General features: G+C 42.1%; 1 protein-coding gene across 3 annotated transcripts; it reads left to right on the top strand.

Moving 5' to 3' along the window:
- The first annotated feature begins 95,903 nt into the window (after positions 1-95,903).
- Positions 95,904-427,126, top strand: MID1 (midline 1). Of its 3 annotated transcripts, none has more exons than XM_060233957.1 (10): positions 95,904-96,124; positions 286,102-286,817; positions 358,622-358,717; positions 378,666-378,773; positions 394,837-394,985; positions 399,719-399,846; positions 404,351-404,494; positions 422,278-422,439; positions 424,547-424,754; positions 425,765-427,126. In XM_060233957.1, exons 2-10 carry the CDS (start codon positions 286,158-286,160, stop codon positions 426,111-426,113), a joined length of 2,004 nt encoding a protein of 667 aa, XP_060089940.1. In that variant the 5' UTR covers positions 95,904-96,124; positions 286,102-286,157; the 3' UTR covers positions 426,114-427,126. The 3 variants fall into 3 exon arrangements, with proteins under 3 accessions (XP_060089940.1, XP_060089941.1, XP_060089939.1); XM_060233958.1 differs by lacking the exon at positions 95,904-96,124 and adding an exon at positions 191,556-191,712; XM_060233956.1 differs by lacking the exon at positions 95,904-96,124 and adding an exon at positions 239,408-239,751.
- Positions 427,127-575,902: the final 148,776 nt, after the last annotated feature.

The raw sequence follows: 575,902 nt of genomic DNA, 5'->3' as shown, positions 1-575,902 counted from the left end.
TGCAGAAGAGCAAGAGGGATGAAAGAGGGTGATGAGCAGGGCTTTTTTTGTAACAGAAACTCCTTTGCATATAAGGCCACACACCCCTGATGTAGCCAATCCTCCAAGAGCTTACAGGGCTCTTCTTACAGGGCCTACTGTAAGCTCCAGGAGGATTGGCTACATCAGGGGTGTGTGGCCTAATATGTTAAGGAGTTCTTGCTACCAAGAAAAGCCCTGTGGTTGAGTGAGGTGATTGGTTGGTGACTTAGACTGTATGGGTGGAACTAAGAAGTGTGCATGGAGAGAAAGAAGGCAGAAGTCAGTCAGCAGTTAATAGCCAGTTGTCGTCAGTCAGAAGTCTATAGAGTCTGAGAAGCAGTCTTCTGATTAGAATTCCATATCAATATTGTGAAAAGCATTTAAGATTCTAAAAAGAAAGTAGAATACCTTAGAAGACATATTAGCAACTAGAGAAAGTAAAAACCTAATATTAATAACCTAGTATTATAAGAGTATGGGAGAAAGAAACTGACAGAAACCTGAGTTAAGAAACGGAAAATTAAGCTGAGCTAAATAGAATAAAGATTGGACAAAGTACATTCTGAAGGGTAAGGAGGATTTCAGAATGAGGAGTGTGTGTGAAGTGAAAGAATGTGATACCTTGGTCAGAAGTTATTAATATATACTGGTTATTTACTGAAGAATTAAGCTACAAAACATCTTGAAACCCAATACTCTTCTTGTACAAATAATTTTTTATTTTGTTTGTTGTTATCGTGGAGTTATATGCTGCTTAAACACTAGAGAATTATCCTCAAGACCACATAGTCCAACAAAGGAGCCTTGGAGCTTAAGCACAACACCAAGGGAAAGGTTAATTAATGGGACTGGCATTAACTTCCTGGTGGCAGCATTACATACCTTGAGTGAAATAAATAACAAGAAATTCAAAGACACATTATATCTAACCACACAAATTTAAAGAGAAGTTGTTACAATGGGCAAATTATCCAGTGTAACAGAATGCCAATCACTAGCTTTGTTTTGGACAAATAAATAACACCACCACCATTGAACTAGTGTGGAGCCAGTAACAATTGTGTGAAACCTGCCTAAGAAACATTTGAAAATTGAGGTTTCATTCAGATGCCCAGGGCTATAATCACAATCCCCCCCCCCCTTGATAACATTATTGACAGTTATAGGGGCTGCTGTGGAATATTGACAGTTATAGGGCTGCTGTGGCACTTCCCCCTATCTTTGAAGTTTCTAATGTGCCATTCTCCCTCAGAAAGAAATGTATCAGTGCTTTCTTTTGCTTCAGTTTTTAAGTTCTCGTGGCTTAAATCATTCAGAAAACACCCTTAAGAGAAACTAGTCCAAGGCTTAAAGTTTCAGTTTGCCTATTACATTAAGCATATATCTTTTTCACAATGCCTACTGCCTTTCCCATCACTTTGGATCATATTGTACCTTTCTTTGTGAGACCATTATAAGAATTCCAATCAGATCACAGTTTATAGAGTTCCCATTTTACAAAGAGCTTACTAATTTTCCTTGAACATCAAAGAAATAATGATTGATTTCTTCCCTTGTATGTAAGGATGGAAAGCTTTACTTTAATAGATGAAATGGTTGCCAATGCAAATCCCAGTTGGACTACTGCTAAACAAAAACATTTACATTTAGTGAATATATTTGCATCTTTGAACTATCTTCCATTTGCTCCAGTGCCTTTTCCAATAAATGCTTTATACCATGGAAAACTCATTTTTCAAAATTAGCCATGGCTTGAATGCTTCAGAATGAACACAAAAACTCTTTTTAAAGGAGCTGAGATATGTCCAAACACATGATTTCAATAATGTTAATCTTTTAGTATATAGATTTCCATTGTGAATTTGTTTTAAATAATATTCCTCAGAATGAACCATTTCCCCTAAGGAATGTCACTTTTCCAGGATGCTGGCAATGCCATTGAGTCCAATAAGCAATCAATATTCATTATATCAAAGTAACAGTGTTTTGGTTTCAGTAATAATCTCATGGCACACAATCCTCTATTATGAGTTGGTTTCAATAGCATTCCTCTAATTTTGTGATATGAGAGAGAACATAATTCCAAAATGCTGTTGTGCCAGTTTTTTGTTTGTTTACAGTTTATATCTTGCTTTTCTGCCCAATCTGTGCTACAAATTAAAGCATTATACAATATATATCATAAAACTAATTTAAATTCAAACTAAAATACATATTTAAGACAGCAATTAAACCTTAAAGCAGAAAGGAATGATCATTGAGGAAAGCAAATTAAAAGAAAGAAGTCTTCACCTATTCATGGAAGACAGTGATGAAATGGGACAGGCATATCCCTGAGAAGGAAATTCTGTAATTTTGATGCCATGACTGAGAAGCCCCTCTTTTTGGTTGCCACACATCTATCCTCAAAAAGAGGGGATACCTGAAGCAGGGTCTCAGAAAGTGTTTGCATGATTGTGTAGGTTCATGTAGGAGTAGGTGGTCCGTAAGGTGTGCTAGTCTCAAACCACATAAGGTGTACTGGCACTTTGAATTAGGCCTGGAAACTCATTAGGAGCCAGATTAGCCAAATCCAAAGTGATATGTTCTCTACAGTCCAGACAAGTCAGTCTCCCTGCTTCAGTATTGTGTACTAACTGGAGTTTCTGAACATCTTCAAGGGCTGCCCCACATAAAGTGCATTGCAGTAATATATTCTAGATGTTGTATGTACCACAGTAGTCAGATCTGAAGCTAGTAAAAGACACCTGAGTCCTGAAGACTGCTGCCATCTGCAGTAAACTCAGGTCCATCAGCACCCCTAGATACAGACCTGTTCCTTTCAGTACAACCCCATCTAGAGCAAGAGATAACTCAGATCATGGAGCAGTATTTCCATTCATCAGTAGTACTTCAGTCGTGTCAGGATTAAGCTTCAGTTTATTAGTCCAAATCCATCCCCAAACTGCTTCCAGGCACCAGTTCAAAGTTCCTGGGTTTAACTGGAAGTGTCAAAGAGAGTTGAGTATCATCTACATACTGGTGACAATCAAGCCCAAATCTTTACATGACCTGCCCTTGTAGTTTCATATAGATGTTAAAGAGTAAGGGGGATAAAATAGAACATTAAGAACATAAGCCCGCTTCTGCGGGGGAGGGCGGGATATAAGAAATTTATTATTATAAGAACATAAGAGAAGCCATGTTGGATCAGGCCAGTGGCCCATCTGGTCCAACACTCTGTGTCACACAATGGCCAAAAAAACCTCAGGCACCATCAGGAGGTCCATCGGTGAGGCCAGGACACTAGAAGCCCTCCCATTGTGGGACTTTGTTGTGCTAAAGCCAAAAGAGCCACACAACATTAATCCAGTACCATCTTCTATAACTGACATTTGCAGTAGGACTGAAATGACTAAAATTGTGACTCCCTGACCTAACCACAAAAAGTGATCCAGAATGATACTCTGATCAATGGCTTCAAAAGCTGCTGGGATGTCCTTGCCAATAAATATCATTTACTATGAGTACAATGAAAAATTATATTCATGAACCTGTTTTTCAGAGAAGTGGTTTCTTCCCCTACTTTGATATGAATAAGATATTCATTTTGATGTATTAAATTAAGTAAGATGAGACTTTTGCTTGTAATGTTCTGAAGTGGAAGGTTCATTTTGAAGGCACTCCCTCAAGATGAAATTTTTTTGGGTTGTGAAGCTCTTTAACTTAATGTCTTTCTGTATGTGGTAAATTATGTCTGTGATAGATCTTTCTCCATAAAGAAGGACATTCAGAATATATAGAACAATGGTTTTCTTATGACTCTCAGAAGCAGGATTTTTAGGAGGTTTTTCAGGGTGGTATAGAAGAGGAGAGAGAAGAAAATAGTACTACAGGTTTGATCCAGATTAAATTTTCCTGTCTCTCCCCTCTCACTGCAGCCCACCAATCTCCACAAAATGCTGTTCTTTGGAGGAAAGGGGACCCTGAGGGATGACATGAGGGGAACCTGCAGCTGGAAGTGCGAATTGGTGGTTATTGCCATTTCACTCCGAATCTAGTCCTGTGTTGTGCATGTTGTGCCCAGAAACATTAAACTGGATCTAAGCCATTGCTTACATTGAAAATGTGCATAGGAAACTAGAGATACTGGGCTCTGGTGCACATTTAAAGATGAAAGATACAAATGAACAGAACAATTAAATGTTGTTGAACCCAGATACTTTAATTTTTCAAAGGTTGTTTAAAAGTTGGATTAATCAGTTCATTTAGTACTTCACATACTGGGCATCTTTTTCCCTAGAATTTGTGTTTACTGTGAGATTAAGAGCATCTTGGATTAGTGTGTCCCCTCCTGCCTTGTCCTATATAAAAAAGCTCTGCTAAGCGATCTCTTTTGATTATGTGATTGTTCTGGCCTGTTTTCAAGCTCACTGAATTTCTATAATGTAAATAAATAAGTGAATGTGGTATCTCTCAGGGATCATACTATACATGCTGTGAGTGATGGGAAGCATGGGTGCATGATCTCTATATCTGCTCTGCATCACGCCACACATGGAAGTTTCAAGACATTACCTTATTATTATATTTTAATTAAAGTATTGCAAACCTGTATAAAACATTAGTTATAAGAATATAAATTCAAAGTAAGATAATCTACCATGATTTTTTTTAAACGAGTGCTTTGAAGACAAGGTCCTACTTAGATTGCTGTTCCTTTTTCCATAAACAAAACCATTGTGCATCCTGTTGTATCTGTCCCATCTGGTTATGTTTCCTCACAAATGTCAAGAACATTGCCTTTAAAAAAATTAATTTCCCCAATGTATAAGCTTTCCCATTTTATTGTTTCAAAATTAAACCTAAGTTGAAACCCACACGTATTCTAGGTTGTGTTTCATCAGAATACCCACGTAATTATTTCACTATTTTTTTTTCTAAAGGAATTCATGAATCATGGGATTCATGTTTTTCAGTCAGTTTTATTCTGTTTGTAAGCAGTCCGCCTTATGGAGTAGTTATGAACTCAACATATCAAGTAGTTCTGGATCTCCTCAGGGTGTTTTCAATATTAGGAGAAGTGGGAAGAAATGAGGCCCAAATGAGCTTTTCACTTTCAGTTCTGTTACACCTGCTCCCACTATAAGAGGTGCTAGTTCTGGTTTAACAGCTTGCTTTTTAAAAAAGATTCCAGTTGTTAACGCTGCAGCATTGCTGGCAAAATGTGTGAGGCAAAAGAGATCATAATATGTTTGCATATGAAGCAAGGGTTCATTCTCTTCGGTCCCAGTTTATACAGCGTCAGATTATTGGTTCATCTAACTCGGTATTGAATAGTGGTGACTTGAAGTCAACTCTTGCTTTGTTTAAAAATATGCTTTTGGTTTTTATATGGCTGACCAGTTCCATGTGTGTAAAACTATCCACAAACTCTGGTAGACTACACTTTCTGGCCTCATCTTGGCAGTAAAACAACTGAGCACTGTCCTTTTTACAGTAAAGCATTGTCAAAACATTGATTGTGAATTTTCTGCTGTTTTAGTATAGTTGCTTAAATGCTTGTAACACAGCTTAATTAAAACATTACTCTTATAAAGGGTTTATTGTGAAAATTATCAATCATGATGAAGAAACTGATCAAGAGCCAGTTTGGTGTAGTGGTTAAGTGTGCGGACTCTTATCTGGGAGAACCGGGTTTGATTCCCCACTCCTCCACTTGCATCTGCTGGAATGGCCTTGGGTCAGCCATAGCTCTGGCAGAGGTTGTCCTTGAAAGGGCAGCTGCTGGGAGAGCCCTCTCCAGCCCCACCCACCTCACAGGGTGTTTGTTGTGGGGGAGGAAGGTAAAGGAGATTGTGAGCCGCTCTGAGACTCTTCGGAGTGGAGGGCGGGATATAAATCCAATATCTTCTTCTTCAATCATTTTAGAAGCTGAACCAACAGACAGGACTGGCCCTAGAATAAACAAAGCTGAAGTGCTCATTTTAGAGCTCCAGTTCCAGCCCTGCTCTTTTATTCTGCCTCAAATATTCCACTTCAGAACTGTGCAAATGGGTTTCAAGATCTCTTTCGCCTCCATCTCTTTTTAAAAAACAGCTTCACCCTTAATACACTTCGTTCTCTAGAATGGGCCCAGAAGTTCTAGGAAACTACTGAAAGCAGCCCTTCTAGAAAATTATACACAGTTACAATACAGAAATTTCCAACATTTTGCTAAATTGGAACACACGTAGGAATAGCTTCTGTCATAAGTAGCACCTAGGGTTGCCAAGTCCAATTCAAGAAATATCTGGGGACTTTGGGGGCGGAGCCAGGAACAAGGGTGTGACAAGCATAATTGAACTCCAAGGGAGTTCTGGTCATCACATTTAAAGGGACAGCACACCTTTTAAAATGTCTTTCTTCCATAGGAAATAATGAAGGATAGGGGCACCTTCTTTTGGGGCTCATAGAACTGGACCCCCTGGTCCAATTGTTTTGAAACTTGGAGGGTATTTTGGGGAGAGGCACTAGATACTATGCTGAAAATTTGGTGCTACTACCTCAAAAAATAGCTCCCCCAGAGCCCCTGAAACCTCCAGATCAATTCCCCATTATACCCTATGAGAAATATTTCACATAGGGAATAATGATGACATTTCCCTCTCCTCCACACACACACCCTTCTCGCAAATCTGATGTAGGGGATTGGCTCTCTACTCACCAGCCAGCTTCTTCACAGCAACAAACACAGACACAGTCACAGAAAGTTGAAGCCTTTCACCACCTCCGCAGGTGCAAAGCCACATGGTCCTTTGGGGCGGGGCAGGAAGCAGCCTGGGAAAGCTCTGTGCAAAGGCACATGGTTCTTTGGGGCAGGGCAGGAAGCAGCCTGGGAAAGCTCCGGCTGCTGCGATGGAGCTGGGTGGGAAGGGGAGGGGCAAGGAGAAGCTGCTGCGATCAGAGGTGAGAAGGAAAGGGAAGAGAGGAGGAGAAGCATCAGGGATTGATGGGAAGAGGAGAGGAGAAGCTGCTGGGTTCTAGGCTGCGTGGGAAGGACCGCCATTCCTCCCACTTTCTGGATTTTTGCCAAGCGGGGGGGGGGAGGAGGCTCCAAATCGGGGGTCCCCCACCCAGGCGGGGGATTTGGGAAGCCTAGTAGCACCCCTGGTACCCAATGGAAGAGTATTTCCTTTTCCAGGGCAGGCTGAGGAAGGAGAACCTGTTGGGGAATATAGGCTAGTTAGGGTTGCCAGCCTCCAGGTAGAGCCTAGAGGTTTCCCACTTTTACAACTGACCTTCAGCTGGCAAAGATCAGCTCCCCTGGAGAAAATGGCTGCTTTGAAGCATGGACTCTATGATATTGCACCATGCTGAGGCCGTTTCCCTCCCCAAACCGATTCTCTCCTGGATCCACCCAAAGTCTCCAGGTATTTTCTAGCACAAACCTGGCAGCCCTAGGTATCCCTGAAGAAAATTAGCTGCACCAAAGATATTACTGAAGATCTCTCAATTTAAGAAATAAATTGTGTAGATTTTCTTTCACAAGATATTCTTTTCTGATGCCTCTCCTTTTCAGTCTCATTTTAGAGCTCTAGTTCCAGCCCTGCTCTTTTATTCTGCCTCAACTATTCCACTTCAAAACTGTGCAGGTGAGTTACATATGATCTGTTTGGTAGAGTAAATGCTCATAAAAATTTACTGCTTTTATTTTGGACTCTGAAAATGACAATTGTCCTAGGGCTGAAGTAACCACATACAACTGCTGTGTTTATGAAAATGCATTCTAAAAAGCTACTCAAAACAAAACACTAACTGCAATTGCAGGAAAATGAAAGTATGAAGAAGCTACTTCAGCAGATTTTATATATTTTAAATTGGCCTTCTATTGTTGTTGATTGTTTTTACAATGTAACCCGCCCTGAGCCTGTCCTACGGGAAGGACGGGCTAAAAATCGAATAAAATGAATAAATAAATAAACAAATCAAAGCAGTGGGTTCTCCTTGCAGTGGTAATGTGAATGTGGAAGTGCTTGAAAAAGACAGTGGAAAACAGGTCAGCCTCTGATAAGCGGCTGAGTGGAATAGTGCAATAGAAGGAACCACAGCAGACCACACAGTAATAATACTGCTGATCCTGTATTGTGGCCAAAGGTAACGCAGTCTTCAATCGTAGATGTAGTTGTTTCCAATGGGCCAAATGAAATTGAGAACATAGCTTTTTATGTGGATCAGAATAAACATAATTTTTCAGAAAATTTTACTGAAAATGTTTTAGTCAACAAATTCTAATGCATTTTAGACAAGCATATTCTAATATCAGAAGGGGAGGGGTTGCTTCTACAAAATATTTCCACGAGTTGCTACTGCCAGTTCTTCACTTGGGAGTACTAGAACCAATGATTGGAAACATTTAAAGTCATATTCTGAAACAGCATGAAAAGCCATCCAGCCATTTAAGCGCACCCTGCAAACAGAGGGGAACTGAATCCTGACTGAAATCAAACAAAGACATTGATGCAGAGCACCAGTAGATTATAAACCAAGAACTTCAGCACTGGGAGGGTGTGCTTGAATGCTTAATTGTATATTTATGGTGTTGGCATTACCCAAGTTGGCATTCTGGAGATCTTCATGCAAGCTCTTCAGAAACAATGGAAATTTTCTAGGTCTCATACAGATGCTTGGCAAATACGATGTGCAGGCATTAATGCCTGAAAAACAGCTGAGCAGCAGGGAGGTGCTTCTGCCTTCAAAGGGATTGCACAAGAAAGCCCGAAAAACAGCTGAGTGGTGGGGAGGTGCTCTGCTGCTGCTCAGCTGCTTTTTGTCGATTTTGCAGCGAACAGAAAGACTCAAGAGTTCCTTTAAACCCCTACTTTCTGCTCTATCCGTGAACTGCCACAAACTGCTTTAAAAGCTCCTGGAAATTCATGAATTTGGTCTGCAAAATAAACAGGGCAAAATTTGTGATAAATTTTGCTTCATGGTTCAGTTTGCAAATGGTTAGTAACAGTACTAAAGTTTGGCCTTTCAGTTAGCTTCTGTAAAATATCAGCAAAGCCACTTAACAATAGAATGTGATTCTGGATTAAAGAATTGAGGGATTATATGCTGGGTATTAATAATAAGAACTGTACAAATGAATGTTGAGAACTGCAAGCCACTGAGCGCAGAAAGCTTTATACAGGCTTTACCAGTAGGGATATTTTAAGAATGAATGACATAAACACAATTTGCATTTACAGTTAGAAGTCTCTCATAATTACTGGAAACAATTATTAATGTAACTATGGGTATCTCTCCCCCATTTCTGGACAGAGAAATGGTTTCACTGATTGTCTCATTGATTCTATTGGATCCTGGTCCAATTCCTCATCCAAGATCAATGTGCTAGATTAAATATTTTACTGTGGTAAATTATTCAGAAAATCATTGTACCTGTTAGGTTTCAAGTAAAAGTGCCATAATATTTGGCTATACAATTTAGGCTTTTCAAAATATGAAAGGATGCATGGTTATCTAAAGCAATCTCTTTTGATGGTCTTTGACAGTTTGGGGATTGCCTAATAAGATTGAATTACAGTGAAGTTAAATAATTAGCATAACTTTTTCAGCATGGGAAGATGTATATTGGATTACTGCCCACTACCATTTAGATGGCAAACAGAGCTATGGATAAATTCATTCAGAGGAGCCATTTCAACTGAAGGAAGGGCAACAAAGTCCAAGGGCCATTTTTGTTTTGCCATGTTCAGGGTTAAATTACACCATAACTGTTAGGTTCTGTTGTAATTTCCTGTCTTTTAAAATACACAACTAGCATTTATTAAAAACAGGAAAAGAAGCGTTGTCCATTGTTTCTGGCCAGTTTGGGTCTGAATAACTTGGACTGAAGAAACAATCAGAAAGGACCTCTGATGGGCAATAGTTTTGTCTGTCTTGGTGCACCACCTTCTTCATCAGCACTAGACTCGAGCATAAAGATGAAGATACATATTGTCTAATCCTTCAATTTTAACACCATAACTATACAGCACCCACCTTTTTCATCTCAAACTGGTCAAATATTAACATTTAACTCAGTCAAGCTTCAAATTGTCTGCATTTCCTGATCAGACTGTGTACAGCCAGGGTCAGCAGGCAAAGGGGACAACTTTAAATCCTGTCACACCGTGCCCAGTACCTCAGATAAATCAAAAGTTTATGTCAAAATGAAATAATGGCACTGGTAGCATTTTTATAGTTCAGAAATAGAATAACATTTATTTTATAACAGATAGGCTGGGAAGGGAAAAAATAATTACAGAGGATTATAATATAGAATTTGTGGACAGGCAGAATAACTAAAACATGAACACCTTTTGGTGGCAGACTGTTATTACATATAAAAATATTCAGTGTTTCCCTCAGCTGGACAACACTCCTTAATATAAACCTTGTTGGTATAGGTTTTGGCTTTCAAATATACACACTAGCTCACTCTGAGGGACTGATTGAACCTGTGTCAGAACCCCCCACCTCAGACCCTTTCTCCCTAGCTGACAAGTTATCCCCTTCTCAGGAAGAGCTATTACCCTGGACTCTTGACACCTTTGAGGGCTCTTCACTCTGACACATCAAACCCTTGTGCCAAGTCCCCTCTCTCTGCTGAGACCTCAGTCTGTCTCCTGGGATTCCACACAGAAACAGGAACCTTTGTCCCTCTCACAATGTGTGTTTATGACCTTTTTCTTCACAGGAGTCTGGCCATTGGACTTGGGATCAGATCTTCGCATCAGAGCCTTTTAACTTGCTCTGCCTTGTGATGCTCTGTGCCACAATGACAGTTTTCCACAAAAAAAGCATCTGTTAGCTCCTTTTCTCACAAACTGACTCTCACACAGACAAGAGCCCAGTCTCCAGCTCAGTCTCAGACTGCCTCAGCTGCAGTCACCAACCATAGACTCCACTGAACTGAACTGAAGCGAGTTCTCTCTCACTGCCTCTCTTAACTTGTTACTCTTGTTACCATGGAGGGTGTTAGCCAATCACAGCTGTCACTCACTGAGACTTCTACCCAACCCATCACAGACTGCTTGTTGCCGTGATGCAAAAAAAGCATCATTATTCCCTTATAACTATATATGTTGTTATAATTTGCACATCACTACTAAAATGTAATTTGTACAGAGGATACATACTTGTAAGTAGTAGCTTTAGGCAGCTTTCTAAATCTGTTACATCTACCTATTTTTAAGACACCCAAGGAATTTTGACGCTATATATAAATAACATAAACAATGTAATTAAATCAGTTGTTTCCTGCACACAAAAACACTAGAAATGGGCACAAACCAGCTCATGAATTAAAGTTAATAACAAATTTTGGTTGGTTCATGGATTACAAACTGAAGTTCATGGAAGTTCAACTGGCACAGACTTTCCACAACCTTTCAAGTACTTTGTGGAGGTTTTTGCTGGTTTGTGAGTGGATACATTTCCAAACAGACTGTCTCAAAATGTTTGTCATTAAAAATGTTTACCAAACTTCAAAGCAACAGTGTCTGTGTGTGTAATTCCCCAGCCTTGGAAACACTGCTGTCAGTTTCAAATTAGCCATGTTAGTTTCAAGAAAACCCTCCCCCCCACTTTGTGGCATTCTTTTGTGTTCATTTCCCATTTCCTTGCACAGAGCTTGCAAAATTCCACCATCTTTGCTTGGATTTGTGACACTATACTTTGAGATCAGTCCTTTTAAGTTTGTAATGCCAGTGGCACTGGGTTCTCCTAGGCATTCCTGTGACTGCACTGATACTGCTGGGCACTCTGTACATTGTACTGGTTCTGCTGGGCTTGCAAAAATGCCCCCCATGCTGGCATTGCCACATTGGCACTAGGTTTTGCTTAGAACTAGAACATTGCACTGATTCTGTTGGGCTTCCAACCCTCCCTTGCTTGGATTGTGATCCTGTGCTTGACATCAGTCCTGTTGAGCTGGCATTGGCATAATGGCATAGGGTTCTGCTGGACACTAGCACATTGCAATGGTTCTGCTAGGCTTGCAGAAATGCTTCCCACCAATTTCTCCTGCAGAGATTCTCTGGTTTGACTATAGTAATGTTGGGTTCTGCCTCCCAGCTTCAGTTTCTATTGCATGAATTCTCTGAGAGTTTGATTCTGTTCTGCTGAGGCTTCTATTACCCTTGCTGCTTTTTTTTTTTTTTGCTGTTTTTCTCCCAATGGAGTATGGGGTACCCAGACCTCATAAAGCCTCACCAGACTTGGAGGGCAGGAAGAGGAGAGTCAGCCAGAGACTTCAATGTGACTTCAATGTTTCTAGCATGTGTATGGGGGGAGGGGATTCTACCACTCCATGAACCTCACAAACCAGTTATTTAGCCCCCAAAAGTTCATGATGGTTTGTGGTTCGCAAACCAGGCACGCCACAAACTACAAACTGTCATGAACTGCATTTTCATGGATTGTGCCCATAGCTAAAAGAAACTCTATATGGGTAGAGTGTTAAAAGTATTTTGAGATAGAAAATAAAATGGTGGTTGCCTTGTTATACATTTCTGTATATATAGTAGAAACTGGGGTTTTGGATCATGCTCGTTGTTTTATATTAACTATGATCTATTATGCACTCACAGTTTACTGCTGATTTTCTCTGAACTAGAGTTAGTAGAGCTTTACTTTAAATGCTGTGCTTGCACACCACACTTCCCCTCACCTCCTATTTTTCTGTTGGGAATCATGGAGTATATATTCTGCATATGAATAAGAAAACCTGGTTAGTGTCACCACATCAAAATTTCCTCTTTTTTTGGCAGTGTGGTTGCTCTCTTCTTATTGGTCAGTTTCATGCTGGGAGAAAATGGAGATTCTTCAATTTGTATTTACTGCTGGGTAGCATCTTGGCTGATGGTTAATGGTTCTCCCCACTTCATTGATCTACAAACTCCACTATTGCTTAGGTTTTTCATCTTTTAAATTTGTTTTTGAGTGGGGGTTAGCCAGTTCACTATAGTATTATGAGTTTTTCCGTAATCTTGGAGAGTCAGTGGCAGGTGCCCCAAGGAAGGAAGGGAGCAAGCGAGTGAGAGCGGGGTGTCCCTCCCCACATGATGCCAGTGACACATGGATTTCACGTTCATGTCTGTCTGGTTCTGACCTGTTGTTCCTCGCTTATGCATGACCTTCCTGCATCAGCCACAAGTCAGATGGGCTGTCAAGTTCATTCAGTGCCTTGTGATGTATTCTTCCTTGCCAGATAAGAGATAAGAATCAGAACAAATAGAAACCACAGAGAGCATTCCAATGCAGGGTTTTATACTGGATCAGTATAGTCTTATTGGTTATTATTATTTATTAAATTTGTAGACTGCCCTTCCCTGAAGGCCTCAGGGTAGTGCACAACAGGTTAAAACAAGCAAAATAATTAATTTCAGTTTGCAAGAAAATCAACAGAACTTACCAATGGCATAAAATTGCACTTTACTCCTTCCTTCAGGTGGAACAGGGACCAGTCATGGAGGAGGTCATACTGAGAGTCACAGCATGAGGCATTGCTGTTCTCATCTATAGCCCTGGCAGAAGATCAAGCGGCAGCAGATCAGAGCCCATATGGACAAGAGGGTGAAGTCCCTGTGTCACTGGTGTCATTCACATGCTGCTCATTCACTTCATTCATTCCTTGATGCTCCTGCTGCTTTCTTTCCAAGACTTCTCAAATACTCATAATGCTAATCTGAACCAGTTTATAACCCCCCCCCATTAAAAAAAAGATGAAAAACCTAAGCAATAGTGGAGCTTGTAGACCAATGAAGTAGGGAGAACCATCAACATTGGGCCAAGATGATTACCCAACAGTAAATACAGACTGAAAAATCTTGTATTTCAAAAATCACACCCTGTGCTAAACTGAGCAATAACGAATGGGAAGAAGGAACTCAATGTGTGTGTGGAGGAATGGCCTCTGAGGGGCTGGAAAAGGTGGCAGAGGGGTAAAAATCCAAGGAAATTTGTATGCTTTTAAATTGTCTTCAGTTTGGAAGTGAAGCAAGTGGAAGAACCACCACAAAACCACTCGCAGATAACCCAGGGAAACAGAGAACAGAAAGTGAACAGAGTGTTGAAGGGAGGGGGGAAATGCAGAATGGGGATCTGAGAAACATACAGTGAAAGCAAGGCAAAACCCCAGTGTATAATAGGCTTATATCTTTTTTTTTTTACTGGTATACAAAATCACTTCTATCTTGGGTATCCTTGTCGCAATTGATTTTTGTTAAAGAAAACTTAATAACTGTTTGTAGTGCCAGGATTAAGTTTTAAATGGAATTAAGTTCCACAGGATTTCTCACCTTCTGTTGTAAACCACAGGGTGGAGCTACCAGCTTCAAGGTATCAGGTCTTGATTGCCAATTAGAAGCTTGTGGGCTAGTAAAAGAGGAGATTTTCCTCCTAGTCTTAGTCTTCTGGGCTGCTTGCTTAGGCAAGGAGCTGTGGTGACCTGAGGGTCAGTAAGAGTATTCTTGAAACCCTCGTGGATTTGGCTGGACCATTCCAGAAAGGAGTGCCTGTGGAACTCTGAACCTTTTTAACATTCTACATTTGGCCTGAGAGTCAAGGTAACTAGACAGCTGTTAAAGCTTTTATTATTTTGTTACATGGGGTTGGAAAAATACCTGTACTGTTAAGAATAAATTTTTGTTAACCTTTTGTTTGGTGTCAGTGGCTATCTGGAGGTTGTTGAATCCTCAGTGCAACAGGGTGGATTGGGACCTGTAAAAAATACCAGTCTAGTGGCAGCAACTTTGGGGGAAGGTGGAAGAGCTTTGCCTCCCCCTTGATATTAGATTTAAAGTGCCCTGGTAGTAAATCCCTAGACTGACCTCCTCACAGGGAGCTGGGAGGTGGCTAGAGGGTCTACTGAGCACCACACTGCTATGTGGATTTATTTAGTGTGTTTTTATCCCATTTTACTCCCCTGTGGAGATGCAATAGCGCTTCAAAAATATAGTACCATTTAAACAAATTTTCATAAACCACAGCATAAAAGCAAGCAATAAACAAAAAGTACATGGCACTGCTTAGGCTGATGTCTACTGGGTTAGACACATCAAGGCCATAGCCACAACATTTATTTAACAAAATCTATAGCCTGCCTTTCTGCCCTTATAAGGGAGTTAACAGACACAGTTAATCTTTACTTTAGTTAACTGCACTTTCATTTAGTGCTTTGGTGTGATATGTTTGGACTCCTAAGAAGGGAAAGCAGTGAATATCAAAGAAACATTTACTTTTCAAAACATGTATGAGAGAAAATGTCACATCAGATAGTATGCAAAAATGCTGTATCAAGATCAGATTTCTGCAAATGGAAATCTGAAATGTAATATCCATTTGAAATAGCCAACACAAACAACACATTCTGTGAGAATGTTCCCCAGATCCCCAAATTCATATACAGAAGAGCTTTGATGGGAAAATGACATATTCAGCTTATCATTAGGAATCTTTATTATCTACTCAGGAAGTTGCCCTAGTTTACTTCAGTGACTTTTAAAACCATGTTCTTGTAGATAACAAAGGCTTTTCTACCCCTCCTTTGGTGCTGATCCAGAGATAAGAAATGGACAACCTGATCTTTGAAACATCAGCAGCTGTGGAGTAAACAGCAGTTTTGTACCACTGCAGTGAATGCCATGTGCTCTACTTGCAAGTGAAGCAGGACTCTGAGGAAGCCAAGGAAAGTCTTTGCATCACAGTTTCCAGCTGGAGTCAAGTAAACTGTGTGCAAACTTTGATTCTCTGTTGTGTAGCTGTGCTGTACAAGGGCAGGTGGTTGAAGTACTTTGACAAAGTGATGCTTTTTATTTGTTTAATATCCCGCCCTTCCCAAAAGGGGCTCAGGGTGGGTAATATCAAATTACATAAACATTCAAAACCAGTCAGAACATAATCAATAAAACAAATAAATCAATTATATAGTTAAAAGATAGCAAGATAGATGTAACAATTCAAAATCCTCCCATACGCTGGACAGATAGTAACAGGAGTCAAACTAATTGCATTGCATCCATTGTTATACCCTTGCTATACCTTACATGATACTTTGTATGAACATATACATAAGAACATATGAAGCTGCCTTATACTGAATCAGACCCTCGGTCCATCAAAGTCAGTATTGTCTACTCAGACTGGCAGCTGCTCTCCAGGGTCTCAAGCTGAGGTTTTTCACACCTATTTGCCTGGACCCTTTTAGTTGGAGATGCCGGGGATCGAACCTGGGACCTTCTGCTTACCAAGCAGATGCTCTACCACTGAGCCACCACCCCTCCCCAAGAAGTATGTTTTAACTTCTAGTTTACTTTCCTTTTTCTTGAGATTTTTGTAGATTTGTAACAGCCAATGGCTAATTACAATAAATGAACTGACAACTGAGTCAAACTAACATGTCATGTTAGAACTTCACATTGGGTGGATAGTCAGGATAGCTTCTATGAAGGGAGGCCAGATAAATGGTGTCCACCACCTCAACCAAAAGCCTGGCAGAACACCTCTGTTTTAACTTTAAGGTAAACAAATTTATCAGCTACATTGGCCTGTCAGGACAGAAGCGGGACAGAAATTAACAAGAAGTGGAACCTTTTAAATTTGTATATTGTAACTGAGACAGATAAAGTATAACCAGTCACTTTAGCTTCTACTGCATATCATGTTCCTAGTCCAGCAGATTCTCTCCCATGCAAACAACCCTTTCCCATCCTATCAATGGGATCCTAGTGCCATGGCTAATGTTGGTGGTGGTGAAAAGTGCTGACTTATGGCAGACCTGTAGATTTTTCAAGGCAAAAGATGTGGCTTGCCGTTGTCTGCCTTCCCATCCAAGTATTAACCAGGATCAATCTTGCTTAGCTTCCAAGATCTGATAAGACAGGGCTAGCCTGAGCCATCCAGGACAGGGCCAAAATTAGTACCTAGGCGTTATTATTTCTTCCCACAACGCCTTTTTCAGAGAGACTAGCCAAGGAATCTAGACCAAGTTTGGCATTCTAACTAAATTGACATCTGCTAGATTTGAAGCATTAAGTGTCAGTACAGCCTGCTAAAATTTACCTCCTGTGTTTTAATCCCACTCTGCAGCTTCTTAATTTCCCATTGGGTAATACAGCCACAAACATTGGTTTCCTCTTTTTTAGCTTATTCTCTCTACATTAGCAAAGCAAATCAGAGTCAATTATTTTTGTATTAGATTACTTTATGAAAAGTATATCTCTCAACAGCAGGAAAGTCTGATGGCTTCTAAGACTCACAAGGGCATAATGAAAGCAGCCAACAAAAATGAAAAGTAATACAGATTCATATGAACCATGAAAATATTATATTGGAACTCAAGCAGTAACCTTTAAACCTTAGCATGAGAACAGCAAAAACACCAACTGGGAATTTTAAATGTGTGTGTATGTGCACATTTTTCTAGGCATCTGTGGTCTCAGACCTTAATTTTTTTTTATTGGCTGGGGGTGGGGAGGGAAGCCACTAGCCTATTAAATTGACAACAGACGTTAAATCAGAAATCCACAAACAAATGGGAACAATCTAATTTTTCAAAAAATACTTTATAGGTGGTTTCTTCTCTTCTTGCTTTTTTCCCGCTAGCATTACTGTTATAACTGTGGTTGTGATTATATCAATAAATATTCTTTTTGTTTAGATCTTTCAGCCCTTTTCTACGCTATTAATTTTTACTGCCACTTTCTGTGTCTCTTCTTCCCCAAACAATCTTCTGAAGATGTTCCATTAGGACAAAAGTCTGTGGTCCTTCAGGCCCAATCACTGCTCATCAGATGGGACTTGGACATATGGTTGCTTGTACCTAGTGAGTTTTAGGATCTATTAACATATGCATGCATGTCACTTTGCATTGCATCATCAGATTGCTCAACACTCAATAGCTTGTAGCCCAAAATCGTGAAGTGATCTGAAAGTTCTGTCTGTAATGTTTTTGTTTATTATGTGAATTTATGTGTGAACCTGTGCTGGCAATATGGATTGTGTTAGTAGCAAACATTCTATTTTAAATATGGCTGTAAAGTTTCTACACACTTTTTGAATGTGCAACCAGATGTTACCTTGACCAACATGAGGTCCTAACTCTACTTTTACTAAGATAACAGGAATACTGTTACTAAAGCAACAAATTTTCTTCAGTTTCTGAATTTGGTGAGGCAGAAGAAAACTTCTGAGAGATCATTTGCGAAGGGTAGTTTGTGGCTAGGGAAAGATTAAACATGAACTCTTCTCTCCTCCGAGTCCCCCTTGACTTCTTGCATTAGAAAGGAAATATGAAGTTCTCCTTTAACATTGATTTTCACCTTAATGTAACCCTTGTGTCCAAGCCAACCCAAGGACAAAATTTACATATCTAAGGCATCTTTCTCTTCTTGCTCTAAGCCCTAACCAGGAAACCTCATTTTGATGTGTTAGTGTTGCTTGCAACATGAGTCAGCAGTGTGATGTGGTAGATGCGATTTTGGGCTGTATCAACAGGAGTATAATGTCCAGATCACACAAAGTGATGATATCACTTTACTCTACATAAGAACATAAGAGAAGCCATGTTGGATCAGGCCAACGGCCCATCAAGTCCAACACTCTGTGTCACACAGTGGCAAAAAATTTTATATACACACATACACTGTGGCTAATAGCCACTGATGGACCTGTGCTCCATATTTTTATCTAAACCCCTCTTGAAGGTGGCTATACTTGTGGCCGCCACCACCTCCTGTGGCAGTGAATTCCACATGTTAATCACCCTTTGGGTGAAGAAGTACTTCCTTTTATCCGTTTTACTCTGCTCTATTTAGACCTCACCTAGAGTATTGTGTTCAGTTTTGGGCACCACAATTTATGAAGGATATAGGCACACTGGAACAAGTCCATAAGAGGGCAATGAAGATGGTGAGGGGTCTGGAGACCAAGTCCTATGATGAAAGGTTAAAGGAGCTGGGTATGTTTAACCTGGAGAGATGACTTATATAAAACAAAGCTGGAGTCCAGTAGTATGTGTCCACCTGGATCTATTCACATGAGTGGTGATATGATCACCATCTTCAAGTACCTGAAAGGTTGTCATATAGAAGATGGTGCAGTTGTTTTCTGTTGCCTCAGAAGGTTGGACCAGAACCAATGGGTTGGAATTAAAGAGTTTTTAACCAATGGGTTGAAAATCAAGAGTTTTTGTCTAAACATTAGGAAGAACTTCCTGTCAGTTAAAGCAGTTCCTCAGTGGAACAGGCTTCCTTGGGAGGTGGTAGACTGTCCTTCTCTGGAGGTTTTTAAACAGAGGCTAGATGGCCACCTGACAGCAATAGTTATTCTGTGATCTTAGGCAGATCATGAGAAGGAGGGTAGGAAGGATTACATCAGTGCTTAGTTCTCTCCCTTTCTTACACACCCAGGGAAATGCTGATAGCCACGTTGGGTTCAGGAAGCAATTTTTCTCCAGGTCAGTTTGGCCAGGGATCCAGAATATTCCCCCCCCCCCCAATCTTTTGGGCATGGAGCAAGAGTGACTAGGGCTGGGCGGGGAGAGGCATCTGTGAATTTCTTGCATTGTGCAGGGGGTTGGACAAGATGACCCAGTAGTTCCCTTCCAAGTGATTCTATGTTTCAGTTGCACGTACAAATTGCATTGAAGCAAGCACTTAATTTCACACAAGTATGCAAACTAGATATCTCTGCCTACAAAACACTATTTTCCATATTTGACTTGCATGCTGTGTCTTGTTGGCACTTTCCACCATTCACATGCAACTTCAAATAGTGGCTTACTGGGGTTTTCAAGGCAAGAGATATTTAGTTTGCCATTGACTGCCTCTGTGTTATGACCCTAATATTCTTCAGAGGTCTCCCTTCCAAATACTAGTCAGGACTAATCCTGCTTAGCTTCCAAGTTCTGATGAAATTGGGCTAGCCTGGGCCATCCAGGTCAGAAAAGCAAGTAAATAATTTATATTGAATAATAAAGCGGCATTTTTAAGGATGTTCCTGAAATTCCCATCTGAATTTCTCCCCTGCTTTGGAGCAGTGGAAGCAGAACAAAGGGATGATGCTATTGTTCCATTCTTTAATTTCCAATATATGCATTGTGTGCCATATGTGTGTAGTGGCTTCCAGTCATTTTTCCTCCTCTGGATCACTGAAGCATCTGTGTGCATTTGGAAAAAAATGACAAAAGAGGAAAACTTGTGATGTCTAGATCTGTGACTGTGTCCAGACTTTTTCAGGCGGGGGGATGGTGTTGAGTGATATAAATGTGCATTCCTGCAAACTGATAAAATGTTGCACTTAGAGTTTCTTTACATTTACAGATTGGAAGGGGGGGGGGCAGAACTAGCGTAATATTTCTGAGTTCACTGATAAAGATGACCAGAATGAGAAACAGGTTAAATAACCTGAATATAAGAAAGCAACTAGAATAGCTTGTATTAGGGGTGCCAGTCTCCAAGGGGAACCTGGGGATCCCCCAGAATTATAGCTCATCCCCAGACTACAGAGATCAGTTCCCCTCAAGAAAATAGATGCTCTGGGGAGGTGGACTCTATGGCATTGTACCCCACTGAGGTTCCCGTCTTCCCAACACTCTATCCTGAAATCTCCAGAAATTTCCTAACCCAGATCTGGCAACCCTACCTCACCCCCATCCCCAGCCAGTGGCCATAGGAACCTGGCAACCCTAGTATGTATAGCAGTCTAGTTTTATTCTAAAATGACTTGTATGATTTTAGGGCAAATTATCAAATTAACAGTTCCTTAACTCTGTAAAATATACGAAATGTTGCTAGATGTTTATAAATTGTCTGTAAATCCTTTCCCTACAGCAAGTATGAGCTTTTTCACACAGCCTAAGTATTCCGGTATGGCAGCTGGTCAGTTACTGAACAGTAACGGGTTTCTGCTGGCATTTCAGACAGACCCGATTCAGTAACTGTCTGCTACCGAAATAATGTTACCTTTTCACACAGTCCCATGGCTGTCCCAGTAGTGAGGTACGCCTGAGTCGTTATTTCAGTTTTCAACCCCTCCTTCCGGATTGAAATCGCTGTGGGATGCTGTGTGAAATGTCCCGTAGTGATTCCGGGAGTGCCGTTTTGGCACCCTTTTTTGCCTGCTGGCACGCGATCTCTAGCTTTTTTTGGGGGGGGGGAACATTGGCCTAAGATCGCTATAGCGATGTTTCAAAACAGCTCCACCATAGGGATGCCTGAGCTCCATTGAGATGCCTGAGATTGCTGCTGCTGACACTTTGTAACAAGTGCCCCATTGGATACATGGTTCAAGCGGGAGATCAGGGCACCAGGCATTGGTCTGTCACCTGTTGCTATCACTTCCATGCCCACACAGGAGTCATGGGAATGTGATTGGTTTGTAGGTGACTCTGAGGCACATTTATGGGGGGGGCTGTTGCCACCTGGAGAGGGGTTGCCCATAGGGCAGCAGGTTTCGGTGGGAAAACAGACCAACAATGATTGGTGAGACAGAGGTTGCTAACCCAGCCTGATGTGCACGCATCCATGCTCACAGGCTATTGGCTGGAAAGTGACTTGTGCCAAGCTGCAGCAGGTATAAATATTGGGAGGGGGGAGCCACAGACCATGTTCAGATTGCCAGGCATTGTAAACTCTCTTCCCAATCCTATGGTGTTGCTGTTTTGAAACATCGTAACCCTCCTCCCCCCCACCAAAAAGCCGGAGATCGTGCGCCGGCGGGCAAAAAAGGCCGCGAAAACAGCCAGTGCTTGTGGAAGTGAGATAAAAGCGGAATAGTGTGAAATTGCTTGCTTCAATCACAGAACCCTACCAGGGAAAAAAAGGGTGTCTGAAAACTCCCATCCCTGTTCCGGATTATTCCAGGCTGGCACAGTACCGGCTCCCTTTCAGTTCCCACTGGTAAGTGTGAAAAGGGCCTATGTTTGTGAGTGAGTGAAGTGCTATAAACTCAGAGCAGACTTATGGAACCCTCAGAGAGTTTTCAAAAAAAGAAACTAACAGAAGTGGTGTGCCATTGCCTGCCTCTGCATTGTGACCCTGGTCTTGGTCTCCCATCCAAATACAAACCAGATCCGGTCATGTTTAGCTGATGAGATCAGGCAAGCCTGGGCTATCCAAGTTAACGAATGTGCACACATTTCAAGGCACACCAATAAATCCAGTAAATAAACCTAAAACAAAAACAATGTAAGAAATATTTACATACTCCTGTGTCTGAAACAGGGACTAAATTATGCTGCTAGAAGAAGAACTGGAAGGCAGCAGTTGCTTGGCATCAATAGAGTACAAGCCCAGTGGGAGAATGTTCAGTATTCCTGCCTGGCACTTTTCTGTCCTCTCTGTCTCTGCTTCACACCTATTCAAAGTGAGCAGTGTTCTAACAGGTTACGCTGCTGTCATGTTAGCTCAGACAATCTACTCAGAGGATAAGATGACAAACTACTGGGAGATGAGCTGGCTGTTTTGTCTCCTCACCAGAACAGGAAGAAATGCTTTAAATTACATGCATGCTTATTTATATTATCGTATTAATGGGTTCAAAGCCACTAACATGACCATCACCGCCTCCTGCTCTGCCGCCTTAGCCTAATCCCCTGCTGCTCTGCATGGGTTACTCCATCTCTAGTTTCAAAATCAAATAAGGAAACTATTTTCTATCAGTCATTCAGAATATCCTTACTTTGAACTAGTTGCATTTAGAGTGGTAGGTTAGTGACTCCAGCCAAATTTCAGAAAAGGTACACAAGCTGAAGAGGAATGTGTCCAATCCCCCCACCCCTTCCATGGGGTGATGTTAAAAAAGTAAAAGATCAATAGTGTAACCCTATGCAGAATCATTCCACTCTAAGCACTCTCTCACTTAGTACATAAAATTGTCCAAGGGGGCACATACATTCAAAGTACCTAGATTTATTTTGAAAAGAAGCTCTCAAGAAGCACATGTCAGCATAATGAATTCTATGAATCCATTTCCAGGATGAAATAAAGCTCTTCTGTATAGATTTATTTTAGATAATGACAGTGGTTTTGAGGTGATTTCATAAATCTCTTCCAATCTTTTCAGTTTCTGCTCATATTATTTCACTTGGATCTTCTTTTCATTTCTTGCTACAGTTATGCTCTCAGGCAGCATCCTTTCATTCTATTTTCTAACCATTTAACACAAATTTATGGGCTCCTTGACATTTTACTATTTTTTGCCAACCATGAAACATAAAAGTTTCAGTGCTCTATGTTTGTTATATAAAAAAAAGGTTGTCGTCAGACTCATAGACAATACCTCATGTGCCTTATATAAGACTAATTGTGAAGTGTGATATTTCTCCTTAATGCTCTCTGCTATTGGTATTCTGTTCTGTGATTTAAAAAAAAATCACTTTGTCCTTTAGCTCTTTCAACAATTTGCAGGCTTGGAGGGACAAGAATGCTTAGCCATGAAGCACTGTTGTTTTAAAAATAGCCCATTTGCCAATCCTCATTTACAAAAATATGAGGAAAAATGTTTAAGGTAATGAGAATGTCCAGTGCAATTCACAAACTACTTAATCAAGGATATTCACATAAATGGTTTCCTACCCATTTACATCACTGGGACTCAAATGGTAGAAGATGACTATGACTTGTAGAAAGTTCCAAGAAAATATGGGGGGGACCTTGTAGCTTGTTTGAAGTCAACCTATGCTTTAATGGAGCAAAACAGCATCAATGACTCTTTTTCAGCACAACAAAATTATTTTCTCAAATTATAATTAGATTTTATGGAGCTGCTGCTTGCTTGAAATAAGGAAGACGAAACTGTCAGTCAAACCTGGTAGTGTTGTAAAAGTGGGAGTATTAGGTTTTCTTTAAAGAGAATTTAGATAAATTAGGTAAATCGGATTTACCAGCTGAACATGATTTATGCTTATTTTTGACCTCTTGTTTAATTGTTTAAACATGACTAGTAAATGAAATGGAACACGGTGGTATTTTTTTTAAATGTCCCTAGTTATAGAGCCTAAATATTTGACACTGACCTATATTCTGTAAGACTTTAGACTTCCTGCCTTGTCTTTTTTATTTCCTCTTTATTTTTTTATTTTTTTTGGGGGGGGAGCATAGAAATCCTCAAAAGTAATTTCTTATGTCAATATTACATGGATTATAATTAGATTCTTTGAGTCTAAACTTACAACATGATCATGGTGTAATTTTAATGCTCAATATTATAACTGCTAAGTCTTCCTAGGGCCAATTTTATGACAGTTGAAATTCCTTGATTATGCATTTTCCTTGATTGTGCAGAGTCCAATATGTGACTAAGCCTCCCTAAGCCTGCTTTGACGGAAAGGGTGGGATATAAATTGAACAAATAAATAAAAGGATCAAATGGTGTTTGTTTGATGGGCTTGAAATTTCTGCAGTCTTGTTTGCAGCATTACAATGGTTTGTTTATAACAGCTCTACTGATGCTCTAGTTCCTCAAACTTTGGTTAAATTTTTAAATTATGAGATGCCATTTTTCTGCAGGCTTCCATATGCAAAAGTCTTTCAAATGGCTTCATGAGAGCCAGTATGGTGTAGTAGTAAAGAGTGTCAGAAAAGGAACTGGGAGACCAGCATTGGAACCACCACTTGTGGCATGGAAACTCACTGGGAGACCGTGGGTCAGCCACACTCTCTCAGTCTAACCTATCTTACAGGGTTATTGTGAGGGTAACATGGTGGAGGAGAGGAGAGTGTTGTAAGCTGCTTTGGGTCCCCTGTGGGGAGAAATATTGGGTATAAAGAAATCAAATAAATGAATAAATAAATATGTTCTGATTTTGAAACCTTGCATTATTGAAACCATTTAGGAAAACATTTTTAACATTTAGTATCATCATAAATGATCTGTAGTATCTATGCTTGTTCATTTCTCGGTAAATGTCATGGCTTTTTTCCCCTTGAAGAATCTGACAGTTCTTAAAAATATGTGAGAATGTGGATGGTATCCACAAAACGTAACCATCTTTGCCGAAATTTCAGATGACCTCTGAAGCTCAGAATTCCTTCAAACGTGGCATTCTTTTGGAGAGAAGTTCTTTCATGACATGACTTGCTTGCTTCAAGTTGCTTATTTAGTCAGCAAGACCCTAACTTATCATTGCCGTGTCACGAAAAGAAATGTGAAATTAAGGGATTCATTCATTTGACAGTAGTGTTTAGGTCACTGCTGCATGCAATCCACATAGTCAGTTCTTTCTCTATCATTACTTTGAGTGCACCCTGTAATTGTAAGTGGAATGCTATAATGCAAAGAATTTGTGCTGGACATGGTTTGGATTTTCCAAGGCATTTGCTCTCTGACCCTTTTTATGAGATGATTGAAAGGACTTGGGGTGTTTTGAGGGTGTTCTTTCTTTCTTTTTTGAAGTTCATAGTTGAAACTCTGTGGAAGAGCTGTTCTAATTTCTCTGTGCAGTAAATGCCAGCCCAGAATGCCAATGAACCCTGTAAATAATCTATTGAGGGAAATCAAAGGAAAAGTTAAACTTATTCTAGTGAAATGTAATAGAAGGGGATAATTCACAAGTGCTGAAGATCTTGAAAGCAGTTAGCCATCTGTATCTTCCCTCTCGTTTAAGTTTACTTTATAAGTTTACTTTATCTTTATAATAGGTTTTGTACTGATAGTCAAGTTTTGTGTTTCTGTAGACTTATAAATTGCAAGCAATTTTTGCTTTCTTGATAAGGTTGGATTACACCTTTAAATACAATAAATACTTTTGAACACAGTATATTCTACCCCAAAAAACCTTACTTCAGCATAACACACCTTAAGCTGAAGAACCTTCGTTGATCTTTGTAATGGTACACTTCTTACTTGTAACACTTAATGATGTGAATAGCCAGAGCTAGAGTGGTAAACATGTTCAGTAGGTAAACATACTGTTTAGATAGATGAAATCACTCATGTGCTGAGTCTCAGATCTCCTTGCCTTAGCATTGGCTGATTCAAGCAGTGTACAAACATTGTTGTTGCTGTGCAGTAGATGTGGTGGTGAAGGTTCTTTTCCTTCTGTCTTGTGGCTACTTTTGCCTCTGTACATTTAGTGAAATTTATTGGACCTCCAAGGTCAGGTTGGTGTAGTGTTTAAGAGGGTGGATAAGGTTTGATTCCCCACTCCTCCACATGAAGCCTGCTGGGCGATTTTGGTCCAGTCACAGTTCTCGCAGAACCCTCTCAGCCCCACCTAACTCACAAGGTGGCTGCGGTGGGTAGAGGAAGGGAAGAATATTGAAAGTTGTTTGAAACTCCTTAAGGAATAAAAAAGCAAAGTATAAAAACAAATTGCCCCCCAAGTCGGAATGAAGAGTCGGACACAAGGTATTGGTATAACTAAGGGCCACTTTATTAATTATAATAATAAATGGCAAGGGCAACAAGAACTGCGGCCTGGTCAGGGTCAGGGGTTTCAACAGACCGCTCCCCTGCCACTAGTGGGTGAGAGACCCAGCCCCCCTCAGCTGGAGCTGTGTGGCACAGCTCCCGCCAGGCTGGCCCAGCAAGGAGGCAAGCCCCAGAGGGCCTGACCACCAGACACATATCTCAATGGGAGGCACCCTCTAGTCGAGCCTCCAGGATGGTCTGCATTCTCACACTCCAGGTCATCAAACCCTAAGGTTAATCCTGTGAGACCCTTAGCTCCCCAAAAGGGGGATGTTTTCTGGTCCTCCCCTAGCCACATCGAAGCATAAACCCATTAACAACCTGCCAAACTAAACTGACGAACCTATTTAGCAGCACCTCCAAATAGCCAAATCCACAATCCACTGACCTGCTGTGTAGGGTAGGCAAACTGCCAATCAGCTGGGGAGCAAAAAAATTCCTTCCCGACCCCCAAACCATGAGGTGACCAGCACTTGCCTACATAACAAACAGGGTGGGAGGGAGGGCTGATCTCAGTCTGGAGACTGAGGTTGGGGGCAAATGGTGCTGCTGCTATCACAGCAAGCCCTGCCCCTTCAAAAGCATGCTGCAAAAATCCTCCCTTTCCTCCCAGGGAGGCAAAGATGTTCCAGCAGCCTAGCAGCGTCAGAATGAAGAGTCGGACACAAGGTATTGGTATAACTAAGGGCCACTTTATTAAGTATAATAATAAATGGCAAGGGCAACAAGAACTGCGACCTGGTCAGGGCCAGGGGTCTCAACAGACCACTCCCCTGCCATTAGCTGTGTGGCACAGCTCCCGCCAGAACGGCCCAGCAAAGAGGCAAGCTCCAGAGGGCCCGACCACTAGATGCACATCTCAATGGAAGGCACCCTCTAGTCAAGCCTCCAGGACGGTCTGCATTCTCACACCCCAGGTCATCAAACCCTAAGGCTGATCCTGCCAGACCCCTAACTCCCCAAAAGAGGGATGCTTTCTGGTCCTCCCCTAACCGTATAGAACCATAAACCCATTAACAACCTGCCACTACTAAGGCCAAGTCTCTACTTAGGGCTTAGCACCCACCGGGAGGCCCAAGGCCACCCGCAGCCCTTGCCGGAGATCTCTCAAGAAAAGCATGTTACTTTTTTCAAAGAGATGCACCCCATCCCCTCTGTAGAGGTCAAGAAATTTCATAGAAATATCCGGGTGGGGCAGAAAGTGGCCCAACCCCCCTTCCAATGCCTTCCTAATTTTTGTTAGCTTTATAACGGGCCCTCTCTATACCTGCAGGGTCCCAAGCACTATGTCAAACAAGGCGGGGGATCATAGCTGACCAAATTATAGTGGTCCTGGGCCATCTCTCCCTAATGTGCCAAAAATCCTCACGGAACTGCAAAACCAAAGCCTTGCCTTTTACTAACTCTAAATCATTCCCTCCCAGGTGGATGATTAAAACCTCAGGAGGAGGGCCCGCATTTCCTTGAAATAACAATGGCAGCAGACCAGGCCACTGAAGACTCTGGCGGCTCCGCCATTCGACAGCAACATAATGGCTGAGTCCCAGCTGAGAGCCGACCAAAGTTCTCCAAGCCTGATGTGCGGCCCAAAACACATAGCTGTGTCCACAGACAAGAACTTGGCTCCTCTGGCCAGGAACAACAGCATCTAAAAAGAAAAAACAAACTAGAAACAAGAACCATAACATGTCAATTACAAACAACGAAGCTAGGAACTGAACAGAGGACAAACGTAAGATTTATAGGCCGATGACCGCCAACAGCCCAGGCGCTGAATGGAGGAAGAAGGATATCCCAGGGCAGCAGCTGTAGAGGTTGCCCCAATTCTAAAGGAGTGGGTACCAAACCGCACCACGGACAACCCCAGCTTAGCTAAAGCTCAGGAAGTCACGGCCGAAAACTGATGCTTTGTCAGTGGGCTGCCGTTAAGATGACAAAACAAAAACCTATCCTTGGTCCCACGAACTGCCACCTAAGCAGCCAAAGCGGAAACCGGCACAACTCAAGCTCAGAGCACGTGCCTAGTTCCAACACAATCCCTTTGCAACACTGGCAAGTCTTAGAGCGCCAAACGATAATGACCGCCTTACCCTCAACTAAACTCAGGTCCCGTAGCAACAAAGCATTACCAGAAACATCATTTCTGGAGCCCGCCACTAACTCTAAGGGCCCCAAAAAAGACAACCAAGGAAGCAGCATGGAACAGTGTTAACTCAAAATAAGATGCACACACTGTGTCCCAAACCCCCTTCAAACCCTTAAAGAATCAGAGGGGAAATAGGCTTCCAAGTATCAAGATTAGTTCCAGCCTCTCTGGCCCATCCCTCCAGCATCTTTCAAAGCTGAAAGTCTGCTGTTTCCTCCTTGTATCCCAACGCCTTGCTAGCAAAAGCCAGAGCAGACAGGCATCCCCTAATAGATCGCACGGCCAATCCCTTACCTTTTAGAGAAACACAGTAGTGGAGCAACTGCACCAGGAGGGGCAAACAATGCGATACCCTACCTCACCCCTAAAGTCCTCAAACTGCCACACAGCACGTTCGTAAGACTTCCTGGTGCTAGGCACAATGGCTAGGTCTATCGCTCTGTAGGCCTCGGCTCTCCAATCAGCCATAGCTCCTGGGGCATTGGCACCAGCTCTTGATCAGCATCTGGAACCAGCTGATGAAACCTCTCCATCTGTTTACGAGAGAGAGTATCAGCTACCCTGTTATCTACCCCAGGAACATGCTTGGCTAAAAACAATATGTTAAGCCGCAGACAGTGCAGAGTGAAGGCCCTCACCAATTTCATAACCCTTTGAGATTTGGATGAAAGGGAATTAATGACATGAACCACTGCCATATCATTGCACCAAAAATGAATTGTGCAGTTGGCCATATAATTCCGCCACAGTCAAACTGCAACAAGAATGGGAAAAAACTTGAGAAACGTTAAATCTCGGATCAAACCTGCCTGAGCCCATGACTCTGGCAATGTGTCCGCACACCAATGTCCGCAGAAATAAGCCCCAAAACCTAAAGACCCAGCAGCATCAGACATGACCTGAAGCTACGCCTCAAGCCTCATGTGGTCTCTCCAAAAAGAAATCCCATTAAAGGATTCCACAAATTTTTGCCATACCCTTAAATTCTCCCTCATGCTGCTGGTAACCCGTGTTCTATGTTGGGGCAGGCGGAGGCCTGTCATAGCATCACATAGCCTACGAAGAAAAGCTCGTCTGGGAGCAACCACTTCGCAAAGTTAAGACGCCGAACCAGCTGCTGGAGCTCAAGCAATGCGACCTTTTTCTTAAGAAGGAAGGAATTAATCCTACTTTTCAAATCTTCCACTTTTTGAATAGGAATTCTGGACATTTGTGCCAGGATATCCAGCTCAATCCCTAAAAAAAAAAAATGTTTTTGGGCTGGACCTTCCATTTTTTCCTGCGCCAACGGAGCCCCCAGTTATGCAGCCAGCTCAATGAAGCCAGACAGCAGCTGTGCGCAATGCCCAGTCCCTGCAGGACCCACAAAGAGGTAGTCATCCAAATAATGAACAATATTCTGAGATCCAACTTTTTCACTAACAGCCCATTCCAAGAACGTGCTGAAACACTCAAAAGCCGCACATGAGACAGAGCAGCCCATTAGCAAAGCTCTGTCCATGTAAAATTGCCCCTCAAAGGAAAATCCTAAAAGTTCAAAATCAGCCGGATTTAGTTAGGTAGAAGGCGAAACGCAGACTTAACATCGCATTTAGCCATCTCTTCCCCCTTTCCACAGCGTCGTATAACGCCCACGGCCTGATCAAAGTTGGTATACCTAACTAAGCATAAATGCTCAGGAATCCCATCATTAACTGACACACCCTTGGGGTAGGAAAGGTGGTGAATCAAATAAAATTCACCAGGCGCCTTCTTTGGCACCACTCCCAAGGGGGAAACCCTAAGTTTAGGTACTGGAGGGTTAAGAAATGGGCCCAAAATCCTGCCCTCTGCTAACTCCTTGGCAATCTTATCCTTAACTACATGCTCTAAACCTTTAACAGAACTAGGGTTCCCAGACTGAAATAAAAACCAGGGACCCTGAAAAGGAATTCTAAAACCGAACGTGAAACCATTTAACAAGTAAACCCTATCAGCCCTTCGTGGTTACCTATACATCCACTGCTCAAGAGGTCCCACCTTTATTGGACTGGGCCCCTTTTCCAGCTTGGTAAGTACTTCTACCCCCACCTTGTCTCTTTTGGCCCTTACGTGGCCGGGTTCTGGGGCAGTTACTAAAGGAGTGCGAGCCACCACACGTGGGCCATTCATGCTTGAACTGACAAGCTTTCCTGCTGCACACTCCTTGGGAGCCAAACTCCCAGCAAAGCAAGCAGGGTGAACCGCCTGCCCCGCAGAACTGTGGGAAGAGGATGATGAAGCAGAAGTAACCGATGTCCTAGCAACCAAATGACCACTGTCAGAGCGGTCACCCAAATTTGGTCGCACCGGGGACATGACCTGAAGCCACAACTGCTGGTAGATGCTATCCCACTGAAGGGAAGGGTACAAAGCAGCCCTCATCCTTAATTCAATCATACTGAATCCAGGCGGGCCCACTAAACATCTTGTACCCCTTATAAATGATAGCCATATGCTGGATGAGCGCAACCGCCTGCCAAGGCTGGGTGCGTGCAACCATGCCAGCATATATAGAAAACCCAGGCAGCCAATTGGCCCAAGTCCAGCCCACTTTGTGCTTCTGCAGTTTCTCTTTTTCTTTGTCATCCAACTCCTCTTTATCTTTCTTCTCCAACTCACGGAAGAGGAGGGAGAAAATGTCAACATACTCACCCTTTAGGATCTTATCCTTTTGCAGGCAACAAATGATTGCCTAAAGGTAATGCTACATCCCCGAAAGGCATGGCTGTAAATGGGACTGACTCATATGCAGCACCAAACTGAGAAGAAAAGCCCCCCCCCAAAAAAGGGACATGGCATCCCTTGTTGACTGGCCGCAGGCCAGGGTCCATAGGGGCCAAACTGGCCCGTTGGCCATGACCAAGCTTGCTGTGGACCAGTGCCCATGGAGGGAGAGGTACCTGAAGCCCCAGCAGCAGCACCTGGCACTGCCTGAGAAGCAGGGGCCGAAGGACCCCATGGCCAAGCCATGCCCATGTATGACTGTGTAGTGCCCCTAGCCTTACCCCCAGATCCAATGAACACCAGTGCTGATCCTGCTCCAGCTTCCACTGGAAACAAAGCTGCACTTCCATCTGCACCGCCGGTGCCCTCGACTCCTCCAGCGCTGAGTCCTGCAGACCTGCCCTCAAGGATGGACAACCTAGTTAGTATATCAGCCTGCAATGCCACCTTAGAGGTTTTTCCCATGCCCAAGCCTGACCTCTGAGAGGAAGGAATGCTTGCCACCTTTTCCAATGCCGAAAGCCTTTGAAGAATAGTTGTATTAACGCCCTCATCGCCCTCCTCATCAGAAAATGAAAGGGGGGCTGGCCTTTTTGGCGGAGCCTAAGGGGCCTTGGGTGCCGGCTACTTGCCTTTAGGCTTCCCAGACCCTTTCTTCCCAGGTATTTTGCAAACTGAGATAAAAATAAAAACTAACAAAATGCCCCTAAAAAATGGTTGCCCTTGAATTCACTGAAACTGACCTCAAATGGCTGCCACCCTAAAATGGCTGCCGCCGGGCACCACTAAAAATGGCTGCCTACATCTTCAAAAAGAACCACCACCAGAAGCTGATACTGGATGCCTATATGAAGCTGCCTTATACTGAAACAGACCTCCTAAATGGTCTCCGCTCCACTACTTCCAAAATGGTCACTGTCCTTATGAAGAAGAAGCAAGTATGGCCGACCCAGCCTGAAGCAGCCCGGAAAACAAAAGTTTGGCCCCGTACAAAATCCCCCTTCCCTTGGCCAAACTAAAAGGGAAAGGTGCGCAGAAAAACACCACCATTCTGAGAACCCTCAAATCCTTAGTTGGGGGGAAAGGTGGGGGGGGGGGGAAGGGAAGAAATAACAGTCTGTGAAATGGAGCTCCTCTTCCAAAATGCCACCAGTCCAACGCTGAGAAACAGCCAGCTGCGGGGCCTTATCAGAGGCCTGATTGCAGTAGCTGAACTTGAGACAAGCCCCTACAGCCTCTGCCCAGGCCGCTCTTCAGGAGCGTGCCTTATCTACAATCCGATCAGGCAGCAGAGGAGCAAGTGAACGTGCTGCTCAACCTCCCAGCCCTCAAACTGACAAACACAGTAGAGCTGCCAAAGGAGCTCCGTCTGCCCTGATCTCAGCCTGGAGACTGAGGTAGGGGGCAGATAGTGCTGCTGCTATCACAGCAAGTCCTGTCCCTTCAAAAGCACTCCCAAATGGGCTGCAAAAGTCCTTCCTTTCCTCCAAGGGAGGCAAAGACATTCCAGCAGCCTAGCAGCGTGCTGCTGGCTGCTAGAAATGAACTCTTCTTTGTCATGGATGGTTGGCTCAGGTAATGAAACAAGAAGGGACCTATTTCCAAAAACGGGCATATGTTAAATAATAATGATACAGCCTTAGATGAACACCAACCTATAAGGGTTTTTTTAAAGAAATGCAGTGCTTATATCTAACTGGCTCACTCCTTCGTTCATTCTTTATAAACAATTAACTATGCAGCAAAATGCAGTGGAGCACATCGCAGTGGTAATAGCTTGGGGTGGAGGGAAGCCCAGGAGTCCCAACCAGCTGTAAGAGAATGCACATATGTGGACTGGTACTAATTGCACTGTACTATTTGAATACATGAAAACTAACCTGCCAAACAGGCTTGAGATGCTCATGAGAAATGGGATGGCTCTATGAAAAATCGGGGCCATGCTTGTGATCAGCAGATACTGAACTAAATCAACAGCTGTTTGAGCATCCCTAACAGCCACAGTAAAAACCCCTCCCTACTTTCATTAAGATAACTAAAAAACTTAGATGACAATATAAATATGTTTGTTCAGGGCTTTTTTGTTTGTTTGTTTTGTAGCAGGACTTCCTTTGCATATTAGGCCACATATCCCTGATGTAGCCAATCCTCATGGAGCTGACAGTAGGCGCTGTACTAAGAGCCCTGTAAACTCAAATCTAAATCCCTTTATTGACATAGAAGTAAAAAATACAGCATAGCAAATTTATGTAGAGTTTCAGCTATAAAAACCAGTCAAACATCAAGAAGGGGAGCTGGTTTTTTGCTTCCTGATTGTTGTGGCAGCCAAAAGGTACTTTGCAACTAGGCTTGTGATATGGGAACATTGGTCAGATAGTAGAAAGAAAACGCAGGTAAGCCATAAAGGTTAGGCAGAATAGGTTTGACTATACAGTCCCACACTTCCTCATAAAAATCATAGTGAAGTGTGACATGGGTGACTGTTTTGAGGTGCAGTCCATTACATGGGCAGACTCTTTCCTGATAAGGCTTGTTGGCAAACCTCCCAGACAGTACCACTGAGGGTAGAACATTGAGTCTTGTTCACATAAAGGAGCGGCGTAACTGGGATGAGGTAATCTGGGAAAGGTAGGCAGTAGGCAGCCCATAATCTGGAAAGATACCAAATGCTAAAGGGGAACAAGTTTTATGTTAAGAAGAACAAAGGGACTGTTTCTTAATATCTAAAATCCTCTGTTTCAGGATTCTGAATGCCTGCATTTCACGTAGCATACAGAGGTTGCCTAGGGAGACATCTATGGAATGTATTTTCTTCTAGATCTGACTATACCAATTGGAAATGAAGGAATCCACAAGCATCATATGGATATAACTAGCAGGGTCTGCCCTAAAGTGTAGGCATAGCCAAAACTTTATGGTTAGCAGCCATGCCCTAGTCTCAATCAAATGAGTTCCAGTCTCTAGGCACATTGCCGCATAGCTATCACAGTTGGGAACCCCCAAAATACGCCATAAAAACTCTGCCTGAATTTTCTCAAGTTGGGAATTGAGGGCGCAAACCCAAATGGGGATCCCATATAACAACTGAGAAACTGTTTTCACATTAAAAACACGAAAGGCAGCTGGGACAAATTGGTTGCCCTTGTAAAAAAAAGCTAACCACTGCAGACGAACTACACCTTGCTGAAATGACTGCTTGCGTTGTACTGTCCAGTTATGATTGTATTGGAAAAGACCCCCAAGTATTTGAAAGATTTCACCTGTTCAATATTTTTCCCTTGAGACACCAGCTTTGTGGTTTCCAAGACTTTGAAAATACTATAATTTTGGCTTTTATATAGTTTATAAACAGATAATTTGTCTCGCAGTACGAAGTAAAAGTGAGTAACAGGCATTTGAGGCTCTTCTGCGAACGTGACAGTACAACTGCATCGTCAGCATAGAGCATAAAGGGATAACGTATGGCCCAAGTTTAGGGGAGTGACCATCAATAGCATTTAGAGAGGAGCCCAGATCATTCAGGAATAAATTAAACAGATATGGGGCGCTCTGTAAACTCTTGGAGAATTGGCTACACCAGGGTGTGTGGTCTAATATGCAAAGGAGGTCCTGATACAACCCCCCCCCCACCGTGTTTGTTTTAGAAACAATGGTGATCTCCTAAAACAGTTTTACTAATTTCTGATATGATATAAAACTAGGTTTCCAGCTATCGATAAGTAAGCTCTGAAATTATGTGTTATAGCATGAAAACACCATATTTTATTAGAGAAAAATAACACAAAATAATAGGAATGTGTGTGTGTGCAGGGAGGTATTTTTCAGCTGACAATCCCAAACTTTCTCTTCTCCATGTATTATGTTATCCTTGATAGTAGATGTACCGCAGGAAAGAATTCTTTGTTCTTTGGGCAAGATTCCACCAGTGAGGTCTGCTGCTGTGGAGTCTGTGGGATGGCTGGAGTCACTGTTGCTTTTGGCTATATTTGTGATAAAACGGAGTCCAGACTGTTAGGCCTGTAGTTCTCTTGCAGTGCAGTCCTAAACAGAGTGACACTCTTTTGATTTCAGTGGACTGAGAAGGGTGTAACTCCACATAGGAGTTTACTCCAGGTCAGTAGCTGTGTTGGTCTGAAGCAACAGAACAAAGTCCAGTGGCACCTTTAAGACCAACAAAGTTAAACTATTTTTCAATCTAGTTGCCTCAAAATATTTTGAACTTAAAAATTCTAACGGGAATACTGAAATCTCATAACAATGTCATCTCCAACACTGACAACTTTAAAAAGAGGTAGATGATAGAAGTTTGCATGATAAAATCAAAACAATTGGAGCACTAAAAACTGGAAGTCCAAGATATTACTTTTATACGTATATTAACTAAATTTGTACTAGTTCACTAAAACTTGTGTACTCATATCATTAAAGGGAGCATTTTCATGCCTTCAGCTGGTAGGGCTAATGTTGGTATGAGGAATCCTTACCAAGACTTAGCATATGACTTCATAGAAATTATGTAAGGTTAGCAGTTCTGAAGTCATCCTAGATAAAGAATAGGTTCTTAAATTTAGTTTTAACTATACCCTGCTTTCTTTAGCACTTTAAGGACTAACAAAATTGTGACAGAATATGAGCTTTTGTGAGTCACAGCTCACTTCTTCAGAGCAGTGACTTATGGAACCTCATACCCTGCAACAAATGTTGTTAGTCTTTAAAGTTCTTTTGGACTCTTGCTCTTTTCCACTGTTACCAACAGTCTACCCAGCTTGATGCACCTGCTTCCTTTGCCAAAATATTATGCTTCACCTTTTGACTATTGTTCCCAAGATGACATTGCAATCAAATGCTAAATTCCAATCCCCTCTGCCCTCCTTTAGGGAAGATATACTCATACCCTGTATGTACATAGTTTCAATTGAGCATGTTCTTTTATATTGTCATTTTTATCAGGAATTCCAAATAAAGTACATTACTCCAATTCTTGCTGCCTTCCCAGGCAGACTCAATCAGTTTTATTCTATTCTCCTTTTTGCTGATTGCTGTAATGAAACTACTGCCAAGGGTGTGTGTGTGTTCAGCATTGGGACAAGCAGCTTTGTGTCAGCAGAGTAGCCACTTGTGATACAAAACTATGGCTTTGCTGCACATGGGTAGATACGTTTCATTTACTTCTGTGTTCAACCTCATGGCCACTTTTGTGCCAGTGCAGCTGAGTAACTTCATGCACCCCAGGACAAGATCAACTTATTAAAGTGATCTGTATTTCAAGTACAGTTCACTGACATTGTCCCCTATTTGCATAAATTTAATACTTGATTTGGAAGTTGGGAAAAGGAAATAAGCTACAGTTCTGTGAAGTCTTGCAATAATGTATTGATCTGGATCTGGACAGCCATTAATAGGTACCATTAATAGCCATTAATAATGTTCCTTTTATGTTTGAAGTAGTGGCTGAACAAAATCTGGTATTGCAGGAGCAGCAGTTATTAGAAAGCAGCACATGCATGGTTGTCTTTTTCCCACAACTGGAAACATTTGAACTATTCAGAGGTGAGTGCAGGGTCTCATGAATGTTTGGATTCCATGATCACTACCTATGAGCAGGAGGTTTGCTGAATAAGAGGCTAATCAAGCATCCCTGCTGTCTGTACCCCTTTATGGATCTATAGTTTTTGCTTAAAATAACTTCAGGGTGTTTGCACTTTCTTTCTCAGGCTGAAAAGTGAATGGGGTTGAATTGATTTTCCATCATAAATACTGTACTCACAAGGTATGAGCAGAATGGATTTTTGCCTTGGCAAAGTTCTAATCTGAACCACCATCCCCATCATCACCATTACAGAGACATCACAACAGCCAGTAAATCCAAGGTTTTTGAAATAAAAAGTGGTAAATTATTACAAGGAATTAGGGTTTGTAGAATCTTTCGGGATCAAGTGCCATGTTCTACTGGAGAAAGTTTTCCTTCCAGACGTTTCGTTCTCAGCTGCGGAGAACATCCTCAGTGGCGTTGCAGCCGGAGCAGGCGCTCAGGTCTGAGCGCCTGCTCCGGCTGCAACGCCACTGAGGATGTTCTCCGCAGCTGAGAACGAAACGTCTGGAAGGAAAACTTTCTCCAGTAGAACACGGCACTTGATCCTGAAAGATTCTACAAACCCTAATGATGTTACCAGCCGTGAAAACCTGAAATCTTTGATATTACAAGGAGCTTTCAAATATATGGGGATTTTTTTTGGGGGGGGGGGGACAGTGGGTAAGAGAAATCATTCCTAGATGCTTGATTGGTACTTTCCGCTTTTGCTTTGCTCTTGGCTGCTTCATTGGTGTTCTAAATATGTATAACTATATTCTGCTGTTTAATATGGGGAGGTGCAGGCCTTATTTTGGGGAGGAGCTCACAAGAGTGGAGCTCCAGAACCTCTAAATTTTGTTGTGCTCTTTCTTTCTTAACCCCCTCCCTCCAAAAATATTTGCTTTCTGGGCTCTGATGTTCAACCCCACTGCAAGAATTTTGCTGAACTCTTAAGATCTGACAAACTTTCTAATATTTCCCCCCACAAAAAATGGGGAAATAACCCAAACATATCAAGCAGACAGATGGAAATCTTCATCATGCCACTGCGGCCACATAGGAGAAAATCATTTTAAAAGTATGATGGGAGTAAGGTCTTATGACAATTATAATTCAAGAAGCATTTTAAGGTAGATGCTGAGCTCTTTTTTTGTTAAATGGCTTGTGGTTGTATTCTAATTAATAGCATGATCTTTGTTTGTTTGTTTTAAAAGCACCGTAACTGAAACAAAACATTAGTACTGGGGTATTTTGATATTTTGGGTTTGAGTGCTGTGGTGCTTGACAAGGAAAATTAAAATTACAGTAAGTGCCCCAGGCTATTCTGTGACTATGGGCTAAGCCGATCAGCCTCCAGCTTTCTGAAAGGGGCAACAAATCCTAATGACCATGATCCAGCACTGAATAAGGTGTTCAAGTTGATTAATTTCAATGGACTTAAATGTGGTTAACTCTGCACTGGATTATGGCCAATGATAATACCTGTAGTGTTATTCTAAGTCCATTAGAAAAGACAGTTCCCTAAATAAACAGTAATAGTTGATGTTTCTTGTGTCTGCTAAAATGTCTTTGATGCCTTTTTTGTATTTTAAACTTTTGTGTTTATAACTTTTGAGTTATAATTGTGTCAGAGCATATACTTCATCACAAGTATCACTGATATTAGTCTGCCTCTGGTAGAAATTTTGAAAATGTAATATAACTAGTATATACTTTTCACTTTGAAATGGAATGATTTATAACATTTTAAAGACTGTGTACAAAGAGAGAGAGACATCTCAACTTGTAGTGGATTCGAGCCAATTAGGACTTAAACTTATTTTGGTTTTGAAAAGTAAAACTAAACTATGTTGGAATGTATGGACAACTCCATCAAACACAACAAACGTGTGCACTTAATTTTGTTTATTCTACTTAATCTTGCCAGTCATGTATGTCATGTAAATATTATCTTCCTGGAATGTCCCTTGAGGAGGTGCAACTTGGAAAATTCTTGATATGTGGATTAATTTCATAGGGAGTTCTATAACTAGCTGCCTTGCTCAAATCAACTTATCATAGTTTCTTTTTGATGGATTTTTAAAAAATGTTTGGAGTTTGTAAGATAATAGACTAGAGGCAGATAAATAGAAGAATCTAATGCATTGATTCCCTTCCCTGTACAGAAGAAGCTTATCCTCTCACCTACAACATTGACTGGCAAATGTGGCACATCAGACCTTCAGAAAATAAAGGTATCATTTTCCATCTGCCAGTCTCTTTTCTAGGTGGAATCCTAGATGTTATTTTTGCTCTACTGGATGGGCTCTTTGAATTCAAACACTTGCTGAGCAGGGGGACCACACTTCTGCTCTTGTTTCTATAAAGCAGGAATGAGGGAGTTCTGTTTCTTGAACATTTTGTTTCTTCTTGTGGAAGAAAGAACCATGCTTTAATTATGATCTGAGTCATGTTAACAATGGAACTTTTTGCTAATCATTAACTCTCTTCATGATGTTGGTGTTTGGTTCTCATTGTAAAATGAATTGTTGAGGATACTGGTGACAAAATTATTTTCTAAACCTTTATCCTTCTGGTCATTAAAATAGGTTACTGTGTCTTTACGTTTTGTGCCTTATGGATGCACATAAAATTAAGTAAAACATTTTTTTCTAAAAAGGATTAAAACATCATAACAAAAGTATAGATAAAAGAAGCTGATAATGGGAGTTACAAATAGCTGTGTTACCTTTTTATTTAAAACATTTCTATGATGCCTTTCCACCCAAGTTGGACACCCAAGGTGGTGTATATCAAAGATTAAAACAGCATTTAAAATAAGATATATATCAAATATTTAAACAATTAAAAATAGAATTAAATGTTTTTGTTTACCTATGGATCAGATAAGAGTAGCGATATCTTGTTGCTTGTTTTTAACGTATATTGTTCTTAACTGTTTTAAATTATTGGACTACAGTTTTACTGTTGTACACTGCTGTTGAGCCTTGAGCCCACTCGCAGGGAGGATGAAATAAAAATAGAAACAAATGCCAAATACCTGGATAACCCAGGCAAGCTTGATCTCATCAGATCTTGGAAGCTAAGCAGAGTCAGCTATGGTTAGTACTTTGATGGGAGACTTCCTTGAAATACCTGGTCAGGGGGACAGTTGCAGGCTCTATTCAGCCACCTCTTTGAATATACTCCAGGGCCTCAGTAGGGGTCAGTCACCATGACTTCCAGGTGCAAGCACACACACACACACACACACACAAATGTACAAAAATAGAAACAAACAAACAAATACAAATTGAATAAATTAGTTGTACTTCATGTCCGCTGAAATCTTGAAATAATGTTTATATAAAGGCAATCAGGCTAAAATGATCCTATATTCATATTTGCTTACCTCAGCCAAATGATATAACTTTGCATTTTCATTGACTATATTCTGAAATAAGTAATACGATGCAGCTTTTCTCACTAGCATCTGTTAACCAGTTACCAGCTGAGGGTAGTTCTCAGGGCTAATAACAACAGTTGTCTTCTTGATGGCACAAATAGTTGCTAAAACATTAGTTGGTTATGGAAGGGAACTTTTAATGGTTTCTGAGATAACCATTGAGCCTTGTAGGCACTATAAACTAGATTAAACATTAATTGGAATATCAATTTTTTTGTGCCCAAGGCCAGGTATGTAGAGGTAGAAAGTGGTGTCAAGTCGCAGCTGACTTGTGGTGACCACATAGGGTTTTCAAGGCAAGAGGCATTCAGAGATGGTTTGCCGTTGCTGCTTCTGCATAATGACCCTGGACTTCCTTGATGGTCTCCCATCCAAATGTTTGTCAAGGCACAAAGGGCCATATCCAGGTTTTAATAATTTTTTCTTCAAATTTATATTCTGTCCACCTTGCAAGTAGGTTAAGGGCAAATTTCAACAGCCATTCCAACAATAACAATTAAAACAAGTATAACAAATAAATAGTTAAAACAAGAAAAGCAAGGAATTATAAATCAAGAGTAGATGGCACTGTAAATGTGAATTTTTAAAATCCATTTTAATTGAATGGAAAGCCTCAATGAATGATGATGGTGGTGGTGATATGAAGAAGAAAGAAGGAAGGAGAAGAAGAAGAAGAAAAATTGGATTCAGCATTGTCTTCCACATATGCAACTGCACTTCAGCAGGCAGGAATAAGAGGTGAGTATCTTTTGCTAATTACCCATTTCACTGCACCTCCTGATATCACGCACAGTGCTATTCCTGAGGCCTCTCTACACAGCCACAGGAGCATTGTCTTGATTATTGCAACGGGTTGCAGCGAAAGGTCTGTTTCATGAATAAAGCAGAATCCTTTCGAACCCAGCAAGATTTTCTCACATTGCTTTGCATTCCAAAGCTCATAAAAAAAGCTGGAGAGAAAGTATAAAAATACTAGGGGAGGAAGCATGGCCATATTATTGAGGATGCTTATGCTCATAGGCAGATTTTTCCCAGGCATAGGCTATACTTAAATAGCCAAACTACTGACTTGTTTTGATTAGTCTAACCAATACATAGCACACTATGTTTCCCCACTAACTATGAGGTTTAGCTGGCTTTGTCACTCAAGCAGAATGTTTTGTAATACAGTTAAATTTACAAAAAACATGCATAAAGATTGCAGGCATAAAAGATCTTTATTCAACCAGCTGCTTTTTAATCAGAGCTCATGATCAGGACTAGGGATGGACACAAACCAGGAAAACAAGCATCTTGATTTGTGGGACTGTGCAAAGTGTGAACCCTCATGGACCTCCCTGTTTACTGAACCAGTTCATTTTGTGAGATTAGTGATGTGGTAGAACCGTCCCCCTGCATGCCACAGAAGGAGAACCGCAAACAGATCCTGGAATCAGCTTCTCCTCCTGTGAAGTTCAGTTTAAACCATACTGTGGCAGAAGAAGCCATGGTGGCCAGGATCTGCTGGAAAACCCTCCCTGCCACATACAGATCCTGAGGCCACCTTTCTCCTGACTGTGGCAAGCTATGGCCAGGAGAAAGTGGGAAGGAGATCTCCTAGGAAGGGTCTCCTTTTCTCCTGATTGTGGCAGGCCTCAGTCAGGAGAAAGTGGGGGGGATTTCCCAGAATTGACTCCCTTCTACCTTTCTCCTGGCTCTGGAGGTACTTTGAATCCATCTTGTCCTGCCTGGAGCAGCTATACTTAAAACAGGATGCATGCATGAGTGACAGCTGAGCCAATGGGAAGAGGCTTCTCCATGCCCAGCTCTCCTGGTTTAAACAGGTTGTGTGAAGAGGCCCAGGCCATCTGAGCCAACAGAAAGGAAGGATGGAAGTTCCTTTCCAGGTACACTTCACTCCTACCTTTTTGCTGGCTGAGGCTCACTGCAGCTACCAGATAGGGAGAGGTTAAGTGCCTTCAGGAAGCGTTTCACCCTGATCCAGGGTGGAATTCTAGTAGGAGCTCCTTTGCATATTAGGCCGCACTAGGCTTCCCAAACCCCCCGCCCTGCCGACGGACCCCTGGATTAGCAGCCTCTTCCCCCCGCTCTCCAAAAATGTGGAAGCGGGGTGGGTGGGGGTGGGGAAACGGCACGGTGTCTCTTTCCCTGCCTGCCTCCCTCCCTCACAGGCTTTAGGCTTCTCCCTTCCTCCGGGTCACAAAGACCCGCCCACCGCTGGCCTGCTATTCGCTCCAGTCCAGCCTCCCTTCGTGAGGTGCATGCTGGGACTCATAGTCCTTGCGTCCTCTCCGGCTGCCACAGGCGTCTCCTCGGGGAGTCTGGCCGGCGGAGGGGAGGGGACCTCTGCCCCCAGAGGACCATGTGTGTTTCTACCTCCGGAGGCTTCAGTCGCTGATTGAAAGGCTTCCTCTTGGGATGGGGTGTCTGTGTTACTTTGAAGAAGTTGGCAGCAACTCGTGAGTAGAGAGGCCAATTTCCCTTCAATGTTGCCAGAAATGGGGGGTGGGGGGGAAGTCTGCTGAGTACTTCATTATTCTCTATGTGGAGATTGAGTCTCATAGGGTATAATGGGGAACTGATCTGAAGGTTTCGGGGGCTTTGGGGGCGCTGTTTTTTGAGATAGAGGCACCAAATTTTCAGTATAGTATCTAGTAACTCTCCCCAAAGTATCCCCCAAGTTTCAAAATGATTGGACCATGGGGTCCAATTCTATGAGCCCCAAAAGAAGATGCCCCTATCTTTCATTATTTCCTATGGAAGGAAGACATTTAAAAAGGTGTGCAGTCCCTTTAAATGTGATGGCCAGAACTCCCTTTGAGTTCAATTATGCTTGTCACACCCTTGTTCCTAGCTCCGTCCCGATGTCTCCTGGCTCCACCCCCAAAGTCTCCTGGCTCCACCCCTAAAGTCCCCAGATATTTCTTGAATTGGACTTGGCAACCCTAGGCCACACACCCCTGATATAGCCAATCCTCCAAGACCTTACAAGGCTCTTTTTTATAAGCTCTTGGAGGATTGGCTACATCCTAGGGGTGTGTGGCCTAATCAGGATCCATGGAGAGATCAGCAAGGGAGAGGAACTTCTGGGAGTGTGCCAGCAGTGACCTCAGAACCTGGCAGCTATAGTACACTACACCTCAGAAGGGAGGCAGGGCTCAGAAAGCAGCCTGCAGCTAAGACCAGGCCAGAAGAAGATGCCAACTTGGGACTCCTAGAGCCTGTGCAAGCCTGCCGAGCAGTCTATTAAAACCTGGGGGGGGGGGGAGGTGAGTGTCCAGCCAAGGAGGCTATTGGCCCAGATCTCTTGGATCACTGTGGGCCTGTCTTTGAGGAGAGGGCATTGGGAGAGTCCAGTCAGCCCACCCGCGGACAATCCTTTATTAGGCCAGCCCAGGAAGTAACAAGGAGGAAGGGCTAGGCCATGCCTTTTCAGTCAAAGGACTAACATAAGGACAGAGGGGGGGGGGCTCAGGATAGGCTTGCCAATCCCCAGGTCCCAGTGGGGGTTCTTCCACTTTTCCAGGCTCCTTCCTGCCCCCAGTCAGCTGGCCGGTGGGGGGAAGCCCCACCCCCAGAAGACCATGTGCCTTTCCACCTCCGGAGGCTTCAGTTTCTGATTGAAAGGCTTCCTCTTGAGATGGTGTGTCTGTGTTACTTTGAAGAAGTTGGCAGCAACTCGTGAGTAGAAAGGCCAATCCCTCGCTTCAGAGTTGCCAGAAACGGGGTGGGGATGGGGGGAGGGAAATGTTTGCTGAGCACTTCATTATTCCCTATGTGGAGATCGATTCTCATAGGGTATAATGGGGAATTGATCTGAAGATTTCGAGGGCTCTGGGGGAGCTGTTTTTTAAGGTAGAGGCACCAAATTTTCAGTATACTACTTAGTGCCTCTCCCCAAAGTACCCCCCCCAAGTTTCAAAATGATTGGACCAGGGGGTCCAATTCTATGAGCCCCCAAAGAAGGTGCGCCTATCCTTCATGATTTCCTAGTGAAGGAAGACATTTAAAAAGGTGTGCTGTCCCTTTAAATGTGATGACCAGAACTCCCTTGGAGTTCAATTATGCTTGTCACACCCTTGTTTCTGGCTCTGCCCCCAAAGTCTCCTGGCTCCACCCCCAAAGTCCCGAGATATTTCTTGAATTGAACTTGGCAACCCTAGCTCAGGATCCAGCAGAACCTTCCTTCTTTTCCTAAACTGAAGCCCAACTCTTGGGATTTCTGAAGGAAGGATGCTGGAGGACACACCCACCCTGGACTCTAGCCTGAAGAAAGGACACTGGAGAGCATGCCCACCCTAGACTCTGGCCTGCATATACATTTAGTTTGGATTCTTTCTTCCTCAACTTTTGAACCTATATAAAAGAACTATTTCCAGAAAGAATCAATGGGATTTGGTGCAAATTGTAGCAATATTTAGATGCAAGAAGGCATAGTAATATAGTCAGATATATTGCTGCTGGTACATGCATTATAAAAACAAGATATGGATTAATTATGCATTTAGCATGCTCTGTCTTCTTTTGCTGCAGTCCTTGGATGTTCATATCTTTAGACAGCAAAATAGGTCTCCTGAGTGTATATGTGTAAGATGAAACAACTAAGATTGGATGTATGATCAAATTAAGAATAAACAGTATCTGAAGAGTATGCAGAATGAAAATTACTTGACATTATTTTGTTCCGGTTTCTACAATGCACCTGTCATAACTATATAGCATATTGTGTTTTGTTCTTAGATCTTTACTGAATGGGTGCAAGAACCTAAAATGCATGATGGTATGACTCACTTTCTTTGTTGTTTATCTAGACCTAATTCTGAGCTCTCAGGGTGACCATATTGCTTTGGTATTTTGTGTGATAAAGGAAAAGAAAGACCCTTCTGTACAGCTGATCATAAAAATAAACTTTCATGTTTGCAAATATGTGAAAACACAAAGGCACCCTGTGTTTCTGACTCGTGTTCATCATGGTTGCTTAATTATGGAACATCAAATTAAAAATGAACTGTGTACCCCAGTTACAGGACTCTTGAGATCACTGAATACATTATTTTGCAACACATTTCCCTAGAGGAAGATGAAATCATGCCAGGTTACACTACATAAAACTAACTCTGAATTTCCAAGGAATATAGAAGTTTCTACTTAGTAAGTTTCCTTAAAGTAGTGTGACATGATGCTGCTCTCTAGTCTCTTAACTCAGATCTGTATGGATTTGTTCCCATGGCTCAGCTTCAGTTGACTTTTCTTTGTTTCCTTTTGAAAGAAAATAGGTCATGACATTAATTGGAAAGTCCTGTTTCTCTCTGTTCTGTGCCTCCTCAACCTTTAAAAAATCTATTTTGTGGTATTTGTATGTAGGGCAGAGTTTTCAATTCTATTAATGCCAACAATTTAATCTTTTAAATTATTACTTTGTGGAGTGCAGTGTAGTAGAGTGTGTGTTTTAAATAATCACTTTGCTGTGATCTGTATCAAGAGCTGTAAGTACCAGATGACAGTGTGTGGAAAATGGTGATGGAAGCTGCTTCCAGCTACAACTTAAAGCTGGATCCCAATGGCATAATGTTGTTACCTGCCCTGAACCCATTTTGGGGAGGGTGGGTTATAAATAGAAAATAATAAATTAGTAATATATTGTGCTCTTATAATCATACAGCTCTTGGAGATGAATGTTCACAATAATGCAATAGCTAATGATGTGTAGATCCTACCTGTTGACTGCTGATACACCATTCAACATTACACGTTCGAGCAGAAGATAAATAAAATCACCTAAGATTTTTTCCTGGATGAAGACTTAATGTCGAGAGTTGAAGTATGGTTACCTGATAATTCATTTAGTGAAAATTCCCTCTTCCAATAAATTGTTTAGATTTTTGCAGGTGTATCTCTTAGGATTCCATAATATGCCCAGGCAGAAAGTATGATTTATACATGTTGATTGTTATGACATCTAGAATGGTGTACAGCTTCAAGTGCAAACATTTTCACAGGAAATCGGGTGCCTGCAGCCCACCGCGCAGTGGCTGGGCTGCAAAGGCACGAGTTTGCCTCCCCGGACGGGGAGAGACAGAGGGCGCCCGTTCTGGCATGCAGGCTGGGAAGCGAGGTCTGGCTGATTGACAGCTAGACCTGCGCTCCTCTCAGTCTGCGTCGGGCGCGTCTTCGGCCCTCCCTCCCGCCCTGTATGTTATGTAGGCTTTTGCTGGTTGCCTCTTTGAGGAGCTGGGTAGGAATTTTTTCGCACCCTGGCTGATTGGCACTGCTCAGGTTGTGTTTTTCGCCTACCCTACATAGCATTGCAGTGGACTGTGGATTTGGCTATTGGGAGGTGCTGTTAAATAGGCGGTCACTTTAGTGGCAGGTTTTTGGGGTTTAGGGCACTATGCGGCCTGGGGAGGACTGTGAAGCATCCCCCTTTTGGGGACTTTGGGGTCTGGCATGATCAACCCTGGGGTTTGAAGACCCGGGTGGAGAATGCAGACTGTCCAGGAGGCTCGGCTAGAGGGTGCCTTTCTGGCGAGACGTGCGTCTGGGTTTGGGCCCTCTGGTGCGGGCCTCCCTGCTGGGCCTGCCTGGAGGGAGCTGAGGCCCTCAGCTCTGGCCGGGGGGCTGGGTCTCTCGCCCGATATGGCAGGGGAGCGGTCGCGGTGACCCCTAGCCCTGGCCAGGCCGCCTCTGGTGGGGTACCCTTGCTGTTTATGAAGTTAATTAATAAAGTGGCCCAATTTTATTCCAACACTTGGTGTCTGTCTCGTTATTTCGTCCTTAGGGGGGCAATCCATGGCTTTCCCTTTCTGTTGTTAATTGGCTGGGGGTACCACCCCCAACTCTAGATCAGACAAGAAACCAGTTAACTAAGATATGCATGTGTGGTAGGGTATCTATTTTTAAGCCTATCTGAAGTATACAGGTTCAGGGGGCTGAACTATTTTCCTTGTTTGTTATAGAAGAAGAAGAAGAAGAAGAAGAAGATATTGGATTTATATCCCGCCCTCCACTCCGAAGAGTCTCAGAGCGGCTCACAATCTCCTTTATCTTCCTCCCCCACAACAGACACCCTGTGAGGTGGGTGGGGCTGGAGAGGGCTCTCACAGCAGCTGCCCTTTCAAGGACAACCTCTGCCAGAGCTATGGCTGACCCAAGACCATTTCAGCAGGTGCAAGTGGAGGAGTGGGGAATCAAACCCGGTTCTCCCAGATAAGAGTCCGCACACTTAACCACTACACCAAACTGTACTTGATACTTGAAAGTGGTGCCATTTTATGAGCCATGTTTCAGATGCGCTTTACTTGTTTCCAGGAAGCACCAGGAAACAGTTGATCAATTCTTTCTCTCTATCCTTTACTATTTACTTTACTAATGAGATTTTCATGGAATTACCTCATGTTAATTAATCACATTCATGATTGATACTGGAGACATAAGCTTTTTGCAAGGAAGATTTTTTTTCAACATCATCAAATTTGGTAAATAAGCCTGTTTTAACTCTTTGGGCAGTCTAATTTTCTGAAAATCTCATAGCTTTGTGATTTTTCTTTTTAAGTAATCATCATGATGTGGTGGAAAATGTGGTCATCAGACCTCAGCCTCAGGAGACGGTGTGCATGGTAACATGCTGAGTAAGCAATACACACATGAGCCAAAAAATGTGTTGTGTCAGTTCGTATGAACTTAGATTGTGAAGAAAATGACAACATATCCCCTGTTGTACAGCAAAAAAATGTGGGAATCATAGCATGAAAGATTATAAGTTGCTAAGCAGTTCATCAAGCCACAGTGGAAATTTTTCAGCTGCCAACGGGGTAATCAAATGACTATTATGACTAGGGAAGCCTAATGTTTGGATGATTTGATCTCATTGCCAGATCTGTTAGTCTGTCACCCCTACAAAAATTTTTTTACCATGGTGAGTTGCAATAAGGAATTATGTTTCACTTTCTTGAAGTGATATAACTATAAAAGTTCTTAATTTGTACTGCCATAATTTTAAGTAACACTTACAATATTCTTATATCCAAGCAGTTATCTTGTAAAGGCTACGGGTGAGAAAACAGACACTAAGAGGCTAAGTGGATCTGGCACATGCTGCCCCAGCACCTGTTCAGTGACTAGGTTCAGATTTCCATGCATTTGTCACTTTAAATTACTCTCTTGACCTCATTTTTAATTTGTGTAGTAACATTTATTAATAAGAAGCACTTGGGTGTTTGGAAGCAGGAATGAATCATTTCATTAACATTTAGTTACTGGGTTCTTAGAACAAAGGGAAAATCAAGGAATAAGGCAGTTCATTACAGGGATAATGGAAAAGGAAGTGTTTCACTGAGATATCTCACTAGTTAAGTTGAAACAGTTAAAGACAGTCCTGTTCAATAAGTCGCTCTATTAAATAGCTGAGATCATAAGTGGAGTACCACTGACTCTCCTTAAGTGGCCTTAATAGATCTCTTCTTAATTGCTGCTAACTTGGATTTTACTGTTTTAATGTTTTTAATCTGTTGTAATTTATTGTAATGAGTCTTTGACTCTGCTTGTTGGAATCCACTCTGAGCCTTTTGGGGTGTGTGGAATAAAAAAAAAATCCCAAATAAATATCAAGTATACATTTCAACACAAATCTTACTGGTACAGAATGTATGATCGGAATTTTTTAAAAAATCTGATGAATATCTTTTAAAACCTCCTATTCAACATTTCATTAGCCAGTCTGGTGTAGTGGTTAAGAACACAGACTCTAGTCTGGGAGAACCGAATTTGATATCCCATGCCTCCACATGCAGCTGCTGGTGTGACCTTGAGTGAATCATAAGTCTTTCAGAGCTGTCCTCGCAAGGTGAGTTTTCAAGAGAGCTCTTTCAGCCCCACCTACCTCACAGAGTGTCTGTTATGGGGAGAGGAAGAGAAAGAGATCATAAGCTGCTCTGTGACTCTGAATTAATGGTGGGGTATAAATCCAATGTCCTCTTACTACTACTACTTCCTGTGGTATAGGGAGGTAAAATATCTTTATGCAGGTAGATGTTCATGGGTTCAGTGTTCTGTTGTTGTGAATTGCCCAGTCCCAGCTGCTGCACAACTATGGTAAAAACATCAAAATCATAAAATAGAATGTATAACTAGAACAATGGAATTAGAACAATCTAAAAAGTCAGATGGCAAGATCTATAGTTGTTTCCCATTCCTGACTGTTGAACTCCTCACAGGAACAGAGTAAGTTTGGAGAGTGTGTGTGTGTGTGTGTGTGGGAAGATGCTGGCCAGTTTGAAAACCACTGCTGCTCTCAACCAAAAGCCTGGTGGAACATCTCCACCTTACAGGTCCTGCGGAATCACATGAGGTCCCACAAGGCCCTGATGGTGTTCAGCAGAGACTTCCACCAGGTTGGACAGCCAGATGTTTTGGGGGGCAGGGACCACCAGCAGATTGCTATCAGGTGAGTGCAGCACTCTACCAAGAACATACCAAAGGAGACGGTTTCAAAGATATGTTGGTCTATAACATTAAACTGAAATAAGTCCAATGTGGTGGTGGAAAGAGCCAGCAATTAACAACTTTAGGGTTTCAGGGCAAGAGATGTTCAGAGGTGGTTTGTTATTGCCTCTGCATCATGACCCTATACTCCTTGGAGGCTCCCATCCAAATATTAGCCAGGGATTAGCTTCTGAGTTCTGATGAGAACAGGATAGCCTGGGCCATCCAGATCATGGCAATACTTGGCAATACTTGGACACACAAGCAGGCATCGATTGCTACATCAAAATGATCCAAGTGCAACCTGAATTTACTTAGCTCACATGCATCCACTTGTGATAACGAGGGCTTTTGGGGGGGGGGGGGGACACGGTGTTCCGGAACCTCTGTGGAAACAAAATTATCAAAAAATGTTTAAAAGTTCATGAGGGGCACCTGTGGGTTTCTCCTTTATTTCCCTCTTGAGAGTTCTACCACCTTTTTTCCAGAAAAAAATCCCTGGTGGTAGCCATCTCCTCCTACAGTAGGTTTCAGCCTTACCTCTTGCCTCTTCCTGTGGTGCTGTCAGCTGTATTCAAACCAGTGGGAGTTCAAGAGGAGGCAACAACAAGCCTATGTCATCAACCTGCTCAGCTTGCCTTGGGATGTAGATGGTCCTTCAAGACTGTGGTCCACCAGGAGCTTTCCTGGTGAGTTAAAGGGCTGGTTTTCCCCACTTAAAAGTGGTATAGCATAAGAAGGATAGAAGCCAATGAAAAGGCTTCATTCTCTTCATTCCTTATCTGTGGAATTTGTGGGAATGTTAAAATATTATAGCTGTATTGACATCAAGATGAAAGAAAGAGGATTGTTTCAATTTCATGCATTAGATGGAGGATTCCACAGCTGGAAAGCCAGAGTAGGATGGTATTAACAAAACTTCACCTGGCTGTGTGAAATAAAAACTGGTCAGGCAATTATGTGCACAGTGCTGAATAAGTTTACTTGATATGTTATCTTAGATCAGGACTTTGAAAAATATAAAAGATTTTTAGTTTAACTTTGAATCCACAATAGCGAATGCCTTTTAAAACATTTCCTTGCTGATTAAGTTAATAATTACAAGTTTGATGGTTGTCTGATTCCATCATATGCTAAATTCTCAAAGTGGTCACACGGGTACACAGCCTATTCCCCATTGTTCAACTACTAAAACACTACTTAAGGCACTTAATATGCCCAAGCAGGTGGATAAAACCTAATTGCCTGCCCTGCCGATTGCCAAGCTTCTTTGATTTACCTGCAAAGGGGAGGGACTCTTGTTTACTGCTGTTGCTGGATACAGACTTGTGTTGCCTAGTCTTTGCCAGAACTTTGATTTGCCCTCCACTCCATGGACCTCTAATGCTAGATAATCCCACTCAGTTCTCAAGTGCCAAGTCTGGCAGCTTCCTGCTTGTCCTCTTGGCATTTTGAAAAATAGCAGTTTGCTAAAGAAATAATTAGGAAGGTGGAAGATGATTGACTGGCACCTACATATACATCATGGTTTGGCTCTCTTAAAGTGAAGGAAAATGTAATGCTGTCTAACAGCTAGTCCTTCTGGTTGACTGGTTTTCTGCCAGAAGGGGACCTATTGCAGGGATTTCAAAGCTGCTGCTACTTTTCACTTGGAAATTAAATCCTTAAAATCAATAATATAGCTTCAATATTAGGTTGTATATAGTATTTTCATTGTGGTTTTACTAGATCTGTAAAATACTCACTGTGGGACAGTATCACAAGGAACTAATTCATGTAGCAGGTTTTAAAAAATCTAATATGTGTTAAAGCATTTGTAGTGGGAGAGAATGGAGAACAGTGAAAGACTCATAGATGTTTTAATGTTTTAAAAGAGTATTTTTCTTTAAATGCAGGGATCAGGTAACAAGAAACTCAAGTCTAAATATTGTAAGATTTGAAGGTTCACACTTTCCTTGTTACTTGGAAAACTGCAGAGGAAAACCAGATTAAGGGTACTTGCTCTATCATGTGACTGTCTTAATCATTAACACAAAGGCACACAGATGACTCCAGTTCTGAGGCAATGCTTGACAATGGGAAAGAAGAGAGGGTATATCTATATCATCATTAGCGACATACATCCATACACACACAAGTATATATATGACAAGCAATGTTCCCTCTAAGCTGAAGAGTCTTGTGAGCAAAAATTCTGCTTTGTGAGCTACTGACATTAAAGTTGTGAGTTACTGCATAAATTAGTGTGCTCTGGGGTCATCCTTCCTGAGCGAAGACAAAAATTTGTGAGCTGGAGGCTAAAAATCTGTGAGCTAGTTCATGCTAACTCAGCTTAGAAGGAACACTGATGACAAGTATTTTATATGACAAGTATTTACTACAACTGTAACTATATATATCTATATCTATCATCTATTTATAGTTACAGTTGTAGTTATAGAAATTAGAAAATACTTGTCTGCCTTAAAATAAAAAGACACAAAACAGGCCAAACTTATTTGGGTTTGCTTTGTTTCTGTACAGACTCATTGTATTGATCAACAAACCCACTGTATACTGTGCAGTTAGGTAACAGTTGACTATTTTAAATCCTGAAACCTCTCCTGTGTACCCAGAACAGAAAAAGTCAGCATTCTTTTAAATAAATATTAGATGTTCCAGTATTAATTATAATGATTTGGTTAACCTTCAAAAGACTTGAAACAATATTAGTCTCCCCCCCCCCCCCAAAAAAAAAAAGCACAGAGGGAAGCCTAATTTTATAAAGAAAAGGCTAATTTGGGCCATCTCAGCTAAAGCTCCATTTTCTCCTTGACAAATAGAACAGACCTGGTTAATTCTGGCTTTTGCCAGCAAAAGCACCCCTATACCAAGTATTTATTGTTATGAAAGCAGCCCATATGGTTTGACCAATTTTCCTTAGGTTATTGAATATGCTTGAAATAAGAATTAAATAAAAATAAGTGTTATCAATAATCTAGAAAATAGTTATGTAGAGTTCATATTTAACAATAGCCTTTCCAGGTCTGCTTTGGGTTGTGCCAGCTTTTGTTCAGACAACAGTGAAGGTTTGCCAAATGATTTAGCATGGTGCTGAAACTGCCTCTAAAAATGACTGCTGTGTATCTAGCATCTGGTCAAAGACAGAAGACATCTGTTGCCAAAGATTATGGCTGGTTTTGCCATTTTAACTATCATTAACCAAATAACCTTGTCTCTGACTCCACTGATGTGAAAACCATAATCTACGGCATTGTCCTATGCATTTTTCTGTGAGTCACAGTTCTGGTGACTGCACACAGCTAGGTTGTGTGTGTGTTTGTGTGGTGAAGATGCACCTGTTCATCCCCTCAGCAAACACATATATTGGAGAGAGCAAGAGAAAGAGAGAGAGACCAAATAATTAGCTTCATAGAAGTAAAAACCCTTCAGAGGTTTAGCTTGGCACAGATCTGTAGAATTAAACTTCCAAGGTATTAAGTACTGAGTAGTTATACAATACCAAAGCTACACCACCTTTTTCTTTGCTATTAGTATTAGGTCCACCTCATTTTAAGGATTTCAAGAATTATTTACAAAAGTGTAAATAAAGTTTCATTGAACTAGCTATTCGGTTTTCCTCCATTGATACTATAAATATGATCAGATTTAAAAGAAAAAATAAAGTTTTAAATGTGGGTTGGGAGGTTTAAATCAATGGAATAAAAATATCCCATTGTATTTTGATCTGTTTGTTAAAACCATGATTTTCATTTGCATTTTTATAATGTGTACTGATATACTGTATCAGATAAAATGACTTTGTTTTTTGTTTTACTATCCTTAAACAATGATACTCCTATTGAAACAGAAACTTCAAAAGTTGACTTAAGATCATTGCAGCAGGCCAATGAAAGTAATTAACAGCAGGCAGAGTTTTGATGTTTCATGCTTTGCATAGTTCTTATTAGTAAAATTTGGGTAAGAAACAGGGTTGCCAGGTCTGGGTTGAAAAATATCTGAAGACTCTTGGAGAGGATCTGGAAGGAGGGGAGGTTTGGGGAGGGGAGGGGCCTCAGCATGGTACAGTGCCATAGAGTCCACCTTTCAAAGCAGCCATTTTCTCCAGGGGAGCTGATCTCTGCCAGCTGGAGATCAGTTGTAAAAGTGGGAGATCTCCAGGTCTCACCATGAGGCTGGCAACCTTGAGAAAACTCATTATTTCACTAAATCCTGGGGGAAAGCTCTTCTCTGTTGGGAATGTATTGGTCTTTTAAAGGTGAAAGGTTAATAGAATGGCACAATGCAATAGCAAGATGGGTTTTGAGCTGAGTAAAACTCTTTAGTTACCTGCAAGTTTGCTGGCTTTGACAAAATATCTCCAATTTAATTTGTTTCTCTCTTGCCAAATTGAATCCATGAGGCTGATCCATGTGTTAATTTTCATGCCACCATCTGTTGCCTGTGCCAGTGTTTTCAATATTATTTATGCATCAAATAAATATGTATTATATATTAATCAGAAGGAGTACAATGAGGATTCACAGGAGAGGGGGAAATTTCAAGTTTTCAGAATTCTAAATGGTAGCTGGGCCTGACCCTGTTGCACTGAGCAGCAATCTACCTGAGGACCAGCATTAATTTAACAAGCTGCAAAATTTAATCTTGGTTAGAGGACCATCAATCCTATATTAATCTATGCCTGATCACCCACCGGTACAATAGTATGATAGTGGTATGGAAACAAAATTTGGGCACCACATTTTAAGAAGGATATAGACAAGCTGGAACGGGTCCAGAGGAGGGCGACGAAGATGGTGAGGGGTCTAAAGACCAAGTCTTGTGAGGAAAGGTTGAAGGAGCTGGGGATGTTTAGCCTGGAGAGGAGGCAGCTGAGAGATATGATCACCATCTTTAAGTCCTTGAAGGGCTGTCATATAAAGGATGGTGTGGAATTGTTTTCTGTAGCCCCAGAAGGTAGGACCAGAACCAATGGGTTAAATTAAATCAAAAGAGTTTTTGGCTCAACATTAGGAAGGACTTCCTGACTGTTAAAGCAATTCCTCAGTGGAACAGGCTTCCTTGGGAGTTGGTGGGATCTCCTTCCTTGGAGGTTTTTAAACAGAGGCTAGATGGCCATCTGACAGTGATGAAGATCCTATGGATTTGGGGTAGATATTTATGGGTTTCCTGCATTGTGCAGAGGGTTGGACTAGATGACCCTGGAGGTCCCTTCCAACTCTGATTCTCTGATTCTATGAAATAACAGAAACTAAATCGTAATTTAGATGACATATTATAGAACTAGTAATATATGTGGGAAAGATTGCTAAATGATTTTGTGGGCCAGTCCTTGATAGTATACACAGTCCCAAGAAATGCATAAAAGTTGCTGTGCCAGAAAGGCATTTTCCTTAATTGTCCTTGGCTTCAGCAAAAGTGTGAGGCACAATCACTCCTCAGAAACTTAGTAGTTCTCATTGGTTTCACAGAAATTCAGCTTACAACCCCCTAAACACCATTTTACTGTGTCTAGTTGCAATCATAACATTATGAATCCACAGTGAAATAAGAATGTTATTTTTTGATACAAGTAGCTTGACCGTTGTAATTGATACTGGCAAGTTTTTGCATAATATTATAAAAAGTAGATTCAAGCAAGTAGCCATGGAAGCCTGAAGCAGTAGAAAAAAGTTTGAGTTTACTGGAACTTTTAAGTCCAATCTAGTTTTAAAACCAACCTTACTGGTCTTAAATGTGCCAGTGCCACTGGACTCAAACTTGGTTCTATTACAGAAAGCATGTTTGTACAGTATACTATACCCCACCCCCCGGTATCATTTGAAGGCGGAGGGTAGCATTTTGAATATAAACATGAAGGAAAGTTCTTCTCAGGTTTAGCTATTGGCCTTCCTTCCCTCTGGTGTATTTCAATTACAAATTATTTGAAATTTCTCATCCCTGTTCAGCCTAAATATCCAGGCTTAAATTTCTCTTGAATCCATCACTCTTTATTTTAAGTCATTTTCACATAAGTTTTCTGGTGACTCAATAAATCACATAATAATATCTATGTGTTTATATAAAAATGTATATCTAACATACATTGTCATTATACAACATACATTGGATTGGATACTATTATTTACTACTATGCCTGGTTCTTCTGGAATAAAGAATGTCTTGCTGGTGGAACTGCCAAACTCTAGTGCTGGCATTATTCCTGCAAATGTTCTTTCTGGATGCTGTCACACACTACATCACTGTAAAGAAATCATCCCCTTCAATCTGTGCTGCTCTTTTGCTTTAGGCTAAAACCAGAATGTGTTGTGTTATGAAACAGTGGGGTTGGAGTAGCTGTAATGTCATATCTAGGTTCTGTTCTGTTTTGTTTTTGTTAGGTTCTCGGTCTTTCATACATGAAGATAAGTAAAAGATATACATGTGAAAACATTGGCTGTTTTTTTGATGAACGATAGCAATACTTTGCATATTTGACCTGTTTTGAGGCAAACTATATGAGATGCCAGAACAGCTATGAACAGATCACTTAATCATTCTTTATTGGTAAATGACAGCAGTAAGAATCCACAAGTTCAGTGGTAGGCACAGAAAAGGGGGCATTTATATCCCCCCACTTTTCTTGCCTGCCCCCCAACTTGTCTTTGCCCCACTGGTATAAATATGAGGGTGAAACAAATGTTGCAGACTTGTCCACTTTAACTTCTATATATATATATATATATTAAAAAAATTTAAATAATGTATATAGTTTTTTTTTTGTTTAAGGTCCTTGATAGGCAGTATTAGACACCTGCAATACTGAAACCACATATGCTAGTTTTACAAGAGGGCTGAGGGTATTTTTAAATTTATACTATTATAGCCCTTTTTGGAAACCTTTCATTGAATTTTACATACAATATTGAAACTAGATTGAAAGGAAACTCTAGGGAATGGGCCCAAACTTGTTCCATAGCCAAATGAACTTTTCTGATATGGCAAATCTTTCATTGTTCTCCTTTAATTATCTATATAGCAATGATGGATGGATAGTATAATGCTTTGTTGACTTAGTCTATGTTAGGGATTTTTTTGTAGCAGGAACTCCTTTGCATATCAGGCCACACACCCTTGGTGTAGCCAGTCCTCCAGGAGCTTGCAGGGCTCTTAATACAGGGCCTACTGTAAGCTCTTGGAGGATTGTCTACATCAGGGGTGTGGCCCAGTATGCAAAGGAATTCCTACTACAAAAAAAGCGCCCTGGTCTGTGTTAATAACACAATAATTATGCTTCAATAAAAATAGCTTAGAATGGAAGCATTGATTCTCTAATAGTATTTACTTGGTACTATACCCAGAACAAACCTACCATATACCTCTGAAGTGTACCTCTGGCTAAGAGTTATATGATCTTGTATAGGAAAGCTAACTAGACATCTAGGGTTTCTTGTCTGTGCCTGAATTAAACCTGATCAGAGTCATGCAGAGCACAGCATTTTGCTATAGCTTTGTCAGTTTACTATAATATCCATTTGAAATTGGGCTTCTTTAAACTGCTAAGTCTTTCCTCTCTTCTGTCTAAGAATAGTCAACTCTGCCTAGGTAATGCAAGTGGTTTCTTGAACACATGAAGCTACCTTATGGTGTTATTTTTTGAGCTCTCTTCTGGAGTCCCTTTAAATGCGGCCTATTTAACAGGACTGCAGAAAAAAGCTCAAAAACAGCCGAGCAACAGGACCAATCTGCCCCCTCTCTTTTGAGCTTTCTGTTGTGTGGCTTTGCTGATCTTCCCAGTGATTTCCGAATATATCTGGGATTTTGAAGGGAATTTTTTCTCAGTTTTTCTTAAAAATCCCAGATACCTTTGGGATGCCAAAATATAACCAAAATACCAATAAAGAAATGTTGTGCATATTTTTGACTTGGGTAGATCTGAATGCACACCAGTTACAGCTGTCATCTAGATAGTCAGAAGTAGCAATGGATCCAGGAGTGCCTGCATCCAACAACTTCTTGTTAATATTAAATAACATAAAAATGTGATGCCATACAATAAATAATAATAACAACACAAAATGGGAGACAGTATGGAATGTTGTTGTCCCCTCCCCCCCATGCACACACCATAAGTCATAGGTGGATCAGGAGTCTCTCAGCACCACTTCCTGAAGTCTAGATTTCAGGAATACTTGGATACATCAAAGAACAGTGTTGCTACATTCCAGTCAGCAGTCCAGAAAGATGTGATGGTTAGCAGAATTGAAAACCGCTGAGAGATCCAGGGGCTCAAGAAGGATGCATTCCTCCCCACCTGCAATGAACAGGAGTCTGGCATACTGCTCAGTCACTAAAACTGGAAAATCCATTACTGGTGTTAAGATCAGATATTAACTATTAGCATTTCAGAAACTTACAGAATTATATTCCACCTTAGATATTAATATTCAGTTCATTGAAATATATGCCATCTTAATGTTCAATTGCAGAAAACTGTCTTTGTTGACATATACTTTTTTGTTCTAAATGAAATTATATTTCCCTCTATGTTTGAGTTTTTTAAGATATTGTCAATTTTTGTTTGCTACTTGAATTCAAGTAACAAGAAGATGTATACAGCCATATTCTTTAACTTACTCTTTTGGCTTGGGTAGACCTTTGCCAGACTGCAGTTTCCCCAGATGCCTTCAATGTGCTGAGAAAAAAGTGAAGTCTGCATTTGAAAACAGGAGTGGGGGTGTCAGTCATGATCAGTAGCCTCGTGTCACTCAGGCATACTCACCTTGGAGTTGACTTGCCTAGGATGTTGGTCAAGTGAGCTGGAGGATTAGGTCAAAGCTCAGCGCAATGCAGCAGAATCTTATTACATATGAACAAATGAAAACCAAAGCAGCAGAGTGTGAATGTGAATGCCTCCAGACGTTCCCTTTCCGCCCTTATCACTGCTGCCTGTCTGACACAGCATGAAACTAGAGATCTTGCAATATATTATACTTATGAAAGCAGCCAGTGTGTTTTGGGAGGAGAGGGAACCAACTTTGATACATTTTTGATCTTGTATAACTCCACATATCGTTCTGACTTTTGCACCCTGTATAAACCACAGTTGGTATGTGGTAGGAGTCTCATCAGTGGGGTATACAGATCTTTCAATCATGCATTGGTATATAGCAGCACAACTATTTGGATATATCAATTTACTTTTTACTTACCACACATGTAATATATTGTGCAGGTTCTTCTATTTCATAGCATTGTGGCTTATAAATGCATTGGAAATATATTGAACTGAGATGTGCATTTTCTTTTCAAATCTGATATCCCACTAGGGAGCCAGAGGTTGTGAAGTAAGCCAGACTATAGTAGGTCCCAAATGCTGAAGAGGTAGAAAATTGATTGACACCCCAGGAATGTGTTTGGAGGCTGATTTGAACTAAGGAGGTATAGATAGCTTCAGGAAGCACAACCTGAATTTTCAGCCATCCTAAAAAGAGTTACACCCTTCTCACAGAAGTCAATGGATATAGGTCTGCTTGGAGTAAAATGACTAGAGTGCTAGACTAAAGTGTATGTCTCAAGCTGTTATCCTAAGAATGTTTTCCTGGGATTAAGCCCAGGAAAATATATCAGCTAAAAAGGGACTTACTTCTGGATAGGATTGCTCTCAATTTTACTGATGTCTGTTTAATGAGACATCTAAAAGTTTTTACGGTTTCTGTTATACAATAGCAATATAAACTTGGCTTAAGAATTCTTTGGCCACGAAGTATAACTGTAACTGGAAGGAAAGGCTTGTCCTGTTGATAACCCAAGTTATGCTTTTCACTGGTGCATACAAAAAGTGATTTGTGAGGAAAGCTAAGGCTATGTTTTGTACTTGGACAACTGGAACTGAGATTGCTTGTGCTTTGCTTAAAGAAAATTAAATAAAACAAAAGCCCAGAGACACATTAAAGACTCACGGTGTTTCAATATAAGCCTTCATGAGTCACAGCCCACTTCTTCAGGTAGATATATGAAGGGAAGAGCATTCTAGGGAATCTTTATACCTGAAAGACTCATAGTGTAATTTACACCAAGCCTTGGTTCCTCCAAACCAATCTTCCCCATGAGATTTACCAACATGATTTTTCCTTCATGTATTTGTCTGAGTAACTGTGTTGTTGTGACTCATGAAAGTTCCTTCTGAAATAAATATTATTTGTGCCCCTAGACTTTTGTCTTCTTTTATTACAACTACCCCTTTGCAATCATAAAGAAAGTTATCCAATCTTTATGATGAGAGGAGATTCATGCAAAGTTTAGAGATGGTAGAACACCCATGAAATAATTTGGTTTATTTGTTTTAGAGATTTGATCTTAATTAGCTGTGGTCCTGAATTTTGTCATGTTAGCAACAGAGTGCTACGCCTGTCTATAGAAAAAAAAATATTTCTAAGCAGTAAAACATAATAAATGTTATGTCTATTAAACCTCCAAAAAGCTATCATTTCCTCTATCTTCATTCCAAAAGAATAAAAGCCTATGGCCCCCTTTATCTACTTGATGACATCATTCAGATTACTCTGTGCAGGTTTCCCTCTTCACATGCATGTGCATGAGTACGTGCACATACACACAGTTTTCCAGTCAAGCTGTTGTCCAAAGAAATCTGAAACCTACCCTGCAGAATGGCTACTCAGAATAGTCTATTTGGAGCAGACTTTTAAATAACTTAAATTAGTATTAAATAGCTTGACATAAAAAGTTATTTCCAGTTCATTCTATTTTTCTCTGGCTTTCAGAACTGCAGGTTTCTGTGCCCTGTGTCACTGGAGACATTTAATTTGTACTTTATGCTTGAGCATGATAGGCCAAGTCTTTTTATGGATTAAAGTAGCATTTATAATCTATTTTGGATCATAGTCCTAGCCCTTTATTTTCTGGTGTTGGCAGCATTTCACCACAGAATAAATCATGCAGAAGGGACATTAATTTTAAAGAGACACTGCTGGGTTACCATGAGCTCTATTTTGGCATGTTGGATGTATTCTTCTCATGCTCAGTCCAAGTTTATTCCACTTGATTCTCGCATATCTGGCTCTTCAGGGTTTTGCAGTCAGACCATATTAATTGTTCCCAAATGCCAACACTTTGAACATGCTGCATTTACAGATGAAAAGTCTCTCACACATTAAATTTTATATCTAGCCACGTTTCCCTTTTTGCTTTGTCAGGTGCCTTCTGGAACCTGATGCCTCAATAGTGGCCAAATTGTGGTATCATTTGTGCCCACAGAATTTTGACAGAGGCAGCATATACAAGGTCACTACAGATAGAATGTTTCCATTCAGTCTTGAGTCAAGATGATTTCCCTCTTTTCAGTTTCCTGCCCCTGCATACAGTTTTGAATTCTGTGTCTTCAACTCCTTGTTTTTAATTTGACAAGAAACATTCCTAGACTGTGAAGCTTTCTTTGTCTTCCTCTCTTGGTAAGCTGGCTTGTGATATGTGAACATGTATCTTTGTTGCTTCAAATTGCCAGTTGTACCCAAGCCGATCCAATTTTTGAAATTTTACATTCATGTTTTACATTTTTCACACTTGCTTTAGATTTCTTTTTCCATAAACTGAAGGGCCACTTCCCCATAAAGCTTCTCATCACTTGTGGTGTGCAGTCTTTCATCCTTACGAAGACATAATAAGACGTTCTGTTCCAACTGATCCAAAAGGTGACTTCAGGAGCAGTCAAACACTGGCATGTGTTTGGGAAGGTCACGTGATTCCCCTCCCCTCCATTGAAAAGACAGTTTCAAAAATTGCTTGCTGAGTAGCTCAGGAGTCCGCCTGAGCACAGAGCTCATTATAAGTCTTTGTATCCTGCTTTTTCTTAAAGTCCTCTTTAGGTTTTTCTGCTTTTTCTTAAAGTCCTCTTTAGGTTTTTCTGCTTTTTCTTAAAGTCCTCTTTAGGTTTTTTTTTAAAATGATGGTGATTATACAGATTCTTTAGAATTGGAATTAATAGGTGTTTATTACATTGTATATTTTCCCATTGGTTTCAGTGAAAAATGCATTACAGCTATAACTTTTTTCTTTCCAAACTGCTGAGATTACATTCTCAGAAATCAAGGAATCCTCTCTGCCAAATTTCAGACGGATAGGCAAAATCATCCTTTATTGATATCTCTCCAATGTGGATCCCAAATGGCTTACATTATTCCCCTCTCCTTTATTTTATCCTCACAATGACCCCATCAATTAGGTTAGTCTGAGAGTGCATAACTGGCCAAAGGTCACTCAACAAGCTTCTATGGTAGTATGGAGATTTGAACCTGAATCTACCAGATCTTAGTCTGATGCTCTAACCACTACACCTCTGATGGAAGCTAAATGACACCCATTATTACTATCTTACCACACTGTGCTCAGTTGATTTCACTCACACAGTTCTGTTATCATGATCACAACTTGTGAGCAGAACTGAGGTTCCTCCAGTATTAACATCTTAATGTGTTGTATAGGATAACTGATGCTATTGAGGATGTAAGACTTTACGCCGCAATCATAGCAAAAGCGCAGTTTAACATTCTTAAATCTCATAGGCAGAAGGAAGGAGAATATGGATGGCCTTTAATTATAGAAACCAAGATTTGAAGGCTGGCAATTGTGGTGGTTGCTTAGGCATTCATTTCTAAAAAGGTACAGGTACTGCTTCTATTAAGGGGGGGGTTAACCCCTTCCCCAATGATTTTGTCCATTATTTTGATGACTGGATTGGAGTATCCAGAGATGAGGTCATGTTGAATATTAAGTATATTGATATAAATACATACCTCTTTTCTTTTAACTTTATTTTTACTTTAGTGTATCAATCTGATACAACAAATGAACAACCATGGGTTTTTAAATTAATGTATCTACGTCATTCCTGTATGTATGCATTCCTGTATGTATGCATGTGATTTTCATGTGAAGTCTAAACATAAATGGGAGCTATATCGTCCTCCTCTACTTTAGTCTGGTAAGTTTTATCACTGGAAGCATTTCTCTTTCTAGCCTACCTCACTTCTGGTATCAGAACTGGGAAGAGAGAAAAAGTCCTTTAAGCCACAGTGTGATGCAAACTAATCTGGGTTGGTCGAGACTGATTTGCTTGCAAGCACTGCTTTGTGTAAAGAAAAGAAGGAAACAACTTCTATCCTTAAGTTTATATGTGAATAGCTAACAGTTTTGTGTTTAAAGCTTATAAAGGAACAGAGTTGTTGTGAGCCTGCTGTTTTGTAACTTGTTTGCCTAATTTATGCTTCATGGTAAATGACCTATGCCAGGGGTCCCAAGCATGGTAGCCATGGATGCCATAGTGCCTGCCAGCACATTCCCTAGCACCTGACAAGCGTTTTTAGAAACTCAGTGGGGCCAAGTGAGGCTTTTGCCCAGTAGGGCTTCTCATTGGTCATTGGAGATCTTTTTGGCTGAGCAGATTTTTTTAAATGTTGCTTTGTAAGCAGCTGCCTCTGCAGCACAAGGATTTTCATTAAGTGAAGGCAACTTGTGTGTATGCAATAAAATATTTTAAAACTGTGCATTCATTTAAAAAGCATTGTATTAAGCTGAATTTCTACCTGAAATGCTGGAGAGTTACTATTTTGTGGTTGTGCCCACCACTATGTGTCAGAATTCCGCAGGTATCTGTAGGTGCAAATGGGCAGGGAGGGGACTCCTGACCTATGTCATAGGAACTCTCCATTTTGATTTCAGTGGACAGAGCTGAAATAAACAGAGTTGAAGATGCCAAAGAAAATGATCAAAGTTAAAATTCTTAGAGGGTGCATATTTCATTTTCAATATTTATAAAAGCCCGACTTCTTTCATTTTACTTGGAAATTTTCAAAGTATTGTTTCAGCTCTTCCTTGTCAATGGTAAATGGAGAAGGAAGCATTCGGAGAATGCTACTAACAAATATGTTCTGGCTACCTTTCCTTCATTTCCCATCAGTTAAGGATGCATGTTAAAAGATTGCTTTGCAGGAACTTATATTTATGCATAACCTACATTTGTGGTAATTTTGTTAAGAACATTCTGACTATTATTATCCTGTCTATTTAGATCTGAAACCAAGGCAAGTTTACCCTTTAAACTGACAGATCCCCCACCAGCTCTTTCAAAAATCAACACAAAGAACCAGGAAAGCAGAGATGCAGTTGTCATTGTGGCTCAAAAGTGTAGGACCACTCTGCCTTTATCCCCTACCACAACAATTTCTCTCATCTGATCAGGGCCTACAATGTACCACCTTGTGAACGGGTGAGATCAACCATTATCTGTACATGTGCATTCACTGTTGTGGCTCCAACCTTCTGGAACAACCTGCCTGAGAAGGTTGGGAAGGCCCCTATACTTCTGGCATTCTGCAAACTATGTAGAACAAAATTGTTCAGTTCAGATGGCAATAGATTATGTTATGATATAGTGATGCCAAGTATACACATGGTTTCCCCCAACAAACCAAATAACACACACTCATGGCCACTGCTGATTAGAAGGTGGGCACAGGCAGGGAGTCTAAAGTCTCTACTCCACATGTGCCACAGTCAAAATCCATACTGGGCAATGAACAGGTGTGAACTGAGGAGAACCAGCAATTCATGTGTGACAGCTACATTCAAAATATACCATGGACTCAACCTGAATTTTTAATGATGTGTGAACTGGTGCTGAGAACAGCATAGTTCTGATGATAAGGTCCTGAGCTGTCAGGGACCAACATATCTTCAGGACCACCTCTCTCAGTATGCTCCCAGAAGGGTATTACGCTTAGAAAGTAAGAACCTTCTGGTGGTCCGCATCTCATAGAATTGGAAGGGGTCATAAAGGCCATCTCGTCCAACTCCCTGCTCAAGGCAGGGTCAGCCTACAGTATCCCTGACAAGGGTTCATCCAGCAGCTGCTTAAAGGTTGCCAGTAAGGTGGAGCTCACCACTTCCATTGGTAGCTGATTCCACTGTTTAATAGCTTGTGAAAGATCTGGCTGTTCTCAACCAGGGCCAGCAGGTAGGGTTGCCAATCCCCAGGTGGGGGCAGGAGATCCCCGGTTTGGAGACCCTTCCCCTGCTTTAGGGTAATCAGAAAGTGGAGTGGGGAAGGAGGAAATGTCTGCTGGGCACTTAATTATTCCTATAGGGTATAATGGAGAATTGATTCCCGGGTATCTGGGGCTCTGGGGAGCTGTTTTTTGAGGTAGAGGCACCAAATTTGCAACATAGCATTTGGTGTCTCTCCTCAAAACACCCTCCATGTTTCAAAAGAATTGGACAAGGGGATCCAATACTATGAGCTCCCAAAGAAGGTGCTCCTATCCTTTATTATTTCCAATGGAGGGAAGGCATTGAAAAAGTGTGTGGTCCCTTTAAATGTGATGGCCAGAACTCCCTTTGGAGTTCATTTATACTTGTCACACCTTGCTGCTGGCTCCACCCCAATGTCTCCTGGCTCCACCCCCAAAGTCCACAGATATTTCTTGAATTGGACTTGGCAATCCTAGGGTTTTTTGATCCTGGCCCCTACCTGTTGAAACTATCAGAGAACATCCATGTCCAGCAGGATTTGTTACCTTTCCTTAGGGCACGTAAGGCAGAGATGTTCTGCCAGGCATTTGGTTGAGGACAGTGATGGTTCAGCACGTGGTCTGGCACTCTCATATTCTCTGCAAGACCCACGAGAAGAAAGGGTGGCCTAAAATTTTAAATAAATAACATAACATAACATAACATAATGACTGCTCACAAGTGTTTGTTTAGATTTTTAATGGAACCTTTGCCAAGGTCATAGCTCATAATGTTTGTGTGAATGACTGAGGAATGCTTCCTTTGCCCTTGCGTCTTAATCATTGTACAGCAGGAAAAGAAACTGGCAGTTACACCTAACACTTCAACACTGTTGAAAAATACCCAGCTAAATCCATTGATCCTCTCACTGCTTCACAGCTATTATAAATGCAAGCATACCTTGTATGCAGATTGTTTTATAAGGGATTACAAGTGTAAAGAATGTATTTGTCTTAATTTACTAACGTTGCTGTACTTATAAAATCTAGGACTAGATTGCGTGCCTAAATCCTTGGGGCCTTATTCTACTTAGAATGCAGATTAACTGTTTAGTTTTGCAGTTCTGCAGCAAACTATAATAAAAAGATCTAAAACTTTTCTGATTTACCTGGAGAGCCTGGTTTTCATGCTAAATCGGCATTCCTCCACTAAAATGAGCAACCCCATGCTGGCATTCATTGCAAAGAACGTTTCAGTGTGCTTGGGCTTTCTTCAGCAATAATCAACGCTGCGATGTTTTTCTAATTAAACACATTCATTCATTCCTTAGGTGATTAATTTCACCTTCAGAACAAAGGCAGAAACCTGGAACTCTCTGCTGCCTTGAATATTAAAGCTCCTTTCCTTTTCTTACTGCGTTATTCTCCTCTTATGCTTTTGTTTAATTCTACATTCATTGTTCTGAATAACGGAGTCAGTGACTGGAGTTTGGTAGAGAGAGAGGAAGGAAAAGTGCTCTGTTTACATTTGAGGAGGAAAGGAAGGAAATCAGAATAACATTTTCAATAGCAGAAAAATGTACTTCACAAAACAAAAATTCACAGACAGATCTATATCTATTCTTACTTGCAGCGCAAACTTAAGCATGTATTCCATCAAACTTGGCAAATGTTACTTCATTTTTTGCCTTTCAATCAGATTTTGTAAGCTATATGTGGAATGTTGCATAGCCTATAATTTTCTTAGCTTATTTAGTCACATCATATTCAAGCACATTTAATGTGCACACACAGACAAAAGCAGAATTAGAGGAGGACAGGTAGCATAAGGACTTCCAACCCCTCCCGCACCATCCAATTCCTAAGGGGGGGGGAGCTCAGATGTTGGGTCCAGCAAGCTAGTTCCTTAATCTTACCCAGTTCCCTTATTACAGCCACCATCCCACAAGGCTTGTCCATGCAAGTCCCATAATCCCCAGCATGACCTCATTATTGGTTGAAGGCAAGAATCCCTTCCTCCCTTTTCCCACCAGATCCTGCCCTAATATTGTATGGGCAATAAATATGTTGCCTTAATGAACAAAAGAAACAATGCTTTATTTAATTTACTAATTTCCATTGTCTAATTGGGAGATGAGTGGAAGGCTATTTTGTTCTTATGTTGCTAACATTCATTTTTATCCTGACAATGTTCATCGTACTGCAAACCTGTCAGGAAGATTCTCTTTTTACACGGACAAGTTTTAGTTCAGGGTGTGATGGGATGGTCATTCAGGACCAAGGCTTGAAACTGCTTTTCATGCTTGACTGAAGTGTCCCTCCCTGCCCAGCCTGCTGCCCTGGACTATCAGTGCTGTATGGAGAGGGGTCTGTTGGCAAGCAGAAGGCCAAACCCTCAAACCTGATTACCTTGTAAAAATTCTGGATCAGTTTTCTATGCATATAAATAGTGTTTGTGAACTGGCTTTTTCTTGCTTTTTAACCTCAATGGAGCTTTAATTCTGCAATGACTTTCAGAAGAAAGGCAACACTAGATACCAAGTGGAAAATGCCTCTATATTCTCCCCCCACACACACACCTGTTGCTGCATTTTTTACATTCCTGTCATCCAGTCTACTGTGCACATTCTCTCCCCCCATCCCAATCTTTTGGACCACAGTCTAGTATGTGTTTCTCACCATAGCATAATCTACAAGGTGATCATATTTAGTCATCTGATGCCCTAACTAAAACTGTTTTAGATTGTCCTTAATCCTGTTGTAGCTATTTTAATCTAATTTTAATATATTACAGCAGAGCTTGTTTTGTAGAAAAATCCCAGCAGGAACTCATTTGCATATTAGGCTACACCCCCTGACATCACCGTTGTTTCTCACAGGGTTTCTCACAGCCAATCAGGAGTTCATTTGCATATTAGACTACTCCCCCTGACACCAAGCCAGCTGGAACTGCATTCCTGTGCATTCCTGCTCAATAAAAGCCCTGTATTACGGTCCCTACATTTGCTGAGTTGACTTGTGTAACCCACCCTGAGCCTGCTTGAGGAGAGGGAGGGATATAAATCAAGCAAAATAAATAAATAAAGAATATGTAGTTGATAGAGTTCTTGTTCGGAAAAGAGGCCATCTGCATCCTGGTGGAATAAGAACAAGAATAGATGTTGTAAAATGGCTGCTGAAAAGTACGTAATTAGGGCATTTAGGCCCAAGTTGTGTAATATGTAAATCCATATGTTGAGTTAATAAAAGTTAATAAAAGGATGGAACTGGGGAACCTAGTGGATCTTTATAAGGCCAAAGCATGACAGTTCCTTGCACGGCAGGGATGTGGAGGGGTGTGCGTGTGTGCCAAGTAAATTCCATTATAGTCTGGGCTTGTGAGAGATGTTTACTGTGATTCTTATTTTCAGATAGGACATAATTTGTGAGATTTAAATAAATGTGATTTCAGGACTGTTTTCAATGGGGATGTTGTAGTCATTTATTTATAAAGAAAATGGCACTAGATTAGCACAGAACACAGTCCTCAGTCTAATCACCTAAATTTCAAGCAAATTGAACAATGGGGGGTTGATTTTATAGATCCTCAAAGCTGGTCTACCAAAGCACAGCTGCCATTCTTTTTACGAATTCCCCCAAATGGTGATCAAATGGAAGCCTAGTAGGATGGCTCTGGCTGGTCAAGACATTAAAAAAAAAAAAAGCCTTGGCTGCACTCATTTCAATTTTTTGCTGTTGCAGTGACGGATGCTGAAAACTCTGCATTTGCCGTCTTTCCTTATGGTCTGTTTGTTTCCTTTCACAAAGCAAAAGTTGGTCCTTTGCAGATCTATCTGTAATTTTTAATGCTTGTTGTATGTTTTATTTTTATTATCCTATATTGATTGGAATGAATGGGTTTTTCCATTATTGTTGCTAACCTTGAGACTTTTTGGAGCATGCAATTTGAACAAGAAATAAAGAACCCAAAGCCCTAACAATTCTTATTGATAAAGATTCTGAGTCCCAAATTGGATGCTGGTGAAAGTTTTTAATAACTATGCAATGTTATGTATAAAATGTAGGGAAAAAACTACCCTTAAGCAAGGTTCTAAAATTTACTTTACTCCTGGACAGGCTTGGAAATGAGATTTTGAAATTATTAAAATAGCCTTTAGTTTATAATTTTACTTGAAGTGCTGTGCACATACTTTTGAAAAAGTATACTAAATACTCCACCTCCTATAGAACAGTGATTTTTTTTTTTAAATTGAGGGCACTTTGCTTTTGTCCAGAATCCAGCTGTGAGTCTTGCCAGTCTCCCAGTGCAAAGGTCTTTTCCCAGGTCCAGTTCATTGAACCATTCTCTTTCCATGACCCACTGAAGATGGGATACATTGAAAGACATTTCCATAGATCCTACTTGTGATTAGAACCTTAATGAATGAATGTTTTTGTGATGATGAAAAAGAATTCCCTTTGAACTTTAAGAGTCAGTGTGGTTAAAGTGTTGTACTAGGATCTGGAAAACGCAGGTTTGAATCCTTACTCTGTCATCATGGAAGCTTTCTGGGTGACCTTGGGCCAGTCATAAACTAACCTACCTTACAGAGTTGTTGTGAAGATAAAATGGATGTGAGGAGAACAATGTCAGTCATTTTCTGGGCCCATTATGGGGGAAAGTGGGTTATAAATGAAGCAAGTTAATAAATGGATGCTGAAGATTATGGAAACTGCACAACTGAAAGATATGTGTAATCAAGGATGGAGCAAGGAAGGGAATTAGGTGAGAGTGAGTGACAAAACTGGCTTCATCCAACATATCAAATATAAAAATATTCATTTATACAAGTCTGAGTCCAACTGATTATATATATACAATATAAAAACCTTACAATGGTCAAGGAACATATGAACATATGAAGCTGCCTTATACTGAATCAGACACTTGGTCCATCAAAGTCAGTATTGTCTTCTCAGACTGGCAGTAGCTCTCCAGAGTCTCAAGCTGAGGTTTTTCACACCTATTTGCCTGGACCCTTTTTTGGAGATGCCGGGGATTGAACCTGGGACCTTCTGCTTCCCAAGCAGATGCTCTACCACTGAGCCACCGTCCCTTTATGTGCAGAGCATATGTGTTCAGCACATCAGTTTATGCTAGCAAAATTATGTGCCTAGCACTTCCATTTTTATCTGGGCTGTCCAAGTATCAAAGCCTACTTTTGAATGTAGTTATTAATTTTTAACTCTCCATTATGCTCACTAGTAAGGGAGGGAAGGAGCCTCTCAGTAGTCCTTATTGAACAGTTTGCTATGCACTTCCATTCATAGCAAGTTCGGTGTCACACTGGTGCAGACAAAGATCTGATTGTTCTTAGGGTTTCTACTTATCAAGTTGTATTAGGCAGTATCTGAAACTGGAGGCTCTGGGGAGGAGTTTGGACTGCAGTGTCCTCCAGAGTCCCCTTTTCAGCAGAGTCTCAGGGAAGAAAGGGAGATGGGGAAGGGGGCTATCATCTACCCAGCTCCCTTCCTCCTGCCACAGCCTGGCTTTTCACCCTGCTCTTTCTCCTCAGCTTTTCCCTACCTCACATCCCCCAGTACAGCCCCCCCTGTCCACCTGAGCCCATAGCCAATGGGAAGGTAGGCAAGGGTTCTTCCCTCAGGACCCTGCTTCCCTGGGAAGCGCCAAGGACTCCTGCTTTAGGGCCAGCCAGCCCTAGGAAGGGCAGAGTCTTTCTTACCTCCTTCCACCCCTCCACCTTTGTGCTGTGCCCAGGAAGCCTGGAGGTCAATTTGCCCACCTCCATGCCTTCCCTAACACCCGCCACTCTGTGCAGCTTCCTGCTGGCTGCTGCTGTTCTAGTAATTTTATCAAATACAGTCCAAAATTAAACTGTCAACTGCTTCCTAAAGATTGAAAGTGAGGGGGCCAGGGACACTCAGAAAGGGAAAGTTAACATTGAAAGGGAGAGTTAACTTTTCCTCCAACTTTTCTCCAACTAAAAATGGCCTCCTAAACACCTTTAAATGGGGGGGGAGGTATGTACATATCTTGTACTTAATCCCTCATGGAGATTGAAGTGGGCTGTGGAATCAATTTCTGCTTGGAAAAACTGGTGGGTGAAGAGTTAAACGTCTCATCTCCAGCACTGTGGTTGTGGTCCATATGGCAGCTATTTATGGATGCTTTTATCAATTAAATTGCATAGCTGGATCCCCAGGCTCATGTTTGGAACTGAGAATGCCCTGCCACTTGTCCAGCCAACCTACCATCAGATACTGATGTCTCTGGCTGCTTGCTACATCTGGTTATCCCAGTATAGGGGAAAGTTTATACTGGTATATATAGGAAGAAGCAAACTTGAACCCAGTTATTTGGGGCTTTGACAGTCCAGAACAGTATTTTGAATGCTGGCCAGATACTAATCAGGAGCCAACTCATGTTCTATGTCATTTAGGGTTGCCAGTCTCCAGGTAAGGCCTGAAGATCTGCTTTTACAACTGATCTCCAGCAGGCAGAGATCAGCTCCCTTGGAGAAAATAGCTGCTTTGAAGGGTGGACCCTATGGCATTCTACCATGCTGAGGCACCTCCCCTCCCCAAACCCCATCCTCTCCTGGCTCCATCCCAAAAGTCTCAAGGTATTTTCCAATAAAAACCTTGTAACCCAACGTAACCACCAAGTAGGCCACCACATAGTTAACCAATTGCAGTTTCCAGACAGTCTTCAATAAGTGTTAAGTGTATTATAATCAATTCCACTGTCACTGAACTGAAGAGTGCTGAAAGGAAAATTCCTCTTTCACTTTTATTTGGTTATATTTGGTTATATTTCTGGCCTATTACCATATTTAACAAACCACTGAATTACAGTATTCAAAATGGGAAAATCATTATTTGTTTCCACAAAGGCAATAAAGCTGCAATGGAACTGGGAATTTCACATAACTATAGATTCACGTGACAGGGCAATGATAGCAATATTTATTATATTTAATACAAAGTGAGCAGTAGATGTGTGAATGACATTAAAACTTACCTAATTTTACATGCAGAATTTATATTGGAATTTCAAGAACACTAAATGAAGGAGTTATCTTATAATAAAAGAAAGGCCTGTAGAAAAAGAAAACTAAGTTTGCCATCTTGAAGTTGGATGTCTGTGATCCTTACACAGGAGATAAATCCTTCTGAATTTTTTGTACCATGCTCTTTTCCCCCTATCCCACCCTATTATTATTCATTCCATACAACAGCCATGACACCTTATTTGTCATTCCTAAAGCAGGTGCAAGGTGACAATTTCCAAGTAAAAATTTCCAAGCTATTATTTATTTATTTATTTATTTATTTACTTACTTACTTACTTTGATTTGTGGATCCGAGGTGATGCCAGGCTCTAGGCAATATACATCAACATAAAATACATATAAAAATCAGTAAATCCAATTAATTAAAAAAAACAAAATAGGAGTCGATTGCACCTTTAAGACCAACTTCGTTTTATTCAGAACGTAAGCTTTCATGTGCTCTCTAAGCACACTTCATCAGACGAGGAATCTGGCACAGTCTGATGAAGTATGCTTAGAGAGCACACAGAAGCTTATGTTCTGAATAAAACTAAGTTGGTCTTAAAGGTGCAATCGACTCCTATTTTGTTCTACTACTTCAGACCAACACAGCTGCCTACTTGGATCTAATTAAAAAAACAGTTTACTGCCCCAATAACATCCTTTACAGTGTGCAACAATTTGGTTTTCGAGGTATTGGGAGCAGAGAATCCCCCTTGGAGGAGGGAGAAAGGGGGGTACCAGCCCAACAACTATCACTGTCCTCAAGCAAAAGCCTGGTGGAAAATCTCTGCTTTGCAGGTCCTGCAGAATTGTAGAAGATTCTGCAGGACCCTAGTATCTTCCGGCAGAGTGTTCCACCAGGTTGGGGCCAGGACTGAAAAGGTCCTGGTCCTCATTGAGGACAGCCAGATCACTTTAGGGTCAGGGATCACCAGTAGATTTTTGCCTGTAGAGTATAATGCTCTTCTAGGGACATAGCGGAGGAGGCGGTCCTGTAGATACATTGGTCCCTGACTGCTCAAGTCCTTAAAGGTCATAACCAGAACCTTGAATCTAATGCAGTACTCAACCAGAAGCCAGCGTAGCTGGTACAGCATAGGTAGAATATGTGCTGTCCATGGTGTTCCTGTCAGGACTCATGCCGCCACATTCTGGACCTGTTGGAGTTTCTGGGTCAAAGTCAGGCCAGCATAGAGTGAGTTACAGTAGTCTAGCCTGAAGGTGACCATCTCATAGATTACTGTGGCTAAGTCCAAGCGAGGTAGGAGGGGAGCCAGTTGTCTAGCTTGGCATAAATGAAAGAATGCCATTTAACAATGTGTGTGACCTGGGTCTCCACTGAAAGAGAGTCATCCAGGGTCACTCCCAAGCTCTTGACAGTGGTGCTGGTGTCAGTAGCACCCCTTCAAGGGCAGGCAATCTGCACTCCAACTCCAACCCTGCTCTTGCCAGCCACAAAACCTCAATCTTTGAAGGGTTCAGTTTCAACCTACTTTGCTTTAGCCAACCCACCATGGCCTCCAAACATTCAGTCAGAGATTATGATGGGATCCAGGCTGACAGGTTGTCCAATAGCAAATACAGCTGAATGTCATCTGCACATTGATGACATCCTAGCCCAAAATTCCATAAAAGCTGGGCAGTGTGTACTGATCTACTATATCATATATGTCTTTATTCAGACAACATATGTTGCCATTCCAAAGCTCTGTCTGACTCTTCAGCTCTGAAGCAGCTTTGTCATGTATCAACTCAGTCTTTTCTGGACTGAGCTTTTGTTTATTGGACCTCATCAATTCCATTAATTTTCCCCATATGTTTTTCAGAATTTCCACTCAGCTCTACTTTCAGGAAATAGAATTGGGTGTTATCTGCATATAGGTGGAAGATCTTTTCTGAAGTTCCATATAGCATGCTTGAATGTTACCTGGAATGTTGGGGGTACATGTGAACATTCTTTCACAGACTTCTCGGTCAAGGGATTTTAGTCTGCACTGGAACATATGCAAATTTGGGAAATACTAAAGGTAGGGATTTGAAATAATGACTAGTGAGGGAGACTGTACTTCAGTTTTTAGTCTTTTTGAACATAAAATAACTAAAGGAAAATGCAGGTAGATAAATAAACATACTAAATACTAAGAGCAATAAAAATATTAATCTGGGGATTTTTTAGGTTTTAACTTTTTTATTGAAAATTTACCAGAAAAGACTAGAGAAGTGAAAGCTCAGCTAGAGCTAGGCAAATGTTTATATTACAACGTTATTAGGCAAGGCCAATAATCCTTAGGGGATTAAATAAATAAAATAATTAATTAAAATTAAAGAAAACAAGAGAAGTTCCTCTGCATTATGTGAAAATAAATAAGAATAAGTTAAATCTTGGGAATTATTGAGCTACAGGTAAGTAGCTGAGCTACAAGTAACCTGTCACTACGAATAACTAGAGGACTTTATGGAATCACACAAAACCCCCAGAAACACAAAACAAGCAAACCAGATTATTTCTGGAAACCTTCCTGGTTATGCTAGACATTTCCTCCTCTGGTAAAGTCCAAAGCTGGGAACCTCTCCTCAGTGTTTGTTGTTAACATATAGTGACTGCAGAGAAAGAGAGGAAGAGAGAGAAGCCATGTGTAGGTGACCTATCTGCACACTGATTTACAACTAAGAGCGGGAGCATGTTGGCCTTGTCCCCCTGCCTCCTCACAATTACTGAGTTGTCTGCATGAAGCAAATATACAGGCTGTTTCCATACATATCCAGTCCCTAGCATCCCTGACACTGCTTTCTGAATGTTGCTGATCATAGGGAGGGAAGCATGTATGTGGACACTTCTTCTATGCCTTTATCCATGCTGACAACTCAGGCCAGTGTTCTATCTAGTCCAGCAATCTGTCTCACTCAGTAGCCAACCAGTTCATTAAGAAGAGGGAGGAGGAAAAGATTGGATTTATATCCTACCCACGCTTCACTTGAAGTCTCAGAACAGCTTACAATATCCTTCCCTTCCTCTCTCCACTACAGACACCCTGTGATGTAGGTGGGGCTGAGAGAGCTCTTTCGAGAACTGTGACTGATTCAAGGTCACCCAGCAGCTGCATGTGGAGAAGTGGGGAACTAAACCCAGTTCTCTGCCTTTCCCCATATACGCCTCAGAGGTTGTTGTGATCAGCTACGCAGCACCTCCTGACCACCCCTGGCCCTAAAGACGTCTGACTTGCCTCAACTAGGGCCAGGGCCTTTTTGATTCCACCCTGCCTGGTGGAATCAGCTCCCTGTGGCGATCCGGGCCCTACCTGAACTACTGCCATTTCGTAGGGTCTACAAGACGGAGCTGTTCCACCGGGCCTATGGTTGAGGCAGCGGGCATCCTATTATTCCATCATTAGGCCTCCCTTGTGGTGACATTGTGCTTTATTACAGTGCTATCTTATTGTTATTACCATCGTTCAAGGTGGGCCTACAACTGGTTACTGATACGCTGTGCCCTGTCCACCTGTCCACCAGTGGTGCGCTTTATTTATTGTTTTTACTGTTTAATTTTAATATGGTGTTTTAACTTTGATATGTAGGTTTTCTATTGTTATTATTATATGTTGTGATCTGCCTTGAACCCGTTTACAGGAAAAGGCAGAATATAAGCATACTAAATAAATAAATAGAGTTCACCAGTCTTAACTACTACATCAAACTGTAGGTCCAACAACAAGGCACAGAAGCTAAGGCCTTACGCAGATGTTGCCTCCTGGCACTGATATTCAGAGGTTTACTGCCTCTGGAGGTTCCCTTTAGTAACTGTGTCTAGTAGCCACTAATAGACCTTTCCTCCATGAAATGCATGGTGTTCCTTCATGTGTTGTGGGTCAAAATGTGGACAGGCTGCATCCACATGGCTCGTGGGAATATAGCAGGAGGTAGAGAGTGAGGGATGAATCTTGGTGGAATCATTAGATTTCCTGAGTAGTAGAACCCATTAATGTCTCTTAACGAAGTCTAGAAGATGGTTGATGTCTGTGGCTTTGTTTAATATTCATTTTCTGGAAGAGTTTGTATTGTTAGGCAGATTCCTGGATGGAACCAAAAGGCTGTTGTCTTGCAAACTTCACTAGTTAATGATGGCTGGAATTTTGACAAGTAAGCAAGCCAAAGAATACTGCCAGGGAATTAGCTTTGGGTTGTCTTAGTTTTAGGGTTGCAAAGTCCAATTCAAGAAATATCTGGGGACTTTGGGGGTGGAGCCAGGAAACTTTGGGGGTGGAGCCAGGAGACATTGGGGGCGGAGCCATGAGCAAGGGTGTGACAAGCATAATTTAACTTCAAGGGAGTTCTGGCCATCACATTTCAAGGGACTGCACATCTTTTTAAATGCCTTCCTTCCATAGGAAATAATGAAGGATAGGGACACCTTCTTTTGGGGCTCATAGAATTGGACCCCCTGGTCCAATCTTTTTGAAACTTGGGGGGTATTTTGGGGAGAGGCACTAGATACTGAAAATTTGGTGCCTCTATCTCAAAAAACAGCCCCCCCCCAGAGCCCCTGATACCCGCAGATCAATTTCCCATCATTCCCTATGGGAATCGTTCATGGAGGTGCATAATGGCTATGGGGGCAGGACTTCCCCCGCCGGCCAGCTGGCTGGAGGAGGGGGGAAGCCTGTAAAACCAGGGGATCCCCCTCTGGGACCTGGGGATTGGGAAGCCTACTTAGTTTTAATATAAAACTTGAGGTCTCTCTCAACAATCACAAGGCCTGGGGTCATGGGTCTGAAATAGGGTTGCCAATCCCCAGGTGGGGGCAGGGAATCCCCTGGTTTGGAGACCCTCCCCCCCGCTTCAGGGTCGTCAGAAAGCGGGGGGAGAGGAGGGAAATGTCTGCTGGGAACTCTATTATTCCCTTTGGAGATTTATTCCCATAGAAAATCATGGAGAATTGATCTGTGGGTATCTGGGGCTCTGGGGGGGGCTGTTTTTTGGGGTAGAGGCACAAAATTTTCAGTATAGCACCTAGTGCCTCTCCCCACCCCCACCCCCACCCCCAAGTTTCAAAAAGATTGGACCAGGGGGTCCAATTCTATTAACCCCAAAAGAAGGTGCCCCTATCCTTCTTTTTTTCCTATGGAAGGAAGGAATTGAAAAGGTGTGCTGTCCCTTTAAATGTAATGGCCAGAACTCCCTTTGGAGTTCAATTATGCTTGCCACAGCCTTGATCTTGGCTCCACCCCTAACGTCTCCTGGCTCCACCCCCAAAGTCTCTTGGCTCCACCCCCAAAGTCCCCAGATATTTCTTGAATTGGACTTGGCAACCCTAGTCTGAAAGCATATTTCCTGACTTAGGCCAGCTTTCAGGGTAACAGGTAAGAGACTGTTTCATCCTGGACAAGTCTTCTAGCACCTGTTCTGATCCTTCCTGCAACCCTGGAAGGTTTCTTCTTGAAGGAAAAGCCTGAGGAGAAGTTGTTATCACCAAGAGAAGAGTTTTACTTTCAGTTTTGCTTCTCCCCTGCCCTGTGGATTAGACTGGGTTGATTTGTTGTATATGATGGTTTATTGCAGGGGTGTCAAATGTCCTGCCCATGGGCCAGAACTGTTGGGCTCTTCTCTTCCTCCTGCTCCCCCTCCTGTTCTCCCCCTTTGAAGCTCTGAGGCCCCCAAAGTTCCTTGTTCTTTCTGCCTTGTTTTTATTTATTTATTTTATGACTTCTATCCCGCCCTTCCCAACAAGTGGCTCAGGGCGGCTTACAACACAGGAATCTAACATAAATAGGAGTTAAGCATAAAGAATTTAAATTTAAGCATTAAACCATTTAAAACATTGAACCATTTAAAACATTTAAAACATTGGGGGCAGCAGACATCCAGTATAGCTACGCTCAGTTTCTTGTACCAGCTAGTTTTTGCCAGCTGCAGCAGGAAACAAAGCTGCAAAAACAAAGGGCAAGTGGAGTTTCCTTGCAACTTTGTCTGTGCTGCAATGTGTTTCAGTGAAGTGGAGATCAGTTTCACTTTTCAGTGTTCCTACAGCCAGCTGAAGCTCATGCTTCCTGGAGTTGTGTCATTGCAAATAAAGGGTTGATGTTTTGAGCCAGCTTGTCTCTGTTCAATGGTCCTGAGAACTGCTGCCTAGTGAGTACTGAGAACCCACAGCCAAAGAGGGATATTACACTGGAGAGCCATTACCAATCTGAGTAAACCATGAAGGAGGAAGAGGGAGAAGCCTGCAATGCCATTTCATTATTTTTCCAGGCTCAGAGCATTTTATATTTTTTAGTTTCTGCTGTGATCCTTATGCTTTTTCTTTATGTTTTATTTTTAAAATTGCATTGAGAACCCCCACTATTCCCCCACCTTTCATGTGTTCCCAGGCTCAGAGGATTTTATATTTTTAGCTTCTGCTGTGATCCTTGCACTTTTTCCTTGATGTTTTATTTTAAAAATTGCATTGCCAAATCCCACTATTCCCCTACCATTCCATTTTAAACAAAATATTGGAAGAGTTTTAAGCAGGTTTGTATTTTAAATTACAATATCTTTAATTGTGTTTGTTTGTGTCCTTTATAAAGTTGATATCTGTGCTACCCTGGATTGCATATTATGACACCATGGCATAGCCCCACAAAAGTCCCATTTGTATCAGCTCCAGCCCTCCTAACAAATGAGTTCAACACTTCTGGTTTAATGTCTTCTTATACTGAAGGCTGTTTGGAGACCAAATTGACTGGGGAAATGCAGGTTAAACATTTCCAAATAAGCGGATGAATGTCAGACATCATGGGGGACCAAGATCAGGCCTTGAATTCAGCAGGAGCTCATGGGAGCACAGCTCCTGGAGCTTTCTGAGGGGTCTCCCTCCTTCCCCCCACCTACCTACCTTGTCCATTGAATAGTAGATGCAGCTGCATAACAATCCCTGGATGAGCTCCAGCACCTATTTTTCTACAAAACGACCCCTGACCAAGATGATCACTACAGGACTCCATAGCATAAATACCATGATGCTGAGCACAAGTGCTGAAGAGCTACCTTGTGCAACTAGCCAGCCAAGTAAGAGCAAATAACCAACACATGGTATGCCGCACTTCCAACTCAGCTAGCCTTCAGTATTTTCCCCAGTTTTTCTTATTTCTGCATGGTTTCCTCAAGGGCAGTGGCTGATCACCCATGGGAATTGTCTGAGCCACAGGTTCCTTCCTTCCTAATACTGCCTTATGTTCTTATGACTGACCACCTGTAACTATATTCACCTGCTCCAGAGGCTGCTGTGCATATCTTCAGTTTTGATCAAGTCAACCAGACTCTGTAGGCCTGAGACAGCTGTGAACCCAAAATAAGGAGAAGGTTGAGAGTAGGTTGTGAGTATATTGTAATCTGTCAACATAAAGATTGCTGGGAAGTTCAACAATAAATTTTTGGTCTTTAGCTTTAGTCTGAGTTGGTTGGGCAAGATTTATTGCCAGTTAGGTAAATGGTTCATCATTACTAAATAAGGCTATACTGCAAGAAATGCAGAAACCCTTTTAAAAAGAAAAAAGTATTAATGGAGTAAAAGTATTCTTCTGCCAAGAAAAGAAATTTGGATCCATAGTTAAATGCTCTACCAGTTCATGATGCACAGATGCTCTGACATAAGGCTCCAGGTTCAAAACTGGGCCATGTGCAACTTAGGAAGCTTTCAAACAAACAGACAAAGATGAAGTACAAGGAAACTCTCCAAACCAAGAAGCTGAAATATATCCCTGAGCAACAACCATCCATTCTACCCAGAAGTGGTTTCTGAAATCAATCAATTTGTTCTTTGGAGAAAATGGATCAGTCCTGTGTCTCCAAAAGGACACGGTGGGTAGAATGCATGCTGTATAATTATGGGATTCAGAAATAGAAATTCTTCTGCTCCACACTAAAAAAAATCTTTCTGTTATTGATGGATCTGTGGGAGCATACTGGGCCTTGAGGGATCTGTTGTCCTATTTCAGGCAATTGCTTTGGATGCATTCACATGCACAAGCATGCTTAGTGTCAAAGATTTTACTGGAAAAGTCAATATTTTTCAAAAATAGTACTCTTCTCTATATGCCAACCACTATCACTGAATCATTGTCAAGATTCATTTTTTGTCGGCTCTTTGTATTTGAACCAAGCACAGCTAGAAGCTTCAGAAGGAGTAGATGGAAAGTGGAAGCGTGATTACTGATCAGCTGCATGCTGATAGCTCTAACTAAGAAATACAGGTTCATTTGCTCATGACATATTCTGCTTGAGCCCAAGGCATCTACCATAATAAAGTTTTCTTGTAACTAAGGAGTTATTTCTGGACAAAATGTCTTTGATTGCACCTTCAGGCTACCAGGCCAGAGAACAGGTTAAAGAACAAGACAGAAACAGAAGAAGACAGAAACAGGATACAGGATGACCTTCAGGCTGGAAAACTGGGCTAAAACTAATAAAATGAATTTTAACAGGGATAAATGTAAAGTTCTGCATTTAGGTAGGAAAAATCCAATGCATGGTTATAGAATGGGGGAGACTTGTCTTAGCAGTAGTATGTATGAAAAGGATCTAGGGGTCTTGGTGGATAATATGCTGGACATGAATCAACAGTGTGATGCAGTGGCTAAAAAGGCAAATGCAATCTTGGGCTGCATCAACAGAAGTATAGTGTCCAGATCACATGATGTGATGGCATCACTTTACTCTGCTCTGGTAAGACCTCACCTGGAGTATTGTGTTCAGTTTTGGGCACCACATTTTAAGAAGGATATAGACAAGCTGGAATGGGTCCAGAGGAGGGCGATGAAGATGGTGAGGGGTCTGGAGACCAAGTCCTATGAGGAAAGGTTGAAGGAGCTGGGGATGTTTAACCTGGAGAGGAGGTGGCTGAGAGGTGATATGTACTTGAAGGGCTGTCATATACAGGATGGTGTGGGATTGTTTTCTGGCCCCAGAAGGTAGGACCAGAACCAGTGGGTTAAAATTAAATCAAAAGAGTTTCCAGCTCAACATTAGGAAGAACTTCCTGACCGTTAGAGTGATTCCTCAGCGGAACAGGCTTCCTTGGGAGGTGGTGGGCTCTACTTCCTTGGAGTTTTTTAAACAGAGACTAGATGGCCATCTGACAGCAATGATGATCCTGTGAATTTAGGGGGAGGTGTTTGTGAGTTTCCTGCATTGTGCAGGGGATTGGACCAGATGACCCTGGAGATCCCTTCCAACTCTATGATTCTATGAACAAGAAATACATAGGGATGATATATCTGGATAGCTCAAAGTGCTCAGAACCCAAATATGCTCATCCAGGCATGGTTTATATGAAAAATGCATCATGCTTTCCCACAAAATAAATTCCATCCAATCTAGTATGTATTGTGTTAATTACACAGACCTTGCTTGTAGCCCATGGTCATTTCAAATCCTGAAAATGGCCCAGGGGTGAGGCAGCAGTGCCGTTTCCCCATGTGCCCATGTGCCATGGTCTCATTCCAAATTGGACTCCTGCTGCATTTTTACACAGGAGTTGCCATCAGAGTCCAGCAGCTGCAGTATAGCTGTTATTCCCCTTTGGCAGCTTGTATAAAATACAATGTGTAGTTTAACCTTGTGAGAAAAAACAGAGAAGTCTGAAGCACCCTGAGGCTTTGGGAACTCTCTCTGGGGATTTGCTTTCTCTACACGAGTGTCTGTCTCCACTGTGCCCCACTTGCAAATAAAGGAAATATTTTAAATGCTATAGGTCTCTGGTGTTCTCTTTTTCATAGAAAACCAAGCCAGGTGAGTACTGCCCCTGAAACTTGACACTGATCAGAGAAATGGTGAGCATGCTAACAGATATGTTCATCTAGCCTTCTGATGGAAAATATGCAAGAAAAGCTGCAATTATCTTGTCCTTTTTCTGGAAATAAACAGAAGCCTCAAGTTGACATGTATCTTGACTAGGATTCTTCAGGATTTGTGGTCTGTCCCACAGATACTAACCAAAACATTCTTTCAGTTCAAATATCCTTCTTGGCCAGACCATAAACAATTTGAACAACACACATAATTGCACATACTAGTTGATTCTGTCACCATTGCTTTTTTCCTATTTAAACAGGCCACTTTTTTTTTTTTTGAAAGGATGTGGAATATAAACTTGAAGCAATTTGTAGAGGATAAGACAATGTTGATTATAGGGTTAATTTTTAAAGTCATTATCCTTTACACTGCCAAATTTTAGATAAGGTTCCATATGGTGAATTAGCCCTTAAGGCAGAGACCAATGTATAGGATTTCCTGAAGCTCTAGTCAGGGCGTCTTAACAGCATTATGGGCCCCTGGCAAAGCAGAGTACTGGGCCCCTACGACAACTACTTATATATTCATATATTCTCAAACTATCAATACCTGGTTATTAGTACTGCTCAGATTAGTATGGGGCCCCTATGCTCGTGGGGTCCACGAGCAAGTGCCCATAAGACCCATGCATTAAGACAGCCCTGGGTCTAGTCATGACTGCTAAAAATGGCCTTCTCTGAGTACCCCCACAGCCTTTCATCTTAAGGAGAATACATACAAGTTGCTTGATTTGAACTTGTATAATTATACAGTCCTTTCTTCCCCCATGGCACAAAATGTTAAAGCTGCAGTACTGCAGTCCTAAGCTCTGCTCACAACCTGAGTTCGATCCCCAGTGGAAGCTGAATTTTCAGGTAGCCGACTCGAGGTTGACTCAGCCTTCCATCCTTCCGAGGTCGGTAAAATGAGTACCCAGCTTGCTGGGAAGAAAGTGTAGATGACTGGGGAAGGCAATGGCAAACCACCACATTAAAAAGTCTGCCATGAGAACATTGTGAAAGCAACGTCACCCCAGTCAGAAATGACTGATGCTTGCACAGGGGACCTTTCATTTCCTCCTTCCTGCCATCTAATTCTAAGGATTTTTGCAAACAGGTACATACTTCCCCATGGAAAATCAAATTATTTAATATAGTATGCAAGAATCAGAAGGAAAAACTTATTTCTAATTTCCAGTAGGAGAAAAATGCCTGGATTATCATTGCAAAAATATACATTTAGTAGCATAAATATTTAAGGACTGCTGAAATGGACATCCTCACATAAATTGAGTTTATGCACCATACAAGCCCACCCCCGCCCCCCCATTGCAGCCCTCACATTTATATCCCATTTTGTCATATATGCAGGACTACATATCAAGAAAATAAAAGAAAGATCTGGAATCTATTCATCTTCCCAGCTCTGATTGATGGCAACAACTACAGGCAGGCACAGAAATATGCTGCCTTTATTGGAACCTTACTAATGAGATTTGTCATGCAGTCCAATCCTATGCAGGCTATAACATTCTCTCTCTCAGAAAGATGTCACCTATGAAGTAGCAGGAAAAAAGGATGCATTTATAGTGAGAACAAATGACTGCAGTGCCTCAGTCACTCCCATTTTGCCAGACACCTGATGCATCTGTTATAGAGAACCTCCTTCCCCATACACATGTGCTCTTCCATTCTCTCTCTCTCTCCTTTCACTCTTCAGTATTGTATCTGTTTCCCTTACTTTTCATGTATGAGAGAAAACAAGGTAGACAGATTGTTCTCATAGAGTTGGAAGGGAGCTCCAGGATCATTTAGTCCAACCTCCTGCACAATGCAGGAAATTCACTAATACTTCCCCCACACTCCCAGTTACCATTGCTCCATGCCCAGAAGTTGGCAAAAAGAAAAAGAAAAATCCATCCAGGATCACTAGCCAAACTGGCCTGGAGAAAATTGCTTCCTGACCCCAAAATGGTGATCAGCATTTCCCTCGATGTGTAAGAAAGGGCCAGGAGAACTAAGCACTGATGCAACTCTTCCTGCCCTTCCTCTCATGATCTGCCTAAGTTCAGCATTGCTTCCTGGTAGCCATCTAGCCTCTGTTTAAAAACCTCCAAAAAAGGAGAGCCTACTACCTCCTGATGAGTCCCACTGAGGAACTGCTCTAATTGTTAGGAAGTTCTTCCTAAAGTTTAGCCAAAAAATATTTTGATTTAATTTCAACCCATTGGTTCTGGTCTGACCTTCTGGGGCCACAGGAAACAACTCCACGCCATCTTCTATATGACAGTCCTTCAAGTACTTGATAAAGTCTGATAATGGCATCGTCAGCTTCTTTTCTTTTTTTCTTCCCCCCTTTCTTTCCCTCCCTCCCTCCCTCCCTCCCTCCCTCCCTTCCTTCCTTCCTTCCTTCCTTCCTTCCTTCCTTCCTTCCTTCCTTCCTTCCTTCCTTCCTTCCTTCCTTCCTTCCTTCCTTCCTTCCTTCCTCTGCTGAATTTATAGTCATACATCAGCAGCACATAATCCAGTTTTTCTGGGTCTCCAAGGTGACCTGAGCCCTTTGAATGTTGTGTCCCAGTTTCCTTCTCTTAAGAGTCTTGCTGCTAGTTTTGATGTGTGAGGAAGGAGAAAAGACTGTGACAATATTACTTGTCAGTAATGAACTTAATAAAGCTAGTTTGATGCTGTGGTTAGAGTGCTGGGCTAGTATCTGAGAAAACTGGTTCAAATTCCTACTCAGCAGTGGAAGATTGCTTGGTGGTGATCTTGGTCCAGTCACTCTCTTTCAGCCTAACCTACCTCCCAGAGTGGTGGTTGTGAAGATAAAAATGGAGGGGAGAACAATGTTGTAAGGTTCTTTGGATCCTCATTGGTGAGAAAAATGGGGTGTAAGTAAGAATAAACATACACACGGGTAAATAGAGATGGGTCTGTCTTACATTGACATTATATATAAGGGTCCTTATTTTGGTTAAAAATAGAGATACCTTGAGAATATGTCCTGGTTACTAGATTTGTTTCTGAAGAAGTGTGTATGAGCACAAAAGCTTATGCCCAGAATAAAACTTTGTTGGTCTTGAAGGTGCCACTGGACTCGCACTTTGTTCTGCACAGCTACCCACCTGAATCTATGTTTCCCTTTATTATTTAAGAAAACGGGACAAAGAAGGATGGGTGTGTCCCCTTTTGTAGATTCCCTTAAGGCCATTCATGCCAGAAAAGCAATTCCTCCTCATTCCTGCATCAAAACTGAAGTCAGAATGTCTTTCCAAGAGTTCTGCTGGTTTTTGTCAGAGCCTGAGGCAGAAGGTGCTGAAATGTTCACATACAAGTGTAAACCTGTTCAGGTCATGAAGCTTAATTTAATCTTCTTTAAAGGAGCAATTTAATCCTTCATTTTTTGTGTATGAAATGATGTGATTTTAACTAAAATGGAACTTAAAGGAAGGTATTATGCAGGCGTATTATTGCCTGAAGTGTTGTCTACTATATGAATTCTGGCTTTCACCACTATTTAATTTTTATTAGTAAGATCAATTAGAGTCACTTGTTTTTACTGGCCACTAAATTAAAAATAAAACTAAGAACAAAGAGAAGGTCTCATAAAATATCAGTGCTTATGGCAAGAATACATGTTATGAAATTAATTTGCAAGTTAGAAGACAATCTTGGATTCATCTACGAGTGCTTTTCCAGACTGAGGTAGCTTATATGACTTTTCTTTTTAGACAAGGAGAATTTATCAAGGGTGGTAGTTGGGGGATGTATGCTGTCATTATCAACACTGTAGAGAACTAGCAAACCGCTAAATAAACTATAATCAGCTCTTCTCAGACAATAGCATAGAACAAAATGGCATATGTGAATATATCCAATTTTATAATCTGGTTTTACAAATTAAAACACACATGATCAACCCCTTTCAAATTATAGAAACACTTTTACACTGGTTTTGGATAGTATGGAATTAAGAAACTGTAAACAGTACATTATGTGGAGCACTTTACTTTTATTAGCAGCACTGAAATTTTGAATTAGAGTGAAGATTGAGTGAGAATTTAGACCAGAAAATCAGCTCTTTTTTTCATTGTTAGGTCACTGCCTCTCAGTATATCACTTGATTTGTAAATTTACCATCAACACATTATGCTAAGTGAGGAGATTTCTCTGGGATCTCTTTCTTCTAGGCTGTTTCAAAAGACTCTGAAATTGTGATAGAATGAATATCCAAAGGGTCAACTAACAATGCATTCTGCTGCCTCCTGTATGCTCTGGAGGGAGAAGAGAAACCCACTGTATACTTTTCATTCTGCTACACATGTACTATGTCCAAAATGCGAGTGATTCCTCCGACCCTGCTCTTCTCCCTGTGTTGACTCAAGTGATGGATTCCCCACTAGTTTCTCCTCAGGTGCCTCTTACATTGCGACTACTTCCCAGGATGCTGGTTTATTGGAGTTTCAGTTGCTGCGATGGGAATCGGAAGTAGCCCCAAAGCAAGAGGTGCTGTGGAGCAACTGGTGGGGAGTTGATGGCTTGTGCCAATGAAAGAAGAAGTGTGGGGACATAGCAATTGCTCCCCCCAGACGGAAAGAAGAGATGGACACAAGGGTTTGGGTAACTAAAGGGCCACTTTCTTTATAACATTAACACAAGGGCTATAACATAACAGGCAACACAGCAGGGCCAGAGGACGAAATACCCCTCCCCTGCCACATGACGGGCAAGCCACCCTGCCCCTAGGTATAGCCAAAATACATGACTTGTACCTGGGCGGCCTAGCAAAGGTTATGCCCTGGAGTTCCAACCCCCAGCCGCATGGCTAACGGGCGAATCAATTCATGCAAACCCAAGACAGTCCGCTTCATCACTCAGCCATCCCGCATGGTCCAGGAATGATTTAGTGAGACCCCGTGCACCAAAACTGGGGTGCTACAGGTGCTCACTGAGCTGCATAATGAACGTTTAGGCCAAAACCCAGCCAACCTAAAAAGTGATCGACCTATTTAACCAGCAACACCCCAGCCAATTCCACAATCCCTTCTACAAGTTGTGTGAGGTAGGCGAAAAACACCACATCCTACAGCGAAAATAGAAGTGGTGAAAAAATTCCTACCCGGTTCCCCAAAACTGAGAGCAACCAGCAGTCGCCCACACTGCATCAAAGGCGGAAGGGAGGGCTGAGCACGAAGCGAAGAATGAGAGGAGGGAGTGGAGCCCGCCTCTAGGGTGTGCCTGCTCTGCTCCCACCTCTGATGATGCCCTGCCCACTCCACCTCCTTGTGAGGAGGCAAAACGGCCCCCAGAAGCAAAGCTGTGCAGTCTACCTCTGGATGGGAGCTGCATTGTCCCCCCCAGATGGAAGGAAGAGATGAACTCAAGGGTTTGGGTAACTAAGGGGCCTCTTTTTTATTTATTGCATTAACACAAGGGCTATAACATAACAGGCAGCACGGCAGGGCCAGGGGACGAAATACCTCTCCCCTGCCACATGACGGGCGAGCCACCCTGCCCCTAGGTATAGCCAAAATACATGACTCATACCCGGGCGGCCTAGCAAAGGTTATGCCCTGGAGTTCCAACCCCCAGCCACACGGCTAATGAGCGAATCAATCCATGCAAACCCAAGGCAGTCCACTTCATAACTCAACTGTCCTGCACAGTCCAGGAATGATTTAGCGAGACCCCGTGCCCCAAAACTGGGGTGCTACAGGTGCTCCCCAAGCTGCATAATGAAAGTTTAGGCCAAAATCCAACCACCGCGAGGTCAAGCCTCTGCTTAGGCAGCTGCGCCCACTAAACGCCCAACACTTCCTTAAGCCCAAGTTTCAAGTCCTCTAAAAAAGTGTTATTACCCTTGTCCAAAAGATGTACGCCATCGCTCCTGTATAAATCCGCGCAATCAGCCCGGATGACAGGGTAAGGAAGAAAGCGGCCCAACCCCCCCTCAAGGGTTCTTTTAAGTTCTAAATTGGCTTTGAGGCGAGCTCTCTCAATCACCCATGGGACCCAAGCTGCACACCATACCCGGCATGGGATCATGGCCAACCACATGATCAAAGCCTGGGGCCAACGCCTCTTGATGACTCTAAAGTCATCTTTGGCCTGCAACACAAGGGCTTTTCCCTTGAGCAGGCCTAAATCATTACCACCCAGATGTATCACCACAACATGTGGCGGCAACACGTGCACATCTTCGAACAAGAGGGGCAACAGGCCCAACCAATGGAGACCCCGCCATCCATGCCATTCAATGGTGGCCCACTTGCTGAGCCCCAGCTGTGACCCAGCTGAAGTCCTCCAGGCCTGATGGGCTGCCCAAAACACGAAGTTGTGTCCACATATGAGGACGTGTCGTCTCTCTCCACGGACCACAGCACCTGAGAAAAGAAGAAACGATGAATAACATAGCCCCTTAATAATGTGATGTCAATTACTGCAGTGCAAGAGGGCACACATAGCCATTTTAGGCCGAGGAACGCCACCTACCAAGCTTCTGAATGGAAGTCGGGGAGTACCCCAAGGCAGCAGCCGTAGATGCTGCTCCAATACAGAAGGAATGGGTGCTGAACTTAACTCCTGACAGGCCCAACATAGCAAGGGCCTTGCACGTTGCTGTCCAAAACTGATGCTTCGTTAGAGGACTGCAGTCCCTGTGACGGAACAACAGGCCGGCACCCAAACCACAAGCAACCATGTATCACGTTAAAGCCGCTGTGGGACAGATCTCGACATCAGAACAGGAACCCAAACTAATAGTATACCCCCATTGCAGTTGATTGGTCTTGGAACAACAAACTATAACATATACAGATCCACCAGCCAAACTAATGTCTTGAGCCGTTTGAACTGAGCCATCAGCTCACCCACCCAGAGAGCCCCGAAGAATGCCATGAGAGAGGCAGCATGAAAGAGTAGCGTTTCGTACTCCAACATGCACACGTGGCCCCAGACCGATCGTAAACCCCTAAGAACTGCAGGGGAAATCGGTTGCCTAGAATCCCGCCTGGGCCCAACTTCTCTAGACCAACCTTCCAACATTTTCTTAATGCGGAAGTCACCAGTATTCTCCTGGAAACCCAAAGCCTTACTAGCGAAGGCCAACGCAGACAGCCGGCCCCGAATAGATCAAACTGCTAATCCCTTGCGCCTTAAAGATACACTATAGTGGAGTAATTGCTCCACCGGAAGGGGCTATCCCCTTTGGTAACCAACTTCGCTCCTAAAACTTTCGAACTGGCATACTGCCCTGTTGTACAATTTTCTGGTACTAGGAGAGACTTATTGCTCTGCCGGCCTCGACCCACCAATTATCCATATCCCAGGGGGCATCATTGTCAGAAGATCTGCGTCTTGGGCTAGCTGGTGAAACCTCTGCATCTGTTTGCAGGAGAGAGCGTCAGCCACCCCATTAGCCACCCCATTAGCCACCCCAGGCACAAGCCTGGTGAAAAATAAAATATTAAGCCTCAGGCAATGGAGAGTGAAGGCCCGCACCAGCCTCATCATCCTGGGGGATTTGGAAGTGAGGGAATTTATATGCACCACAGCTAAGTTGTCGCACCAAAAGTGGACTGTGCGGTCTGCCAACTCATTCCCCCACAACCAAACGGCTACCAAGATCGGGAAGAACTCCAAGAAAGTCAAATCTCTGTTCCACCCCGCATCTACCCATTCCTGGGGTCATTCCTCTGTGCACCAGTGTCCACAAAAGTAGATGGCAAACCCAAGGGACCCCGCGTCTATGTAATTTGCAGCTTAGCTTCCAGTTGTAACTCAGCCCTCCAAAGGGAGACACCATTAAAGGAGGTTAAAAACTCCTTCCATAGTAAAAGGTCCTCCCGCATGCTGCGTAAAATCCTGATTTGGTGATGTGGCTGGCGTAATTCAGCCATTGCATCACACAACCTCCTCAAAAAGGGGCGATCAGGAGCTACCACCTTACACGCACAATTTAAGTGACCCACCAACTGCTGCAGCTCCCTCAAGGTCACCTTACGTCGCAGCAAAAACTGAGCAACCATTTCCTGCAGACCTAGAATTTTGTCCCTTTGGAGGTGTGAAGTTTGTTGGAATGAATCAAGTTCAACCCCCAGGAACAACAATCGCTGGGTAGGGCCCTCCGTCTTCTCATGGGCTAGAGGAACGCCCAGCTTTGCAGACTGCGCTGCAAAGGCCGCCATCAAATGGGTGCACTGGCTGGAGCCTAAGGGGCCCACAAATAGAAAGTCATCCAGATAATGCACCACATTGCTCAAATAAATAAAGCCCATATTCATCCCTTGGATAATCACGAAGCCATGCCTCAAGCACTGTCACCCTTATTGGGCTGGGACCCTTTACCAAATAGCTTATCTGTGCCACCCGGGCCCTGCTTGCGCTGTTCCCACCTGAATGTACCCCTGGAACAATTCGTGAAAGAATGAGACCCCCCCGCAAAGAGGGCACTCATGTTTATATGGGCAGTTCAAACTCCCAACAAAGCAGGCGGGGTTGAACCACCTGCCCCGCACTGCTGTGGGCATCAGAAGCAGTGGCTGTGTGCTGAACAACATCTCCACTGTCTGACCTATCATCCAGGTTAGGTTGTGCTAGAGACATAACCTGCAGCCACAACTGTGGTTGAATCTGATCCCATTGAAGGGCCGGGTTCAAAGCCGCCCTCATTCTGAACTTCTCATCATATTGAAGCCAGGCCGGGCCGGTAAAGCTAATATAGCTTTTGTAAATGATGTTGAAATACTGAAAAAGGGACGTGGCCCTCCATGGCTGTGACCTGGCAAATAATTCTGGCGTAAATAATGAACCCGGGCACCCAGTTTGCCCATGTCCTGTCAACTTTCTGCTTCTTGATTTTCTCCTTTTCTCTATCATCCAAATCCTCTTTATCCTTTTTCTCCAGCTCCCTATAGAGCAGAGAGAATAGGGCCAGATTACCAAAAGGTAAAGCCTTAGCTGGCACAGCAGAGTATGATGGACCCCAAGTATAAGAAACACCCCAGCCACCATAGGGTGCCACGGACACTCCCGGGAACTGGCTGAGCAGGCCTCCCCAAGGACCCCAAGGGTTAGCCAGGTTAAAGCCCCAAGCCTGGGAATTATTAAAAGTTGCAGGCTGGCTATTGGCAACTGGTCCGAAGGTGGCAGACTGCCCCCATGGCCCGCAGGGCCAAGCTGTGGTAGTGTGTTGTGCAAACTCACCCCTGCCCAACTGCAAACTCTGCGAAGCATCCGCATCGGGCACCTCCGCTGGAAGAGGCAACACACCCTCTGTTTTGTCCGTAGAAGACCTGCTTTCAAGGGAAGACAAACGATTAAGGATTTCTTCCTGGAAGCGCTTCTTAGCAGCACGCTTGTATGCCTTGGAAGCCAGGCCCATTACACCCAATATGACTGGCTGCCTACTACTCGACCCTTCCAGAGCGGCTATTCTGGCTAACACAGACTGCTCGAAAGTGCCATCCTCCTCATCAGATGATGAAGGCAAAGGTGCTGACCCCTTAGGAACAGGCCGCTGAGGTCTCGGTGCAGGGCACTTGCCCTTGGATTTGCCCTGTCCCTTAGGCATGATAATGTGCCCAATAGCAATGACAAGCCCGTCTAATCCCCTCACTAATGTGGCCCTCGCCCTACCAGAGGGAGGTGATGAACGTTAAAGCTATCCTTGAAATGGCCGTCCCAAGCTATCCACAAAATGGCCACTCTTTTCCCTGGCAACAGGGAGGAAGAATCCCAATAAAAAGGCTATCCTTAGGAGAGTCAGTTTGGTGTAGTGGTTAAGTGTGCGGACCCTTATCTGGGAGAACCGGGTTTGATTCTTCGCTCCTCCACTTGCACCTGCTAGCATGGCCTTGGGTCAGCCATAGCTCTGACAGAGGTTGTCCTTGAAAGGGCAGCTGCTGTGAGAGCCTCTCCAGCTCCACCCACCCCACAGGGTGTCTGTTGTGGGGGAGGAAGGTAAAGGAGATTGTGAGCCGCTCTGAGACTCTTTGGAGTGGAGGGCGGAATATAAATCCAATATCTTCTTCTTCTTCTTCTTATCCTCGAAATTGCCACCCCAAGCTATTCACAAAATGGCCACTCTTCTCCCCGGCAAAAGGGAGGAAGAATAAAAAGGCTGTCCTTGAAACAGCTGCCTCGAGCTATCCACAAAATGGCCACTCTTCTGCCCAGCAACAGGGAGGAAGAATCAAACAGCTCCAAATAAAATGGCTACCCAATTAAACCCACGATTAGCTAAGGCCTCCTTCCAAACTGCACTGTCTGGAAGAACAGTCCCACACACACTGTGAAGTAACCATGCAGTCCCCCAGAAGATTATATAAATGGGGGTGGGGGGGGAGTTGGTTCCTCAGCTGGCTTAACAGAGATGAGCAAGGGGGGAGAGGGAAAAAGGGGGGGGGCAGAACAGCACCCTCAAAAAAGGAGAGGCACCACAAGATACCCTAAAACAAAAAGGGGAAGCACAAAAACGCCAGCCGTGCGAAAACACCACAGCCAGCGACAAACCACCACGTCAAAGACGCTCCTGAAGATGCTCCTGATGCAATGAGACTCCTCCTGAAGACCACCACGGCTCACTACAAGCAGCCACGGCAAAGTCCGACATGCCAACCACCATGGCCTGAAAAGTCACGGTGACTGGCAACAGGTCTTGTGCAGAGAAAGAGCACACAAGCTGCGCTCTGCCTTCCCCGAGCACGAGGCGAAGAATGATAGGAGGGTGCGGAGCCCGCCTCTAGGGCGTGCCTGCTCCGCCCACACCTCTGATGATGCCCTGCCAACTCCTCCTCCTTGCGAGGAGGCAAAACGGCTCCCAGACGCAAGGCTGTGCAGTCTGCCTCTGGATGGGAGCCGCAATGCCAGTGAGGAATCACTCTGATTGGTCATCATGGGAAGTGCAGTGCCTTTGAAGTCTAGCGATGCTGGAAATATCAATCATATATGACAGCATCCTTTGAACCAGAACCTTCCCCAGCAAGGATGAAGTCTCTTTATCCCACACCATCTATAAGAAATACAAGTGGTAATGAAGCAAAAAGGGACACAACCAGGCAGGATAGTGTCCTTAGCAGTCCTCAGATTCAGTGGGAGCTCACAGGAGCACAGTCCTTAGCAGGCCTCAGATTCAGTGGGAGCTCACAGGAGCACAGTTCCTGCATCTTTCTGTGAGTTCCACCTTCTTCTTCTGAGAGTTCCGCCTCCTTTTCATTGAATAGTATGTGCAGCTGCATAACAATCCTTGGATGAACTCCACCACCTATTTCTCTACAAAATGACCACTGGTCCTTAGACACTGGTGTGATGATACATGTAATGATACATGGTGCATCTACAGTGCTGGGCATTACCTCCCTGCCTTCAGTAAGCACCACAATGTGTGGAGATATTAGCAAGGCCTCCATCTATCCTTGGTTCTTCTTAAACATTGATTCATTCTAATTAAACTATAGACATTCTCTATATTAATTTGCTTTTTGAACTGGATATTTGGGATTATTAGGAAAAACAGAAATTATTTCAGATTGTTCCCTTTTAAACCAATTTGCAAGACTTTTCTATCATCAAATGCACAGGCCCACTGATTGTTAGAAATTAACACAAGTTGTAGATGGTCTGAAATTTTGCCACTCAGTTTCAATGAGGAAACTTAGACTTTTCTCCCATAAACAGTTGAGTGCCTAGCCAAATTTGTTATGGTTTCCCACACTCTGGTTTGATGCTGAGATGTAGTAGAAACAATGTCTCTGAATATGATGTTTTATGAAAGGCACTCCATTCCATTTAAGAGAATTTGTTTATTATATGTGATAGATGTTAGGAAGATCCTAATTCAATGAATATCTTGACTAAAGAATTTTGACAGAGGAAGTGTTTGGTTTCAGTACTTGGCCTTTCCTTTAATTAACAACGGGGGGGGGGGAGCCCTCCTAAGATTCTGTGTGTGTGTCCATGCAGTACAAAACAAAGATTTATCTAGGGGCTTTTTTTTAAAAAAATGTGTACTATCTAATCTTTATGTAAGCATTTCCTCTGTCTCTGTGGCTTCTCTTGACATGATGTTCCATCACTGCCTTGCTGTTCTGATTAGGAAGTTCTTCTGTATCTAATCTATGCTGACTCTTCTTTAATGCAGACTAATGTGTTTGTGTAGATAATACATTCCCTGGTCAAGCCTGAACTTCCTTTTCTATTGTTTCCTTTGTTCAATATTTTTACTGGCATTGACTTTCAGGAGTTTTTTTCCCCCTTCTTCCAGAAGCACAACCCTGGTTCCTTCTTCACCATTAAAGTGAAATCTTAGAGGAAGTTATAACTAACAATCACATCCATGAAAATATACTCATGATAAAAGTTTCTCTTCAGTTTGCAATAATGCAATGATAGATTTGGCATCTGCTACTAACTTTGGATAGGCACAAACACCATAAAAGAGATGCAAGGGTGTGCCTGGCCGTTCTGGGTCACCACATGTCAGAAGATGTATCCATCACTAGTGCAGAATTGAATTTTGCATCTCTTGGGTCATGAGAGAGCGTTGCAGAAGTTAACCTTAGGGCTTTCTAAACTGTTTTCAAAAAGTTCCCTTAACCATTCTTTTTCTTTTCTCCAACTCTTTATACATTGGTTGGTTTCCTTATCTACTGTTATATAAGGTCAGAGTATATGTTCCACCTACCACATGTATATCCCTAGAAGGTATATCATATGGTTTGAATTCAGCAACTCCTCCTGGGGGTGGAATTGAGTGATTTTCTTCACATCACTATAAGTGCTCACCCCAAAGCTCCACTCCATGAAGCCAAACCTTTATAATAATGTTGATAAAACTGATTAAATTAGTAAGTCACCGTATGTTATTAGCTCACTGTATAGCAACAACTGCAGCATGAAGCCTTCATGCAGTGGCCATAGTGAGTACACAATCCTGGAATTCTTGTGCATGAGGGGACATTGATCTTAGTAACCACTTTCATTCTGCAGCCTGAAAAAGTCACTATCTCTCAGGTTCTGCTCTTCTTCTTGGGACTGTGACAACACACAGCTACACTACCATTCATCCTGTGGACCTGTTGTGCACAGAAGGTATTTTATTGCTAATATGTATGGCAGTACATGAAAAGCCTTGTTTGGAAGTTTGATTTAGCGTATACTGAACAGTGAGTACCAGTAAAGGAATGGGATTGTGTATGCTTGCCTACCTCATTTATCTACACATTCAGTAGAAGATCCGACCAGAGGCTGATGGACAAACAAACACATGCACAAAAAATCAAACAGGCACTCTCCTTTTCACCACAACTATTGCTCATGGGACTCCATTTGGAGCTTTTTCTGAGGACACTGAGTAGGATCAGCAAGCCCCATTTTTCTCCCCTCTACCTGTGCTCAGTGTCTGTGTGATTAAACAGGTGTACACTTGTATGAGAGAGGCACTGTAAAGTAGATTTTAGAACGAAAGAACTGTGAGCCTGAAATCGTATAGACATACTGTAGTATGTAGACATGTAGTAGAAAGAATGTAACAAGTCATTTCCCATTCTGTGTTCACAGTTTGTGTTTATGCATGTGAAAGCTTATACCCAGAATTAATTGGTCTTAAAGGTGCCACTGGACTCAAGCTTTGTTCTGTTGCCTCAGACCAACACAGCTACCCACCTGAGCCTTAATCTGTAATAACCAAATTTTGCAGTTAGTGGTCTGACTTATCTTAGAAATCAGAAAAATGTTAAATTCCAAAAAATGGAATAGCTGAGGAGCAGGGAGTGAAGAAGGGAGTAATCTGTTGCTTCTTGCCTCCTCTCTCTCTCTCTCTCTCTCTCTCTCTCTCTCTCACACACACACACACATAAACACAGAGTTTCCAAAGAGCAGTGCCTAAATATTAATTTTCTAACCAGCTGAGACACTGTTACTGAATGGGACATTTTAGCTTAATCCCTGCATGTTTAATGCTATGAAGTAATGTACCATTAAAAATAAAAATAAAAGTTATATCATGGCATAATCTCAATTGTGCACTGTAGTTTTAAAGAAGATGGCATTAAATTCAGTCTTTTGGCAGTTCTTGAGTTAATGGGAAACAGTTTTAAGTTACTTATTCTTCTCTGTCTTCTCCCTTCCAGGAATGCAATTTACAGTTATGTATATAAGGAAACCTGTTAGGCTTAAATCAGCCTGGTTGGTGTTTAAGCTGTCTGGAGAGACAAGTAAGCAGCCCACACCCTCCACAGTGGGAGTGATTGGAAGGCTGGACAGAGCACAGCTTCCTGAATCAAACTGCCTACAAAACCGTTCTGCTGGTCCTAAGAGAAACAGCGCGATCCAGGCACACCACACAAAGATTCCCTATCAACTTGGAGGAACTATCAACTTTGTTTTTTCACCTCGTAACTTCAGCAAAAGTAGTTCAAGGGGGAAAATGGAGGAAAAGGTAGGAGATGTGCATACTTGCAGCTGGTATCTTGTCTTTATCTTCAAAGTGTGGAAGCAGACTATCAGATTGCTGCCTTCTTTTCCTGCAACTATGATTCTTCATTCCTAAAATGGCTTATTGTGTTTTATAAATATCTCCAGACAATTTATGGGAGTCATGCACAGCCCCAGCTGTGAGGGGAAGGCATTCTAGCTGACACTTTATGTGCTTCTAATTAGGCTGCACATTTCTTTCCCAAAGGCACACAACAAACTTCCCTATCTTTGAGACGTTAAGAGATACAATCTGAAATGCAGAGGGAGGGGGATGAGAATAAGGTGTCAAAGTTCAAAGCAAGAGCACTGCTTAGGAAATGCTTTTCACATTTGCAGCACGGTTTAGTTTGGCAGTCTAAGGGGGCTTTCATTCGCTGTAAAGGAGAGAAAAATATTGAATCATATTTCAGGAGCCTGCTCTGTATTGAGCAGTATATTTAATTTTTAAAAAGTAAAATGGTAAAATAAATACAGAAAAAGTTTGTTGCAGGTATTTATAAATCTTCAGGATATGTGGTTGTGATGTAGCAAAATTTGTAAATGAAAAGACACTTTATTTTCATTTTGAACCCCCTTCCTGGAACACCAAGTGGCATATGGAACATATGTCCAAACAGGTGCAGAATACATTTTTTGTTTGTTTCAATAATTGCAAAGTTTTTTCTTTCTAAAATTACGTATCTTTCGAAACAAGTTATGCAATTACTTCCTTGTGATCCCATAGAGGAGGAAAATAATTATTGTGATGTATATTGAAAAATATGTTAATGTTTCTTTTTAAAATACGACTTGATCGCTGAAATCAATTATAATGGGGCTGTTGCACATTGTTAAGACTGTATGACTGGGTGCCTAGTACATAGAAGTTCTGAAGCAAAACGATATTTTTGTGGTTTGGGGGGAACAATAATTACCTGGTAACAGTGTTAATATTATTTCTTTACTCTTTTGTTATAATACAGATATATATTTCTGCAATGTAGAATGATTTCATACTTTATCTTATAGAAAAGATTGGGCAAAGTTTGATTTGTAACACAAGTGTCTTAGAAAATTAATGTAATTATAACTGGCTGCTGTTGGTATTCAGAATGCAATTTTCATTCATTTTATAGTCAATATGGTGTAGTTATTAGAATGCTGAATAGGACCTCAAAAATTCAATTCCTGTGAAGCATAGAGCTTGCTAAATAACCTTGGGTCAGTCACTTTGTCCTGGCCCAATGTACTTCACAGGCCAAAATTGTGGTGGGGTGTGTGTGTGAGAATCATGTACTCCCATTTGAGCTTCTTGAAGAAAGAATGGAATAAAAATTGAAAGACAACAATGTAAGTGAATGTTATGTTAGTAATGGAGAAAGATGATTACAAAGCTCAAGATTTACTATTGGATTCAGTAGTATATTTCTTATTGTAATTGTTTTATGTTTATAAAATGCCATTAGTCATAATGCGATCACTGCTTAATTTCCTGCATTGTGCAGGGGGTTGGACTAGATGACCCTGAAGATCCCTTCCAGCTCTATGATTCTATGTTAATGACAGTTGTCTTTCCTTTAAAAAAAATCTATAAACAAAGAACTAAAAATAAAAAGCTGCCAAATGCAAATGCAACTATTCCCCTCAGGCTGGTTTTCCACTTAATTTATAATGTGCTGCTTCTGCAAGATTACTGGTATAAAATGTTGGAAAATCATGTCTTATTACACAGACCTGAAGTTTGCTTGTCATTATACAGCAGGGGTTCATTCCATGACTAAAAGTTGTCCTGAGTGACCAAAGTGACCTCTCCAAATCTTGAGATTCTTGGCTTTCATTTGCAGGTAGCAAAAGTCTCCAGTGGGAAGAACATTCTAAAAGCATGTTTGCTTGGACAGGCATACTTTTGAAAATCTGACTCCTCTAGAACAGGGTGCTGTCACTGTTTCTCATTATAGGTATTGTGGATGCTGTGACCCTTAGTGAATGGAACTCCAGTATGTGACTGCATGTGACTGTCAGGAGGTGTGACTTAAGGGAAATAGCACTAAGGAAGTTTTATCTATTGTCAGTGTCTCTGTAAACTCTGAGGCTAAACCTAAAACTAAAGAAGTCATGGTGGATAGACAATTTTATGTGACCAACAGAAAATGGGTATCTATAGATGCTGAAAAGCAAGATTGAGGCCTAGCTGGAAGTGGTAGAGAGGCAATGGTATATCACACAGGTGAGAAGAGCACCAGTGGGCATGTAAAGAGTTGTTGTGCCTTGTATTTTGAGACATACATTGAAGTACTTTAAAACAAAGTGGGAGTCCAGTGGCACCTTTAAGACCAACAAAGTTTTATTGAAAGTGTGACCTTTTGTGTGCATGTACACTTCCTCAGACAAAGCTCATGCTTTGAATAAAACTTTGTTGGTCTTAAAGGTGCCACTGAACTCCCATTTTGTTTTACTGGTTCAGACCAACACGACTGCCCATCTGGTTCTACTGAAAGACTTTGGCTGTCTAATTGCATCCATGAGACATTTTGGGGTGTGAGGCCCAAGATGTTTTTTTTTTTTCATATTTATGCATTCAGTCATCTCTGGATGCACTTTTGGAGATTATGCTGTTGTTGTACAATGCTTGACAAACATTTGGCCACTAGGTGTCTTTAGTGGGCTAGAAATTACCCTGTTTGCAAAAAGGAGGACAATTCTTCAAGACCAGTAACTCTTCCAGCAGGTAGATTCAAGTGGGTAGTTGTGTTGCTCTGAAGCAGTAGAACAAAGATGTCTCTGGACTGGACTTTTTTCTTCCAGCAGCTGTTTCATTTGATATTTATGTGACAACAAATGTGGATTTTTTTTTGGAGTGTGAATCTTTAAATTTAACAACATTGAATGTATCTCCTCTTTGCTCATTTAAACTGCAAAATTTCCTCTCTGCATATATTTTTTTTCCAGTGGGAAAGACATAAGCTTCCACAATGTGTTGCACTGCATGTGTGCAGAGTTGGTAAGAATTATCTTCACTTCCTCTTTCACAGCCTCTTCTAATGTTCAAAAGCTCCCTTCAAATTCCAGATGAAATTCTTTGATTTAGTGTTCCATAAGAAGAACCTATATGGTTTTTGCTATATGAAAATCTGCTACTTGTGAGCATGTGACATCTCCTTAGATGTCCTCCTTATTCCATAAATGAATATTTTTGAACAAGAAATGTCTGTCAAAATTTATAGAGATATAGGGATGCCAGATCCCCCTGGCTGCTAGTGGAGGGGGCAGGGGTTGCCTGCTCCAGATTTTGGGGGTGGAGCCTGAGGAGGACAGTGAACTCAGTGGATACAATGCCACAAAGTCCACCGTCCAAAGCATCCATTTTCTCCAGCGGAACTGATCTCAGTAGTCTGGAATTGAGCTGTAATTCTGGGGCATCCCCAGGTCCTACCTGGAGACTGACATCCCTATGAGATGTCACTGTAATTGCTGTATTGTGTCGATAGGGAGGGACGGTGGGTCAGTGGTAGAGCATCTGCTTGGGAAGCAGAAGGTCCCAGGTTCAATCCCTGGCATCTCCAAAAAGGGTCCAGGCAAATAGATGTGAAAAACCTCAGCTTGAGACCCTGGAGAGCTGCTGGCAGTCTGAGTAGACAATACTTACTTTGATGGACTGAGGGTCTGATTCAGTATAAGGCAGCTTCATATGTTCATATGATCCTTCATCAATCACTAATGTATAATATTTGGGAATAACTGATATACAGCTTTGAATGTCATTATGTCCATACTATTTTGCCTGAATAAACTGTTAGAAAGGTTGACTGAAAACTCATATCACAGCTTGCTCTGTATCAGAAAATATTTAAGTCTGGAAGTAGTTGTTTTTTTTCATTTTGGAAGAAGCAACTAGCACAACTAATAAATGTATTATGGGAAAGCAATGCCTCATGCAGAAACTGCATTTAATCGTGTACAGCTTGTCCATAGTATTCATTAATATTGTTTTAAAAATGAGATTTACCAAAATGCTACAGGTTGATATTTCAGTCCTTCTACCTTGTGGTAATGTCTGGTGGAAAACTGTAAGCTGCTCCTATAAATCAATCAGTTCTGTGATTTCAGTGCTAATTTCACAAAATCCAAGAGAGGGATATAGTTGAAAGCAGTGTTCAGCTTGCAAAAGAATCTTACAGAGCCAGGTGAGTTCACTGTGTCCTAACAGGTCTCCTGGTGCTCACAGATGCTCTTGTGGCATTATCCAAATTGTTGCCACACAAGAAAGAGCTGAAGGCAAAGATCACTTTGATTTGACAGACTGAGTTTTAACATGTGACTAGGCTGGAATTTTTGTATTTGTGCCAGGCTGTGAAACTTCTAAATTATTTGCAGCTATTGCTCTTCTAGGGGATTTGGTTATTTGCTCCACAGTTGCTCAGCTTCTTTTATTCTGGCATTGCTAGTGCTTTATTTGTTTAAGCCTTTTCATCATTTGTCAGCTGTCTGCATTTCAGAGGAGTAATATAGCTGTGTATCTATCATGCTTTTCCTGTTTTAAATAAAAGGTGATCAGAGAAAATGTGCTTTATATTACTCCTACAGTTTTACTCTTTCAGGTCCTGGTTAACAGCCAGTCTTGACAGTGGTCCACTCTGAGAAGGCTGGAGAGAGGTAATCACTGTAGTCAGATCTCACATCTCTTTTGCTTCATTGTTGACAATATACTTCTACATGACATTCTTCAGGGTCCAAAACCGAGCTGAAGCCTCCAGATGCTGATCACTAATCTAAATTCTGGGGAAAATCTTTTTTTTAAAAATAGAAAACTCTAAAACAGCTGTCTGTAATTGGTAGCTTGTGAAATCACCAGCTGTTGCAGACTGGTTTGTGCATCTCCTAGAAAACCCAGATAAAAAGCAAGCATTTATTTTATATAGTCCCCCCACTCCCGGAAGCTGCCTGATAGTTTCATTTTGATGCTCCTTGGTCCATGTTCTATTTCTAGAACAGAACAAAACTTGGTAAAATGCCAGAGAGGGAGGAAGTAGCTTGCAATAATTTTCCTTCCTCAGGGTTAGCTCTCATTAAAGGAAAAGATGATGACCCCTGCCCTAGAATGTACAGTACCATGTACTATCACAGTGGATTGCCTGTTCCATCACTCTGTATTCTAAGTCAACTTTAGAAGTACATTTCAGGATTACTAAGTGTGACTTGTTTACTCTTTTAAGCAGCATATTGTGCTTAGAAACAGGTTAGTTAAAGGGTTGGGAAAGCATATATTTCTCTCTCTCAGGTTTCAATGGAGAATTATCGACAAAGAAATATCTCATTACTAGGTATCCATAGGAAGCCTAGGTTCAGGGGTTGCCAGCCTGCAGGTGATGGCTGGAGGTCTCTCAGAATTACAACTGGTCACCAGGTTACAAAGTCCACAATCCAAAACAGTCATTATCTGCAGGGGAACAGATCTCTGTAATTCTGGGGAGATGTCCAGGTCCCACCTGGATGATGGCAACCCAAAGCCTGGAAGCAAGCAACCTCTTGGTGACTCAATACTACCTGATATGCATGACTCAACTAGGCCTGGCTTGTTCCCAGAGGAACTAGGGTTTCCAACCTCCAGATGAGGGCTGGAGATATCCCAGAATTTCAGCTGCTCTCCAGAAGACCAAGATCAGTTTCCCTGGTGAAAATGGCTGCTTTGGAGGTGAGCTGTATAGGTTCAGGTGAACTCACCACAGACTTCACTTACATGCAATGCAGCTTGCAAAAGCTATTGAAAGGGATGATTCCTTTAAATGGCTTTTGCAAGGCATGCCACAGCAGTTTCTGCTGGGCTCTGCTGAGCAGCCTAGTTCAAACCAAACTACACAACAGAGCCTGTAAAGGAGCCAATCCTGAGGGAAGAACTCTCCCTACAGCCTTGGCAGGACTCTACTAGGCAGCCTGGTTCAAACTGGACTGCTCAACAGAGCCCACAAAGATGATACAGCCAGGAGAAAGGGGGGAATTGCTTAAGAAGGGTTAAATAGCTATGAACTATTAAAGCCTCTTTTCCACTTCCACCTGTTAGGCTGAAAAAGATGCAAGCCATTTCAGCTATCCCTTTTACTTCCAAGTGCGTGTGGGGGTGGGGGGATGAAAAGGATCTCTAAATTGACTTTCATTCATTTCCACCTAATAACGGGGTTAGCACACCTATCAGCTGTTAGGTAGAAATGAATGCAAAACAAACATTTTAGCAATCCCTTTTGGTGCCTCCCACAACTTGATGTGGGGGAGGATGGAGTGAGAGGGATCACTGAAATGGTTTGCATCTATTCTGTTATTAAGCCCCACAAGCATCTCATAAACCATGTGGAGGATCATGGGAAAGGTCATGGATAGGGATGGGCATAAACATCAGTTTGGTTAACCACAACTCAGGTGAAATTTGTCATGAATTTAGGGTTGTGGGGGTTCATGCCCATCTCTAGTTACAGCCTTCTACGTACACTGAAGTCAGTGGGATTAGACAGGTATATCTGTTTAGTATTGCTCGGCTAATTAGGGACTTTCCATTACTAAAGTCAGGGCTTTTTTGGTTTAAAAAGCCCAGCAGGAACTCATTTGCATATTAGGCCACACCCTCTGACACCACCATTGGTTTGCACAGGCCTTTTTTGTAGGAAAAGCCCAGCAGGAGCTCATATGCATATTAGGCTACATCCCCTGTCTTCAAGCCAGCCGGAACTGCATTCCTGTGAGTTCCTGCTTTTAAAAAGCCCTGACTAAAGTAATTAATAATCTCTCACCGAATAGTTGTACAGCTTAGAAAAGAATGTTTGAAACAATATTTATCAAGTAGACTATTAAATTCTGCTCCCAGGGGATACCTTATATAATTGATTTCAACTTCTGCTGCTTATTGTTTGATAATAATTACATTTTACTTGTAACATAGCATTCCACCCCTGATCGTTTGTTATCGATATCTGCCACCACTCTATGTTTTTGAGTAGTCAGACACATTATGGTGAGCAAAATATATCACATCCTCATATAATCCTCAGGGCCAGTTCAAGTATGGTTGTAGCAGAGGAGGGGCTGACAATGAAAATAGATTTAACAGAGTAATAGTTCCAACTGTATATCGTTTTGCCCAGTATCTTCACCCTGTGTGCATCAGCTTATTGTGTATGAATACAATCACTGGCCCTTGAACCACTGATAGTGGGTCAGGTCAAATTGCCAGCAGCTAATGAAATTGCAAACTCGTTCTGACCATGTGCCTGTCCAGAGTTTTTGAGTTCTATTGCAGTAAATTGTACCCATCAAAATATCCCTTTGGATGCCCTGATAGTTATGTCTCTATTATGAGAATCTCAAGTGAGAAAACAAGTATTGCAATGGTTTCCTGTGCCATCCTGGGTCGCAGCAAGCTCTTTTGGGGCAGCATAATTGAGATTTAGCATGGATTTCAGAGTTAATAATATTCCTATAATATAATAATAATAAGTTTGGTGTAGTGGTTAAGTGTGCGGACTCTTATCTGGGAGAACCGGGTTTGATTCTCCACTCCTCCACTTGCACCTGCTGAGATGGCCTTGGGTCAGCCATAGCTTTCATAGAAGCTGTCCTTGAAAAAGCAGCTGCTGTAAAAACACTCTCAGCTCCACGTACCTCACAGGATGTTTTTTGTGGGGGGGGGGGGAAGGTAGAGGAGATTGAGACCGCTCTGAGATTCAGAGTATAGGGCGGGATATAAATCCAAAATCATCACCTTCTTCTTCCTTTGCTGTAGAATAAAATAGGTGGTGAGATTTGGTAGGTCAGGATTGGAGGACATGAACTCGAAGAAAATGCTATTTGAACAACACACATAATTGCACTAATACATGAAAATATCTCCCAACTTAGAAATGGTTGCTGAATAAGGCAGAGTATTTCAGTTGTCCTGGAATGGAATTTCTAGATGATGCTTTAAGTTCCGCTAAATTTTTGGCAGCTATGGAGATAATGAAAATACTCTTATCCCAATCTTTGGTTATACCAGCAGTCATTGGTTGCTACTGTTTTATTTATTTATTTATTTCAATTTATATCCTGCCCTACTCCACCGAAGCAGGCTCAGGGTGGCTGCAAGGTCTTGGGCTGCTGGCGGGGGTTGAGGGTATGCTTCCTGCTTGGGAAAAGTTGAGCAATAAATCATAATTTTTTTCACTATCCCTTGATATTAAAGAATACCGATCAGATAGAAATTTTCTGTTGCCCACTGACATGAAACTAGACTGAAATACCACTGACATTTGACTTAGGAGGTTATTTTCTTATGATGTGCTGCCATATTATGTCCATGAGAACAGTGGCTAAATTGTGAACCTCTGTTTTCTCTTATTTTCTTAAGAACTATTTTTCTACATTATGTAAATCTATGGCATTTGACTGTCATATGTGATGTGGTTATTAAATAAACTGTTTGGCTGGGAGTAGAATAGTTCTCACAGCAATATCCATGGACAGACATAGAATGAAGTGGAAAGAAGTTGGCTGAGTGTGATATTTTTACATAAGCTAAGGTAGCCTTGTGACTATCCATTTACTAATATTTATTGGCCACTAAAAATCCATGCCCAATTAGAAAATGATAAAATCAAGATAATAGATTTTGATGCAGGGCTCTTGCTCTTTGATTTTCCTTGCCTTTTAGGTATGGCTACCGAGCCCAATATCTAGCCTGCAAAAAATGGGGGGGGTGGGGGTGGCTCTAAGCAGAGACTAACAAAAAATGGCTGCCTCCCTGTCTAGCAACAGGGAAGTAATAAGCAGAAAAAATGGCCGCCGCCCTGCCCAGCAACAGGGAAGTAATAAGCAGAGAAAATGGCCGCCGCCCTGCCCAGCAACAGGGAAGTAATAAGCAGCAAAAATGGCCGCCGCCTCGCCCAGCAACAGGGGAGTAATAAGCATGGAAAATGGCCACCGCCCTGCCCAGCAACAGTGCAGACCACCCCAACAATAGGACGGGGGGAATGAAGAGGGCCCCAAAACTAGACCTGATATTCCCAGCTACAGAGGGGGAACAACCCCTGGGAAAAGGCAGAGAAAAAATGCTGGCTGAGCTAAAAAACCCAGCCAACAGCAAACTGCCACGCCAAAAAGCGCTCCCACCACCTCCACGCGGCCGAAAACCGGGTGATGGCCGTCCCTCGATGCTCAAAAGTGGCTGTGGCCACCAGGAAACCACCGCCACTGAGCTACAGCCCCTTCCTCTGAAGCTCAGCCAAGGGACCGCTGCCGCTGCTTGCTGAAGCACAAAAACCAACATGCCGAAAGGTCCCATGCTGGGCAGGACAGGAGGAGCTCATCCAAAGTCTCTGCTTCCCAAGCACGAGGCGAAGACTGGGAGGCAGAAGCGGAGACAGCCGTTAAGGTGTGCCTGCTCCACCCTCACCTCCCATAATGCCCTGCCCGCTCCTCCTCTTTACGAAGAGGCAAAACGGCCCCTGGAGACAAGGCTGTGCAGCCTGCCTCCGGTTGGGAGCCGCATTCTGCTTCAAAGTGATAGAGATATGGAACAGTCAAGAAACATGTAGTCTCCAGTTTAAAGGGTGCAAGTTGACAGGTTTACTCCAATTAATCTGAAGAATAGAAAAAACATGGGAGATACCCAAGAACTTAGTTTTGATCTGATACATAATTAATTTATTTTTAACTTTAAACCACAAAGGAGCCAGGTTGTAACACATAATTTTTAAAATAGATGCCTTACTTATTAAAGCAAATTGAAAATCTATTTTCTAAATAAAATAAATACTTAAAAGTGTGGCAGAGTAGTTCAATGTAGCAAATGTGCCTATGTTACTGATAAGCATATAATATTTACTGCCCTGTCCTGGATAACCCAGGCAAGCCTGATCTCATCAGAAGCTAAGTAGGGTTGACTGTGGTCAGTATTTGGATGGGAGACTGTCCTTGAAATACCAAGTCAGAAGGCGGGGGCAGACTTATTCAGCCATCTCCCTGAATATCCTCCAGGCCCCCAGCAGGGGTCAGACACCAGAGGTTGACATGACTTCCAGGTGCAGACATACACACACACACACACACACAAAATATAAAAGTACTTAAAATATAATATTTATTAAAATGTAGAATATAATTTTATATTCTTATTAGTGCTGCACTGGGTAAACAACCAAACATGTGAGTGGATCTAAATCTTCTAGAAAAGAAGCAAGTTTATAAAGGAATTTTTGCCACTTTTACATTTTACTGTTTCAGAATCTGTTTTGAAAAACAGATTTCAGAAAGTAGGAATTAAAAATACAGAAAAACTGGGACAGCAAACAATTGCTAACAAAGCGGTGTGGAAATGGGGTGATGGTGGGGACCAGTAACAAAGGGAAATGAAACTAAAACATTAAGGCTGTCTGGAAGATACCTTTGTTTTTCAAGAGGATGCTGACATAAGGACTCAGATGTTTCTGGTTCAAGAGCAATTTGATTTTGGAAACAAAATAAAACTATGCTAATGTTGAAATGCAAGTCCAAAGTAACAAAGCAAAACATACATTATTAAATAGTCTGTGTGAGACTAGATACAGCAAGGCAAAATATGTATGCAACATAAATTATGGCACTGTTGAAACAAGAAGCTTTCTATGACAGTTTTGTCTGTAATGCACAAGAAAATATTTTCCTGAGTGTACAATAATATATTAAATTTGTTGTTGGTTTAGGACTTGATATGATCAACAAATCATACTCCATACCCTGTGGTCATACCACAGCACTGAGTCATTTATTACTGTGGCTTGTGGGGGCTGTCCTCTTTGTAATATAGCCATTGGCTATATTTCCTTTCAAGGCCAATAGCTATGGCTCTGCATGATTTAAAATAAAAAATTAGTCAGTAAGCCAAGAATAGGAGTAAACAAAAATTGCATAGAACCATGAAAACAGAAAAGAGTTCGATTTTCTATTTCCATTGTCTCTCAGTTGTGAGTCAGCATTTAAAAGCTAATGTGGAACTCATCTTCTGAATAAGTTGGGAATAGGGTTGTCTGGTCGATTCAGGAAATATATGGGGTCTTTGGAGGTGGAGCCGGGAATAAGGCTGTGGCAAGCACAAATGAACTCCAAAGGGAGTTCTGGCCATCACATTTAAAGGAACAGCACTCCTTTTAAATGCCTTCCCTTAACTGGAAATAATGGAGGATGGATGGGAGCACAGAATTGAACCACCTGGTCCAATTTTTTTGAAACATGATGTTTGTTTTGTTTAAGGAGATGCTATGTTGAAGATTTGGTGCCTTAACCAGAAAAAAGCCCCCTTCCAAGCTTCAGATACCCATGGATCAATTCTACATTATATCCTATGGGGACCAGTCTCCATAGGGTATAGTGGAGTACCTAGTGGACATTCAACACCCCCCCCCCCGCTGCACACACACACACTTCCTGAGAGCCTCCAAACCAGGGGATCCCCTGCTGCCAACTGGATAACATATGTTATTTTATAAATCTACAATTTCAACAACTATTCTCTTTTTTTTAAAGTTTAACTGAAGTTCTGCACCAAAAAACATTTTGTTTAAAATTAAGTCAAAGCATGCTATTTAAATGACCATAATTACAGACAACTGTATTTCCATATGTCTGCTCAAAAGCATCTTTTAATGTTTCGCCTAAAGACAAATTCTTTTTGGTGCTTGGACAAGTTGAAGTCCAAATAAAGTTTGTTTGGAAGATGACATCTTATAAAGCATAGTATATTATATTAATATGCTTAGATCAGAACCATATCTCTAGTTCATAGCATGTTTATATTAAAGACAAAAATAAATCAATTTAATAAAAAGCACACACAAAATCTTGTATAGAAATCTGCAAATGGAATTTATAAGGACCTGCCTATCTGAGAGACCGTCTTTCCCCATACGAGCCCCAGAGAGCACTGAGGTCAGCAGGGAAGAACAAGCTGACTATCCCCGGGCCAAAGGAGGCGAAATTGCAGAACACCCGCACACGGGCCTTCTCCATTGCAGCTCCATGCCTATGGAACCAGCTCCCGGAAGAGGTCCGGGCCCTGCGGAGTCTTGACCAATTTTGCAGGGCCTGCAAGACCATCCTTTTTAGGTTGGCCTTTGCGGACTGCTGATTAAGGATCACTGAACTGATGGATCTGCCTAAGTGACTTCTGCCTCAGTGATCTTCGCCATTATGCTGACAGAATAGCACCAGGAATACCACTGTCACTGTTAAATTATGTTAAATGTGAATTAGAATGGTTTTAAGATAATTGTTGGGTCTTCGGTACCCCTCCTGGTCTCCCGGCGTCGCCGTTGCCCCTCCCAGGCACTCTGGGGCGTTCCCCGAAGGTCTCAGAAACAGGGGGGTGGGCGCTGGGTTACTTCACCGCAGGCCCCCATTCCCCTCCTGGCTGTGCTGCGGCTCCTGTCCCTCTCTCGCGCGAGGCAGCCTCTTTGAGCATCAGCCAGCTTCCTCCGCGACCTCCTCCCTCCCTCCTTTTATGCTTCCCGACCCAACCTTCCCCCTTCCCGGGTCCTGCCCCTCTCTGGCTCCTCCCCCCTTCAAAGCCCCAGACGCCCGGGAGAGGTGAGCCAGGGCTGGGCTGACTGGGTGTGCCTCGGGCGTCCTAGCCCTCGGCTGTGTGCTGCGATGGGGCGTCTCGCGCTGCGACGAGACGAACGGCTCTCCTCCTCCTGGCCTGGTGCTGGGCTCAGCTTCTCCCTCTTGCTCCCCGGCGTCTTGCCCTGGCCAGACTTCGCAGACTCGGAGCCGGGCTCGTCGTCTGGGAGGCGTCGCTCGGGTGGCTACTGGCACCCCGTCAGTCGAGGTGAGGGGTGGGGCCGCCACGGGGGCTTGGAGAGGTGGGGAAGGCTCTTGGGGTGACGACGAGGGCTTGGAACAGCTGGCAGGCGCCGGGGGGTCTCCTCCGCGCAGTCCCCGCCCGGGCTGGGCGGGACAATAATGTTGGTTTTAAAAGTTTTGTATAACTATTGTATGAATATGTTGTTAGCCGCCCTGAGCAAAATCAGCAAAGGGGGGGGGAAGGGAAGGGAAAGAGTGAATTGGGGATAGGAAAGCTTGAGCCCTACTGGAAGGGGTGGGAAGAAGCAGCAGTCGAAAGCAACAAATCAGGGAGGGAGGGAAGCGCCGTGTACTGGCAGGCTCTAGCTAGGAGTCCCTACTCAAGATTGCGCTGGCAGAAAGCCTCAGCGCCATCTTGAGTAGGGACTCCTAGCTAGTGCTCAGCAGCAAACAAAAAGTTATGTGGAAAATGCCTAATTTGGCACCCCCGCAGGGCTGGCCTAGTGGAAGAGCCGGCCCTGGGCGTAGGGTGCCGGCAGGGTGGGGGCACTGAATTCCCTCCCTTCCCTCTACTCCTCAGTCTCCTCCTCCCTCCCCCACCCAAGATCTATTTCAGAAGGGTGATCAAGCCCCTCCCGGGCTATCTAAAGGCTCCCCCCTTCCCATCCAGGAAGTGGGGAGGAGGCAGTAGCGGGGGCGCCCTTTCAAGACATGGGTCCTTTATGCTGCTGCTGGCCTACTCCTGTGTTGAGTGAGTGGCATGGGAGGGAGGCTTGGGGGCACTGTGGAGGGGGGGTGGCAGGCCATGAGTTTGCCTAGAGACGCCATGTGCTCTCCCGCTGGTGTTCCCCACCTGTCCCTCAGGGAGCACTCAATTTGGCGCCCTCCCCCAGGTGGCGCCCGGGGCAAGTCACCCCTTCTGCCCCCCTCTAGATCCGGCCCTGCTGACCTGAAGTGCCTTCCACCTGATTTTGTTCCCCACATGCCCTATTTCCTTAACCAACCTGACCATCCCTGGCTTCCCTCAAGGTCTGCACCTTTTGTCTTTCTCCTCCCCACCCCCCCATGTGACTGCCACAGGTCAGCCCTGCCAGAGCAGCACTCCAGTGTGCTCTGGCTCAAAAAATAAAGACCTGAGCCTTAGGAGTGCTAGCTGCTATAGTAGGTTCTTTATCATTCATAATCAACCTGTAATCTCTAGGTATAATGTTTAAAATTGTCCAAGCCCAATTAAATGTAGTACATGCTCCCTGGTAACTACTTTTGATCTACTAATCCATTTATTAAGTAGCTTGTCCAGTCTGTAGGCTATAAGTCTCTTCAGGTTTCTTTTTAAAAGCTCTGAAGACTTTTTTCTGTATTATTGAGTATGTCTAAATCTTTTTCTGAACCTTTCTTCAAACAATTTTGTCTTGTTTAGCATCCCTTATACTCATCTCAACATATATTTCTGACAGAGTACCATAATTTGGAAATACAGATATAACATCCTCTTTTTCCCTGGAAATTTTACAATTTACACATGCCCTTTCAAAGCTGATGAAAAGTTCTTTGACATTATCCCCTTTATGGTACATTATGTCCCTCTGAAGTGACAGAAGGGAGTTACATGTAAGAGCACCTGGGTCAGGCAAAGTTCAGTTTAACTGAATTTCTTCAAGCCTTGTTCTCTGTAACTGCATCTTGTGTCTCCTTTGTGCTGGTTTTACTCTAAATCTAGGCATGCCACCCAGTGGACTTTGGTCCCTTAGTTTGGATTCCCAGGTTCCATTCTCTTCTTTAAAAAGAAAAAAGAAGGGCTCTAGATCTTGCCTCAAACTGGCTAAAAAATGCACAGACATTATTTAGTGGAACTTGCACACACTTGCACAAAGGAAATGCAAGCAAGTAGGGATTTAAAAAAGGATTTTGAGGACCATAGCATCAAAAGCATCAAGACCAACAAGAAAGAATTCTTCAAATATATCAGGAACCACAAACCAACAAGGGAAGCAGTCACTTGTTTTCTAGGAAAGCTTCTAATTTCCTTTCTTTTTATGGTTCTCAATGGAGATCTAATCTTGAATGTACTCCCTATATTGGGACTGTCCCATGTATTTTTGTTGTCTGTTAGTCACCAAGCTGCTTAGGGTTGCCAAGTCCCTGCTGGCAACCAGTGGGGGAGGGGAGACTTGCCAGAAGCAGCAGGGAGGCCCATCTGATGTACAGCAATGTGTTTACGTCATTATCATTGCCCACATGACCAGGAAGGGAGTTCATAACATCTGGGACATAGGGGAGATGCTCTGGTATTTTGGTAAAAACTCTATGGTAAATTTGGCTTCTACCATAGAATTTTTGCCCAATTATCAGAGCGTTACCATGTCATCCAGATGTGATGAAATCACTTTTGGGATATGTTGGCAGTGATGTAGATATGTTGCTGCATGTTGGATGGATATCCCTCTTTTGGGGGGGGCGTAAGTCCCCCCGCCCCTCCAGCCAGATTTGGCCTATCATCAGGAAACTGCCTCTTCCACTGGGGGTCTGGCAGCCCTAAGGATGCTGAACTGTTGCTGGATGGAGCATTGGAGACCTTAGAATGCCAGTTAGGGCTAATAGCATATATTCTGCTTTTTGGGGGGGGAATTTTGATTTAAGAATATAAGAACATAAGAGAAGCCATGTTGGATCAGGCCAGTGGCCCATCCAGTCCAAAACTGTGTCACACACTGGCCAAAAAATAATATATATAAACTTTTTTGGCCAGTGTGTGACACAGAGTTTTGGACTGGATGGGCCATTGGCCTGATCCAACATGGCTTCTCTTATGTGTGTGTGTGTGTGTGTGTGTGTGTATATATATATATATATATATATATATATATATATATATATATATATATATATATATATATATATATATATATATATACACACATACACACACACACACACACACACACATACACGTAAGAGAAGCCATGTTGGATCAGGCCAATGGCCCATCCAGTATACACACACACACACACACTGTAGCTAATAGACACTGATGGACCTCTGCTCCATATTTTTATCTAACCCCCTCTTGAAGCTGTCTATGCTTGTAGCCACCGCCACCTCCTGTGGCAGTGAATTCCGCATGTTAATCACCCTTTGGGTGAAGAAGTACTTCCTTTTATCCATTTTAACCTGACTGCTCAGAAATTTCATTGAATGCCCATGAGTTCTTATATTGTGAGAAAGGGAGAAAAGTACTTCTTTCTCTGCTTTCTCCATCCCATGCATTATCTTATAAACCTCTATCATGTCACCCCACAGTCGACGTTTCTCCAAGTTAAAGAGCCCCAAGTGTTTTAACCTTTTTTCATAGGGAAAGTGTTGCAACACTTTAATCATTCTAGTTGCCCTTTTCTGGACTTTTTCCAATGCTATAATATCCTTTTTGAGATGCAGTGACCAGAATTGCACACAGTATTCCAAATGAGACCACAGCATTGATTTATACAGGGGCATTATGATACTGGCTGATTTGTTTTCAATTCCCTTCCTAATAATTCCCAGCATGGCGTTGGCCTTTTTTAATTGCAATCGCACACTGTCTTGACATTTTCAGTGAGTTATCTACCACGACCCCAAGATCTCTCTCTTGGTCAGTCTCTGCCAGTTCACACCCCATCAACTTGTATTTGTAGCTGGGATTCTTGGCCCCAATGTGCATTACTTTGCACTTGGCCACATTGAACCGCATCTGCCACGTTGATGCCCACTCACCCAACCTCAACAGATCCTTTTGGAGTGCCTCACAATCCTCTCTGGTTTTCACCATCGTGAACAATTTAGTGTCATCTGCAAACTTGGCCACTTCACTGCTCACTCCCAACTCCAAATCATTTATGAACAAGTTAAAGAGCATGGGACCCAGTACTGAGCCCTACGGCACCCCACTGCTTACCGTCCTCCACTGCGAAGACTGCCCATTTATACTCACTCTCTGCTTCCTATTAATTAGCCAATTTTTGATCCACAAGAGGACCTGTCCTTTTACTCCATGACTCTCGAGCTTTCTAAGGAGCCTTTGATGAGGAACTTTATTAAAAGCTTTCTGGAAGTCAAGGTAAACAACATCTATTGGGTCCCCTTTGTCCACATGTTTGTTCACCCCCTCAAAGAACTGTAACAGGTTAGTGAGGCAAGATCTTCCCTTACAGAACTCATGCTGAGTCTTCCTCAATAACCCGTGTTCATCAATGTGCCTACTCATTCTGTCCTTGATAATGGTTTCTACCAACTTTCTCGGTATTGAAGTCAGACTGACTGGCCTGTAATTTCCCGGATCTCCTCTGGAACCCTTTTTAAAGATGGGGATGACATTTACTACCTTCCAGTCCTCAGGAACGGAGGGAGATTTCAATGCAAGATTACATATTTTTGTCAGGAGATCCACAAGTTCAACTTTGAGTTCTTTCAGAACTCCTGGATGTATGCCATCCGGACCTGGTGACATTAGTTTTTAATTTGTCTATCAGTTTTAGGACCTCCTCTCTTGTCACCTCAATCTGACTCAGGTCTTTCAACACCCCTTCCAAAATTAATGGTTCTTGAGCAGGCAAACACTTCTCATCTTCCACAGTGAAGACGGAGGGAAAAAATGCATTCAGCTTCTCAGCCATTTCCCTATCCTCCTTCAGTAATCCTTTTACCCCTTGGTCATCCAAGGGCCCCACTGCCTCCCTGGCTGGTTTCCAACTTCTAATATATTTGAAGAATTTTTTTAATTTATCCTCCCTACACCATCGTCTCATCCACACATTGAGACTTCTAATTTGTGCCTGTCTCTCCTGCCCTGCACGTGGAACAGGTAGCACTTCTGAGAAGACTACCTTGGAGGTCCTGGCCTTAAGTCTCCCGCCTAGCAGCCTAAATTTTTCCTCTAGGACCTCACGACTGCATTTCCCCACATCGTTGGTGCCAACATGCACCACAACCACTGGCTCCTCCCCAGCACTGTCTATCAGCCTATCTACTACACGCATAATGTCTGCTACCTTCGCACCAGGCAGGCAAGTCACCATACGGTCAGTACGCGGTTTTGCCATCCAGCTGTCTACTTGCCTAAGGATCGCATCACCAACTACCAAGACTCCGCCTCTCTCCCTGCCCAGGGATGGTTCCTCGGCGTGAAAGGATACCCGCTCACCAACTGAACAAGAGGTCGCTTCTGAGGGCACATTCCCGTTATCCTCAGCACGGTGCCCTGTTCCCCCTCGACCCTCATGCTCCCTGGCAGTGCCGGGGCTGCCACGTTCAGAGCAGGGCTCATCTAACACATCCCTGAGAGTCTTCTCCGAGTACCTAACTGACTGTCTCTGCTTCTCCAGGTCAGTCACCTCAGCCTCAAGGGTACGAACTCGTTCCCTGAGGACCAGTAGCTCCTTGCATCGAGCACACACCCAAGACTTCTGTCCTGTGGGCAGATAGTCATACATGTGACACTCAATGCAAAACACTGGAAAGCCCCCACCCCCCCTGCTTGCATTCTACCTTCATGATAGCTTTTTAAAAATATACAGTCCCCCTTTAAATCCTGTTTGTTTATGTTGCTCCTCGCCTAGAGAGTCTACTTACCTTATTGGGAACACAAGGAATCTGGGTTCCTGGTCCTTACAGAGCCCCCAGGCTAAGAGCCACAGGCCAAGAGCCCTTTAGCTCTCTGGCAAGGCGTAGCTTAACAATGCAGAGAGGGTGGGGAACACAGCCACTCCTAATCAATCAGCAACAATCACCTTCAATCACCTTCACCTTCAGCCCACTCAACCAAACAAACAGCAGTTCCCCAGCAACCACAAACTCAGAATTTTCAGCAGTCACACAAACTCAGAAATTCTCAGCGACTTCTCCAGCTGCTCACCCTTATATCAGTTATTCTCTCTCTCAGAGCTTCTCTGCTCTCTCTCAGAGCTCTCTGAGAGCTCTTCTGCTGTTCCATCTTACTCTTATCTCTTGACCATTCCTAAATGATGGAGGGCTTTTCTCTTGACGAGGTTAAATGCTTTCCCCTCTGTTTTGCTGAGTAGATTAAAAGGAGTAAGCTGCTTGGACAGATTGTGCTTTTGTGGATCTGGCACAACTGAAACTTTATTTTACATCCTTCTTGATTTTCTGCTGAGACACCTCTGGATTTGGCTAGTAATAGCTTCTGGTGCGTCCTCTCCCCTTTCTGGCTCTTACAAATTGATCTCCAGGCAACAAAGATCAATTCACCTGGAGAAAATGACTACTTAGGAAGGTAGATTCTATAGCATTGAAGTCTCTCCACTACCCAAACCTGCCCCCTCAGGCTCCACTCCCAATATCTCCAGGTATTTCCCCAACCCAGAGCTTGCAAGTTGCAACCCTTTATTATATTTGGTGTAAAATTTGGCTGTAATGGCTGCTATATAATGAGGGTGGAAATAGAAGTAGGGTTGCCAATCTCCAGGTGGGGGCAGGGAATCTCCCAGTTTGCAGGCCCTCCCCCCACTTCAGGGTCATCAGAAAGCAGGGGGGAGGGAAATGTCTGCTGGGCACTCCATTATTCCCTATGGAGACCAGTTCCCATAGGGACTAATGGAGAATTGACCTGCAGGTTTCTGAGGCTCTGGGGGAGTGTTTTTTGAGGTAGAGGTACCAAATTTGCAGCATAGCATCCAGTGTCTCTCCTCAAAAGACTCCCCAAGTTTCAAAAAGATTGGACCATGGGGTCCAATTCTATGAGCCCCAAAAGAAGGTGCCCCTATCCTTCATTATTTCCTATGGAGGGAAGACATTTAAAAGGTGTGCAGTCCCTTTAAATGTGAAGGCCAGAACTCCCTTTGGAGTTCAGTTATGCTTGTCACAACCTTTCTCCTGGCTCTACCCCCAATTTGTCCTGGCTCCACCCCCAATGTCCCCAGATATTTCTGGAATTGGACGTGGCAACCCTAAATAGAAGGTCGTATTAGTGATTTGTGTTGTCCAAAACTGTGGGATAATAAGATTGCAATTTCAAATAAAAAAAAAGATTAAAGAGAAATGAAAGAAGGGTGGTGTTTTTTTTTGGGGGGGGGGGGACTGATTGAGGAAGCATTGTTAAATGTTTTATAGATACAGCCCTTCCCTCTTTTTACAGAAAGATAATATTCCACATATAATGGATTTGGGTATTTGAAATCGGCTCTAGCTGTTACTAGCAGCAATACATGGATTGCGCTACTGCAAACAGTTTGGTGTGTGTGGGGGATCCATTTTACTCTTGGAGACACATTGAAATTTGACTTGTGGTGGTGAATACACCCTATTTTCAATTTGTGTAATTTTTTGTTTTGTTTTGTTATGTAAGCAAATGCAGTTTTGACCTAATAAAAATGTGTGATTATGGATTCAAAACACAGCTGAGCGAATGTTCATTAACATCTTTCTCATAATTTTGGGCAGATTTCAAAGAGTACCTTAAAAAAATGCTGAATATGCCAGTCACACAGTCTTCTGTGGAAAATAAAGTGCAGTGATCTCATTCTGTTAAGACTGCCAAAAATGTAGGGCATGGAATATCTTGCAGATGCTATCTTTCTTTCCTTTTTCTGTATGCAAACTTTGAGTTTTCACTCATAATGTTTTGATAGTGTTAAAAGCCTATTCCCCACCCCATACCTATCACAGCATTTTCATGCCAGATTTGCAGTGGAATGTTGTAAAGTTATATCGTTTTAGTCTGTAAATTTTTGGATTCATTCCAACAGACTCTTTTTTACATGGGCTGGATACTTTTTTTTTTTTTTTAATGAAAAAAGAATTTGGGTACTTTGAAAGATTTAGTCAGTTTGCTTCATTATAATGAAAAGCTGGCTTTTAATACAAGTCTGCTAACATAATTTGGCCTCTTTTCAGAATAAACGAGATTGAGCACGCTGTTCCTGACCTCTGTTATGCAAGTTTGCTGAAAAATAGATGCAGCTCATATGCTAGGGTTGCCCATTCTGGGATGGGAAATTCCTGGAAATTTGGGGGTGGAGCTTGGGAAAGGTCATGTATGGGCACCACAAGTAAGCTTCTGTGCAAGCTCCAGTGAAATGAACTGGGAACTGAGTACAAAAGCATAGTCAATGGAGCTCCAGCATGGTACTCAACCACCCAGTTTTTCCTTAATTATATTGCACCTATTTGCTTCCTTGTCAATGAAGAAATGTATGGCTTTTTAAGATAACTATGGATTAAAGTAAAAGTGCTGTCATTTTACATCAGACTCTCAAAACCCAAATTGCCTGAGCAGTGTAGCATTTGTGTGTTGGAGGTGTGAAATATTAACCAGGATGGAATTTGTTGGCTCTTAGTTCTCTTATGGCATGAATGTTCATCCTAAGTCACAAATTTATTAGTGATTTTTTTCACATTACCAGGGCTTTTTTTTTTTTTGTAGCAGGAACTCCTTTGCATATGAAGCCACATACCGCTGATGTAGCCAATTACAGGGCTCTTAGTACAAGACCTACTGTAAACTCCAGGAGGATTGGCTACATCAGGGGAGTGTGCAAAAGGAGCTCCTGCTACAAAAAAGCCCTGCATTTTACTGTTTTTACTAGGGAAATATTAATTAAGATCTTGTTCCTAAACTGGATGGACATTTCATGAAAAATGAAATAATTTAACTAGTGGGTTTTTTTTTTCATGTTTCACATGCACTTGAAAACAAGAGGCTTGAAAGACTGAGTTGTGAGCCATTAAAGATCTTCACCAATTGCTTTGTGTTTGCCTAAATGCTTATGTCACATAAGGGGTTTTCATCTTTTTCCACAAGTGAGAGTCCAGAAATGCAAGAGAAAATGTTATGGAAGGAGTTTTGTGCTTTGTCCTGCATGTTTGATACATTCTTTGATGGTGGAGTGCCATCCAAGTTTCCCATAATTTGCTTTGGTGGAGGTGAAAATACTTTTATCTTTAACAGTACATTTGCATCAAACCTTATAGAGTAGCAGCAGCGGCATCGGCATGATATTATTCCACAATAACCCAGCTGCAATAGGAAGGCTGTATATGCTGTGCTGACAGTCACCACTTTTTAATTACACAGGAATGATGTGTGTTGCACTGAACGGGAGAGGGTCACATAGAATCTAAACCACTAAATTAAGGACTGACAACACAGGGAGAAGGTCCTAGAAAACTCAGCTATCCCTTTTGGCTCTTGACATATAGCTCTGGATTAAAGCCCCAAACTCAGGTCGCATTAGTGTATCAGAACTAGAAGAAACTTTGGGGACTTTGGTGCCTGTTAGATTGCTGTCTTTCCCTTGCTTTGATCTGGACAACAACATTGGTGTTCAAGACACTTGGGTAGAAAATAATTCACAATACCTGCTCCCAGTTGTACTTATACTCTGAACTCCGCTCCCACATTTGCAGCATCCCAAGAGGCAGTTCTTTCCTAAGGGAACTGGCATTCCCAGTGACATGCTGATACCATCCAGGGTGGGGTAATATAGGAAAGGAAATTTCACTTTCTTGGCTGACAGCTGTTGTTTGTTTTTTTGTTGCTCCCCCCCCCCCTTTTAAGTAAGAGACATTTTTGTAGCCCAGGAATCAACGGCTGCTTTGCCTGCTGCCTGGCTGAAAGTTCATGACTTTGGAAACAAAACCATTTTGACCATCTCAGAGGTTTTGTAACAACTTTTTTTTTATTAAAATCTATAACTCAAATTGTGGAAGGATCTAGAAATTAACAGGTGCAAATGGATGGATGAGTGGGAAGAATAAAAAATTGGTACAATGATGCAACAGTTGCTTATGGTTAAAATAGTTAAACTGATCTGGTATTTTTTCCTTGCAGGGCTGCCAGGTCCTCCCTGCCCACCAGCAGGGGATGAGAGATAGGGTTGCCAGACCAAGGTTAGTGTTGTACAAATCTGCACATCTGAATGTCCTTAGCCAATAAAAGCCATACAGCTGGAGTCCACGTGAAAGTGAAAGGGGAAATATATTTATTGCAATAACTAGAGAGCAGAGCCAGGCCAAGCCCACTTACTAAGCTGCTCTGAAAACATTCAAAATGATAACAATCTTATATTCCCTTAATGACACACTGGCACATGTTATCATATACACGTACCAATTGGCTGCAACCTCTTGCCTAATTTCATCATGAGAGCCGGGTACAAACTACTGATACACTTTGCTAGCCTTGCTTTAGTCCACTGGATGCAAGCAGTGGCACAGCAAGAAATTCAATATGCATGTGTCTGCGGTAACCAGATCAATCCAGTTTGGAGCTCTATGAGCACCCTACTCCCACTGTTGACTAGGAACACAGTAAAATACAATGTTATAGATAAGACTGGTATGTTGGTAACTCTTCTGCCTATTTCCTCTTCTCAGTCAGGCCTAGTTGTGTATTAACCCTTAAAGACGATACTTAAACATGCTTGTGGCCTTTCTAATTAAAGCAGTATCCCACATTGGGAAACTCCTGGAGATTTGGGGAAGGAGCCTGGGGAGGTCAGGGATCTCAGTGGGGTACAATGCTAGAGGGTCCACCCTCCAAAGCATCCATTTTCTTCAGGGGAACTGATCTCTGTAGTCTGGAGAGGCGCTGTAATTCTGGGAGATCTCCTGATCCCACCTAGAGGCTGGCATCCTTATTTGTAGTGGATATTTAACCCTATATATTTAGCCCTATATTCAGTGTCAAACAAGACTAAAGTCTTGTCTATGTAGCAGAAAAATAACGAGGTCTGCACAGAATTCTGGTTTGAAGCGAGGTTTACTTCTGTGGACTTCTGGTACCAAAAATAGGACCCAGTCGGGCTTGCCGGCCCCAAATACTGAGTTCCAGTCATTCTGCATACCGACAGCTTTATTCACACAGAAGCAAGCAGGCAGGCACATAAGCTTATCTGATTTCAAGATCCCTCCTTCACAGAGTCCTCCCCAGTAATATTCCATGACATCATTCCCTTACTTATCTATTATAGCAAGATGCCTCTAAGAGGCCGTTCCTCTTATCTCAGCTGGCCAGCTTGGGCCTGCACCCACTGTGTGGTGGTCCGCATTTCAACGGAAAAGTTACATCAGACATTTTAATTTGGGGGGGGGGGCAAAGCATGCTCTTTTCATTATTATAGGGGTATTAATTATTCAGGGACTCTCCTTCATTCCCCCCTTTCAGTCTCTGAAAGCTTATTTAGTCTGAAGGAGACTGACCATCTTCAGACAAATTAATAAAGTACTGTTTCCTTTCCTCTGGAGACATATACATGACATTAACATTTTCCCCTAAGGGAGTGAGTGCCTTCATGGCATTATTAACACTATACCTCATAATAGGAATTAAACATGGCAATAGCATCAACCTCCTAAAGAAATGCCAATTAAAAATAGAAAACATTTCCAATCTCCCATAATTTGCCCAAACTATGATACATCCAAATTCTTCCATGTCTGCACTGGTATATGAGCAATTTTATGAATTTCAGAGGCTATATTCTGTACAGCTTCTCCACAATCATCAATATTTAGACAACAATTTGAAAGATTAAACTTCCCACAGACACCACCATCTTCAGCTAATAGGTAGTCCAGAGCAAAGCGGTTCAGATATATGGCTGCACGCATCTGGGTCTGCTGTCTAGCTAACAACTCTAGGGCCATGGCTGTTTGATTTGTTATAATTTCTACCACAGCTTGCAATCTAATAATACGGTTTAGCATGTACACAGGTGTACGGTAGCCCCAAGACCCATCCTGTGCCCATGTGGCTGGGCCATAGTATTCAATGATCCATTGTGGGGGCCAATCGTTTCCCCACTGAGTACCTCCTATATCCAGAGGACGCTTTGATCTAACATAGTCATAAAATACTGGGGTTCCCAAGGCAGAACCAACATTTAAAGGCAAAAGAAAGAAGCTGGGACGTATTGTTCCAATAATGCAAGCCCCGTGCCATCTCCTGGGCAGGAGAATAAAAGCCATTTTACCACAGATCCAATATAACCTTTCAGGAACTATCCATTGATCAGAGGACTCTGAAGCGGCATTAGAATATTTATTTATGCTGCTAACATTTCCCCATGGCTGAAAATCTATAACAGTGCCATCTGCCTCTACCCATTTCGGCTTCTCCTTAGTGGAGCTTAGCAGGGGTCGATGGCACAAAGAGTGCCTAACATACTTTCCATTTGTCCACAACACAGCTCGAGAAATACACAATTCTCCATTCACAACTGCCTGTAATTCTCAGATCTTCCTCTCTTCTGACTTTGACTCCGATCTAGGTTTATTCCATCGAACCAAGTCTGAAGGCAAAACCTCCATGCCAACCCAAGGCCACCTTTCACTCATCAGCAGACCTCCACACACCAAACAGTTTGAAATATTTAGGGAGGCAACTATCTGTTCAGCCAGGGCTATAAAAAGATTTCTCCCAGGTTCTGGAATAACAAATTTTTCATCCTGAGCATCATCAAACACAACCTTATACAAAATTTTCTTAGTCTCCTGGACAGATAGCTTAAGCTTTGGCTTTTTTATCTTGTGAGACTTTAAATTAACTAGCCAGCTTACCTACTGTAAAGTCGGGCAGTGGTACATCCCTCTATAGGGTATTATTCCTCCTGAACCGGGATACTCAATTTTTGCCTGATAATAAGACACTCCACGTTCTACACAAACTATTTTTGTATTATGTTCTATACAAGCTCCATACACTTTCCTATATTGAACACGTGGCATGTGTTGTGAACTTTCTCCTTCCGAACATTTAGTACATCTCACAATTTGAGTACAGCATCTTGGCAACACGCAAAAATACAGCATAAAAGCATAGCAATATAAGCACTTGAAGCATGCATGATTTTTTTTTTTGGTCTTGCATCCAAAAACTTACAATGAAATAGCACCTTTTTCAATTACACACTAAATACTATAAATGATGAAGGAGGCTCAAAAGGGTTCAGAGTAACTAATACAAAGAAATATCTAACTCTATGTGGCTCCAGAAGGCTTCCTCAAAGCTTCGGCCATGCGTAGACCAGCCAGCCTTCGAGTGTGGCTGGAGCAAGGCTGCTGATGAAACTTAGGAGCGCTGGACCTGCTTTCAAGCAAGTCCCACCAGCTACAAGCTGCTGGCTTTTAACAGTCTTTACTGGATGGCTTAAGACTAGATAGAATCTTTGGTAAATTTCAGAATCAATAACTTTCCTGAAACTGGCTGTGCTTTCCAGTGATCTGCAGATCTCTTTAAATGAGACCAATGAATCCACGCTGCCACTCCTTGGACCTTGACAGCAGTAGGGGAACTTAAAAGAATAGTAAAGGGGCCTCTTCAACTTGGGCTGTAAGGTCTTTGCCCTCCAGCTTTTAACCCACACACTGTCTCCTGGCTGGTAAGCATGTACAGGAGAATAAATTTGATATGGCAAAGTTTCAAACACATACCTATTCACATCTTTTTCAGCTTTGCCCAAGGCTTGCAATTCCTCATAAGTTATAGGGCTCTCTAACTGAGAGAGGTCACCCTGAACTCCCTGAACTATAGGGGGTGGTCTTCCATAAACAATCTCGAACGGCGACAGCTTAAGACATTTGTGGGGCAGGCAGTGCAACCGGAACAATGCAATTGGCAACATTGTAATCCACGGCAAATGGATTTCTTGACAGAGTTTAGACAGGGCATTCTTCAAAGGCCCTCTCGACTTTTGCTGAACTCTGTGAGCGGTAAGCGGCATGCAATTTCCAAGTAATGGCAAGCAACTTAGATACCCCTTGTACAGTTTTCTCAATGAACGATACCCCATTATCACTTCCTATGATTACAGGTAAACCAAATTTTGGTACAATGTCTTTTAATAAAGCTTTTACAACTTCATTAGCTTTCTCAGTGCAGGTCGGGTAAGCTTCAATCCACCTAGCCATCGTGCAAACGAATACAAGCATGTAATGGTAATGTCCAGCTTTGGGCATCTCAATGAAATCTACAACTAGGGAGAAGAAAGGTGTTGCTCCCACTGGCTGACTTCGACGAAGTTGAGTGGGGCCCGACCTTGGATTGTTCTTTGCACATGTAACACACTGTGCAAAGGCTTGGGCTGTCAGTGAACTCACACAGTTGATGTATGCCCATCGACTCACAGAGCATTCAAGAGCTGTCTTCCCATAGTGTGTTCCCTCATGTAGGTTCTAAATTAATGCCCATGCTACAGCTTCTGGAATATAAATTCTGCCATCAAGAAGAATGTACCAGCCATCTCTTCATTTTGTTACTTCCCCCTGAGTTTGAACCCACTGCTCCTCAGCTAGTGAATACTGAGGGCTCATTCAGTTAAGGAAACTTGAAAAACAGGCAGAATTTCTGCGCTTCCCTGATAAGGCTTAAGGGCTGCTTCCTTTGCCATTAAATCTGCCTTGCGATTGCCTCTTGATACCAGACTTAGGGGCTTTTGGTGGCTGTGGCAATGGATAACAGCTATGTGCCGGGGGGCCCAAACAGCTTCTAATACTTCTAGAATTTCCTTCCCATTTTTAATTCCTTTGCCACTGGCAGTTATTAAGCCTCTTTCTTTATTTAAGGCTCCATGGGCATGCAATATCATGAAAGCATATTTGGAATCAGTATATATATTGGCTTTTAGGCCTTCTGCTAACTGAAGTGCTCTGATAAGGGCAATTAACTCTGCTTTCTGGGGTGAAGTGGAGACTGGCAGAGCGTCAGCCTCGATTACTGCTTCTAGAGTAATGACTGCATATCCTGCTCTCCGCTTCCCATCCTGGACAAAGCTGCTCCCATCAGTAAAATACTCAGTATCTGGATCTGAAAATGGGGCATCTTTTAGATCGGGCCAGCTGGAATAGACTTCTTCCATAACTTCTAGGCAGTCATGTTCTAATTCTACACCAGGAGTTGGCAACCGGGAAGCTGGGTTCAGGGTTGACACAGTCACTATTATCACACGGGGATTTTCACACATAAGAGCTTGGTATCTGACCATGCAGGCAGGTGTAAACTCCTCTTTCCATGATAGCTTTAAGGACTCTAGTCTGTGGAGAATAACAGAATGATGCTAACCTTCTGGATCAAGTATTCTCATGGTTAGTTAGAAAGAAACAGCAAGTAACTCTGCTTTGCACTGTTTGGGTGACAGTTAAAAGTGGGGAACAGAGAGCGAAGCTTGCCCTTTCATCCAAGAACTGTTGCCCTCATAAAACAGGACTACTGAAAAGCAGTGGGTGGGAGAAGCTTCTTTATTTTATTTTATCTGTATTTCTTCCGGAAGTGAAGGAATATGAACATGGTTTGATCCTTATCATAGTTCACAGCCCCCTAGTGATAACAGAGCTGAAGAACAGGAAATACTACCATCTTTACTGTAGTGAAAAGGCCAGTACTCATTTGTGTTTACTAATTCATAGAGACGCTTCAAACTGGCCAGAGATCAGGGTTGAATTAGAAACTGGCTCCTGTGACTCCTGCTTTTCCAGGTATGCAGACATTCTTTCCCTCCCCTCCCCCCCCAACCCCCCTCCCCCCCAGGATCTCAATAATATTGTCTTGCTGGTGTTTAAATCATTGAAACATCCCAAGCCACTAATCAGTATGCTTGGGGAAGTTTTAATTTTTAAAAAGCAATGAAATCATTCATTAGAACAGCTGGGCCTACTGATAGGGAAGACAGAAGAAAAGAGGTAACATCTGTCCTTTAGGAATGTTGTTTATAAATGTGAAGTGTCTTTGTGGTTCACTTTAGTCTGAAGCACACGCATTATTCATTCAGTGACCTTTTCGTTATCAGGACACCTTCACCAGTTGCTGCTTAATAAAAGAACAATGAAGGCACTTTGTGAATTTTAGGACCCAGGTGAAAATGATTCAGTTCTCCTAAGAATTTGTGATAGCCTACCTTTAATTATTATAGCCCGCTGTTGCCTTAATCATTGTGGCATCTTGGTAGCTACTGCTTTTTGGGTACCCTACCATGAACATTTAATAATTGCTGTTGTTGCACTTGTTTTATTGTACATTTTTAATATTCTGGCTGAAACATTAAAAATGAGGCCCTGTTCACACAGCATGTTGAGTCCGTGTTAAACTGACCCGGTTCTGTTCCAAATATCTTTGTTCCAGATATTATCGATCAGACTGCCATACTGCAATTCGAATCACTCCGTGGTGAAACGGACTTCTGCCGTCCACACGACAGCACCATGCAGTTCTTTTTACCTCCACTTTTATGCGCATTAGGCGCATACACGCATTATGTGCATATGAGCCTGCTTTGGCGGGGAGGGCGGGATATAAATAAAATGATGATGATATGTGCATGTGCACATGTGAAAACATGTGGTTATGCAGTTATGCACATATTGCTAAGTAGTAAAAAGTTGGCGACTGTAAACCAGATGTCTGAGGCTCCTTTTGCTCTGGGACAGCCATCAGACTTCTGGAAGTTGGTCAAGAACTATCCAGACGGGGAAACTATGAGCTGAAACTGGAGAACTCAAAAAACACCCCAACGGAGCAGGTAACAAAATACTCCGGTTCTGAGAAGGATTGGAGGGGGGGGGCTACTACGAGTTAATACCGGGAGGCAAATGTTGCTGTCTGATCAGCCACTTTTAATCCAGTATGAAACAGCAGCGACAACTGATTATACTGTGCATCTGAACAGCTCCTGAATGTATCAAATTAAATATTAATATCAGTGGCTAGAGTTGCTAGATTGGACTCCTAGACCTGGGTGTCCTTCAGTGTCCTTTGTAGGCTTATGTAGGACCTATTGGGCTAGGAGGGGGTTAAACTCACCTTCCATTCTCTTTTTCCCATGCCCTCCCAAGCCTAGCAGAGAGAAATTGGCACATTGGCCTCATGCTGACTGTCCTTTGCAAGGAATCACTGGAGCCTCACTCATCCAGCAAATCTCATGGAATTCCTGTGGAAGTCAGTAATCCTACAAGACTTCATATCCTCAGCCTTATTCTGGACCTGCTGGCAACAAGCCCAGCAATTAGGCATAACTTCTTAAAGGGGGTATGTGGCTGGCTTTCCTGCCATTGCTATCATTTTAGTCTCTGTTGCTGTCTTACAGCTAACCAACTTCTCCCTGAGGTACAGTGGGGCAAAACAATACAACTGGACCTATTGGAAAGCAGGGATGTGCCCCCTCCTTCTCCAAATTCAGTAAGTACAGGGGTGGGTCCCCTGACCCCTGGAAATAAATGGTTTAAAAGTTGATCTGGAAGTTCACAGTGCTGTGGCCCATTGTTTTCCCTTAAATGCTTCCTCAGGGTTTACAGGAGCAGTGCTTCGCATGGGAGGCTATAGCGGAAGGGAGAATTGGTGAAAACAGTACTTTTCTTTACAATTGGAAATGTCCCACTACCACTGGATATCACCCCAGAATCTAAACTCTGGCAAAGTTCAGGGTTTTTTTAAAGCAGCAATTAATCCAAATCAGGATTACCATTCCCTGGTTAGGAATTCTAAAAAACAACTGTGTCAAAAATACAAAATACAATTTACAAATTTTACAAAAAATCTATATAATATATTGTGCAATAGGATCCAAAAATCATTCCAAAAACATGAATCACATAGAGAGCATAAAGTCCCAAACACAAATACAATTCTCAAGGATAACTCCAGAAAATTCCAAAAAGTCTATAGAGAGTATTACTACTCAGAAGTAAATTCCAAATGGAGTCATTCCACTGATGTTGGCTTCCGAAGGAGAAAATCTTGCCTTCACTCAATCACTGGCTTAAAATGCATTCCGCTGCATTTGCAGCTTCTTCACAAGTCAACCTGAGTCTCTGCATGCTTAGATGCTTCCTTGGTCAGATGCTTCCTTGGTCAGTCACTCTTCCACCTGGTTAGTAGTAGCTTTGTCTCTTTGTGTGAAGATGATGAAGATACACCCTGTATTTCCTTGTGGCCTCTGACCTACTAATTAGTAGATTTTCTCCTTCGGAAGCCAACATCAGTGGAAGGACTCCACTCCATTTGGAATTTACTTCTGAGTAGTAATACTCCCTATAGACTTTTTGGAATTTTCTGGAGTCATCCTTGAGAATTGTATTTGTGTTTGGGACTTTATGTTCTCTATGTGATTCATGTTTTAGGAATGATTTTTGGATGCTATTGCACAATATATTATATAAATTTTTGTAAAATTTGTAAATTGAATTTTGCATTTTTGACACAGTTGTTTTTTAGAATTCTGGATATACTGTGTTGCCATTGTTTATTTTGTTTGGTTGCATTCCCTGGTTAGGGGCTGGGGATCCTCCCCTCGCCGCTTCAGGGTTATCAGAAAGGGGGGTGGAGTTGAATGTCCACTGGGCACTCCATTTTAACCTATGGAGACCAGTCCCACAGGGGATAATAGAGAATCAATCCATGGGTGTCTGGGGCTCTGGGGTGCTGTGTTTTGAGGTAGAGCCACCAAGTTTTCAGCATAGCATCTGGTGCCTCTCCTCAACACCCCCTCTCCATATAAAATGATTGGTCTGAGGGGCCCAATTCTATGAGCCCCCCAAAAGGTGACCCATCCTCCATTATTTCCAATGAAGGGAAGGCATTTAAAAGGAGTATGACCCCTTTAAATATGATGGCCAGAACTCCTTTTGGAGTTCAGTCTTGCTTGTCACAACCTTACTCCTGGCTCCACCCTCAAAGTCTCTTGGCTCCACCCTCAAAGTCCCCAGGTGTTTCCTGAGTCAGACCTGGCAACCTTATGACTAGACATGGTTTCCACTAATAATTTTTTGTGCTGCAGACAAACCATGGTATATGGTCCCATCAGAATTTTTTTGCCTGATAAAATGTACAATTTCCTTTAAACTTGCCCCAGAAAAGTTGAAGCAGTTTGGCAAGATCACCTTTCAGCGGGGAAAAGGGATGAAACAAAAGACTTAAATCTTTTTCCCACTCTGTTCCCTCCCATAAAAATCCCAGCTTCAACTCTTTTCTAAAAAGTTTGTGTGAAAAAAAATTACAGAACTTCACATAATGGATAGTTCTGTCCTGAATATAATCCTTGTAACCATCCTGTTATGCAACAAAATTCTTCTTTCCTTGTAGGATTTTTCTTCTTATCAGCCTCATCCTGCCCTTGAAAATTTGGGGGGGAAATGAGGAACCATTTGTTCAGAAATAGCATTTGATTCCTTTTCCAGAAACGTGCTATTTACCCAGATTGTATTAATCAAATGCAACACCAGTTACTAGATAGAAAATAGTGGTGACTGTTTTTGTAGCGAAGTTGGAAGAGACTGCCATCTGTTGTCAGCTTGTAAGAGATAATGTCCCTTCAGCCTTAGCCTTGTCACAAAGTAATTGATTCCTGCTGATGCATAAATGCTGAGATGTGAATGGAAAATAAATGTCAATATGAAGCTAGATGTGTATCAAAGTAGCATTATGGATCATCTTTTCTTTTAAAGGTAGCCTAAAATGAAGAAAAAATAAAATCATGTGTAAGAACAATAAAATATTTAGCTAATACTATGAAAACAAAAATCCATGCAAAACTCTTTTAACACCAACCAGGGTGCAAGATCTTTTGAATACTCTAAAACTCTTCTCCAGGAAGGGTATGTTAAAAAGGGGTGTGTGAACATCTCAGACTATTATCCTGAGGCTATTCATTTGATCCTGTATGGCAAGTCATGCAGACTTAAGAAGTGCTGGAGTCAAGGTGGAGCTGGTTGTGTGTTCCATTTAGTTTTTGGACATTTAATTAACTATGGGATTTTATGTTCACGGTGAAGGGTTTCATTATTCACACTATTTTCTTTGTGCAGATCCAAGGGTACCTGATAACAGTTTTGCCTGCACTCTGGTCCCTCATAAGCAGGGCTTTTTTTGAGCAGGAATACACAGGAATCCAGTTCTGGCTGGCTTGGTGACAGAGGGTGTGGCCTAATATGCAAATGAGTTATTGCGGGCCTTTTTCTACAAAAAACCCTGTGTGGAACAATGGTGATGTCAGGGGTAGTGGCCTAATATGCAAATAAATTCCTGCTGGGGTTTTTCTACAAAAAAAAGGCCTGCTCATAAGTCATCATAATTCTCTGTACAGGAGCAGGAACTTAACCTCAAAATCATGGCCAAAAACAACCTTTTATTCCCTTCTCTTCCATTTTTAACTTTCAGCCTGATGAAGAATTCTGGAGAACTCAAAAGCTTGAACATTATTTTTTTTTTTCATTTTGGTTTGTCTTAATGAAGAGCATTATATAATTTTGGTTGTTGGGAAGACTTTCTTTGGACCGATGTGGTTACCTGGAATGTCTACATATTGAAAAATAGCCTTAAGATGATAGTGACAGAGCATCTAGACCAGAGAATATTTATTGTAATATTCCCACTGTATTTTTCCAGTGTGCCAGAAAAAAACCCATTTGTATACCATTTTACTGAGAGGAGTTCACAGTGGTGATGCCTTTGTTACTTTTGAATGAATTGTTCCAATCAAAGTTTTCCTTTTTCTCCCCACATCTCTCCCACTGAGACAAAATGGCTTACCATTAAAGATTCAAAACAGTTTCCTATAGCATTTTTTAAAATCTTGATGTGGGGTGGCACATGTTTTTAAGGAAAGGGCTTCTTAATTGACAAAGGACAGCTGGTTTCTTGGAAGATTTTGCTTCCAGACTATATTATATTTTCACCAATAATGTTCCATATTCCATTACAAATGTTACAAAAACTTCCATTTCTTTGATCTTAATGTGACTAAAACACATATGGAAAGCTTTATGCTGCATTTGAGGTTTTGCACCTGTTTATGGAGGGGAAAATACAGATGTGTTTGAAAATTTTTGGTAGAACATTGTTCTTGATACAAGTGTTTTGATAAAGGCTGAGATACCTTAATTCTCCTTTCATTTCCAAAATTCTGAAACATCAATAAGATTTTGGGTGCTTCCAGCACATTTTTCAGATCAGAAACCCTTCTTGGGGTCATACGTAGGTTCAGACAACTATTCCAAAGCAGTGTTCAACCTTCTATGAAGAAGCAGTATTGGATTGTGATAAGAATATACAATGGAATTTTCTTTGTCCCTGTATTAGTATTTGCTCCAGAGATCAGGATACTTGAATGAATGTACCTGTGCCAATATAAATGTTCTATGAATTGTCATTGAAATTTTGGGATGAGATTTTAAATATAACATATTTGAAAACATGTTGTTCTTTTGCTGTTCCATGGAACGGGAATGTTAACATGATAGTATTATACAACTTGTTACATGACTGTCTTTTCTATGTGGAAAACTAGATGCTTTCCACTATGTGCATATCACGTACAATGCATGGTCATACAGTGTGAAAACCCATCATTAATGCTCTTTTGCATAACAGATAGTTTGTTCTAGTCTGCCCTGATGCCCCTACGTATAACCACCACAACAGCATATGGAAGGGTATGTGTGGCACTGGGGCAACTTTGCCAAAGTGTGGTTCATGAGGACGAGTGCTTCCACACTTGGACTGTGTGTGCAGCCCTTTTAATGTCCTTAGAAAATGAATAAAGGTACTAAATGGAGATAGTTTAATGGCTAATGACCCCAGAATATAATTTACCACTTCAAGCAGATCAACCTTTCATTTGGTACTTATACTCAGGAAAAACTTGGATTGACTGTTATAATTCAGTCCTGCTAATGAGGGCGCCCCATAAATCATCCTTACCGGTACAAGTAGCCTTGCATGGATGAACGAGTTATTCCAAAAGTCTCCCAAACTGGAAGAAGGCAAGAGCAAAAGACTTCCAAACTGGAAGAAGGATCCACCATTACCAGAACAGAATTAGAGAATCCAATACTTTTATTTATTAGAAAATGCAAGTAACTTAAAGCCTTCCATAAGCTTTATGTGGCATGCCACACAGGGTTGCCAGGTCCAGTTCAGAGAATATCTGGGGACATTGGACATGGTGGGGCCAAGAGGCTTTGGTAGTGGAGCCAGGAGCCTGCTTCAGCAGGAAGGGCAGGATATAAAACTAAAACTAAACTAAGGTTATGACAAGCACAATTGAACTCTGAAGGGAGTTCTGGCCATCACATTTAAAGGAACTGTGCTTCTTTTAAATGCCTTCCCTTCATTGGAAATAATGGAGGATGGGAGAACAGAATTGGATCCCCTGGTCCAATCTTTTTAAACTTGGGAGGGGGTTTGAGGAGAGGCACCAGATGCTATTCTGAAAATCTGGTGCATCTACCTCTCAAAACAGCCCCTCAGAGCCTCAGATCCCCAGAGATCAATTCTCCATTATACCCTCTTCCTGCTTTCTGAAAATCCTGAAGTGGGGGAAGGGCACCAAACCAGGGAATCCCCTGCCCCCAACTGGAAATCAGTAGCCCTAACACACTTTCATTTACTACAGTGCTGTTTGTGTACATACTGAGGGAGTAATATTATTTCAAACTGAATAAGAGTTATGAGGAATCCACTATCTCCATGCATCTTTGTAGAATATCAGACAATTATATTCTTACTCATGTGCAGCACATATATATTCTTAAGTACATATTTAAGAATATTATGATACATGTATAAAATGTATGATATATGAACTTCTATGCCTATGTCTGACCAATTTCACACTAGGCCTATTCCAGTCTTGGAGCCCTTCCCCCCCGCCCCGGCACTTCTGTCCAGTTTTGCACAAGCTGCTGCGGGGCTGCGACTTTCCTGCAGCAAACAGAAACCGGTTTTCAGGGGATCTTACTTGCAGTGGGAAAAAGGACAGAAGCATAGGAAAATCACGGAAAAATCAGACAGAAGTGCCAGGGGAGGGGGAGGAAGGGCTTCAAGACCAGAACAAGCCTAGTGAGAAATTGATCTCTGTTTGTGGATCTAGTATAACCTATGGATTTGGCTGGCCATTTCTAAAAGGTAGAATGCAGATTAAGTACATCCGAATTCCCAAGTTCTTTTGTAGAGGAATGAATGCTTCTGTTTTTCTTTTCAAATTTGTCAACAGTACTGAAGAGGTAAGCAAGGAACTATTAAATCATACTATGTTGCAATCTGGCTACCTGTTCAGGAAAAATTGGACAGTGATCCATTTTACATTAATTCTCTTACAAAAATTCAATGTATAAGGATCTTTTGTTGTTCTAAGTATTTACCTGTGATAGTCTTCCCTCTTGGTCATCCAACGACCTATCATATTCAGCTCGCCCTGAGTATATGTTCTTCTTTTTCCCATAGTTGTTGAGGTTATATTATTATTTAAATTGTTACACCTTATACTTTGCCTTGGATCATATCTTAACACCAGCTGTGGTACATCAACGACAATTTTTGACATGTATTGATACACAATGCTTACCGTTGAAATTGTATCTTCCTTTTGTTTGTATGATCCTGTCTATTTCAATAAAAACATTGAAACTTAAAAAAAAAATCATACTGATATTCATCCTTGTGACACATTGCAAGTTGAAGAAACAATTCTTTGGCTTTAAAGAAGTATTACAGTTTTATTTTTAAAAAATCTGTAGAGAAACCGTAAATGGCTTAAGAAACGCAAAACAAATTATCTATATAAGAGAGATAAATGAAGTGAGTTTCATAAGATCCATATACAGCTAATTAACTCTGCAATGTACAGAAATGATTAAGATGTCACAAAAATGCATTTTCTCAGTCTGCATTTGGAAATCAGACTGTAAGGAATTTCTGCTTCCCATTCCTAGGGTTGTCCAGAATGAAAAGGAATTTTGAAAGGAAGGAAGGAAAAAAGGAAGAAAGAATGAAGTCACAAATATATATATGTTATATAACCACACATATTATTAATCAAACAACTTAGGGTGGTTGAGGCTGCAAGATTAAAATAATTACACCTTTGGGATAATAAGAGACACATGGGGGGATTTTGTTATGTACTATCATTCCTCCCCCCCCCCCCAACATCTCCAGCAATCATGTCATTCTGAAGCACTGCAGTTTAATATTATGCTGTTTCCTCAGCCAGAATTTCACTCCAAGACTCTGTTTATTAATTTTCATTTGCTCAGTATGTATAAGAAACCTACTGTTTTTTAGAAATGTGTATGTATGCACATTATAGAGAGAGACCTATTAAACATATGGAACAGACTAATGTGATAAGGTTCTTAGGCTGTGATCTGTACTGCTTCAACTGGCAGTCTGGAGATACCACTTGAATGCTAACATCCTGTTTGTTAAAAAAAAAGAAGTATTACCCAACCTTCTTGTTGTTTTACTGATTTGCTTTTGGCCTGGAGTTTTCCACAGAAGGATTATTTAAGATTGTTAAAAATGCCATCCGTTATCTACCTAGTTTTAAATGGTACCGTACCATCCATTTTGTTTCCTCATTCTGTTGCCTATGCAGAGTGTGCTTCAGACAGAGCAAGGCTAAGTAACCTTAGGCACGTGGGCCAAATTTGCTCAGCACAGCAGCTCTATCAGGGATGTAGGCTGAGATGGACCACAATGCAGGCCTTTAACCCATGGTTAAACCCTGGTTTGGAATTCTTTTTTGGGGAAGTGGGGAAGAAACACTGATTTGCTAAGATATTAAATGCATATATCAGAACAAACTAGAGTCAGACTAAAGACTTGTGAAGGCTGGCAGTCTTCAACATGCCTCCTAGGGTTGCCAAGTCCAATTCAAGAAATATCTGGGGACTTTGGGGGTGGAGCCAGGAGACTTTGGGGGTGGGGTCAGGAGACATGGGGCGGAGCCAGGAGCAAGGGTGTGACAAGCATAATTGAACTCCAAGGGAGTTCTGGCCATCACATTTAAAGGGACAGCACACCTTTTAAAATGCCTTTCTTCCATAGGAAATAATGAAGGATAGGGGCACCTTCTTTTGGGGCTCATAGAATTGGACCCCCTGGTCCAATCCTTTTGAAACTTGGGAGGTATTTTGGGGAGAGGCACTAGATGCTATACTGAAGATTTTGCGCCTCTACCTCAAAAAACAGCCCCCCCCCAGAGCTCCCAATACCTGCAGATCAATTCCCATCATTCCCTATGGGAATCGTTCATGGAGGCACATAATGGCTGTGGGGGTGGGGCTTCCCCCGCTGGCCAGTTGGCTGGGGGAGGGGGGAAGCCTGTAAAAATGGGGGATCCCCTGCTGGGACCTGGGGATTGGGAAGCCTAATGCCTCCACATGTACAGGGAAATAGGAGGGAGAGCACAAGTTTTGAGGATTTCTCACTTCAGAAACCAACTGTGATTTGCTTATGATGTCTGAAGAAGGGTTGCCAGCCCCCAGGTGGGACATGGAGACTTCCCACTTTTACAACTGGTCTCTGGCTGGCGGAGAGCAGCCCCCCTGGAGAAAATAGCTGCTTTGAAGGGTGGACTTTATGGCACTGTACCATGCTGAGACCCCTCCCCTCCCCAAACCCCACCCTCTTCCAGATCTACCCCAAATTATACAGGTATTTTCCAACACAGACCTGGCAACCCTATCTGAATGTCAGTGTCTAGGCCTGCTAGATAAAAACAATAGAAACAAAATTTTCCATCTCAATTAACTAGAAAGAAATCAATTTCAGATTACTTTTAATGGCTTTAGACTATTTATGAGAAGGAGATGATGTTCCATGCTTTGAAGAGAGATGCAATTAAATGGAGGTGGGAAAATTGTCCTCAGCAAATTCAGAGAAACTCCTTGTGTTGTAATTTGCATGTCAGACTATTCAGATATTAAATAAAATATTTTGATGTGATTCATAGAATAATATGAGAGAAAAAATAAATTAATCTAGTACTATTAGATTCCCAGTGATATAATATATATTTACATAGCTCATTGAATCCCATCATTATCCTGCAACTGCCACACATTTCATTGTATCAACATGGTTAGATTACTTTGTTTTTCAAGTGAATGTAGAATTTTGATTAGGAGTGGGTTCCATTCCTATCTGAGGTAAAAAGAAGTTGCTATTTTGTTGAGCAAAATTAGATTTATTTTTTCTCCTTAGGATGAAAAACATTTGAAATAAATATTTCAGGCCATTAACTTATAATAGATATTGGTGCCTTAAGGTAGCTGAAGTATTAGAGGCAGGAGAATTAATTTTAGAGCTGAATTTCTTTTTGTAGCTACCAAAAGCTGAGATTATCCTTCATTCCCTGGTGTAATACCTATTAATTGTATTAGGAATTTGCACACATACATTAAGGGAGTGAATGTCACAATATTTTCTTTCTTGGGAAAGCACACAGGGAGTGCTTGTTCCAAGAATGTAGTTCACATTTATGATAGCTAGAATAGTATGACTGACCACAATAGCTGCAAAGGAACACTTACACTTTATTACTTCAATAATCCTACTGAAAAATGCAGTTGTTTATTACACTCCATTGAACAATTAATATGGGTCAGTTCAAAATTTGAAACATTGGCATAGACATCTGAGCTCTTTGGGCCTGCGGTGTTTTGCTCTGGCTAGGAATCTGAATGTGACTTGTGTAGTTTCCACAGTTGCTTGGCCAGATGCTGCACTTTTATTGTATACAGCATATAACTTAATTGTGTAGATTGGCTAGGTTTCTATTAATTTAATAATTTATACCATATGAAGATCTGGATTGTTGCAAATGTTCATTCGATCATATATACCATGTTTAATTTTTTTAAAACCTATGTCAGTAATTCAGTTTACATGATTACATATATTTTTAGGCTATGTACTCATTTTTTTTAAAAAAAAATTAACATTGTAAACAGGAAAATGATAGGTTTGAAACAAAAAGGTTTGAATTAAAAATTGTTTTTCTACCCAGTCATTCAGACTGAAGCAGGTGTTTGTTTTTAAGCATCCGCATAATGACAGTTAATTGTCTCAGTGAAGATCCTTCCCCCCTCCCTTTCTGTCCCTTTCACAAACCCTGGTCCCCTTGAAAATAGATGCATAAATCAGTTTGGGAGCAGAATGTTTCCCATTGTTATGAAGACTCACTTTCATTCAACTATCTTGGGAGACACTGCATTGTTCTCTCTGATGCATATTTCCCATTCCTGTTAAAAATTAGGGGGACAAAAGCAGGGTATTTATTTATTTAGAAAATGTGTATGCCACCTCTGCAGACCTGCTTGAGGCGGCTTTCATGGTATTGCCCTTCAAATAACAAATAACAGGAATCTGCATAACAACAGTCTTAGATCCAAATAGGCACCCGTATTGGTCTGAAGTAGTAGAACAAAATAGGAGTCAATCGCACATTTAAGACCAGCTTCGTTTTATTCAAAACATAAGCTTTCGTGTACCTCATTCCTTGTCTGAAGAAGTGTGCATCCACACGAAAGCTTACGTTCGGAATAAAACTAAGTTGGACTTAAAGGTGCAATTGACTCCTATTGTATTCTAGTATCTTGTCCTTGAAAGGAAGATTACATTGTCCTATATTATTTTATAGTCTCTTATTTGTAAATGGGTTGTTGAACTGGTTTTCAAACTTCGAAAATAGGCTCATGCTCTGAACTCTGGAACTGCATTTCATTTTGATAACCATCTATGGATACTCCACTATGTCCATTGTATACACCACAGAGGTGTCGCACTCATTTGCTAGGATCTGACACAAATAGGTCTTTGTGGGGCTGGGCCATGTGCATCATAAAATGTAATGTGAGGTAGCAGAGATATAACCTTTATAAAGGACACAAACACAATGAAAGATATTAATTTTTAACTTAGAATATAAACATGCTTCAAACTCTTGCAATATTTTGTTTCAAACGGAAAGGTGGGGAACTAGTGGGATTTGGCAATGCAATTTTAAAAGTAAAGCAAAAAAAGCACAAGGATCACAGCTGAAACTAAAAATATAAAAATGCTCTGAGCCTGGGAAAACAATGAAAGCTTCTCTTCCCCTCTCAAACCCAAGTTTGACAATGGCTCTCCAGTATAATATTTCCCTTTGTCTGTAGGAACCCAGATTTGAGTACTCACTAAGTCAGGTCCATTGAGCAGAGACAAGCTGGTTCAAAGCATCTACCCTTTATTTGCAAGGACACAACTCCATGAAGCCTGAGCTTCAGCTGTCTGTATAGCAGGGGTCATTTTATAGAAAAAGAGGTACCAGAGCTCATTAGCATGGCTCATTTGCATAATTCATTTGCATATGCCAAACACTCCTGATATCACCAGATGAAAACTGAAAGATCAGGAAACTGAAAGAGCAGGAACTTTGTCAACCTCAGAGCTTCAAACAGTGAGGACAGGAGGGGGGAGGGGCATAAAAGAGTCCCAGGGGCCTGATTAAAGCCTTGGGTGGGCCAGTTCTGGCCCATGGGCTGGACATTTGACACCCCTAGTATGCAGTTCTGAAATTATTCCCCTGGACACTAATAGGGTTGCCAGGTCCAATTCAAGAAATATCTGGAAACTTTGGTGGTGGATCCAGGAGACTTTGTGGGTGGAGCCAGGAATAAGATTGTGACAAGCATCATTGAATACCAAAGGGAGTTCTGGCAATCACATTTAAAAGGACCACACACCTTTTAAATGCCTTCCCTCCTTTGGGAATAATGAAGGATAAGGTCACCTTATTTTGGCACTCATAGAATTGGACCCCCTGGTCCAATCTTTTTGAAACTTGGAGAGTGTTTTGAGGAGAGGCACCTGATGCTATGCTGCAGATTTGGTGCCTCTATCTCAGATACCCATGGATCAATTCTCCACTATACCCTATGGAAATAGGTCTCCATAGGGAATGATGGAGTGCCCAGCAGACATTTCCCTCTCCACTCCCCCAATTTCTGATTACCATGAAGTGGGGGAAGGGCCTCCAAACCAGGGGATCCCCTGCCCCTACCTGGGGATTGGCAACCCATACTCTATGTTCTTTTGAAAATTTTCCAGAATCTTCCTCCACCTCCTTCTCTCATTTACAAAGAAGTCTATTAATTTCAGAACTGGCTTAAAATCAGACTAACTGTCTTGAACTCTTTTTTTTTATGTTTTGCTAGACTAAACATATTCATCATTGCTTTTGCAACACATATTTAACGGCCTCTACTAGCTGTAGGGTGCTATGCACATCAAGTGCTTCAGGCCCAGCAGAGGTTAGAAATGACAACACTACCTTCAGGGCTATCTCCTTTATCACTAGCATTGGTTGCAAACAAATATGAAAATAATGCTTATGTGTTTTCCAACTACAGTGTTAGCCTAAAGGCTGTGCAGTCACATTGCATGTGTATTGTCCCCATGACATTTAAGTGAAGAGCAGAAACTTCACTTTGAAAAATTGTTTGTATACCAAAGCCCTGACAAGTAGGAAACAGCCTGGACATGGTTAGATTTTAATTGTCAGAGACCCTGCCTGTGCATGCATGAGTCATGGAACCATGAATTTCCACAGGGTCACTTTCTATCTTCTCTAAATGCTAATTTCCCCCCTTCCCTGGTATTTTATTCAGATATCTAAAATTGCCCATATTAAAAAACAGAGTTAATGTTTGTAAATGATTGCATCTTATTTTTGTTATTACTTAAACTAGTAATCCTGTAAACTAAAATTTATTTTAAAGATAATTGAATATGTGTACCTGTTTAAGAATGCTGTCTCAAAATGCCTGCAAAGTGTGTATGGATGGTTCCTCCAGCCCCCTCATGCCCGTGATGTTTCGATGATTTATGGCTTCATTCTTTCTTGACAACCATATAAGCAATGAGCATATGTTACCTTTGACACAGCAACTGCTGCATCACCATAATGAAAATAACTGTAATGTTATGCAAGTAGGGATGCTTGTGGAAATGTTTAGATGCCCCTTTGATTCCACAGTCTATTGAGCCACTGCAATCTTCCTTGGAACCAGAAGATAACCCTTAACTTCTATGACATTACTTAATAACCATCTTCCTTTGGTAATCCACTTGCTTTCCTAGGCTCACTACTGAGTGTAGAGATGGTATATTTGGAGATGACTGGCTGCAGGGTAGGGCTTGCCACCTTCCTATGGTCTGCTATATAAAAGTGTTTCTAATACCACCCTGTTTGCCTTCTCAGCTTTTAAGATAAATAGTTGTACTCCAGGCGCTTTTCATGTTTTTACTCTTCTGGTTGGGGAATGTAGTTTGATTTAGTAAATTCTGATAATGTGCCAGCATGATGAATGCCATTAACTGTGCACATACAAAGCCAGCTTATATACTAAGTTAGTAGTTAGTTTAAAATGATTCATTAACTGTCTGTGATGGACTTTGAGATGAACATAATCCAAGAAAGCAATACATTGTGATCATGTGTCAACAGATACTCCCCATTTAGCCACCATATCAAAACACTGCCCACTGTGTAGATTCAAAATTACTCAAATTACTGCTCATCTTAAATAGCAAACAAATTATATGAGGTACTTTATTTGAGAGAAATTGTGGGGGTTTAATTCCTAATAGCTGAGTTGCCAGGTCTGTGTTGGAAAATACCTGGAGACTTTGGGAATGGATCTGGTAGAGGGTGGGATTTGGAGAGAGGAGGGTCCTCAGCATGGTGCGATGCCACAGAGTCCACCCTTCAAAGCAGTCATTTTCTCCAGAGGAGCTGATCTCTGCCAGCTGGAGATCAGTTGTAAGAGCAGGAGATTTCCAGGCCCCACCTGGAAGCTGGCAACCCTACAAGAGCCATGAAGACCTTTATTTTCTTGAGACCCTGGTGATAGTTGCTGCCTGTCAGAGTAGACAACACTGAGCTAGATGGATCAATGATCTGATTTGATATAAGGCAGTCTCATGTATTCTCAGGTCTTTATTAGAAATGACGTGCCTGCACATTTTAAGCTGCAGGTTGTTATGACTTTCCATGTATTTTGTCTAGCATCATTATGAGGGATTTTCCTTTCAGGCCTATCATTTATATCACAAGTAATAGAAGTTACATTATTTTTTCTGTGTAAATTTGGCACGACATTGTCACCATCATCTTAATTAGCAGCTACACTCCTTCTAGATAGCTATCAGCTACATTGCTTCTAGATACTTTTTTTTAAAATAATCTACAAAACTGTCTATAGATAAATAACAAACACTGAAGTAATTTCTAAAAGCATTAACAATAAAGTTTAGTCAATAGTTGAATAAGAGGAAGGTCAGAATAGCATAATAATAATATAAGGTATATCCACCATTGGCAGGAGACATAAAATTAATTATGCTGATAGTGTTGTAAAGATTTCATAAGCTAAGAAATAATATGTAATTGGAATAGATGTTTCTGAGGCATTTTCTTAGAGCACAAAATCTTAAAAAGAGTGAACCAGCACTCAATAAAAACAGATCGATAGAGAGGATTTTCTATAAGCTAAAGTTGATCTGAAATCTTATGCATCACAAAGTAGTCGCATAATTTCCTGTACCATTCTGCAATTGTTTTTTTGAGTGGATGGCCAGAAGCATAGGTTTGGTTATTTGCTAAGCTCCTTGTGTCAAGGTGCTTGTATATAGGGTTATCATCTTTTGAAAAGCAAAAAAGAGGACTACTTCAAACAAGTGATTACTATGAAAATCTCATTTTTAAATACCCCTATTATTTAAGCTCTCATAATTTCCACTAACTAGAAATATTCCTAACCTTCCAAAAAGAAGACATTTTTATTCATTTTTTAAGAGCAGAAAAGAGAACAGATAACTAAACTAGAGGACATCTGGTAATCCTGTTGTGTCAAGTGTGCTATAAACATGTTCTACATAGTTTAATGGTAAATAAATTAAGTCAAATTGAAGTGATGAGAGATGAATTTCTAGGACTATGAGGGAAATTTTTAAAAATACATCTGTAGGCCTGGTTGGCATACACTCTAAGGTTCTTAAAGAAACCAAATTTGAAAGTGTTGTTCTACTAACCTGAGTATGTAACTTTGGGCTAAAAATGACCTAGTTACTGAAGAACTGTATCATGAGCCCTGACGAGGAGGAGCTGGAAGGTTAACAGACCTGGAAGAGCTTTCAGCCAGTTCCTCAGCTGAACAAACAGTAACTGACCCATCAATCACTCTCCAGGCACCAGTGTCAACTGTTGATGATCAATCTCCTCCAAGCTCTCCTCCTCCCATCTCAAAAGTTCAAAGCAGCCTCCGGAAAGAACTTTCAGAGTGAAGACATGAGGCACACCAATGCTTCAGATCTCTCAGCCCTGAGTTCTAGCAGAGTCACTGCCACCCAGGGAGCAGGCTGATTGAGACTCCCATATAGCTCCCACCCAGGACCTGGTAACCTTGTGGAAGCAACAAGTCTGTTCTCTGGCTTGCACCTTGGACTGGCTTTGGACTCCTGCCTGCACCCTGAGAACGTGAAAGATTGCTTCCACCCACACACTCACTTCACAAGATGGATGAGGAGGCAAGCAGAGGCTCTGGGCAGCTAGCAGCCTTGCTCACTCAGGTACAGCACCTCTCTCAAATGTTGGCTCACTTGCAACAGAAGCAGCAAGCCGCTGTCACTGCCCCACCTAAGTGCCCGGTGCTTCCCCCAGAGAAGTTCGCTGGGAAGGTGGAGCAGTTTCCTGCATTCCTGGCACAGTGCAAACTGTATATTGAACTACATGCCAGAGACTTCCCCAATGACAAGACCAAGGTATGCTTCATTGTCAGCCTCTTAAAGGGGCAGGCAGCTAAATGGGTTACCCCCTAGCTTCTAGCACCATCGCCCCTGCTGACTGACTACCAGGGCTTTCTGGATCATATGTTGGTAGTTTTTGCTAACCCCCAGCAAGCAGCCACTGCCAATCAGAAGATCCGGACCCTGAAGCAGGGTAGAGACTCAGTTTCCCAGTACTCCACTGAGTTCAAGCTTCTGGTCCAAGACCTAGCCTGGAATGAGGCTGCCCTCATAAACCAGTATATGGAGGGGCTGGCTGATGAAGTCGTTGATGAGCTGGCATGAATAGACCAACCGGCCATGTTGCAAGGCCTAATCACTGTCTCCGCATTGATGGCCGCCTGGAAAGCCGTGGCCAAGCGCGAAGAGCGCCCGTCCCTCTCAGCTGTCCTGCCGCCTAGTGACAGTGACAACCCTGATGCACACCAGTACCCAAGACTGATGACCCCGAGCCCATGCAACTCAGAGCTGCACGGCTGTGGATCACCCCTGAGGAAAAAGCACAGCACTGCCCACAGAATCTCTGCCCATATTGTGGAGGGGCAGGGCATTTCTCCTCCGGCTGCCCCACCAAGCGCACCCAGCCCAGTACCCTGCCACCGCCACCAGTAAAAGACCAGCTCCAAGTCTGAGTGCACCCTCCAACTTGAGGCACCAAGCCGGATCCCCTGAACCATACGTTACCGGCCAGGGCCGGTTCCTCATACCGGTCACACTCGGCTTGCCAGATGGGCATTGGCTGTTCATCTATGGCATGGTCGACTCCGGGGCCGCCCGCTGCTTCGTCGATGTGGCCTTTGTGAAGCAACACTGGATCCCGGTGCAGGACAAAGACACCCTGACCCTGGTCAAAGCCATCGACAGGTGCCTTCTCCGCTCCGCTCCAGTGGCCCAGGAGACTCACCCAATCATGCTGCAGATCCAACACCATCACAAGCAAGTACAATTCAATGTTGCTCACATGCCTTGCTTTCCCCTCATTCTGGAACTCTCCTGGTTCGTAAAGCACAACCCCCTCGTGGACTGGGCACAGGGAAAGCTGAGCTTCAAGGACTCTTGTCCTTACTAGGTCCGGTTAGCCACCCTGGCTGCCGCTGCCCTGGCTGCTGGTCCTCTACTTCCTCTGGCCTACACAGACTTTGCCAATGTCTTTGAGGAAAAGGGGGCCGACCAGATCTGGAAGAGTTGCCAGCCAGTTCCTCAGCTGAACAAACAGCCACTGACCCATCAATCACTCTCCAGGCACCAGTGTCAGCTGTTGACTATCAATCTCCTCCAAGCTCTCCTCCTCTCATGTCAAGAGTTCGAAGCAGCCTCCGGAAAGAACTTTCAGAGTGAAGACATGAGGCATGCCGATGCTTCAGGTCTCTCAGCCCTGAGTTCTAGCAGAGTCACTGCCACCCAGAAAGCAGGCTGATTGAGACTCCCATATAGCTCCCACCCAGGACCTGGTAACCTTGTGGAAGCAACTATTCTCTGGCTTGCATCCATACTCCTTCCTGATCCTGACCTGCTTGATTTCCTTGGCACCCTGACCTTTTGGCTTTTGGACATTAACTTCTGATTCCGGTTTGTGATTCTGCATTGGTGGCTTGGCTCATGCTTGACTTCCTGGACTTTGACCTTGGACTGGCTTTGGACTCCTGCCTGCCTGCACCCTGAGAACATGACAGACTGGAGAGTAACAAATGTTACACTGATTTTTTTTCTAGAAATGGTCCAGAGGGGAACCAGGAAATCATCTGTTCCAGACCTGACCTGGATAGGCCAGGGGAACCCAGTCTTGTTAGATCTCGGAAGCTAAGCAGGGTTGACGTTGGGATTCACTTGGATTGGAGACCTCTTTGGAATACTAGAAGTTAGGAGGTGGGACCAGGCTTTATTCAGCCACCTCCTTGAATATCCTCCTCCAGGCCCCAAGTAGGGGTTGGTTACCAAAGGTCAACATGACTTCCTGGTCCGCACACTCACACCCACCCACCCACATATAAGTACAAAAATACCCCCCAAAGTCTAACATCAGTCCCAGGTCAGGTTGGCAACACATGCTTGGGAAATTCCTGAAGATTTGGGGGTAGAGCCTGGGAAGGAGAGGGAGCTCAGCAGGTTATGATGCCAGAATCCACCCTCCAAATCTGGCAATTTCTGCAGGGCAACTGATCCGTCATTGGGAGATCAGTTGTGATTTGGGTCAATCTCCAGGTCCTACCTGGTTGCTGGCAACTCAGATAAATTAGTAGAAACTTTACTAAAAATAGACAAACTAGAACCATGTACACAGAAGAAAGAAATAAACCTGCTTGAGACAAAATTGGTAAGGCTTCTGCAAAGGGAAGTTCTGCCTCTATAAATATTTGCAGAAAACAAACATGTAGATAATGATGATCCAGTAGATACTATATACTTGGACTTCCAAAAGGTTTTGGACAGTGTATTTCAGCAAAGACCTAAGCTTATTAGTCATGGGAAAAGAAAACAGGTCCTCTTATGGATTAAAAATTATTTAAATGAAATGGAAAGAATAAAAAGATAATTTTTGCAATGGAGGAAAGTGAGCAGTGAGGTTCAGTGCTGTTTAATTTGTGGTCAGTTTTGCTGGTTATTTAGGATGGAGAAAACCAAGGCTGCTTGTGAAGAGTTCCAGCAAGATCTCACTAAACTGGGAGAGTGGACAACAGTTTGGCAAATGAAGCCAATAAGGTTCATCTCATACATTCTTCAAATACATCAAGTATAGGAAGAATGTTTAAATTGAACTCCTCTTCAACTCTTTAGGTGTGGGAACTGCAGCAACACATTATTTATGGGGGAGGGGGCAGAATCCCTATCCACTTCCCCCTTCGTTTTACATAAGTGGCTTCTTTAGATCAAAGCTGAAGAGTAACTTTGTGAATCATGAAATCAGCCCCAAATAATCGGTGGTTCTGGATTTAGTTATAGGTGTGAAATTAGTAACCAGGGGGAAATGGAAATTGATTGGTGGGCAGGTGGCTAAATGAAACCCATATAGTCAGCAACAAAATGAGCCATGTGCCTGCCTCCCATTTGGCACCCGCCCAAGGTTGACTTAATTTTACACGTTGTAAAATTGGTCTCATGAGTCCCCTTTTGTTGGACTGATTTTTGATGCATGAAAGTACACTTTGTGGCAGGATGGTCTCATTACCTTCACAATGGGAAAATACAGAGTCAGGCATAATTGCTTGCTTTGAAGGGGTCTCTAACGTATCCTGAAAGGAAAAAATGGAACTGGAGAAGTGACCTTCAGAAACAACCATAGAGAAGATTAGTGTCTGAAGGTCCTTTCATTTTTTTTGTCTTGACTTGGTTACTCTTTATTTTAGTGGACACTGTCTTACTTCAGAATATTAGAGATCTATAAATTTATAGATTATTTAAAATAATAATATAGTTGACATTCCTCTGTATTCAGTTATATGTGCAAGGTATCATTAGACCAATGATGTAAAGGATCATCATACTACAGAGAATAGCTGCAGTAAAACCAATTTTAACATTTAACTAGTATTTTGTATCTTGTGAAGCTTTTGTTCTGGGCACAATGCAAGAAGCTTTTACACTCAAAAACTTCAAAGGTATTTGCAGAGCAATGTGGAAGAACACTCTGATACACAGAAACAGTCTGAAAGGCTTGTAGATAGGGTGATAATTCACCAAAGAGCTGTGTTTAAATCCAATTGATTTCCATGAGAAATAATAATTAATTTTTCACTAAAATCAACTCATATAGAAAAATAAGTAGGTTTTATGCTCACGTGTTAAGTTTGGTATCCAAATATTATTTTGGGTGGAATGTAAAAAATATATGAAAGGCCCAAAGTAATCGACTTTTGAATCTCAAAGAGTCCAGAAAAGTTAGAATATAATCATATTTCACTGATATAGGTTAAACAATTTATGAACTCTTTTTGCAGAACAGAAGCAGCAGTTTGTTCAGAGTATATGCAGTCTGATATTCTATTTTATTGCAGATTCATGTCACACATTTGTACCTGAAATGCACAACTTACATTTCACAGGCACACAAAAGGCTTTGATGATTTTTTAAAAATTATGATTTTATAAAAAGCATACAGAGGTGTGTGTGCAGAATAACAGGCATTTCTCCATAAGGCCATGGGAATTAGATATTGCTATATAACATTCACTGATGATTTTAGTGATTTTACATACACTTTCAAGGTAAGCAGCATCAGCTTTAAATCTTCCTCTTTTACAAACACCATGAAAGACTTGCATCAAAGTCGTCCTTTGTGCATCCTAATTTTTAGACAGCTGTCTGTGAAGTTTATCTGCTGCTTCTTCAGCACTCATCACTGTGAGGTTTTCAAAGGTGTGTGATATGTATCAAATAGATGTCATTGAACCATTGACAAATTGTAGCTAATTTTGAATAGTGGAGGCTTGGGCCTCTCTTTCAACTTTGCAAGTACTATAGGGTGATTCTGTTCTCCAGGAAGAGGAATACATCCTGCTGTGTTCCCAAAGCAGTTTAGCACACATCTTTGAATGCTGTTGTTAGCACTAAAATTGGTTGTAAAATGTCATGATTGCAGTAATAGTCACACAGCAGTCACATAGAGAATGAATGGGGATTTTAAACATCTTCAAATAACATTTTTTTAAAAAAAATCAGTTCCAATTCAGCCTTGTTAAGTTGCAGTCTGAATGGATAAGAGGAGACTCTTTAAATGTTAAAAGTGGTGATCCTAGGCTCAATTTTTTACCATTAGACAATACATCTTGTGTCAAAGATTAATAGACTGATCTGCTCAAACAGGGAAAAGATTATGGAGGTATACTTCCGCCAACACCAGTAACCAGAGGAAAAAATAGATTAAAAAAAAATATTATAAGAAACAGACACTCCCTGTGATTTGTAGCTGTGTGAAAGAAGTTTGGAAGAAATCTGAAGATAGATCAGTGCTGATGTTTGCTGAGAAAGAATATGGGATTTTGAAATTCTGTGCATGCTTTTCCTCTCATGATGAAAATCCCCTGAAAATGGTCCAAGGCACCAAAAGGTATTCATAAACAGTTTGCAAAGTTTATCTTCCTTATTGTGTTATTGCATTTGCTGTAATGATTGAAGGGTGTTTGGCACTGTGCATGTATAAACAACAAAACTTGCCACATTGTTAGCTGTTGACCCATGGACTTGCACTGATTCCTGAGCACAGGGCAAGTACTGGCAAATGGATCAAAGGGGAACTGGCAGCTCCTTTGTAAACTACGTCTAGGTTGAGATGAGTAGAACATTAAAAATCTGGGAAACATGCAGGAGATTTAAAATTCAAATAAACATTAGCTGATTATAAAAATGTAAATCCACACAGGGCCACCTTAAAACAAATACTTCTTGTATATACTACTGCTAGCATATTTCCATCCAAGTAGATTTCCCTTACTCAAAAGTGTGTGTTTCATCCAGGGAATTAACCAATCCAAACTACAAGAATGTCTCATGTAACTTACATAGAGAGCAGATACTTTTGTTTTAGGTCATCAAGTCCCTGAAATGTAACATTTCCCACATACCCTCAAAGCACCAGAGATTTCAGCCTATCCTCCTTCCTCATCTAGCCCCATAGCTGACAAGTCAGTGGTTCCAGCTATTTATTTTCACACTCCTGCTTTGGATTTCAGAATGGATACTTCTGGGCATGGAGGATACTCATATGGATGTGCATCTGTCACATCTGAATTAGCTGTTCATCTATTTGGCCAGGCAAACATGTATTGTGTATATGCACCAGGGAGTTATATAGTTAGTCCCAGCGGAATAGGTCATTGTAGCAGCATACATGTTTAAATCCATATTGAATATCCTGGCTCCAGCTGCTACTTGGTGACCCTGCTAGGCATCAAAACAGATGCACATTTAATAAAATATTGACAGAGTCTTTTCTCAGCCAGTCAGACTTACAGACTTAATTGGACTGTTACCCATTCATTTATCCATACTTGAATCAGGCAAACAGACTTGCCAGTTTTGCAAATATCATATTATACTTCCCAAATCAGACCAGGACCACCAGCTATGGTAGATCTCTTGAGCTTAATGAAGTTTTCTCTATGTCTAGGGTCTCTAGATCCAGGGTGGCCAAACTGCAGCTCATGAGCCACATATGGCTCTTTCACACATATTGTGTTGCTCTCAAAGCCCCCACCGCTCCATCAGCTGGCTTGGAGAAGGTATTTCTTTAAATCACTTCTCCAAGCCAAGCCAGTTGGCAGCTTGGAGAATGCATTTAAATTTAAAGTTCCTTTCTTCCCACCTCCCTCTTCCCACCCCCCATCTATTTGCCTCCCTCCCTCCCTTCCTGACCTGTGGCTCTCAAACATCTGTTCATGTCTTGCAGCTTTCAAACATCTGAAGTTTATTCTATGTGGCTCTTATGTTAAGCAACTTTGGCCACCCCTGCTCTAGATGAATATGTGAAGTGTTCCTTTTTGGAAAGAATCAGTCTCCATTGTAATTGGTGGTGGAGGAGGAGGAAAATTGACTTTTGGTGACCCTCTAGAATTTTCATGGCAAGAGACATTCAGAGGTGGTTTTGCCATTGCCTGCCTCCATGTTACAACCCTAGTATTCCTTGGGAGGTCTCCCAAATGCTGTCCAGGACTGACTCCACTTAGCTTTCAAAATCTGATGAGATCAGGCTAGCCTGGGCTATCCAGCTCAGGATATCGTAATTTTTATTTTTTTACATTAGACTTTTATCCCGCCCTCTCCGCAAGCGGACTCAGGGCGGCTTACAACAGTTGTTTACACAATTTAAAACAATAAGTCAATAAAATCTATAAAACATTAATACAATTAAAATTTAAAAACTATTCCACGGTGCTGTGTCATTACTATGTTGGCGGATCTGCTTTTCATACGGTTGGTCACCGGAAACTCTAGCTGATGTCAGGTGGCAGCTCTCTCTCAGTTTAAACATCGAAGGCTTGTCAAAACAATTCAGTCTTACAGGCCCTGCAGAATGTAAGAAGGTCCTGCAGGGCCCTTGTGGCCTCCGGGAGAGCATTCCATAACTCTGGTGCTGCCACCGAGAAGGCCCTGGCTCATGTCAGACGCAACCTGGCCTCCTTTTTGCTTCTATCTTAATATCTAATCTTCAGATTTTAGGACCACAGTGCCTATTGATATATATTAGGAAAAGAGGAGAAATACTTAATCTTGCAATGATATGGAACTCCCTGGGAGTCACCTAATAATATGGTTTGCCATATGTGTGCCAGTATCACATGTTTATATTGCATTCTTTCTCATTCCACCCTTTGCTTCAAAACTATTTATTTGACAATTACCCTGCTGCTTTGCCTTTCATGTCCTGATGAAAGGCAGAGAGCAAATTTCTGAATCAGAGTCAACACCAGCAATTGGCTGATTTGGGAACCTGAGCTTATTAGAAGTGAAGGACAAGAAGAGAGAAGCAAGGCTGCCTTCCAAAGTGAGATGGTAGGGAAGGTGAAAAAAGGAGAGTAAGTTCAGAAGGAAAAGTTTGGTGGTGGTATACTGCTAGTATGTTTGTTCATTTGTCTTGAAATATCTGTGGATTGAGTTTTCACCTTATCCCTTCCCTAAGAATGGTCATATTTAAAAGCTACCATAATCAAACAAGATACAAAGAGTAGACCCAGTGCACAACAAATATCTGAGTGAATCAAAACATTTTACTGGAATCTGAGAAGAAGAAGAAGAGGAGGAGGAAGAGGAGGAGGAGGAGGAGATTGGATTTATACCCTGCCCGTTACTACCCAAAAGAGTTTCAGAGTGGATTACAATCTTCTTTCCTGTCCTCTCCCCACAACAGACAGCCTGTGGGCAGAGCTGAGAGGGCTCTCCCAGAACAGCACTGTGAGAACTTGTGACCTAAAAGAGAGCAGGTGCTTAGTGAAGGTACAAATCGCATTCCACTCTCCCTCCCCAAAAGATCAAGCTTGCAGTAGGTATCCACTTTTCTTCCAATGGTGGGAAGAATTTGTAGCAGGATTTTAGTATAAGATCTCAATCGTTCTCCTAGTCCATTTAATAGAATCCATCTTTTAATATAAGAAACCTCAACTGGTAGTCATTGAAGTCCTCTTGATTTATAGTTGAGTATAGATCTCATCAAAAGCCCATATAGTCAAAGCTATGGTATTCCCAGTAGTAATGTATGGCTATGAAAGTTGGACCATAAGGAAGGCCAAGCGGAGAAGAATAGATGCTTTTGAGATGTGGTGCTGGAGAAGAATCTTGAGAGTGCCTTGGATGCAAGAAGATCAAATCAGTCAGTCCTCAGTGAAATCAACCCAGACTGTTCCCTGGAAGGTCAGATGCTGAAGCTCAAATACTTTGGCCACCAAATGAGAAGGGAGCACTCACTGGAGAAGACCCTGATGCCGGGAAAGACAGAAGGCAAAAGAAGAAGGGGACGGCAAAAGATGAGATGGCTGGACAGCGTTACTGATGTAATAAACACGAATTTGAGCAGGCTTCGGAGGATGGTGGAAGACAGGAGGGCCTGGCGTGACTTTGTCCATGGGGTCACAAAGAGTCGGACTTGACTGTGCAACTGAACAACAACAATAAATCTCATCCACCCCTGTTAAATAAGTTCCAATGTTTTCAACCAGCTAAAGTTTCCAATCTCTTCTGTATGAATATCCTCTGTGTATAGTATCATCAAGCCTTCATCCTGGCCTATTCTTTCTGGTAGAGCCATGGCTTTTGAGTCATATCAGTTCTTACTGCCACAACTGTAAATGTCAATTCCAGGCTGGCAAAGCATCATTGTTCTTCACTGAAGAGTTAGTGGAATGCTAACATTTGTAATTTCTTCAGTGAAAGCTGAAACTGGAAAACAGTTTAGTTTAGAGATATCAGAGTAGAATTAGACACAGAAAAGTGAATTCCAGCTTGTTTAAAAATAGTAAAATGCCAGGATTTTATGCAGAGGAACAAGCCATTTCAAAATGCATTCTTTTAGTAAAACTAACATTGATGTTTCAGCTGTGTCAAAGCATAACAAATACAATTGGATTAGGAAAATCAGTAAACAATGGCTAGAACCTTTGGGGCTATCCCAGATTTGTGTTTTTAAAATCAAAATTGTAGCATGTTTGCATTACTTGCAGAGCAAAATGAAAAATTCAAAATATCATTAAATGATAAAAAGAGCAAAGTAAAACAACTGCTGAAAAGTGTATAATATGACCAACATATGTTATACTTTTGTGTGGTGTTAAATAGGGGTAGAAGAGCCCCGTGGCACAGAGTGGTAAAGCTGCAGTACTGCAGTCGGAGCCCTCTGCTCACGACCTGAGTTCAATCCCAGCAGAAGCTGGTTCAGGTAGCCAGCTCCAGGTTGACTCAGCCTTCCATCTTTCCGAGATCAATAAAATGAGTACCCAGCTTGCTAGGGGGAAAGTGTAGATGACTGGGAAGGCAATGGCAAACCACCCTGTAAAAAGTCTGCGGTGAAAACGTTGTGAAAGCAACGTCACCCCAGAGTCAAAAATGACTGGTGCTTGCACAGGGGACTTCCTTTTTCTTTTTAAAATGGGGATAAACACAAAGTGGAACAATTTTCCCAAATCACCAAATAGTAATAGTGCAATGCAGATTAAAAACTTCAAACCTGGATGTGTGAGATGTTGTAAAATCAAATCTAGTTTGACCTCTTCACAATTAACTTTTGTTCCCTTTCTGATACAGTGAGAGCTGAAATTCCTATATTGAATCTCTGACAATGTAAGTTTTCTTTTCTTTTTTTTTAACCTCCCTACTTAGAATGACAAATCTTTGGCTAGTCATACAGCCTTTCACAGTCTGGGTCCAAAAGAATGCTTCCTCCATACAAGCTGCAGTCATCTTGATCCCTATTCTGTATTGCCCTATTATGGGAAAGGAAATAATCAGCAGTCAGAGAAGGCTACAATCAGCCCTGAGTTTAGATATCTCTCAAGTGAGGCCAGAAGAAACTGCTGGCTTGGAAACTACCTCTGAGATGCCTTCAAACATGAACTGTTATTCTGATTAACAAATCCAGTACAGGCTGAAGCCCTGTTATTCTTGGCTGCCTTGGCTGCTCAGTCTTTTGCCTCCATTTGGGAAAGAGCAACCTTGAGTTTTCCACAGCTGGATATGGAGCAAAGGGCAGAAGGTAGCTGCAATGGTAGCAAGGTACAGAAGTAAAGCAATGAAGGGGGCTGCAAGGTTTTGTTTGGTTCACTCATGTATGCAGCTGTTCAGGTTTGAAGGCAGGCCCAGATCCTACTCTCTTCCTAATGTTCATTGTGTCCACATATGGCAAGGGCTCACAGAAGGATTCTGCCCATAAATTATGAATTGGGGAAACTCACTTGCCAACTGCAGATTTCTCAGCTAAATCCCAGTGGTCCCTACTGTTCAAATAACACAATGAATCCCATTCTTCCATCTAAATACAATTCAAGTATATCTCAGCATATGCATACATATGTGTCTGCCTGTATTTCCAAAACAATATTTTTCTTCAACTTTATAACTTTGTTTAGATCTACACTTTTTGAAACAAAATAACTATGTGACTGGCTATTACTTCTGCATATAAAGGTCTTACAATTGTGGAGTGATATCCAGATTTGAATCCCATGTGAAGGCTCTTGTGCCAAAATGTATGTCAGCCATACAATTATGCAACAGTTGGTGGGGAAGCATGTCTGACAGTTATGGGGAAACTGTGGTTGTATTTGTATAACATTTCTCTGGAGAATATTAGGGAATTTAACATATTTAAATTCCAGTATCAGATGGACAAAGACCAGCACTTTTCATTATTTTTCATGGTGCTCATACATGTTACCTGCAGGGTAAAAAATGGTACTGTCACTATATCTAATATTAAAGTGGATGGTCTGTGCTGATTTTAAAAAGGCAGCTTCCCAAAGAAAGGGAGAACTCAGGAGTTTCCTAGAGCCTTTCTTGATGCTTCCAGCTGACCTCATCATGGATACTCCCACCCAAGAATGAGTCTCAGACCAGAAGGAGGTTGATCTGTAATGTATAATTTTCCACTTGTCCATGCTGTCTTAACCCGGTCACCCAGAATCCCCTGAAGGAACTATTCTCAGCATAGTCCTGTTCTGGTTTAAAGTGCTTCCCTTCCCTGCTACATCCCTGTATTTTACTACTGCCAGATCCAGGTTGAGAAACTCCTGGAGATTTGAGGATGGAGACTGGGAACCTCAGTGGGTACAATGCCTTAGAGTTCACTCTCTTTTCCCCCTCCAAAGCATCAATTTTCCTCAGGGGGAACTAATCTCTGTAGTCAGGAGATGAGCTGTAATTTGGGGGGATCCTGTGGTCCCCTCTAGAGGCCAGCATCCCTACTACCGTTGCAATTACCTTTTGCTCCCTCCTCCATATCCAGCTGTGGCAATCTCAGGGTTACTCCTTATCTTGATAGTTTTCTCCCCCGCCCCTTCTTTACAGATTCATCCAGGAAGGCACTGTTATTGCCAGAATAATTGGTGTCATCAGAAGCATTTCTGAAATGCCCCAGAACACTGCTCCGGCTGGCTTGACTAAGGCTGTGGCTCAAAAAAAGGCAGCGAGAAGGCACTTAGGCAGCCACAGACTCCCAGACTGGCACGGTTGTGAAGTAAGGGAAATAAACTACTCACTTTTCAAGCCCAGGAAGGCAGGGCTTGTTGCGGGATAACATAGGGCGGTGGGTTCAGTGCAGCACTGCCATTGCTGGTCCTGCTGCCATTGTTCTACAATGTGGTCCCTGGTCGGATTGGTGTGTGGCTGGCGAAGGAGGCTGTTTTGTAGCTGGTAGTGTGGCTTTTCTCACCAGGGGATGGAACCCAGAATGCTGCTGCAAGATGCCAGCACCTCTGGCGAGTGGGGGCATGATGTGGTGCCAAGGAGGATGCTCCTGAGTGGCAGTAGGAAGGCAGAGAAAAAGAGCACTGAGGTGGAGCAATGCTGATGAGATGGCAACCTGAGGCTGCTGCCAGTGCATCGCTGTGTGAGGGAAGCGAGAGGCAGGGAAGGGCCCAGATCCATCCCTGGTGAGGAAAAATGCCAGGGAGTGGGGATAGAAAGAGAACAGGCATGTGGGGAAGGAGCCATGTCAGCTTGGCAGGCTAGGCTAGCCAAGTGAGGCTTGGGCAGGTGGGCAGGTGGAGTGGCGTCTTCGCTCTGGCTCAGCAGCCAATAATGCCAGGTTGCCCATGCACTATCCTATGCAGGTGCTGCTTGAAGCCACTTCACTGGTTGTCCCAATGAGGCTACCTGACATTTGTATTTCATCCAGGAGAGGAAGGGAAGCAGGGTGGCCATAGCTTTTTGCACCCCTTCCTCATTTGCTGGGGGGGGGCGGGATTTGAGAGCCACCAAAGTTTGCCCTACAGGGAGCAAAAGTACTGTCTTAAGAATATTAGATCCCTGCTAAATCAGACCAGTGATCCATCTAGTCCAGCATCTTGTCTCACTTAGTGGTCAACTAGTTCCTCTGGAGGTCAAACAACAGGGCATAGAGGCCTTCCCTTGACGTTGCCTCCTGGCAATGGCAGTCAGAGGTTACTGCCTCTGAACATGGAGTCCCCCCCTCCCCATTGTCAGTTATATGGCCTGGCCAGAGATAGTAATGGTGAGCCATTTCTTAGGAGAGTGCGCTCCAGGAAAAAATGGCTTAGATGTGCCTTCTTGTTTTGCCATCCCATGTAGCAGAGTGTGCACTTTGTGCAGAGAATGAACCCTAATTCCTGACTTGTATGTATGGAAAGTCTCTGAATAACATTTCTGTGAGAGAAATTCTATGAGATGGGTGAAGCTGGATGACTGCACTTCTAGTGATGTCAGGGGATATGGCCTAATATGCTAATATGTTTCTGCTGTGCTTTTTCTACCAAAAAAAAAAAAAGCCCTAGGTGTCATTACTTTTAACCCCTGCTTCACAGATGTCTCCTGAATCCTACTTTGAGTGCTATTTCTTGTTGAAGCTTCAGTTTTATGTTTTGTGTCTTCCTGGTTTTCTTGGTTTCTGGTCATAGTGCTGTCTGCAGATCCCTTCTGGGCAGATAGGTTTTGAGTTGGATAGCGTATGGGGCTGGCCCCTGAACAACTGAAAATAATATTGTTATTTTGCTTAGCCTGTTCTCCCTCAGAATGGCAGCAACACTAGGATTTGTACCATAGGACTAAGGCACTGTTTGGTTTCAGGGGATCCATCCTAACAAAGGCCAGACATTTGGCACTGTTTTATGAGTGGTAACCTTCAGGGGAGACAATGACATTGGGTTGCCAGGTGTGTGTTGGAAAATACCTGGTAACTTTTGGGGGTGGATCCGGGAGAGGTTGGGGTTTGGAGAGTGGAGGGGCCTCAACATGGTACAATGCAATATAATAAATCCTTCAAAGCAGCCATTTTTTCCAGGTGAGTTCATCTCTCAGTTGTAAAAGCAGGAGATTTGCAGCCTGACCTGGAGATTCAAAACAAGAGAGACCATGGCAGACAAACTAATCATAATAAATGTAATTAAGGAAATTAACAGAAGTCAGTACAAAATTTACAACAATGTTGCACTAGAATATAATAGAAACAATGCATTGGTAGTCCTCCAGTCAATATAACAAAGACATATATAATCCAATAGTCAAAAATCTTCCACAGTGTCCATTCCAAACCCTCAGAGGTAGTTCATCAAAAACAGGTCTTTATAAAGTCCTAGGTACTCACTACAATCTTCTTACAGTATTTCTTTAAGGTTCCCCAGATCTACAATAGACCAGGAAACTTATATATCCAAAAGGGCCAGAGGAAGGACCATAAGCCCAACGATCATTACAATCCCACGGTATCTCTTGTTTTGCTACTGCAATTTTAAAGACTGTGGTTTCTCTTTAGTGTTTATCTCTTAGCCTACCTGGAGAATGACACCAGAAAAAATTATCATAATATGGCTGAAAGAGTGGTAATAGTTGGAGATAGTGTTGCTTGAAATTTTGCTAAGCCTATGAAAATCACTGTTTTACTCCCTGTACAGAACCAATATTTTAGCTATGTTAAGAACTGAATTTTAATAATCCTGACTATTTAATTTATTGTTTTTGTAATTATAATTCCACTTAGTATGTTGGCAGTCACATTAAAATCATAAACTTAAAATAGTTTGAAATGGTTACATAAACTATTTTAAAATGTTATAACAGGCTCCCTAACTCATTCCAAAAATAGTTTCAAAATCTGTTCATGTAAAGAAATTGGAGGAAGACTCTTTAACTGAAAAAAACCTGTTCACTGCTTTTCTACTTCCATCTAGTCAACTCTCAAGTGTAACCCCTCAGACAATAACCTACTGTACTTCAGTGTCCATCTTCATTAAGTCTCACAATGTCTCAGTGTCTTGGTCATGTATTTTCACATGCACATTTCTAAAGTGTACTCAAAAAAGTGTTGGATTTTTTTTTACTTTATAATTTTTCCACCTATAGATATTAACAAAATAAATCAAAGAATATTTTTGAATGCTTAGATTGACGTGGCAAAATGAAGCATTTGGTGTAGAATTTAGAATCCCGTAAATGTTGTTATTTCTGAAAAGAATACATTCTATTTAAAAGTGTTGATAACACATGTGCATGGACTGAAAAAGATACAGCATCTGATGATTTCCATTTGAACTTGCCAGTTCTTTGCAAGGTGGATTAGTGCAGTGCTGTTAGAGTGGCTCTATTTCTCTGTATCTTTTGAGTTTTCTTTTCCTTTGGATTATCTCATTGTGAACCAACTTCCAGAGCATGTATGTTAAGATACCTCTCTCACTTATTTCAATTCACCCTTTCCATGAAGCCTTTGGCAGAACCCCTTACTCCTTTTCCCTAGCAAATTAAGCCTTTGTAACTGGAATGAATGCATATTCTATTTATGCCTATATCATCTATTTATGTCCTTCCACTTCTTTCATTATCTCTCTTGTATCAGTCCTAGTTGCCTGTAGCTGCTAGGAATGGTGGCATAAGTATTTTTTTTTAATGATAACTTAGCTACAAGCCCAGAAGTGACATAGGGTAACTCTAGGAATCACCAGAAACTAGAGTTTCTGCCAGTTCTAGAGCTCAACCTTTTTTTTGCCATCTTCTGGACTTGGAGCGGGGGTCACTGGGTGTGTGTGTAGGAGGGAGGTACTTGTGAACTTCCTGAATTGTGCAGGGGGTTGGACTAGATGATCCTGGAGGTCCCTTCCAACTCTATGAATCTGTGGCCCTGTTTAAGATTTTAAGCTCTTTGGGGTAGTAGCTTATCCTATTCATGGCACCATGAACAACAATAAATGCAGTTTTTTTGTTTTGTTTTTTGATAGGTTGAGATAGCAAAGAAGATGCCCCAGTTCAGGACATGGTCTCTGGATAAACTCTTGAATGACAAGTGTACCAACCTCCAATCTTTTCAGTACACATGGTAGAAAATGATTTTGTGTCATTATTAACAGAATACACAAATTTGTCATGTTTTAGAATAACCAAACCATCTTTTTCCTTACAAGCATTTTGCTGTTCTGTATTTGTGACTACTTAGTTGTAAAAGTTTATTAATCCGTTGCCAAGATAGGCAATATTCATGTGTGGACAAATATTCAGGACCAATGAGACAGCATGAGAAACAAATTTGGCACCTACAAATTCAAAAGTTAATGTGCACGTTCATTCATTTTTCTCCCACTCCTCTGACTCTTGGGTATGAATGTGACCTCATCACTCAAGGAGAATGACCTCTGTCAATATGTCTGAAATGCTCTGAACAAAGTTCCAGAGTGGAAGTCTTAGCTTAAGTCTTTAAACAAACCAGCTTTTAATAAAAGAGAGGGTCAAAAATCACTTTCAACTTACTGTTTTTTCCAGGAACACATCTAATACTTTCATTGTAGTTGTTTAAATAAAATGCATATTGGAAAATATTTTAAGACTACATTTGTGAGAACTCTAGTCTTTCATTTCTCTGAGGAATGGTAGGAAAGAATATTGTAATGTTTTTGTATGGTAGCTACACAAGTTGACGACTTCACTGCTACAAGATGGAGTATCATGTTTTTGTTCTTTGTGGCTGAATGATGGTAAGATGGATATTTCAACTGTACAAACTTTAAGTTTCTCAGCCTCCAAAGACTGATGTGGCCTAGCTGAAGGGCCTTTTCAGCTTTCTTTGTAATGCATCTGAATGGGCCTTCACAATATATCTGAATGTTAATTCCACCGACACCCTCCACAAAATGCTATTGAGAAAGGGCTTTAATTGTGCATACTTTCCCCTTCTACTATCTCACTATTTGTAGAAAGGAATACCTGACCTAGGGCAGGGTTAGAGTTTATGGATCGATTAGATTGAAGGGTGCTCTTCAGGTGGCATAATGGAACAGCATTTCTACCAATCCCTCTCCCTCTGTAGACCATAACTCTCTCCCCTACCAATTGTGATCATGCCTGAGTACCAGAAACAAAATTTCAGTGATTTCAATGGCTGCAGCAGGAAGGGAATTTGGAAAAATTACATTCTATAAAGATTGCTTAGTTGGTGTTAGTTTAACTCCATCTACCAAGTGACTACTTTCACAATACTTTATTTGATATTCAGGTCCCATGCAATTTAATGCTTGATAAATAAGACTTGGAATTGTGCCTAGAAACAGATGGGAAGAGAGGATAGAGCTTTCAGTACAGTAGTAACATGCACAGGAGCCCTGTATACAGCCACTAACAATAACCTGCCTGCCACATTCAGGACCAACTGAAGTTTAGCCTCATGTAGGGTACTTTATAGTAATCTGACATAGGTTTTATGATAATGCACCCTCACTTATGTTCTGTAGCATTTACTTTGAGTTTTCCTCCACTTATGCTCCAGCCACCTGATCACCTAAGCTGCTTGGTAAAATAAGGGTATTCTAGGCTCCATAGCTAGGAAGAGGGTACTCTGGAGCAAACATATCTAATGCCTAGGTTAACTGTATATTCCATGGGTCAACCAGGGCTATGTGAGGAGAGTTTGATCTACTGACTGGAAATGACCCAAGAGATATCACAAAACCCTCTGGATCCATCAGTCTTTCAGAGCAGCCCATCTTACTTTGCCCTTCCACCCTTGCTGAGGAAGGATCCAAGTGTTCACAAGTCTAACTTTATCAGATAATGGTTGATCCATGACAAAGCACAGTAGAAAATTCCATGTAAACAAACCATGCACTTTGCTCCCACAGAAAACCAAATCAAGGGATGTTGTTGTTGTTTAGTCGCACAGTCGAATCCAACTCTTTGCGACCCCGTGGGCAGAGTCACGCCAGGCCCTCCTGTCTTTCACCATCTTCCAAAGTCTGCTCAAATTCGTGTTTGTTACATCAGTAACGCTGTCCATCCATCTCATCTATTGCCGTCCCCTTCTTCTTTTGCCTTCTGTCTTTCCCAGCATCAGGGTCTTCTCCAGTGAGTGCTCCCGTCTCATTTGGTGGCCAAAGTATTTGAGCTTCAGCTTCAGCATCTGACCTTCCAGGGAACAGTCTGGGTTGATTTCCCCGAGGACTGACTGATTTGATCTTCTTGCATCCAAGGGACTCTCAAGATTCTTCTCCAGCACCACATCTCAAAAGCGTCTATTCTTCTGCACTTGGCCTTCCTTATGGTCCAGCTCTCACAGCCATACATTACTACTGGGAATACCATCACTTTGACTATACAGATTTTTGTTGGCAGGGTGATGTCTCTACTTTTTATTATGCTGCCCAGGTTCGCCATAGCTGTACTCCCAAGGAGCAAAAGTCTTTTAATTTCATGGCTACAGTCACTATCTGGATCCCAGAAATGTGAAGTCTGTCACTACTTCCATGTCCTCCCCTTCTATTTGCCAAGGTGTGATGGGGCAGGATGCCATGATCTTAGTTTTTTTGATGTTGAGTTTCAAGCCTACTTTTGTGCTCTGCTCTTTCACCCACAACAAGAGGTTCTTTAGGTCCTCCTCACTTTCTGCCATTGAAGTGGTATCATCTGCATATCTGAGGTTGTTGATGTTTTTCCCGGCAATCTTAATTCCTGCTTCTGTTTCATCCAGGCCAGCATTCCACATGATGTACTCTGCATATAAATTAAATAAGCAGGGTGACAATATACATTCTTGTTGAACTCTTTTTGATATTCTAAACAAATCAGTTGTTCCATTTCCCGTTCTGACAGTTGCTTCTTGACCCTTATACAGATTTCTCAGGAAACATGTGAGGTGGTCTGGTACTCCCATCTCTTTAAGGACTTGCCACAGTTTGTTGTGATCCACACAATCAAAGACTTTAGCATAGTCAATGAAACAGAAATAGATGTTTTTCTGATACTCCCGTGCTTTCTCCATAATCCAGCGAATGTTAGCAATTTGATCTCTAGTTCCTCAACCTTTCAGAAACCCAGCTTGAACTTCTGGTAGTTCCCGATCTACGTACTGCTGAAGCCTAGCTTGTAGGATCTTTAACATGACCTTGCTGGCATGTGAAATGAGTGCAAAGGTGCGATAGTTTGAACATTCCTTGGCATTACTCTTCTTTGGGATTGGAATATAAACAGACCTTTTCCAATCCCGTGGCCACTGTTGCGTTTTCCAAATTTGTGTGCATCACTTTAGCAGCAGCAACTTTTAGGACTTTGAATAGCTCAACTGGGATACTGTCATCTCCCGTTGCTTTGTTGTTAGTAATGCTTTCTAAGGCCCATTTGACGACACACTCCAGGATGTCTGGCTCAAGGTCATTGATTTCGCTGTCATGGTTGTCAAGGACATTGAGGTCCTTCTTGTACAGTTCTTCTGTGTATTCTTGCCACCTCTTCCTGATCTCTTCTGCTACTGTTAGGTCCCTACCGTTTTTATCCTTTATCATGGTCATCTTTGCACAAAACGTTCCCTTGATTTCTCCAATTTTCTTGAAGAGATTTCTTGTCCTTCCCATTCTATTATTTTCCTCTGTTGCTTTGCATTGTTCTTTCAGGAAGGCATCCTTATCTCTTCTTGTTGTTCTCTGAAAATCTGCATTCAGTTGGGTGAATTTTTCTTTTTCACCTTTGCCTTTCACTTTCCTTCTTTCCTCAGCTATTTGTAAAGCCTCATCAGACAGCCACTTTGCTTTCTTGCATTTTTTTTTCTTTGGGATGGTACTGATTGCTGCCTTCTATAAAATGTCACGAACCTCCGTCCATAGTTCTTCAGGCACTCTATCAACTCTAGTTCCTTAAACTATTCTTTACCTCCACTGTATATTCATAAGGGATGAGATCAAGGTCAAACCTGAATGGGCTGATGGCTTCCCCAGTTTTCTTCAGTTTAAGCTGAATTTTGCAATGAGTAGCTCATGATCTGAGCCGCAGTCAGCGCCAGGTCTTGTTTTTGCTGACTGTAAGGCGCTTCTCCAGCTTTGACTGCAGAGTATATAATCAGTCTGATTTCTGTATTGCCCATTAGGTGATGTCCATGTGTAGACTTGCCTTTTAGGTTGTTGGAAAAGGGTGTTCACTATGACCAGTTTGTTCTCTTGACAAAACTCTACTAGCCTTTGCCAGGCTTCATTTTGTTCTCCAAGGCCAAACTTGTCAGTTGTTCTGGTTACCTTTTGACTTCCCACTTTGGCATTCCAGTCCCCTTTGATGAGGAGGACATCTTTTTTTGGTGTTAATTCTAGAAGGTGTTGTAGATCTTCATAGAACTGGTCCACTTCAGCCTCTTCTGCATCAGTGGTTGGGGCATAGACTTGGATTACCGTGATATTGAATGGTTTGCCTTGAATATGAACTGAGATCATTCTATCATTTTTGAGATTGTATCCCATTACTACCTTCCTCACTCTCTTGTTAACTATGAAGGCCACACCATTTCTTCTACAGGACTCTTGCCCACAATAATAGATGTAGTGATCCTCTGAGTAAAATTCACCCATTCCCGTCCATTTTAGTTCACTGATTCCCAAGATGTTGATGTTCAGTCTTGCCATCTCTTGTTTGACTACATCCAGCTTAGCTTGATTCATAGATCTTACATTCCACATTTCGATGCAGTATTGTTCTTTGCAGCATCGGACTGTTCTTTCACCATCAGACACATCCACAACTGAGCGTCCTTTCAGCTTTGGCCCAGGTGCTTCACTCTTTCTGTGGTTACTTGGACTTCCCCAGTAGCATATTGGGCACCTTCAGACCTGAGAGGCTCATCCTCCAGCGCCATATCTTTTAACCTTTAGTTACTGTCCATGGGGTTTTCTTGGCAAGGATACTGGAATGGTTTGCCATTTCCTTCTCCAGTGGATCACATTTTGTCTGGGTTCTCAGCTGTGGCCTGTCCATCTTGGGTGGCCCTGCATGGCATAGCCCACAGCCTCATTGAACTGCACAAGCCTTCTCACCATGTCAAGGCAGCAGTTCATGAGAGGGAAGTCAAGGGTATCTCTCCCTATATTCATAGAGACCAGACAGGCCCATGGTTTCATGGCAGCAATGAAGTCTGGAGCTGCTTCCATTAGGCGGACTTCAGCATGGATGTTGAAGATTCCAAACTAGGGAAACCGTTGGTATTAGCAGGGCTTTTTTGGTAGAAAAAGCCCAGCAGGAACTCATTTGCATATTAGGCTACAACCCTTGATATCACCATTGTTTCCAGCGGGAACTCATTTGCATATCAGGCCATTCCCCCAACACCAAGCCAGCCAGAACTGCGTTCCTGATTAAAAAAAAAAAAGCCCTGAGTATTAGTATACAAACAGAACTTATGGTCTCAGAATGTAGAAGTTCTGATAAGTTTCAGCTGAAACCAATGGGAAAGTAAGAGACAAAAAAAACCAACCCAAACCACCTAGCATTACTAAAACAGAAGCTTATAATTTCTGTTGCCAGGATCAACACGTTCCTAAGGGAATCATTGCAAATAAAGTAGTGGAAGCAGCCTTTTTTTATCTTGACTGTGCAGCATCCCCACTTTTACTGTGGTCCCCAAATTACATTCTCACATTTCTGGAACTGGCCCATCTCCTGAGCCAGTTTGGTGTAGTGGTTAAGTGAACAGACTCTTATCTGAGAGAACTGGGTTTGATTCCCTACTCCTCCACTTGCAGATGCTGGAATGGCCTTGGGTTAGCCATAGCTATCACAGAGCTTGTCCTTGAAAGGGCATCTTCTGAGAGAGCTCTCTCAGTTCCACCCACAGGGTGTTTATTGTGGGGGAGGAAGATAAAGGCAATTGTGGGCCACTCTGAGACTTGGAGTGGATGGCAGAATGTAAATCCAATGTCATCGTCTTCTTTCTTTCGTTCACAGCATAATGAAGGCAATAATGTTGACTTATGCTAAATTTAAAGTGTTCAATTGAACCTTAAGTATTTCTGAGAAGACTGAAATTAATTGCCACAACAGTAAAATATGAATAGTGTAGCTGCTTTCCCTGAGATATATAAAATGTGCAGTAGTATTACTGTTCTGTTACATTATTAAAAAAATTCACAGCTTCTTATTCACAGCTTGTACCCTGCCATTGCTTTAACATCTTGATATAAAACTAATATTCTGAAAAAATGTTGCATTATTGCGCTCATGATCAAAGCAGCCATGTGGAGCCTATAATTTCAGTTGCCAGAATCAACAAGTTCCTAAGAGAATAGTATGACAAGGCTTTTGAAATATTCTGATACCTTAAGTTTTTAAAAAGTCTGAGCCACCTAGCAAAGGGTTTTTTCCCCATTAGCATTAAACTCCCTTGGCGACTGTATAAGTATTTAATAGAACCTACTAATGAAAAAATATGTTCATGCAGGTGTTGAGTGTACTGCTATAAAATTACAATGCCCAAGAGGTTATTTACTGTGCTCACTTACATATTCTGTAATACCTGAAGGTATTTATACTGAACTCAAATAAACTGGAAGCACATACTCATTCCTGTTTCAACAGCAGTGTTTGAGCAAATGCTTTTGCTTTTGTAATTGAAGAATTAGATCATAATTAACTAACATAACAGAAGTTGTCTAGAAAGACCATTCAAGATTTTGCAAAACAGGCTATAATGAACAAATACGTAAGCCAGGTCCTTCAACAAAATCATCTTTAGCATACTGAGTAATGGAACAATCTGATTGGCCCAGAGAGACCTGGTGAAGGCATTTGCTTGATATAATCACTAATAGTAACAGAAATTAATATGGGACAAACTGTTTCAACTCCAAAGTGTACAACAGAATTGTATTTCTGAGAATAGGTTCATTAAGGCTAGACAGTCCATTTAAGAAACTGCTCATGCAATTCAGCATCTAAGAGTCAAAGTAGACATTATTATTCACGAGTTCAGCACAGGGACTTGCAGCCATACTGATGGGCCTGATTCATATCATGAAAGTGGCACAGGGGAAGAGCTTCTGCCTACCCGACTGCACCATTTTTGTAGAATTATGTGACTGTTGGGAGGCAGCAAATACAATCTTTCAGTGCATGGGCAGTCTTCCAGTGGGCCAAATAATGTCTACTCCTGCAGCCATTTTGACTGCTGAAAATGGTGCAGGGGAAGAAGTTAGGAACTGCAAGTCCTATGCTGAACTCATGAGAAAAGTGACATATTTTGACTCTAAACTCTAGTGACATATTTTGGCTCTAAACTCTAGTGACTTTGATGGAACCAAAGGATGCACAGGGATAATGCTTTTTCGATCAACGTTGCCGGTGGGGGGTGATTTCCAATACTATATAGGGCACAACATTTTTGAGCTTCAATTGTTTCTTTTTCATTCTCAAAATGTTGTTAGAAGTACATGTCCATTCTTTCTTCCCTTTCAAAAGCATGTCTTTCTTATGAAATCAGCATTCATTACCATGAGTGAAACAATGCATATCCTGGGAACCAAAAATTTGTCTTGTTTCCTTTGAACTTTTGGCATATCACAAATAGCTTAGTGGAATTCCTTGTCCCTTAGCTTCGATATAGACTTGCTGTGCAGCATGTTGAGCTGCTATTCAACAAGCCCCAAGCCCTTGCATATATGAAACTAGCAGCATGGTTGTTTCCTTTTAGATGGTGAAGGAGACAACCTCCTATTGAGACACTGGGGAGGGGGGTTTCAAATGTTCTCCTAATCTTGGTATTTTTGCAGACAGAGGGAAGTATTGAGTAGCTTTTATCAGAAAGAGGCATTCACGGCTGTAACAGTTGTGGATTGATTTGCCCCAGTCTGGATTTAAATGAGGATCTGAGGGCAGATTGGTGGGCTAGAGAAGTATCCATCCAATGAGAAGGCAGATAGAGGGGATCCATTCCTAATTATTCCCACCTCACCTCATGCTACAGCTTTTGCTGCTTGCTGCCAATTATGATGAGAAGCTTCTAGTGGATCAGGGAAGGTAAGACAAGGAAACAAAAAAGTGCATAACTTGGGACTCTGTGAAAAGTATTTGAAAAAATGAAGGGTGATATTGTCACAGGAGACCTTGACCACTCTCTGTTGGAGGGAGTGACTCAGCATGCCTGGACAAGGGGGGGACACTGCTTTACTCTAAGTGTGTGTGGGTGTTATCTTCTTGAATGGAGATAACCTGGGAGCTGCCCTCTCATCTATCACTTTGTCCTCTCACTCTCATCACATAGCCTTCCATGGAGACTCATGTCTGTACAGGTCTTTCCTGTCAGTACAGTGCCTTCATACTCCCATAGGTATGATGCTGGATTAGCTGGCCATTTGTGATAGGGAAAGTACTCTTTATATTAGACTTCTTTCTTTCCTTCAGCTGCAACCCAAATATGAACTGGAACTGCTTGAATGTGAACTGGATCTGCTTACCCTTCTTAGGAGATTTATTTACTGCACTCAGCACCATGTTTCTATGACTGGACAAAATTCTACTGTATTAACCAAATATCACAATAGTCCCCCCACACTACCTTTTAGCTACCTGAGATGTCCTTCAGTGTTTCTCTCCCCCCAATTTCAGCAACTTATTCTGTTGCCTACAGGATTCTTGCAGCCAGCTCTGTCTGAATCCCAGCTCCATCACTAATTTGGAGTAATGCTAGTCTTGCCAATAGTTTACACAAGGAACATCTCAACTGACACCATGTTCCTGTGCAGGAAAATGCATTGACATAATCATTACTAAGCATAGCATAGTTTTACTTTTTATTTTTTTCATTATATTAGATTTATATCCTGCCCTCCCCGCAATTGTCTCAGGGTGGCTAACAACCAGTAAGAATACAACATCAGAACATAAAACTTAAAAAGAATCAACAAAATGCTATACAGTTAAAATTACATAGTCAATAGATACTAACACCACCAATACTATCCAAGGATCTTGTCAGGTAGGGCACTCATGATATTAATGCAGTAATGTTGGCCAAGATTGTCAGTTCTGTGGCAACTTGACAGCTGTCTCCCATATTTTTCACTAAATGCAAGGTGGAATAATTCAGTCTTGCAAGGCCTGCAGAACTGTGGGAGGTCCCACGGCTCTGATGTTATCTGTGAGCGCATTCCACCATGTAGGAGCTGCCATGGAGTAGGCCCTGTTACTGAGGGCAGATGGAAGTATACAAATAAATGATCAAAGATAAACAACTTAGGGAATATAGCTGATACAAAGCACAGAAAAATAAAACTGAGAAAATGTTATTGTCAACAGTTTATGACCACTGCACCAATGACTCTTAGGTATACCTTTAAAATTTATTGCAATACACAAAAGAAAAAGAAGTATGAATATTTAATTGGAGATCTGCAGAATTTCTAAATATGGGGAACAGTTCATGTATGAGGGCCAATTCACATATTACAAAATTCATGTGACAGGCACATAGGGACTCGGAGTCATGGTTTGGGAGATCTGGAAATATGTTGGAAATTTAATTCCCATAATACACATAGATTCAAGTTAGATCTAGACATAGGGAGAGGAGGATTAAGCCTTGACTGGTCCTGTGCTGTTTTCCCAACCCAATATGGGAGGCTTCTATTTAAGAACATGAGAACATAAGAGAAGCTATATTGGATCAGGCTCCATCAGGAGGTCCATCAGTGGGGTGAGGACATTAGAAGCCCTCCCACTGTGCCCTCCAAGCACCAAGAATACAGAGCATCACTGCCCCAAACAAAGAGTGCCAACAATACACTGTGGCTGATAGCCACTGATGGATCTCTGCTCCATATGTTTATCCAATCCCCTCTCGAAACTGTCTGTGCTTGCAGCCACCGCCACCTCCTGTGACAGTGAAGTATTTGCCTCATTGTGTAGATTTGTGTGTACTGAGGGCTACCCAAAAGTTTCCCCAACAGTGCAAGCAGTAACTTAAATACCTTCTCTCCATGCATCATCATCCCAGTCCAAATTGGACTCACCCGTGCCTTGGAATTCAGTTTACAGTATGTAACTGCCAGCACACATCTAGTTGATGGTCCGCATGTCTGCCACCTGAACTTTGTAACATGTGATTCAGCCTTTGCGTACTTTCACTTTCACCAGAAATATAAAGATAAATTGTGCAGTGACTTGCATCTACTTTTTCAGCTTCCAAAACAACACAGTATATTCTTCACTCCTAGCTTTCATATGAAGCAATAACAAGAATCAAAGGTTGTACAAAATTGAAAGGACAGGCATGAAAAGCTTGTAAATGTGGAATAAGGAATACATAACACAGCTAGGATTTGTGCCATTATTATTTGGGGAGAGGACAGATTTTTAAACTATGATCATATTTTAATCACTCATGAACTTAAAATGTGGTGTGCAATGAAATTAAAAAATGCTTTATTGGACTACTTATTATGCCTTTTACTATCCTGCATCATGGCACAGGCCTATGGTCCCTGTCCTAGTTCACAGAATACAAACTGATAGGTTTGCATTCCATTTTAAATATGATGGGCATCATTTAAGTCTCTATCTCTACCCACTAATGTGACTTTCACTGCAGAATATTACACAAATTTCTATTAGTTCATTTATTTGTAATTTCAATTTATATACCGCCCTTCCTTGATTTCACAGTGCTCAGGGTAGTTAACAACAACAGAAATACAGTATAAAACCAAATTTAAAACTGTCAAGTTAAAATTAAAGAGTATTAGATGGCTCAAAGAACTACGGTATGCATTACCATCCCACAAGCAAGAGAAAGCTTGGTGGGGTGGGGGTGGGGTGAGTGCCAGATAGGATGGTACTCATTGCTGTCCTCAGCCACTAATGTGACTTTCACTGCAGAATATTACACAAATTTCTATTAGTTCATTTATTTGTAATTTCAATTTATATACCGCCCTTCCTTGATTTCACAGTGCTCAGGGTAGTTAACAACAACAGAAATACAGTATAAAACCAAATTTAAAACTGTCAAGTTAAAATTAAAGAGTATTAGATGGCTCAAAGAACTACGGTATGCATTACCATCCCACAAGCAAGAGAAAGCTTGGTGGGGTGGGGGTGGGGTGAGTGCCAGATAGGATGGTACTCATTGCTGTCCTCAGCCAAAAGCCTGGCAGAACATGAGTGGGATATAAATCTAAGGAAATAAATAAATAATTATGGATGAATTGGAGTTTCCAGATCAATCTCAAGGGCAGGCCAGTATACAACAAGTTACAGTAATCCAATCTAGAGGTGACTGTTGGATGGATCACTGTGGCTAGCTCAAGATGAGACAGGAAAGGGGCCAGCTGCCTAGCCTGGTGCAGGTGGTAGAGTACCACCTTGGCAGCATTCATGATCTGGATTTTCATTGATGAGGTATCGAAGACCATGCCCAAACTCCTGACAGTTCGTGCCAGTATTAGAGGTGCACCATCAAGAGTGGGAATCTGGGACCTCAATCCTGTCTCTCCCATGCAGCCATAGAACCTCCATCTTAATTGAATTCAGTTTCAACTAGCTCTCCCTCAACCATCCAACCATGGTCTCCAATGTTGACAAGGTGGTGGGTCAACTGATCATGGTTGACCATTTTGAATGCTGCTATAAAATTTAACAATAACAGCAGTGCCTTCCTGCCTCAATCCTGCTGCCTACAGAGATTGTCTGTGAAGGTGACCAATGCTGCCCCCATCCATGGCCAGGGCAGAAACCAGACTGGAATGGGCCAAGTGCTGACAAAGAGGGGAGATTTTTTTGTAGTTTTATATTTTGATGGGTGAGTGGCGGGGTTGCTTCAGAGTTCCATTAAGAACAAGCTGTAACCACAAAGAAGAAGCCATAAACTTCAATCGTAGCATCTATTCTATTCCTAGCCATGGAGTTTATATGGACAACCAGATATCCTTGTGAATGTGCTGACTTGCTGCTTCCCATCATTTTATAATATTTTGGACAAGAGGCACCATTAATGCTATTTTTCCAATTGCTATGCACTTTTTCAAAGGGAAAGCATTAACCTTGAAGACACAATTTCTTTTTCTTAAAATATTGGGAAAAGATAATTGAAACATGGTTATGAAGGGTTGCTGGCATGCCAAGCATTCCTAACTTGCCTTAAGGTTTCATTTGATTACAGAATTGTAATTAGTATCTCACCTTTACCCTAGGGGAGGAAAAGGGGATTTTCCTCCCTCCAGCTTCTAGGCATAAAACAAAATTGGAACTAGATCAAAAACAAGTCTCCCTTAGAAAGTATAATTTACTGGGGAAAGAGAGGAGGTTGAAACAGTTTCAACAAACTGAAGAATCTGCAGCAATGTGAATTGCTATCAGCCATTGGGGGGAGCTATTTATTTTGCATGATCTAGAATGGTTAATGCACATTAGAGCTCTCAAACTACAGTGCTATCTGTAGAATGAAGTTTGAGTCCAGTGGCACCTTTAACACCAACAAAGTTTTATTCTGGGTATAAGCTTTCATGTGCACGTCAATGTTCCCTCTAAGCTGCAGAGTCTTTGTGAACTACTGGTCTTAAAGTTGTGAGCTACTGCATAAATTATTGTGTTCTGGGGTCATCTTTCCTGAGCTAAGACAAAAATGTGTGAGCTGCAGGCTAAAAATCTGTGAGCTAGCTCATACTAACGCCAGGAAGAGTCAATTAAAGTCAAGATGTGCAAGAAACTGAGCATGGATTAATCAGACTGGATTAAGGTGATTGGTAAGACCTATGAATAGCAGCAAATTAGCATATAGTGTAATAAAGAAATTTACATACAGATGTGAGAACTGAATGATGTTAGCATGTGTAATGAGATCAGAAACCAACGTCTCTGTTAAGCCCAGGAAGGGGGGGGGGGTCCATTGTTCTGAGTGTTGTAATAACTTGTAACTCATTCTAGTGTATCTGAAGAAATGAGCAGTGACTCAAGAAAGCTCATACCCTGCCACAAATTTTCTTAGTCTTTAAGGTACTCTTTTCTACTATACATGCTAATATCACTTAGTTCTAACATGTTTATTATGCTGTTTGCTGATTTGTTTCTATTCACAGGTCTTAACAATCACCCTAATCCAGTCTAAACTATATCTACTGCTCAGTTACTTATGCATCTTGACTCTAATTGTCTCTTGCAGCAACATCATCCTCATCTGCTACCTATATGTACAGATTGGTGACCTCTGTTTCAATGTATCTGAAGAAGAATGCCAGCACTCGAAAGCTCATACCCAAAATAAAATTTCGTTGGTCTTAAAGGTGTCACTTGGACTCAAACTTTGTTCTGCTGCTTCAGTTCAACACAGCTACCCACCTGAATCTAGTGTCACCTGTAGTTTATCTGGTATTCTAGGTCCCATTTCTCTCTCTCTCTCTCTCTCTCTCTCTCTCTCTCTCACTCTCAGCTTTGTCATTGGTTACATACTTCTAAAGACATTGGATTCCAGGCAGAGACAGAAGGGGAAAATTCAGGTTCTCTTTATGCCGCTTGTAAGGATGTGATAACACTTGAGCACTCAAGAGGCATACACTTCATTAGAAAACAGCCTTGTTGCTCTAACCTTTACCAACATCAAAAGGTTTCCTTGAAAGGAAGAATGTTTGCCTTGCTGCTACTTGGGGTTGTTTCCCAATGACAGCTGGGTAACCTTCCCTAAGATATAACCAAGGATTGCAGCCATGCCCACAGATTTGTAATGCTTTAAGGAAAATCCATTTAAAACTGATTTATTTAAACCATATGGAAACTTTTTAAAATGGACATGCTTGAAAAGAATTTACAACTGACACATTGATTTGTTCTGAGGGGAGGTATATCTGATGGAAACAGATACAGAAAATGTAGTGGGGGCAATCATGAAGCTAGAATTACAACACAGGGAAAAAGAGAAAACATCTGGGGGGGCAGGGAAGGAAGCACATTTACAGATGACCATTACAATCTGAGATTTGCCACAGCTATTTCTTTCTCTTTTTTACTGTGATTCTTGGAATCTGCTGTGTTGTAATTGTTTGGTGTGAAATAGAATCCATTCATTAAGTCAACAGGTTAATTGAAGCGTACTATATTCCAATGGATCACACAATTTCTCCTGTAACTCACAAAGTAGCTTTTCAACTGCATTGTGCATATGTGTGAAATATGTGAATAGCCTTATAAAATGTCTTGCGTTGGGGTGGTATTTACAAGTTAATTATGCTGCAATTCTCAGGTTTTGTTCAGCTCTGCTCAGCTCTGGCCTTATAGATTTATTTTTGCTGTCTTTCTGTAATATAACTTCATCTGACTACTAAAAAGCAGTTCTAGCCTTTCTCCTAGACCATTCTGTAATAACAGCAGACAACATTCACCACTGCAGAACAAATGGCATGGCAGGATCCATCTCCCTTTATTTAGTTGTTTCCTAACCCAACGCTACCCTAGTCTAGAATGAGCTGGATGAAGGAATTTCCTGCAGCTCACAATCCTTGCTTCTGAATTTAAGAGAGAGCAATCCTAAACTGGCCTACTGTGAAGCTCTGGAGGCCTATTTAGTTGGGGTTACTCCCAGAAAAGTGTTCTTAAGATTAAAGAGTAAGGATTGTTGTTGAAACCATGGTCCATCCCCCAGGCTGGCTATTACTTTTCCCTATCTAAATTCATGGTAAAAGAGCTGAGGAGGTTTATGGCTGTATATGGCTAAGAGTCCCACACAGCCATAAACCTCCTCAGCTCTTTTGCGTGGAGACTAGATAGTGTGACCCACTTCTGATGGTAGGGGAATCACCTTTCTGTACATGCTCACTTCTCCAGCAGGAATCTCACTTCTTATTCTCTGCGCCCCTAACCTTGACAGTGGGATAAATTCTGGATTAGGTTAACCTTAGTCTTTCTTCCCAGTACTGCTTTATTCATTGACCCTTTGTTCAAAAAACCTCTCAGAACACATTGACAATGTTGGTGTGCTTTATTTAGGTTCAAAGAGAGCATATTTCCCATAATGCTTCTTAAATGTAGTATAAGGCATAAAGGAGAAAGCACCAATGCATTCTAATCTTCCTCCCCTTTCTTACCGCTTTGCCACTTTATTGGATAATCGTGAGTTAAAGTAGCAGAGTAATTTTCTTGTCATGTGTATTCAACCACCAGTGTCTGATGAAGACTCTTAAGGGTCTGTATAAAGTTGCATGCTTTAATGGTATGCTGTTATTTAATTCTGAACCTAGACTTAGTTTCCACAAAGAGTTATTGTTAATGTGATGAATTTCATAGAATGTTATTGCAACTTACAGTTTATGCAATAAAGGAAACCTATATGTGATAGTACACCACAGTGCTCAAGAACTCATGTGGATGCTGGTCATATGTAAACCTACATTATTAGTGCTTATGAAGAAATGCATTATGTATAACAATAAATTAAATCCTAGTCACTATACTTCCATAAGCGATATGAAAAATAGTAACACAGGGCATAGTCTAGACTTTCCTGTAACCAAATTACCACATATAAATTCAGATGTCCACATAATAGGAAGGGATTAGTTGTAGTGAAGCTGGAAAGTGATGGAACCAATGGGATATGAGATAATTCCCACAAAACACTGAGATTTTTACATGAATTTTAATAAAAATAATAATATTTATCTGCCTACTTACCTATCAGTTAGAGTGAGAATCTGTGAGAAGTAGTTAGAGTATCTAACTATGTTCTGGGAGACTTTGGTTCAAGTTTCCATTCTGTTTTGATGCTCATTGGGTGACCTGAGTCCATTTGGAGCACGCTGGGCAGGAAAAGGGCGGTTCTTTCTGGGCTTTGAGAGATCAGAGGAGCTCCCCCAATCCCTTAAAGCCCAGAAAGAACACTTGGCACTTTCTCCTGCCCAGCGTGCTCCCTCAATGCCTTAAAGCGCAGAAAGAACACTCAGCACCTTCCCCTGCCCAGCAGATTGCTCCGAGTTCGGAGCACACTGGGCAGGAGGCCCCAGACACCCATAGATCAATTCTCCGTTATACCCTATGGCAGGGGTGTCAAACTCATTTTTTTATGAGGGCTGAATCTGACATAAATGAGACCTTGTCAGGCCGGGCCATGTTGGGCCGAGCCATGTGTGAACGTATTTAAGATTAAGTAGCAGAAATATAAACTATTTATAAAGGACATAGACAAACAGAATTAAAGCTTTTTTTTTAAAAAAAAACTTAAAATATGTTTAAAACCTTAACACTTGATCTTAAAGCAGCTTTCTTGGTATTTCTACCATGGGATTCAGGGAACTGGGCAAAAGAAGCTCTTGCTCTTTCCTTCCTTCCCCAGAGGACTAGGATAAGGCGGAGCCTCAGCCAATAAAAGGAAGAGAGGTTTGCTCTGCTGTGCAATTGAGAGAGCCTGGCAAGGCAAGCTCTGTCTCCACCCTTCTTCCCCAAGGGAGGAGTGTCAGCTAATGGAGAAAATAGAGATTTTGCTCTGTAGCTCCTGTTATGCAGAAGGAAGCAAGAGAGAGGGAAAAGGAAGCAGATGACAGCCAGTTGCTTGGGGGCCTGATAGGAGCCCTCTGAGGGACTGATTCGGCCCCTGGGCTGCATGTTTGACACCCCTGCCCTATGGGAATCAGTCTCTATAGGAAATAATGGAGTGCCCAGCAAACATTCCCCCCCCCACACTTTCTGATGACCCTGATACAGGGGGAGGGCCTCCAAACCAAGGGATCCTCTGCCCCCACCTGAGGATTGGCAACCCTACTATGGACTCAGAGTCTGAATTCTCTCCATTATACTTTAGTTGGCTTGTACTTTTCTGCATTTGCTGGCTGATTAAAAAGAAAATGCTTCTCAGTATGTGCAGAATGCTCTCTTTGTTGTCACTGAGTAACCCATTGGGGTTAGTAAGACAGGACTTCCAGGCTATGCCTCTCTTTCCAGAAATGAATTACCATTTATTTTAGTGTATCAGTTTCCCAATTATTTGTATTACAAATATTGAATACAATAAAATCTCATTTCTCCCTAGGCTTTTGCATTATCCAAGTGCTTTGGATGATAATTCTTCAGCTGAGATTCATATTGCTTATGGAAAATTGGATTTATTGTTGCTAATAAAGCTTTATTAGCATAACCTACTAACAACAATGTCATTTCCTATCTTAATAATGGCCCTAATATTATTTCGTCTTTTCTATAGCATTTTAATATGGTAATGCACTTTGCATTTAGCAGTGTTTTTGGAAATGTACCAAAAAAATTTCTAAATCCGGATATATCACCATCTAGAAGTCAAACAGGTTTGCAGTTTAACAACTCAGTCCTAAATGCATGAAAATAAATCCCTGTCGATTTCATTAGAAAATTCTTTTATGTAGCCTTTAGCTAGATTCAAGACCTGTCACACTTCAGAGACAAAGAAGATTCAAGTACCAAAGCACCTTAGAAACCAATAAGATTTTGGGGATGTAATCTTATACTACCCCTCCCCAATCTTGTTGGTCTCTAAGGTGATTCTGGACTTGAATCAACGCATATACACACAATCAGTCTGCTCTGTCTTTTATTGCCTTACAACACAGTATACATTTGATTTTCCTAATAACCAATTAAAAGCTTTGTCAGGAAGTTCACAAATCTGGCATTTTAAAACAATACCCCCTTAAAATTATTTTTGTGGCTTTCTCCAGCCCTGCTTGATGTCAAAGAGTTGCTTGTGTGTATAGTGGTAAAAACTCTTTATGCCACTGTTTATAGCTTCCTGAATTCTATAGGCTTATTTGTGCTTTTTTAAAAACAGCACTGTTGTCATTCTTTTTAATATATATATATATTCCTCGCATCTCACACAGTTGTTTGAGAGGTGGTCTTAAACAGTGGTCTGTAAGTCCATTAATTTAATTCATGACACATTAGATATAGATGTTCCCATTGATATCATTGTTATAATGAAAACGAAGGCGGGGGGGGGGGAATTACAATACTAACTGATCATATATACATAATATGGTCGACCCATTTGTAAGCCAAAATGCCCTCAAAAGAGGTTGGGGAATTGACAGGTGGGTAACTTTGGCTCAGAAAGGATCTAGAATCTATGTATACAGGATTCCACTTCCAGAAATTTACCAAGGACACTTAATTAAGTAAAACAATCATGAATTTATTACAGAAAAATATAGAACACACATACAAGGTAATGAATACATACAACTACATACAGTCCTAATAAAAATAGAGAGAAATGCATAGAGGTAACATAAGAATGGACAAACAGGATGATAATTACCGATCGTAGTTTTCAAGGAAGGCTCCAATGGCGACAAACGAGGACTAGGGGGAAGGGACCCTCAACTGATCAGGAATCAGGGATGTATCTAAACATCAGGAATGGGGTACTGCTAGATGCACACCTGTGGGGAGTTGGGACTGTGATTTTAAGGACTACCTTGAGCCCTTAGGAGATGGGAGGTACAGGGGCGGATGACAGGTGGTCAGATGGTACATGACCTCAGAAAAAGGGGAAGCTCCACAATGACTATAAGGGCTGGACTTATGCAGTAGCCATACCTGGCCAATGAGCAGACTTGGCCCTGGTTATCTGATTGGACTTCCAGGTAACAATTGGCCAAAGGGGGAGGCTCCAGGATGACCATTAAGGGAATGAATGGGTGAAATTATTAGGGTGGAGGTGATTAAAACTATCAAAACTTATCTAAAAGGTGACAATAGATGGCCAAATTGCTACCTAAGGTAACACCCAATCTATACAAAGAAACTTGGCTCTGGGTGAAGATGTTCTTCCTCTTCTTCATTCCTCTACTGGCACCATCCTTTGTCTTGGGTTCCGTTGAACAAAGGCTTAGGCAGTCTGACAGGATCCACGCCTAAGATAAGCTTGATTGCCTTATACATAGGTGACATCTGTTGAGTACGTGAGCCTCCCGCTTCGCTGTAATGGAGTCTGGCACTGCAGGAAGATAGCTGCTGGTGATGTTAGATTTCCCATATGGATTCTATGGTCAAGGCTGGAAACCGCTTGCCCAGACAGTTCCTGGTGGCGCAACTTCTTCCGCTGCAATGGCCGAAATGATGCATGCACGGAGCAGCTGGAAACCCATATGTTCTCCTGGTTAGCACTCTTCCAGAGGCACGGAGTGCTGCTGCAATGTTGTGGCTGTTAGTACTCACATAAGTCCCTTACAGTCTGGTAGACAAAAGCCACATTCTCCTGGAGATGTGTGTGAGTTGAGTCTCCAGGCACCCTGGCAACCAAACGGGTGACTACGATGTTCCAAAATTAGGGGTCTTTTTCTCACACATTGTGCTGATGTCAGAAAAAATAAATCATGAAGTGGGTTACCCTGAGTTAGGGCAGATATTTCTGCAAGCCTGAAGATAACAGGTTGCAGAAAAATTAAAAAGCAAACCTCAGATATAGAAGTAATGTCTACACAAGTGCTGACATCAGCACTAGGGGAGAGGAAGGAATGATGAATGTGAACTGAGACTGTCAAATGTGTCAAGCATGTGGGTTCAATGATGAGTCGAAGTTGATACAAAGACTATGTTTATTGATAGACCGATACTTTGGCTAGAGCCATTGCTTGAGAAGAATGAAACCGATACATTGATACACAACTTTTAAGACACACTTCAAAGGGATTCCTAAGGTAGGGGGAAGCAGGGGAGCGTTCATACATAGAATATCAAAACTACATACATTCCCAGGGCGTTATCAGGCATTCGGCCTTGCAATGCCCAGATGGCTCATCCTCCCGGAGGAGAATTCATGGAAAGGTGCTGATTGCTTTGTTCCCTCTAATTAAACAGTCATAAAGCAAGAGTAAAGCCAGGAAAGAATAATAAACTAACAACATTTGGTCTTCTGGGATCCTTCTCAGGTCTGCTTCTAGTCAGGCCCTAAAACCATTAGTTATTGATCAAAATTAGCCATGCTTGACAATATGAGGCTATGCTGTAAGACCACTGCTGCCATTTTGAAGCTGCTAAGCTGCACTATATGACATTTCCAAGACCCCCAGGCCTCAGAGAAACTGTTATGTGCAATTTGCTGAAGGGCTAAGAGGCAAATGATATTTTGTGAAATGCTTAGAAAGTCTCTAAGCTGTTCAGCAAATAGTACAAAACAATCTGTCTATGACATGGGAGCCTTGCCAATGTTGTAAGGGGTTGCCTAGCAACTCCAAAATGGTAGCAGAGATCTTGCAAGATTTTGGCAGCCAGAGCTAAGGGGAAACAGACTCAAGGACAGACTTGTGGCTGTGAGATGGGGGGCCAGGCGAGGAAAGCAGGGACTTCCAAAGGGGATGGGTGCTGGTAGGGTTGCCAAGTCCAATTCAAGAAATATCTGGGGACTTTGGGGGTGGAGCCAGGAGACTTTAAGGGTGGAGCCAGGAGACATGGGGGGCGGAGCCAGGAACAAGGGTGTGACAAGCAGAGTTGAACTCCAAGGGAGTTCTGGCCATCACATTTAAAGGGACAGCACACCTTTTAAAATGTTTTCCTTCCATAGGAAATAATGAAGGATAGGGGCACCTTCTTTTGGGGCTCATAGAATTGGACCCGCTGCTCCAATCGTTTTGAAACTTGGGGGGTACTTTGAGGAGAGGCACTAGATACTACATTAAAATTTTGGTGCCTCTACCTCAAAAAACAGCTCCCCCAGAGACGAAGCTATCAGGAGTCTCGCTGTTGACTCTGCTAATAGAAACCTCTGTGTAAACAGGGAGGGATTCCAACAGAGATCAGAGCCCTTTTCTCTTTCATGAAAAATTAAACATTTTTTTCAAACTTTTGGGAACTCACACCCACACCCCCCTGGACAGTAATTAACTTCTTCCAGTTCTGTCGACAGCCCAGTTTTCAAAAAAAACAGAGTGGGATGGATTATTTTTCTCAGCCATGTCCTAAGAACGGGGAGGGGGGAACTGTCACAGTGTGACCTAGGAAGTGTGGGTTGAGGACATGGGCATTCATCCAGGACAGCTAGGCCCTCGCGGGGTCCTCGCAGGGTACCCAGAGGCTGCCCCATCCCCCCCTCCTCCTCCTCCCAGCTCTGAAAGGCGAGGCCCCGCGCCCTCGGAGCAGCCGTGCGGGCGCCCACCCAGCCTCATCCCCGCACATCCCAGCCGCCTCCTCCTCGCTCGCTCGCTGGAGAGCCGGCGGACGCACGCCAGGCTGCCCCGGCTCCGGCAGCCTTGGCGAGGTAGACGAGGAAGGAGGCGAGATGGCCGAGCTCAGCCACCCAAGGGAGGCCCACCCCGGTCCCGTGCGCGCCCTCCCACCTGGCACTCACCACCTGGCGCGCAATCTCGGTGGCCGCCACGGCCCCTTCGCCGCCGCCTCCAGAAGCCAAGTGAGCTCCTTGGCGCCGTTTTCCCCCCTTCCCCCCCGCTTCCATTTTTGGGTGGGGCGGGGGAAGAGGGTGGAAATCCTGGACCCCCCCGCCAGAGCGGGAGGGTTGGGAAGCCTAGGTGCTGGAGCAAACAAAAAGAAAGGATACAAGACTACTGATGAAGGAAGTGGTCTTCCTTTCCTCCATGTGACCTTACAGTTCACCCACATTTTTCACTATTGTGGCACCTGGATTAAAACTTCAGAATCAAACCAATCAAGACTCTGAGAGTCCTATGCACAGGATTCCTACGGGTTTTGTTCTTTTAAATTGGGGGTGTATGAGCCCTGACTTGAGTAGGCCATGGTGCTGGAAGAGGGGGGTGCAGTTCAAGCACTATCATATCAAAATCAACCACAAAATATGAGTCCATGTGTCTAATGGGGCACACACTGCAGCCTTGCAAGACTGGGAAGGCCAGAAAAATGATATATGTGGAAAGGTTTAACTCCTTTCAATATCCTTCTCCCACTCAAGATTGCTTCCCCCATGCATGCCAACTATTAAACCTCTAGGATCTCCATATAATGAATTCCCATTGTCTCATTTATTTTGGGTCTTAGTGAATGCAATTTAAATGCAGCTTCAACTGGAAGAAAATCTTACTGGTCATCACAGTAAAATAAATCCCAGAAGAGGCCCTTCTTTCCATTTTATTTCCACCAATTGCTGTCTTCCTTCATTCTGATATTGTTGTGATGTAATAGTGTGTTGCTGATGAAATATTGTGAACCTTTCACCTATTGCCTATTAGCACTGATCACAGAGAGCTGCTTTATGCTGAACCAGACCATTGGTCTATCTAGCTCAGTAATACAATCTTAGAAAATGGCAACACACTAACAATATAGAGCTCTAAATGTATGCCAGGTAAACATGTCTTTCACAACTTAAGAAAATGGTATGAAGCTGAATTTTGAGCAAAACTGAACATGACTTTGTACCATTACAAATCTTACCTGCACAGAGAAACTGCCCATTCTGGCCCATTATGTCTGAGGGGGAGAAGGCAGCCATTACACTGTTCAGAAATTGCAACTCAAAAGGAACAGGAGAGCAACAAGAAGCCAGTGCTCACTCTGGGCCCTTTCATCCGCACCATTCCTATCTTTGTATTTTATTTTTATTTCTAAAATCAAAAGGTTCTGCCATGCCCACGAGTTTACAATCTAAAAGTTTTTGGGAGTTCTTATATAAATCAATAGTAAATAAGTGGACAAAATGGGGAGTATGAAGGCCATGACAGGAGGCTGGAAAAAGACATAGATTCAAAAATAGATTTGAGGGTATAAGTGAAACTTCCTGTACTGAATGCCTGTCTAGGACCCAGGCCCAGCCCAAGCCCTTCTGGCGCCTTAGGCAGCACAGTTCCGCCCGCCACTGAGTTCCCACGCCTGCTGTGGGCCTACTCGTGAGTAGACCTGGGCGCTACTTGCAAGTAGGCAGCAGGTGCTACTCATGCGTAGACAGCAGGCACGGGACAAGTAGCTGCACGCCTGCCAGCCCAAAGGCAGGAGCCCCCCGCTCACCCGGAGGACCCCCAATGCACACCAGCTCCAAGGTCTGTGGGTGTTTTGAAGAGACCTCTGGAGGAAGTTTCTTCCCCTTCCTTTCTGGAAAGGAGGGGGAAGAAACTTCCTCCAGAGATCTCTTCAAAACACGTGCAGACCTCAGAGCTGGTATGCTTCTCGGGGCCAGGCAGGAGCTGGCTGCTGCAGCAGCAGGGTGAGCTTGGGGGTGGGGGGGGTGGGAGGGAGGGAGCTGGCTGCAGTGGCAGCAGGACAAGCTTCGGGGGCAGCAGGTCAGTGGCAGGGCGAGCTTCTGGGAAGTGGGAGCGTGGCAGGCAGGAGGGAGCTGGTGGCGGGGGGGGAGGCAAATTAGGCAGTTGTCTTGGGCACCGGGGGGGAAGTCCGATTTGGCGCCCCCTCGCTCCTGGTGCAACCACCTAGGCAACCACCTAGTTTGCCTAATGGGTGACCAGCCCTGCTAGGACCCCATAGCAAATCTCTCTTGTGCTATCCCTTGTGCATAAGCATAGAAAGGATATCTTCAGACTAAAGTAGAACAAAGCAGGAACCAAGTGTACCTTTAAGACCAACCAATTTTTATTCAGAGCGTAAGCTTTCGTTTGAACTCTCTGGCAAAAGCACTCAATGTAGTGATCCAGTATGGCATTACATTACAAGAAAAAAACTCCACATGGACTCCACCTGAGGGTCGCAATGCCACACAGGATCACTACATTGAGTGCTTTCGCCAGAGAGTTCAAACTGATGTGATCAACTAACAATACCGCGCACAGCAGAATCTCAACCATGCTGAAAGGAGGGCCATAGACAGCCTCAGGAACAATATGGATATTACAAAGAGGCAGACAAAGGAGGAACTGTTGTCATCATGAACACATCAGACTACATCAAGGAGGCTCAAAGACAACTCTCAAATACTTCATTTTACAAACCACTGGACTCAGACCCCACACAGGAATATAAAAAAGAACTAAACAAGATTACAAAGGAATTACCACTGAGTATTCAGGAACAGATCCTGTCAGACACAACAAAGGAACCTCGACCAGGTACTTTTTATCTTCTTCCCAAAATACACAAGGCAACCCGGGACGTCCCATAGTGTTAGGGATAGGCACTATCACTAAGCGAGTATATAGATATATGGACTCTATTCTAAGACCCTATGCCCCCAGTGCCCCCAGTTATGTTCGTGACACTACAAATTTTCTAAGGAAAATACAATTTTTGAACAACCTTCCAGAGAATATTATCTTATCCACCATGGATGTGGAATCTTTGTACACCAACATCCCACACCGAGATGGATTACAAACTGTAAGTAATATAATCTCTGATAAAAACATAGCTGACTTTGCCACACAGAAGACTTTGCCACCAAACTGTGCCATTTTGTTCTCATCCATAACTACTTCAGATTTGGGAATGAACTTTTCCTACAGATCAATTGTACAGCCATGGGTGCCTGCATGGCCCCACAATATGCTAACATCTTTATGGCTGACTTGGAGCAGCGCTTCCTAGACTCCCACCCACTCCTACCTACCTTATACCTGCATTACATTGATGACAACTTTATGGTCTGAACACATGGTAAAGAAGCCCTGGACGCATTCCACCAGACTTTCAATGACTTTCACCCCACCATCAACCTGACAATGAACTAGTCTATGCAAGAAATACATTTTCTGGACACCACTGTAAAAATAAACAATGGACGCATTGACATCACCTTATACCGGAAACCTACTGACTGACAAACATACCTGCATGCCTCCAGCTACCATCCCAAACATACCAAATGATCCATTGTATACAGCCAGGCTCTACACTACAGCCACATTTGCTCAAATTCTGCTGACAGAGATTCTCACCTGTTACTAGACAGACCCAAAAGAGATAATAACAGAACACCACTTGTGGTCACCCAAAACTCTCAACTTAAAACAGTTCAATGTATCATCAACAACTTACAGCCTCTATTGGATAGTGACAACTCTCTTTCAAAAGTACTGGGGGGTAAACCTTTTCTTGCACACAGACAGCCACCTAATCTCAAACAACTCCTCACCCACAACAATACAGCATCTCATCTGAGCATGGACATCGGTACCAAAGCTTGCAATAAACCCAAGTGCCAACTTTGCTGCCATATACACCCAGACAACACAATCACTTGGCCTAAAAGCGTTAACTACATGATCTCAGGCTCATTCACTTGTTCATCTTCCAACGTTATATATGCCATTAAATGCCAACAATGCCCTTCAGTTCTCTACATAGGACAAACAGGACAAACCCTACGCCAAAGGATAAATGGACACAAATCTGACATTAGGAATTACAGAACTGAGAAATCTGTGGGAGAACACTTTAACCTTCCAAAGCATTCAGTGGGTGACCTCAAGGTAGCTGTTTTACTGCAAAGGAACTTCAAGAACAGAATGGAGAGAGAAACTGCTGAATTACAAATTATTATGAAACTTGGAACAAACACCTCCCAGGACTGAACAAGAACATTGGGGTTTTTTTTATCTCACTACATATGCTAAACCCACTGTCAGTGAGTATAGCTATACATCCACAGTATTCCAATGTATTTCTCTTTTATAATAGTGTATCAGAATAATGTTTTATATTGACATACTCAAATAAAGGACATTGGCTATTTATCTCATTACATATACTCAACCCATTTTCATTTTATGTATTCTTGTTTTCTAATGGCAGATTAGCATGATGTTTAATATGTACAGATTGATGTTGATAAGTTGATTGGGTGGGCTACAAGTTGGATATACATGTCCTTTTGTGATTCACCTAGATTTGCAAAAACACCATTTGGCAGAGAATTTTATTACCTTTTATGGCTATCCAGACCAAATGGCCTAGCCACACTATTTTATGTGACCATGTGACCAGTTAGTTTGCCAGACTGCTTGTATTCCAGCTCACAATATCTGATCCCCTCGTCTGATGAAGTGTGCTTAAGAAAGCACTCGAAAGCTTACGCTCTGAATAAAAATTGGTTGGTCTTAAAGGTGCGACTTGATTCCTGCTTTGTTCTACTGCTTCAGACCAACATGACTGCCCACTTGGATCTATCATCAGACTAAAGTGCAGATTTAACCTCATATGATTTTCTCTGCTGTAGATCTTTTAATATTATTGATGAGTATTTTATCAACATACCAAACTGTCTCATGTAGACTGTTGGTTTGTCACAGTAATTGTCTGTTCTAACAGGCAAGGCTCTCCAGGGTCTCATGCAGAGAAGGGTCTTCTGTGTGCAATGCTTGTGTCTACCCTACCATATTCAGCTAACAGGCTGCAAGAATGAAAAGAGCATTGAAGTAACATATCCCCCATAGCAAAGTCATTCTGAATTAACCCAATGTAATCTTTGTAATGAAGGAATAGTGAGATTTTTTTATACACACACACACACGTACACCAATTATAAGACTATAGATGGCAGCAGTTAGTGTATCTTACCAACACTTTCTCTGAGAATCAGTTGTAATGGCGATAAGGCAAGTGAAGGTTGCTTATATATTAACGGATTCAATTAGTACCTTTTTAAAAGCAAGAGTCTATGAGTTTTGCTAATGGAAGATAAAGAATCCTTTCAGTTACTGTCATTTGGTCAGAATCCACTGTAGCCTTTCTATAGGGATGTGAAAGAATTGCTCACATTTGCTGACTTTTGATGTTCTATGAGTGGGTTCTATAAACTGGAAACAAAACTGCAGCTACCAAATATGATTGATTCACAGATTAATGGGGGGAAAGGCATCAATATTGATATGTGTTGTTGGGTTTGGGGATTAAGTAGCTTTTTTTTCTAACACAGATCATTGCTGACTGATTATTCTTTTGTTATGCCAATGACTGGCCCATGCTTCATGTGGTTGTAGATTAGGAGATAAGAGCTCAAAGCTTCAGACAGTTTGGAAAGTGCAGTTTAAAAAGGACTCTTTTGCATTCAGTTTGAGATTTTTCTGTCCCCCTAAGTAATTTGTTTTTCCTCGCAACTTTGCTAACAGAATTTATACACTAGGATCTATGATGTGCAATTAGATTTTTAAAATGCTGAATGTTTAAAATTAGGCGCAACGCATATTTTAGTTGGCAAAGGTGCTTGACTGGAAGCAATTCAGACTTCTTGAACATAAACACTTAAAGAACCAACATTTCACTGGTCTGGACAAGATAATTTCACTTTCAGATCCATATTTGTTATGTTACAAAATCATCTATGAATCTGGAAGTGGAAATGAACATTATTATTTCATTTAGGCCTGTTGCAGTATCGTTGTTACTAGTTAGCAGATTTCGGAAGAGAACAGAGGTGATGGCAGAAGCTTGTAAAGAACAATACTTTATGAGAAACCTTAATTAAAGAATGGTTATGAATTGCCATTGCTGAAGTGTTTCCTAACTTTAATTTGAGAGTCTCTCCCCCTCACAACATATAGAGGGGGAGGTCTGTGAACTTATCTTTTGAATTTTCCTTAGTTCCTCATTTGATTTTCCAGATGGTCCCATGAAATCCCACATGAACGCATGAAGCTGTCCAGGGCCTAATTAAGACATGCTGAAGCCCTCAGCTCTGTCAAGTTTAAGAGGCCCCATAGTATATTTAAAAAGTAATTTAGTATTCTTTTTGTATTTAGAAACCTCTCATAATATGAGCCCTAAACTGTAGTTTATTTGGTCTGCAAATAAATCCGGCTCTGAACTTCCCTTATACCGAGTCAGACGGTTGGTCTATAAAAGTCAATATTTTATTTATTTACTTCATTCACAATTTGTCTTTTTTACCCGTTAGGATGCAAAACAGCTTCATTTCCCTCACCTCTAGTTTATCCTCACAACAACCCTGTGAGGTAGGTTAGGCTATGGTGTTTCCTTGGTGCTATTTCTATCAGCAGAACAACAAAACATGTCAAACTGTTACTTTCAGCTAAACTAGTCACTTGCACTGGCAGACCTCAAAAGAGTTTGGGGTTCTTTTGGGGGGGTTCTTTTTTTAATTATTTCTTTTATTTTATTTACATCTGAATTTTACACACATACTCACACCACCACTGACCACCCCAAAACAATCCCGTTACATAACACATAACTGCATAAAATTGAGGATAGAGGTAGCAGTATAGCATTTTTATAATTCAAAAGCATATATTTTATCTATATTATGACTTGAGTTTGAGATTCTTTAATGTTGAAATCTTTCTGCCAGAATCACTTTCAGGGCAAATTACCAGCTTTAATTAACCAAAGGCAAATCAATTGGTAAACATACAAGTGCTATTAAAAATTCAGGGCTATTACCGAAGCACTTCTCCCCTGGCCTTTCTTGTGAATCCAAGAAACACTTGGAGCCACTGCTATGCAAATTCTATTATAGAAACATAGGATAAGGATCAAAGGGAATTTAGCTGGATGCTAGCAAAGGGAAATAATTTTGTACTATCCTTGGGCTTACAAGTTTCCCCTTCAAACCTGTCACTATTTTTTGTCTCCTAGCATTTTAACATGAACCAGGATATATGCTGTAGCATGCCTAATATTTACAAAACGTAGGTCTTTGTAGCACACAACTCCCACCCCCCCACCCCCAGAACTTCAAGGATTTCATTCCCTTTGGGAAATACAGTGTTGGTTACTGACTAGCTCATATTAACACTTCCTTTGTTTATCTATGAAATGTGTTTGATGTTTACTAGAATGCTAAGACTTTGCCAAAACTATTTACATTCCAGTGCCTCAATCTGAAAGACAAGTACAACACACACAAAAGGGCTTAGTTATAGCCCTCAGATGAAGCCAGAATGCAGAGTTTGATTCCCTTGTGCCTAGTGTCAGATCCAATTCATCCCATCAGTTTATTGCCAGCAACCAGATTTGTGCAATGTATCCATACATAGAACCAGTAGGGTCATAGCTAGTTCCATGTCCATCTTTCTCGGCCAAAGTTATGGTGAGATCCTTTGCTTTCTCTCATGTTTTTATGGTGCCTTGTTTGTATTGTAAGCCATTTGGTTTTAATTTGTATACGATAGAATGATTATCATTATTACAAGCTGAGGGCCCAAGAGAAATCAGGGAAGACATAAAATGATTCAGAAATTCCTACCCACAATCTTCCTCATCAGGATTTTCTTTATTTGAATAGATTAATTTCTCCTCTTCACCATTTTCTTAGACAGGCATTTATTATTATTATTATTATAGATTTTTAAAGTAAATATTTTTAATATCGGTAATAGTAGAAGGATGTTTCTATTTGCCTTTGGCAGGTATAACTTATCAGAAAATTTAGCTAGGCATTTCGAAACTAGCCACCAACTTAAGTATGATCCTGGGAGATACAGTGCCAAAGATAAACGGAATCATAACATCCTGGCCCAGAGAACCTCAGAACATCCCTCTGCTATTTGCAATGGAAGTGATGGTTTATTTGCTGGAAGTCAGGATTATGGAGGCAGCACAAATGGGGAAGGTGGAGAATATCCAAAAACTGAAGTTTTCCTACAAGCTGAAGCAAAGCTTTAACCACAGCTACATAGATGGACAAGAAGGCTATTGAACAGTTTGTACAGGGAAAAAAATGTCTGAGGTATACACATTTTCCTACAGCTACAACTGTTCCTAAATATGTTATCTGCTGACCAACCAACCTGAAATATTGGTAATAATAATAATAACAACAACTTTTTATTTATATCCCGCCCTCCCTGCCAAGGCAGGCTCAGGGTGGCTCACAACACACAAATACAATACACAGTAAAACCATACTACACAATAATTACACTTAGATAAAACCATCATTTAAATCGACTTATATTAAATTAACATTATGGAGATAGGCAACCGGTAGGGGACTTATGATGGGGGGAACTTGGCTGCAACCATTAAATAATAAAAACAGGGCCAAATGCTGCTTTTGACATTACCACACATAACACACAGGGCAACAGACCTGATTAAATAATATTATAAATGCAGTGAGCTATGGGGTTGTCAACTGGATTGAGCCCCTAGTTTATTAATGAAACCCCACCTGTGGCTACTGTATAACCTTGCAGCCTTCCTTGGGTTGCCCATGAAAATATCTGTCACAATGTATTTATCTGGCTTTCTTGGAGTATCAGATACCTCCCTGTGCTCATTCTGCAAACTAGATAATTTTTTTTTAATTGCCTGTAGAACTTGGGATGCTTTCTCCTGTCTGCAAGCATTCAGTAGGCAGTATCCCATGGAAGAGTGATACATTAGTTTTCATTAAAATTAGATGGACAAAAGTTTACCTACAGAAATATTTCTCCCATCATGACAAAAATAATTAATATATGTTTAATATTACATACAATGAAAATGAAACATTTTTCAAATGAAAACAAAGGAAACTGCAGATCCCTACTAAAAGGTGTTGTCAGCTTACCAAGGCCATTGTGCTGTGAGAGACAATGCTGTCATAATAGTTCTAAACACTTCAGGGGATGGGCTATGGCTCACTTCTAGAGCAGGGGTGTCAAATTCATTTGTTATGAGGGCCGGATCTGACATAAATGAGACCTTCTTGGGCCAGGCCACGTGTCATAAAATGTAATGCCAGGTAGCAGAGATATAAAGATTTTTTTAAAAAACGTAAAATAAAACACACTTAAAACTTTAGCACTTGTTGGTCTTGATGCTTTCTTTGTACCTCTCCCATGTGATCCAGGAACTGGGCAAAGGAAGCTCTGTTTCTTTTCTTCCTTCCCTAGAGGACCAGGAGAGGGAGGAGCCTCAGCCAACAGAAGGAAGAGAGGCTTGGCTCAGTAGCTCTGCTGTGCAATTGAGACAGCCAGGAAAAGCAAGTTCTGCCCCCTCTTCCCCCTCAAGAGAGGAGCCTCAGCCAATGGAGAAAATACAGGCTTTGCTCTGTAGATATTTTTCTATTGAACAAGCCTGGCAAGGCAAGCTGTGATGAAGAAGGAAGCAAGAGAGAGAGAAGGCACCAGATGACAGGCAGTTGCTTGGGGAGCCGATAGGAGCCCTCTAGGACCTGATTCAGCCCTCAGGCCGCATGTTTGACACCCCTGTTCTAGAGCATCTGCTTGGTATGCAGAAGGTCCCAGGTTCAATTGCCAGCATTTCCTTTTGAAAGATTGGGCCAAATATATTGTGAAAGACTCTGCCTGCGACCTTAGAGATCCACTATCAGCCTGAGCAGGCAGTAATGATTTTGAAGTGTCTGATTCAATATGAAGCAGCTTCATGTGTTCACATGATGGAGATAGCATGGGCATATGATACTATGACCATCATGGTAGTTGCACAGTGCACAGTGGCAACACTCAAAATGTATAGAAGCGGTCAAGAGGGGGGAGTACATTCTAAGCTATACAATAGGAAGCACAGGAAAAACCTGGTGTGTATCCTAAAGGCATTTTAGCTATGATAGAGTAAATACATTGTTAAAATATTGGGTATGATAAGAACAAGAACCCCGTGGCGCATAGTGGTAAAGCTGCAGTACTGCAGTCGGAGCCCTCTGCTCACGACCTGAGTTCGATCCCAGCAGAAGCTGGTTCAGGTAGCTGGCTCCAGGTTGACTCAGCCTTCTATCCTTCTGAGGTTGGTAAAATGAGTACCCAGCTTGCTGGGGAGAAAGTGTAGATGACTGGGGAAGGCAATGGCAAACCACCTTGTAAAGTCTGCTGTGAAAACGTTGTGAAAGCAACATCACCCCAGAGTTGAAAACGACTGGTGCTTGCACAGGGGACTACCTTTACCTTTTTTTTATGGTAGGAACAAAAAAGCTACCTATGAAATCAGCCCAAGTGGTAGACTTTTTTTTCTTGGAAGAACCGCTGTTTCTTCTCTAAACTTAGCTGAACTGCTAAACCTTAGTTTGTGATCTTTCATTGTGGTGCCATGGTTCAGAGCACATGCTGTGCATGCAGGAAGTCCTAGGTTCAATTCCTGGCACTTGCAGTTAAAAGATCTCAGATACAATGTTTTTGAAATAGGGATGGGCACAAACTGAACCACGAAGCAAAATTCATCACAATTTTTTCTCTGTTCATGGTTTGCAAAGTCAAGTTCATGCAGGGTGCCTGGCACAAACTTTCCACAAACTTTATGGAAGATTATGCCAGTTTGTTAGTTGATAACATTCCCAGACAGTTACTCGATACATTCCCAGAGTGAACTATCTCCACTCAATCAAAATGTTTGCAATAATTTAAATCAACAACTTGGAGGACATATAGAGGAGCATCTGGGGGAAGTCCCCTGCAACTCTGATGTCCCTAGCTTGCACAGGATCCATTCTGTCATTTTGACAGGTGTAGGTTCAGGAGGTCCAGGAATGTATAGAAAGGATCCTGTGCAAGCCAGAGACACCAAACTCACAGCAGATCTCCCCTGGATGCTCCTCTACATGCTTTCCAAGTTTGTATCTATAGCTTGCATACAATCTGTTCTATACACCTCTAAACCTCCTTAACCTGCACTTGTCAAATGACAGCTGACCACCTGTCATTTTATCAGAAAGCACTTTTCAGGGGCACCTTCTTGGGGGGGGGGGGGATAATTCAGACTCCATAAATCCAATCCTCACCAAACTTGTTGGGCATGTAGAGGAGAGTCAGCTAGAGATCCCCTGCAAGTTTAGTGTCCCTAGCATGCTGAGGGGCTGTTCTTCTGAACCACAAATATCTCAAAATGAACCAGGATAAAATTCATGACGGTCCATGGTTAATGAACAGGGCACATCATGAGCCACAAACTGACCCGAACTGCATTTTCCCACTTTATGCCCATTCCTAGTTGTAAGTAACCTTTGTCTTCTCAAAATCCCAGAGACCCCATACTAATTGGTAGACAATACTGTTGATGATCCCATGATCTTACCAGGTATGTCAGGTTCAAATGAAACTATCTTTCCTAGCACTCTGCTATGAATGCCATCCCTAGAATTAAATCTACTTAAGACTGTGTAGGTCAATAGGATCTATGTACAAATAAAATGACATAGGGGAAAAGCACTTTCCACCAGCGTTCTCCTAAACAGAGTAGCACACTTCTAAACCCATAGATTTCAGAATTGCTTAGTTAGAGCAGACTAGTGTAAGTGGTCAGTGACTTTATCTTGTTAGAAAGATAATATTTGAAAAGCCTATGTTAGTTAAAAGTTTAGCCTAAACATGAGATCACAGAATGAAAGATACAGAAACCCCCAGGGTTAATTGATTTATGATGTTATTAAGCAACCTTGCAATGGACATATTCAAGAATATGTGTGCATTCCAAATTGTGTGCTTGGAACCTGTGTAAAATTAATGACAAAACTTCTTAAATTCAGATCCTAAGAAGAAATGCGCAAAGGTGATAGGAGGTCTTTATAGCTGGTACAGACCGAACAAAACCCTCTGCCTTGCCAGTGTTGCCTTGTTTTTCTGAGCTAAACTAAGCTTTGTTTGGAAGCTGATGACATCAACTCATTGCCTAGTAACATCTCCTCAGTTTGTCTTCTCCTCCCACACTTGTTTCTAAAAGACAGAGATAATGCAGCCCTATCATTGGGATTAGATAGCAAAGGGATGTTCTCGCCTTCAGGACATCTGCTGGGTTCATTTTCATTGTTAGTGTAACATTTTTGTGATACTTCATTTTGTTTGTGCCTGGGAAGAGCAATAATGATGGCACACAGTTATGAAGTCCCAACCTATATTATGAAGAGAGAACCTCATCCGCCAAGTCATCACCTCACATTTCTTACAGGGTCACAGATGAACAAAGTAGCTAGTGTCAGGTTGAAACAGCACTAGTCAGTGTTAGTGTATTTGAAGCTGGTGGTTTGAAGTCTATTTATTTTGCTTGAAAGGCTCAGATGGCATGCCGCTGAGCAGAGGAGCAAGAAGGGGGAGGTGTCCTCATAAATTATTACTTGAAGGCTAACCACCCTCATTTATGATGTGAAATTGTGCCATCTGCTTTTTTAAGGACATTTGATTTATTTTCATTCCCATTATGGAAAGGAAATGCTGTTATTAGAAATGTCAAATAAACTTGTGAAAATTATTGAAGCATTTAAAAAAAACACATTGTGATTAGCTTGATATCCTAGCCCTCTACAAAGAACTGTTTTATACTTTTTAAAAATAAAAAGACACCTTTGAGTTTTCTTGAAGAATTGTTTTACCTCAAATATAGATCTTAGGTGTCTTACATCTGAGATAAAAACATACTCGTGTTGTCATGTTCTGTTAAAAAACCTTTGATTTTTGATTCAGGGACTATGGCTTAAATGGGCAAAAAAATGCAGCCAGATAGTTTAGGCTCATTATCAGATTTAAGTTGCAAATTAGGATCTAATTGTGGGGGAGGGGAAATCAAGCCCTTTAAGAGTAACTAAGATCTCAGGGAAGTTTCTGGGGTGGATATTTTGAAACAGTAGCTGAAAGGTTGATGAATTGGGGTTTGAAGTCCTGTCATGAAGCATTATTGCTATGGAATTTTGAGTCTGATGCCCGAATGTGTGGAGGCGACTTTGTTTGGATCCCGCTCTGAGGATTAACATACTGTGATGCTTGAATGCCAGTAAAATCTTTCCCTTCCCCCTTCATTCACTCAACTCCCCCCCCCCCCCCCCCCAGGACCGTTCTGCCGAAGAAGAAGTCGTTTGGTTTGTGTGCTGCTTTTTCCTGTGAGAGGATTAGGGAACAGGAGAATGGCTTTGTGAGGAGAGGGGTCTGAGAAGAAACTCTACACAGCAAAGGAAAGACTAGCCTTTCAGAGTTCTTTCAGTCCATTGAGACAAATTGCATGTGATACAGCAGCTGGGGGGTGTTTTCTTTTCAGCTACATACTGTAAGAGAAGCTGGTAAGGTTATTTTTTTCCCCTCCCTCTCTCTTTCCTTGTTTCTGTGATGCTATTGTAATTGCTTTCTTGAGGAGATTCCTCCTGGAGGAATGGAAGTTGGTTAATGATATTGAAGATAACTGCATTGTCTTGCTTTCTATTCATATGCTTGGGTTAGTTTGTGAAGTGGGCACTGTTGTTGACAGTAAAGGGGGAGACACATTCTATGAAGGGGGGAGTTGTTTTCTTGCCCTTTTTTGCCAAAGTAATTTAAGCTTTATGAAAGGGGGGCATAAATCTATAAAGTGTGGAATTGTTCAGATATATTTAAACTTCTCAAAGCCTTTGGGTGAGGGGAAACTATTCCATCTGAGTGCTAACATTCTTTCTTGATGTTATCAGATTTGTCACTTTCCTGGACTAATTCCAAAACTCCCAGTGGTGCGTGAGAACATATATTGCATTCCTAGTTTTTCACATGCCCTCACAAAGACAACAGGGCTGGTTGTCTGGCTGCAAGAGGTAAGCCAGCAGCTCCTTCTGAAAGGTGAAAATGAGCAATACCTTTTGAGGAGGCAGGGGAAGAGAACAAGTGAAATTATGGATACCCTAATGTTTCATTTGCTCTTAATGAAGTTGTATGGTTCAGCAGAGCACAAACACATAGTTAAATGGAAGGCAGCAGTGATGTTTAAACACGTGTATTTTGTAGCTGGATTTTTAAATTTCAGATGCAATCGAAAGGACTTTGAAGTAAGTTTCATTGAAATCAATAGGGTTTACTTTTGAATAAGAAACTGTAGTATTGGGCATTTGAAAAGAAAAATCTTGACTTTTGTATCTTCTGTTCTTTTTTATAGTTGTGTAGCCATTTACTAGTCTGTATCTGTCATTTCATATACTTCAGGGAACCTTTAGAATTAAATTGGCTGAGGGAGAGAGATTCATAAATGCTGCTGGGAGGCAAACTCTGAGAAAAGCTGCCAGCAAAAAAAAAAAAAAAAACCATACCAAAAAATCTTCTTGTTCCTCTCATGAATTGCAAGGAGCATGGTTACAAACAAAAGTTTCCTTGGCGGTCAATCAAAAATCACAAATAAGGGAAATGGGGAATGATTGACAACAGTTAAAGCAGTGAGTGACAAGAGAACAAGAACTTTCCTTGAATTAACTTGTTGGTTTTTCCAACTTTTTTTCTTTTTCACTCATTGGGTTGGTTTTTTTAAGTGAAAGATTGTGAGATGTAACCTTTAGCATTTGATCCAGAATCTACATTTGTAATGACTCTTTAATTTACTATTGCCTATGAATAAACATATTTTCTGTTCCTTTTTCTCTTTACTATTCTGCTGCCAGCCAAGTAAGTACTCTGCTATTGTGTTTGGATTCATGGGAAGAAAGTGAATCTTTTATACTCCTTAGTTTCTTATCTAGAGTTTGGGGTGACAGGAATTTAAATCCAGTTTAGATAAAATACATCTTCAGGCTATATTCTGCAAACCCAGAATTTTAGGGAAAGCATTGTGTAGACAGAAGTGAGCTGAGTTCTGGAAGCCATGAACAAACTAGTTTAGGAAGTGAGCCATTACTATGGATGTCTTCTGGCTCAGAAAGAAAGAACTGATATTAGACTAAAGGGTTGCCATGGAACCCTAAAGATTCTTAGGATAAATGTTGAGTCTCAAGGGCTTTTGGTTTCAGTACCTTATAGAGTTAAATGTATACCAACATTTTGTATTCTCTCCTCCTCTAACCAACCCACATAAACTTTCTTTAGAATAAAATCAGAAATAGCTGCTAGGGAAATTATTTCCTATGTTATTTCAGATTGCTAGATGTAGAGATTTAAGCAAGTGTATTCTCATGTGATGTCTGTACAATACAAGTATCAATAGCATTTAAAGTGAATGGGCTTAGTTTAATTTTAATTTAGATTGCCATGTAGGTAAACATATGAGTTTAGTTTTGCCAACTAATCAAATGGATGACTTCTATCATACCCCAAATCCAATTCTCATTAATTCACCCTTTCTTTATATAGATTCTGAAGTAATTTAGATTTTGTGTATACTACATCTTTGAAGTTGCAACTGCATAGCTTTCCCAGAGATAATTCGTGAATAAGTTATACAGGATAAAATGCATATAAAAAAACCTTCTTGTTATTTCAGCATTACTGCATGTTTCTCAGCATGATAGCCTACAAAACCTGTATTGAAGTTTTCTACTGTCCCACAGTGCCATACAGGGCAGTTACAGCTTTCTGTGGACTTAGAAGGATACAGCCATGTTGGATGGCATTGCCAGTCAACCAATGGTCTTAATCAGGGCTTTTTTGTAGCAGGAACTCCTTTGCATATTAGGCCACACACCCCTGATGTAGCCAATCCTCCAAGAGCTTACAGTGCTCTTATTACAGGGTCTACTGTAAACTCTTGTAATATTGGTTACATCAGGGGTATGTAACCTACTATGCAAATTAGTTATTGCTACAAAAAAGCCCTGGTCTTAATTATAACAATCTCACATCCCATTTGAGAGGAGAATATGTCAGCTCTCTTGGCTCTTAGCAACACAATATCTTTTGTTGTCTGTTGCCCATTTACCCCATTGTAAGATGCATGCCTTCAGAGGGCACATAGAATTGTATTTTTTGGTCCAGAGAAGACACAGAACTTTGTACTTTTAATTTTGGAAGTGAACTAAAACAGAAGCATGAGAAAGTGGTTTGTCCACTTCATGATGTTTCTCGGGACTTTTTTGTGAAAAAAGCCCAACAGGAGCTCATTTACATATTAAGTCACACCCCGACATCATCATTGTTTCACACAGGGCTTTTTTGCAGAAAAATCCCAGCAGGAATTCATTTGCATATTAGACCACACCACCTTATGCCAAGCCATGTTCCTGTGCATTCTTGCTCAAAAAAAGGCCTGTGTTCTGCCCTAGGGGCAGTAGAAGGTTACAATGCAGTATTAACACATATTTAAAGCATGGAAATTAATATCGATGGTTAAAGAAAAACAGTTCACCTGCAGTATATAATAATAATAATAAATTTTTATTTATACCCCGCCCTCCCCACCGAGGCAGACTCAGGGAGACTCACAAGACATGGTGTGTACCATGAATAAGAGAGATTAGCCAACACATTTTTTTTTAAAAAAAAAATTAAATTGTGTGTGTGCGTGTGCACGCGTGTGTGCATATAACTTGAAGTCATGTCAACCTCTGGTGGTTGACCCCTACTGGGGGGCTTAGAGGATATTCAGAGAGGTGGCTGAATAGAGCCTGCCCATCCTCTCTACTGTGTATTTAAAGAATGTCTCCAATTCAAGTACTAATCACAGTTGGTTCTGCTTAGTTTCTGAGATCTGATTAGACTGGGCTTGCCTGAGCTATCCAGGTAAAGTTAGCCCATGTCCACTGAACACCTGTGCTGGCTTTCTAATGTATATCACTGAAACACAGAGATGTTTCCACATTACATCAAAATGTATCAATTTTTGATAATACACACATGCACATAGTGGTTAGAACGTTAGACTAAGGCCTGGGAAGCCCAGGTTTGAATCTCCATTCTGCCATGGAAACTTGCTGGGTAACCTTGGGCTAGTCCCTTGCTCAGCTGAAATTCAGAGGGTTGTTGTTGTTGTTGTGTGGATAAAATGAATGAGAGGAGAATTATGTAAGGGCGTTTTCGCACTGACCTTAATCAGCAGCGACGTCCCTCTTCACTGCACAGGATCTGTGCGGATTTCGCACCAATTGCTGCGGAGCACCCGGAAGAGCCGCAAAGTCCCGCGGCTTTTGCGGCAAAAATGGAAACTGGTTTTTGGCAGTTTCCATTTGCGCCGCAAAAGCCGCGGGACTTTGCGGCTCTTCCGGGTGCTCCACAGCAATTGGTGCAAAATCCGTGCAGATCCTGCGCGGTGAAGAGGGACGTCGCTGCCGATTAAGGTCAGTGCGAAAACGCCCAAAGCCTCTTTGAGTCACCACTAGGAAGAAAGGTGGTATATAAATGAAATAAATAAAGCCTCAGTATACAAACCAGAATAATTTATATCTACTGGAATTTACCACAAGGGAACTTCATAGATCATTTCAGATGAGGCTTGCCTATGATTTATGAGCCATTTTATGACTCCTATGACAAGCACATTCACACTTAATACTTTAGAAAAAAAATGAATTTGTGTTTATTAAGATTTCTGTGGCCTGTCAGTAACATTCCTTGGACTAGTCTGTCAGAAACTGAGCATTTTAGAATGCTGACTGATGTCTTTACTTTGGGTCTCCACAGAAGTCTTTGAAGGCTTAGCATTGCTGGTTGTTAACCACAGGAGAAAGTTCTTACTGGCAGCTAATGGTAAGAACAATATATAGCCACTGTCTTGAGAACTGGAAAAATGTGGGTTATTTCCAAGACTAAGGCAACAATGTTAGTCCACAGGGCTCACAGCTGTGTCAACTTGAAGCTACAGTAGATGCTTTTTGTTGAGATGGTGGAGAGGAAGCATAGTAACAACTGCATTTTTTGAACTGTAAACCTGGAATGAAGATGAGAGGTGGCAATTTAAGCAGCTAATCATATTATGCTTCAACTATGGCACCAGCAAAAAACAAAACAAAACACTCCTCCTTAGGGTGGCTGTAATACATAGTGTGATATGGTATCACTACTGGTTGTGTGAAGCAGTGATACTCAGTGGCTTGGGAGGCACTTGTGGCTGTTTTAAGGCTCTTGTGAGCACTGTCCCCTAATGTGATGGCTGCCCCATGTTTCAGAACACTGGCCAAGGCCCTTTCCCAGTGGGTCTTGTGGCTGGCAGGTAGAACAGTATCTGCTGTAGGAACAGGTAAACTGCAAGCCTCCTTGAGGTGCAGACTTTATGCCAAGGATGGTAACAAATGAGGCTCTTTGCAAGCTGCAGAGTGAGGACCACTGAGCTAGCTATTCCTTACTTGCAAAGCTGGAGAGAGAGAGAGCTCCTTTCATCCATAACTGACTGGAAAAGAGGAAGAGGCTTTTTATTTTTTGCATCCTCATGTCTTTTTAATCATTATTAAATATAAGAGAGTTTAAATACTTGAGGTTTCTTTCCTTCTTTCACTGGCCTGCTCTGACGCCAGCACTACTTGAAGTATAATTATATGTATATATTTATATTGAATATTTTGTTTGGAACAACTGTAGGTCTGATTGTAATGCAAACAAAAAAAAAGAGTGCTGTGGTCCTAAGCATGCTTCCTCTAAGTTTATTGATTTTATATATTATACTTCTAGACCACCCTCCCCTATAGACAAGACTCAGGGTGGTGAACAACAGATTAAATAAACACAATCACAAATTAGAATAAATTAAAACAGTAAAAACAACAAACAATATAAAAGCAGTTTCAGATAGCACTAAAAATAGATCAAATTGAGTCAATTTCCCCATAGAGGGACAAGAGATAAAAAGGAGAAGCTAGGCTAGATGGATAGGCACCATTCGTGCCTTCAGCCAGAAACCTAGCAGAATATCTCTGTTATACAGGCCCTATGGAACTGCATTAAGTCATTCAGCAGAAAGTTCCTCCAGGTCAGAGCCAGGGTAAAGAAAGCCCTTACTCTAGCTGAGGACAGCTGGATATCTTTTGAACCATGGATCTCTGTTCTTCTCTCTGGAGCGTAATACTCTTTGGGAGGTATACCAGGAGAGGCAGTCCCATAGGTATGTTGGTCCCAGACCACGTAGGGCTTTGAAGGTAAGTACCAAAACCTCAACTCTGATCCAGCATTCAACCTGGAATCAATGCAGCTAGCGAAGCACTAGTTGAATGAGTGCTGTCCATGGTAGGACTCCAGGTGGGGCCTGGAGATCTCCAGTCTCCAGGTGGGGCCTGGAGATCTCTCGCTTTTACAACTGATCTCCAGCTGGTAGAGATCAGCTCCCCTGGAGAAAAAGGCTGCTTTGAAGAGTGGACTCTATGGTATTGTACCATGCTGAGGCCCCTCCCCTCCCCTCCCCAAACCCCTCCCTCTCCCAGATCTACTCCCAAAGTCTTCAGTTTTTTTCCAACACAGACCTAGCACTTCACACCTAGGATACTTAATGACATAGGCATCAATCTGCTATTCTGATTTATATTGCCTTTCATTGTTGTTTCAGCCCAGTCAACACTGACTAACAAACACCATACCCCAATTTGTGATTCTTTTAAACTGCTAAAAAACATTTCCATGACTTTGCATACTAACTCGCTGCCCACTTTCTCTATATTTAGGCCTGCTTGCCATTTCATACTATTGTCTGATGAAGTGTGCTTCTAGCACATGAAAGCTTACATTCTGAATAAAACTCTGTTGGTCTTAAAGGTGGACCTTGACTCCTGCTTTGTTCCAGGTGACAGAGACAGAGATCAGTTCACCTGTAAAAAATAGTGGCTTTGGAAGTGATAAGAGAAGTGCTCATGTTTTAGGTGTTCATGTCCAGACTGCTACAACGAATTGACATATAGTTGGTGTCTGATAGGAAAATAGAGTAATGATATCCTGTGGAATGGTTTTTGCAAGTCAGTTATCTCAAGAGCCACCTTTTCCATTCATTGTTATGACCTGCTGTGATCCCAATGCACATTCAAGTGCTCAGTCCTGCAGGGGGAAAAGTACCAGGAAACAGCTGCGATTATTGTGTGACATTTCCCCAGGTATGCAAATCAATGCCACTGTGGGAGACATAAGACGTGCCTTTTTTCAGTATGATTAAAGCTGAAGGACAGAGGACACTTCTGTGCATACAACACACTTTCTGCCCTTTTGCTGGAAGGAGCAGAATTCACTCTGAGTGGTATACTATATGCAGAGTTGATTCTTATTACTCTTTTGTTTCACAGCAGCTGTATTTGAATATTTTTCTCCTGGTGTTTGTTATAGACTGACTCTTTTAAAATAGCAGAAATGCATTTTGCATTAGTAGCAAAATGGTACTAGTATAGTAAGCCAACAACATCCTGTAGCAACTACATAAAGCATAGCAACCGAATCTGCCCATGAGATATCCCCTTTTATCTTACTGGTGACCAGGTATTCTTTTAGATCTGCTTGATAGTGCTGTGACCTCAGTTAGTGGAACAATTGGTGATATGCAATGGATTAAACGAGAACAGAGTTTAATGCCTAGCATTCCCTGATTTCATGTTCTATTTAGAAAGCAATAGAACTGTTCCTACAATGGAAATAGACTGAGCCAAAGAAAATTAAATAGGAAATTAGGCAAGGTTTTGTGACCTATGTACACTCAATGTATGGGGGGAAGGCACTTTTTTTTTAGACATTATTTAATAAAACACTTTTCCAGAAAAAAATGTTGGCTGTTGGTGGCCATCTTATCAAAACTAAATCCAGAAATGGACACGTGGATACATTTTTAAAAAACGGGTTGTTCAGTTTCCCCCTACAACTATGACGACATACAGTTTAATTACAGAATGTGCATGTCTTCTGTTGAAGGATAGTTTTCTGTTGAAAATAGACACAGAGAAGCCACCAGCTGAGCTTGCCAAATATCTTCCTGTTATGTATGCGGACTAAAGTGAAGTGGACCTGGGGACTGGCAACTCTACTTGGATTTGGCAACCCTATAGGGGACTGATAACACATGCTCAGTACTAACTTACTTTTGGGGCCTGGTATTGTCATCTACAGCAATTCTGGAGTCAGCCCTTTTAAAGGTTTTTAGTTTGTTAGACATGCCTTGATACACATAACAACACTCCTTGTTATATTGATACACATAGCAACAGCTCCTTTAGTACACCTTTCCCTGCCATTCTTATATAGTTTCTGTATGATATGACTGTATCTCTCTGGTTCCCTCTCTTCCACTAGGTTTCTGTTTTTCTTTAAAACCAATCACATCAATTTCCCCATTTTGGATTGGAGGCTTCTGGCATTTGCATAGAAACACCTCCACCCTATTTTTCTCTAGTGTGTGCATTTTTCTCTCTGGCCCTTTGGTCTCTTTGACTGGCTATCCTGCTTTACATTGTCCTTACCTTTCTTACCTGTCCAATCCCCATTTGACAATATGATTACCAAGATTCTCTCTCATTTATTTGTCTACTGCTCTAACAATATAGGCATAAGAACAGCATGCATTTCCCATTTTTCTGTGGTAGATTTCAGTTGCAGTCTTGAACATAATTATGTTAATCGGGGTTAATGAAGTTTGAAGTTAATGCAACTAGGATTGCATTGTTATGGTCACTTTGGTATTTGACTGTAGTTATAGCGTTAGATTCCACCAACTTTTTCACTCAGTCGTGCCCAATTCATATCCATATTACAGTCCCTGTCCCACAAGGATTCTGCCTTAACAGGTCCCATGACCCCCAGCATAGATGTTTGCTGGCCAAAGAGGGCTCACCAGTGGAAAAGATGGTTGGATTCAGATCAGAGTGCGAAACAAATATATGAATTCTGCTGGAAAAGTAACGGCAAGCTGTATTTTGGTTCCTTTTCTAATTTCATTCCTCTGTAATTGCTGTATGTATCTTTATTAGTTTATAGCATCACCTTAGTATATTACGTAGTATACATAATGGATATGCCATATTATTGCTTTATGATTTAAATTGTCAAGCACCAATTGCTTAAAGCACATTGTACGATCTCTGGACCAAACACAAGAAAAGCTTGTCTTTTGATGCATGATTTTCCTAGAAGTAATATTAGTTTATAAACCAATCACATACAGTAGATATATCCAAGCGGGCAGCCATTTTGGTCTGAAGCAGCTGAACAAAGCAGGAGTCAAGTTTCACCTTTAAGACCAACCAATTTTTATTTAGAATGTAAGCTTTCATGTACTCTTAAGCACACTTCATCAGATGAGGAATCCAGCACAGTGAGCAAAGCCATACATAGCTGAGCAGAGCCAAACATAGCTGGTAGGCAGTGGCCCAGAATGCAACTGAAAGCAGCAGAATGACAGAATGTACCATGTTGAATTCTGGGCCACTGCCTACCAGCTATGTATGACTCTGGTCAGCTATGTATGGCTTTGCTCACTGTGTTGGATTCCTCGTTTGATGAAGTGTGCTTAAGAGCACATGAAAGCTTACATTCTAAATAAAAACTGGTTGGTCTTAAAGGTGCACTTGACTTCTGCTTTATACAGTGTATATGACAGTTATAACTTCTGGCCCCCAACTGAGTGCTGATTGTCTTAAGTCTGAGTCTCTCAGTCAACTGAGTGGTGGCTAAGAGCCAAACTGCTTTCAAAAATGAGGATGCATGTATAAATGCACCCCCACATGACATACTCCCCCCAAAAAACTAATCTTGCAATTTTTTTTAAAAAAAAAGATTATTTCCTCACGGACACGTCTTATTTTCTAAATGCAGCCATTGTTTGTATGTCTAGCCAGTAATTAGACCTCAGATGCTGAGGCAATTTTAGAACATGGTTTAGTAATTTACATGCTAATCCAACAGACTGTGGTGGAGCCATGATTAGTGCAGACTCCATCAACATCTTAATTAGCCCCAATCCCAGCATGAAGCAGTGGTGCCTATCTTTAGAGGCCTGAGAATGTTTGCTTTTTCAGGGCAAATGTATGCTCTTCAGTGGTTGTGTTTCATTAATTGCTGTTGAAACTAGGAATGTTAGTTCATGGGAAACTAGAAATGCCTAAAGGAGTGCCTGAACAGCTTTATAGCATACTTAGGACACGTTCCTCTGCTGCCCATTGCCTGAGAGAACCAGCAAACTCATTATACAGTCCTGATTAAGAAACAGAAACTGATGAGGAACCATCTATAAGATAAATTATATGACCAAGGAAAGAATAGTAGTTATATTATGGCAATGAGGGTGACAAAATGGTGGAATCCAAAAATCTCCCCAAAACATGTTAACTTTCATGGACATGTCAAAAATAGGTCTTTGTTGAACTGATCTTTTATCAAAAAAAGTATAGTAGTAAAAGTCTATTCAAGCAGGGGTGTTGAACTAATTTGTTATGCGGGCTGGATCTGACATAAATGAGACATTGTCAGGCCAGGTCATGTGTGTCATAAAATATAATGCCAGTTAGCAGAGATATAAACTTCACAGATAAACACAATTTTAAAACTTTAAAAAAATTAAAACATGCTTAAAACATTAGCGCTCTTGCAATATTTTATCTATCTTGGATAACTGACACCTCTTGCTTTGAAATATTGCATCAAAATCTGGAGACCATGTTTGCGCTGTAGCAATCTTGGGTATGCTGTTTAGGTGTTGTTTAGGTGTGTATCTGTATGTTGCAAACCTACTTTTAATAATTGACATTCATTACAGAAATTTCATGGTCAATACTTTGAGCCTAAGACCTGAAGGAAAACATGAAATGGCTGGGCATTGTGAGCTTTTGAACATAAATGACTTCATGTGCTAGTCAAGAACATGTGAAGGCACCATGATAACACAGACTGAGGGCTATGTGTTTGTCTACAAAACTATAAACGTTCCTAGAGAAATAGCTACAACTCCTATGAGGCAGTGCAAGAATACAGAGACAGCAATGTATAGCAATCAGTACCAGCCTACTTATCTGTGAAGCCTAGGTACAAAATCCCCAGTCTACAAAGGAAGTGTGTTGAGTGAACCTGGTCTGGAAACACACTCTCAGCCTAATCCACCTCACTAGCTTGTTGTTATTCCTCATCTAAATAGTTTACATTGCTTTCCTACTAAGAAAGACTGCATCATGAAGACATTAATACAGTGAAAAGGGATAGGCAATTCCAGTTGTACCCAGGCGAGCCCTGGCATGACTAGTCAACAAAAAAGACTCTCTCTCTCTCTCTCTCTCTCTCTCTCTCTCTCAGTAGCAAGGCAAAAAGCTCATACCTTGAATAAAATTTTGTTGGTCTTAAAGATGCTTTGTATCTCTCCTATTATCTCCCAGATTCTGGCTAAGTCTTGCTCTTTCCCTTTCTCCCCAGGGAATGAGGGAGGGAGGGAGCCTCAGCCAATAGAAGGAGGAGAGGCTTGGCTCAGAAGTTCTCCTGGGTGATTGCGAAAGCCTGGCAAAGCAAGCTCTCCCTCCCCCCCTTTCCTCCCTAAGGAAGGAGCCTCAGCCAATGGAGAAAATAGAGGCTTTGCTCTGTAGATCATGTACAATTGATGAAGCCTGGCAAAACTAGCTGAGTTGCAGAAGGAAGCAAGAGTAGGAAAGGGAAGAGTGGGAGTGAGTTGCTCATGGGCCTGATAAAAGTTCTCCAGAGGCCTGATCCAACCCTGGACTCTTCTGCAATAAGGAATGTCTTATACAATCAAATTCAAATATGTACACTAGTGCGCCCGAATTTTGGTCCACTTCCACCTTAGTAGCATGCTGGCACCCCACTCCTGTATGTTAGGAATGATTAGAACTGTTGAAAGGCTTTGCATCTCTCCTTTACTTACTTGTCATAGATTTAGTTACTGTGGTACAAATATCTGCTCCTCTCCCCATGCCAGTCAGAGTAGTAGCATAACACTCAGTTGCTTCAGGCTAGTTTTCCTAATCTTAATTGCATGTGCTGATGCATGAGTGGACATACTATGAACTTTGAGTAGCCATGTGTAGCAGAAAAAATGGCCTGCAGTCTAAAATTATTATTAGGCATTAAGAGTTTCTCATAATATGTGTGTTTGTAAATAAAATTTCTGGATTGTTGAACTGTCATATCAGCGACAATTAATCTGGATACTTAAAAACCGGCCAGTTGCTTCCATTTTTGAATATACCATCAAGATAAAAGTATTACTTTTGCCTGAATGTCGTCCTAGCATTAGAATTATTACTGTGCTGAGTTATAACTAAGCATGAGATAAAAGTTGACGAAAAATGATGCTATAAATATTTAGGAAAAGAATTCAAATGCTTTACTTTATCAGATTCCAATCATTCTAAAAGACAGAGCAAAAGGTAAGTATGTAAGAAGGCTAAAAAGGGAAAGTATGATGGTAACAAATAGCAGGATAAAGAAAATGAATCCTATAGTCTGTTTTCCACCTGTATCACATTTCTAACTTGCTTGGCAAACCATAAATTCTTGGTGGTTTGAGGGAATTTACAAAATCTATTGTTCTTTAATTTCCAGATACACAAGGTGAATTAAACTTTTATACCTGCAGATCCAGTGTTAACCTCTTAGTTTAATAACCATGAGGATATTGTCGTGCTTTAGGATTCTTTAACAAATTAGACCAATGGTGCTTCTGGTCTATTAGCTATTGACCAAGAACCTCTGAAAAGTTTACGTAAGTGAGAATGGAGATAGCTATGCTCTGCCTAGAGTATTTATATTCCACCTTTCCTCTGAGAAGCTGATGGCAACCTCATGCTTAGTTCTTTCCTCCTTTCATCCCCACAAAACTCCGATGATATAGATGAGACTGAGAGAGAATGAGTGCCCCAAGGTCACACAAATAATTCAGCATGACTGGATTTAGTTTTGAACCCAGATGTTCTGAAGTTCTAGTTTAATGCTATAACTATCATACCACATTAGTTCTGTTACTGGTCCTTAGTAACTAATAAATATAGGCATATAACCTCTGAATGTAGATATTCATTTCAAACTATCAAAACTTTTTTTAAAAATGCTTATTTTCTTTTTTAAAAGTGGTCAGCTCAAAGTTCATTTGGGCCAGTGAAAGGGTCCTGGAACTATATGAGCCAAAGAGTCCTATAAAAAGCAACCACTTCCAGCCATTTCTTTTCTTGGAATTAATTCCAATTGTTTATAAAACTCTGAGTTCCAGTGTTTACTCTCTTGATGTTATAAGATACCTAGACTTTCTTGTAGCCTTGTCCTAAACAAAAATACCCGAGGCTTAATTTTTTTCTTTAGGCAAGATGGTGCAGTCCCATTATTATAGCAAGAGTTTTTGCTCCAGTTTGGTATTCAAACTAGATCAGTGGTGGTCATTTTTGAGCACCAGGAGCATACAAACCAGGGCTGCTCTGGTAATGTGATCCACAGTTCACATATAGGTAGTGTCCAGTTCAGGCAACCTCTTCCTTTCAATTTAATTAACATCTGGCTTGTGAAGGTACAAAAATCAGTGGCAAGTATTCCTGCCATATATTAAGAACACAACAGATAGAATCTCTGGGATTCTGCAGAGGAAATGAATCTCTAGGATTTCTGCAAATAAAAGACAAAGTTTATGCTTGCACAAAAAAATCAGCAGCTAAGACCTGTTCAAGATCACCTTCACCCTTTGCAAACATCTGGAGTATATAAAATCCCTTGTGGGTGTGTCAAGGTTTATATTGGGGTGACTGATAATTTGGTGACTATTAGGAAGACTGAATATGATATATACAATATATGTTAAATACAATTGAAACAATCAGAAAAATAAGCAGTTGCCCAACATGCCATAGAAGAAAATCACAACATTTTTTTTGATAAAGTGAAAGTAATTTCAAAGGATAATGGCTATTATAATTTAACTTAAAGAGAAGCTATTGAGATCGAACAGCACCCTGAAAACATCAAATGGATATTCTATCTGTAAAGTAAGGAAACCTTTACTGTATAATAAACACATACAATTACATCATCCTTCAATTACTTTGCAGAGAATAGGAAATTCCTGATGCTAGTGTGATGATGCAAGAGATTCCATCTACATAGCACAGATACAGAGTTTCTTCCTTAAAATGCTCATTAGTTGCCTTTACAACAACAGACTGACTGATGATGCCAAAAGCAAAGACCAGTGAAGTGTCTAGTGAACCATCATCAGTTTCTCCACCCTAAGATCACATTTATCCAATCCAGAACAAAATATCTGATTAAAACGGTGCACAATATGTAGGACCAGTTATGACCAAAGACGGGCCCATGGTTGTCATGGAGGCCATGAAATCCTGAACCACTCCCAACAAGGCAGACTTGACATGAATGTTGAAGTTCCCCAGGACAACCAGTCTTGAGCATCACCCTGAGCCCACATCAATCAGCTCAGGAAGGGACACTGTTAGGCAGTAGGGTGGGAAATAATCAACAGAATTCCAATCCTGTCTCTTAGTTCCAACATTTGGTACACAGCCTCAAAACAAGAAGTATCCTGGATGGGGCACCATGGTAGGAGGTAAAATCCTTATAGACCACAGAGACTCCACCATGAGGCCTATGCTAAATATATGCTTGGGACACAACTAAGCCTCAGTAATATATGCCAGGTCAGCTCTTACAGGTGGCAGCTGTTTTTCGTTTGACTACTCTGGTATCTAGAGCTGCCAGTTTGGTGTAAGAGCGCCAGTTTGTTGTAGTGGTTATGTGCGTGGACTCTTATCTGGGAAAATGGTTTAATTCCCTACTCCTCCGCTTGCATGTGCTGGAATGGCCTTGGGTCAGCCATAGCTCTGGCAGAGGTTGTCCTTTAAAGGGCAGCTGCTGTGAGAGTCCTCCCAGCCCCACCCACCTCACAGGGTGTCTGTTGTGGGGGAAGAAGATATAGGAGATTGTAAGCAGCTCTGAGTCTCTGATTCAGAGAGAAGGGCGGGGTATAAATCTGCAATTCTTCTTCTTCTGCCAAATAGTGGGATTTTATGGCCTGATAGATTGTTGATATGGTTAGCAACGTCACCTCAGACAGAAGAAGAGCCAGAAATGCCTGCTGTCTCTTCCCCTTACTTGGCAAGTTTTTCTTCCATCCTATCTTTCCTGATCCTACACATTATGAATCATGGCACCATCTTTCACCCCACAATATTGATCACAATATGTTAATCACATTTTTAAGCCTGGTTTGTGTATGGACAGGAGGATGGTGGCTGCTGGGGAAGGGAAAAAGGAAAGCTGTGTGGATGGGCCATAGCCACTGTGAAGTCTTATGCATTCACAGTGACAGTAAAGGAATATGGAAATCATCCAAGCTGGATGCAACCTTACTTCCTGTATCTTTTCTAGATCTTTCTCTTGTTGTTTTTAAATTGGAGGGATCAAATCTGATCACAGTGCTAAATATAATTTACTATAGAATTAGTGCAATTACTGGCATGATACTTTATATTTTATTTTCAATCTTCTTTCTTACATAATAAATGTCTGTAATTTCTTCAATTAATTACAGTGGTGTGCCAGAGGGTAAAAGTCATAGTTGGCCATAAGTACAAACTTTAAAATGTCAGAATCAAGTGACAAATAAGAAATCAGTGCTTGTTGTTCTTGTCACTTCAACCTACGTTGCCAAGTATAGAGTCATGATGAGAAAAATGAAAAGTTGGCAACAATACAGAATAAACATATTTCCCACTGTTGTGTGCATTGCTGTGGAAACAATTTTATGTTGGATTTTTATGGTAGCATAACTATTGCCCTGAAGTTTAAAAAGTTTATATCTCTGTTACCTAATCTTGTGTATGGACAGGAGGATGGTGGCTGCTGGGGAAAGGAAACTGAGAGGAAAGCTGTGTGATTGGGGCATAGCCTCTGTGAAGTCTTATGCAAGCTGAGATGCGGAAGGAAGCAAGATAGAGGGAGAAGGAAGAAGACAACAGCCAGTTGCTCAGGGGCCTGATAGGAGCCTTCCAACATTTTTTTGATTTATTCAGCAGTACTTTGATAGACTTATTCATGGTTTTAGAGGCATAATTTACTTTGAGATACTCTGTTTTAATTATTCTGTTTGTATGTTTGTGTTCATATTTGTTTATTTTCTGTCTTTATCTTATTCCTAGTACCAGTATTGGGGGGAAGGGTTGAATCCAGTGGATAAGTTTACAGTAGCAGTTGGTAAAGGAAACCTTTCAATTACCCTGCTGTATGTTCTGAAAATTTTTTCAGTAAATAGAGATGGTCTTCAGAACAAAATGCATGACAATAGAGAGTGCAGGAATGATAAAGGGGAACTGATAAAATAACCTCCTGGTTCCCTTTCTGTGAAAGCTCTGGATCAGTGGAGAAAGAGGCTATTTTAACCTGTTTCTCCCCTCATTGCTGCACTGACTTATTGTGCTGGGCATTTTGTATGCAAGACTGTCCCGGATGGTGGAAAGGATTTTCACAGAAAACTGCAGGGTGCTGGGGAAAAGGGGGAAGCCAGAAACAATCCACTCCATCAAATCCTTTGAACTTTTCAGTTAGATTTAACCCAGTAAATAAATTTTGCCTTAAATAGAACTTAAAGACATAATACAAACAGCATCAATACATTTCAAAATGGGTTTTGTAAAATATACAGTAAACTCTTCTAATATTTCATAAAACTCTTATTCATTTTATTGCATATATGAATTGCCTAATGCCCACAATGTATAATATATAATGCCCACAATGTATAATATAGGCAATGTATAATATAGCGAAAACAGTAAAAAGCATAAAATATCAAAATATGTAATACATTAATCTAAAATCAAGTGATGAAATTTGCAGTTCCCTCCCATTTCTAGCCTGTGGGCATTTCATGGATATGGGAGAAATAAATTGAATCAGTCAAGGGGATAGAAAGCAGGGGAGAGTGCCAGCCAGGGTGTAAACCATCACTGCCCTCAACCAACTTGGCATTGTAGAAGAAATGTTTTTACCTGATAGAAATATTTGCCACTTCCATGCTATTTTGGGGTGTGATTTTGTAATAAAGGGCGATTAAGATGATGGCAAATGAAAGAGGGGAGTCTAAGGCTGAGATCTGGACCAGCAGCCAATTTACCGTATCTCTGGAATCAACAACTTGTAATTTGTAGTAGGCCTCTGTGGTCTCACTTCCATAATCTACAGCATGATTATTTTTGTCCCCTTTCACATGAAAACAATTTTAAGGTCATATTTATATGTGATGTTTGATGGCATGTAGAATGGGACTAGAGAAAAGTAAGAATTATTTTATATATTACTAAAGATTTTTTTTCATACTAGTTTTGTAGATGTGTCATGTAGCCGGCCGAAGGTTGACTCAGCCTTCCATCTTTCCGAGGTCGGTAAAATGAGTACCTAGCTTGTTGGGGGGAAAGTGTAAAAGACTGGGGAAGGCAATGGCAAACCACCCCGTTAAAAAAAGTCTGCCGTGAAAACGTGAAAGCAATGTCACCCCAGAGTCAGAAACGACTGGTGCTTGCACAGGGGAGCTTTCCTTTTCCACGTAGCCCAATCATGTTTTGTCAGGATCAAATCCCACTGCGTTTTTAGAATTTCACTCTGCTATTTGCACAGGTAAAGTACTTTATATAAAATGATTGTTAAATATTAAAAAAAACTTTAGAAAGTCCCCATCCATTTAATCTGAAACTGATGAGCACCATGGCACCCATGGGTTTCCACACTGGAGTCCCCGACTTATGCTATCAGCCATTACAGAAAGTGAAAGTTTGACCAGCCTTCCTTTATTTTTATTTGTACTCAAAATATTGAATCCAATACCACATATTGGATTCAATGCACAGCAGCCAAGAAGGTCAGAGCGCCTGCTCCGGCTGCAACACCACTGAGGATGTTCTCCATAGCCGAGAACGAAACGTCTGGAAGAAAAACTTTCTCCAGTAGAACACGGCACTTGAGCCCGAAAGATTCTACAATCCCTAATGATGTTACCAGCCATGAAAACCTGAAATCTTTGACAATACCACATACACTGTACACACTTGAAGAATGAATAAAGAATTTTGCAAATTGTGTAAGTATAATTCAAGAACAGACAAAACAGCTGTAGGACAGCATTCAGTTTGAAATTCGAAGAGCACCTTTTTTATCCCAACAGCAGCAGCTTACTTGATAATGTTTCAGCCTTCATTTATTACTCAGAGCAAAGCAATTCTGTTTATTGATATGTCTCTTTGACTTCTGGATGATGCCTCTGTTGGCTTTACTTCATCAGTGTTCTTCTCCATTTCTGAAGAATACATGCTGTATTTCTTATAGCTAGAAATTGCTTGTGATGATAAATGGAATCCTGAATTGTTGCACCTGACACCCTACAAGGCTATACATTATTTATGGGCTTGCAAGATGGAGTCCTCAACATTTGTCTTTCTGAGAAGCAAACGGAGGGAGTCAGTGTGCAGTGAGTGGGAAATCATGGAGCTTGCTAACATTAAAAAAAAAAAAACAATTAATTATTTACACACATATATGAACTTATGACATTCATATCTTTGGAATTAATCTCAGCTGCCTTCAGACCCATATGTGTTCATTAAAATGTGGATTTCTTTTGCTTCACTTAAAAATATCAAAACTTGGGAGGAAGGAGGTTTGAAAATGGACATGTCTTAATGGTTTTCTAACCAAATTGAAATACATCAAAAAATCTAACACTCATCTTCTGTGTTGAATGTCAGAATGTATAATAACTCAGAACAATAGTTTTAGGTAATATTAGGTAATTTTTCTTATTGGATACCTGAATCCAATGCAAGATGAATTAATTTACGATTGCTATGCAAAATATTAATGACCAGCTTCCCACTTACCTAGCTAAATGTTTCAAAATAGGATTTGAGTTATGGCGTTTGAAGAAGAGCATGAATGTGTGATAAAGCAGTAGTACAAAAAGAGTAAATTTAGGAGTTCACCTAAGGCAGGGGTGTCAAATATATGACCTGGGGGCCATTACCAGCTTATCCAGAGCTCTTCTCTGGTCTGCAAGCAACTAGAGAGAGGGAGGGAAGGCAGGAGTCTGCTTGGGGGGAAGTGGGGGTGTATGCGGTGAGACATATGCAGTGGTTGAAGCTGACAGAAATAGAAAGGAAATTGCTAGGGTTTAGGACAATGAGGCTAAAGTAAAATAATGGCAGCAAAGGCCATTACCCTCACATTAGGCTTCCCCTGCCTCCTTCAACTGTAGCTTGCTGAGGATTGGTGAAGCTGCTACACAGAGAGACAGAGCTGAATGGCTAGTGTACCAAATGGTCACTGTGAGGGAGGTTAGCAAGAGCAGAGGTCTGCCAACAAAGAGACAGGTTGGCAATGGAGCGAGGAGGAGCAGGACAGGCACATGGTTTGGGAGGCAACTGGGCTGTCTTGTTCATGCCTGTCTGAGGGGAAAGATGTTCTGGCCTTAGAAAGGAGTGGAGAAGTGAAGGGAGAAAGGAACACTGCTGTTGCTGCCAATCGTCTGAACAGCTGTGAAACTAGGAGCCAGAGTGAGAGTTGGGGACGGTAGGATATGGCAGCCTCCCTTCTCCACCACATCTCTTCTTAGTTCATAAAGGGAAAGGGCTTTCAGGAGGACAAAAAGTGCCCCTCAGAGGTTTTAGAAACAGCCTCCTCCCCCCCACCACCACCCCTTGCTGCTTCTGTGGGAAATGCAGGATGAGAACTCATGATGGAATGATCTGGGTCAGCCAGGTTCAGACCCCGCCCCCATCAGCCAGGAACTGTCAACTGGATCACCTGGGATCAGCTGCTCAGCCTGGACTACCTCACAGGGTTGGTGGTGGTGGTGGAAGTCAGGTGCACTTCCTTAAGATCATCAGAGGTAGGACAGGGAAAGAGAAGAAACAGTAAGAGAAATCATAGCCATGCTTGGCTGCTGAAGCTGGGCATTTTGGGTGAGGGATGCTGAAAAAATACCTTATTTACTGGCAAGGAAGTTGACTCATCTCCTAAAAGTGCTATATATGCAAAAATAACTAATTTGTATGGAAATGAAAGATACTCCACCTTTTATGCTATCCCTTGGGAAAAAACTTAGTCTTACATATGATTAAATACATTTATTGGGGCTTTTGTGGATTCCTTAGTAAATCAATTGCTTTTACTCATAGAAATTGATTACTTTTGTATTTTGAGGAAAAAATAATATTGTTGATTGAGTTTGCCTGTGTCATTTATAAAGTTTACATCTTGGGTACTTGGCATTTTATGGCACGGGTGGCCAGGTCCAACAAGGTAACATTTATATCAGATCTGATCCTCGTAACAAATGAGTTCAACACCTCTGTAGGAATCTTTAGTGCATGTTCCTGTTGTACAAGCCATAACAAATTTATACCTATACCTGAGCATGAATTCAGCAAACTGGTTCTGCTTCTTCCTCAAATACACAAGAATCTTAACACTTAATATATTTATTCTTTCATAGCCCAGATCTTAATCTTCTGTCATAGCAAAATTATCATAAACACATAGATTTAACACAACATTTACTAACATAGAATAAATTACTATGTCTTAGCACATTTTAATCTTTATTAAAAGTAATCTTATGGCAACCTTTCAATTGTACTTGCCTGGTATGTCTTCTTGCTATTGTCAATTCATACTCTGTTCAAATTATGGGGAGGATCTGATGTTCACCCTTCACCATTCTCAAGATTAACTGAGTTTTTGACTCATGCAACACCTTTTTACAAAAATCACGTGCCATCAGATGGTCTCTGAGATGGTGTCCCCCCCTTCACTGGCACCTTGGTGTATCTAGCTCACCTGTTATTGGCTATACAAAGGTTTACTATTTTTTCCCTCTTTCATCCATTTTCTTGTTTGTCCCATTCTGATATGCACTTCTCCAAATAGCTGCTCTAAGGTCTTTCACTTCATCAAAGAGTATCATCTATGGGGCACTAAGGCCCGCCTAGATGATACTATGGGGAGATAGAACAGCTCCTAGAAATCTCCCTTCCATTGTCTCTATCCTGAGAATTTCTCAAAACTAAAGAAAACAGATTTCCTAAGTTATTTTGTCTCTAATTGGTCATTGCTAAATTACTAGAGCTGTAACATTCTTATTCCATCCACTAAGGCCTGCATTTCCCCCAACAGGAATTGAGCTGATTTTGCTGAGTTAAATTTTGATGAAGAGCAGCATAACTTTACTGTGTTAATGAAATCTCAAATGACTTACATAATTCACCCCAAAGACACTACCACCACAGGTGTCTGATACCGTCAGATGCAATATGAAGGGTGTGTGTGGGGGGGAAGAGTAACCCTGTCACAGGTGGAAAACGCAATTGGTTCTGAGAAGGAAGATTCTTTTTTTCTTTTTAAAATAGAGTTAGTGTGCAGTACAGACTAAGAATGGAAATGATTTCCAAGAAACTGACTAGAATCCTTACTTACCTGCTTTTTTGGTTTCAGGTACTATTATTTTCTGCATCTTATCTTGATCCAGGGCTTTTTTTGAGCAGGAACACACAGGAATGCAGTTCTGGCTGGCTTGGCATCAGGGGTGTGACCTAATATGCAAATGAGTTCCTGCTGGGCTTTTTCTACAAGGAAGACCTGTGTGAAACCATGGGGATGTCAGGGGGTGTGGTTTAATATGTAAATGAGTTCCTGCTGGGGTTTTTCTACAAAAAAGCCCTGGCTTTATCAATAATGAGCCTGTGGTAGTTATTTCTGTATGTGAATATAATGATTCTACTGTTGACATTAATGCTTAGCACTCCAGATTTTTCTGAGTTAACTGTAGAGCATGACTGGATTTAGTTGTTGTCATTATTGTTGTTTTTATTAGTTTTATTTACAAGCTGAGCAGTGGATTAAAAAATATTATTGCGGTAGACAGCCAAGTGGTTGATCCCATACATTCCCAAAGTAACCATTTTGACACCAGTAATAGCTGGTGTGACATAGTGGTTGAAGTGGTAGCAGGACTGAATCTACATGTTTTTTGAGGGGGGGGGGCAAAATTAAAAAAAATGATGCCCCCTTATGGGCCTATTCTATTTTATGGGCCCATGGAATAGAATGGATTCCATACCCAATTTGGCACCCCTCCCTCCATTGGTGCCCAGGGCAAGCACCCCCTTCTGCCCCCCTAGATACAGCCCTGCGTGGTGGACTAATATCTGAACAACTAGGTTCAAATCCCTGTTCTGCCTTGGAACCAACTCAGGTGACTTTTTTTTCTTTTGCAGCCAAGTCACAAGTGACATGATGTGTATGGTGACCCTGTGGGGTCTTCAAGACAAGAGACGTCCAGAGGTGGTTTGCCAATGCCTATTGTTGCACTTTAACCCTGGGTTTCCTTCGTGGTTTCCAATCCAAATATAATGAGGGCTGACCCTGCTTAGCTTGTGAGATCTGATGAGATTGGGTGAGCCTGGGCTATCCAGGTCAGGGCTGGATGATCTTGAACCATAATAATCTCTCAGTTTAGACTAACTCTTTGGATTATAGTTGTGTTGATAGAGTGGAAAAAGAAGAACAATGTGATAAGCTCCACAAAGGAAAAAAACTGGATATTCATTTTAAAAATGAGAAAAATAAGCTTCCAGAGTTGCTAATTTTTTCAGCCATCTTTCTGAGTGTTCAAATTGTAACCAAAAAGCTCCTTTTTAGTAACCTTCCAAAGGCAAGAGGACTATTTTCTCAAACCATTCTCTCAAACCATTAACATGATTTTGTTAACATTTCTGACCACCTATTAATTATTTTGTGTTGGCCCCATTTGTAATTTATTTATTTTAGTCAATTTATATTCCATCCTTTCCCAGGAACATGCTCAGGGCAGGTAACAACATAATAAAATAATTTTAAACATACATTTAAAATCAGAACAATATAAAATAGTACAAGGAACTGTAAACAGTTTATAAGTAAGTTATAGATAAGTTATAGATAGCGGCTCAGTTGGACATATTTTACAACATACTGAAAGTCTAAAACAGTAATTGAAAATAAAAGATGGTATCGCAGCAGAGATGGTATCACAGCAAAGAGGCTAGCCAATGGGATAGGACTGCTGCCACAGCCAAAGGTCTGGTGGAATAGCTCTGTTTTGCAAGCCCTACGGAAAGGTAGTAATTCAGTGAGGGCCCAGATCTCTGTACGGAGCTGATTCCACCAGGCTGGGGCCAAGGCCAAAAAGACCCTGGCCCTGGTTGAGGCAAATGATCAAAATAGCTAAATCCATAAGATGTCGACAAAAATATCTTGGGAAACTACATCCATGAGGAGATCCTGGCTCTTTTAAAAATTCCACAGCATATTTGATGATAATCTCTAAAAATTCCTTGTATACTGGAATCCATCCCAGGGTTTTGAATATGACAAACAGCAACTATACACAAACAGCCTACCCTCACTAATTGGAATGCAGAATCAAAAATTTAAAATAATGCATTTGTCATAGTGCGCTATGGACACAAGGCACATTATTCCTAATGTCAAGTGACCTTTCTTGTGCCTGCAGGGCTACACAACTGTGACTTTCAATATAAAATGATGTAGAACTTTTGAAGTATGATGGAGGAATTCTACAGGGACTGCTGCACAGTGAACAATTTTTCCCTCTTTCAGTATTTAAGCACTTTCAAATCATCAAGGGCTCTGTTCTTTCCATGAGTATATTTATAGAAGTCCCAGTGGCTTCAGTGGAAATAGTGCATGCATATCAGAAAACACAGTTGGCTCAGAATACCAACTAAGGTGAGAAAATGTAGGGCTTAAGTTTGTATAGAGGTTTCTAACTACGAATCAGTTCAGAGTGTGTTATAACAATAACAGACAACAAATTCTGTTGTAACAAAAGGGAAAAAAACTGTATAAAAGTAACAACTGTTGATACAAGTCTTGGCTTCCTAATCTATATTTTGAAACAAACAATTTATTATCAATATTATTGACAAAAAACACTATACACTAGATGCCAGATTTTAACAACATTGGCAAAATTACAATAGGGGATTGATGTTACAGCAATAGCAGCAGCAATGGATTGCCTAAGTAACTATCCATTTCATTCACCTTCAGGCTGTAGTAAGCTAGGTAAAGTCTTGAATTCAGTAATGGAATACCCAGTATTTCCTTCAAATTTGTATTTAGACACTCTCCAGTTTTTACAATTGTTGTATATACAGTTGCAGTTGGAGCCTCGGAGATTAACAGTCTTCCAGTAGGGGTTGCCCTTTGTCAGATTCAAAATATCTTTGTGCTAAGAATATTCTTTAGTTGACCTGGCAATCCCAGATATTTCTTTAGTTGGACCTGGCAACCCTATCAAGATCACTTATATAGGATCCCCAAGTTGTCTTCCTTTCAAGCATTGAGGAGATCCAGACCCACTCACAGTCTGCAAGATAGCCTTTAACCATACTTTGGGACTCTAATAGGGTGATTTACTGAGAAAGAGGAATGCACTCTTAAACTTTTAAGCAGCCTACCAGATTTGCATAATTCCATGGATATAAATACAACAAAAATCTTAATTCCAGGTAAAATTATTTTTAGCAAAATGAGGTTTAATCAGCTTTAGTTTGTAGTAGTGGCTTGTTTTCTTCACTAGCATTTTCCTTCAGCTTTAGATACATAAGAACAACCCTGCTAGATCTAGTCCAGCATTCTGTGTCACACAGTGGTCAACTTGAATTGCCAACAACAGAGCATTGTGCCTCTGAAGGTGGAGGTTCTGCTCACTCACCTTGTTTAGTAGCCATTGACAGACTTATCTTCCATGAATCTATCTAATCCCCTTTTAAAATTATTCCTGGGCCAGCTTGCTCACTAGGCAAATTAGGCAGTTGCCAGGGCACTGGGAGGGAGGGGTGCCAAATTGGGCTCCTGGTGCCCAAGACAACTGCCTAGTTTGCCTCCCTCCCTGCACTCCCGACTGTCCCCCAAGAAGCTCACCCTGCTGCTGCCACCAGCTTCCTCCCACCTGCCTCCTCTGAAGTTCGCCCTGCTGCCGCCAGATCCTGCCCACCCCCTCTGAAGCTCGCCCTGCCACTGCCAGAGCTCCCCCTTGCCAAAGCTTGCCTTGCCACTGCCACCAGCTCTCGCCGAGCCCCGAGAAGCTCACTGCAGAAACGAGGGGAGAGAAACTTCCTCTAGAGGTCTCTTCAAAACACACACAGACCTCAATGCTGGTACGGCTGCGCATCCTCGCATGGGGGGGGGGAATGGAGCACAGATAGCACCTGCCTGGGGCACCTGCCTTGGGCCAGCAGGCATGGGGCTGCTCATGAGTAGCTCCGCACCTACTACCTACTCATGAGTAGCCCCCCCCGTGACTGCACCTACTCACGAGTAGGCAACAGGTGCAGGGCTACTCGTGAGTATGTGGCAAGTCCAGGGAATCAGGGGCAGGGGCGCAGTTGTGCTACCTAGGACACCTGAAGGGCTCAGGCTGGTCCTGTGGCCATCACTGTATCCTCTGGGAGTGAATTCCAATTTTAATAACTCTCTATGTAAAGCAGTTTTTCCTTTTGTCTGTCCTGAACCTACTGCCCATCAGCTTCATTGGATGCCCTTGAATGCTAGTATTTTGGGAGAGGGAGAAAAAGTTCTATTTATCAATTTTCTCCACCCCTTGCATAATTTTATAAACCTCTATCATATCCCCCCCTTAGTCGTCTCTTCTGTAAACTGAAAACTCCCAGACTCTTCAGCCTTCCTCATAGGGAAGGTTTTCCAGTCCCCCAATCATCTGGGCTGCCCTGCTCTGCACTTTTTCCAGCTCGGCAATGTCATTTTTGAGATATGTTGCCCAGAACTATGCACATATTCTAAATAAGGCTGCACTATAGATCTATGCAGAGCAATTACAATATTGGCAATTTTATTCTCAGTTCCTTTCCAAATAACCCCTAACATAGAATTTGCCTTCTTTACTGCTACAGCATACTGGGGTTGACACTTTTATTAAACTATCCCAAAATCTGTTTCCCTCTCAGTCTCAGTGCGTTCAGACACCATTAGCCTTTACTTGATTGTTACATTGGGCTACATTGTTGCCCATTCACTCTACTATTACAATAACATCCTATGCAAAGTTATTCTACTTTAAACCCATTACATTCACTGGGTTTAGACTGGATTAACTGCACTTTTTGAAACTACACCCTGGACATATGGACATATGAAGCTGCCTTATACTGAAGCTGCCTTGGTCCATCAAAGTCAGTATTGTCTACTCAGACTGGCAGCGTCTCTCCAGGTCTCAAGCTGAGGTTTTTCACACCTATTTGCCTGGACCCTTTTTTGGAGATGCCAGGGATTGAACCTGGGACCTTCTGTTTCCCAAGCAGATGCTCTACCACTGAGCCACCGTCCCTCCCCCTAGCTCATAGCACTTAACCCACTGACTTGGGTTTTCCTTTGATGGTGTAAGCTAAAAATAATATTAGGGTTTGTAGAATCTTTCAGGATCAAGTGCCGTGTTCTACTGAAGAAAGTTTTCCTTCCAGACTTTCTCCAGTAGAACACGGCACTTGATCCCGAAAGATTCTACAAACCTTAATGATGTTACCAGCCGTGAAAACCTGAAATCTTTGCTAAAAATAATAATCTAAGAAGAAAAATGATAAAGAGACAGACAGACAGACAGATAGATAATTAAGAGATGATATTCAGTCCAAGTTCTTTTAATCTTAAATTATTGCTGGGAAGACAGTTTCATATTTAAACTTTTATGTGACTAAATTAAGATTTAAGATTCCAGTCCCAATACTGTTTCCTCTAATACATGCTGAAACAAGGTATTTGCCACCCACTGACAGGAAGTGCATTCATTTAACAACCTATACAACTATTTACAGATTGACTGTAGCAGAGAAATATTATAGTCTAAATGATATTTGGATATCAAAATCAATTCAGGTAAGCTCTTTGAATAAACATATAACAAATAAGTGCTGTCAAAAATGTATTAATCAAGATCTAATCTGAGCCACACCCGTTCATAAATATAACATGTGTTCCAAATCTGAAAAGAGCAGTTTCCAGCATACAGAAACAATAAAATAAGAATCTGATCTCACAATTACTCTGGTTACTCACCATCTGGTTTCAGGTTTTGGTTGCAACAGGAGGTACAAGGGACAGCACAGTGATGGCTTAGTAGATATGTATTGACAGAGATGTTATCCATCCAGGACAATTTAACTGATTGTTCTACCCAGAGCTCTTTTTGAGCTGGAATGCACAGGAATGGCATTCCAGCTGGCTAGGAGAGCATTCCAGCTGGCTGGAAGACATAGCAGGCACTTAAGGAACTGTCTCTTGAAGTGCCTGCTCTCTCGAAGCCTGCTTTCTCCAATTGTGTGGCTTGGAGAAAGCAGCCACTTAGAAAGATTACTAAGTGCCTGCCTCTTAGGTTTGCCAGTCCTCAGGTCCCAGTTTTGCAGGGTCCTCTCCTCCACCAGCCAGCTGGCCAGCGGGGGGAAACTCCAGCCCCAAAAGTCACCATGTACCTTTTTACCTTGAAAGGCTAGAAGAAACTTGGGAACAGTTTGCTTTTTGGAAGGTGTGTGTGCTTTCAAATTTCTGTAGAAGCCTGGCTGGGGGCAGGGGAAGCCAGCAGAGCCATGTGAGTCTGTGAAGCTGTGAAAAAGAGAGCCTCTGTTGTTTTTCATCATTTTATAAGTCTTTTGCACAGTAAAATAGATAGTGAAACTGTAAGAAAGTCTCTGAGTCTCTTTGTTTTGCATTCATTTTAGAAGTCATTTGCACACTAAAATAATGAAGCTGTAGGAAAGCAAGAGAGCCTCTGTTCATTTTGCATTCATTTTAGAAGTCATATGCACAGTAAAATAGATAGTAAAGAGTAAGCTAGGATTTTCTGTTTTCCTGTGTTAGTCTGAAGAACTTGGCTGAAACTTGGTTACATTCAACAATTCTCCTGCAAAAATTGTCCATGAGATCACAAAAATGGGTGTGTGCGCTGTGTATTTTGGCTGCTCTCTGTGTGTGCCTCTCTTAATTCCTTGAGCTATCCTCAGAAGTTTCTTCTGTATTCTTTCTTTTTATTATTAGTATTATTATTGTCTTCCCTCTTCAGAGTTCTTTCCACAGACCATTGTGTCACTCTGCTTTAAATGGTTCTTAATACTTGGGGTAATGTCATTTGAACTGAACATGGTTATTTTCAACTTTGTCATAGTCATTACTCTGTTTGTTCCTTTTGCTTTGGGAAGGGGAGAGTTGAACAACTAGTTGAACAACTATTTGGATGGTTTGTAGTCTGCTTATGAATGTTCTCTCTTTTAATATGTTATATTTAGATATTTTCTTCAGGTACCTCTTTACTTACCGAGTAAGCTTCATATAGATATTCAGATAACTGTTTTAGAAATATTAATTTCTCCCCTCAGATTTCATTTTTTTCATGTACATTTGTGTTTTCCACCAGTATTAATGCCTTATGATTTCCTTTGCTTTTCCTTTTGTACCCCTAGAAGCTCATTGATTCTGGAATCTTGAGCAGCAGAAGACACTTGTTCCATTTTTTTAATGTAAGTGCTGAAAGGACTGAGATAAATCCCACAATTGCTAGAGTGTTCTTAGGATTCTTATCACTGAGCCAAAGAGCCAGGTTTTCTAAAGTATTAGGAGAGCTTATGATTTTAAATGAAACGTTTCCCCTTTTTATACTTTTGCTTTATAATCAATTTAGATTTTCCATTTAGAAGAGCGGAAAGTATATCCGCTTCAGCTGCTTGTAGTACCTTACCAATCAATTCCTCTAAATTTGGACATTTTGTTTGTCTCCAGTATTTGGCGAATAGAATTCTAGCCGCAGTAAGAATATAAACCATCAAATCAACATGTTCCTTAGGGACCTCCTTTCCATCCAGAGATAATAACATAACCTCTGGTTTAAACTGCAAACCAGTAGGTAATACTTCCTTCAAAAATTCAAAATTTTTCACCCAAAATTTGTTTGCAACACTACAAGTCCACCATAAGTGATAAAACGTACCAATTTTAAATCCACACTTCCAACATTTAGGAGACAGGTTAGAATTAATCTTAGCTAATTGAACTGGCGTTATGTACCACCTATGAAACATTTTAAAACAATTTTCTCTATAACTAACTGGCTTAATGATCTTATAATTGTTTTTCCACAGTTGTGACTATTGCTCTAGATCAATGGTTTTTCCCAGATTTTGCGACCATTTAACCATTGTTTCTTTCACCATTTCATCCTCTAGTTTTAAGAGCATCATATAATCCTAGGCTTCCTTCCTTGCCAAATGAACTTCTTTACAATTTTATTCAATTTAATAAAAAAATAATTCCTAATTGCAAAATCATTTGTTTGAAATAAAAACATCACCTTTGGGAGAATAATCATCTTGATAAGTGCAATCCTTCCCATAAAAGATAGTTGCATATTTTCCCATTTTTTCACTGAATTTTCAATTTCTTTTAGCAGAGTCACAAAGTTATTATCATATATACTGCTACACTTGTTTGTCAGGTTTATTCCCAGATATTTCACCTTCTTCTCACTCTTAAAACCGGCTCTTGTTTCCAAATTTTTGACCTCTTGAATTGACATATTCTTTGTAAGTATTTTAGATTTGTTTATTTTCAATCCTGCAACTTGTCCATAATTATCTAATTCTTTTAAGACCTCCTCTATTGATTCTAAAGGATTTTGTAAAATCAAAACAATATCGTCGGCATACGCCAATAACTTGTATATTTCGCCCTTAACCTTCAAGCCTTCAATCTGAGCGTTAGCCCTAATAGACTCATTTAGAACTTCAAGTGATAAGATAAAAAGTAATGGAGACAGTGGGCATCCTTGTCTAGTACCCTTGCAGACCTTTATTTCTTCAGTAGTTCCTCCATTAACAATTATTTTAACTTTCTGTTCCTTATAAATTGCTTGTATATTTTTTATAAAATCATCTCCAAATTCCATTGTCTTAAGTTGTTGCAACATATAATTCCAGTCTAAGTTGTCGAAGGCTTTTTCAGCATCTAATAAGATCAGGGCCAGTTGCTTGTCTCTCTTCAGCTCATAATATAAAATATCTAGAGTAATTCTGATGTTGGATCTCATATGTCTTTTTGGAAGAAAACCAGATCGATCCGAATGAATCAATACAATTAAAATCTTCTTCAATCTGTTAGCCAAAATAGAGGCATAGATCTTATAGTCGACACTGAGTAATGCTATTGGTCTATAATTTTTGATTTCTTCATGATCACAATCAGCCTTCGGGATGAGGGCTATGTTCACATATCTCCAAGAATCCGGTATTTCGGTGCATGACCACACCTCCTCTATCATATTTTTAAATTGTAAAATTAAACTTTCTCTAAATACAATATAATACTCCGCAGGGAGGCCGTCCGGGCCAGCCGCTTTATTTGTCTTTAGTTTGTTACATGCCTCTTCAACCTCAAACATCGTAACTGGACTGTTTAAAACTTTCTTCTGTTCCTCCGATAATTTAGGAAGTGATCTACTTTGGAGATACTCCTTTTGTTTCTTCTGATCTGTCTCCGCCGCACTAAATAATTGGGAATAAAAATCCTTTATTATCCTTTTCAGATCCTCCAACAGAAATTTATGTTTCCCCTCTTTATCCTTCAGTACCTTTATTGTTCTTTTCTCACGTTCTTTCCTAATTTTATATGAAAGCCACCTTCCTGCTTTATTGGCATTCTCAAAAAAATGTTTCGCCAGTCGAACTTTTTTCTCCATTTCCTCCAAAAACATCACATATATCTTATGTTGCAACAGTTTTATCGCGTTTTTTGTCTCCTGTGTGTTTGGCTTTTCCTTTAATTGCTTTTCTTGATATTTTAATCGCTCAGTTATTTCTTCTAAGTTTTTATTATCTTCCTTTCTCTTGTACGCATTAAAATTCATAACTAAGCCTCTAAAAAAGCCTGGAAACTGCTTTAAAGCTACATATGGCGTTTGTCTGCTGGAGTGACTATAGTGTCTTTATTCTCTCTAGATCTTTCAGCATCAATCACCAGAGAATCTATGATGTGGGTGTGGCTGGGTGACTACACTTCTGTGATATCAGGGGGTGTGGTCTAATATGCAAATGAATTTTTGCTGGGCTTTTTCTACAAAAAAAAAAGCCTTGGTTCTACCAAGGGAGATCAATCCAACTTGCATTTCTGTCCTCAGTGTTTCTTCTTTCTGCCAATTATGTCACCATCATATTTATCTCAGGCGAATTTTCAGATACTGTATAAGCACAGGTCCTGTATTGCATAAACTATTTTTATCTGGGATGTTGGACAGGGTTAGCTCCCCTCACCAGCCACTTATACAAAAAGAAAAAAGAAACCTGATCCACTTCTCTTGAGAAGACAGGGGAAACTTCCTGACTTCACACTTCATGTCTCCCTATTATACAAGTGATAATTTTAACTGTTATAATATGAAGGATGCTTGCTTTTATCTGCCTGAAATTTTTAGAGAAGAATTTCTTGGGTGAGAATTTTATCTCTGTTGGGTGAGGTTATATCCAAGGCTGCATTTCCCACTGAGGTCATTGGAAACAATAATCAAATTGATTCCTGTTCAGTAGTGAAGAATACAAGTCCAGTTTTTAAAATTACAGATTTCCCAAATATTACTATTTCTTTTTGGCTCATTCATATGTGTGAGCACATGGTTGTGTTTGAAAGAATAAGAATACATAATGTAAACATCTTACTGCTGTCAATATTTATGGTTTCATATGCTGTTTAGGTGTTGATAGCAAAGCAAGTTTTGTTTAAATGTCCACATTGTATTTGTTTCTAAATTGCATCCCAGCAAAGACAGGCAATAGTATTCCTTTTTGAAGAACGTGGGGGAGGGAGTATCAGAAGGACAGATGATATTTATTAATGACCACCAGAGGCTGCTCAGGCACCACCAGATTCCTGTTCTTCAGAATGAATATCTGTGTGGCAAAAGATTACAAATGCTCTGTCTCCCTGAAAAAAAACATTACTTCCCTTAGAAAACAGTTGTTCATTCCCAGGTAGTATTCTCTTTGTTGTCATTAATTATCTTGTACAAAAAAAGCATAAAACAGAAATTACAGACTTTTTGCAGTCTTGGTTTTCCCCTTTTCAGTTTTTACAAATGATTTCAAAACTGCTCTTTCTTTTATATCAGAATCTTTTAACATTATGCATGTTTTTAATATATTTTTCCTGTATGTGTGTGTGTGTGTTAATATCACCAAATTTTGTTATATTACCAAATTTTACCAAATTGTGTTTGTTAATATTACCAGATTTTCTTCTGGAGTTGTCTTATTTCTTGACTTTGCATAGCCATGTTCCAAGATGGAAGAAAATATATGCTAAGGGCAGTAACATGATCATGAGCAATATCCAAGCTCTGAGTTATGAATTGGAAGGTCTTTTGTAAGCTTTGGGTTGCATTCCTCACTCTGGACTTCTGTCGCTTAGCATTGCAGTTGACAATTCCAATAGCAACCTAAAAACACTCTGTAAGTCACAGCAAGAAACTGATAGGCAAAGGAATGACAAGCCTGCATTCCAGGAGAGAGTGCTTTAAACAGATCAGGACAGAGGGTTATTTGTTTGTAAGGAACCTATTGATTGAGAGATAGAAATGTTTAAATTAAAATAAAGTGGGAAAAGCAGTTTAAGATAAAATATATGAACCACATGGCCTTATATTAGCATAGTTAATTGCTCTGCAATTAGGTTTCATTTCATGCTATAAATATAAATGCATTATTGGATTTAAATGTTAATATTTTGGTAAGTATTTGCTATTTATTTCAGTTCAACCTGTGACCTTTGACAAGTTTTTAGACTATTGCAATTGGAACCTACCAGTTTTTCTGCTGGCATTAGAAAGAAAAGGGCCTCTTTTGACCTCTGAAAAAGGCTATGACCCACCTTGAAAAGAAAGAGTTACAGAGAAGCTGGGAATCATCCTTGATTCTGCTTGTGCCAGCATACAAGTTGGTCAAAACCAACCCTTGGCAAATGATGTTATTAAAATGTCACACAGTAAAGACCAAACTTTTTCTTCTTTTTTGTTAAGGGGATTTTTTTTGGTGCAATTGTATTATTGCAGGCTTTAAAGAATGTAAAGACTAGTGCAAAATTGTTCAAGCAGATAAACTTCAATAGGTTTACTCACATGAGTAAACCACTCAGCAGGTCCTTTCAGATGTCATAGTGTAGCCAAATTAAATGTAAGTACAACACATTGGTAAGCAGAGAACACAATGAAATTATATTCACTGCCTGCAAAACGTTAAGCTCCTTTGCTTAGTGAATGTAACTCTCTACATTTCCACATGGCAGAAGAAAATAATGCAAAATAGTTGTTCATGGAGGAAGGGGAGAACAAGGGCATTTAATATTTACTTGCAGACTAAATACATTATTAAACAACTGTTGTAGAGTTCCAGAAATCTGTAGGGATTAACGACAATTCAGCAAAAGGTTACAGTCTCTGCAGGGTTCTTATTTTTAACAAATCTGGTAAATTAAACATTTTAGAAATTACTCTTTGCTAATCTATTGGGGTTTTCAGTCTAAGTCAATAAATATTTTTAAACTCCATTGATTTCAGTGGAAGAATGCAGCAGACACTTAATTCTCTCCCACCCTGAAATCAGTAGTATTTAAATGTACATAACTTTGGCTCATAAATCTGTGGTTCGGAAGATGGCAAGGATAAGTATTTGTCTTGAATGGCCAAGTATTACATTAGTGTAAAATTAACTTTTTTAAATTTGTCTTTAGAAGAAATGCAAAAAACACAAGTAATAATTTATTAATCTGCCATGATTTTATGTCACACATTTTAAACCTCCCAGTATGCATGCCTGACAGTTGATCTTACAAACATCATGTTCAGGCCCAGTGACTTAAAATGGAAGACAATTGAATCAAATGTTGGATGAGCAATGTAGGACAACCGCAGTGTCTCCTGTGAATCGAAGAAAAGGGATCCAAGCCATTAAAAGCTAGATGGTCCATTGCCACATTAATGAGGAACACTTGGAAAGCAATAACTTCATGCCCTGGAAACATTGCTCCTGTCGTTCATTAATTCATGTGGAAAAGCCCAACCATTTCAGAGCAGTCAAACATTCTTAGATTTAATTATAAACTATATCAAAATGAGTTTTGAGAATGCACTGATTTTTCCATATTTAGCAGTAGGTACAGAATTCATCTTTCTTCCTAAAGGGATGTGTACTTTGAAAATTTATAAAAATGAATAAATATCAGAATGTTTTAAAAGAGAAACAGAGCTTTCCCCACAGTTGTTGCATTATAAAAAAGACATACATGCAAGTTTTGCATGTCTACTTAGTATTCAGTGTAATAGAGTATAGTAACCATAGCAACCCTCCTATCAAGGGATATGAATATGCACAGCAACATCTTAATGAAATATGTGCATCCAAATGTCACAGCGCTTAAAAAACATATGTGCTGACAGCTTGAGGGAGTACAACAGGAAATATATGTATCCATAAAATGATATATTATAGAGAATAGTTTTAGGTTGTTTAAAACATTTCAAGTTAATGTAATCTCAGTAAACCTTACAACGGCCTTCTGAAGTAGGACAGCATCTTTATTCTTGTGTTGCATATGGACAGGTTATGGGACAGAACATTGATTTGTCCAATGTTACCTATGGAGGTCATGGGTAAGGTGAACTGCGAACACAGTGCATTACATAGTTCTCCCAAAAATGTTCTCACACTTTCCTCTTTTGCTTAATGTAAAGACTATTTTTATTAAAAGGATACATTGGATAGAGAAATTTATGTAAGAACCATTGCACAAGTATGTAGAAGTGTATGCGGGCTTTTCTGTATTCTCATTTTGCTTACTTGTAAGTTCCTGTTTCTTTGGTTTGTCTCCCACCCCCCCTCAGTTCTTCTCATGTTTTGGTCCACTAAGTAGTCAATTTGATATTACAACAGTTTCTATCCAGCATAAAAATCTGCAGAGAGATATGCTGGCATAAACTGATGTAATATTTATCAGCCACTGGGGGGAGCAAAAAATATGCAGAACAAGCTCCCCCCCCCCCCCAAAAGAAAGAAACCAGAACTGGAAAATTGGGAAAGCGCAGTGAAGCAGTGAGGCTTGCCTAGATAATGGCTATAAATTGTTGACTCTTTGTTGCATGCGTTATAGGACTGAGGTGCAACAGTATTAACTTTTAAAATTAATGTTCATGTAGTCACACAGAGCTCTTCTCTCCTCTTTTCCAAACTATGGTTAATGACCTGGAGGAAGAGTTACCTTAGACTCTGAACATATTGACACATTTCCATTGTAACTTGCTTAATGTTTCATTGGTCTACATTATTACATGCCTCAGGCAGGAATAACCTTGTATTACACAAATGCAACAATGGCTTGAATGGTCTGTATTCCATGTAAGTTATTGAAGTATATAAAGTTTATGACTCGGAACACCGGCTGAACATTTACAGAAATGCAAACATAATGAAGGTTCATTCTGCTGCATTTTGAAAGTGGCCCCACAAACCATACATTCCTTGCTTCTGAGACTGTGAAGTGGTATAATTAGGGAGGAACTTAAAATGAATGATTGTAAAATGTTAAAAATAAGTGAAGTATATTAATACAACAGACCCTGTGAAAGGAAATTAAATTATTCTGGGTGTAGAAGTAGAAGTGTCTCCAGGATATTAAAAATGTGATGATTTGCATATGCTTACTTGTGATGGTGTTTTGAAGTTATTTCAAGGATGTCACTGATGTTGAATAATTTGCAATTTCTCTGTTCTTGACCCTCTTTGAAATAATATATTGCACAAGGAGTTGGTTTTATATCATGCTATTTAGGATTCAGGGCCTGGCAGAAGACAAAAAAAATGAAAGGAATAAAACAAAGGATACTACAGATTATCCACTTGTCTTTTGTTCTGTGCCACACTATATTCACTTGTCTTTTGTTCTAGCTGCTACAACAGAGGTTGACCATTTCCCTGTCTGGTGTATCTGTACTATGTATATGTAGGCACGGGGCTAGGTTTGAAACAGGAATGGAGAGAGTGCCAGCAATAGTGCTCTACTCCTTTAGTGGTGTCTCACAGTTTGGAATTGGAATGTGGACATGTGGCTTCATAAGAGGGAGGCAAACAGGACAGGGTGGGATGCCTTGTTTCCAAAGCTGAGCTGGCCAGTTCAGAACATTACAGAGACAATGATACAAACATACAATAGTTCCCCAGTTGAACATGATTACTTAAAAAGCTGCAAGTAAATCCAGTGAGACAAAGAGGGTATCCCAGTGCTTCTTGTCAATGTGTGAATCCATTCTGAATATTAGCCTTGAAAATCTCTTTACTTGACATTTGATAAGCTATACATAAATGAAAGGAATGAAAGGAGAGGAAGGAAGAAGGAGATAATCTCTCTCTCTCTATATATATATATATATCTTGCCTTTCTCTTCCACATCAAAGTGGATTACATCATTCTGCTGTCTTTCATTTTCTCCTCGCAACATCCCTGTGAGGTAGATAGACTGAGAGTGTGTGACTCCCAGTGTCACCCAGCATGGAGACATGACAGAGTGAGGATTCAAACCTGGGTTTCCCAGAACCTAGTTCAACACTATTGCTCCACACTGGGACTGATTCCGCACTTCGCACTTACCTCCCTTCTGTGTGGGGATCCTCATGGTGGCTCTTTTCCCCAGAGTCTGCATTGGCATTTCTGGAGTGAGACTGCATGTTCCCTGCTTGCTGAGTGCCCATGCAAGCTTGAAAGCCGAGAACGAGACCAGGACAAAGGCTAATGCGGAATCAGTCTGGCTCTCAATTTTTATGATTTACTCTATATGTTTTCTTCCCATTTCTCTTTTCTTTTTTTCCTTTCCTCCTTAAAAATTTTTTTTTTGCTTTTATTCTCAGACTTAAATCTCATGCATCGCTTAGAAAGACCTAAGATATCTTATGTGGAGTGGCATTTCTCACACATTGGAAACCATGAGATTAGACAGATGGTTTGAGCTCTAGTGTTCTGTGGTTATTTTAATTAGTTTTCTTAAATTTAATACACTCTTTTTCAGTACACTGTGGGAATATAATATCAGAAACATCCTGTGGCTAATTCAATACACATGAATTTTAACCAGAGTCTGCAATTGGATGAATTGAGTATCTGTCTAAAAAACATAGGCAATGAAAGGAAATACAACCAACACTTCCATGTGTTAAAATATCTTAATAAAAATGCCAAAAAATGTTTTTCTACCTGGTGTATCTGTGTTATGACTAAATAAAAAGTGTGCTCTAATGTGCTGTGGTGCAAGAACCTTGAGCAATGCTATGTAAAGGAATTAATAAAAGGATATTGATATACTGCAATTCTAGTATCTCTCTCATGTACCACGTATGTATTTCCAGACAAATGGCTTTAGTGTTGTATGAGTACAATTCCCTTTAAAAAGTGGCTTTATACAACAGAAAGTTGTTTCATTTACATTGGGAAAGGAGTAGTTAAAATTTGATAAAATTTTGTTCAGATCTACTTATTTGAACTTATCTTCTGCTTCTCATAGGTGTAAGTTTTTCAATTAAAGGATCCTGTTTGGCCAGTGGTTGCTTGCCAATTTAAGAAAAATTCAGTCTAGTATAAAAGAACTGAGAACAGTTCTCTTGCTCTGCTAAAGATGTGAGAGTAGCTAGCTGTGCTTTGTTCTATGAATCATATAGTGGAATGTCACTAGGTGCCAGTGTAGTATTTGTTATGACGATCTTTGACTATCTCACCCAGTCACTTTACTAGAAGCTGTTCCCCCTTTTTTGGCTCGAAAGAGGATCCTCCTTGATCCACTCACTCTCTTAGCCTCCTTCCCAGTCCACAGTCAGTGCTTAACTATCTCTTCAACTGTCAGTCCCCAGCTATAATTCCTTAACTGATTCTCTCAATAGAATTCCATTAGAACAGCCTGTCACTCAAAGGTTCTCAGACTCCATTATGCATTAATCTTTGACAGTCCATCACAGTTGTGTCTTCGTTCTTGTATGGGGAGTTAAGGCATAAACAGACAGTACTATTATAGGATTGTGTCTCAAAATATAGATGATGTGACAAATCCAAATATACCCCATCACAAAACAGTGTATAGTTAAGGATGTCCTTATTCAATCCATTTAGAGACATATATATATATATACAAGTGGGAACCCACAAAGATTTGTGGGAGGCATTACATTTCTCCCTCCCTCACTATTTCCTCTTTCCCTTTCCTAAAAGCTCCCAAAGCCTCTCCCCTTTTCCTGCTTCCTTCTCTGTTTCTAGGGTTGCCAATCTCTGGGCAGGGCCTAGAGATCTCCAGCAATCATAATGGATTTCCCAACTACAGGGATCAATTTCCCCAGCTCAGGGCTGCCAGCTCCAGGTTGGGAATTTCTGGATATTTGGGATGGAATCTTGGGAAAGTGAGGTTTGGGGAGAGAAGAAACCTTAGCACAATATAATGAAACAGAGCCCATCTTCCAAACAGCAATTTTTTCCAGGGGAACTGATCTCTGATATCTGAATAGCAGTTGTAATTCCAGGTGATCTCTAGCACCTGCTTGGAGGTTGCAACCCCTAGTTCCCCAGGAGGAAATGCCTGCTTTGGAGGATGGATTTTATGGCATTACACACCTCTGAGATCCCTTCCCTCCTCAAAACCCACTTTCCCCAAGCGCCACCCTCCAATCTCTACAAATATCCTAATGTGGAATCGGCAACCCTCTCTCATTTCCACTCAGCAGCCACCCTAGCTCTGTCTGCACCCTACTTTTATCTGCCCCTCCCAACAGCTTCTACCTAGGAAAACAGTGGCTAAATTGTATGGTGCCAGCACCTGGGCCAGGCCCACTTGCATGGTAGGAGTTGTGGGGTGATACTTCCCTTTCCACTGTATCCCTCTCCCCACACTGTTTCCTTTCACTCTCCTACTAGGCAGCTCCTATATCCTCTTCCCTTTCCCTTCCTCATTTTCTTGTTTAAAGCCATTCAGCTTTTGTCTGCCTCCCATCTTCAGCCATACTTATTTATTTATTTATTTCATTTATACCCCACTTGTATCTACAGTATGGACTAAAGCGGCTTACATTATTCTCCTCTTCTCTTTATTTGCACAACAAACTTGTGATGTAGATCAGGCTGAAAATATGTGACTGGCCCAAAATCACTCAGTGAGCTTCCACAGCAAGGTGAGGATTCAAACCTGGATCTCCCAGACCCTACTCGAAAGCTCTTAGTGCTATACCATCAGTCCCATAGCTACAGTGAGCCCCACCCATTTACCATCAAAGCTACATTACCATCCCTACCAAACACAGTCCCCTGTCACCCCAAGTCCCCTGGACAATCTACTATGGGTTCCTGTGCAGCTCCTCCTCCTCCCTGGCTGGTGGCTCTTGTGGCTTGTTCTGGCTGCCCAGAGTGTCGCAGCATGATTCTCCCCCAGCAGCAGTGTACATGTTTCTGGCCAACTTTGGAAACAGGGCTGGGTGAAACTGCCTGCGCATGGCCTCCTGGGCTGCTGTTGCCTTTTAAGATGCCTCCTGCACATGCCACCCGTCCCCAGGAAGGGTCCACCTTGGGAGAAGGAGGACACACATGGGACACCAGGCTGGTGGGAGGAGGACACACATGGGACACCAGCTGCATCTGCCCCATTTACCACTGACCCAACCCAGGCCTCCTTGGGTGCCTGCCCAACACCCTGGTCTCTGCTGCACATGGCTGTGCTGGGACTGTGGCCACTCATTCCTCTTCCCTGGCCAGTTGCTCCTCTTCCCCTTGCCATAGGAAGTGGAACACGGGAAGGTGTGTGTGTGTGGGGGGAGAAGTCTTGGGCTTACAAGGAGGGGGCTTCTTGGCAGCCATCCTTGGCTCACTGCACAGGGGAAGGAGGCACTGCAAGCCTTGTGGCCTCTCCTTGCAACTGTGCTCACCTCAGGCAAGCCCCCATACAAAAATCCTTGCTATGTGCCTCACCAAACTTTAAATCCTAGCTATGGCCCTGTATACCATACTGACTTTCATAGGGTGCCTGTTGTTAACAGTAGCAAGCACCCAGGCCTAGTTCAGTCATGCCAGTTGAGTGATATCAAGTCACTTAGAGGTTGCTGCCAGATCTAGGGTTGCCAGCCGCCAGGTTGGAGCTCAAAATCTCCCAGAATTACAACTGAACTCCATACAACAGAGAGTCCTGTCCCACTGGAGGAAATTTACTACTTTGGAGAGTAGACTCTATGGCATTATATTTGGCTGAGGCCATTCCTCTCTCCAAACCCTAACCTCATTAGAATCCACCACAAAATCTGAAGGAATTTTCCAATCTGTAACTGGCAACCCTAGCCAGGTTTACCCCAAAGAAGTCCTCCCTCAAAGGCCAAAATGGGCCTGGAGAGGGCCCTGGCCCTCTCTCTGCCCTTAACTGACAGAATCAAACTTGGGATGCTTTGGTTGTACAGGGAATCTTGCTTAAAGCTACAAGCACTTTCAGTTATTTTAAAACCCCAAATGTATTTCTTTTTTTAGATTTCACATTTTTCTGCACACCTGGGGACCTTTTCAGGTTTGCAGAAACATCTTGCCTGTTTACAGCTCCAGCACAGGATTTAAGTATCCAAAGATTTGGCCAACTTGGCTATTAATATATAGATGCATAGTAAAAATTAACTTGCTATTTGCTCTACTACCAGAAGAATATTTCATCTGGGGCTTACTAAAAGCTGTTCCAGTGTATCATGAAGTATGGATAATATGCTACTGACATTGCAAATGACATTTATTGTGATTGACAGATGCGTTAAGTACTAGTGCTGAAAATGAATGTTTCTGCCTCAGATCCATAATTAAAGCAGATTTAGAGAGCTGGTTAACCCACTTGCATACACAGTGCTAATCTCATCCCATGGAAATTCCCTTCCTATTCAAAATACCACTTATACAAAATGGATAAAATGCCATAAAATTGTCACCATGCATTCAAACATTAAACTAAATAGAAGGATGTGTAATAATTCAATAATTAGGTGAACCATTTATGAGTTGTTTGTATTTGTTGATCAAGGCTGCTATATTCCTTCAGTGATTATATCAAAGTAGGCATATGCAGAACTTCTGTAAGTCTTTCAAACACTAGAACCATTTAGTAGGGAGGCCAGGAGAGGCATTTAGCCTGGGCCTCAAGCTCAAAGACACTTTTTAATTATTTTGCATTTGGTAATTACTGTATTTGCACAGAGAAAGGCTAGAAAACTAGCATCTTATTTTAGAAATATATGTCATCTTCCACATCATTTTAGTTGATTATTTGGTTTGAATGGGCAATGTTCCTTACTAGAAATCAAGTGACTCTTTTATATTATAGTGTGGGGGAAAAATGGATTGGAAATTAGGAAGTGATTAGTAGACATTAGAAGATGGAAATTTTAGTCTGGCCAATACCAAACTATTAAAAAAAACACCCTCTTATGTTATGATTCCCTCCCATGCACACACAAATGAATAAATCAAGTGTAATATAAATGAAAATTTAATGGTTAATTCAATCTGCAAATGCGTTAACTGAATTCATTTAATTTATCCATTTAAAGTTAATCTCAATGTACCTACTCCTTTGTAAAGCTTCCAGTTCATATATTAATTGCCTTACTGTTTGAATCAAGTTACATAATCTGTTTTCATTATTTCCACTTGAGAAATGACAATGTTATTTTATATTCTGGATCCCAAGGCTTCGCTGAAGAGACATTTTCAAAATCAGGGAGAAAGAAAATGTCAAACTGGTTTATGGACTTTTGATATAAGAATTAGCTAAAACCAGCAGCGATTTAAACGGCTATTTTTATTTTCTAAAATGTCATAAACAAAACTGTCAAGGGGAATCTGTTAGTATTACTACTGTCACAGCTGTTAAAAGAGTTACAACAAATACAACTCAGTGAGAAATTGTCTTCTCCTGGACCCTCACATCCTGGTCTTCAATCATCTAGTGCAGCCCAGGAGAAATGCAGGACTCTCCTCTGATCCACAGGTATAATTTATTGTTGTTTGCTTTAACAGTTATCTGGGGAATTGGAAATCAGTTTTGATTCAACCCTGTTTCCCTATGACAGAACTATGTAATTTGGAAAACCATCCAAGTATTCTTTGAGAAATCAATTTATAGTAAAACTTCTCACCAACTCCTCTGAATTTAGAGTTTCCTAAGCAAACACAAACAGTTCTGAGAGGAGACAAATACTCCAGAGCATTTTAAAACTTTTGATCCCGAAAGACTCTACAAACCCTACCTCATCCTCATTCATTTCAGTAGTTAAGGTGGCTCTGCTTACATATTTCTTGGTGACAGCAGAGCTGCTTTTTCCATGAAACCTCGTGCATGAAGGAAACCTGAATACATATCAAAATGTATTTTATTTAAAACATTTCTATCCTGCCTTATCTTCTTGAACACATGGTGCTTGAAGATTGGAGTATCATTTTTTCATTCCATATTTCTCATATTAGTAAGGATCACTTATTTATAGTAACATCAGCTTACATTCCCTCACTCGTTTTTCAGTACGTTTAAGCCTTTTCTGTGAAAAGGCCTGGTTATGTGGCATGGTTAATATTTTATATTTTAAACTATGAAAAAAGAAACAAGGCTTCAAGAGTTGTGGGATCTAAATCTGACCATGAAAGCCTGCTGACTAGCAAATGCCAATGAAAGGTCGACAGGAAGGTTCAGTAAATGCCCTGGGTATCAGGAAGAAATAAAGCGCTAAACCAATTACAGAAGCCTTGTATTAAACCAGATCTGACAGTTACATCAGCCAACATGGTTTCCCAAACAGGCAGAAAAAGTATCAGTAGTATAATACCTTTTTATTAGGAAAAACCAAAATAACATAATAGTGAATTCCCAGAATTTTTTATCACACTCATATGTTGAGTTTCCAAAAAGGGGGAGTGGGGAACAAAGGAGTATGGAGAAATCCTTAGCTGGCTGTTGACTATCCTATATATATAAAAAAGGTTTTGTCTTGGCAAAATGGATCTCCCTCATTGGTTGGGACTGTGCTGCATCAACCTTTGGCCTCATCAAACCATCAGTCAAGACTACTTGCATGCCATTGGTTGAGTCCACTCCTCTTGCCCACCTGAGCGGCTGTTGCTAGCTGCATAAGCTGTTTCTGTCAGTAAAAAACAACCAACCTTGGTTCTGGCAGTTCCTGGCTCTCCCATTGGCTGAGCAGTCTATCGCACTGATTCACAGAGGAGAGAAAGAAAGCCTTCTCTCAATTGGCTGAGGGAGGGAGGAGGGAAAGAGCCAGAAAAAGCCTTCCCTTGACTAGCTGAAAGAGTCAGAAAAAGCCTTCCCTTGACTGGCTGAGAGCTCCTTTCTCTCCTCCTCTGGAAAGGACACAGTCAGAGATTGGGGGAAGAACTGTGTCCCCTGGCATCAGACCAGATACAGAGAGGGAGGGAAAGCAAGACAGAGTAAGAGAGTTTGAAGTCCTGTGCTTAAGACCAACAACATTATCAGAGACAGACTGTTGATCTGAAAGGTATCGCTAAAGGTATCACTAAAGGCCTCTGAGGGAGAACTCCTTGGGGCCAGTCCTGACTAGGGCTACCAGTTCCAGATTGGTGGGAAATTCTTGGAGATTCTGTGGTGGAGTTTGAGGAGGACATAGGAGTTAGGGCTTCAAAGTGGGGTCTGTTAGGGCTTCAAAGTGGGTTCTTGCTGTGGAAGCTGGCTGGGTGATTTCAGACCAGTCATAGACTTTCAACCTAACCTACCTCACAGGGTTGTTATGCAAATCAAAGGGGGAAAGAATGATGTAAGCTGTTTTGGTTCCCCCCACACTGTGGAGAAATAATGTTCTTTTCCTATGTAGAGGCTGCAAGAAGGGTGGAGGCAATGGAAAACTAAAGTCAGAGGGGCAGATAAAGGGAAGGCAATAGGTTGCCAACTCCTGATTAGGAAATTCTTAGAGATTTAAGGGGTGAAGCCTGGAGATGGTGGGGTTTGAGGAGGGGTGCGACCTCAGACAAGTACCATGCCATAGACTCCACCCTTCAAGCCAGCCATTTCACCCTGGGAAATCATTGTTGCTAATCTCCAGGCAAAGGCTGGAGGTCACAGAATTGCTTCTCTCCAGATGGCAGAGATCAGCGCCCTCTGAGGTGTTTGGAGGGGAGTGAATGCCTTCACTTGAGTGGGTGAGAAGACAGCAAAGGTGAGGAGATTCTTTCTAGAGCCCATTGTATTTTTCTTCACAATTATTACTAATTCTGTTATAAAACCCTAAAAACTTCTGTCTAGAGATCTTTTCATCATACCTTTCATCCTGTTCTCAGTAGCTTTTGGGTACTAAACTTCCTACCAGATGAACAACTTTTGGGTACTAAACTTCCTACCAGATGAACAAATAAACCTTATTTACTCTATTGTAGTATTTTTAGTTCATCCTAGTAAAAAAGCATCATGCTATGGCTATTTTTGGAATTTTATTTACAGAGCAACACAGCTATTTACAATCTTTGCCAATTCAGGAAGGTAAAATTATTTCTTGTTGAATCTCACAATTCTCTCTAGCCCAAATCTATACAAGCATTTCTCTTTTTTCAACCAATCTTTTACTGATACTCCAGTGCTGACATGTGAGGATATTTTAGAATTAAAAGCAATATTGATAATACTCATGGTCAGTCCTATATAATGCACAGCCAGCACTGGAAATCATTTTGAAGCTGTAACCAAAGGTGAACCAATCAGTTTAATCACAAAGGCAACTGCAATTACACCCTTGCTTTCCAGTATGTCACGTACTTCTGAACACTGTCACTGTCTTTTGCATCATAACATCAGAAGTCTTATCATTGACATGCAACAGATTATAACTTTCCAAGCTGCATTGTGTAACTGAGTATTAGTGAATATTTCAAAGATACCCTTCAGAAAGAGACTGAAATATGTACCAAAACTATCTCACAGGTGCCTTTGGTTTCTTCAGAAAGAATTTTATTTGTGTGTAGGTAAACATGAAATTAAGGAAGCATCCATTGATCCTGAGCACAAAGTTCAGCAATGCTGTCGTTGCTGCTGGGAAAGAGAGCAGGAGCTTGGTGAAAACAGCTCCTGGGCTTCCATTAATTACGATTTTCATTTTTTCCCTGAATGGGAAAAGGAATGATATGGTCTGGTAGTTGGAAGAATAACAAGACTACACTAAACATGCATGTGATTTTTCCCCCCTGAAGTCATGTTGATCCGATTAGTCAAGGGATAACTACCCTTGTGCTTGCTTCTGCCTTGGATTTCATTAGGGATTCAAGGTGTGAATCGCATGTTGAAAGTCCAGGATCCTAATCACAACCCATGACCTCTTGACTTGCTTCATTTGTGCAGCCTGTAACTAATAACTAATCATTATTCTTGGAAGGTAGTTCCCTGTGCAAGCACCAATTGTTTCTGACTCTGGGGTGACATTGCATCACGTTGTTTTCATGGCAGACTTTTTATGGAATTGTTTGCCATTTCCTTCCCTAGAAACACAAATGATTATCATAGATTGGATCAGTAGTAGGGTAAAAAAGTCTTGGTTTAGACATTGTTATCTCTTAATCACTTCCATTTTATTATTTAATAACATATCTTATCCCATGTGCCAAAATTTACACAGTACCTGTAATAGTCAGAGTCTAAAATTATACTGCCACTGGATTTCTCTTGGCCATATGTAACAATTCTTAGGGAGTTCAGACTATTTGGTGAGTAGAGACTATTCTCCATGAGTCCATAACCATTTTTGTACACTGGTCATCTATAATATGCTAACAAGAAGTGAGGAGAACTTTGTCATAAATTTACATCTAGTAAGAAATGCATGATCTAGTAAAAATTCCTGGCAAGTAGTGAGGAAAACTGTCATAAATTCATATCTAGTAAGAAATCTGGCATAGCCTTGGATATAAGAATATTCTATGGTCTGTGATTCCTGTCTTTATATTTGATACCTTTTGATGAGTGAAAATTATGAAGTAGAGAGAAGGAAGAGAATTTCTTAGGCTCCTGAAGTGCAAGTTGGTAGTACATCCCTGCAAATAACTCTTTTTCCCCTCCAGCTCAGCTGAGCTGCAAGAGACTTCTTGATTTGCAAGGTATTTCCTAAGTAAGGATTTACTCTTCAGCTAGATAAATACAGTTATTGCTGTAGCAAATCCACAGTGATGGGCTTCTATTCAGACTTCAGATTTCCTTGATTGTACCCAGAGATCAAAAGGGCAGATTTCCATTTAGAGTGGAACAGATGACATAACAGCTAGAACTTAGTTTGAGGCACGTGTGTAACGAAGGAGATGGGGATTTTAGAGGAGGCTGAAGTTGGTTCCTTATTTGCAGATCCTTATTCGTGAATTCAACCAAAAACACTGAAGAGAGTTTGAAACCGAAAATAAGGTCTGGACCCCCTTCTTCAGGGGACTCTGCCCTTTGAGAAGACATGTGCTGCCTCATGGTCCAATCAGCAGTTCTCATGCCAGCTGCTCCAAAACAAGGTGCCTCCAGGACACTCAAACAGACAGACGCTGGGGACAGGCTGTACCCCAAAACAATATTTAGACCACTCCAAGTGACACGTCCCCACACTCGGGGCACTGTCCTCTTCAAGAAGACATACAGAGGTGCCCAGTCCAAACAATCAAAGTAGCTGTTTTACTGCAAAGGAACTTCAAGAACAGAATGGAGAGAGAAATCGCTGAATTACAAATTATTATAAAACTTGGAACAAACAACTTACTCTGGAGCAGCTGGCACGAGAACCGCTCTGTGGACCATGAGACAGCATGTCTTCTCAAAGGGCAGGGTGTGTGGCATGTGGTGGTCCAAAGTGCATTTTCGGGTACAGAGGGCAAGCAATCAAAATAGTTCCAAATTCAAATCTCCTTTAAAATACAGGCTCCTAGGTGGCACCCCAATTGGAAGTTTGTGGTTCCGGAACCAGTGTTTGGACCAGGCACCTCTGCATGTCCTCTTGAAGAGGACAGTGCCTCGAGTGTGGGGATGTGTCACTTGGAGTGGTCCAAATGTTGTTTTGGGGAACAGCCCGTCCCCAGTGTCTGTCTGAGTGTCCTGGGGCACCTTGTTTTGGAGCAACTGGCATGAGAACCACTGATTGGACCATGAGGCAGCACATGTCTTCTCAAAGGGCAGAGTCCCCTGAAGAAGGGGGTGTATGATATATGGGGGTTCAGACCTTATTTTGGGGTTCAGAGCTTTCAAACTCTCTTCAGTTTTTTTGGGTTGAATTCACGAATAAGGAATGAATAAGGATCTGCAAATAAGGAACCAACTTCAGCCTCCTGGATTTTAGGACCTTAGACTGAGTGTGTACATTTGTGTGCACTTTTTCCTAAGAACAGTGTAAACAACCCAAAGGTCATATAATAAATCCAGCTTCAAAGCAAGGGTCAAAGAGACTAAACAAAGTACAGCAGATAAACACTATTCCAGAAGAGCACACCAGTAATTTTATTTTCACTTTGTAGGTTGTTTACTCCTTGAATTGATTGCTTGAGATTTGGGGAACCACTAGAGAGGAAGGCTAGGCTTTCTTTTATAATCACCCTGTTTGTCTTCAGCTTTTCAGATTCTTGTTTACATGGTACTTTTGAAAGGAGGACTGCAGTTATGCTAGGTAGAAATGCATCTTCCTTTGTGTCCTCTCATTTGCTGCCCATTTTATCACTCTGTGTACCAATTTTACAGAGTTCTCAGGCTGCTGTTTGTAGAGATAATTTTTAAGCTGGCAAGCAAGGCTTTCTGAGGCACTAGCTCTCTGTCGCTTCATTTCACAATGCAACTTTAGAGGGAGCAGGTAAAGTTTAGGAGCCTGTTTAAGGTTGGGAGTGCCACCGAAAATTTAAAGACGAATTAAAATAATCTCTCATCATACCACAGGTTGACTTCCCTCATGTAGCCAGAGACACAGTTTCCAGCTGTTTTTCAGTCTCTTAAATCCTTGAAAGCTTTCCTAATCCTCGTGTAGGCAGCCCTTTATGTGCGACTGCTCCCTCCCTCGCTTGCTGATTGGTGAGGCTATTCCATGGCCTAATTCAGCCAACTACTACATCTTGGAGCTGTGATTTGAAATCGGAGCTAGGCGGACAGTTGCTTCTCTGACTCGTCATAGGCTGGTAGCAGAGACAAGGGCGAGAAACTTGACATTGCCTTAGGGGAGCGGTGGACGCCGCCCCCCTCCCCTCCCCCCCCCACCAAAAAAGTCGTTCGGGAGAGGGAAACTTGCCGGCGCGTGGGGAACCGTGGATGGACCTGAGTTTTCTCCTGACGCTCTCTTGTTTCTTGCCGGATGGATAATGGGATTCTAAACATGAGGCAGGTAAGGCTCTCGCAGGACGGCTAGGCGGCTCCGGGTGCTACCTGAAGAGGGAGAGAGAAGCGGAGAGGTTGGCTGCCTGGTGCCGCTGGTTCGTTCTCCGCGCGATCTCGGCGAAGGCGGGAGCGCCTTCCCAGTTTGTCTTGCAGTTTTTTCTCCCCGGTGCTGGTGACGTCATTTGCGAGGCATGGTGCGACTCGGTTCGGAAAGAGCGGGGTCTCGCGAAGGGTTGTGCAGGAGCCGGGCGGCCGAGCCGGGGGGGGGGGGGGCTCCGGACTTCGACCTTTGGTAGTTGACCCAGGCAGGGGCGGCGGGGTGCGTTGCTGCAGACCTGTCAGTGGCACCGCGCTCGGCCAGTCGCCCGGAAAGTGTTCCTGGGCGAATGTTACCCCGTCAGTATTTCATCACTTTGCATCTTTTCGATTTTCGAGCTGACTCGTTTGTTGCTGTAGTTTTTTTTAAAGAACGCGGGGTTGGTTGGTTTTTAAAGAAAGGGAAGTATCGTTTATTTTCAAGCTTAGCAGCTATAAACAGAAACTAAACTTTAGTTTGTAACGTTCTCAATAACGCAGCCAAGTTAATGGCTTTGTTTTTTTCTTTAGCACTAACGTGCCGTTAAATCTTCTTTGCATTTAAGGAAATGTATTCTAGATAGCGCCTCTTTTTTCACGAGCGCTGCTAGTAGCCCTTCGTTTTATGAGGTCAGTGCAGCAGCAAGTTCTAAAAGAGAGTTTTTCTTGTTTCTCCCTGTGCGTAGAATATCTCGCTTTAGTGGTCTCTTGCAGTCTTGAAGTGGATAGAAGGGGAGGGAAACGGGGGTGGGGTGCTGCACCTGTAGTAGAAATAAAACCTTACACACATATATATTTTCATTTTGAAGAAACAAGATCGTGATCGTTTTAACTGTATTCAGAGCAATTTCCCCAACAGTGAGGGACAAAGCCAATCATGGCCTTGGATTTTGCTTTCCAGAGACCATCGCATGTGGCCTTGTCTTTTCTCTGTAGGAAAGCAATTTATTACTTGCACTCAATCAGATCATTATCCAAGCAATTGTAGGAGCATCCTAGGATTCATTATCACCACTAGGGGGAGCTTTGGTAAGGAAGGTTACCGAAAAAGTTAAAATATTGCAAAACGCCAATACATACTGTTTTAAAAGTATGTTTGTTGTTGTTTTCCCCTTGCTTGCTGCTGTTAGCAGGCTATGATACTTCTGCTTAGAATAAAATGATACTTCTGCTTAGAATAAAATATTGTACAATATTTCTGAACAAAGAACAGGTGTGTGACATTTTAAAAAAGCGATTGGGGTGAATAGGTAAAACAGAATAGGAGAAAGGATTATTCTTTTAAAAAGAAAAGAAATGACTCATAAAAGATACAATATTTATTTTGTCTTATCATGCTGTGCTTCATTTTGAATCCAGATCCCCCTCCCAGCAGTCTGTTATACGTCCAAGCTTACAAGAAAAAGGAAATTTGTTGCTGTGGATTTCTCACATGCTCAACATGTGTGACAAGTAATGTGATCTTTTGCCCCTCTCCAAGTACGTCTTACCAACATCTTAGCCATGAATGTGTCCATGCTCAGTTCTTCTTATCACTTAAGAGTCATGTCTCACATTACAACTGTGTGACTTGTAAATGCTCTCAGAAGTCTCATCAGTGATACTAAATATATTGTCAGGATTAAAGTACATTATTGGTGTACATCTTGTGATCATCTTAATGTTGTCCTGCAATGCTTGTGTGTGCACAGGAATTACTTGCATGTAGTTATCCAATATAATGTCAAGTAGCTTTTTTCACTGTAATGCTTATCTCTCCATGTTCTGGCTTCTTTTCATATAATGGAAAGGACCCTGTAGTATCTTTTTGATATGCTTCCAGATCTCTGACTTAAACTTTATAGATTTCATTACAGGTTTGGATTGTTTTCTGCAAAAACAAGTTTAACTTCTCTCCTCTCCATAAATATGGCTTTAGTCTAACACATTATGATTGTCAAGTTAGCTTTAATCTGTTGAAATCCCACAGATGTTGGACTGGATCCAAAATTATCAAAGCAGAGCTTGCAAAAGAGATCTTTGCTCTCTTCCTCTTCTCCATTTCACTTCCCAGATAGCTGCTCCTGAGGACTTCAGGAGCAGTATGTGATGCAGGCCAAGGGATTGTAGTGGAAATTCCACTCCTGGTGAAGCCTGTGTTAAGAGTGGAACAGGAGTTTGTGAGTAGGTTGATCCTTCCCATATGCTGCAGTGTATCCCATCTGGAGGGCCTTTAAGGTATGGCTTTGGATGTGGGTAAGAAAAGAAAGCCCTGACCTGAATGGTCTGGGCTAGCCTGATCTCATCAGATCTGGGAACCAAAGCAGGGGCGGCCCTGGTTAGTATTTGAATGGGAGACCACCAAGGAAGTCCTGGGTTGCTATGCAGAAGCAGACAGTGGCAAACCACCTCTGTTAATCTGTTGCCTTGAAAATCCTATGGAGTCTCCATAAGTCAACTATGACTTTACTGCACTTTCTACCACCAAGTAATGAAGCAATGGAGCAAAGATCTCTTCTGTCAACTGTGCTCTGTTTCTGGAAGATATGACCATGAAATATGTTTGAAGGATCCATTATTTCTGCTTCTCCACAGCTGGAAGCAAGTTTGAGAGTTTCCAAACAAATGCATTTGTGACTGGGGTGTTCTGAAAATAATCAACACAATCCTGCATAAGTTTGGCAGGATCAAGCTCATAGCAAACAGAATACTGTATGCATTCTGGTTTATCACTGCAGTGGTTACATAGACATTTGTGTTATGTGATATGTGAAAGAGGGGGTGGAAAATTTGCAGATGGCATACATATAAAAGCCCATGTAGTTGTTCACCTTCTTTGCATATGTTTTTGTTATTCTTCAACTAAGCATAAGTCCTTTTATTGGCAATTTAATACTTGCTGTAAAGTAAGAATGTCTTTTCTGTTTTTTTAAATTTTTTTAAAAACCCTTAACGTCAATTCTTGGTGAGAATTTCTCCCATCCTTGTGCATTGTTCCTCTGAATCTGAAAGGGGAAAATGTACTTTTATGTCTGAGAATGTTGCTTTTGTATGTCACAGATAATAATAGAAAAAAGTGCATGGAGCCCATAGGCTGAGAGTGTATCAGTTAATTAGTGGCTGGACATTACACAGTAGGAAGTCTGGCAAGGTTTTGTGAGTGTGTGCGCATATGAGTATGTGTGTGTTGTCTGCTTTCTTTGATCACTTCTGTGGTAAATAGACGTGCAGAGTAACTATGGCAACATGTGCTGTAGGTTTGTGGGAACAGGGGAGACTCAATCACTCAACAAAGAGTAGTTTGTTAGAATAGTTGGTTATGATTACAAAAAGGTGGTAACAATCAGACTATTTAAAAACAAGTTTTGGGGGGGATGTGCATTTATGTTACTAAATTAAAAACAAAATATTCTTCTGAAGCTGTAGAAGATTGATTACAGTGCAAAACCAGAAAAAAAGAACAAATAATTTTAAAATTGATTATTTAATAAAATGAATTGGGTGGGTGTTAACGGAAGGTTTAAACTACAACAAAATCAGAGTTGATGAATGTGATACTGACATAAGCAAGAAGGTTTCAAAGTCATTTGGGAAACCCAGAAAGTAGGGGATTTTTTACAGACCTCCAAGGCTTTTTGTACATAAATGTTAAACACCTATTTCAGTTACCTGCCTGTAGGGGTCAGACTTGAAATTGCATTGCTACAAGGAAAGCTAGACACACATCCACTGGACAAGAAAATGTCATTCTCTGTCTCTGTTAAGTCTTACTTGTAAATGCTCACCAGTATAAAGGCATACTGTCAACCCAAGTGGCTAAACTAACAGTGGGATGTTTCCCTGTGTCTGAAATGACACCAAGCAGAAATTTTTTATTGTGTTTTAAATTATTTAACTCTGTAGCTCCACCTGATACCCATCTGACCATAAGAATGTCCATCAGTAGAAAGCTTCCATTACAGTAGCGTTCTGGCATACTTTATAACCCCTGGGAATCTTTGAATTCAGGCAAAATCATATTGCCTTTCAGAGATCCTTAGTAAACTACAACTACAGTGACAGATAACACTTTCTGTGATAGAAAATGTGTCTACCAGCTAAATGCTTGTTTGTTCATAAACTTACTGGGAGCACTGTTGATCCCAGTAACCCTATGAAGGATGATACATATGATGAAATTTTCATTTGATTATTGCCTTTGGAGAGTTTGGAGATGGAGGGGATTGCCAACTCCATTTTAGGAAATTCCGGAAGATTTAGGGAGTGTAATTCTACGGAGCCCACCATTTTTTCCAGGGAAACTGGTTTCTTTTGTCTGGAGAGTCAGCAGAATTCTGAGAGATCTTCAGACAAATGCACCTATGCATTACCAAGCTTAACTCTTGTTGATTTATAGCAAATGAGAAGAGTAGAGATGCAAACAGTTCCCCCAGTTTTCATGCTGTGGGCATCCTCCTTGGGTGGTCATTTTTCCAGCATCTTGCCGTGATTAGAAAGGGTCAATCTAGTGCCCAGAATGCCAATATCCTCATCACTGAGAGACTTCTTTTCAAAATGAGAACAGTTCATAAAGGACAGTTGCAGCCCTATGAGCCTGTTTTCACAAATGAACAAAAATATATAGAAAAATTCAAACCCCTTGGTTTTATCGGACCCGCTAGCTCTGCTGTTTGCCACTTCTTCCATGCAGCTGACTGGTTGCTTGATATGGGAGAAGGCTGCTCCATTTCTTTCAGACAAGTAATTTTGTTAACTTGTCCTACTGGAGGCAGTAGGGAGCAAGGAGAAGCAAGGCGAATGAACTAGAAGCAATGTTTCATTTGTTGCTATTCGCTGCTAACATGGTAAGGAAGGTGGGCTTCTAGCACAGCTAAAGAAAAAACTGTCAGCCTTTTACCTTTAAAGCGCCTTCCAACCTTGCATCATGGGAGAGAATCAAACTATAGCAACAATATCCATGAAAGCATCTGTGAATTTCTTCTTCTCACTTTTTAAAAACTGCTTTTTTGTATACCAGACATATGAGAATATTCCATGGGGCCATGTAATTCTGTGGTCGCTATTTTTCATTGTCTGCAGAGTTAACCAAGAGGAAGTAAAACTGTATTCCACTGTGTGTTGCCTGTCTCATCGTAACTGGAAGAAAATCTGAATAGAATTTTTCTGGATTACATCCCGGTTCTAATTTCCATTAACTTTCAGTAAGATTTGCATTTAAGTATTATATATGAATCTGTCTTTTGAGTTCTTTGGTCCATCTAGCTCAGCATTATCTATTCTTACTGGCAGTGCCTCTCTGAGGAATTTTTTGCTATAAAGGAAAATATATTCTCATCAGTCTTGAAGGGACAAAACTAAGAATCCTTTTGAATATCTACAATAGTTCTCTGAGGAAGGAGACAACCACTGGTGATTCCTAAGAAGAATCACTGTGAAAAAAATTTGAGAAATGCCATTCTTTTTTCTTTTTTTAATTATATTCCCCTACCATGAATCTGATCAGAATTGCACCCCCATTTGTAAACAGAGGGAATTCCATCCCTAAAATGACAGAGGCATTCCCATGGTAAACTCAGGGATGCTGTCACATCTAGTTTGGCTCCATAGAAGTCCTAGTTTCCCTTTTCCCGTTAGCCATGAAGCTGAGTGACCTTGGGCTTATTACTCAGCTGAGCCTATCTCACAGGGTTGTTGTGAAGATAAAATGGGAAGGGGGAACCATGTGTGCCCTGCTCAGTATATATGTGCAAATATCACATAGGTTTACATATGAGTTTCGTTAAGTCAAAATATTGTTGTGGTTTTTAGTATGTTACTTATATATGTCATGATTTGAAGGCTGCATAGGTTGACCAGGTCTCCCATTGTAGCAAGGGACCCCTGGGCCTCATCACTGCTCTTTGGAGCAGTGGGAACAAAATTGGGGAGTGTGGATTGGTTTTGAGCTGAAGCTGTAACATTTCCAGTGCATGATATTTCTAGAGAGTAAGGGTAATTCACCCAACCCTCTATGGTAAAAAAAAATCCTAAACCATCACTCCAATCTCAGACCTATGGTAAAACCTGAGATGAATCCTAGACATCATTCCGACATGATGATGTTACTTATGGGTGTGTACTGAAACTGACATTGCAGTGTCAGTGTGATGCCAATTGACAGTATTGCACCACCACACCTGGTTTCTCTCAGCAGTTGTCACTGCTGGGCTGGCAACCCTAGGGCTATGGGAGGTTACAGGAGCAATAAATGCTTAGGAATTTTTTTTCCATTCTAGATTTCCCCCTATAGTATTCCCTTACTTGTTAAGATTAGACAAATTCCCATCTGTTTGCTGCTCCTAGTAGGCAGTGAGTATACTCAATTCTCAGCAGAGTGTTTCTCTCACTTTAATTTAGAAAATTTTATGTTACTACTTACCTGGGAAATCCCCAAGACAGGTAGAAACAGTCCCCTCTATATCTGGCCTGGCTTTACTGTCCTCCTGGTGCAACCGACTACCAACTCTTCTTGTAGCAGGAAGGGCCAGAAGGAGGACTGAAATATTTTCCATTGTAATAAGTATTTTATAACATGTTGTCTAAATGTATGTGCAAGTAAGAAACACAAAGAGCAATCCTAAGCAGGTCTACTCGAATTCTACTAAAGTATGTTCAATGGGGCTTACTCACAGGAAAGGGCTCTTTGGATTGCACTGGCAGTCTTGGGTTTTTTTTACCCAGACAGTCCAATATTTGTGTTTTCTGTCCAGGAAAGCAACCTGGAGCTGACAAGTGAGAAATTTCTAACTGAGCAGCAGAGAGATGTAACCAAGCATGAATAGGACAGCTCTCCTTGCCCAATCAGAACTCTGGCTTTCTTCAGCCATCCAGTTCTCAGCATCAGTAGGTGAGAACGCAGACACCTTCTGGCAGTGCAGGCAAGCTGCAAACATTACTGTGCTTTGAATATCTGAAGGTACTTTTAATAATGTTAGTTCAAATTTGATGGAAAAGTTTAGCTCTCTGGCTGCAGAAGGGTCACTTGAATGAAGAAATCAAATTGGGTTGGGAGTATTACAAAACATTAAAAATGACTGCATGGAGAATCAATGTAATCATGACATGAGAGAGTTAATCCTTTTCAGAAATCTGAATCATTTCTTGTCCACTAAGAGCATTCTCTCCAGAATTAAATCCCAGTACCTCCATCACTTTGGTTCTACTTCATTTGTAGTTGATATTTAAAATTTAAATTACCAGCAAGAAAACTTCTTTTAGGAAACATGTCTGGATGAAGCCCCTTGCCCCCAAATTGTTGGCAGACTAATTTAACACAGCAAAGGTGCACAATGTGATTAAACTGTAGATAAAGGCTTATTCAGGAACTAACATACTAGATAGTAAAGAGGAGAGACAGAGACAGGATCCTAACTACAGCACTAGCTGAGAGTCAAATTTAGGGTGTGTTCACACTATACTAAATAATGTGTTTTGCAACTGGATTTTTGCTATTCTTACACAGTAAAAATCCAGTCGCAATACACAAAGTTTAGTGAAGTGTGGTAAGTGTGGAACTTCTGAGAAGAAGCAGGATATTGCCTAAGAGTAGCAAGGAGACAGACAAGGAATGACACTCAACAGGAGACAAGATGCTGACCTCACTATCCCATCTGTCTTCTTGCTGCCCTCTGCGTGGTCTTCTTCTTTATACACCAGACATTGCCTGTTCTAACAAATCCCTACAACAATTTTTACCTGACTCTTTCTTTCTATTTAAGGATGAAATTCTATGCACAGTTTTATAGGAGTGAAACTCAGGTATTCTGGTTCAGACTTCCTAAATTTAGCAATATCGCAGATTTTGTTACAACTGTCAACAAGCGTAGAGCTTACCTGAATGTCAACTGCCAGACTACTGCACTACCTTGGCTATAATTTTTTTCAATTTTAATTTTTTATTAATGTATAGATATGTTTCTCAGTCGATAAACTGAGGCAACTAGCAAGTTCTCATCTTCTAATTTTCTTCAGCCTCATGTACCCTATACTCTCTTACTTGGGAGTAAGTCCCAATTCCTGAAATATTTTATTCACTAAGAAGTCTTATCTCCTATCTGACTATGCAACAGATCTCTTGTTTCAAAGCAGCCACATTTATTGGCACCAGCTATGTGGCAACTAAATATACTCAGGAGACACTGCCCCATCTTTTGTCAACAAAGTTAAAAATAACTGCTTTAATGGTTGGTCCTGTTAATATAGAAAGAGCCCCATGGCGCAGTGTTAAAGCTGCCGTACTGCAGTCCTAAACTCTGCTCACAACATGAGTTCGATCCTCAGCGGTAGCTAGGGTTTCAGGTAGCCGGCTCGAGATTGATTCAGCCTTCCATCTTTCCGAGGTCAGTAAAATGAGTACCCAGTTTGCTGGGGGAAAGTGTAGATGACTGGGGAAGGCAATGGCAAACAACCCTGTAAAAAGTCTGCTGTGAAAACGTTGTGAAAGCAACGTCACCCCAGAGTCGGAAACGACTGGTGCTTGCACAGGGGACCTTTCTTTTTTCCTGTTAGTAGAATACGTTATTAGTGTCTGTCAGGACTTTTTTTTTAAGAAAAAGCCCAGCAGGAACTCATTTGAATATTAGGCCACACCCCTGACACTAAGTCAGCTGTAACTACATTTCTATGCATTCCTGCTTTTTTTTTTTTAATGCCCTGGTGCCTGTGAATATATGTGAATATGTGCCTGTGAAAATTGCCAGTCCATTGACTTCCATACAGCATACTTCAGGACTTTTCCCTCCTGCATCCTGTGTGGAAAAATCCTGGCATATTTGTAAGGTAAAAACTATTAGGGTATTTGGTTTATATAGCAGAGTTTTACCCAATGATAGAACCATGATAATTAATGCAGTAAACGGCAAAAAAAAGGAAATTTACGTTTATTCAAGTAGATCCAGTTCATATTCATGTGGCAGTCAAAAAAAGGGAAAGAAGCCTAATCTAAAGAGTACTTTCACAAATGGCCAGCTAATCCAGCATCATGCATATAGGAGTATGAGGGCATTATATCTACAGGGAAGACTTGCAGAGACATGCGTCTCTATGAAAGGCCACGTGCATAGTGTGAGAGGACAGAGAGAGGGTTGGAGGGCAGCTCCCAGGTTGAGTTTTATACCCTGCCCTTTACTACCCGAAGGAGTCTCAGAGCAGCTTACAATCACCTCCTCTTCCTCTCCCCACAACAGATACCCTGTGAGGTAGGTGGGGCTGAGAGCTCTGAGGAACTGTGACTGACCCAGCTGACTGCATAGGAGTGGATCAGACCCAGTTCTCCAGATTAGAGTCTGTCACTCTTAACCACAATAACACAGCTGACTCTCATTCAGTTGAGAGGCATCCCATTCAAGATCACACCTATAAATGATTAGAGTGATGTAGCACTACAGAATGTCTAGGCATGCTGAGTCATTCATTCCCAAGGAAAACAGGATCAGGTCCAATAAGAACTCTGGGTTTGGGTTTTCATCAGGTCATATTATTAGATTTGATTTGCTTAACCTATTGGTAAATGTCGCTTTAAACTACAGTTCCTATTCTGCATCTTCTGTTCTGTGCTAATGGTAGAATTATACTTACTAGCTGACAATCAAGCACCAACAGAACTTTCTTTCCTCTTTGCTAAAAACTTGGGGATAAAATGTCCTATGCTTTTAACAGAGGTTAATATGTGGAAATAGGCACTTGAAGCTTTCAGTGTTCAGGAGGTAAATAGCATCACATTATGCTTCTGTTAAAGGAGCAGGACATATTTTCTCCAGGTGGTTGTAAGGCAAAATCAGGTTTAGATGTTTCTGAACTCAACCTTTAGGGCAGAGGTGTCGAATTCATTCATTATGAGGGCTGGATCTGACATAACTGTCACTTTGTTGGGCTGGGTCATGTATGCCATAAAATGTAACATGAGGTGCTACAGATATAAACTATAAAGCTGATTTCGGATGCTGAATGGCAATAGCAGGTGAATGACAATAGCAGGCTTGATTGGGTTAGGTGTGATATGCAGAGGGGTAGAATGTGTGGAGATACCAGCATTGGTGATGAGACAGGAAAACTAGGTCTCAGTTCCATCCTGGAGAATGCAAAGTCTGACATTAGAAACCACAACATTCAGTTGCTGACCTAAGAGTAGCAGTGCTCTTATAAAGGAATTTCAGTTAGAAAGAGAGACTGCTGAATTGCAATAGATAATGAAGTTCAATAAGACAATGCCTCCTCCTGGGCTGAACTGAGAGCTAGTTTTCCTGTCTCATTATTATCATTTGGCATCTGAAATCACTCTGCTCTCCAAGATATAAGGATCAATCCAAGTGTTCTTATTCCTAATCAGGGTCTTTTTGAAAGTAAAATCCAGATAGGTACAGAGAAATCCAATCTTTTTAACAAAAAAACCCTTTTCAGAATAAGTCAAAATAATTTCTGCAATGTAAATTGTGCTTGTCAGAAGAATCCATCCTCCCTCCCACCCACTCAAGAAGTGTGCTTGCACACAAAAGCTTATACCTGGAATAAAACACTGTTGGTCTTAAAAGCTGCCAAGAGGCAGGAAGCAAAGAGCCAGTGAGGGAGCTGGGAGAAAAGCAAGCAATGGTGTAGCTGCAGGAGCAGCCCTGGAAAAGGAAGCAGGAGAAGGAAGGTGCTCAGAGGCTGGATCTGAGCCCTGTGCAGGATGAATCTGTCCCACGGGCCACATGTTTGACACCCGTACTTTAGGGTCCTAAAATCAATTAGTGACACAACCTAATCTAGGAGGCGTAATGTATGTAGTTATCAATAACTTTCCATATCATGTATGTTTTAGTGGTGGCAGGGCGGAGTTGACAGTGTTTTTACCAAGTGCATCTGGTATTTTTGTTGAAACCATCTGGCAGCCTTAATCTTGGAGAAGAACTGTGATATTCAGAATAATTTTAGTGTCCTCTTCCCATTGGCTTGAGCACACATACAGATTCAGAGCTTTGCGGTTAGCTCATAATTTTTGCCTCTGGGCTGTTATTCTGGAATAATAATCTCTCCCTACAGTTAAAACCTTTCAGGATGTTTCAACTATGCCAAGTGTCCTGGGTCATTCAGAGGCCAACGCATTTTTCCATGTAATGTGAATACCATTAGTTGCAGCAATCTTGCTATTGTTTACACAATCACTTATCCTAGAATGAAAGACAGGTGAACCAAAGGTGCCTGATCTTGTCATGGGTTGTTGGTTCTCTTTGAACTCCACTTCAATTTTGCTTCACACCCTGAGATGTAAACAAATCAGAGGCTCAGGTGTGTTCAGGCACTCATTTCAAATACCCATCAGCCTCATCGCTTGAATGGTAGTTGGAGTCCAAAGTGCTCCATTTTGCCAAGTCAATTAATCATATTTAACTGAATCTGTATCCCTGCTGCTGCAAGCAGTATTACATTTTGTGCAACAGAAATAGTTGTGAATTAATGTACCTTTTAATGCCTCTTTGAATGTGACTTGTCCACTTCAGTAGTTTCTCTGAGATTTATAGTTGAACATGAATCTGGGGCTTTTTGCTTTGGTATCAATAAATAAAAGGCATTTTAGCTAAAAATTTCTTAAGCACTAAACAGGGAGAAAAGTTGGTTCATTAAATGCAATATGTTGATAAGGTATTAAAGGAGAGTGACAACAGTATACATTGATAGCATAAGACACTAATGCCTTACAGACATATACATTGTAAAATTCTAACTGGGAGAAGGGAGGCTTATTACAATAGATAGGTCAATGTGATTTGACCTAGTTTTGCTTAGCGGTTTAGAAATGATGTCAGTATTACTTATGTCACTCCCTTGGATGGGCAATTTAACTTTCTTTTTTGCATTGTAGCCATCTAATATTTTGTACATTTATGTATTCTGTTGTACGATCCTCCCAGGCAAAAATTTGCAATCTGGATGTATCCTGCCCTTGGGAAAGAGTGCCATGCATTCTTTTCCTAAATGAAAAAAATCACCCCTGCTGTTCTAAAATCCCAATAATTCTTGTATATTGTGCATAGTGAAAATAAGGAATGAACAAATGCCATAGATGCAATCAGTAATCTCAAGAGCAATGGGTGATTTCTCTTTGACTTTCAAAAACATGAAAATTGATCTTTGTATTGGTCTTTATCCTGCATTATTATTGTCATTTGCATTAGAAGCAAGATTTATTATTCAAAAAAATAGTTTATGGTTATTATATGCAGCCAATTTTGATAGCATTTTTAGTGTTAAATGGAGACAAAAAGGAAAGTATTCATAATGGTAACTTCTTAAAAAGTTAGCAATAAAGCCTACGCCATTTTGCACCTAGGTTGTACACAAAAATGTGGGAGGGAATTAGCATTAGACTCAAAGAGTTCAGTGATATCATGATCACAGTGAAAGGAAAAACAGTGCCAGCCTGAGACTTCTGAATATCCTGCACTAGTGCCCAGGTTAGTGTACCATCCATTAGCTCCCTGCTGAAGCTCTGGGTATACCAGCTTTCCCTGTGTATAAGATTTCTTTATGTCAGTCCAAGACTTACTAAAATGACTATTAGGGCAGACTGGGATGCCAAAACAGCCTTGGAAAAAGGTCTTGCCCATCCTGCTGCTATCATTTCCTCACTTGACAAAGGATGAGATAGCTGGCAGGAGAAAGGAGAATGCCCTGTGCTATTACTTGCTATCCCCACTACACCTGGGCTGGCAGAGCATAACTGGGAGATGCAATGCACATGGCATCGGGGCTGATGGGGAAGCCAGCTTATGCTGTACTCCTCATTGTCTACTGCTCAATGAGGGCTTGGAGGTGGACAGGTGACAGTGCAGGGCCCACATGGATTTTTCCTGATACAGTTAATGGCCACTTTGCCCTGATGGTACGGTTGCCAGTCTCCAGATACTGCCTGGAGATATCTTAGAATCCCAAATTACCTCTAAACATCAGTTACCCTGAAGAAATGACTCCTTTGGAGAGTGGACTCTGTTGCATTATGTCCTACCCTCCTCAGGCTCTTCCTGCAAATCTCCAGGAATTTTCCAACGCAGAGCTGGGCAGCCCTGCCAGCTGACAATGTTTAGATTTGCAAGATAGCTCTTCAGTTACATTTTCTTGTCAGTCTTTGTTTCTTTCATATTAACTTTCATATGGTAGTTGGGTTGTCTCTTCTGGTAGTTGGAATGTCACTTTCATATGGTAGTTGGATTGTCCTGCCCTCACTGTTTCAACCGCAAAATCCTCATTTCAGTTTCATTTTTCCCTTGTGTGGTTGGAAGAGTGACTACGCAGATACATGTTGTACTCCCCTAAAAGTCCTTGTAGGTGCCTCACTGGGCAGCTGGGCCTGGAAGCAGGCACTGTGCAAGTGGGCCATAGACTTCCCAGGTAAAGGTAAAGGGGAGGGAAAGTTGATGAGAGGGTAGGGTTGCCAGGTCCTACCTTGCTGCCGGTGGTGGGATTTGCCTCATGTGTGTGAAGCAATGACATCACTTGGAAGTAAAATAATCATGCTGGAATGCTCTAGCATTTTTGGTATAAAATTCTATGGTGCCATAGAGTTGTATACCAAAATGTTAGTGTGTCCCTGTGTGACATGCCTGATGTGATCACTTCTGGGTGATGTCATCATGTTGGGCACCATCAGCTTTTTTGAGTGGGGCTCCCCCACCAGCCAATCCTGTGCTAGCGGGTTGGAGGCCCCAAGATTGGGGGGACCCCCTGCCCCCAGTGAGTGGTTGGGAACCCTAAGACAGGAAGTAGATTAACAGGGAAAGAGGAACTGCTTTGGGGGCTTTCAAGGAAGGGAAAGAGGAAGGCACAGAGCATGGAAAAAATGAGATGCCCCTTACATAGGGCTCCCAGCTTTGGTTGGGAAATACCTGGAAATTTTGGGGGTGGAGTCTGGGGAGGGTGGGGTTTGGAGAGAGAAGGGACCTCAGCAGGGTGCAATGTCATAAAGTCCACTCTCCAAAGTATCTACTTTCTCCAGAAGAACTGATCTCTATAGCATGGAGAATAATAATTTTAATACCAGGAGATCTCCAGGCCCTACCTAGCAACTTGACTAAGTCATTGCAAGTCCCTGCTTTTTATAGTTACAAATGACATATATTGATCAGAATTGCATACTTCTGTATAAATTCCGTACATATTGTAGATAATGACCATGCACCATGTGTTGGATCCAGAGATGCAACAGGGGCAAGGAAACTGTACTTCGTTCTGTTCTGCTGGTGCAAGTAGTAGTAGCTCAAAGTGTTGCCTGTAGAGCTTCATTTCAGTACTGTAGTGCTTCAGTATTTCAGCAAAAATAACTTGTTCTATGGTGCTTATTTTTAGTGCATCCTCATGCACAAGCAAGGGCTATTGCATATGTAGAAATGCTCTGTGGGGTCCTGTATCTGTGTCATAGCAAATGAAATAAAAGAACTGAAATGGAAGCAATCATTCATTCATCCCTAATTTTTAAAATGTGCACACAGACTTTTTCAGTAATATTACTGAAATATGTCCTAGCTCTTACCTTGAATATGATGAATGAAAAGGTACATAAACTGGAGAAAAGTTATATGTTATATTCTTTTGTTACAATTATCAGGTGAATTGTGTTCATAATAATAAACAAATGAATATGATATTTTGGCCACTTTTGATAGCTTTGAAAGACCAATGCTGTACATCATTGCAACCCAACTATCATTGTAAAAATTGCCTTCACTATAATAATAAGGAACAGTTGAGAAAAATGCAAAATGCTGATATCCATAGAACTTAAAAAAGAATAAAATTATTGCAAGTCATTCCCATGGGAGTCTTAAGAGTAGAGTCTCTTGATACTTTTCACTACCAAATTTATCATGGCATGAGCCACAATTAATTTGTCGGTCTTTAAAATGTCTCAAGAGTCTGTTATTCTGGTTAAAATTTTTCCTGCTATCCCTATGGAATACATTAGTTGAGTATTGCAATTTCCTTAGCCTTAAAGTTAATTTCCATAAAGTTAGCGGGATTTAAAAACAATCTTTCAGAATAGACAATGCTTTTCAGCAGAGTCATTGTCAACAAGTAAAAATAATACCCTGGGTATTTTTTTAAAAAAGAGCATAGTATATCAGCAAACCAGAAATTGAATCCATCAGTCATTCTACACTATATTGTTGTTTTAATTTTAACTGTTTATTATGGAGGTTATAAGGTTGGTAATTGCCTCAAACTAATGCAGACAATTACTTAACTAATATTTATGTTGACATTGGAAATAAGTAATTCAGGACTTCTTGCCAAGAACTTGGCACTGGATGATTAATACTCAAAACTGTTCAAATTTCTTTTGGCTAGTTTGCACTGGATAACTCCCTTGCCTAATGATGTGGCAACTTGCATAACTAATTGCAGACTTGAAATCTGACACTGATTGGTCACACTTTTCCTTCCCACTTATTTCTTTTGTAAACAAGGGAGGGAGAACATTAAGCTAAAGTAGTTGAGACAATTGGACCTTTATTTTAAAAATATTTGATCAACATCTCCCTAAAGACTAAGATGTGAGTTATACCATTTCAGAGACTTGTGAGATGATGATTGCTCTTTATGCATTTTGCTGTTTATAAGGTGTCAAAATATTATGATTGCTAAACTAACCAAAATTACCAATAAACTATACAGTACACTGAAATATACTTGCACTTGCCTGACTCTTTTTGGTTTCTGAGATTACTGAGGCATTGGCCACAGATATTCAAGCATATCTTCATAGTTTTATAACTAAAAACATTATTATCGGGAACTGTCACTATCAGAAGCTGATTTATGCATCTTATACCAGTTTTGTATAATGTGGGGTATAATTTGGAACAGTTGTTAATAGGTGAGCCCTGTTCATATCTCTGCTAGCTGTAGTAGCAGGACAGTTTGGGCCGGTGTCTAAGACTACCTCAGACTGTCTGAGACAACCTCCACCAGTCACCACTGCCTACTTCCCATCCAGTAATCTGAGCAGATGATTTTCTATCCCTTCTCATTCTCCAGGCATCTTGAAATAACAGCGTCACTATTCAGACAAGAAGGGATTCCCAAACTGTCATATCAGAGTTCAGGAAGCCCTTTCAGACATGTATCTGGACATCTGGTTGCCTTTCTCCTGGTAGAGCCTGGATTTCTCTTGGAATTCCACTGATACACAGACTACAAAGATCAGCTCCCCTGGAGAATGTGGCAGCTTTGTATGGTGGACTCTATGGTTCTCTATCCCTCCTGGGCTCTGGGCCTGAGACGGAGAGGTAAGGAAAAGGCCAAGAGACCAGGCAAAAAGCTGGAAATGTAGTTCTGAATGACCCCAGAAGTCTTTGTACACGTCATTCAGCATTTGTATATAAATCAAAGTTACATGTATAATTATGTATTCAATAAAAGCATATTTGCGAACATAGAGACAACAACCTATATACTCAGTAAAAACCTATTTGCAAAATAGTGAAAACAGAAAATCGAAAGTTAAAATGGAAAGATTTAATCGCCCCATTTGTGTTTATGCCGTTAGACACAGCCTCCCATGCCCACTCTATCCTTCAACCTGGAAGGGTCCTCTAAATCTTGATTTAACTTCAACTGGCCACATCTCCGTCTCTCAAAGAAGCTGGACTTCATGACTGTCCACAATCGCTAAGGGTCTGTTGGCACAAGTAGGGTTGCCAGGTCTGTGTTGGAAAATACCTGGAGCCTTTGGAAGTGGAGCCAGGAGAAGGGAAGGTTTGGGAATGGAGGTGCCTCAGTATGGTACAATGCCACAAAGTCCACCTTTCAAACCAGCTGTTTTCTCCAGGGGAGCTGATCTCTTCCAGCTGGAAATCAGTTGTAAAACCAGGAGATCTTCAGACCCCATCTGGAATTTGGCAACACTAGGCGTAAGTCTGTTTCCTTATTGTATCAGGGCTGGGGAATAGTGTGATAGCTTTTTGCTGGTGTGGAGTGAGCAAGGAATTTTGTTTAGTTTAACTTCCCCTCCCCCTTACAAATCATAGCAAATTATGTATTGACTTTTTTCAAGCTAATCCAGTATATTTCAGGTAATCACTAATGTTTGTTTCATGGTTGCCACTAAATTGTTTCATTGTCATACCTGTAAGGGAGCAAGTATAAAATATCAGGAAAAATATAAATTTGATTTCTCTGGGAATCCCAGCAATAGATTGCTTTGTTGATATGAAATCTCTGGAAAGTTCTAAAAAGGTTAAAAGCTCATAGGAGTAGGCCATTAGGAATGAGTGAAACTTTAATCTAAATCCTTTTTTTGGTGGGGGGAGTGTATTTTTGTGTGTGTCTGTGTGTGCACACACATGCCTCAAAGTCATAGTGACTTTTGGTAACCCCTACTGGGGCATGGAGGACATTCAGAAGCTTCATACTGCCTGCCTCTGTGTCCTGCTCCTGGTATTTCAATGAGGTCTCCCATCCAAGTACTTGCCAAGGTTGGCCCTGCGAAGCTTCCTCGATCTGATGAGATCAGTCTTGCCTGGGCCATCCAGGTTTAGGCATTTCGATCTGAATCCTTGAGAATAAGTTTGTTTTCCTAGTATAGTGTTGGCTTTTAATATAACTTTAACTTAGCTACATGTATCTTTAGATGGTTTTCACTAAGTGAAAATGAATCTGTAGGTTTTAAGAAGCTTGATCTGCTAAATGTACAGATACTTTTATTGGCAGCTTGTTTTATTATGTTTGGGCCCTACTGAAGATGGATGAAGTGTAGGGGTAATCTGTAATAGTTTGTGGCTGAGCCAGCTATGTCCCTGTAAACTGGAGACTCTTCCTGCAATATCCAGTATCCGTCCCAAGAATCTATGGTATGCGCTATAGAGAGTCTTTCTGTCAGAAATCAAGCAGTGGAAACAATACAGAAGGATATGGGACAGATGCATTACATAGCATAACAAGCAGGTGTTAACCAGTGAAGAGCTGAAGTGCCTTAGCAGCTGTGTGGTAGGCAGAGAGGATAGCTTGTATTAGTGTGACAATATGGTGATAGTAAAACTGCAGTTGTTGGATTTCTGCCCTTTTGGAAGGATTTGAAAGCACTAGAGAAGCTTTGTAAGACCCACATTAGGCATGGCTTTACTAGGTGCTAGAACCTCATGTCCTTTGAAAGCCTTTTAGATGTTACCCTTATGTCATAGAGAGGGGTCCCATCGATTTATTCTTCTATACATGGCAGATAAAAACACTAGTGTATGTGAAATGGAGATCATTTTTTAAAACTGTAAATTCCTTTATTTCTGTGTTCCAGTGTTGAGTGATTCAGTTTGCACTCATGAAAAGTTGCATTTTTCTTCTTAACTTGGTTCACAAGCATGTTAAATATGTTGGGCAGCTGAGACAGCAACATGAGGACTTTGTTCTTACCTTTAAGGGTAGGACTACCCCCTGGGGAAAAACAAAAAAAAAAATGGAAACCCAGAAAAGCTGTGATTTTTTTATAAAAATGGCCCTTAAATGACTGAAAAAGTTAATCCATCGCTTTATGTTATTGAAGACTGTCTTAACATGGCCTTAAACTAAAGTCTTCCTAAGCATATTTGAAACTTGATCTGAAACCCCATAGCACATTGAGAGTCCTTCGGGTAAAAGTGACTAAAATCTGGATTGCTGTGTTATTTCCGTAAACAAACTTACTGAAGAATCTCTTTGCCGCTAACATTTAGCTGCGTTTTTCCTGTACTTGAGCACTTCTGAGACATTGATTCAACCCCCCAGTTTTTTTTTTTTTTATCCACAGTGCTACAGATACTGATACGTGTGGCCACCAGTTTGTGTGGATAGGGCAACATACATAATTGTAGCTTTGATAGGAACAAAAAGAAAAAGATGTACCCAAGCTGTGCTTGTATGAAATTTTTTTTTTCATATTCCTTTGCCTACTGGGAGGATTCCAGGTCATGCACATGACTGACATACCAAAACTGAGAAGGGGCTTTAGTTCCTATATCATTTGAAAAATCAGATATTGGCTATTTGGCACAGTAACATCAAACTCAATAGTACACGTACACAGAGAGAACACCCCAACTGAGCCTTGGTCATCCTGACAGCATTGTGAAGAGAGGTATAAGAATGTCCCTATTGTTCCTGGACCTCTTGGTGACTTTCAGTACCATTGACCATGATATTCTTCTGGAAAGATTGGCAGGGCTAGAACCATGCTTCACTGACTCCACTCTTACTTGGCTGACCTGTTCCAGAAGATAGTGCTGCTAGTTTTTGGAAGAGGGGAGGGCTGTTGGAGGTAGTGGCTAGAGGAGCTGATGATGGGACATGGGGAGACGGGGCCGACGGAGCAGAGTGAGTGATGGCCTGCACTGGTCTATGAGTGGGGCAAGAGACGGTGAGAGGCTGCCACCACACACCACGGCCCAGGGTAAGCGGCCCCCAAAAGCCAACTGAGTAGAGTGGGCGATGGGGAACATTAGACTGTGCTGGCCTATGATTCAGGTGAGAGGCGGTATGAGGCTGCCGCTCTGGACTGCGGCCCAGGGTGAGCGATCCGGCTGGGCGACAAGAATGGAGAGCCGGTGGAGTGAGGAAGGAGCTAGCGGGGAGTAAGGAGTAAGGCGAGTGTTAACGTTGGTGGTGGAGTGCTGTGGGTGCAGCGCCAGCCTGAACCCATTGTTGGGGGCGGCCGGTGTGGACGGAGCCTGGAGCTGCTGGACAGGTAGGAGTGGCAAGTTGACGAACTTAACAACTAACTTACTAACAGAGTGCGGGGGAGCAGAAGAACGAAGAGCTGGGCTCTCAGAGAGAGAAGAAAGGAGCCGGTGGAGAACCAGTGAAAAAACAAAGTCCGAGACAGAGCATGACAAGAGCCAGGGGGGTGGGGCGCCCCGACCCTGGAAGGGGACAGGGGCTGGCCTAACCCGGCGGCTGAGGTGACGCGGACGGAGCTATACCATCAAAGGAATTGTTTACACTGGAATCTTGCACTGGCACTTTATAATAAGAACTATCATCGTTGTTTTTGCACTTTATAATAAAAACTACCATTGTTGCTTTTGCACTGCATACTAGCACTTAGACGGAATTGCTTCCTTTGCACCCTGCTGCTTTTTTGCCCTGTCTCTGCACTACCTCTGCGTATAGCACCTTGTACCAGCACATTAAAGATAAAGATCTTCTAGCACTTTAAGAACTATAAGAACACTTGCACCAGCACATTAGAGATACTGAAGACACTCTGACTGTTAAAGATCGTTTAGCACTTTAAGAACTGTAAGAACACTGGCACTTTAAAATCTGTCCTCCAGCTACCAAATCATCTGATGCTAGACCTCCCAGCACCTTAAGGAACCTTAAGAACACTAGCACTTTAACACCTGTCTTCCAGCTAGTAAATTATCCATTTAATACTACTATTCTGAGGGTTTTCATTTGGAAAAATTGCTTGTAAGTTGATTGTACTTGGACCTAATTGATTATTTAGCTACTAAATTGAATAGGGACATGAATTTTGCCAATTATTTAAATGGTGAGGGGGAAGAGGATTTATTTTTAGTTGGCTTGGATAAATTATTAGTAGAAAGTATGTGTTTTTAGTTAGGTCTTTAAGAATATTAGTAGATAGCGTATTAAACTGAGTGAGAGGTGAGAGGAGCAGAATACGTGACTGCGTGATCTGAGATTGGTGACCTGAGACTCTGTATAGATCTTGGTAAATGAAGATATTGAAGAAGATATTGGATTTATATCCCGCCCTTCACTCCAAAGAGTCTCAGAGTGGCTCACAATCTCCTTTACCTTCCTCCCCCACAACAGACACCCTGTGAGGTGGGTGAAGCTGGAGAGGGCTCTCACAGCAGCTGCCCTTTCAAGGACAACCTCTGCCAGAGCTATGGCTGACCCAAGGCCATTCCAGCAGCTGCAAGTGGAGGAGTGGGGAATCAAACCTGGTTCTCCCAGATAAGAGTCTGCACACTTAACCACTACACCAAACTGGTTCTCCTAAATGATGTCGAGTCAAGGGATTCCAGTGCTCCTGGGGAGGGGAAAGTATTGCGGTGGCAGCAGGCAAAATTGGTATGGAAGGAGATTGAGACACAAGAGGGCTCGTTCCCCTTCCAGCCTGTGTCCCATCCCAAAGATAGCAGGTAGAAGGGCCAAGTGGAAACACTCGCCTACGTCCCTGATATTGTGCAACGCCAGGTCCATAAATAATAAAACCTCAGTCCTGCAGGATTTTTTTTATCAGACAGAACATGGACCTGGCTTGCATGATGGAGACCTGGGTGTGGGATGGGGAGACAGTGGCTCTCTCCCAAGTAGCCCCTCCTGGGTTCTCCTTGGGGTGATCCAAGGGGAGTGGTCCAGCTGCCAGCCCTAGACGGGGTGCCATTGATACCGGCTCCTAAGGTCAAGAGCTTGGGCGTGCTCCTTGAGTCCTCCCTTATGATAGAGGCCCAGGTAGCAGCCACTATTAGATCCGCCTTTTTTCATCTTCGGCGGGTGCGGCATCTGGCTCCTTTTCTGGAGCACAATGACTTAGCAATGGTGAATAGATCACTGTAATGCTCTCTACATGGGGCTACCCTTAATGCTGACTCGGAAACTACAGTTAGTACAGAACGCTGCGGCATGGTTGTTAATGAGGCTCCCTCGATGGGAGCACATTCAGCCAGTGCTGAAAGAGCTGCACTGGCTACCTGTTGTGTTCCGAATCCATTTCAAGGTGTTGGTATTGACCTTTAAAGCCCTTTATGGTCAGGGACTTGTTTATCTGCGGGACTGCCTTTTCCCATATATCCCCCAGAGAGCACTGCATTCAGGGACAAAAAATCTGCTGTCCACCCCTGGACCAAAGGAGGCCAGGTTGCGTTTGACACGAGCTAGGGCCTTCTCGGTGGAAGCACCAGAGTTCTGGAATGCTCTCCCAGAGGCCATAAGGGCCCTGAGGGACGTTCCTACATTCCGCAGGGCCTGTAAGACCGAATTGTTTCGACAGGCCTTCGATGCTAAAACAGAGAGAGCTAGACATCAGCTAGAGTTCCCGGTGACCAACCGTCTGAAAAACAGAACCGCCAACTTAGTAATGGTAAGGCACCGTGGAATAGTTTTTAAATTTTAATTATATTAATGTTTTATAGATTTCATTGACTTATTGTTTTAAATCGTGTAAACAACTGTTGTAAGCCGCCTTAAGTCCGCTTGCGGAGAGGGTGGGATAAAAGTCTAATGTAAATAACTAAATACTAAATAAAGATGGGGGAAGAGCTGCTCAGCTCCATGACATTTATATTATGGAATCCTGCAGAATCCATCTTGTCCCTCATTCTATTTAAGATCGGCATTAATTTTTCCCTTAACAGCTGATCTATTGGGTGTGTGAAAGTTCTAAAAAGTTGTGTGGTGTTTTATATGACAAGTTGCTTGGAGAAGGAAATTGTATGGATGAGGGCAGATAAAATGAAACTCAGTCCAGACAAGCCTGAGATGCTCTTCAATGACAAAGCCCCTGGAGGAGTCAGTATGTGGTTGAGGCAGAGGAGTCAGGTTGGGGCAGGGGAGTCAGCCAATGGATGGCCGGAGGCAGTGGCAGACGTTAATGCCCCACCTCCAACCAGTGACGGAGCTGAGAGCAGGTTTGTCACTCAGGGGTGATGCTGGATTTTTGTCTACAGCTAGAAGTTCAGGTCTCTTCCATGGCATGCAGTACCTTTTGTCAGCTTCAGTTTATATGCTAACTATTGCTATTGTTCAAAAAATGTGCTCTGGCGACAATGATCCATGCCGTTATCACATTCAGGTTAGATTATTGTAATGCTCTCTCTACAAGGCTGCCTTTGAAAACCATTTGAAAACTTGTTGCTTCAACATGTTGCTGTCAGGTTATTGTCAAGGACTACAAATAGAGATCATATCACCCTGTTCTGATACATTGGCTGCCCATCTCTTTCCAGACACTGTATAAGGCCCAGAATGGCTTGTGCCCCTGGTACTTTGAAAGACCACCTCCTCTCATATTGTCCAGCCTGCCATTTGAGATCATCCTCAAGCCCTGCTCTCTGTGCTCCTGCCTTCACTGGTAAGGTGTGGGGTGACCAGAGAAAAGGTTGGTTTGGTGTTGGCCTTTGTGATGCTCCCCACCTTAAGGCTTGTCTAATGCCTACTTTCTTTTTATTTAGTCCAAAGCATTTCTTTTTATAAAGGAGTAAGAGTAAAACCTGTTAAGAAAAATACAAGCGGCTCTAGAAGGAGGCTCTGGGTGAGTGCCCCCCATTGCTGTCCACCCACCAGCCCAAATGAAGAGAGGGAGTGACAGGAAAAGAGGCAGGAAAGACAGTAAAGACGGGACAATCATGCCCTCTGAGAAAATGTTCCTGGTCTCCTGGTGGTACCAAGCTCCCTGGCTATTTCAGTGGGCTTTGGAGGCTGTTTGTACTGGGAGGCTGTCTGTGTGGCTGTTGATAGGGTGGCAGAGGTTTGTTGTTGGCAGCAGCTGTGATGCCTTTTGTGAGGCTGAGCAGCAGGCCTTTTTGAGGCTGGTTGATAGAGACACATCTCCAATGCTTTTCTCTATCTGAGGTAAGACTGTTTTGGTAGTTTGTTCAACAGTAGGTTGGGGCAGGGGAGTCAGCCAATGGGAGACCAGAGACGGTGACAGACAGTTAATGCCCCATATCCAACCAGTGAGGGAGCTGGGATTTGCTAGCAAGCCATGGGTTTTATTGCTAAAAGATTTTAAATAAGGGGCTCCTTAGTATTTCTAGAGCACGTGTAAGAGGCAATGTATGAGAAGCACAACAGTCAGGCAGCCTTATTTTAAAACCGATTTTTAAAAAACTGAGCAGTGAAAAAGCTTATATAAATATTCATTTAAAAATAGTTCACCTGCTTCTTCCAGACATTAAGCCTGGTTATCTAGGTCTGCAGTTCTTTTTAACCTCATCCTATCCATCCTCCACTGGCCCAGAATGATAATGTACTCTTTTCTTTGGGATGTTTACTTTGGGATTACTGCACATGTACAACCTGCTGGAACAATGTTCAGTAGGAAAATTGAGCATAAACTCAAGTGACTGGAAATGGTCTTTGTTAGGGGACTTCAGCAGCAGTATGCTTGAAGATACACAACTATTTACTGCAGATAATTATCAGTTTCCACAGAGGTGAATCTAGGTCTTTCCTTTTTAAAAAATACATGTCTACATATTACATAATAGTCTCACAGGAGGATAGATATTTCTTTTGAATTTTTTATAGCAGGGGTGACAGGTGGTGATGGTGAGTGCAATTCAGGTCAAATCAAATAGAATTTACTTATTTTGGACCACAGGTCATAACAAAGAATGTTCAGAATGTTACAATATATTCCGAGCAGTTGCTCTTCATTAAAACAAGGAACCATTTTTTGCTGCAAGCAGTCACCTTTTCAGTTTGCTTTTAGCTTGTAGAATTTAACATTTTTGTTGATTTGGCCAGAAAGCAGCACCGACATGAAACTGTTCTGTGTCTTACCTCTTTCTCCAGTGCATAATGGAACAAAAATCTCAATCTTTAAGTAAATTCTACCTTCAAGTATATGCTAATAGAGTTTGAACTTGCTGAGACTGAGATGCAAAGAGACCTTGGGGTCATTGTGGATAGCTCAATGAAAATGTCAGCGTTGTATGTCACAGTGGTACTAGAGAATATTTTGAGAAAGGGACTGAAAATAAATCAGCCTGGATTATAATGTCCCTGCGTAGATCCCTGGTGTGGCTTCCTTTGGACTACTATAAATGTTCTGATCATCATATTTCAAAAAGAACATTGTGTGTTAAGTGCCATCAAGTTGCTTCTCATTTATGGACACGCTATGAATTAATAACCTCCAAAATGTCTTGTTGTTCTGTTGTTAACAGTCTTGCTCAGGTCTTGCGGACTGTGGCTGTCAGATTCCCTGACCATTGGGTCCAGATGTCAAATGGTTCTGCTGTATCGAGGGTCATTCAGTCAATTTCATTCCTTTGTATTATCTTGCATTGCATACCAGTATATCTATACTAAGTATTTATTTTTCATTTTGCTCATTTTGTATCTAATTATGCATAATTTGGCAATTCTTTTGCTGTACCTTTCTCAAGATGCACAGGAGGAAAATGCTGGCAGCAGAACTATTATCTGGTGGCCATGGCAGCATCTGACTCTCAGTGAAGGCTCTCTATACTGTACACCCAACCCTGGGAACCTAACTGACGGGGCTGGTTTTAACTTGCACGCCTTTTTGCTTGGTATATTATTGGTTCTGTTTGTACGTTTACTTTATTCTCAGCAATGACTTCATAGCACAAAGGCCTGTTTCTCTGTATTGATTTCTAATGTCTAACCATTTCCATATGCACGGAGTTGACTGGGACCAGTAACTGGCAAAACCTCATAGTAGCTTCCTTGATTGAGTCAATCCATTTTGTGTTGAGTCTTCCTCTTTCCCTGCTGTCTTCAACTTTTCCTAGCGTTGGAAGACTCCTGTCTTCCAATAACTTTATTAATTTCATTGGATTTTCACCCGACCCTTTCCCAGCACTCAGAGGGGCTGAGCTCTGACCAAAGTAATGTGACCAAAGTATGATAGCCTCAGGTTAGTCTTTTTAGATTCTAGGATTTAGGCTTCATTTGATAAAGAACCCATCATTTTGTCTTTTTGACAGTCCAAGGTATCTGTAAAACACCACATTGCAAATGAATCAACTTTCTTCCTGTCAGCTTTCTTCCAACCTTCACACCCATACATAGTAATGGAGAATACTGCAGCATGAATTATCTTGATCTTGCTCATGAGTGACATGACTTTACAATTAAGAATCTTTTCTATCTCTTTCATAGCTGCCCTACCCAGTCTCAAGCTCCTTCTGATGTCTTGGATGCAGTTTCCCTTTTGGTTGATGAAGGAACCAAGGAATAGAAAATCTTAAAGAATTTCTTCAATGCCAACCATAATGTCATTGCTTTTTTTCTTACTAATGTTCAGCTGTAACCCTGGCACTTCCTACTTTAACCATCATCAGTAGTTGTTTCACTGTTTTCTGCCAGTAATGTGGTGCCATTGGCATATCTCAAATTATTAATGTCTCTTTTACCAATTTTCACTCTACCTTCATGTAAATCTGATTGTCTTTATGATGCATTCTGCATACAGATTGAAGAAACAGGAGATAAGACATCTTTGACATGTTTACCAATCGGAAAACATTGGATATTCTTTCCAGAGTACAGGTTGCACATCAAAACAGTCAAATGTTATGGCACATCCATTTCTTTTAAAACCATTATAACTTTTCATGAGCCATGCAGTCAAAAGCTTATCTGTAATCTATGGAACACAAGCGGATTTTCTTCTGAAATTCTCTTGTATGCTTCAGTAACCAACAAAAACTTGCAATATGATCTCTCATGGCTCTTCCTTTTCTAAATCCAGCTTGAACATCTGCAAAAAGGACATAGCAGAGCTGGAAAAAGTACAAAAAGGGGCTACCAAGGTGATTAAAGGGTTGGCATGAAGAAAGGATGGGACCTTTTAGTTTAGAATAATGGCACATTATGCATGCACATCTTATTGCAGATTTCCAGAGCAGTACGTCTTTAATCTTGATTTTGGATTCTGCACCCACCTTACACACCCTTCCTTTTCCTCCAGTGTATTTATTCTGCAGCTACAATTTTTAAAAAATGCACTTTTGACATGTAGCTGGAGTGTCCAAAGGCTCTTTTTTATTACACAATTGCTCTATTGCAGATGCACAGTAGCATCCAACAAGCTCTTTCCAGTCACTGTTCATTTTGATCAAACACTTTTAAACCCTAGACAGAAGTTAGATTCCATTAAAATTGAAATAGGGGGAGAGAAGTAGAGAGATAAGGTGATAGGCTAAAACAAGAAGGAAGAGAGGGCTGGCACAGGCATATGAAAGGAAGACCTAGACACCAATTTATGAGAAGAAAATTGGCCACAGCTGACATGAACTGTGCAGAGCCCCTGGCCACACTTTCTTTAAATAGAAGGGGTGGGCCAGCTAGGGAAAACAGCAGGGCCTGGCCTAGGCCAAGCCCCAATGACTGGCCCAACTGGGTAACACCATTACCCTGAGAGAGAGCCAGTTTGGTGTAGTGGTTAAGTGTGCGGACTCTTATCTGGTAGAACTGGGTTTGATTCTCCACTCCTCCACTTGCACCTGCTGGAATGACCTTGGGTCAGCCATAGCTCTGGCAAAGGTTGTCCTTGAAAGGGCAGCTGCTGTGAGAGTCCTCTCAGCCCCACCCACCTCACAGGGTGTCTGTTGTGGGAGAGGGAGATAAAGGAGATTGTGAGCCGCTCTGAGATTCTTAAGTGGAGAGTGGAATATAAATCCAATGTCGTCTTTTGGGACATGGCTGTAGCTTGCCCTTTCTTGGTCCACATGGTTGGCCCAAAGTTGGCCTCATCTTTTCTTGCTGGCACTGAACCTGGGCCGCAGACATAGCACTGGTAAGTTGAGACCAGGACTTCTAGAAAGTAGAAATAATGTCATACCTTCCTAGGAATTGCCAGAAACTCTGTGGTTTTCAGCAATTCTTAGAAAGGACTGATTTCACTTCTGGGGCTGGATTCTGTTTTTACCATAGAGTTTCCAATATTTCCTAGGAGGGTGTGATTTCATTCCAATATTTTTTAGCAGTGGCTACCCTGCCAAGTCCCCACCCTCCAGTCCCCTACTGATTGCCCTAATTGCATCGAGTCCTACAGCTCAACAAGCCACATTAAAAGAAAAGAGTTTCCAGATTTCCAAAATGGCAACTTAGCTAGGTGAGGCAGTGATTAATTCATGAAACCACTGAATGCCTCAGGAATAAGATAACAGCTGAAAGGGCTTGAATAGCAGAGTAATTCTTGCCCTCCCTGTTGCTCATTTGCATAGCTGAGTGAATAAGAAGCAATTCTTTTACCTGCAAGACATCAAATTAATTTAAAATTGGAAACTGGTCATGTTGGTGCATTAAAAATAGCTGTACAAGGAAATACATATTGAACATGAATGTGATTTGCACATGATTGCCGTGTACTGTAGCAATATAAGACAGGGACAGAGTTAATATAACAAAATGGGCCAATTGGTATATAATATTTATGTACTGCTTAGGATACAGTATACTTAGAAGATGCTTAGTCAGATATTCATACCACAAGATTTCAGATGTGAAGTTATACGAAGAATGACATTGTGCTAAATTATGTGTTATCTGGGGGTTGGGGTTGGAACGTAGTAATTTCAGTGAAGAAGCATTCACTGTTGCATTGCTGAAATGATCTTGAGAAGACAAGTCTGGTTTATGCTTGTAGAAATCTTCTATGACAACTAATCCCATTTGTGTACCTAAATATATAGTTAAAAACATGTCCTCCATAACTGTGTCAGCATGAAGGCTTTAGCATGATTCAAAGCAGACATAGCAGGAGAAAGAGGGTTTAGAGCCCAATAACCCAGGGGGCTAATGTGCACAGAACTACTACTGAAATCGCCCACAGTTTAATCCATGATGCTGCCAGTCAAGATAGTGATTAAAAATCACCCATCCGCAGAATTACTTATGGATGTTGATTTATAAGGTCACGAGGAGCAGAACAAAAGAAGAGGGAAAATAGAAGCTCTGCTTGCTGATAGAGCACACAAGCACTTCTTTTAAAAAAAAAAATCAGAAAGAAGATGTAAAATTGGCTGACAGGGAAGTGAAAGGAAGAACCATGGCTTTTTAGAACCAGCCACATACGGTTCTGCATTCCTAGTGAGACTGGTATGCCACCATCTTGATGCCAGACTGGACCAAGTCCGTGCAATTGAGGTATGGAGTAGTGTAATTCTAAGCAAAGTTATGCCCTTTAAAATCTATTGAAATCAAACAGCTTTAGAAGGATGCAACTCTCTAGGCTTATACTGTTGCCAGCATCTGCCCTTCAGCATCAAATACTGATGCTCACAACCACTCTCTTCAGTGTTTCGCTGTTGGAAGAAGTTGATACATCTTTGCTTTTCCTTTGGTTAGTCAGTTTGTCTGTGTCTCTTTCTTATTAAAATATTGCTGTCCCTCCTTTCCTCATAGCATTTTCAATTTACTTAAAAACTCTTAGTCCTTCTGATGAAAGACTGTGTGGATAGAAGTTTTATGCAAGTCTCGAGTTCATAGGAAAGGTGGAGGCTGCTTTCCCTCAAGCCACTAGTACTCTGGTGGAAAGAAAGACTTTGGCACTGTGTGTGCTTTTTGAGGAAGGAGGCAGAACCACTTCTGCCCCATTACCAAACTGTCTCTTTAACAGTACTGGCTATTTTAAAACCACGTGTTGTTTATTTTGGCAGAAGATACTTGTGCCATTAGGCAGGGGAAAGGTTTCCAACTTTGCTGAGCAGAATAAGAGTTCAGGGCAGCAGTAGTCATTGGCAATATGAGATCTAGCATGTCTGGATTCTCTGACTGTAGTCCACAAATGAATTATTTGCTTCTGGCACTAGCTAGCGGAGAATGCTTTGAAGTGACCTCCATAAAGTTGTTTAAGGCAATGGATTTGTAGATCATTCTTGCAAAGTTCTGCTATACCTTCTTTTTGAACTTTTTTGATGAGTATTTGTGTGTGTGCACACGTGTGCCTGAAAATCATGATTGACTTCTGGCAACCCATAATAGGACTTGGACATTTCAGAGAAGTGGCTTGCTTATTACCTGCCTCTGCGTTCTGGCCTTTCAAGTATATTCCAGGGATGGCTCTGCTTAGCTCCCATTATACTTGCTTCTGTTCCTCAGATATGATGAAATATTAAGTAGTTAGGTATGATTAAGCCTTGCGGAAATTTACACAAGTGCTTTCTGTCTTCTAGTTTCACAGCTTGAAGATGAGGATCATACACTTTAGCCTAGTTTTTTCTGTCCTTGTTTCTGTGCTAATAAACACACTGATTCTTTTACCCATCTGCAAACTGAAGCATTTGATACTTGTGTTCCAATAGGGAAGTTTTCAAGGAAAAGGAAAGTTGATTAGTTCCTGACTTATATGAAAGAAACCACAGTGAGATAACATGGAAGCACTTGGGATATAAAATCTTCAGTTGTTTTATAACTGGAAGTGGTGGACTTCTAGCTTCAGTGTGGGGAAACCAAGTGCAAATGATATTTCCATCACTGTGTCAACTCACTAGCATTTCTCCTCTTAAGGAATGAGTAAGCCATCTGTGTTAGAGAACTATCTGCCACTTGGGTTGAATTCCCAGAAGAGAACTTTTCTCCCAGACAGCTGGTCTTTAATGGGTCCTTCTCCTGCCATCAGACTTGTGGAGCAGACTTTTTTTTCAGTTGGTATAATAAAAGCAAATCCAGGCTTAAGGTGACATTCTTTGGTTAAATCTAAAATCATAATGTAACTAACTTTTTTTTTTTTTAAAACCAAGGCTTATTTGGGAAGTTTGTCATGTCCCAAAGTGTTGTCTGCTCAGCTTTACTAAAAGCTTCTTGCTTTCCCTAAACCATTAGAATACTTTCTGGACTCTTGAAAGAGAGCAGCTATCATGATATCAGCTGCTGACTGTTCCAGGCAACCTGCAGTGGATATCAGAAGGAAGACACTACTCTGGGTACACTTGTGCATCTTACATTAGATAATTAGGGTCTGATGCCGCAGTTCTGAACATCTGAACATTTGTTTACTAAGAACATAAGAGAAGCCATGTTGGATCAGGCCAATGGCCCATCCATTCCAATGCTCTGTGCCACACAGTGGCCAATATATGTGTGTGTGTGTATTCTCCATCCTATGCATAATCTTGTAAACCTCTATCATGTCACCTTGCAGGCGACATTTCTCCAAGCTAAAGAGTCCCAAGCATTTTAACCTTTCTTCATAGGGAAGGTGTTCCAAACCTTTAATCATTCTAGTTGCCCTTTTCTGCACTTTTTCCAGTGCTATAATATCCTTTTTGAGGTGCGGTGATCAGAATTGTACACAGTATTCCAAATGAGACCGCACCATCGATTTATACAGAGGCATTATGATACTGGCTGATTTGTTTTCAGTTCCCTTCCTAATAATTCCCAGCATGGCGTTGGCCTTTTTTATTGCAATTGCACACAGTCTTGACATTTTCAGTGAGTTATCTACCACAACCCCATGATCTCTCTCTTGGTCAGTCTCTGCCAGTTCACAACCTATCAACTTGTATTTGTAGCTGGGATTCTTGGCCCCAATGTGCATTACTTTGCACTTGGCCACATTGAACCTCATCTGCCATGTTGATGCCCACTCACCCAGCTTCAACAGATCCCTTTGGAGTGCCTCACAATCCTCTCTGGTTCTCACCACCCAGAACAATTTGGTGTCATCTGCAAACTTGGCCACTTCACTGCTTACTCCCAACTCCAGATCATTAATGAACAAGTTAAAGAGCATGGGACCCAGTACTGAGTCCTGCAGCACCCCACTGCTTACCGTCCTCCACTGTGAAGACTGCCCATTTATACTCACTCTCTGCTTCCTATTAATTAGCCAGTTTTTGATCCACAAGAGGATCTGTCCTTTTACTTTATGACTCTCGAGCTTACTAAGGAGCCTTTGATGAGGAACTTTATCAAAAGCTTTCTGGAAATCAAGGTAAACAACATCTATTGGGTCCCCTTTGTCCATATGTTTGTTTACCCCCACAAAGAACTGTAACAGGTTAGTGAGGCAAGATCTTCCCTTACAGAACCCATGCTGAGTATTCCTCAATGTGCCTACTCATTCTGTCCTTGATAATGCTTTCTACCAACTTTCCCGGTATTAAAGTCAGACTGGCTGGCCTGTAATTTCCCGCATCTCCTCTGGAACCCTTTTTAAAGATGGGGGTGACATTTGCTACCTTCCAGTCCTCAGGAACGGAGGCAGATTTCAATGAAAGATTGCATATTTTTGTCAGGAGATCCACAAGTTCAACTTTGAGTTCTTTCAGAACTCTTGGATGTATGCCATCCGGACCTGGTAGCTTATTAGTTTTTAATTCGTCAATCAGTTGTAGGACCTCCTCTCTTGTCACCTCAATTTGACTCAGTTCTTACCCATCTGTCTTGGCTATGCAGCATACTACCATGATATACCCCTGTGGCATTGGTGACCCACAAAAGGGGGGGGGCTGTATTTTACCTAAAGTGGTGGTGACAACAATAAAAGGTGACAGAGATCATGACAGTCCTCAGCCGATGGGTTACTTGTAGTTCTAGGACTGTCGTGAACATAGCTCGTGATGAATGACACAGTTTCCACAGTGCTGAAGCTGTATTGTAAGTTAGATTTCAGCCTTTCATTGATGAAAATGATGGGCCTCAAGACCAAGTGTGGAAAAACCTTGTCCAGTTAATATGCATGTGCACACACCACTCAAAATGAAGTCAGCAACTTGGAAATTAATTCAGGGGCTTATGTTTCAGGCTTATTGATTGCAGCATCAGATTGTAGCCAAAATCTAAGGTCATTTAACACATTCTGCAGAATAAGCCAAGGTTACTAATTCGGTGCACGGTCAACAAGGAGATGCAGTGACATTACACTTGCTTGCAAGAAGGCATTTAAAGTGTGGGTATGTATATATACAAACACACACACACACAGGGCTTTTTTTGTAGAAAAAGCCCAGCAGGCACTCATTTGCATATTAGGCTTCACCTCCTGACATCACCATTATTTCACACCAGGCTTTTGTTGTAGAAAAAGTCAAGCAGGAACTCATTTGCATGTTAGGCCACAACCCCTGATGCCAAGTGAGTCAGAACTGTGTTCCTGTGTGTTCCTGCTCAAAAAAAGCTGTGTGTGTTTGTATACTTCAAAAGGGCCGTACAAAGGAAGTTCTCCTGAAATCTGATTGCATGTGTACTATGAGCCAGTTTGGTGTAGCAGTTAAGAGCATGGGCTCTGATCGGGAGAACTGTGTTTGATTCCCCACTCCTCTACTTGCAGCTGCTGGAATGTCCTTAGGTCAGCTACAAGTTGTGTCAGCTGTTCTGTCAAGAGCAGTCTCTGACAGAGCTCTCTAAGTCCCACCTACCTTCCAGGGTGTCTGTTGTGGGGAGGGGAAGGAGATTGTAAACTGCTCTGAGACTCCAAGTGAAGGGCAGGGTAGGGCAGAGTATAAATCCAATCTCCTCCTCCTCTTTCTTGCATAAAGAAAACATTCTCAGACTGGGACTCAAAAACACTTGGTTTATGCTGTATTCCTTGTTGGGTTTAAAGCTAAAGTCGTTAATGCATATACCTCTGTGAGAAAATCTTTCCTTGACAGGATGTGTGAGGTAAATCTCTCCCCCCCCCCCCCCCCCCGCCAAGACAAATTTAGAGCTGAACTCTTGGAATTACAACTGGTCTCCATACTATAGAGATCTTCCCTGGAGAAAATGGCTGATTTGGAGAACAGCCTCTAGGGTTCTTCTTCGTGGTCCCTGTGCTTCACACTCATGGGATAGAGCGCCTGCGCCGATCCCCGAATCGGTACCTAAAAAGCCCAGGATTTTTTTGTGCTTGGCACCAACGGGCATGCGCAGGCGTCCCAATGCCATGCTCGCTGGCGCCAGAGCGAGGATCCCGCCAGTTTCTTTCTGACCGCTGCGCTGAGAGGATCTCCTTTCGTGTTCCCGGTCGGTGAAGTAATCTTAGATTGCTTTTTCCTGTTATATATAGTCTGTTTGTTATTTTCTTAGTGTAGTTAGTTAGTTAGTTGTTAGATAGTGTTGTTTAAAAAAAAAGTTTGTTGGACTTGCCTTCGGGGCTCAGTTTTTCCCCCGTGTTTCCCCCCTCAGAGACTTTCCTGGGTGGGTTTTTTCCTGGGCGTCTATGGAAAGATGTTGGGGTTTTTTTAAAAGGTGCCGCTCCCGTGGGAAGAAGATTGCCCCCCCCCATGGCCATTCCCTCTGTCTCCTCTGTCTGGGCGAGGGACATCGCGTCGACTCTTGCACACACTGTCTAAGTTTTTCCAAGCAAACTCGTAAGAATCGAGCTGCGAGGCTTTCAGCGGCGTTAGTCGAGTCAGCACTTTGTCCTCAAAAGATGGCATCGAGCCCGTCGGTACCGATGGGAGAGGCCGCGGCCGCTATGGTTACATCGGCTGAGGTTTCGCCGATCAGGACCAAGATGCCAGTCGAGCACGGGCGTTCCACAAAACGGCCTTCTGAAGGGTCAGTGGACACCCCGGCTAAGAAGCGTTGGGATGACTCGGGGACCCGATCACCCATGCCGAAGAAAATGAAATTGAAGAAGCAGAAGAAGAGACCATCCCGCACCCCTTCGCCTTCACATGACGCTTCGACATTGACAGCTCCACCGAGGAAGATCTTTGCATCCCCGCGTCGTACCCCTTCAGTGTCGAGAGGCAGTGCTTTCCAGCTGCGCCTATCAGCATCGGAGCAAGAGATTGACCTGACTCAGCGCTCCCACTCTTCAGGGTCTAGGCGTCGCAGTGAGAGCGACCTGGTCTCCGAGGTGGAGGTGTCAACGCCGATGGAGCCTTTGGCACCGATGGATCAGGCGAGAGGTCGGAGAGAGCTGGAACCGACTACAGTAGCTCGTCGCTTCCCACCGCTTCCACCATGGGAGCAGCGGCAATGGCGTCCTTACGCCTATCCCTACCCACCGTACCAATGGTACACTCCTCGCAAGTTCGCAGACTGGGACCAGCAGTCTGAGGCATCCCATATGTCCAGGCTGTCTCAACACTCTAGACGGCGTCCGAGGCATCGATCTCTGTCCTGCCTGACAGACGCGGCGTAGTGGTGGAGGAAGTCCAACCTCTGTCGTCTATGTCGATCCGGTCACTCGTCAGAGTCAACGCTGGTGCTCTCAGAACATTCTCTACGCAGAGAGTTTTGATTGTCAGACTCCGAGGTCAGTACCGATGATGCAGACCGGGCTTTGGAAACTACGCCAGTGTCTCATATGGCTGAGGATCTTCCCATCTCACCATCGGAGGATCTGAAGTCATACGGGGACCTGGTGAAGAGGATGGCACTCTCCCTCTTGCTTCCAGTGACACAGCCGCAACCCATTGTAGACGATACCATGTTCGACATCATGCAGCGGGATATGTCTACAGCGGTTGCCCTGCCGGTGACGAAGGTCATTCTACAGGCGGTGAAGGAGCCCTGGGTGAAGCCTGCTTCTACACCTGTGTCATCGAGAAGGTTGGACCATATGTACCGTGCCCAAGAGTCCGGGGCTGAGTTCCTTTTTACACACCCAAAGCCCAATTTGGTGGTCGTTTCCTCCTCGTCGAAGGCCCGCAAGACGCACTCCTCTCCACCAGACAAGGAGGGAAAGAAGCTGGATAATGTCGGGAGGAAGTTCTACTCTGCTGGGGCGCTGGGAGTAAAGGTATCTAACTATGCCACGTGCATGGCTAGATACCAATACTCAGTGTGGGAACAACTTACCCCCCTCCTGTCTTCCCTGAGTGAGGAGAAGAGGTCGGCTGCAAAGAAGTTGCAGAAGGAAGGCTTTGCTGTAGCCAAACAACTGGCTGCAGCAAAGCACATGGTCGACGTCTCAGCAAAGACCATCACTTCTGCCGTCTGCCTCCGTCGCCACTCCTGGCTCAGATCCACAGCAGGACACCAGGGCCTTCGTTGAAGATCTGCCCTTCGAGGCCGAAGGCCTGTTCAGCTCTACCACTGACAATGCGCTCCAGGAAATGGATAAAAGTATAAAAACTTCCAGGAACCTGGGCATACTGGCATTTTCCAGAGCCAGAAACAGTGGCATAAGCCTTGGGCAAAGAAGCTGTACCAGAAGTTCTCACCGGAACAGCAGTGGAGACCTCACTCTGCTCAACCTGAGAGTAGGTCTCCATACAGGGGGAACAACGGAAACCGTTATGCTTCAGCACAGACCACCGGCAAACACGCGTCACCGTCCCCTCTTCCTCTTCGTCTATCCGCCTCTGCCCATTCTTGTCGGCCTGGGAGTCCATCACTACAGACAGGTGGGTGCTTTTCATCGTAGTGGAAGGCTACAAAATAGATTTTTCTCAGATTCCGAACCAATCTGTGGTAATTACTACCCTCCCTTCCCCACCTCTGCTGGCGGAGGTGAGCAACCTCTTACAGAAACAAGCCATAGAGAGGGTCCTGATGGAGGCCAGGATGGGAGGCTTCTACTCTCATTACTTCCTGGTTCTCAAGCGGGACAGGGGTCTAAGACCAATCATGGATCTTCGGAGTCTGAACAAATTTATTTTGTACCAGAAGTTCAGAATGTCCACTCCGCAAACAATTCTGCCCCTCATCAACCAAGGGGATTGGATGGCAATGCTGGACCTCAAGGATGCATACTTCCACGTCAGCATCCATCCTGCGTTCAGACATTTCCTTCGGTTTGCAGTAGGTTCTCAGCACTTCCAGTTCAAGGCTCTTCCGTTCGGTCTGTCCACTGCACCTCGGGTGTTCATGAAGATGATGAGTGTTGTGGCTGCCCATCTCCAGCTTCAAGGTATAGTCGTCTTTTCATACATCGACGACTGGCTCCTTGTGGCGGAGTCAAAAGAGAGTTTGTCATCCCACATTGCCATCACTCTTCATCTTCTTGACACCTTGGGTCTGCAGGTTAATTTGGAGAAATCACACCTTACTCCATCAAGGACAGTTCAGTTCATAGGAGCTTTGCTCGATATGAACCTTCATCACGCGTTTCTGCCTCAGCAGAGAGTGATGGACATTATCAACCTTGTCAAACTTCTGCAGAGTCGAAAGTGGGGCACGGCGCAACAGCTGCAGCGGATGCTGGGGCTGATGGCGGCGACTACAAGCATGCTGCTCTTTGCGAAGCTGAGGATGAGAGGCCTACAGCTTTGGTTTCTTCATCAGTTTGGCCCATTAAGGGACTCACCTCAAAAGAGGTTTGTAATTCCACCTGTGACACTCCAAACACTGCAATGGTGGAAGTCAAAGGACAACATTTGTCAGGGAGCTCCCTTCCATCTACCTGCACCAACTGTGACTATCACAACAGATGCGTCTTTATGGGGTTGGGGGGCCCACATGGACGATCTGTGTGGGGGGGGGTCCTTGGCCTTTGAAATTGACTCACTGCCACATAAATTACTTGGAACTGCTGGTAGTTCACTTTGCTCTTCGGTCTTGCTGCCCCATGGTGGCAGGGAAGATTGTTGCTCTGCTAACAGACAATACCACTGCCCTGTGTTACATCAACAGACAGGGAGGGACAGTCTCTTGATGGCTTTGTGCGCTGGTGCTGGATCTGTGGTCGGAGTGCCTGGACCACGACATCTTTGTGAAGGCAGCTCATCTCCCAGGGGTTCTCAACTTGCAAGCAGACTCCCTCAGCAGGGGTGCGGCTTACCCGCACAAGTGGGAGTTACAGTGGCGCTTCCTGCAACCCGTGTTTCAGCTCTGGGGGTATCCTCAGATAACCGGAAGTGGCCTCTATTTTGCTCCAGAGGGGGCTCAGATCCAGAGTTGTTGGGAGACGGTCTGCTGTTCCCATGGGAAGGTCGGTTCCTTTATCTGTTCCCACCTCTGCCACTACTGACAAAGGTGGTCAACAAGATCACAAGAGAGAGACCATGCTGTATCCTGGTGACTCCCTGGTGGCATCACCAGAACTGGTTCCTGATCCTGCTGCAGCTGGCGAGGGGGGTCTTCTACCAGTTTCTGGCGGAATCAGACCTTCTGTCAGTTCTGGATGGTCATGTACTCCATCACAATGTGACCCACCTGAAGCTGATAGTGTGGTTCATCGACCCTGTGGGTTCTCTAGCAGAGTCCAACATGTTTTCTTGAACAGCAGGAAACTTTCTACCCGCGCTTCCTATGATAGGAAGTGGAGGAGGTTTCTGCAGTTCTTAGTTGATCCCTCAGTTTCACCCCAAAGGGTGGGATTGTTGGTAATTTTTGAGTTTTTGTTATCTCTGGTGGATGCTGGCCTTATTTTTTCTTCCATCAAGGTTTATTTGGCAGCAATTTCTGCGTTCCATGAACCAGTTGAGGGGCACTCTGTTTTTGCACACCCTCATTCTAAGAGGTTTTTGAAGGGTTTGCTTAGGCTTCATCCTTTATCGAGATCACCCCCACAGTTGTGGGATTTGACTTTAGTGTTGAACAGGCTGCCTCAACGTCCTTTTGAGCCGATGGCCACATGTTCGTTACAGCTTCTATCTTGGAAGACTGCTTTTTTGGTAGCCATCACATCAGCACGCCGTGCAGGGGAGCTCACGGCTATGCGTTGTGACTACCCATAAACCTCAGCCGATGTGACCAGGAGGTTGGAGTGTCGTTAGCTCCTGATATTTCTTTTCTCCCCAAGGTGGTTTCTCAGTTCCACCTCAACTTAGAAGTTTGGTTGCCCACTTTTCATCCTACACCTTCCTCGGATGAGGAACATAGGTTGCATGCTCTAGATGTGAAGCGTGCGTTATCGTTTTATTTAAGTCGCTCCAAGAGTTTTCATAAGGACCAGCAGCTTTTTGTTTCTTATGCTGCTCCTAAGTTAGGTTCCAGAATCTCGTCTCAGCGGCTTTCGAAATGGCTCACTGAGACTATTAAACTATGTTATTTGTTGGCAAAGAAGCCGTTACCTGGGCCTATTCGCGGACACTCTACAAGAGCGATGGCAACGTTGGTGGCGTTCCTGAAAGGCGTTTCCCTGACGGATGTTTGCAAGGCTGCCACCTGGTCCTCTCTGCATGCCTTTATGAAGCACTACGCGCTGGACGTGCATGCTCAGCAGAGGACTCGTTTGGGAGCTGTGGTGCTGCAAGCTGTTTCTTCCGGTTGACCATCTTCCTGCCTCCAGGTATGTCTTGCTTGCTAATCTCTCATGAGTGTGAGGCACAGAGACCATGAAGAAGATAGACAGGTTGCTTACCTGTAACTGTAGATCTTCGAGTGGTCATCTGTGCATTCACACTATCCACCCTCCTTCCCCACTGCTGACAGTCTCCCTCCAGTAGGGGCTTCCAGCAGTCAGGAAGGAACTGGCGGGATCCTTGCTCTGGCACCAGCGAGCATGCGCATTGGGACGCCTGCACATGCCCATTGGTGCCGAGCGTGAAAAACTCCTGGGCTTTTTAGATACCGATTCGGGGATTGGCGCAAGCACTCTATCCCATGAGTGTGAATGCACAGATGACCACTCAAAGATCTACTGTTACAGGTAAGCAACCTGTCTTTACCAGTAGGGCTCCCAGGTCCCAGTGGGGGATCCCCCAGTTTTGAAGACTCTTCTCCACTGCAGACCAGCTGGGAAACCAGTAGGGGAAACCCCTCCCAGAGACAGGGATATCACCATGCAACGTCACATGGAAATGATTCCACACAGAGATGCTCTGGTTTTTGGGCAAACTCTGTGGTTTTGAGGATGAACCCCACCCTCCCAATACCAGAGTATCCCCGCACAACATCCCTGATGTAATTATATCACTTCTGTGTGACATCATAACACCCACCCCTGGAATGCCCCCCAAATTCTCCCACCAGATGGGCTAGGGTACCTGGGAACCCTACTGGCCTCTGTGTCATTATACCCTGCTGAAGTCCTTTCCTTCCCCAAAGTCCATAGTCCCCATACTGTACTGGAGCTGGCTATCCTAGCAAACTGTATTTTGCCCAGTTAGATGAACAATACTAGTTGAAGGTCAGTGCAATTTGTCCACACTTTTGAGAAGTGTAGTCTGGCACCACAGAAGCTGGTTCCACATTCCTTGCTAAGAAGTGATGAGTCATATCTAGGCATCATATTACCCAGGTAATTTAGGTATCACCTGGGTAACACTCAGGTAATATAGGTACTGTGGATTGTGATCTTCTTGGACATTTGTATTCCGCTAACTCAACTGGTGATTTTGAAATTATTGCACATATATATTGAGACTTTGCTCTTGGAAATTCAGAAACTTTAATGTCACTGTATTCCTGCAATTCTTTTAAGAAAGGAAATAATAAAAGAAACTAAACTAGACTGAAAGGCAAATTAAATGCAAACTTTTGTCTGGGATATAGAGTAAATGGAATGCACATTTGGGTCCATTCTTCCAAGCCTTTAATGTATTGTTTCATTTCACTACAGCAATATAAAAGGAGACATGGCAACATGAAAAGCAGAGCACAAGGAAGCAATTCATTCCTGCTGCTTCCACTTCAACATGAATTTTTTAACACATCTATTGTAAGCCAAATGTCTGCTGTATGTTCAGAGGAAAATGAACAGACACTTAGGACATTTTAATGAAGTCCATTGATTTCCTCTCCTCTTAATATTGATAATGTAACAATATTGGATATTCAGCACCATTTTGACCTAATTGTAGAAATCCAGTGAAGAATCATGAATGATCAGTCACAGAAGATAAGACAATGGGGATAACATTTTTGGTTTTTAGAGGAGAGTTTGATACAATTAAAATATTAGATGTTGAATTTTAATCTTTACTATAACCATGTATTTTAAGGCCATGTGGCTACTTTTATTTCTCCGCATCGTCAGAGATATAGTGCTCCCGAGGAATCATTACAAGTGGTTTAAAACTTCCTTTCCAGCTCTCAAAATGGCACCCCTGAGAGAAAGTCTTTCCTTTAGTATATGATGTTCACTACTGCTGCTTTAGCTGTGTGGTGAACTTCTGCCGGATATTGATCAAATACAAAATAATATATAAGCGAAGTGCTGGGATGGGTAATATTTGGCCAGTAGGCTTCAGTCTGCCATTAGAGAAAAACATTTTGAACTGTTGGTAGCATGTCAGATTTTGCTGGTTCAGGTCATTTTCCCCTTACAGGCATGGGAACTGGAATTCATTATTCAGCCCTGGATTAATTACACAGCAGGCTGAGCTTCCACTTGCTCAGATAATGTGGTAGCAAAGCCTAGTGCCCTTATTACAAGCCATCATTGTTGAGTGGGTTACATGGATGGACTGTGAGAGAAACTGATCCTCTGCTGCTTTCTCGCTCGATGGATGTTGAATGCTGAAAGAGAAAGAAGATAGGTTGCTTTAGTGTTGGTGACAAAAGGCAGCTGGATTACAAAGGCAATTTTCAGTCCTTAAACTCTGGCGGAGGTGATTAGGTGGAGTTGGCTTTCCTGGAATTGTAGGCTAGATTTTCCTGTTGTGCTTCAGCATCAACTGACTCACAGTAACAAGCACAGTTGCAGCCCTACAGATTCAGGATTGCTGCTGCTGGCAGAGCCTACCACAGGGGTTCTTGGGCTTGTCACTGTCTTCTTAAGGGGATTGGTGTGATTATTTAACAGCAATGTTTCAGCTTAAATTCTTAGGCCGAAATCCACCGGTAGGTATTTCACATTTGATATATTCTCAAGGCTCAGAAGTGAGATTAACTCTAGGAAGACTTTGAAGTGATACTACACTTCTCTTCTTTAAAAAGCCAGTTTTTAACAACATTGTGATAGTGTTTTTGATTTTGAGTTTGTCATCTGTAATAGCAGGCTATTTATTTTCTTTCTAGAAAGTTCAGTTAGTTTGTAACTGTGTTTCAGTACAGTCATGTCCTTCCTGTTAGATTGTGAGGGCAATACTGTGTTTTCAGCCTCTCTAAAAGTTTATCTGGCATCTTTATTTTGTTAAGCACAGCTGTTCTTGTGATGTTCTGTATTTAAACTTTCCAGAGATGGACAGAGTTGCCTATCACTTTAAAAATAATGATTTCTTGTGGACATTGTGGGTCTCAATATCAAGTATCTGAAATGAACTTTTGAAATTAAATTTGTTTAATACTAGGTGGCTGGAATATATAATCCTGGCACACTTTGCAGCACTGTCCTAATGTTATGTTTTATGTGGATGCCTGAAAACGCAGTATATATTGAAAAGCATATGCAGACATTTGATCATGTGATGAAGTATTTTTATTGTATTTCCATTTATAAACAGACTTCTAGATAGACTAATAAGTTCAACCAATGATGTATAGGTTGGAATTTTTTTTTAATCTCTCTTTGACTAATATTAATGTCTCAAGAACAAGAGTGGGTAGTTCTTGAAGTATTTATTCTTATGTGGTTCTACTTGCTTAAATTCCTGAAGTTCAGAGTTAGAATTGTAAGGATAAAAGACAAGCTACTGTGAACATGGGCCACCCATAAACTGAATGGGAGTCAAGGTAGGTGGTGTCACAAAAATTAATGTGAAACACACCCAGCCATCCAGTGATCATTCTGTAGGTTTGTTGCCTGCCAGCAATAATCAGCTAAAGGTCACTGCTTTGGTGGAAAGATTATGATTAATAGAATGTCTGGAAAGTTAATTCATTTGACTAGGAGCTTTCACTTAGTCAATGAGCATACTCTTTTTTGGTAATTAATTATTTATAGTATCTTTTTACTTTGGTGACTTTCATTTGCTTTCTAATTGATTTATCAAATAGTTATTTTCTATGAGAGAAGGTTGGTTGATTGGTTTGGTGTATTCTTTTTTAAAACTTTAGTCAGTTCTTTGCATTCTCCAGGTATTAATGCTTCCAAAATTGACCGGGTCTTTTCTCCCCCCCCCCCCCCTTTTTTAGTCTCCCATTAAATGCTCTGTGATGCAGAATTTTGTACAGGAAAGAATTCTTTCCCACTTTTCTTTAAAATGAGGTAATGGAAGTATTCAAACTTAGCACCATCATATGCTACTGACTCAAGTAACTGACGTATCAAGAGTAAGTGATCTATGGTGGTGGTGGAAATTATGAAAACTTCAAGGGGAGAAGCCTCCTCCACCCCACTTCAAGTTCAAGATTTTTCAGTACCTTTTCATCCACCAACTTCAGCCAAGATTGCTAGAAATCTTAGATAAAACTTAGTCCATATCATCTGATTCCTTTCCTCAAAACACCCTCCAAGTTTCAAAATGATTAGACCAGGGAGGCCAATTCTATGAGCTCCCAAAGAAGGTGCCCCTATCCTTCATTATTTCTAATGGAGGGAAGGCATTGAAAAGCTATGCAGTCCCTTTCAATGGGATGGCCAGAACTCCCTTTGGAGTTCAATTGTACTTGTTCCAACCTTGCTCATGGCTCCACCCCCAGTGTCTCTTGGCCCCACCCCCAAGGTCCCCAGATATTTCTTGAATTGGGCTTGGCAACCCTTTATGCAAATGAGTTCCTGCTGGGCTTTTTCTACAAAAAAAGCCCTGATCAGGAAAACATATAAATTCATACGCAATCCAGAAAATTTAGCTTGATCCTAGTACTTTAAATTAGAAACATAAATCATTTCAGAATATTACTATAAGGAAATACTTAACCCTTTCGCTGCCCTTTTTGTCTCATCTAGAGTTGTCATTCAGACAGAGCAACTCTTGGGAGGTGTGATGTGGTGTGAAATAGGGTGAAATAGGGTGTGATGTGGTGTGAAATAGGGATCAGCTCCCCTGGAGAAAATGGCTGCTTTAAACAGAGGATTCTATGGCATTCTACCATGCTGAGGCCCCTCCCCTCCTAGGGTTGCCAATCCCCAGGTGGGGGTAGAGGATTCCCCGGTTTGGAGACCCTCCCCCCACTTCAGGGTCATCAGAAAGTGGGGGGAGGGGAGGGAAATGTCTGCTGGGAACTCTATTATTCCCTGTGGAGATTTATTCCCATAGAAAATCATGGAGAATTGATTTGCGGGTATCTGGGGCTCTGGGGGGGCTGTTTTTTGGGGTAGAGGCACCAAATTTTCAGTACAGCATCTAATGCCTCTCCCCAAAATACCCCCCAAGTTTCAAAATGATTGGACCAGGGAGTCCAATTCTATGAGCCCCAAAAGAAGGTGCCCCTATCCATTATTTCCTATGGAAGGAAGACATTGAAAAGGTGTGCCGTCCCTTTCAATGTGATGGCCAGAACTCCCTTTGGAGTTCAATTATGCTTGTCACAGCCTTGATCTTGGCTCTACCCCAATGTCTCCTGGATCCACCCCCAAAGTCTCCTGGCTCCACCTCCAAAGTCCCCAGATATTTCTTGAATTGGACTCCATTTGGCAACCCTATCCCCTCCCCAAACCCCACCCTTTCATGAATCCACCCCCAAAGTCTCCAGGTATTTTCCAGCACAGACCTGGCAACCCTATGTTGGAAGCATTTGAGACAATTTTTTGATTTACTAGCATCACCTGTTTGCATGAACTACATAATATTTGAAAATACATTTCAGTTCTGTTTCATGACATCTGATATGTGATCAAGAAAGTTCCTGCAATTGAGAACTGTTAGTTTTCAGCTTCCACATTATATTACATCCTGTATATTATACAAGTGACTTTTGATTGTTTTGAATATCCTGTCAGGTAGTGAGGTCCAGTATATCAGGTGCCGCATGATAATAGTATGCAAGGACTGTTCTCTTGTGTGTGTATAGTTACTTCAGCAACATAACCCAATGTATAAACATCAAACCCCTGAAATAATCCTCCTAATTTTGTATACTCTGTGCACAGTAACTGATCTGAAAGCAAAATGATTTTGCAATTTTCACATGAAAGCAACAAGTTTTATCTCACTTAGTAGGAATGGGAAAGCAAATTTGGTTGAATCAGCTAATTCATAGTTGCTGTACACACGCACATCCCACTGCCAACCTCAGAAACACAACAGATTTATTGTTACATTTAAACTTGCCCCAGATTTTTGGCTGTAAGTGTGAAACTAAATGGCATATTGTTCTTTAGAAACAAAACCTCTTCTGGCCCCTTCACAAAGCAGCTATGAATAAGCATTGACTTGAACTTTGCCTCCAGATTTGAACTTCTTTACACTATTATACATAACACTCCTGTCACTGTAACTGCAGCCCCTACTTTAATTATGGGGAGATGTAGAAGGTTCAAAGAGATTTGGTTCCCAAGCTTGCTTATGAGCATAAGGCTTCTTTTGCCCTTAATGAACCAAAATTTCTGTGAGATTTGAGGGGGGGGGGGAAATGGAAGGGTAGGAGAGGGGAAAGAGTTCACATACTGGAACAACGACTTTACAGTGTAAAGCGTATGCAGCTGGGTCATCTGAAGCTGTCCTCAGTTATGAGCAACAAAGCTTAAATGGATTGTACTGTGAAGAGGTAAAGCTCTGTGAGTGTGAAGCATAGTGCTTCTGCTTCACTGACTTGTCTGTTCATAACAGTGATAGGCCCTTGATGAGAGCTTAGGCAAGGAGAGCCACATAGGGCGATTCTTTTCAAAATCATTCCCTGCAACATGATTAGGGAAAGAAGAAACAAAATGAAGACTTGGTCATTTTAGGGGGTGATCTCTTCTGGGAGGGGGGGTTGCACTGCTGAATTCCATACTGAGGAAAGGCACTGTTAGACCTTGCCTGTATTTCATCAAAGCTGCTAAAATGAGTATTTGCATAGTGAACAACTCTGGGGTCTTTCTGTTTGAAAACAACTGATGTTCCAGTACTTTCACAATGCCACTAAGATTTTTTATGTAAAAGGGAAATGTATTTTATACAGACTCAATCAGTTCAGCAAATGCCACATCATTCCCATCAAATTTTTGAGTGGCAGCATTGAAGTGCCCTTTCCTCTTCTAAATATTTTTTTTCCTTTCTAGTCTATCCTTGTGAGTATTTTGATTATCATGCTGGAAAAGCAGTCTGTCCATATACTGCTGAGTCTGAATGGATTCATAATGTGTATTGGCTGTTTTATAATTTTCTGTTTACTATTAATCTAGTTATAGATAAATAGGAATACAGACAGGCATATATTGTGTTGCAATACTCTACTGAAAGCGTAACTGAAACCTGGAACAGGAAAATGCCAGGGCATTTATGCTGAGAAATAATGAGGAAGTTTGAGGTTTTGTTTGATAAATCTGATACTTTGTCTGTCCATGGCTGCTCGTAAGAGTTAAAATGCACTCAGACTTTTCTAAAACAAATGTTAGCTGATTCCATAGCGTATCTAAAGGAAGTTTTGGCAGTTAACAGTGTACTGCTTATTGATGTACCTGTACAGTGATTTTCTAGCCAGGTTTTATATATAATGTGAAAGCTGTCCAAACCAAACTTATAATTTTGTACTTTTTATCTTTTGTTGCAACAAACATTTAAAAAACAAAGCAGCCATTTTTATTTTTAAAAATGCTTAAGGAAACATAAAAGAAAAATGAAGTTTTAAATACCTTGATTATCGATGCATAGGCAGAGTCCAAATTTTACGTAGCCTTCCAATTTGGAGAGATGGCTGCATAATGCCAAGGGAAGTGGTAAAAGTTGACAACCCCCCATGGCTGACCCCTCTGCTCTCTCTCTCTCCCCCTTTCCCCTAATCAAATGTTATGTTCTGCTTCCAGATAGCTAATCAGCTTCCCTGGATTTCGCTGACAACACAGGAAAGCTTTGCCTGAAGATGGAAACACTGGAGTCGGAACTGACCTGCCCTATCTGTCTGGAGCTGTTTGAGGATCCTCTGCTGCTGCCTTGTGCTCACAGCCTCTGTTTCAACTGTGCGCATCGCATCTTGGTCTCCCACTGTGCCACCAACGAATCAGTGGAGTCTATCACCGCCTTCCAGTGTCCTACTTGTCGTTATGTCATCACCCTTAATCAACGTGGTCTAGACGGACTCAAGCGCAACGTCACGCTGCAAAATATTATCGACAGGTTTCAGAAAGCATCAGTGAGCGGGCCCAATTCTCCTAGTGAAACTCGCCGTGAGCGGGCTTTTGATAGCAACAGCATGTCCTCCAGTGAGAAAGTTCTTTGCCAGTTCTGTGAACAGGATCCTGCTCAGGAAGCAGTCAAGACCTGTGTAACGTGTGAGGTATCCTACTGCGAGGAGTGCTTAAAAGCAACTCACCCAAATAAGAAGCCATTTACTGGACATCGTTTAATTGAGCCTATTCCGGACTCACATATTAGAGGATTAATGTGTCTGGAGCACGAGGATGAAAAAGTTAACATGTATTGTGTGACTGATGACCAATTAATCTGTGCCTTGTGTAAACTGGTTGGGAGGCATCGAGATCACCAGGTGGCTGCTTTAAGTGAACGGTATGACAAATTAAAGGTTAGTTCCATCTTCATGCTTTTTCTACTAGCAAGAGTGGTGCCATATGAAATTATATGTGTACACCTTGTTTACTATGTGACTGTTATAAGTATGCTAGCTACATTTTTGCATTAAACTTGTATACATCTTCTTCCAGATACCAATAAGATTGCATTAGAAATAGTGAGAAATATGTGCTTAGTGTGGGACGGTTATGGATATTCTGAAGAAATAATTTTATGTATTATCTCAGCTGCTAATGCCAGTTTTCCAAGTACAATGGGTGTGTGCTGTCTGTAACAATATAAGCAGTTGTAGAGAGGTGTGCTTGTGCATATTAGCCACAATTTGATGACCTATGTATGTAGGGGCTCCCATTTGCTGAAGGGTGCATAGAGCTTCCCCTGTCCATAAGAGAGTGTGTGTTTTGCAAAACTCCATTTGTATTTCAAAGCTGCTGTAATACTGCTTTGAGCACCAGTTTCTTAGGATATCTGTTATCCTTTTAAATTGAGGGTAATTATAATTATGTTTAATCTTATTGCTTTTTTCCAAATATCTTTTGTATCATTGTTACATGAGGAAAACATTTTGATATCAGTTTTCTCCAGGATGTACTATTGTTTGTACAATACCAAGTATAGGCATTGGTTTTCAAAATCCTAACACATGGAAAGCAAAAAAAATTTTTAAATTGAATAATATTGCTACAATTATGCAGACTCCCCCTCCATATTGAAACTGAATCTTAAATCAGTGCCAAGACTGTTCTGCAGTCTTCCAGTACCACTACAAAATGTCCTTAGCATCTATTTGTTCAGTTATTTCAGGGGTTTGTTTTAAGCAGTCTCCAGCTCAAATAGCAGCTATGGGGAGCAGTGTCATATTTATGTGAGCCGGTGTTCTTTTAGCTGCCAGACTGGATACAGAACAGCATGTTAGAGGATGGAGAAATCCTTCAGAAGCCCCCTCCCCCATTCCATTAGGGAACTGCTGCTGTGATAGAAAATTTCAACAGACTGACCAAGTGCTGAAGGCATAAACCTGTATCTTTGTCCAATATATTTACATGTTACTGGAGTTTTGATGAAGAACAATCTTGTTTTTTTGAACATACGTATTTCCTCCTTCTCTTGCCTTGGGAATGAGAAAGGAAAGGTATATTAAGCTACATTAAAGGCATAATGGTAAAGTCTGCATCTAATTCTTTTACATATATGCCATGCCACATAATAATGTCATTTTAAGAACAGTCCTTTTCAGACATTACAGTTGGGTATAACCAGTGACAAGTACCAGGAGGGTCATGGGTAGTACATGACCCTGGTACATGCACTTGAATATCCCCAAATGTAAAATCTGAAAAGGATTAAAATATTTTCAGTATGTATCCCTCAAAACATATACTTGTATGTATTTCATCTTAGCCTTTTCTGAACTTTAGTAATTGTTTATATGTATGTTACAAGTTTTATGCATTTGCTCTTTAGAGAACAGTGATGATATTTTTCTTCGGTTTAGAGTGCAAACCTATGACTAGTTCCATTCATATCCATGTATTACTCATGTTGAAATCTGTGAGACTTCAAAAGAGTAAAAATGGGGTAGGATTTCAGCTTTGTGACTAATTCAAGGCTCCCCAGTTACAGCTCTCAAATCCTATTCAACTTCCCTGTGTTCCTGCAGGACTCTTATAGTATATTCTGGAAGCCCCATGAGCGCTCTAGAACTCACTAGAGCTGAAGTGAATTATGTAGCCATCAAGTTATACTTGAGGATTTTGTAATATTCTTCCTGCATAGAATTAACACAGTTTAAATATTTGTTTTTTTTAAACATGATGGACCATTTCCTTAAAAACAGCATCTTAAATATCTTTCAAGAAAATCCACAAAACGTTGTGATTCAATTGCTATTTATTTCATGACTTGCCCATGAACCAGTGTTTCATGGACTTTGAACTTATGGCTTTAGCTCAGCTATATTTACTTGGAACGAATTCCATAAGTGTTATAATTATGGAGCAAGTCTTAGCCCAAACATTACTTTTGAAGTTCCTGAGGGAAATGAATGGCAAAATATGTGCGACACTGACAATTCTGAACAGTTAATGTGGCCAAGTTTCTTGAATTAATTTTGTAACTACATAATCAATTCTTTAACAGTTACCACTTCTATTGCTTATTGTAGGAAAGTTTAGGTCATTTAACCTGTTCAGAACTCTTGCCTCTGCACATCTCCTTTGCCATTTAAAAGCAGGTGTGCTATCTAAACTTGTAGACCCAAATTTAGATAGCAACAGATGAATTGCCTTTCAGTATGTTTTCTCCAGCAAGAATAGGGTAGTCTTCTTTTTCTTCAAAAAAGGCGGTGATCAAGAAATTGCATATCACACAGAGTAGTATTTAATTCATTTGAAGCTTCTTCCATATATTTTGATGTTTCAGAAGTCAAAGATACAACAACAGATTTTGTCAAGATTTTGGTTCTATTAGACATGACGTTTTAACGTTCTCTGTGTTGATTCGGATAATAACAAATGCCAAATCACAGTCTGAAGATTGTGTGGCCTGTTTCATGTTCCAAGTAGATTTTGTGAGTTTTCCTTTCAAATAGCAGCAGTTTTGCATAGCACTCCTGCATGCCATGACAAGTTATTTTGGAAGTCAAAGTAGTTTCTTATTTTTCCTCTTTCTATTTCTTGTAAAAATCTCAAAAAGTGTTTCCTCTCCCTAGCATCTGAAAAAGTTAACTCTGACTCCAGTTCATGTTGGAATAAATGTTTAGTCTTCAAGGCAGCACTGGACTTCTGTCTTATTTTCCTACAATAAACACCAACACAGGTATTCTTTGAAGTGTCAGCAATGTGTCAGGGATTAATAGAACTTTAAACTAGGCATGGGCATGAACTAGGATAATGTTGGCTTGTGATGGTTCATGATTCATTTGATTGCCTGAACTGGTGGTTCATATTGGTTCATGGTTCATTTGGTTCAGGAGACATAGAACAGCCCCCTCACAACATGCCAAACTCACAGGAAGTCTTCAGCGGGCTCTCCACTCGCCCTCCAAGTTTGGTGAAGATTGGATTTGGAATGTATGAGTCAGGGCTTTTTTAACAGAAAAAGCCCAGCAGGAACTTATTTGCATATTAGGTCACACACTCTGGAACTGCATTCCTGTGTGTTCTTGCTCAAAGAAAGCTCTGGTCTGAGTTATAGCCACCCAAACCAGGAAAGCTCAGCTTCAGCTCTCACGACAACTGCTGGGAGAATCAAGACTCCCAGCTCCTTTCCAAGTTCTGAGGTCTTTCCTTTGTGTCTTCTGCTGCTCAGCACCTGGTCACCACCAATACTCCCTCTAAGCTGTGGAGTCTTGTGAGCAAAAAACTTTGTGAGCTACTGGCATTAAAGTTGTGAGCTATTGCATAAATTAGTTTGCTGTGGAGCCATTTTTCCTGAACTAAGACAAAAATGTGTGAGCCAGAGGCTAAAAACTCACATAACTCAGCTGAGAGGGAGTACTGGTCACCGCAAGGACAGTTTACTGCCTTATGCACCCTTAGTCTTGGAAGAATAGCCACTTAACAACATCCTGCCTCTCCCAGCATTCCTTTTAAAATAGTGTGTCCAAGACAGTGGATATATATGTGGTACAGAGAAACATTACCAGCATCAAAAGTTATACAGTATTTATTAAAAATGTTCACAAGCATACTTTTAGCACAGCACCAGATTGAGCAAGGGATTCAAAAGGAATGGGTGAAATGCAGTTCCTTTGTCCTTCTCTTGGACATTCCTTTGTCCCTCTCTTGGACATATGTCCAATCAGATGTTAAAATATAGGACAGTCTCCTTGGTTTATGATGTTACAGATCTCTACAGAGTTGTTATTACCTTGCAGCTTTCTCCATCTCTTCAGGCCAGCACATAGTTAATGGTTGCCTCCTCCAGACCTCAGCTAAGATTTCTGTCTGCTCTGATAGACTCAGCTCAAGAAGAGAGTTTCTTCCTTGACCCCTGAGTTCTGTCACCTCTCTTTTTCTTACCCATTGGCCAAGTCAGACCAGGTCAGAGAAGCTTTTCCTGAAGTCTCCAGAATTTCCTTCCTGAAGTCTCTTTGGTATTTAACACCTCCAAATCTCTGTTCCCTGGTGTGAAAGGAGGGAAGCTTGACCATCCCATTGTCTAGACATTTGTTTGAATCTGGGTTAAGGTAAGTATAGAAAGCAATTTAACAGGCTACTCCCGTCCCTGCTTGTTCTCCGCTCAGAAAGAAAAAAAACTTTTAAAACCCAGAGTGAAAGGGTTATTTTCATTTCATACCTCTAAAAAAATCTCTTCTCACAGCATCATAAATGTGCATGGTGCTCTGCAAAGTTTGTAAATAAGAAATATAGGTCTATGAACCAAAGAACTTTACCATCTACCATGGACACTATGGAACAGATAGAAGATATTGTGAGAGGCATCTGGGGGATACAGTTCTCTTATTTTGTTCCATTTTCATTAGTGCTGCATTTTCACTGAAGATCCACTTAGATTTATAAAAATGCATTTAAATCTTATGTGAGGTTGACTCTAAGCCCAACTGGTAACAGATCAAAACTATTGAACAAAAGTTACCAAATGAACATTCTAGAGTCAGAGGGTGATTCAGAATGAGCAACAGACTGAACGATGTGATTTTAATTGCAATACCACTTGTAAATTCAATTTAAAAAAAAATAACAACCCAAAAATATGACTGAAAAACACTGCAAGGAAGTGGCGTTATCTGAAAATCAGTTAGTTTTCTGGACCATTCTTCCCATTCATGCCCATGTCTACTTTTTTTTTTTTGTATTTGTGTGTGTGTATCCGTACCTGGAAGTTACAGTGACTTTTGGTGACTGACCCCTACTGGGGGTCTGGAGAATATTCAGAGAGGTGGCTGACTAAAGCCTACCGCGTCCTCTTGACTACTGGTATTTCAAGGAGGTCTTCCATTCAAGTACTTGCCAGAGTCAACCTTGCTTAACGTCTGAGATTAGATGAGACTTACCTGGGCTATCCAGGTCAGCTGCCCATTTCTACAATAAATGGGAGTCAGAAAACTGGGAGCTCTCTTTCCTAGTAAAATGCAGCCCTTCATTAGGTGGGAGAGGCTTTGTCTGTGTTAAGGCTGTGCATGAAGAAAGGATTCTATCATGAATTTTTCCTAACCTGTAATATCAAGTGAGAATGTCTGAATCCTCAAATAAAAAGGCAGGACTAGATGTTACCAGAGAAACTGAGTTGCAGTTGCCTGAACTGAGTTGCTTTATACCAGTCTTCTTTTTTCCTTGATATCTAGTATAACTCAATGTCTGGTGCTGCCATGCTAGGTGTTTTTCTGTACCTGCTGTTAGCATGTAATGTGAAGCAGGGAGTTTTTAAAAAATGCACAACTTGATGATGTCTTGTGTTACATATGGTTTTAGCATAAAGAATGCAGAAAGAGACCTACAGTGGTAGAAATTCCACATTTCTTGAAATGTCTAATTCTATCTTAAGAAATGATGTTAAAATGAAATAAATGAGACTATATTAAAGAATGGAAATAGGTCATCCACTATGTTGTATGCTCTCTTGCGTCGTCATTCAACTTCTGCAAATTTTATTCTGCGTGCATTTTTGGATGAAAGTTCATTTTTAATAGACCTAGAACTTCCTTTCTGCATTATATCTAGTGGTCCTACAAACACTACCTGTAATTCAGCTGCTGTCTAAAAGTGAGAAAAGAGGGAGAGGAATCTAGTACAAAAGGAGGACATTTCAATAGTACAGCAGCGGTTGAGAATTAATAATTTAAGATGTCTAAGGAGACATAAAAATCATGCAGTGAAGAAAACAGAAGCCATATAGCACTCTGTATGTCTTACACTATCCTAAGCAAAGTTATACCCTTCTAAGACCCTTCGAGGAACCCTGTGGGGCAGTTCAAGCTCTGCTCACGACCTGAGTTCAATCCCGGCGGAAGCTGGGTTCAGATAGATGGCTCAAGGTTGACTCAGCCTCCATCTTTCTGAGGTCAGTAAAATGAGTACCCAGCTTGCTGGGGGTAAAGTGTAGATGACTGGAGAAGGCAATAGCAAACCACCCTTAAAAAGTCTGCCAAGAAAACGTCCTGATGTGGCGTCGCCCAATGGGTCAGTAACAACCTGGTGCTTGCACAGGGAACTACCTTTACCTTTTTAAGACCCTTCAATGATAGTGGACTTTTTCCCCCTGCCAAGTCACAGCTGACTTATGGCAACCTTATTGGGTTTCAAGGTAAGAAATGTTCAGAGGTGATTGGCGGCTGCCTCTGCATCGTGACACTGAACTTCCTTGGTGGTCCCCTATCCAAATACCTTCATTGGCATAGAAATAAAAAGTACAGCAGAGCAAATTTACATAGTTTCAGCTATAAAAACCAGTCAAACATCAAGAAGGGGAGCTAGTCTTTTGCTCCCTGATTGTTGTGGCAGCCAAAAGGTACTTTGCAACTAGGCTTGTGATACGGGAACATCGGTCAGATAGTAGAAAGAAAACTAACTTCACCTCAGGTAATCCATAAAGGTTAGAATAGGTTTGATTATACAGTCCCTCACTTCCCCATAAAAATCACAGTGAAGTAAGACATGGGTGACCGTTTTGTGGTGCCTTCCATTACATGGGCAGAATCTTTCCTGATAAGAGATGTTGGCAAACCTCCCAGATCGGCTACAGCTGTAGCCCATGTGAAATTGCTGCTGGAGACGCTCTGCATCCCTCTTTTTTGAAAACTGTGTAAAGAATCTATATAATTGAATCATTATTGGTCCCAGGTCTGATGAAGACTGGAAAGAAACAAATACTTAATCGATTGGCTTGTCACCACACCACACTACTTTGGGACTTGAATATACATGTTTTGGACATTTGGACTGATTTCTATATACTTCTTATTAAATTGGTCACTAGCTTGCATTTTTTGTTGTGTAATCCATTATAGTGACCTCTCTCAGATTGTATTCTCTTCTGCACCTGGCGATCGGCAGCCCTATTCTAAAGCATCAACTTTCTTCACCAGTCTCATCTCTGTCTTGTATGGACTCATTTTGTCCAAATAAGCCTTGATTCAAAATGGAAAGCGATACTTCTGGAGGTATATAGATTTCATATAGATAACAAACCCAAAGCTTTGTCCCATCATTGAGGAGCACAAGTGACAAAATTGGGGCCGTCCATGACAGGTACTGACTCTGTTCCATGTCCAATTTGTCTGAAAATAAACAAAAACAAATGCACATGAACACTGAAGGGCTGCTGCTCCAATAACAAACCCATATTCCACATAATAAAAATAGAGGATTTAGTTATGTAAAAGGCCACTAATAAGAAGATTTTTTTGGATTTATATCCCGCCCTATACTCTGAATCTCAGAGTCTCAGAGCGGTCACAATCTCCTCTACCTCCCCCCCCCCCACAACAAACACCCTGTGAGGTAGGTGGGGCTGAGACTGCTTTTACAGTAGCTGCCCTTTCAAGGACAGCTTCTATGAAAGCTATGGCTGACCCAAGGCCATCTCAGCAGGTGTAAGTGGAGGAGTGGGGAATCAAACCCGGCTCTCCCAGATAAGAGTCCGCACACTTAACCACTACACCAAACTGGCTCCAGTTATTGGCCTGATTTAACTATCAGTAGGGCTGCATGTCCTTGTATTGTCAAGGGAACTCCAAGGCAAGATGTGGGAGATCCCTCAATAATTTTGCAACATCTTTACTTTTATTTTAAAAATTGATGCCTGCATTTTGTACTGGTGTTAGTATCTGTATTTTGTATGCCGGCGCCAGGATGTTGGAACAGGACAAGTGTAATCTGCTTGTTATAGCCAGTCCCTGTAGGCACTTCCGTGTTCAGAATGTATTTATGTATTGCTTTATTTATATCCTGCCTTACACTCCAGTGGGGACGTAAAGTGACTTACATCATTTTCCTCTCCTCCATTCTATCTTCACAACAACCCTTTGAGGTAGGTTAGATTGAGTGTGTGACTGGCCCAAGATCACTCAACAAGCTTCCATTGGTAGAGTAGAGAATCAATTTACCTGGGTTTCTTGGATCCTAGTCAAGCACTTTAATTACTACACTATGCTAGCTCTCAGTTGAACTTCCCCAGTTCATCCTCAAAGGCAGCCCTAACAACAGCATGTTGTAATAGCCCATCTGGGATGCCGCCAGGGCATATGAGTTTATTAGTTGTTCTTATTGGATAGCATTCTGATTTTAAAAATGTGTATATGAAAATTAATGTTTGCAGGAAGCTGGTGAAGGATTGCAGCCAAGTTGTCGAATGAAGACAGATTCCAGATGGGCAACTGTGTTGGTCTGTAGCTATTAATTGGCTGTTCACCTATGTAGAGGCATCTCTCTGTGTGTGTAGCTTCCTTTTCAGTGTATCTGCGGAAGTGTGCCTGCACGCAAAAGCTCATTCCTTGAATAACCTTTTGTTGGCCCAATGCTAAGTTCAGGACACTTTACACCATTACTGTCCTGACATGTAATCCAATAACACACTTATACCGTTTTCGCACACAGCTAACCTCGCAGTCACAATCCTGTTCCCTCCGCAGCGTCCAGTCAGATTTCGCACCATCTGCGCCGGAGTTACAGGAAGTGCCGCGGCTTTTGTGTAGCAAACGTAAACCGCTAAAACCCAGTTTACATTTGCTATGCAGAAGCTGCGGCACTTCCTGTAACTCCGGCGCAGATGGTGGGAAATCCGACCGGACTCTGCGGAGGGAACAGGATTGTGACTGCAAGGTAAGCTGTGTGCGAAAACGGTAATAGAGAATCCAAAAAATGACAAATAAGTATGTTGGAACTGGCAGGCTGCTAATTATGAATTGGGAGTCTGAGATCTGAGTCTGGTCAAACTTCATGAAACTAGTCTGCTCAGTATATCTATAAAGTTATTTGCGCATTAAATAAGTACTTTGGGCTGTCTGCCAAATGCATCCTCCCAGGCACATAGCCTTTTAACTACTTGAATAGGAAATGTAATGATGGAAGCACCTGTTACATCTTCTGGTGTGAACTATGCTAGCTACCCCTTTTGGTTCTTTATTGGTTTGTCTACAGGTGTTCAATTTATAGCTTTTTTCTAAGGAATGTTTTAGGGAACAGCTACCAGAATAGGATAGCCAATTTATGCATTCGCCATTCAGAATTCACTCTGGAGCTGTTTTGCTTGGCAATCTGTATACTTCTTAGAACAAATGTGTCTGACTTGATTATAGCTGGAATTAGATTGCCTCAGAATTTGTTAAGCCTCTCTCCTTCCCTCTGCAGACATTACAGGGCTGTTTATGGACTCAGTCCTGAGGACAGATCTAATGCCTAAGGCTTCAGGTTTAGGCAGTAGAAAATAGTACAAGAAAGATACTTTATTGTTCTGCTCTCATTTCCCCCAAACTGACCATAACTCTCAGTACTGCAGTCTTTCAGAAGTTCAGTTTTTAAGGATTAACTTTCAGGAGCTTCTCTTTACATGGTACACATCATTTTTCATTACTGGAAAAAGCTGATGTGGAAATAGTGAGTCCTAAAACAATCAAGCAAATGTGCATAAGTACATTTGGTGAATTCTTTGAAATTTGACTTGCATGAACAGTGCTCAAGAGAAAATGAACAGATTAGCACAGTCATTACTAAAATCCCCTTAATCCCATTTTTATAGTATTTATAACAATGAGCTCTTCAGAGTTGGAAGCAAAGAAGATTCAATAGCAGGAAGTTTGTATAACACTATTTTTATGTATTATCTGTTCAATTGTATTTGAAGGTTCTAACAGTGTTTTCAGTCCAGACTTCCATTGTCATTTGGTCTTTCACTTGTTATTGCCACGTAATGCATCTCTCTGAAGCTGGGTAGCTTTTCAGTGTTCACATTAGAACAATGCATTGAAGACATGATCATAACTAATTCTGGAAATGTGTTAGTGTCAAACAAGTATTCTGCATTTGTAGCTCAATTATGCCAACAAGTTTAATCAGGTTTCAGTTATTTCCCATGTAAACGTGTAGAGATTTGGATATCCTGCTTTCAGACAATATGCTATTTCAGAGCCCCCGCCCACACCAAAAAAGCAATGTGAGTGGTTGTATCAATATTAATCTCTCTGAGTTTTCAAAAAAAACCCCACAATATGACATCCTCTGGATCCCCCAGAGCAGCTACTGCTGCTACCTATGGTAGTGGTAGAGTTAGCTATCTTCCTGCTGAGTGCAGGGTTCTCCCACACCCAGATTCTGCTGGCCAGCATCACTTAACTGGGCAGTGGAAGGAAATGCCTGGTAAAATGGGAAGGGCAGTTGGTGTCCCCAACAGTCTGAAAGTGACACCATCACTCTGGGTGACTCTAGCATTTGTTTAAAACTGTGGTTAAACTATAGAGTTTTGGGCAGATGCAGAGCATCACCCCTGCCTTAATGATGTGAATGATGTCATCATGCCGGGAATTCTCACTGTTCAAAATTTCACTATTAGTCTGAGGTAAGTATGCATAGGACTGCAGCCATAATCTTGTGTGCTGGTAAAAGGAACTGGTGATTAGTTGGGACATGCCAAGGCTTATCTGTCTCTAGAGATTTTGTATTTTGTGAACTGTAAATATTACTGTGGTGTTTGAGTATGTAATATTCAATTCTTAAAGGATTACCATAGTCTTGTCCTTTTAGCGCTGATGGTTATATAACTGGCACTCTTTTCCTCTGCAGCCAAAACTTGCATGTGTTGTGATTGAATGGATAAAAATATGTCACACTAAATCTCAGTCAGCCCTTGACAAACACAAAGTAGTAATGACTGTTGTACTTCTGTTGTGTGAAAATAAAAATGTAAGTTGCTACATTTGATTTTACTAGGAAACACAAATTTAACAACTGAGTAGTAGACTTGACAGGCAGTGCAAAAGTTGGAAACCGATGTGGCCTACTGATGATAGAAACCCAAGAGAAAGTGACTGTTAGTATAGTGTTTAAAACCCCAGTTAGGGTTGCCAACCTCCAGGTGGCGTATGGAGATCTGCTACTACAGTGGATCACCAGATGACCAAGATCATAGAATAATAGAGTTGGTAGGGACCTCCAGGGTCATCTAGTCCAACCCCCTGCACAATGCAGGAAATTCACAACTACCTCCTCCTAAATTCACAGGATCCACATTGCTGTCAGATGGCCATCTAGCCTCTGTTTAAAAACCTCCAAGGAAGGACAATCTGCCACTTCCCAAGGAAGCTTGTTCCACTGAGGAACTGCTCTAACTGTGAGGAAGATCTTCCTAAAGTTGAGCCGGGAATTCTTCTGATTTAATTCCAACCCATTGGTTCTGGTTGTACCTTCCGGAGCAACAGAAAACAATTCTACACCATCCTCTATATGACAGCCCTTCAAGTTCTTGAAGATGGAGATCATATCAACCTCCTCTCCAGGTTAAACATGCCCAGCTCCTTTCTTCATAGGACTTGGTTTCCAGATCCTTCACCATCTTCGTCACCCTCCTCTTGACCCATTCCAGCTTGTCCTTCTTAAAATGTGGTGACCCAAACTGAACACAATATTCCAGATGAGGTCTTACCAAAGCAGAGTGAAGTGATACCATAACTTCACGTGATCCAGACACTATACTTCTGTTAATACAGTCCAAAATTGCATTTGCCTTTTTAGCCGCTGCATCACACTGTTGACTCATGTTCAGCATATAATCCACTAAGACCCTTAGATCCTTTTCGTATATACTACTGCCAAGACAAGTCTCCCCATCCTATAATCATTCATTGAATTTTTCCTATCTAAATGCAGAACTTTACATTTATTCCTGTTAAAATTCATTTTATTGATTTCAGCCCAGTTTTCCAGTCTGTCAGGATCATCCTGTATTAGTTCCCTGGGGGAAAAAATGCTGGTTTGAAGGATGTACTCCATGACATTATACACTGCTGAGATCCTTCCCCTTCCAAAACCCAGCCCTCCCCAGGCTCCACCCCCCCCCCCCCCCCAATCTCCATGTATTTCTTAACCCAGAGCAGGCAATCTTACTCATGTTTCAAACAAAGATAAGGTATGTTCTAAATGTTTCAACCCTGAGTGCTGCTAAGGCTAGAAAAAAAGGGGGGTAAGGACAAGTGGAAGTTGTGAGGTGGACTTACAGGGGTGCCTTTGGCAACACCATTATGTCATGCCACTATCCTAATGGTGATTTTTGTTGTTGTTTATTTTTCCCCCAGTGCTACTCCAAGTGGCTGTGGGAAGAACCAGTTATCAGGGAGAGCCATAGTGGGAAACCTGTCAATCTTACTGCCACTCCAAACACCCACATCAGACACCCATGTTTTCCTGAAAGGAAGACAAACTTTAACATACGTCAATTCTCCTTAAAAGTTCTACATAAAAGGTTTTTATCATATAAGTAAAATTTGTATGCAGATAAGTTGTAGGGCAAATTTCCTACCTCTGTTGTGCTTTGGGGGGGCAGAATTAATAGAGAAGCAGTTTTTAGGACACTGTTAGTTACCAAACAATGCCTCAAAGTGTTCTTTCTGAAACAAAAACTAACTGGATTACAAAGCAGCCACAGATATATCATCTTGGGTACTTTTTGCCCCTGGCCATATAATGTATGGGAGTACAGAACTACCCTAGGGGATTGCTTTTTTGCAGAAAACAGTAGCCCAGGGAAGTATTTATTAGATACAGAACTTCCTGGCAACATACCTGATAACCTGGAAAACATCACCACACAGCACAGAGAAAAAAAATACCTCAAAGATTCAATGTGTAAAAATATAAATTTTAGATGTTTTCCTATAAAATTCATTAAGAAACACAGAACTGGAAGGGGCTTCAAGGGTCATCTAGTCCAACCCCCTGCTTAAAATAGGAAGTTCACATCTACTCCTCCAGTGACCCTGCTGTATGCCTAGAGGAAGGCAAAAACTCCAGGATCGCTGAGTGAGTCTGATCCAGTGAAAAATTACTTCCTGACCCCAAAGTGCAATTGGAATTACCCGTGGTATGCAAGAAAGGGCCATGGGAGCCAAGCATTGGTTCACCTTTTTCTTCCCTCTCACAATCTGCCTAAATTCACAGAACCCTTATTTCTGTGAGGGCCCTTTAAGTACAATTGCCAGGTTCCTGGCTATATGATTTCTTAAATAACCAGACCATACATACAAATGCCCTTGATCTAGAACAACACATCTCTAAAGGGGAGTACATATGAGACAATGAAGAGTAATTAAAATGTTTTTAAAAGTTGTTATTTTAATGGCCTACAAATAATAATGAACTATAAAAATGTGGTATTAACACATTAAGTATTCTCCTTATTTGTTTTCTGGTTTCTGAACAATTACAGAATATTCTGCAGTTAAACTTTTAATCTTATTGCACAACAGAGAATTGACTTTGGAATTTTGCCTAATCTGAGACCTAGAGTCCAAGAGATGTTTATTGTTTACTTCAGACGTACTAATGAGTTGTGCTTAAGTGTCTACTTTTGTCTTATGTTTCTGGTGTTGATCATGAGGCCACATGAGTTGGTGATCTCATCCAGAAAAAAATTCCACATATAGTACTACTGCCATTTGTATGATGGCAGTGACCTCTTTTTAAAAAGTCATATCTCCATGAATTATGCATTTTTCTTTAGTAAAAGTGACTTGGAGATGGGCTATAATATTCAGCAACTTCGTTATGCTTATGTTATTTAGGCTCCAAACAGGACAAGAGTATCAACACTAATGGAAAGCTCAATTAATTTAAACCAAGGTACAATTTCATTCTTTTTTTCTCTTTTTTAAAAGGTAGTAAATTATTTTTTAAAGTTCCCTTCTATATTTATACAACAAATCATTAAGTATTCAAAAAAAGAAACAAAGACTGTTTCATCAAGCTAATTAAAATGAAAAATGGGAATAGTGACTTGTTACCTCACAAATACCTGCTAAGTTGCTTGCTGACTGGGAATTAATTCCTGTTTAAGCAAGGCTTCCTGGCTGATTCTAGAACATTCAAGTTTGCTGCACGATCAGCCCTAAAAGTCTTCAAATCTGAACAAATAAACAACAAGTTTCTCACGAATCAAGGGAGCATTGTTCCTAACACAATCTAATATGGAAGTGAACAAATTAGCAAAAAATCACATTGGTCTGATTATTTTCTTCACTTCTGCTCCTTTTACAAAGAAGCAAAGCCAAGCACTTCATACTGTGTAAAGATTCCAAGGTGGATTGTCAGTAGTACTGAAGCGTAGGAGTGAATCTTTTCTAAACTGTATGTGCTTATAACTGTAATGAAAATGTCAAGGAGACGAAGCAAGAAGCAGACTCATTTTGCATATGCATACCGATTCATTCTTTGGCGTTTAATCAAAGCCTCAATTTGTTCTGAGGTCTTAGTTGGACATTTTCTTGTTGAATCATGCTGTTCACATAGTGGACTATTAATCCATTGTTTTCCTTGGGGGAATGACGTTCCTTCCTGAGGAGGTTCTCTAGGTCACATAAATATCCAAGTTGGGAAGCTCTCTGAATTAAGTCCTCTCTTTCACTGCTAATCTCTATTAAGATATGGAAAGGAGGAAACGTGAAGAATTCCAGTTGCATAGTTTTTTTTAATATTAGAAAAGTGATAAAAGTATGTTTAAATGTATAACAGGTAAAGCTCTCATTCTATAATTTCAAAGTGCAATTTCTAGAGAAAGCACACTTAATTCCATTTCTGTAGCATTATCAAAGCAGTTTAATGCTTAGAAATTAATACTGTAAACCAGGGTTTTTTGGCAGCAGGAACTCCTTTGCATATTAGGCCACACACCCCTGATATTGCCAGTCCTCCTGGAGCTTACAGTAGACCCTGTAAGCTCTTGGAGGATTGGCTATATCAGGGGTGTGTGGCCTAATATGCAAAGGAGTTCCTGCTACAAAAAAACCACCTGCTCTTAACATCTCAGCTTCTGTCTGCTCAGTGTTCCCAGTGTTCTCACTGGTTGCTCTTCAGATCTGAGCACCTTTAGGAAGTGTAGACTTCTTTGCTATTTGGACAGACATTTAATAACAGGATATAAAGTTTTATTGTTGTTACTAGGAAGTGGACACTTTTAGGCCTGCAATAACAGTTTTGGAAAGATACGTTAAACAGAACCACAATCCAAATACGTGAAACTTGTTTTCATATAATTCATTTTATCTGTAGAACTTTTATTACGTAAAGTGCTGTGAAAACACAGCAACACTTTGAAGTGTTCAAGGTGCTTCACAGAAATCCTTCCTAAGCTTAAGACAGACATTTGGACTTTGCTTCACCAGCTCTTTATAATCCTCACTTTCTGTATAAAATACAAACATAAGATTAAGTTGGTGCTCAGGGATACCATGGTATCCATGGATTCTTCTTCCTGGTTCTTGCTTATAGATAAATTCCAAAGCCTCTTTGCTAAGTTGATCCAAGGCATACATGTCACAGCTGAACATGCTTAGCTTGAACATACAGACTTTTTGTATCTCTTTGGCAACTTTTCCATTGTGACTGCAAACCTTTTCTTTTAAACTGAAACCAAACAGTGGCTGATTCCGCATTTAGCGTTTGCCTCCCTTTCGCTCCGGGGTTGTTCCATGTGGGTGTGATTTCCCAATTCCGCACTAGAGGATTTCTCCCAGATTCAGTTCCCAATCTGTTCCGTGTGTTCTGATTCCGCATTACTGCTGCTCCCGGAGTTTCCCCCACAATCGTAGCAATTCCCCCCCCCATGCGTTTCCCCTTTTTTTTAACACGCATGGTGTTTGTGTCACAACGTAATGCCAGAGACATAATACTGGCAAAGTCACACGTTTTCCTTTCGCCCTGCCTTTGGCAGGTTATCTAAGCCCTGGGAAATCTGTGTCGGTAATCCACCATTTTTATCCACATACGCGGAATGTTAAGCACACAGTTTTCCATTAAAAGCTATAACAAATTACAAACAGATGTATGAAGGTGTGTGTGTGTGTGGGGGGGAGATTTATGCAGAGGTGTTAAGGGAGAAAGTTTCCCCAACCTATCAAAATATAAACCTATAAACATAATCAAATTCCCGTTCCCGTTTGAGGCCATACGGGGTGGGGATTGATAAAGGTGGCAATCGTGCATCTTTAAAGTAGTTTGTGTAACATTGCTATTTAGTTGCGTTGTAACCATCTTATTTGAAAAAAAATTGTAATAATCAGGAGTGATTTTAACTGGGGGGGGGGGAGAAAGTAATCACAATGCAATGACACATTATCAAAATCACGTGGAATACCATAAAGAATGGGGGAGGGTGGAAGCAAGGGATGTATTCAGTAAAAGAAAATCGTGTTGCATCGTTATATATTTTTCGCATTATAACACTTTTTTTCAGGAAAATATTGGATAATTTTCAAAGGGAGTAAAATTAAGGAAGTATGACAAAATAACTGGACAGAATCATGGGTGTGGAGTTATGTGGGTGCGATCTACTGATGCGAGTCTGACAGTGCATTGATGTGAGTTCCACACATAAATTTCGAGCCCCGAAACTGCATCAAAAATAAACTTTTCGCAAAATGATAATCTCCTAGATGCGGGGTGACACCGCTTTAGAAGCGGGTCAAACTGCCGCTCCGGGTCAAGAGATGTGGAAACCAACATCTGCCCTGGGGGAAACAAAGCACCGAGGCCGGAGCAAAGGCTAATGCGGAATCACCCAGTGTCTCTTTCACAAAGCAAAGACCCAGTGCTGCTTTGCCTTCATCTCCTTGGTGGAAAAAGAGATTAAGCAGAATCTATGAGGCATTTGTATGTATACAGCTGATTCTGCATGGGTGCTGTATTGTAGAATGATGCTTATCTTGGAACCTCTCAATATTTTGTGATTTGCCTACAAGACTTGCTCAATCTATAAGTCTAAAAAAACCTCTCTTCTTTACAAACTGAAACTATATTTGAATATTTGAATATAAATATTGTTTTTCTGTTTTATATATCCCATTGGTCCCTCCAGCTCAATTCACTATTGTCTACTGATTGGGGGTGGTTCTCCAGGGTAAAGAAAGGTCTTTCCTGAAACATGCTGCATTGTTCTTCTAAGTGAGATATTGCTGGAGACTGAGCCTACATGTCACACAGAAAGTTAATATCTTGTGCAGTGGTACTTAGGGATGGACATGAACCGGGTCATGAAATAAAGTTTGTCACAAATTTTGTCCCATTCATGGTTTGTGAAGCCATGTTTGTGAACTGAAGAGCTGTCACTAGCGTTCACAAATTTTGATGCAGTTTGTGGTGGTTCATGAAGAGCAGGTAGTAGGGTTAAATGGCTCTGAGCCATTTAAACCTCTGCTTTGTGCTCTTCATAAAAAACAGCTGAGCACAGGCGCTCCCTGCCATTCAGTTGTTGGTTTTAAATGGCTCCAAGCCATGTAAACCACTGCTTTCTGTTCCTTTCAAAAATCTGTGGGGAGCAGAAAGTAGAGGTTTAAATGGCTTTGAGCCATTTCACCCCCAGCTTTCTGCTAGCCACAGCTTTTAGCAGCCAGCAGAAATCTGGGGATGAAATACCTGGAATGGGGATGGAAATTTATTGTCTTTTTCTAGTCGGCAGAAACCAGATTTCTGCTGGCCATGTTTTTTTCCCAGCTGGCAGAAAACAGAGAGTGAAAAACCTCCAAAACCTGTGATGAGCAGAAAGCTGGGAGCAAAATGGCTCAGAGTCATTTAAAACCCTACTTTCAGCTCTCTATGGCTTATTTCAGGGAGCTGCTTTCTGCTTCCTGCCATTTTTCCCAATAACAGGGATTTAAACTTTAAGTGACTCACCAACCCATACTAACTGATTTGGTTTGCAAACCAGCCTCCCAGTTTGTATGAGTTCATGGTTCCATTCAAAGTTCAGCCATGAACTGAACCGCAAAAATGCAGTTTGTGACCATCCTAATGGTATTTCATATTTGATCTTATGATAACTAGGACCATAAACCCTTATAACCTAGTACACTGGGTCCTAACAATCATCCTAATATAGTCTATCAACAGCCTAATCTAGCTTAATGTAGTCTATCTATCACCACCCATTCTGTTAACATTTTAAAAAATGTTTTGAAAAGAGAATAATCTTTGTGTGATGGTACTAGCGATATGTGTTTGTCCCTAAAAGGAAGTGTACCCAGGAACCTGAATACAGAGGGATATAGTTAACAAAGAGAGTTTCCCTCAGCATTCATTATGGTGACAAGTATTGATGAGGCTGTGGATGCATGCCTCTGAACACATGCTAATTTGTCTCCACATGTCATAAGCATATGGATGGCCAAGGAAATGTGTTTGTGTAGTAAAAATTACTTCGGACAGTTGGTTCTTGCTGAGCAATAATAGTTGCTATCCAGTGTCTTCATTCCTAAGGCTTTCCATTGATGAACAGCCAAGGCATTTTGGAAGGCTATAGGTTATGAAGAGAGTATCACAGTAGCTACTTGTAGTCAGTGTTAGTCCCCCCTACAAATATTTTCTTCACTGTGAGGCAGGCAGCAGGTTTCATAGAATCTTCCTCAGAACTGCTTTCTATAAGAACATAAGAGTAGCCATGTTGGATCAGGCCAATGATCCATCCAGTCCAACACTCTGTGTCACATAGTGGCCAAAATTAAAAACAATCAAGGGCCATCAGGAGGTCCATCAGTGGGGCCAGGACACCAGAAGCCCTCCCACTGTGGCCCCCCTTGAACCAAGAATACAGAGTATCACTGCCCCATAGTCCCACCACATGTCCATCCACCTTACGTGGTTGAGATGCCATTGAAGTATTTGTTATCACAGGAGCTGTGCCATGTTCTAGAGCCAATACCTCCGTCAGCCATTTCGTGATAAAGACTGCTGTGCCCAAATTATCTTCTGCCCCCTCCTTAATCCCTCTGAATTTCAAATGGAGGGCTCTCCAACGGTTCTCCAGAGTTATGATCCTGGTAGTAAGCAGTGATTCTTTAGCTTTTATTTTCTTTATTTCGGACTGCATCACCAGGGAGGCTTCTGCAGTACGTTCGGCCATTTTGGCGGTTAATTCAAGTTCGTTCGCCATTTCCTCCACCTTTTTATTTACCGGGGCCAGCAAGCTTTCTACCGACTCCTTAAAGTAAGCATGAATGTCTTCTTTTAACTGCAGTATGTCTTTTTTAGTTAAGGGAGCCTCTTCGCTAATCAGCTGGTCGTTCCCGGGAGAATTTTGTCCTGGGGCCATAGTAGTTGTTATAGCTAGATGGTCTTCCCGCCCCGGAGAGGAGTTTGAGGGAAAAAAGTTCCTTACCGACTGAGAAGTCTCTGGAGCAGCCTTCACTCTTGACTTTGGTGTTTCATTAGCCTTCGGTTTTGATTTTAAAGATTTTCCCATTTGGGACTTGATTCCAGGTCTGCGACTTGGCAATAGGGCCGGGGTTTCGTTGGGAAGGGAGAGGAGCTGTTCTAAAACGCGTCCACCATTACTCAGCGATGCTCCGCCCCCCGCCATTGAAGTATTTACGTCCTCCAGGCAAGAATAAGACACAAAACCAAACCCATCGGAACATTTTGTCTGTGGATTTCTCACCACCATATCAGTGAGTGTGCCCCATGTTTCAAAATGTTCCCTTAAGCTATATTGGTAGTTTCATATCTCAGGCCACCAATCAACAGTTCTGATTCCTTAACTGTTCTGGTTCCTTACCTGGTCCCATAAAGATCTTCTGCTCTTCCTCTTGTAAGCTCTTCTCTACCCTTTACAGACCACTTTGGGAAGGTCACTTATTTTATTTATTTTATTGCATTTATATTCTGCCCTCCCCTAGCAGGCTCAGGGTGGCTAACAACAGTTAAAATAACAGAGTGTTAAAATCAAAGTACGATAAAATCATTAAAGGAAAGGAAAGGTCCCCTGTGTAAGCACAAGTCGTTTCTGACTCTGGGGTGACGTTGCTTTCACAACATTTTCACAGCAGACTTTTTTACGGGATGGTTTCCCATTGCCTTCCCCAGTCATCTACACTTTTCCCCCAGCAAGCTGGGTACTCATTTTACCAACCTCAGAAGGATGGAAGGCTGAGTCAACCTTGAGCCGGCTACCTGAAAACCCAGCTTCCACCGGGATCGAACTCAGGTCGTCAGCAGAGCTTAAGACTGCAGTACTGCAGCTTTAACACTCTGTGCCACGGGGCTCTTAAAATCATTAAAACATTTCAGCAATTCATACAATTTAAAATATGTAGTACGGTTCCAGGTTCACTCGCCAGGATCCAGATGGCAGGTTTTAATTCTTATTGAGCGCTGTATGTAATGACATTATAAGACGTTATTTGGCTGTCTGGATTTGTACTGAAATGGTTTAGGTGTCAGTGCTGTAGAATGGTGGAATAGTGGTCGCTTCCCTGTTATTTGTTAAATGTTAGTTTAAACAATTCTGTCTTACAGGCCCTCTGAAATTGTGGCAAGTCCCTCAGGGCCCTGATGTTTTTGGGGAGGGTGCTCCACATAGCAGTGGCTGCCACTGAAAAGCTCTTGTTCTGATGGTGGCCAGCCATGCTTCTTTTGGTCTTTCTTATTCTTGTGAAGCTTTAATATTTCTGGGTCATTTGTAACTTTTCTGCAAGAAAACAGTATAGTTCTTTAAGCTCCTTTTGTTAGCTTGTCAGTTCAACCAGGAAATGGAAGGCAGAGAACAATGCAATATTTTCAGAAATCAGTATTGAGAACTATTGCACAAAACTGAACCAGAGACATCCAATGTGGTGCTCTGACTAGGACATTTTTAACTACTGGTGACAAAGTAGTAAGGGTAGCCACAAAATGCATTGGGCAGTTTTTCTCTTATACATTTAAACTTAAACCACATTTAGTCACCTATTTCTGAATTCCATTGTTATTTATCATGTGTTTGTTTTAAGCTAATTGAAGTCATCCAAACACTGTGTGTGTTGGGGTGGGGGATACTGTATTTTTACAGAGAATTTATTCGTATCTAATCCGTATGTAATGTGTATTGCTGTGGAATCATAATTACATTTTTGTACTTTGGAAAAAAAAATCCTCCAGTGAATACTTGGCAGTTGAAATTAAGGACAACTTTACTACAGCAGGCCAAACATGTTACCTATTATTCTTTATTTCTCAAACTAAGCAATTATTGCCAAAGGTCCAGATGGCACACTTGTTATCAGCAGCTGCTTATGTGAGGGATTCAATCTGGTTTAATTGTAACAAGACAAGGAAGTCAAGCAACACTAAAGTCTTCTTGTCGAATGCTTGAGATTTTTGTTTGTTTGATCTGTCTGAAATTGATAAAGAATCTGAATGCAAACAAATATACAAACAAATATACAAACAAATGCAAACAAATATACAAGAATAAAGGAAGGGAGAAGAATCAGTTTGTTTTCTGCTAGGCAATTGTTATGGCACCCTATAAATCCAATGCTGGTTCTGAGATCTGAATACCAAGGACATGGGGCAAGCATATCCCAGCCTACACATCAGCAGAATACCATCTGTATGTACTCATCTCTCTTCCTAAGGCTTATTCTATTCAGTTCCATCATTCCAGACTAAAAGGGTCAGGAGTGATATCTGATGTTCTGGTGCTTTGGTATCTATCCTAGCATGAATGACATTAGTCACTGTTGTTATATTAGGAAAAAACCCTTGAGGCATCACATTTGAAGATGCTTGTGTATATTATTTCTCAGTGATGCAAAACAGGAAGTTTTATGATGCAAAACATTAAAGATCTTGCTTTCATTGTTTTGTCACAATAAGGGATTTGCTGTTCAAACAGATCCTACTAATGCATGCCAATCCTGCCTGTCAGCAAGAGAGAAGACATACAAGCACATGTGTTCACATGGTTTGAATTTAATTGTGGGCTGCCATTCAAGAAGTTGGTTACCCACAAAGCACTGCGTGCTGAATATTTCCAGCATTTTTACATTAAGCCAATCTCCTTGCTGGCATGTTTGGAAATGCATTGATTTTGAAATGAAATGGTAACGAGTGGTAATATCCTAAAGTAATTTTTCATAAACAGGTTATTCAATTAACACAAAGTCTATTTTCCATTACTGAATCTATGTTAATACTTCTTTCCATTGTGAACTATGGGGAAAGCTCCTGAAACATCCCTTGGCAGATATTGCTTAGAAATCTATATTTCTATTTTGGATGGGTTTAGAAGTGAGATTACCAGGAGCAACTCATCTTAAGGTAAACTTTTGTTCCATAAAAGTGTACTGTATTAGCAGGGTGAGGTCTTGAATTCAGCCTGCCAGAAGGAGAAGCATACAGAGAAAGCAGGAGGGTGGAGTTTATAGGTCAGCCATGGATTTCATTTAATCATTTGTTTTTGTAGCTTTATGAACCCAAATCTGTCTGCGATTTAGGAAAACCATTAATTTATCATAGCTTTCCCAAATGACATGGTTGGTGTTAGCGGTTCTACAAGAGCATTAAAAGCAAATCATGCACTCGGACTGCTCCACACAAAAGCTTTACTCATGCCAGTGAAGCTGAGCTTTCCTATTTAGTACCTAAGGCGTTACTTGAAGGATAGAAAGTGTCCTCATTCTTCAGCGCAATAAAACATTAATGAATAAAGGTTGTTCCTTTTTATGGCTACCTTGGTTTTCCAGCAAAACAGAAATATTGTCTTCCATAGCAATTGCTCTCTCTGTCCATTACTGGATAAATTGATTTATTCTGAACTCTCATTATGTTTACATAAACAGTCCTTTCATGATGAAGGTGAATGAAAAATCTGTCTTTAAATGCAGTAAATATTCTAAGCAAAAGTTTGAGATTCACTGGGGCAAAAAACAGCTGCATATTGCTCTGACAGAGCCAGCAAGCGGAAGAGGTGAATTCAGTTTCATTAAAAAATGAATCTTGGACCTTGATCTACAGAGGCATTTAGAATGAGCAAATAGATTCTGAGATTGGGGACTGTTTTTTATCATTTCAGTCTGCAGGAAGGGTATTTCTGTATGCTCTTTGTCATTAAAAAAAATTGCTTGCAAGTAATTAAACAAAGCAGCATGCCCTCCCAACACCATTCTGCGGTGTGTGCATGTGCATGTGCATGTGCAGCAGAGAGACAGTTTGCCTGGGAGAGTATTCAAAAATTGTTAGGATTGCCAATTGTGGCATGGAAATTCCTGGACATTTGGGGGTGGTGCCTAGAGCAGATGGAGTTTGGGAAGGGGAGGGAATTCAGCAGGGATGTGATTCCATATAGTTAGGGGTCTCATTACTCTGGTGGGGGGCAACCACTCCCTGCCCCTGTTGCCTGCCACTGTTTGAAGCAGCAAAAAAGGGGGGGGGGACTAGAAGAGTCATAGCCAATACTCACTCTAAGCTGTGGAGTCTTGTGAGCAAAAATTCTACTTTGTGAGCTACTGGCATTAAAGTTGTGAGTGAGCAATTTGGCTACTACATAAATCAGTTCACTCATCCTTCCTAAGCTAAGACAAATATGTAGGAGCTGAAAGTTAAAAAACTGTGAGCTAGCTCACACTCAGCTTAGAAGGAACACTGTACAAATTAACAAACTCTATGGTTTTTGATAATTCCTAGAGCAACCTATGTCACTTCTTACAAGAAGTGATGCTGCAGACAGTATTGTGCTTGCCTCATATCTCCACCCAAAACCTTCCTGCACTGCCTGGCAACCCTACTTACAGTCTGCTCCCAAGTGCTGCTCTTTGTAGTCTGGAGAGCTGATAAAATTCTGAGAGAAATCCAGGCCCCACATAGAGGTTGGCAGCCTTAAAAATGGTACAGTTCATTCTATCACTTCTGCATTCTGCCGTCTTACTCTGCTGAATGTGTAGGTTAGGTCTTATACTTTGCATGCAATTATCTTCCCTTTCCATACGGAAATGATTTATCAGTCCAGTACTCTATTCCCTCTCATACAGATGTAACTCCAGTTTCTCCCACCAACCCCAGTTGAAGAAAGTAGTTATGGAACCTGAGTTTGTTAATGGGAGAGGAGTGACAAGAAGAAAATTAAGTAGGGTGCTTCGAGGCCACTGGCCTCCACTTTGTAACAGGAGGAATGCTCAGTAGGCAAATAAAGAAGAAAAAATTCCAACAGAACTCCCAGATCCTCCAGTTATAACCAAACAGAAGCAGAAATAGGGTTTAATTCAACAAAGAGGGATGGGGATGAAAGGGCACACATATGGAAACTCAGACTTAGACAATAGAACTCAAACTCGGAACTTACAAAAAAATATTTCAGTATCTCTCGAAGGCCTTCTCAGAGTCTCTTATAATCTGTCTGCAGTGACTTGACTGGCTGTGAGGTGCTTTTGCTGTTGCTGCTGTTCTTCAGGCTTTTGTGTTGCTGCAGATCTCTGGAGGCTTCTTCTCAGGTCACACTGTTCTCAGCTCTCCGACCCAGATGGCTTCTATCTCCTCTTTTATCCTCAGAGATCCCTTTCCCCCACAGAATTCCTTTTTCTCTCAGGACTGTCCTTTTTCCTCAACCCTCTCCTATGGCTCCTTCTACCGGGACAAAATACTTCCCCCCAACTCCAATAGAGGGGCAAATACCCTAGGTTATACCCTGGACTGACCAGAAACGACTAATCTATTTGCCACTTATATTGGTGTTTGGCAAGAAGTAACAAAAGGAAATATTTGAACTCCATAGCCAAGAGAATGGGGGAGAAAGTCATCTTCCATGCTGCTCCATCAAAAAAGCCAATGAAATGTCAAAAATAGTTTAAATTTAAAACATTTGTTACCATTTGTGATGGTGTGCTAAATTATGAAAAGAAAACTACAAAGGCACAGGCCTGCCTGTAACCACAGACTCCTCACTGCTCTGTTTCCATTAATTATACAGCATGAGCTATATAACCTAGACATTCTTTCTACCAGTTTTACTGCTATATTAATCAAGCAAAATGTTGTTAGCTGTACATGCATTTAAGGCCATTTTAAAAAATGCCCAGAAATTTTACAGAGAATATGGAGGGTTCCCATCTTGTGGCATGGGTGGGATCAATAGGTCCCATTTTATGGCATGAGTGGGATTTATTAAGCTATTAAAGGTTTGTTTGATTGATTGAGTGGGATTAATAGGTGGGCTAAGGCATGATCCCCTTATCTGCATCTGAAGGCAGACAATAGGCAGCATCTTAGCCATAACTTTTGAGACCTTGGGCATTAGACAGTGATTGTCCAGCTGCTTTTCCATAGAAAAAGAGATAGGAGGTGGGGGAACTGTATGGAGGAATTTGGCAGCAGTGTCAGCCCTATTATTGAACCTACTCTGGCAGGCTCAATGCTGTCTTTTATTCTCCTGGCAAACCACCTTTCATGCTAGGACTGTCTTTTCCAGATCCAGGGGTTTGGGCTGGGCATTGATGAGTAAGTCAAGAACCTGTTCAACTGTCTGCAGTCTCCATTAACTGATTTTTACATCAGAACACAGAGTTCCACAGCTGATCAATCAGAGAGAGGTTTTCAAGCAGGCAGTAGCCTGCCAGCCATACAACACAGCTTTATCCCTATGCAAAAATGCCTTTTATCTCTTTTTCTAAATTTCTAAAAATCCTTTATGTCATGGAAGGAATGCACTCCCTGAATTTTGGGTTTCCAAGTCCAGGGGTTTTTGGGCTGGGCATTGATGAGTCAGTCAGGACACTTTTTAGATAGATAGACAGACAGAGAAGAGATCTGCTCCCCTGCAGAGAATGGCAGCTTTGGAAGGTGGACTCTGTGGCATCACATTTCTGCTGAGCTGTCTTCCCTCTCCAAATTCTACCCTTCTCAGCTCTGTCCTCAAATCTTCAGGGATTTTCCCAACCTGTACTTGGCAAACCAACGCAATTCTTTAGGTATACAGTTTTTGTTTGGAACTATTTGTATGTCTTGTTCAGATATGTTCCAATCTTGATAAACAGAAGGAATAATATTTTTTTATGGCAACATAAAATTCTGGGATCCAAGATCACTGCAGATGGTGACTGTAGCCATGAAATTAAAAGACGTTTGCTCCTTGGGAGGACAGCTATGGCGAATAAGAATAAAAAGCAGAGACATCACCACAGAAGTCTATATAGTCAAAGCGATGGTATTCCCAGTAGTAATGTATGGCTGTGAGAGCTGGACCACAAGGAAGGCCGAGCGCAAAAGAATAGATGCTTTTGAGATGTGGTGCTGGAGAAGAATCTTGAGAGTCCTTTGGACTGCAAGAAGATCAAATCAGTCAGTCCTAAGGGAAATCAACCCAGACTGTTCCTTGGAAGGTCAGATGCTGAAGCTCAAATACTTTGGCCACCAAATGGGAAGGGAGCACTCACTGGAGAAGATCCTGATCCTGGGGAAGACAGAAGGCAAAAGAAGAACGGGACGGCAAAAGATGAGATGGCTGGACAGCGTTACTTATGTAACAAACATGAATTTGAGCAGACTTTGGAGAATGGTAGAAGACAGGAGGGCCTGGCGTGACTTTGTCCATGGGGTCGCAAAGAGTTGGACTCGACTGTGTGACTAAACAACAACAACAAAAATACTTTGCTATTTCTTTAAGATTTCTGTCAATCTGTTGCAATGTATAACTCTGGTTTCTACAGAGTAAATAACTTCACTTTAGAGGAGGCCTTAGGAGAGCATTAGAGTTTATATGAAATACTGGTCTCAAGGTCACAAAATCTGCAAGTTACTGTCACCTAGGAATGTCAGTATGTATTGTTTGATACTGAAATTCCAAACTAGGCAAGCACCTAGAAGAGGGATTAGCTAATTTATGCACATTTTGATGAACTGAAACTTTGGTCCCTAACCTGGTTCTCCTTTAAGTCTTGTGCTAGTTCCTATATTAGCTCTAGACTAGACTAGCGGGGTCTCCAAGAATGGACACGCTACGTCACCTATTATGATTCATGAATTGCAGAGCATGCATTTTATGTACAATTTTCCTACACAGATTACATAATGAAAAATATAATAATTTGGACTAAATCTACATGGAATTACTTTTCTTTGGACACACTTTCACTTTGTAGAATGGCAAAGGTTGCTTAAAATTCATAGGCACAACCGAACCAAAGTTAAACAAAATTTAAGTCTCATTGACTTTGGGAGCATTAAAGACTTAGTTAATTCTTAAGGAGTTAAAGCTTATCTGTCAATCATATGTTTATCCTGCCTTTTTTTCAAGGAGCTCAGGCTGGACTATAGCAGTTTTGGGTAGGTGAGGTTGCAGCATATCTAAGTATGTCCAGACCCTCCTCCTCAGATATGGAAAGGAATGACGCAGTCATGTTAGCAAGGAAAAAGGAATTGGCGGACCCTGTTTTAAAGCTATCTTTTACACCAGGGATTTCAAACTTAATTGTTATGACGGATGGAACTGACATGTGGTCCTGGGAACTGGGCAAAGGAAGCTCTGGCTTTTTTCTTCCTTCCCCAGGGGACCAGGAGGGGGTGGAGCCTCAGCCAATAGAAGGAAGAGAGCCTTGACTCAGTAGCTCTGCTGTGCAACTGAGAGAGTCTGGCAAAGCAAGCTCCCCCCCCCCTCCTCCCCAAGGGAGGATTCTCAGCCAATGGAGAAAACAGACCTGTGTGATTAAGCAAGTCTAGCAAAGCAAGCTGTGATACAGAAGGAAGCAGATGACAGCCAATTGCTTGGGTGTCTGATAGGAGCCCTCTGGGGGCCTGATTCATCCCCTCGGCCACATGTTTGACACCCCTGCTTTACACCTTTTAAACACCATGGTAGCAAGATTTTCTCTCCTCCTAATGTTTTTCCTATTCTAAAAACAAAAGCAAAACCTGCTGTTTACATAGCTGTTTACAAATTAGAGGTGGGTTTTTAAAAAAACAACAGCTCTGGTGCATTTATTGGCTTCATCAGACTGTAGCCGTGAGGTCAGAGTGGTGGTGTCTTCTCCATTTTATCCCCCCGGCAGCCTGGTGGTGATGTCAAACTAAGACAGAGTGACAAGTCCATGGCCCTCAGACCTTATTTACAGCTTAACACAATTCCGCCTTTGCCTGTGCTTGATGGGATTGTGTCCCATCCCTTGTTTATTATACTTACTTACTGTTTGCTTGTGGCAGGGCAGCACTGATGGATTATTAGCTTTTCAGTAATTGTCTTGCTAGTGAATGGTCACTGGTTCACTTATTTGTTAATGCTTCATAATGTTTTTTCTGTATTTTCCGTTGCATTTCTGTAAATTGGGAAAAAAAATCTGTTTCTTTCCATTCATGATAGGGGGAACTAGATCAGAAAATGAGATGGTTGGACAGAGAACTATTTTGGATCTCACTGCCATGAATGTTCATTGAATCTTAGTTGTTGAACTTTGATGGCTCAGAAGCAAGCCCCATTTACAGTGTAATGCAGTACGAGGTATGGGGCTGCCATCACAGCAAACAAAGTTGCATTTGTTCTGTGATTTCCCATCATGAAAAAGCTGAGGAGCTAAAATGTCATCCCCCTAGGCTAGCTTTGAATGTCTTGAATGGACATAAAAAAATATGGCAACCTGCAAGCTGTTGTAGCATATGTATTTTCTGGCAGAGGGAAAGCCTGCTTGGTGCGGCAAAGTAAAACATGAGCCTTTCATGTCTGAAGACTTGGCAGGGGATGAACAACTGGAGCTTGTCTGCTTGCTTCAGATCAGCAGCTGGTGTACAATAGGTGACTTCACAAAAGCACCTATGCAATTTGGCAGTCTTGCTTGCCTTGTGTTTAAATGAGCAGCTGCACATGGGTTTGAGGAAAGGCTTTCTTGCTGGGTCAGTCTCAGGCTAAGGGGATTTTCTTGCATCTCCAAACACAGTGTGCATCAGGTCCAGTGAGGGAGGATAGGGTGGGGTGAATGCTGGCAGCTGTGGTAAATAAAGCAAATACATTTGAGTGGATAGTGAAGTGACTTTGTCACTTCTGTCCTTCAGAGAGCAAATGTAGCTAGCCACCCACCATTCTGAAGTGACACTGGCTTGTAGGCTGGACCATTCACACATTTTAGAAAGATACTAGTTCCCTGGTGAACAAATTTTTCATTATATACTCATACCAATTTTGAAATGTTTCATGATACATACCAAATGTGTCATGGCTCAGATTGCAAAAGGAATACATTTAAAGGTGGACTCTCTCCCTTCCTTCTAAGGATTGGGTAGTGTTGCCAACTCCCAGATAGGGGCAGGAGATCCCCTGATTTGGAGGCCCTCTCCCCACTTCAGGGTTATTGGGGTGGGGGAGTTGAATGTCTGCTGGGCACTCCATTATACCTTATGGAGACTAGGGTATAATGAAGAATTGACCCATGGATATCTAAAGCTCAAAGGGCTGTTTTCTGAGGTAAAGGCACCAAAGTTTCAGCATAGCATCTGGTGCCGCTCCTCAAAAACTGCCCAAGTTTCAAATAGATTGGACCAGGGAATCAATTCTATGAGCCCCAAAAGAAGGTGCCCCCATCCTCCATTATTTCCAATGAAAGGCAGGCATTTAAAAGGAATGTGATCTCTTTAAATGTGATGGCCAGAACTCCCTTTGGAGTTCATTGTGCTTGTCACAGCTTTGCTTGTGGCACCATCCCCAAAGTCCCCAGATATTTCCTAAGTTGGACCTGGCAACTCTAGGGTTGGGAGACTCTTGGTATCTTGAGGGGAAATCAGCAGAAGTCACCATTTCACCTGTTGCATTTGCCCTTCAATGAGCGGAATAATAGTCTGTGTTACTGTGTGAGTGTGCAGATAGATTGAGTTCTGCTGATTGCCCCTTCCTATTGTATCTCCAACATGCCATTCTGTTTCTTTACTGAGGACCCTGTGTACCTCATGCTCAATATTGGTAAAGGAAAGGGCGGCAGGGGAGGGGGAGTTTTAGAAGCTTTGTGGGGAAGAGTGAGAGATCCATTCTATGAACATGTGCTGCCTTCTTGACTGCTATTTTCACCTTTCAGAAAGTTTCTTTAAAACTCTTGTGTTCTTTCTCTGTATATTTGTACCAAATAGTTGAATTTGGACAGTCCTCATTACAAATCCTAGTCAGGTAGCCATGTTAGGCTATCGTAGCCAGAATTTTGAAAAAATAAAAAAGCACAAAAAGTCTAGCAAGATGTGCTTAGAGAATTCATGAAAGCTTATTCTACACAAAATATGTTAATCTTTGAGCTGCCACAAGGCTTTCCTAAAACCACTGTCAAGTTCCTCAAATTGTAACCAGTGTGTTTTGTTGTGGATTTTGCCTTAATTCACAGCAGGTGTGTTCTGTAATTTTTTTTCTGTTTATTATCTCAAATTTGAATTTCACAAAACTACAAAAGCTTAGCATTCAGAATTTAGTACTGATAAATTTCTCAGAACTCTTACCTCATTATTTAAAAATATTTTAGAAAGGTGTTCATGACAGTTGCCAAGCTCCAGGTAGGGTCTGGAGATCTCCCAGAAATGTCTCCAGACTACAGATGCCATCTGTCCTGGAGCAAATGCCTGCTTTAGAGAGTAGACTTTATGGCATCCCCTCCCTAAAACCTGCCATCTGTTCCATCCCCAATTCTCCAGGAATTTCTCAACCTGTTTCTGGTAGGTTTGCCAGTTTCCAGGTCTGAGCAGGGGAACCCCTGGTTTTGCAGGCTCTTCCCTGCTGCCCCAAGAGCCAATATATGCCTTTAAGTCTCAGGCAGAGTTAGAAGCTTGCAAATTGCTTTCATTTTGGAATGGGTGTGTGTGCTTTTAAATCTCAGACTGAAGCTGCAGGGGATGGGGTGAGGAGGCAGAGCCAGGTGTGTGAAAGAGAGGAAGCCAGACAGCCCAGTCCCTCTGTCATTTGGCATTCCTTTCAGAAACTGTTTGGGATACTAATGAGATAGTAAAAAGGGGAAATAGCAAAGAGTTAACTAGAACCTGATTATGGGATAGAGGAAAACTCCTCCCCCTAGACTTCTCTCCTTAAATTGGTTGAAATACAGCAGATTGTTATATTCAGGAATTCTGGTGACTAAAGCTATCTATACCATTGTCCCAAGGAGATCACAAAAGTGTGCGCATGCAAACTGTTTATTTTGGCTGTTTTGTGTTTGTGTGTGTTCACTTTTGATTTGTGTGTGTGTTCACTTTCATTTAGCTGCTGCCGGGGAGCAAAAGAGGCAAAAAAAGAAGGAGGAAATGAAGATTGTATTCAGGGAAACTGCACTGCTGTATTTTTATTTATTCATTTATTTGGAATGGGAATTTTTATTCATTTATTTTGGAATGGGAAAGTCTCCTGGCTCCACCCCCAAAGTCTCCCAAATATTTTCTGAGTTGGACCTGGCAACCCTAATTTCTGGCAACCCCAGTTCTTTAACAGCTTTTGGGTAGAACTGAAGTGTTCTCGATTTCAGTGGATTCTGTGTAAAAGATAGGATTGCTTGGTTTCCTGTGAAGAATAAAAGTTGGGTGGCCATGTAGCGAGAACTGGATTTTTCCCTTTTGATCCATCTCTGTGTTTTAAATTACCAATGTAAATAAATGTGGGAAGGCCAAGTCATTTTGATAGGTGTATTTGCAAACTTGGTATACACTTTTTTAATGCACAGCTCCCCCAAGTTATATTTTAAAAAACCTCAGAATTACAAGAAGTAAAATTGTTAGATAAAAAGAATTTATGCAAAAGTAAATAATAATAGACAGGGCTTTGTTTGTAGAACAAGCCCAGCAGGAACTCATGTGCACATTAGGCCACACCCCCTGATATCATCGTTTTACATAGGGCTTTTTGTAGATAAAGCCCAGCAGGGGCTCATTTGACTATCAGGCCACACCCACTGACACCAAGCCAGCCGGAACTGCGTTCTTGTGTGTCCCTGCTCGGAAAAAAGCCCTGATAGAAGCTGTGTAATAAATATTCCTTTTTAGATAATATTGTGACAAGACATTGCTGGCCACTGTGACCTATAACAGGATGTAAAAGAGCACAAAATGTGGGAGCATTTGAAGATGAAAAACTCACTGATAGTGCCATATTTCAATAGGACTGTTTTCCCCTAGCTTTCATCTTGAGCAAATATTTACCAGAGCTGGTTTTATTGTGTAATCTTATTTTCAGCATAATAGTAAATGGAGTGACTTGGCTTTTATGTCATTGTGGTAATTATATCTGAGAATAAAACACACATGAGCATAAGCGCATTCTTAATAGGGATGAAAAGATGTAGTCTTATGGAAATATGGTGGGTTCTTGTCTAAACAAACATGAAGGAACACTATGTTGCCTTGCTCAAATGCTGAGGTACTGTTAAAATTAATGCATGGCTTGGATCCCAGGGAAAATTTCCACATGCACAAAGGTTTTTATACAAGCGGAAGTACTTAAATTATCCCTCTCTGTTTGCTTGTGCTAAGTTAAAGCATTTATATCCCTGCTCTGTTTTTCTGTGTGTGTTAGTTGTAGCAGAAGCTATTTTTCTGGAACACAAACAAATAAAATCATGCAAACCATCTGCTGGACATTTCATTACTCTAAGCATACTATTCTTCCGTTAAAAATTGCATTTAATCCTATGGCTTGCTGCAGCCCTTGTGCTATTGCCTGTGCAAGCAGAATGGCTCCAAATACATTTTATTTTCCCCTCATGCTAGGCATGCTAGGTTCCAGGTGAGACCTGGGGATCCTCCAGAATTACAGCTTTTCTCCAGACTGGAGCTATTAGTTCCCCTGGAGAAAAGGGATGCTTTGGAGGGTGGACTCTATGGCATTGTACTGCCCTGAGGTCACTGCCCCTCCCCAGGCTTTGTGTCCAAATCTCCAAAAGTTTCCCAACCTGGACCTGGCAACTGTATCTGCTCTCCGCTGCCAGTGGATGGGGGCGGGTCGGAACCTGACAACCCTACTTTACACATTGCTGAAGCCAAGCCAATACGGTCCATTACAATTATTGCAATGAAACAATTGCTCTATGTAGTTTGTATGGCACTCACCAGTTTTCAGTATCATTTATTTATTTACTTGGTGTATTTCTTGGCTGCCTGAAGTGCTCAAAACAATATCAGAAAAAGTGATCTGAAAACATATTTACTTTATAAGAAAAGTGATGGATTCACAGTTTTCCATTCTAAATTACAGCTTATGAAATCCTAAGACTATGTTGCAATCAAAATCTCTGAGAAGACTAAATCAATAGCATTTTTCCTTTTGGTTCCATGCTCAAGATAATTTAGATATAGTATACAGTAATGTAAGTAATACTTACAGTAAAGCAAAGGTTCCCCTGCCCTCCCCCCACCCTCCCCCGCTCCATTCATTAGCAAGTAAAATAATTAAAGTAGTGAAACTATTTGAGCACTTTTTGGTTTTTTAATAAATATTTCCATGTCTGTGGGCACTTTGGTATCTCAGCATAACATCGTAAAATATGAAGGATATTAATAGTCACCATATGCATATAATTGTAGAGTCTACTTTCACACACTATTAAGTCAGTTCAATACAGAATGAGCCCCTCCCTTCCCCAGACTATTTTGCAATATGTAAAATCAGCATAAAAATATGTGGCAAGGTGACAAGGGTGATTTTAAGTCCCAGTTAATGCACAGTTTTGCCCCTGCAGAGATGGCTTCATTTGTGTCCATGTTAGGAAAAAAAACTCAGGGCCAACTCAAAGAGGCAAGTGATTTGATGCCATATTTTTACACTTCCAGATCTTCAATATCGCTGCACTAAATTTTGCAGAGATCAGTTTTTTATAATATATAATCAATCCAGTGAACACCAGCAGCTCTCTTAAACAGACTGGCTTTGCATGCAAGTAAGCATTCATGTGGAACTTACTAAGCTTTAGCCTGTAGACTGCTAAGCTTACAGTCAGCTCCAGTTTGTAATCACTGGTGGCTAGCACTTTCCTTAAGAAATCTGCACTGTTTTTAAGTGATCACTATTCCAGTTCATAAAATCGTAGAATTGTAAGGAACTCCAGTCATCTAGTCCAACCCCCTGCACAATGCAGGAAGTTCACAAATACTTCCCCCAATACACACATACATCCCCACTGACCCCTGCTCCATGCCCAGAAGATGGCAAAAACCTCCAGGATCCCTTGCCAAACTGACCTGGAGAAAAATTGCTGTCCACAAACTGTCCGCAAAGTGTCAATCAGCATTCCCCTGGGGCTACAAGAACTAAACCCTGATGCAATCCCTCCTGCCCTTCTTCTCATGATCTGCCTAATTCACAGAACCAGCATTGCTGTCAGAAGGCCATCTAGCCTCTGTTTAAAAACCTCCAAGGAAGGAGAGCCCACACACACACCCCTCAAGGAAACCTGTTCCACTGAGGAACTGCTGTGTCAGGAAGTTCTTCCTAATGTTTAGCCAGAAACTCTTTTGATTTAATTTCAACCTGTTGGTTCTGGTCTGATGTTCCATTTAGTTGAATAAATGACATTTCGAAAGTCTAGTTTAAACACAGCACCTCTTGGGCTGCTAGTCTCTGGCATCCTTCCATCATAATGGTTTCTGAAGTACAAGAAATTAGCTCTGCTTTGATTCAAAGAAGTAGATGGGACATTTTAGACACATTACCAGAGTTGTTGAGCCACCAGATGAAGATCTGTATGGAATAATCCTCACAACACTCAACCCCAGTATCTGGGGTTGCCAACTTCCAGATGGTGGCTGGAGAGCTCCCACTATTACAATTGATCTCAAGATGATAGATCAGTTCACCTGGAGAAAATGTCTGCTTTGGAAGGTAGACTCTATGGCATTATATCCCAATGATGGTCTTCCCTCCCTAAACCTGACCTCCTCAGGCTCCACCTCAAAATCTCCAGGTGTTTCCCAGTCTGTAGCTGCCAACCCTACCATTATCATATGAAAGCATACTTGTTGGTATGCATGAATAAGTGGAATAAGTGACCTTTCTAAACCAAGTTTAAGCACAGCACCCTCTTGGACTACTAGTCCCTGCCATTCTAAGTAAGCATATGCAGTTGTTAGATGTGCAACAGACAAGTTTGAGACACTGGGTAAGTGCAAAATTGCTAGGGACAGTTTGTTTGCCTTACTAGCATAGATTCTAAATTAGGTTTTAGTCTTGCAGAAGGTAAAAAGAGATTAAAGCTGATGGGAATGGGTTGCTCATGCCTATCCTTTGTTACCGTTACCACTCATTCCTTTGTTGTCCTCAGTACCCTACTTTGTCAGATTTTAGATAGTGAGCTCCAGGTCTCTGTTCTTACATTATTTAGTAAATCATTTTGAATGTTAATGGTGCTACAGAAATGGTAACCCTTCTGTGGTTACTCATGATGAGACGATAAAATAATACTGCATCTAAAACCAAATGGAGGATGGTAAGGAGTAGCGTATTGCTATATTTCTGCCAGAAAGGTGGTGATGTTATTAGCAAGCGATTAGAATGTAGGGCTTCATCTTGGATCCAAATTCTCACAGTGACTCCAGCAAACTCATCTCAAAAGATAGTTGCACCAATGAACGGGCAAAACCAATATGCACACTCTTCAGAGCTCCCTAGGAATGTCAGTAACTAAGATAATGATTAAGTTGTATTTACACACACTCTGCTCTTTAGTGCATTTTGCCCAGAAGGAAAAAAATGTTAAGGTACAAATTACAAAAAATGAAAAAACTGAAGCAAAAGTCATTAGAAAAAGAGAGTCATTTGCTAAAGACACCTATAGTTCAGTTGCTGATGCACATGTGAAAGGTGGTGTAAGGGAGAAAACCCTATGGTAAAAGGTCATTGAGTGAAGAGAAGCACACTTCACACACACCCCTTTATATATACAGCAGAACCCACTTCTGTTGCCCAAGAAAACTATTTCATGTCCCTTCCCAGACTGGGAAACCTTCTAACATTCTACTCTCAGTGCTTTCGATGTCTCTTTCTATGTTGATCCAAGTCATTTTGTCATGCTTTCTAGACCAGCCCCTAGTCCAATTTCCTACCACCTCCCTGACAAATACTCCTTCAGATCATCTTGGATTTTCCCTTTGACCTTTGCTCCTCTCTAGCATTTCAACTCCTGATCTGTAGGAAGCCAGCAGGGATGATTTAGGCAAAGCACCTTCTTCTTGTTCATTCCACTCATAGCATGGATTCTTAATTTTACTGTTAGTTTTCATCACCCTTGCTTTATTTCTAAGTGGATCATATTTCGAAGGCTGGCTATAACCATTCTGTCAGCTTTCAGCAGAACACCTGACATACAATGAAGCAGTTCCAGAGTAGTGGTAGAAGAGAAGGCTTGGGGATATGTCTGCCCAGGATAAGCAGGGTCTAGAAATTTTGTTCCTTTAGCCCTCTATTCTCTTACTCAGTGGCACATTATCCTTTTATTGCACTGTGCAAGGAATTGCTAGTATTTGGCTAGTAACTGTCATCTATTAGACTTTTGGTCAGCTGGAGTTGTTCACCAGTGGTATTTCCATGTAACCTGTACTGAATGGGGAGGGAATGCAGCATGGTGTAGTCCAGTCTCATTAAATCTCAGAAGCTAAACAGGGTTAGTACTTTGATGGAAGACAGCACAAATGTACCTTGGTTTAAATTAAACTAAGGCTCTGGCTTAATACTGCGTTTGAGTACCAGGCTTCATTCCTGTAATGCATGAAATAATAAAACGATAAGAAAAGCTTGTGTTCTGTCTTTATACCAAGCGATAAAACAGACTGGGTACAATGTAGTTGTTCCTTCTTAAAGCAATCATAATGTGCACAAAGAGCTGGAAGTGCATACAATCCATAATTATCCTATTAGATTGACTGAAGTATAAAGAGGTCATTTAACTTGTGCAGGGATCATGGAACTCTTCGGTTTAATTTTTATGAGCAGCAATTCTGAATGACCTTTATATTTTACATAGAACATAATTACTCATTATAGAAGTCAAGTGAAATAATTAGGAATGTGTCCACAAAAAATCAAAGCCACATAAATACTAGTTTATATACCTTTTTTAACTTTATAGTATCATAATGATGATTCTTTGTAGAGTATATCTGCTTTAACATGCAATTATGTAAAACAAATTAAATTCAGTGTATTCAGATTTTCCAATTGAAGCTCAGCTCCTCTACTTGCCTGAAACTCAGCTGCTTGTAATACCACAGAACTGAGCCACAGCCACATGGATGGATGTAGCCTAACTGAATGGGGCTTTCTAGGAATCAAAGTGAGGCTTCTAACTAGTAATAAAACTGTTCCCTTGCCAGAGTTGGCTGCAGGCCTGTAGCTATGGTGGGGCCCTGGAGGGTCCAGGCACACCAATCAAACCCTCTGTGGCCTTTCTGGCCCCACCTTTCCAAGCAAGGGAGCCCTTGGTGAAGTCTGGCTGCAGATTTTTGCTTTTCTCTCAAGCAGTTGCTTTGTTGCCTATAGTTGCACAAGAACCTTTACGTTTCTCTCAGTCAGTTGTTCAGCCACCTATGCCCATGCAAGGACCTTTGTTTACATGTTGTTTGGCAAAGACAAGCTTGCAGACCAGGGTAGAGGTTCTGTGTATCACAGCTGCTGTCTGTTGTGTCCATGGGGATAGAAATGAGGTTATGAGAATACTCAGGTGAGGAGAGAGGGAAAGGGTACATGGGCATGGAAAGAGTCAAGTCTTTGTTGGAACTGGGTCAAACCTCACAGGGTGAGTGGCAGTCCATTCTCTTATGCATAGAGATTTCTATCTCTGCACAGGGTTGCAGTGTGAGTACATTCTTCACAGCTGCTGCCTGGGAATGTGCAAATGTTGTGGGTGAGGAGAAAAAATTGGTTGCATTAAGATGTCACAACAAAATTCTTTTTGTTCATAAACTGGGCAGCCCCCTGGCCCCCCAACAAAAAAAAAATATGGCTTATGTGCTCCACCAAACTTCAAATCCTGGCTACAACCCTAGTTGACTGTTGGCTCCGAGAATGGCTGTGTGCTAGGGATAGGCATGAACCAGCTGGCAAACTGAAGAACTGCCACAAACTTCCATGAATTTTAATGCAGTCCATGGCAGTTCATTAACAAAACACAGCTATTACATGAAAAAACAGCTCAGCTGCTTGTTTTAAATAGCTCAGAGCCATTTAAACCACTTCTTTCTGCTCTAGCATATCAGTTTGTGGTTCACCTTGTTCTTCAGCCATGAACCAAACTGCAAAAATGTAGTTCATGCCCATACTGCTCTGCACTCCTTTTTGCATCTTTTTCATCTGGCCTTCTGCCTTTGTTCTACCCTGCAGTAGGTTGAATCAGGCTAATAGAGCATCATGTGGTCTGATGCTTATAACCTCTTCATTCAGGATCTGTAGCCATGTGGATAATTGGCCGTGTGTAGTGGCCACCTCTCCTGTGAATCTGGCTTTATCATATTTTTGCTACCTACATATTGCTATTACTGCAGACATCCCCATGGCTATAATTTCTGAATGATGAGATTATAAACAACTGACACATTCTTGCTGCACAACAAAACATTACTGATGGTATAGTACCATCACTTTACTAATGGTATGGTAAGAACCACTTTATGATTGTGCGTATGGCACTGCAGATTACTAGTGCTCATGGTGGATGCCTTACATCTCTGTGTTGCTTACATGAATCCACAGTTTCCTCTTAAAAGTAGTAATACTTAACAGGATTGCCAGTATACTATTCTGTGATGCTGCCTCCTTTCCTGCTGAATGATATTTCTCCCACTCCGCAGAAAAACATTTTTATACTTAAAATCCAGTTTGCACATGCTTGTAATTAGGCTGCATACTTGAGTGTAGCCGTTTGCATCATTCACTTTGGCATTTTGACTAAGAGGATGGGGAAATGAGAAGCACAGATTTACAGCTTTTGCTATATTATTACAGCAAGTTTTAACTGCTTTTTTTGTCACAATGTGTCCATAGCCACAGTACCAATTGTTCTACTTACTCTCCTCAACCTTTAATTTTGCTGTTAGATTTTGTATTTGGTAAAGTGAGATTTATAACTAGCGTTGAAAATCTGGTTTGGGAAATTCCTGGAGATTTGGAGTCAGTGTCTGGGGTTGGTAGAGTCTGGGAAGGGAAGAGAGCTCAGCAGGGATGTGATGTCATTCTAGGAGTTCTGTTTCCTGGTATACCATAAAGCCCACACTCTGAAGCTACCATTGGAATTCTCCAAGTCCCAGTTTGAGGTTAGTAACCCTACTTGCAACACAAACGCAGAATGTAGTTTGCTGCTACACGGTAGATCTTCCAAACATGATTTGAGAAAGACATGATGGAAACTCTGGGTGGGAAAACCACGCTAGCACTTGACTATGGGCAAAAAAATGTAATCTGGTGTAAGGAGAAAAACTGCACATTAAAAGTGATTGAGAGAACTGGCCATTATACTATCTTGTAGAAATTTTGGATTAATTATAATTTAACATGGTAAAATGTGGCGATCTTTATAAATTTCCTGAATTGGAATCTTCATGGCAGGTGTCAAATATAATGGAGATGGCAAATAAGTGTGGAGACTATGTAACTTGAAATAGCATAGATTTAATTAGAAATTAACTGGGATTTTCTTGAGACTAATAGATTTGGTTGGTCCTTTCACATATACGCTGCAGGCTGCACGCTCTAGAATCTCTTATTTCTCAGAATTTTCCCTTGAGATGCAGCCTCCTGCACTATGACCAATTCCTCACTAGCAGTTGCTCTGCCCCTGGTCTTCTGCTTCCCCCAGCTCAAATGATCAATTCTCCACTGTTTGGATTAATTTGGGTCCATGACTCCCTCCAGTTTCCCTTGCAGTTTCTTGCTCTCCAAAAATCAAGAGCAAGAAGCTGCAAGGGAGATTGGAGAGAGCTGCAGATCAAAATATGTCTGTGCAATGACTGGTGGGGAATTCGTCTCTTGAGCCAAGGAAAGCAGAAGCCTGGGGCAGAGCAACTGCTAGTGATTAATTATCTATGTCCTGTGCAGTTTTCAGTGATACCCTAGCTCTCTGAAGTAGCTTTTCAGAGAGTGCAGAGGGCTGCTGTGCAAAGAGGAGGGCAGCTCTTTTCTGAAGTCCAGCCTAATGAAATGGAGCGGCACTCACACAAGTAAATTTTCCCACCTACCTTACTCCCACTGTAGCCTGCAGTGCCATCTGAAACTGTGCCCCTGGATAAGATGTCTTTTAACAAGCTTCCCCTCACACTGCAATTAGTGCCTCAGTAGGCTAGTCAATATTGGCTTAGTGACTAGGCAAAAATCCTAAGAATACTTCCCAGGGAGTAAGCCCCATTGATTCAAATAATACTGACTTCTGAGTAGCCCTACTTAAGATTGTGCTCTGAGAATGTACCATAAGTTTTAGCCTTGACTCATTGTCCTTCACCTGTAGGGTGACCATAATGTCTGAAGGCCAGCCAGGGACACCTTTTTTGGGGGGGAAGGTAGGGGTGCGCGCGCGCAAAGCGCCTCGCGCCGCCGGAAACAGGAAGTGACGTCACTTCCGGTGACGTCATGCCACCGCCGGAAACAGGAAGTGACACCACTTCCTGTGACATCATTTCCCCGCGTCACCTGCTGGAAACGGGAAGTGACATCACTTCCCCAAATGACATCATTTCCCCCAAATGCCACTGCCGGAAACAGGAAGTGACTTCACAGCACTTCCTGTGACGTCCCCAAAAATCCCCCAAATATCACCGCCGGAAACAATTTTGTTCTCAAATCCTGTATATACTTCATCAGTATATGGGATAAGGCACTTTCTCAACTGTGCTGCATAATGCAGCCTATTTATTTTGTCCTGTTTGCTCTGTTGGCTCTATCTGCGCCACCTTCATCACTTTCGGGGTGTGGATCCCCCAGTGGGGTGGTCTCCCGACTCCCTCCGCCGGCTGTTTCTGATAGCCCTGCGCCCCCTCTTTCATTTGATATGTGTCCCGTGCGGTGCCACCCTCCCGCCGGGAGATGCTGCAAAATGAGCCCCCTTGAGGCTTATGGCGGCAGGGCTCGGGGGAAGCGAGCTAGACTGCTGTTCTTTTGAGGGGTTATAGAGTGTTTCGAGCCCGTCCCTGTGGCATCGGTCCCATCATTGTGGGACCCAGGGGGCCGGCGCAGTGGCACGCCGAAGCAGCCTGTCACTAATAACACAGGTCGAGATGCAGGACAGGAACCCGGAAGTGACCGACAGGGCTATCAGAAACAGCCGGCGGAGGGAGTCGCGAGACCACCCCACTGGGGGATCCACACCCCGAAAGTGATGAAGGTGGCGCAGATAGAGCCAACAGAGCCAACAGGACAAAATAAATAGGCTGCATTATGCAGCACAGTTGAGAAAGTGCCTTATCCCATATACTGATGAAGTAAATACAGGATCTGAGAACAAAATTGCACCAGAAGACACAAACACAAAGCTCCCTTACACTGAATCAGTGCTTGGGTCCACCAAAGTCAGTATTGTCCACTCTAGTCACAAACACAAAGCTCCCTTACACTGAATCAGTGCTTGGGTCCACCAAAGTCAGTATTGTCACATAAGAACATAAGAGAAGCCCTGTTGGATCAGGCCAGTGGCCCATCCAGTCCAACGCTCTGTGTCACATAAGAACATAAGAGAAGCCCTGTTGGATCAGGCCAGTGGCCCATCCAGTCCAACACACTGTGTCATATAACAACATAAGAGAAGCCCTGTTGGATCAGGCCAGTGGCCCATTCAGTCAGGAAGGGAGGAGGGAGGGAAGGAAGGAAGGAAGAAAGGAAGGAAGGAAGGAAGCGAGGAGGGAGGGAGGGAAGGAAGGGAGGGAAGGAAGGGAGGGAGGAGGGAAGGAAGGGAGGAGGGAGGGAAGGAAGGAAGGAAGGGAGGAGGTAGGGAAGGGAGGGAGGGAAGGAAGAAAGGAAGGAAGGGAGGGAGGAGGGAGGGAAGGAAGGAAGGGAGGAGGGAAGGAAGAAAGGAAGGAAGGGAGGAGGGAAGGGAGGGAGGGAAGGAGGGAAGGAAGGAGGGAGGGAAGGAAGGAGGGAAGGAAGGAGGGAGGGAAGGGAGGGAAGGAAGGAAGGGAGGAGGGAGGGAAGGGAAGGAAGAAAGGAAAAGAGGAGGGAGGGAAGGAAGGGAGGGAGGAGGGAGGGAAGGGAGGGAAGGAAGGAAGGAGGGAAGGGAGGAGGGAGGGAAGGGAGGGAGGGAAGGAAGAAAGGAAGGGAGGAGGGAGGGAAGGAAGGAAGGGAGGAGGGAAGGGAGGGAGGAGGGAGGGAAGGAAGGAAGGAAGGAGGGAAGGAAAGAGGGAGGGAAGGGAGGGAGGAGGGAGGGAAGGAAGGAAGGGAGGAGGGAAGGGAGGGAGGAGGGAGGGAAGGAAGGAAGGAAGGAGGGAAGGAAAGAGGGAGGGAAGGGAGGGAGGAGGGAGGGAAGGAAGGGAGGAGGGAGGGAAGGAAGGAAGAAAGGAAGGAAGGGAGGAGGGAGGGAGGGAAGAAAGGAAGGAAGGAGGGAGGGAAGGAAAGAAGGAAGGCCAGCCGCCCCCCCCCCCCGCTTTTGGCTTACCTTGATCCAGGGCGGTGGCGGCCTCTCCTCCGGGCTGCTGGCGGGGCTGGTGGCGGCTGCGGAGGCCGGGAAGGCGGCGGAGAGGCCGGTGCTGGTCTCTGGAGGGCCTCCAGGGACCAGCGCTGGCCTCTCCCCGGCCTCCGCTGGCCTCTGGAGGCCCTCCAGGGACCAGCGGCGGCCTCTCCGCTTCCGGCGCTGGCCTCTGGAGGCCTCCAGGGACCAGCGCCGGCCTCTCCGCAGCCTCTGCGGGCCTCTGGAGGGCCTCCAAGGACCCGCGGGGGCCTCTCCACTGCCGGCGCTGGCCTCTGGAGGCCTCCAGGGACCAGCGCCGGCCTCTCCGCGGCCTCCGCTGGTCGCTGGAGGCCCTCCAGAGTCTCTGGAGGGCTTCCAGCGACCAGCGGAGGCCGCGGAAAGGCCTCCGCCACCGCCGCCGGGCCCCGCGCGCGGATGGGGAAGGCGGCGAGGGAGGGAGGGAGCGTCCCTGCGCGTGCACAGAGGCCCTGCGCACGCGCAGGGACGCTCCCTCCCTCACTCGCCGCCTTCCCCGCCGGCGCCCGCGGCCCACCGCCTCTGGGGCTGGCTAAACCGGGACCTCTAAATGGTCCCGGTATAGCCAGCCCGGGAGGCGGGAATAGGGGGCCAGAACCGGGACATTCCCGGGCGCCCGGGACGGTCTGGCCACCCTAACCTGTATTAACTAGGTAGTACTTACCTATCTAATGATTTCTGAGATAATAAACCATTATTCCTATGTAAGATAATTTGAATACTCTTAAAGATCCTGTGAATTTAGGGGGAGGTGTTTGTGAATTTCCTGCATTGTTTAGGGGGTTGGACTAGATGACCCTGGAGGTCCCTTCCAACTCTATGATTCTATTAAAGCTATGTGCTATAATTATTATTTTGGTGCAAACATAAAGGAAAACATCATAAACTATTTATATGTAGTAGTATAAGCCCAAGTGATTTGAGAAATGCTTTAGGCATCTATGTCACAATATGCTCTAAATATGAAAGTATGTGATGTCTGTGAAAGGGTAATCTGAGATAAACAATTTTAATTACATTTGCAGAAAATTTCAGGGCCACAGTTCAGATTTTCTTAACAGATTTGCTTGCGATCCTAGCTGCTTCCAATGAAGGGTTTGTTACAGGTCAGAGCCTTCCTATGTTTTGTGATAGAACAGGAGCATGGGAATATACACTAAGGGTGCTAAGTGAACAAACTGAGCTTTTCTCCTTGATTTCAGTGTCAAAGTTTAAAGTAAACAAAGGAAGGGAAAACAATCCATAGACCTTTCTAAAAGTGTCTACCAGAGTTGTTTTTGTAAAAGTTGGGTCCTGATGTTGGTAGCTAATATGTATTAGCTAAAAATGCCACGCTTGTCATCTGAGAATCATCTAGCTATCATCTAACAAAGTCATGATGTAACTGTGATAAATACATGATGTAACTGTGATAAATACATAAATAGCTCTGAACCCATGAATATTGCCAGTGTGTGTTATATTTTCTATTATATTTCAAAATGCGCAAACTGTATTTCTTTATCACTACTAATTTCTGTATATACATGCAAAAAGTTCTGCGCAATCTTTTTCAAACTCATACTTAAAACAGCTCAGAGAGTTAAGGCTGTTGTAGTTGAGGCCTCTGAGCTGCCATAGTACTACTACAATTTTTTAGTATGGGAGGAGTTAGGCTTAGCTGTTCAGAGAAGGAAGGCATGTTAAAAGGCTAAGAATATATGAACATGCTGAGATATTGCCATAGTGAATAGTACAATAGATCTGGTTTGGATCCCCTCTGGGGTTGGCTGACCTTGCCTTTTTCTAGGATGGTTAGTTTCAGAAGTAGCACATCCTTATTCATCCTTATAAACTGTGAAGTTGAGTGGCTTTGAAGAGTACTGGTATGACTAAATTCTCTGTAATATTCTGCTTTCCTATAGGAGTGTTGGGGAAAATCCATCTTTACAGGTGGGACAACCAGTGCCGAAAAAGAGGCTATAGTGCCATATACGCAGGAGTACCACTGAGCATTATTAGTTTTAAAAAGGAATTTATTTAATAGCAATCAGTGGTTGATCTGAATTGTGTGGTTTCTAAACCGATCTATTACAATCAGCCACTGTGTGGTATTAAGCTATGTGGTTTACTAAATGATTCTGCTCATATCACTGAATAGTTCTCTCTCTTACAATTTAATAGGATATTGGGACTCTCAGTCCCATGTTCATGTTGTATTGATCATTATACTAAATAAATTACACAGTAGGTCTCCTGTTGAGATGATGTTATCAACAAATTTCCTACTGTGGAGATGTGACAGCCAGCTACTTGAGCTGAATTTCTCAAAAGAAGTTGAATTCCAAAGCATAATGACTGTTTATCTTATCAGCCATGTTTAGATGCTCTTGTGTATATATAGTGTGTATATATTGTGTATACAGACTATATAGTGGATGTAAACTACATAGTATACATATGTTGTATGTTGTATGACTGGAAGATAATAAAAGTTCAATGTATAGATGATTCTGAGATCCTCTCCCTCCATAACTAAACAAGAAAATAATGTTATGTCATTTAGGTTCCCACTGGGAAGAGAAGTGGGATATCTAAATATCTACATATTATATTTCCCTGCCCATACAAATTAAACTTGTGCTACTGTCTGTACAGCTACTATAATAACTTTTCTCCATGCATATCCTTTAAATGAAATACAGAAAACATAATATTCCTTTAGTGGAGAATAAAGACATCAACAATATATTTACTTCCATGAGTATCCTGCTGTTTTTACTCCTCATTCAAAATAGTACCAGATCACTAATTTAGGAATAAGACCATACATCAATTGTAACTGGGTCTCATCTTGAAGCCAGTGCAGGTACTGATTCTAAATATACATTTTTAAAAAAACAGTACTCTGTAAAGCTATTTAAAAGAATCCAAATCTGTTTTTCCTTGCATAACTAAATTAGATGTTGTGGATAACATGTGCAGTTTCAGGCATTCCTGAACAAATGCGCATCTGCTATACTTGATCATGACAGTCTTGTAAACTGGTATTTGTATTATGATTTAAACATTTCACAAGTGCCTATGGATGAGTGCCTTTTGCCTGACCCCCCAATGACGAGACAGACACCAGATTTGAACAACAACAAGGGTCACTGTATTTAACTTTATAACTGAGCAGCAAAGGGGGGAAGGATCTGTGTCAGAACTTGTATCTTTACTGCTGATGCCCTATAGTGTAACCAATGCTGTATGGGGTTTCTACCGTGGCTTAGAGCTGCTTTATTCCTGAACCAAACCGACTCCATGTTGTAACCTTTTATTAACCCAAGATGCTTGAGTAGTAATTAACCTTGCCCCACTGGTATCCAAAATATTTGGGGCTGTAGAATGAGTTATGTTATGTCTCTGCACATTCTCACACTGGGACCCTTTGAAGCCGAACAGCATGGCCTTCGGAGTAGGGAGGCATCCTCTCTACTGATAGTGATGGTGAGAAGACAGATGTGCCTGTAACGGTGTGAATTGTGGCTTTGTGAGATGTTTGCTTTATGTGTATAAAATTGAGTTGGTGCTGGCTCTCGCCATCACTGTTATCTTGCCTCTTCCAGTGCTTAGTTCTCTCTAATAAAATCCTAGCTTTGTAACCAAGTATGGGATCCGTTTGAAGTTCTTGAGTTCTGACATTATAACAGTGATCCCATTGTTTCGTGGCTTATCTGGACTGGAGGCTTGGCCCGATGGCGGCAAAAGTCCCAGACGACGGAGAGCCCACCACCCCAACGGAGGACCCACCGCTCGACCCAAAGGTGACGGGGGTTCGGCGTAAAATTAAGGTCCCAGCGCCTTTCTCGGTCGACGCGTTCCCTGCCCCGCGAACCTGGAGCCCGCGGAAGTCTACGGCAGCGATCGACGCCGCGGAGCAACGGTACAGGAGCATGTTGGGCGAAGGGGGAGCCGGAGACGGCGACGAAGAACAGGCAGAAAGCCCGGGGCCCCGAGGGGGAGACGACCCGCTCCGGACCCTCCGCAACGACTTATTCGACTGGGTGCGGGAGATCCATGACGACGTGCATCGGTCCCGCGTGTCGATGGCCGAAGAGATGCAGCAGAACCTCGGCGCGATCCACGACCAGCTCCGCACCCTGCAAACTGCGGCCCTGGGGGTTCCTGCTGGAGGGCTGCCGCTGGGGCAACCGCCCGCAGCCCCGCCGGCTCCGCCGGCCCCAGCCCTGCCGGCTCCGCCGGTCCCGGCCTCGCCGGCCGCACCCGTACCGGCGCCACCGGCACCGCCTGCCCCGGCGCCACCGGCTCCGCCCGCCCCGGGGCCACCGGCGCTACCCGCCCCGATCCTGCCGGCCCCGCCGGGCCCGGTGCCACCGCCGGCAGCACCTCGAGCCCCGGGGGGGGGCCGAGGGTCGGGGAAGAGAGTTGAAGATTACTTTCGACGGGAATCCCGAGGACGTGGAGTACTTTACAATACAGTGCGACACGTTCTTCACCCACTGGGGTGCCGATTACCCGACCGAAGCCAGCCGAGTGTACCACATCGCGTCCCGACTGAGAGGCCCAGCCCGCAAGTGGTACGTGGGCCTCTTCATGGGGAGGAAGCCCGAACTAGCCACAGTGGCGGGGTTCCTGCACGTGATGCTCCGCCAGTATGGCGACCCCCTACGAGAGGAGAAGGCCGTCGCCGCCCTTCAGCGCATCGAGCAAGGCAATTGCTCCACTCGCGAGTATGCCACCGAGTTCTTGGGGTATTGCGCAGCAGCGAGAGGATGGAACGAGGTCATGAAATACACCGCGTTTATCAATGGTTTGAACCCGAACATCCTCGACCGCTGCTACAGCCAAGGGAGACCGACACGCTGGTCGGATGGATCCAGCTGGCCGGAGAAGTGGAGACCAACCTCCAACACGTGGGAATGCGTCGGCAGCAGTTGGCAAAGAAGGGGACCAAACACACCCCGACTAAAACCGAAGGACGGAAGATCCCGGTGACCTCAACTCCGTCCCCCGCCCGCAAGTGCTTCAGATGCGGAGACCCGGATCATCTTGCTGCCAACTGCCCGGTGAAAGCGGGGGCCACCCCACCCACGGCGAAACCAACTGCATCGGGGCCGAAAAAGAAGAAGAGCAGCCGTTCGAAGGAGCCCAGTCGGGGCTCCGTCGCCACTTCCTTGGCGACTGACGAGGATTTTACCACTGACCTGGCAACCGTGGAAGAATCGACCGAGGAGTCGGACGACACCGAGTCGGCGGGAAACGACAGCGACCTGCTTTAATGGGTGCCGCAAAGCAGGTCCAACAACAGCCGGCACTCCTCACGGTGAGAGCCTCGGGGGGTTTACTATTTATGGCCGTCACCCTCCTTAACCCAAACCTAAAGAGATTCATGCACGCCCGAGTGCTAATCGACTCAGGGTGTAACCGAGACCTGATCACACCCCGCCTGGTTGAGGCGTTGGGATTAGCCACCTCGCCCCTGCCACAACCGATGCAATTCCAACAGATGGACGGGGATCCCATGAGGGGGGAACCATGTACTCTAGAGACTCAGGCGGTCCCGGTAGGAACCGAGGAGCACTGGGGGATCGAGACTTTCGTGATCGCCCCCTCCTGCTCTTTCGACGTGGTGGTAGGCTCAGCTTGGCTCGCCCGCCACCAGCCAGACATAAGGTGGGAGGAACAAATCGTCCGGTTTCCCGATTGGAGGTGCGAACACCACCACTGGCGCCCCGAGTGGGGGCCGCACGCTCCCCCCCAAAACATGCGGGCTTGCCTCACACTCGAGGAAGTCGCCTCAATCCCCAAAGAGTACCGGGACCTGAGGCTAGCATTTAGTGAGAAAGAAGCGGACGAGCTACCGCCCCACCGCCCCACGGACTGTGCCATTGAGCTGATCCCCGGGCAACAGCTTCCCAAGGCGAAACTGTATTCCATGGGCTGGGCGGAGAAAGCAGAGCTCAGAAAGTTTTTGGACAAAAATCTGAAACGCGGCTTCATACGACCAGCCACGGCCCCCCATGCCGCCCCCGTCCTCTTCCGAAAGAAGAAGGATGGGTCGCTTAGGCTTTGCACAGATTTTCGTGCGATAAACGGGATTTCCATGTCCAACGCCTATCCGATCCCGTTGATAAAAGACTTGTTGAACACTGTAGCAAAGGGAAAAGTGTTTACCAAACTCGACCTCAGAGACGCGTACTTCCGCGTCCGCATCAAGGAGGGGGACGAGTGGAAGACAGCCTTCAACACCCCTCTGGGACAGTTTGAGTACTTAGTTATGCCATTCGGACTGCAAGGAGCCCCAGGGGTATTCATGAACTTTATCAATGAAGTGCTACGGGACTTTCTCTTTAAGGGGGTGGTGGTGTACCTTGATGACATCATTATCTATTCACAAGATCTGAAATCTCATGTACCATTGGTTAGAAAAGTGTTAAGCACCCTCTGTAAACACAAACTATATGCCAAACTGTCGAAATGTGAATTTCATAAGACCGAGCTGGACTACTTGGGTTTCCGGGTGTCGGGGGAGGGATTGTCAATGGACCCCGCAAAGGTCCAAGCGGTGCTGGACTGGGAGCCCCCTCGCACGCGCAAACAATTACAAAGTTTTCTCGGGTTCGCCAATTTTTACCGCGACTTCATTAAGGGGTTCGCTACAGTCATGCTGCCCCTCACGGAACTCCTTAAGACCAAAGGAAAGGGTGACGAGGCGAAAAAGCCAGGCGCACGCCTAACGTGGACGCCTGACTGCCAAAAGGCTTTCACTGAGCTAAAACGCCTCTTCACCTCCGAACCCGTGTTGGCTCATCCCGATGAACTAAAACCCTTCGTGGTCCAGTGCGACGCCTCCGACGCCGCAGTGGGAGCCATACTAATGCAAAGGGGGGAAAATGGGGTGCTCCGGCCGTGTGCCTATATTTCAAAGAAATTCTCCAATGAGCAGAGAAATTGGTCAGTCTGGGATAAAGAGGCGTTTGCAGTCATGTTTGCCCTTAAAACCTGGCGCTCCTGGCTAGAAGGAGCGAGAGTCCCATTTGAAATCTGGACCGATCACAAAAACCTCGAAGCTCTCACCGGGCGCCGCAAAATGCCTGCAAAACAAATCCGGTGGGCAGGCTTCTTTGCTAAATTTGACTTTGTGCTGAAACACATCCCGGGCTCAAAAAACTTCTTGGCAGACGCCCTTTCACGCATGCCACAGCACGACAGTCTCCGAGAGGAGGTGGTGGACTCACTCATCTCCCCCTCGGCCATTTCGGGGGGGGGTCACCACCCGCTCCGGCAGGCAGACCAGCCCTCCGGATTCAGACCTGCTGCCTCGATTTCTCTCAGAATATAGTCAGGAGGCGGATCGCCCACCCAACTTAGTTAAAACCGAAAACGGTCTCTGGCTGCACAATGGAAAGATCTATGTGCCCACTCCCCTCAGAAAAGAGGTCTTAGAACGCTGCCATTCTAGTCGCCTGGCCGGCCACTTTGGCTATGTCAAAACTCTCAATTTGCTCACCCGCCAGTTTTGGTGGCCAAAAATCAAAAAGGATGTGTCGGAATTTGTTCTCTCATGTCCCACCTGCCTCATGGCAAAGCGAAGGGGTGGCAAACCTCTGGGCCACCTAGTTCCCCTTCCGACAGCCACCCGGCCTTGGTCGGTAGTCTCCATGGATTTCATTGTCGAACTCCCACCCTCACAAGGCAAAACAGTCATCCTGGTTGTAGTCGACACATTTTCGAAGCAAGCCCATTTTATCCCTTGCAAGCAGCTGCCCACAGCCAAAAAGCTCGCCCAGCTCTTTTTCACCCACATTGTACGCCTACACTCATTCCCGGACAAGGTCATTAGCGACCGCGGGACGCAGTTCGTTGCCAACTTCTGGCGGGAGTTTTGCAAACTTGCAGGCATCGAGCAAGGGCTCAGCTCTGCCTACCACCCCCAGTCGGACGGACAGACGGAGAGGGTTAATGGCCTTCTCGAACAGTACCTCCGCTGTTTCATTAATTTCCAACAATCCAACTGGGTGGACCTCCTCCCTTTTGCGGAGTATGGTTATAACAACAGCCTCCATAGCTCTACCAAGACCTCCCCTTTCCAAATCATCAATGGGTATGAGGGCAAGCCATTTCCCACGCTCACCCTCCCTGCTAGCCCTTCCGAACCGACATCCTGCCAACAATGGTGGGAGGGCCTTCGTGCAGGCTGGAAGGGTATTCAGGAAAACCTGGAGGAAGCGAAAAAGGCCTACAAGAAGCAGTTTGACAAAAAACACTCCCCAGAGTGGGATCTAAGGGTTGGGGATACAGTCTTTTTGTCGACAAAAAACCTTCCCCTTCCCCAGTCCTGCCGTAAACTCGCACTGAAGTTCCTTGGTCCCTTTAAAATCAAAAAAGTCATAAACAAAGTAACGGTGGAACTTGATTTACCCAAATCTCTAAGCAAGATCCATCCTGTTTTTCATTGCAGCCTGCTTCGGAAAGACCCTGGTGCTACGTCCTTCCATCCCAGGGCCCCGCCGCCCCCTCCGACGACAGTGAGGGGTCAGAGTCACCATGAAGTCCAAGAAATCCTGGACTCCAAAGTAAAAAGGGGGAAACTGTATTACTTGGTCAGGTGGAAACACTTCCCCCCGAGCTGTGATGAATGGGTCGAATTTCAGAACGTAGCCGCTCCGCAACTGCTGAAAAAGTTTCACCTACTGTACCCGCACAAGCCCAAGGCTAGCCCCGCGGGAGGGGGCGCTTAGGGGGGGCAGTATGTCAGAACTTGTATCTTTACTGCTGATGCCCTATAGTGTAACCAATGCTGTATGGGGTTTCTACCGTGGCTTAGAGCTGCTTTATTCCTGAACCAAACCGACTCCATGTTGTAACCTTTTATTAACCCAAGATGCTTGAGTAGTAATTAACCTTGCCCCACTGGTATCCAAAATATTTGGGGCTGTAGAATGAGTTATGTTATGTCTCTGCACATTCTCACACTGGGACCCTTTGAAGCCGAACAGCATGGCCTTCGGAGTAGGGAGGCATCCTCTCTACTGATAGTGATGGTGAGAAGACAGATGTGCCTGTAACGGTGTGAATTGTGGCTTTGTGAGATGTTTGCTTTATGTGTATAAAATTGAGTTGGTGCTGGCTCTCGCCATCACTGTTATCTTGCCTCTTCCAGTGCTTAGTTCTCTCTAATAAAATCCTAGCTTTGTAACCAAGTATGGGATCCGTTTGAAGTTCTTGAGTTCTGACAATCTGTGGGTGTGGAGCAGGCAAGGCAGGTGTCACTCATTGACCAACCTTCTTGCCTACCTTGGGTGAGCTACCAATCCTGACCTTGAGCCATCCTTCTGGCCCCTGGCTGACGGCACAGCAAACTGGTTGCCTCACTGGAGCACCATCACTGAAGCTGTATAGTTTGCAGGGATGAGCCCAACCAGGCAGTTCCCAGTGGTGGTCCTCATTCCTAGCCCTGGACCATGAAAACACAAATGCCATTCGTGATGGACTCCTTAATCCAATAGGAATATGCCTTAAGATGCTCACTGGTTCCGCTTTCATACCTGCCCTGCACTGCCAAGTGACCAACCTATTCAGCAGCAACCACCACAGCCAATTTTCCAATGCAAGGTAGGTGAAAACACCTCAAACCCAATGACCAATCAAGGAAGGAGGTAAAAAATTCCTACCCGGCCCCAAAAGGAAGGTGGACCGGGAGAGTCAGCTGAGCACAAAGTGAAGTGGATGAGGGTGGAGCCTGGCCTCTATCAAAGCCAGCTTCGCCCCTGCTTGTCTTGATGAACTGTATTGCAGTGCTGGCATCACCTGTCCTTTCCTCTGGGCCAGCAAAGCAACCCCCTGTCCTCCAGCTGTTTTGCTGCGGGTGAAGGAGGGTGAAGGAGCCAGATTAAGTTATATTTACTGGCTCAACACAGTTGGGAGAATCATTTTGCTGTTATTGTTGCTTAGGTGCATTATTTAAAGCTGCCCACATCTTTACATTAGTGATTGGACAGGATGTCGAGTTTTGAAATTGTAGCTGGTATATAGCAAGATAAGGGGAACAAGATATGGGTAATATTCTTGGCATAGCCTTTGCCCTTTGCTATTTTATGGAGCCGGTTCAAAGGAAATCAAAAGTATCAAAGTCTTTCTTTGACTTCAGTGGCTTTCATTATGTTACAGGTTCTTTTTTGACTATATCTATACAAATCCACACCCATTACCCGATGGATTTTATTTTTGGTGTATTACCATCTTCCCCCTTTGTATTCCTAATCACTAAGCAAAAGTGGAAGCAGAGATAGAGAACCTGACCAGCTGCAAATTGAAAACTGCCATTGCATGGGTAAGAGTAGTATAGTAGTGGCTCCCCCGGTGCAAGCCTCTTGATAATTTTGATAATTCTACTCTGTCTGTGTGCAAATAGAGTCAGGGAGATCAGCATTTATTTATTTACAATGTATATATATTCCACCATTTAACCCAAACAGGACCACAAGGTGCCTAACAATTAAAAACATAGAATATATAAGTAAAACATTTATAAAAACCATTTTAAAAATTGAAACACCTGTTATTTCAGGACTCTACTCTTCCTTACAAGAGGAGGGACACTGTTTTTTATTGGCTAGGTTGACTGAAGAAGAAAACAGGAACAGGACTCTAGAGTGAGTTTCTTCTGGAGCTGGTGTTATTTGTTCAGTGACCTAACTGTCCAGGTGTTTCTTGAGACTTCTAGGCACTGTTCCAAGAGCTCCAATGACAACTGGTAGGATGGTAACTTTCTTTGCCCAGAGGTGCTATAACGTTCTTAGTATTGTCTTGTCTTACTAACAGTCTTCGTATTTTGTGATCTGTCTCCTGGGATTACAGTGTCAATAATCCAAACCATATATTGTCGTTTTTCCTGCAGTTCTGATATCTGGGGTGTTATGTTCCAGGTTTTTATCTGTTTGTAATCAGAAGTCCCAAAGAATCTTTATTTCATCTTCCATAATCTTGTCTAGTTTGTGCTCCCATGAATTTCTTGCTGATGGTAAGCCAAACTTCTTGTAAAGATTCCAGTGTAACATAGCTGCAATGACATTCTTTATAGTCAGTTTGAGAAATTTTACTGCAGGCACTGACCATGTGATTGACTGTTTCATCCTTTGTCTTGCAAATTCAACATGTGCTGTTATTATTGGTCTTCTGAATCTTGGCTTTTATACTATTTGTTTTGAGTGCCTGCTCTTGTGCAGCTAGAATAAATCCTTCTGTTTCTTCAAGTGCTTATTTTGGAGTCACTTTCAGGAATTTTCACTATGAACTTTGTTTTTGATGTCTTTCAAATATTGCCCATGCAAGTGCTTTTCCTTCCAGTTGTCAAAGTGAGTTTGATTGTAATCCTTTTGTAATCTTCTTTGGTTTGTGCAACCTTAAATGAGGCAGCAGTCAGATAAGCCATTTGCAACAATATAATAGTGTTACCTGTGTGGTTTTAAAGGGCTCAATCAGGTAACATCTGCCTTCTGTATCCTAGTTGTTGACACCCTGCCTTACCCTGCTAGGGAAGTGGAGTAATCAGGCACTGAGGAAAGTCTGGTATTTATGGTTGCCAGCACTTCCACTCCACTTTTCCAGATATCTGAATACCCCTGTTGCATAATTAGACATGTTTCTGCTGCTTTTATTTAGTTGCTGGTGATATGCACATAGGTGCATGAGTGCATATGCACATGTACCTGCCTGGACAGCACACTCCGTGATGCTGCAGTAATGTGGACGCCTCACAATCTACCATGTGCACAGGAAAACCATCTCAGGGTATGCTGTCTGGTCGGACCTTCCCGCAACAATTTAAACCACTGCCATTAGAGGTGTGCTAGAACTGCACAGCCAGTCTGCCTTGTACACTTCAGCTAGAAGCATCTTTGTTTATTTGGTGAAGTCATTCAGTATTCATTTTTCTTTTTCAATTGCTTGTTTAACTTTCAAGAGACCTCTTCCTGTGAGTGATGCATTGTCATTATCTTGCGTGGTTTGTGATATGTCGCTTCTGATTCTGCTTATTTCCAGTCGATAATACCATCTGTGTATATTAGAACAGGGACTGTCCACATGTTAATTGCCTTTGCCATGTTGCCTTCATTTAATTTTGTTCATAGTATCCTTTTAACTCTTTAGTAATAATCCTTGGTTATATATTTTTTTTCTTAACAAGGGTATTGTTTGATGTTGTCAGCTTCCAGAATTTCAAGATATTGGTAGTTTTCCTCAAAGCTCAGTGCTTTGATGTTGTTGTTGGCATCTTGATTTTTTGTTGTTCAACTATCTATCCTCTATTCAGCGCTAATGTGGCACACTTGTCAAGGCCAAATTCCATTACTATCTCTTCGCTGGATATTCACATGAGCACCTGTGAGCTGGACTAGGCCTAATATGCATGTGAATCCATGAGGAGAAATTAGCCCCTTAAAATCGATTGGACCAGTACCCTAGACTAGACGAAGAACTCTTTGTCCCCTGGAATCCTCTTGAGAAATAGTAATCATCTATATGAAAAAGAGAAGCTTCTTTTCACCGGAGGAAAGCACCATTATTAGTGGAACAGATCTGTGGAATCCAACCTCATAAATGCAAATATAAACAAATGGTAGGAACAAAAAATCCTGGAGCACATGCAGAGCTGTATTGCTGAATCCATTAGGATAAAGTCCAACTAGGCTCTTTTGGCAGCTGTTCATACCTGTCACAATATTATGTTATACTATTTGACTTGTTTTCAACCCAAGGGGACCAAAACAAGTTGGTGTGTTTCAGCCGCAAAAATGTAGCATTGTGTGTAGACCAACTAAAACTAAATTTTCCTCAAGTAATGCACATTCAGATGGTTTTATGTGTAAGATTCTAAAAAATACTGTATTAATTGTGATCCTGAAAGAAAATCATTTGCCTTTATGCCCAGCAGTACCTCATTTTATTAGTAATGCATGATCTTCAGAGGTTCAGCTACAAATGAATGCAACTGGATTAAATATGGCTTTCATAAGATTGTCAAAACTGACTTTAATTGTTGTGCTTGTAATCCTGGATAGCATGAGACAATAATAAGTTTAAAGAAATGTGGTTTCATATAGAGGAGCAGATGGCAGTTTTAGCTGAGGGTCTTTTCTTATTTTAGGAAATCCCAGCCTTCCTTGAGATTTATTGACCTCCATACACTTAGGCACTCATAGCTTTATCACCTCACAGCTCTGAGGTGCTCTAAATGCAAAAGTTCCCCTCAAGACTAATTTGAAGACTGCAGCTGGTTCAGGATGCTTCAGGTCATTTGCTGTGAGGCATTTCCCTGTCATGAGTACATCACACCTGTTCTTAGTAAACTGCACCAACTGCTGGCTGTCACATTTATCTGTGGTTTTGCTAGTAGCATGTAAGGGCATCAGATCGGGTATTTGGAGAATTATTCATAGCCAATGTGCCCCATCACACATGTACGCTCTCTCTCTCTGTATTATTATGTGTGTGGGAGTGCATGTGTGTGTACCTGGAAGTAATGGAAATCTGCCTCCAGATCTGGTATTCCAAGGAGGTCTCCCATCCAAGAATTCACCAGAGTCAGTCCAGCTTTGTTCCCAAGATCTGACGAGATTGGACTTGCCTGGGTTACCCAGGTCAGGGCACATGTACACTCTCTTAATTCCTGTTGTTAGTTACCTTAGGCCTGGCTCACTACAGCGTCTCTCTGGTAGGAACTCTGATTCTGGAAATCGATCATTTTTTTAAAAATAGCCACATTACATCTTTTCAGTTATATGAATTTAAAAAATTGGTACTTTGTAATACTCTTATTTCACCATTAACATTACGAAAAAAGGGGGTCAAACCAATACAGCATCAAAGCATGAAACAAACATGATGATGCAGTTGAATTTTTTTTAAAAAAATTATATTCTTCACAAAGGTCTCTATGTATTTTGTGCACTGCTTCATCAGGGGAATCTAAAATATAAATTAAAATTTATTTATAAAAAAGTAAAGAACTAAAATTAAAGATAGATAATACAGTGCAATTTCAGTGTGAACTGAGCATGAATAAAGTATTTTCCAGAAGCTATATTATGTACCCAGTTTGCTGGGGGTAAAGTGTAGATGACTGGGAAAGGCAATGGCAAACCACCCTGTAAAAAAAGTCTGCTGTGAAAACATGATGCAACGTCACCCCAGAGTCGGAAACAACTGGTGCTTGCACAGGGGACTACCTTTACCTTTTTTATGTTGTATACTGACCCATTCATATTGTCTTTAGTTTTTATTCTCTGTAATTTTCATTATTTTTTAAAATAAATATGACAAAAGCAGCATGTAAAACTCATCGGGATTGTTCTGTAGAACAATATAAATTCCACTGCAGCATCATTTTTTCTTTCCTCTGACTGTTAATGTTATGACATCTTATTCATTATTCTATATTCTGATCTCTGACTAGAACCTATTTGTCAGTTAGTAAATGCCAATTTAGTTCACAAGTGCTCTAATATATTTGAGGTATGCTCTTTAGAATTACAGTTAAGTATGTCTCTAGTTCCTAATTTACTAAACAATCACTGATGTATCAAAGGCATTGCATGTGGATTATAAGCCATTATAAATACTAAATGTATTATTATTTTTTTCTTTATACATACTAAATGTATTAGAAAGCCAGATTGTGTTTGCAGATACCTAGGGAGGAAAAACGGGATTCTGTGGTAGACACCCTTAAAGTGATTCATTAAGCATGTAATTTTTCTAATAGACTGTTTATGTTGGCAGTGGGTAGAGAGTGACAAGAAGAACTATATTTTTTACAAATGCATATAAGGTATTGAGCTGTTCTTGCATGGGCAAAAAGGTACATTGAATAGAACATGACATGGGCCAATGTTGAAGCAACTTTGTGTTATTACTATAGTGCTGACTGACATCTGAAGGCACATTTAGTTTTTTGCCTAAACATGATATTATCACATTGTCTGACATCTTTTTTCTGCCTCTACTATTTCTCCTGCTGACATAAGAGGCAAGGGATAGGTGGACAGCATGGCCTACAAGCAGATTTCCTGCCTCAAGCAGGCAGTTGGCATTTGCTGGGGCCAATGTTGCATGATTTTCTAATACAACAGCAGATACACTCATACCCAATGCATCCAGTGGTTGATTGTTGGAGATACTGGGAATTAAGATTGTCAGAAAGGCCATACCTTCTCAGTGTCATGTGTTCTTTGGTTTGTACAGCCTGTGATGCCCCATACTACATGCAGCCCCAAGCCTCATAAGACAGACCATCAGCAACTTTGTGAACCTTCTACCTTCTGCCTGGTACTTTAACACAGAAGAAGTATCAAACACTGGGCAGGCCATACTGCAAGGGAGGTACAGAGGGACGAGAAGTCATATGATTCTGCCATAAGTAATGAGCTGTTATTCAAACAGGCCTCTGGGCTGGTCTTGGGCTGGTGAAGCCTGACACAAATTAATATGATCAGGATAAACTCTGTATTTTGGAAAGATGCTACCAACAACCTAACAGGCGACTCTACACATGGACATCACCTGATGGGCAACACAGAAATCAGATTGATTATATACTCTGCAGTCAAAGATGGAGAAGCTCCTTACAGTCAGCAAAAACAAGACCTGGAGCTGACTGCGGCTCAGATCATGAGCTGCTCATTGCAAAATTCAGGCTTAAACTGAAGAAAACTGGGGAAGCCATTAGGCCATTCAGGTTTGACATTGATCACATCCCTTATGAATACACAGTGGAGGTGAAGAATAGGTTTAAGAGACTAGAGTTGATAGACAGAGTGCCTGAAGAACTATGGATGGAGGTTCATGACATTGTACAGAAGGCAGCAACCAGCACCATACCAAAGAAAAAGAAATGCAAGAAAGCAAAGTGGCTGTCTGATGAGGTTTTACAAATAGCTGAGGAAAGAAGGAAAGCGAAAGGCATAGGTGAAAAGGAAAAATTCACCCAACTGAATGCAGATTTCCAGAGAACAGCAAGGAGGGATAAGGAGAGATTGTTCCTGAAAGAACAATGCAAAGCAATAGAGGAAAATAATAGAATGGGAAGGACAAGAGATCTATTCAAGAAAATTGGAGAAATCAAGGGAACATTTCATGCAAAGATGGCCATGATAAAGGACAACAACAGTACGGACCTAACAGAAGCAGAAGAGATAAGGAAGAGGTGGCAAGAATACACAGAAAAATTATACAAGAAGGATCTCAGTGTCCTGGACAACCATGACAGTGAAATTGCTGCCCTTGAACCAGACATTCTGGAGTGTGAAGTCAAACGGGGCTTAGAAAGCATTACTAACAACAAAGCAAGCGGAGATGACGGTATCCCAATTGAGTTATTCAAAGTCCTAAAAGATGATGCTGTTAAAGTGATGCACACATTATGTCAACAAATCTGGAAAACGCAACAGTGGCCATGGAATTGAAAAAGATTGGTTTATATTCCAATCCCAAAGAAGGGTAATGCCAAGGAATGTTCAAACTACCGCACCATTGCACTCATTTCACATGCCAGCAAGGTCATGTTAAAGATCCTACAAACTAGGCTTCAGCAGTATGTCAATTGGAAACTACCAGAAGTTCAAGCTGGATTTCAGAGAGGTAGAGGAACTAGAGATCGAATTGCCAACATTCGCTGGATTATGGAGAAAGCATGGGAGTATCAGAAAAATGTCTATCAGAAAAGTATCAGAAGTATTTAGAAAAGCCGAAATTAAGATTGCTGGGGAAACATCAACAACCTCAGATATGCAGATGATACCACTCTAATGGCAGAAAGCGAGGAGGATCTAAAGAACCTCCTGTCGAGGGTGAAAGAGCAGAGCACAAAAGTAGGCTTGAAATTCAACATTAAAAAAAACAAAGATCATGGCATCCGGCCCCATCACATCTTGGCAAATAGAAGGGGAAGATATGGAAGTAGTGACAGACTTAACATTTCTGGATCCAAGATCACTGCAGATGGTGACTGTAACCATGAAATTAAAAGAAGTTTGCTCCTTGGGAGAACAGCTATGGCGAACCTGGGCAGTATAATAAAAAGTAAAGACATCAGCCTGCCAACAAAAGGTCGTATAGTCAAAGTGATGATATTCCCAGTAGTAATGTATGGCTGTGAGAGCTGGGCCATAAGGAAGGCTGAGCGCAGAAGAATAGATGCTTTTGAACTGTGGTGCTGGAGAAGAATCTTGAGAGTCTCTTGGACTGCAAGAAGATCAAATCAGTCACTCTTAAGGGAAATCAACCCAGACTGTTCCCTGGAAGGTCAGATGCTGAAGCTGAAGCTCAAATACTCTGGCCACCAAATGAGAAGGGAGCACTCCCTGGAGAAGATCCTGATGCTGGGAAAGACAGAAGGCAAAAAAAGAAGGGGACAGCAAAAGATGAGATGGCTGGACAGTGTTACTGATGTAACAAACATGAATTTGAGCAGACTTTGGAGGATGGTGGAAGACAGGAGGGCCTGGCGTGACTTTGTCCATGGGGTCGCAAAGAGTCGGACTCGACTGTGCGACTGAACAACATCACAAGTGTATCTCCACCAAATAAGCTTCCTTTCTTGGGTACATATATGAACTATTTATGTTAGGAGGGAATGGAGTACATGTCTCTTATATTCCTTTACTCCTCCAGTCTGCTGGTGCCTGTAAAACTTCAAGAAGTATAAAAGGGTTATAGTCCGCTGGATCTTTCCATTGCTTCTGCCAGCCTCTAATCCTCATCAACAAAGCCCTTCCAATGTTACAGTGACCTCTGAGAGAATATTCCATTTTTTCCAGAAGAGATGAGAGACTGGCTCAGAGATGTGCCAGCAGGATGCAAAAAGCCATTCTTCATTGTTTTCCAGCTTTTTAAAGAATATGCCATGTTGGGTCAGACCAGTGGCCCCTCTAGTTCAGCATCTTGTGTTTTTGTTTTTAGACAGGAACATTTTTTTTTTGTTGTTCAGCATCTTGTTTCATGAAGTGGCCAACCAGATTTTCCCAGGATGTTTACAGGTAGGGCATGGTAATCCAGACCTCTCATGTTGTTGCCTCTGGAACTAGTACACTAGAAGTTTGTTTCTTAACAAGTAGGTGGGATGAGTATGGCAAAGGGTGAGTTTTGTCTCATTTGTCAACAAAAGAAAGCACCAGAACGGCAAGAGAACTCTATTAGGGGACATGCTACAAAACATGGGAATTCACTCAAGTTGACCTACAAGACAACTACCAGGAAAACCACAGAGATTGCTACCAGTATTTGCTGGTAGTCTATGATATTTTTTGAAATATGTGGTAACACAACCACTTAAAAATAAAATAAATGAGACTGTGACAGATGCAATCATGAAGCTTGTTATGTTGTGGTTTTACCCACCAAACTGTATTTGCAGTGTTCAAGAAAAGGAGTTTAAATCATTGTTACTGCATGAAAAGTTTTAACAGCTGCAGATAACCAATATAAAGATAAGTGTTGCCCACACTCTTAGTAAGGGAATAAAGGGTGAACCACACATCTGGTTCCATACTTTAGAGTTCTGATGAGAAGGATTGGTGTTTAAAGGTCTTGCATGTTGTGTTTGAGAGGGAAGGCAGCACAACATAATTGGACCTCTTCAGATCTCAGGTGCTAAACTGGATCAGTACCTGGAAGGGAGACTACAAAGAAAGACTCTGCAGAGGAAGACAAGAACCTCTGCTTCTCACTTGCCTTGAAAGTCTCTTGCTGGAGTTGCTGTACGTTGACAGTGCTTTACACACACATGTTGTATTTGCTCAAACAGAAGGTATTCAGCAATCCCACGCTCACCTTATGAAATTAATTTTGAACTTTGTAAGTCCATGCTCCAGAGTGCTTTACACTTCAGACAGCAAGAGTGACTGAAGTGTACAACACCTGTACAGGACAGTGATGTAGCACAGGCTTGTGTGAATGATCTGGTCACAGCTTTTAGAAGATTGGAAATTCAAGTGAGGCAACTAAGCTTCTAGGAAAAAGATGAAATATATTCCAATCCAGGAAGGGCAGGAAGTGTGGCTTTGCAAGTGGAAAAAAACAGCAGCAGTATTTTTTAAAAAAAAATGCTTCCCTGGAGAGGTTCTGTACAGTGGTTAAGAAACTGAAGAACCTATTATTGCTTATCAAGAAGTGTAATTCCCCCCCCCACACACACACACTACTTTGTAGTACACAGAGACCTGGAACACTGATTCAGTGAAAGAAAAGAGAGGGGATTGGTGGGAAAGGATGAGCAGTACATTCAAGAGAATACAGCAGAGGAAGTCACCGTCAGTATATCACTACAATTCCTTATACTTTCTAAAGGACATCCAATCTTTGATAAGGAATTACCAGGAAATTCTGAGGACTCGGATATGACACTTCAGGCAAAAGTCAGTATGCCCAGATTAGAGTCTTTGGACCTAGCATGATGCCCTGAGTCCAAAGTCTCAGTTATCAATGATGGGAGCTTGGATTATGAATGCAGAATTTGATCTTGAAGACACCTAGGAACCTTTTTGTGGTTTCCTAAATATTATGTTATAGTTTTAATTAAAGGGAAGGAGTTGTAGTAATTATATAATCATCCCTACCAGTGGGTGGTGCTGCTGCATGTCTGAGTGCTTGGGTTGGTTCTGTATCAGTTTTGGTTGTTCTATTGAATGTGAAACAGTAGTAAATGTTTTTAAAAATGTGTGCTGAAGCGTTAAGAAAAATCTACTTACTTCTATCTGCTCGTTTCTCAGAGCCCTTACTCTTACCCATGCTCAAATTAAAATGCCAAAGTGCAAAACCACATTTTAAGGATTATTGCAGATTTTTCAGTTAACTGTTAATGATTTCTAACATCGATAGAGAAAGAACTTTTCTGGATCTGGATCATTCTGCCCAGCTCCAACAAAGGATAAGTGGCAGTTCTGTAGACTCTGAGGTGACTGTATGGCAGCCTGACTGGCAATTTGGTAATTTGATCTAGGTTTAATGAATGTATATTTTCATAAGTGAGAACTCACGACAACATGTTGTATTGTATTCCCTCAACTGCCTTACATTAGTGCATTTGTTGAGTTGGCTCCAGTCAGATGCAGCAAGAGCTGGAGTGGTATGCAACACTCCTGCTTGTGTTGGGGGAAGAGGTTTCAGAAAGAAGTGAAAATTTAAAAAAGAGTCTTTCCCTTCACAAACCTCCCCATAGGTGGTATAGGTGATAAAGCACTTGGGTTGAGTGCTGACTGCCCCCAAACTTTAATAGCAAGGAGGTGAAAATTTAAAAAGCCCCCACTCCTGCTGTTAAGAAAAGTTTTGGGCAGGCTGCCAGACCTCAAACTGAGTTCTTTGTTTACTATGTAGTAGAGGGTTTTATTGAAGGTGGGAATAGGAAAAGATGTTAATGTCTTTCTTTCTCGGTCACCAAACTTCCATTTTCCCGCTGCAAGAGGTAGGCTGCTGCCTGTTTCTTTGGTATCTGCAGATGGAAGGAAGAATCTCTCAGTCATTCAAACACTGAGAAGTTTGGAAAACAGGCAGACATCTTATTCCCGCCCCCCCCCCCTCAAGCTTTCTGAGGGCCAAACCAATGCCTGACTCATGGACACCACTACCTTTTAGAGTGGAATTTGGGCCATTTAAAAATGCCACAAAGACCAGATCAGTAATGTCTCCTCCTCCCCAACCTTTTTAAAGTGCCAAAAACAACCTGTTTCAGAACTTGAAAAGGCAGGGGAGACAAAAAGGTTGTGAGCTCTATTATGGAAAAATATCTGGAGATTTTTAGGGTGGAGCCTGGGACAGTGCAGTTTGGAGAGGGGGAGGAACCTCAGCAGGGTTTAATCCTATAGAGTCTATCCTTCAGTGCAGTTTTTTTCTCTATGAGAACTGATATCTGTAGACTGGAGATCAGTCATAATTCCAGATCCCCATTCCCCACCAGAAGGTTGGCAACCCTAGGGGACTGGGGATTCTACCATGTTTCGGGCCAGTCAGGCCCTCATGGTAATTTTAAATGGCCTGAGTTCAGCTCTAAAATGCTAGTGGCATTCATAGGTCCAACCCTGAGGCTCAGCACATATCATGAAATTCTCCTCTCTGCTTTACTGAGGAAAGGTGGATTAGTCTAAGTCTCATAAGGGTTTTGAAAACCAAGAATTTGCTGCTTCAGAGTTAGGAACTTAATCTCCATGCCCCACTCTTAAGACAAAAGGCTCACTAAATTTAGCCAAATGGCAGTTGGGACAATTGAAGGACAATGACTTTCTTTGGGTTTTGTGACGAGAAAATGGGTGTTTTCCTACATGCATGGATGTTTATCCAAGTGTGCAGCAGTTTTCTACTGGCTTACAATTGACCACATTTTGCTGCTCTACAGATCAACATTGGGGGGGGGTGCATTTCTTTCTACTGTTGCAGAGTAGATGCACAAGAAATGGTAGGAGGGGGTTCCAATTTTTCTCTTCCAAGTTCTACATACTCTAAAAGACTTGAGCAGGTTAATTCTTTATTTTTTTATGTCTTTATCATTCCATATGCCTGGAACATTCCTTATCAGTCCAGTTTGTGGAAAGGAGGAGTCTTTATTTTTGGTTAATTTACACAGTCATTTTTTCTCCATACCTAAAATCCCCCTAAAATGTGTAGAAATTCCTTACCTTGTGGCTGTATTATGAAGCTGTTGAGTTTAGCATGGGGCCAGCCACATTACTATGACATATGTTTTAAACATATTCTGAGGACAGAATGCTGGCATACAGATTTTGTAAATAAATAAAGATGATGGTTGTTATGAATGGACTAACTACCTGGATAGAAGGGAATGGATACAGGAGCATAGGGTTGCCAAGTCTCCGCCCCGCGCCCCCCTCCCCCCCCGCCGCCACCAGCAGGGGATCATGGGGTAGGGTTACCAAATCCAGATTGAGCAGCTTTTAAGAGATTTGGGGATGGAACCAGGGAAGGACAGACACCTCAGTGGAGTACTATGCCATATAGTCCACCCTCCAAAACATCCATTTTCTCCTGGGGAACCAATCTCTGTAATCTGGAGATGAGCTGTAATTCCAGGGGATCCCCCAGTTCCACTTGGAGGCTGACATCTCTATGTGAGTATCAAAAAGGGCAAACCAAAGTTTAGGTCCTAGTGGCTGGGAACTGCTCAGAATAGTTTTACTTATTATTTTGTGGGATTTCTTGTTTAATACACTTGGTCACATCACTTTTCAGAGAAATACATTAAGTAGAAACAGTATTTATATGATAAGAATAACTTTAAATGCAAGAAGGAAATAAGTGGAAGCACCTGCCAAAATATTTTATTAAAGCTGCATAATCACTTAATCACCTTTGCTTTTCCTAACACTTTATGTAAGATTTAATAAAAAAAACAGGATAGTATTTTATGACATACTGAGAAAAATATTAATTTAAACTGCAGTTGCTTGATAAAAGTGCTAAGAGTAATGGCTCTCTTATACTACATTTTAATAAAACTTAGTTTTAACCTTTTAATTCAATTATATTTCTTTGCTTTTTTTCTTTGAACAATTCGGTAATGATCAAATTGTCCTCTATTCAGACATGTCAGTAGCAGTGTTATTGGCTTTCAGCATTATGGATAGCAAGTTTTGGACATTCAGAGCTTGAGTTAAATCGATTGAGTTAAATTGCAAAAAATGAAAATAGTTTTGTGGAAGAGAAACTACAGAGAGCTTTGAAATACTGCAAAATTATATGGCATGACTCTCAGCATCTGCTGAATCAAAGAATGTGTAAGGTGGCCAGATCCAAGGACTGAGATAGGGCTGAATAGGATTTGACAGAACTAGTAAAAGCAGAAGAAAAACATGAGATAAATCCTGACCCTTGTGGTGGTGTTCAGACATAAACCCGACTGATTACAAAGTCCTGGATCTAGGAGACTAAAAGCTGGAAAGTCTGAATATTAACATAGTTCATCTAATGCCACAGTACTATGAGTTTCAGATGTAGTGTCATACCCTACAAGATGTCACAAATGAAATAAGGCCATGCTAGTATCCTCTCTCTTTTTATAACAAGAATCACTGCCAGAGTTCTACCATCATCCTGCCATTATTGTACATTGCTGAAAGTCCTACTTTCCCAACTCTATGCCATACAAAGTTACTTTGCAATGGCATGCTCTTCACTGATGTTTGTCCTTTGGGTTAAAGATACGCTAGGCAGGCAAGTGTAATTGTAAATTCAGGGCTTTTTTTCAGCAAGAACAGAGTTCCAGCTTGCTTGGCATTTGGAGGTGTGACCTAATATGCAAATGAGTTCCTTCTGGGCTTTTTCTACAAAAAAGCACTGTGTGAAAGAATAGTGACATCAGGGAGTGTGGTCTGATATGCAAATGAATTCCTGCTGGGCCTTTTCTACAAAAAAAGCCCTCTGTAAATTATTCATGATGGTGTATTTAGGACAGTCAGAGTCCCAACAAGACACTAGCCAAGACCGTCATTGTGTCAACAAAGTGGTTGCATCATTGCTTTTGGATCTAGGAATTGGATCATAATCATTTGAACAGGAGTTTGTAGAAAGGGGGTCTCTGTCACCAGGGCTGGCTCGCCCACTAGGCAAACTAGGTGGTCACCTAGGGCACCAGAAGAGTGAGGGTGCCGAATTGGGCTCCCCCATGCCCCAAGCAAGTACCTAGTTTGCCTGTCTTCTCCGCCTGCCCCCGGTCCCTTCTTTCCCTTCCCGTCGCCCACCCAAGCTCGGTGCCTGCCCTCTCCTTCCCTTCCATTTGCACCCCCCGGTGTGCCGTCCACCGCTCGTGCCTCCTTCACCGGCCCGCCACCACTGCTACTGCCGCCACCCACCTCTCATTTCCCTTCCCATTATCTTCCCGCGCGCAGTCACAGCGTGCCGCTCCTAGGCCCTTCCAGCTGCGTCACAGCTTGTGTCTTATCTTTTGAAGGATGGGCTGTGATTGCGTGGGGGGGGGGCGACGGGAAGGGAAGGGAAAGGAAGGAAGGACGATGCAGCAGTAGCGGCGGCAGGCTGGTGGAAGAAGCACGGGTGGCAGGCAGGCGGTGCAGTGGGTGGGGATGCAATGGAGCACGGTTCTGTGTTGCGGCGCAGCAGGGAGCACCTGCCTAGGGCGCCACATACCCTTGGGCCGGTGCTGTTTGTCACATTCAGCTACCCTTCCACTGAAAACCACTGAAAGGATTCAGGAATGCTTTCAATTGACATTTTCCCTTTTTATTGAGCAATGAATGAATTTTTTAAAAATCTTGTTGCCACAATGTACTGTGCATTTGCATTCAAATTCACATCTGACTGTATTTCACATAATATTTAGGAATATGGTCCTTATTTAGATGCTAGAACAAAGGTTTCAGCAAGCCTGGAAAATCTGTATTTCATTCTTTGTCTAAAACTGGAGCAACAATGTAAACTGGTTTTTTATGTTTCTTTTGTGGTTTGAGGAATGAGTATTACTAGTTGCTAATTTTTTTAAGCGTTAGTAATCGGAAGGAAAAATATATTAACATAATTTGTTCTTGCTGGGATTTAAGTGATGTATGTCCAGGTGTAAGATGTGGAAAGTCTGTTAGTAATTTAAATACATTATCTGAGCTTAAATAATGTTGTAATATGTCTCAGAGGCCAAACAGCATCATCCCTGAATAATGTTTCTGTGCAGTGTTTCTCCAAGTCACATAGCTGGGGGCTCACAGCATTCAGGAGTGCTCTCAGTTTGTCCAGCCCAACTTGCTGTTTGCCTGACTCATTTCAGCTTGTTGGCAGAACAAAAAACAACTTCCCTTCAGCTGAGGGCTGCATGCTAGAAAGGAGGTTAGTAGCAGAAGTGTTGGTTTAAACCAGATTTCCCACTCTCTAGAAGTCTGTCATGTACTGAATATCTTAAGGGAAAGAGGCATAGATCAGGAGAAGAAAAGAAGAGAATCAGGTTTTCCCCTCATTTAAAAGCAGAACTGGAGAAACCTGATTATACTATAACTGCATCTGTTCTTATGTAAAGCAGGATTGGGAATGAGTATCTGGGGTTTTTTTTTTTTTTTAAAAAAAATCAAAATGGAGAATTTTGGCAAAAGGTATAAGAGCCCACACTTTGTTGTGCCTTATCTCACTGTGTAAAGTACTTACTTTCAATAAGCTCAGTGCATCCTCCACAGACAGTAGGCAGTAATTGTGTGGTGGGGAGTAAACTAGGCATGACCTGGAGAAACATGCAGAAGTTGAATATAAATGAAACTAACGCAGTGTTCATGAATCATGTGTGTGTTTATATTCTGTACTGTGATGGAGCCACTGTCCTCCCACCTCCACATTAGGTTTCCAGAAAGGACACTTTCAAAATCAGTGCACCCCCCCATCCCATGTCTCAGTGCTTCCTCTCTGCCAGAGGAAAGAATACCAAGTAAATATTCTTTCCACTGTTTGTAATTTTGGTGGGTAAGAACCCTTGAATGAAGGCTACAATCCATGAATTCTTTCAAAAGAAAGAGAAGATAATACACAAGTTACAGAATACACATACAACAGTTTTCTCACTTGGTTGTTCTTTGTCCGTTAAGTAACTCATATATTGTGTCTTCATTGTTTCCATAACAAGGATGGCATTTTCTATCAGGTTTAAATTTGAAAGGAAGCTTCTAGATGTTGGTATGGTTAACATATAACAGATGACATTGTGTTTTGTGATGAAACCAATTGAAATGATTTTCACATTGAGGAGTAACTCTGATACTGTGATATAACAAAGAAAATAAGCAAAATTAATCAGACCAACTAATTGTTTTGTCCACTTCCCTATTTGTCACGAGAGTAGAAAATATTGAGAGTAGATGTCCAGGCTAGCAGCACAGTTTTGCCCAAATATGAGAGCATCCCAGCAATGCACTGACTTCACTTCTAGTACATGTCAGCAATAATGTTGCTGCATTAGGACATGGGTGCCATCTGTCTCAATTTTTCTAACCATTTCCCACATGCACACCAGCCAGCTAATTGGCAGTGGGCAGCTGGCGGTGGAGGATCCCCTATGCCCAGAGGGGGAGGTAGGAGCCCTAGTTGCCAACCTCCCAGTCAAGTCTGGCCTTCTCCTGGAATTACAAAATACAGATCAGACTCCACAGATTGCTCTGACCTGGATGGCCAAAGCTAGCTTGATCTCATCAGATCTTGGAAACTAAGCAGGGTTAGCCCTGGGTAGTACTTGAATGGGAAACCACCAAGGAAGACTAGAGTTGCTATGCAGAGGCAGACAGTGGCAAGCCACCTCTGAATGACATCATCATAAGTCAGCTGTTACTTGATGGCACTTTCCATGACCACCACACAGATTGATTCCCCTGAGAAAATACCAGCTTTGGAGCTTGGACTCAGTGGCATTGCAACCTTGTTGAGTATTCTCCCCTTTCCATACTCTACCCTCCTTAGGCGACCTCCCCCAAATCTCCAGGAATTTTCCAAGCCAGAGTTGGAACCCTCACTGAATCTCTTAACTACTATATTAAACCATCATGTATTGTTTCTCAAGGTAATATTTTTAAATTGTGATACCACCAATCTAAACTGTGATCACAAAAGTGACTTTACTAGACATAATAAGGCCAAAGTAAAAACCCAAAGATAAATTTCAAGTTCATGAACTAGTACCAAAATATGTATAACAATCTGAAAGGCAGAAAACCAGCTGCAGGAGTAAATTCTAGCAAAAGGATTAAATATTCGAAAAGAGCTGAAGAAGGGCATAAAGGAATTTAATTATTTTTTTAAAGTTTTTCTAGGAAAAAGAGGCACTTGGGAGAAAAGAATTCCATTAGCAAAAGAAACAGATTAAATTACTGGTGATTCAGCACTGAGCTGAAAGGACACTGAGCTCCTTTCAGCAGGAAAAAATGTTGGGCATGATGAGTATCATCCTTTTTCTTATACAGAATAAAAACTCCATTCTTCATGTAATTTTATTTAGTTGAGGGCTGCTGCAAAAAGGTGGCCTCAGAGACAGATTGGCCTAGAGTAAACAAGGGCCTGATCATGCAACAATTGGTATCAAATAAGTTTTCTTTCCTGTGTCAATTAAGTGTTAAAGGTGTTATTTTTCAGTTGTGTTTTCTTCTGCAATGCAAGTTAAAATAATGTCATTAATGTTCCTGTTGTCTACATTCTTGCTATGTAAGAGTCTGAAATAGGGTTGCCAGCTCTGGGTTGGGAAATACCTGAAGATTTTTAAGGTGGAGCCAAGGGAAGAGACCTCAGCAGGGTGTGCCATAGAGTCCATAATCCAGGGCAGTCATTTTCTTCAGGGGAACTGATCTTGTTCACCTAGAGATCAACTGCAATAGTGGGAGATCTCCAGATGCCACCTGGAGGTTGGCAACCCTTGAACACCAACAGCCAGTAAGACAAAAGGGGCACAGGACTGGATCAGAATAAGAACATCAGACATTTCCTATGATACATGACTTATTTGTTCTTGGATATACAGTTTTAGTTCCGGGGGTCCTAATCACTTAGATCATTTATTAACCCCTTTCGCCATTTCTGCCACAGGAAAAAAGAAGATAAATATCTATTAAAAGCATGATAATGCCCATACTTGGAACTTGACTATCAGTCAAGTTGGAACTTGGAACTTGACTGTCAGAGAAAGTAACCCTTTGTGTGTTGGGGCCCCCTGTGAGCATCTTGCTGCATGGAAAAAAGTCACTTAGACTACATGTAGCACTGGTCCTTTTTGATGCCTCAAAGAAAGATTAGAATCAAAATATGAAGATGTAGAAACAATTTTATAACAATGTGCCTACCTCTTATATCTTAGAAGTACTGTATTCCTTAATTCTCCACAAAATAGAAATATCCAGTTATCACAATGTTTATATAAGATAATGCACATTTGTATCTAATAACATTAAATGAAATAAATTATATCAGATAAACCAGAAACAATTTCTGAACTAAAAATATTTAATGCTTTTATTTCTTATGTTACTGTGTTGCACATACTATTTATATCAGCCTGAATCCTCAGCAGAGATCTCCCAGGCAGCATAGGATTACAGAGAGAGATGCAATCTTGTTGAAAAAGGTTGATTGCTTTACCAGAAAAAGCAGAACATTAGCTAGCAAGAAGAGCACAATAAACACTTTTAATTTTCAGCAGATTTTCCACTAAAATGGTTCAAATGTAACTTCCTTCAAGGTCTTCACCTCAAGAGCATTCTTTTGAAAATGCAGTGACTAATAGTGGACCTCCCATGGATGTACATGTGCAGATCCCTTATGTGAAAAAAGACTCATAGTTTGAGAATCTACAAGCAATTGAACAAAATTGACCATTTGTACTCCTTGATGTCCTTGGTTTTTATCAAGTGATATCCAAAATACACAGATTTGAGTAATCTGAAATCAGTAAATGCATCCCTTTTGTCTGTAGTCTAGTTCTGCTTTCCCTGTCTGATTTCAGAGTGGTAGGTGTGTTAGTCTGTTACGGACAAAGATGAGAAGCAGACTTTTAGCAGTTTCAAGCCTAAACACAACCCAAATGATAGGGAGCAGAGTTCCACTTCTGTAATGGGTTTTTTCCTCTCCCTGCTCAGTATGCTCCACCAAATGCTGTTCCTGGGCATGGAGGGGCTCTCAGGTGCACTTTGGGATGTGATGCGTCTGCAGTGGGAATCAGATCAAATTTTTCTCCCATTACATGAACAGAAATATTCTTCCACACATAAGAGCAACCTTTGGATCTTACATAAGCAAATTTATTACCTTTTCATGGGTTGAAGTTCATGTCATCAGATATTATGAAGTATGTCTATACTTGATCTTTCTCCTCCATGGACACTCTAAGTGATTTACATTGTTTTCCTATCCTCACAACAACCTATGAGATAGGTTAGGTTGAGAGTGTGTGACTGGTCCAAGGTCATCCAGCATGACAGTGGGGATTCCAGCCTTGTTCTCCCAGATCCAGATGTAATCTCCCAGATCGCATACTTCTTGAATATACACATACTCATATGGAGGGAGGGAAGTATAAGCAGTGAGATCCTGGAAAAGCCAGTGATAAACACATTTGTAAGGTACTTCAACAGTCTTATTTACATTTCTCATGTCTAGTGCCATATATTTATATATTAATAACTAAGCCTGTTTGCAACATCCCAGAGTGCCCAAATATCCACAGAACTGTCAGCCTCTTCAGATGGATAGCATTCCATAGACTTATGTGACTGTGCAAAATAGTTAATTATTATTTTCTTTATTCTCTTTTTCCCCCCTAGCAAAATTTGGAAAGTAATCTCACCAACCTTATCAAGAGAAATACCGAACTGGAAACACTTTTGGCTAAATTAATTCAAACTTGCCAACACGTTGAGGTAAGTATTCCCACCCCCCACCCCCTAGACTGTAGCATTTAATATCTGGAAGTATGTTTATGTAAATGAGCAAAAACTCAGTGGTAGAGTACATGTTCAAAATTCAATCAGTCACCAGCATCTGCAGTTAAGGGTGATGAGACCTCATTCCATACTGGATGGGGCAAGGTAGGATTATAAGCTTTCAGGTAGGACAGAGTTCTTCAGGAATTAAAACTCATTGCCAGACTACAGAGATCAGTTCCTCAGGAAGCAATGGTGGTTTTGAAGGGTGAACTCAGTGGCATCACATCCTTGCTGGGTTTCCCTCCTTCTCATACTCTACTCTCCGCAAGCATCACCCCAAATCTCCAGGAACTTTGCAATCCAGAGTTGGCAATTCCATAAGGGCCTTTTCTCTTGCAAGGTTAGCTGTATTGCCATCAGCAGTGGTCGAGGGCAGATATAAAATCCCTCAAGCTGAGAGAGTTTGTCCCTCTAGTGTTGGTGCAATAGAGACAACAATACATGTTTTACTTCATTGCCTGATATATAATGATATTCGTTTTACGTTTATTTCTCCAATATTATCAAAAGGTTCCAAAATCTCCAACGAAGAGATTATTAATACATTTCTTTCCAAAGGGAACCCGGAAATAAGTAAAAAAATTGTGAAATTCTGTATTCAAGCAATGAAATTGTGCTCCATTTATGTTTCTCAAGAAACTGTGGGAAGCTGAATTGCATAACTGTCTTACTAGAGCTGTAAATCTATGTATTTAATTTTAGTAAGTTTTAATCATTTTATTGTGTAATCATTTTCTTTGTGTGTGATTGCTGTGATATTTATATATTTCTATACTGGCTGTGGGCTGTTAATAAATCTAAATCAATCAAACCCCATAATATATGGAACTGCAACATGTGCATTAATCAGCCAAATAACTTCTGCAGCTGTGTGTGGATCTAACAGGAATCTAGAATCCTCTTTGTAGAGTGATTTGACAAATGTAACATGACTCACATAGCATTTCAAAATTAACAGGCCATATATTCACTTTTTATACATTCACAGGTTTATACGTCTGGTATATATTGTATAACACAAACAAAAGTTTGTGTACCATTATACATACAAGAACCTGTCAGTTTTTGATAGTTTATTGTCTTCAAGCCTGTTAGTACAAATGAAGAGGACAAAAAACAGGGCTTAATTTTCTTAAATAATACAGAGTACCATGCATTCATAAAACATGGAGGTGGCACATTGGAAGCCACATCTAGGCAGGAGAAATTAATGTTTCTAATATTTTTTAAAAATCTGCTATTGCTACTATTTTCAAATAATATGATACTAGGAAAATATATTATTTCATTTCCTAATGCACAACATATGATAGTTTAAATATTATGTCTCATATGTGCCAGATTTTATTTTGGAGAAGGGGGATATCCACTATAATAGCAAAATGCTGGCATTGGGTGACAGACCAATAAAAGGTGCCAACTATGCCCCTTTCTTACCATTGGTGGATACCTCAGGCAGATTTCTATACAGTAAATTTACACTGGTGGGCTGTTGGCTGGATGGAATATAAATATATCTCTGCATTACATAGTTTGCTATGATTGTGCTACAAGTGTGCTTATGGCTGTATTCCCATGCATTTTTGTTTGGAAAAGCACCATGAAAATTGTTAAAAATTGTTGCCCCCCAAGGACGAAATAACGAGACAGACACTAAAATTGGGCCACTTTATTAATTAACTCCATAAACAGCAAGGGTACCCCACCAGAGGCGGCCTGGCCAGGGCTAGGGGTCACCGCAACCACTCCCCTGCCATATCGGGCGAGAGACCCAGCCCCCCAGCCAAAGCTGAGTGCCTCAGCTCCCTCCAGGGAGGCCCGCACCAGAGGGCCCAAACCCAGACGCACGTCTCGCCAGAAAGCACCCTCTAGCCGAGTCTCCCGGCAGTCTGCATTCTCCACCCGGGTCTTCAAACCCCAGGGTTGATCATGCCAGACCCCAAAGTCCCCAAAAGGGGGATGCTTCACAGTCCTCCCCGGGCCACATAGTGCCCTAAACCCCAAAAACCTGCCACTAAAGTGACCGCCTATTTAACAGCACCTCCCAATAGCCAAATCCACAATCCACTGCAATGCTATGTAGGGTAGGCGAAAAACACACCCTGACCAGTGCCAATCAGCCAGGGTGCGAAAAAATTCCTACCTGGCTCCTCAAAGAAGCAACCAGCAAAAGCCTACATAACATACAGGGCGGGAGGGAGGGCCAAAGACGCGCCCGACACAGACTGAGAGGAGCGCAGGTCTGGCTGTCAATCAGCCAGACCTCACTCCCCAGCCTGCGCGCCAGAACGGGCGCCCTCTGTCTCTCCCCATCCCGGGAGGCAAACTCGTGCCTTTGCAGCCCAGCCACTGCGCAGCGGGCTGCAGGCACCCAAATGCACTAAATTGCTAGCCTTATTTCAGAGTACACCTTCCTGGCACAAGTACGTAGGGGTTAGCCTTAAGGGGAAATAGTCATATGCATAGGCAAATATGCAAACCAACAAATAAAGGTCCAGAAAATATCAGCATTCATTAGCAGAATATTTTCTACTAAACGATATCTAGAATATAGTTCTGAACAAATTCTCTGTGTCCTTGTTATGAAGCCTCTGTTTACATCCATGATTGTTTTATTGAGCATGTTCAGCAAAAGAGATGTCCTGAAGTGTTTTTCTCTGTTTAAACAGATAAGTATGTTTACTCTCTAAGATATTTTACAGAGAATATCCATCCAAGGTTTGTTATAAAGAACTGTGTATTTGATTTGCAAAACTAAAGTTGTTGTTCACCATGACTCAACATTTACTAAAAACTCCCATTTTCTAAAAACACTCAAAATGATCTTTCTATTTCAGCTAATTCTGGTGAATCATTGGGGCCTCCTTGCTGAAGCTCATATTCTATTGTGCATTTTTTGGGATTAAATTAATGGCAAATTATTTTACTCTTTATTCATACACCATAGAAAGTGTGTCTGAGTAAATATATTTAAGGTTGAGATTTCAGTGTCACTTGAAATTATGTCTGTAGACTGGATTCCTCTTTCTGATTTCTGTTGGGATTAAGATTTTTCTTCTCCTTGGCTTAGTTTCTAAAAATAACCTACATATAAATTATTTTCCTTTTTAGTTATATCTCAAACCTGGCAAATCTTCCATTTAAAGATACTGCTGCCATACTGTAAACAGATGTATTGCTGCCTTTGATCTTAATTTTACAGATTGCTCTGAATTGCCAAGAAACAACAGCTGCATAGTTCATACATCACTTCAGTCCATTCACAGTAAAATCACAAGGAAGCCAAATTTACCTTATTTAGGTACTGACATTAGAAGCAATACCAGAAGTTCTTATAAAAATTACAAATACTGCTGGAATAATTTTACTTATTTATCATTTGTAAATTTTAAAAGTTACATTGGGCTACATCCAGACTAAGTTGGAAATTTTGGTGGGTGGGCATTTTCCCCCTTCTTGCTTTAGAGCCCTTGTCTGTCATTCCTCAGGGTTTGCTGTCCCTCAGGAGCAGTGTTTAGTAGAGATCAGTGGACTAAAGTTGCAGAGGTGAGGCAGGAAATTCCCCTTCTGCCACTGAAAAATTAATCTGGATCCAAACCAGTTACTAGAATAGGCATTCAGTTTTAAAAATGATTTCTATGCCACTGGAGTCATGGCCACATTGGGAACATTACTGGAGCGTGGCAGACTACTAGGGTTGCTGGGTCCCCTCCTGTTCATCGGCAGGGAATGAGGGAGTTGCCAGATCTTCATTGTACCTGTGTCCTATCCTGAGAGATGTCAGTTGTGGGGCCAGGAAAATATACCCTGCTCTGTGTTCTGCAGGACTACCTAGTGGAGCAAAATATAGACCTGGCATGTGTGTCTGAGACCTGGGTGAGGGAAGGTGAGACTGTCATGCTGAACCAACACCCCCCCCCGCCCCGCTTTCTCAGGCTTTCACCAATCCCACACTATAGGGTGGGGGGTGGGATTGCTTATCTGGTTGCTCCTCTTTTTCAGAGCACTGCCCACACCAAAAATTTCCGGTATTGAATATGTCAGCCTAGTGTGGGATGCCAAGGAGAGTTTAGCCATCTGGCTTGTGTACTTACCTCCTAATGCACCAGCAGATACCCTTCAGGGTTTGTTGGAGGCTGTATCAGGCTCACCTATGTTATTGATCCTGGAAAACTTCAATTTACATGTTAATGTTGTGACTTCCTCCAAGGCCAAACACTGTCATCCATGGTGGCACTGGGGGTCTCCCAATTTGTTTTCGCTACCACACATCAAGCGAGTCACATGCTGGACCTTATTTTTGGCATGGGAATAAATGTAGATCTGGAAACTGCTGATGCAGTGCTGTGGTCAGACCATTGTGTCCTGAAGTCCCAGCTGAGCATGCTTAACCTGCCCTGTTTAGGTGGCGAGTAGATTTATGCTCACCCGTGGAGAATAATGAAACCTAGTTGGTTCCAGAATGCCTTGTGGGATCCAGTGATCCCTGGTGGTTCATTGGATGAGCTAGTGGAGGACCGGCATATCTGGATCTCTGAAACTGTCGATGAAATTGCCCCTGGCATCTTCTACACTCTCATGCCAAACTAGCCCCATGATATACCTCAGAACTACAAGGTGTCACAAGGGGTGATACACTTGCCAATGTTGTTTAACATCTATATGCCCCCCCAGCTGGTCCAGGGGGTTGGTCTGGGCTGTCACCAGTAGGCTGATGACATTCAACTGTATCTGTTGATATATGGCCAGCAGGACTCCATTCCAGATGTTTCAGACAGGGCATTGGAGGCTGTGGCTTGATGGCTATAGCAGAGCCAGCTCATCCAGTGAAGACGGAGGTACTGTACCTGAGCTATGGGGTCTGGGAATCCATCTCCCTGCCCTCAGTGGGCACCATTGATACTGGCACCCAGGGTAAGGAGCCAGGGGGTGATCCTGGATGCCTTGTTCTCCATGCAGGGCCAGGTGATCACTGTTGCTAAGTCAGCCTTTTACCATCTATAGCTGTTCAGAAAACTGGCTTGATTCCCCACTCCTCCACTTGCAGCTGCTGGAATGGCCTTGGGTTAGCCATAGCTATCACAGGAGTTGTCCTTGAAAGGGCAGCTGCTGTGAGAGCTCTCTCAGCCCCACCCACCTCACAGAGTGTCTGTTGTGGGGGGAGAAGATATAGGAGATTGTAAGCCGCTCTGAGTCTCTGATTCAGAGAGAAGGACGGAGTATAAATCTGCAGTCTTCTTCATACACATATAAACATGAGGTATATTTGTTAATCAAAGGTGCTAGACAGATGTGCAGTCAGATCAAAAATTATCATAAACATTCATACATTCTCCATTGCTTGTGAACTGTGTGAGCTCTGTAGGACTATATGCTCTGCAGCTCACATCTACATTAGTTGAGGAAGAGATTTTCATAGGGAATGAAAGTTTAATACGGTCAAAGACCAATCAATTAAATACAAATAATAAGATACAGTCAGGCAATACTATAATGGGAATAAAACATACACAGTATAAAATATAATTAGGCAATACTATAATGAGAATAAAACATAGACAGTATAAAATATAATTTCCTCCCCAAAACACTGATTAAATTCCAGAACCAAGATGTTCAGTTGGGTATTTCCCTTAGGAATTGCTTCCGGAGACTTATAGCTCGTGAAGCAAATTTTGCCACACATAAAGTGGTTCCTTTGTTCCTATCAGCCAATAATTTGTCTAGCTGAAATCTAATATTTCTTCCAGGGACACTGGAACAGATCGGGAGTATATAATCGGCCCTAATACGCTGATATAATTTACATTGGAATAATACATGCTCCCTATCTTCCGGTTTATTGTCCTCACAATACACAGTCTCTCCTCGTATAATTGTCCTGTGTATCTGACTTCAATAATAGCTGACGGTAACATATCAAATCTGAGAAGAGTAAATGCTCTCCTATACTCTGCTTTGTCAAGATTTGCAAGTATGGCATCAGTGTTATTTTATGTAACTCCTCTATTCCTGGTAAATAACTTTTAAGCTGATTCAGATCATGATGTCTTTCGACATCCAAGATCCTCTGTTTAAGAAAGGGTTTAACCAGATTATGCTCCATATTGAGCAAAAATTGTTTAGATAGTCCATAATAGCCCAACTTGAACTCCGTTTCTCTGATCCACGGAGGAACAAACGAATCTCTTACTATCAGCCCCGCCAAACTGGTGGGCTGAATCATTAGTTTGTACCAGTAGAGAATAGCAGCAATCCACAATCTTGCTTTCACTGTAACCATACCCGTTTCTACTCTGATAAGTGAGTTGGGAGCACATGGAGGGACTTGTAATATATGCCTAAGGAATTCAGATTGCACTTTCTCCGCTAACTGCCAGAGATGCTGATATGGTGTTATACTCAAAGGTGCCCCATATAACATTTGGGCGAGGGCCTTGGCCTTAAAGACCTTGACTGCAGCCGCCACGTTCTGCCCCCCGGAGGTCCAGTAGAATTTCTCTATGGCTCCTGAGCTTTTTGCTTCACTAGTTGTGACATAGTCCACGTATGCCTTCCTGGCCCCTGAGGCCTGAAAAACTACCCCTAAATACTTAAAGCAGCATGTCTGTTCAATAGCCCTGTCGTTTATCTTCCAATGATATACCTTAGGTCTATTTGCAAAGGCTAAAATTTTTGATTTTGAGTAATTTATTTCAACCTGGTTAACTTGACAGTAATGCGCTAGAATTTTCATTGCTCTCTTTAGCCCAATTGGGGTCCTAGAGATCAGCACTGCATCATCCGCATATAGCAGGATCGGGATATGCCTATCTGCAATCTTTGGAGCATGGACCTCTGGACTACTTAGATGTTCCCCCAGATCGTTTATAAAGAGGTTGAACAAGAGTGGGGCCAAGATGCAGCCTTGCTTAACTCCCTTCCCTACTTTGATAGCTTTCGTGAGATGTCCCTTCGGGTTTATCCTTGTCCTGATCTTGGTGTTCCTATATAATGCCTTTATCAATGCCAGTAGCCTCTGATCGATTCCCATCCCTCTCAATTTTTCCCACAGTATGTCCCTCTGTACCATGTCAAAGGCAGATTTGAAATCTATAAAGGCAGCGTATAGGGCAGCGGTGCTGTTAGAGGAATATTTGGTAATAAGATGGTCCAATACTACACAATGGTCCAAAGTGGAACATCCCGGTCTAAACCCAGCCTGTTCTTCTCTCAAGATGTTATTATGCTCGATCCACTCCCACAGTTTCTCTTTAAGATGGCTGGCATATAATTTGCTTAGGATACTTAAAAGACTAATAGGTCTATAGTTATTTGGATCATTTCTATCTCCTTTCTTATGAATAGGTACAATAATTCCAGTATCCCAGCCCGAGGGTACCCTCGCTGTCCTGTCTATTTCAGAGAATAATTTGGCGAGTACTGGAGCCCACCAGTCAGCGTTTTCTTTAATCAGTTCAGCCAGGATTAAGTCAAGTCCTGGTGCTTTATTAAGCTTCAAGGCTCCAATTAAAGATTTTATTTCTGAAGGCTCAACCGGAGGCCACTCTGGCAATTCCTGACAATCCTCCAGGGAGCAAACCACTTCATCTGATGTCCCATACAATGCCATATAGTAGTTCTCCCATACTTCTGGAAGAATAGTATTAGTAACCTGTGTGGAGAGTCTACCTGAACCACTATTTACCAACTTCCAAAATAGTGACGGGTTTTTAAATTTAACGGTGTGTCCCAGCTGTAGCCACACTAGTTCTTTTGCCTCTTTCTTCTTCCTGACAATTAACTTTTTATATCTAGATTTCTGTTGTTTTAGTTGTTCTCTATTGACTGCCTCTGGATCCACCCTATATTTCAAATAGATTTTACTAAGCTCCTTCTTTGCCATCAAGCATTCATTATCAAACCAACCATTGTTCTTCCCTCCTCTCCTTGCTGAACTAGATATCTGCCCTTCTAATGGGGATTGAAAATGCTGAATGAGATCCTCATATAATTTGATGATCTCTCCCCCTTCCTCTGAAAGCCTGATGTCATTTGCTAATTTAGATATGTGCTCTTGCTCGAGAAATTCCTGCATATATTTCCTCTTTTGGTCGTCCCATTTGATCCTAACATGTTGCCCCCCAAATTCGTTGTTCCTCAAGAAACGGTCCTCAATGCGGGGATGAAGACTGGGGATTGCAATAGTCAAGATGAGAGGAATGTGAACACTGCCACAATAGGTGGCCACCTCAAATGCTTCAACACATGGTTCCCTAAGACAAGAATGTAATCAATTACACTTAACCTAGTTCCAGACCAGTAAGTGTATTCCCCAGGATGATCATTAGTGTGGGAACCATTTAAAATTTTTAGGTCCAGGGCCCTAGCCATGCGAGCTAATAGACGACCAGCATAATTGCACTTTATATCTTTAGATATTCTTTCATGGGGCAAATTGGGCAACTCGGCGAACTGAAAACAGACATCGTATCCCCTATTTAAAGACTTATCATCTTTTCCCAATCTAGCATTAAAATCACCTCCCACTATAACATACGCTGTCGGGTATGTCCTAAATAACTCCTCCATATAAATCTTCAAATCTCTCCAGGCAAGCTCTGTGTGGGCTTTGATTTTAGTGGGGGGAATATAGACATTCAAAAACAAACAATCATTTTTTTTTTTAAATTTGGGGATCACAGCCATTGCCATTCTGGTATAGAAAGGTAGTTGGATGACTTGGACTCTCAGAGCTGTTGATATCAGTATTCCCAAACCTCCCTTGGCTCTACCTCTCACCGACGGCTCAGCCTGCGCTTCATATATGTTATATCCGTCCAGAGTCATAGGCTCTAAAGACCAAGTCTCCTGGAGGAGTATAACATCATATTTCTTCATGAAGTTCTTGGCATCTGGTTCCCTAGATCTAGCAGCCCGTCCCATGATGTTCCATGATATTACAGAGAGAGAATGGTATGTCAAACCCTCCTTGTGTTGGCTAGGGGTCAGTCAATCTGTCTCTATTGCGTCCAGGACCCCATTGGCATCCTGGAATACACATCCATTGTGGGTTGCCAAGTCCAATTCTAGAAATATCTGGGGACTTTGGGGGTGGAGCCAGGAGATATTGGGCAGAGCCAGGAACAAGGGTGTGACAAGCATAATTGAACTCCAAGGGAGTTGTGGCCATCACATTTAAAGGGACAGCACACCTTTTTAAATGTCTTCCTTCCATAGGAAATAATGAAGGATAGGGGACCTTCTTTTGGGGCTCATAGAATTGGACTCCCTGGTCCAATCATTTCAAAACTTGGAGGGTACTTTGGGAAAAGGCACTAGATACTATACTGAAAATTTGGTGTCTCTATCTCAAAAAACAGCTCCCCCAGAGCCCCCGAAACCTCCAGATCAATTCCCCACTATACCCTTTGAGAATCGATCTCCACACAGGGAATAATGAAGTGTTCAGCAGACGTTTCCCTCCCCCCCCCACCCCATTTCTGGTGACTCTGAAGCAATGAATTAGCATCTCTACTCACGAGTTGCTGCCAACTTCTTCAAAGTAACACAGACACACCATCCCAAGAGGAAGCCTTTCAATCGGAGACTGAAGCCTTCAAAGGCACATGGTCCTCTGGGGGTGGGGCTTCCCCCTACCGGCCAGCTGACTGGGGGCGGGAAGGAGCCTGGGAAAGCGGAAGAACCCCCGCTGGGACCTGGGGATTGGCAAGCCTAGATGTTCACAAGCCTGAAGATCAGTTCTACAGAGCTGATATATGTGCTGAGTTGACTTGTGAATCAGTGTTTCACTTCTGTTTTAATGCTATGCAAGTGAATACAAGTTATGGATAGGTTCACAGGGCTTTTTTTATACTAGGAACTCCTTTGCATATTAGGCCACACAACTCTGATGTAACCAATCCTCCTGGAGCTTACAGTAGGCCCTGTACTAAGAGCCCTGTAAGCTCTTGGAGGATTGGCTACATCAGGGGTGTATGGCCTAATATGCAAAGGAGCTGCTACAAAATGAACCCCAGGTTCAGACATGCTCATGCTGATTTACAGAAGCCCTTGTGGCAGAATTATACATTGGGCTAGATATGTAAGAGAGATCCATAATCCTTTTGTCTGTGGATTGTTGGATCCAAGCTATTATAAGAGGACTTTTTTGTAGCAGGAACTCCTTTGCACCCCCTGATGTACCCAATCCTCCAAGAGCTTACAGGGCTCTCATTACAGGGTCTACTGTAAGCTCTTGGAGGATTGGCTACATCAGGGTTCTGTGGCCTAATATGCAAAGGAGTTCCTACTACAGAGAAAACCCTGATTATAAGAATCATGAGGTTGACATTTTAAAAATGGCAGCCCTGTATCAATTTCTCCTTTTTTCTCTAACACACAGTACATTTACACCTAATTTTGCACCATTACATTGTATCCTTCCTGCCCCACCACTCATTTTCCTTCATCATTGTCTTTCGTTGATACAAAACTGAGGCCAGAAAAATGAATTGTAAGGCTGCCATTTTTAGTAGCCATGCATAAGCCAGCTGTTTGTTTCTCAGGCTAGCAGAAACCAGCATATGAGTATAAATCCACTTTTTCATGAGACTTTTCTGAGACAGATCACCTTTCTTGTGGATCCTTTGAATATGGATAGTCCCACTGGAGGCATCTGCATCTGAGATAAAATTATAATTTTTGTTTAAAAGTTATGAATTTGAGCACTATGAACACATGTCTTTCCCCGTTTTTATGGAACTCTGTTTGAGGGGGAGCATTTTAAAGGTTTTAGTAATTTATGAAAAGCATGTATTATTTAGTCAATAGAATGAAGTTGTTTCAGTCTGTTGCACAGCAACATAATCAGAACACAGCTGTGGAAAAATCTGGAACAATTAGCGGAGAGGAGTGGGAGAGAATCTGTTTTCCTGTAGATGATTTACATGCCTGTATTTCGTCCAGTGTTTTCTAACGCTAGATAGGGGGGGAAACCATGAATGCTTCTACAAAATTGGGTTATTTTCCCACATTGAGAATCATTCTTAAATTATATAGAACAGGAAAGACATTTTAATATATTCCTTTGACTCAAATATTGTGTCTGTTGTTTTCGCTTTATAATGAAAACATTTCGCTTTTAATTTGGTTATTAAAAAATGCCTCAGGTTGGACTTGTTATACAAAGACTAGCTTAGGTTTATTTTATGTCCAATATTATGTAAACACACAAAAACAAGGGAAGGCAGGTTATCTTGATAAAGCTGTCCTGAACCCTGACAGCATAGCTGAGACTGGCAAATCTTTATATCAGTGTAACATTAGAGCAAGAAAGATATAGCAAGAATTGTGAGTGGCATTGGGAGGAACCTAACTTTTTTTCTTGTCTGCTGGCCAAATGAAAAATCCCAGAAGAAAAGTAGAATGTGTGAGAGTGAAACAGAGAAGGGAAAAACGTATAAAAATAGGATTTCATTACAAATAATGAAAGTGCCAATACTTAGAAAGACTTCGGCTACTTCAACAAAGAGTTCTTTAAAGTTTTGGAGCTAAGTATATCTCTCTTCTGTTTTCCATGAAATGGGCTTAGGGAGGAAAACCCTTCTTTGTGGTTTAGCAAAAATTAGAACTATGCCGTCGGGTGCTGCCTGAGAGAGACTATTAAACAATAAGAAGGCTTTGTTCACTGCAATAAAAATAATGCATACTGTGTTTTCATTATGTGGCAAAGTGCCAGCTCCTTTGGTTTCTCATTCATGGACTGAAATTTGGGAATTCTTCGATCCAATCTCAGGCAAGTTGAGAAGCCAAGACAGCAGCTAACAGGAAGGTTTAAGTAGTAATCCTGATAATTGATCGGGTTGATCAGAACATTTACTAATAGTCCTTTTCTCAAGACCTTGACATAAACAATTTGGACTTCAGAATTTGCTTTGTAGCCACTTAGAGTACATTGTACTGAGAACCACCAAATAAAAAGGTTAGATGGCCATTACAGTATGGTTCAAAGTAGCATGCTTAGCTTTCTTCTTTAGAGCAAAACAAAAAAAACACAGTTTCTGAAGCTCAGTTTAAGAAAATATCACATTCAAAAAGTTTCTTTTGAGGCAAGATCAGACTTGAGGGTAAGGCTGAAAAATTGACTGAAGAAAGAAATGAGGGCTTAGCATAACTAGAGATATTTGCTTAGTGTGCTAGCACCTTTTATGTGTAAGAGTCCAGGCAGGATAGTTTCTCACCACCTTAAAAGAAAATGTAAAGTTTCAATATGTAACATACATAACAAAGTTAGTATATAATTCCCTCAGTGAATTCATGGGCTGATTGTATCATATTTAATAGTAATAAACACTGGGAATATCATGAGACTGAAGTGATCCCAGGCAACTAAACACAAACACAGTTGGACCCTTGCACATTTTTATTGCTGCTATGTTTTAAAAAATCATACCAAAGAATGGTGTATTGGGGCAGTTTTATCATGTGAAATACCACCTTAAGTTGTTTTGCTTTACATGAAACAGCATAAATACTCAATAGTACAGCTGTGCAAGCCATGAATGTATTTTACTCTATAGGCCAGTTGTGCCTCATATTTTACATAATCTGGTTTCTGGAGAACCCAGTTAACCAGCTCAAATGGTAGGCTTTTTAATAGGGTTTAATAGGGTTTTCTAGACTAACAGGATAAAGTTGCAGAAAACAGTAATTCTCAGAGCAATTTTTGACCACTTGGTCCAGGGATCAAAATTCTTCTGCCTGGGGTTCATGAAGAAGAGTTGATCTAGTTACTTTCTGGATGTCAGATTCCAGCCAAAGTGTGAGCTGGCCATTTCATTGTCTTCAGCCTAGAAGGCCATTTACATTCACAGAGCTCTGATGGCTGGGTACTTGTCACAGCCCTTGACAGAATAGGCCATACTAGAGATCAGTTGACTTTCCTCTTCCTACCTGACTTTTGCTAATCACAGAAAACTTTGAAAACTTAAGTGTGCAGTTTTGCAAAGCCCAAAACCTGAAATAAAATGCAACATTTCTGCTCTCCCACCTTGCTGCTGTCTGCTACTGCTTAGTTGGGCAGGAGGAGGAAAATGTTGGGCAAAATGGAGGGCAATCGGCGTCCTCAGCTTGATGACACAGCTTCTAGTGCAACCCAGAAATTACATCATCACCTTGGGTCATGCTCTAGCACAGAGGTGCCAAATGTGCAGCCTGTGGGTCTAATCTGGCCCCTACAGGGCTCCAATCAGGCCCACCAACAAATGGCCCTTGTCTGCTTCCTTCTCCCTCTCCTGCTTCCTTTGGTCACCATTTTTCTGTTTCTCTTTGCAAAGAAGCCAAGCCAAGCAGCCTCTGCTCTTCCCCTCTCCTTTTTCCCCGAGGAGGAGAAAGGAGGAGCCTCAGCCAATGGAGGGGCTTGGCATTGTAGCTCTGCTGTGCGGATAGAACCTGGTTCTCTTAATCAAACAGCAAAGCTACAGAGCCAATCCCCTCTATTGGTTGATGCTTCTCTTCCCTCCACCTTCCCTGGCGAAGAGAGAGGGAAAGAGTGGAAGAGCAGAGGCTGCTTTGCTCAATCCCACTGAAGAAATGCAAAAAACACCTCTAAGACCTTTAACATAGTTTGAGTCAAGGTATGAACTTTTTGCCTTGCCCCCCCACCCTCTCTCTGCTGTTAAGCTCATTTTGTCAGGGTTCTCCTGGGTGCAACTGGGGTCCCTCTTGCTTTTCACTATATTCATGTCTTGGTCCAGTCTTTCTCGATAGGAAAGCAATGGGAACTATTTAGATGAGAAATAACCACAATCCACAGTGAGGTGGATTAGGCTGAGAGTGTGTGTCCAGCACATTTCATGTGTAGATTGGGGATTTTGAACCTAGACTTTCCAGATAGTAGGCTGATAGTGACCACTATACATGGCTGTTTCTATATTCTTGCACTGCCTCATAGGAGTTGCAGTTATTTTCTAGGGAAGATTATAGTTTAACAGATAACACATAGCCCTTTGTCTATGTCATGGTGCCTGCACATGTTCTTGACCAGCACACAAAGCAACTTATCTACAAAATCCCCAGCACATGAAGCAACTTATGTACAAAATGCCCAGTCATTTCATGTTTTCCCTTGGGCACAGAGCATTGACCATGAGATTTCTGTAATGTCAGTAAATCAAAAGTAAGCTTGCAATTTACAGATACACACCTTAACACCACAGTCAAGATTGCTACAGTACAGACATAGTCTCCAGAATTTGATGCAAGAATTCAGAGCAAGGGGTGTCAGTGATCAGAGACTGTTAAACAAAGTATTGCAAACATGCTAATATTTTAAGCATGTTTTATTTTAAGTAAAAAAAAATATTTAGTTGTGTTTGTCTGTGCCCTATAAAATTTATATCTCTGTTACCTGGCATTGCAGTTTATGATATACATGGCCTGGCTCAGATCCAGTCCTCATAACAAATGAGTTTGACACCCCTGCTCTAGCATTTGCCTAGAACCTATGGTTAATTGCTGGATTGTTGAGTCTCACGGCGCAAGTCCCTGCCTCTCCCCTCATCTCCCATCAGTTGCCAAGCCGTGCAATGCAATGATTCTGTTCATGTTGTTAACACACTGTATATATTGTGAAGGAACTGATTTAGTACTCTATAAACCAGGGTCAGCTGTATAGAATTATCAAATCAATGAATTAATTACTTCATTTAGTTAAATTAAATAAAAACAGAATAGAAAAGAAAAGAAAGAATTAATATGGCATGTTTTGTGAAATCTTGAAAGTATCATATGAGAGCAAAAACAGGTCTGATGAACTCTTCTTAATACCCACAGTTAGACACATTTTCCTTCCCTCATCTCCCTTAAGCATTTTATTATGAACAATTAGCTAACATTTGTCTCGCTTCCTTGCCTATAGTCCTGGACATAATTGAGATTTTATCTGCAGACTGATAAGCTGAAAAAATTACCCCAAGGAAATGCAATTCATACTGATGCAGTAATTAGTTATTTCTGTATACAATGTAAGAGACGATTTGAGACATTTTTCTACCAAGTTAATAATATGAGCAATGGAAAGCATGTGATGTTCCGTCAATTATTGCCATGTGATTAATTAGGTGTATTGTGCACATTTGGTTTTAATGCAAACAAGCATTCTTTGTTTTTCTTAAGGGCATATTATTAGAAAGTTACATATTACACATTTTGTGTAAACATAGCAGATATCAAAAAACAAAATTTGCATACAAATATTGATATAACAGCTGTCATCTAGTGAAGCTTAAATGCAATGAAGAAAGGCTTTTTCACAGCTGTTTGGTGGAATACAGTTTACTGTATCTTCAAGAAGTAAAAAGCACAAGTCATTGGTCGTTTTCGCACTCACCTCCAGCCGGCGCGACCCCCCTCTTCACCGCGCAGGATCTGCGCGGATTTCGCACTAAATGCCGCGGAGCAGCCTTTTGCGCCGGAAACTCCCGTCGCAAAAGCCGCACAAACGCCAAACTGCTTTTTGGCAATTTACGTTTGAGCGGCTTTTGCGCCGGGAGTTTCCGGCACAAAAGGCTGCTCCGCGGCATTTAGTGCGAAATCCGCGCAGATCCTGCGCGGTGAAGAGGGGGGTCGCGCCGGCTGGAGGTGAGTGCGAAAACGACCATTGAGAAAAGCAGCCAAGAGCAAAGAATATTTTGAGCAGCATCTTTTCTGTTCCTTCTCCAACAACAATTAAAAGTTTCCTACAGTTACATTACTGAATGGAAGTAACCCCAAAGTTATGCATATGAAGTGTAGGTGTTGAATCTTGATCATGGAGATCAGGGTTGAAATCTCAGCTGAGCCAGAAGGTTGCTAAGTGATCTTACTAGTTACTCATCCTAACCTAATACTCAGGGATGTGATAAGGATTAAAAAAAGGTCTTATGTCTTACCATCTTAAGATGATTGGGGAAACAATTGTATAAAATGCATTACATAAATAAATGCATACTTGTTTTCAGAATTAATTATATTGTTATTTGAGGTTCCTATTTTCTAATTTGTAAAATGCACCATTTAGGACCAATTAAACAATGATTGGTTTGATCATGGGCAGGAAAACCATATCACATCAGTGTCATCCCAAAGTATATTAGAGTAGTGGCTCCCAACCTTTTTGGCACCAGGGACCAGTCTTATGGAAGACAATTTTTTTCCACAGACCAGTGTGTGTTTGTGTGAGGTGCCGGGTTTTTTGCTGCCCCAGGCTGCACCCATGCCCCATCCCTGCCTGCTCAGGGGTCTTTAAATGAGGGGTAGGTGAAGGTCACTGCCACGTTGTCCCAAGTGGGCAAAAGGGGTGGCGAGGGCATGCTGCCACTTTTGGTGAAAGGGGTGGCAGGGCCGCACTGCCTCGCTCTGCAGTCCGGTTGCTAACAGGGCACAAACCGGACCCGGTCCATGGCTCAGGGTTTGGGGACCCCTGTATTAGTGAACACACATGGCCAGACTAGGTTATATATAAAAAGAATCTTATCTAGGTGAAATTACAGCTACATTGAGAACAATTTTGTTTGTATCTGAGGACCTAATAGAGTTGGGTATGAGACAGAATTGAATTTATCTTCACCACGGTACTACAAACCAACAGTGTAACTTGCAGACTATAGTTGCTGATGAAACTGGAGGTTCATTTCATATAGAAACCCATCTCCTGAATATTGTCTTGCTCAGTTGAAACAAAGGATGTACCTCACCACAAGAAAATGCATGCATTTGAACTAATATATTTTTGTTAAGGTTGTGCAGAAAGACCTGTCCAGAACTTCCTTCATATTCTTCTAGGATTTTGAGCAGAGTTGTTTTAGATTCCCACCTTATTTTTCACCAAATGAATATTTCAGGATAGTGTCTTTCTTTCTCTTGGAACCATTACCATTATCCTCAGTGGCAAACAGGCCATCAAACGATTCTACCACTGCGTCCCAGCTTATACTTTGGTAAACGTGAATTTTTCAAAACACATGAATGAGTTTCTAGGTATTCAGTGGGAGCTCACAGGAGCACAGCTCCTGAACATTTCTGAGAGTTCCACCTCCTCCTGAGAGTTCCACCTCTTTGTCCATTGAATAGTAGGTGCAGCTGCATAACAATCCCTATTTTTCTACAAAATGGCCCCTGGAGTTACTAAATGTAATCTGTTTTTCAACAACCTAAAAACTTCAATGCAACCTTACTAACAGATTTGAATAATAAAAGTATCTTCTTTTGCCACATTAAGTGGTTTGGAAAACTATGTGGCAATCTCCAGTATCTATTTGAACCATACTTGCTCTTTGCCAAACATCTGCATGGATCTTTGAAACTATCATACTGTTGTGCATGTAATTTAGACTCTAGTTTCAGCTTAGGCCAAGATCAAAACGCATTGTCCTAGTAGTGGTATAGTAGAACAAGCTGTCGCTTTTAACTCCTTTAAAATGGATGGGTTCATGTCTTCCAACTCTTTATACATATTCTGGAAATCTGTCATAGCCAAAATAATATTTTTTTCCAACTTAAACTGAAAAGCCCCTGACTTAGATGTCCAGACTGAAAAGCCCTTGCACTCAGTTATAGGAGGGTGGTATTTTGTTGTTTTGAGTGCTCAAAGGACTGTAGGAAGAATGTAAAGGCAGCAATTTAATGTTCTATGAATGAAACCTCCTTGTGGTTCTCTGGTTCTAAGCCATATTTCAATGTTGTGTGAACATCATTTAAAAGGGCTGTTCCCTGTCAGTCATTTTCCTATCCTAATGTCCACCTGGAAATATTTACATAGTCACTGCTCGCAAACATTGGCCAATAAACTGTCAGTTGTCAGTTTATTGGCAAACAGTACAAGTTGAGGAAAGTCAGCAGTTATTGTGCCTGTGTAAAAAATAGTTGACAAAAAAGAGGGAAAGATGGTTATTAGGCTGGGTAGAATAGAAAGATGAGCAGAAAGGAGGGATATGGAAGTTAGCAGTCATGAAGGAAGTGGATGTATGGGGAAAACACGTACAAGAAGTAAGGAAAACTAAAATGGTACAGGCAAGGGACTACTGGGACCTTGAAAAGCAGAAAGTTTATATACCTTATGTGAGGAACCTGCAAGGACTTATAGAGGAAAGAGGCAGTTCACTTGTCCCTGTATTTTTCCCCACACTACTTCCTTTTCCCCTCCTCTTGGCAGTACTAATATCCTTTCCCTGTTCCCTACTTCCTTTGTTCCTTCACACCTCCCAACCTTCCCTGACCATCACTAATCTGGGAAATTCCTGAAAATTTGGGGGTGGAGCCTGTAGGGGCATTTCAGCTAAAATATGTTGCATATTATAGAATCTGCTCTCTGAAGCTGCATTTTTTCCAGGGGAAATTATCTCTGTAGTCTAGAGATCAGTTGTAATTCCAAGAAAACTCCAGGCTCCATATGTAGGTTGGCAACTGTACCTGCCCCTAGTCTTCTGATCTATTTATTTCCTTTCTACCTTGCATTTTTCCTGAGTGGGGACCCAAAGCAGCTACGTCATTCTCTCCTCTTTTATTTTATAGTGCCCCATATGTGCCCCAGAGAGCACTGAGATCCAGCTCACAGAACTTACTGACAATCCCTGGGCCAAGAGAAGCCAGGCTGAGGGCCACTAGGGAGCAGGCCTTCTCGGTGATAGCCCCTCGTTGGTGGAACGACCTTCCGGAGATGGTGCGAGCCCTGCTGGACTTGAACCAATTCCGCAGGGCTTGCAAAACATGTCTCTTTCAGCTGGCCTTTGAGATGGAACCCGACTAATCTGATGAATGGACAACTAGTCATCTTGTGGATATCACGACTATAGCATTTAGCACCCATTTTATATGTATTTAATTTTTAAATAATTTTACTGTAATTGATATTTAAAATTGTTTATGTTGTTTTATGATTCATGGGATTCCCATGCCTGTCAGCCGCCCTGAGCCCGCCTCGGCGGGGAGGGCGGGATATAAAAATAAAATATTATTATTATTATTATTATTATTATTATTATTCTCACAACAACTCTGTGAAATAGGTAAAGCTAAGTGTGTACAAATGGTCTAAGATCTCCCAGCAAGCTTCCATGACAGAGTATGGATTTGATCCTGGGTCTACCAAATCCTAGTCTAACACTCTAACCACTACACAACACTGTCTTTTGTGTAGTGGCTGCTGTTGAACTGTAGCAAGCTTCTGGGCCTGGGTAAGTCATGCAGGTTACATGGTAGAGTTGCCTGATGGCTGCTGCTACAGTTTGCTCCGAGTCCTCGTTCAAATGTCAGAACAGCCCAGGAAAGGGCTCTGTCCCCGCCCCCCCCCCCCAATATCTTACAATATCCACTTAAAGTTACAGGCACCGTTTCTATTGGGGGGGGGGTTAATGACTCAGGGGTTTTTTTTCTAGGTGTCAGATTTTTCTACATTTCTAAGGCTTTTCTCAAGTTTGTGAAAGGATCTGATTTGTCTGTTCATGGTTCCAGTCTCTGGATTCAAGTAATCAAAGTTTTGGCCATTTCGTGAAATAGATATATTGAAAAATTCTCAGTGATAGCCCTGTGGACAGTCACTGTGCTTTGTGGAGTGATGTGTGGAAACTTTGCTGCAAGACACCATTTCCTAATGATGTTCCATGAAATTATCATTGTATATTTTTTGGGCAGCCATCAATAGTAGCACGCATCAGCACAACTGTGGATTATCCATGAGTTCTTCTATTTGATATCTGTATGTAGAGGATTTTAGAATGTATGAAACTGTGACTCAAACTGCAAATGCATCAGTTGAAAAGAAATGCATGTTTTTGTATAAAACTTTTTAAAAAGTTTAAAATCATCTCAGATGGAAGTGAAGTTGAGCAACCTTTTTTAAAAACAAGTCTGACATACTCTTTAGGTGAATGCGTCCCGACAAGAAACCAAGCTGATGGAGGAATGTGACCTGCTTATTGAAATAATCCAACAAAGACGCCAGATCATTGGGACCAAAATCAAGGAAGGAAAGGTAAGACTTTTAAACTTTTGTGCTTCTCCAAAGATGAACTAAATGGTTTCTGCTCTATAAATTCTCTGACTTCTAGCTTTTATATTCTACAAAACAGCATACTAGTCCTTGAGTAATCCTTGACAGCGGCTACATTTTGCAGAAGAAACTCGTGCATGCTGTCACTACTCATTAAGTAAACAGTCATGTCTAAATCCACAATTTTGATTATGTCTCAGGCTGTTGTTGTTTGCCCCAGTACCCAAATGATGACTCGAGACAACAGTGTAAATTCAACGTTCATTTAAATTTATTCAAATCTGCTGATCTACATCATCAATTAATTATGCTAATATTTAATTGAGGGCAGGCTAAACTGGGCTGCCTTTGTTCTGGCAAATCCACCCTGGCCAGCAGCTACCTCGGCCAGCAGCTACCCCTGGCCTTGTTTATCTTCAGCCACACATAGAGTGCTGAGAGGTGCCCAGCCCCAGTGCCCTACTCTGATGCACCATTAAGTCACTATCAGGTTCAGGAAGATGTTGTACAGCACCAAAGGTGCTCCTCCTTCCTAAGCCCCATCCCACTGTCCAATGAGTGATGGCTTGTTCAGGACATGCCTTCCATCATGCCAGTGGCTCAGTGTGTTCACCGCATATCCTTCCTAAATGAGCAACGCACCCTATATCCACCAAACGAGACAGTTAGCCTAGCTTAACACCCCTTGCCCCCACCTGCAAACTATAACGCCACACAGGCCCTGATGTAGATTAGCTAAGTACAGATGCAGGCCCTGATGTAGATCAGCAACCCTCTGAGAGAGATGAACCCCATCATCCATCAAATAGATGAGGCCTTTTCAATCTGATTGTCTTTTTTTTGTTTAAATATATATTTTATCGTTATTATTGATTGTCCATTTCTCTTACACTCTTCTTCTCATTCCATTTAACATATTTCCCTCCATCCCACCCCCCTTAGTCTATACGTCGTCTTCCAGCCAGGGACAAAGGACTCGGAGCTTCCACTGAATGTCTGCCTTCTTTTCTTCTTTTGCCCACTTCAGGTAGATCAGCCACTTTTCCTTAATCCTTGTTGTTCTTTCCTCCCATGACCCTTCTTGAGTCATAATGGCAGCTGTATCTGACTGAACAAAATCAAAAAGATAATCATGCCAAATTCTTTCCTTCCATTTACTTTATCCTTCCATCCTACCGCCATTACCGCTTTACCCGCTGATATCATTACTTTTAATAGGTCTTGATTATTCTTCCCTATTATCGCATTCCCTAGTATACTCATCTTCATCAATTCAAAGTCTATTCTCAGTTCAACTTGAAAGAACTTCTTTATCATTCCCACTACCATTTCCAATAATCTATTAGCCTCGGGGCATTCCCACCACATGTGGGTGTACCATCCCTTCTCTTTCTTACAGTGCCAGCATTTAGGGCTCAACCCAGGAAACATGTTCGCTAAGGTAGCCGGAGTTCTATACCATTTAGTAAAGAATTTCAATTCCATTTCCCTAACTTTATAAATTTTAACCTTTTTTAAGCCTTCCATTAACTTTTCTACTGTTGGTTTTGTTATCTGGCCTTCTGAACTCCATATCCGTTGAAGGTAACCTATTACTCCTTCGATGTCTGAGGTCATACACCTGTATAAAATGCTTACTATTCCTTTTTTTGTTTTACCCATTAATTTATAAATCTTTTCCATAGGTTCCTCTTCATTGAAATTACTTTTTTCCACTTTCTTTTTAACTTTAGTATACAATCCTTAAATACAATTTAAGCCAATGTTGTACCCCTACTGCTTCTTGCAACTCTTGTAATGGTTTTAACTTATCCATTATTAACAAATCTTCTCTGTATCCTTTAAGATTGAGTGATTCCCTCCACCTATAGTCCCTGTCTTCCTCCATTAACGTTTCTAATGGCGTCCATCTAGATACCCGATTTAATCATTTTGGCTGCCACTTCTTCCACACCATTAACCCACTCTTCCTTGGACCCTCATTTAAATTAAAGTCCCTCTTCTCCATATTCGTAAAGATACCATATTTTCCTACTCCGTTATTAGCCTCATTCTCAAACCTTACCCATTTCTGATCATCTTCCCTCTCTATCTCTAACAATGCTTTAAGCTGGCAAGCTTCATAGTAATTAGTTATATCCGGAACTCCCCATCCCAAATCCGATTGATGATTGTATACTAGCTTTTTTGCAATTCTAAATTTCTTATTTCCAAATATCCATTCTCTTATTTTAGTGTTCCAGTTACTCATTTTTTGTTTATCAATCTCCAATGGTATCTTTTGAAATAAATATAATAACCTTGGCATCCAAAACATCGATACACTTCTTATTTTAGTAGTCAGACTCATATGTCTTGCTCCCCACTGCTGCATATCCTTCGCTATCTTCTCCCATACTTTTTTATAATTACCCTCCACTCTTATTAATATTTTTATATATTTCTATTCCTAAGTATTTAAATTTCTTAACTCCCATCCCCATATTAGTTAACCTATTAATTTCTTTCCTTTCCTCCCAATTAACGTTGAAATACATTATTTCTGATTTTTCCATATTAATTCTTAAACCCGACGATGCTTCAAAATTATCCAATATAATTTTCATTTCCCTAATAGCCTCTTTCGGGTTCGACATTATCATAATTATGTCGTCTGCAAATAAGTTAATTTTCATTTCCTCCTTATCTATCCTACAACCTTCTATTCTACCTGCATTCCTAATTCTTTCTGCCAATTGTTCTGTTGCCATTATAAATAAGGTTGGGGATAGTGGGCACCTCTGCCTTACCCCTCTCCCAATTGGGAATTGTTCCGTGTATTCATTATTTACCCTTACTACTGCTGTACCCTCCCTGTATAGCTTTTAAAAATAATGAATCTATCCCATACTTCGTCATTGTGGACCACAGGAACTCATGGGACAACATATCAAATGCCTTATATACATCCAATTTAAGCAATCCCAATTGCCCAGAATGTCTATGATAAAGTACATTTAGTATATTCCTTATAGGATGTGCTATACTCCTATTCTTCATGAATCCATATTGATCCTCATTTATTATGCACGGTAATATATTTCGTAGTCTATTTGCTAATATTTTAGCAAATATTTTGTAATCCTGATTAAGTAAACTTATTGGTCTATGTGATCCAACTTCCTGGGAGTCTTTCTGAGGTTTTAATATTATAGTTATCTCGGCCCTCCAAGAGTCGGGAGCCTTTCCTCCTTTCAGTACCATATTGAACACCTGTTGTAGTTCCGGGATCAATAGCTCCTTCATTTCTTTGTAAAAATCCACAGTAAATCCATCTGGCCCCGGGGATTTGCCTAATTTTAAACTGCTCACTACCTCCTCTATTTCCTGAAGTGTGATTTCCTTCTCCAAACTCTCTTTATCTAAGTCTTTCAAACATTCCCCACTTCTTTCCATAAAATCTGTTATGTCTCTTCTGGCATATAACGTCTTATAAAACTCTTGAAACGCTTGCCTGATTTCTCTCGGATTCTGCATAATATGTCCTTGCGTTCTAATACTTTTCACCCTTTGCTTTTCTTTCCTAGTCATAAAATAGTTAGCCAATCTCCTAACAGAATTTATTGATTCCCTTTGAAACTCATTCCTAACCATAGTTTGTTTCTTCCATAGTGTCCTAAAGTCAAGGGAGTCCAATTGCTTCCTAATCTCTTCAATCTTTTTTTTTCCTTTCAGGGCAAAATCTTATACCTTGCCTACTCTGTAGTGCACCTAATTCCTGGAGTTTCTGTGTCTTGTTAGTATACCTTTCTTTTTAAATCTCTTTCTCCTTCATCATACCTTGTCCTCTTAGTACTGCCTTTGCCGCCTCTCACAGAATATCCGTGGCCACTGTTCCCCTATTTTCTCTGAAATATTGCTTTACCTGATTTTCCATATAATGTCTATCTTCTTATTTTTGCTAAAACCATGCTATTAAATCTCCATATCCTTCTAATTTGCTCATCTCTTGTCTCCAGTTCTATAATCAGTGGGGCATGATCCGAAATCCATATTGGATGGGTTGTTATTTTCCTCAGTTCCCAATTATTTGATTTTTAAAGAAATATATAATCAATACAAGAAGCTGTTTTATGTCTACTTGAAAAGTGTGTCGGCTTGGGGACTAAACTCAAAGCTTCGTGCGCTTCTATCAAATTCCTTTTCCACTGCCTTATCCTCTCTTTAGTCATATCTATATTGAAGTCTCCTGCTATTATGACTTCTCCCTCTGAGAATCTCTGGACTTTTTGCATTACCTTATTCAAAAATTTCCTCTGTCCTGTATTTGGGGCATATATATTTATCAAGGTTATCAGCCTATTTTGAAACTTGCCTTTAATGAACAAAAATCTTCCCTCCCTATCACTAACTAAATCTAGCATCCTGATATCTATCCTTGTATGTGCTAAAATTGCTACTCCTCTTGCTTTAACCCTACTCCTTGCTTCAGCTAACACCTTCCACCCTGGGTGCTTGATCAATGGTTTAATGTCGTCCTTTGCCTTATGTGTTTCCTGTACACATATTATATCTATATTTTGTTGCCTTGCAAATCTTGCTAATCTGTATCTTTTCAAATCTGAACCTAGCCCATTGACATTCAGTGAGAGCATTTTCAAAACTCTAACCATATTCGTAACCCTTCTCTCCCTTCCCTGGCTGAATAGTTACTTCTAATATACTTCTCTCCCTTCTCCCTATCCCCTTCCTTCCCCCTTTCCCTTTACCCCTCGCCCCCCTCCCCTCTTCAGGTATAGGGCTTGCATTTGGGGTGATCTCTCTCCCCTCCCTGTACCTTGGGGTGGGCACATCTCTTCCCCCTCCTATATTCTCTATCCTTTCCTTCATTTAAGACCGTAAGACCCCCTCCCTCTTATTTATGGGGTACTTCCCTTTCTTAGAAGCTTCTTCCTCCTCCCTTGAACATCTTATAATCGCGTCCTTTGTCATTTCTCCTGGCGCGTAGAAGGTTCCTCTGTACTTGACCCTTCCATTGGTTGAGTTCCTATTTCCCCTGGGTCAAGACCCAGCTTCCCCAGGAGTTTCACCACTTCAGCTGGATTCCTTGCTATAACACTTTTGCCTTCTTTATAAATCACAATACTGGCTGGATAAGCCCATGTAAACAGTATCTTGTTCTGAAAAAGCTTGTCTGCAAATAGCTTCATTAGTCTTTTTTCCTCCAGTGTCTCATTACAAAAGTCTTGTCTTATAAATACTTTTTTCCCTTTAAATTCCAATCCTTTCTTTTTCTTCAAGGCCAGGAACACTTGTTGCTGAATTTTTTCTCTTGCAAATTTAATTATTACCGGTCTGGGCTCCCCGCCAGTCTTCCTACTCCTTATCCTGTGAACTCTTTCTACGTGGTCAGCGTTGATCATTATTCCTGTCTCTTGTTCTGAAATCCATTTTATCATAGCATCTTCCGGCTGTCGTGAATCAACATCTTCTGAAATGCCATGGAAAATTAAATTCGCCCTCCTCACCCTGTCTGACAGCCACTTGAGCTGTTCCTTTAAATAAGCTATGTCCTGCTTATTTGCTGAAGCTGTCTTGTCTGCCTGGCTAGCCAGCTCTTTAACATCTTTTAACAACAACAACAACAACAACAAAATTTTATTTGTATCCCGCCCTCCCCGCCGGAGCAGGCTCAGGGCGGCTAACAACACAATTTAGGTTTAGTTATACAGAAATAGATAAAAATACATTTAAACATTGTAAACATTTTAATTAAAATTCTACGTAGGCTTTAAAAGTTGATTAAATTAAAATTAATAAGTGCTAATGCTATGTTTGCTGTTTATGTTTATGATGGCGGTTTCCTTAGCAATTTCCGTTTTCATCAGCGAAGGCCAGTCGGAAGAGGAAGGTCTTGCAGGCCCTGCGGAACTGTTCAAGGTCCCGCAGGGCCCGGATTTCCTCTGGAAGTTGGTTCCATAGGCTCGGGGCTATAGAGGAGAAGGCCCGGTTACGGGTACTTTGCAGCTTCACCTCTCTCAGTCCGGGGATAGTCAGCAAGTTTTTCCCGGCTGACCTCAGTGCTCTCTGGGATTCATGTGGGGAGAGACGGTCCCTAAGGTATACAGGTCCTCGACCATATAGGGCTTTAAAGGTAATGACCAGCACTTTGTAACGAACCCAGTATATGACTGGCAGCCAGTGCAGTTCGCGCAGCCCAGGCTGTATGTGCTCCCATTTAGGAAGCCCTAACAACAGTCTAGCTGCTGCGTTCTGCACCAGCTGCAGCTTCCAGGTTCGGTACAGAGGCAGCCCCATGTAGAGGGCATTACAGTAATCCAGTCTCGAGGTGACCGTTGCATGAAGCACCATTGCCAGATCTTGGCGCTCTAGGAAGAGAGCCAACTGCTTTGGCCGCCTTAGATGGAAAAAGGCTGACTTGGCAGTGGCTGCGATCTGGGCCTCCATTGATAATGCAGGCTCCAGTAAAACTCCCAGGCTCCTAACCCGGTGCGCCGCCTTCAACGGCGCCCCGTCGAAGATCAGGAGAGGTATTTCCCCTCCCCGAGCGCCCCGACCCAGGCAGAGGACTTCTGTCTTCGCTGGATTCAGTTTCAGCCCACTCCTCCTCAACCAGGTTGCCAAATCCTGCAGGGCCCGGTCTAAGTTCTCTGGGACGCAGTCAGGCCGACTGCCCATTAATTCCTTATTTAACTGACTCACCTCATTTTTTACTTTGTCAGTGGCCTCTTGTATCTTGTTATTAGCTTCTAACATCAGCGCCTGAAATTGTGCTATCTGTTCTGAAAGCTGTTTAACCGTTGTGGCATCCATTTCTGAGCTGTTAATCACCACCCGTACAGCTTTATCTCACTTACACAATACTCCCTACTAACTGCTATTTCTCGTCTCAGCACGCCTTTTGCTTCTTTAACAACTATACAGGTTATTTATGCCCCCATAATCACAATATTTACATTCCTTTCGGTCCTAATCTCTTCCTTGTCTCAGAGAGGGATGAGCCAAGGCTTCTTCCTCTAGAGCATGCGCATTCCCCTCCTTCTTCAATCTGATTGTCTAATGTGGAATGTAAACACTACTACCAGCCAAAACAGCTTTCATACACCTAAGTCCAACTTGCGCCTGGCTTTTCAGTCCTTGCGGGCTTAACTGTTTCCATCCAATTCTGCCTTTGCAAAGCAGATACCAAGCTATCATAACTTCCCGTATTGCTCCCTTACTCTATTTAACTCTCTAATTATTCTGTGCTTAAGCATGAGTCCCTAGGTTTGTACTGGGTCATTCTCACCCAAGTACAATACCAGGATCTTAGGATGACTGCCCTCTCTCAAAACCTGGTGGGGAGAAAGCAGGAGTTGATTCCACAACAACCTTCTTTACTGTACTGCAGCATACTGCCAAGGGGGTGCAATCCTAGTTGTGTCCTTATTCCATGCTGGTGGTTGCTGGTACAGAATACAATGGAATGCCCCAATACTAGCACTCTGACAGGACTCAGTATTCTTGGACCTGAAAAATAAAATCAAGCTGTTTATCTGCTGCAGTGCAACTTCAAAGAGTAAAGGGGTGCATGTTTAAATGCCTCCCTTCCCTTCCCCATTCACGACATAGCAGCAACACACATCCAGGAGAGAGGGGAAGGCAATTTCCCGTAATAAACTGAACTGAAGGATCTGAGCTCATAGTTTTCCAGTGAGGAATTCCTGTACTTCTAATTTAGTTTCCCTCTGTGTCATCATTTGGGGTCAGTACCCTGCCTACTGCCCACCCCAGATTGTCCTGGAGACATCCACCATTTTTTAAAAAAATACTTGTATTGAGATGCAATTTTGTCCGTATAAAATGGTCACACTGAACTCTCTGGCAGCAATTACTTCCCCCCCTCCAAACTGATTCATCATCTCTCATCTTTGCAGAAGGGGGCAGAGGTGAAAGCGAGGTGATTTTTTTTTAACATTCTCTTTTTATATATAAACAGGTGCTGCAATTTTGCACACACTTAATGCAAATTGAGCTCTCCCCCAGCTTAATGGGCTTTACTCATGAGCAGACACAACACTGTAAGCCAAAATGCCCTCAAAACGAGGTTGGGGAATTGACAGGTGGGCACCTATGGCTTAAAAAGGATCTAGAATCTATGTATACAGGATTCCACTTCCAGAAATTATTGCTTAAATTCACCAAGGACACTAATTAAATAAAAACAATTAAAATTTATTGTAGAAAAATATAGAACACACATACAAGGTGATGGATACATACAACACACATACAGTCCTAATAAAAATAGAAAAAAATGCATAGAGGTAACATAAGGATGGACAAACAGGGTGATAATTACTGATCGTAGTCTTCAAGGAAGGCTCCAATGGTGACGAACGAGGACTAGGGGGAAGGGACTCTCAACTGATCAGGAATCGGGGATGTATCTAGACAGTGGAACTGGGGTACTGCTAGATGCACACCTGTGGGGAGCTGGGTCATAGGTTATAAGGACTACCTTGAGCCTTTAGGGGATGGGAGGTACAGGGGCGGATGACAGGTGGTCAGCTGGTACATGACCTCAGAAAAAGGGAAGGCTCTGCAATGACCATAAGGGCTGGACTTATGTGGTAGCCAATAGCCTGTTTATTGGGGGCACCTGATTGGATGCCCATACCTGGCCAATGAGCTGACTTGGCCCTGGTTACCTGATTGGACTTCAGGTAACAATGGGCCAAAGGGGGAGGCTCCAGGATGACCATTAAGGGAAAAAATGGGAGAAATTATTGGGGTGGGGGTGATTAAAGCTATCAAACTTATCTAAAAAGGTGACAATAGATGGCCAAATAGCTACCTAAGGTAACACCCAGTCTATACAAAGACACTTGGCTCTAGGTGAAGATGTTCTTACTCTTCTTCATCCCTCTACTGGCACCAGTCTTTGTCTTGGGTTCCGTTGGACAAAGGCTTAGGCAGTCTGGCAGGATCCATGCCTAAGATAAGCTTGATGGCCTTATGCATAGGTGACATCTGTTGAGTACGTGAGTCTCTCGCTTCGCTGTAATGGAGTCTGGCACTGCAGGAAGATAGGTGCTGGTGATGTTAGCCTTCCCATATGGAGTCTGTGGTCAAGGCTGGAAATCGCTTGCCTGGACAGTTCCTGGCGGCACACCTGCTTCCACTGCAACGGCTGAGATGGTGATCACAAGGAGCGACTGGAAACCCATCTGTTCTCCTGGTTAGCACTCCTCCAGAGACATGGAGTGTTATTGCAACGTTGTGGCTGTTAGTACTCACACAAGTCCCTACATTCTGGTAGACAAAACCCACGTTCTCTTGGTAGATGTGTGTGAGTTGAATCCCCAGACACCCTGGCAACCAGACGGGTGACTATGATGTTCTGGAACCAGGGGTCTTTTTCTCACAACACTGCCTCTCGGGCTTCACGTGAGACTATTTTCTTGATTGCCTCTGCAAACCTGGCTCTCCAAGGCCACCTTTGGAGAAGCCAAACTTGTTTGAACTGATTGCATTTCAACACAGTTTTTTTAAAAGAAAAAATTATATTATAGCAATGTTGTAACATTGGGACAAGCAGGCAGTGAAGTTTCACGTGGCCTTCTCAGTGCATGTCAATGTAATGATGTGCTGGTCAGGCTTTCTTGGCATGCTCCCCACCTCCTTTTACCCAAACAAGCAGGGTCCCGCTCGGTGTAACTTCCAGGCGGCAAGCGGCAGCCCTTCAACACTCTTGTTGCTCTCCTCTGCCCGTCTCTCACTGATTCCTCATTTTAAAATAAACCTCCCCCCATTTTTTATGACAGTGTAGCAATGTGTTAACATCACTGCACATGCACAATTTTTTTTTCAAAAAAAGGGGCTCCATTACTGATGAAATGCATGATGGGTGGTGGCATGATCCCTTCTGAAGTAAAGTGCAGAACATGTGAGGTGGGTCTGGTCCTGAAAAACTGCAAAGGAGAAGCCCTATGCAAAATCAAAGCATCAAATGAGAATTCAACTCAACAGTAAGTAAGAAGTAAGACCATACTGTAGAAATAGATCCCCCTTTGCAGCAAAAAAGTACAGATACAAACCTTCCTTTACAAAGCCTTTCACACAAATGAATTGAGGAGGTTGAAAGGAAGAGATAAGAGTAACTACAGACAGGTGGGGACAGAAGGATCAAGGGAAATTGCAAATAAAACCAGTGAATACCAAGTGGGGTTAATCATGCACACCACACACAGTTGACACCATACATGTAACTTTTCCCAGAATCACACAAACTAAAAAACCTCATTCCCACTCCTCTGTTAAAACCCGTGTTAATAATATTCAGAAGACCAGATTGCTCCAAGCCAGATTGTTCTCCAAAACCAGCACTAGCATGCTCCTGTCTCCTCAGCAGCAAGCAGCAAAAGCACAAGGCCAATCCAGCCTCAAGCTTCCTTTAAAACTGTACTGGGACAAATCAATCTACAACTCCAAAGGCTATGAATGCTCTTTTTAGAATTTCAGTTATATGGTAGGGGTAGTAATCTTGCGCACGTGTTATTTTCCAAGGAAAAAAGGGCTGTGTTTGGACATATTGAAGTTGCTAATATAATAATGTTCTAACAATATTGTGTTTGTGAGACTTTAGAACTAAAAGTATTTGCCCAGGGTTGACACAAATATTTCCACAAATATTTTAATCCAAAATTGCCTTAATAATTATTTAAGGTATTTGTACAAGCTAACTACCAAAATCTTTAAAAGTAGTCATAGATGTTGTCTATTGGAAGCTGAGCACAGGAGTGGAAAATTGTGTGATGAAATAGTTTAATACTTGAGTTTGGACTCAGCATGTTAAATACTGTTTCTGAATAACTATCATACAGCCATTTTTTTTAATGGCAGCCTATTGTGTGAGGTAAGTTTCAAATATTCATTCAAGCTTTAAATTGGTTGCCTAGCTAACTGTGAAATCAGTGTGACTATGATTCTTGTTGCTTTTTAGCGCCAGACATTCAATCTTCAACTGCTAAAGGAGCTTGAAGAGTCAAACATAAACTCTCCTTGTGTGGGAAAGCTTTGACAAGAAATAAAGTCAAGGGGAGGTTAAATGGTTCACTTAGCTGTCAAGATATTCCAATTAACTTAAAATAAAAAGCCCTGAAGGCACAAGCTGACTTAAATATGTTTGAAGTCCACAGTTCCCCAAGTTGTTGTTTGACAGGCCCTGAACTTCTCTATGCTATTAACAAAATACAGCTCCCTCCAGGATCTCAGATGACAACCTTCTGTATAATCTCCTTGGTTACATGTTTGCAGTGGGAACATTCATTCTTCCACCAAAGTTCGTGGCAGATTTCCATTCAGTCAGAAAGGCCTACTCAGCGCCCGGCTTTGCGTGCAGAGAAATGGGAGTTTTGTATTGACAGAGCAGATTTTCTTCAGTGCCTTACATGTTTGGTAAATAAATACTTTTGGGCTATAAAGTGTTTTTAACCAATCCAAGACATGCCTTTGGAAAACAGGGACTGAACTTGGAACTGGAGTCTTCTTCTTCTTGCTGACAACAGAAGCTCAGCCTTTTTCCAAATAAAGAGGATGTCAGCAACTTAAACAGGTGCTGTCGCCAGCTGCATTAGCAGTTTGAAATAAAAGTTAAGGCTTAAAAATGTTGTTACTAAGAGATTCTTGAATTACCCATTTGTTAGTATTCAAGCCTCCCCCCCCCCCCCAGTCCCTTGAAGTTAAATCTCTAATTAAAGGAGATGGTGATAAATACATGCCCTTGAAGATTATGGTACTATGTAGTGAACAGCCTGCCTTTCGCATCTTAACAGGGCTCATTTTTAACCTTTAATAATAACATACGGTAAAACAACTGTGCTTTTCTGGAATACTTTGATCTAAACTGTAAACACCATCAGCTTTTAGAACAGTGCAGGGCTGTTGCAGAAAATTAGGAAAAAGCTAAGCAGGTGGAATTAAAAGCTAGGCATTTTTCAATGGCTGTCCCCATGCTTGTAGAACATAGTGCTTTTACCCACTTGGCTTTCTGGCAAGGCTGTGAAACAGAATTTTCTGGAGAGATTTTTGAGCAGTGGGAGCATGAGCTAAGGGAGAATATGAAAGGGCTTAAACAAATCCAATTTGCCTAGAAATGTTATTGTAGTGCCTAGTATCTCTCAATAATTCTCTGTGGAATTATTGTAGCATCTCTCAACAATTCTCTGTGGAAGTTCAAAAGGATGAATCAAACATGTTTTTCCCAAGGGAGGAAGGGATCCTCTTTGACTAACATACCTTTAATAAAATGATGAGAAACTGTACAGAGATTAGATTAGGTTTTGTGGTTGTAAGTAGATAATGTCATAATTAAAATATGAAACTCTGAAGATTGAAAAATGAATTTGACTTTTAATTTAACTCTTTTTTTTGGCTAGCTGAATAAAGTCTTCAAGGCATGTTTTGTTTTAATGTTTAATTGTTTTTGTATTTTATATTGTTATGCATCATGGGTCCTGAGTTGCCTAAGAGAAAGATATAAATATAAATAAATAATTCTTAGCATGTAAATAAGAGTTTTTCACAAGTATGAAGCACTGATACTGGTTAGACCTAATATTTCTGTTCCATCAATGGGAAACCATATTCCTTCTTCACATTTCTGCTGCGGAAGGCTTTCCCATTAATGAAATAGAAAGAGTGGGTTGGATCCAGACTATATTTTACATTTGTGGAATGGAACTTTCTTGAGTCCCCACTTCCATTGCAGCCAATTGATCCCTATAAAATGTTAACAGGGAGACCATGAACAATGATATGAGGGGGGGGGGGGGCTTCAACTGGAAGGGGTACAAATACAAGCTAGTTTTTTTTCCCCTCAGGCTTTGGTGCAGTTTCTGCCCCACTTCCTGCTGATCTTTTTTCTCCTTCCTGAAAGATAGGACAATAAAGTAGGGATGCCAGCCTCCAAGTGGGATCTGGGGATCTCCTGGAAGTACAACTTATCTCCAGACTAAAGAGATCAGTTCCCCTGGAGAAAATGGATGCTTTGGAGGGTGAAATCTATGGCTTTGTACCCCACTGAGGTCCCTATCCTCCCCAGGATGCATCACCAGATCTCCAGGAGTTTCCCAACCTGGATCTGGCAATCCTGCTTTCCATCCACTGTTGTTGGCCGGGGTGGGGGGGAATGGATGGACCTGTCAACCTATGTTTTACCCTGTCTGTGGGTAAACCTGACACAGTGGTTTGAGGAAAAGCTGAAAAGGTCGACCACGTTGTATCAAAAGGACAACAGAAAGTATGCAGTTGTTGAGGAGCAATGTAAACCTTCTGTGCTTCTATTGTGCCCCTATTTTTTTGGTCTTTCTTACCTAAAATCTTTAAACCTCATATGTACTATCTTACCTTCCCATGTTATTGCAGAGCTTTTTTGTTTGCAAAACTGAACATTATACCTACAATGGTTTTGCAAGGGATATTTTGAATAGACCCTACACTAATAGAATCTGCCCTTGTGGCCTTAACAGGATTAATACATCCTTTCATGCTCTGCTAGAATGCAGATTTTTTGAGGTTATGAGGAATTGCTAGATTAAGTTTATTCAACCAACCGTTCCCCCCCCCCCACATACTCTGGAAACCCTGGCTCTTTTACTCAGTGATAAAGATCCTAAGATCACTCTAGCAATCCTAACATTTGTTACAGTCCTTTTAGCCCTTGCATTAAAAACGCAAAGAAGAAAGAAGTGTCTTCTGCTGCTCAAGATTTGTGAATCAATGAGCTTCTAAGGATGCAAAAGGAAATACTAGATTAGGTATCTTTCTAGGTGCAGAAATGCATATTCAATTTAAGAACTGTATATGTCTACAGCATGCCTTGTAATTAAAAGCATTTCATCCATTTATAAAAGAAAATATTCCCTAGGAGGGGTTTTTTTTAGTACATCCTCAAATTTCCAGGTTTTTTCATCAGAAAAATTGGAAAAACAAAAAACAATTGCCCCCATTTTTCTGATGGGGGGCTTGTCACACTTCTGTACTGATGTCATCATGGAATAGAATGTTGTCAATATATGTAATTCCATAGTGGGAATGCAAATTGTAATGACCTGCAGTACTTGTCTTTACCATTATAGGGCTACTATAGCCTTGGGAGTTCTTAAGATAAGAGCTCTTCCCTCTCCACCCACTCACCTTTACCCACTTACCTAGCTGCTGCCAGGGCAGCTACTAACCGTAGCAGGTTTCTCTCCCTGCACCATAAGGCTGCTAGGGCAGCAACAAGTATTTTTTTTCCTGAGGCAACTGTCATTTATACAAAGACATATCAGTTTCATGGAAAAACTACATTTAGCAGAGTCCTGGCATTCTGAATGCCAATCACAGCACTTGTTCTGTAGGAAGACAGAGAGAAACTAAAGTCTTTGGGTGGGTTCACACACACTAAATTATGTACTTTGCAACTGGATTTTTACTGTGTCAGAAATAGCAAAATCCACTTGCAAACAGTCACTGTGTGAAAGCACCCTTTGTCTTGCCAGAGAATCAACCTACTACTGAAGCTACAAGGCAAGCAGTTTGGGAGCTTATTAGAAAATGGGCTTGGGGTTTATTAGAAATTTGAAATTATGAACAAAATGTAAAACATTATGAAATTATGAACAAAATGTAAAACATATAATTATTTTTAATAGAACTAAAAATGCCCTATTATGAAAAGGATAATTTCTTTTATTTGTAATGTATTCTAAATTATATAAAGTTTATAATTATTGCACTTTATATAAAGTTTAATAATTATTGCACTGTAGCGTTATATCAAAATGCAGATTCTCAGAGCAGTGTGTTCAGGATTAAACATTCTTGATAGATAGAAACTCACAAGGGATTCTTTGCACGTAGTCAGTGTCTCGTGGTAGCATCCTAGGCAGAGTTACACCCTTCTAAGCCAATTGACTTCAGTGGAGATAGGAAGTGATTCCATTTAGGATTGTACTGTTGGTGTATAAAATAAAAATCAGCTGCTGATTTTTGGATATTTTGAATGAAATACGTAAAGGTTGAAGTGTAAAACAATTGCAAAAGAAATTATGCCTGCCTGTGGAATTTGTTGACCAAAGTCCTGTAATCTTTAGCTGAGGATACAGAATTCCTATTTGTCTGCCAGGAGAGTCATGACATTACAGTGTTTATTGCTTAATAAACACAACATTGCTAGTTTTTGTTATCTTTAGTATAAAATTCCAGACTTGCTGCCAGTCTCCTTAATTATCAATTTCCTGCTTTTTATATGTAATCAGAGCTTAATGTACTTCAGAGGTACAAAGTAATTAGACCTATTTCCTTTTCCTATCCTTTTTGTGTTACATGGGGGTGTTGATGGTAATGGCTCTGTGGGGTGGGGGGGGAGAAGTTCTGAGACTTTAGGAGACCTCTTTAGTTAGCAATGTAAGTTTCATTCTGCTCCTTCTAGCTAGAATTCTTCAGTGCAATTTCATGTGGCTCTTGTTTCTACTGCAGTTACAAGCAGTGTGCACATTTGTTGATTTCCCACAGGCAAACATCACAATGTTTCTGTTAAACTGAATGTGTTCCTTCAGAAAGCTGAAGGAATTGAAGTATACAAGGGTAAACATTTATTTTATTGTCAGTCAACACAAGTTTTTTCTTTTAGTCAAGGTTTGTTCTGAAATCACTTTTTTCTGTAAACAAGCTCAGAAAGTTGCAGAAAAATGGAGCCGACCTTGTAAACTGCCTCAAAGACTAAAGTCAGCCAACGTAGCAATCATAGTACCTTTTTGAGATCCAAGAGGTGGAGGTGACTGACAGGATATGACTCTTCCCCACTGCAGAAAAATCTGCTAGCTGTATTACCTTGATTCTTCAGTGTGAAAAATAAGCTTTTATTTGGAACAATATAGACTCTGGGTGAGGCAGGTGTAAACAGGGCTCTTGCTTCTGAGCTAAATCACTCACATTAGCACCATGTTTGCACTAAAGCCCTGAAGAACTGCAAATATAAAAATCACAGATCTGACCTTTCTTATGCTTTTTCTACCAGGTGGTGAGACTGAGAAAACTGGCCCAGCAAATAGCTAATTGCAAACAATGCATTGAGCGCTCAACCTCACTGATCTCACAAGCTGAGCAGTCTCTGAAGGAGAATGATCATGCACGCTTCCTGCAGTCTGCTAAAAACATAACAGAAAGGTAATGCCATAAGACTATATGGAGGACCATGCTAGATCAGACCAAGTAGCCTTCCAGTCTAACATTTTGTTTACCACACTGGCCAGCCTGATTGCCTGAAAAGACTATGAGGTGGGCATGCTCTCTCTCTCTCTCTCTCTCTCAGAACATTAAGGCATCCTGAGAGAACTGCCTTCCTATGGTGCACCAAAGCACAGTATTTTAAGCAGTGCTGAAACAGTGTCATTAAGATACCAGTAGCCAAGGAAAATAGATTATGCATAATTTACTGAAGAGAAAGAAATTTTGTTCGCCTCCTCCCAAACCTGTTGTCACATAAAAAAAAAATAATGCTTTGTGGGCATTATACAAAAAGTGCCATGCAAAGGATTGTTAAAATCCTTTATCGCAATCACATCTGTTCTGTATCAACAGATTGGTATATTGACAGCTGTTCTGCTGTTTCTAGATTTGTGCTGCTTCTAGAAGTGTTTTCTAGATTTGTTTATGATAATTATGTTTTCATAAGGTTTATATATACCCTTTATCTTTTATTGTTTGTTCTCTGCCTTTTTGTTTTATTCAAACCAGCATTAAACCTGCATATACACAAGCCTGGTTTGTAGCGAAGCTTACATGCGCACTTCACTCCTCCCTGCTCCTTCCTCTCTTTCATTCAGAGCATGGCAAAGGCATCCTTGTTTATAACCAACTCTGGTTACCTGTGGCACACAGCCCATTCGAGGAATGTGCTGAAACACTCGAATGCAGCACATGATACAGAGCAGCCCATAGGCAACGCCCTGTCCATGTAAAATTGCCCTGCAAAAGAGAAACCCAAAAGCTCAAAATCATCTGGATGGACAGGGAGAAGGCAAAATGCAGATTTGATATGGCATTTAGCCAACTCAGCCCCCTGACCACAGCGTCGAACGACGCCCACAGCTTGATCGAAGGTAGTATACCTAACTGAGCATAGTTCCTTAGGTATCCCATCATTAATGGAAGAACCCTTGGGGTAAGAAAGGTGGTGAATCAAACGAAATTCACCAAGCGCCTTCTTTGGTACCACCCCTAAAGGGGAAACCCTAAGGTTAGCCACTGGAGGACTAGCAAATGGGCCTAAAATCCTGCCCTCTGCAAGCTCCTTGGCAATCTTAGCCTCCACTACGTGCTCTAAACCCTTAACTGAACTGAGGTTCCGAGACCAAGTTGGTACCCGAGAACCCTGAAAAGGAATTCTAAAACCTGACGTAAAACCATTCAACAAATATAAACTGTCAGCTCTACGTGGGTACCTACGAAGCCATTGCTCAAGAGGTCCCACCTTTATCGGGCTGGGGCCCTTTTCCAGTTTGAGAAGGACCCCCACCCTGTCTTTTCTGACCCTTACGTAGCCGAACTCTTGGACAGTTGTTACACGAGTGTAGGCCAGCACACAGGGGGCATTCATACTTGAACTGGCAAGCTTTCCTACTGCACGCCCCCTGAGACCCAAACTCCCAGCAAAGCAAGCAGGGTTGAACCGCCTGCCCCACAGAACTGTGGGAAGATGATGAAATGGAAGGAGAAGAGGAATCCTTAGCAACTAAGTGACCGCTGTCGAGCAGTCCCCCAGATTGGGCCGTGCAGGTGACATCACCTGCAGCCACAACTGTTGGTGAATCCAATCCCAAGGGAGGGAAGGGTACAAAGCGGCCTTCATCCTGAATTCCTGGTTATATTGAATCCAGGTTGGGCTGCTGAACATCATATACCCTTTGTATATGATGTCCATGTACTGGATCAGCGCTGCCGCCCGCCAGGGCTGAGCATGCGCTATCACTCCCACATGTATAAAAAACCCTGGAAGCCAATTGGCCCAGGTCCAATCAACCTTCCTCTTCTTAATCAAGCTCCTCCTTATCCTTCTTTTCTAATTCCCTAAATAAAAGGGAGAATATGTCAACATATTGCCCCTTAAGGATTTTGTCCCTTGTGGCAGGCAACAGGTATCGCCCAAAGGTAAGGCAACCTCACCAAAAGGCATAGAACCAAAAGGGACCGCCCCGTAAGGAGATGGGAAACCCCATCCACCAGTTAAAGCCGCAGCTGCCCCCTGCTGCCCCGCCCCAGGCCAATTACCGAATGGGCCAAACTGACCATGTGGCCACATCCAGTTATTCTGCTGTCCCACGCCCAAGTTGAAGGAGTCCCAGAACCACCTGAAGCAGCACCAGCCCCATTAGGTGCGGCAGATCCCCAAGACCCCCAGGGCCACACAGGCCCAGTATAGGGCAAAGAACCATCCCTCAACTTACCAGGAGGTACAGCAGGCACCAGTGCTGTTCCCACACCAACCACACCGGATGATGGGCCCGATCCAGCATCCGAGCCACCCAGCCCAACAGCTCCTCCATTAGCAGTCGCAGCAGACCTGCCCTCCATAATAGACAAACGGGTCAGTATATCCGCCTGCAAAGCCAGCTTGGGAACCCGCCCTTTTCTAGGCATCTGAGAAGGTGGAAGTCCAGATGCCCGTTCCAGGGCCTGCAGCCTCTGGAAAATGACTGCGTTCACCTCGTCCTCTCCCTCCTCATCTGAAGACGAGGGGGGCGGAGGATGCTTCTGGGGTGGATTAGGAGCCTTGCGTGCAGGCTGCTTACCCTTTGATTTTCCACCACCTTTACGCCCCGACATATTTTCAACCCTAAGGGATTACGGCACCCGATGAAAATTAAAAAGAGCTTGAACTGCAGTAAAGCAGCTTTACCACTCTGCGCCAAGGGCTAGGACTTTTCCCACCTAAAATGGCTGAAGCTCACCACTAAAATGGCTGCTGCTTCAATAAAAGTTAAAAGGGCCACCAAGGACAAGAGGCAAAGAAGAAGAAAAGCACCTGTGCCTCCCAAAATGGCCGACTCTAACACACCCAATGGCTGTGCCTTAAACCCCACTTAAAATGGCCACCAAGACCATGAGGCCATGCAGAGAGAGGATAGATGCATAAAAAAGGGGGGAGGGGGTTAGCAAATCGAATCCCCCCAAACGAGACAGCCCCCTGCCACCCCTAAAAACGTCCCTGCAATTCCCCCCCCCCAAAAAAAACCACCAAACAAGAGGAGAAAATAAAGGTCCCAATATGCAGCACACGCTGTGCAGGGCGATAAACAGAGGCCGCAAAATAACGAGGGAAGAGAGAACGCCCCATCATGCCAGTAGAGACTCCCTTAAAAGCACAGGTCCCCCAATGCGATCTCCCTTAAAAGCACAGGTCTCCTGACGCAATCAGACACAACGACAACCAACAGCCTCCAAAAAGGGGGGGGGGAGGCCTAATCTCCCCGATGCCGGCTACGAACGTCAAAGAACACTCCCACCTAGCCGAGCACCGCAGGAGGACTGCCCAAGAAGGGAGCGGAGGCTTCAACAGGCACGCTGAAGCCCCGCCCCCTGAAGACGCGCCTAAACGTGTGCCAGAATCCCTACTTTTCCTCCAGGGGGGGGCAAAATCTCCCCGGCAGCCAAGCTGCGATGCGGCAGGCTGCCGGAGGTTCCATAAGCCAGATTCATGCACATTCAGACTTAATAGTGGTTTGACTGACATTTGAATGCACACTAGAAAAATACCTGTCACCTGCTTTTGAACAGTTGGAATTAAAATATTTCCCAGCAGTCATCTAAAGCAATAGTAATTGCCAATACATCAAAAAGATCCAGGAGATGAAGTTACAGTAAGCATACTATGTAATAAAACTAGTCTGCAGTTCACCCACAATGTTTCATACTTGACTTTTCTGTTCTAGAGTGTACAAGGACAGTTTTTGCTTGGAGAAAGTTGGGCTTAATAAATAGAGCAATCCAAGCATTCGGTTCAAGCACGTAATATGGATGACAGGTGACTGCAATTGATTGAAATTGTGTAACTACTTTCAAACTGGTCTGATTAGCTGTTCCCTACTGTACAACAGAAGGCCTATTTGATTTGCCCGAATGGATGTAAATTCTCTTCTGAATCTTTTCAAAACATAAGAATCCACTTATAGTTCTTGTACACATTGTCACGTCTTTGAGATCCCAGGCTGAAATCTTCAATGCTTTGTAAGCCTGCAGCTTGCCCAAAAATAAATACAAGCCGTAAAACAAAGAAAGAAAAATTTTCCATTTAAGGAATCCTGCTTGCTTCGTCTTCACTTAGCAGATTATAGAATTAAGTAATGTAGCTATCACCAGTGAGATGTTCTGCAGATCAATTCAAATCCAGATTTAGAAACAGATGTGTGAAACCAACACCTGGAAGAAGATACTATTGAGAAAAACTGGGTTAAGAAAAATGTAGATGAATATCTGTGGGGACACTTTCATATTTCTCCGCTGCTTTACAAGTGGCTTCACGGGAAAAAAACCCATACTGCTCGGATGCTTTCCAGCTCAGGATTTTTGATCAATTACAGCTGAATAAATATGCCTTGTACTGTGATGCAGCTAAAAAACTGTAACTGTTTGAATCAAATTTAACTTTTCATACTTAAAGAAAGCAGCATGACTGACATTAATTCATTGTGTTCCTTGGTAATATCTGCCTGGAAATCTGTGTAGGACAGAAATCTGTGTAGAACATAAATGTCCCTTAATCGGGGGGGGGGGGGGGGGCTGTGGTTATTCAGTGTGGTAATAGAATGTTAGTCTGCACATGCTCTGGTGATTCTTTATAACTACATCACGTGATATTGATGTTCAAAATAATTTCAGTGATTTGTATTCTTTCATTGCAGAGTTGCCATGGCAACTGCATCCTCCCAGGTTCTAATTCCTGAAATAAATCTCAACGATACTTTTGACACCTTTGCTCTGGATTTTACCAGAGAAAAGAAACTACTGGAATGCCTTGATTATCTTACAGGTAAGAGATGCTGACCAACTTCTGGAATACTGTAGTAAACTTACTTTTTCATCTCTGTTTTGCCTATTCCATCTTTACTAAAGGCAAGAATTATTCCTTTACAGAATGTCATTTTATGGATATCTCACCAAATAAAAGGGAAGTCGCTATTGTTTATAGTGTGATACTTAACTAGGCAACTTTTTATTATTTATCTTCCCCTATACATGTAAGGATATCACTCTGAATAGCTTTTACACCTTCCCTTGAAAAAGCTTGTTGTTGAGCACACCTTGTGCAACTCTATCAAGAAAGTCTTCATCCTTGTGTATTTCTTATGTTCCTTCATAGAGTAGGAAGCAGACGTGACATGCTCTCCAAACCATATCTAGCTGCAACACTATAACTGGTGTTCGTTTATGTCTCTGATTTAGAGAATAAGCTGTGAATTTCCCTGCCTTGACTTCATTAGTTTTCACTGGCACTCTGTACATGCTGCTTCCCAGAATGAGAAAACCTGCAAGGCAGTTTTGCCCCCCAAGGTCGGAATAAAGAGTCGGACACAATACATTGGAATAAAATTGGGCCACTTTATTAACTTAACAGTGTAAACAGCGAGGGCACCCCACCAGCGGCCTGGCCAGGGCTAGGGGTCACCGCGACCGCTCCCCTGCCATTAACGGGCGAGAGACCCAGCCCCCCGGCCAGAGCTGAGCAACTCAGCTCCCTCCAGGCAGGCCCAGCAGGGAGACCCGCACCAGAGGGCCCAAACCCAGACGCACGTCTCGCCGGAAAGGCACCCTCTAGCCGAGCCTCCTGGACAGTCTGCATTCTCCAAACCCAGGTCTCCAAACCCAAGGTTGATCATGCCAGACCCCAAATTCCCCAAAAGGGGGATGCTTCGCAGTCCTCCCCTAGCCTCATAGTGTCCTAAACCCCAAAAACCTGCCAACTAAAGTGACCACCTATTTAAAGGCACCATCCCTGAGCCAATTCCACAATCCACTGTAGTGCTATGCAGGGTAGGCAAAAAACACACCCCAGCAACAGCCAAACAGCCAGAGCGTAAAAAAATTCCTACCCGGCTCCTCAAATGAGGCAACCAGCAAAGCCTACATAACATACAGGGCGGGAGGGAGGGCCGATCGACATCAAAGTGCCAGGAAGGGAGCGCAGAGCCAGCCGTTGACATGGCTATGCTCCGCCCCCTAAATTGCGCACCCAAACGGGCGAACTCCTCCTCCTCCTCCCAGGGAGGCAAACGGAGCGAAAGCAGCCTAGCAGCTACGCTGCAGGCTGCACACTCTAGATTGTCGCAGTACCCGTGGTGTGTTCCTGCATATCCCTGGAAATGAGATGACAGGAGGTTGCTGCTTTTGGCAGCAGCCTTGTGTTGGTTTTGACATCTGATTTATCTTCTTGTTTAGGTTGGTTTGCATACCTTTTGGCAATCCGCCTATGTCATGATGGTTTCACAGCCAGAGAGTGATGTTTTACTGACGGGCTTTCACACTGCAGTATTTAGGGCAGCACAAATCCTAGTCACATCAAATCTTAATTTTTTCTCTTTTCCTTATACCTCGTTTGACTCATACATTAAAAAGGCAATTCAAAAGTGAAACAAAGTCTTATATATTCAAATAAATTTTAAAAGTTTATTGTTACTTTGTGCCAGTCTCTAAAAGTTTTTAAACTAAATATGTCCTTTAATGTGATTTGTGCCCATAAAAGTCAAAGCGTGTTTTTCTTTACCAGTATCCCTCTTCTCCACTTAAGTGCTTCTGTTTTAGAAATACAGGATGTGATCCAGCCAGAGTTCAGCATCATAAAGTCCCATTGATTTTAATGCGATGGTAAAGCATTAACTGGTCTCAGTGGGACTCTAAAGTGTTTAACTTTGGTTGGGTCATGCCTACTGTAGCATATAAGTAGCCTTATGAATTCTACACTAAAAATTTGTGGAACTTGACCTAGCAGCAGATTCATTTTAGTGCTGCTTGGAGAGAGTGACTATTATATAGGGACACATTTTTCTAGTATGACAGGATTGTGTTTCTGCCTCCTACAAAATCAAAATAATAAAGCATTAGGGTTTCCCAGGCCATATTATACTGCCTAGGGAAGAATCTGGAGAATCATGAACTGAATTCTGTTGCAGTAGGAGGTCCCTTGCCTTCTCCTTCAGCCTCTGCATCCTCAGAAAGGTTCTCCAAAACACTTTCTGGAACTGTACAACTCATAGCCTGAGGAAGAATCAGCCTAAATCAGAAGAATTCCCTTCCCTTTTTCAGGCAGAGGTGCCCTCTGTTCTTCCATTCTCAGGATGCCACCCTATATGCCGTGAAAACATAGGTTCTTTTTTGCAGTTTTCAAGTGGCTGATCCCACAATGTATTTATTAGCAGTCTCAAAGAATAGCACGCTGTTTTAGAGCTAAGTAACTGTGTATCCTGTGAGGAAGGATTGATCCATTATAAACTATACTTCAGAATCCACATAAGTAACAAATCTTTTAATATACTTACTCTTATATGCATACCATATTCATTTTTGCTAGTATTTATACTAGTACTAGTATTCATGAAGGGACCCCTAATGCAAAGTATGATATCCCTTTATTGCATATACCATCAAACAATACTAAGCAGTTCATGCTATTTACATTGGCAGTATTCAGTGGATATCCCAAACTTTTCATTATTTCTACTTTTCTATACCACAGTCATATTTATAGGCTCTCTGCAGAACATCTTGGATATCCCTGCTTATAGAAATTATGGCTGAAAATTAGATGTGCAGTAGAGTGTGGATTTCTGATCCATTTAATATTTAAGTTAAAGCTTTGCTGTGAAAAAAGTTTCAAAGTAGGACCAATTACTCTTTGTCTGATGAAATTTTAATATAGTCCTGTGGTAGACTTTGTTATTTCCAAGTGGATCTTCCAGGACTGAGTGTTGTTAAAAGTTACTCTGAACTTTTACATAGGGATTACTGGAAATTATGGAGTTTAGTCCCCAAAACCATCACCTTGGGCTTAAAGTTTCATATTCACAATATTCATTGAGTTCAAGCAACATTTTCTTACTAGTGAGAGATAACAAAATAATATAATCTGTATACAAAATAATAGATACCTTCTAAAAACCAACCAAATGTAGTAAAAACTCCAGTTCTGATATCCTCTTGATTATGTCATGTAGAGATAAATTTAAAAGTGATGAGACTCAAACATGCCACTGTTTCACTCAATAATAGTGTGCTACCGATACTGCAATATCCATGTTGGTAGTTGAACCTGTTAGATTACTGTGCCATAGTTAATTGCGGTTAATGATGTTTCAAAAGTGTATTCCTGTAGGGCTGAATAGCAGACTTGCAATTTAGGGATAGAATCAGAGTTGGAAGGGACCGCCTGGGTCAGCTAGTCCAACCCCCTGCACAAGGCAGGAAATTAACAAATGCCTACCTACTCCCAGTTACCCCTGCTCTATACCCCAGAAGATGGCAAACAAACAGAAACCCTTCCAGGATTCCTGGACAAACTGGTCTGGAGAAAATTTGCTACCTGACCTCAAAGTGGTGATCAGCATTTCCCTGAGTGTGTAAGAAAGGGCCACAAGAAATAAGCAGTGATGCAACCCTTCCTGCCCTCCCTCTAATTATTTGCCTAATTAACAGAATCAGCATTGCTGTCAGGTGGCCATCTAGCCTCTCTTTTAAAACCTTCAAAGAAGGAGAGCCTACCACCTCCCAAGGAAGCCTGTTCCACTGAGAAAACTGCTCTGTCAGGAAGTTTTACCTGATATTTAGCCAAAAAAATATTTTGATTTAATTTCAACCCATTGGTTCTGGTCCAACCTTCTGGGGCAACAGAAAACAACTCCATACCATCCTTGATATGACAGCCCTTCAAGTACTTGAAGATGGTGATTATGTCATCTCTTAGTCTCCTCTTCAGGCTAAACATACTAAGTTCCTTTAACCTTTCCTCATAGGAATTGGTCTTGGTTTAACCCACTGCATGTTTATGCAGATTAAGAGTCAGAAAAGAGAAGGTAGATAGTTCTGTGGGAAGAATTATTTACTCAGAAGTAAATTCAATTTAGTTCAGTGGGTGAGGAAGAGGGCTCCAGTAAATCCTGTGCTGCGCCCCTCCTATAGACAGCTGTGTTTATTAGGTATGAATCTTGCCCGAATCATCAGCCTAAATATGTATGCTGTATTTTAATGGTTAATTATGTTTGAACTGGCTATTTGTATCCACAAAATGATACAGAATGTTATTTTTATTCATCACATATGTACTTTCCATGTTGCCAAATATCTGCATTGCAGTGAAAGATGTAAGAGTTTTTTTTTTAAATGTGTGTACCAAAGGATCAAGTGCATGCAATTTTTAAGAATTTGCAAATTAGACTTAAGAATTTGCAAATTAGACTATAGTAACTGGTAGTTGTGATAAATGGATAGAAAGAATATAAGCATTAAATGACAAATTTTCACAGTTGATATTAATTGTTTTACAGCCCCAAATCCTCCAACAATTAGAGAAGAGCTCTGTACAGCTTCTTATGACACAATTACAGTGCACTGGACTTCAGATGATGAATTCAGTGTGGTTTCCTATGAATTGCAGTATACTATCTTCACTGGTCAAGCCAACGTAGTTAGTAAGTGTAAACTCTCTCAATATCTAATACTGTTTAAGTATGACTTTTGGAAAAATCTAAAAGAAAGTCAAATGGAGAAGGAAGTTGATTGTTTTTGTTTTATGGTCTGCATTTGGAATTTGAGATCATGATGCTGATCAGTTATGTGACTTCTACTGCTGATCTGGCTGTATCTGATTTGCTAGCATAGATGATGATTGCAACAAGATTGTTTACACTTTGTAACTGCATAAAATAAATATTAAGAAGTAAACAAGTTGGATCCAATCTTCCTATCCTGAGGTCCCATGTGACCTGTGAGTTCTCCTAAATTCCTAAATGTACTGTGTCCAAATCAGATTTTGACTGTCTAATATAGAGAAAAGGCTTAAGCTTTCCCTTCCCCACCATTCTCCTGACCTGAAATTATTCTGGCAGCCTTTGGGAAAACCTAGAACTGCATACTTGGGTTTCTCCAGTGGATCAAATAGCACAACCCCACTACAGGTTGGTAAAATGGCTCCATGGGAAGGAGGCTGAAGGCAGGGCTGCAATCCAGATCAGACACCATATGCATAAGACAAAGAGCGTGTGATGGTAAGATTGAAGGCCAAATTGCCTGTGAGTTTTGATCCAGGCTTCAACAACTGATTTCGGTACCTGGCAGATAGATTGCATTTATGGGGTGTCTGGTGGAATGTTTAGAATCTTCCATAGATATTTTGGCATGTGGCTTTCGAATTCTAAAATATTACATAAGTATCTAAATGTTTTCTAGATTTTACATATAATACTTTGTAAACTTTAGTCAATGTAATTTGCATGTTTCATGGACCTGAGTAGAAGAGATAAATACATATCCTCAGCACATAAATTTCATAAGTCATCTGGATGCAAAGAAGCTTAAGAGAACTACATGGGAATCAGAAGGCAGATAAAAGAAAGAAGGCTTGGTAGGGCTGGAAGGTTCTTTGATTCAGTACTCAAAACCAGCCAATGCTAAGGGATAATAAACTGTGCTTCATTCTCTCTGACCCATTTTCATGTATGGGATTGGACTGACAGAAGGCAGTTTGTGGGGTAAAGACATTACATCAGCTGCTGAATACTTGGGACAAAGCCTCTGCTTTGTAAAAATACAGTGGAGGGTTTTTTCTAGTCTTCATGAAACAAAAATATGAGTCAGCACCAAATTATCTCATCTTACTGGTGTGTGGGAAGGACTGGAGTTGATTGATATAGCAAAACTGTATGGTTTGATTTGGGTAACCTCATCACTCATTATGAAACACTCCAATAGATGGTGTTATGGACTGGTTCTAACTTTTTATACATAATATTATGCATATCATTAAAATCAGTGGATCATAAATTATGATTATTTGTTTTTCAAAAACAACCACCACTCTAATTATTGCCTTGACTACAAATGTATCCACGGGCATTGGATACGAACACTTCTGTATTCACAAAGTGGTGCTGCTAATTTATATGCTGTTCTGTGTTCTGTCTGTTGGCCATTTGGGATTTTTTAAAATGGAAAAGCAGACCTGGAAGATGATATCTAAAGTGGGAAAATGATGAAGGGCTACCTAACCCTTTTCTCTGCTGTCATTTTGGCTAGTTTTCCATTCACCCATGACTTCACTAGATTTGGAAAATGTTTCTACCAAAGCTTCTTTTATGAAGATTTTTTTCTCCCTGGCACTTCTTTCTGAATATTATCTTTGGCAATTTAGCCAGTAGGAATGTATTCAGACTCTTTTCATTGTTGCAGTCAATGAGTTGCACATCCTTAGGGCCTCTGTACTTTGAAAGGAGAAGGGAAACCAATTGGTCCCCTTTTATAACTGTAGGACTTGGGACTCCCATAGGGTTGCCATTCTCCAGGTGAGGCCAGAGGTTCACCTGCATTTACAACTGATTTCCAGGATACAGTGATCAGTTCATCCAGGAGAAAATGGCTTCTTTGGAGTGTGGACTCTATGGACTCCATTCCAATCTCAGCAGGTTCTACCCCCAAATTGGGGTGACATTTCTCCGAATGGCATTGGCCAATCCTACAAGGGTCTGTGAATTGATGTAGCTCAAAAACTGCTGGCAAGGCAGCCTTGAGTTCTGGTCACTCACTGAATTCTGTCCTGAAGGTCATTTTTTTATTATTCATCTTTATGGATTCTGTGCAGACAGGGCTCTCAAGAAGCTCGCCCTGCTGCCGCCGCTAGTTCTCTCTCTTCCACCACGCTCCTGCCTGTCCCCGAGAAGCTCGCCTTGCCGCTGCTAGCTCCCTCTCTTCTGCCACACTCCTGCTTGCCCCCCAAGAAGCTCGCCCCGCCACCACTGCCAGCTCCCTCTCTTCTGTCACATTTCCACCCACCCAAGAAGCTCGCCCTGCTGCCACCACCCACTCCCTCCCTTCTGCTACATTCCCATCTTCCTCCCCGTGACAATGCTGAGCTATACCAGCTTTGAACTATGTGTGTGTTTTGAAGAGACTGCTGGAGGAAGCTTCTCCCCCCCACACCCCACTTCTGGTTCCGGAAAGGAGGAGGGGGAGAAGCTTCTTCCAGCGGGTCTCTTCAAAACACATGCAGACCTTCACTGCTGGGGAAACTGGATGCTTTCTTCTATTCTTGCAGGTTTCCCCTGGTGATTGCCTCACCCCCCGCCATTCTCTCCTCTTCCCTTTGTCTTTTCACCCTGCTTCATTCCAACTGAAAGGAGAGTTAGTAGGAGGACTTCATAATAATAATAATAACTTTTTATTTATATCCCGCCCTCCCCGCCAAGGCAGGCTCAAGACGGCTCACAAGACATAAATACAATACACAGTAAAACCATAATACACAGTAATTACAATTAGATAAAACCATCATTTAAATCGACATATTAAATTAACATTATGGTGCTATAACTGAGTTATTCACTGAGTTATCCACAGTGACCCCAGGATCTTTTTGCTTCTCAATCTCAGCAAGTTCAGCCACCATTACCTAAACTTGAAGTTGGGATATTTTTTGTCCCAGTGTGCATTACCTTACACTTACCAACCCTAAACTTCATTTGCCACGTTGTCACCCACTCACCCAGTTTGTGGGGGTCCTCTTGGAGCTCTTCACAATCATCCTTAGTTTTCACCATCCTGAATAATTTGGTGTCATCTGGAAGCTTCGCCATTACAGTACTCACGCCCAATTCCAGATCACTGATGAATAAATTAAACAGTACCAGACCCAAGACCGATCCTTGTGGGATCTCACTGCTTACTTCCCTCCATTGAGAGAAATGTCCATTGATCGCTACTCTTTGCTTCCTATCATTTAACCAGTTTTTAATCCATAAAAGAACCCATCCCCTTATCCCACGACTTCTAAGTTGACTCAGTAGTCTTTGGTGAGGTACCTTTCAAAAGCCTTTTGAAAGTCCACATATTGTTTTCTTTTTATTATACCTATATCCCACCCTATCCCATGTATATAATGTCTACTGGGTCACTGTTGCCTATATGCTTGTTTAGTTTCTCAAAGAACTCCAAAAGGTTGGGTGAGGTAGGACTACCCTTTGCAGAAGCCAATGCTCCCTCTAAGCTGTGAAGTCTTGTGACCAAAAATTCTGTCAAAAAAGCATCCATATGGGAAAAGATGCTACAGAGATTGCTGCACATATCCAAAACTCTCTGGGCCAAGCTGGCATCAGTATTCCCTGCTGCCAAGAAAATTTCCTGTCCACACTGGGATGAAGGATCAGTGTTACCAAATGCTTTGCCCCCACAGATGGAAGGAAGAGAGGGACACTAGGGTTTGGGTAACTAAAGGGCCACTTTATTTATTACATTAACACAAGGGCAATAAACATAACCAGCAGCAGGGCAGGGCCAGGGGACGAAATACCCCTCCCCTGCCACATGATGGTCGAGCCACCCTGCTCCTAGGTATAGCCAAAATGTATGGCTCGTACCCAGCCAGCCTAGCAAAGGTTATGCCCTGGAGTTCCAGCCTCCAGCTGCACGGCTAACAGGCGGCTCAATCCATGCAAACCCAAGGCAGTCCATTTCATCACTCAACCAGCCCGCACGGTCCAGGAATGATTTAGCGAGACCCCGTGCCCCAAAACTGGGGTGCTACAGATGCTCACCAAGCTGCATAACGGAAGTTTAGGCAAAAACCCAGCCACCATGAGGCCAAGCCTCTGCTTAGGCAGCTGTGCCCATTAAATGTCCAACACTTCCTTACGCCCCAGTTTCAAGTCCTCCAAAAAGGCCTCATTACCTTTGTCTGAAAGATGGACGCCATCGTTCCTGTATAAATCCGCGCAATCAGCCTGGATTCCAGGATGAGGGAGAAAGTGGCCCAAACCCCCCTCGAGGGCTTTTTAAATTTCTAAATTGGTTTTGCGGTGAGCTCTCTCAATCGCCCATGGTTCCCATGCCCCACGCCATGGCTGACCACACGATCAAAGCCTGCGGCCAACACCTCTTGATGACTCTGAAGTCATCTTTGGCCTGCAACACAAGGGCTTTTCCTTTGAGCAGGCCTAAATCATTTCCCCCCAGATGTATCACCACAACATGCGGTGGCAAAACATGAACATCTTCGAACAATAAGGGCAAAAGCCTGACCAATGGAGACCTCACCGTCCACACCACTCAATGCTGGTCCACTTTCTGAGCCCCAGCTGTGACCCGGCCAAAGTCCTCCTGGCCCGATGGGCAGCCCAGAACACGAAACTGTGTCCACATACAAGGATGCGTCGTCTCTCTCCACAGACCACAGCACCTGAAAAAAGAAGAAACAGTGAATAACATAGCCCCCTGATAATGTGAAGCCAGTTACTGCAGTGCAAGAGGGCGAACATAGCCTTTATAGACCGAGGAACGCCACCTACCAAGTTTCTGAATGGAAGGCGGGGAGTACCCCAGGGCAGCAGCAGTGGATGCTGCTCCTATATGGAAGGAATGAGTGCCGAACTTAACTCCCGACAAGCCCAGCCTAGCAAGGGACTTACATGTCACTGTCCAAAACTGATGCTTTGTCAGGGGACTGCAGTCCCCGTGACGGAACAACAGGCTGGCACCGAAACCACAAGCAGCAAGGTAGTGCGTTAAAGCCGCTACGGGCCAGAGCTCGACATCAGAACAGGAACCCAAACTAATAGTATCGCCCCGTTGTAATTGGTCGGCCTTGGATCTTTAAAAAAAAAAAAAAAATTGACAGAATCAACTGGAAAAGGGGTAAGAAGAAAAGAACTATTAACTATATTATTGGTGGGCTCCTGGGGTGATTTTAAAAGGAAAAAAAATTTTTTTAAAGGAGAAAAAATCGTGGCCACCATTTTGGAATTTTTGAAGACTTTTTAGATAAATATCTCGGCCTAGGGGGCTCAGAAACCAGCGAAATTGGGCTTGCTGGAAAGGGCAAGCCCTACTCTATTGAACCTGACTGTTAGATTTCAGATTGGTGAGGTCAAAAATTTTGTCATTTTTTAAAGGGGAAAAAAATCTTTAAAAATTTATATCTGGGCCTGGGAAGCTCAGAAGAAAACAGAATAAAGTTTAACTAAGAGAGAAAATTTAGACCTTTTGAACTTGGTAGTTAAACCTGAGATTGGTGAAACGGAAATTTTTGGTATTTTTATTCCTTTGTCTTTGGCTTAAATGTCTGAGCCCAGGCAGCCCCGAACAAGGGCCCTTTCATTAGAAAAAATGCAGGACCAAATGGAGGCTATGGAAGCCAGAATTATGAAAGGAGTTAAGAAAATGATGGAAGAAATGAAGGAAGAACTTGTCACAGTGATTAAAAAGGAAGTGGATGAGCTCAAAGAGAGAATTGGGGAAACAGCTAAGAAAGTGCAGGAGGTGGAAGAGAAAGGTAAAATACATGATACCACCTTGTTGAAAGTTCAAGAAAAAGTGACTATCCACGACTGCAAATTAATGGAAAATCAGATACGTTTGAGAGGAGTACCTGAGGAAGAGAACGGTGATCTGAAAGGATATATAATAAACATAATTGCAGAATTCTTAGATGAAGACCCTGATAAGACTAAAAGCATGTATGATCACATGTATAGAGTTAATTCGCTTTTTGCCAAAAAAAATAATTTACCAAGAGATGTTGTTGTAAGATTTATGACAAAGGAAATGGTGGGAAGGATCATGAAGAAAAACTTTGAAGAGTCATTGATAGTAAGAGGTAGCAGAGTGAGAATTATGAAGGAGCTACCTAAACAAGTGATAAATGACAGGAGAACATACAAAAAGTTGACAGAAAAATTGAAAGACAATGGCACAAGGTACAGATGGATAATCCCCGAGGGTTTGAGCTTTGAACTTCAGGGGAAGAGAGTCACAATTACAAATGCCCGAGAGTTGAGGAGATTTTTTGAAGAAAATAAAGAATTTGCACCATGATGGATTACAAATTATTGTCTTGGAATGTTAATGGACTAAATTCACCACAAAAAAGAAGAGCAACTTTTCATTGGATCAAGAAGCAAAATTGTAATATAATTTGTTTGCAAGAAGTTCACATCAAACAAAAGGATTATAAATTTTTATGGAACAAACAATTGGGAAGGGAATTTTTTTCGTTAGCTGAACAGAAAAAAAGGGGAGTAGTTTTTTATATTAAACAAGATTTGGAGCCAAAATTGGTGTTTAAAGATAAAGATGGAAGATTTGCAGCAGTGGAGATAACATCAAATGGGAAAAAAACGCTGTTATTGGGACTATATGCACCTAATGGTGCAAAAGATGCTTTTTTTAAAGACATTACACAACAGTTAGATGAGTTGACTTATGATCAAATACTCTTAATGGGAGATTTTAATGGAACAGTTCAGAATTCACTGGATAGATCCGGAGGGGAAAAAAATGATGGGAAAGAAGGGAAATTGCCAAAGTCTTTTTTTGAATTAGTTAAACAAGAAAATTTGGAAGATATATGGAGAAAGTTTAATCCTGAAGTGAGAGACTATACTTTTTTTTCTGCAAGACATAAGACTTTTTCTAGAATTGACATGCTGTGGGGAACCAGAGATTTAGGCCTTATAACAAGGAAGATAGAGATCCTACCTAAAATTGGAGCTGACCATAACCCAATAATGTGGATTACAAAATTGTCCAAAAAACTGAGAAGATGGAGACTGAATGAAGATTTGCTACAGAGTAAAGAAACAGTGACTTTTCTAGGGAAAGAAACTAAGGAATTTTTCCAAGTAAATGACAAAGAAGATATTGACTTCCAGATGGTCTGGGACGCTTATAAAGCAGTAATGAGAGGGTTGTTGATTACTTTGAACAATAAAGATAAAAGGGAAAAAGAAAAACAACTATTGGACATTCAAAATGAAATAAAGAAAAAAGAAGGAGAGTTGAGGAAAAGACCAGGAAAAAAGAAAATTCTAAGGGAAATTTCAATATTACAAATTCAACTAAGACATTTGTTAAGCAAAGAAGTGGAATGGAATCTGAAAAGGCTTCAGCAGAAATCATTTGAAGGAGCAAATAAGACGGGGAAATATTTGGCGTGGCAACTGAAGAAAAAGAGGGAAAATAAAATAATTAGTAGAATTGTGACAGATGAAAGAGAGGTAGTTACTCAAGAGGGAATAAAAAGAGAATTTTTTAAGTATTATGCCAAGTTGTTTAAAGGTGCTGAAGTAAAGAGAGAAAAGATAGACGAATATCTACAAAAAATAAAAATTGAGCCCTTAACTGAAAATATGAGAAAAGTTTTGAATGACCCAATTGAAAAAGTAGAAATTGAAGCAGTAATCAACGCGATGAAAAATGATAAAGCTCCCGGGCCAGATGGCTACACAGCTAAATACTTTAAAAATTTTAAGGATGAATTAATACCAAAATTACAGAAGCTGATGAATGTAATAAGAACTAAAGGGAATGTACCAAATACATGGAAAGAAGCTGTTATTTCTTTGATACCCAAAGAAGAAAGAGACATCACAAGTGTGAAAAATTATAGACCAATTTCGCTTTTGAACAATGATTATAAAATATTTACAAGAATTCTGGCAGAACGACTTAAGCAATATCTGATAAATTTTATAAAGGAAGATCAAGCTGGTTTTCTTCCTAAAAGACAAATAAGAGACAATATTAGAACTGTTGTAAATATTGTAGAATATTATGAAAGACACCCAGAAAAAGAAGTAGCATTATTCTTTGCGGATGCAGAGAAAGCATTTGACAATTTAAACTGGGACTTTATGTTTGCAGTGATGGAAAAAATGGAGCTTGGAGAAAGTTTTATAAGAATGATAAAGGCAATATATTCTGAACAAAGGGCAAGGTTGTGCGTTAATGCAGATCTTACAGATGAAATGAAAATCAGCAAAGGTACTAGACAAGGCTGCCCGCTTTCGCCATTGCTGTTCATAATGACTCTTGAAATTTTACTGATGCAGATTCAAGAAGAAAAAGATCTAGAAGGATTACAAATAAAAGGCTATACCTATAAGTACAGAGCATTTGCTGATGATATAATGTTTATAAATGAAAATCCCATACAAGCTACACCTTTGTTATTAACGAGAATACAAGAGTTTGGGGAGTTGGCGGGACTTTATATAAATAAAGAAAAATCAAAAATTTTGTGCAAGAATATGCAGATAAATAGACAACAAGAATTACAAAGACTAACGGGTTGTGAAGTTGCCTCTAAGGTTAAATACCTAGGGGTAGAGATAACAATGAAAAATATTGATTTGTTCAGGAACAATTATGAAAAACTATGGCGTAAAATAGAAGAAGATATGTTAAAGTGGAACAAGCTCAACTTGTCCTTGTTGGGTAGAATAGCTGCAATAAAAATGAATATTTTACCAAGGATTATGTATTTGTTTCAAACCATCCCTATTGTGAAAGATGCTAAACAGTTTGATAAATGGCGAAGGAAAATTTCGGAATTTGTGTGGGCCGGGAAGAAACCAAGAATTAAAATGAAAGTCTTGACAGATGCAAGAGAGAGAGGTGGATTCCAATTACCAGATTTGAAACTGTATCATGAAGCAATTTGTTTAGTATGGATGAAAGAATGGATAACGCTGTTAAATAAAAAACTTTTAGTGTTGGAAGGCCATGGAAAAAAATTCGGCTGGCATGCATATTTGTATTACGGAAAAAAGAAGATGGATGGTCTTTTCTCTCACCATTATATAAGAAGTAATCTATTAAATGTGTGGATAAAGTATAAGAAATATGGTGATGAGAAGAGACCTTTGTGGATAGTGCCAGCTGAAGTGATAAAGTTAACAGCTAAAACAGTTAATGAAAAACAGCTATCATATAACCAGTTACTAAAAATACAAAGTGGGAAAATAGAACTGAAAACTGCAGAAGAACTGAGTTATAAATATGATTGGTTTCAAATGCAACAAATAAAAAGCTTGATGGAGAATGATATTAAAGCCGAAGGAATAAGGAAAGAACAAACAGAAATGGAAAGAGTTCTGCTTGGAGACAATGAGAAATTAATCTCAAAAGTATACAAATTACTTTTACAATGGTCTACAGAAGATGAAGTAGTGAAATCTCAAATGATAAAATGGGCAATTAATGTAAATAAAGAAATAAAGATGGAATCTTGGGAGTATCTGTGGAAGAACTCTATGAAACTCGCAACATGTCATAGTATTAAAGAAAACTGTTTTAAGATGATGTATAGATGGTATATGACTCCAAAAAAAATAGCAAAGATGAATAACAAGATGCCAGATAGGTGTTGGAAATGTAAAAAGCATGAAGGTTCTTTCTACCATATGTGGTGGACTTGTGAAAGGGCTAAAATGTTTTGGCAGATGATTCAGCAAGAGATCTCTAAGATTCTGGGATATGAATTCAACAAAGAGGCAGAGACTTTTCTGCTGGGATTACAAATGGAAAAATTTCCAAAAGAAGATAGAACTTTAATATGGTACTTGCTCTCAGCTGCTAGGACATTGTATGCGCAGTTATGGAAGCAAGAAAAAATACCAGAAAAATGGGACTGGATTACAAAAGTTATGTCATGGAGTGAAATGGACAAATTAACAAGAAAACTAAGAGACTATGATTTAGAACTTTTTAATGCGGAGTGGAAGAAATTCAGAAGATACGTAGAGAAAGAGTGGAAAATAAAAGGACATTGGACAATTTTTGATGATTAAGATTTTTATAGTTTAAAGGTACCTTTAATATTTGTTTTTTTTTTAAAAAATAACACTGGCGGGGGTCAAGTAACGGAGGGAGGGGTGGGAGGAAAGTAAGATATGGGGTAGAACGATTTTTTTTTATTTTAAGCTCTTTATAAGTTGTAGATATAATTCTGCTACCATATGTTACTAATAAATTTGTTTATACTCAAGTAATTGGTCGGCCTTGGAACACCAAACTGTAGTATATACAGATCTGCCAGCCAGGCGAATGTTTTGAGCCATCAAGGCCCTCCCTGAAATGTCTTTTTTGGACTGAGCCACCAGCTCACTCACCTGAAGAGCCCCAAAGAATGCCATGAGAGAGGCAGCGTGAAAGAGCAGCGTTTCGTACTCTGACACGCACACCTGACCTCAGACCGATCGTAAACCCCTAAGAACTGCAGGGGAAATCGGTTGCCTAGCATCCCACCTAGGCCCAGCTTCTCTAGACCAACTTTCCAACATTTCTTAATGCGAAAGTCACCGGTATTCTCCTGGAAACCCAAGGCCTTACTGGCAAAGGCCATTGCAGACAGCCAGCCCCGACTAGATCGGACTGCTAATTGCCTGCGCCTTAAAGATATACTCTAGTGGAGTAATTGCTCCACTGGAAGGGGCCATCCCTTTTGGTATCCAAATTTGCTCCTAAAACTTTCAAACTGACATACTGCCGTGTTGTATGATTTTCTGGTACTAGGAGCAATGGCGAGACTTATTGCTCTGCCGGTCTCAACCCGCCAATCATCCATATCCCGGGGGGCATCATTGTCGGAAGAAGATTTGCGTCTGGGGCAAGCTGGTGAAACCGCTGCATCTGTTTGCGGGAGAGAGCGTCAGCCACCCCATTAGCCACCCCAGGCACGTGCCTGGAGAAAAATAAAATATTGAGACTCAGGCAGCAAAGAGTGAAGGCCCGCACCAGCTTCATAACCCTGGGGGATTTGGAAGTGAGGGAATTGATAACATGCACCACGGCTAAATTGTCGCACCAGAAGTGGACTGTGTGGTCTGCCAATTCATCCCCCCACAACCAAACAGCTACCAAGATCGGGGAAAACTCCAAGAAAGTCAAATCTCTGTTCTACCCCACATCTACCCATTCCTGAGGCCATTCCTCCGCACAACAGTGTCCGCGAAAGTACACGCCAAACCCAAGGGACCCCGCTGCGTCCGATGTATTTTGCAGCTCAGCTTCCAACTGTAACTCAGCCCTCCAAAAGGAGACACCATTAAAGGAGTTTAAAAACTCCTTCCATAGTAAAAGGTTCTCCTGCATGCTGCGTGAAATCCTGATTCGGTGATGTGGCTGGCGTAGTCCAGCCATTGCATCACACAACCGCCTCAAAAAAGGACAACCAAGAGCTACCACCTTACAAGCAAAATTTAGGTGTCCCACCAACTGCTGTAGTTCCTCAAGGTCTCCTTTTGCTGTAGCAAAAACAGCAACAATTTCCTGCAGACTTAGAATTTTTTCCCTTGGGAGGCGTGAATTTTGCTGGAATGAATCAAGTTCAACCCCTAGGGAAGTCAATCGCTGGGTAGGGCCTTCCGTCTTCTCATGGGCTAGAGGAACGCCCAGCTCTTCCGACTGCACTTTAAAGGCTGCCATCAGATGGGCACATTGGTCGGAGCCTAAGGGGCCCGCAAACAGAAAGTCATCCAGGTAATGCACCACAATGCTCAAACGAGCCCGGCGGTGCACCGCCCATTCTGAAAAGGAGCTAAAGTGCTCGAAGGCAGCACAAGAAACGGAGCAACCCATGGGCAGGGCCCTGTCCATGTAAAACTGCCCTTCACAATGGAAACTCAGCAATTCAAAATCCAAAGGGTGAACCAGTAGGAGGCGAAAGGCGGACTTTATGTCACACTTTGCCAACTCAGGCCCTACCCCACAGCGCATTACCATCTGCACCGCTTGGTCAAAAGATGTGTACCGTACAGTACACAAATGTTCTGGTATGGCATCATTCACCAATTCCCCATTAGGGTAAGATAAATGATGAATCAATCTGAACTCTCCTGGGGCCTTTTTAGGCACAAGGCCCAACAGGGAGACCCGCAAGGTACTCACAGGGGGTGTGGGAAATGGGTAATCACCCTACCCTGGGCTAATTCCTTCCCAATCTTCTGACGAACTATGTGCTCCATTCCTATAACTGACTTCAGGTTATTGGCCATAAACGGCTTTCTGGGGCCCTGGAAAGGAATTCTAAAACCAAACTTAAAACCATTTAACAAATAAAGCCTATCTTCATCCTTTGGATAATCACGGAGCCATGCCTCAAGCACTGTCACCCTTATTGGGCTGGGACCCTTTTCCAAATGGTTTATCTACACCGCCCAGGCCCTGCTTGCACTGTCCCCGCCTGAGTCTACCCCTGGAACAATTCGTGAAGAAATGAGACCCCCCGCAAAGAGGGCACTCATGTTTGTATGGGCAGTTCTTTTTACCACACACCCCCTGGGACCCGAACTCCCAATAAAGCAGGCGGGGTTGAACCACCTGCCTCGCACTGCTGCAGACACCGGAAGCAGTGGCTGTGCACTGAACAACATGTCCACTGTCTGACCTATCACCCAGGTTAGGTTGTACTGGAGACATAACCTGCAGCCACAGCTGTGGCTGAATCTGATCCCAATGAAGGGCAGGGTTTAAAGCCGGCCTCATTCTGAACTCCTCATCATATTGAAGCCAGGCCGGGCCGGTAAAGCTGGTGTAGCTTTTGTATATGATGTCGAAATACTGAAAAAGGGAAGTGGCCCTCCATGGCTGTGACCTGGCAATAATTCTGGCGTAAATAATGAACCCGGACACCCAGTTCGCCCACATCCTATCAACTTTTCGCCTCTTGATTTTCTCCTTTTACTTATCATCCAGATCCTCTTTATCCTTTTTCTCCAGCTCCCTGTAGAGCAGAGAAAATAGGTCCACGAATTCCCCTTTCAGTATTTTATTCTTAGTGGCCAGCAACAAGTGATCCCCAAGAGGTAAGGCCAGATCACCAAAGGTAAAGCCTTAGCTGGGACAGCAGAGTATTAAGGACCCCAAGGATAAGAAACACCCCAGCCACCATAGGGTGCCACGGATGCTCCCAGGAACTGGCTGAGCAGGCCTCCCCAAGGACCCCAAGGGCTAGCCAGGTTAAGGCCCCAAGCCCAAGGCTGGGAATTATTAAAAGCTGCAGGCTGGCTTTTGACGACAAGCCCGAAGGTGGCAGACTGCCCCCACGGCCCCCAGGGCCAAGCTGTGGTATTGTGCTGTGCAAACTCACCCCTACCCAACTGCCAACCCTGTGAAGCATCCACATCGGGCACCTCCGCTGGAAGAGGCGACACACCCTACGTCTTGTCCATGGAAGACCTGCTTTCAAGGGAAGACAAGTGATTAAGGATTTCTTCCTGGAAGCGCTTCTTAGCAACCTGCTTGTCTGCCTTGTAAGCCAGACCCGTTACACCAGCCCCCAATAAGACCGGCTGCCTACTACCCGAACCCTCCAAAGCAGCTATCCTGGCTAAAACGGACTGCTCAAAAGTGTCATCCTCCTCATCAGACGATGAAGGCAAAGGTGCTGACTGCTTAGGAATAGGCCGCTGCGGTCTTGGTGCAGGGCTCTTGCCCTTGGATTTGCCCTGCCCTTTAGGCATTATAATGTGCCCAATAAAACAATGACAAGCCCATCTACTGCCCTCACTGATGTGGCCACCGCCCTACCGGAAGCAGGTGAAGAACGTTAAAAGCTATCCTCGAAATGGCCACCCCAAGTTATCCACAAAATGGCCGCTCTTCTCCCCGGCAACAGGGACGAAGAATCCAACAGCTCCAATAAAATGGCCGCCCCGTTAAAACCCAACGATTAGCTAAGGCCTCTTTCCAAGCTGCACTGTCTGGAAGAACAGCCCCACAAAATGGGAAGTAACAATTCACTCCCCCAGAAAATTAGAGAAATGGGGGGGGGGGTTCCTCAGCCAGCTTAACAAAAACGTCGTGGCAGACCCTGGTCTGCCCAGTGGGAGCAGGTGAAGCAGGAGCACTGGGGGAGGGGCACCAAACAGCACCTGGAAAAACTGCGGCCGTAAAACCACAAACCCTCAGCTCTAACGCCCCCCACAAATGCCACCCCAACCCAAAGGGAGAGGTACTGCAAGCCGAAAAAGAAAGGAAGGGGAAGCACAAAACGCCAGCCGCACGAAAACGCCACGGTCAGCGACAAACTGCCGTGTTAAAAGACACTGCCAAAGATGCTCCTGGACTCCCACTCCCCGATGTTCTTCCCAACATGGGTCGTCCTCTTGAAGTCCACCGCGGCTCGCTAACAAGCAGCCACGGCAAAACCGAGCTCCCAAGAAGGTGAGCTCCCGACGCACAAACCACCGCGGCTCCAAAAAAATCGCAGTGACTGGCAACAGACCTCGTGCAGGGAAAGAGCAAACAGCTGAGCTCTGCCTTCCCTGAGCACAAGGCAAAGAATGAGAGGTGGGAGTGGAGCCAGCCGTTAGGGCGTGCCTGCTCCACCCCAACCCCAGTGATGCTCTGCCCACTCCTCCTCCTTGTGAGGAGGCAAAACAATCCCCAGATGCAAGGCTGTTCAGCCTGCCTCTGGATGGGAGCCGCATTCCACTGCATTTAAGTTGGTTTCCTGATTGGTTTCCTTTTCTTGCTGTTTGCAAATTTTTGCTCTTCCTTGTGAGAACAAAAGTGGCATATTTAAAACAGAACCTCTTTCCCATATGGATGCTTATTTGACAGAAATTGTCATTTTCCACTCTAATTGAGTTCTTTTTTAAAAGTGCCATAAAATTGCCTTTCTCTATTTTTCTATTTTCTCTATTTTGTAAAAATAGTCCTCTTAGTACATTAGTGTTCATTATTGTTGCTTTTTTTAAAAAACGAATATAATAATGCTAGTTTGCAGTTAGAAAGTTTTGTTTATCCATTGGTGGTTATATATTAGTGTTGCTGTTCCATCTAACCATCTAACAACAGACTGTAGGTTCCTACACTGTGAATTGTTCTAGTATCTACTATATAAATAATATGTGCAAATAACATACATACCTATTTTAGCAATGACTCTTCAGTGAACAAACTATCTGAGGTTTTCGATCTACAGATTTATTTTGTTAAGCATTCTAGCCAAAATTTATTGAAGTAGGCTTCCCTTGTGGACTTCTGTCCTTCATAGTTGAAAATGAGAGTTCTATAGGTTTCTGACAGCAACCTTTAGTTATCTGCCAGTTTTGTTTGTTTTTGCCGAGATGAACATTTTGAATCAATTTTACTGGAATGGTACAGGGAAAACTTTGGGCCAGTTCACAGAATCTACATAGCTTTTACAGAAAATATATCACTTATGGATCTTTCCTGAAAATTCCATATGGATTTTTCATTTCCTTGTAACGTTTTTCTTGTATGTCTCCTCCATGGGAACTGTTCCTATATCAGTCTTGTGTAAAATCTACCCCTAACTGTCATTTTATTACACAATTTTGTACAGTATTTCAAGTATTGCTTTTGAATGCAGTTTCTCAATATCTGCGGTGCAGATTCCACTAGTTGTAGATCTTAATTTACCAAACATACAAAATGAACTTCATTTTTGTTAATTAGGTCAAAAAATCACATTGCCAAATTTTTATCCTTTATTATTTTTCAACCACCTGGGAATTCTGAGGAGGAAACATTATATATCTATCACTTTCTCGCAATACATTTCCCCCATTTCTATGACATTTGTGACATTTCTATGATGTTTTAAAGTGCTCAGGAATTATATAGTCTTCCTGTGACTTTTGTACAACTGGTACATTTCATTGTTTTTCTGGATCCCTCTGCAAATATTAGAAAGATTTGCTGTTAGAATATTTTCCTCGTCTGTTTTTTGAACTTCAACAACAGCAAACCCTGGAGAAAAGGTTTTATGAATGATTACCTCCAGATTGCAAAATGGAAAAGAGAGGAAGAGAGAGATCCTCCTTTATTTCCTTCTCCCCAGTATCTCACAAAACCTGCTTGATACCTCATTATAGTCAACACACTATTTCAGTTACTAATTTACATTCCATACATTTTCAAGACTACAGCTTTAAAAATGCATTATTGTGCCACATATGGGAAGTTATTCTCCTTGCTCTAAAGCACAGGTTTTTGAAATCAGAAACCTGGATTAACTAGGAACAGTAGTACTTCACAGCTGGTACTTCTGCTGTTATGCCTATGCTTCATAATATCATAAAACTGGAAATCATCTAAAATGTTGTCTGGTCTAGTGTTGCCAGAATAGTGCAAATTCCCCAGACCTAAACTGTCTTCTGCATGTGTTCATCCAGAAAAGGAGAATGGAAGTACCATAATGTCCTGGACAACCTAGTCCATTGTGTAAGGGAATTTATGAGATGTTTCCTTTATGAGTTCAAATTGTAACAGAAATACACAAAACTAAATTGAAACCACTTTCTTTCTCATGGCAGTCAAGACACAAAGATCTTCTAGGACTGAGATACAAAATTCCCATCAACATCATGTGTTGACCATATTCCAGTGAAGTCACAGGAATTTCAGGATGTGAGAGAAGGTCCATCAATGTGTTGAACCTTGTGCATCTTATTCATAAATTAATGTGATATGTGTAAGCTTCAGGCTGTATAGAGTTTGTGCATCTTTCTGTGGGAGAAATACACATATTCCTACTTCAGATTTTATGTAGCAAAGTGAAGAAAAAGGACCACAGCAGACTTAGGCTGATATGTAACTCCCAAGGCTGCCTTTTGTTTATAAACTGCTCTCCGAAAAGGTTTGGCCCCAAGTTATCTTTATTTAAACTTCTGCAAATGAACTTCTTATTTGTTCATTCTCAGGTGGTGCTTCTTTTTCTGGGATACAGTTTTGTCCTTGTCTCAGTCATTAACTTACTCCTTGGAGTGATTATTCTCTTATTGAGAAACAACCCAAGTCATCTTTGTTCTTAATTTCAACCCACTGGTTCCTTCCATCGATCATTCATTAATTCTCCACTCAAGACACACACAATTTGTTTGGACTGTGAGTCCTTCCAACAACATTTACTACTCTTCTCATTACCCAGCTTGCTACTAAGCACTCTTCTAGCTTCCATAGTAACAAGGTTGCATGTTTATCTCTTGATTGCTACATACAGCAATATTCTAATCTAACCTTTAAGAATGGGAAAATAGCATTTCTACAGTATTCTAGTATCTATTTGTTGTTAAACTCTTCATGTATGGGAGATTACACTTAATATTGCCATTCATGTATCCTTAGATTTTACAAGTCAGTTTCAGACAGATGAATAATGGCCAGTTCATCTGCATGGCTCCTTCTGTTGTGAACAGTACACTTGCCATTTAAACATCCTTGCACTATTAACAATTGACAACCTTGGATATGCATTTTATGACTTAAATGCTGCTACCTGAATCTAAGAAGTAAAGTATGAACAGGCCCAATTGTTTGGCAAGGACTTTGCTGTTTAAATAAGTGTATACCTTATTTTCTTCTGTATTGCTCAAGACCATGTTCAGACTCACCTAATTGTTCAGGGGCATTGAGGAGTGTCCTTTGTAAAGCAACTAATGTGTTTGATTTGAAATTACAGGTCTGTGTAATTCAGCCGACAGCTGGATGATTGTTCCAAATATTAAACAAAACCACTACACGGTGCATGGGCTGCAGAGTGGCACCAAGTACATCTTTGTTGTGAAGGCCATTAATCAGGCTGGCAGCCGAAACAGTGAGCCTGGAAAACTGAAGACAAATAGTGAGTAATGTCAGTTTCACCCATCCTATGTGCATTTTATCTTCTCTCCACCTCAGCTGCATTCAGCTTGGCACTTGAAATGCACAGAGCTGATTTCCACTTTCACACATTTCCTCAGATGAATGCCATCTCTTCAGTGTATCAGGAGTGACTGCTAAAATCTATTGGCATGTCAGCAACCCTTTTTGGGAGTTTATTTAAGTTCTCAGATAGCAACATTGTTAAGAAAGCGAGCAAAAAATATTGAAGGAAAGTTTTGTTAGTTTAGAATCTTTAAGAGTTCATATTTTTTATTTTTTGTAATCCTCTTATTTCCTTGAAAGCCAAATGCAACATTGCATTTGAGTCTCACATAATTTTGCTATTCATAAGGTACAAACTAAATGGCACATTAGGAGAATCATGATCAAGTGTCCTGTGTTGCCAGACTACCTCGTTTGGAATGGGCCACGGTGTTCACCACTTGGAACCCAGGCATGCACAGCACACGCAGCTCCTGCTCACAAAAACCATTTGAAGAGAATCTTCCCTTTTAAATGGTGTTTTGCAAGTGGGGGCTGCCTGTGCCTGAACTCCAAGTGACAAATTTGCCACTTGGAATTCAGGTGTGTGACCAGCAGCCACACCCTCCCTTCCCTCCTGCAAGATTTAAAGGGCCCTCCAGATGATTTGTGGGCCACACGCTTCCACCATTCAGTTGGAGGGCCCTTTAAATCTTGCAGGGGGAGAGGGGTGGTCACCAGTGGTCATTGTCTGGGCTCGGACTTCCCCCACCAACCAGCTGGCCAGTGGCTAGCAGGAGCCCATGAAATCAGGGGATTTCCCAACTCCACCATGGGTCTGGCAACTCTAGTGGTATATATGACTTGTTTGGTTTTCTTTTTCATTTATCCAGCCCTCTCAGTACTGCATTGCCAAAGTTACTGGAGAGCTGAGGCTTCAGAAAGTGTGAAAGTTACAAAACAAGTTTGATATTCAGACTTATAATATGGAACAGAAAGGCTTTTAACTTTTTTTTTTTACAAGACCAGTACTGGAACCTTTATAATATAGATCAGATAGGCTTCCTCTTTTTAAACTGTTTTTGGCAGGAATAGCACTGAACCCCTTCCTATCTTCAAAATACCTACAATCCTTAATGGATTCCTTACCTAACCAGCAGACCTCCTAAACCTTCTTCCACAAAAATCCAACAACCTTCTACTCTGTCAGTTGGCCAGCAGTTGAACTGTCAATAATCTCTTTTTTCACACATTTCAATCCAACATTTAAAAGTGATTGACTGAGGTTCCTGTTGGGTGAGACTTGGAAACTATCCATCACATATGATAATAGGGATCCAGGTTTAACCCCTCCCCCACACACCTATATGTTATCCATGTGCAAGGTATCTGTTTCCCCTTTGGATGTCTGATGTTACCTTTGTATAACAAATTGCAAAAGCAGAAGAAGAGATTGGATGTGTACTCCGCCCTTCACTCCGTGTCTCAGAGCAACTTGGAATCACCTTTCCCTTCCCCCCCCCCACTTGACACTCTGTGACGTAGATGGGGCTGAGAAAGCTCTTTCGAGAACTGCTCTTGAGAGCACAGCCCTGAAAGAACTTGTGACTGACCCAAGATCACAACAGCTGCATGTAGTGGAGTGGGGAATCACTTTACCACTACACCAAACTGGCTCTCTCAAGGAAAAGGGATGGAAATATGAGTAAATTTCAATTCCCCTGCACCATTATCCAGCTATAGTTAGAAAACTATGTGGAGATCATCTCATAGATAGTCTTATATCTTGCCAATTTGGCCTTTATGAGTGACCTTTAATCTAAAACCTTGAATGGGTATCTGCAAACAGCAGCTTAAGTCTTAGTCATTAAAACCACATGGAGAAGTACCAGGCTTTTTTCTCACCCATGAGTTGTGCCTTTGAGTGTATTTTGCTTTGTCCTTTGTAAATACATTCCAGCTTTTAACAGCTATGGTGGGAAGTCAAAGACTGTACATTAGATTAATGTTACGTCAGGGACAAAAAAATCCTGTTAACCATTGGATTCAGTGATCCTTTAATATTTTAGAATATTCAATATATATTTTCTTTCATTCGTTTTCAGGCCAGCCATTTAAACTGGATCCCAAGTCTGCTCATAGAAAACTAAAGGTATCTCATGACAATTTGACAGTGGAACGTGATGAAACTTCTTCTAAAAAGAGCCACACGCCTGAACGTTTTACCAGCCAAGGGAGCTATGGCATTGCTGGTAATGTGTTTATTGACAGTGGACGGCATTACTGGGAAGTGGTTATAAGTGGAAGTACATGGTAGGTTGATCAAACCATATCCATCCATAGATATTTCTTTGACTAGGGCTAGAGAAGAAGTTTAAAACATTTTCATTTCTTAAATGCAAATAAATGTTCTAAAGTTTGCCCATTGAATTATATAATTTATTGAAAAACAACCTAAAAGCTTTCTCCCCATTGCCATTCAGTTGAGTGGTGAGAGAAAAGTGGAGGAAAGGAAAAAATGGCAAAGAACAATCCTGGCATCCGCCATCTCTCACCCTTGGAGGCTAAAAGCACACCAAGAGAGTGGAAACATTGCTAGTGAACTGTTGACTTTGAAATAGATATGGTGAGGCTTAGCTGATTTCCCATGGTTGTTCTAGAATCTTAGCTATGAGGAGCCATAATGATATTGCTATACAGCAAACTGGATGCTTCAGAGTCAAGCTCTACTATGTGGGAATGAAGTCATTAACGTTCAAAGAACTACAGGGACTGAATGAGGGAGAACAAGACAGCAGATATATAGGAACCAAAATAATGATGAAAGAGTATTTGTGGCAATGCCTGGGAAAGAAGTTTGGAGAGGGGAGGGAGCTTAGTGGGAATGTGATGCCATAGAGTCTGCTCTCCAAAGTTGCCATTTCCTCCAGGAGAACTGGGCTACAGAGATCAGTTGTAATTCCAGCTGAACTCCAGGCTGCACCCAAAGCTGTCAACCCCATGCTAGACAGAATCTGGGAAAGGATGGTGCAATCACAAAAAGTGGGAAGATACTTTGTTAGCAATTATTATCTGCTACTGAACAATTTTCTTTAGACTTTTTCATTGCTGGGCGTTCTGACTTAATTACATAGGGAAGAATATTTTGGGCATGACAATATAAGGAACAACATTAAATAACACTGACATTTTTTGTTAACTTTCAGTTTATGAGATTAGGGAAGGCAAAAACAAAAGGAGACAAAATATTACATCAGGGCAAACAGACTAACCTGTAGAAAAGGGTGTGACATATATTTTCTCCAAACTCTCTTGTTTTGCAGGTATGCCATTGGTATTTCTTATAAGTCAGCACCAAAACATGAGTGGATTGGAAAGAATTCTGCCTCTTGGGTTCTTTGTCGTTGTAATAATACATGGGTGGTAAGGCACAACAGCAAAGAAATTCCGATAGAGCCTGCACCCCATCTTCGCCGTGTCGGCATTTTGTTGGACTACGACAATGGTTCTTTGGCCTTTTATGATGCTTTGAACTCTCTACACCTTTACACTTTTGACATTACATTTGCACAGCCTGTGTGTCCAACATTCACTGTCTGGAATAAGTGTTTGACAATTATTACGGGCCTCCCTATTCCAGACCACTTAGATTCCACTGAGCAAATGCCCTGATTGTTGTTCAAGAGAAATGGATGGTTGAATGACCAATGGACCTCACGTACAGTTCTCACTCAGATTTGACTGGGAAGGGGGGGAATAAAAGAAATATGTTTGATAAAAACATGTCCCTAAAGCTTCAAGTCAGGACTGATAATGGGATCGTCTCTTCAATCTTTACAGTTTGTTTTGTATTAAAGGCAAAATATGGCTTTAATAATTTCTCAGAATGCTTTTGTATTTAGCCTCTTACAGGAAAATTTATAAATTATTTATATAAAGAGAAACCCTGATTTGGATCTTTGCATTTGGACACGCCATAAGAATTACTTGTTTTTGCACAATTAAGGGCTCTGTCACAAAGATTTTATTAACTGTTTGCCATGTTTTGATTTTATAGTAGAGAAAGCAAGCTGGGATTCTTTGAAAGCAGAATGCAGTACTAATACTTCAGTTTCTTCCATATTGTTTTCTATATGAAATACCTGTTCAACCTTGCATCCAGGAATGTGCACACACAAAGAAAGAATTAAACAAATAAAGCTGACCCAACAGCAAACTTAAGAACTGTGAATTACTGCTGTTCACAAGTAGGAGAGAATATTGACTTCACACATCAGAAAATATTTTCAGAAATGTCAATGCCTGAATCGCATAGGGGGGTCAGTCAATTTTATTGATAGCAGTTTTCTGATCTACTGATGGATCATTGTAAAAGAATATGTACATTTGATTTTTGTCTCAGAAAATCACCAATACTGCAACAGACCAGGCAAGATAGCTCTGAGTTCTCCATGTAAGTACCACTGATGGTATTTCAGATGAAATCAGTGATGGTCCTGCTGGTAGGGAGGTGGGTTCTTATCATTTAAAAGGTACACAGCACCCACACTTGCAATGTTAGAGATGGGCTACATAGAAACTGATTTTAAACATTATGTGAACATCTTGTTATGTTATGTTATAGTGTATCAATAAAAATAGTCAAGGTGTCTGTTTTGTAAACAGTTGCCTGGAAAGAGGCTGCACTTCAGTGTATCATTGTATTGGGTGTAGAAGAGCACAGGTTGCCAGAATGGCCTCCAATGTAAGCCACACTGAAATGAATCCAAGATGTACAAATTGCTCTTTCCTTTCAACAAGAGTATTACAAGGAAGGATTAATGATGATTTGTTGTTCTTGCACATTTTAGTGTAAAGGTAAACTTGCCTTAATATGACACTTCTCCCCCCCCTCTTCCTGCACATGCACATACACACAGAACCAAAACAAGTTTCTTGTTTTCAGGTATGCACCATGAATGACACAGTAAATCAGAGATGGTTTTAATGGGGAGATTAGAGAGATTCATGGAGGATAGTTCCATCACTGGCTACTAGCCATGATAATGAGAGGAAACTTACACAGAGGCAGTAAACTTATGAATGCCAGTGCTAGGAGACAACATCAGGGGAAGGCATTGATCTCAAAGCCTGTTTGCCTCCCAGGCAGCAGACTGGCCATTGTGTGAAATAGGATGCTAGACTAGACAGACCAGTGGTATTATCCAGTACGGTTCTTCTTATCACAGCTAGTTTGCATATTGTTGTTTTTCCAGTAATGCAATTCACAGACTTTAGAACTGATGTGACTGCAATACACCATATCATTAAAATTGGTATTTTCAAATTTGAGATTAAATATCATGATATACTAGAGTGATCAAACTCTGTCTTCTCTGGGACTTTAGTGCACCTAGAAGTGTGTAACTTTGTTTAGGATTGCACTATTAATTACCTATATTTGCTGTCTTAGTAATGGGCATGCCCTGAATTCAACATGAGTTCACAGGACCACAGCTCCTGAACCTTTCTGAGAATCCCCCCTCCTCCTCCCCACCTACCTACCTTGTCCACTGAATAGTAGATGCAGCTGCATAACAATCCCTGAATGAGTACCACCTATTTTTCTACAAAACGACCCCTGGTAACGGGTCATGATTTAGGGGCAAGCTAGCTAAGACACTAGAAGGTTGTGATCCTTCCCTGCATTGTTGAATGGGATACTGCAGCCATAGGCAGTTTTATCTGGATTAGGTCATAGTGCTTGTATGAGATTTAAAGCATAGCTGTATGAATCAAAAACCCAAGATGTTATTAGCCCTGGACGGGAGAAAAGACAGATGCCTGTTTCAACTAGCACAACTAATTAACAGAAGATTTAAAATCTTCCCACTCCAGACACGGACCTGCTTAGAACTGTGTCCTCTCTGATGCAATTTGCACTAAAAATTTTAAGAAGATTCTGTCACAGATCCTTAAAGGTATTGCCTGGTTTGGCATTTATATAGTGGTCACTGAGGAAAATTCCATGTTGTAATATACTTTTTCCATGCAGCGTGAGACAGTGGTGTCTTAACTCAAGTTTCCTTTGAAATACTGATTCTCAACAGGTGGGTTCTGTAATCTGAGTTGGTAGACCTACTGTGACACCCCTTGTCCACTCACACAGAGAAAGCCTTATTTAGGTTATGGGTTCTAAGTAGGTCATGATGTCACACCACCCTCCTTGTCTCTCTTAAAGTCTACAGAGAGATATGACTATCTCACACTGCAGATTCTCTCTCACTCCCAGAGACATCCACAGACAGGGTAACCCAGCTCCCTTTTTATAATCAGCCCTCACTCACATAGAGCTGTTGAGGTTGGGGATTAAGCACTGTTCCAATTGTTCACTGCCACCCTTAAATTCATATCCTATATTATAAATGTAGACCAAGGTGTTTCATTGCATGTGCATAGTTCTTTTCCTTAGACAAGGAGCCCACAGGGTTAATCAAAACAAGGAGCTTTTATTTATAAGAACAAAACACTGAGGAAAATAAAGTCGAAGAAACAAATGTTTCACTTCTATTGAACTTTTGAACTGAAATCCTATACCTACAATTGGGATACTTTAGCTACCAATTTACTATTTTCAGCCCCTTCCAAGCAGTTCCGCTTAGTCAGAAAAAAAAAAACTTTTTCATCACATCCTTTAGCTGTCAGCTGCCAACCCCTGAACTGTCATTTCTAAACTGCTGCTTTTCAAGTCTCCTCTCAATATTCCACCCACACTCATTGGTTGCTCTCAGAGAGAGATGGAACCCAGCCTGTCTGTTACACCTTCCTTTCAAGAATCCACCAGATTATTTGAGGCTGGCTCGTCATAGCTCCTGTAGTCAACAGTTACACAATCAGTGAGATAACTGTGACCGATTTCCCACTCACCTTACACCACTCTCACATTCCTCTTTTCAGTGGGGCTTCCTTCTGATTTCCCACTATCTGCTCCAGGGCTGCAAGTAATGCGGCATTTTCATGCAGCAAACAAACTGGTTTTTAGAGGTTTCTGTTTGCTGTGTGAAAACAACACCGTTACTTGCAGCCCAGGGGCAGATAGTGTGAAATCAGAAGGAAGCCCTGCTGAAAAGAGGAGTGTGAGAGTGGCATAATGTGAGTGAGAAATCGGTGTGTGTCTCTTCTCCTTTCATTTGGTAGGATTGAGAACTTTCTCCTAGCTCCAGTCAATGCAGTTGCTTCCAGACTTCCAGTTTATCAACATTTGCAGTCACAGAGTATAGAAGACAAGTGCATAGTTCACCAATTTTACAAGTGAAGGCTACCAGTTATTCTCTTTTTGTGTAAAGATAAGAAGAAAATAGCTAGATGATGGAGGAATTGTAGTGTCTGAAAGGACTGCATGAAAATGTCACCTCATGATGATGTTCTTTTAAAACTGATTTTTCAGTGTGGTTTGCCATTTGAAGATGTCACAGGAATTTTCGAACTCTTCATTAATCACTTAGGGATTCCCCCTCCCCTCCATTAATGCACTCACAATCATAAATTATGGATGTCACACTTGGAATGTCACTAATAATCCATTCAGCTAAGAGTTGGTTTTATACCCCACCCTTCACTACTTGAAGGAGTCTCAGAGAAGGTTACAATCTCCTTCCTTTCCTCTTCCAACAACAGACACTCTGTGTCATATGTGGAGCTGTGAGAGCTCTATGAGAAACTGCTCTTGAGAGAACAGCTGTAAGAGAACTGACTGACCCAAGGTCACCCAGCTAACAGCATGTGGAGGAGTGGGGCATCAAACCTGGTTCTCCAGCTTAGAGACCACCTCTCTTAAGCACTACACCATGCTGGCTCTCTAAAAAGCTAGTGTGAGAGAAAACACTTCTACACGTTCCTACTTGGATGCTCTGCAGTGGAATTTGGGTACAATCTTGTCAAAATATATGGCTGGTTGCAGTCTGGCAGTGTATATTTCATTTTCTGAACTGCCTCTCAGCCTAACCGTGCTCTCACTTCCTTTGCCATCTCCCTTTTTGGTTTGCAGTGAACCTAACTAGACTGAGAACAAATTTCTGTATGTTTTACCAGCCTAGTTCCTTACAACCTTTCCACATGATATGTACATCAACCTTTCCACATGACATGTAATTGGCCACTAGGGGTAAATTGATTTATTTATTAGCTAATTAATGGGTAGGAGTTAAGAGGGGTTTCAGAATTAATTAACTATTATGGGGAAGTTAATTGGCAGGGGATGGTAGGTTGATAGAGGAGGGTGTTCTTAGCTAGCAAGGGTAGGAAGAGAAGAAATTAGAAACTAGAATAATGCAGGATTGTAAGCAGGGCATCCTATATATATTGGTCTGAGGCTGCTGCAGAGACCAGTGGGAGGATGACCAGTCTGGGGATTCCAGTACTCCCGGAGAGAGGAAGATATGATGGTGGGAACAGATATTGTTATAAGGGAAGGAGGCCGAGACATGGAGGTGCTCGGCCCCCTTCCAGTCTGTGTCCCATTCCGATGGTGGCAAGTAGTGGGGTCAGGCTGAATTACTTGCCTCCATCATCGGTGTTATGCAGTGCCAGGTCCATAAATAATAAGACCTCAGTCCTCCAAGAGTTCCTGTTCGAGCAGGACGTGGACCTGGCTTGGCTGCGATCTGGGCATGAGATGGAGAGACTGTAGCTCTCTCTCTCAAATGGCTCCCCCGGGATACTCAATCTTTCACCAATCACGGACTAGCGGGCAGGGGGAAGGGGTGGCTCTATTCATACGAGAGGCTTACTCCTTTCGAGCTCTCCCAACCCCAGAGATCAATGACATTGAATGTGCTGGTCTGGCATGGGATGTTGGGAAGGGGGTGATATGGCTGGTGTACCATCTGCCTAACGCATCAGCCAGCACCTTACCATCCCTGATGGAGGCCGTAGCAGGCTGGGCATTGGAGTACCCAAGGCTTTTGATCCTGGGTGACTTCAATGTCCATGCTGATGACACGACCTCCAGTCAGGCGATGGACCTAGTGTCATCCATGGCAACACTGGGACTCTCCCAATTTGTTACAATGCCTGCCCACCAGGCAGGGCACATGCTAGATTTGATCTTTGCGGCAGGGGTTTTGGTGGACAATATTACTGCTGAAGCAGTGCCATGGTCGGATCACTTCGCCCTTAAGGCTCGTGTGGATGTCCCACCCCAAGCCCGTTTAGGCGGCGAGCATATTTTGGCTTGCCCACAGAGCCTGATGGACCCTGAGCGGTTCCAAATGGCTCTACGGGACTCCTGGCCCCCTGGCGATTCTCTCAATGACCTGGTTGAGTCCTGGCATGGCCAGCTCTCCAGAGCCATCGATGAGATTGCATCTCGGTGCCCTCTGTGCCCTCGTGTTAAGCTGGCACCATGGTATACCCCGGAATTACGGCAGCTAAAATGAGGACTTAGACGGCTAGAGAGGCAATGGCAGCGTACTCGAGATGAAGCGACTAGAACATCTTATAGAGATTTTATGAGGTCCTATGAGATGGCAATCAAAGCCACAAAGAAAACTTACTTTGCGGCCAAGATTGAGTCTGCAAATTCGCACCCAGCACAATTGTTTAGTACAATTTGGACTCTTACAACACTGCCACAAGGCAGGCCAAGTGCTAGGGAATTGGAGATTGGCTATGAGGCTTTGGCAATCTCGTCACTCCGCCACGACTTCTCTGCCACATTGGAAACAGTATGCGAACTTGAGGCCCTCTCCACTGTACGCCCAACAACTTGTGATCTGGACCCTTGCCCCTCCTGGCTAATTAAAGCCAGAGGGAGCTCAGATATCCCCTCTTGGAAGGGCTTTTTCCAACGCCTCTTAAAGAGGCTGTGGTCTGCCCTCTCTTGAAAAAAGCTACATCAGATCCGGCTGAATTGGCACACTACCGGCAGGTCTCACATTTACCCTTTTTGGGTAAAATTATTGAGAGGACAGTAGCATTACAGTTACAGAGTTATCTGGATGACGCTTCCGTTTTAGACCCCCAGTAGTCCAGCTTTCGCCCAGGTCATGGGACTGAGACAGTGCTGGTCGCCCTGGTGGATGACCTCCAGCAGCATCTGGATCGAGGTGGCTTGGCGGTGCTGATGCTGTTAGACCTATTGGCTGCATTCGATACAGTTGACCATCGGTTACTGACCTGCCGCCTCGCTGACATGGGGATTCAGGGGTTGGCCTTGCAATGACTTTCCTCTTTCCTAGACGGTCGGAGACAAAGGGTGGTGATTGAGGGAGAACTGTCCCAGAGGCACTCACTTAATTGTGAGGTGCCACAGAGAGCAGTGTTCTCCCCGATGTTGTTTAACATCTACATGCACCCCCTTGCCCAGATTGCCCGGAGGTATGGGCTGTGTTGCAAAAACAAAAAACTGTTTAAAACAAAAAACTGGGTTGTAGTATGCTGATGACACCCAGCTCTATCTATTGATGGACGGCCGACCTGACTGTGTCCCAAAAAATCTGGATCTGGCATTGCAAGCTGTGGCAGGATGGCTTAGGATGAGTAGATTGAAGTTGAACCCAGTGAAGACAGAGGTCCTTTGCCTGAGACACGGCGGCCTGGGCAGGGAAATTCACTTACCAGCATTTGATGGTGCGCCACTGAAAATGTCATGCAAAGTAAAGAGCTTGGGGGTGTTACTGGAGCCTGCCCTGACAATGGAGGCCCAGATAGCAGCCACCGCTAAATCCGCTTTTTGTCATCTTAGGCGGGTGAGGCAGTTGGTCCCCTTCCTAGAGTGTGGCGACCTGGCAACAGTGATCCACGCAACGGTCACCTCGAGGTTGGATTACTGTAATGCCCTCTACATGGGGCTGCCCCTGTGCCAAACCCAAAAACTACAGCTAGTGCAGAACGCAGCGGCCAGGCTGTTACTGGGGCTCCCCAGGTGGGAACACATAGTCAGGGCTGCGGGAACTGCATTGGCTGCCAATATTATACCGGATTCGTTACAAGGTGCTGGTTATTACCTTTAAAACCCTATATGGCCTAGGACCTGCCTACCTTAGGGACCGTCTCTCCCCACATGTTCCCCAGAGGGTACTTCGATCTGGTTCACAGAATTTATTGGTAATCCCCGGGCTGAAGGAGGCCAAACTGAAAGTCACCAGAGAAAGGGCCTTCTTGATTGCAGCCTCCCACTGGTGGAATCAACTACCAGAGGAAGTGAGGGCCTTGCGAAATCTTGCCCGGTTCCTCAAGGCCTGCAAAACCACTCTTTTACAGCTGGCCTTCAATTAACATGGAGCCTGTATTGTAGAAAGAAATATCATTGCCACTGAAAATGTATAATATCAAGAGTTTAGCACCAAACTAATTTTTGATTGTTTTTATTATAAAATGAGTAATTTTATAGAATGGATAAATTATAATATGTATTGTTTTAACTGTTTGTAGTGCTTTTATGCTGTAAGCTGCCCTGAGCCTGCTTCAGCGGGGAAGACAGGATATAAATCAAATCAAATAAATAAATAAATACATCAGCACTGGTGCACATAATACCACAGTTCAGATTTTTAAAAAACTGATGAGACATCAGAATAATTCATAAATTCTTCCCCAAAGGGTTAGTGAAGGAAATAGAAAAACATAGGTAGTAGACTAAAAATGTGATAAGTAGAAACTTTGAGTGATTACAGACTGGCACTTTGGACTAACTCAGAGATGCCTCAGAAATCAACCAGGAAAATCCTTCCAAACACAAACATCTGCTGCCCATCCCCATCCCATACTCACCCTGGCGTTCTCAGAGCAGCTCAAAAAGCTACCACTTTCAAAGTGGTAGCAAATTTTTGAGCCACACACCGGTCGCCTCCTCAGCGTCTGGAAGCAGAAGGGCACAAGCAAGGTGTCTTGGCAGTGTGAAACCGCCAAGCTGCTTCAAGCTGTATCTGGCTTTTTTAAAAAACAAAAAACTTCAGAGAAAAATCAAGTGATGGGGATGGTGCGTGACAGCCATCTGATTGTGCCCGTGTTGCCCTGTGGAAAGGATGGGGACGGCTTTCAGGGGAGCATGTGGAGGGTTCGGGATGGTTCTTTTTGAGCTGGCCTGATTTGGAACACCTCCAATTTGCCCAAAATGCCCGTCTGTTATCAGCATTTTTTTCTAAAAAAGGTTGAAATGGGATAATGTCCACTTTCCTGCATGCATTTAGGAAAGCACATTTAAAAATATCTTTCTATCTGTGACATTTGATTTATTTATTGAGAAAATATATATGCCACTTCTTCGGAAACTGCTCAAGGCACTCACAATGTAAAACAAAATAAAATCTACCAACCCAAATACGTTGGCCTGCTAGCAGTAAAGCCACTTTAGTCCAGCAGCTGTAAAGCCATCAGCACAGCAGTGGGGAACATAGCATCAAACATTATAAGAGCACACCAAAACAGTAGGGGAGACATTCAAAAGCACTTGAGTAGCAAATGTGAAAGTGGTCTAAGCAATGCTGCCTTTTAAAGGTAGTCCGGGTAATATGAGTGATATGGCAATGGCAAAAGGAGGCATGATATATTTCAAGTGACAGACAAGTCACAGCCAGTACATGAAGTTAAATGGATGCATTGGTTTCCCTGATGTAATGGTTTTTTTGCAACATGCTCAGTCTTATATACATGTAGAAATACGATATTAATCTGGAGCTAATCTCAATAGGAGAGCAAAGTGAAAACAGTCCATTACTTCACTGTGCTCTATCTGCAGATCTGAAGCGTTATTTGGAAGGTTTGCAAATCTATTTATTTCTACTTTTATACTGCAGACATGGCCAAAAGTTTACAATGCTTCTTGCTGAAGATGGAAAAAGAAATGGCCCACAATTTATGGTAATTGTCTATACTGTAGGGTTTATATTTCAGCCATGAATATTTAGTTCTCATGATACAAACACCATTCGTCCCTTCCAGTCCTTTGTAAGCTGTTGAGTATGCACACACAGGCTTGTCTGTGGCTCCAACACAGATGGACCAGCCAGAGAGTTGGATTCTGACCAGCTTTTTTGTATATATCTGAAAAACTCATTAATATACAGTTAATGGGTGGAAAGAAGCTTTTAATTGCATGGTTTGGACTAAAACAAGAAAAGGAAAGGCTCCAGCCCAAAGGACTGTGTGCAGATAAGTCAGGGCCTGTTTAAAAAAAAAAAACACAGCAGGGATCTTTCCAGTCCTCCCATCTTAATTATTTCTGCTTTTTCAAGCAACCACAGCAGTTGGGTCAGTCCTGTGTGCAAAATGGCTTTATATCCAGCTAGCAAGAAGCACCTAAAAAGCCATATTTGTGTGTGCATGACTGATAGCTAATTAAAGTTGCCTGCTCTGGGTTGGGACATTCCTGGAGATTTGAGGATGGTGCCTGCAAAGGATGGGGTTTGGGGAGGGGAAGGGAGGAACTTCACCAGAGCCTAAACCTGAAGATCAGTTGTCATTCTGGGAGATCTGCAGGCCTGGCCTGGAGACTGACAAACCTATTCTCAGTTGTTTAACCTTGTATTGTGATGGCCAATGGTCACATACAATAAACCTGCTGCTGCTATTCTCAATCACACGTTTCAGTTCTTTCCTTCATGCAGTTTCTTGCTGCTGCCTGCACAACTGGAGAGAAGAGAATGTAGGGTTGCCAGCAGGAGATGGGTGGTGGTGGTAAGGTTGCCAGCTCCAGGCTGGGAAACTCCTGGAGATTTGGGATGGAGCTTGGGGAGGACACGAACCTCCATGGGGTACAATATCTACCATCCAAAGCATCCATTTTCTCCAGGGGAACTGATCTCTGTAGTCCAGAGATAAACTGTAATTCTGTGGATCCCCAGGTTCCACCTGGAGGGTAGCATTTTTATAACCAGTACTAGGACAGATAGATATGCTTGTTTGGTTTGGTGTAGTGGTTAAGTGTGCGGACTGTTATCTGGGAGAACCAGGTTTGATTCCCCACTTCTCCACCTGCACTTGCTGGAATGGCCTTGGGTCAGCCGTAGCTCTGGCAGAGGTTGTCCTTGAAAGGGCAGCTGCTGTGAGAGTCCTCTCAACCCCACCCACCTCACAGGGTGTCTGTTGTGGGAAAGTAAGATAAAGGAGATTGTGAGCCGCTCTGGGACTCTGAGTGGAGGGTGGAATATAAATCCAATGTCGTCTTCTTGTCAGGGATGCTCTATTCATTTGCCAGGAATGCTCTCAGCTGGTCCTGCAATAAACAGGGGATTGGACTGGATGGTTCATATGGCCCTTTTCAACTCTGTGATTCTATGATTTTTTTTTTTAAAAAAAAAAGAAGGAAGGGAAAGTCCTATGATACAGGGCTACTTCTCTGCTTCTCTACTGGTGATACAACCTACTTCTCTACTGGTGATAAAAGGGCATTTTTGACCACCAAGGCTATGCAGGGGTTTGTGGGTTCTTTCTGCATTGATAAAAGCAATGTGGGACAGGGTCCCTAAAGTAAGGATGGGAATGTGAGACTGAGTGAAAAAACTGGCTGGATTCAGCCCATGATTTTTTATTTTATTTTTTTAAAAGTCAATTTGCAATTGGTCCTATTATGCTTTACAAACTCTACAAAAAGGAGAATAAAAATTGAAAGATGAGAATGCCTAATATAAACAAACCTGGCAAGTTGGACAAGATGCTTTAGGTCTGTGTCAGGCTTACCAGCTGATTTTCCCTTTCTAAAATGAGAAAAAATACCTCCCTAAAAATAATGTGAAGCTCTATAATATTGTAGTTAAGAAAAGAACTTTAAAGAGAGTTTGAGGAAGAGATGAACTATGCTGTTTTCTAAGAGTGTCTTTTTTCCCTTCTGCGTATTTTAAAACTTCCCCATTGCTACTGCCTGACACAGTCTTAAGAACTGGTTTATTAAGTGAGTAGACCACTTCCTTAATGTTGAAGAGAGCCAGTGTGGTGTGGCGGCTGAGAACAGTGGGCTCTAATCTAGAGAACTGGATTTAATTCCCCACTCTACCACATGAAGTCTGATGGGTAACCTTGGGCCAGTCTCAGTTCTTTCAGAATTCAGTTCTCTCAGAACTCTCAACCCCCACCTATCTTCCAAGATGGCTTGTGGGGTACAGAAGGGAAGGTAATTATAAGCTGTTTTGAGACTCCTTTGGGTAGAAAAAAAAGAACATAAAACTCAGCTCTGCTTCTTAGATGTGGAAGACATATTTGTAGTCTTTGCAGACTGACCCACTGTATCTCTGGCCTGTCATCAAAGCACCTTCAGTCAATGCTGTTGTGTTTCTGTGCACAGTTCTCTCATGGCTTTTCTGACCTGGTATTCTCTAGCTGCTTTGATGGCCCATAGCCTGGTCTTGGCAGATGTCAGAAGCTAAGCAGGGTCAGCCCTAGGTCATTTTTGGATGGGAGACCACCAAGGAAGTCCAGAGTTGCTACACAAAGATAGGCAATGGCAAAGCTCCTATGTTCATCTCGTGCTTTGAAAACCCAACGGGGTCACCATAAATTGGCTGTGACTTGACAGCACTTTCCACCAACATGCTATGGCTGAGTCTATCCATCCAAGTCCCAAGGAATACCCTATGTGAACACAATCCGCTCCTGAACAGAGAGCAACATCAAAGTGAGTAACCGTGGGCTGCTCAAGAGTGTGGGGTTTTTTTGGGGGGGGGGCGTCTGTAAAAGCAAGGAGGATTTTTTAAAAAATCCTATGTTTATCCATCCATCTTTCTTAATTCCCCAGAAGGGATCATTTTAACATGTGGCTGGAATGCCTTTCAGTTTTCTGGTTCCTGTCTTGTGAATGACAGTCTGTGTGTGTGCAAGAGAAAAAGAGTAGGAACAAATGAGTGAAAAGCTGTGAAAGCCAGTTCACAATGAGACAGGTAGAAACTTGTCTCTTCCTCATGCCTTAATGTCTCTTACCTGCTCTTTCTCTACACATGAGTCCATTGGTGTTTTCTTCTCAAGCCTGTCCTGCTTTCTTAAATCAAAGCTTGGGGGATATGTTTGAAACCCTAAGCTCAGCATGAAATCTACCCCGCAACATGAAAAATTCTAACATTAGTAGTGTCTTGTGAGAGATGGCTAATTAGGGAGGGGGGAAGAGACACTAGGTGCAAATGTACCTAGGAATCCATTATGTCTAATCTGACAGCTTTCCCTCTAATATTAAGGAGGGTTTTTTTAAAAAAAAATCAGTCAGTTGTATGGAGACTATGTATGATCAGATCCAAAAGTCACAGTTCTGCTTCAAGGTCAATTTGTGCTCTAGACAGAAATTAATGCTGCCCCATTATACACCTGGCTGTAGTATGTAAATTTGTGTGGAGATTATACTTCAATTATCTCTCTCTCACTGATGATTAAAAAGAGAAAGGGGTGGGGCTGATGCTCGCTCTTATGAAGCCTTTATCCTCCCTCCCCAAAATCCATCACAAAGAAAGCAGTACCATACTATTTAGCTCATCCTTCCCTACTGTGGCAAATTCCATTCCTTCAGCCTCTCTCATGCTTTCAAGAGCTGTGTTCTAGTTTTGTGTGTGCGTGTGCGAATTGAAACTTCTTTCTCCATAGTTCCAGGAAATACAACAGAAAAAAATGACAACAGATAAATTGTATCTGTCTCCCACCACAGGCCTTGTCATACTAGATTCTGGAGAATTATGAACATGTGAAATTGCCTTATATCAGAAATCACTGTTGGACCAATACCAAGTTGTCATCTATTCTGGCAATGGCTCACTTCAGAACAAGGTCTTTCCCAAACCAATTCCTTTTACCGGGAAGTGCCAGGTTCTGAATCAAACACATTCTGCATGCAAATCACAATGTCTATCACTGAGTCACATCCTCTTCTGATTGCGTGCCTTCACTACTTAAGAATAGTGTGCTAGCAGTCTGTAGTGATGGATTAGGCTCTGGGAGACCTAGGTTTGAATCCCCACTTTGCTATGAAAACTTGCTGAGTGATCTGGCCAGTCACACACCGTCATGGAAAGTAGGTTAAACGGAGGAGAGAATGATTAAGATATTTTGGGTCTCCACTGGGGAGAAAGGAGGGATATGACTAAAGTAAATACACAATAAATTTTCAAGCACATCTTTGGAACTGATAACCAGTATATAATCTGCCAATCCCCAGGTGGGGGCAGGGGATCCCCCGGTTTGGAGGCCATCCCCCCCTTCAGGGTCATAAGTAAATGGGGGGAGGGAAATGTCTGCTGGGCACTCCATTATTCCCTATGGAGACAGATTCCCATAGGTACAATGGAGAGTTGATCTGCAGGTATCTGGGGCTCTGGGGGGGGGTTGTTTTTTGAGGTAGGGGTACCAAACTTGCAGCATAGCATCCAATGCATCTCCTCAAAACACTCTCCATTTCAAAATGATTAGACCAGGGGTCCAATTCTGTGAGCCCCAAAAGAAGGTGCCCCTATCCTTCATTATTTCCAGTGGAGGAAATTGAAAAGGTGTGCCAGAACTCCCTTTGGAGTTCAATTATGCTTGTCACAACCTTGTTTCTGGCTCTACCTCCAATGTCTCCTGGCTCCATCCCCAAAGTCCCCAGATATTTCTTGAATTGGACTTGGCAACCCTCATCTGCATCCTTGTCAGATGAAGCCCTTCTGGCTAAGGAGTGGGTAAAATATCAGCCAAACAACACACTTTTTACAAAAGTTGATTATTAAAGTTGACACCAGCTGCACTGTAAAATAGGAACTTGATTTTTGCTGAAATTCAATAAACAATGTGAGCATTTCCTTCAAGGGATTGAACTACAGGTTTGTTTGTTTGTTTCTCTCTCTCTCTCTTTTTAAAAAAGGACTGTAATATTTATGACAGCATGAAAGCACTTGGATCTAAATACTGCTTCCATTGGTGGAAAGCCACTTCAGCCTGCGGAGGAGGGAAAGTGATTTTTTCTGATTTCCCTTTTCTCTGCAGACTATTACACCTAACATTGTTCCAAGGAACTTCCTGACCACTGGGTGAATCTCATTCCTCCCCAAGAAGAGTAGGACTACCAGGCATCGTCTGCCAGTTGACAGGAGTCCAGAGGCTGGGGCACTGGGGATGCCATCAGTGATGGTATGATATCAATTCTGAGGAAAACCCAGTAAAACTATAGAGTTTCCAGAAATTTCTAGAACAGACTGATATAGTTTCTGCCGGGTCTGATGATTGTGCTGGTGGGGGACGGGAGGGACTTTCTGGGAGTGAGAGCAGAGTGCTGTGATGTGCTGACATCATGCAGAAGTGACATCACCATTGTAAAATTGCCCTCAAACCATAGAGTTTCCCCCCAAAAAACAGAGTATTATCATGTAACATTGCTGACATGATTACATCACTTTTGTATGATGTCAACATGTAACGTTTGGGGGCAGGAGCCAAAAAACCCAGGGGATCCCCTGCCCCAAGTGGGGAATGGCATTCATACATCCACAGCATGTTTTTTTAACATTACTTTTCTCCCACCAGCTGCAGGAGCAGCAGCAGGAAACAGTAGTCGGGGCAGGAAAATGGCAGCCCTACTGAGAGGCTCTCACTGTATTTGGAATCCATGCCAATAATGTTTACATTTCTGTTGCCTGACTTTCTATTTCAGAAAGTAATTTGTCCAAGGGAACTCTATAATTCTTCGTGCTTGAATTCCTTCCTCATTGTTTTGGATGTTAAAATAAAACCCATTGTGGCACAAGGGGTCTCTGTACAAATCTGGAAACAGATTTAGCAACAGTTGTTTGTTATCACTGCAGCTCAATGGATAAATATTGCAGGAATAGATTTTGGTCTCCTGCCAGTCATGGATGCGGATGAAGCCATTTCACTGCTTAAAAGGTCTGAATTGTTGTCAGATTATTAATAACTGCATGCATATTTTAAAACACAGCAAAAAAAAGTAAAGCCTGGAATGAAGAGTTTTTTTAAAAGTTCACCTTTATTTAAATGAAGGAAATAAGATGTTTGTCAGACTAAAGTAATGGAGTTCATTTGATGCAGAGATTTGGAAATCTATGGATTCTTACCTCTTATGTTGGTTCTCATGAATTAATTCTATAATCACCCAACCAAATTGCTTTTTAAAAAAATTGAATGGGATCCCAAGGTCATGACTGCTTGTGTCCATAAAATATCTCTTGGCAGTTTTATCCAACAGCAGAGAAACAGCTGGCTTAGTGCCTAATTTTGTAATTGGTCTGCAGACTGGCCTCCACATCCTATACAGAAAGTCCCAGGCTGAGTAGGTCATCTTTACAGCAGGCCTTTTTCACTTGCCTTGGCAAGATCTGCTAGAGTTTAGCAACCGGGTGGGCTGAGTGTGAATAAATGAGACATAATGGGCCCTGTTTAAAGCACTCATACGAACAGCTTCTGCCAAATCCTAGAAACACAGTGGTACGTCTTTGTGGAAAAACCCCATAACCTCATGCAGATCTGGCATTTTTCCAGCTACTATATTCTAAAGGAAGGTGGTGGGTGTTTGGGTCTCCAAAAGGGCTAATAAGCTCTTAGAATCTCCATTCACACACAAAGGGATACCTGACTCAGCTCTACATGGCACTATTTTACAGGGAAACCCCACAGACATATAAATCCAGAAGAGCAGAGCTTGGTCTTGGAAGCTCAGCAAGCCTTTTGCAATGCTTTTCTGGACTTCAAGAAAACTACAGAAGTTTAGCTGCATTGTTAAGTGACTGTGACTGGGTAACATGTCAAAAAGTATGATGAAGTAAATAAGATTCTGTCAAGCCTGCTGTCTATTGGTAACCTGCGAGAAAGTGGGAGGCACAGGGCATGGAACGGCATACAGAATTTCTGTGCCTGAGCATTCCTGACCTGAATAGCCCAATCTTGTCAGATCTCAGAAGTTAAGCCCTGTATTTGGATGGATGACCTCCAAGGAATACCAGCAGGCCTGGCATTAGGGTTTCTGCCACCCCTGGCAGAACCCTGCACCAGCACTCCACCTGCCAGTTTCTAAACACAATGACGTCATCCAGAAAGCAGCGCACCAACTCACAGCTTCACGGCAGCTTGTGTGAAAATGGAGAGAAGCGCCAGGAGCTAAAGAGCTCTCCACCCAGAACAAGTCTAGTGCGAAATCGGTCTCGGACTCAACTGTGCAACTGAACAACAACAATACCATTTCAGTCCATTTATCGTGCAAATGCTGGGGACTGTCAGAGAGAAGTCAGGGTTGGCCACACACCCTATGCTGTCATACCTCATTGAGAAAACAAAGAGGGGCTCAGAGAGATTCAGACACAACCCAGCACCTGGGTGGTTATTGTTCATCAGCCTGGTACTGCACTTAATCAGGTACATTTTAAAATCTCTTATTCCATTAACAAAGAACTCCCTCAGATGACTTGAGACTGTATGGCTGAGAGGATCCTTCTGATCAGAGGGAATAAAAGTGAAAGGTTGAAGAAGGTAGGTCTCTTCCTTACGCTTGAGGTTCTACAGAATCATTTTGGGACAGATTAAAAAATGTGTCTTATTCACACATACACAAGTATCATAACAATATATCTGTCCCACTCAGAATGTTACCGTTACATTCCCTAGCCTACTCCCTTACTTCAACCTGACAATATGGGTTTCAAATTGTGTTGAAAAAAAAGAATCTGGGAAGAATGGACAGTGAGATAACATGGGAGGAGGAAGTTCCCCTAAATCTTGAACCATTTTCACCTCCTTCTCATACTACTTTTCACATGAAAAAGGTGAACTCATGTATAAACAGAGATGGAAGGCCTGGTTAGTCCTTAGAATCCTTGCTTCAAATCTTCTGCCACTTTGCATAACCTTCTGTGGTTCAGTTGTTTTGAGTCCATGAGAGTTTTCTGCACCTTTAAAAGTGAAGCGTGCTATGGCGTGTGAATGGGTGCATATAAATGTATGACCATCAGGAGTAGCTAACAATATGTTATGCAATCAGATAAAATACAACACAACTAATAGAGTACATTAATGGAACAAAATTTGTGTCCAGAAGCACCTTAAAAACCAACAGTATTTTTTGGGAGGGCCAAGCTTTCATGAGTCAAAGCTTACTTTGACAGACATTAAGATACTTAGAAAATTTTACACTCTGGAAAATTGTGTTGGTCTTTAAGATGCTACTGAACTTGAATTTTGTTCTACTACTACAGGTTAATACAACTACCCACCTGAGAGTAAATCAAAGTAATTCCCACATGCTTAATATCAGCTACCTAACTGTAGCAGAAACAAACAAAAATGTATTTTAGAAGATACCCAAGACTGGATTTTGGCAACTCAGCCAGAAAGGAAGTTCCATAGTTGTGGAGGCAAATCTCTATGGAATGCAGCTAGTGATAGCTTCATTGGTCAAATAAGCTCCTGAAGTTTGTATTGGTTATAGTGGTTACAGTGGAACACAAGCATCAATTTAATAGCCTAGAAAGGAACATCTCTAGGAGATCCTTGGAATCTAGATTCAGCCAGTATATGCTGGATGCAGACAAAGTCTTGAATGAAGGGAAGCTGTTGATCAAAGTTCCATCAATTATATCAAGCAAAAAAATACATCTGTTATCACAGAAATTATTGATAACACATTTTAAGACCATGTAAACTAAATCTGGTTTTAACCTCAAAACAGAACTTTGATCAAATGCCTTTAATGTAGTGGTTTGGCTTTGCAAAACATACACACATGGATTTAAATGCTTTTCCCACTTAGCAGAAGGCTGGTAGGAAGGGGAAAGTCATTTCCTCCCAAGTACTGCTCAAGTACAAACTGTCAGAGCTTTAGTAATTCTAATGGTGCCCTAACCTGGATAGTCCAGGCACACCTGATCTTGTCAGATCTTGGAAGGTAATCAGGGCCAACCCCGGCAAGTACTTGGATGGGAGGCCTTCAAGGAATACCAGTGTTGGGATAGGGGCAGGCAATAGAAGCCACCTTTCTAACATCCAAGCCCCACTAGGGCGGTCATTGAGCAGTTTTGGAAACTAATTCTATCAAACATTACACAATTGACAAGTTTAGTGGTTCCATGCTCTCCACTAATACCGTACTTCTTCTGAATTTTTGGGAAGAATCTGTTGTTTCTAAATCCAGGCGAGATTTAATTTCCATAATGTTTACTGCAGCTACATATACCATTGCTGTTCAGTGGTGATCATCCTCTCTGCCCTACATTCACACATGAACACTAAAAATTGTGGGAATATTTCCTACTGGATAAGATTACTGAATATAAACTAAGTAAGGTAGATACTCAGATTCATTCATATCTACGCCAAAAGTGGGAACCTTTCCTTTGATGAAACTCATCTAGTTTCAAGACAGTGGCACAGGAGGAGTATCTCTCATTAATGGCATTTCACTACCCTTCCATCTGCTAAAAGTTTAATTGTATTACAAGTATGAATCCCAAGTGAATATTATGTGTTTAACTTTTACTGTTATATTCATTGTAATTTTGGAATTCTGAATAAAAACTTATAATAAAAAAAAACAACAACTATGACTTCCATGCATGCATGCATGTGCACACACAGAGATAAAATACCCCTCCCAAAGAAATGCTTGCTGAGGATAGTGAAATGGCCAGCTCAAAACTCAACTGGAATCTGAAACCTAGAAATGTACGCAGAGGCTTGTGTGATGCAAGAGGATTGTATCTTCCTGGAAATTTCAGGAAAGGGTTCTTTGACCCACAAGGAGGTGGAAAAACAGGAGAAAAAGTTCCCTGCATTTGGCTGATTCAGTCTGAAGGAGCAGCTCTCACACCTGAACATTATCTTGATGGCCACCATGAAGCAGACAAGAGACTGGCTGCCTAGACAAAGATTCCAAAGTCATGGAGAGCTTTTAGCAAACTGTAACTTCTAAGTTTAAGAACCTCCCTTAGATGTTCTTAACCTCCAGCTTGGGCATGTATAGAGTGATAGACAGGGAGATTGTTTGTTTGCACCTGTCTCTTGTATTCCTTGCTCAATCCATTGCTGTGCCCAGAGTAGGCATGTGACATTTTACTTTTATTTATTTATTTATTTAGGTTTTATTATTTTAAATGCTGGTAGTTGTTCTCCATACCACATAGACCTCCACAGTTTCAGCATGCTATTTAAAATGCGTGTCAGCAAAAGGGAGGGAGGGAGTCAGTCACTTAATCACTGTTTCCCCACAGTGCACAAGTGTGGCAAACTGTCCCCATAGTAACCAGAACTTGGGTAGCAAGAGATACAGGCACTAGAGAGACCCTTCAAAGTGCAACCCAGGAAGGAAAGCTGAAAGTAATGATGTGCTTGGCAGGTAATTCCCAAAATCACCATTTGGCAGCAGGCCTCTGATTCAGCAGGAGCTCACAGGAACACAACTCCTGAACCTTTCTGAGAGTTCCACCTCGTCCTTCCCACCTTGTCCATTGAATAGTAAGTGCAGCTGCATAACAATCCCTGGATGAGCTCCGCCACCTATTTTTCTACAAAACAACCCCTGGGTGGCAGTATACTGAAGAAAGAGCAAGAGAGAAATCCCATCAAGGGTTGGGTGAGCCGGGAGAGTGTCACATCACCAAATAATACTTGGAAGAGTGGCTAGGAATCTAGATGCCATCTGGTCATCCTGACACTAAATGTGTGACAGATCTCATAGGGTTATGAATGTTAGACTGAACTGAAGAATAACTTAGTAAAAATGTGGACAACTTAATTAATCTCTGCCTTGCCCCTATCATACCATGGCAGTGACACAATTCCTGTGGCCACTAGTTTAAGCCACTTATCTAAAGTATAGATATAGATTTGGGTAGATATGTTTACCACAATGAGACAATCTCATAATTAATTTGAAAAGTATGGCATGTGCCAGGCTGCTGCTTCCATTTTTATCAACTTTGATTATGAGTGTCCCTGAGGCACTGTGGGCTGTCTAAACACTCCAGCTGCTCAAGTAATAACTGTGAATTTCATCGCAAACTACGCTTGAGTAGGATGAGCCTTTCAGCAACTATCACAGAGTGCATCACAACCACATGTATCAATTACCAACATGTAAGTGAATGTGTTTTGGACTTGGTTATTAGCAACTTAATTCAAGCCAACCCATACTTTCAAATAAAAAGGAAGAAGTAGATCAGTTAGACAAACTTTCCCTCTTGAGTCACTCACAGACCACAGTCAAGCCATTGTGTAAGGCCCATTTGTTTGGAAAAACTTTCTGCCTTTGAGCATCACTAGGAAGGAGGAAAGCTAGGCTGAGCTATTGTTTAAACTGTTTTTAATTGCTCAAGGCCACTCAACAATCAAAAATTGAAAACATAATGCACCAAAATAAAACTGCCAAGCCTTTAAAAAAAATAAGTCCAGGAAAGACAGAATATAAGTATCATAAATATGTATAAGAATGTTACAAGAAACTTTCCAGTACCATGGATTCCTGCACTATCATCCTCGGGCTTTGAAAAGCCAGGAGAAGGTTCCTCTAATCTGGTGGGAAATTGGCAGCCTATTTCTATGCCACCTTTCCAAAGCAAAATAAAATACAATAAACTTATGTGTGCATGTGTGAAGTGCCATACCATGTCACATTTCCTCCCCTTAAACCCATATAGGCACAGTATAAAAACAAGCTTAAAATGATGTTCATAAGGCAATCATCAGGTTAGAAGCTGGTCATAAAAGCAGCTTATAAAAAGGCTGAACCTCTCAGTTAAGAGCCTGGGTATGTTTTTTTTGGCACCTAAAGGATAGCAAGATAGGTAGCAGCTGAGCCTCAAGATAGGAAGCATTCTCAAGGTGCCACCCCTTAAAAAAATCCCTGTCTCTGATTGATACCTCCTTTACTTCTGCAAATCAGAGCACAGCTTGTAAATTGCTAAGCATTAGATTTCAAAATAACCAGTCCTTGGTTTTTGATACAAAGTTTGGTTTATTGATAATCCATGTGGCTCAGCCGAGCTGGGTATTGGAACTGATACAGTATAACCGTGAGATACATACTTAAAGATGGCACATAAAAGGGTTCTATAAACAATTCTACATTCTCTAAACCATTCTACATTCACGTGTGAAACTTCACACTGTAACTTCCTTATCTCTATTATGGCTGGCGCTTCCTGGGTCCAAGCCTGGCATGCCTGGGAATTGGTCCCAGGAGGTTTTATCTTCAAAGAGTGCATTCCTGCATTTGTTAGTAAAAGCGAAAGAGTTCTCTACTTTGATGTGCCTAGGTTTTATTCATGGTTAGTAACATTTCTATGTTTTGATAGCTACCATCAGAAAGGAATAAACAATGCTTGACATAAATAAGATCTTAAGTGGTAGGCCAAAATGTTCATAAACTTAAACCAGCTAAATCCCTATTCCACCCAGAAGATGCTCCTGATGCTACCCAAAGCTGTGCCAGTACTGGGGTTATACTGGCATGGCTTGATTCTGGCATATCTGCTTAGTCACCATGCTGACCCATCAAGCTTGCTGTCAAAGAGGTACCATGAAGTGCTTCAGGCAAATGCTACCATTATTTCAAATACCATCATTCTGCTAGATTTAAAATGTCCCTGGACAGAAAGGCTCTTTTTTAAGCAACCCCCCCTCCCATTAAAACCTATTTTTGTCACTAATTAATTTTTCACTTCTTTATTAGCACATATTTGTTAATTTTGTTGCAAATAAACCAATTTCAGAATTAATTTATGTAGTTCTGTTTCTCAGGTAGTTTTGGTTTACAGTATGTTTTAACATCATGTTTAATTTGTCATGTATTTAAAATGTCTTTTTAAAATAGATTTTAAAAATCTTTTCTGCTTCATTGTTTGCAAAATTGTATTAATTTCATTGAGACTTTTGCTGTGCAAAATCCATGAGCATCTTGTATTTGAACTGACATCACTGATCATTTGGATTATCACTTAATCAATCTCCCTTTGAGAACTGAATGCGCTACATTGTGAATTTTAATGTGAATGTTCAGGTGATATCCTTCATGAAATGATTTTAGTTTAGAATGCAAAACAAAATTTAATAAATTAGAAAAAGAAATATCTGAATGCCTTCCTGATGAAGTCTACCTTTTTATGGCAGGTGCTGCAAACTAGCAGTTACACCCTGAACAGAGTAACAGCCTTAACAGCAAGCCAGCATGGTGTAGTAGTTAGGAACTGTGGACTCCAATCTGGAGAACCAGTTTTGATTCCCACTCTTCCACATGAAGCCTTCCACTGGCCAGTCACAGTACCCTAAAAATTCTTTCAGTCCGCCCTACCTCAAAAGATGCTGGTTCTGGGAACAAGAAGGGAATGTGATTGTAAGTTGCTTTGAGACTTCTTAAGATAGAGGAGTGGGGTATAAATGTCGGAAGTGGATGACTGTATGCTGTCTTTTCCCTCAGATTTCAGAGACGGCATCATAGATTTAGAGATAGAGAGGTCAGAACACGCAGACCATCCTTTCCTTCCTGCTATATTATCCCTTTATTAGGGACAATACTTAACCCCTCTCTCACCCCTCTCACAGTATCTCCTTCCCATCCAACAGCCAACCTATGTTTATCTTTCCCTCCTATATCAGCTTTCTACCTCCACCCCCTTTCCCTGCAGCCTCTACCTAAGAAAATTACAGCTTTCTCCACATTGGGAACCAAAATATCTTACATTATTCTCTTATCTTCCTTTTTATGTGCACAACGACCCTGTGAGGTAGGTAGGCTGAAGGTATATGACTGGTTTAAATCACCCAGTCAGCTTCCACAGCCAGATAGGAATCTGAACCTGGGTCTCCCAGACCCTACTCTGAAGCTGTAACTGCTGCACCACACTGGCTTTCATTCAGTAGCTGCTGTTAAACATCAGCAGCCAGAAAGGCCTAACTGAGTCATGCAAGTCAGGTGGTATCAACTCACCTGGAAGGTGCTGCCGGGCCTAGGGTTGCCAGCCTCCAGGCGAGACCTGGAATCCCTCCCTCAGAGGTCCTGCCCCTCCCCTGCCTTTTACTGACAGAACCAAGCTTGAAATACTTTGGTTGCCTAGCAACAGATGCTGAGGGAATTTTTTTTTAAAGCTACAGGTGCTCCTTTTTATCATTTTCAGGTTTTGTAAAAGCAGCCCAATAATTTTTAAAGAATTTTTAAAGATTTCACATTATTCTGCAAATCTAGGGCCGTTTTCTGGTTTGTAGAAAGACCTGTCTTACCAGTTCACAGCTCAGGACAGGTATAACCGACAGAAGAACAGTGTACTGAACTTTTGACATTATAACTGTATTGCTTGGTACCTTGATGATAAATGTAAATTACCACTGGATTTTTATAAAACTTATGAATTTCATCTGATGAAGACTATCAAAATGTCAGCAACACCTAGAAACCACATCTTCACACTTTGTATAGGACTCCCCAGAGGACATCTTCTAGAAGATAACTTTCATCTTGAGTGATTTTTTTTAATCAATATAGACTTTTGATTGGTCTGAGGACTTTTTGAGTGTTTTTTCACCATTGTGATATATGCTGTTGCTTGAGAGTTACTTAGGTGCCCTGGAGAAATTGCTTTATCCTTGTGATTGATTCTGTATTGTTGGTTATGTACCTTTAAATAACCTTGTTTGATTGATGTATGCTTATAGCATGTTACTTCATTTATAAAAATAATCACACCAGGTAGATTCATATTGTTTATATCCCACAGATATAATTTCTTTTCTCATCATTGTGGTAATCTATCTTTGAATATTGTTCACAGCACCAGTCACCAGAGAGATCTGGCCTTGCTATTAGACTATAATGCTCAGGAATTTGTCTTGAGCAGGCAGAAACACAAATAGGGATACAAAAAGTTTGACATTGCATAAACAGCTACTGTTGACTTTCCCTTGCATATTTGCTTCAGCAACAGCTGTAGTGCAAGTGGAAATTTTTCCACTGGATCTGACCCATCACTTTTTTTTTAAAGGCAGATCCTAAATTGTCAGCAAACAATGCTGGAAGGAAATTTCAGGTTAATTTAAAATGTTAAGATTAGTTCCTTTGACATTAATTCTATTTGTTTTTATTGTTCTATAATAATTAAAATCTTGCATAAATCTTTTTTTAAAAATTGCACATATCCAGCTGTTCTTTCTTAGAGTGGCTTTTATATGGCCCCCAAGCAATCTTGTTCTCTAGTTCTTTTATCATTCCAACTTTATGAGCCTTCACAGGTGCTATTTCAGTGACACAAGAGAACCAACTGTAATGTATATAGCTTTTTTTCTTTACAAGAGAGAGAGAGAGAGAGAGAGAGAGAGAGAGAGATAGAGAGATTGCATAAATGATCCCCCTGCTCTAGATGTCAGGTAATTCACAAACAAAATAATATTCTGCTTCATTCTTGTCTCTTTTTAAAGTTTAAAAGCTATAAAGAAAACAGTACCTTACTAGTCCTATTCTTTGGGAAAGGGAAATCTAATAACCTTGCTGTGTGTACACCAGGTGTTCCTCACTAACAAGCTGTAGCGATAGAGAGATGTGTCATTTTGACAGTGACGTCTCCAAGGTATTTGATTGCACTCAAAACATTGTCCAGATGCAAGCTCTTCCAAGGTTACAGAATTTCTGGTCAAACCATATATTTTTATTACACTACAGGTTTAAAAGTTCTTAAATAGGAGTACTAGAAAACATTTGGAAACAAAGTAAGCTTGATCTTCAATGTGGGAAAATTTCAAGGTGTTTAATGGCTTCATAAAGTCACACACTTTTGCCAAAGCCTATAAGGTCAGCAGTAAATTCTTGCGTTACCACTGTTGTAAAATGTGGTAACAAAATCCCAAGTTGTATTACATGATATCCCTGAGGAAAAACTTTGGGATTGTTTTCCCTTGGACTGGGTATAGAAAAAGCAATTCATTATCACAGTGCCAAGGCCACAATCCATCCCAAATGGAGCACCTGGCAGTACCAAAGAACTCAGTGGAAAACTTAAACACATCTTTAACTTTCCCATATGATTACCAATGAGAATTATGTTTAGCATGGGTTTGAACATGTTCATTATGGGGTTTGTAGTATTTAGACTGTAAAAAAATGAATGTACCAATTTGTCAAATATAAACCACTATGGTATAAATTTAAAACAAAGCAAAAAAGTAATGCAATGCCTTTTTTATTAGGACCAACCAAAATGTCACAAAAAAAGTGAGTGCAATCTTCAGAATGTTCCAGAACTCTTCAACAGGCTGGTTAATAGTTGCAAGAAACAAAAAAGGGCAGGAGAGACTTTTGAAAAGTTGTTTAGAGCATGACGGAACAGCCCTAAATGTGTCTGCAGTTTGCAACGTTCTCCAAATGAAAGTGAAAAGGCACTGCAGACTTAGGACCCTTTCACAGGAGATCTTTAAACCCACTTTAGTTTCTGAAAACAAATGGATTTAAAAAAAAAAAAAGGTTTTCACACCTAAAAAATAAACTGCAACAACAAGAAGACCCACATCAAAGCAGGTTTTGAAAGCATGGATTAAAGCTTCATTAATTGTGGAAGGACAGTGTTTTGTCCTTATAGCATGTGAAATGATTTTTAAAAATCCATTCAGTTTCAGGAGCCAAAGCAGGTTTTATTGCCAAAATGCATAAAACCCTTAAAAATCTATTTGCCCTCAAAAGACAAAGTAGCTACTTAACTTTATTGCATGACACTGGGTGCAAATCAGATTAAATGAAGTAAACAAAAATACCTGTACTATATATCTCTTCCTTCCTCTTTTAGCAACAGGAAATAAAATGAAGAAAAGAGAGATTCAAAAATTCTGTTTTCTTATTCTGCATGAATATTTAAGTAAAATTGTCCTATTAAGTCATATACAATATGTTTGATTCTTTTTATTGAATTTTCCCCCTTTGCCAGGAAAACTGAATAACTACAAAGTTTTGATTTATATCTGATATCCATGTAGCTATCCAGTATTGTTTTTGCTCTAAAAAGAGTCTGTTTTCTACTGAAGAAATTCAGGAAGTTAGTATATTTCCTAGAGCTAGATGATTAAATTAAAAGACAGCTTGGGTGTTAGAATTGAGTGAAAATGATCACACAACATTTTCCCGAAATGACACAATTTGGAAGTAGCTCAACAACATATGCATTTAATTAACCTATGTGATTCTCCTACAGTGTAAGCAGAAAGAAGAACAAAGTTTTACAAACTTTAAAGTATTTAAGCATAATCTAATAGAATTCGAATGGTTCTTGGATGGTTGATGGTTGATTTACAATCACATTTAACCTTCTTGCACTTTACAATGCATGTGTGAATTCACTCTCAGTCTTGGGTCATGAGAATATCTACTTCATTTTTGTCTTATTCCCTCACTAGTTCTGAAATGTAGTCGATTCTATCTTACAGAGTAGCTGGCGATTCTTGTCATTTTTCTGAAAAGTTTCCTGGTGCTTTACCTGTCTCTTCATTTGCCCAGGAACAGTTCTTTTCTTTGGCTTACAAGAACGCATGCAGGGAGGCACCAAATGGACTCCATGCTTATGCTTTTCATCTTGTATTCTATCAGTCTGCATCTCCAACATTTCAGATGTTACAGCTGACATCTAAAGAGGGAGCAGAAAGGACAAAATCGTTCAGACAGCAGGCCTATAGAGAACAGATGCCAGTTCCTTATTCAAGGATCTGGTCTTTGAGATACTTATTTTATGAGATATTTGTACCTGTGTTTCTCCCCAGTGGGGATCCAAAGCATTCTCTTTCCATTTTTATTCTCACAACAATCCTGTAATGTAGACTGGGCTGACAGAAAGTGACTTACCCAAGGTCACCCAGTGAACTTCTTTGGTGGAGTGAGGGCTTGAGCCCAGTCCTCCAGATTCAAATCCAACTTTATAACTACTGCACTATGCTTGTAAATAAAATATGTGGGGAGATTGATTAAGATACCCCCCCTTTGTGTCTTCATAATTATTATTATGAAGTTCCTGTCTTTTCTTCTGGCCAGGAACAGATTATTATTATGAAGTACAACTTTTTAAAAAAATGAACAGGATTGGAAGAGACCGAGACCGATACAGGGTGGTCAGAGCTTCAGCTCAAGTTACTCCAAACCTCTCAGCTCCTTCTAAAAATGTGGGTGAACAGAGTCTACTCCTATCAAAACTGTTGCGGTCCTTACAATTATCTAGTCCAGCACCAGCCAATACTTCACTTAGCAATTGCTTAAGAGTTGGGCTTTTATCTTGCTCAGATACCTTTTCTACTTGTTGGCTGTGCTGTGGGAGTGGTAGTCTGATGATCAACGTGCAGAGGATTTTTATCTCTGTCAGCTTCTTGAATACTCTCCCTTTGTTTCAGCTCCCCTTCCCACCTTCTCAGCCTCACTTGTAAGCAAAGAGCCTTCACTGCCGAACATCATAATCACCCATTTGGTTGCCAGGCTGCCTGGAGACTAAACTCGCACACGTCTGCCAGGAACTTTGGAATATAAAAGGACTTATATGAGTACTAAACAGCCATAACGTTGCAGCAACACTCCGTGTCTTGGGAGGAGTGCTAAGCAGGAGAATAGATGGTTTCCAGTCGCTCTGCGCGATCCCCATCTAGGTCGTTGTAGTGGAAGAAGTTGCGCCACCAGGAGCTGTCCAAGAAAGCGGTTTTCAGCCTCAACCGCAGAATCGCCCCAGCAATTATCTTTCTGCAGCGCCAGACTCCATAACAGCAAAGCGGGAGGCTCACATACTCAACAGATGTCACCTGTGCATAAGGCAATCAAGCTCACCCCAGGAGGGGACCCTGTCAGACTGCCTAAACCTTTGTCCCACGGAACCCAAAACAAAGGATGGTGCCAGCAGAGGAGCAACATCTTCACCTAAAAGCCAAGTATCTTTGTGTAGACCTGGTGTCACCTAGGTATAAATTTGGCCATCCATTATCACCTTTCAGACATGTTTAACAGCTTTCAATCACCCTCACCCCAGGAGTTCCCCCCCATTCTTTCCATTAATGGTTATCCTGGAGCCTCCCCCTTGGCCCATTGTTACCTGGTAGTCCAATCAGATAACTAAGGCCAAGTCTGCTCATTGGCTAGCTATGAGCATCCAATCAGGGGTAGCCAATTTACTGCTATTGGCTACTGCATAAGTCCAGCCCTTATGGTCACTGCAGAGCCTCCCCTTTTTCTGAGGTCATGCACCAGCTGACCACCTGTCATCCGCCCCTGTACCTCCCATCCCCTAAGGGCTCAGGGGAAACTTTATAACCTCTGACCCAACTTTTTACACGTGTGCATCTAGCAGTATCCCAATTCCGCTGTCTAGGTACATCCCCGATTCTTGGCCAGTTGAGGGTCCCTTCCCCCTAGTCCTCATTTTTCCACTATTGGAGCCTTCCTTGGAGACTACGATTGGTAATTATCACCCTGTTGGTACATCCCTATGTTATCTCTATATTCTTCTCTTTATGTTTATTAGGACTGTATGTGTGCTGTATAAATTCATGACCTTGTATGTGTGTGTGTGTTCTATATTTTTTTGTAATAAAGTTTTGATGGTTTCTCTTAGTTCAAGTTCAAGTTCAAGTGGCTTAGGGCGGCTCACAACACATAAAAATCTAACATAATTTGAATTTAAAACATCTTACATAATTAAAACAGTAGAATAAGTTAGTGTCCTTGGTAAATTTAAGCAATAATTTCTGGAAGTGGAATCCTGTATACATAGATTCAAAGATCATTTTAAGCCAGGTGCCCACCTGTCAATTACCCAACCTCATTTTGAGAGCATTTTGGCTTACACACGCCTGTTGCTACTACCTTATCCTCACCCAGAATCTGGAGAGTCTAATATTCCTTCTCTTCTCATTTTCCAGACGTCTTAAGCACAGCATGGCAAACTGCACATGCTATGTACAGATTCCCAGACACTTTCATCTTGCTGCACTGTGTAAGCCAAAATGTCCTCAAAAGAGGTTGGGAAATTGACAAGTGGGCACCTTTGGCTTAAAAAGGATCTAGAATCTATGTATACAGGATTTCACTTCCAGAAATTATTGCTAAATTTACCAAGGACACTAATTAAGTAAAACAATCATGAATTTATTACAAAAAAATATAGAACACACACACATACACGATAATAGACTCATATAACATACATACAGGCCTAATAAAAATAGAGAGAAATGCATAGAGGTAACATAAGGATGGACAAACAGCGTGATAATTACCAATCGTAGTCTTCAAGGAAGGCTCCAATGGTGATAAACGAGGACGATGGGGAAGGGGACCCTCAACTGGCCAAGAATCGCGGATGTATCTAAGCAGCAGGAATGAGGTACTGCTAGATGCACATCTGTGGGGAGTTGGGACTGTGGTTATAAGGACTACCTTGAGTCCTTAGGGGGTAGGAGGTACAGGGGCGGATGACAGGTGGTCAGCTGGTACATGACCTCAGAAAAAGGGGAGGCTCTGCAATGACCATAAGGGCTGGACTTATGCGGTAGCCAATAGCCAGTTTATTGGGGGCACCTGATTGGATGCCCATACCTGGCCAATGAGCAGACCTGGCCTTGGTTACCTAATTGGACCTCCAGGTAACAATGGGCCTAGAGGGGGAGGCTCCAGGATGACCATTAATGGAAAGAATGGGTGAAATTATTGGGGTGGAGGTGATTAAAAGGCTATCAAAACTTATCTAAAAGGTGAGAATAGATGGCCAAATTGCTACCTAAGGTAATACCCGATCTATACAAAGAAACTTGGCTCTGGATGAAGATGTTCTTCCTCTTCTTCATTCTTCTACTGGCACCATCCATTGGACAAAGGCTTTAGGCAGTCTGACAGGATCCATGCCTAAGAGAAGCTTGATTGCCTTATGCATAGGTGACATCAGTTGAGTATGTGAGCCTCCCGCTTCGCTTTAATGGAGTCTGGCACTGCAGGAAGATAGTTGCTGGTGATGTTAGCCTTCCCATATGGATTCTATGGTCAAGGCTGAAATCTACCTGCCTGGACAGTTCCTGGCAGCGCAACTTTTTCCGCTGCAACAGCCGAGATGGTGAGCGCACGGAGCAACTGGAAATCCATCTTTCCCCCTGGTTAGCACTCTTCCAGAGACACGGAGTGCTGCTGCAATGGTGTGGCTGTTAGTACTCACATAAGTCCCTTACAGACTGGTAGACAAAACCCACATTTTCCTGGCAGATGTGTGTGAGTTTAGTCTCCAGGCACCCTGTCAACCAAATGGGTGACTACGATGTTCTGAAATTAGAGGTCTTTTTCTCACAACTGTTTTTAAAGATTCTTTGAAAATGGGGGAGAAGGAATATTATCTGTTGTAGCTTCTGGGATGTGGTTATGAGAACCAGTGGGGTGGAGAGAGAAGATAACAGTAACAGTAGTGAGAAGTCGATGTCAGAGAACACTTCTTGTCAAGCCTCCACTGTTCCCTAGTGCAAATCCCTGAAATTCTTAATCTATTCAGTGGGAAAATGAAATGCATTGGGTTAAAAGTCGAAAGTTCTCCAGGTAAGATCAGAAACTCACACATTCTGTTTCATGTTAAGATCAGTAAATATACAAACAATAAAGAGCTGGATAGTATTCCTGGGATAACAATCTTGATTAGCCTTTACAGTGTGGCCACAAGCATAAACATCAAAGAACAAATCAGCCAAACAAACAAAAAAAGCTTGTAAACAAAAATACCTACTAACTTCCTTACAATATTTTTGAAAGCACTTATACATCTTATGGAGGTATTATTTTGCTATTTGCAATTTCTTAAGTACATAGCAACTAAAATCTCTATATGCATTCTATGCTCCTTATCTTGAGTACTTTAAGGCATGTTGCAATGTGCCAAGCCATGATTTACAATGTATCATCCCATTACCTGTTTTCAAGACCTCAGACACAAGTAGTTTGGACAATGCTACTAAGGTTTCAAAGATATGGACAATGCTAGGCTAAAATATCTATGTGTGTTGAATATGTTGGTTGTGCAATGAATGCTAAGTGCTATCGCCATAGGGTTGTCAGCTTCCAGGTGGGACTGGAGATCTCCCACTTTTACAACTGATCTCCAACTAGCAGAGATCAGCTTCCCTGGAGAAAATGGCTGCTTTGAAGGGTGGACTCTATGGCATTGTACCATGCTGAGGCCCTTCCCCTCCCTAAGCTCCTCTGTCTCCCGGATCCACCCCCAAAAGTCTCCAGGTATTTTCCAACACAGACCTGACAACCCTATATCGCTGGGTTACTTCCTCAAGCACTTACAGCTGTTCTACATATGTAGACTAGACATATGGTACTGAATTCCATTGTCTGTACCACTGCAGACTTTAGGTGGATGTTTTTATGTTTTTACGTGCATTATCAATCAGTCTTCAAGTAGTGATAAACCTTCTGAATCAAGCTGCATACCATCATAACACATTTTCATCTTATTCCTAGAACCAATCCTAGAATACTTTTTTCCCCAAATAAATTTCAATGGAAGCAGAGACGTTGAACTTAAATATGGGAGAAAGATTAGCTGAGAAAGATCTGTAAAAAGATACTTTAAAGATAAGAGGGAAGGGGGGTTGGCAGGCAATATTTTAAAAGAAAAGGTGAATATTTTCCAGGCCTGAAACAAGATTTTTAATATTTTGTCCTTCTCTGTTCCTTTAAATATCATTATTGTTTTGATATTTACAGTTGAAAAGGGTAGAAATATGCTTATTTTTATTTAACATCTGCTTTTGACACCATAAACCATATGATATGAGTTTGCCATTTATCATCTTACTAGTTAATCTTGTGGCTTGGCGTGTATTAAATTTAAGTCTTATCTCTGTAATTATTTCTCTTTGCCATGTGCAGATCAAGGATTTCACGTGCTTTGTTTTAAATAATGACAAACCTCAAGGCTCAATACTAGGCCCTATATAACTTTGATTGTGCTCAAGTTCTCTTGAAGTGTTGATTATATCATATGGCTTTCATTTTCTCTTGTTCTCTGATGATTTTCAGAACCATGGTTTCTCTAACCTCTCCTACTGAGGTCAGTAACTGTATCTTGAAGTGTCTAACAGCTGTCTATTGCTGGACATTTTATAGTTTTTTGACAATGAACACGAAGGATTTGGAGGGTTTGTTAATTGGAACTGACAGTTTGTATCATATGTTTAGGTCAGATTTCACAGATTTAGTCTGATAACTCCTGCTAGGAACCAGGGTGACATTTTTGTCACCAACTTGATCTTTTCATCTATTCCTGTCAATTATTTAATATCACAAAAGTCATTACAACAGTCCACTGGAAAAATAAATCTGTGAGGCTACAACCTTTCGTTTTCATGTTGGAGTGGTTGCTTCTGGAACAGTATTTCAGCTTTCAAATACTTTGCTGCTTGGCAGCAACTGTTGCTGCCATGGCACCTATGCCTAATGTGTGAACATGATGTGTGGCTCTGCATATGTGAGTGGGAATGTCAGGCAAAGCATGGATATCTGTATTAGTTGATTGACTGCTCTCTTCTCTAGTATTTCTTATCCCAGATGCCACAATAAAATAAGCCTCTATCAAGCTTAAGTTCAGGACCACTTTATGATGAGAAGCTGAATGCGTTTTTGGCCTCCGTCTTCACTGGGGAAGATAAGAAGTGTTTGCCTGCTCCAGAACCACTTGTTTTGGAAGGGGTGTTGAAAGACCTGAATCAGATTGAGGTGATAAGAGAGGAGGTCCTACAACTGATAGACGAATTAAAAACTAATAAGCCACCAGGTCCGGATGGCATACATCCAAGAGTTCTGAAAGAACTCAAAGTTGAACTTGTGGATCTTCTGACAAAAATATGTAATCTTTCATTGAAATCTGCCTCCGTTCCTGAGGACTGGAAGGTAGCAAATGTCACCCGCATCTTTAGAAAGGGTTCCAGAGGAGATCCGGGAAACTACAGGCCAGTCAGTCTGACTTCAACACCGGGAAAGTTGGTAGAAACCATTATCAAGGACAGAATGAGTAGGCACATTGATGAACATGAGTTATTGAGGAAGACTCAGCATGGGTTCTGTAAGGGAAGATCTTGCCTCACTAATGTGTTACATTTCTTTGAGGGGGTGAACAAACATGTGGACAAAGGAGACCCGATAGATATTGTTTACCTTGAGTTCCAGAAAGCTTTTGATAAAGTTCCTCATCAAAAGCTCCTTAGTAAGCTCAAGAGTCATGGAGTAAAAGGACAGGTCCTCTTGTGGATCAAAAACTGGCTTATTAATAGGAAGCAGAGAGTGAGTATAAATGGGCAGTCTTTGCAGTGGAAGATGGTAAGCAGTGGAGTGCTGCAGGGCTCAGTACTGGGTCCCATGCTCTTTAACTTGTTCATAAATGATTTGGAGTTGAGAGTAAGCAGTGAAGTGGCCAAGTTTGCGGATGACACTAAATTGTTCAGGGTGGTAAGAACCAGAGAGGATTGTGAGGCACTCCAAAGGGATCTGTTGAGGCTGGGTGAGTGGGCATCAACGTGGCAGATGAGGTTCAATGTGGCCAAGTGCAAAGTAATGCACATTGGGGCCAAGAATCCCAGCTACAAATACAAGTTGATGGGGTGTGAACTGGCAGAGACTGACCAAGAGAGAGATCTTGGGGTTGTGGTAGATAACTCACTGTAAATGTCGAGACAGTGTGCGATTGCAATAAAAAAAGCCAACCCATGCTGGGAATTATTAGGAAGGGAATTGAAAAAAAAATCAGCCAGTATCATAATGCCCCTGTATAAATCGATGGTGCGGTCTCATTTGGAATACTGTGTGCAATTCTGGTCACCGCACCTCAAAAAGGATATTATCATTGGAAAAAGTCCAGAAAATGGCAACTAGAATGATTAAAGGGTTGGAACACTTCCCCTATGAAGAAAGGTTAAAACGCTTAGGGCTCTTTAGCTTGGAGAAACGTAGACTGCAGGGTGACATGATAGAGGCTTATGCATGGGATGAAGAAAGTAGAGAAAGAAGTACTTTTCTCCCTTTCTCACAATACAAGAACTCGTGAGCATTCAATGAAATTGCTGAGCAGTCAGGTTAAAATGGATAAAAGGAAGTACTTCTTCACCCAAAAGGTGATTAATATGTGGAATTCACTGCCACAGGAGGTGGTGGCAGCTACAAACATAGCCAGCTTCAAGAGGGGGTTAGATAAAAATATGGAGCTGAAATCCATCAGTGGCTATTAGCCACAGTGTGTGTGTGTGTGTGTATAATTTTTTGGCCAGTGTGTGACATAGAGTGTTGGACTGGATGGGCCATTGACCTGATCCAACATGGCTTCTCTTATGTTCTTATGATAAGATGCCCACTGTCACCTCTATATAATTTTCATGTACCCAACAGATTTGTAGTGCAGAAGAATAAAAGAGAAATATCTATAGTTCAACTGTGTACAAAATTCAGCTAACCAGATGCTGTAATTGCAGAGGATGGCATTTAGTTGAACATTACAAACACTTTTGTGTCATGGTCAACAACTGATCACAAATTGCCTACGCCAATTAAATACAGAAGCTGAACTGAAGGGACTCTGTTAGGATTATGTCAAATGTTAAAAATTTCTTAGCAGAAAGTGCCAATTCAGTGAAACCTTGACTCTAGAACAGGGGTCCCCAACCACTGGACCACGGACCAGTATCAGTCCGTGACCTGCTAGCGAGGCAGAGCTGCTGCACTGCCCCCACCTGCCTGAAAGCTGGGCAGATTAAAAAGGCAGCGTGGTCTCACTCCAAGGCAGGAAGGCAGCCTCAGAGTGAGGCAGAGCAGTCCCACTGCCCCTTCCACTGGCCCAGGACCTGGGCAGATAAAAGAGGCAGCGCCGCCTCACTCTGAAGCTGCGGGGAGGAAGCCTCAGAGTGAGGCCACACTGCCTCTTTCATCCACCTGTGTCCCAGGCCAGTGAAAGGGGCAGCACTGCTGTCCCTTAGCCTACCCCTCATTGATAGACCCCCACTGATCAGCTGATTGGCAGGGGTCTTTAAATGGGAGGGGGAGGCAGATTGGTCTTCTGCCACCTGGCCACCTAGCAGGGAGGCAGCAGAAACAGCCCTAGCATCCCTCCCATTTAAAGATCCCCATGGGGGGCAGAAATGGGGCACAGGCCGGGGGCAGCCTGGGGTGGCAAAACTCCCAGTGCCACCTCCCCCAGTTCATGGAAAAATTGTCTTCCACAAAACCCGTCCCTGGTGCCCAAAAGTTTGGGAACCACTGCTCTAGAAGAACAGACTTCCAAATGTAAAAGACTGCTTTTGGCTACAAACCCTTTCTGTTGACAAAGTACTGACAAATGAAAGGGAAGAGAGATTGCTTTGCTGCACATACAACTACAGTTTGCATATCTTTCAGTAATTTTTCTTTGTCATTTAAAAAAAGGAGAAAAGTATTTTCTGCACAGAATTCCCTTGTGTAGTTTTCCTCCCTCATAACTGCTGTGACTATTGATACTATTCCTCCATACTCTTGCCTCACTAGGGCTTTTTCAGGTTTTTTTAAATTAGGGATTTAACATTTTTACACTGTTATAATGATATAATAACCAGTGTAATGCCAGCTTTCATTTTTTAAAAAGTCTCTATCCCATTTCCTTATGGAGTTACTTTCTGCTTAAATTTCTGTAACAAGATTTTTATAAGAACAATTGTTGTTGTTATTGTTATATGGTATTGTACATAGAATAGTCATGAGATCCTAAGAGTGTCTGGCAGCTACAAGTTCTAGCTCTTTTTAGTGTTATGCACCACTAGGTGGCAAGCAAGACTTGTTTTTATGGTAAGAGATTTTTCAGAGATGGTTTGCCATTGCCTGCCTCTGCGTCATGACCCTAGTATTCCTTGGAAGTTGCCCTTCCAAATACTAGCCAAGGCCAACTCTGCCTAGCTTCCAAGAATTGACAAGATGGAGCTACCCCAATCCCACAGCAAAGCACATTTGAGAAAGGTATGAAAAGGAGGGGGGTGCAGGAATGCAGCACAATGCTGCATGGAAGCACAGGAAAAAACCACTTCCCAACATTATTGAACCCATGGCAAATATCATACATAGAAATAGCCCAAGAGTGTATTTGGCTGTACATATTACTGTGTTTTGCCTCTATGAACAGAGCAGCCACTTTAGAACAAATGACAGCAACAGCAGAGTACCATCCAATCATCTACCTCTCTTACAAGAGTTGCCATATGCCTACTGAGGGAGGGGGTAGATCCCCGCAGCAGGCATTCTTCACTAATATTCCAGTGGCCAGCAAGGTGGGACAAAAGTGCCATCACATCTACGTGGTAAAACCATAGAGTTTTTGCTGATTCTTAGTAAGTACTGATACTAAGGGAAAACATGCTGTCATGTCTGGGTTTTCTGGGTGGTGATGTTGTGCCATCATCAGTGGCCTCCCCCTCACCCATGTCTCTGCCCTCCCCCCCCCCCAAGTCTCCTGCTGGTTTCCAGGCCAGCCCTGACAAACCTGTCTCTTACCCATAGATGATACCGTCATTCAAATAGTCCTTTCTTAATTACATGGGGGTACTATATGCAGACTAGAATCTATACAGCATTTCTTCCAAAGAGAGGGTAGATCATGCTCTGAATTGCAATGCAGGGAAGAATATATTTGACCCTAATGTTGTGACCAAGTCTGGCAAAATCGCCACATGTGGTACCCATTGGCAGGGGAGTACTATTTCACAAAATGGTGTCTCTGATTTTAGATCTGCTATAATACAAATGTGCTATAGTTTCCCCTCCACTCTTTCCTCATCATAACAGGAAGGAAAATGAAATAAAGGTGGTGTGTGGGGGGTGGGGGAGAATAGACTTTTATCTCTCTGTCCTTGGATCTAAGGCAGATGTGTTGAACTTCAGAGCATCACAAGACCACAGCAGGCAACCCTCCATTTATCTTTCCATGTGACCTCCCACTTGGTCTTCTGGATTTCCATGTGGCCTGCTGCTTTCCTATAACAAAAGTTTCCTGCCATGTCCATGACAGCTGAATGGCTAGGTTGTGATCCATTAGTATGGGCAATTAATTATAAGATCAGAGCCACATAGTGAGCAGAATTCTTCACACTGCTTTCTAGAACTGAAATTTCCTGTGGTTTGCATTGATGAGCATGCACCAAAGTCCTCGTTCTTCATATATCTAAAGACCTACAAGGATTAATTAGATGGACTTTTTAATAAATAGAATTTTGTCTGTTCAATAAATGCATGAAAATGTGCTTAGCTTGCTTTATTTACCAAGAGGAAATTTTACCAACTCTAAGAAATTTTTCCCTATGATATATCAGACTATTATCTAAAGCAATAAAAATTCAACAGGGCAAAATGTGTTTTCTTTATTATATATTGTTTTAAATGTTGTACTAGTATTCCTACCAGGTCCTAATAAGAGAGAGAGAGAGAAAGAGAGAGGACTCTTGTTAAAATATCATAAAATAAGGAATTGTGCACAATGCTTCTTCAGATTTAGTGGAAATAGTTTATTTTGGATGTTCAGTGGTGCCACAGAAGGTGTTTTTATTGTATGTTAAATTTTTAAGGAAGTTTTAGTTGGGCTGACAGAGTTTTATTTTATTTTATTTATTCTCATGCTATATAGTTTTTCATTTCAAAGTCCAGAGGCAATTAAAATGACATGTCTCCTGAGAATTAATAAATGGGATGGAAGGGTCTGGTAGCTCTGAAAAAGAAGTGAATACAGAGCCTTCCATATCTGGCAGGTAGATCTCTCTAAGATTTCTGTGTAGCACGAGAAAGTATAGTTGTGGATGTCACTTAGTGTAGGTCATAAAAAGTAGGATTGTCAGGCAGTGACTGACAGCCTGTGGGTAGGTTGTGGATGGGGTCATGGGGAGAACCTCAGTGCCACTTCCAGTTAAAAATACTGGAAGTGACAAATGGTAGCTCTAGGAATCACTGGAAATTCTATGGTAAAACCCTTTGTCACTTCTCACCAGTTCCAGCTCTGTGTTGTTGTTTTGTTCTCCCACTGCTGTTTGGAGCAGCAGCAGGCAATGGGACCTGGGGGTGGGAGATTCCCCCACTCCTACCATGGGGTTGGTAGGTCTAATGGATGGTTAGGCTGGACAGCAAATACAGGTACAGTAGACTTTAACACATCATACTGGTGGTGCTGAAAGATCTGGGGGTGACTGTGAATAGGGAAATTTCTTAAACCGGCTTGTCCATTATCTAACTGAAGATGGGATGGACAGCACAAAAAGGTATTTCAAACCTGCTAAATTTGAAAGGCTGACAGAAATCAAGATAAAATTTAACTTCTAGCAGGACTCAATACTGGCCACACTATATATTCTCATGGTATTTCTTGGCATTGCTAACATGTTGCTAACAAAAAGGTTGTCAGTGAAATACAACCGATGTTTAAAACTATTAAAATTAAACTCTGGGGGTTTTGCAGACCATTTTGTGCAATGATGTAGTTCTTATTTCTTAGGCTTGCACCTGTGTTCCTATTCTGTTTGACTTGTACAATACTCTGGCTTGATTGGGTTGGAGTTTCAGGTTGTACATTTGTTATATTAGGCTTGTCAAATGTCTTGCCATTCTCTTGAGATCCTTGGTTCCACATGGGTTCTTTGGGTTGGTTCTGATTGGTTTGAGAGGCTTTTGGCCAGGGATTGCTTTGCTTCCTCTTGTGTCTCTGGCTTTTCTTTGCCCTAGAGACAACATGGAACTATCCCTCCCCCCCCCACCAACACATAGCAAGAAAGGGAGGATGGCTGTGGGCACCTTATTCAGGGGCCCATAAAATTGGACCTATTGATACAATTTACTTGAAATTTGGGAGCTATTTAAAGGACAGGTACCAGCAGCTCCACAACAATTTTGGTGCAATTGGATCAAAAACCAATCCCTCCAGGATTCTAAGGAGATTCCCCATAGGGAATAATGGAACCAAATAATGGCAGAATTTCGGCTGGGGGGGGGGGGGACCTGGCTTCAAATATCAAGCCACTATCTGGAACCTTGAAAACCCAGAATATCAGTATTTTTGCTCTCTGATATCTGGATCAAAAATATATATAAATTTCTTTTGAGCTGCACATTCTTAGGTCTTTCTTGTAGCATTTCTTTTGTCTGACAAGATAGAGAAGCACTTACTAGATCTGAAGGATAGTAAATATTTTATGTGCTTCTCTATTCTTGTTCTTCAGGTCAACCATTTTCTGTCAAGAAGTCCCAAAAGGAAGAGAATCACTGATAAGGGGGAAGGAAGGAAGGAAGGAAGGAAGGAAGGAAGGAAGGAAGGAAGGAAGGAAGGAAGGAAGGAAGGAAGGAAGGAAGGAAGGAAGGAATAGTTAGTGAGCAGAGAAGCACAGAGGGGGAAGAGTGAGCTGAAAAGGAAGCAGATTCAAGAAGCATCTGATGGGAACCAAGGGAAAGAATGGACCCCCACCCACAATTCCAAAAGGAAAGCCATGGAAAACCTCACATATGCATCCAAGCTGAAATTCACACTTTGGTATGAAATAACTAGCAAGATCTTTGGCTTCAGATCTCTATAACTGCATTATATTTTAGAAGTTACCTTATCTATCTTTAAGTTGGAATCAGTCACAGCCATCCAATGGATGAGTTGGGATGGATGAATAACCGCCTTGCTATCATCTATGTAATCTGTCATCCTTTGTAGCTGATATGAGGAGAGGTGAATGGAATGTGAAGAAGATTAACTTGAGTCTCCTGAGTCAGAAGCAAAAATGCTACCCAAACAATTTATGATTTAACCATTTACTTCCTACAGTCACTCACAAAATACAGTTTAAAACATTAGAATAATAAAACACCAAATTGTTAGCAAACAGTAAAATTCCCAGTGCCCAGAAACAGGACAATTAGGAGTCCTTGAGAACATTGGTTCTTCTCATGGTCAGCAAGTCTCAGACAGGGACCTAATCTTCTCATTGATCAGTTCTGCTGATCAGAGACAGTTCAAGCCTGTTTATCAGGTTACTATTAACATATTGAAGCCATTCAATACAGTGCCATACAGTGCAATCAGCAGTCTTTCATAAATGCACTTCCCAGTACATATCTCCCCCATGCATAACTATTGCTGCTGCATGCCACTGTGCAGCCAACCATACAACCAAACAGTAAATCAATCAATCAGTCAGTGATTATAAATAAACACTATTTTAGAAAGTCTTATAATTCATTTAATTCAAGAAAGAAAGAAAGAAAGAAAGAAAGAAAGAAAGAAAGAAAGAAAGAAAGAAAGAAAGAAAGAAAGAAAGAAAGAAAGAAAGAAAGAAAGAAATGGTTGAACAGATAACAGATCCATAGCCTCATGAGCACCAGGATGTGGAAAACCCAGATTCAGACGGCCAACTGACTCTGAGGTGCACTGAGGTAAATCTAATCATGATCCCACTAACATGACTTGCCCAATTTGAAAGGCTGTTGTGAGCACAGAATGCTCCACTGATCTCATTGAAGGAAAGGTGGGACATAAATGAACAAATATAGAGGAATACATATACACCCATATGCATGTATTCTCTTTGTAATTCATTCATTCTGTATGATTTCATTTAAAGAGAAGCAGGGATATTGCTCCTGCTGCAGAGATGCCAAATGGCACACTGAGCCATGATATAAGTCCAAGGGAAAGCCCCACTCCCAGCGTGGAAACAGAGCAAGACTGACTGCAGATGAGCAAATCAATGAGACAAATAATTTAAATCACTGTCAGTATTTTCATGTTGGAAGGAAATGAGTTTGAACTCAGGTCTTCTTTTTATCCAAGGGGAACTGGAGAAAGATCTTTTAAGAAGTATACTTGAGAAATATGGCTTAGAATGGGAGAAGGAGCACGGCATACTGAGCAACTAGGAGACAAGCAGTTTTAAAACACCATTGTTTTGTAAAAATAAGCAGCAACCTTTTAGAATGTCCTTCAGCTTTGTTTCATTCCCATGAACAAAGGTTCTGTTACAGTTACTCAGCTGAACCTTCTGTCTGGATTTTCTCGATTGTACGAGAAGCGCCATATTCCTCAAGGTCATCGAAGAATATCCATTCAGTTCAGACTTTAAAACCCAGTTAATAAGAGACCAAAATGGAACACCTTGTGCTCAGGTATCAACGTAGTTGTAGCAAGTATGTTGGATCTAGTGGAAATGTACATAGATGGAGGAAGTCAGAATTTTTGCTGTTCTCTCCTTCAACAGACCTCTACTCTCAAACTGGCACTGCAGGGTCTCTTGTCCTCCAGGAGCAGCACTTCAGGGGGATTTTGAGCTGCTGTGAGAAAGGGAGACAGAGGAATCCTGTTCTGCTGACGGAAATTCCTTCTGTCAGCAGAGATGTTGCATGGTTCTGACAGTCCTATTACTGTCCATTGTCTGGATCACCAGATTGTAGGGTTGCCAGGCCTGGGAAAGGGCGGGGTTTGGGGAGGGAAAGGGCCTCAGCATGATACAATGTCATAGAGTACACCCTTCAGAGCAGTCATTTTCTCCAGGGGAGCTGATCTCTGCCAGCTGGAGATCAGTTGTAAAAGCAGGAGATCTCTAGGCCCCGCCTGGAGACTGGCAACTCTACCAGATTGTCTGACACCCATTCACCTTCCATCCATGATACTGTGACTTCTTTGTGCCTCACTCAGGCCTTGAATTCAGCAGGAGCTCAGAGGAGCACAGCTCCTGAACCTTTCTGATGGTTCCCCCTCCTTCTTCCCACCTTGTCCATTGAATAGTAGGTGCAGCTGCATAACAATCCCTGGATGAGCTCCACCACCTATTTTCCTACAAACTGACCTCTGGCCTCACTGATTATTCAAGAACAGTCTCTCAGCCATTGAAGAGTGAATAAGTAAGCAACACGGGTGAGAAGAGAGATGTGGAATATCCCTCTTCAATATGGCATCAGTTTTTTATTGAGTAGCCACATGCAACCTGCTGTGATGCTTTTGCAACAGAGCTATCTTTTGCTTTTGTTCTGCAGGTTGGATGAGTAAATAAAATTATTTGCTGGCTCAGCACTTGTCTCTTTTTTCTCCTAAAATGGAATTATTTTATGAAACTGGGACTTGCATAAACTTCAGAATTCAAATGTCCCTTGGATCATGTCATAGCCCTCTTCATGTGCAGAGTACTCTGCATGTGACAGCCCTGGCACAGGAACAAGGGGGTAACTTTGTGATTCATATTCTCTGGCAATACTTTGACCGCAAGGACAGACTGTATATTCAAATACATCAACAAAGAGATCACAGTTGAATTAGACCAGCATTTCAATTGCATTGCTGCTGTGATTTAGAGTTCCAACCAAGTATACTTGGTCTCAATTTCAGTCCTCAAAATCTCCAGTTGAAACGTGACATGAAAGACCTCAAGTGAAGACTCTGGAGACCCATTGCCAGTCAGAATAGATAATAGTAATCTTGCTAGACCAATGGTCAGATTCAATGCTCATCTAAACGATACAGGTGACATGAGCCATTCCTCAGTCTCCACATGTTCTAGGATCATGTGATTGAGCATATGTACAGCCTGGGGAGAGGGCAAACAGGATCCCATCTGGCCATTTCTCCTGGTGAAAATGGCATGGTAGGGAGCCTAAAGCCCCTCCTCCCCTTAGATTTTAACTGGAACTGTCTCTGCACTCAGAGCTGCACCAAGCAACCCAGCTCTTATGAAAAATAATTAAAGGTGAGTCCCCAGAATACAGTGTGACTGTGAGACATGACAGGGCATCTCCAACGCAGCTCTCCTGTATCATTTGGACAGACCCTCAGTATACAGCAACTTCTTGTTTCCACTGGTGAGTGCAGATTTAATTCATCATTTTAAATGAATGGGCAAGCAGCTCATATACCACATTCATATACCACAAAGATGTTCTCACTTATCAGTCAGATTGCTGGATGGCTTACATCTTTAATTAACATTTTAGCTACCTTTAAAAATATATTTTAGGACATTTTTATTTAGGAAAGTTTTATTGCAAACGTGATGAGCCACCCTTTGAGAATATTATGTTCCATTTGGTCTTTACTTAGAATAATACTCGATGTAGTCCCCTAGCAACTTAATCTCTCTCACACACAATTACTCACATAATGTTGCATAATATAACATTTCCATTATTTATGTAAGGTTTCTTTTTGTTTTTGCACTTTTTTGCCTTTTTCCTTCATGCTTCCAACATTTTGTTTGGATCCTTTTCTCCTGTGTTTCTGGCCAGAGAGCGAATAATTTAATTGATTCAGTGTAGTGACTCTTCAACAATGCTATTTATCCGTGCCTCAAAGTCTTTTCCTGCCTATAATGTTAAGCCCATCTTCCTGAGCCATTTCTTATGACATAAATCTTTGTATTTTCATGTCATTCTAGGTCCATGAATCTAATAGATCACTTCCAAAATGCTGCAATCAAGGTTGTACAGTGTCAGTTTTGCACCTTCTGCTTGATTTGTGTATTAATTTCCATTAACAATGCCAACATGCGTCTTCCCTTACCTCCTTCACAACAACCACTACAATGCCAAAAAGAACATGACAGGATTTTTATTTCTGACAATTTCCAGATGTTTTCCATGCCAATGTGTTGCACAGAGTATACATTTCCCCCCTCTGTTAGGACTTTCACATGTGACTGTATTGCATTTATTAGCTGTAAAATAATTTGCTTCAGAAGGTTTCAGTGCATTCCTCATTCTGCCTTTCAGACACTGACAAAAAGGGGAAAATGGTCATGGAAAGAGACCCACCACCACAACACCTCTGCCTTCCAGGAGGGAAGAAGGGAGAGGCAATCCGTCTGCCAAACCTCAGGCCTTGCCCACCATGAACAGGGAAGGAGAGGCAGCCTGCTTGCACACCTGGATGGGCACAACCTCCCTTTTGTCAGACGTGTTGTGAGAAGGATGTCTGAAGAGTACAGCTGGCACATAGGAGTATGCCTAGAAATCAGTTTCATGATGACCCAAGGTCATGAAGGACCTTTAGCTAGCACTTTGTATTGAGCCTGGAAGCAAACAGGTAATCAGTGCTGTTGACAAAGCTTGTTGAGTTTGATTATCCAATCTGCTTATCCTGAACAGGAGTCTTATTGCTGCATGTTGTACCAACTGAAGCTAAACATGCTTAGTATGTTAACATAAATATCATTTATGTGGGCAGAACATGTCTTTTGGGTAAGCCCCCCACCATAAATATGCCTTTCCAGTAGTTTGTAAATCTATCTTTTTAAAGTTCCTGTACAACCAAGCAATGAAATAGCAGTTGGCATAAATCTTTGACAAGGATACAGTCTATATTAGACCATATCTACTAGGTCCAACTGTTTTCTGTCTTACTGCCTGGCATCCAGAACCTTAGCATATCTTCACTTTAGTATTGTATATGTATTACTAACTACATCTGTATTAAGCAACATGTCAAGGTTGTTATATTAATAGTACAAAGAGAGAGGGGAAGAAGGGAGAAATCAAAACAGATTTACATTCAAAAAGGTCATCCAAATTCCTTCAAGGGCAAAGAAGTTATTTCCAATACTCCTTGGTACATTTCCTTCAATATTGCAAAGTGTTGCATGACATGTTCCCACTGTACATGTGCAGCCAGGAAAAAAAACATTTCTGCAGCACATCTTGGACTTCTGGTTACTCAAAATAACTTGATAAGTATACACGATTATTTACAGATTTATTTGAGGTAGTCCTAAAGTATCACTTGCCTAAATTATTGGGGCTTTAAGAAGAAGAAGACAGATTTATACCCCACCCTTATTGTGAATCAGAGTCTCAGAGTGGCTTACAATCTACTTTATTTTCTTCCCCCACAACAGACACCCTGTAAGATGGGTGGGTCTGAGAGAGCTCTCACAGAAGCTGCCCTTTCAAGGACAACTCCTATAAGAGCTATGGCTAACCCAAGACCATTCCAACAGCTGCAAGTGGAGGAGTGTGGAATCAAACCCAGTTCTCCCAGATAAGAATCTGCTCAATTAACCATTGCACCAAACTGGCTCTAAAAGGGTTGTTATGAGTATGCTGTGGTGCCAGTGTGGTGTAGTGGACTCTAATCTGGACCATATGCCCAAAACTTGGCAAGAACAAGAGCTGCAGACTCCAATCTGAGAACCGGGTTTGATTCCCCACTCCTCCACATCAAGCCTTCTAGGTGAGCTTGGGTCAGTCACAGTTCTCTCAGAGCTCTCTCAGCCCCACCTACCCCATGTGCCTGCTGTGGGGAAAGGAAGGGAAGACAATTGGAGGCCTTTTTAAGACTTTTTAAGGTAGAGAAAAGTGGAGTATAAAAAAACCCTATTCTTCTGTTTTTTGACCGTGCACAACAGGCCTGTATAATTCAGAGCATATCAAACTGAACATAGACCAATTTCCCACTCGCCTTACACCGCTCTCACGTTCCTCTTCTCAGTGGGGCTTCCATCTGATTTCACACTATTTGCCCCAGGGCTGCAACTAGCTTTGGCTTTTTCGCGTGGCAAACAGAAACTAGTTTTAAGAGGTTTCTGTTTGCCACACAAAAAAGCCGAAGCTAGTTGCAGCTCCAGGGCAGATGGTGTGAAATTGGGCGGAAGCCCTGCTGAGAAGAGAAAAATGAGAGCAGCGTAAAGTGAGTGGGAAATCAGTCATAGTTTAACAGCTGCATATTGTGGCTTAGTAGATATTTGACATCCTTACTTCACAATTACAGGTAGAAAACAAAACCAAGTTTTCCAAGCTCACGTTCTGCTACCATGCATAACTGATAGTCTGCATTTAGCTTCACAAACTTCACAAACCTGATTTAAGTCATTCTAATGGCGATATATCCATACAAGGAAAAAGTCCTGATGATGCATATATAACCTTCTAGATCCCACATCCTCTTCAGTAGGGAGTTATGCTTCAGAAGTATGGCTGATTCTACACTCACCTTGGTTCGGGGCAGGCTTCCGTTTCCGCATGGAGCAGGCTGGCAATTTTGTACCAGTTGCTCCATGTCACCATTTTGCATAGGGCAGACCCGCGATTTGTCCTGTCGCAGTGTAAACCTGTTTTTTCAGGTTTACAACATATAAAGGTATCTCAACGGTTCAGATTCTATCTGTGTAGTCTGCTGCTGATCAGCCAACTACATTTCATGTTTCCCAGCCATAAGATACTGTCAACTGTTAACTGCTTTGCACTTAAACATTGTGACAGTTCCTAATAGGAATATAGTTCTACTTTGATGTGGCACCAAGTCCAAATGGGTTAATTTTTATGAGCATCCACTACTGGCAGTTAGCCTGGCTCTCAATATGTTTTAAATAAACTTTCATTGAAATTAAAACATTTTTGCAGTTTGTGGTCAGTGTATGCAGTCAGTAACCCTAGGAGTGGAGAGCCACAAAAATACTGAAGGACTGAGTCATTGGCAGAAATAGTGCTGGGATTATTATTACTTCTTCTTTTTTTAAAGGGAGGGCAGTAGTAGTGACCCAAACTTGTGTGTGTGTACATACACACATTAAAAGTATAAATAAATACAGTGAGAATCTTATGCTTGCAGCCTGCAGCATAGCTGCTAGGCTGCATGAGCAGAGTTTGCTTCCCTAGATGAGAAGAGTCGGGGGTGCCCATTTCGGTGCGCAGAGAAAAAGGTGGGATCTGACAGTCTAACTGTCAGGTCTGCGCTCCTTGTCGGCTCCTTCGTCTTGGCAGATGATCGGCTGAGGCTTTTCTTTTGTTTTGGTTGGACGTCGGGGTTTGTTGGGGCAGTTGACTGGGCAGCGGCGGGTGAAGCGTCGGCTGCAGTGCTGCGGGCTGGCGGCGGCATCGGAGGCGGTGGAGGACGTGGCGTTGTCCTTCTTATTGGCTGAGTCTGCCTAGGGTTTGGAGTCTGCTGGGGCAGGGGTTGTGGAGCCCAGGGGTTGGTCTTTCCCCTTTTATTTTTTGAGGGTGTGGGCCTATGGGGCAATCTGGGTTTATTATTGCCCTTGAGGTTGGCAGGTGGCCATTTTGGGAGAGCCTCAACCCCCCCCCCCTTTTTTTCCCTCCTTCTGGGGACATTGGTGTGCAGCAGAGGCTTTTTGTGGCCATTTTGAATTCCCTTTCTTGTTTCAGGGGGAAGCCATTTTAGAGTGGAGCTGCAGGAGGCCATTTTGTGGTCTTGTGCTTGCTATTTAGATGGCTGGTGGAAAAGGGTCGGGCAAGGCCAAAGGGAAAAAGCCAGCACCTAAGGCGCCCAAGGCTCCTGTGAAAAGGCCACCACCGCCGTTATCCTCTTCTGATGAGGAGGGTGTTATGGTGGTTGATTCTAATATTGCTTGTAGATTGAGGGCATTGGAACAGGCAGCGGGCATTCTTTCTCCAGGTGGGGAGGAAGGTTTGAGGCAATCTAAGAAGGGTAAGCAGGCAAGTATTCTCACCAGGCTGTCTATTCTTGAGGGCAGGTCTGGTGGAGTCGTGCCTGGCAGGAACGCTGGCCTTTGCAGTCCGGATGTGGGTTTGATGGCAGCGGCTGGAGCATCGGGGGTCGATTTGCCATTGGTTCCTGCTGGATTCGGAGGTAGGTCGAGTGATAATTTACAGGTGGGGCCCGGGCAGGTTTGGCCATGGGGAGCATGGGGGCCTGCTTTGGTGGCTGGACAGGGTGCTTCCATGTCTAGCACGGGGGCGCCTGCCTCCTCTGCGTTGGGTGTGTTTCAGAATTAGGCTTGGCCATGTGAGCAAGGCATTCCTAGTGTGTACCCGGGTGCAGGGCATCCTGACATGGCTGGTTCCTTTATGGGGGCACCCTCAACATATGGGATGGTGCCTTTTGCTGCTTTGCCGTTTGGGGAGGTTGCCTTGCCGCTGGGGGACCACTTGCTTCCCGCTACTAGGGACAAAATATTAAAAGGGGAGTACGTGGATATTTTTTTCTCTTCTCTTTCGGGAGGTTGAGAAAAAAGACAAGGAGGAATTAGATGAGAAAGAGAAGGAAAAATTGAAAAAACGGAAGGTGGACAGGACCTGGGCTAATTGGCTTCCTGGGTTCTGTATTTATGCCGGGGTGATTGCGAGGGCACAGCCGTGGCGGGCAGCATCCCTTTTCCAGTATTTGGACATAATTTATAAAGACTATACGGCCTTTAGTGGACCAGCCTGGTTACAATATGACCAGGAATTTAGGATGAGGGCTGCCCTGTATCCGTCCCTTCAGTGGGATCGGATCCATCAGCAGCTTTGGCTGCAGGTTATGTCCCCGGCTAGGCCTAATCTGGGTGATCACTCTGATAGTGGTCACTTGGTGAGTAGGTCATCTGCTGCTGGTTCATCAGGCTCTCCCCGCGGGGCAGCGGGGCAGGCGGTTCAACCCCGCATGCTCTGCTGGGAATTTGGATCCCTTGGGGTATGTAATAGGAAGGTGTGCCAGTTCAAGCACAAGTGCCCCATGTATGGTGGTTCCCACTCATTTGACAACTGCCCTAGAGCCCATGGGCGTAAAAATACGAAGAAGCCTGGTGGGAACGGAGGAGCCTTTCTGGCTAAGAAAGGGGCGCAGCCCGATAAGGGTGGGACCTCTTGAGCAGTGGCTGTCGAGGTACCCTCGAAGGGTTGATAGTTTGTATTTGTTAGAGGGTTTTAAAGTTGGTTTTAGGATCCCTTTTCAAGGTCCTCGAGTTCCGTTTATGTCAGGAAACCTTAAGTCAGTTCAGGGCTTGGAGTAGGTCATTAGGGATAAGATTGCAAAAGAGCTGGCTGAGGGAAGGATACTGGGTCCTTTTTTACATCCTCTAGTGAGTACTCTTAGAGTCTCACCTTTGGGTGTGGTGCCTAAAAAGGCGCCTGGTGAATTTTGTTTGATTCACCATTTGTCTTTTCCTAAGGGGAAGTCCGTGAATGATGGGATCCCAGAGCACTTATGCTCTTTTAGGTACACCAGCTTTGACCAGGCTATTGCCGTGGTGAGGCGTTGCAGGGTGGGGGCAGAATTGGCGAAATGCGACATTAAGTCTGCGTTTCGCCTTTTACCTGTCCATCCTGATGATTTTGAGCTTTTAGGGTTTTCTTTTGAGGGTCAATTTTACATGGATAGAGCATTGCCAGTGGGCTGCTCTGTGTCATGTTCTACTTTCGATCGTTTCAGCACATTTTTAGAATGGGCTGTGTGGGAGAAAGTAGATTTGCAAGATGTCACTCATTATTTGGATGACTATCTTTTTGTGGGTCCTGAGGGGACTGGGCGTTGTGGGCAGTTGCTGTCTGGCTCTGTTGAGCTGGCGGCGGAGCTTGGGGTTCCTTTAGTGCCTGAGAAAACTGAAGGTCCGACCCAGAGGTTGACCTTTTTGGGGATTGAGATTGACACTATTGCGCAGTTGTCTAGGGTGCCTCTTCAGAAAATAGGGGAGCTGAGGGCTAGGATTTTTACCTTTCTTCTTAAAAGGAAGGTTACTTTGTTGGAGTTGCAGCAGATAGTTGGGCACTTCAACTTTGCTTGCAAAGTGGTTGCTCCTGGGAGGGCTTTTCTTAGAAGGCTGTGCGATGCTATGGCAGGGTTACGCTTGCCTCAGCATAGAACTTGGGTCACCTGCAGCATGAGGGATGATTTGAGGGTTTGGCAAGAATTTTTGGAGTCCTTTAATGGAGTCTCTTTTGGAGGGATGACATGAGGCTTGAAGCTGAGCTCCAGGTCACGTCTGATGCTGCTGGATCTTTGGGGTTTGGAGTCTATTTTCGGGGACATTGGTGCGCGGATAGTTGGCCTGACTCCTGGGCACGGGTAGGAGTGAACCGAGATCTTACATTTCTTGAGTTCTTTCCCACTTTAGTCATGGTTTGGCTGTGGGGGAAGGTTATGGCCAATCACACCGTTCATTTTTGGTGTGATAATATGGTAGTGGTCCATGTCATTAATTCCCTTTCATCCAAATCTGGCCGGGTTATGAGATTGGTGAGGGCCTTCACTCTGCGCTGTTTGCGGCTTAACATTTTGTTTTTAGCCACGCATGTTCCTGAGTAACAGGGTGGCTGATGCTCTATCTCATAAACAGATGGAGAGGTTTCATCAGCTGGCCCCAGATGCAAGCAGAGAACCGGTGCCAATGCCCCAGGAGCTATGGCTGATTGGAGAGCCGAGAACCTGCAGAACAATAGGTCTAGCCATTGCGCCCAGTACCAGGAAGTCTTACGAATGGGCTGTGTGGCAGTTTGATGACTTTAGGGCTGAGGTAGGGTATTGCAGGGTTTGGCCCCTCCCGGTGGAGCATTTGCTCCATTACTGTGTTTTGCTGCGAGATAAGGGGTTGGCCGTGCGATCCATTAGGGGGTGCCTGTCTTCATTGGCTTTTTTCAGTAAGGTGCTGGGTTATAGGGAAGAAACAGCTGACTTTTGTATTCGAAAGATGCTGGAGGGGTGAGCCAGAGAGGCAGGTCCCAGGGTTGATACACGGAATCCTGTGTCTCCTTCGATTCTGCGGGGTTTGAAGAGAGTTTGGGACGTGGTGTGTGCTTCGTCATTTGAAGCATGTTTGTTTCACGCTGCGTCTTTGTTAGTTTTTTGGGGAGGCTCTTAGAGTAAGTGAGCTGGTGGCACAGTCTAGAAATGATGTTTCTGGTAAGGCTCTGTTGTTAAGGAATCTGCAGCTATTTGCGGGTAAGGCAGTTGTAATGTACTGAGAACTGAGACGGTTGGAAGGCAACATTCTTTATTGCGAGCACATTACAAGAGAGGGAACACGCGGCCGGGCCCCGCTTATATACATTGCCCGGAACTGCCCCCTGGAATTGACCAGGCCAATCCTGGTCCATCCAAACTTCCCGCCACAGGTCTTGGTGAGCGGGGTGAGTGGCGAGCTACATCTGGGGACCCTGGGGTCGCCTTCTGTAGACCATGCAATACACTCTAAGGTACACTTTAAGGTCAATACATAATAGCAGTCATCACTGTCCGTCGCGCTAAGACGGATCAGTTGCAGAAGGATATGGTGCTCGAGTTGGGTAGTTGCTCAGAGCTTGAGCTGTGTCCAGTTACTGCGTTGGCTGCTTATTTGGCAGTTAGGGGGCCCATGGAAGGGTTTTTGTTTATACATTCGAATGGTTGCCTGTTGACGAAGCATCAGTTTTGGGCAGTAACATCACGGGCTTTGGGTGAGTTGGGGTTGTCTGGGGTGCAGTTTGGGACCCACTCCTTTAGAATTGGGGCAGCCTTAACAGCGGCTGTCAAGGGGTATCCTTCCACTTCCATTCAGAGATTGGGCAGGTGGCGTTCCTTGGCCTACAAGGCCTACGTGCGACCTTTTATTAGGTCGTGAGTGACTTGGTGTCTGTTTATTGTTGGTTCTGTTCTTGTTTAACTGTTTTTTCTCTTTAGATGCTGTTGTTCCTGGCCAGAGGAGCCGAGTTCTCATATGTGGCCATAGCCACATGTTTTGGGCCGCTCATCAGGCTTGGAGAACTGCAGTTGGCTCTCAGCTGGGACTCAGCCAGCATGTGTGTATCAAATGGCGAGGGCGCCGGGGCCTTCAGTGGCCGGGCTTGCTGCCTTTGTTGTTTAAAGATAGTGTGGGTCCTCCTCCTCAGGTTTTAATTGTTCACCTGGGAGGTAACGATCTGGGACTCTTAAAGGGCAAGGCCTTAGTTTGGCAGGCCCGGGATGATTTTCAGCACTGGGACTGGGACCACCATTATTTGGTCAGCCATGCTGCCCTGCCTGGTGTGGCATTGTGCTTGGGACCCTGCAGCTATAGAAAGGGTCCGGTATAAGGCTAATAAGGAGATTAGGAAGGTGCTGGAAAAGGGGTTGGGCCACTCTTTGCCCCATCCGGACATTTTGTTGAATTTTCCTGACCTCTACAGAGGGGATGGGGTCTATCTCTCAGAAAAGGGTAATATGCTTTTCCTGAGAGATTTGCGGCAAGGGTTGCGGGTGGCTTTAGGCCTCCCGGTGGGCACTAAGCCCTAAGTAGAGACTTGGCCTTAGTAGTGGCAGGTTTTGGGGGTTTAGGGCACTTTGCGGCTAGGGGAGGACTGTGAAGCATCCCCCTTTTGGGGAATTTGGGGTCTGGCATGGTCAACCTTGGGGTTTGAAAACCCAGGTTTGGAGAATGCAGACTGTCCAGGAGGCTCAGCTAGAGGGTGCCTTTCTGTCGAGACGTGCATCTGGGTTTGGGCCCTCTGGTGCGTGCTTCCCTGCTGGGCCTGCCTGGAGGGAGCTGAGTAACACTCAGCTCCAGCTGAGGGGCTGGGTCTCTCACACATTAATGGCAGGGGAGCGGTCACGGTGACCGCTAGCCCTGGCCAGGTCACTGGTGGGGTACCCTTGCTGTTTATTAGAATATTGAATAAAGTGGCCCAATTTTATACCAATACTCTGTGTCTGACTCTTTATTCCGTCCTTGGGGAGCAATCTTATGCTTGCAGCCTGCAGCGTAGCTGCTAGGCTGCATGAGCAGAGTTTGCTTCCCTGGATGGGAAGAGTCAGGGGGCGCCTGTTTCGGCGTGCAGAGAAAACAGTCTAACTGTCAGATCTGCGCTCCTCGTCGGCTCCTTCGTCTTGGCAGACGATTGGCCCTTCCGCCTGCCTGGCATGTTATGTGGGCAATTGCTCGATGCCTCCTTGGAGGAGTCAGGTAGGAATTTTTTACACCTTGGCTGATTGGCAGTGGCTGGGGTGCTTTTTTTGCCTACCCTACATAGCAATGCGGTGGATTGAGGATTTGGCTATCGGGAGGCGCTGTTAAATAGGCGGTCACTTTAGTGGCAGGTTTTTGGGGTTTATGGCACTTTGTGGCTAGGGGAGGACTGTGAAGCATCCCCCTTTTGGGAAATTTGGGGTCTGGCATGATCAACCTTGGGGTTTGAAGACCTGGGTTTGGAGAATGCAGACTGTCCGGGAGGCTCAGCTAGAGGGTGCCTTTCTGTCAAGACGTGCATCTGGGTTTGGGCCCTCTGATGCGTGCCTCCCTTCTGGGCCTGCCTGGAGGGAGCTGAGTAACACTCAGCTCCGGCTGGGGGGCTGGGTCTCTCGCCTGTTAATGGCAGGGGAGCGGTCACGGTGACCCCTAGTCCTGGCCAGGCCGCTGGTGGGGTACCCTTGCTGTTTATTAGAATATTGAATAAAGTGGCCCAATTTTATTCCAATACTCTTTATTCTGTCCTTGGGGAGCAAACTGGTTTCTCATTCTATTTCATTTCCTTCATTTGTGGGAACATGATATTTCATAATCAGGCTAAATAATAATTTTGCCCTATTTGTGCTCAAGAGTGATGGTAGCATCTGTTCGGAAACAGTAGTTGTACCTGTATATTACATATGTGCCTATTTTGGCATTAAAATGTTCTTGCCATGTTTTGGGAAGATGGTGCCTTCACTCTGTTCTACCTGCTTCTATTCACAGGGTAAAAATTCAGTTCTCCCCCTCAGCATTCTAGTTTGCTTCTTCCAAAAATTCTCAACTCTTCCTCCCAACTACTTTTCAGTTTCCTTTCCTCAAACCCAAACATCTCATTTAATTTACTAGTCTTTGATCCAAGCATCTCAATTTATCAAAAATAGTAAATGCTAGACTGTCTTATGTTTATAAATGCAACAGCCTTCCATCTGTTAGTGTTAGTGCTTGTGTTCTGAATGCCCCTCTGTTGTATTACTGGCTTGCAGTCAGGGTTTTTTTTTTGGGGGGGGGGTGTTGTTTGCAAAATCCTGTTGCAGTAAATTAGTTGAAAGCAAACTCCAAAGCATGGACTGGACTCTGCCAACACCTACTTTCTGTCCTAGCTTAGCTTTGTGCAGGCTTTCCCAGCCCACCCCAACTTCTGCTGAGGCTGTGGAGGCTGCCATCTTCCCTGGCCCGCTCCAACAATGGGCTCCAGCTGCTTCTCCCCCTGTGCCCGGAGTTGTGGTGCCAGGTAAGGGCCCTGTGTGGTCACCTGGGAGGTGCCCAGGCTTCCAGTCAGCAGAGGTGGGGCCACTGGGAGCTGCATCTCCTATGGCAGCATCTCCAGTCAAGCAGCTTAAAGACCAAAAGATACCCGGGGCACAGATGTTTGAGAAGCAAAGGCCCAATTGCAAAGGGAGGCTTCTTATATTCCTCTCCCCTACTATGTCATCTTTCCCTTGTCGGAGCGGGAGTAGCAGAGTGAGGGAGATGACTTGCCCGACACAGGGCTTCAGGAAAGAAAATCAGGCAGACGCGTGCAACTAGTGCCAAAAGGTGTATTAACATATATACACGACAAGTGCTCTCTTGTGCAGTCTATACAATATCACCTCCACGGACAAAGTGCTTCGCCTAACCACCATCTCACAGGGAGAGACCTGTGTGATGCACACACAGATCATATATAGTCCAAGCAGCCAATCCTGGCCACGCTGACTCAGCAGATTGCATCACTTGGCTTCTGCCGGCTCAAGCCGGTCTGCTGATCAGGTCACTGTGACCTAGCCTGGCAGCTAGATCACCAGCTGTCATACTGTAGCTGTCAGACTGGGTTTATGTAGATTCTTGCTCCAACACACCTCCTAATCTATTTAAACCCAGTGCACCAAAACACTTTACACAGTTTACATACATGTCCACCAGCAACATTACAGTTCATATTTACGTAGCTCGGAACCCTTTCCGGAATTCGTTCAGGAACTCATCATGATTGTAAAACACATCATCGTGTTCCTGTTCAGCCAGCTCTTTCAGACGCTTGGCTTCAGCCTCCTTCTCCCTTGCCTCGCACTCTGCCACCCAGGCTTTCCATTTCTTAGCCTTTTCTTTTAACATTTCCTCTAATCCGGGTGGGTCTGGATTGACAGTCAGAGTGACATAGGGACACTTGTACCTAGCGGGACGTTGGCCTTTGGTGGACCTGGCAGACACCCGTGGCCCTGTGCTTGGACCAGCTTTGTCTTCTTCGGGTTGCTCTGTTCCCACCTCCTGGGCTGGTTGCTCTGCCCCTGTATTTGGGTGTTGAACCTCCTGACTCTCACACTTTACCTCCAGTTCCTGCATTTGAGGCTCTGCCTCCTGACTCTGCTCGTCAGGCTCTGTGCCGGCATTCGGCTCACCTTCTCCAGCCCCACTGGGTGCCACCTCCTGGGCTGGAGTTCTGGGCTGCGCTCCAACATCGTTATCGCTACTTGGCAGCAGGACAAATTGTCTCTGCAAGGAGTGCAACCTTGGCCAGCTGCTTTCTTCATTGAACTGGGCACTCTCACTAAGTGTTATCTTGCTTTTGCTATTGCAGAAACGATAACACCTGGCCCTTGGCTTGTAGCCCAGAAAAATTAGGCTCTCTGCCCGGACATCCCCCTCCCCGCTACTCGTGGAGTGGATGCCAACCCGAGCCCGTGACCCAAAGACTTTTAAAGAACTCAAATCTGGGGTCTTGTTCAACAGTAACCTGTAAGGCACATTTTTCACAGTATTACACCAAACCCTATTTTGCAAAAAAACAGCTGCATGTATGGTTTCTGCCCAATAGGTCATTGGCAGTTGTGCATCCTCTAACATGCAATACATCACATTCTGCAATACAGCCCCATGCCCATTTTCTCGGGGCGTTGCCGGGTTCGTCAGACGGTGGGCGATGCCCTTGTTCTCCAGCCAACGTTTCATCTGGTTAGATAAGAATTCCCCCCCTCTGTCGGTTTGTACAGCCAGGAGATTAACCCCTAATTGTCTCTCCACTGCTTTGACCCACTTGGTGAATGTCTTATACACCTCAGACTTATGCACCATGGTGAAAACCCACGCGTACCTCGTGTGGTCGTCGGTGGCCACCAAGCAGTATCTCCTCCCCGACAGACTCTTTGGCAATGGGCCAATAACGTCTAAATGGACTAGTTCCAGGGCTCGTGTGCTTTCCCTTGAGCTTTCTTTAGCAACAGCACACGCCTTGCTTTTGGTCTTCTTGCAGACCTGGCAATCCAAGTAACATTTGCAAGGATTTACTTTCAAACTAGGCACAAGCTCCAGGGTTTTCTTTAACGCCCTAAATCCGCAGTGCCCGAGTCTCCTATGGAGCAAATGTATACAATTATTGTGCACAGGCTCATTCGACACCTGAGCCACCTGGGCACAATCACTCTGGACCACATACAGTTTACCTTCCCTCTTTCCTGTCACAAGCAACTTTCCCCCACCTCCCAGGATTTTGCAGCAGGTTTTCTCAAATCTCACCTGGTATCCCTGGTCAAACAGTGTGCTAACACTCAACAGGTTAGACTGCAGTGAGGGTACATACAACACATTTTGCAACATACATTTCAGTGCAGGAAATTCCACATTGCCTGAGCAAACAGAATTGGCAGTGGTCCCATCAGCCAATCTCACATACTTATGCTCAGGACTGTCAATGTTTTTCAACAACTCCTTCTCGCAGCAGAGATGGCTCGTTGCCCCGGAGTCTAAAATCCAAGCAGACCCTGTGCTCTCTACTGCAGACGTGACCAGCCGGGTTGCTTCCTCACACGGGCTGGCGGTCCTCCGCTCTCGCCGCACACGCCCCCGCCTCTTCTCCCTCTCAGGGCAAGCTCGGAGCAGGTGCTGCGACGACCCGCATCCATAGCAGCGACGGACTGCAAACGCAGTCGGCTCCACTTCCTCCACCTTCGGACGCCTGCCAGCAGCAAAAGCTGGCTCATTCTTGGCTGTCTTCCCGGACACACCGATAACAGCACGCTGCCCGGCCGACACCCCCGGACAGCTCACGGCCGCAATTCTCTCTTGGAAGTCAAGCAGGTGGGCACAGACGTATTCCATGGTCAGGGTCGCTACGTCCACCGTCTCCAGAGAAGTTATCAGGGGAGTGTACTCAGGTGGCAACGACGACAGCAAAATGTACACTCTGTCGTCTGGAGCTACAGTCTTGCCTCTTGCCTCCAGCTCAACGAAACAGTCCGTTAGCCGTTTGATGTGATCTTTCACACACCCTCCAGCCGGCATAACGGTGCGGAACATCCTCCTTGTCAAGGCCATGAGGGAACCAGCAGTGGTGCTAACATGCACCGCACTCAACGCGTCCCAGGCAGCCTTGGGAGTGTCCTTCCCTCGCACATAAACCAGCTGGTCATCTCCTATAGATAGCACTATGTTGGCCAGTGCCTTATCCGATAACACAGTCTCGGCAGGAGATAAGTCAGCAGGGGGGTTACTCACGAACAGCCATTGCCCTTCACGCTTGAGGTAGTGTTGCATTCTCAGGCTCCACACCGCGTAGTTGGCTGAGGTGAGCTTCTCAACGGCTACTCCAAGCTGTTGCTGAGCCATCGTGCCGACTCCTCCTCACAGCTGGCTGCCGACGTCCCTCTGGCTCTCAAACAGAGAACGGTGGTGCTTCTGTGTCCTTCACCGGCGTTCCTCGCCTCCGGCTCTTTCCAAACTCACAGTCAGCTCAACTCTCAACTCTCTCCTCCGCGCAGCGGAACCGCCCTGGGCCCATAACCCTGACGGAGCGGGAGTAGCAGAGTGAGGGAGATGACTTGCCCGACACAGGGCTTCAGGAAAGAAAATCAGGCAGACGCGTGCAACTAGTGCCAAAAGGTGTATTAACATATATACACGACAAGTGCTCTCTTGTGCAGTCTATACAATATCACCTCCACGGACAAAGTGCTTCGCCTAACCACCATCTCACAGGGAGAGACCTGTGTGATGCACACACAGATCATATATAGTCCAAGCAGCCAATCCTGGCCACGCTGACTCAGCAGATTGCATCACTTGGCTTCTGCCGGCTCAAGCCGGTCTGCTGATCAGGTCACTGTGACCTAGCCTGGCAGCTAGATCACCAGCTGTCATACTGTAGCTGTCAGACTGGGTTTATGTAGATTCTTGCTCCAACATCCCTTTCCTGAAAGCCCCCATACCTGACAAAGAGAGCTTTAACTCTCTAAAGTTCATACCCTGGAAATCATGCTGGCCTTTAAGGAGCTACAGGAATCTAATATTAGCTTTTATGTGACAGATGCAAAACAGCAAGAAGAATCAATTTTCTGTGTTCAATACCCATTCACAATAGTCAGTATCATCCATGGTTCTTCAGGAATATGTTTTTTTTAATTGGTTTCCATAAGGAAAAAAACTTTTTAAAAGCAGGTTTCCAATTAGTTTACCTGGGAAGCAAACTACAGTTTAGTCACTTAATGATTTGGCACACTGTGATTCTGCTTGCTCATATCTTAACTATTCTTGGTTCCTTGACAAATTTCCTGAAAGCAATATACTGAAATATTAATGTTACATTAGTTGTGACTCATTAATTCCTTTGTCTCTGTCATGACAGAATGATGCAGAAAACCACTTGGGTAGACTTTCAAAAGATGAAAGAATCAAAGTTTTAACCCATTGGTCTGTACTCCCATTCTGCAAATGCTGCTTCATATAAATGATCATCTATCTCTTCTTTATGAAGGTTATATGGTAATAACTTCTTTGCAAATGTTATAAATCCAATTTTCCTGCAACTGTATTACTTAAAAATTCTAATAGAACTACAGGAGATGCTTTCCTAACCCGCCCCCCTCAAAAGACTGTTGATATAAATGGATGGTTTCTTCAAGTTAGACCAGTTTACTGACAAATGTTCATAGAAAAAGTGACCCTGAGCATGCGGTTTTATTTAAAAGATGTCTTTGGCGAAGCTGGATAAATTCCTGTGGATACATTAAGTAGAGCAGCTCATGACGTCCATGCCTGGGAATTCCAGCTGCCAAAATAAATAAAGTCATATATTGTCCATATTTGCCTTTGCTCTTTTTCTCAAGGACATATTTTTGTATGTTGCAATTCTACCCTCACTATGCAGACCTCTCCTAAATGTTCACCCAAAGCACGTTCCTGCAAGAAACAAGAGATCCAGTTGAATAATCAGTCCCAACCCATGGACCTATGATCTTATCATCTCCTGCCTCTTGCAACAGTGGTGGAAAGGAGTTTGTCCAGTAGGATGAGGGGAATGCAAACAGCATTCAAGTTTCCAAGATGTTGTAGCTTTAAAAATGCCAACAGGAACAAATAAAACAAACTGTGCTTTGCAACAAAATTTGTGAGATATGGGGCATTCATTTTTCAAAGAAACAGAATCCCTTCTCTCTCTCTTGGCAGGGTTGTGCCAAATGTTCCTTTGTTAAGGTTCAAGTTATGCTAGTTTTGTCCCCAGGAAAACTGGCCCCAGGAGACCCCACAGAGTATCATGTGGAGAACTCAAAAAGTAAACACTTTGATTGGGTTAATTCCCTGCTTTCAAATACTGACCCAGAAACTTTCCCATTTGTATGGGAGGGAATCAATGAAAGCTAAAGCAAGTTGTGCCATGTCTCCTTTGTTATTTCTACCCACTCTGGAAAGGTCTTCTGGCTGTCAAATGGGACTTTTAAAATAGTTAAGACAACCAAGATTTTCTTCTGAAACTAGCTTCTTTTCTACCCAAAATGCTCCTCTGGAACTCTCCTTGACTCAACAGTCTGTCACCAGCTGCCAACAAAAGGTACTGTGGGGTCACTATACAATGGAGCTAGCTCAGCTTTTGCCATGTAGAACATTCACAAGGTAGGTAAACATAAGAGGCATGTAGGCCAGTTACAAAAGGAAATGGGATTTATTTCTGGGGTAGACCTTCATATTATGAAGGCATCACTGTGACTATGGCTGCCATCACTGCCCATACATGTAGCACTTTCCAAAACCTTTCAGGGGCCCTCAAGACATCCATGATACTTTCCCCCACTGACAACTGAGCCACCTGGTCAATAGGAAGGTGAAATTTTGTGAACATTTTTGTTCAAATTTACCGCTTTTTTGAGATAAGAGCACCATCCCAAAATGGCTGTCCACTGGGGGTGGGGTGTTTTATGTGCTGTCAAGTCACTTCTGACTTCTGGCAACCATGTGAATTAATAACCAAAATACCCTATCACTAACAGCTTTGTTTAGGTCTTGCAAACTGGAGGCCATGGCTTCCTTTATTGAGTTAACCCTTTTCATCTTCAGTCTCCCTTCTTTACTTCTGCCTTCAACTTTGCCAAGCACTGTTGTCTTTCCCAGTGAGTCTTGTCTTCTCTGATGTGCCCAAATTATAATAGCTTCATTTAGTCAATTTAGCTTCTAGGGAGAATTAAGGCTTGATTTGATCTAGAACCCACTTATTTATCTTGTTGGCGATCCATGATATCCATAAAAAGTCTCCTCCAACACCACATTTCAAATAAAACAATTTTCTTCTTACTAGCTTTTTCCACTATCCAGCTTTCATATCCATACATAGCAATGAGAATACCATAGTATGAATGATCTTCAGCAGAACTCCTATATAAGAATCTTTTCTCTAGTTCTTTAATGCTGCCCTTTCTAGTCTCAGTCTCCTTCTGATTTCTTGCAGTTTCCTTAAAGGCTAATGGTTGAGCCAGTCTTTAACAATTTCAGTTTCTTCATTGTCAACCTTAAAATTGTATATTTGCAGCGGAGCCAAATCCAAAATGGTTTCTACAGGAAGTGAGTTAAATGAACAGATATTTATTGTTATGAACAGTGAATAGTGTAGTTATAGAACAAATGATTTACAATATTTCCATTATACAATCAAGCGTGATCCCATAAAAATCGATAAAACAAAAAAAGGAAAAATAAATTTTCAAATAGTAAACCCTGTGAGGCAAAGCACCCTAGATTCCTCCCAAAAGGTTAATACTAACAGGCTTATTCCATTTTGCAGGTATTAGTAAGTGGTCCTCACTGCCTACATTGTCCTTATCATCTTCAAGGCCAGAGTTAAAAATTGGCTCTTCTTGAGAATCTGTTGCCAACAGGATGTGAGGGGGTAATCAGGAGTGATGATGTAGTCTTCCAGAAGGTTCTAATGAGAATCTGTCCTGATTGGATGGTCACCATCACTTGATGCCAGTTGGCTCAAGGCTATAATTGAACTGAGTGCCTGAGCAAAGGAGGCTAACTTTGGGGATTTGGAATGAGTTGAAGACTGGACTATGACATGTTCACATTGCAACACATGGCTACATAGATAATCCATAAACCATTGCTTCTACCTTTGGAACTTCAAGATTGTGCCATCTAATGCAAGGTATAAATATATTAGATAGTAAAAGTTAGCTTTTCTTGTTTTCCTCCACTGCAAGATTTTAGAGTGCTGTGTTGCCTAGAAACAAAACTATTTCTGAAAGTATTTAATAAACTTCATATATTTTTACAAAGGACTGGTTTTTGTGTACATTGCCCTGGGAACCCACGGGGTTCAGGCTTGGACTCCTTGACATACCCTCTCTCTCTCTCGGCTTGGCTTCGCGAACGAAGATTTAAGAAGGGTGCAATAGTCCACGTCTGCTGCAGGCTCGCTGGTGGCTGACAAGACCAATGCGGGACAGGCAGGTCCGGCCACAGTGGCTGCAGGGAAAAGTCTGATTTAGGGTTGGTGCTGTAGCAGTGCGATTCTTCCTCAATCTCCTTTTGTCCTCAAGACCAGCTATGCGTGCGTTCTCAAAAGAAGAGACAGCCTGGTGGATGGTGTGCCTCCATGCTTTGCGATCTGAGGCTAGGTCAGACCACTGGTGATGGTTGATGCGACAGGTGCCAAGGGATTTCTTCAAGGAGTCCTTGTACCTCTTCTTTGGTGCCCCTCTATTTCGATGGCCGGTGGAGAGTTCGCCATACAGGGCAATCTTGGGAAGGCGGTGGTTTTCCATCCTAGAAATATGCCCTGCCCAGCGCAGCTGCGTCTTCAACAGCAGTGCCTCGATGCTGGTAACCTCCGCCCGCTTGAGAACTTCAGTGTTGGTCACAAAGTCACTCCAGTGGATGTTGAGGATGGTGCGAAGGCAGCGCTGATGAAAGCGCTCAAGGAGTCGCAGGTGATGACGGTATAAAACCCACGATTCGGAGCCGTAGATGAGGGTTGTCATCACAACCGCTTTGTAAACATTGATCTTTGTGCCTTTTTTCAGATGCTTGTTGCTCCACACTCTTTTGTGCAGTCGGCCAAAGGCACGGTTTGCCTTTGCCAGCCTGTTGTCGATCTCCTTGTCGATCTTAGCATCTGAGGAGATGATGCACCCCAGGTAGCTGAACTGCTGGACTGTCTTCAGAACTGATTCACCCACAGTGATGCAGGGAGGGTGATAATCTTCCTGGGGTGCAGGCTGGTGGAGAACTTCTGTCTTCTTCAGACTAACTTCTAGGCCGAATAGCTTGGCAGCCTCTGCAAAGCAGGACGTCATATGCTGCAGAGCTGATACCGAGTGGGAGACGAGTGCAGCATCATCAGCAAACAGTAGCTCTCGGATGAGTTTTTCCATTGTCTTGGAGTGGGCCTTTAGTCGCCTCAGGTTGAACAGGCTGCCATCGGTGCGATAGCGGATGTAGACACCATCGTCATCATCTAGATCTACTGCGGCTCTTTGAAGCATCATGCTAAAGAAGATCGTAAAGAGAGTTGGTGCGAGAACGCAGCCTTGCTTTACACCTGTGCCTATTGGGAAGGTCTCCGAGAGGTCGTTGCAGTGTCTGACTTGGCCTCGTTGGTCTTCGTGTAGCTGGATGATCATGCTGAGGAACCTTGGGGGACATCCTAAACGTTCCAAGATTTGCCACAGGCCTTTCCTGCTAACGGTATCGAAAGCTTTGGTAAGGTCGACAAAAGTCACATACAGAGCCTTGTTTTGTTCCCTGCATTTCTCTTGGAGCTGCCTGAGAACAAATACCATGTCGGTGGTGCTCCTGTTAGCTCTGAAGCCGCACTGGCTCTCTGGGAGGAGTTCTTCTGCAATGGCGGGCACCAGTCTGTTCAGGAGTATTCTGGCAAGGATTTTGCCTGCGATGGAGAGTAGGGTTATCCCCCGGTAGTTGGAGCAGTCTGACTTTTCCCCTTTGTTCTTGTATAGGGTGATGATGATTGCATCGCGAAAGTCCTGTGGTAATTTGCCTTGACATACCATAAATGTAAAATTAATGTAGTTTAGTCGAATACAGTAACATAACTACTTCCCCAATGAAACACACATCTTGCTAGCAGAATTCACCTACCTTCTCTGTAATGTGGCATTCATCTGCTAGAAGGGTAATAAGATAAGAATTTTCTGTTCTTCTTGGAAATGTTCATAGAACAGGAAGAAGGAGCTAAATGGAATAACACCTTCTAGATAGAAGTAAAGCCTGAAGGGGAATGGAAACCACACACTGATTAAGGAAAGACCAGGTGCTTACCAGTCCTTCTGACCCTCCAGTGGAAACCCCTTTCATTTGAATGAGAGCAGCCAATAACAAGCTCTGCCTTAGAATGGCACCACTCATATTCTGGAAAGCTTGGCCAGCACAAAAGGAAGTATTAGTGGCACTATAGTGCCCACAGGCTCTACACTGGAGAACCTTATGCCAAGTACAAAACTGTGACCCACTCATACCCCAGAGATCATAAGACCTGAGAGCAGGGTTTTGGGCCCATAGGCATCCTATGCAATAGTAAACTAGGATTGCTATTCCCCAGTTCACAACTGGGGGTTTTCCAGTTTTTGGCGTTTCTGCGCATCCCCAAACAGTGACATTTCTATTTGACATCCCCAATGCACTAACATCACATGGAAGTGATGTCATCACGCTGGGGGTGTTGCACAATGATGCTCTGGTTTGGGGACAAAACTGTAGTTCAATGCCAATTTTACCATAGAATTTTGCACAAAAGTGAGATTGTCGCCATGCTATGTCCCCAACATGATGACATCACTTCCTCATTATGTCAGCATAATCCTCATTATGTTAGCACTTTTTCTGCCTCGCTCCTGGAAAATTCCCTCCACCCCCCTGCCGGTGCAGACATCGAAACTGGCAACCCTAAAATAGACAGGATCACAGACAAGGATCCTTTAAATAAAAATAAAGCTTTATTGAGTTTACTTATGCTTCCTATTCTAACCTCATTCATATTCCACTCTTACCTCAGTTCTGGCCAGACCTAGCTATGCCCACAAGCTGCTCAAGCAGGAGAACACCACTGAAGAGGAGAAGTAGAACTCTGCCCTTATCCTTCTTTTGTGGCTTCCTTTATAGAGCTGTTGATGTCACAGTGTCATGGACCCTCTGTGTCTTGGGGCTTTTTTGCCTGTTCCCCTCAGCCTCCAAAGGGTGGATGTACCTAGTTCTTGCTCAGTACCATATATTCCCTATTGACAATTTTGTCACCCTTCACCAGGCTCTTTGGCCCCAGTTAGCACACTTTCAGGGTTGCTTCCCTTTGTCTTGCTAAACAGCTTGGCCACACAGAGAGGTTCCAGAACGTCATGTGTGCCATGATATGGAACAAGCTGTTCAAGGGCCAGGGTGTTGCATCCTTGTTCTTCAACCTGCACTTTTGCTTTTCACACATCGTTGCAAGCATTCTCTGTTTCTAAAGATAGCTTAGGAATTTATCAACGGTACAGTTGCTGATTACACAGAAAGTTTTAGGGTCAGTTGCAATTTAGATGTTTTTATTTCTTTGGCCTTGAAGCTTACACTCTCATCAGGGCTTTTTTTGTAGCAGGAATTCTCTTGCATATTAGGCCACACACCTCTGATGTAGCCAGTCCTCCTGAAGCTTACAGTAGGCCCTGTACTAAGAGCCCTGTAAGCTCAGAGGATCAGCTACATCAGGGGTGTGTGCAAAGGAGTTCCTGCTACAAAAAAAGCCCCTCGTGCTAACAATCACCCTTCCTAATTCTAGTATAAATGAGATGGTGAAAGACATAAAATACACAGTAAACTCAAAGCAAATAACATAATTATAATTGAATTGCTTATAAAAGGAAACAGGCAAATATATTACTATCTTACATCTATACAATATTTTAAACTGCTTTGTTTTAATATCTTAAACTATTTTAAATGCTTTTGTTTAAATGTGTTTTAATTATTTATTTATTTATGTATCATTGTGAGGTCAAATGGCTTCAATATTTGTCCACAATCTCCCCTGAGCCTGCTTGTGGGGAGAGCAGAATATAAATTGAAAAATAAAATAAAATAAATATATAGCTGAAGATAGATAAAAATGGGTAGCCATCTTGTTCTATTCATCTGTATCTGAAGAAGTGAGCAGTGACTCACAAAAGCTCACACCCTAGCATGAATTTTGTTAGTGTTTAAGATGCTACTGGACTCTTACTCTTTTCTGCTTCTGTATAGCTGGAGCCACAGCAACTTTATGTCTCTTAAAATTTCCAAAGGTGTCCACAGGCTCAAAAAGGTTGGGAACCTTGCCTTAGAGCAACTGCTCTAGGGAAGCCTGTGTTCATTTGATGTCTGTAATGAGACATCATTAGAAGTCAATCTAGGGAGGTTGAAGCACCTGATTTGTATTGAAAGGCATCTGATCACTGAAGACTTCACATTTTTTCAACAGTATCCAAAAATGTTACAGCTTGCCCTGGATATCAAATGGCATGTGCTTTCAATCCACCACATACTGTAGCTGGTAGCGGAGAAAGCACATACTCAACGCTCTCAGTGTTAGCCAAATGGACTACTTTGATTGAGTGGCGATGCATATGAAAGTATTCAGTGAAGCCTATTCTGTTTAGGAGCACTTTAAAGAAACTTACTCCTACTAGGCGCTCTGAAAACAATGTTTTGCTCAAGCAAAAAAAAAAAAAAAAAACCATGAAAATTTAATTTTGACAGCAAAAGGGAGAGGATATATGGTTGGCAACTTTTTTCTCTGTTTTACTGTCAATCGGGCATTAAATAAATATACTAGGTAAGTGGAAACTGTGCTCAGGCAGTAGTGTCCAGCTGTTTAAATATTGTTATATGTCGCACAGCTTTGCTAAGTGTATATTGGGGGTGAGGGGGGAGAGAAATTGTTGCCATAGCTGACTTTTGCTTTGTGAGAACATATAATAAACTTGTAGACAAAGAATTTCCTTCCACACTTCCCTTCTGGTTCTACTTCTAAGGGACACACGTAATGAGAATCTCAGGAAATGGGGAATGTAGTTTTTTCCAGTCATTTTTAAACTTCTGAAACCTGACACAGTATTTCCTGCACTGATTGGCTCAGAGAGAGACTTTTATTAAAGTGCCCCTGTGATGTAAATATGGAAAGGGAATGAGTTAGCAAGGAGGAAAGGGAGAAGGAGAAGTCAGTTTGTGCAAATAAGCCAGTGGCATTTGGTAGATGTGCTAATGCAAGAGAAATATCCAACAAGAAAGCAATCGTTCTCATAAGTTTGGAAGATGCATGACACTTACCAGAAGCTATGATAAGGGTCTATCAAAATTCAGGGCACAAAGTTGGTCTCATAAGAGATCCCAGCTAAGGAATAGAATTTTCTATTGGAATTCTGTTGCCTCTTCAGACTGGACTTTGGGGATCATTTTTTAGTTGCACCAAGTAACTGTACTTGAAAATGCAAATTTTATTGACTAGGAAAAAGAATATGGATCATATACTAATGCAAGATGCCACAAGTCAGAATTCAATAGTAGGCCACATGCTTGGCATGCAGATAAAATCCTTGGCATCTCTGTCTAAAAAGCTCTCTGGTAGCAGAGTCCTGAAAAAGTCCTAGTTCTACCTGACATTTTAGGTAACTGTTGCCATACAGAACAGACAGTCATGCTGTCTTGAGTTAGATTGGTCATAGGTCCAATTTGATGTATGGAGAAAAATGAGAAAAAGGCATCAGTGATGAAGGATAAAATGGATTGTGGCCAGAAAGAGGGTTAATTCTTAAAATGGATGCAATAATGTAGATTATTTTCCATGAAAATAGCTCAGGAAGTGAAGCATAGGCAGTGAATGATGCTGCCTTCTGTCATTTTATATAGCTGACTGTGTTGGCCTGATGACTCCTTTGCTTTTGTTAAATTGACTTCTCATCTTCACTTAAGTATTGGATTTATTATTGGACCCTCAAAACTTGCATGGGGGCAAAGTGGAAGTCTGCAGAGGGCAAAAATCACCTCTCCTTCCACTAATGGAAACTGACCTTTACAACCAGTCCCCTGTTCTCTTTTCTTCCCAGAGAAAAAGTATAATGTGCTGTCATATATAAGACCTCATGGCATTTTTAGAAGATGATTTACAGATAAGACATTCCTCCCCTTCCCCACTAAATTCATGGCCTCCTTTTGTTTCTGGAAGGCAAGTGAGATTTTAGTGCACTGCCACAAATGGTGGAATTAAAAGTATCTGGCAGCCAGATTCTCTGGGAATGATTGGAACTGATTTATCTCTTGCATGATGCGCCTCAACAAGGCCGCTTCAGACATCATCTTCTTGATGTTACTTTGTCTCTGACAAACTCTTGCCATCTGCAAATTTTTATAACTTAGGTATTAGCAGGCTGCTCCTTAGATAGCCATTACTTTACAGATGGTGGAGTTTTTGACAGCAAGAAGATGCATATTGAAAATCCTTCAAATCTCAGCATCAAAGCATTACACGTTGTATAAGAAAATTTATTCCACACTTCAGCCCAAGGCTATGTTGTATCATTTAGTCAATGTTATTTTGCTTTTCTCTATCTCTACAAAAAGTCATGATCTGCCTTTCCACTTTCTCACAAAAACTGTTATGATTAGCAACAGAGCATGCTGACAATACCTTCTTTGTCATAATCTGAAATCAGTGAAAATGAAAAAACCCAGTGTTTTATAGTTATAGTTTCATTTCATTTAACAGATGCAATAGTTCTTCATTACCGAAAGCTGCTGTTGATTCTTAGGTTGTGTTTCCTTAGCTACTACAATACAGACTAGGAGATCCAGTTTGTGTGATAATGACAAGCAGAATAGCACACATCCTCAAATCACTTGTTTAAGTATAAACTTCACCTTTGAGAACTCCATAATCCTAAGAAACACAGATGCCTGATTGCAATATGGTATGCAGTATATAACATACATGTCTATCAGGTCAGACCTTCAAACATAATAACATATCTTGAGCTCTAAACATCTCCTAAAGTGGCATTTGTGAATCAACAGACTGTGAGGCTGCTTTCAAATGGCTAATTTGGGTTGCCACAGGAATGGCCCAGGTCTGGACCAAAAAGGCGCAAACATGCACATCTGGGTCCTGCCCCACTCCCACACTTACCTTGTTCCCCGCTGTCACCAGGCAGCTCCAAGGACGCGGTGTTCAAATGTTTGAGCAGTGTGACCGCTCCTCCAGGGCACATATGGCACACTCCCATTCCAGCAGCAGGCTGCGTGCCATCTGACTGCCCCAGGGTGCTTTACTTTATGCTGGTTTACTTCCGCGACGGGTGAGTGCTGCCCCAAGCCACCCATCTGTATCCAGCCTGAGTCTTCCATCACTGCAGGAACAGCACTTGTCAACTTTAAATGTCTGGTTGGACTACAAAACCACTCTTCTGGAGTGGTCTTCCATATATGTTATAAAAAGCAATCACTGCTAATTCAGGCTACAACTTCCGTACCTGCCAGCATCTTTACTCACATGGCAAGCATGTCCTGTTGTATGTTGGTGGAATCAATAACATGCTTAAAACCATTTTCATTAGTCAAGTGGTTCACAAAAGTCAGATCATTAGCACAGCATACATTTTGGCCCTCATAGTTGAGTGCAATACAAACAAAGGATAAAATGTGGTGTGGAGAAGACAGCAAAATAAGAGAATTACCACATACTAGAATAACAGGTCTGACAATTTGATAATAAAATCCAAAATATATTCAGTAATATTAATTTTCTAAACAATATACCATATAAATATTAATGGTTAAGCATACCCAATAGCATTTGGAATACAAGAAGACAAGCAAACAAAGTCTTGAAAATGGAACAATGCAATGTATAGAATCTGATACATTGACTTGAGAGTTTAAATTGAAAACAGGTGCCTGTGTCCTTCCTGTTTCAAAAAGCCTTCTTCAGATCTATTAGCAAGTTGGCATGTTATTACTGCCTGTGTAGACTACAATCAGCCATGGCAAAATTATGATGCTTACAAGTTTTTTAGGCAAAAGATCCAAATCTAACAAGAGAATCATCACTGAAAGGAACAAGCCTTTGTACTTTTACAGAGTTGGGAGGGTAGGGGCCTCAGCGGGCAGCCCTGGACTACCACTGCTACTCTGTAGGACAGAAGGGGGAATTGCCATCACTCTGACAGTGTGTCATATCCAGCAGAAACCCCAAAGTGACTTTATCATATTGAGGCAACGCTATAGGATTCTAATGAAATTCTGTGGCAAAGTGCAGCCTCCCACCATGCTATACTCAATAAAGAGCTTGTCATCACTACCACCTCGCCTCTTCAATGCCTAGGAACCCACTATATTATAAAACTATAATGACAACTTTTTTCTGGTTTACACTGGAAGTGACATCACACCAATGGAGCAACAATGGCATTACAACTGTTTCTGCCCACTAGGGTTATCAACTCCAGATTGGGAAATATATGGCAATTGGGGGGGGTGAGGGGCGGAATGCAGTCTAGTGAGGCCAGATTTTCAGCAGCCATTTTCTCCAGGGAAACCTAAGTTGCCTGGAAAACAGTTGTAAGTCTCCAGCACGCCCCACTGAAGCTGGCAACCCTACAGTTCACCCTTGCCTAGGCAGGAGTGAACAGCAGCAGCAGAAAGCCAGGAAAGACCACACTGATTTTGGTTGAATTCAAGGGCTTGATATTCTCGGAATATTTTACAGAACTCAAAGACTCAAGAAACAAACAGCTGCAGTTACTCCAAATACTGCCTAGAATCTCCTCTAAAAGTCTTGGAGCCTTTTGGAGACCAGTAGCACTTTAAAGACCAGCAACAATTTTCCAGGGTATAAATGTTTGAGTCAAGTTCACTTTGTCAGATATTAAACTGAGCCAGCCTGAATGTCTAATGCTAGGTACTGTGGTTGCTGAAGAGAACTGTGAATTTCCTTAAGCAAAAGATTTGCTGTGGAGTAACAACAGTATGGTGTAATAGTAAGAATGTCAGACTAGAATCTGGGAGAGTCAGGTTCCAATTCCCACACTGCCATGGAAACTTGCTGGGTGACCTTAGGTCAGTGACATCCAAATAGCCTAACCATCATCATACAGTTGTATGTATAAAATGTAGAAGAGAAGCATGACATAAGCTGCACTGAGACCCCATTGGGGTGAAAGGCTGGGGTATAAAAGAATTAAATAAATGAAAAGGAAGCAGATTGTTGTTACTTTACAGAGAATTATTATCTTACTGAGTTTGTTATACAAAAAATAAAACTTCACCTGCTAAATGTCTATCCAAATATTTTCTTTCAAACCGTCCCTTAAACTCCACCCCTCCCCAAAAAACAGAAGTGCTCACCAGCTGCTATTCTAAAAAATTGCCTTGAAATTCCATGTCAAATGCAACATGAGGAAAGTTTAAATAACAAACTCAATAATGCCACCTCTTACTTTAATTGATGAGTTCTGAGTATGGCTGTTAAATTTAGAAGTGAAGTGCAGTATATAAAGAGCCCTTAAAATTAATAGTCATAACACCACTTACACAAAAGTACACAGGCATGCCTTAGGGCTTCTGAAATAATCTCACTCCTTCTGCTCTAGTAAATCTAGTCCTCTACTCTTTTGCTGTGTTATATCAAACCAGTTGCTCTGCATAATTGGAGCAGTCTTCTAAAACTTGGTCAGCTTGTTCAACAGGAAAAGAAGAGAGAAGAAATATATACCAGATGCAATTTTGCTGGAGGAGAAGAGATTATACTGGGTGCATTTTTGATGTTTCAGTTGTGTATCATCTGAAATAATGTGTGATATATTAACTGTATTTTCCTGGATTAAAGGCAGTCCTTTTTTGAACACTGGGGTCTAGAAAAGCCAGTGTTTAAGACTTGTACAGATTCACCTGTTCAGTCCTCTCCTGCTACGAATATTTATTTGTTTGTTTGTTTGTTTATTCTTCGTATTTATATCCCGCCCTCCCTGCCGAAGCAGGCTCAGGGCAGCTAACAACAATCAACACCAACAATAAAAACAGTAAGCAAAACAGTTCAATTAATAATCAATTACCGGTTAAACAATTGAAACAATTTAAAACAGTTTAAAATAATTAAAATAATTTTTGGTGCTAGAGTCGGTACGATACATTCAGCGATGTTGGGCATCTACTTATACTGTAGTTTAGCTAAAGGCCAGTCGAAATAGAGTTGTTTTGCAGGCTTTGCGGAACTGGGCAAGGTCCCATAAGGCCCTTACATCTTCTGGGAGTTGGTTCCACCTGTGGGGGGCAGCAATTGAGAAGGCTCTTTCTCTGATAGCCTTCAGTCTCACCTCCCTCAGTCTGGGGATTGACAGTAAATTCTGTGATCCAGCTCTAAGTACCCTCTGGGGAACATGTGGGGAGAGACGGTCCCTAATGTAGACAGGTATTGGTCATATAAGGCTTTAAAGGTAATAACCAGCACCTTGTAGCGAATCCGGAATACTATTGGCAGCCAGTGCAGTTGCAACAGCCCTGGCTGTATGTGCTCCCCTATAGAGAGACCCAATAACAGCCTGGCTGCCACATTCTGCACCAGCTGCAGTTTCCGGATCCGGAACATGAGCAGTCCCATGTAGAGGGCATTACAGTAGTCTAGTCTCGAGGTGACCTTTGCATGAATCACAGTTGCTAAGTCACTGCGCTCTAGGAAGGGGACCAACTGTTGTGCCCGCCTAAGGTGGAAAAAGGCGGATTTCGCAGTGGCAGCTCTCTGGGCCTCCATAGCCAATGTGGTCTCCAGTAGCACCCCCAAGTTTCTGACTTTGGGCGCCGATATCAGTGGTGCCCCATCAAAAGCTGGTAGAGGGATTTCCCTTCCCAGACCACCACGACTCAAACAAAGGACCTCTGTCTTCATCAGATTAAGCTTCAGACGACTCAGCCTGAGCCACCCTGCCACAGCTTGTAGTGCCAGGACTAGATTTTCTGGGGCAGAGGCAGGCCGGCCATCCATCAGCAGATAGAGCTGGGTGTCATCAGCATACTGATGGCAACCCCGCCCAAAGCTCCGGACAATCTGGGCAAGGGGGCGCATATAGATATTAAACAACATTGGGGAGAGCACCGCCCCCTGAGGCACCCCACAATTAAGTGGATGTCTCTGGGACAATTGTCCCAATCGCCACCCTTTGTCCCCGACCAAGGAGAAAAGAGGAGAGCCATTGCAAGGCCAACCCCTGAATCCCCGCATTGGCGAGGCGGTGGACCAGCAACTGATGGTCGACGGTGTCAAACACCGCCGACAGGTCCAACAACATCAGCACTGCCGAACCGCCTCGATCCAGTTGCCACTGGAGATCATCTACCAGGGCAACCAGCACTGTCTCTGTCCCATGGCCTGGGCGAAAGACGGACTGGTGTGGATCTAGGACAGAAGCGTCCTCCAGAAAGCTCTGCAACCGCAGCGCTACTGCTCTCTCAATGATTTTACCCAAAAAGGGTAAATTCAAGACCGGCCAATAGTGTGCCAATTCGGCCGGGTCTAATGTTGGTTTTTTCAAGAGGGGATGGATTATTGCCTTTCTGAGGGGCCTTGGGAAAAGCCCCTCAGAGAGGGATCTATTTACAATATCCCGTACAGGATATCGAAGCTCCATCCAGCACACTTTAATCAGCCAGGATGGGCAAGGGTCCAAATCACATGTTGTTGGGCACACAGTGGAGAGGATTCTATCAACTTCCTCCAAGCTGAGTGCTGTAAAACTGTCTAAAGCTGATCCAGAAAACAGGCATGGAGCCTCGAGCTCGCATACTGTTTCAATTGTGGCAGGGAGGTCGCGGCAGAGCGACGAGACTTTATCTGCGAAGAAAGTTGCAAAATCCTCACAGCCAATGTCCAATTCCCTATGATTTGGTCTGCCTTGTGGCAGAGTTGTAAGAGTCCGAATAATACTAAATAACTTAGCCAGGCGCAAATTCGCAGATGCAATCTTGGCTGCAAAGTAAACTTTCTTTGTGGCTTTGACTGCCATCTCATAGGATCTCATATACTCTCTATAAGATGTTCTGGTCGCTTCGTCACAAGTACTCCGCCACTGCCTCTCTAGCCATCTGAGCCTCTGTTTCATCAACCGCAGTTCCGTGTTATACCACAGCGCCATCTTTGAACGGGGGTGCAGAGGGCGCCGGGGAGCGATCTCATCAATGGCCATGGTGAGCCGATTTTGCCAGGACTCAACCAGGTCATCGAGAGAGTCACCAGGGGGTCAGGGATCCCACAGTTCCCTCTGGAACCGTATTGGGTCCATTAGGTTCCGCGGGCGAGCTAAAATACACTTGTCGCCTAAATGAGTTTGGGGTGGTACATCCGCACAGGCCTTCAGGACATAGTGGTCTGACCATGGCACTGCATCAGCAGTAATTCGAGCCACTGTAACCCCTGATGCAAAGATCAGGTTCAGCATGTGCCCAGCCTGATATGTGGATGTTGTTACAAACTGAGAGAGTCCTAGTGTAGCCATGGATGACACTAGGTCCGTCGCCTGATTGGAGTTCGTGTCATCGGCATGGACATTGAAATCACCCAAGATTAAAAGCTTTGGGTGTTCCAACGCCCAGCCTGTTGCGGCCTCCATCAGGGACGTTGGCTGGTGCGTTAGGCACTGGCTGGTGTGTTATGTGGTCGGTACACCAGCCAGATCACCAAACCCCCTCCAACATCCCACTTCAGACCCGCACATTCGATACCGTTAATCTCTGGAGTTGGGAGAGCCCGGAAGGAATAAGCCTCCTGCATGAATAGTGCCACCCCCCCCCCACCGCCCGCTAGTCCATGACTGGTGAAAGACTGAGTACCCTGGGGGGGGGCACCTGGGAGAGTTATATCATTCTAAGTCCATTAACCAGTTATATCATTCTAAGTCCATTAAAGAGCCCTGTGGCACAGAGTGGTAAGCTGCAGTATTGCAGTCCAAACTCTGCTCACAACCTGAGTTTGATCCTGGCAGAAGCTGGGTTCAGGTAGCTGGCTCAAGGTTGACTCAGCCTTCCATCCTTCTGAGGTCAGTAAAATGAGTACCCAGCTTGCTGGGAGTAAAGTGTAGATGACTGGGGAAGGCAATGGCAAACTACCCAGTAACAAGTCTGCCAAGAAAGCATCATGATGTGACGTCACCCCATGGGTTGGTAATGACTAGGTGCTTTCACAGGGGACTACCTTTACTACCTTTTAAGTCTATTAAAGTAAGTGGGATTAGAATTGGGTAACTCTGCTTTGATTGGCACTTCTAGTCACCTACTGTTAGCTTTTCTCCTTCAGCATTTATTTATTTATTTAATTCATTTGTGCCTTGCCTTTCTCCCTAATGGGGACCCAAAGTGGCTCACATCATTCTCCTCATCTCCTCACAACCCTGTTATGTAGGTTAGATGGAGAGTGTAATAACTAGTCTCTAAAAAAAAAAGTGTGTGCTCGCACGCACATACAAAAACTCAACAAAAGGTGAGACACATCATGGCTCCTGTTCAGGCACAAGTTTTAAGGAACTTCTTAGTGATGCAGAAGGAGGAAGGCATGGAGAATAAAAAGCCCACCTTCAAATGTTGTATATCTTGTTATAATTCAGTAAAAACTGAGGATTTGGGAGGGGGGGGACAAAATGTTCAACTTTAGTAGGTCAAAGTGACAATATCCCTCCAGCTGGTTGGGGGGAGCCAACCTCAGATAAAATTAGTTTCTAAGTGTGATCAAAAGTCTTATTTCTCCATACTTTCCATACCTTTTCCTCACTTTTCTTTATGTTCATTTATTCCTGGAATTTCATTTCTAATGTTTAATGCTGATGTTTGAAAGCTGATGGCTTCATTTATGATCCCTACATTAGTTGCTTCTGTATTTGTGCTATGTGAAAAATGTTTGCCAGGGCCCTAGACCCTGTTTAGTTTATTGCCTAATTACAGCATCAAACAAGTGCTGCATACTTCACCTTGGGGAGTTCTCATAATCTCTTTAATAGCCAGGGGTTGTTTTGTAGAAAAATAGGTGGTGGAGCTCATTAGCATATGCTGCCCCCCATCAGTCAAAACCAACCCAATGCAAGAAAGCAGAGCCCTGGGTGAGTAAGGCCTGCTTGGGCTGTCTGGAGATCCAGCCAGCCCAAGCAGGCCTCACTCACCTGTGACTCTCCTTGGTCACCTGCCTCCCCCCTCCCCCCACACACACACAGTCAAAAGGCCAGCAAGCCACCCGCTGCCCAAAATCACATAAGAAGTAAAGAAAGGGTGGTGTGGGCTTCTCCAGGGGTTAATGAAGGCTGCCGGGGACTTGGCAAAGCTCCTGGTGGCTGGCTGGCTGCCCACTCTCCTAATCCAGGGATTGTTATGCAGCTGCACCTACTATTCAATGGACAAGGTAGATAGGGAGGAGAAGAAAGAACCCTCAGAAAGGTTCAGGAGCTGTGCTCCTGTGAGCTCCTGCTGAATTCAAGGCCTGTTAATAGCAATTACACATCTGTCTCCATGCTTCCTGAACATCTCTATTTCTCCACTTCGTTCAGCCTTTCTCTGCTCCATTGACCTTTCTTTTATCAATAACGGGAGCATAGAATACAGTCTTTTCTCTTCCTAATAACATCTATCCTTGACTTCAGCTGTATGCATACAATTGGCGATGTTTTGAGAGCACATTATCTCTCAGTTTTCAATAAAGCCATTTTATTCCTTGACATTTTATTTGTGCATTAAAAACATAGTCTTATGGTTTCTTTGTATTAATGGAGCAACACACAGGATTTTTTAAAAATGCTTCCATCTTAACTTGGTCTATCTTCTCTATTGTACCTTGTTGCCTTCACTTTTACACTGGTGAGAGTGAACAGTTTTTGACAATGCTTATAGTCCTGAGGATCTAGCTCTTTTGTATTTCCTTAATCAGTTAGATTACTGCCATACAGTGCAATCACAGTTTGTCATATAGTTCCCATCTTTATTCAGACTGAGGATGGGGAGAGGAATGCCTAGAGCGGAATTATTGACTCTGTTCTGGAATGGGCATTCATGGATTTCCTTAGTATTAATTTCTACAGAGGCTAACACACCCACATTTAAATAATCTCAGACAGTTTCACATTATTTTCCTAAATAAGAAAAGAGACCCCTTTGCTGTTGCTTAAAGTAAACACTTTCCATTGAAAGATGATGAAACATAATGTTCACCTGTCAAGCTGAACACAGAGCACCAAGAATGTATGGTGTCCTACCATGGGCTCAGTCATAGGGTTGCCAATCCCCAGGGGGGGGGGCAGGGGATCCCCAGGTTTAGAGACCTTCCCCCCGCTTCAGGGTCATCAGAAAATGGGGGGAGGGGAGGGAAATGTCTTCTGGGAACTCTGTGATTCCCCATGGAGATTTATTCCCATAGAAAATCATGGAGAATTGATCCGCGAGTATCTGGGGCTCGGGGGGGGCCCTGTTTTGGGGGGTAGATGTACCAAATTTTCCGTATAGCATCTAGTGCCTCTCCCCAAAATACCCACCAAGTTTCAAAATGATTGAACCAGGGGGTCCAATTCTATGAGCCCCAAAAGAAGGTGCCCCTATCTTTCATTATTTCCTATGGAAGGAAGGCATTGAAAAGGTGTGCCGTCCCTTTAAATGTGATGGCCAGAACTCCCTTTGAAGTTCAATTATGCTTGTCACAGCCTTGATCTTGGCTCCACCCCTAATGTCTCCTGGCTCCACCCCCAAAGTCCCCAGATATTTCTTGAATTGGACTTGGCAACCCTAGGTCATACCAAAGCAAATGTGCCCTTGATACATGCTAGGATTGGCCTTGTCAGGGGTGGAATTCTAACAGGAGCTCCTTTGCATATTAGGCCACACACCCCTGATGTAGCCAATCCTCCAAGAGCTTGCAAAAAAGAGCCTTGTAAGCTCTTGGAGGACTGGCTAGTGGTTACATCAGGGGTGTGTGGTTTAATATGCAAAGAAGCTCTTTCTATATTTCCCCCTTGACCTTGTCTTTCTCAGATTAGGGAATTTTAGTTCTGTTTTACCCAGGGGGGGTTTTGTAGAAAAAGCAGGAACTCATTTGCATATTAGACCATACCCTCCGAGGCCAAGCCAGCCGGAACTGCGTTCCTGTGTGTTCCTGCTAAAAAAAAAAAGCCCTGGTATTACCTGTTTGTGTTCACTCTTGGTATCAGGGGTCATTTTGTAAGGGAAAAAAGATGCAGGAGCTCAGTAGTAGATCTCATTTGCATATGCCCCGGGATCTGTGTGCAGTAGGGAGTTCTCTCCCTGGCTGGAGGTTCTGGAGCTCTGCTCCTGTGAGCTCCTGATGAATTCAAGCCCTGCTTGGTATGCCAGGAGTTAACCCTTGTAGAAATGGGTGCCCAGTAAGAGCAGGGCAGGAGAGAGATTGGGATTGCATTGGGCTGCTTTCAACTGCAGAGACAAACCATATACATTTACTTCTGAACTCCAGTTGTGCAATTCCTGGAGATTTGGAGGAGATTGGATTTATACCCCACACTTCACTACCTGAAGGAGTCTCAGAACGGTTTACAATCTCCTTCCCCTCCCCACAACAGACACCCTGTGAGGTAGGTGGGGCTGAGAGAGATTTGACAGGAACTGCTCTTGAGAGGAACAGCTCTGTGAGAACTTGCGACTGACTTAGTCACTTCAGCAGCTGCATGTGGAGGAGTGGGGGCTCAAAACTGGTTCTCCCAGATAAGAGTCTGCGCACTTAACCACTAAACGGACTCATTTTGGGGAAGCAGCCTCAACAACATCTAATGTCATAGAACATCCACCTTCCAAAGCAGCCGTTTTCTCCAGGGGAACTTATCTCTGCTGCTTGGAGATCAGTTGTAATTCTGGGAGAACTCCAGGCCCAACCTGGAGATTGGCAACTTTTTTCATTCCTGGCAACAGCCCTCCTCTCTTGCCTGGGGGAGGGGAATAAGAACATAAGAGAAGCCATGTTGAATCGGGCCAATGGCCCATCCAGCCCAACATTCCGTCACATATTGGCCAAAAAACCAGGTGCCATCAGGAGGTCCACCAGTGGGGCCAGACACTAGAAGCCCTCACCCTGTTGCCCCCCTTCAAGCACCAAGAATACAGAGCATCACTTGCCCCAGACAGAGAGTTCCCACAATACACTGTGGCTAATAGCCAGTGATGGACCTCTGCTCCATATATTTATCCAGTCTCCTCTTGAATCTGTCTATGCTTGCAGCCATCACCACCTGCTGTGGCAGTGAATGCCACATGTTAATCACCCTTTGGGTGAAGAAGTACTTCCTTTTGTCCATTTTAACCCAACTGCTCAGCAATTTCATTGAGTCCATGAGTTCTTGTATTGTGAGAAAGGGAGAAAAGGACATCTTTCTCTGTCTTCTCTATCCCATGCATAATCTTGTAAACCACTATCATGCCACCTCTCAGTCAATATTCCTCCAAGCTAAAGAGCCCTGAGCACTTTAACCTTTCTTCATAAGGAAAGTGTTCCAACCCTTTAATCATTCCAGTTGCTCTTTTTCTGGACTTTTCCCAATGCTGTAATATCTTTTTTGAGCTGTGGTGACCAGAATTAGTAAATCCATTTAGCTTGTGGCTTAGAGATGTCCGAAACCTTTTGATTCTTTTAATGCATTCGGAGCAGAGCCTTTTCCGTTTGCATGCTGACATGTACCAAGACGTTGTTATGGTTTTCCTCCCACTCTTTACCATTCATTTTTATACAGGACTATTTAGTATTCTTTCTCTGTCTCTCTCTTCCACATACTGTATTAGGAGACTTTCTTTTTCATCCCCCCCACTTTTTAAAAGTCTCTACTGTTCTACTAAGTGTGTTAGTCATTAGTTTTGTTATACCTTTCAAGGCTGTTGGGAATAATGAACAGATTTCTACCGGGAGGTGGCATTATTTATTATTATTATTATTATTATATATTGATTTCTAAAATGCAGCCAGCGCCCTGAGGCCCCTATCACTGCGTAAGGAAATGCATCATAATTAAACTAGGGGGAGAAAGGGTGCAAACTATTTAGATTAAACAACTCCCCCAAATAATGTTTGAGAATCACAGAAGTGCTTACGAGGCAGGAAAAAAGACCGATAAGCTCTGCACCATTTCTCAAAGGTCGACGCAACAATTTTGAAATCCCGGAGAAGGAGGAGAATGACGGAGACTTCTGTCTGCAGAGGCAGACGCTGACTCTGATTCTCTGGTGCTTTGTCATGCAGTTGCGGCTTGATAAGCACTGAGCAGGCATCTGTGGACTTTGCTGTTGGATGCTGCAATGTCTTCATTTCTTCCTGAACAGCTTTCAAGAAATTGCAATATGAACAATGTGCAAGCATGCTGTTGATGTTGTTTCAGCGTCATCTTCCTAGTCCTCAATGTCTTCCTGCACTGGTTGCTTCGGCTGTTGATCTTTTGCTCCATGGCGACCGAAGGGAGGGGTACACATTCCCTCCCCCAGCAGTGAGTAGGCTTGCCAATCTGCAGATGGTGGCTGGAGAGCTCCCAGAATTACAGCTGATCTCCAGGCTACAGAGATAAGTTTCCCCTGGAGAAAACGGCTGCTTTGGAAGGTGGAGTCCATGACATTCTACTAGGGTCGCCAGGTCCAGTTCAAGAAATATCTGGGGACTTTGGGGGTGGAGTCAGGAACAAGGTTGTGACAAGCATGACTGAACTCCAAAGGGAGTTCTGGCCATCACATTTAAAGGGACCGCACACCTTTTAAATGCCTTCCCTCCATTGGAAATAATGGAAGGATGGGGCATCTTATTTTGGGGACTCATAGAATTTGACCCCTTGGTCCAATCCTTTTGAAACTTGGAGGGTGTCTTGAGGAGATGTGTCAGATGTTATGTTGCAAATTTGGTACTTCTACCTCAAAAAACAGCCCCCCCCCAAGCCTTAGTTATTCATGGATCAATTCTCCATTATACCTTATGGAAATCAGTCTCCACAGGGAATAATGGAATGGTCAGCAGACATTCCCCCTCCCCCTGCTTTCTGATGACCCTGAAGTGGGGGGAGGGCCTCCAAATTGGGGATCCCCAACCCCCAACTGGGGATTGGCAGCCCTACATTTTACCCTGCTGAGGCCCTTCCCTTCCCCAAGCTCCACCCCACAAATCTGGGTCTTTCCCAACCAGGAGCCAGCAACCTTCCATTGTGACAATCACAGTTTGCATCTGAGGCTGGTTGCAAGGAATGACCTGGGAAGGGAGCAAATTGCCCAGCCTAAGCCTCAGGCTAGAGCGAGCTATGACTCTAAAGGGATAACGATCCGATTTCACTTGCCCTTTTATAAATGCTGGCAGGGCTGCAGGCTTGGAGCACAACACTTAAATTATTCTGTCTTGGTTCCCGGGATAAATGGGCCGTCTTTTAACTTAGGCCTGCTGAGGCTCTTGCACTCCTCTTTGGAGAGCCACCGCAAACGTTCTTGTGATCTGGGACTCTTGCTTAACGTGGCTTCACAGGCTTGTAGAGGCCTGGCTTGTGCATGATGTTTATTCTGTCAGGATTGTATTTCATCTCCAAGGGGCTGGCATGTGCCTATGATTCCCAATCCCCAGGTCCCAGTGGGGGATCCCCTGGTTTTACAGGCTTCCCTCCACCCCCAGCCAGCTGACTGGTGGGGGGAAGCCCCGCCCCCACAGCCACCATGTACCTCTAGAGTTCCCACAGGTTTAGAAACCTGCAAACAGGTCCCGCTTTAAAATGTGCTTGTGTGTTTCTGTTGCTTGTGTGCCTTTAAAGTTGAGCAGGAAGCAGGAAACAGGAAGCAATTCATGGGGAAGGGTCAGCAGCAACTTCCGTTTGTTTTGCTTTTATCCTCAGAGCAAGTAATCAGACCCAGTAAGTGTGTGTGTATGAGAAAGAGAGAGGGGGGGTTTGCCAGGAATGTTCCCTCTAAGATGCAGAGTCTTGCGAGCAAAAATTCTACATAGTGAGCTACTGGCATTAAAGTTGTGAGTTACTGGCATTAAAGTTGTGAGCTACTACATAAATTAGTGTGCTCTGTGGTCATCCTTCCTGAGCCAAGACAAAACTGTGTGAGCTGGAGGCTAAAAATCTGTGAGCTAGCTCACGCTAACTCAGCTTAGAGGGAACACTGGTTGCCAATCCCCAGGTGGGGGCAGGGGATTCCCCAGTTTGGAGGCCCTCCCCCCACTTTAGAAAGCGGGGGGAGAAGAGAAATGTCTACTGGGCACTCTATTATTCCCTATGGAGAATGATCCGTGGGTATCTGGGGGGATGTTCTTTGATGTAGAGACACCACATTTGCAGCATAGCATCTGATGTCTTTCCTCAAAACACCGTCCAAGTTTCAAAAGGATTGGACCAGGGGGGCCAATTCTATGAGCCCTCCAAAAAGGTGCCCCTATCCTTCATTATTTCTAATGGAGGGAAGGCATTGAAAAGGTGTGCAGTCCCTTTCAATGTGATGACCAGAACTCCCTTTGGAGTTCAATTGTACTTGTTACAACCTTGCTCATGGCTCCACCCCCAATGTCTCCTGGCCCCACCCCCAAAGTCTCTTGGCTCCACCCCCAAAGTTCCCAGATATTTCTTGAATTGGACTTGGCAACCCTACATGTGCCAAGGGCACAAAGCCACTCCATGTATAAAGTAGGGGCTTCTGCATACTTTAGGAATTCCCCAGTAGCATGGAGAAAATATGAATTCATGTATTAAGCAAAGGACAAAACTTTCACCTCTAAAAGACTGATGGGGACTGAGCGTGGTCCATGCAGTTCAGAATGCTGTGAACTGTCATGTGTATGTTTGTGTTTGTGTAAAGTGCCATCAAGTATTAGGGTTGCCAGCCTCCAGGTGGGGCCTGCTTTTACAACTGATCTCCAGCTGGCCGAGATCAGCTCCCCTGGAGAAAATGGCTGCTTTGAAGGGTGGACTCTGGGGCATTGCACCTAGGGTTGCCAAGTCCAATTCAAGAAATATCTGGGGACTTTGGGGGTGGAGCCAGGAGAGTTTGGGGGTGGAGCCAGGAGACATTGGGGTGGAGCCAGGAGCAAGGTTGTGACAAGCATAATTGAACTCCAAAGGAAGTTCTGTCCATCACATTGAAAAGGACCACACACCTTTTCAATGCCTTCCCTCCTTGGAATTAATAAAAGATAGGGGCACCTTATTTGGGGGCTCATAGCATTGGACTCCGCGGTCAGATCTTTTTGAATCTTGGAGGGTCTTTTGAGGAGAGGCATCGGATGCTATGCTGAAAATCTGGTGCCTCTACCTCAAAAAACAGCCCCCCCCCCAGAGTACCAGATACCCGCTGATCAATTCTCCATTATTCCCTTTGGGAATCGGTTTCCATAGGGAATAATGAATGCCCAGCAGTCAGTTTCCTCCCCAGTCTGGTAAGTCACATGCTCTCTCTCGCTAGGGAGGCAGTCTTGCCTGGCTGGTTGCGATGCCTTGCTGGCCTTTTTTTCCACCGCATAATGTGCTTTTAAAATTATTTACCCAGTCCTTGCGTATTTGAGGTGTGCGTGCCGTGCACACGAAAGCTCATACCTTGAATAGCACTTTGCTGGTCTTAAAGGAGCCGCTGGACTCTCTAACTTTACCCGGACCTTGCAAGCGTTAAGAAAGTGGACGGCTTCCTTCTCACTCAGGAAGAAAGCAACGAGTGCAGGCAGGCGCGGGCTCCCTCATGCCGTTTTTAGCTTTTCTTCAGGGTCGAGTTGGAAAACGGCCTGTAATTGGCAGCCTCAGACGGGGGGGGGGGGGCTTGCATGGGGTTGTTGTTTTTCTGTTTTACCTTTCCTCCCTTTGACTTTCCTGATCGCTCCTTCCCAGCTACAGCCGCTCCTCGGAAGGAAGGGCAATTGGTATTTATTGTAAAAAAAAATCTTGCAAGTCCCTCCCAGAAGGCAGGATCAAAGGGGGGGGGAGAGGAGACCCTCTGCCGCTCTCCTCAGGCACTGGCAGCCTGTAGCTCGGGCTGCAGCCGCGGTGATGGGCCTGGGCCAGCAGCGCTTGTGGTGGCGGCGCTGCGCTGGTGTTGCTGCGGCGGCGGCGGCCCGGCGCTGTGAGGGGGAAGCATCGTCCCCCCTCCCGCTTCCGAATATTTGCAGACCGGGGGAGGAGGCTCAAAATCCAGTGTTCTCCCGCCAGGGCGGGAGATTTGGGACGCCTAATTGCACCATACTGTGGCCACTCCCTTCCCCAAACCCCGTCCTCTCCCAGATCCACCCCCAAAGTCTCCAGGTATTTTTCAACGCAGACCTGGCAACCCTAGTCATGTTGCAGCCGACTTATGGCAACTTGATAGGGCAGGGGTGGCCAAACTTGCTTAATGTAAGAGCCACATAGTCAGATGTTTGAGAGCAGCAAGACAGGGAGGGAGGGAAGGAAGGAAGAAGAAGAGATTGGATTTATATTCTGCCCTCCACCCTGAATCTCAGAGCGGCTCACAATCTCCTTTATCTTCCTCCCCCACAACAGACACCCTGTGAGGTGGGCTGAGAGGACTCTCACAGCAGCTGCCCTTTCAAGGACAACCTCTACCAGAGCTATGGCTGACCCAAGGCCATCCCGGCAGGTGCAAGTGGAGGAGTGGGGAATCAAACCCAGTTCTCCCAGATAAGAGCCTGCACACTTAACCACTACACCAAACTGGAAGGAAGGCAGGCAGGCAGGCAAATGGGGGAGGAAGAGGTGGAAATAAAACAACTTTAACTTTAAATGTATTCTCCCAGCCGCTGGCTGCCTTCTCCAAGACAGCTGATAGGGTAGCGGAGGCTTTGAGAGCCGCACAATATGTGTGAAAGAGCCACAGTTTGGCCACACCAAAACGTCGACTGCGGGGTGACATGATAGAGGTTTACAAGATAATGCATGGAATGGAGAAAGTAGAGAAAGAAGTACTTTTCTCCCTTTCTCACAATACAAGAACTCGTGGGCATTCGATGAAATTGCTGAGCAGACAGGTTAAGACGGATAAAAGGAAGTACTTCTTCACCCAAAGGGTGATTAACATGTGGAATTCACTGCCACAGGAGGTGGTGGCGGCCACAAGTATAGCCACCTTCAAGAGGGGTTTAGATAAAAATATGGAGCACAGGTCCATCAGTGGCTATTAGCCACAGTGTATGGAGCACAGGTCCATCAGTGGCTATTAGCCACAGTGTATGGAGCACAGGTCCATCAGTGGCTATTAGCCACAGTGTATGTGTGTATATAACATTTTTTGCCACTGTGTGACACAGAGTGTTGGACTTGATGGGCCGTTGGCCTGATCCAACATGGCTTCTCTTATGTTCTTATGTTCTTATGTTCACACCTGCCATAGGGTTTCAAGGCAAGCGATTAAGCAGAGGTGGTTTGCCATTGCCTGCCTCTGCAGAATCATCCTTGGTGGATTCCCATCCAAGTATCAACCCTGTGTAGCTTCCAAGAGCTGATGTTATCAGGCTCTGCCGTGCCATTGGGCAGCTGAGTGTTTATTAAAGAGGAGAAGGGAATTAGTTTACTGAATGCCTTGAGAATTTATACAATCCTGAAGGGGGATTTTTTGGGGCGGGGGGATTTTGAAATAGTGCTGCATTCTTACTTCCTGTGGTTCCTCACAAGGCCAAGAAAGTCAGGCTTTAATCTGCACGGCGACTTTGCTCTCAGCAGAGCATGATACCATAGAACTACCCTCCGTGCTGCCATTTCTCTCCAGGGGAATTGATCACTGTTGCCTGGAGATCAGGTATAACTCTGAGAGATCTCCAGACCCCACCTGGAGGTTGGTAACTTTAAGTTACCGAGGTCTGCCTATTTTGAGTAGATGTCATATATGCAGTAAGTCATTTTAAGAACTCTGGGGTGTATAAAGTCTCTTGTACACAGCGGCATTAACTTCTGATTTGTCTGTTGCGTATATTAGTGGAAGAACCCCCCCCAGGTCCCAGCGGGGGTTCTTCCACTTTCCCAGACTCCTTCCCGCCCCCAGTCAGCTGGCTGGCAGGGGGAAGCCCTGCCCCGAAAGGACCATGTGCCTTTGGAGGCTTCAGTCTCCAATTGAAAGGCTTCCTCTTGGGATGGTGTATCTATGTTACTTTGAAGAAGCTGGCAGCAACTCATGAGTAGAGACACCAATCTGTCGCTTCAGAGTCGCCAGAAATGGGGGAGGGAAACGTCTGCTGAGCACTTCATTATTCCCTATGTGGAGATCGATTCTCATAGGGTATAACGAGGAATTGATCTGGAGGTTTCAGGGGCTCTAGGGAGCTGTTTTTTGAGGTAGAGGCACCAAATTTTTAGTATAGTATCTAGTGCCTCTCCCCAAAGTATCCCCCCAGGGGGTCCAATTCTATGAGCCCCAAAAGAAGTTGCCCCTATCCTTCATTATTTCCTATGGAAGGAAGATATTTAAAAAGGTGTGCTGTCCCTTTAAATGTGATGGCCAGAACTCCCTTGGAGTTCAATTATGCTTGTCACACCCTTGTTTCTGGCTCTGCCCCCAAAGTCTCCTGGCTCCACCCCCAAAGTCCCCAGATATTTCATGAATTGGACTTGGCAACCCTACTCAGTCAGGAATTGATTATGCTATCAACCTCGTTTATCACACACCTGGTCGAGGACATATACGACTAGTATATCTGGCCTGATGTACCACGTTCTGTACACCAGCATTACCTTTTCCTTGCAATGGCATACGTATGAAAAGAAATATGCCTATTGATTATCCTTTTTATTAATCTGAAATGTGTACCTGTCAACAGTTTCACAGTCCCCTTGAAGTGTTCTATGGTAAATTAAAACAAGAATAGGTATTTCTGAGGCCTTTGATAGTGACTTTCTCCTGAGACAAATATCTCACAGCTCCTAACTATCTCATGAGACTAATAACCCACAGTTCCTTACTATTGTACATGTTTGGTTTTGTTTCACATGACCTTGGTAAAACAGCAAAAAAGGCACATTATGGATCAGCATTTCTAAAATAACATAATCCTCATAGGCATGGAACATTAAACATGTCCTTCAAGGCTCTCTGACGACTAAACATATCATTTGGAATGACATAACAAACACAAAGACAACATGATGGGGAGAATGAGGAGAACAGCCTAGGCTGACATCAAACGTGTCACATAAACCAGGCATTTTCAAAAGGATTTCCTGTATACTTACAGCTGTGATGATTTAGGATGTCTTGTTTCTGGAACTTCTGATTCACAGAATGCCAAAGGCTCATTAAATAAAGGCTAGTTATGCACAAAGGCAAAATACTCAGAATAAGTCCATAAAACTGTTTTTGCATCCTGTAGAGATTTTTTTTTAAACCCTTAACATTAGCAACAGGAGCTACACAAAAGCAAATCAAAATGTCCATTGTAACAGTAGCCTGACTTCATGGGTTGATGTTAGCTACAGTGGTGCAAACAGTGATGTTGCAGCTTCTAGCTGACTCTCCTTATTGTGCTGGGAACCTCCATTTACCATAACCTGAAGTCAAGAACTTTGTAATTTAAGACTACCAAAATTCAATGTGACAGCAAACATTTAAAAGACAGCAAACATTTAAAAAAAACTCTGGCCAACAAATTGTGTAATATGCTATACATACTGGTCTGTTGTTATTATTATAGCACATCATTCTGCTGAAATAACAATAACAACCAAACCTTTTATACATAATGAAAAACCAACTCTCAAAAGCTTGGTATTCATGCTCCTGGAACACCATGATAAAATGGGGGAAAGACATATGTAAAATTGTATATAGTGTGCATACATCATGCTTAAGTCAATAGTGCAGTTGTGAGAAGCTAATCCCAGAGTTTGGTAGGATTTTTATTGAGTTCAAAAAATAGTACAATGGTTTCTGATAGTCTGCAAGGAATGTATGTTCTGCCAGACACTCTTCAAGTATACTTGTAGTAGTGCCTCCTCTTTTCGGTAGTATGTCTAAATATAGAACATCTTTTACTAAGAAAAACCACACAGGAGTTCAGTAGCGTGTTAAAACACTGCAAAAAATTATTTTAGCATTAGTTTTTGTGATTCAGAGCATGGAAGTGTACATCCCCTAGGCCTCGTGAAATACCTTGCAGAAAGGGGACAGACAATGCTGTGAAGGAAAGCCAAGCCAGTGTAAAATAAGATCCAAAAAAAATTAATCAGTTCACTCAGGGCAGGTTTGAATTTGTGGATGAATTCTCAGTTCTTTTGATGGAGTATTACAAAATGCCCAATTCATCTGGGAAATCAACTGGAACCACCTTGTGCTGAACCACTTAAAGACTGCAGAGCAGTAACACTAAAGGACAGTGCCATTCTCTTGGAGCTGTAGCACAACTTTACTTTCACCCTTCCCAGAAAGCTTTTTGACCTGATCTGCTTACATATACTTCAGTCAGCCACTGCAGTTCTTTTACTTGGACAATAGCCTAGTTGCCTGGTCCCCTATTTCACCATCAGATTGCATGTTCTCCTACATGTCAGTTGCTACCTTGCATCTTTCTCCTTTGGGGCTGAGATTTCACCTTTGACCCTAGCTAGTATAATTTCCAGCTTTTGGAGAGCCCTTGCACGCAGTTCTAGGGTTGCCAATCCCCAGGTGGGGGCAGGGGATCCCTTGGTTTGGAGATCCTCCTCCCGCTTCAGGGTCGTCAGAAAGCGGGGGGAGGGGAGGGAAATGTCTGCTGGGAACTCTATTATTCCCTATGGAGATTTATTCCCATAGAAAATCATGGAGAATTGATCTGCGGGTATCTGGGGCTCTGGGGAAGCTGTTTTTGGGGGGTAGAGGCACCACATTTTCAGTATAGTATCTAGTACCTCTCCCCAAAATAACTCCCAAGTTTCCAAACGATTGGACCAGGGGGTCCAATTCTATGAGCCCCAAAAGAAGGTGCCCCTATCCTTCATGATTTCCTATGGAAGGAAGGCATTGAAAAGGTGTGCCGTACCTTTAAATGTGATGGCCAGAACTCCCTTTGGAGTTCAATTATGCTTGTCACAGCCTTGATCTTGGCTCCACCCCTAATGTCTCCTGGCTCCACCCCCAAAGACCCCAGATATTTCTTGAATTGGACTTGGCAACCCGACACAGTTCTTCAGATTTCAATTCAATAGCAGTAGAAACTCACTGGTAAAATCTAATTCTGATCTTACAGGTATTTCAGTTCACCTGTGCAGGATCTTTATGGCCCAGTGATGACACAGAATGGGCAGCACACATCTTTTTCCTCCAGACATTTGAAGTTTCCAGTAACATTCCCTTTTTTCATTTTACATGAACGGCTGAGTGCCAGCTGTTATTTTCTGTACTGTTTTTGTACCTGTTTTGCCCTATGTTCTATTGCTTTTCCATTTCTTAATGCTGGTGTCCCTTGACATCCTTTTGCCTTGGGACAACTGGCCATCTGTTGCTCTCCCTCTTTTGTCTTCTATTTACTAAAGTGTAAATGCCCACTCCCCACCCCCCATTTTGTCCACTTTGTCATGTCCATATGGTCCTATTTGCTCTCTGTTTCCTGCTTACATGGAATGTGTGTTTAAAATTATAGTTTCCTCTTCAGGGCTGACATGCAGTTTCTCTTTCTAACAAATTTTTCAGCCAAATATAAGCATGGGCTCATGAATACTTATACACATAAAACAGTTGCTATGAGCAGCAATCATCAGCACTGAAATATATTTGAAGACTTTACAAATTCTACTGCCGTGCACTTCAGTGTTTGGACTTAATTAAACATGTTGCCAGATGTTCCATGGTTATACACATAGCTGTAGTTTCCTGTCTTTAGAGAATGCTGTGTAGTTACATTCTTTCTTCTGTCTATATTAATTAAGCTTACTTTTTTCTTAATGAAAATGAAATGCTCAGGATACTTGTAAATTGCTGGGTGATACTGATAAATCTTTATATAACCAAGGGCAACAAGATAACAATATGAGTAGATTTGCTTTCAAGTAGGCTGCAGTCAGATTTATCTTCATAATGTTGGTCTAGAAATGTGTTAAAATCCCCATTTTCTATTTGAATTAGGTTTCAAGACGGGTGGCCAATCTGTGGCTCTGGAGTCACATACAGCTCTTTCACACATATTGTGCACAGGCCCATAGCTATGGTGCAGCCCCCAGGGTTCCAGACACACCATTTTTACAGCAATACAAGGGTCCTGGTCACACCCCTTTTTAAAAATGAGAGAGAAGGCAAGTAGCCATGCTGGCCTCTCCCAAGCTGGAAGCAAATCTTCCAGCAGCATGCACAGGACCTCCCTTCCCCCCCCCCCCCCACACACCCTGAGTTTGTTCACAGGATCTCTTAAGCTCCCCACTGGCAGGCCAGAATGCGGCACTCACTCCAGACTCAGCAAGCCTCTGAGGTGGCCAGATGCCATCACTTCCCAGGTCGGGAAAGGCTCCGTGCACTGCTGCAGCCATGCTACCGGTGCACCTCAGCCCCCAATCCTTCTGCACCACAAAGTGGGATCCTGGCGGCCAAGGAGAGCTCTGGGTTGCCTCCTACCTTTTGCAGCAGGCACTTCTTGGCAATGAAAGAGTCCCAGCCCACTCTCCCAAAGCCTTGTGTTTGCATGGTCCTAGCGCCCCATGTGCCTCAAACCTTGCTCTCCCACTTGCAGACTTGTTGCTCACAAGAGGCTTGAGTTTATATGGTATGTGAGAACTAAGGGACTGAGGTAGCTAAGAACAGATAAAAGAGAAACAAGAATGGAGGCTCAAAACATTGTTTAAAGCAAACATTCGGTAAGACTAGAGGGAAAAGCTCCAAGAAGGAAATTTTTCTTTCCCTAAAAGCTTTAAAGGGAAAGTGTCATGATAGAGACTAACAGCCTTTTAAGTTTTAGGTGTGGCAAAACAGGAGCTCCCCAGGCAGATGGGGAATGGTAGTGGCAGAGGAAAGCAATCAGCTGGCAAGACACACAATGGAAGATGGCTGGTGTGAGCAAGTAGATCTACAAGATGTTAGGTAGCGCAGAATTATCTGAGGTTCAGTAAACCAAACACAGCCGCTTTCCAGATATTTGACAATGTCCTTATTTTAAATAGGGATGCCTCAATGAACCTGTTCAGCAATTGAACTTGCCCTGTTCTACACACAGACTGTGAGCTGATAAGAGATAAGCAGGGCTGTTTTGTAGCAGAAACTCCTTTGCATATTAAGCCACACATCCCTGATGTATCCAATCCTCCTGGAGCTTACAGTAGGCTACATCAGGGATGTATAGCCTAATATGCAAAGGAGTTCCTCCTACCAAAAAAAGCCCTGGAGATAAGTTCAGGTTTCATCAAGAACCTGGAGCACCTGCCAAACACATTTGTAACTGTTAACTAGTCAGAAACTGATTCAAGCTTGTGAGCAATCATCTGGGAGGTGAATTCTGATCTGCCATCAGCCTCAGGGCACAACTAGATGTGACACAGATTCAACCCTGGAATGCGCCTCTATAATGAAGTGCCAGAGGAAACCATTTAATAGCACTGCAGGGGCCCAATTCTTGTCTGGACTACCACAACACAGGGAGAAGAAGGACTCTTGCCTTCCTCCCATGCCATTATGCTCACCTGAAATTACACTAGGCATGTGTTTGGCAATTACACCCCTGGTGCCCCTTCAGGTCTGAAAAAGAGCACAAAGGAGATGGTAGGAGCTCCTCATCCCCTGACCAGAATCAAGTATCTGCGGTGCCCTAAATGGTTTTTCTCATCACTAGAAAATAAAGGCAGACCCCCAGGATGAACCAGGAGACAGCTTCAGGTTTAGCTGTGTTTTAAGAAAAATGGTTACATGGTGAAGTCGGAGATCAAATGCAAAAAGGAAGAGAGAGAAAAGAGATGGTTTCTCTTTCCACCCCTCCAAACTGGGTGGGAACAGAAGCAATGTTTTGTTATCTCCACATTGCAAAATGGAGAGGAAAAGGAGCTCTTTTCTGGCAGATGTTCCAGCATCCTCTAGTTTTTACAATGCCAGTTTCATTGACTCTCTGTTGCAGTTTTGGCTTAGTTTGTCCAAAGTTGTGCAATCACAATCTCAGGTATAAGATGAGCAATGCTGCCAATGTTATAGTGAGTTCAGCCTCAGGAACAAGATGAGCCTGGTTACCCAATAGAAATGAGAGGATGTTTGAATAATAGATTGGAAAGCCATCCCGGATATAAAACAAGTCTGAGTGGTTATCTGAATATTTTTCAGCTTTGACCAACTCAATGAAAAAGGTCTTACTCTGGGTCACCTTGTTCATATCACAAGAAACTAAACAGTTTAACAGATATTGGCATGTGTGAGAATTTTTACTTCTCAGAAATGTGATTACAGTTTCTGTTTAAGGAGACCTTTCTAAATGGTAGTGAAAATAGACCTTTCAATATGAGCAGATGGTAAGCAGCATTAACCTAATGAAAGCAGTATAAATTACATTTCACTATATAGACCTATAGTTTGGAATAGATTTGATAGCCAAATAGACATGGGAGGCTCCTGCACTTAAATATGTTATTTCTTTTTATATATCATACAATTTTTGCAGTATTTATTCCATCTAAATCAGCTGTATTCCCAAGAGAGGAGACTAATATGGTTCAGCAAGTAGGTTTACATTCTCTAAGTGCTTGTGGGATTTTGATAAACATCTGGTGAAGATATTGAGCATAGGCTACATTTGAGCTAAAACACCTGCAAAGCTGAAGATGTTCTCCACCTTGTGTCAGTCCTTAGTCACCTTTTCTTCTAAGTGTTCATATATTTTAGAACAGAGTGACTGATCCCTTCTATACATCATTTCGAAGGACGGTACTTTTATGGCACATTAATCCTTTTCTCTCAGTATCACAAAGTGCTTTCAAAATCTCCTTCCAGTTTTTGCCAAACTGTCTGTTTTTGATTCAGCAAAGTGTATGCGGACTTGTATGCAAGCCTACAGTTTCTCAAACTGATGCTGAAGGGGTGACTGACACCAGACCTGACTGGTGAGCCAGCATCTCATTGGCCAGCACTCCTGCGCTGAGCTCCAATTGGTTTCCCCAGCCTTGTGTTTCCTTCGAGGAGATTGAGGATAGGGGGGGCAGCCAAATGCTGCCGCCTGCTTCAGAAGAGGCAGCGGTCTTTGAAAAAGAAAGTAGGGAAACACTGATAGCTGGAAGAGTAAGTGTCTCTTTGAAGGGTAAAGTCCAAAAATTATAGACGGAATGTTACAACATAGCTTGAATTAAAAAACATGCTCTTTTAAATATTTATTTCATGGATATTAGATAAAGTATTGTTGCTCTACAATTTCCACAAGTGATAGTAAGAATCCCTTTTAGCCTGGAACATATTTCATTACTTCTGTACATTGATAGGGTTGGAAAGTGGAAGAGAGCTGTTTTTTAAATTGAATCCATGCTTTCTAGCCAAAGTACATTGTACATTTTAATTACAGACAGAAGAAAAAACATTTGAATATCATGTGCTTTACAGCTGAGTTGACTCAAATATCTTTCTGGGATCCAGACATGGATTTCATCCCTGCACTATCACACAGACTTTGCAGTATTATACCAGGAAACAGCTTCAACATAAGGTCATAACTGTACTGCTGGATCAGACAAAGGGTCCATCTTGTCCTGCAACCTTGTCCAATCATAACCCCAGGAAGTACACAAGTGATACATAAAAGCAATAGCATTTCGTATTGTTTGCATCTGGTATTCATACACATCCTGCTGTAAACATGGAAGATCAGTGTAGGTATTATGGTTTCCAAACCATGTGCTGGGAAACCATAATACCTACTCTGCTGGGATTACCAGAGTGCAGCAACAAAACTGTTTTTTATACAGAAGAAATTAATTGAAGAATCAAAGGTTCATCTGAGTCTAATGTATCTATCTTTGAAGAAGCTTCCCGCTACATCTCAGGATGCTTCCTCCCCAATGCGCATGATGGCAATCATTCTTAGAGGAGGCTGCCTGACAAACAATAAGAACACTCTGAAGATTGTTATATAGGAACACAGAGGTGTACTCCACTGGTTAATTCTTAGCTCTGGCTATTCTCTCAAAGTAAACATTTTCAGGAGTTACAGTAAAGTGCTCTCTGAATCTTATTTTTTTTTTTAAAGATAAATGCTTCAGGCAGTTTTCAGAAGATTGGGGAGTGCCCTGGTAGAGCTGTGTATGTTTTCTAAAACTTTGAATGACTTCATTTCATACACAATGAAGAACTGAGAGGCCTTCACAATTTTGGTTAATTAATCATCCTTAGACTACTTTCAGGCATCATGTTTATGCACATTGCCAAGTAATAGTTCCCAAAGCTATCGGTAAAAAGCTCCATATGCTATCAAGTGAAATCCTGTTTTGTTCAGTAATTGTCACTTTTTTGAAGGTGCATTTGAAGAGCTGAATCAATTACATTGCTTTTTTCATTTCATTCCAAGTAGAGGGTACAAAGAGCAGACTCTGAGCTATCATTGATTCACAACACTTGTCTTTAATCAAGATAAATTTGACTTTGATTTAAAGAGTGTTCTAACCACTAGTGTATATGTAAATTCAAACAGAAGGGTAAAGGTATTCCTGGCCTTTGCTAAGAAATACAACTAATTTATCTTCAAAAATGGGGTTATTATGTTAAGAGATTACATTGATTAAACAGTGTTCTATCACTGCCATTTTAGAAGAGCTAAGAAAACTGTACCTGTTGGCTAAAATTCTACAAAAGGGTCTGCCCATTTCACATTATTGTAGAGTTAACTTACTGAGGTGTTATCTTATATGTAATCACTTCTAACCCATTATTAGATGAACAAATTGAAGAAACATGTGTCAATTTTTTAAAAAATAAATAAATCTGTATTATAAAGAAGAAGAAGAAAATTTTGGATTTATATCCCGCCCTATACTCTGAATCTCAAAGTCTCAGAGCGGTCACAATCTCCTCTACCTTCCCCCCCCCCCACAACAAACACCCTGTGAGGTAGGTGGGGCTGAGAGTGCTTTCATAGCAGCTGCCCTTTCAAGGACAGCTTCTATGAAAGCTATGGCTGACCCAAGGCCATCTCAGCAGAATACAACATAAACAACCTAGTTGGCAAAATTGTGCCTCTGGTGAAAGCAGTGGATTGGATCCAACAGAATAATTTACAAAAGGAACTGACAGAAAGGAGCTTGTTCTCTCTGCCCCTTCCCATATCAGTGTGTCTCAAAATTGTTCTCTGAGAATGAAAATAATATTGCAAGTAAAATCTGCCACAAGACAAAGTGCTGCAGCAAAGAAGAAAAAACAGGTAAAATTGCCTCTGTATGTCTCCCTTCTCTAAGCCATGAGTGGAAGAGTGAGAAAGAGGCAATTTTAGCCAATTCTCTTTCATTGATGTTAAGCCTCATCCTGTGGCAGATTTTACTTCTGATTTTATATGCAGTCTATTGTTGCCCTTTTGAGAAAATTTAATGAGCAGCCCATCTGTGCATGTTAAGTTGTCTCAACAAAACCAATAACAGCTCCCCAAGGCTTTGACCTGGATATCCCAGACTTGCCCAATCTCCTCAGATCTCAGAGGCCAAGCAGGGTTGGCCTGGCTCTGGTTAGTACTTGGATGGGGGATCATCAAGTGATAGTGCTACACAGAGACAGGCAATGGGAAGCCACCTCTAAAAAGCTCTTGCCTTTAAAACCAGAGGGGGGGCATAAGTTGGCTGTGAAAATGGCAAAAAAAAAAAGGCTCTCTCTTTTCATGTGCTATGGTCCAAAGCCAATTTTAGCCCCCCCCCCCATGTGCACCTGTGAAGAATAGAACACATATGTCAACCTGACCCAGGGACATACCCAGGAAAAGTCTATCATATAATCAGGCTCTAAGTGATTTCGTCTTTTAATGTTCCATTTCTAGCCTGAGAACTGCTTTATACTTACTCGCTAACTATGGATCATTCTTATTTTATTGTATTGTTTTTATTTGATGAGCCACTTCAAGCATATATCAGGAAAGGTGGCACAATTTTTTCTAAATACACAACAATGTAAAATTAGTACTAAAAAACACACTGAGTAAAATATACACCTGGGATCCTGGTGCTTCTGCATGCTGTAATTTCTGTCAAAAACATACATCAGACTTGACTTATATATGCAAACCTGACAATATTCTACATATGGGAAATATAAATAAACTTCTCTGCCATAAATCAGTTCTCCAGTAGCTCCTCATACAGCAGACAGGAAAAGAAGTCTCCTCTGCTGTGCCTGTGCTGGGGGAAGAAGCATTAATGGGGTTTTGTGAGGTGCTGTTTTTCTTCCTAGTCAAAGTGAGGCATTCATGACCTGGAAGGCTTATCCTGACATGAAGTGACATATTACAGGCAGCCACTGGCTCTTGCCACTTTATGATGTGATTCCGCCAAGCACAGGTTTATCTCCCTTTATACCAACCACACCAAGATTCTTTGAAGTGGATTACCAAATGCAGCAGCTCTGTGACAAAAATAAACTAGCTGGCACAAAATATCCCAAGGCTTTGAAAGTAGCTGTTTTACTCCAAAGGAACTTCAAGAACAGAATGGAGAGAGAAATTGCTGAATTACAAATTATTATGAAACTTGGCACAAACACCTCCCCAGGACTGAACAGAGATATTGGGTTTTTATCTCATTACAGATGCTAAACCCACTCTCAGAGCTTCAAGAACAGAATGGAGAGGGGAATTGCTGAATTACAAACTATTATGAAACTTGGAACAAACACCTCCCCAGGACTAAACAGAGATGTTGTTTTGTTTTTTTATCTCATTACATATGCTAAACCCACTTTCACCAAGTAGGGCAATATATCCACAGTATTCCAATGTATTTCTCTTTTATATATATATATATATATATATATATATATATATATATATATATATATATAAGAAAAATGCTTTTGTATTGACATACTCAAACTAGGGATACTGGCTGTTTATCACATTACATATATTAAACCCATCTTCTACTATATTTTAATGTATTTTTTTCCTAATGGCAAACTAGAATGATGTATATATTTATGTTACATGTTAAAAGGTAAATTAGTTGGACAGGAAAAACTTCTAGGAAAGAAATGCCTTCTTTTTGACCCAGGTTTATTATCAATAGAATAATTAACAGGCATTCTCACATTCTGACATGTTACTGTTTTATGGTTTCCCATAATTCAACCCAGAGCAAAGGTTTTCTGAATTTGTTAATTTTACTATTCTGCTATTGGTTTTTAACTTTGTACCACTTGGCATTCCAAACCTCACCAGCTATATGTGGTTCTGTGTACCTCATTCCTCGTCTGAAGAAGTGTTCATGCACATGAAAGCTTACGTTCTGAATAAAACTAAGTTAGTCTTAAAGGTGCAATTGAGTCCTATTTTGTTCTGCTACTTCAGACCAACACGGCTGTCTGTTTGGATATACCTACCCCAGAAGCCATTTTCACTGCCCAAATCAGGTGAACTAAAAAAACCCCCAAAACACCCTATTGTGCCCCATCTTTTGATTTAAATGGATCACTAAGAAATAATAATTAACAATTTAAACTCCAAAGGTAAAACTTCAATAATGTAAACACTGGCAGGTATCAGCATAAATAATCAATAGAAATAGAAACAACCATATGGTGGGGGGGGGGTGCAGCTTAGACAGTGTCAGGAAGTCACTCAAGAAAAGTTGGGGTGGGTAAAAAGTGCCTCCAGGAATTATCAGACTTGCAGGTAGGTGCATGTGGGAGAAAGTGGACTTTAAGAATCCTGGCCCAAGGCCACTTAGAACTTTCAGGAATAAGCCTTTTTAAATTGAACTACAAAACAAAATGGCAGCCAATAAAATTGATGAAGGATTAATGTAACACAGAATTAGGCTTCTAGGTCAAGCCTCCAAGTAGGTGTAAAAAGCTATAACATTTCACCACTTGTGATTCATATTCTATTTTTATTTATTTATTTACATTAGACTTTTATCCCGCCCTCTCCACAAGCGGACTCAGGGCAGCTTACAACAGTCGTTTACACGATTTAAAACAATAAGTCAATAAAATCTATAAAACATTAATACAATTAAAATTTAAAAACTATTCCACAGTGCTGTACCATTACTATGTTGGCAGTTCTGCTTTTCAGACGGTTGGTCACCGGGAACTCTAGCTGATGTCAGGTGGCAGCTCTCTCTCTGCTTAAGCATCGAAGGCCTGTCGAAACAATTCGGTCTTACAGGCCCTGCGGAACATAGGAAGATTCATATGTGTATATGTGTGTGTGTGTATATATGTATATACATATGTGTGTGTGCGTGTGTGTATATATATGTGTGTGTGTGTGTGTGTGTGTATATGTGTGTGTGTGTGTGCTTGTGTGTGTGTATATATGTGTGTGTTTGTGTATCTTATCCATAATGACATGGTTCCAGATCCTTCCATACCCATACTGTTTAGCATCTACATGAATCACTTGCAAATATGAAGCAAACTGCCACATTGATGACCTGCAATTCTGTATCTCCTTTCCCTGTAATTCCAGAAAGGCAATGACTGTGCTTGTCTGGCATCTGGAGACAGCCAGAGGACTAGATGAACAAATGAATTAAGCTTTATCAAATGAATTAAATGAAACTTAATCCAGTTAAAACTGAAAAGCTATAGAATGAAGTGTTCTAGAAAAGCATGTTCAAAGTATGATGGTGCTCCAATAATATTTTCTGTCCTCGTTTTCACATTTCTTTCTGGAGATAAATGAAAATTCATTTATCATGAAATCAGTTTATTCTGGAAAACCTTTGAGTAAAACTGAGGTTTTGTTAGATAACTGAGACTGTAGCCACCCCATGAAGAATTGTATAAAATAATTAGGGTTACCAATTCCCACTTAGGGCCAGGGGATCCCCCAGTTTGAAAGCCTTCCCCCCATTTCATGGTTATCAAAAAGTGGGCTGAAGGGTAATGTCTGCTGGACACTCCATTATATCCTATAGAAATCAGTTCCCATAGGATATAATGCATAATCGATCTGTGGTATCGGGGCTCTGGGGGAGTTGTTTTTTGTGGTAGAAACACCACATTTTCAGCATAGCATTTGGTGCCTCTCCTCAACCCCACTCCCAAGTTTCAAAAAGATTGGACAAGGGAGTTCAATTCTATGAGCCCCAAAAGAAGGTGCCCCTATCCTCTATTATTTCCAACTGAGGGAAAGTGTTTAAAAGGTGCACAGTCCCTTTGAATGTGATGGCCATGACTCCCTTTGGAGTTCAGTCATGCTTGTTACACCCTTGCTCCTGGCTCTACCTCCAAAGAACCAGATATTTCTTGAGCAAGACGTGGCAACCCTAATGAAAATAGAACAGCTTCACAACATGTTCTAAGCCTTTATTTTCTATGGCAAACTAAAACCATGGGACCTTAGAGCAAGTCCTGAAATTACTGGTTCCTTATAACCATTAACTAAGGGAATGTCTCTGGAAGATAAACACAAGTGCTCCATTATTACTGGGTTTTAGTGGTAATTGTTTTATGGTTCACCTTGTATTTGCTTTACTGTATTGAACTGCTTATTGATGTTATGGTCTTACTTTTATGGTGATTTAATTATATTTTTATACAGTTTTCTATATGAGCCGCCTTGAACAGACATCATGTCTGCAAAGATGGTGTCAACATTAACTAAATTAAAAATAGCTGGGGATAAGATGGTATTCCTCTAGTCATAAAATACTTCAGTGCGAACCTGTATAAGCCTAATTTATTTCTAGTCTAAGCACAAACTTGTCTGTAAAGATGTCTAAGGCTGCAGTCTTCAGAGCACTTTCCTGGGACTAAGTCCCACTGAAAAACATGAACTTTTACATTCAAGTCAACCTGCTTTTCTAAATTACCTGCAGAAACTGAGTAATTGATATTTTAGTGGCTAAGAATAAAGTCAGGAAGTTAAATTTCACAGAAGCCACAATTTTAGCCACAAGGAAACCTTTTGCAAGCCATTACCTCTGGCAGATTCCCCTCCCCCCCAGACCTGTAATGTAGAAGTAACAATATGATTTACCATACAGAGTTGTTTTAAGGAATAATGAGATAATGTGTGTGAAACACTTTTCATACTCTAGAGTGCTATATAGACATAAAATATTATAATAATACTTTTTTCAATTACAAAGTAAATTATCACCTTTAAAATTGTTTGGATTTCCAGTAGACTGCTACAATATGCTACAATCCTTTGTTCATTGTGAATGTTGCATCATTGCCATGTGTTATGACTCCTGACGTTGAGGCAGCTGTAATATTTTTTTTTTCACACTCTGCAAAGTGCTGATTTTAGTGATTGTAATGTGCTATACTTCTTTCTCTAATTATAGCTGAGTACAGAGGACCAGTTTCCTCCATGGATCATTAACAAATAGAGATGCCTACTTTGTATGGCACCAGCCCTTTAAACCTTCATGAATATTCAGCTCATGATCCAGAATCTGGATGAGGAACAATCCTTAGCTGGTTAGAATACTCAGTGACTCGTAGGTATCTGTGAGATGGTTTCCAAATCCCATCTCATCTTGAAGGATGCATAAACAGCTTAAAACACATGGGGAAAATCTTTGTCGCTTTCAATTATCTTCAAAAGCCAGTAACACACTCTCCTACCATCTCTTTTTCTCTGGTGGATTTTGAAATGGCTCTTATGAAAAACTGGGAAACAATCCCCAGCCTTTAAAAATAATCTAAAAATGGAAAGAAATTCAATCCATCAAGGATTTAAATAAAACACTTCACCCTAAAATTACAGTGTTCAGAGATGCACGAATCATAAATCCAAGATTGTATTTTTCTTATTTACAAAAAAATCATATTCCACCTTTCTGCGCTCATCAAGATTTACATTCAATGTATTTAAAACAATTCTTCTTCAAATGCACCTATAATGCCTATGCCATTAGCAAGAAGCAAAACCCTTAAATCTGCAACCAAGATGCATAGCTGGGGAAGGACTATCACCTGACAGAAGCCTGCAATAAAAATACAGGCAGCTCATGATAACCTTGGAATGCTTGATAAGAAACGTAAGCTGCTTCTTGCTCTGAGCAAGTACTTCTCTTCTCCTCACAGTTTCTGAATGAAAGACTGACAGTTTTAAAAATGGAAGATCTTGAGAGCCTTCTCCACCCTCCCACTGCCTCCAACTCCTTATCTGGTTATTCTCTGGGGATTCCAAAGTGACACAATGTAGATACCTCTGGCTCTCTTGTCTTCTTTCTCCCTGCTTTCAAAAGCAGTATTTTATCAACTAACTGAAGGATTAGAACTAAATAAAACTAAGTCTCAAATAAAGTCAAAGACCTTCAGAATATGACCTGCAATAATAAACAAATGGATTAGTATATTCTCATCCCAACAATGTGACCTGTCTGTTTTCTCTACCACTTTAACAAGACATTTTGAGTGGGGAAGGGTTAATGTACCTTATCCTGGCTTCAGAACAATGTATAATTTAGAAGTAAAGCTCATCCCTTGAATATTTTCAGATATTTCCAGGGAAATGAGGCAGTGTGCAAAGCTTGAAGGAAATACTAGGATAAATGAACTGATAGATTTCTGGGTTTAATGAGGCATTTCTAGAACTAGTCTAGAACTTCATGGAAATGCCTCCAATTTTCTAACAAGCAGAGAAATTAACTTGCTATTAAGGTAATTTACTAAATGTAATATGTCCATCCTTTTTGTGGTGTATAGACATATCCCTGCATGCAAGATTTTCTACCTGCAGTGTGTGAGGATGTGTGAGCTCTAGATATGGCCAACTGAGTATAAAGTCTACACTCTGGATGGTTTTGTGAACCATCCATTAGGGCTGGATGAACATGTTCAGAATCACTGTGCCATTTAGCTTTAGAAAGGAAGTAATTTGAACCAAACCCAGTATAATCTATGTTGGGGAAGGTGTTCATACAGATCAGTTTACTAGTTTTAATGTGTGGGGTAATCCAACCTAAAAGTCAACATTTGTGTGTTAGCTTTAAGCGACAGATATTTCACCCTGCTGACTCCTTCTGCACCACATAGTGGTCCATGTTCCCTTCCTTTAATCATTTGTCACGATGGCACAAAATACAAATGCATATTTCATTGTTTTTCTTAAAACCCAAACAGCATCCTCAAATACTATGCCTATCAAGATATTATGCTTTCTAACCAAAGATTATATCTGAAGTGTCTGTCAGCACAATCCAAGGAACTGCAAAAGGAGATGAAGAGGCAGTTTGGTCCCTTTACATCAGAGGTGGGAAACGTCAGGCCCAAGGGCCGTTCACGGCCCTCAAGATCACTTGGTCTGGCCCTCGGGCATTGCTGGGCCAAGCCGAACCACATGGCGGCCTCCCTGGGGCCTGGATGGACAGCAAGAATTGTGGGCCCAGCCACACCATACAGCAGCCTCCCCAGGGCCTGGCTGATCGGCCAGGATTGCTGTGGGGCCTGGAAAAGTCAATGCCACAGTTCAGGTAAGTCTTCCCCTCATTTCATTATTTCCCTTTTGTTCTATTTCTTCCCCACATTTCTTTGTTTCCCTAAATTCCCCTTTCTTCCCCCCTTTCTTTGCCTCTCTTCCCCCATTTCCTTATTTCCCTTTCTTTCCCCTTTCTTTATTTTCCTTTATTACTCTTTCTTCCCCTCATTTTATTTTGCTTTCTTTCCATTTCTTCTTCCTTTTCTTTCCATTTCTTCCCCCTATTTCTTTCTTTCTCTTTCTTTCTATTTCTTCCTCCCTTTATTTCTCCCATTTCTTTTTTTTCCTTTGTTCCCCTTTATTCCCCCCTTTTATTTCCCTTTTTTCCCTCACATTTCTTTCTTTCCCCCATTTCTCTATTTCCCTTTATTCTCCTTTATTCTCCTTTCTTCCTCTCATTTCATTTCCCTTTATTCTCCTTTCTTCCCCCCATTTCTTTATTTCCCTTTCTTCCTCTCCGTTTCTTTATGTTCTTTTAGTCCTCTTTCTCCCCCCCCATTTCTTTATCTCTGTTTATTTCCCTCCCCCCCCATTATTTTCCTTTATTACCTTTTCTTTCTTCCATTTAATTTCCCGTTCTTCCCCCCATTTCTTTATTTCCATTCCTTCCTTCCTCCCTCCCTCCCCCCTCCCCCCCTCTCTCTGTGAAGCCTGAGTGGTGGACATTGTAAAGGACTGCTGCTGGCTATATGGATGCCTTTAAACGTCTGCTGGAAGCAGCTGAAGTTTCTGCATGAAGGGAGGGAGGGAGGAAGGGGTGGCAAGGGTGGGGGGTGGGAGCTAGCTACCACCAGTTCAATTTGCACTTGATTATCCCAGATGGTGTGGCCTAATATGCTAATGAGTGTATGACCTAATATGCTAATATTAGGGGATGTGGTCTAATATGCTAATGAGTTCCTGCTGGGCATTTTCTACAAAAAAAGCTCTAAACCTAGGCATTTGTCTATGGCGGAAGGCCGGGGGGGGGGGAAGGTGCGCCATATTAGACTCGCCCCATATGCCTTCAAATAAAAAACCCAATTATTTGCATTAATTTTGCCGGCCTGAATCGTTCTCCCTTGGCGGAGCACTGTTTTTTAAGTTGATAATTTTGTATGTCCCACGAGTAATGTTATAAATATCCAAATGGTCCTTGGCAGAAAAAAGGTTCCCCACCCCTGCTTTACATCAAGAACAGTGAGGCCTGGTAGGGCTTTTGGCCAGCAATGCAGCTGGTTCCTTAGGTTACCATGCAGATCAGCTGATTATTATGGCTGACTCTGTTAGAACACTTTAAACCTACAAGTTTGAAAATCACAGCAATAAATAGCTTCATCCCTACCCCCATGTCTCTTCTATGTGGTGACAGGCATTGCTCTAAGACAATGGTTTTCAAATTTTACATTTGGAAAAATACTTTTGTCATTGACTTTTATGCTAATGAAACTCTGCAGGTTTGCTACAGAACCACTGTGGACCAGAAAAGATCCAGAGACCTGTTTTACTATCTACTTTCTTTCTCCTCGGTGAGAACCCAGCAGCTTGCATGTTCTCCTCTCTTCAATTTTATCCCCACAACAACCCTGTGAGGAAGGTTAGGCGGAGAGTGTATGCAGCCCTGACACTAGGAATTCTGCTGTCCCAGGCAGAACCCCACACCACAGTCTCCCCCCACCATGTGGACTCCCAGAAGTGACATAATTGCAACGGTGTGCAGTGCATCCCCTGCCCAGCTCCATGCCTGCTTTGGAGGGAGCTGAGCAAGGACTTCTGTGTTCTTTCTTTGCTCCAATCGGAGCGAAGAAAGAATGCTCCACATGCACCCTGCCTAGCCCTTTGCCCGCTTCAGAGGAAGCTGTGCAGGGGCTGCCATGTTCTTTCTTCAGAGTGAAGAAAAACGTGGCAGAGTCAGGGTCAGTGCAAGCAGGGACAGGGAGGGGGCGCAGCGAGGTGGCACCCTAGGCAGCCTCCTACCTTGCCTACTCCCATGCGCTGGCCCTGAGTGTATGACTGGCCCCAGGTCACTCAGCAAGCTTTCATGGCAGAGAAGGGATTGAAACCTGGTTCTCCCAGATCCTAGTTCAACACTTTAATCACTACACCAGTCTGGCTTTCATATCCTGGCTAGCCATCTCCCTGCACTTTCACTCTATGTCTAATGGTATATGAAACAGATCAATGTCACATTGCATGTTTAATTGATTTCATGACACTGAGTGATTTGCCTTCAGTATCGTGCCAAAGATTTACCGCTGCACCTAGTTCTGTGTATACAGACAGCCCAGGATAGCCCGATCCTGTCAGATCTCAGAAGCTAAGCAGGGTGAGCCTTGGCAAGTATTTGGAAAGGTGACCTCCATGGAATACCCAGGTCCTGGCACAGAGGCGGGCAATGGAAAACCACCTCTGAAACATCTCTTGCCTTAAAAACAAGTCTAGAACTCCATCTAGTGGTGCATAACACTAAAAGGAGCTAGAACTTCTGGCTGCTAGGAAGTTTTAGGATCAATTGACTATTCTACACACAATGTGATATGATAATTATCAGGGCTTTTTTTGTAGAAAAAAACCAGCAGGAACTCAGCATATTAGACCCAACCCCTGATGTCGAGGCAGCTGGAACTGTGTTCCTGTTTGTTCCTGACAGCACATGATCAGCTGGATTTCTACAAGGAAGCTAGCACACATAGCATTTTCAAACAACCACCAAAGAACTTCATGGCTGCATGTGACAGGAGAATAACTTGGCTATTGTCCGTTTCTTCCAAACAGTAGGCTCATAACTAGACATCACTGTGGTATAGATATCTCAATGGAAGACTCTAATATGTAGAACCTGGACACATTGTCCCGTGTCATGCACTCAGTCACATACATTCACACAGGAAGAAGGTCTGGAGCTGCTTTCTGCTGTTTCATATGAAAGAAGAAATGCTGACATCACAAGCTGATTTTTTTTTCTTTTGTTACTTCCATATAATTCTAAAAGAGACTTTGGTAGATTTCACATTTTAAGAAAATTAATCTGTTTTATGGATTTAAAGTATTTTAGATTGACTTTGATTTGGTATAATAAAATAGATCTTCTGACTGTGCATATACAAATTCCACTTTTCACTTCCTTGGCTATATCTTTAAACTCCTTCTGGTATTTCATATACTTTTTGGATGCTCAGTATCCAGGTAGTAGGCTATGTGCAAATTGAAGTTTGGAATCATTCCTTCCTTATAGTTCAGTGCAAAGCATTCAGTGAAGGTTATCAATGGACAATAGATTCCAACAAGCTCGAGATCTGCAAGGAATCTCACAAGAAGTGAACCATTTGGAACCCCCTTCCTCACCAAAATCTCTCCTTCCTGCTCTCTCCAAGCTTTCAGACAGCTGAAAACAGGCTGATTCCTCCTGACTCTTCCCCCCCCCCTTTAGTTGATTTTTGCTGCCTTCAGCACTTTGTGCTCTTGTTGCCTGTTTTGCCATCACAAGACTGAAATGGGGATGGGTGGGTGTCTGTATACCTGGGATGTGCTTGAGTATGTAAGACATTTTCTTTGTCTGTGAGAGGCCCTGTAGTGTTGCTTGGCAGAAGGACCGCTTTACAATTGGTTACAAGTTGGGACCCCATGACAAATTGTGAATTGTATGTCTGACAACAAACCCTAAAATCTCTCCATCAAGCATTGGTAGGAGATACCCCCCCCACACACCCAGTATTTCCCTCCTTTATACTGACACTGACTTACTTCCAGAATTGCATCCCTTCTGGAGCAGGTTGGTAGTTGGATGGGAGACCACTAAGCAAGGCTCTGCAGAGGAAGGCAATGGAAAACCACCTCTGCTTCTCACTTGTGGGGTTGCCATAAGTCGGTTGCCATAAGTCAGTCGCCATTTGGCAGCACTTATGTACATATAGTAATTGAATATGGATCTTATCATCACAATAGATACAAGCATTTGGAGTAAGGTTAGTTCCACTGAATAAGATACACAGAAAATATTAAAAGTCCTAGTCCTAAATCACACTGGCACCCTGGAGCTCCTGGCTCACTTAAAGCCTTGTATTTACGATGCGGAGGACAGCATGTATCCATTTCCTTCACCATTTCAGGTGAAGTAAGTGTGTGAACTAGCCTGTGTTTCCAAAACATTTCTATACCAAGCTCAATTTGATAGTAAAAAAGCTATATTTTGTGCTATTTTCGAGAATAAATTGCCAGTTTTGTTATAAGCAGGGGTCTCTCTGACTAGACAGTGTGTGATCAGAGATCAGAAAAGCCTTTTGAACTGCTGCAATAACTCATCCTGGCTTTAACCAGTCAAAATGCTGGAAAATGCTGCATTCCACAGTACACCATGTTGAAAACTTCAAAGAAAGTTTCTCCTTCATCCAGACTTCAGCAAAAATGCAGGTCAGAGGTTGAGTGTTTGTAAACTAATAATCCCCAGATGACACTAGGAAAGGCTCCATAAAATTCTATGCTTTCCTCCTTTCTGTTTTACTCCCTGGAAATACATTAAAGATGATTTAGAAAAAAATAATTAGTTTCTAATGTAAATGAAAATAATAGGAATAGGTTATGAGAAACAAGGAACAAAAGTCCTGTTCCAAGCAAAGACCACTTTCCTTTGCCAATTTTATTTGTCAGTGTGCCTGAAAATATCTGAATACATGTCATGGGCAAGATTTAAAAGGGGGGGGGGACGTGTTATTGTTGCATACCATATTAGATTTTAAAAATGATCCAGCAAGGTTTCAAGCAAGAAGCCTTTCATTCTCAACGCTGTCTCTTTCAAGAAACATGCATACTGTTGGTGTCAAAAGTTCCTTTAAAAGAAACTTTGGTTAGGTAAGTGCAAAGAGCACAATACTGGGGGGGAGAGGGGCTTGAATCCTCACAACCCCAGAATAATGTGCCATCAGCAATCCCTTTGCTAATCTCCCAGCCAGAGAACAAGGGTCGGGATAGAGCCTCCAGCATTCCTAAGTATTAAGAAATCCCCGCAGTGTAGGACACTTGCAAGGTGGATTCCAAAAACAATTACTCTAATAGCTGCAGCCAATGAAGGCCCCAAGTACTGGACTGAGACTAAAGCCCCCAAAGCCAAAGGACACAACAAAATATAATTAATAAGATTTCTTAAAATAATTGTGCAAGAGTATACAAATATAAGAACAGTGAACCACGGGGGGGGGAATAAAAGCTAAATAGCTAATCTGAAAAGCAAACCTATACTTATACAAGCTTTGGTTCTCTAATCCAGTGGTTACCTGACCACAGGACTTTTTTTGTAGCAGGAACGCCTTTGCCTACTAGGCCATACAGCCCTGATGTAGCCAATCTTCCAAGAGCTTATAGTAGGCCCTGTAAGAAGAGCTGTAAGCTTTTGGAAGATTGGCTACATCAAGGGTGTGTGGCCTAATATGCAAAGAAGTTCCTGCTACAAAAAAAGCCCTGCCTGACCAACTGAGTCACAGAGTCCAAACAAAATGTTAAAATGCAAAAGGCAGGTCTCCAGGGGTTACCATTCATCAGTATCTCATAGGGTTACCACTCATCTGGTGGCAGTGGGGAATCCCCTGCTTTCATGGGCTTCTGTCCCCTGGTGGCCAGCTGACTGGTGGGAGGAATTCCCTCCCACCCCAAAAAGCAATGTCTTGCATGACATGTTAACATTACCGGGAATTGACATTGGCATGTTAGTGATGTTGGTGGTGACACTGTATTTCTTTGTCGTTGTTATTACTGAACTCCATCTGACATCTTGAGAGACAGGACAGGACACATGATAGCCTGCAAGGAATCACCGGGGAAGGGGAGAGAACCCTCCCCCATACAGCAAGTGCTGAGTTCCAATACTTAAATAGATTTATGAACCCTCAGATTAATTTCTCAGGATTTATTCCAAAACCATGAAGGTATACCATAATAGTCCCAATCTTTAAAAAGAGCCAGCAGTCAGATCCAAGCTGTTATTGTCCAATTAGTTTACTGTCTTCTTTGGGTAAATTATATTTCTTGTAATTGTTAAAGAAATTATTTGACTGGATAGAGCAATATAATGCTCTTGGGTGAGAGCAGATTGTTTGATTCTTTTCCATTTAGCTGAAGAATATTTCTTTCCCATTGATTGTGCTGTATTTTCTGGATTTATGAATCTTAAAGGAGCCTTCAATGCTACTCCTAAAGCAAGACTCTGGTGGAACCTATCCAGCTCCACCATGCATAAAAGAATGTTATGTCTCATACAACAATTTCATAATAATTTCATTCTTACCGTTCAGAGAAGAAGATATTGAATTGTACCCTGCCCTTCACTCAGACTCCGGCTTACAGTCTCCCTCCCTTCCTCTCCCCAGTACAGACACTTTGTGAGGTAGGTGGGGCTGAGAGAGTTCTGAGAGAAAAGCTCTGAAAGAACTGTGACTGACCCAAGGTCACCCAGCAGCTGTGTGTGAAGGAGTGGGGAATCAAATCTGTTTCTCCAGATTAAAGTCCACTGCTCTTAACCACTACATCACACTGGTTCTGAGGTCTGTTGTGGTGATGAGGGGAGAATTGGCTAAGCCTTTTTGTTTGGATAAAGGGGTTAGACAAAAATACCCTTTGGCCCTCCTATTGTTTTATTTATATTTTAATATTATTTCAGGAAATTCTCAGGAAACCTGCCACTCACCAAAGTTAGCAAAGTGTAGTATTCTGGTCTTGTTGTATGCAGATGATTGGGGTTCTATTCTCCTGTGCAAAGGTGGGATTGCAAAAATCATAACAAATTTTCTCTGACTATTATTCTAGGGAAGGTCTGTTGATAAAGCATCACAAATCTAAACTTATGCTCTTCTCTAAGAAGAGAAATTTGACCTCTTCTCATTGATTATTGGACATTTTCAATGTTGAACAGGTTAAAAATTTCATTTATCTTGACATTCTTTTTTTCATATAGCCTGTGTTGGAATTTCCACCAAAAGGCAGTGTGTAATAAAATCAAACCCAGTGCTGGATCACAGCAAACTGTGGCAAGTCCTTAAAGAGATAGGAGTACCACCCAACCCATATGTCTCCTGATAAACCTATATAAGGGTCAAGAAGCAACTGTCAGAACGGGACATGGAGCAACAGATTGATTTAGAATAGGAAAAGGAGTTTGCCAAGGATGCATATTGTCACCCTGCTTATTTAATTTATATGCAGAGTACATCATGCGGAATGCCAGCCTAGAGGAAGCACAAGCCAGAAATAAGATTGCTGGGAAAAACATCAACAACCTCAGATATGCAGATGACATCATTCTAATGGCAGAAAGTGAGGAGGACCTAAAGAACCTCTTGTTGAGGGTGAAAGAGGAAAGTGCAAAAGTAGGCTTGAAACTCAACATCAAAAAAAATTAAGATCATGGCATCTGGCCCCATCACACCTTGGCAAACAGAAGGGGAAGACATGGAAGTAGTGACAGACTTCACATTTCTGGGATCCAAGATCACTGCAGATGGTGACTGTAGCCATGAAATTAAAAGATGTTTGCTTCTTGGGAGGACAGCTATGGTGAACCTGGGCAGTATAATAAAAAGTAGAGGCAACACCCTGCCAACAAAAGTCTGTACAGTCAAAGTGATTATATTCTCAGTAGTAATGTATGGATGTGAGAGCTGGACCATAAGAAAGGCTAAGCACAGAAGAATAGATGCTTTTGAGCTGTGGTGCTGGAGAAGAATCTTGAGAGTCCCTTGGACTGCAAGAAGATCCTATCAGTCAGTCCTAAGGAAAATCAACCCTGTTTCCTGGAAGGTCAGATGCTGAAGCTGAAGCTCAAATACTTTGGCCACCAAATGAGGAAGGAGCACTCACTAGAGAAGATCCTGATGCTGGGAAAGACAGAAGGCAAAAGAAGAAGGGGACAGCAAAAGTTGAAATTCCCCACCCAGACCTGGGGCTTGGCAGTCCTAGGGGGGAGAAGGAAGAAACTAGGCCCCAAAGCCTGCCTCCAGTTAAATACAGTCCTAAAATGGCGCTTCTCCACACTTCTCTTTGTCAGATATGCAAGCAGAATGCAATTCATCTAGCCCCAGACTTCAGTTATATGGTACAATGGTATTTTACCTCTCCTTCTTGGTACCATATACAAATTATACAGGCCACATTCTTTCCCAGCTATTAAAAGCCTACTCATTCCTACTTTCCCCTCCCTTTATTTCTTTAATTGACAACTTTGCTCTCCATGTTTCCTGAAAAATAATGAACATATTGGGTTCTCATCAAGTTGTTAGGCTGTAATTTAAAAAAAAAATCACAAAGTATGCTCCATCTTGTCTGTGGATGACTTCATTCTCCTTCCTTATTCATCAGGGTAACTCAGCATTCAACTTGGTAACTCAACATTAGCGATCATATAAGCAATTGTGCGGAAAAGAGATAAGCAGCTAGAAATTTTCCTTCCTCTCTTCCAGATCTTTCGTTCCAAGATGCTGTAATCTCCAATTTCCCCATCTCCCTCTGTTTCATTTGCCCCTGCTTAACCAACTTCCAGGTATTCTCAGCATTCCAAGGGCAATGAATATGCTCAGTTCTCATCAAGTCATACGTGAGTGGGGGTGGGATGGGTCTTTTTAATTTCTAAACCAATTTTTCCCCAAGGTTTCGGAATATTCAAGATATTTGTCCTTGACTATGGGTAGTCCTGTCTTTGTGATGGAGTGTCACTGATCCTCAAACTGGCTGTTAAAAGAAAAGATGATGACAGTGATTATGTTGGCTATATGGCATGGATAAAGTTAAACGTGACAGCTGAATAAGCCATTGAGGCTGTCAATATGAACACTTGGAAATGTAAGGTGGAGGCCTCCTTTGTCTTGACAACCAGTTGCTAGGTATCTTATTTGGTTGCACAGTTACATCTGGCAATGGTTTTCTATAGTATTCCTGTGACTTTAAAAAAATCATGTGGGAAGCAGCCATGGATATTTGTCATTTCCTGCAAAAGCTTCCAATTTTGCCATACCCGAGAAACAATATACAGGCTGCCCATCCTGATAGAGCCAATGGAGCTCTAACAATGCAAGCTGTTTGTGATCCATGCCTCAAAAAGCCAACATGAAAGTAAATTGTAAGTACAGATCCTGAATCAGTAATGTACTGCGTCCATTCATTTTAATTTCTTATGCCGATTACATTTGCTTATTTTGAGGGATTATTTTAATGGGAATCAATGAAAGTAGACATTTTGTTCTTTGGAATCCAAAATACTAAGTTTGGCTTTATAAATAAATGATGCAAGTAGAAGTTGCAGCTTTGTGAAATATTATATTCATTAAAGAATAGTTATGGTTTGTTTTCCCACAGTTCTTTAAATAAACCTAGAGTCCAAATTGTGACATTCCTGTTTTATTTGAATAACACAGGTCTCTTTGATCTGTCTTTCTTTGAATGTAGCATTTTCTGTAACTCAGCAACATTATCTGGACTTTTTTTAAAAAAAACAGCTTTTTTGTTGCAGGAACTCCTTCGCATATTAGGCCACACACCCCTAATGTAGCCAATTCTCCAAGAGGTTACAGTAGGCCCTTTAATAAGAGCCCTGCAGGGGTGACCTGATGCCCCATGGCAACCTAGGCAGACTCGCTGCCTGGCAACCCCCCAAAAAGTGCCCCCTGCACCTCCCCACCACGCCTCCCCCCTCCCCACCATGCTGCTTCCTCCTCCTCCCTTCCGACCCTTCCCCACATCATGTGAATTTCAATGCCGGAACCGCCTCTACTGCTGCGTTCCGGCTCTCTAAAGCCCCACTCCTCTCACCTGATCACTGGGTCGCCAGGCAAAACTGTGCCGTGGGGCCAGGCCACATTCAGTCTCTCCCCAGCAGCATCCTGAAAGGGTGCCTTGGCTGCCGCTGACTCCTTTTCCAGCCAGAAAGTGGGGAGGGGAAGAGTCAGCGGCAGCCAAGACGCCCTTTCAGGACACTGCTCAGGACAGACTGAGCACAGCCCAGCCCCGGAGCGAGGTTTTGCCCAGCGACCCAGCGATCAGGCGAGAGGAGGGGGGGCTTTAGGGAGCCAGAATGTGGTGGTAGAGCCAGTTCCGGCATTGAAATTTATTGAAATCCACACGGTGTGGGGAAGGCTCAGGAGGGAGAGGGAGGAGGAGGCAGTGCGGTGGGGAGAGGAGAAGGAGCGGAGGGCACAGAGCTGCGGGGGAGGGGAGGCCAAGGGAAGAAAAATGGAGCAGTGGTGGGCTGCGGTAGCGGCTGACGGGGGAAGAGGCAGGCAAACTAGGTGCTTGCCAGGGGCTCCGGGAGGGGGTGGGGAGCCTAGTTTGCCTAGTGGGTGAGCCGGCCCTGGAGCCCAGTAACTCTTGGAGGATTGGCTGCATCAGGGGTGTGATGTTCCCATCAGGACTCACACTGCCACATTCTGGATCAGCTGGAGCTTCCAGGTCATCCTCAAGGGCACGCCGGCATAAAGCAAGTTACAGTAGTCTATTATATCTTTAGCAGTAAGATTCACTGAAAATTTCAAGCTGATAACCTGAACTCAGGTTGAATTACAGATTTCAAATCCCTAGTCCATCAATTCACAATATTTTTCTCCTGCTTGTTGTTTAAATCTAACAAAACGTGATATATCCTAGAAAATATATTTCTTTCTCCAGATATTTCTAGTTTTTTAAAAAATCAATCCTTTGTTTTCTTATTTCTTGTCTGTATATTATATATATAATATACAATAAAAGTTAAGAAGACAAGAAATAAGAAAACAAAGGATTGATTTTTTTAAAATCAGAAATATTTCTTATTTTCTTATTTCTTGTCTTAACTTTTATTGTATGTGTGTGTGTGTGTGTGTATTTAGCACTCTAGCTATCAGAATGTTTCTTTATTTATTTGGTCGTTTTGTTATCCTGTAGTACAGCTCAGTGTCCATCTATGTCCACTTCATGTAGCTGATATAAAGGAAAGCTATTGCCACAAGCACATGCTGCATTAAACCAGATAAACCCAAATCATACAACATTCCATGAGATCTTCTCCTACCATGTCTAAGCAAAGCAAATTGCACCTTCCCACTACAACCCTCTCATCCCATCTCCAATCCCAATCCCTAGGTGCTAGTCCCACCCTCTAACCACTGCCTGAACCAGCATGGCTTTATTCAAACATTACATTAATGTGTGGGCTTCCAGTGGCTTAAAAAAATTGCAACTTGCTGAACAAGCAAGAACAGAAAGACATGTACTTGAGCTGGCCTGGCTGGATTCAGGGAACATAATTGTCCTTGCCAGTTTAAGAATTCTTAACTAATTAACATTATTTTCTATGCAGTAGAATATTTTTTATCCTGGATTCATTATTTTCATTTAATTATAAAAGCAAGCTACATATTATTCCAAGAACCTCATATATTATTCAAAATTCAGGGATAAAAAATTTCTGAAGTCTTTTTCAGGAACTCTATAACATTTTCCCAGAATATATCTATTCAGAACTGTCAGTTTTAACTTAAAATTAACTTCCCTGCCTCACTTCAGGTATGATTATGGATGTTTTTCTGCATGACAGAAATGCACATGATACTAGGTGGCAACACTTATGATTCTAATAATTATCAAAGGTAGCTGGACTCAAGTACTATGAAGTCATATTTCTTATAACCATTATTGCTTATATAATCTAGAAAAAATGTACAAGATTGCACAAATTATTTTCAGACTAAAATGGTCTGTGAAGGAATCAAGAAATCAGGATGTGATAACCACAGGCCAGGCAACTGCTAACCACAGAACTGTCTGGTAGTACTGATAAAGATGCTTATGCTGGAGAAAAAAAATAGGACAAAAGGTCATATGATTTACTGTTAAAATTCTGGGTTTTGCTGAATTTTTAATTTCCGAAGAAGGAAAATGTCCATATCTAAAGAGCTGCCTCAAACTTTAAAAGGCTTGTAGAAAACGTGTATGATGTTAGGACATATGCTCATGTCCAGGCTTGAAACCTAGCAATGTATAAAGACAATGTATATGCGAGCAATGTTGTCATTTCTGCAACCATTTCTGCTTGGAGCCCTGCTTTATTAATAAAGCTTTTTTCTACTCTTAGAATCACTTCTTGTGTTCTTAATTGGATATTGGTACACCAGGCAAACAAGCCTATTTAAGCAACACGCACACAAATCAAATGGCATTGCATACGTGAAACCAGGGCTTTCTTGCAGAAAAAGTCCAGCAGGAACTCATTTGCATATTACACCACACCCCTGACATCAGCATTGGTTCACACAGGGCTTTTTGTGGGAAAGACCAGGAAAAACCCATTTGCGTATTAGGCCATACACCCTGATACCAAGCCAGCAGGAACTGCATTCCTGTGTGTTCCTGCTCAAAAAAAAGCCCTGAGAGAAACACAGAGGAAAGTTACTAGTTGTTGTTGTTGTTCAGTCGCACAGTCGAGTCCGACTCTTTGCAACCCCATGGACAAAGTCATGCCAGGCCCTCCTGTCTTCCACCATCCTCCGAAGTCTGCTCAAATTCATGTTTGTTACATCAGTAACGCTGTCCAGCCATCTCATCTTTTGCCGTCCACTTCTTCTTTTGCCTTCTGTCTTTCCTAGCATCAGGATCTTCTCCAGGGAGTGCTCCCTTCTCATTTGGTGGTCAAAGTATTTCAGCTTCAGCATCTGACCTTCCAGGGAACAGTCTGGGTTGATTTCCCTTAGGACTGACTGATTTGATCTTCTTGCAGTCCAAGGAACTCAAGAATCTTCTCCAGCACCACATCTCAAAAACATCTATTCTTCTGCGCTCAGCCTTCCTTTTGGTCCAACTCTCACAGCCATACATTACTGCTGGGAATACCATCGCTTTGACTATACGGACTTTTGTTGGCAGGGTGATGTCTCTACTTTTTATTATACTGCCCAGGTTCACCATAGCTGTCCTCCCAAGGAGCAAACGTCTTTAATTTCATGGCTACAGTCACCATCTGCAATGATCTTGGATCCCAGAAATGTGAAGTCTGACACTACTTCCATGTCTTCCCCTTCTGTTTGCCAAGGTGTGATGGGGCCAGATGCCGTGATCTTAGTGTTTTTTTGATGTTGAGTTTCAAGCCTACTTTTGTACTCTCTTCTTTCACCTTCAACAAGAGGTTCTTTAGATCCTCCTCACTTTCTGCCATTAGAGTGGTGTCATCTGCATATCTCAGGTTGTTGATGTTTTTCCCGGCGATCTTAATTCCGGCTTGTACTTCATCCAGGCCAGTATTCCGCATGATGTACTCTAAATATAAATTAAATAAACAGGGTGACAATATACATTACTAGTTAGCCTACATTATTTCGAAGTATTTGTTTTCCTGCAGTTCTCAGAAATATCCCTCCTAAGGTTCTCAGAAAACCGCCCTTAAGGTAAAAAAACAAAACAAAAAGCTGCCCAAATAATTTCACTCTCCTTCCAGGAAGTGCACATGAGCTAATGGATAAGGAGTTAGCTTCTAAACTATCAATTGCATAGTTCTGGTATTCATATTTTTTACAATGCTTCTGGTCATAATATGTAATTGATCGGCTTTTAATGGGCATACCATGTGCAAAGTCTATCTGAAACACCAGGTGTCTCTTTCTGCCTATTTGATGTCAGTCCTACTGAGTTAATGGTGTACACAAATGAGCTTGTATCAAAAGACAAGGCCTCCTCCCCTGAGACATCTAGCAGCTTAAAGCTTAATTACATGCCAGTGAGAAGCTTTTCATTGCTCCCTTTATCTGTGGGGCATGTACTATAGCTAATTGTGAGCTTTTTGGATTGGGAAAATCAATTTTAAACATCATCTTGAGCTTGTTACAAATGCCCCTGTGTCATTCCTTTTCACATAAATACAGAGTCAGTCATCTACAAAGCAGGACTTGTACCAAGGGATATGGTATTCCCTTGAAGATATTTATTTTAATACATCAGCCTTTCACTTCTGAAGATCTGATATTTCTCCCAGGAGGCAGAAAAGCCCAACAGTGAAATTCAAAGAGACTTGGAATTATGGGTCATTTATCGTCATTAAATAGCCCTGTGGCGCAGAGTGGTAAAGCTGCAGTATTGCAGCTGGAACCCTCTGCTCACAACCTGAGTTCGATTCTAGCGGAAGCTGGTTCAGGTAGCTGGCTCGAGGTTGACTCAGCCTTCTATCCTTCCGAGGTCAGTAAAATGAGTACCCAGCTTGCTGGGGGGAAAGAGTAATGACCGGGGAAGGCAATGGCAAGCCACCCCATAAAAAGGTCTGCCATGAAAACATTACGAAAGCAGGGTCACCCAGAGTCGAAAATGACTGGTACTTGCACAGGGGACCTTTCCTTTCCTATAGTCATTAAATAGTGAGTGTGTGTGTATGGGAAAGGATCAGTTTTCATTTTTGTTCCTTTTTAAATACTTCCAATGAATTGTGTTATAAGTATCTGATGAGATTTATTACAAGAACAATTAATCTATATTACAATATTATCGGAAGACATGATGTTGAAACAATAATATTTCTTTTCCTCACAGATACCCTGGCTTTCTACCCAATAGGGATTCAAACCTTCTTACATCACTCTCCTCTCTTCCATTTTATCTAAATAAAAACCTGTGAGGTAGGTTAGGTTGCAAGTGTGTGACTAGCCCAAGGTCACCCATCAAGCTTCCGTGGCCAAGACAGCTTGCAAAGGAGAGCCATCAGGAAAGCTTCAAGAGCACGCTATAATAGTAAAGTTAATTTGAAAGAGACCAACAGGGCAACATCTGAACTGAGCCAACAGTCAACCGTCAGGACTCTTGCCTCACAACACAGGGTTTTAAAGATGTTATATCACCTTGTTGATTGTAAAATATATTTTTTTCTTTAATCAGTGAGGTGTTGTGGCCTCTGAGTTCCTTCATCAATGATCCCTGCCCTCAAGGACAGGAGCCAATCATCTGGTCTTGGGCAGCCCGGTAGCCAGAAAATTTGGGATGAAGAGACCTGGGAGAAATAAAATTTGGTGGGGGCGCCGCAGGGCTTGGCAGATTCTTCCCTCTCTCTCTGTCTGTAGCTCTCTCACTCTTCCCCATCACTGTCCCACTTTATCTCACACTGCCACTCTCTCCCTCTCTTTCCCTCTCTCTCCCTGTCACTCTCTCTCACACAGCCGTTCTCTCTAGCTCACTGTCACTCTCTTCCTCGCTGCCACTCTCTCTCCCACTCACTGCCGCTCTCCTACACACTCTCTCTTGCTTGCTCTCTCTCTCCCCCTCCCTCCCTTCCACCACAGATACGCCTTGAAATGAGTGCGGGGGTCAGGCTGCTACTCAAGAAGCAGCAGGGAGAGAGGGGTGGGGTGGGGAGGTTGCTGATGCTGGCCCTGGAGCCCAAGTTCCTTGGCGTCTATCTTGGTGTGAGAGGAAGGAACATGCTGGTAGCCAACAGAAGGGTCCTACACAGGAAAGGGTTTTTTTTTAATAGAGCAGCCTTCCCCCCCCCAGGCCCCTCCCCATAGCTATCGGCCTGGTCTTGGGGCACTACACATAATTAATTGGCAAAAATTAATTCATATTCTTAATTATTTCCTTTACAGTGGGACTAACTTTCAAAGTAGGTCAAAAGCTTCAATTAGTACAAAATGCAGCAGCAGGACAGCTGGACATTGTGGAATATCAAGAACTCATTGTGCCACTACAACAGCTACCTATTTACTTCTGTGTACAGTTCAAAGGTGCTGGTAATATCTTGAAAGCATATAACTCTCAGAGTCATTTGTTTAATACTGAGCCTGATACATTTTCAATGCTGCATGATTACTTTTATTTCTGTTTTGCCTTTTGTTGATTTGACCTTGCATTTCTTAAAAATTATCATTTTAAAACTTATCACGTTCTGTACCACTTTATTTTGGTGTTAATCCCCTTTGGGGTTGAATTAGGGTTGCCAGGTTTGTGTTGGAAAATACCTGGAGACTTTGGGGGTGGAGCTGGGAGGGGGGGTTGGGGAGGGGGACAATGCCAAAGCATGGGGCAATGCCAAAGAGTTCACCCTTCAAAGCAGCCATTTTCTCCTGGGGAGCTGATCTTTGCCATATGGAGATCAGTTGTAAAAGCGGGAGATCTCCAGGTCCCACCTGGAGGCTGGCAGCCCTAGGTTGTATTGTATTTATCTAATTGTTGTTGGAAGCTGTCTCAGAAACAGTATAAACTGAAAATGCCAGATAGAAAAGCTTGATCTTTTAAAAAAAGTTTTATACTATTTGGTTTATTTTGTCATAATCTGCGGAAAAGATCTGGTACCCTAATCCTAAAATTCATGTTTTAGATGCAGCTTCCAGGGAAAGAAACTACCAGTCCAATAGACATATGACAGTCATCCAAGCATTACTGTCCCTATACCAACAAAACATTACTAAATCAGGTAAATGATTTGTAAAACATGTTATATATTAAAAGTAGTCTCTGGGTTGTAAAACAAATACCTTCTCATAGTTTAGCATAATGTTCCACCTGCTGTAGGATATAAAACACTATTTTACTTCCAGGAAATTAGAAACTCTGAAAAGTTGCTTTTATTAATGTTCTTTGATTATTATTGCTTCATAGAATCAGTTAATATTTAACAGCTGAGAAACATTCAACCATATTTTACAACAATCTAATATTTATTTGGAAAGCAAACGTAAAAAGTATTGGGCACTAGAACTAATTTAATTTAATTTGTATGGCATTAAAACAGGCAGTAGATTTCAGACATTAAAGACAATGAATCAATGGTTTTAATGTCACTAGATGACATAAACACAACAAACCCTGCCATAATGCAAATAAATGCAATATATCTTGGGGGATGACATTTTGATTAGAATAAAACTGTCATCTAGATTAAGTGGTTAGCTTAATATCTACTTAAATTCTATTGTATTAATGGGGCTTTAATTCCCTATGTCCACTTCTTTGTGACCAAGCAATCCATTCTGAATGTGGCCCAGTCATGTTTAAAATCTGTGAGCTCACACAAATTGAAACACTTATATCTGGTAATGGAACTATACCTGAATTCAGATTTCTAAGCAGAGCACCTTAGACTTAACAACAGGACATCCGGTAGTCAGAATAAGAAATTTTAATCAGTTTCCAAATAGAATAAGTTGAACTATCTGGCTGATATACACAGCAAAGTCACTGGGATGAATTTCTTATATAGGGAACCACTTTTAATTTCATGCAATTTAAAACATCAAATTTCTGGGATGTGATGTTCCTAAGGTAGTTCTTTATCCTTAGGGCTCTTTCCAAACTGGAGATCATTCAAAGCACATTTTAAAATTATTTTTGTATATTCTGGCCCTATCACAGCTTCTCAATTTTAATTAATTGATTCATTGTCAGAAGTTCTTCTCTCACCCCACGTGTGTGACAACTTTTATTGACAAGACCTTACCACAATATTGCACATTCCATTCCCCCTCCCCACAAGGCAGAGGGGGATTTTGAGCTGAGATCAGGCACACTCATGTGATAATAATCTATATAAAGGTTTTTATTTGAATGAAGACTCAGATACGTTTATAAAATTCAAGTTTAAATTCATAAATCTATAAGCAAATCAATATATATTTAGAACTGTTCAGTCTCTGAAGCTTACTATCACAATGCCATAAAGAATAAGCCTTCGTGGAAAGCACTTAAGAAATATCTTCCTTTTTATACAGGAAGAATTAGTCTTCAGGCTAAATATTTCACCTCTGATTCGCTGCCAGTGATGTCCTGCAGTGGAAGAGGCACATGCTGGAGGAAGATTCCTTAGGCTAGACAAAAGTGTCAGGTAATCTTTAGGAAGTCCTCTTGACATTGCTTGTCACAGCCAGAGTTATCTTTGCCCCCCCCCCAGTCGAAATAAGAGACAGACACAAAGTATTGGGTTTAAACCGGGCCGCTTTATTAAACTCAATTAATCTGTGAACTCGGCAGGGGTAAGACCTAACCAGACAGGCCCCTGGGGTCACCTACGGACCCTGCCCCGTCAAAGGGCGAGCAACCCTGCCCCCAGCACAAACCCGCCATATTCGGGTTGTAACTGAGCGGCCAGGCCTCCAGCCTTTCTCCACCTGGGCTAGCATCGATCCCCCATGGAAAGATCCGCCCCAGATGAGGCTCCCCGTGATCTGCATTCCCCGCACTGAGCCGTGTAGCCCATCTGCGGTTCATACAGACCACACGCACCAAAGGTGCTAGGCCATAGGTGCTCCCCTGAAACACTATGGCCAACACATCCCCGGCCAGCGACCAACCTACAATCCACCTCAAAAACCTGACACTATAAGGCAGTACAAGGTAGGCGAAAAACAACTCCACGAGGGCCAATTATGCGGAGACGAAAAAATTCCTACCTGGCCCCCAACAAGGCGACCGGTTGAAACTTGTACTGCCAAGGGAGGGTGGGAGGGCAGAGAGCCCAAAGACAGCCACACTCAGTCCGGGCGGGGCCAGGGTTTATATAGCCCTGGCGCCACGCCCCGCTCAAGCCCCGGATGGGCTGGGGCTGTCGGAAGCTGCTCTCATTCTTCCGCGAGGGCAAATGCGGCCCCCAGCCTGAACGCCGGCGATGTCGGCTTGGCTGGGAAGGGCCGAGCCTTGCCAGACACTAGATGACTTATTCAACCTTCCAAAAATAAGCAGTTGTACAAAATTAATGAAACAGTGAAGATGATGAAGTATAGAGCAATTAGCCAACAGTGTACAATAACACAAACAAAAGAGAACAAACAAAATTCAAATTTTGACAAGTGCATGGGGGAGGACATGAAATAAAACAAACTAAAACAAATCACTCTAAGCATTGCCATAGTGTTATGAATTGTCAGAAAAGGGCAGAGGAATGAGGAAGCAGCTAGCACCTCAACCATCACTCTCTGTGTATACCCAGTACAATTAGTTTTAGAATATTGTGAACAGTTATGGTTACACCACCTTAAACAGGACTTGTTATCTTTAAAAGTCAAGGTATTTTAGAATATGCTAAAACTGGATAAACAAATGGGGAAAGGTTATTTTTAAAATAAAGGAAGTTCTTTCAATCTTGGCTGAACACATAACTGAACAGGAGACTCATGCAATGTGGCTTCTTGCATAAACAGACATTTGTGTGATTGAATATATTTACGGTGAATAGGTCCAGTAGCAGTTGTCAGGTAGGATAGCCTTCACATTCAGATACAGTACTTATGGAGGCAAACAATAATGAGTTCAGTAATAGAGACAATCTACAAGGAATGGGTATTCAGCCATCAGTTCCTGGAACATGTAAATGTTCAGTATTATAAATAAACACTGGACATAGAAGAGAACTGCAATTTCTTTTCCCTCAGTTTTCATCATACAAAAGGATGAACTTTTCACTTCCTTCAACCATGTGACACACGGGCTTTGCTGATGAAGAGACAAATCAAGCTACAAGATAGTAAACTATTTTAAAAATGAATATGTATAGTGTCCCAACATGGGAGTTTACGCCCATAATGCCTTGGATTTCAGCAGCTTAGTTCAATTAAATGTTCCTTACATGGAGACAACATTCCTTTGTGTGGGAGAAACCATGATGGTGCTGGCTAGCCCCAGCCTTTTTAACTTGCCAAACCTCAATGTATTTTCTAAAACTGTATGCATAGTATGTTCATGTTACCACATGTAGATTCCAGTCATAGCAACTAGCACTTATAATAGTTTGGTTTAAGTATGTAAGCCACTATGCTCGTGTTCTATCCAATGCAAGGAAGTCAGGGTATGAGGGTAGGCCAGCCAGAGCAATCATAGTTCTAGGGATGTGCAGTTGAAAAATATTTGATTTTTTTTTTATTCAGAGTTTGGGAAGGGTATCTATAATTGTATTCCAGAGGGCCTCATCCACCCTGAGAGCATTGATTACTCTTAAGATTGGCTCTTTGTTTAAACAGTCCTCTCTTTGTAACATCTCTCTCACTTCCTTCCCTTTCTGTTCTCTGTGTATTTGAACAGAAACAGGGATGAGCATGAACCAGCCCACAAACTAAAGTTTGTGATGAACTTTGGCCAGTTTGTGGTTTGTGAACTGGTTTGCTGCAGGTCTGCCAGCACAAACTTTCCACAACCTTTCAATCAGTTCATGGAAGTTTAAATCAGTTTGTGAATAGATACTGTATATTTCAAGATAGACTGTCTTTATCAAAGATTTCAGGACTGTCTTTGTTCAAACTAAATGTTTACCAAACTTCAAAACCACAAAGGGGGCAGAATTGGAAATACCGTTGTCAGTTTCAAACTAGTCCTGTTAATTTCAAGAGGGTTCCCTCCCCTTTGCGGAGGTTCTTTTGTGTTCACTTCCCATTTTCTTGCACAGAGCTTGCAAAATCCCTTCCTGCTTGCTTGAATTTGTGACTCTGTGCTTTGAGATCAGTTCTTTTAAGCTTCTGATGCCAGTGGTACTGGGTTCTGCTGGGCACTCTGTGATTGCACAGATACTGCTGGGCGCTATTTGCATTGTACTGGTTCTGCTGAGCTTGCAAAAAATGGTCTCCCTTGCTTGGATTGTGAATGAGCTAACATTGCCACATTGGCACTCAGTGCTGCTGGGCACTAGTACATTGCGCTGTTTCTGCTGGGCTTGCAAAAAAAACCCCTCCCTTGGAGTGTGATAGACATCACTCTTGTTGAGCTGGCATTACCACAATGTCACGAGGTTCTGCTGGGCACTAGTACATTGCACTGGTCCTACTGAGCTTGCAAAAATGCCCCCTCCTGTTTCTACTGCAGAAATTCTCTGGTCTAACCTTAATCCTGTTGTGTTTGCAGTGCCACCTTGGCACTGGTTCTGCTGGACAAATTGCACTAGTTCTGCTGCACTTGCAAAAATGCCCCCCCCTTTCAGTTTCTGCTGCAGAGATTCTCTGGAACTTTGATTCTGTTCCTCTGTGCCTTTGCTTTTCTTGCTGTCCCCCCACCCAGTGGGAAACAATGGAGGATGGGGGCACTTCCTGTTGGGGACTGTAACATGGAATCAATAAATTCCATCCTCACCAAACTTGGAGGGCAGGTAGAGGAGGGTCAGCTGGAGATCCCTTGTGGGTTTGGTATCTCTAGTACACCAGAAAAGGATGTTTTACTACATTATGAACCTCACAAACTGAACTGGTTTGTTTAGCTCTTAGAAGTTCATGGCAGTTTGTGGCCCATGATCTGGGCACGCCATGAACCACAAACCAAAATGAACCACATTTCCCTGGTTTGTGCCAGTCCATAAGTACAAATACTTCTGTCTAATGACTGTACACTGGACTCAAAACCATGATTTAATGCTGCCAGTGACTGAATAGGCAGCCATTGAAATAGAAAAATTACAGTTGGATTTGGGCAATATGGAGGAGAAATTAAAGGGTTCCTTTAATGAGGACCTGTTTAATAAACGTATGAAATAAATACAAGTGGAACTTAAATCATTTGAAAAAAGGCTAAAGAAATTAAAATCAAGAAATATGAGAGGGACTGCAAAGATTACTTGAAGTCTAGAGTGTATAAACAGTGCTCTGCTATCCCCACTAGAACTAATAACTGTACATTTCATGCTTCTGATGAAGTGAACTCTGACTCACAAAAGCTGATGCTTTTTGTACACTATAATGCAGCCGGGAAAAAATTCAGAAGTTGTATAATTCCTTTTGTTTGCTCGTAACCCCACCCCAGACATAAGGCAAACTCACCTTATATTTTCTAGCTAACTACAAACAAACATGAGTAGGCAGAGATATCTCCAAAGATATACGTATATCTTCAGATATAGGAATACATAGTTACCCGTAGTACTCCCTCCCCATTTCTTTATCCCTGGAAGGAGATTAACTCTGTAGGATGTCTATCATCAAACTGCATTGGTCCAAAGGGGATTCTTATGCTCCCAGGCATCTGGCATCAGCTGAGAGCTTAATCTTTGTGCTTGACTGTCACACTAGCTCTGTAAGAAGACTTAAAACTTCAAGCCCATTTGAAAGAAAGCCACTGGCTGTCAGTGAGAATCTTTAAAATAATTTGTCCTGTAATAGCCTTCCGGAGAATGATGAATAGTGTAGAAACTAAGATTTCATACAGGGAGGAGTAAAGAAGGCATAAAGTAAGAGAGACCTAGCAGTAAAATAATGAGAGGCAGGGGGGTTTGCAAATAAATATTTTTGCAGCAATTCTTTTATTGGTTTATTGCCCTGCCCTTAGCAATCAGTTAACAATTTCATTAATAAAAATGTCAAAAATTTACTATTTACCAAAATCACCAGGGACTTTGATTCAATGCAAAGTCATGGTTATTTGGCAGAGATGTAGAATATGGCTTTTGAATGTTAAAATAAATCCAGATTCTTGTGAATTGCACCTTATACTTCTAAAAAGGTATTAAGTCTAATCATAACTATAAAAAGGTGAGTTCACAGAGAAAAATCTGTTGATTTTAAGAGCAAAATTATAGCTGGTGATATTATTTTCTTTTTCTTTGCAATAAAATCTCTAAGAGCCAGTCATTTGACTGAATGATCCCAGCAAAATACAAACAGCGTTAGAAATTGCACTTAGAAAAGAAAAACCAGGAAATCTGTTTGTGAAATAGTGTGGTGAAAAGTTGCACTGGAAGGACAGAAATAACTGCTGTGATATAATGAAATTATAAAAAAAGCAGGGAAGGTATGTCTCTCCCTGAAGTCAGGTCAGCCCATTATTGGGATACTAGGTTCAGTTATGGTCACCACAATTCAAATTATCAGAAAACTGTAGGGAAGACAGAAAGCTATGTAGAAAGCTGGATAAAGGCCATTTTTTGCTTTTTTGTTTAAAAAGAGACCCCAATTCAAGTTATCAGAAAACTGTAAGGAAGACAGAAAGCCAAACCAGGTGAAAGTCAAGTGTCCCATGATAACGCTTTGTGAGAGATCAGTGATGAGGAAACATTCAGAGAACTCTTTGTTCCTTTTATTTTACTTAAAAACAGAGGCATGGCCCTGAGCAATGAAAAGTTTGTTAGGGACACAAAAGGGCAATCTTTGTGAACGTATGTGCACCTGCCACATAATCATGGGAAAGAGGATGGGGTTGGTGGGGGTCTCTTTTTAAACAAAAAAGGCCTCTATCCAACTAACCTAACTAAACATTTACTTACTTACTTACTTGCTAAATTTACTGAACATTTCAGTTCTCTTAACAGAGGCTGTTTCCAGTGATTTCTCTCTGCCACTGTGAATCCAGGGGCTGTCTTGAGTTTTAACCAATGGGCAACAGGATCAGCTGCCTTGACCACCCATAGGGAAGGGACGGTGGCTCAGTGGTAGAGCATCTGCTTGGGAAGCAGAAGGTCCCAGGTTCAATCCCCAGCATCTCCAAAAAAGGGTCCTCAGCTTGAGACCCTGGAGAGCCACTGCCAGTCTGAGAAGACAATATTGACTTTGATGGACCGAGGGTCTGATTCAGTATAAGGCAGCTTCATATGTTCATGGCCTTCCCCCACCAACAAAATGGAGGAGCTGGCTGAAGAATGTGTGAATAAGAACATAAGAACATAAGAGAAGCCATGTTGGATCAGGCCAACGGCCCATCAAGTCCAACACTCTGTGTCACACAGTGGCAAAAAATGTTATATACACACATACACTGTGGCTAATAGCCACTGGTGGACCTGTGCTCCATACACTGTGGCTAATAGCCACTGATGGACCTGTGCTCCATATTTTTATCTAAACCCCTCTTGAAGGTGGCTATACTTGTGGCCGCCACCACCTCCTGTGGCAGTGAATTCCACATGTTAATCACCCTTTGGGTGAAGAAGTACTTCCTTTTATCCGTCTTAACCTGTCTGCTCAGCAATTTCATCGAATGCCCACGAGTTCTTGTATTGTGAGAAAGGGAGAAAAGTACTTCTTTCTCTACTTTCTCCATTCCATGCATTATCTTGTAAACCTCTATCATGTCACCCCGCAGTCGACGTTTCTCCAAGCTAAAGAGTCCCAAGCGTTTCAACCTTTCTTCATAGGGAAAGTGCTCCAGCCCTTTAATCATTCTAGTTGCCCTTCTCTGCACCTTCTCTAAAGCTATAATATCCTTTTTGAGGTGCAGCGACCAGAACTGCACACAGTACTCCAAATGAGACCGCACCATCGATTTATACAGGGGCATTATGATACTGGCTGATTTGTTTTCAATTCCCTTCCTAATAATTCCCAGCATGGCATTGGCCTTTTTTATTGCAAACGCACACTGTCTTGACACTTTCAGTGAGTTATCTATCATGACCCCAAGATCTCTCTCTTGATCAGTCTCTGCCAGTTCACACCCCATCAACTTGTATTTGTAGCTGGGATTCTTAGCCCCAATGTGCATTACTTTGCACTTGGCCACATTGAACCGCATCTGCCACGTTGACGCCCACTCACCCAGCCTCAACAGATCCCTTTGGAGTTCCTCACAATCCTCTCTGGTTCTCACCACCCTGAACAATTTAGTGTCATCCGCAAACTTGGCCACTTCACTGCTCACTCCGAACTCTAAATCATTTATGAACAAGTTAAAAAGCATGGGACCCAGTACCGAGCCCTGCGGCACCCCACTGCTTACCGTCCTCCACTGCGAAGACTGCCCATTTATACTCACTCTCTGCTTCCTATTACTCAGCCAGTTTTTGATCCACAAGAGGACCTGTCCTTTTACTCCATGATTCTCAAGCTTTCTAAGGAGCCTTTGATGAGGAACTTTATCAAAAGCTTTCTGGAAGTCAAGGTAAACAACATCTATCGGGTCTCCTTTGTCCACATGTTTGTTCACCCCCTCAAAGAAATGCAACAGGTTAGTGAGGCAAGATCTTCCCTTGCAGAACCCATGCTGAGTCTTCCTCAATAACCCGTGTTCATCAATGTGCCTACTCATTCTGTCCTTGATAATGGTTTCTACCAACTTTCCTGGTATTGAAGTCAGACTGACTGGCCTGTAGTTTCCCGGATCTCCTCTGGAACCTTTTTTAAAGATGGGGGTGACATTTGCTACCTTCCAGTCCTCAGGAATGGAGGCAGATTTCAATGAAAGATTACAGATTTTTGTTAGAAGATCCACAAGTTCAACTTTGAGTTCCTTCAGAACTCTCGGATGTATGCCATCCGGACCCGGTGACTTATTAGTTTTTAATTTGTCTATCAGTTGTAGGACCTCCTCATTTGTCACCTCAATCTGACTCAGGTCTTTCAACACCCCTTCCAAAATTAGTGGTTCTGGGGCGGGCAAAAAGTTCTCGTCTTCTACAGTGAAGACGGAGGCAAAAAATTCATTTAGCTTTTCAGCCATTTCCCTATCCTCCTTCAGTAATCCTTTTACCCCATGGTCATCCAAGGGCCCCACTGCCTCCCTGGCTGGTTTCCTACTTCTAATATATTTGAAGAAAGTTTTATTGTTGGTCTTTATGTTTTTTGCAATATGCTCCTCATAGTCCCTTTTTGCCTGCCTGATCACAGTCTTGCATTTGATTTGCCACAGCCTGTGTTCCCTTTTACTAATCTCACTTGGACTGGTTTTCCACCGCTTAAAGGAGTCCTTCTTACCTTTTACAGCTTCCATTACTTTATTTGTTAACCACGCAGGCCTTTTCTTATGCCTGTTTGTGCCTTTCCTAACTTGTGGTATGTATTTTATCTGAGCTTCTAGGATTATAGTTTTAAATAGCGTCCAAGCTTTCTCAAGGGTTTTGACCGTATGTACCTTTCCTTTCAGTTTCTTCCTCACATGCCTCCTCATCTCAGTGTATTTACCCCTTTTAAAGTTAAACGTGGTTGTGGTGGTCTTTTTGGACAACTCCCTACTTATACAAACGGTGAAATCAATAACATTATGGTCACTGCTCCCAAGCGGCGCAATCACTTTTACATCTCTCACCAAGTCTTGGGCATTACTTAGGACCAAATCCAGGATCGCCCCACCCCTGGTAGGTTCTGAGACCATCTGCTCCATAGCACAGTCATTGAGAGCATCAAGAAACTCAATCTCTTTCTCTCGACCAGAACACATATTGACCCAATCAATCTGCGGGTAGTTAAAATCACCTATTACAACACAGTTTTTACGTTTAGCCGCTATCTTTAAGCCTTCCATCATATTATAATCGTCCTCTCTCTTTTGATTTGGTGGGCGATAACAAACTCCCATAGTTAAATTTCCTTTTGGGCCCTCTATTTCAACCCAAAGCATTTCTAAAAGTGAATCTAATTCTCTGATCTCAGCCTTACTGGACCGTATATCCTCTCTGACATACAGAGCCACCCCACCTCCAACCCTTCCCTCCCTATCCTTCCGATATAGCTTATATCCAGGAATCACCGTGTCCCACTGATTCTCCTCATTCCACCAAGTTTCTGAAATTCCCACAATGTCTATGTTTTCTCCCAGCACTAAACATTCCAATTCACCAATTTTACTTTGAACACTTCTAGCATTTGCATACAAACATCTATAATTTCCCAGGCGAGCTAGGCCCGCCACCTTCCTCCTGCCGCCTCGAGACACTGGCAGACAGTCCATATTGTTTGTCACCTTCACAGTGGACAACTCCGGTCCGTTACCCGGTAGAAAAATAGCAGCTAACCCTTCATCTCTTTGAGACGAGTCCTCCCGAACCAGAGACATTTCATCTCCTGTCGGCTTTCCCCCAAGATTTAGTTTAAAAACTGCTCTGCCACCTTTTTGATTTTAAGCGCCAGCAGCCTGGTTCCATCCGGGGACAAGTGGAGACCGTCTCTTTTGTACAGCTCCCGCTTGTTCCAGAAAGCATCCCAGTGCCTAACAAACTTAAACCCTTCCTCCTTACACCATCGTCTCATCCACACATTGAGACTTCTAATTTGTGCCTGTCTCTCCTGCCCTGCACGTGGAACAGGTAGCACTTCCGAGAAGGCTACCTTGGAGGTCCTGGCCTTAAGTCTCCCGCCTAGCAGCCTAAATTTTTCCTCCAGGACCTCACGACTGCATTTCCCCACATCGTTGGTGCCAACATGCACCACGACCACAGGCTCCTCCCCAGCACTGTCTATCAGTCTATCTACTACACGCGTAATGTCCGCTACCTTCGCACCAGGCAGGCAAGTCACCATACGGTCAGTACGCGGTTTCGCCACCCGGCTGTCTACTTGCCTAATGATCGAATCACCAACTACCAATACCCCCCCTCTCCCCCTGCTCAGGGATGGTTCCTTGGCGCGAAAGGATTCCCGCTCACCGACCGAAGAAGAGGTCCCTTCTGAGGGCGCATTCCCCTTATCCTCAGCACGGTGCCCTGTTCCCTCTCGACCCTCACGCTCTCTGGCAGCAACGGGGCTGCTACGTTCAGAGCGGGGCTCATCTAATACGCCCCCGAGAGTCTTCCCCAAGTGCCTAACTGACCGTCTCTGCTTCTCCAGGGCAGTCACCTCGGCCTCAAGGGTACGAACTCGTTCCCTGAGGACCAGGAGCTCCTTGCATCGAGCACACACCCAAGACTTCTGTCCTTTGGACAGATAGTCATACATGTGACACTCAGTGCAAAACACTGGAAAGCCCCCAACCCCCTGCTGGCATTCTATCTTCATTGTATATATATATATATTAAAATATACAGTCCTCTTTAAATGCTGTTTAAGTGGCTCCCCTTCTGGCGGGTCAACTTACCTAAACTTACCTTATTGGGAACTTACCTTATTTGGAGAACAAGGAAGCCAGGGATCTGGGTTCCTGCTCCTTAGAGAGCCCCTAGGCGAAGAGCCACAGGCCAAGAGCCCTTTAGCTCTCGCCCTTCGGCTCGCGCCAAAGGCTCGCGCCTTTGGCAAGGCGCAGCTTAAAATGCAAAGAGGTGGAGCAGGGCACTCCTCAGCAATCACTCTCAATCAGCAGCAATCACTCTCAATCTCTTTCACCCTTAAGGCAGTCAACCAAACAAAGAGCAGTCAACCAAACAAAGAGCAGTTCCCCAGCTATCACACCTTAGAATTTTAGGCAGCCCCACAAACCTTAGAATGTAGTCCTTCAAAACTCAGAAATTCTCAGCAATTTCTCCAGCTGTCTCAGCTATCAGAGCTGCTCTGCTCTGCTCCTCCCAGACCTCTGTGAGATGTGAGTGAAAGGGACATCACCCACCTGCCACCATTAGGGATGAGCAGAAACTGGGGAAATGGTGGTTCATGTTGGTTTGTGAATAGTTTGATTGCACAAACCAAATGAACTACCATTTTCCCTGAACCAGTTTGTGCTTCATTGATTCGGCATGGCTGGGTGAGAGAGAGAAGACATTTAAATACCACCCCTCCTTTCTCCAGCCAACCTGCAGCAGGCACATGGCTGGATGGAGGGGGAGGCATTTGAATGCCATCCCCTACCTTCTGAATCCTACAATCTCTCCATTGTATTCTTTGGGCCCATAATGCATAATGAAGAGATTGTACTGCTGCTATGGTGGAGCTTGAGAGAGAAGGTGTATAAAGTTTAAACCTCTTCTCTAGAGTCTCACTGCAGCCGTGGCATGATCTCTCACTCCATAGGGTACAATGGAGAGATCTCTCTCCTCTTTTGCCTTCCCTTCTCCAGCCAGTCAGCCAGCCCTCACAGGCTGGCTGGGGAAAGGAATAAAGATCAGGGAGAGGTTTCCCCATAGGGTCAGCTGGGGTTCTGCTGGGCTGCCCAGTTGAAGCCAGACAGCCCAGTAGAGCCCCAAATAGCTGGTCTTGTGGAGAGAGGTCTCCCTGCAGGATCTAAGGGAAGGCAGTTTGATTGGTGCCCCAAGGCGAATCCTAGAAGGGAAGGCAATTCAAGCTGCCTTCCCTTGGCTTCCTCAGGAGCCCTGCAGCCGTGTGGTGCCTGGGGAAGCCAAGGGCTGGAGGGTAGGCATGAACCCACCCTGAACCTCCATGGGAGATTTGGGGAGGGTTCATGGGAGGCGTGTTTCCAGAGCTCCTGATTCACAAATCACAAATCACCTCAGTTAGTGGTTTGGTTCGTGCCTATCTCTAGTAGCCATACCTACATCATAGTTTCCAAATGGGAAATAACATGACTACCTGGGGCTATTTCAAGTCAGGGAAATTGAATGGTGGGGGTTATGAAGCCCCCTCTCCCCACAAAACATGGTCCTGATATGAATCAAGCCCGCAACATGCTTGGGTATCATATATATCCCAAAAATACATACAATCCAAAGTCCTTGTGGCGGCCACAATGATTTGTAATGTATGAATCAGCTCTTTACACACACACACACTGACTGACTGTTGACTGTGACATTTTTCAGAGAAAAATGCTGATGTAACTAAATAACTGTTTGTGTGTGCATACATATCAGTAACTGTGTGTGTATACATATCTGTTTAAAAATAGATACCCCCCCCCCACAAAAACACCTATCTGAAGATCATGGTAAAGGAAGAAAAACTCAGATCAATTTTGTAGTGACAATTCTATAAACTAGGGTTGACAGGTCCCACCCCCCTCGGCCACTGGTAGGGAATGGGGGTAGGCTTGCCAGAACCAGGCTAGGAAACTCCTGGAGATTTAGGGATGGAGCCTGGGGAGGACAGGGACCTCATTGGAGTCCAATGCCATAAAGTCCACCCCCGAAAGCATCCACTTTCTCCAAGGGAACTTATCTGTGGAATTTGTGAGCTGTAATTCCAAGGCATCCCCAGATCCTATCTGGAGGATGGCATCCCTACAATAAGCACAAAAATGTTAAAAGGGAGTGATTTCTCTTCTCTGTCTGAAATTTGGCAAAAAAAAAAAAATCCTGTAAGTGTCTGAACACCTGAGACTTTCAACAGATTGGATGTTTAGAAAGGTATTCCTTATTCAATTCAATAAAAATGAATAAACACTAGAATGCCGATATACATTTATAATATACTTAAGAAAAAAAGTTAAAATTAATAAAAATTCAATATGTATCTATATTCATCTACCCATCCTTTGCTGGCTTTGCCTAGGTTCTTTGCCACATTGCATGCACCGTATAAAGTGCACATATTTTCATCATCTGTTTTGTGAAGTCTTTACTTTATTATTTGAAAGGCACAGATGCTTTGTTACTTTCAGAATAATAGTGAAATGAAAAGAGAGGTGTATTTTTTCCTATGAAATCCAGCTCACTGGATTTACTACAGAGAATGTTATTTGACAATAGCTTTATGTATAGGTCATAAATCAAAATCCATTTCCAATTAAAGGTAATCCTAACATTGACAGTTCTTTTGAATACGAGTGGCACTGTGCGAAGTCTTAAGGTGTAATGTACAAGGAGGTAACAAAAGGGGAACACCAAAATAGTTATAGCAATTTAGGCTACAATCCTATGCATACTACTTTGGGCATAAGTCCCATTGAAATCGATGGGATTTACTCTAGATCAGAATGCACAGAACTGGGTTCACACCAGGAAGGGATGTTCATATGATAAGGCACCTGCCTCTTTGTTTGCCTTCCTGAAACATTTTTGAAAGCTTCTCTGGCTCCTGAATAACAATTGTAAAATGGTCCAAAGAACTCACATTGTTAGATGCAAAGTATGGCTTTTTCTCCCAGAAGTATCTCCCCTCCCTGCACCCCATGAGCAGGATATGGAAAAAATACAAAGTGCTATCATCTTGTATTTTTTCACTTAAAAAATTCTGGGCTGTCTCTTTAAAACACTTTGAACTTAACACCAAAGAAAAGAGGGTGAAGTTACAGGCTGGCATTTCCTTGGGGGGAGGCACACATTACATTCAATAATCATATAATGGGAAGAAGTGAGCAATGACTTACAAAAACTCATCCCCTACCACAAATTGTGTTAGTCTAAGGTGCCGTTGGACTCTTACTCTTTTCTACTGCTACAGACTAACACTGATTCACACTGGAGTCATGGCACACTGGAATTCCAAATATGTTCCACATTGAGTCCTGGAATGCTTGAAGAAAAGGCAGACATATAAACATTTTAAATAAATATTGTGCTGGTGGGTGCCATAACCTCATCTGGGAAGACTTGTTGTTTTGTTTCAGTAGTATCTCCCTGCTAGAGGAGGAGGAGGAGGTTATTGGATTTATACCCCACCTTTCATTCAGAGTCTCAGAGGGGCTTACAATTTCATTTCCTTTCCTCCTGTCCCCACAACAGTAGGTAGGTAGGCCTGAGAGAGCTCTTCCAAGAACTGCTCTTGAGAGAGTAGCTGTTCCAAGAACTGTGACTGATCCAAGGCCACTCAGCAGGTGCATATGCGGAATCAAACCCAGTTTTCCCAGATTAGAGTTTCTGCACTTAACCAAATCACTACACCAAACTGGTGGCAGAAATTCACCTGCTAATACCAACAGTGGATGAAGGCCCCAGAACCCAAATATTTCCATGCGCTGCAAGAATTCCTGACTATTCTGTTGAGGAGAAGATTATGGGGGTGGGAGGCAGCAGAAATGTATAGGAAAGGAAAGGTCCCCTATGCAAGCACCAGTCATTTCTGAATCTGGGGTAATGTCGTATCACGACGTTTTCACAGCAGACTTTTTACGGGGTGGTTTGCCATTGCCTTCCCCAGTCATCTACATTTTTCCCCCAGCAAGCTGGGTACTCAATTTACCGACCTCGGAAGGATGGAAGGCTGAGTCAACCTTGGGCTGGCTACCTGAATCCAGCTTCCGCCAGAATCGAACTCAGGTCGTGAGCAGAGAGTCCAGACCTCAGTACTGCAGCTTTACCACTCTGCTCCACAGGGCTGCATAAATGTATAAATAAATAAATAATAAATGTATACATGTATAAATAAATGTATAAAGGGGATCTAAATTCAAAATGTTGAGAATAATTTGTCCAATGTAAGAAGTCGGCATTTGAAAAAGCATAACAAGATGCAAGATCTCTGCTTTGGTGAGATAGGGACACAGTCCTGTTTACTCAAAAGTATGTCTCATGTTATTCAGTGGGGCTTACTTCCAGAAATGTGTCCTCAGGATGGCAGATGCAGCCACTTCACCCAAATTACCCTCATCAGTTACTGAGTGCACTCCTGCATATGTTGAATTCCTGAAAGGTCTTGTTCCAACAGCATTTGCTTGCTCATTGCAGTAGCTTCCTCATGGCCCTTCCTGTAATACAAACATAATTTTGATGAAAGTTTATCAGTTGTACAGAAATGCTGCAGAAACAATTGGAATGTAAGTTCACATTGTGGGGAGAGACTGATCCTCTCTTTTTCTCTCTGCTGTGTTTTCACAGATGTGACTTGTTGCTTAGAATGGCAAGCAAAATTGTGCTTATCTTCTCCTTCCATTTCCTTCTTCATGCTCAAAGCTAAAATTGACATTATGTCCACAAGTAATTTGAAATTACAACTTCATACTTTGGATTTATAAGTGTCACCCACAGCAAAATTAAGAGCTGTGCATTCGTTGGCTAAAGAGTCTGATATACTGAGTATTGGAATGCCATCTAGTGGACTCAAACTGTCATAAATTCGTAAGTATTCATGCCCACTCACCAGAAAATGGAGTGGGAAATGATTAGAGTACATTTTACACTTCTCAATAACATACAACCTACCAGAGTTTTGCTTATATATAAATGTGGCATTTAGAGAAATATGATTGCATATACATCTCAGAGTGATAGCAAATAAACTTTAAAATTGAGACATGTTTATTGCATGTGCATAGTTCCAGTACTAGTTCATCAGAGAATAACACTATTAATCCTACAATTCTAGGGGGGAATTAATCTAACTCTTTTCTTTGAATGAATTCAGTGTGTGGACAGTCATCAATATTTGTTTAAATATTTATACTTCACCTTTTCTTTTGAATCAAGCCTGCTTATGGTAATAATTAAAACATTACAGATTAAAGCCAGTACAAAATAACAAACCCCAAATACCTCTCCCTGCAAAAGATGCCTGCTGTTCATCCCCCATCAAAAGCCCTGGCAAATAAATAAACCTTGTGCTGCCTCCTGAAGATCTCAAATGAGGGGGCTCCCATCCAAACAGAATATTTCATGGATTGGGAATTTATGTGGGGAAGATACATGCCCTAAGGGCAGGGCTTTTTTGTGAGCAGAAACTCCTTTGCACATTAGGCTACTCCCTTGATGTAGCCAATCCTCCAAGAGCTTACAGGGCTCTTTTTACAGGGCCTATTGTAAGCTCTTGGGGGATTGGCTACATCAGGGGGGTGTAGCCTAATATGCAAAGGAGTTCCTGCTATAAAAAAGCCCTACCTAAAGGGAAGAACACCCAGCATATGGCAACTTAAAGACTCTAGTCAGCACACAGGAACGTATGAGAGGAGATTGTCCTTCAGATATGTGGGCCCCAGGCCATGAACAACTTTAAAGCACCTTGAACTGAGCTCAGAAATGAACTGATGTATCTGTTTCAGAATGGGCAACATATGGTCAATTCACCCCTGCAGGTGGCTGAATTCTGGACCAGCTGCAGTTTCAGGGTTACAGAAGCAGGGATCAGTGTGGCCAGATTGGCTGAGTGTAAGAAAGAAGAGAGTTGGTGAGCCAGATATAGCTGAGAGAAGGTGTTCTTGGCCACTGCAGTAACCTGCAGTTCAAATAACAAGGTTGGGTCCATGAGCATCACCGGGCTCGTAACCTGCTCTGAGAAAGCCAGCTCCATTTCATTTGCCCTGTAGCCAATATTTTTATGGCAAGGGGCATAAGACTATACTGTGAAAGAGATTGTCAGTTCCATCATCACAAACCAAACCCTGAGACTTACTGGGTGGGCCATGATGTCATGGAATGGTTTCTAGTGATGTCACATTGAACAGCAATATTAATTATAGTATCCCTGAACACAACTAAGGATTGTATCACAGCGTGTTTGTGAATGTGTGTAGCCACAATCATGTGGTTTTGAAGAGATGAGTAATTTACCACAAACAAAAAAATGAAAATGAAACTAATTATGCCCTAAATGGAAAATGCAATTAAACTGTTCTTAGACTCAGATTATTGACCTCTAATCTCATTTATCTACAAAGAAGTTTCCACAAGAAGGCATGCATGGAAATTTACAAAGAAACCATCAAGTGTCTCTGAGATTTCAATCTGCTACCCTGTGTATAGGAGTACAGAGCTATGAAGTCACACAAAGGACAAGGTAATATATCTGTTTTATGGCATACTATCAGCTATCCAGAGAAGATGATTTATTATAATCATAGCATCAGTCTTTCTTGATTTAAATTAGTTTACCTATATTCTTCTCTAAGGAAATGTTGTACAGCATATGAGTGGGAGGCAGGATTAAAAACTGTTGGGAAAACCGGGAGGGAGGGGCTGGAGAAGATAGCAATTGTTCAGTGCATTAATTACTAAAATAATGGATTCCTTGATCACATCTGCCTGCAAATGACTCCCTACAACCTAGGGTTGCCAATTCCCAGGTGGGGGCAGGGGATCCCCCGGTTTGGAGGCCCTCCCCTTGCTTCAGGGTCGTCAGAAAGCAGGGGGAGGGGAGGGAAATGTCTGCTGGGAACTCTGTTATTCCCTATGGAGATTTATTCCCATAGAAAATCATGGAGAATTGTTCCACGGGTATCTGGGGCTCTGGGGGAGCTGTTATTTGAGATAGAGGCACCAAATTTTCAGTATAGTATCTAGTGCCTCTCCCCCAAATACCCTCCAAGTTTCAAAAAGATTGAACCAGGGGGTCCAATTCTATGAGCCCCAAAAGAAGGTGCCCCTATCCTTCATGATTTCCTATGGAAGGAAGGAATTGAAAAGGTGTGCCGTCCCTTTAAATGTGATGGCCAGAACTCCCTTGGAGTTCAATTATGCTTGTCACAGCCTTGATCTTGGCTCCACCCCTAATGTCTCCTGGCTCCACCCCCAAAGTCTCCTGGCTCCACCCCCAAAGTCTCCAGATATTTCTTGAATTGGACTTGGCAACCCTACTACAAACATGAAATTCATTCCCTAAAACTAGGTAAGAAAATGTGTGTGGAAAAGCACTTTTCCTGCCCAGAGCAGAGATTATTCTTGGTTAAGATTTAGATCCTCCCAAATCCTTATTTTTCTCCCATGAGAGTGGGGTTAATGGGCACTGAATATGTCTGTCTTCAGTTTTTATTCTATGTTATGTTATTTATATTTTATTTATATATTTTTGTAAATGTCTCATGTGTTAATTGAGATCCCTGGATGAAACAGTATACAAAATGAGTAGGGATCTTTGTACAGAATATACCTTTAAAATGTTCCCATTTTCACCATCATTTTTCTTCTCTCCTCTGACTCTGTATTGGTGCAGCCCCCTCATTTTCATGTACACGATTCATAAGGCTGCCAACCTCCAGGTGGGATCTGGAGTTCTTCTGGAATTTCAAATGATCTCCAGATTAGAGAGATCTCTGGAGGAAATGGCAACTTTGGAGGGTGGATTCTATGGCATCACAGCTCTGCTGAGCTCCCTCACCACAAAGTATGCTTCAGGTAGGAATTGCCAGCAGGGCTTTTTTTGTAGCGAGAACTCCTCTGCATATTATGCCACACACCCCTGATGTAGCCAATCCTCCAAGAGCTTACAAAGCTTTTAGCACGGGGCCTACTGTAAGCTCTAGGAGGATTGGCTACATCAAGAGTGTGTGGCCTAATATGCAAAAGAGTTCCTTCTACAAAAAAAAGCTCTGGTTGCCAGCTGGGAAATTCCTAAAGACTTGGGGGTGGACCCTGGAGGGGGCAGGGTTTGGAGAAAGGCGGGGTCTCAGTGGGGTATAATGAAGTAACGTTCACCTCCTAAATCATGTTTTGCCAGGCCTATAGTGAGGACAGCGACAGTTGCCATCGAACCTGGCCTTCTCCATTTCTCCTTTTCCCTTGTGGGAAAGAAAGTATCCTTAAAACATCATTCTGTAATAGTTTCATTTTATTACTGTTTTAACAGTCTTAAATTGATTTATGCCTGATTCATAAATGTATTTATTGATATGATGTACACCACCCTGAGGCCTGTGCACAGAGGAGGGTGGTATAAAAAATCAAATAAATAAATAAAGCAGCCATTTCCTCAAGAAACTGATCTCTGCAGTCTGGAGATGAATTATAGTTCCGGGAGATCTCCAGGCTTTACCTAGATGTTGGCAACCAGAGCTAGAAGGGTCCTAGTCATCTCTTCCATGTCTTGACAGCCACTTGAGAAAAATCCCCAGGCTCCACCCCCCCTTCCATTTCCAGGAATTGCTAACCTAGGACCTTAACCTGAGTTAGCAATCCTACATGAAAGGTGGTAAGATTTAGGACAGGGATGTCAAACATGCGGCCCGGGGACTGAATCAGGCCCTGGTGGTCTCCTATCAAGTCCCTGAGCAACTGCTTCCTTCTCTCTCTCTCTTGCTTCCTTCTGCATCACATCTTGTCTCTATTTTCTCCATTGGCTCAGCTGAAGCTACTCCCTTTGGGAGGAAAAGGGGAGGGAGGGAAAGCTTACTTTGCCAGGCTGTCTCAGTCGAACAGCACAGTCACTGAGCTAAGCTTCTCTTCTTTCTCTTGGCTGAGGCTCCTCCTCCTCCTCCTGGTCCCCTAGGAAAAGAAAGAAAGAGCCAGAGCTTCCTTTGCCCAGTTCCCTGGATTGTATGGGAGAGAAACAAAGAAAGCAAGCACCTTAAAGACCAGTGGATACTAATGTTTTAAGCATGTTTTGTTAAATCTTCAATTGTGTTTTTGTTAAATCTTTAATTGTGTTTGTGTTTTGTTTTAATTGTGTGTGTGTTTGTGTTTTGTTAAATCTTTAATTGTGTTTGTCTGTGTCCTTTGTAAAGTTTATATCTCTGCTACCTGCTGTTACATTTAATGACACACATGGTCCAGTCCAATAAGATCTCATTTATGTCAGATCTGTCCCTCATAACAAATGAGTTTGACACCACTGATTTAAGACTTCCCTGGTATTAGGGCCCATTTAGCCCTAAAACCAGATTCGGGGGGGGGGGGATGTGCTAACCTGTCACTTCAGATGTTAAGAAGAAAAAACAGAGAACCAAAGAAAAAAATTCCTTGCACATTTTTCTTTGTATGTCTCATGATGAAAAAGGCTAGAGATATGGTGGCAGTGGAAAAGGCAATCAAGTAAACTGATTTATGGTAACCTTGTAAGGTTTTCAAGGCAAGAGACTAACAGAGGTGGTTTGCCATTTTGTACCACCATGTAGTACATAGCCCCGTAGCACAGAGTAGTAAGCTGCAGTACTGCAGTCCAAGCTCTGCTCATGACCTGAGTATAATCCCTGGCAGAAGCTGGGTTCAGGTAGCTGGCCCAAGGTTGACTCAGCCTTCCATCCTTCCAAGGTCAGTAAAATGAGTACCCAGCTTGCTGGGGGTAAAGTGTAGACGACTGGGGAAGGCAATGGCAAACCACCCCATTTAAAAGTCTGCCGTGAAAATGTCATGATCAAACATCACCCCAGAGTTGGAAACGATTGGTTCTTGCCTAGGGGACTTCTTTTACCTTTACCTCCATGTAGCAAACCTGGACTTTATTGGTGGTCTCCTGTTCGAGTACTAACCAGGGCCATCTTTGCTTAGCTTCCAAGAGTGAACAAGATCAGGACTTGCTAGTCACATAACTTTAAACAATGAATGCTGGAAATTTGAAGATGGGATGTGGCATATATCTAAGGGGACACTGATCCGTTTGCCCTTCTAGTTCCCCTAGCGGTTTTTCAGTTCTGCTACCTGCCAGGTGACGTGCCTGCATGCACCGCTTTAGTAGTAAACATGAATCCAAATAACTACTGCCTTTTAATTTTGCAAGGGCATATGACTATGTTGCTTGTCCCAGTATCCTTTGGTGTACCTGAGCCCTTTTCCCACTTAGTACAATCTACCTTCATTAGTCTAAAAAGAGCTTTCGCAGTCAGAGTTTCCATTACACTTTTTATGACTAACATCTTTTTCTCCCCCACCCACTATTTTTATTGCTTAATATTCAGCCCAAGGAATAATTCTGTGAAACTGAAATGCTACTCTGTGCCTCTTAGTGTGTCCTAACAACTGTATTGTTTGCACAATTTTCTACACTCCCTTGGGAGAGAAAGAATGGGATTATTACAGCTGGCTCTAACAAAGGTTTATTTTCCTTTGGACCTATGCCTGGCAGCACTTTGCTAGCAGAAGTGACACGTCTGGGTTCCATTGCTGAAAAGTCAGGCAGTTTGGAGAAGGTTGGACAACTGTTCCTGGCACAGCTATTTTTGACTGTATAGTACAAAGCACTGCCTTGCTACTCCTTAACTGAAATGCAAGTTTCAGAAAGGAAACAGTTTGGTTGACTAAGGAAATCCAGAACAATTCAGAAAGGATTCTGTTATGATCTATACTGAAACGTAGTTCCCACATCTGTATTTTTATTTTTCTATCTTTCAATACAAGTAGAAACCAGTAGAGCGCAGCACACAAGATGTATTTGTTCTTTGTGTGTGAAGTGTCCTCAAGTTGCTTCTGATTTATGGTGACCCTGTTAATTAATGAACTCCAAAATGTCTTATAATTAAGAGCCTTGCTCAGGTCTTGCAAACTGAGGGCCATGGCTTCCTCAATTACCTCTTAAACTGGGTTTTGGAGGCAATGCTACAGATTATAACTGAAGCCTATTTCCGTATATTGTCAAGCATGGCAGCATTCATTCCAGTCTTTAGTGTTACTGGATATATCACATTGTGTTGTGGTGGCCCTGGTTCCTGGTTCCCTTGAAGACTCATGAACTCTAAATATTGAATAATGTCTTGATAATTAGGGTTTGTAGAATCTTTCGGGATCAAGTGCCGTGTTCTACTGGAGAAAGTTTTCCTTCCTCGGAAGGAAAACTTTCTCCAGTAGAACACGGCACTTGATCCCGAAAGATTCTACAAACCCTAATGATGTTACCAGCCGTGAAAACCTGAAATCAATGTCTTGATAGTCACCTTGAATCTGTTTTCAAAGAAAGGAGAGTCTAAAATGTTCTAAATAAGTAAATAAAGTATACTCTAAATTTCATTTTGATGTCTAAAAATCTGCAGCACAAATTTCAAATATGATACTGAAAAGTTTCAACTGAAATATGAGAAGCATTGATAAATAAAAAGCAGGGAGAGCAGGAAATGCCAATCAGGGTTGCCAACCTCCAGGTGGGAAGTTGGAGATCTCCTGGATAGGGATGAGCATGAACCACATTTGAGCATGAACTGGACCAGTTCATGGTTTGTTTTGAAGAAGAAGAAGAAGAAGAAGAAGACTAGATTTGTACCCTGCCCTTCTCTCTGAATCAGAGACTCAGAGTGGCTTACAATCTCCTATGTCTTCTCCACCCACAACAGACACCCTGTGAAGTGGGTGGGGCTGAGAGGGCTCTCACAGCAGCTACCCTTTCAAGGACAACTCCTGCGATAGCTATGACTCACCCAAAACCATTCCAGTAGCTGCAAGTGGAGAAGTGGAGAATCAAACCCGAAGAGTCCACACACTTGATCACTACACCAGACCACTACACCAAACTGAAGCAGTTTGTTTGGTTGCATCATTTCCACATCCAAAAATGATATGCCTTTTTTCTATGGAGGTTCATGTAGTTCATTTTTGCAGTTTATTCTCCAGACAGTCTGGCACCAATTCAATGAATTCCCAGGCAGCACTGGGGGTAGACTTGTGGAGAGCCCTAGAAATACCCAAAGTGGTTGTCCATAGCTTGATTGGCAGCTTTGGGAGCCAACCATGGAACTCCTGTTCTGCTCTATGGGAGCAGATTGCTTTTACTTCATAGCACAGTGGGGAAATTTTTTAAACACCAGTCCTGGCTGGAAAGGTGTTCTTGCTGTGGTTCCAGGGACTGAACCTGACGTGAGAGCTGAGCTTTTCTGAGGGCACCTGCTTTGAGAGGCTATGACTCAGACATCCCAAATCCAATCTTTACCAAACTTGGAGTGTGGATGAAGGAGAGCCTGCTGAAGACTTCTAGTGAGTGGCATCTCAACTCATGAGGGTGCTCATACCACCTCCCAGTGCTCATACCACCTCCCAGACCAAATGGTTTGTTTTGAAGAAGAAGAAGACTAGATTTATACCCTGCCCTTCTCTCTGAATCAGAGACTAAGAGTGGCTTACAATCTCCTATATCTTCTCCACCCACAACAGACACCCTGTGAAGTGGGTGGGGCTGAGAGGGCTCTCACAGCAGCTACCCTTTCAAGGACAACTCCTGCGATAGCTATGGCTCACCCGAAACCATTCCAGTAGCTGCAAGTGGACCATGAACCAGTTTGAACCATGAACCAGTTTGGGAAATGGAACTAGGCATCTTCATATGGAAACTAGTCCTTTAGATAACATACTCCCCAGACACTGAGGGGTTTTAAAATATCTGAAGTATCCCCTCTCCCAACATCTGTCAGTGTGCAACTAGCATTCCTGCCAATGTCTTTCAGCAGTTGCTTTAGTTAGAGTCCTGTGCTTGGCTGTTCTGGAGCCTTTTACCTTATTGCTCCAACACTCTGGAATAGAATTCCACTACAAGTCTGGACTGCTCATTTATGGTCCCCTTATGCAAAAACACTCTATTTAGCAGAGCTTTTGAGGGATTATATATAATGGGCTATGGGCACTTGTCAGGCTGATGTAATGTGATTGTTTTGTTTGACCAGTTTGGGATCTGAAACAAATTAAAATCTATTCGAGTATTTTTATGTGTACACCATCTTCTGTCAAGAAGATGCATTTTATCAATATATTTTTAGAAATGTTTTATTCATTCCTAAACTGGATACAATTATCTCTCTCCCCCCCCCCCCAGTTCTTATTGATCTTTAAAAACAATTCAAATAGAAGGCCCTCTGGAGGTTGGAGGGGGATAAATAAAAAGATTTGTCACATAAGCAAAGAGCTATGCAAAAAATGTCTCCTATGGAGCCCAGGGGAGGTGACAGATGCCGAGCAATACACCCTTTTCTGCTGCTTTTGTTTGACAATTGTAGTCTCACTCAAACTCCTTACTTCCCTAATTATTTGGGGGTGGTCACATTCCGTAGTATAGTTAATCCAGCCACTAATCCTAAATGCTGTTTCTCTAAATGCATTATTTAAATGTTCAACAGTCATTAAAAAAAAAGATTCACAACCTTTGAGTAACTCCACATGCTGTATTACAGCTCATCTCATTAGCGAGTTGACCTATATTGGCAACTGTTAATGGAAAGGATGTAGCCTTAATGGAAACATGTTGAAGCATAGGAAATTTCAGGAAATGAGAAACCATTACCCGTGGCCACATCCCTCCCCACCACCATAACACACACACTATCTTTGCCCAGAATTTTTTATTTCCTTTTTGATATACTGTAGGGAAAAAGCTTAGTAGTGGAACTCGCCATCAATCAGTATTATAATGAGAATCCTACGGGAGTACTTTAAGCATGTGGGTGCCACAGATATATTTGACCAAAGCAAGTGATTTGTCCCCCTACCCAACACATGCACAATAGTTGACTGCATCTAGACTATTAAGCAGTCTGTAAAAAGAATACTTAATACTTTGTTGAGGGTTTTCTCCCTCCCTCAGCTTCTTCCCAACTCTGTTTGGTTTAAGAAAGGCTGCTTAATCTTTAAAATATGCGTTTCCATAACAAAGGACAGATCATGCATAAATTCTTTATGGCTGTGCAAGCCAGAAAGTGAGCCCAGGGCATTTGGAAATCCCCCACTAGCTGCTGTGTGCTAACCCTGTTTTGTTCTTCAGAATTCCTTTTCCAGTGAAATGCAGCCCTTGACAAGATGCAATGAAAAGCTTCTTCTCCCCTCTGTGCCTTTCAGATTTGTCCACATCCTTTTACCCAGTTAACCCCTTTTGGCCTGGGAAGAAATTGTAACAGCAGTGTGATGCCTTCTCTGCCTTTCTTTGCCTTTCGTTATGCCTGGGCTGCACAAAGGCCGGAGTAGGGTGGGGTGCTGTGTGTACATACAATGTAATGGTACAGAGAGATTAATTGTGATGAAAAGGAAAGAAACAAATATCCTTTCTATAATTTACACTGGTTGCAAATACCCTCCAAACTCTGGAGTTTTTGTATATATCTTCCATTTGACATAGTAAGGTTTTATTATGACATAATTCAAGAAGCATTTTAAGGTAGATGCTGAGCTGATATAATTTAGTACACCTTCTGGTGATGTCAGGGTTTTGTGCAATATGCAAATGAGTTGTGCTAATTAGCTCTGGCACCTCTTTTTCTACCCCTGCTCTGGAAGGTATTCTAAAACCATACACCATTTCTGAGCAGACCAAAACGTAAACAAACAAACAAAAAAATCCAGCAATTTATGTAAGTGCATGGTACCACCAGAGTATACACTCTGAAGTGGGTAGGCTCCTTGGCTACAATATTGACCATCTTTTGAAAACACCCCTTAATTGGCAGATAAAGAAAGGACCCTGTAATAAGGGGACAGAGAATTTACTTGAGAAACGTAGGGAAAAAGGCAAAGTAGCCAACCCTGATGGAAGGGCAGGTGAAAAAGATGATGGTACATGCTAGGGGGAAACCTCAGAACAAAAGCCGCACAATTCCTTCTGTTAAGACACATCTCCTATTAAGACCAACCATCACAGAATGCAAGCTTTTGAACTTTCCAGAACTCAGGCTCATAATGGATGCTGTCATTTTCACCTCCTTCTCCTTAGGAGGCCAAAGTTGGCAGAAACAAACTCCACCCTTCATCTGTAGGACATTCTAAACAGAAGCAGACAAAAGGCCTCAAGATCATGACCTGAAATATTATTCCTCCTTATATTTGCATATGTGTATGTTTTGTTTAATTTTGGCTGGTCTTATTAGAAAGGCTTTGTTTTTGTGGCAAGAAAAAGAAAATTGTGTTTGGAGAAAGAGCAGCAAGTTCTGTCCAGAAGAACAAAACAAAACAAATGAAGGCTGCAGATTTCTTTATTACACAGTACTTTACTGTTGACTGATCAGGCATCCAGAGTTGTATTCAGAATACGCACTGATTTTTTTAGTATGGATGCTCAAACTCCTTGGGCACAGATTGCCTCATAATCACCAGGCATGAATTCAGCACATTTATCACTCTCTGGAATTTGCTGGAGGGGGTGGGGTGTGGCCCAACTGCATTTGTACACACTCAGCTTTCAGGCATGCATGTTGTCTTTTACATCCTGATGCCACTACTACACAGACTTAAATTATTGTCTTCCGTCTGCAAGTGGAAACTTTTTTCTTCCATTTGGCATAGCACCAATAACTCAATCAGGGCTTGGAAGAGAAGCAGCACATGGCTCCTGCTCTCCCTCCCCCCAACCATTTAAAGGCAAGGTCCGTTTAAATGGTTGGGGAAAGCCGGGGACAGCATGCGTGTCACTGCATCCCCAGCGTGATGACTTCATTCTATATGACATCATTGCATTGAGAACAGCCCTGCCCCCTCCCGGAACACCCCCCAAATTCCCCCACTAGAGAATTGTTGGGAATTGGCAGCCCTATTTTTAGGAAAATGTGCAGGACTCCATAATTAGCCCCTTCTTGTTTAATCTTCATGGAGTACCTGAAAAGTGACTAGTTTTCTTTCAATTATTTGTCCAGCATCCCCATATCACATAATTGGTAGCAAGGTATATTTCAATTGCTATGATGATCAGGGAGAATAAGATTGGATCTCTTATTAGGTGGCGTTTTATTGTATTTTAAATCTGAAGAAGCATTTCAGTCTGTATTTGTAATTTTTATGTATGCTAATAAAAGTACTAAACTGAACTGAACTGGTTTTCTTCCATTGCATTTATATGAAGTGTGCTTGCACACGAAACTTCATACCTTGAATAAAACTTTATTGATCCTAAAAGTGCCACTGGACTCTAACTTTATTCTATGTGTTTTTATGTAGTTATTGTTCATAAACTTTATCTTACAAGTTTTAAATGTTGAATTGTTTTAAGGCCTTATTTAGATGGAAGGTGGCATAGAAATGTTTTCAATAAACAAATACATAAAATATTTTTTTCTGGCACTATGTTTAAATCTATTTTCTAAAGTGTATGCTCTGGTGGTAGTATGTGCTTACATAAATTCCTGGATTAGTTTTAAAGTAAAGTTTACCTTTCATTGTTCTTGTTAATGAATTCTGAGTATAGCTAGCCAGTATGGCTTTATGGCTTACAACTTTGTAGCAAACATCATCCATTAAAACAATTCAATATTAACCCCACTTAAAGATGGACAAAAAAGCCCTGGAAATAAACCAACCACCCCAGCCACAATCCCAAATTGCTTGGCTGGAAGAAGAAGCAGGACACTAGCCCTCCCAGGCCCATAGCTAAGGCGGGTCAGGCCCCACAAATCTTCCCCATCTTACCTTTCTGGCTCCTCCACCATTGCTTGCTGCCATCACTCTCCTGCTGCCTTCTCTGCTCTCATGCCTCCTTCCCTGCTCTGCTGCTGCTGCTGCTTTCTCTTTCTACTGATTCTCCAAAGATACACATCTCAAATATTTTTAATTTATATTGCTGTAGGGCTAGCTCTAAGGTAAGATACTAAGAACATAAGAGCTATGCTGGATCAGACCAGTGGTGCCTCTAGTCTAGCATCCTGTTTCACATTGTGGGCAACCCACCAGTCAAGGCCTTCTCCTGAAGTTGCCTCCTAGCACTGGTATTCATAGGTTTGCCATCTCTACTTATGGAGGATTCCTTTAGTCACCATGGTTAATAGCCACAGATGGACTGATGAATCTGCCTAACCCCCTTTTAAATGCTTAAGGCCATCACTACGTCCACTGACACTGAATTCCAAAATTTATTCACTGAGTAAAATATTCCCTTGTATCTGTCCTGAACCTACTCCCTATCAATATCATTGCTTGCTCCCAAATGCTAGCATTATGTGAGAGGGAGAAACAAGTTCTTTCTACCCACTTTCTCCACAGCAAATGCAATTCTATCACCTCCTTCATTCACTTTTTTTTCTCCATTGAAAAACCCCAGACTTTCCTCAAAAGACAGGCACTCCAACCCTTTAATCATCTTAGTTGCCCTTTTCCCAGCTTTCAGTGTCCTTTCTGAGTTACAGAAACCAGAGCAGTATTCCAAATGAGTTTGCACCATTACTCCATAATAGGGTATTATAAAATTGGCCATTTGATTTTCAATCCTTTCTCTAATAATCTCCAGCATAGAGTTTACCCTTTTCACCTCTGCTGCACACTAAGTCAATATTTTCATTGAGCTATCCACTACAACCCCAAGATCTCTTTCCCTTTCAGTCTCAACCATTCCAGACCTCCATCAATGTATATTTAAAGTTATTCACCTTGTTCCATTGTGCATCACTGTACACTTGCTTATATTGGAACTTCATTTGCCATGTTGCTGCCCAGTCACCCAATACAGAGAGATCCTCCAGGAGGTCTTCACAATCCATTTTGGTTTTCACCAGCCAGAATAATTTGATTTATTTATTTATTTATTTATTCTTTGCATTTATATCCCGCCCTAAATAGCACTTGTCCCAGCACACTCCGTGATATCATCCGCAAACTTGGTCACTACACTGCTCAACCCAAATTCCTGATTATTTATGAACAAATTAAATAGCGCTTGTCCCAGTACTGACCCTTATGCATCACAGGACCTTTTTTTTTTAGCAGGAACACAGTTCCAGCTGGCTTGGTGTCAGGGGTGTGTGGCCTAATATGCAAATGAGTTCCTGCTGGATTTTTCTACAAAAAAGCCCTGTGTGAAACAATGGTGATATCAGGAGTGTGGCTTAATATGCAAATGAGTTTCTGCTGGGCTTTTTCTTTTTAAAAAAATCCCTATAGGGCTCCACTGCTCACTCTCCTCCATTGTGAGAACCATTGTGTACCTATTTTTGGAGGAGGGGCAAAGTTTAAAAATGGTGCTCCCTACTACCCTCCCACCATGAAGATCTACCTATTTTTGGAGGGAAAAGGGGTGCTGGTGGTGCCCCCCTCTGCTCTGGCACCCAGGGCGGCTGCCCCCTTTGCCCCTCCCAGATCTGGCCCTGGTGAGAACTGTCCATTTATTCCTACTCTCTGCTTCCTGGAATGTTAATAAATAAACAGCTTTCTTACTGAGTGGAGATTATTAATCAAAACAGCCCAAATCTGCACTATTTACCCTTGCTGAAGAATTCTTTAGGTACAGTGAACAGAATTTAGGAAAGTTCCTGTCATGGATGATCAAACTCACTTATGCCAACAAAAATAGAATTACAGCCAAAGTTGCTGTTCATCCATTCTAGATCAAACACTAAATGAAAGCAAGAGCCATGAAGGATTCAGGGTCGTATCCCATGAACCATGAGTAAAATCTGCTTTCACATATATATTCTGGTAGTTAAGAACAAGTCTCAGTAAGAATTAGGGTTTGGTTATGTCTATTGAAAGTGCAGTGGGATGTCCATGGAGGGGCAGAAATCTGTTTTCTCTGAGGCATACTAAAGCCATTACCAGGAATCAGAACACTGTATACACATTCCTGTATCTCCTCTAGCCCTGCCCTTCTGCTTAGCACCTATTTCCCTTGATCATGCAGCAGGAGGAAAGTATACATAGACAACATGGTGCACTGAGTGCCTAAACAGCAGTGGAGAGAGGGGAAACCAAGCTCTGTTATGTCACCTGAGGATCCTTCCTTAGGTGGGTGCTCTATCCTTGGGCGGCATCAAGACCCCTTTTTTCCAGACAGTTTTTTTGAACAGTGAAGGACTGTTTTTTTTAATTAAATAATATATCATCTTACTTTCTAAGAAATATTTTCAGTTATTTTTATTAAGCAGTTGTTCCAACAAATAGGTCTGTCTCTTAATCCATAACATCTTTGTTTTCTTTTCCACCACTGGAAAGTAAAATCTTATTTTGTCTAGATTAAGTCCATCCAAAATTGCATACCACATTTTTCATCAATCATCATCGAACATTTATTCATTTTTGATCTGGCATTATCTTACATCCAACCATTTAAAAATGATGAAATGGGTATATTGGCAAATCAGAAAACCAAACATTTATCTGACCAACTTTATTCTTAAGTCAACCATGTGCTATTAAAATAGTTTTTGCTTCTTCAGAATCAAATAATTAAATTGCATTTGGATCTGAAGAATCCTTCATTCTCTGTTGGAAGATAATAGTATGGATAGAAAAAATGCTGGCTGACAACTGTGGAAAGAACTTGAACTAAAGTGGTTTATTAATATTTTATTTCACTGTATACCTGAGAAAAGTTTAGTTTGCAGGTATTCACTGGGCCTCCAGGCAGATATAAAGACCAGAATCCCACATACCTCAAAATTTCCCATTTTTGCTGACCTTGAATCATATTAAATGGGAAAAGTTTATTAATGGAAAATTTTCAATACAGTTATAAGGCTATTGATCACACTCTGGTCTGATTGACACATACCCTGGTCTGATTAACACATATACTAACATAATTAAGAATCTCCAAATAAGCTTTTGTGCGTGTGAAAGAAATTAAAAATTCATACCATGCAGAGAACTTAAAGATCATGAGGAAGCAGAAGGTGAAGCCAGCATGCTTGTGCCCTCTCTCCCACCCTGCACAGTGAACTGGCACATAGATAGCTCATCTGCACAGGGCTTGTGGGTGAAAACTGCAGAGGAAATCTGCCATAATTATTTACTTGTCTTTCAAAGGAGCACATTGCTGCTGAATTTCTGGAAGCTTCCAAAGAATCCAGAAATCCTTGACACAGGTTAGGGTTGCCAGGTCCCCACTGGCCACTGGCAGGGCATGGGGGGGTAGGTTTGCCAGCTCCAGGTTGGGAAACTCCAGCAGATTTGGGAATGGAGCCAGTGGAGGACCTCAGTGGGGTACGATGCTATCGAGACCATCCTCCAAAGCATCAATTTTATTTCAGGGAACCAATCTCTGTAATCTGGAGATGCAATCTAATTCCAGGGAATCCCCAGGTTCCTCACACAGATTGAAAACTAATTGGTATACTATATTTAATTATTGGCAAGCAACAGTATGTTTTATTTGATCATTGTCCTGTAATTACATTTTTGAGACTGGTTGACTATGTTTGAAGACAGCCAAAACCAAACAATCTAGCATTCAAAATCAAGTACTAAAGTAAAAATTTCATATTTAAAATTCTTCACTGGAACATTCAGAAACTTTCAGCTATTATAACTATTCATTTT

The sequence above is a fragment of the Heteronotia binoei genome, chromosome 3 (genome assembly GCF_032191835.1).
Source record: "Heteronotia binoei isolate CCM8104 ecotype False Entrance Well chromosome 3, APGP_CSIRO_Hbin_v1, whole genome shotgun sequence".
NCBI classification, from domain to species: Eukaryota; Metazoa; Chordata; class Lepidosauria; order Squamata; family Gekkonidae; genus Heteronotia; species Heteronotia binoei.
The sequence above is the reverse complement of the archived record's forward strand: the minus strand, read 5'-3'. Positions and strand labels throughout refer to the sequence as shown.

What these genes read in the sequence shown, in the direction of transcription:
- MID1 (XM_060233957.1), top strand. Translation starts at nt 286,158, where the DNA reads ATGGAAACACTGGAGTCGGAACTGACCTGCCCTATCTGTCTGGAGCTG. An exon ending in AAACTTGCCAACACGTTGAG is followed by an intron (nt 358,718 to 378,665) that starts GTAAGTATTCCC and finishes CATACTCTTTAG; the next exon opens with GTGAATGCGTCCCGACAAGA. An exon ending in TGGTCAAGCCAACGTAGTTA is followed by an intron (nt 404,495 to 422,277) that starts GTAAGTGTAAAC and finishes TTGAAATTACAG; the next exon opens with GTCTGTGTAATTCAGCCGAC.